Source organism: Podarcis filfolensis (genome assembly GCF_964270895.1).
Source record: "Podarcis filfolensis genome assembly, chromosome: 7".
Taxonomy (NCBI): Eukaryota; Metazoa; Chordata; class Lepidosauria; order Squamata; family Lacertidae; genus Podarcis; species Podarcis filfolensis.
The window spans coordinates 17,433-506,936 of record NC_139603.1 but is presented as its reverse complement, the minus strand read 5'-3'; the positions used below and the strand labels follow the sequence as shown (position 1 = coordinate 506,936).

The window sequence follows — 489,504 nt, the reverse complement described above, 5'->3', positions numbered from 1 at the left end:
AGCACTCTTCTATATTTGGCAGATTTTTAGATAAGTTGCATAACACTGTGCAGAATGCGAAAAAGCTCTTCTAAATAGGTGCAGTTGAAGATGGAGAGGTGGAGGCCATGATATTCTGGCTTGGGGGACTTTGTCAAAATAGTAAAATGTGGGTTGAACAGGGTAACTGGTAGGTGGAATTGTTACTCGTTGACTGACAGAACCCAAAGCATGTTCATTAACGGTTCCTCGTCATCCTGGAAAAAAGTGACAAATGACAGGGTTCTCTTTGTCCTGGGCCCATTGTTGTTTAACATCTTTATAAATGATTTGGATGAAGGAATTGAGGGGATGCTCATCAAATGTGCAGATGACACCAAACTGTGAGGGGTAGCTATTTCCATAGAAGACAGAATCAGAATTCAAAATGACCTTAACAGTTTGGAGAACTGGGCCCAGACTAACAGAATGAATTTCAGTAAGGACAAATGTAAGGTTCTGCACTTAGGCAGGAAGAACCAGATGCACAAATATAGGATGGGGGACACCTGGCTTACTAGCAGTACATGTGAAAAGGATCTAGGGGTCTTGGTGGACCACAAGCTTAACATGAGTCAACAGTGTGATGCAGCAGCAAAAAACAAAACAAAACAAAAAACCCTAATGCTATTCTATTCATTGGGGGATCCACAAAGCCATTGGGGCTTTCCACCAGAGCAAAGCAGGGACCTCTCCCACAAGAGTCTCCCCCATCACTTCTGCTCTGCTAACAGAGACTGTCAGAAAGGGAACTCCTTGCAACCCTCTCTGCTTCCCCAGCCCTCTCCATCAGTGTTGGGACTGTGCTCTCAGGTGAGGTTGCCTCTGTTGCAAGGCAGGGAATTCTTCTGGAGTCAGGAAAATGGCAGAGCATGTGTGTGTGTGAAGTAATTCTTCCAAGCCCCAGAAGACAAAGAGAGAGGTGATATTTTAATAGGAGTAGAGACAGTTTCAACACTGCACCTCAGGTAAGGAAGTTGCCTCGTGTGGCTTTGAAATGTTCCCATGGATTGTCATTTAATATTTTGATGTCTTAGTTTGAATTTTAACTGTTGACATGTTGTAGACTGTTTATAGCTTTTTGTATCGTGTAATATTTTTCAACACCTATGAAAAGACACATAAATAAAATTGATGGTAACATTCATAGCTTTTTTGCTGCTCTGTAAGCATGCATTTTTCTCTCCTGGGGTGAGCAAGAGCATTCAAGAGGATCAGTGCAGCTCTGGAATCCCCACCACACCTTCCTTCCAAAGCCCAGAGCATTTTTGCAATCTTTTAAAACTATATATATATAGAGAGAGAAATTGTGAACATACTGGTGCCTTTAGAGAATTCTGGGCCTGTAGAATGTGTTGTGTCAGTGTAGTATAAAAAAAGGTAAAGGATCCCTGACAGTTAAGTCCAGTCGTGAACGACTCTGGGGTTGCGGTGCTCATCTTGCTTTACTGGCTGAGGGAGCCAACATTTATCCGCAGACAGTTTTTCTGGGTCATGTGGCCAGCAAGACTAAGTTAAGGTTACCAGATATTTTTCAGTCAATCTGGGGACACTTTAATTAAGTATATAAATAAATACTACATGTTTGGGACGTTGATGCTGCAGCAATGGCGGTGGCAAAAGGGCAGCTACTGCCTTGACCTCAACCGCCACATTTCCCCTTCCTCCGAGGCTTCTATCTCCTTTCTCCATGAGCCTGGGCAGCCGCTGAGTTGTTGGTTCTTCAGTGGTGGTGGTGGGGAAGTGGTACACAGTAGGTCAGGCATGGAAGGTGGAGAAGGAGGGCCGAGAGCAGTGGCTCGGGCAGCGCAATGCCTCCCTTCCCATCGGAGCAGCTCCAGTCCCATTCCTACTTGCGTGCAAGCAGGAGGGGGCGGGGATCCCTCAGCTGGGAAGGGAGGCTTCACACTGCCTTTCAAAGCAGCCTCATCCCAACTCCTACTTGCGTCCTAGGCTCAGTGGTTTAGAAAACAGCGCCACCCGCGCTCCAGCAGTGTAGTATAGCTGCACTCATAACTAGATGAAGGATGTGAATCCTGGATCTCTCCACAGGCATCCACCAAGGAACCCTGCTTTGATCTAACAAAGAGAGTACATTTCTAGAATTTGTAGAATCTGAGAAATGAGGCAATGTGCACTGGCACTATTCTTCTCTCTCTCTCTCTCTCTCTCTCTCTCTCTCTCTCTCTCTCTCCCTCTCCCTCTCCCTCTCCCTCTCCCTCTCCCTCCCCCCACCATAAATTATTTACTTTACTGCCCCCCTCAGTGGAAAAATAAATTCCTGCAGACACCTATGCCTCTCTCTTCACCTTTAAAGCTTTTAGCACTTCAGAAGTTGGTCTAATAAAATATTTCATCTTATCTATTATGCATCTCTTGTAAAAATTAAATGAAAGATTAATATTGCAAAAGATACCTGGTTCCTTTCTGCCAGGGCTGCCACAAGTTCTCCTTTCCTTTGCTGTTATTATTAAAGAGACTCCATCTTGAAATACCCTAGGCATATGATTTCCACTTTTAAAAACATGTATTCTGGATGGGGGGGCATAGTTTTTCAGCCATTAGGGCATGTTGAATTTTTCAACTATCAAATTCCAAAAATGAGATGTGCAAAAAAGTTATAACTTGACTTGGGAATTCAAAGTATTTTTGTTCAATTAATATAATTTAGTTTTGGTTGGTAAATAACTACATAAAAAACCTGACTTTTTTATTTTTTAAAAAATATTTTTTATTGCATTTTCAATTTTATCATAATCACAGTTTCAATACATAATTCAATAAATCCAAGCATTGCTCTAACAGAGCATCGACCCCCCCGCCTCTTTTTCTGACTTCCATACATCATTACTTTATTCTTAGCATTTCTATAACCACTTTTTTTACCTTCTCTCTTATTTTTTGTATTTCTCCACATTAAATGTAAATCAGTTCCTTATATTCTCATTACAAAACATTTCAACTCAAACCTACAAATGTTTTCAGATGTTTACAATGTACTTTCATATATAATATAAATTTACTCCAGTCCTTTTGAAACAGTTCATTGTGCTGATTCCAGAAGCCTTCGCAGTAAAAAAGAAAAATATGGGAAGTGATTGGGCGACCTGTTATCAGAAGTAGATAACAAATTAAAGTTAACCCCATTTGAAGAATTGAGAGGAAAATTAACTTATTGGTTGCAGTACCACAAAAAAACCTGACTTGTAAACATTTTTGTGGAATTTCTAATAATTTTAAACTTGCCATATTATTTTTTTGTGAAAAAAATGATGTAAAATTGCATTAAAATCATTAGAAATGATTGCCAAGTACAGTGGTACCTCAGGTTAATAACTTAATTTGTTCCGGAGGTCCTTTCTTAACCTGAAACTGTTCTTAACCTGAAGCACCACTTTAGCTAATGGGGCCTCCTGCTGCTGCCGCAGCACAATTTCTGTTCTCATCCTGAAGCAAAGTTCTTAACCTGAGGTACTATTTCTGGGTTAACGGAGTCTGTACCTGAAGCGTCTGTAACCCAAGGTACCACTGTACTTGCAGTTATATTATATACTAATACTATTTTTATATTTATATATTATACGTATTTTATATTAAATTGCATATTGCAAACACACACACACACACACACACACACACACACACACACGAGGAACTTGCTTTCACTGAAGGCCAGAGAGAGAAGACTACTTCTGTTGGACCACATCAGATTAGCTTGCCAGACCTGCCTGAGTGTAACAGAAAAGTAAAAAGGCAGAAGCAACAAGAAGACAAGAGAAGGCAGCTTTCTGAATGTAAGCAGAGAAGGAAGTAAGCAGGGTGCTTCAATGCCATCAAATGAAATAATTTTATGTGCTGATGAAAATAAGGAACAAATAGCTGATGCCCAAGATGGAAATGATGGAATTATGAACTGACATTAGGAAACCAAGAACGCATTCCACTTCTAAGAAAAAGACAACCACAATAGAAATACATAATGTTGCTGTGCAGAGCACCAGATGTGGTATTGGCCTTTGTGCTATAGCTGCTATGTCAGGAATCAGACTGAAGGTGCTCTGAGGAAGAATGGTGGGAGCCCCCCTCTCCCTTCGCACAAGAGCCTGATCCTGAAGCTCCTCTGGAGCAGGAGGATAGCATTGACCTAGAGCAATGGTTCGCAGAAGGACACAGTTCGGGAACTGACAGTTGGGCTGAGCTGGGAGAAGAGCAACCAAGGGGAGAGGAATGGGAAGAGAGAGAGCTGGTTGAATGTCCCTCACTAGAAAGTGTGCAGCCCATGAGCCCTAGAGCCAGGCGTCTGGATAGGGCAGCCTCTCAGAAGGCTCAGTGGTGGAGGGATCATGTGGTGAGGAGATGGGAAGACGGAAGTAACTAGAGGGAAGTAGGAGGAACTCAGTTGGGAGCACCTGCACAATGAGAATGGACGTTGAATGTTTGTGCTGTGTTTAATAAACCTCTCTGTTGCTGCCAAAAGACTGCTTTTGCTTTGTGCTGTTATCTACAGAGAGGGGGAAGCCTTGCCTGGCAGCCTGACACGTTGCCACAGCTCTCTTTATGGATGGTGGCTTGATCACTGAAGAAGGCAAGAGACTTGTAACTGAAGAAAAGGTTATTAAACCCCTGGATCAGGCTAAGCTAATAGTCAATAATGTGATGACAGAGGAATTTAAGATAGAGAAAGGGACACGACAAGGCTGCCCAATTTCCCCATTGCTTTTTATTTCGGTCCTGGAGGTTTTGCTAAATATGATTAGAAGGGACCATCTGATTAATGGTATCCAGGTCGGAGCCAAAAAATACAAATTGAAAGCTTTTGCAGATGACCTAGTTTTGACGTTACAGGAGCCAGAATCTAGTACGAAAAGAGTATTAGAACTGATCCAAGAATTTGGTCATGTGGCAGGATTTAAGCTGAACAAGTCAAAAACTAAAGTTCTTGAGAAAAATTTAACACCGATTGAGAAAGAGAGGTTTCAGAAGGAGACAGGTTTAACATTAGTTAAGAAAGTAAAATATCTGGGGGTTAATATGACTTCTAAGAACTTAAATTTATTTAAAGATAACTATGAGAAATGTTGGACAGAAGTGAAAAAAGATTTAGAAATATGGTCAAATTTGAAGCTTTCCTTGTTGGGTCGAATTGCAGCTATAAAGATGAATGTATTGCCAAAAATGTTATTTCTGTTTCAATCATTGCAAATTTTGGACAAGATGGACTGTTCAAGAAGTGGCAGAGAGACATTTCTAGATTTGTCTGGCAGGGCAAGAAGCCCAGAATAAAATTTAAAATATTAACTGATGCAAAGGAAAGAGGCGGATTTGCCCTGCCAGACCTTAAACTTTACTATGAATCAGCAGCATTCTGCTGGTTGAAAGACTGGCTGCTTCTTGAGAACACAGACATTTTGGATTTGGAAGGTTTTAATAATGTTTTTGGGTGGCATGCATATTTGTGGTACGACAAGGTTAAAGCACATAAAGCATTTAAAAACCATATTGTCAGGAAAGCATTGTTCAATGTCTGGATAAGATACAAAGACTTATTGGAAAATAAAACCCCAAGGTGGTTGTCACCAATGGAAGCGAAGGCTCAGAAAAAGCTCAATATGGAGGCCAAATGGCCGAAATATTGGGAAATATTGGAACAAGAAGGAGAGAAATTGAAATTGCAGAGTTTTGAGAAATTAAAAGATAAAGTGCGGGACTGGCTTCATTATTATCAAATAAGAGAGGCCTATAATTTGGACAAAAAAATTGGCTTCCAGGTGGAAAAATCAAAATTGGAAACAGAACTGTTAGATCCCAAAGCTAAGATACTATCAAGAATGTATAACTTGCTGTTAAAATGGAATATGCAGGATGAAACTGTTAAATCTGCAATGATTAAATGGGCACAAGATATTGGTCATAACATTATGTTTGCTGACTGGGAACAGTTGTGGACCACCGGTATGAAATTTACGGCATGTAATGCCTTAAGAGAGAATATTATGAAAATGATATATAGGTGGTACATGACACCAGTCAAGCTTGCAAAAATATATCATTTGCCTGATAATAAGTGTTGGTAATGTAAAGAAAATGAAGGTACATTCTTTCACCTTTGGTGGACGTGCCCAAGGATTAAGGCTTTCTGGGAGATGATCTATAATGAAATGAAAAAGGTATTTAAATATACCTTCCTGAAGAAACCAGAGGCCTTTCTCCTGGGCATAGTCGGCCAATTGGTGCCAAAGAAGGACAGAACTTTCTTTATGTATGCAACAACAGCAGCAAGAATTCTCATCGCAAAGTATTGGAAGACACAAGATCTACCCACCTTGGAAGAATGGCAGATGAAAGTGATAGACTATATGGAATTGGCGGAAATGACTGGCAGAATCCGAGACCAGGGAGAAGAGTTGGTGGAAGAAGATTGGAAGAAGTTTAAAGACTATTTGCAGAAACATTGTAAAATTAATGAATGCTAAAATGATGTTGGATTGAAATGAAGTGGCTTTAGCAATAAGGTTAAAAAGAATATGTAAAAATGGACTGATAATTAGATGAAAATATAAAGTTATAATATGTTAAGATATAGAATTAAGATAAAAACAAAGAGGGAAAGGATTTGCTGAATTAACTATGTGAATTGGAATACAAAAAAGGGAGGTGTGAGGAGGTCAGGAAACAAGTAATTGAAATATAAGATACGAAAAGATTGATTTGTTTTTTAATTGTTTTTTATTTCCTCATGTATTTTGTATTTTTCTTTGCATTTTTGTATCTTTTTTCTTTTTCTTTTTCTTTTTCTTTTCTTATTCTGTAATTCTCTTTTGTCTGTAAAATTTCAATAAATATTTTTTTTTTTAAAAAAAAATTAAACCCCTGGATCAGGACTTCAATGATCTTTGCCAGAATGGTGAAGTTGATGGCTTCTTCTTTGACGACCATGCATAATATCAGAACAGCATTATTCTGTGTGCAGTGAGCCAGGTGGACCTCTTAACTCTAGAGAAAGGCTCAAAGAAAGAAAAACCAGCTGACGTTATTGCAAATAATCTTGTAGATTTCATGAATAAGGGCATTGATAATTGCCTACAGGCCACTGGAGGTGATTCTACAAATGTTAACTCTGGGTGGAGCCATACGTTCAGTAGAGGTCGGGCTTTGTCATAAGCCGATCTGGTTACTTTGTGCCCTCCCCACCAACAGGTAACATTGGCAAGATGCTAGACGCAGCTACAGATCTTGAAACTGATAATTCACCAAACTCTTAATTGGAGAGCCTCTTGCTTCACTGAGTGGCAATGCCATAAAGGATCTATCTACTGATCAAGCATATGGGTATCAGATCACACAGGCCGTAAGGACAGGAAACTTCCCATGGATTTGAAATTGGCCCAGTGAGGCATTCAAGGTGGTGAATGATAGCAAACAGCTAAACAACTTAAGACTGATAGTGGAATACATTGTTTGCATGTACTACCGCTGTTGGTTCAATATCAAAGTAAAACACTCGGGTGGAAGGCCCACACCATATCTTGTTTCAGCTGTGGCAAGTTATATTGCAAAAGAAGGCTGTGGTGGATGCTGTTTTGCCAACCATTCAGCACTCAGTGCTGCATTCAGTGAAATGATAATCCAGACACTCTTGTGCTCAGACGACAGTGAGGAGAGCTGGCATCCAAAAGGTTGTTGACTTGAGGGGTGGAGATGATGACAGACTGGGAGATCTTTCTCTACATCTGAGGAAGACACCTTACATCACCCCCAGTGCTTTGTCCCTGCTGGAGCTGATAGACTGGTCTGATGGGGTATATGAATCTCCTTTGACATGTAAACTTACTGCAGTGGAATTGACGTAGTTCATTGGTGAGCCCATGCAAGTTCCCCAGTGGTCCTGCCATGCTCAGTCTATGGAGAGGTATGTGAAACAAGTCACAGAAGCAGCGGCCAGTGTGTCTACACATGAGAAACATGAGGGCTACATCAGAGGCCAGGAAGCAGGTTGGAGGCTGATGTCCAAAAACAAATCAAAGCAAGGCTTGATGAAAGGTTGTTTAAATTTCTTATTAACTGATGTTGTTACTTTCTAATGTTGTTTTATGAGTACCAGGTAATATTGTATGCAGAGAAACTATTTTTTGTAACATCACCTGATATTTTCAGAAGGGAAAATTAAAATTATTTGGTTTTCTGAGAGCAGTTTATGTGCTTTTTAATCAAACATAGATTTACCAAGCTCAATGTTGTTCAGTAAAAAAAAAAAGCAAATTTGAATCCCTCACACCCAAAAACATATTTTGAAGACCCCTCACTGAAGAAATTTGCAAAAATTAAGCTTCAGCCCCTAAAGTGATGAATCCTATTCAGCCATGGGCCTTCTGCATTCTCTTTCTCTTAATTGGCTGATCAACCCCTTTTTCCACAAATGTGCAAGTCTTTGTCCTTTCTAATATCTTCAGAAGCCATCACTGCCAGGACCACTACAGATTTTTTATGTTTTAAAAAAGATCAAGTCATCCACAATTAAATTGAACTCCAGTGTTCTCAGGCATTAAGCCTTCATATTGTTGAAGGAGAAAACACCAAGACTACCTTTTAGTTCCCTCTTTCCCTAAACAGAGGCTGGCTTTTCTGTTCATTTCTGTTATTAGTAATCAAATACTCAATAATTCTTAATAAGCACAGATGTTGCTGAAAACAAATGCAATCACAGTTCATTAGAACAGAAGCAAGGCATGCTGTGTGACTCTCTAATTGGCTTGTCCCGAGATGGAGGGTTCCTGTTGTAGCTCATTTCTAATGATAGGTCTTCTGATCTTCTTCATTAGCAAGCTATTTACTATCCCCAGAAGGGGATGTGTGGATGCAGTCAAGGTCTGTTCTAACAAATGCGAGAATTCGAAGCTTTGATCAGGGTGCAATGTGTGTTCCATGACTGTACACAAATGAAGCAAGAAGATGCAAAATGTTATATTTAGTGGAAATATCAGCTTCCTGAGCATCTCAGCCTACATTTTAAAAATCAGCACCAACTTTCAAGTCCTTATGCCTTGGCCACAAAGACATACTCTCCATGTCCCATGAAAATAGGGACATCTCATTCCATAATGGTAATTTTACTATTTATACCCCACACATCTTGCTGGGTTGCTCCAGCAACTCTGGGCAGCTTCCAACAGATATAAAAACATAAAAAAATTTAAAAACCATTCCCTATACATGACTGCCTTCAGACAGCTCAGAGGTTGTATAACGCCATACCCTCCAACATTTCTCCCATGAAAATAGGGATGTCCCAAGGAAAAGTGGGACAGTCTGGGATCAAATCAGAAACTGGGACAGCTTCTCTAAATCAGGGACGTCCCTGGAAAATAGGGACACTTGGAGGGTCTGCAAAGATAATACTTTGAAGTGTATGCAGGACAACTGGTGAATCACAAAAGCCAAACAGGATGTGAAATCCAGGAGGACTGGGAGATAACTTCTACTTGATCCAATCATTTGCCCATCTAGCTGTGTATTGTACACTCTACTCATCTCCTTTTTTCTACTCTGCCAAGGTCTCAGGCAGAGAGGTCTCTTCCGACTTTATTTACTACAGACACCTCTCACTGGAGATATCAGGGACTGACATTGGAACCTTCTTGGTGCAAAGTATACTGTATGTTCTGCTACGGAGCTATGGCTCCTTCTGTGAGTAAGTTTCCAGTGGTCATAAAGTAGGGTTTTGGAGCATTACATACCCTCCTGTACATAAGAAAAATATCAAATTATGCATATTGCTCCATTTGTGCAATTTATGTAGGTCACAGAATCTGGATTTCCTTAGTGGAAAATTGGAGTGCCTGTCACCTTCTATGTTAATCATTAAATGCAGAGCTCTCCTTTTCATAGAATCATAGAATCATAGAGTTGGAAGAGACCACAAGAGCCATCGAGTCCAACCCCCTGCCAAGCAGGAAACACCATCAGAGTACTCCTGACATATGGTTGTCAAGCCTCTGCTTAAAGACCTCCAAAGAAGGAGACTCCACCACACTCCTTGCCAGCAAATTCCACTGTCGAACAGCTCTTACTGTCAGGAAGTTCTTCCTAATGTTTAGGTGGAATCTTCTTTCTTGTAGTTTGGATCCATTGCTCCGCTTCTCTGGAGCAGCAGAAAACAACCTTTCTCCCTCCTCTATGTGACATCCTTTTATATATTTGAACATGGCTATCATATCACCCCTTAACCTCCTCTTCTCCAGGCTAAACATGCCCAGCTCCCTTAGCCGTTCCTCATAGGCCATCGTTTCCAGGCCTTTGACCATTTTGGTTGCCCTCCTCTGGACACGTTCCAGTTTGTCAGTGTCCTTCTTGAACTGTGGTGCCCAGAACTGGACACAGCACTCCAGGTGAGGTCTGTCAAGGTCGTTTTGAAGTGTGATCCTGTCCTCTGGGGTGTTAGCCACCCCTCCCAGTTTGGTGTCATCTGCAAATTTGATCAGGATGCCCTTGAGTCCATCATCCAAGTCGTTGATAAAGATGTTGAATAAGACCGGGCCCAAGACAGAACCCTGTGGCACCCCACTAGTCATTCTTCTCCAGGATGAAGAGGAACCATTGATGAGCACCCTTTGGGTTCGGTCAGTAAGCCAGTTACAAATCCACTGAGTGGATGTTTCCATTTCTCCTGCAAAAATGAATGACTAAATAAAGAAATAAAGAAATAAAAATCTGCTAAGGCTGCAGTTTGTTACCACCACTATGAGACCATAGATGTGATTTGTCTCTTGTAACAGAATCTTGGATTCACTCTAAAATCTGAATTCCTGGAGGGGGGGAGGGAACTGTATATTATGAGGGTTTTAAAAAAAGGAGTAGGGAGAATTACGGTATAACAACCTCATTTTTATTGTTCATCTTTGTTTGGCTCCCCCTCCCCCACTCTTCTACCTATACTTTGTAAATGTAATTTTGTGTGTGCATTGAATGGGGATTGATTAAGCAAGGCTTTCCATTGAATTAAAATAAATAAATGGGTTTCCATTCAGAGACTTGAAATGCAGTCTGTGGAATGCAAAGACCAATATTTGCAGACCTGAGGACAAAAAAAGGTGACTTAGCATCGCCAATGAATGCCTTCTTTGAAACATGGAATGTGGGGGACACTGGTGTCTGTGTGAGCCTCCTATTTCAATAGGGAGTGTGTGCTCAGCTGCAGTGAAATGAATCCCTCAGACCAGAAGCCCGAATGGTATGTCTTTCAAAAGGCAGCCTTTCTGTTTGCAGTGTATAATTCCAGTGTATAAGACAGGGATGTCTCCTGTTACCATTATTGGCCAGAAGACTTAGATCTGATGAAGAAATCAAAGGGATAACAGTGGGTTATAAAGCATATACAGTGGTACCTTGGGTTAAGAACTTAATTCGTTCTGGAGGTCCGTTCTTAACCTGAAACTGTTCTTAACCTGAAGCACCACTTTAGCTAATGGGGCCTCCTGCTGCTGCTGCGCCATTGCTGCACGATTTCTGTTCTCATCCTGAAGCAACGTTCTTAACCCAAGGTACTATTTCTGGGTTAGAGGAGTCTGTAACCTAAAGTGTATGTAACCTGAAGCGTCTGTATCCCGAGGTCCACTGTAAACTGAAGGCATTCACAGATGATGTGGTGGTAACTGTGGAAGACCCTATGGTTAGTATATCAAGGGTTCTGGAACAGATTTCTAAATTTGGAGAAGTAGCAGGTTTTAAGTTAAATAAAAGCAAAACAATTTTTTTTGGGGGGGAAACATGACTGATCAGTATAAAAAAGAAGTACAGTCATTAACAGGATTAATGATCGAAAAGAAAGTCAAATACCTAGCAGTGTGGCTAACAGCAAAGAATATAAATATTTTTAAAGATAATTATGTAAGAACATATAATTATGTAAAAAGATAATTATGTAAAAACTTATAGGTGTGGGGAAGGATGAACTGGTTGAAGGAATGGATATTGCTAAAAAATACTGATGTTTTAGACCTTGAAGGTCACAATAACAGATTTGGTTGGCACACATATTTGTGGTATGAGAAGGTTAAAGTTCATAAAGCTTTTCTGAATCATGCAGTAAGGAAAGCATGGCGACTTTCCCCATGGAGGTGATATCCGTAAAAAATAAATAAATGAGAAATTACTGGGTATCTTATAAAGAATTATTAATGGAAATGGATCATGAGCCGAAATTAATAATATAAGAGGATTATTAACTGTTTGGTTACAGTATTATTATTATTTATTATTTATTGAATTTATATACTGCCCAAAACCCGGAGGTCTCAGGGCAGTTCACATAAAAGGATCACAGTATGTAAAATAAAAATAAAAGCAATAACCCAATAATACCGCTCAAAAAAGAGCCACATTTTAAAAGGGCATAGGCTATAAATCAGATCAGCCAAAGGCCTGCTTAAAAAGGAACATTTTTGCCTGGTGTCTAAAGGTGTATAATGAAGGCGCCAGGCGAACTTCCCTGGGGAGAGCATTCCATAGACAGGGAGCCACTGCAGAGAAGGCCCGTTCTCATGTTGCCACCCTCCAGACCTCTTGAGGAGGAGGCACACGAAGAAGGGCCTCATAAGATGATCTCAGGGACTGAGTAGGTTCATATGGAAAGAGGCAGTCCTTGAAGTATTGCGGTCCTGAGTCATTTAAAGCTTTATAGGTCAAAACCAGCACTTTGAATTGGGCCCGGAAACTTATTAGCAGCCAGTGCAGTTAGACCAGGATCAGTGTAATATGCTCAAACTGTCTTGTTCCGGTGAGCAACCTGGCAGCTGAATTCTGCACCAGATGATGACACGTTCTCAAGATGGAGGGGGAGGGAACAGCTGCAGTCGCCTGCGGTTCCTGCGCAATGTTTGCCATCTTGCCAAAGGTTGCAGGCAGCTTTACCTGCAGCAATTGCATGTTGATTGCCCTCTTAGAAGACAAAGTCCAGCAACTGGAGGAACGTGTAGCTATGCTCCAAAGAATTAGAGAGCTGGAGCTCTTCTTGGAAGCAACAGAGCACACCGTCTCCACCAAGGAGGAGACAGGGGACTCCCCTGAGAAGGAGGCTAGTTCACCAACACAGGAGCCAGATATATGGAGAAACGTGACTCAAAGAAGTAGGAGGCCCAGGGTTCGCTCTGATTGTTTAGAAATACACAATCGCTTTGAGGTCCTCTGCCCTAGCATGGAAGACGAAGAGCAGACTCCATTTGAGGATCTCTCCCTCATTACAGTCGATCAGGTATATGAAGATGAGCAGCAAAGTCAGTCCTCAGGGAATGTGCAGGCGACCTTGGAACGGACAGCTCACGGAAGAACCCCGACCAAACCTAAGAGGAGGCGTGTAGTGGTGATAGGGGATTCCCTACTGAGGGGAACAGAAGCAGTGATCTGTGGGCCTGACAAGATGTCTCGGGAAGTGTGCTGTCTCCCCGGGGCTAAGATCCAAGATGTAACTGAACGACTGCAAGGAATCATAAAACCCACTGACAAATACCCCTTCCTCTTGGTTCATGTGGGAACCAATGACACTGCAAGCAATAGCCTCCAGAAGATCAAAAGAGATTACGAGGCTCTGGGCAGGAAATTGAAGCAATTAAATGCACAAATTGTCATCTCATCTGTCCTCCCAGTTGAACGACGTGGCCCAGGGAGAGAGGGGAAAATAGTGGAAGTGAACAGCTGGCTTCGCAATGGTGTAAACAGGAACGGTTTGGATTCTTAGATCACGGACTGCAGTTTCTTGAAGATGGACTTCTGGCAAGCGATGGGCTGCACCTCACAACGGTTGGGAGGAATGTTTTTGCCAAAAATCTCAGAAACCTCACCAGGAGGGCTTTAAACTGACTAATGTGGGGGAGGGAGACAGTGCTCCTGAAGGTAGGAGTCTATCAATTGATGAAGATGATCATCCAAATGTCATACACCAAATGGAGCAAACAGCACACAGACCTAGTGGTGGGAGGAAAAACTCCTTAAATAAGAGACACGGGGGAATGATTAATGGACTTCAATGTCTGTACACTAATGCGCAAAGCATGGGAAATAAACAAGATGAGCTTCAGCTCTTGGTACAGCAAACTAAATATGACATAATAGGCATCACTGAAACCTGGTGGGATAAGTCCCACGATTGGAATGTAATAATGGAGGGATACAATCTATTTCAGAGAAACAGACCAGACAAGAAAGGAGGAGGAGTGGCGTTATATGTCAGGGATGTGTATACCTGTGAAGAGATCCAAGATTTAGAACCTCAAAGCCAAAGTGAGAGCATTTGGGTCAAAATTAAGGGAGAGAAGAATAACAGTGACCTCACTGTGGGAGTTTACTATAGATCCCCAAGCCAAACGGAGGACATAGATGATGCCTTCCTGGAAAGGAGAGGCCAAGCATGCAAAAGGAAGGGAGATAGTAGTAATGGGGGACTTCAATTACCCGGATATTTGTTGGATGTCAAACTCAGCCAAGAGCATAAGGTCAAACAGATTCCTCACTGGCCTTGCAGACAACTTCATTGTCTAGAAAGTGGGAGAAGCAACAAGGGGAACAGCCATTTTAGATCTGGTCCTAACCAATGTTGATGACCTGGTTAGTGGGGTAGAAGTGGAAGGATCATTAGGCGCGAGTGATCATGCTCTTCTGAAGTTTACTATACAGCGGAAAGGAGCAGCCAAGCATACTAGGACTCAATTTCTTGACTTTAAGAAAGCCGACTTCATAAAACTTAGGGAAGTGCTGGGTGAGATCCCATGGACAGTAATACTAAAAGGAAAGGGAGTTCATGATGGCTGGGAGTTTGTTAAGAGGGAGATAGTAAAAGCACAACTTCAGGCAATACCAATGAGATGGAAACATGGAAGGTGCCTAAAGAAGCCAGGGTGGCTATCTAAAGAACTTTTAACTGAGTTAAGATTAAAAAAGGATGTGTACAAAAAATGGAAAAGGGGGGAAACCACCAAAGAGGAATTCAAACAAATAGCCAGCACATGTAGACACAAAGTCAGAAAAGCTAAAGCACAGAATGAACTCAGGCTTGCTAGAGAGGTTAAAAGCAACAAAAAAGGCTTTTATGGGTATGTTCGTAGCAAAAGGAAGAACAAAGAAACAGTGGGGTCACTCAGAGGAGAAGATGGTGAAATGCAAACAGGGGACACAGAAAGGGCTGAACTCCTCAATGCCTTCTTTGCCTCAGTCTTCTCCAATAAAGAAAACAATGCCCGACCTGAAGAATTTGGAGCAAATGATTCAGCAGAGGAAGCACAGCCCAGAATAACTAAGGAGATAGTACAAGAATACTGGGCTAGTTTAGATGTATTCAAGTCTCCAGGGCCAGATGAACTGCATCCAAGAGTATTAAAAGAACTGGCAGATGTGATCTCAGAACCACTGGCAGTCATCTTTGAGAATTCCTGGAGAACAGGCGAAGTCCCGGCAGACTGGAGGAGGGCAAATGTTGTCCCTATTTTCAAAAAGGGGGAAAGAGAGGACCCAAATAATTACCGCCCAGTCAGTCTGACATCAATACCAGGGAAGATTCTGGAGCAGATCATTAAGCAAACAGTCTGTGAGCACCTAGAAAGGAATGCTGTGATCACCAATAGTCAGCATGGATTTCTGAAAAATAAGTCGTGTCAGACTAACCTGATCTCGTTTTTTGACAGAATTACAAGCCTGGTAGATGAAGGGAACGCAGTGGATGTAGCCTACCTTGATTTCAGCAAGGCATTTGACAAGGTGCCCCATGATATTCTTGTAAAGAAGCTGGTAAAATGCGGTTTTGACTATGCTACCACTCAGTGGATTTGTAACTGGCTGACTGACCGAACCCAAAGGGTGCTCATCAATGGTTCCTCTTCATCCTGGAGAAGAGTGACTAGTGGGGTGCCACAGGGTTCTGTCTTGGGCCCGGTCTTATTCAACATCTTTATCAACGACTTGGATGATGGACTCAAGGGCATCCTGATCAAATTTGCAGATGACACCTGTCAGAGCTGCCCAAGGTCCCAGCTCACAAAGGACCAACGCTGCTTCGTTGTTAAGTACAAAAGTCTTTATTGAAGTTCAGCTTCACTTCCAGAGCCGCAGCGCGCAGCTCTACGTCTCAACTGTCAGACCGCTGATGCTCCGTCTGAGTCTCCTCCCCCCAGACACCAATTTAAGACTCTAGCCTTACTCCACCTCTTCCTCTGTTCCTTCCACCTCTGGTTCTGCCTGGCCGTTGGGGTCTCGCCCTTTCTAGACTCTTCTGACGCTGAGTCCCCTGAGCCTTCCCCCTCCCTCCGGCGGGCTTTAGGAGCTGGTTCCCCATCCGGAACCCCATCTCCTGCTGTTCCCCGCACCTGTACATTTGAACTTGGCGCGTGCGCCCAGCTGGTAACTTTTCTCCTGACTGTTTCACTGCTGCTGCTGTCACTGCTTCCCCCTCTGGGTGGGCTAGCTGCAACTGACCTCCCCTCCGTTGGAGGCGTGGTCAGCCGTGACTCACTCTCTCTCCCCGCTGGAGGAGACTCTGGCCCTGACACATGTGACTCTTCCCCCCCACTACGCTCTGGTGGGGAAACTGGTCCCGATCCCCCACTGCTGCTTTGGGGTTCCCCTCTGGCTCCTTGTTTCTGGTGCGTCCCCCCTGGGACCTCCCTTGCCCTGACCATCGGCGCCCCCTTCTGGGAATCTTCTGATTCGCTGGAGAAGCTCATGGAATCTCTTGGGCCACTGTCATACTCCCCTACGCTGCCCTCGGATTCTTCCCCTTCGCTCTCCATTTCCTCTCTCCCCAGTGCTCCTGCTCCTGAGTCCCTGACAACACCAAACTGGGAGGGGTGGCTAACACCCCAGAGGACAGGATCACACTTCAAAACGACCTTGACAGATTAGAGAACTGGGCCAAAACAAACAAGATGAATTTTAACAGGGAGAAATGTAAAGTATTGCACTTGGGCAAAAAAATGAGAGGCACAAATACAAGATGGGTGACACCTGGCTTGAGAGCACTACATGTGAAAAGGATCTAGGAGTCTTGGTTGACCACAAACTTGACATGAGCCAACAGTGTGACGCAGCAGCTAAAAAAGCCAATGCAATTCTGGGCTGCATCAATAGGAGTATAGCATCTAGATCAAGGGAAGTAATAGTGCCACTGTATTCTGCTCTGGTCAGACCTCACCTGGAGTGCTGTGTCCAGTTCTGGGCACCACAGTTCAAGAAGGACACTGACAAACTGGAACGTGTCCAGAGGAGGGCAACCAAAATGGTCAAAGGCCTGGAAACGATGGCCTATGAGGAACGGCTAAGGGAGCTGGGCATGTTTAGCCTGGAGAAGAGGAGGTTAAGGGGTGATATGTTGTTGACCTCACGTTACTATTTATTTATTTATTTATTTACGGCTATTAGCCCATAAAATATGTACAAACATAAAAACACAGGGACATAAAAACAGATATATCCGACAACAGAAGGTGAACACCACGATGCAAGGGTGGGTCATTGAGCAGAGCCAAGTGACGGCTTGGGGCCAGGAGAGCTCCAAGGGATGGATCACAGAAAAGGAAAACTAAAGACGAACTCCGACATGCACTCTCAACGTAACAGTCCAATTAGTTTTGATGTTGTTGTTGTTTTTTGGTGGTTTTTGAGTGTGAGATAACCGCCTTCAGAAATCTCGCCACCTGCAGAGTTACAGAAGGATCTGTATCCTGCAAAAGCAGTGCGGCGTGTGACTCAACAGGCCTGCCAACCAAGCGCAGTAAAGCAGGACCCAGGAATTTAGCCCTGGCTATGCTATGTAGGGGACAGTTGAACATTATATGTGAAAGAGATTCAACAGTTTCCCCGTCACACACGCATAGCGGAGACACCAAACCATTGGAAAATCTGTGGTTCAGCAGGTTTGATGGAAAGACATTGAACCTTGCACGAATAAATGCACGTCGGTGTGGTACTGATGAAAGAGATGACATGTATGATGGAAGGCCAAGTGGTGGGGTTATTCCGTGATACCTGGGGGAGCAGACACCCCCACCCCTGGCGAGGTTGTAAGGGGTGATATGATAGCCATGTTCAAATATATAAAAGGATGTCACATAGAGGAGGGAGAAAGGTTGTTTTCTGCTGCTCCAGAGAAGCGGACACGGAGCAATGGATCCAAACTACAAGAAAGAAGATTCCACCTAAACATTAGGAAGAACTTCCTGACAGTAAGAGCTGTTCGACAGTGGAATTTGCTGGCAAGGAGTGTGGTGGAGTCTCCTTCTTTGGAGGTCTTTAAGCAGAGGCTTGACAACCATATGTCAGGAGTGCTCTGATGGTGTTTCCTGCTTGGCAGGGGGTTGGGCTCGATGGCCCTTGTGGTGTCTTCCAACTCTATGATTCTATGATTCTAAGTTTCCGAACCATCTTCACAGACAGCCCTATGTATAACGCATTGCAGTAATCTAACCTTGAGGTTATCAGAGCATTGGCAACAGTAGTTAGGCTATCCCTGTCCAGATAGGGGCATAGCTGAGCCACCAGCCGAAGGTGATGGAAGGCACTTCGGGCCACTGAGACCACCTGAGCCTTAAGCAACAACAAAGGATCCAGGAGTATCCCCAAGCCTGCTCCTTCAGGGGAAGTGTAACCCCATCAAGAGCAAGCAACCTCCCAGCCATCTGGTCTAGGGTGCCTCAGTCTTATCTGGATTGAGCTGCAGTCTGTTGGCTCTCATCCAGTCCATTACCGAGGCAGGACACTGGTCCAGCACTTCCATTGCCTCACCTGCAGATGTAAAGGAGAAACAGAGCTGAGTGTCATCAGCATACTGCTGACAACATACTCCAAACCGGATAACCCCACCCAGAGGTTTCATGTAGATGTTAAACAATGTGGGGGATAGGATTGAGCCCTGCGGAACACCACATTGAGGGTTCCACAGGGCTGAAAAGCACTCCCCAAGTAACACCCTCTGGGAATGACCATCCAAGAAGGACTGGAAGCACCGCAAAGTGGTGCCACCCACCCCTAGTTTGGAGAGTCGCTCCAGAAGGATACCATTTTCGATAGTACCGAAAGCCGCTGAGAGGTCAAGAACAATTAACAGGACATGTTTCCCTTGTCTCTCTCTCAACAGAGGTCAATCATACTGGGCGACCAAAGCAGTTTCTGTGCCAAAACCAGGCCTAAACCCCAATTGAAATGGATCCAGAAAATCAGTTTCTTCCAAAAGCACCTGGATCTGGTCTGCGACCACTCTCTTCAGAACCAGTTTAGGGAACTGTTATGGGCAGTTCTTAATGTTTGATATTTTATTCTGTTTAATATTCTGTTGGGAGCCACCCAGAGTGGCTGGGGAAACTCAGTCAGATGGATGGGGTATAAATAATAATATTTTTATTTTTATTTTTATTTTTATTTTTATTTTTATTTTTATTTTTATTTTTATTTTTATTTTTATTTTTATTTTTATTTTTATTTTTATTTTTATTTTTATTTTTATTTTTACCTTGTCCAGGAAAGGGAGATTAGCAACTGGCCAGTAGTTTGTTATGTTTTCTGAATTCAGGGAAGGTTTCTTAAGGAGTGGTTTTACCACTGCCTCCTTGAAACAGGCAGGGACCACTCCCTCTTGTAAAGAGGCATTGATCATCTCCCTGGTTTTTTTTCTCCCTGCTGAAAATCCAGCAGAGGGATCAGCCAAGAGGGGCAAGGGTCTAGAACACAAGTGGTTGCCCTGACTGATCCAAGCACCTTGTCTACATCCTCGAGCCTTACCAACTGCAACTCATCCAACACAAAAGGACTAGACTGTGCTCTGGACACCCGATGAGATTCATCTGCTATAACAGCAGAGTCAAGATCCTGGTGTATGCAAGCAATTCTATCCTTAAAATGCTTTGCAAACAACTCATAGCTACCGTTGGTTTCACCACCTCCTTTGAGTCAGCCTGTAAAAGGCCCTGTACAACCCAGAAAAGTTCTGCCAGATGACATGATGAGGATGCAATGGAGGCAGCAAAGTATGCCTTCTTTGCTGCCTTCACTGCCACTAGGTAGGCTCAATAAGGAGCCCTTACCAGTGTTTGGTTGCATTCATTCGGATCTTTCCTCCTCTTGCATTCAAGCCATCTCCCAGCTTGTTTCCTCACCCTAAGCTCTGGAGTATACCAGGGGGCCAATCGGGTTCCACGAAGTGGGAGAGGGTGCTCAGGGGCAATCGTGTCAATAGCCCAAGCCATTCGGGTGTTCCAGAGGTCAGCCAGGGCTTCGACAGGAGCACCAGTCATATCAGCCAGAAAATCCTCCAGAGCTGTTTGGAATTCCATTGGATCCAGCAGCTTCCAAGGGTGGACCTTCCTAATAGGTCCCCCATGTCTGCAGAGGGGAAAAGGTACTGGCATCCTTGATCTGACCATGACAAGGGACTGATGTCAATGTCCCCCACCTTCAAATCGCCCTCTTCCTGTCCAGTAGAGAAGACAAGGTCCAGAGTGTGGCCTGCCATGTGCATTGGGCCAGTGACATGTTGGGATAGCCCCATGGTTGTCATGGCAGCCATGAAGTCCTGAGCCACCCCAGAGCCAGCTGCCTCGGCATGGATTTTGGAGTCTCCCAGAACCAGCAGTCTGGTCATCCTCAACACTACCTCCGAGACCAGCTCTGTCAGCTCAAGCAGGGAGACTGCTGGGCAGCAAGGCAGTCAGTAAACCACCAGAATACCTAATCTGTCCCAGTTGCCAACACCGAAATTGTTATTAGAATGGTATACGAAAGACAAGTAGGTCAAATCAGTGATGAGACACTGGGCAAGGGATTTTGGTTATAACATAAAATTGGCAGCGTGGGAGAGGTTATGGAATTGCGACCCAAAGTTCATAGCATGCTATACTTTGAAAGAACCCCCCCCCCAAAGCTCAATAACTTTTGTGTCCAGATTTTCACTTTTTGAAATATAACAATTCCCCACTCCTTGCCTAAAGAATACAGGGAAGAATACGGCCATATGGTTCATAAACTCCGACTCCTTTTAACCTCAAGACTTAGATGGATTTGTTTGTCTCTAGGGATGAATAAGATAAATCCATGCACACCCTTTTTCATTTCCTTCCCAAACGTGCTTGGTAGCTCTATCTTCTGTTTTTCTTGAGCTCAGAGAAAATCACTGCCTGGCAACCCCACCTTTCATCCCTGCCTTGACAATGTGGGCCCTTGTTTCATAAACAGCTTCTGGTCTCCATTTCATCCTTCACCCGTGTAGTGATGCCTTTTGTGCTCTGGAAGCAGTTATTATCACAAATGCCAGGCTGCTTTTTCTTAGTGACTGCTCTATGCTTAATGACCCTTTCTTGGGCTTACTTTAGTGTCCAAAAAGCATCAGTGAAGTCCATCCACTGCCAGGAAACCCCCCTTCCACCAAGAGTCTCACTGGGTGGCTATTATTCTTAATATAGTTATACCCTGCCTTTTCCCCTGATGGGATCAAGGTGGTTTACAGATAAAAGCAACTACTAAAAACATAGCAAAAAACTCATTAAAATGCAATTAAACATTGATAGAATTAAAACTATATACCTATTAATTTTTTTTGTCTTTTTCAAAGTCTCTTTTTTATAATATTTTTATTAAATTTTCAACAAAAATAACAAAAATAAACAACAAACAACAAACACAACAACAATCGCAAACAAAGAAAAATATACATAAAAGCAATATCAAATCCATAAAATGGGATTATCCAAATCCCGTTGTGGCGATCACACAGGGTCCCCGGACGTTTGACGGTCTATTGACCCTGTGCCACCACTGTAATTGCTTTCTTCGCTGCCACCAACCCATTTCTCACGGGTACACACGGAGTCCAGACAGTTGTTAACATTAACAAATAATCAAGTTTATTTTATAGGCATGAACAAGCTTATGGTTTCGGTTAATTTTTCTTGGCAGTTTCTTATTATTAGTTACTTAACTGTCCTATTTGTTCCTAACAACTTCATACTGATTATCCCAACTATCTATCTATCTGACTCCACCTAACAGTTCCTCTCACTCTCTCACCACACAACTCGACCAACCCACAGACTTATATCCTCCCTCTTCCTTCTCCAACTTCCAACTCTCAACTGACTTTCACACACTCCCACCCTAACTCTAACTCCTCCTATCAGTTTCTCTCTGGCCAGTCACATCACACTCATTTAACCCTTTCCTTATGACCCACCTAGGAGGCAAACGCCACATACCTCCCCCCTTAAGAAGATTGACTCAGGAGGGATAACTTAACCTAGTTATTCTCCTGATCAATCAGCATTACATGTCTAATGCAAATAAACCATTACTAACCTGTTATTACACCCTTCACATCCCACATAACATTGGTACATCAATTACTTTGTTCTGGTAAATTATACATTTATACAAAAACCTGTTACATCTTAGGTATTCAGTTAACTACAAAAAAATTATAACTGTGCACTGGTTAACTTTCAACCGCAGGTCTTCTCGATAAGGCATCTGCAACGGTGTTCAGGGTCCCTTTCACATTTTCAATTGTGCCCACCTCATCAACTTACTGTTATTCTTCATTGTTCTCAGCCACAGCAAGGGTGAATGGTCAGTACGTAAGATAAAAGTTCGGCCCCAGATGTATGGCTTCAGTTTCTGTAATGCCCACACGATGGCAAGGCATTCCTTCTCGATGGTCGAAAAATGTCTTTCCCTTGGAAGTAATTTCTTGCTTATGAAGGTGATGGGATGCAGGTCGTCCTTCTCTCCCTGTTGGCACAGCACGGCCCCGATCCCGGCATTGGATGCATCGCTGAAGACGGTGAACTCACGATCGTAATTAGGAGCAACAAGGACTGGTCCTGACGTCAAGGCACTTTTTAAGGCATCAAAGGCCTGCTGACACGCTGCTGTCCATTTGACCTTATCTGGCTCCTTCTTCCAAGTTAGGTCAGATAAAGGCACTGCTAACTCACTAGATTTTGGAATAAATTTTCGATAATAACCGGCTAGTCCTAGGAAAGCTCTGACTTTCTTCTTGGAGGTAGGGGTAGGCCAGTTTGAAATGGCTTCTACCTTTGTCTCTAAAGGTTTCATCACTCCTCCTCCCACCATGTGTCCCAGGTATTGAATAGTCGAGCCCCCTATGTGGCATTTGCTAGCTTTGATGGTTAAGCCCGCCTCTAATTCGCTGTAGCACTATCCTTAATTGCTCTTTGTGTTTATCCCAAGTTGGACTGTACACAGCAATATCGTCTAAATAAGTAACTGTGAACTCTCTTAATCCATTCAGGATTTTGTCCACCAATCGCTGAAAAGTTGCTGGCGCATTCTTTAAGCCAAAGGCCATTACTTTAAACTCAAACAACCCTAAGGGACTTCTGAACGCAGTTTTCTCCTGGTCCCTAGGGTCCATTTTTACTTGAAAGTAGCCCTTTGTTAAGTCTAGGCAGGTGATGTAATGACACTGGCCTATAGCTTCGATCAGATCAACCATGTCGCTAAAGCAGATGCATATCCAATGCAGCATTGGATATTGTCAGGGAATCAGGAGCAGGAGCACTGGGGAGAGAGGATTGGGAGAGCGAAGGGGAAGAATCCGAGGGCAGCGTAGGGGAGTATGACAGTGGCCCGAGAGATTCCATGAGCTTCTCCAGTGAATCAGAAGATTCCCAGAAGGGGGCGCCTATGGTCAGGGCAAGGGGGGTCCCAGGGGGGACGCACCAGAAACAAGGAGCCAGAGGGGAACCCCAAAGCAGCAGTGGAGGATCGGGACCAGTTTCCCCACCGGAGCGTAGTGGGGGGGAGGAGTCACATGTGTCAGGAGCAGTGTCTCCTCCAGAGAGGGAGTCAGGGCTGACCACGCCTCCAACGGAGGGGAGGTCAGTTGCAGCTAGCCCCCCCGATGGGGGAAGCAGTGACAGCAGCAGTGGAACGGTCAGGAGGAAAGCTGCTGGCTGGGCGCGCGCGCCAAGTTCAAATGTGCAGGCGTGCGGAACAGCAGGAGACCCGGATGGGGAACCAGCTCCTAAAGCCCGCCGGAGGGAGGGAGAAGGCTCAGGGGAATCAGCGGGAGAAGAGGCTAGAAAGGGCGGAACCCCGGCGGGCAGGCGGACCCAGAGGAGGAAGGAGCAGCGGAGAAGGTGGAGCAAGGCTAGAATCTTAAATTGGTGTCAAGGGGGAGGAGACTCAGACGGAGCATCAGTGGTCTGACACTTTAGACGTGGGGCTGCGCGCTGCGGCTCTGGAAGTGAAACTGAACTTCAATAAAGACTTTTATACTTAACAACGAAGCAGCGTTGGTCCTTTGTGAGCTGGGACCTAGGGTAGCTCTGACAGTATGCTCCGTCTCTATAAAAACCTCGCAGCGTGAGTTGGTGCAGCGAGGGGCAAGACTTGGTGTTTTGCAAGCTCACGAAGATAGGCAAAGATGGCTACAGAGAGCCAGGTGAAAGAACTGCAAGAAGCAGTGACGACGCTTTACGCAGAAGTAGCAGCATCCAGGAAAAGAGAAGAAGAAGCAGTAGCGCTCTGCCGGGATCTGCAGGCAAGGTGGGACCGTTGGGGGAAAGAGGGGCTGCCAGGACCCAAACCGGAGGGAGTTGGCCTCGGGAAGAGGGGGGGCAGCCTAGTAGCCCACTTCGATGGGAACCTGCAGCAATACCCTAACTTCAGAGCTGACGTGGTTTACGCGCTCAATTTGCTTCGGAAGGACTTTAGAGATGAGGAAGAGAAAGTGGGCTTCATAATCACTCATTTGCATGGGGAAGCAAAAGCGTGGCTGCGGAATTTGTGGCGCGAAGAAGACCCCGCCCTCAAAGATTCCGATGCATTTATCAAAGCTATGGACGTGTTGGGGGAGGATCCTGGATTCGAGCACATCAGCAGAGAGATGGAAGCAGAGGAAATCGACGTCGACGAGCCCGTTGCGGTTGGGCCGGATCCAGTGGACCGGCTACACACCAGGGGGGAAGAATGGTATCCCGCACTCACACCCACAGGACTGGAGCACCCGGAACCCACACCCGAAGAGGGGGAGGGGGGAAGGGGGGGCTTCGAGGGGGGGATGGATGTCAGGGAATCAGGAGCAGGAGCACTGGGGAGAGAGGATTGGGAGAGCGAAGGGGAAGAATCCGAGGGCAGCGTAGGGGAGTATGACAGTGGCCCGAGAGATTCCATGAGCTTCTCCAGTGAATCAGAAGATTCCCAGAAGGGGGCGCCTATGGTCAGGGCAAGGGGGGTCCCAGGGGGGACGCACCAGAAACAAGGAGCCAGAGGGGAACCCCAAAGCAGCAGTGGAGGATCGGGACCAGTTTCCCCACCAGAGCGTAGTGGGGGGGAGGAGTCACATGTGTCAGGAGCAGTGTCTCCTCCAGAGAGGGAGTCAGGGCTGACCACGCCTCCAACGGAGGGGAGGTCAGTTGCAGCTAGCCCCCCCGATGGGGGAAGCAGTGACAGCAGCAGTGGAACGGTCAGGAGGAAAGCTGCTGGCTGGGCGCGCGCGCCAAGTTCAAATGTGCAGGCGCGCGGAACAGCAGGAGACCCGGATGGGGAACCAGCTCCTAAAGCCCGCTGGAGGGAGGGAGAAGGCTCAGGGGAATCAGCGGGAGAAGAGGCTAGAAAGGGCGGAACCCCGGCGGGCAGGCGGACCCAGAGGAGGAAGGAGCAGCGGAGAAGGTGGAGCAAGGCTAGAATCTTAAATTGGTGTCAAGGGGGAGGAGACTCAGACGGAGCATCAGTGGTCTGACACTTTAGACGTGGGGCTGCGCGCTGCGGCTCAGGAAGTGAAACTGAACTTCAATAAAGACTTTTATACTTAACAACGAAGCAGCGTTGGTCCTTTGTGAGCTGGGACCTAGGGTAGCTCTGACAGATATGCATCTGCTTTAGCGACATGGTTCAGCTTACTATAATCCAGGCAAAATCTGATAGATCCATCAGGTTTGTCTAATAACACTATGGGTGCTGCCCAAGGGCTTTCCGAAGGGATTATGATCCCTGCCTTCAACATCTCCCTTACCTCATTGCTAACTTTCCCCACATATTCTCCAGTTATCCTATAGGGGTTTACAGCAATGGGCTTGGCACCCCTGGTGTCGATATGATGTACAACTCCCTTAGCGCTACCTGGAGTATTACTGAAAATTTCCTTATAATCTTGTAGGATCTGTTTAACCTCCACCTGCTGATTAAGGGTTAATGTAGGAGCTATCTTTATTTCTTGTAGATTGCACAATTGCTCCCCTCTCCCTTCCCAGCATGTTATATCGGCTTCGTCTGGATCTTCACGTATTGCATACAGTGTCCAGCCTTCTGGTCTAAGATAAGGCTTTAACATGTTCACATGAACCACCTTACGCCCTTCTTCCCCTGGTTGGATTACGTAATTTACATCACTCATTTTGGACACAACTTTGCACAGTTCCTCCCATGCAGTCCCTCTTCCTCCCAGTACTCCGGTTTGCGAGATAGTGCATCTGCCCTCACGTTCTGCTCTCCTGGAATGTACTGGATCCTAAAGTTAAAATTGGCAAAAAACTCCGCCCAGCGTATTTGTCTTTGGCAAAGCACGCACGCGGTCTGCCAGTACTCCAAGTTCTTGTGATCCGTGCACACCTGTATCTGATGCTTTGCCCCAATCAGGAAGTGCCTCCACTGCTTAAAAGCCGCAAAAATAGCCAGCAATTCTTTGTCATAGATACTGTAGTTTTGCTCCAATTTATTCAGTTTCCTGAAGAAAAAGACGCACGGCCTCCAATCTCCCCCAGCATCTTGCTGCAACAGGACTGCTCTGATGGCCCAATCTGAGGCATCAGTTTCCGCTCACAACAGCTTGTCAGGGTTCACATGCAATAGCTGCCCCTCCGATGCAAAAACCTTCTTTAGTTTCTCAAATCCCCTTTGCGCCTCCTCAGTCCACAGAAACTTCTTCCCACTGAGGCAATCAGTTATGGGCACTGTCACGTGGGCAAAGTTCTTGATAAACTTTCTGTAGAAATTGCTGAAGCCCAGGAACCAGTGCACATCCTTCTTTGTCTTGGGACTTTTCCAGTCCAACACTGCCTTCACCTTCTCCAGATCCATGGCCAGACCTCTATCCGACAGCCGGTACCCCAGGAACTTGACCTCTCAAGCATGAAACTAGCACTTCTCCAGTTTCACCCACAACCAGTGCTCTCTTAGCTTTCTTAGCACTTGGCACACATCTTTCACGTGCTGCTCCTCGTTCTCTGAAAAGATCAAGATATCATCCAAGAAACACATGCAGTTACTGTACAGTAGCTGTCCCAGCACGTGGTGCATGAACTCCTGGAAACATGGCTTTGTAATCCGAAAGGCATAACAAGATATTCAAATGCCCCAAGGGGGGGGGGGGTAAACATGGTTGTCTTCCATTCGTCTGCCTCTCGCACTCTGATAAGATTGTATGCCCCCCTGAGGTCCAGCTTGGTGAAAATTTTCCCCCTCCGGACTCTCGCCAAAATGTCGATTCTCAGCATGGGGAAGGCCAGGGGTTCCGTCAGGCTGTTGACGATCTGATAGTCGACCACCAGACGGCGCTCTCTCGTCCCCTTCTTGTCCACAAAGAACACGGGACTCCCTCCCACCGACTTGGACTCTCTGATAAAACCCCTTCTCAAGTTTTTGTCAATAAACTCCTTCAAATCCTGTATTTCTTGGTCAGACATTGAGTACAGCTTACTCGCCAGTAGCTTGGCCCCCGGGACCAAATTGATTTGGCAGTCGTACGGCCGATGAGGCAGTAATGTGTCAGCCTCCCTCTCGCTGAACACTTCCTCAAAATCCACATATTGCAGAGGGATCTTGCCCTTTTCTCCCAGACATACCGTTGCCACCTGGGCTCTCCTTTCCTGTGGTTCCCCTGCTCCGAGACAGTGCTTTATGCAGTATGCTGACTCGAAGGTGAGGGACCGCTGGTGCCACGACACCACTGGATCATGAAGAGCCAACCAACTCATCCCCAGAATAATGCCGGGCCCTGCTAAGGTGGCCACGTGAAAGGCGATGGTCTCAGAGTGCGTGGAGACCCTCATTCTCATGAAAGGGGTCTGGTGCGTGACTCCCCCCCAGCAAATCCCTCCCATCAATCGTGGTAACTTGCAGAGGGAAGTCAAGTGGCAGCAGGTGCAGCTGGTGCTGCACAGCGAAGTCCCTGCTGAAAAAGTTGGCACTAGCGCCCGAATCCACCAAGGCTTGTACTTCCACTGTGTGGCCATTGGGAAGCTCCAGCAACACCCTGACCACTATGCCTGCTTTGGGGGGGGCCTGGTCGGGGCTCTTCCATGTTGCTCCTGCCTGGCTGCTGCCCCGGTTTTCCATCAGCCAGGCTTTCCCATTTCCCTGTTCCTTTTGGCTCTTCCCCCTCTTCCTGTGTGGTGGCCCCCACCAACCCTTGCCAGCCTCGACGCCGCAGGCAAACCCTGGCAAAGTGCCCTGGCCGTTGGCAGAGGAAACATTTCTTGGCTGTTTTCCAGTCCTTTCCCTTGGCTGCTCAGCCTTTGAATCTTCCCATGCGCGGGCTGCTTCTATTTCCATAGGCTCTGGTTGAGGCCATCCCTGAGAAACTCCAGCTGGCACCTCAGTAATGTGGTTGCCATGGAAATGCTCCCCTTTGTTCTCCCTTCTCTCCAGCGCACGGGCTTCCTGACGCACACCAATGGCTAAGGTAGTCTTAGTTAATTCATCCATACTCTTGGCCTTGAAAGCTCATCCTTCACGTCTGAATTTAACCCTGCCCTAAAAAGAGCCTGCATGGGTTCAGAGCTCAAGTCCCAGCCCCGTTTGTGCACAAGCATCGCAAATTGTGACCAAAACAAAAAAAATTTTTTTTCCCTTCCAGTAGCACCTTAAAGACCGACTAAGTTAGTTCTTGGTATGAGCTTTCGTGTGCATGCACACTTCTTCAGATACACTGAAACAGAAGTTGCCAGATCCTTCTATATAGTGAGAAGGTGGGGAGGGGTATTACTCAGAAGGGTGGTGGGAATGGGTGATTGGCAGATAGCTGTGATGAGCCTGTTGACGACTCTTAACGACTGCAATAGGTCTTACAGGAAAAAGCAAGGGGTGAGAAGGTGAAAAATGGCTTTGTCATGTATAATGGGATAAGAATCCAATGTCTTTGTTCAGACCAGGTCTCTCCATGGTTTTAAGTTTGGTAATGAGTTGCAATTCAGCAGCTTCTCTTTCCAGTCTATTTCTGAAATTCCTTTGTAGTAATACAGCTACTTTGAGATCTTGTATAGAATGTCCTGGGAGATTGAAGTGTTCTCCTACTGGTTTCTCTGTCTTGTGATTCTTGATGTCCGATTTATGTCCGTTTATTCTTTGGCGTAAGGTTTGGCCTGTTTGTCCAATATAGAGAGCCGAAGGACACTGTTGGCATTTGATGGCATATACAATGTTAGACGATGAGCAATTAAATAGTCCCGAGATGGTATGTGTGATGTTGTTGGGGCCAGTAATGATGTTGTCCGGGTGTATGCGGCAGCAAAGTTGGCATCTGGTTTTATTGCAGGCTCTGGTGCCAGTGTCCGTGTTACGTCTGGTTGTAGTATTATTGTGGGTTAGGAGTTGTTTAAGATTGGGTGGCTGTCTGTAGGCAATGAAAGGTCTTCCTCCCAGAGCTTGAGAAAGAGAACTGTCATTGTCCAGGAGAGGTTGTAGATCTCTGATGATGCGTTGTACTGTTTTAACTTGGGAGCTGTATGTGATGACTAGAGGTGTTCTGTTATTTTCTTTTTTGGGTCTGTCTTGTAGCAAGTTCTCTCTATAAGGACAAACATATCTACATGACTCTAGCTACCATCCCAAACATACCAAACAGTCCATTGTATATAGCCAGGCACTACGTTACAGCTGTATCTGTTCCAATTCTACAGACAGAGACTCTCACCTAAGAGATCTACAGCAAACCTTTTTAGAACTAAAATACCCAGCAGATGAAGTTAGACAATAGATCAACAGAGCCAGACAGATACCCAGAGAGAACTTGCTGCAAGACAGACCCAAAAAAGAAAATAACAGAACACCTCTAGTCATCACATACAGCTCCCAAGTTAAAACAGTACAACGCATCATCAGAGATCTACAACCTCTCCTGGACAATGACAGTTCTCTTTCTCAAGCTCTGGGAGGAAGACCTTTCATTGCCTACAGACAGCCACCCAATCTTAAACAACTCCTAACCCACAATAATACTACAACCAGACGTAACACGGACACTGGCACCAGAGCCTGCAATAAAACCAGATGCCAACTTTGCTGCCACATACACCCGGACAACATCATTACTGGCCCCAACAACATCACACATACCATCTCGGGACTATTTAATTGCTCATCGTCTAACATTGTATATGCCATCAAATGCCAACAGTGTCCTTCGGCTCTCTATATTGGACAAACAGGCCAAACCTTACGCCAAAGAATAAACGGACATAAATCGGACATCAAGAATCACAAGACAGAGAAACCAGTAGGAGAACACTTCAATCTCCCAGGACATTCTATACAAGATCTCAAAGTAGCTGTATTACTACAAAGGAATTTCAGAAATAGACTGGAAAGAGAAGCTGCTGAATTGCAACTCATTACCAAACTTAAAACCATGGAGAGACCTGGTCTGAACAAAGACATTGGATTCTTATCCCATTATACATGACAAAGCCATTTTTCACCTTCTCACCCCTTGCTTTTTCCTGTAAGACCTATTGCAGTCGTTAAGAGTCGTCAACAGGCTCATCACAGCTATCTGCCAATCACCCATTCCCACCACCCTTCTGAGTAATACCCCTCCCCACCTTCTCACTATATAGAAGGATCTGGCAACTTCTGTTTCAGTGTATCTGAAGAAGTGTGCATGCACACGAAAGCTCATACCAAGAACTAAGTTGGTCTTTAAGGTGCTACTGGAAGGGGAAAAAAATTTTTTTGTTTTGACTATGGCAGACCAACACGGCTACCTATCTGTAACTGAAATTGTGACCAGTAACTGCAGACAGTCAAACCACCTTGTCTCAGGGTCAGTAATTCCTGTTGGGTAACATCTCCCTGGATTTCACTGGTAAACATGGCATCATAAAACTTCACCAAGTCCCGGAGGGCATCATTGTTGGTGGCAGTCAGGGGTCTCACCCATTCTCTAGCGCCCCCCCTCTAAGTGACTGACCACAAAGGCAACCCTCTCCGCATCACTGGCAAATTCTCTTCTCTGCAAATCCAGGGCATACTTAATCTCAGTCTTAAAAGCCAAATATTCCTAGGGGTTCCCATTAAACTTGCTCACCAAGGAAGGCACCTTTCTCCCCACCAGAATGCTTCTGGCTTCCTGGTCCTGTGCTCTGCGTTCCTCCAGCCTGATGCTGAGCTCCTTCACGTGCCTTTCCAGATCTGCATTCCTCTGAGTCAAAGCTGCAAGTTGGCGCCTCGCTTCCTCATCTATCACGGAGCTGTCTTCTCCCTCGCAAGCAACCTCAGAGACCTCCGGAATGCTGTAAGGAATGTGTGTGGTTGCTCACAAAGATAATAGCCAGGACTCCAACCTGTCATTTTTACAGGTTTTATTGAGTGCAAACTATATACAGTGCAAAAGTCAAAAATCCATGTCTGCCCATCACTAGCAGATTCCAGAAGTGGTTTCTTCCTGTTTGCCCTCCAGCACCAAAGCCCGGGAAAAAACCCTCTCCGCCTCTTTTCCTTACGTTTAATTCCCTGGCCAAAACTCTGTGACGGAAGTGGCATTTCAAACTCCTTGGGAGTGGTGTCATGGCTCATCTGAGCCTGATTGAGCCTTTGCAACACCCCCCCTTTCTTCATCCATTTCTCCTGAAGGCTCACATTCACCAGTCTCTGACGAGGTGCAGCTGCTCAACAAAGGGGGAGGCTCTCTGTACGTTCCTGCCTCTCTCCCCTCCCTTGATGGCAGCTCCCTGACAAACAATGTGTAAATTTTGTTTTAATATTACATGTTCAGTTTTATTCCTTTTTTACTTTACTATTTAATCCATTTATATTCCTATTTAATATCTTCAAATCAGCCATTTTGTTTGTCACTTATTAATGCCTTGTTTTCCCTTTTCTTTCTTCTTGATTATCTATCCTATCGTCAGGTGTCTCTTCTTCCTCAGCTCCTACTACTCCCTCTGGTTCTGTCAGCTGTTTGGTCTCTCCTAACTCCTTTTTATATGTCCTCCAAAATTTCTGGGCCTCCTCGACTTCCTGGAGGCGGCGCCTCCGACAATGGCGGATTCCCTCTAACTCAGAGGGAGACAGCTCCGCGGAAATCGGGTCCTACCGCTGCAGCGAAGCGGGGACCCTTTAAAAACCGCAGGCGGAAGAAGCCTGCGGACCTGGGACTCGGCGGGCACCGTTTGCGCCCCCCCCCCGTTTGGCAAAGGAACCCTATAAAGGGCTCCAGAGGGAGACGGGGGTTGGTGTGGTGCTGAGAGTCAATTGCTATCTCTGCAGAGCGAAGCTGCACAGCTGTTGTCGGAGAGCGCTGTCCTTCTTCCTATGACAATTCGGATTCCAAACAACAACCCGTGAGTAGGACAATTGAAAATTTTGCATTAAAATACAGCCTGGAATTTGACCTGAAACGGGAAGGTGTAAAAAGGAAGTCCACCTCCCGTCCTTTGTATAAAGATCAAAGCAAAGATTTTACAAGCTAAAAGCCGGGAAAACAGATAGCCTGAAGGTTCCTGCACTTTTAACCATCAAAACCCCCCTTGACAGCAGGAGGAAAGGGGGAAAATTTGACTTGTTAAGCCTGCAGAGAGAAAGTTAAGAAAATAAGTTTCCACTGTCCCTAACCTGGGGACGGAATGACAGGAAAGAAACGGTCGGTGATATTTACAATTTGAAAATAGAAAAATTGATATTTAGAACTGGAAAAGGGAAAAATAATTCCAAAGCCGCTTTCTGCCTGTTTGTTTTATATTGAAAGGAAATAAAGTATCTGGAAATTGAAAGGAATTTTTCCTTGTTGGATACAATTTAAGATGGATGCCAAAAAGTAACTACACCCCCTAGAGGAAACCAGCCAGTGTGTCTGTTTTTCAGTTATAAAGAGAACATTGTATCAGGGAAAATTAGACCGTGGGACCAGCTCCCTGACCTTGACAGAAATGAATAGAGAGGAAGTCTTATCTGCTCTGAACAAAATATATGATGGGCTGCGACAGCTGGAGGAGAAAATGATTTTGATGAATCAAAAGAGGGACAATACAGCAACTAAAGTTAGTAAAGAGGCGCCAATGGAAAATGTAGCGACAGAAACTGTACAACAATCTTTGCAGGAGACAGATTCAATAGGGCAACTGCAAGGTCAGAGAAAGATGGATGGGATTGTGAATGTATTTCAAAAGACACAGAGGATGGAATTTGGAGGACACTGGCCAAACTTTGGAGTTAAGAAAATTTTTATCTTTGGTGGGACTGTGAAACAAGTGGAAGAATTTTTTCGGAACAATTACTTTTTGGATTACAAACTAAACACTGGGGAGTGCAACACTGGGGAATTGGACAATTGGAGAAAAGGAAAGGAAGATGGGTGACACCTGGCTTGATGGGTGACACCTGGCTTGAGAGCAGTACATGTGAAAAGGATCTAGGAGTCTTGGTTGACCACAAACTTGACATGAGCCAACAGTGTGACGCGGCAGCTAAAAAAGCCAATGCAATTCTGGGCTGCATCAATAGGAGTATAGCATCTAGATCAAGGGAAGTAATAGTGCCACTGTATTCTGCTCTGGTCAGACCTCACCTGGAGTACTGTGTCCAGTTCTGGGCACCACAGTTCAAGAAGGACACTGACAAACTGGAACGTGTCCAGAGGAGGGCAACCAAAATGGTCAAAGGCCTGGAAACGATGCCTTATGAGGAACGGCTAAGGGAGCTGGGCATGTTTAGCCTGGAGAAGAGGAGGTTAAGGGGTGATATGATAGCCATGTTCAAATATATAAAAGGATGTCACATAGAGGAGGGAGAAAGGTTGTTTTCTGCTGCTCCAGAGAAGCGGACACGGAGCAATGGATCCAAACTACAAGAAAGAAGATTCCACCTAAACATTAGGAAGAACTTCCTGACAGTAAGAGCTGTTCGACAGTGGAATTTGCTGCCAAGGAGTGTGGTGGAGTCTCCTTCTTTGGAGGTCTTTAAGCAGAGGCTTGACAACCATATGTCAGGAGTGCTCTGATGGTGTTTCCTGCTTGGCAGGGGGTTGGACTCGATGGCCCTTGTGGTCTCTTCCAACTCTATGATTTTATGATTCTATGATTCTATGAAGAATGTTACTGTACGGAATCACCCGGTGATTGGACCCCCAAGGAGAAAGAGAAGGAAAGGCGAAAGAACTCAACAGGGACCAAGGATGTATGTAACTACAAACAGGAACAAGAAAACTCGCAGAAGGGGCTTGGAAATGATTTGAGAGCCTCGGACATTAGGACACCTGACTGATATGGATATAATGATATATGGACTGACATTGCTGTGAACCAGGAAAAGGGGCACTGGACTAACATAGAATGAGAAATGTCTTGTGTAATTAACCTATATTTATGGAATTAGTTCAATACTAATGAAATATTAAAAGATGTTGGAAAGGATGTAATTGGCTTTAGCAAAATTTAGTCTAAATTTTGAAAGTTTAATGATTTGAGGACAAGATAAAATTAATGAAATTAATGAAATTATTGTAAAAAAGAAGTGGTTTGAGTAATAAGGTGAAATAAGATTTGGTAAGAACGGTTTGATTATAAATGAAAATATGAGGATATTATATGGGGATATATAATCAAGGGTAAGATAAGAGGTATGAATCTGCTGAACATATCGTTAATTGGAATACAAAGAGGGAGGTGGGAGGGAGTCAGGAAAATAAGTTAAAAAGGGGGAAATGGTGAGAAATTGAAAAGAGAGATTTTTGATTTTCTTGTTTTTTCTTCTTTTTTTGTTTTTTTCTCTATGTTGTTTTTTCTATGTCTTTTGGGTTGAATTTATTGTTTAAGATTTTGTAAATTTTTTTTTCTGTTTTGTTAAAATCCAATAAAATATCATTTAAAAAAAAAAACAAAATTTCTGGGCCTCCTCTATACTCATGAATCTGTGTTTCTTATTTTTATAGGTGAAGGAAATTCCTTCTGGGAATTCCCATCTATAAGGTATTTTATTGTTTCTCAGAGCATCTTTTCGAAATTTGTAATTAATGCATTTTCTCAGAAGGCATGCAGGAATCTCCTTCAGAATAATAATATTCTTCCCTCCAATTTGTAATTTATTTGAATAATCGGTTTGTATTATTCTGTCCTTAATGGATCTTGAATTGAATGTCACCAGGTAATCTCCTGGTAGTTTCCTAGTCTTTGCAAATTTGGATTTCACTTGAAATAGCCTATCAATTGAAGCATCCATAACTTCTTGCTCAGTCTCCAGCCATTCAGCAAACACTAATTAAATATTCTCTTAAATCCTGCTCACCTTCCTCTGGGATGCCTCTGAGTCTCAAAATCATTTCCCGCTGTTTCATTTCCAGGACCCCAATTGTGTCCCAGGCTGCTTCCTGAGATGCATTGGTTCCATCCATATCTACCCTTAATTGTTCTTGATCTCTTTTCAAATCTCGAGTCTCTGATTGCAATTTTTTTGTTTAACCGATAACTCTAGGGCAGTAGTTTTATTTGTGAGTTCTTTGACTTGGCCCATTAAATCTAAAAGCATTTTAGCATTTTTACTAATTTCTGCTGCCAGAGCAGTCAAGCTTTCCTTTATTTCGTTACTTAAATCTCTTTTCAATTCTGCACATAATTCCACCATCTCAGATTTAGATTCTACCTCTTGAGAGGAGGACCTTCTGCTCTGAGACGTAGCCCCTGTTGGGGTTCGAGGGGGTTGCTGCTATTTCCACCTTCCCTCACTCCTTTAGATCCTCCACAAATCCATCGAGTCAGTTACAGAGAATATTAATACTCCCCCCTTGCTTCTCTTCTAAATTCCCAAAGCTCTCCTTCGGTATGCCTAAGTTCTCAAAACAAATAGTCTGCCTCTCAAGAAGCAGAACTATTTTTATCTTTATCAGTCACTGTCAAGGCCACCAAGAAGAGCTTTGCAGAAATCTGACCAAGGCTTCTTCCCCAGAGTATTAATACAAAGTAATATATAATCTATATAATTTCAGACTTGCAAAGTCAGAGACAACTGAAAATCCTTAAAACCATAAAATATAAAGAAAATAATAAAAAGGAGGTCAGAGAAACCTTTTGCTGCTTTTTCAGAAAGTTCAAGTTAATAGTAGAGATGTTTCAACAGTCCTTTTCCTTCAGTCTCACTGAAAGTCTGCAGGATGCCTCTGCTTTTAAATATTTCCAGGTTTTAAATGTCTATTGCCTCCAATGATCACAGGTGAGGCAGATCTCACTCAATAGCAAGCCTGCCCCCAAGTTCAGGTCAATGTTATCAACCAAAGCTAAGGTCCACTTGATGCTCTTAAATTCCAAACATAAATATTCAAATCCAATTGTTGTTAAATCTGCTGTTAATTCCACCCTCTGTGAACTTGTTGCCTATGGCTAAGTCACCAGACCTCAAGAGCCAATCTAAAGTGATATGTCCAATGAGTCTGTATTCTCACTTCCAAGTTCAAATAAAAACTCCAAGTTCACTGCTAATATGTGTTGGACCAAGGTCTCAAGTTCACATCCAATAATAAATTCCAAGTTCATGATCCGAAATCAAATTTCTAGATTCAGGTAGGTAGCCATGTTTCAGAAATAGACTTGAAAGAGAAGTTGCTGAATTACAACTTATTACTAAACTGAAAATTATGATCTGAATAGACATATTGCATTCTTGTCTCAGTACACATGCTAAAGCTATTTTTGGTCATCTGCTTTTTCCTGTATGACTAATTGCAGTCGTTAACAGTCGTCAACAGGTTTATCATACCCATTGAGTCAATCACCCATCTCCTACTACCCTTCTGAGGAAAAGCCCACCCCACCCTCCCACTATATACTGTATAAGGATTTGGTGACTTCTGTTACATGCTCCCCCATTGCTAGAGATTGAGAGATTTCAGGGTTCCCAGCATGTCCCTTAGGTTTGGTTTCCTTGGAAAGGAGGTCACTGGAGATGTCTGCTGTTCCAATACAGAAGGTCTATTTACCCTTATGCATAATCCAAGCATAAGATGGATTGTTAACAGTATCCTGCACTCCAACAGATCCTCCCATGAGAAATCTAGGGGGAGGGCACTAAAGCCATAGCTTGAGTTTATTTGAGTCAAGTCTTTGTGAGCCAGCCACACTTCCGTTCATCCCGGGACTTTGTACCAATCTATTATCACGAGTCTGAGAGGGTGGTTTTTTTGTCCTGCTGTTTTCCCCAGGAAAATCCACTGTTTACTGCTGAATCATCTATCCGCCAAAAAACAAAAACAAAAACAAAAAACCCTGAATACAAAATTGCCCCTCTTCTCTTGAATGGAATTTTGTGGACTTTCCTGCAGGGGTTGTGGGGGGGGTGAGTCTACTCCCACCTCATTTCCTCATTTCTCCACCTATCTCTGCAGAACAATATTTCCTGTTTGATATTTGAGCAGCACACTTCCAGAATTCTTTTTTTTAATAATAATTTTTATTAAGTTTTCCATTTTAACAATCCAATCGGATCACATTGCATATTCCAAATTATACAAATACATCTCATATAGTCCAAATATTCTGCCAAATTATAATTTTTCTGTTGGGGCTTCCCATGCTTCAAGTTCAGTGGGGTTCCAAACATCTTATGTTTCTACTGCCTTGAGTTTCCAATAGTTCCTTCTTTAAATCTTCCTGCTGTTATCCTTTCTTCATGGCCTCTGAGTTGTTTCCACAGGCGAGTTGAAGTGAGCAGTAATAGGCTTCTGTGTGAAATTTGTATGACTCTCCTTTTTTTTTTTTTTTTTGCAGCTGATAAGTCTATTGTTTGCAATATGTCCTCACACGCTGGTGTTTATGCCGAATCAATCCAAAAGTCCTTCTCTGGTGGTAGACGCCATCTTCTCTCAGTTCCGATGAAATAAAATCTAGGCGTTTGCTCATTAATTTTCTGAGAAAATTGCACCAAACATTAGTCTTTCAGGGGAGAGTTGCCAAATCGGACTTGAGGTACAAATATGATAACAAATTAAGGGCTCACCTCCCCCATGACTATTTATCTCTGCAACTCGGTCTGTCCCATAATGGCAGATCCCAATTAAATAGTGCGTCACATCACCCTTCCGGAAAGTCTTTTATCTTCTTCCAAACATTTCAAAAAACAAAGGCTTTAGTTAGTATTGTTATTTCCTCACAGTTTATATTTTCCGATCTCACTTGCTGTAAGCAATGTAGACGGTTCTTGGGGGGGGGTTGTTAGGTATTATCATAGTAGAAAAAGAAGAAGTTTTATCCCCCCTCCTTTCCATTCCATTCCAACATACCGGCTTAGATGTTATTCTTTGATGTTATCTTTCTTCCTCTCTGTCACTCTTGGCTCCTCAGTGGCTGGCTTAATTGGCAGATTAATTACCCTTTCTTCGCCTGAAGCATGTACAAGATCTTAAATCAATTTTTTTATCTTAAGAAATGGAACTTGGAGCGCTCACAGAGACAGCATCCAGGAGATCCGAACTTCACCGAGGGCTTTCCATCCAGTGCCCCCACCCCCTCCTTCTTTACAAACTTGGGGGTGGTTTGCTGGGCATCCGTGGATGAGACTGCATCTTCCCTTCCACCGGGAAGAATTTGGGAGGCTGATTACTCCCATCTCAGCCTCTAAATTACCTCGTGGGAGCTGGAGAGATGGTATTGTCAGCCATCTTTCGCGGTGCCCCTAGCGAAGCCCTCACTTCCAGAATTATTGGCTTGCTTGCTTATTTATTTATTTATTTATTTATTTTACTTTCCCCTGTTTAGCACTCATATGAAAATTGTGATCAAATGATATATGTGCAAAAAGTGTGTGTGTCCCTGCTGACCTGTGTTGATTGCTTGTGATGGTTCCAATCACATGTTTATTTTCTGTCTTTAATAATAATAATTAATTAATATGTGTTGGAAGGGTCCTTGTATATTTACTGTTTAAATGACAGCACTTTCCTGCCTGAGCACTGGGGTGTCATTGTCCCCCCATTTTTCACCACACTATTTCATAAGCCTGGGAATGGTAAAAAAATGTGAGAGAAATTTGCTTCCAAATTAAGGTCAAAGCCTTTTTATCAGGGCCTTTTGCATATAAACTTCACTTTGTGGGTTCTTCTCTTTTTAAAAAACTTTTATTAACACAGTCATAATTAGTGGCAAGCTGGAAAACCGTAAAATCTCAGTAGGAGACACCAAAAGTAGATGCCATTTCTCCTCAATTTGGAGGCACAAATGTTAGATCCAAGCTGTCATAATGACTGAGAGCCTGCCACGCCAATCTGTTTGTATTCCTCAACAAATAAGAAAACATCTTTATCTCCCCAAGCTGTAGCTAATTTGGAGGTTTTGCAAGCTGACATGCAGTTTGATTAAAATGACCTTGAGCTAAGAATTCATTTTAGATGGCTCAACGCTCAAAGTAGTCCAGACCTTCTGTAACTTATTCTCCTCCCCACATCCCCAACAGAAGAGATATTTTTTTCTGCACTTTGCTTCTGGTGCCTAGAAACAAAACAAAGGACCTTTTCCTCCACTTTCTAAATGTGTACCCAGAACCATCCATTTTGTGCCCACTAGAAAGATACAGAGGAAATAATAGATGACTATTCTTGAGGCTTGCAACAATACCCAAGGCACTGCACACATTTTTCAGCTGTGCTTGCTTTTTGTGGCCTAGATAATACTGCTCCTTTTCTGTCCTTGGCAGGCAAGTAAGCTGCTCTGATTTTATTCTCTCTCTCCTGCCCCACCACCAATTCCAGTTTTCAAAATCTTCCTATATCTGTGCTAATATTCATCATATTCACTTAGATGGCATTTTGCTCTATAGCTGCTATGATTTAGGGTGTTGGGTCTATAAATGCAGCAGAATGAGGTGGCAGATTGCAGAGGTGAGAGAATAGACAGCTCCACTTTAAATTGGAGAAAATACCAATTTGGAATGCTTCCCCATGGGCTCTCTCTCAATACAGAAAACAAGGAAGATTCTACCCTAGACTTTCATTGCTGTTTTCCTGTTTTAAATACAGTGGTACCTCAGGTTATGTACTTAATTTGTTCCAGAGGTCTATTCTTAACCTGAAACTGTTCTTAACCTGAAGCACCACTTTAGCTAATGGGGCTTCCAGCTGCCGCTGCATTGCCGGAGCATGATTTCTGTTTTCATCCTGAAGCAAAGTTCTTAACCCGAGGTAATATTTCTGGGTTAGCAGAGTCTGTAACCTGAAGCGTATCTGAGTAAATGTAAACATCGTGTGATAAGAGGAGAGGTCTGCTTGTGGCTCAGGAACTGGCTAAGAGACAGGAAGCAAATAGGAGGAAAGGATTGACAGTCCTCCCAGTGCTCTTGATGCTCTTGTGACCTGTGCTTTTTAACTTGTTCATGCATCAAGTAGAGTAAGGAGTGAGCACTGAGAGAGCCACGTTTGCAGATGATGCTAAATTGTTCAGGGTAGTTAAAATAAAAAGAGATTGTGAAGAGCTCCAAAAACGATATATTCAAACTGAGAGAAAGTTCGGTGAAATGGCAAATGCAATTCAGTGTAAACAAGTGTACAATCATGCATGTCAGGCTAATAATAATAATAATAATAATTCCACACATACACTCCTAGGGCCTGAACTGAACACTCCTGGCATTGCCTGAATAAGACCTTGGGGTCATAGTGGGGAGCTGAATGAAGCTGACTCACTGTGCAGCAGCATAGCATGACACCTGGGGAAGGGCAAGAGTTATGCCCCCTGGTGGACTGGGCCAGGAGGGCATGTGCAGAGCCCACTAAGAGAGTGACCTCCAATAGGCTCCTCGCTGGTGGCCTCCATCCATCTGCCCACGAGAACAAGCTACCCACTGCTGTGGCTCTGCGGCCAGGGCTCTGTGCCTGTCGTGGGGGCGCCTACATGGGTGCCCCTCCCCCACTATGCTTCTGCCATTGTGCCGCAGCAGTGACAATGGCAAATTCCATGCTAGGAATCATTAGGAAAGGGGTTGAAAATAAAACTGCTTATACCACAGTACCATTATACCAGAAAAGGGCAACCAAAATGATCAACTTCTGTATGAAGAAAGGTATCTCAGCCTTTTTAGTGTAGAGAGCAGGTGAGTAAGAGATGGCATGACAGAGGTGTATAAACGTCTGCATGCTGTGAAGAAAGCAGGTGGAGAAAAGCTTTTCTCTCTCTCGTTGAACACTACAACTTGTGGACATTCAGTGGAGCTGAATGCTGGAAGATTCATCTCTGACAAAAGGAGGGGTTTCTCCACACAGCACATAGTTAAATGATGGAATTTGCTCTCAGAAGAGGCAGCAATGGCTGCCAACTTAGATATCTTTAGAAGAGATTTAGGCAAATTCGGGGAAGAGGGCTATCAATGCCTACAACCTCCACAGCTGGAGGCAGTATTCTTCTGAATGCCAGTTCCAGCAGGAGTAGGGTGTGCGGTTGTGTTCTGCTTTTGCTTCCTTTGCTGCTTCCCACAGAGGTTGGACACTGAGAACAGGATACTGGACTCTGTTCCTGCAAGCTCTTATTCTATTCTTCTATAAATAGGAGCCAAGGCATTAGTTTGATTCTAATTGGTCAGTCGATGGACAATTAACACATTTTGACCTTCTAAGTGGGTGCTGGTGATAGTGCTTTATGCTCCCCACTTTGAATCATGCAACATCTGGTATAGGAGATCCATGAATGATTTTAAAAAATGTGACAGACACAGGGGTTCTTTGATTTGAGCAGGGGTTTGATTTGAGCAGCAGACCAAGATGAGTGGACTAAGCATTTCCCTTTCCCTCTGTACCATTTGCCCAATTTAAACACCTCCAAAGCTGCTAATTCACCCCCCCATGCACCTACTCCATCTATACTTGCATCTCTCCTCCAGTAGGGGAATAATTCAGATTAAGCCTCTGAGCCACTGCCTGACTTAAACTTCAAGAGAATTTTGAGATGGCACCGCAGATCTTGGTGCCTAGCATCAGGTTCCTCAGGCAAAGAGCTGCCGTCAAGAAGCTGCCAATTGAGTAATGTGCCAGCAGGGTGGGAGGAGCAAGGCAGATAGATTCAGATTTCGGCCTCCAGGTATTTCCACGTTGACTCTCTACACCTTTTACCCTTACTGGTTCTGTGGAATAAGCAACATATACTAGGGAAAGGTACACTGTCCTCTTGTTAGTTGCATTTAAGTTCCACTGAATCAATAACAAATCCCTGAACGTTCGTGGGGAAATTTTATTCTCTCTCCTTCATGTGAACCTGGAATATATGCTGTTTGACTCCTGGTTCAATGTCACTTGATTGAACAGATGAAGAAATTGTATTTTGAATTTGAAAGCACTCTTTACAACATAATTAGTTTCCCTAGAGGGCTTTCCTTATTAATTTTAATTGTGTATATTTTAATTATGTTACTAAAGGAGAGTGTCTATGCAGGCACAGTCTGCAGCTTCCATGCATCACAAAAACACATTATACTGCTATCCTTCCTGATGCTGAAGGCTGCTTTTCTACACTTTTATAGCAAGCAAGCAATTACCCTAGCTAAAGTTTCTATTGTTATGATGAGAGTGGTTGGATGAGAGTTGAGACCCTTTGACCCCCAGCATCCAGCAAGTGTTAAAATATAAGCAAAGCTAGCTTCCTGTGTTGAGGTGATCACCTGGGTGATGGGCCATTAAGAGAACAAAGGGGAATCTGTGTGAGGCAACAAATGGGCGGGGCTCCTCCCTCAACTCAGAGATAGTTAGAAGGACAAAGCCTGGGTTTAGAGTTGAGTTGCAGTGATGTGGGCCAGAAGCAAAGCAGCAAGCTGGGGAGCAAATGAGACAGAGCAATGATTAATTTCTGTTTGAATCCAAGGCTATGACCATGGGAGAAACAAGACCCTCATGGAGTGTTAATGCTGTGAGCCTCTTCATTGTAGGCTCAGGTTGTATACGTTTATGTGTAAATAAACCATATATCATAAAGACACCACAGTCTCCACTGTACTTCATTCCGAAGGAAACATGAACCCTGGTGAGCTGTCTTGGGCAGGAGGGACATGAGTGATGCCATCCCAGTTTCCATGACCATGGAAGACAAGACCACAAGGTGGTGACATCACTATGGAAGGTTCTGTTGAGGCCTTGTTTCTTGTTCATGGCTGGGATCCTGGCTGCACACCTGTTCTTTAATGCCAGATCTGTGCATAGTAAGACCTCACTCAGTCATGATTTGATCCAAGATGATTGCTATTTGAATAAGCAATAATTTAGATGGTTGGCTACTGTGGTAACGGACTGCCAGAGTAGATGGGTCTGATTGAGCAGGGCTCTCCTTATGTTAAGAGAGAAACACAAAACCCCAGAGCCTCACAGTTTATGCAGTTCAAGTCGCTTTATGAGATTTTGTTAAGTCATAGATCATCCTGGGACAATTCAGTTACCTAATCCAGAGAAACTATGTACTGATAGGCATCGCGAGGGAGAGCAGTGCCAGCATAGCTACTGTTTTCCCCACACTTGACCAAAATAAGTTCTTCAGCACAACAGAGGTGGGTAACCTCTGGGTCCAGGAGGCTAATTAGAGCCAGCACAGTTCCCAATTTGGACTGCAATGCAATTCCCCCCAAAACATACCCACCTGCCTCACACCGGACTTTGTATGAGGTGTACCCTTGCCATGTAGGGTCCATTTCTTCACATTCTTTTGGTGGGTGCCTCTGCTTATTTGAAACTTGACCTTGCAGGATGCGTGTATTTGAGCAAGGATTTTGATGATCCATTATGACTGTACATTTTTCAGTCAGTGGCACCTGGAACTCCTGCAATCTTGCAACACTCTCCTTTAAAAAGAAGGAAACAAGGCTCTCTAACTGCTTGTTAATACTTAGCTTTCGTGTAAAGCACTTCAAATATATCATTTCATCACAATTCTCCCCTCCCCCAATTTTTAAAATTAATTTTCCAAAATTTTAAACAAACATATATCATAACTGAACTTAATCCAATCTTAATAACATTGTTAAGCGACTTCCTCAAATTCCCTTGACTGAATTTCAATATATATATAATTGTAACGGTTTTCCAAAACAGATTCTCATAAAATTATTCCTCTTAACATCTTTGTTTTTTTTATCCTTGCTTTAACTTCCATAACTTCCATAACTTCACATAACTTCCATAACTTCACATATTTAAATCCTTAGCCTATTTATTTTCTTACAAGTATTTCTAATTAATTTATCTTAGCATATTTAAGTAAATAATCTTTGAAATTCTTCCATTCTTCCTGATGCTCCTCCTCCTTCTGATCATGGACTCTTCCGGTCAGGTTGGCTAGCTCCGAAAAGTCCATCATCTTCATCTGCCATTCTTCCACAGTTGGTATTTCTTGTGTTTTCCAATTCTTGGCCAGTAAAATTTGAGCTGCAATTGTGGCATACAAAAACAATCTAACATCTTTTTTGGGCAATTCCAGACCTGTTATTCCAAGAAGAAAGGCTTCTGATTTCTTAAACTTCTCCCAGAAGTCTTTCACCTTGGGACAGGTCCACCACATATGGTAGAAGGTACCCTCCTTTTCTTTACATTTCCAGCATAGATTATCACTGTTGTGATAAATCCTTGCTAGTTTTACAGGGGTTAAGCACCATCTATACATCATTTTCATAATATTTTCCTTTAACACCGTACATGCAGTGAACTTGACCCCTTTCCTCCACCTTTCCCAATCTTCAAAAGTTATGTTATATCCTACATCTCTTGCCCAGTCTATCACCACAGATTTAATTTGTTCATCCTTTGTATGCCACTCCAACAACAGATTATACATTTTAGACAAATTTTTAACTTTAGAATCTAACAACTCCATTTCCAGTTGGGTTTTTTCCCATGCAAAACCATTTTTCTTATCTAATTTATACAATTCATTGATCTGGTGGTAATGTAACCAATTTACTTTATCTTTAATTTGGTCAAATGGTTTTAATTTAAATCCTTCTTTATCTTCCACTAACAAATCTGAATATCTCAACCACTTGGTTTCCATGTTTGACTTTTCCTGGGCCTTTGCCTCCATTGGCGAGAGCCACCTGGGTGTTTTCCTCTCTAAAAGATCTTTGTATTTTATCCAAACATTATATAGAGATTTTCTAATTACATGAATTTTAAAACCATTATGGGCCTTTACCTTGTCATACCATAAATATGCATGCCATCCAAACACATTGTCAAATCCCTCCAAGTCTAAAACATCTGCGTCTTCTAGTTGTATCCATTCCTTTGCCAACCATTGCCGCAAAGAGCAGCAGCTTCAAAATAAATCTTCAAGTCTGGCAGGGAGAATCCACCTCTTTCTTTTGAATCCATTAATAATTTGTTAATTAATTCTGGGGTTTTTCCCCTGCCAGATGAATCTAAATACGGTAATGCTTTCTGCCATTCTTTAAAACATTTCACATTATCAATAATTGGTAGGGCTTGAAACAAAAACAGCATCTTTGGCAATACATTCATCTTAACCACAGAAATCCGTCACATTAATGACAATTTCAAATTCGATCAAATCTCCAAATGTAACTGAACGACTGCAAGGAATCATAAAACCCACTGACAAATACCCCTTCCTCTTGGTTCATGTGGGAACCAATGACACTGCAAGCAATAGCCTCCAGAAGATCAAAAGAGATTACGAGGCTCTGGGCAGGAAATTGAAGCAATTAAATGCACAAATTGTCATCTCATCTGTCCTCCCAGTTGAACGACGTGGCCCAGGGAGAGAGGGAAAAATAGTGGAAGTGAACATCTGGCTTCGCAAATGGTGTAAACAGGAACGGTTTGGATTCTTAGATCACGGAATGCAGTTTCTTGAAGATGGACTTCTGGCAAGCGATGGGCTGCACCTCACAATGGTTGGGAGGAATGTTTTTGCCAAAAATCTCAGAAACCTCATCAGGAGGGCTTTAAACTGACTAATGTGGGGGAGGGAGACAGTGCTCCTGAAGGTAGGAGTCTATCAACTGATGAAGATGATCATCCAAATGTCATAGACCGAATGGACAGCACGCAGACCTAGTGGTGGGAGGAAAAACTCCTTAAATAAGAGACACGGGGGAATGATTAATGGACTTCAATGTCTGTACACTAATGCGCAAAGCATGGGAAATAAAGAAGATGAGCTTGAGCTCTTGGTACAACAAACTAAATATGACATAATAGGCATCACTGAAACCTGGTGGGATAAGTCCCATGATTGGAATGTAATAATGGAGGGATACAATCTATTTCAGAGAAACAGACCAGACAAGAAAGGAGGAGGATTGGCGTTATATGTCAGGGATGTGTATACCTGTGAAGAGATCCAAGATTTAGAACCTCAAAGCCAAAGTGAGAGCATTTGGGTCAAAATTAAGGGAGAGAAGAATAACAGTGACCTCATTGTGGGAGTTTACTATAGATCCCCAAGCCAAACGGAGGACATAGATGATGCCTTCCTGGAACAGATGGCCAAGCATGCAAAAGGAAGGGAGATAGTAGTAATGGGGGACTTCAATTACCCGGATATTTGTTGGATGTCAAACTCAGTCAAGAGCATAAGGTCAAACAGATTCCTCACTGGCCTAGCAGACAACTTCATTGTCCAGAAAGTGGGAGAAGCAACAAGAGGAACAGCCATTTTAGATCTGGTCCTAACCAATGCTGATGACCTGGTTAGTGGGGTAGAAGTGGAAGGATCATTAGGCGCGAGTGATCATGCTCTTCTGAAGTTTACTATACAGTGGAAAGGAGCAGCCAAGCATACTAGGACTCAATTTCTTTTTTATATATATATATAAATATTTATTAGATTTTCCAATTTTATATAAACACAAAAAGAAAAAGAAAAAGAAAAATATTAAAAACAAATCAATTTCGATAACAATCTTTCAATAACATATTTCTTTGACTTCCTCATACCTCCCCTTCTTGTTCTCTAGTTCAACCTGTTAATTCAGCAAATCCTAATCTCTTAACATTCCTTTTAAAATAAGCCTTATTTTCATTCAACCTTTTTTTTTTAAATAATAACTTAAAGAATTTTAGTCCCCATTATCTTTATCATAACAGGTAGAGACCACCAAAGCTCAAACCAACATCTTTTCAAAGTTCATTAATTTTATAGTATTTCTGTAAATAGTCCTTAAATTTCTTCCAATCTTCTTCTGCTGACTTTTCTCCCTGGTCGCGGATTCTGCCGGTCATTTCTGCCAGTCCCATACAGTCAATCAACTTCATCTGCCATTCTTCCAGAGTGGGTAGATCTTGTGTCTTCCAGTGCTTTGCTATAAGTATTCTTGCTGCCGTTGTAGCATACATAAAAAAAGTTCTGTCCTTCTTTGGCACCAAATGGCCGAATATACCCAAGAGAAAAGCCTCTGGTTTTTTCAAGAAGGTATACTTAAATACCTTTTTCATTTCATTATAAATCATTTCCCAGAAAGCCTTAATCTTTGGGCACGTCCACCAAAGGTGAAAGAATGTACCTTCAACCTCCTTACATTTCCAGCATTTATTATCGGGCAAATGATATATTTTTGCAAGCTTGACTGGGGTCATGTACCACCTGTATATCATTTTCATAATATTCTCTCTTAAGGCATTACATGCCGTAAATTTCATACCTGTGGTCCATAACTGTTCCCAGTCAGCAAACATGATGTTGTGACCAAGATCTTGTGCCCATTTAATCATGGCTGATTTAACCGTTTCATCCTGTGTATTCCATTTCAACAGCAAGTTATACATTTTTGACATAATTTTAGTTTTAGGTTCTAGCACTTCTGTTTCTAATTTAGATTTTTCCACCTGGAAGCCAATTTTCCTGTCCAAATTGTATGCCTCCATTATCTGAAAATAATGAAGCCAGTCTCGGACTCTGTTTTTTAATTTCTCAAAGCTCTGCAGTTTCAGTCTATCTCCTTCTTGCTCCAAAATTTCCCAATATTTTGGCCAACTGGCCTCCATATTGAGCTTTTTCTGAGCTTTCGCTTCCATTGGTGACAACCACCTTGGGGTCTTATTTTCCAGTAAATCCTTGTATCTGATCCAAACATTAAACAAAGATCTCCTAACAATATGATTTTTAAATGCTTTGTGAGCTTTAACCTTATCATACCACAAATATGCATGCCATCCAAAAACATTGTTAAAACCTTCTAAATCCAAAATGTCCGTGTTTTCAAGAAGCAGCCAATCTTTCAACCAGCAGAATGCTGCTGATTCATAGTACAGTCTGAAGTCTGGCAGGGCAAAGCCACCCCTTTCTTTTGCCTCAGTTAAAATCTTATATTTTATCGTGGGCTTCTTGCCCTGCCAGACAAATTTAGAGATATCTTTCTGCCACTTCTTAAAACATTCCATCTTGTCCACAATTTGTAATGTTTGAAACAAAAATAACATTTTAGGCAATACATTCATTTTTATAGCTGCTATTCGACCCATCAAGGAAAGCTTCAAATTTGACCATATTTCGAGATCTTTTTTCACTTCTGACCAGCATTTCTCATAATTATTTTTAAATAAGTTCCCATTTTTAGAAGTCATGTTAATCCCCAGATATTTCACCTTCTTCACCACAGACAGACCTGTTTCATTCTGAAATTTCTCTTTTTCAAACAATGTCATATTTTTCTCTAAAACCTTAGTTTTAGTCTTGTTCAATTTAAATCCTGCCACCTGACCAAATTCTTGAATTAATTCTAAGACTCTTTTGGTACTAGATTCTGGCTCCTGTAACGTCAAAACTAGATCATCTGCAAATGCTCTCAGTTTATACTGTTTGGCTCCGACCTGTATACCTTTAACCAACCGGTCCCTTCTAATCATATTCAGCAAAACCTCCAGGACCGATATAAAAAGTAAAGGGGAAATTGGGCACCCTTGTCGTGTCCCTTTTTCAATCTTAAATTGTTCCGTAACCACATTATTTACAATTAGTTTAGCCTTTTGTTCAGAATATATTGCACCTATACCATTTTCAAAACCTTGGCCTACCCCCATACCCTGTAAATTCTTTTTCATAAAACTCCAAGAAATGTTGTCAAAGGCCTTTTCCGCGTCCACAAATATCAAAACAGCTTTAGTATTTATGTTCACATCTAGCTTTTCCAAGATGTCAATTACATTCCTCAAATTGTCAGATATGTGTCTTCCCGGCAGAAAGCCTGCTTAGTCCTTATGTATCTCTTCAATCAATACTCTTTTCAATCTCTTGGCCAAAATGTCAGCAAAAAATTTGTAATCCACATTTAGTAAGGATATGGGCCGGTAGTTTTTAAGTTGAGTTTTTTCAGTCTCTGTTTTCGGTATAAGTGTAATATAAGCCTCTTTCCACGATTCTGGTGCCCTTTTCCCTTCCAAAATCTCATTACAAACTTCCTTCAGAGGTTGTATTATCCAGTCCTTCAAAGATCTATAGTATCTGGAAATCAGTCCATCCGGTCCCGGAGATTTGCCCAATTGCATATTTAAGATGGCACCTTCTATCTCCTGATCTGTTATTTTACAGTTCAACAATGCTTTGCTTTCCTGTGAAATTTTTTGTAATCCATTTGTTTTCAAAAATCCATCAATGTCCCTTTCATTCTGTGGCCCTTGTGCATATAATTGCTTAAAGTACTTCTGAAAACAATTTCTAATCTCATTTGGGTTATTTATGTCTTTTCCTTCTACTTCCAAGTTTGTAATTGTATTTAATTTTTGTCTTTTTTTCAGTTGCCATGCCAGTAATTTCCCACATTTATCCGCCGATTCAAATGTCTTCTGTCTCATTTGTTTAATTTTCCATTCTATTTCCTGATTCATCAATTTCATATATTGTGTTTGGTAAATCTTTATTTCTCTCAGAATCTCTTGTGACTTCGGCTTGGCTCTCAATTTTTTCTCACCTTCTTTAATTTTCTCCAAAATTTTATCTTTTTTCTCATTTTGCCTTCTCTTTTTTAATGCATTCTGTTGTATCAAAAACCCTCTCATCACGGCTTTACTTGCATCCCAGATTACTCTTTTTTCCACATTTGTTGGCAAGTTTAATTCAAAGTAGTCTTTAAGAGTCTTTTGGGCCTTGTTGTATACTTCTTCGTCTCTGAATAGGGTGTCATTCATCCTCCATCTGAAGGTACCGGTTGTTGTTGTCTTCATCTCCATCTTTACAGCGTTGTGGTCGGAGCATATTTTAGGGCAGATTTCCACTTTTTAAATCTTTGGTGCCATTCCTCTAGTAATCCAAATTTGATCAATTCTGGTCCATGTCATCTTGGCTTCAGAGAAGAATGTTCCCTCTCTCTCCAAGGGGTTCTTAGTTCTCCAAATATCAATCAAGTCCATATTATCAGTCATTTCAAAGAAAGTTTTTGGTAGTCTACCATCTTTGGTGACTACCTGTTTTTGCGCCTTGTCCATATTGGTAGATACAACTCCATTCATATCCCCCATCAAGATTATATTATAGTCCATAAAGTCCATCAAAGTCTCATGCAACTTCTTGAAAAATTCCGACTTCCCCTCATTTGGTGCATACACACCTACTATCAAAAATTTCTCCCCTTGAAACTGAATTTCAGTAGCCAAATATCTTCCTTGTTCATCTTTGAGGATAAATTTCGGTAGAAGTTTCTCCTTTGCGTAAATCACCACTCCTCTTTTTTTAACTTTATCAGACCTAGGACTCAATTTCTTGACTTTAAGAAAGCCGACTTCATAAAACTTAGGGAAGTGCTGGGTGAGATCCCATGGACAGTAATACTAAAAGGAAAGGGAGTTCATGATGGCTGGGAGTTTGTAAAAGCACAACTTCAGGCAATACCAATGAGACGGAAACATGGAAGGTGCCTAAAGAAGCCAGGGTGGCTATCTAAAGAACTTTTAACTGAGTTAAGATTAAAAAAGGATGTGTACAAAAAATGGAAAAGGGGGGAAACCACCAAAGAGGAATTCAAACAAATAGCCAGCACGTGTAGACACAAAGTCAGAAAAGCTAAAGCACAGAATGAACTCAGGCTTGCTAGAGAGGTGACCACTGGCAGTCATCTTTGAGAATTCCTGAAGAACAGGCGAAGTCCCGGCAGACTGGAGGAGGGCAAATGTTGTCCCTATTTTCAAAAAGGGGAAAAGAGAGGACCCAAATAATTACCGCCCAGTCAGTCTGACATCAATACCAGGGAAGATTCTGGAGCAGATCATTAAGCAAACAGTCTGTGAGCACCTAGAAAGGAATGCTGTGATCACCAATAGTCAGCATGGATTTCTGAAATATAAGTCATGTCAGACTAACCTGATCTCGTTTTTTGACAGAATTACAAGCCTGGTAGATGAAGGGAACGCAGTGGATGTAGCCTACCTTGATTTCAGCAAGGTATTTGACAAGGTGCCCCATGATATTCTTGTAAAGAAGCTGGTAAAATGCGGTCTTGACTATGCTACCACTCAGTGGATTTGTAACTGGCTGACTGACCGAACCCAAAGGGTGCTCATCAATGGTTCCTCTTCATCCTGGAGAAGAGTGACTAGTGGGGTGCCACAGGGTTCTGTCTTGGGCCCGGTCTTATTCAACATCTTTATCAACGACTTGGATGATGGACTCAAGGGCATCCTGATCAAATTTGCAGATGACACCAAACTGGGAGGGGTGGCTAACACCCCAGAGGACAGGATCACACTTCAAAACGACCTTGACAGATTAGAGAACTGGGCCAAAACAAACAAGATGAATTTTAACAGGGAGAAATGTAAAGTATTGCACTTGGGCAAAAAAAATGAGAGGCACAAATACAAGATGGGTGACACCTGGCTTGAGAGCACTACATGTGAAAAGGATCTAGGAGTCTTGGTTGACCACAAACTTGACATGAGCCAACAGTGTGACGCGGCAGCTAAAAAAGCCAATGCAATTCTGGGCTGCATCAATAGGAGTATAGCATCTAGATCAAGGGAAGTAATAGTGCCACTGTATTCTGCTCTGGTCAGACCTCACCTGGAGTACTGTGTCCAGTTCTGGGCACCACAGTTCAAGAAGGACACTGACAAACTGGAACGTGTCCAGAGGAGGGCAACCAAAATGGTCAAAGGCCTGGAAACGATGCCTTATGAGGAACGGCTAAGGGAGCTGGGCATGTTTAGCCTGGAGAAGAGGAGGTTAAGGGGTGATATGATAGCCATGTTCAAATATATAAAAGGATGTCACATAGAGGAGGGAGAAAGGTTGTTTTCTGCTGCTCCAGAGAAGCGGACACGGAGCAATGGATCCAAACTACAAGAAAGAAGATTCCACCTAAACATTAGGAAGAACTTCCTGACAGTAAGAGCTGTTCGACAGTGGAATTTGCTGCCAAGGAGTGTGGTGGAGTCTCCTTCTTTGGAGGTCTTTAAGCAGAGGCTTGACAACCATATGTCAGGAGTGCTCTGATGGTGTTTCCTGCTTGGCAGGGGGTTGGACTCGATGGCCCTTGTGGTCTCTTCCAACTCTAGGATTCTATGATTCTATGATTCTAAATCTCTCTTAATTTCATTCCATAATTTCTCATAATTATCTTTATATAAGTTCAAATTTTTCACTGACACATTAACTCCCAGATATTTAACTTTTTTCACAAAGACAAGGCCTGTCTTTTCTTGTAATAATTTCCTTTCCTTATTATCCAGATTTTTCTCTAATACTTTGGTTTTGCTCTTATTTAACTTAAATCCTGCTACCTGCCCGAACTCCTGTATCATCTCCAGTGCTTTTACTGCACTGGAGTCTGGATCTTGAAGTGTCAACACCAAGTCATCAGCAAAGGCTTTTATTTTATATTGTTTGGATCCTACTACTATACCTTTAATTTGTTCTTTTCTTACCATACTTAACAAGACCTCAAGGACCGAAATAAACAGCAGAGGGGAAAGTGGGCACCCTTGCCTGGTACCTTTCTCAATTCTAATTTCCTCCGACACCACATTATTTAATATGATTTTAGCTTTTTGTTTGTGATAGAGCACATTAATACCATTTTAAAAATCATGACCAACCCCAATACTTTCTAAATTTTGTGTCATAAAACTCCAAAATACATTGTCAAAGGCCTTCTCTGCATCAATAAACATTAACATTGCTTTACAATTTTTTCTTGCTACTAACTTTTCCAGAATATCTACTATATTCCTTATATTGTCTTTCATATGTCTACCAGGTAGAAAGCCTGCCTGGTCCTTATGAATATATTCTGACAAGACCTTCTTCAGCCTATTGGCCAGTATATTAGCAAAAATTTTGTAATCCACATTGAGTAGGGAAATTGGTCTATAGTTTTTGACATTGGATCTATCTTGAACTTGTTTTGGAATCAGAGTAATATAAGCTTCCTTCCAGGTTTCAGGTGCTTTGTCCCCTCCTATAATCTTGTTGCAAACTTCTAACAGTGGCTGAATAAACCAGTCTTTCAATGTCTTATAGTATTTTGCTGATAAACCATCTGGTCCTGGGGCCTTGCCAAGTTGCATTGAATTTATTGCATTTTCTACCTCTTGTCTTGAAATTAGTCCATTTAGTAGGGTCCTTTTACTTTCAGGAATCTTCTGCAAACCATTAGTTCTAATAAATTGCTCAATTATAGCTTTATCTTCTTTACCTTTTTATACAGCTGTTTGTAATAATTCTGAAAGCATCTTCTTATGTCCACAGGGTTCTCAACAGACTTTCCTTCTGTTACAATATTTGTAATAGTACTTTGTTTTTGCCTCTTTTTTAGTTGCCAAGCTAAAATTTTCCCGTATTTATTGGCAGATTCAGAGTTTCTTTGTTTCATCCTCTTTAACTTCCATTCTATTTCTTGATTAATGATCTGTGAATATTACGTCTGTAGTGCTTTAATTTTATTTTGTGTCCGCAAATTCTTTGGGTTACCTCTAAGGATCTTCTCCTTATCTTTTAGATGGTCCAAAATTTTATCCTTTTTCTCATTCTGAGTCTTTCTCCTGATTGAATTTTGTTGGGTGAGGAATCCTCTCATTACTGCTTTACTAGCATCACAAATAACCCTTGTTTCCACTCCATGATTCATATTGATCTCAAAACAATCCTTTAGGACTTTTTGGGCTTTATTTACAATTTGTTCACTCCTCAACAAGTCACCGTTCATTCTCCATCGGAAAGATCCCTGTACGAACATTTTCATTTCCATAAAAACTGTGTTATGATCTGAGCAAGTTTTAGGGCAAAGACTTCCGGTTGAGCCGTGGCCATGAAAAGAAGCACGAGGCAGCCCTCTGGGGGGGGGGGTGTCTCGATCAGCACGGGGGCTTAGAGGGGCTACGTAGACCTCAAAACCCCAAGAGGAGAATCTTGGGGGACAGAGCATCCGGCGGTGCCTGGTCGTGCTCTCCCATTCCTCAGGCTTTAATCAATAGGCTCAGAGATGGGATTCAGCTGCAGGCATGGAAGGGAAGCAGCAGACCCCACGGCTGTGCAGTCTCATGCTTCGAAGTGAAAGCGGCCAGCTTCCAAACGAAAAAAATGAATTTGGACTACAACTAAGGCAGCCATTGCCCGAGGATTTAAAATAAAAGAAATTTAACAAGATTCGGTGCACTGAGGGGCAAAAAAAGGGAGTCCGTCCCGGCGGTAAGGAGAAAATGGCGTATGGCGGAAGACTGGGGGAGGAGAGAAAGTAAGAAAGTAGCCGCCAAGTGAATGTTACAGAAAGCCCTTGGATACAATGTTCCGACGCAAGGACCTACGTGGAGACAACTGAGCGATATAGAAGGTGAATAAACTTCTTTGTATCGTCCCGGTCGGAGTGCTTTCGTGCCAGTGGTTGGAAGGTGGGCTTCTAATGCTCACCATTCAGACTTTTACCTTTTTCCTCTGCCGCGTTTAAGAAGAGACTTTGTGGTGTTACACATTGGACTGACACTGAGGAAAGTCGGAAACGCTTGGCGAAAACCTACTGGGGGAGTCTTTGGGAGATTCTGGGGGTCGCTGTGAATGGCTTCTTCAATTCTGTCTGAGCCCCCTCACCCTCACCCCTCCCTTCCCTCATTGTTGGTGAGAAGAAAGACAGTACGACCTACTCTATTTAATTATCGGTCCCTTCGGGAGAGATTCCGGAACTGATAACGGGCGAAAAAAGAAGATCCTAAATTTGGAATATAACACGAGTTAATTTTTCTTTTTTTCTTTTTTTTCTGGGGGGGGGGACACACGTCGGATTTGTGTTTATTTTTATTTTATTTGATTATTATTTTTACTTATTTTTGTATCTTTTCTCTCCTTCCTCTTTAGCGTTTTGGGGGTTTCCTTCCCCTTTTTTCCTGTGCCTGACTTTCTGGTTTTGCATGCAGTTCCCATGTCTGGCCCTTCGGTCACGTGAAGGGAGAGATATCTTTTGAGGAACAAAGAAAAATCGAAAGTAGTTTTGTACAAGGAAAGGCTATTTTCAAAATTGCTGCCGTGGTGTGGGGAAAGAGGGGAACTGCAACTGGACTGAAAAGTTGTATATTTAAACCTGCAACCCCTAGTAGTATACAATAGAATTACACCAATAGAATTACACTGAATTGCAACTCATTACCAAACTTAAAACCATGGAGAGACCTGGTCTGAACAAAGACATTGGATTCTTATCTCATTATACATGACAAAGCCATTTTTCACCTTCTCACCCCTTGCTTTTTCCTGTAAGACCTATTGCAGTCGTTAAGAGTCGTCAACAGGCTCATCACAGCTATCTGCCAATCACCCATTCCCACCACCCTTCTGAGTAATACCCCTCCCCACCTTCTCACTATATAGAAGGATCTGGCAACTTCTGTTTCAGTGTATCTGAAGAAGTGTGCATGCACACGAAAGCTCATACCAAGAACTAACTTAATTGGTCTTTAAGGTGCTACTGGAAGGAAAAAGAATTACACCAGTTAGTAAAATATCTGATTAAGTAACTGTGTTAAAATGAAGAAAGGAGTGGGAACACCAGCGGAAAGAAGACCATTTAGACAGGAGAATGGAAAGAATGGGAAAGAGTTTAAAGACTATGACACCTTGATGGCAGAAATTAGGAAGGAATTTAAATAAAATGAGCAGTATATTGAGAAAAAGTTGTTGGAAGTTCAGGACCCTCTAAATAAAAAATTGGAGGGGGTGATGGGAGAATTGACAGGTAAAGTAAAGGATTTAACAGTAAGATCTAAAGTCCTTGAAGATTCAATGAAAATGGTACAGAAAGATTTAAAGGAAGGTAAAAGGGAGGCAGACAGGATTAGAGGAGAAGTGAAGGAGATAGGTAAAACACAAGAAGAAACATAATATTGTGATGTTGGAGATGAGGCAAAAACAATTAAATTTGAAATTTAGGGGGATCCCTGAGGAGATAAATGAAAATATAAGAGCCAAACTAATCAAAGAATTAGCGAGCTGGTTGGACATGAGGGAAGAGGATATAGGTTATACAATAGCAAATGCATTTTGAATAAAGGTAAAATCTGCCAAAGCGAGAGGGAAGAAACTGCCAGGGGATGTGTTGGTTATGTTTAACTCTATGGATATGAGGAATGAAAATTTGAGATTAAATTACAACAAAAATTTATGTGTATCTGAAGAAGTGTGCATGCACACGAAAACTCATACCAAGAACTAACTTAGTTGGTCTTTAAGGTGCTACTGGAAGGAAAAAATTTTTTTTGTTTTAATAAAAATTTATGTATTGATGGGAAGGCAATAATTATATTTAAGGAGGTTCCATCCAGATTTCTTCGAAGAAGAGATATCTATAAACAATTAGTGGGCCAGTTTAAAAAAAATGGAATTCTACATAGATGGGAGTTCCCGGAAGGGATTTCATTTTATTACAAAGAAAAGAGATTTAAGTTATCTAGTCATCAGGACCTGGAGAAATTTGCTAGAAGATACGATAAGGAGCTGGGAAAGGTGGAGAAGAAAAGATCAGAAGAACAGCAGGAGGAGGAGAGAGGAAGAGAGGAGGAGGAAGAGGAAGAAGAGGAGAAGGACGAAGGAGAAGAACAAGAAGAAGAGACCGACAGCAAAGAACACCAGATTTAAGCTAGACTTTACATTGGTTGTAAAGTGGACTTCTATTTAAATTTAGGTGATATGTTGTTAGAGTACTTGGATCATCATTTGATATTAGTGGGAGATCTTAATGGTGTAGCTATTCCAGATCTAGACAGATCAATAAGGAAAAGAGGCACAAACAAGGGTAAATTACCCAGATCATTTTTCGACTTGGTGGATTGTATGGCACTAATAGATATTTGGAGACTTAAAAACCCCACAACAAAACAGTTTACTTTCTTTTCGAATCCAAATCAAAGGTGGGGCAGAATATACTATATTTGGCCATCTAAGGAATGATCTAGTCCCGAGATCAGTCAAATCAGAAATTCTTCCACGGACCTTATCTGATCACAACCCGGTGTATCTGGAGGTGAGAGGAAAAGATCCTTCATCATTTAGATGGAGAATGAATGAAAGCCTATTTAAGAACCAGAAGATAATAAATAAAGTGAAAGAAACAGTTACAGAATACTTTAAATGGAATTTGAATAAAGAAACACCTATAGAAATAGTATGGGATGCAAGTAAAGCTGTTATGAGAGGCTTCCTAATTAAAAAAAACAGTCATCAAAAAAGGGGGAGAGAAAAGAGGAGATTCTGGCACACCTCATGGAGAACGAGAGACTTTTAACAACTAAGCCAAGAGATGAAGTAATAAAACGAAATATCAAGACCAGGAAGTAGAATGAGGAATTAAAATGATGAGACAAAAGAACTTTGATTCAGCTAATAAAATAGGAAAATATTTGGCATGGCAATTGAGAGCAAGACAAAAACAAAACACAATTTGTAAAATAAGAGAGGGAGAAAAGATAATGGAAGACCCCAAAGAGATAAGAAAGGCATTCCAGAAATACTACAAAGATTTATATAAGAAAGAGAAAGAAGCTGATAATAAAATAGAGGCTTATCAATTACAACAAATTACAACAGAAGAAAGAGAGCAACTAAATCAGACAATTACAGAACAAGAAATTAGAAAAGCTATAAAGAAAATGAAGATTGGGAAGGCCCCAGGTCCGGACGCCATATCAGCTAAATATTATAAAACACTAAGTGATCAAATAATACTAGTATTATGTGATGCTATGAATAATATTTTAAAAGAGGGGAAAATCCCAAGTACATGGAAAGAAGCTTATATTACTTTAATCCCCCAAAAAGACACTGATGGTTTAGAGGTTAAAAATTATAGACCTATTTCATTACTGAATAATGACTATAAGTTATTCGCAGATGTATTGGCGGAAAGATTAAAAAGGCTTCTAAATAAAACAATTCATAAAGACCAAGCTGGTTTCTTACCAGGAAGACAGTTGAAAGATAACGTCAGAAATGTAGTAGACATTAATGAATATTTAGAAAGCAGAATTGATAAACAAGCAGCATTGATTTTCATTGACGTGGAGAAAGCGTTCAATAATGTTTCCTGGTGATTTATGAAAGAGAATTTTAAAACAATGGGAATTGGAGAAGGGTTTATAAAGGGTATAGAAGCCATTTATCAAACCAAACAGCCAAACTTATCATAAATAACAATGTATCAGAAACTTTTGATATCTCTAAGGGGACCAGACAGGGGTGTCCTCTATCACCCCTCTTGTTAATAACTGTACTGGAGGTTCTTAACAAGACATTGAGAGAATACTCAAAGGTGAAAGGAATCAAGGTTGGATACAAATAATTTAAAATAAAAACATTTGTGGACGATATAGTCTTCACCCTAGAGGATCCAAAGAGAAGTATACAAGAAGCTTTACAAAGAATAGAAGAATTTGGTAAAGTAGCAGGGTTCAAACTCAATAAGAACAAAACCAAGATGTTAGTCAAAAATATAAGTAAAGAAGAGATAGAAGAACTGCAACAAGAGACTGGTATTACAGTGGCCAAGAAAGTAAAATATTTAGGAATATGGTTGACGGGCAAAAAACATAAATCTGTATAAGTACAACTATGAAATCACATGGAGAGATATTAAGAAAGATTTAGAAATATGGGACAGACTGAAACTTTCCTTTTTAGGGAGAATATCAGTAATTAAAATGAATGTTTTACCTAGAATGCTATTCTTGTTCCAAACAATTCCAGTGATTAAAGGATTAAAACAATTTAAAGAGTGGCAGAAAATACTGGCAAGATTTGTCTGGCAGGGAAAGAGGCCAAGAATAAAAATGAAGATCTTGGTTGATAAAAAAGAAAGAGGTGGCTTTGCCCTGCCAGACATGAGTATATATTATGAAGCAGCATGCCTAATTTGGATAAGAGATTGGATAAAATTAGAAAATACAGACCTTCTAGATTTAGAAGGATATGACAACAGGTACGGGTGGCACTCGTACTTGTGGTATGATAAAGTGAAAGTCCACAGGGGCTTTTTAAATCATATAATTAGAGGACTCTTATATGGAGTATGGGAGAGAAATAAAAATTTGTTAGAAAGGAAAACTCCTTGGTGGATATCACCAACAGAAGTATTAATTATTAAGAAAGTCAATATGGAAGGAAAGAGAGCCACATATGAAGAGTTTATTAGAAAAACTGACCAAGGTATAAAGCTTAAGTCGTACGAAGAAGTAGAGAATTTACTGACAGGGTGGCTACAATACCACCAAGCCAATGAGATATTAAAAGAAGATAAAAAGAAGCTGGGATTTGAGGACAAGAAATCAAAATTTCATATAGACATTATAGAAGGTAAAAACAAATTATTGTCAAAAATGTATGATTTATTATTGAACTGGTATACCAAAGATGAGGAGGTAAAAGAAGCCATGACTAAGTGGGCCATTGATTTTGGGCATAACATTGAGTTAGAAGCGTGGCATGAATTGTGGAATGTAAATTTGAAATTTACGGCTTGTACGGCATTGCAAGAGAATATATGGAAAATGATATATAGGTGGCATCTTACGCCGGTAAAACTGGCAAAGATGTACAGAATGAAAAATAAGAAATGTTGGAAATGTGGAGAGGTGGAAGGAGACCTCTACCACATGTGGTGGAATTGTGGTAAAGTGAAGGGCTTCTGGGAATTAATTTACAATGAACTTAAAAAAGTTTTCAAGTACACCTTTCCAAAAAAACCTGAAGCCTTTCTACTGGGATTGGTAGGGAAGGAAATTAAAAAGAAAGATAAAAACCTATTTCTGTATGCCATGATGGCAGCAAGGACTATGTTGGCCCAGAATTGGAAAACAGATGTAATACCAACTATCATGGAATGGCAGGTTAAAATGATGAATTACGCGGAACTGGCCAGACTATAAGGGAAAATACGAGATCAGGACAAACAGAAGTTTCATGAAAGTTGGAGTAAATATTTGGTATATATAAGAGACAACTGTAAAACCTTAAAGACACTGGCAGGGTTAGATTAACTCCAACAGCTTATGGTCAACCAGATAAACAAACAAAATACGTGATGTAAGAAATGTATGATACTTACCGAAGGGGTGGAGGGAAGTCTGAAGCTTGGCAGAGCCAAAGATATATGTGAGATTTATTTGTATAATGAATGTATATGAATGTATATTTAATGAAAATCAATAAAAAATTAATGGGGAAAAAAGTTTTAGGGCAAATTTCCGTTTTTGATACTCTAGGAACCAAGTCTCTGGATATCCATAAATAATCGATTCTCAAAAATTATTGGTTTGCATCTGAATAGAATGTGAAGCTTTCTTTCGTTGAACTCCTGACTTTCCATATATCTGACAGATCAAATTTGTCAGTTATTTCAAAAAAAGTCTTGGGTAATCTGCCAGCATTCACTATTTTCTGTCTCTGAGTTCTGTCCATTAAAGTGGATGCCACTCCATTCAGATCTCCCATTAAAATTAATTTGTAATCCAAATATTCCAGAAGACTTTTTTCCAAGTTCTTAAAAAATTCTGCTTTGCCATCCTTAGGTGCGTAGATTCCCAAAAACAAATATTTTTCACCTTATGCTGAAATTTCCACTGCAATGTATCTTCTCATCTTTAAAAATCAGTTTTGGATTCCATTTTTCCTTGACATAAAACACCACACCTCACCTCTTTTTTTGACTTTGTCTGAAGAAATAAATTCTTGACCTAATTTCTTATTGGATAAAATTTTTCTGTGTAATCTTGTAATATGGGTTTCCTGTAAACAAATTACATCCAAATTCTGCTTTGCCACAACATAAACCTGTCTCCTTTTCTGAGGAGAATTTAAGCCATTAACATTCCAATAATAAATTCTCAATGCCTTAATGATGAATTAGGGTGTTGCTGCTTCCGCCCCTGACAACTGTGAGCTTTCCAGTCCAAGTTCAATCAAGTACTTTTGCAGAAATCTGTCTTTCTCTCCAACAGTCTTAATTCTTTGCTTTCTTCCTCCAAATTTGAAGGAGAGACCCTCTGGGAATTCCCACCTAAAGAAGATATTTTTCCTCCTCAAAATGTTAGCCAAATCTGTGAAGTTGTATCTCAGGCTCAAGAAGTGTCTAGGAATTTATTAAAGAGGACGATAGCTTTGTCCTGAATTTTTAGACCTTTTTTATAATGCAGCCCCAAAATGGTATCTCTCTGTTCTTTGGTCTTAAAGACCACCTCTCAATCTTAGATGGGTTTCCCGTTCCTTCATCTGAAGAAATGCAATCGAATTTGAATTTTCATATTGTAATCTTTCCAAATCAGTGACTCTAACTGTCTCAAGCTGTGTGAGCCTTGTCTCATGAGTTGTGACCTCAGTCTTTACCTCTTTCAGTTCCACACTTAAGTCCTCAAACTTTTTATTCAATTTTTCTATACCCTCTGTATTGTGATTTGTGTTGTCTTTAATTTCATTCAACAGTTGCACTACAGATTCCTCAAGGAGTGCACTTTTGGAGCCTCGTCTTACTGCTCCCTTCTCTGCTTTCTCAGCACACATAATTGCTCAGGAATTTCAAGGTCAGTCCCAGAGTAAGCGGGGAAGAAGAGAGAAAACAGGTTCCCACAATAATCCCACAGGAGTCAGTTTCAGGCAGCAAGCAGCCTCTCTATTCGTTATTACTGAAAGGCAGGCTGTAAAAAATTTTCTCAGTCCATTTTGGTGTTTAAAAGGCAATCCTGGAGGTGACAGATACTTTTTGTTACTTAAAAGCAAGTCCAGGCAGCAGCAGGATACAAAATATCCAAGTCAATGGAAACGAAAGTTGAATGTTTCCTCTTCCATAGTGACGTCACAATGGAATCTAGCCTTTCCCTACCGGGAGGTCCGCTACAAAATGAAGACACTTCTTTATATTAATACACAGTCTCACAGGGTTTTTGAGACTAAAAATAATTTCCCCTCCTTCCCCTTGCAGAAGGGGGGCTTTGGAGTTAACTTGCAAAACTTTATTTTCTCTCTCAGGGCTTTGGTCCACGTTTACCGACTCTCCTTTAATTCAGCAAAAGGGATCGACCTCCATTTTTAAATCCCTTTCTCTCCTAATTGTGGTCTAATTTAAACTTTTTCCTTTACTCACGGTTCCGAATTTTTTGTCCTTTTTTCTGGAGGAATTGGCCGCTCACGATCGCCAGACATGGAGCTTCGTGCTGTGAAGGAAGCAGTCGTTTCCGCTGTGCCGCGTCTCCAACCCCACTGGCTCTCGGGGCTCTTTACGAGCTTACCGGGGAGTGGGGGAGTCGCCAAACAGCACCCACCGGATCACCAGGTCCTCAGAACACTCGATCTGAGGTTTTTTTCAGGGCACCGCATTGCTCTTGTGGTCTCCCCCTGCTTCACTGCACTGGGGCTCTTTCAGCCGAAAGAGCTCCTGTCTGCGACCAACTGGAAGTCCTATTTCATTACAATTCTTATAATAGCCATGCAAGTGATCTTAGTACTATTTTTACTTCAATTTTGCAGATGAGGAACTGAAACAGGGCAAAAGGGAGATTCACACTTGGGGGTGTTTTGATTTGCAGCAGTCTCTTAGCCATCGTGCGCCACCAGCCTTGACTCATCTGCTTGAAAATGTCATTGGAAGCAATGCCAGTATAGTTAACTGATACTAATGATAAACTATCATAATTACGATGCTGTAGGATCACGTCTTACACAGGGGTTCGCTTCCAAGGATTCCACGTATATGTAAAAACTCATGTGCTCAGATCCTTGGGATCAAACCCACTGGGACTTCTGGAACCAGGGCAAAAGTTGCAGAAGTCCAGGGATGCTCCTGTGAGATCTCTCAGGACTGTCCAATTTGCCATGAAAAGTTATGGGAGCATCCCAGACCCACTCGGAGGAAAAAAGGAATATCTGGTGGGAAAAGAGCAAGAGAGCTTCCCAAGAAGGCTGTCTCCTCATTTAACTTGTGGAATTTCAGCCAGCTGGCCTCCAGTCATGCATTATTGAAATTGCACAAGTTAAATGAGCATAAGACATGATCACATTGCACATTCTGTGGCTAAGGGATGGTTATACATCATGGTATATGGAGTTACAATGAAAATCTACAGACATGAATACCAAAACCTAGGAGATGGAATAATTTAAGCAAAACAAGGAACCCCCTCCAGGTGTTTTCTGGCACCCTGGTTTAGAGATGCACATGATACTCCTAGTGTGTTGTATCTGTGTGTGATATTGCTAGTGCTGGGGCAGAAAGAAGAGTGGCTTCTGAGTCCATCGCTGAGACAAGATTTGGACCAGAAGCATTTTATCTCATAGCTAAAATTATTGGAAGCTGATGGGTAGAAGGGGAGATGAAAAGGAGATATAAGGGAACATGAAACCCTTTTTTGCTCTGATTGCAATCCACATTCTCATCTGATAATTGGCAGCCCAGAATTTGTTAGTCAAGGAACTGTATGAATTCTCACAACTTGCTCCATTCATTAATCACATTTAAACAAATCTGCTAATTGCTATTAATGCACCTTTTCCAGGTTTCTGAAATTATTTCTGTTCATAAAGTCATAGAATCATAGAGTTGGAAGGTACCCTGAGGGTCCTCTAGTCCAACCCCCTGCAAAGCAGGAATCTCAGCTAAAGCATCTATGACAGATGACCATCCAACCTCTGCTTAAAAACAGAGGTCCACAACTTCCCGAGGGAGACTGTTCCACTGTTGAACAGCTCTTACAGTCATAAAGTTCTTCCTGATGTTTAGTCAGACTCTCCTTTCTTGTAACTTGAAGCCAGTGGTTCCAATCCTGTTACTTGTTTTTGGAAGAAAGGTTGTTTGCGATATGGAATAGCCACAGTGCTATTCCAGTAGTGTGGGAAACCCAGGCTGAACAGGTGTGCTTGTGGCAATTTGCTGGTTGATGTCAGCTTCAACTGCCTTTGGCCAGGGGGCCACTGCTAGATACTCAAAGGTTGGCATTCTTCTGTCTTGGGAGACAGTGGAGGAGTGCAGCTTTTGGAGTGAGGTCAGGCTGTTGGCAGGTTGCAGTGCTTGCTGTGGCTGCAGAGACCAATGTGGGAGATGATGATGATGATGATGATGATGATGATGATTAATACCCCACCCATGTGGCTGGGTTTCCCCAGCCACTCCGGGCGGCTTCCAATTGAATATTAAAAACACAATACAGTGGTACCTCAGGTTACATACGCTTCAGGTTACAGACGCTTCAGGTTACAGACTCTGCTAACCCAGAAATATTACCTCAGGTTAAGAACTTTGCTTCAGGTTGAGAACAGAAACCATGCTCCGGCGGCATGGTGGCAGTGGGAGTCCCCATTAGCTAAAGTGGTGCTTCAGATTATGAACAGTTTCAGGTTAAGAACGGACCTCCAGAACAAATTAAGTTCTTAACCCGAGGTACCACTGTACAGCATTAAACATTAAAAAGTTCCCCAAACAGGGCTGCCTTCAGATGTCTTTAAAAAATAGGATAGTTGCTTATTTCCTTGACATCTGATGGGCGCTCCACAGGGCAGGCGCCACCACCAAGAAGGCCCTCTGCCTGGTTTCCCGTAACCTCGCTTCTTGCAGTGAGGGAACTGCCAGAAGGCCCTCGGTGCTGGACCTCAGTGTCCGGGCAGAACAATGGGGGTGGAGATGTTCCTACAGGAATTCCTATTTAGGGCTTTAAAAGTCAGCAACACTTTGAATTGTGCTCAGAAAGAGACATGTTTTGTTGCAGCTGGACAGATGAAGGCATCCAGTTGTGCTGCTGCAGATGCACCACAGCATTTCCTCTCTTTGCACTCCTCCCAATGGTCATTTCTACCCTGGTCATTGCAATGGATACATGACTTGACTGCCTGTCTCCAGGGATTCCCACAGGGCAGGAATGTTGCCAGCCTCCATGTCACATTTGCAGACATCTTTGTAACATAGAGTTGGTCTGGATGTTAAAGGACCAGGAGATCTTTGTCCCAGCTGAAAAATCTTGGGCCTTGAGCGTCCTAACAACAACAACAACAACAACAAAAGGCTACAGTTCTTATTCTTGGGCAGAAAACAATAGTAGCTAATCAGTTCAGAGCTACAGCCCTAATACATTGACTTTTTAAAAAGTAGCTTGTAAAATTAACATAAATGTCCATTTTAAAAGTATCACCATATTTTTCCTTTTCTTTGGATATAAATTACAATCTTGCTTTGGAGGAGATGTTCCAGAAGTACTGTAATGTTTCTATATTGCCTTTAAAGTGCTGCATGTGCTTGTGTGTGTTTATTCTCATGCACAGAGTGAGCAATACTTGCTTCCTGCGTCTTTGAAGACCTCTGAGCGATGTCATCCAGGTAAAAAATGGCAGGTCCTGCACCGCCACCTATTGGGCTCTTGGCTTTCCAAAGGCAGTTTCATCTTCTGAGATGCTTCTACTTCCCACAAGGCCTTCATTAATTGCTTGCTGTCTCCAGTTCCACTTCAATGGGGCTGTTGTTCTTTTGTGATTCTTGCCTGGTTTGAAATTGCTTTTATTAAGTTGCTTCTAAATCAGCTTGTTTTGATGGTTGTTCTGGGTCTGGAAAGCAGGCAAACTTAATTTGTGAGAACTCTATCAGCTATTGACCCAAGGGGGAAGCCAAAGTGGGGCAGAGGGGTGAGGAGATCATAGGATTCATACGTGCCTTGCCCTGCCTTCATCATTTGATTAATTTCCATGTGATCTTTTAATGACAGCACAGCCTGGCAGGGTTTTGCTTCACCACAGAACAAGCACCTGCTGCAGGGGCTCTCAGCCGGGGGAGGGAGTAGAGGCTCCTTGACGCTCCCATTTATCATAATTGCTTCTGGCCCAATTTCATTCACGCCTCACATTTTTGATTGTCTTGGATTAAACATTACCAGAGGAAATGCTGCTAATAGTCTTTTGCAGTACACCCCCAAACATCTAAGGCATTTATTATGGAAAGGATTATAATAAATTAAATGCTTAAACCAGCACTGTGTAAGCATTTTTGTCTTGGATCAAAAATGTTTGCACTAGCTGTTTAAACACTCAATTTATTATAACAGGGAAATATCATTGAAAAATAAGCATGTTAATTAAACTTGGGTTTAGCAAATGTGAGTTATCCTGAATGGACACACTATAATGAATACAGACAGGTAGAATCTCCCTGCCCCTTTTTTCTCATTATGAAAACGAACATTTACATATCGAAACCCTGCAGCTATTAGTTATTTTTAATGAACAGTGTTGCCATTTCAAAGTTGAAGCCCTCATATGATGCAGCTGAGATATTCCTAGGTCAGGAAAGAACTTTAGCTAATTAAATTGCAGAGAAGTTCTTCGCTACAAATAATTGATTAAAGTCGTTACACGGATAATCAGTTTCACAGCTAAGTAAATAACTTAAAAAGAACTAGCCTGCAATAAGAAAGGGTCACATGGAGGTGATTAAATGTAGGCAAAGGCTTAAGGAGAAAGGATGGTCAAAGTGGAGAATGGTGTGGAGGGGGAGGAAGAGATGAGCACAAAGGAACAGAAGAAATCTTTAGAATTCAAGCTATTCCAGCTGTTGTGAGAAGGAGCACCTTGCAGCCTACAATGGCCCAAGGAAAGTCTCTTCCTTTTGATCGCTTCCTTTTTTCCCTTGCATAGAGAAGGACCTCATAGTGCCAGCACAGAGGGCATTTCCACTGTAAAGGATCAGGAAGCAAGTGATGGGCAAGAAGATCACCTTGGAGAGTCACTGCTCATCAGATGATAGACCAATAGTCTGACCTAGTAATAAGGCAGCTTCCTAAGGACAATCTCCAGCATTAGTCATACTCAGAGTAGATCCACTGAGAGGAATGTGTCTAAACTGAGTATGACTAACACTGGAGATTGCCCTATGCTCCTAAACCTTCAGACCATAGAGAATGGAAGCCATGCAGAAACTGACCAGGAAGCACTTGTAGCTGAGAACTACAGCATCTGATTTGCATGTTGATGTTTCATGGTTCAATCCCAGTTAAGGGCTGTGTTGTAGAGCTCAGAAACAAGCCTGTGTGAGGCAGTCTTGGAGAGGAGTTGCTAGCCAGAGTAGGGAATATTGGGCTACTCTGGTACAATATAAGGCAAATTCATGTCTTCAAAGGAGTCTCAGTGTGTGTTAGTTTGAGGATGGTCAGCATTGTGGAACACAAGGGCTCCCAACTCTCAGACTATGCATTCACTGAAATAATTTATCCCATAGGCACAGTCCTGAATTCAGGCGTTTTTAGTTTTAATGTGTCTCAATTCTGGGCTGGGCTTTTAAGATTTTTGTGTAGTCTGGCAAGGCCAAAATTATCAATTTTTTGAAATGTCAAACCCTCATAACTCACAAACGGGATGAGATAAAAAAATAAAATTTTAGATTTAAACTTAGCTTTGATCATTATTAATAAAATTGGATCACATGAGGTAAAAAAGTTGGATCTCTTCTTATGGAATGACCCTTCTGTAACAGCAGGAGCATCCAACCCAGTGGAGCATGAGAGAGAGGTCACAGAGAAGGAACTGGATCTGACACCACAAGCAACTGCCCCAAGGGATGGCAGCAATCCCTCCCTTCACTGGTATTCTCTGGGAATCAGAAAGACCTTGAGCTTGTGAGAGCCAGAGATGTCAATGGGGATCAAGTAAAACATGTGTTGCCTGCTTACCTGTTATTGACTTCTATCTTTAGGTACTAAATATGGGTTGATGTTCTTTTAATGTCCCCCTGGTTCCATGACCGTCACAGATTCCAGAAGCTAGTTGTGGCTGCCATCAAGGCCGTGAAGCTAGATAAGAGAACGAGTTTTTGCTTGATATCATGCAATTTTAAGATAGGTACAAACAAATGGAATGGCAACGATTGCTCGAGAAGATGTGAAAGTAAAGGAGATTTGTTGTACATTTTGAAGAGAATTCCTGAGAAAAATAGAACAGCAATAACTGAAGCAATCAAGATCCAAATCTCAATCCAAACATCCATCTTCCTGGGCTATGTGATTCCTTGGCTGTTGTGTGGAGATGGTTTAAAACTTGGTTTTATTGCTCCTTGTAACCTATTTTTATGGCAAGGTCCTTTATAGAAGGCCAAGCATTATGCCCTGTGGTCAGTGTTTAAGAATGGTTTGTGAAAGGGTGACAGTGGTTTGGCAAAGCTTTGGGACAGTACAATCACTTGTGAGATAAAGGGTGGGTTAGAAATGAAATGTTAAAAGAAAAACAAATAACAATTTGCTTTTAAAAGGAATTTTTTATTCAGTGTTATTCAATATCATCAGCCAAGTGTAAAAGCCAATGAAATCCTCGCTATTGTAATCATGGGCACTGATGTCATGTTCCCTGTGCTTGTTTATTTGGGACATTTGACTGCTCCTGTGATATTGGACTTGACTGTGGTGTTTGCCCTGTAAGTATTGAATAAATGAAGTGGCCTTCTCTGCTGGTGTCATGGGCCAAGTGTCCAAATGAGAGCCTAGAATGAATTGCTTCTTGCACCAAGACTTGCTAATTCAGGTTTCCTATGGCCAAAGTCGGTCCTTGCCCTCTTGTGTTACGTCTGTGGCCATCTGCTCCATTTCCAGTTCAGCTCCCAGGGCAATAAGTCCCCCTAGCACATATTTCTTCTTTTTCCTGATGGTTAAAGCCACTGTTTCATTTTCCTTATGGCAGGAAAAGGTTTCAGACTTTGCTGTAGAAACTGTGCTATTTAACTGTTTCTTAGGGCATAATCTCCACCAGAGACTAGCCGTGTGGCCTGATTTTGCCTAGTCCTCTCCAGCTGTTACCATACAGATTCTTGGTCAGAGTACAAGAGCGGCTCCTCCTTCTGAGCCACTTCTTACTCTTCTACTCTGATTGTCTCAAACAGCATTTCTACTCAGAGCAAAACTGAAGCTGTGGTGAATATTTGAAGGTGGCGGAACTTATTTGAATACCCTCCCATTATCCTTCCCGTTACTCAAAGGCTGTAAATGATGCTGGATGCTCAGAGATTATCTAGTCCCCAAGAAATGTAACCAGAGAAATCTGGCCTAGGAAACTTGCTCCCTAGCAAAATTTAAATCACCCCAATAGCAGTAGATAGACAAAGCAAAAAATAAAGTTCCTAGCTCAGCTGTAGCTGACAGATGAGCTTCAGCTAGATATGCCTAGGTTGTAACCCATGTGGCAGGTGCAAGCATCAAATAGGTTACTTAGGATGTGTTCACTCTACCACCTGAGAGTGCAGTGAAGTCCCCCCACCCCATCCAATGCACCTAATGGGGTGCAAAGGCAGTTGCAAAATAGGAGGCAGGGAAACGGGGGTTGAAGATGAAAGGGGCAGAATAATAGGAGTGAATGGTGGTGTTCTAGCCGGGCAGAAGATGGAAAGGATGCTTAGTAGCTGCAATGTGTGGGAGGAGGATACAGGATGTCACCATAGGGGTGCTTTGTGTAAAAGGAAAGTGTAGCAAGAGAGGAGAGAGGAGGAGGCATGAATGTGGTGAGTTCCAAAATAGTCCCTTCTTCCCCCAACAAAGGAAAAAAACACACATTTGGTAAGTAAAAAAGGGTTTTCTTACAAACTCTCCAATGGTCAGGTTCATGTGCTTTTCCACACATCAGCCAGAAAGGTTGCACAGGCAATAAAATTTAGTTTAGTTCCAAAGAAGTGAAAATTCCTCCCAAGGTGAGGGGAAGTGACCTAGCTAAGCCTGGCAGGACAGCCTACTCTATGACATTAACCCCTTCATGCATTAATTAGAGTTAAGCATTTTGGTTATATGAGCCTGGTTATCTCACAAAAACAATGTGGCGTGAATGGAGCAGAATGTAGAAAGGAGGGCAAACAAGAAAAAAAAGGGTTTTCTTGTGTGAGTTTCTTGTGGCTGATTAGCTGCTCTCTCTGTGCAAAGGTCAGAGGGGGCAGGGCTTCTGTTGAGGTAGGTGATTAGCTGTGGGAGGAGCTTATCAGAGCTTGTAGGGCAGCAGCTGAAGAAGGAACAAAAAGGGTTTTCTTGCGTGAGTTTCTTGTGGCTGATTAGCTGCTCTCCCTGTACAAAGGTCAGAGGGGGCAGGGCTTCTGTTGAGGTAGGTGATTAGCTGTGGGAGGAGCTTATCAGAGCTTGTAGGGCAGCAGCTGAAGAAGGAACAAAAAGGGTTTTCTTATGTGAGTTTCTTGTGGCTGATTAGCTGCTCTCTCTGTGCAAAGGTCAGAGGGGGCAGGGCTTCTGTTGAGGTAGGTGATTAGCTGTGGGAGGAGCTTATCAGAGCTTGTAGGGCAGCGGCGCGCACCTAGCGGCGCGCTCAGTTTGATCTATCTTTTCGATTTAGGGGAGCTAGTCTCAAACGTTTGTTGGGGGAGACCTAGGTTTTTTTTGGGGTGATTTATTTGTCCTGTCTTCACGCTTTTTATGATGGAGGACCGCTGTAGTCACCCCCAACGACACGTTCTCAAGATGGAGGGTGAGGGAACAGCTGCAGTCGCCTGTGGTTCCTGCGCAATGTTTGCCATCTTGCCAAAGGTTGCAGGCAGCTTTAGCTGCAGCAATTGCATGTTGATTGCCCTCTTAAAAGACAAAGTCCAGCAACTGGAGGAACGTGTAGCTACGCTCCAAAGAATTAGAGAGCTGGAGCTCTTCTTGGAAGCAACAGCGCACACCGTCTCCACCAAGGAGGAGACAGGGGACTCCCCTGAGAAGGAGGCTAGTTCACCAACACAGGAGCCAGATATATGGAGAAACGTGACTCAAAGAAGTAGGAGGCCCAGGGTTCGCTCTGATTGTTTAGAAATACACAATCGCTTTGAGGTCCTTTCCCCTAGCATAGAAGACAAAGAGCAGACTCCATTTGAGGATCTCTCCCTCATTACAGTCGATCAGGTATATGAAGACGAGCAGCAAAGGGAGTCCTCAGGGAATGTGCAGGCGACCTTGGAACGGACAACTTACGGAAGAACCCCGACCAGACCTAAGAGGAGGCGTGTAGTGGTGATAGGGGATTCCCTACTGAGGGGAACAGAAGCAGTGATCTGTGGGCCTGACAAGATGTCTCGGGAAGTGTGCTGTCTCCCTGGGGCTAAGATCCAAGATGTAACTTAACGACTGCAAGGAATCATAAAACCCACTGACAAATACCCCTTCCTCTTGGTTCATGTGGGAACCAATGACACTGCAAGCAATAGCCTCCAGAAGATCAAAAGAGATTACGAGGCTCTGGGCAGGAAATTGAAGCAATTAAATGCACAAATTGTCATCTCATCTGTCCTCCCAGTTGAACGACGTGGCCCAGGGAGAGAGGGAAAAATAGTGGAAGTGAACAACTGGCTTCGCAAATGGTGTAAACAGGAACGGTTTGGATTCTTAGATCACGGACTGCAGTTTCTTGAAGATGGACTTCTGGCAAGCGATGGGCTGCACCTCACAACGGTTGGGAGGAATGTTTTTGCCAAAAATCTCAGAAACCTCATCAGGAGGGCTTTAAACTGACTAATGTGGGGGAGGGAGACAGTGCTCCTGAAGGTAGGAGTCTATCAATTGATGAAGATGATCATCCAAATGTCATAGACCGAATGGAGCAAACAGCACGCAGACCTAGTGGTGGGAGGAAAAAATCCTTAAATAAGAGACACGGGGGAATGATTAATGGACTTCAATGTCTGTACACTAATGCGCAAAGCATGGGAAATAAACAAGATGAGCTTGAGCTCTTGGTACAGCAAACTAAATATGACATAATAGGCATCACTGAAACCTGGTGGGATAAGTCCCACGATTGGAATGTAATAATGGAGGGATACAATCTATTTCAGAGAAACAGACCAGACAAGAAAGGAGGAGGAGTGGCGTTATATGTCAGGGATGTGTATACCTGTGAAGAGATCCAAGATTTAGAACCTCAAAGCCAAAGTGAGAGCATTTGGGTCAAAATTAAGGGAGAGAAGAATAACAGTGACCTCATTGTGGGAGTTTACTATAGATCCCCAAGCCAAACGGAGGACATAGATGATGCCTTCCTGGAACAGATGGCCAAGCATGCAAAAGGAAGGGAGATAGTAGTAATGGGGGACTTCAATTACCCGGATATTTGTTGGATGTCAAAATCAGCCAAGAGCATAAGGTCAAACAGATTCCTCACTGGCCTAGCAGACAACTTCATTGTCCAGAAAGTGGGAGAAGCAACAAGAGGAACAGCCATTTTAGATCTGGTCCTAACCAATGTTGATGACCTGGTTAGTGGGGTAGAAGTGGAAGGATCATTAGGCGCGAGTGATCATGCTCTTCTGAAGTTTACTATACAGCGGAAAGGAGCAGCCAAGCATACTCGGACTCAATTTCTTGACTTTAAGAAAGCCGACTTCATAAAACTTAGGGAAGTGCTGGGTGAGATCCCATGGACAGTAATACTAAAAGGAAAGGGAGTTCATGATGGCTGGGAGTTTGTTAAGAGAGAGATAGTAAAAGCACAACTTCAGGCAATACCAATGAGACGGAAACATGGAAGGTGCCTAAAGAAGCCAGGGTGGCTATCTAAAGAACTTTTAACTGAGTTAAGATTAAAAAAGGATGTGTACAAAAAATGGAAAAGGGGGGAAACCACCAAAGAGGAATTCAAACAAATAGCCAGCACGTGTAGACACAAAGTCAGAAAAGCTAAAGCACAGAATGAACTCAGGCTTGCTAGAGAGGTTAAAAGCAACAAAAAAGGCTTTTATGGGTATGTTCGTAGCAAAAGGAAGAACAAAGAAACAGTGGGGTCACTCAGAGGAGAAGATGGTGAAATGCAAACAGGGGACACAGAAAGGGCTGAACTCCTCAATGCCTTCTTTGCCTCAGTCTTCTCTGATAAAGAAAACAATGTCCGACCTGAAGAATTTGGAGCAAATGATTCAGCAGAGGAAACACAGCCCAGAATAACTAAGGAGATAGTACAAGAATACTTGGCTAGTCTAGATGTATTCAAGTCTCCAGGGCCAGATGAACTGCATCCAAGAGTATTAAAAGAACTGGCAGATGTGATTTCAGAACCACTGGCAGTCATCTTTGAGAATTCCTGGAGAACAGGCGAAGTCCCGGCAGACTGGAGGAGGGCAAATGTTGTCCCTATTTTCAAAAAGGGGAAAAGAGAGGACCCAAATAATTACCGCCCAGTCAGTCTGACATCAATACCAGGGAAGATTCTGGAGCAGATCATTAAGCAAACAGTCTGTGAGCACCTAGAAAGGAATGCTGTGATCACCAATAGTCAGCATGGATTTCTGAAAAATAAGTCATGTCAGACTAACCTGATCTCGTTTTTTGACAGAATTACAAGCCTGGTAGATGAAGGGAACGCAGTGGGTGTAGCCTACCTTGATTTCAGCAAGGCATTTGACAAGGTGCCCCATGATATTCTTGTAAAGAAGCTGGTAAAATGCGGTCTTGACTATGCTACCACTCAGTGGATTTGTAACTGGCTGACTGACCGAACCCAAAGGGTGCTCATCAATGGTTCCTCTTCATCCTGGAGAAGAGTGACTAGTGGGGTGCCACAGGGTTCTGTCTTGGGCCCGGTCTTATTCAACATCTTTATCAACGACTTGGATGATGGACTCAAGGGCATCCTGATCAAATTTGCAGATGACACCAAACTGGGAGGGGTGGCTAACACCCCAGAGGACAGGATCACACTTCAAAACGACCTTGACAGATTAGAGAACTGGGCCAAAACAAACAAGATGAATTTTAACAGGGAGAAATGTAAAGTATTGCACTTGGGCAAAAAAAATGAGAGGCACAAATACAAGATGGGTGACACCTGGATTGAGAGCACTACATGTGAAAAGGATCTAGGAGTCTTGGTTGACCACAAACTTGACATGAGCCAACAGTGTGACGCGGCAGCTAAAAAAGCCAATGCAATTCTGGGCTGCATCAATAGGAGTATAGCATCTAGATCAAGGGAAGTAATAGTGCCACTGTATTCTGCTCTGGTCAGACCTCACCTGGAGTACTGTGTCCAGTTCTGGGCACCACAGTTCAAGAAGGACACTGACAAACTGGAACGTGTCCAGAGGAGGGCAACCAAAATGGTCAAAGGCCTGGAAATGATGCCTTATGAGGAACGGCTAAGGGAGCTGGGCATGTTTAGCCTGGAGAAGAGGAGGTTAAGGGGTGATATGATAGCCATGTTCAAATATATAAAAGGATGTCACATAGAGGAGGGAGAAAGGTTGTTTTCTGCTGCTCCAGAGAAGCGGACACGGAGCAATGGATCCAAACTACCAGAAAGAAGATTCCACCTAAACATTAGGAAGAACTTCCTGACAGTAAGAGCTGTTTGACAGTGGAATTTGCTGCCAAGGAGTGTGGTGGAGTCTCCTTCTTTGGAGGTCTTTAAGCAGAGGCTTGACAACCATATGTCAGGAGTACTCTGATGGTGTTTCCTGCTTGGCAGGGGGTTGGACTCGATGGCCCTTGTGGTCTCTTCCAACTCTAGGATTCTATGATTCTAAGAGTTGTAGAAGGGCTGTGAAGGTAGAAGCAGGAGATAGAGAAATAACAGGGTGATGTGAGGAGTCTTCAGGTGAGGTCAGGACAGAATGTGGGAATGGTGACAGTGGTAGAAGGATGCTGGGTAATCATGGGAGGTGAGTAATTGGAAAGGGAGGCTAGATGCTGTGGATCAGGAATTGGTTAAGTTGCAGGAAGCAAGCAGTAGGAATTAACTGACAAGTTTCTCCAAAGAGAGAGGTGTAGAAAATGGAGTCCCCCAAGGATCTGTGCTTTGTAAGTTGCTCATAAGCAATGCAGAGCTAGCAGTGAGTAGTGAAGTGCCACGTTTGCCAGGCCACCAAGCTAGATGGCTTTCAAAGAGAATTAGAGACATTAATGAAGGCAAGGACTCTCATGGGCTGCTGGTCATGATGCCTTTGCTCTGCCTCCACAGCTGGAGGCAGCAAACGTTTCTGAATATCAGTTGCTGGAAAACACAGGAGGGAAAAGGGCTCTGGCCTGGGTTTCCCACAGGCATTTGGCTGGCCACTGTGAGAACATAAGGTGGCCCAGATACACCAGGGGCTGGATCCACGAGCTCTTCTAAGGTTCTTAGATGAAGCAGCCCTCAGAAAAATCTGAAATTAGGTGGTATGGGAGTAAATTTGGATGCTAGCTATTTTAAGATAGTTCTATGACTCTCTGTTCTTATGCAAAAATTGTCTATTACCTGACTTGGAAAGGCCTGTAAATTTGTAACTGTGATAATCAAATGCAGCATCTGAGCCCCTGAAACTCATAACAAGTCTTTATTGGTGTTTATATAAGTGACACAGAATAATTAAACCACATTTAGTTTGAAACTGACCATGGACTCCAGAAACACAATTCATACTTTGCAAGGCAGTCTTTCCAATACAAGTAGTTGCTTAACTAACTTAGCATTAAACTGTGACAGTTCCTTTATGTGACTCCTAAATAATTCAGGTTTTTTTTTCTTCTGCACATGTCTTTCAGACAGTTCCTTTGGCAAGAAATTCAGATTCTCCTTCCCCAAGGTTTTATTATATAAAAATAGAGTGAAATTTCCTTATGTACAAACATTACATTACATCATATACAGGTTTTTAAAAAACCACTATGAAAAGGCAGGCCATGGGTGAAACAAAAGGTCAATATAGGATAAATAAAATTAAATACTGCACATTTCATAAAAATTACATTAACCACAAAGAGTTTTTTGTTTGCAAATATCAAACAGTACCAATGTAATTGGAAATCTTTCCCAACAACTTCATTTATAACATATATCTTAGTGTTTAAGGCACATTTTGCTTATTCCTACATACTTCACTGAACCGAGTCAATAATTTAAGAACTCTTGGGGGAAATCAAACAGTGTGTATTTATGTAGGTACATGCTTTGGGGATAAGATGCAAGGGAGGGCACAGGTAGAGGGGTGTGGTTTTGTGTGTGTGTGTGTGTGTGTGTGTGTGTTTAAAGAGGTGCTAAAATACAAAGACTTCTTGTATAAACTTGGAAGCTTGTCGGGGCTGGCTGTGATCACAAAGCAGTGAGAAAGAGACTTTGCACATGCTCGGAGTCATTGTCCTCTTCAGCCAGCCTGCAGATAACACAGAGAGATAAACATCTCCATCAAATGCGTGGTTCTGGAAATTCAAGTTCTGTGGCCTGACACCAGCTTCTTACACGGCTCCTGTGGCCTGACACATATGAACCTCAGCTAAAGTTAAGTACTCATTAGTAGTTAAACCTTCTGACTGGTCTCAGGTGGAGGGCCTAAATATCGAGTGGAGGGTGCTTGGTATAAGGGTACTGAGATCTCTTGGAGGTCTGGCAGCCTCCCCTGATGAGGAGGCGACAGCAATGTAATAGCTCTGTCATAATCCCTATGCAAGACTTTCTCATAGACACTCTGCAGCCCCACTGTCTTGGGCAGTTGTGCCTGATAATAGTTATCTCGGCGAAGGGAATCCCTGGGCAGTGAGGTGCTTTTGCAGAAGGTGGACAGCTGGGTCTTTGGGTGGGGGGATGAGTGAGGATTGGCTTGGCCACAGGAAGGGCTCCAACATCGATCTGAGTGGCCCAGGATCTTGCATTCAGCAGTACAAGCCCACAACCCTAGAAATGCAAGGGGAAAAACAAACTTGAGAACATGGACACGTAGCAAGCAGAGCACTGTTAGGGCAGCACCTAGGAGACCATTGTATCAGTGCCATTCTCAGTGAGAGGAAAGATGGAAAGGGGAAGAATCATTTCATGAAACTAACATGAAGGACAAAAAGATCCTCATACAGCTACCATCAAAATTGCATCATAGGAAGCTGCCATACACCAAGTCAGATCTTTGTTTCACCTAGCTAAGCAGCCTGTGGAAGTTTCAAACAGGGCTCCTTCCCAGCCCTAGCTGGAGATGCTGGGGGGTGGGACCTGCATGCACCCTCCCCTTAAAATGACAAGCCACAATACAAGCCAGCACAACTCAGAACGTTGTGCCAAGAAGGATCCAAAGGATAAGCATTCTGAGCTGCTTGGAGAAATGGCAGGATAAGAAATAGCCAGACAGAACCTGGTCCTTTGGCTTCGGGTGATGTGGATGCGCCCCAAACTGTCAGCCACCCTGGCTGCTATATTTTCCCTAGTTGTGAGATTGATTGAAATCTATAGCTCTTGCTGTAATTAACAGCCTATTCCCAGACTCATTAAAATTGAGGAGGGTTTCCAAAAACAGTAGAATGGTGACCAGGTCTTTTGGTGCTGGGTTTCTTTCAATGTTTCTCGGGCAACAGGTTTCCAAGTTCTGTGGCATTCTGAGGGGAAAGTGCCAAAGTTTAAGGCATCCTTACCATTCTGCATGTGCGTGATGAGGTCCTTTTTAAGAGCGTCCCCACTGATGTCAGAATCACTGTCATTGAAATCACTATCGCCTTTACCACTGTCTTTGCCGCTGAACTTCTCTGCTTCTCTGCCTGATATGGTGTTGAAAGAATGACCCTTCCAGATGGCCACAGGTGGGACTGGCTCTTTGCTGTAACTAGGGGTAGAGGCATAAGACTGGAAGAAGGTGGAAGGGCACATGTGAAGGATTGGGGGGGGGGGCGAGGGGAAGAAAAGGAGAAAAATGTTATAAGGAACAGCAGTGTTAATAAAAGGAGTCTAACTAGCAACTTGGACCACATCCCTGTGAATTGGAATCACCTAGACTCAAGCTAGGCTACAAATCAAGAACTTTTGTTTAACTCAGGCACCCCCAACCTGTGGCCCTCCAGTTGTTTTGGCCCACAACTCCCATGATCCCTCGCTAACAGGACCAGTGGTCAGGAATGATGGGAATTATAGTCCAAAACATCTGGAGGGCCGAAGGTTGGGGATGCCTGGTTTAACTGATGTGTAGACTGGCTGTAAATAACTTTAAATGCAAATATCCCTGCTTAATTACTTTAACAATGTGAGACACTACATAACTTTTACATAATGTGGCCCTCCTTTATTACATATGCATCAAAGAAAGAACATGCATTTAAACCACCTAAGACACATGGGAGCATGTGGAATGATATTTTTTAAACCAGCAACTGTAGAAATAATTTTTTATTAGACTATATTACTAATGTAATTATCTGGACGTAGTTGGGGCTGTTTTTTTGGGGGGGGTTAGGGGAAAACTTTATTTGATTGCTTGTATCTGATTATATGTTGTTCTTATATTCAACTAATAAAATATTTTTTTTAAAAATTACTTTGGGAACTGGATGTAAAAATCCCAAAACATTCAAGAATAAGCTAAAGGGGGGGGGGGGGTAATAATAAGCTAAGGTGCAAGAAGCAAGGTGCCTCTCCCAGGGGGGAAAGGGAATCAAGATCATGGGAAATGCTACCTCTGCATTCGTCCCCCGGAGTCTGCTCTGGCTGTCATAGAGACTGGCGGTCTCTCTGATGTTTTCTAAAGCCGGGATGTCTTCGCTGGCTGGGGAGGGCTCCGGGCTAGCAAAGGAAGATTTGCTGGGGAAGGAATGAACTTCGAAGCCATTGCCTCGGGTGCCAGGGCTGGAGGAGATCAGGCCACCGCCCTTGCCTTCCTGCTGCCCCTTCTCCAGGTGAGAGCTGTCCAGCGGCTCCTCCAGGACTCCCTTCTTCTCCTTCTTGCGCCTGTTGCAAGTGGTGGCGATAGTGATGATGGCCACCAGCAGCAAAGTGCAGCTCCCAGCAAGGACGATGATGACAATCAAGGGGATGTCCCACTGCACAGCTTTCCCTTCCCCAGTGTTGGGCTTGGCCTTGGAATCCTGGCTGCTTGCGGGGAGCAACGCAGCAGTCACCTGGAAACTGATAGGGACGGTAGTGGAGAGGGGAGGCTGTCCATTGTCGGCCACGGTGAGGAGCAGCTGGTAGACTTGGCCCAGCTGTTCTTCTGAGAAGCTCCCGGTGAGCACAACTTCTCCTGTTTTCTTGTTGATGGCAAAGAGGTCCAGGGCTGGTGGCTGCTGTTGCTGCGAATCTTCTAGGAAGGAAAAGCTCAGCTCAGCGTTGACTCCCTCATCAGCATCTCTCGCTTTGATGTGTGCCACCACCGAGTCGTGGGCAGCTTTTCTGGACACCCCGATCTCAAGGGAGCCGTTGATGAGTGCTGGGTGAGTAATGATAGGCGCATTGTCGTTCTGGTCTACTACCCGCACCTTCACCAAGGCTGCGCTGGAGAGCTGAGGGGAGCCGCCATCCGTGGCTTGGACGGTCAGCTCCAGCTGCTTGAGGATTTCGTAGTTGAAAGTGCGCAATGCGTAGATGGCCCCCGTCGCCGGATCCACCGAAACATAGGTGGAAATGGAGGCGCCCATTACTTGGCTGTCCATCAGGCGATAGGTGACCTTGCCGTTGGCTCCTTGGTCCGGGTCGGCGGCGAGGACGGCGGCGAGGTAGGCGCCAGGCGGGTTGTTCTCCAGCACCGCCACCTCGTAGCGCGCCTTGGCGAAGCGAGGCGCGTTGTCGTTCTCGTCGGCCAAGCGCACGGTGAGACGGTGCACGGTCTTGGCCGGCGGCGAGCCCAGGTCCTCGGCCACAACCGTGAGGTTGTACTCGGGCACGCGCTCACGGTCCAGGGCGCCCGTGGTGAGCACCACGTAGCTGGCGTCGTAGGCGCGCTGCAGGGCGAAGGGCTCGTGCGGCGCGGCCAGCAGGGCGCAGCGCACCTGGCCATTGGCTCCCGCGTCGCTGTCCGAGGTGCTGACGAGCGCCACCAGGCTCTCGGCCGGCGCCGCCTCGCTCACGTAGGCCACCGTCCAGGCGGCAGCGGCGCCCTCGGGGGACGCGCCCCCCTTGACGAGCGGTCCCGGCTCGGACCCCGCGCCCGCCCCGCCACTGCCGGCGCTGAGGGCGCTGATGGCCACGGCGGGCGCGTTGTCGTTGACGTCAAGGAGGCGCACCACCACCTTGCAGCTGGCCGCCAGCGGGCTGGCGCCGCGGTCGCTGGCCTGCACGTCCAGCTCGTAGGCGCGCTGGAGCTCATAGTCGACGGCAGCGCGAAGGCTGAGGCGCCCCGAGAGCGGGTCGAGAGCAAAGAGGTTCCGCGCCTCGGCGGGCACCTGGCTGCCCCAAGCGTAGAGCAGCTGCCCGTTGGCGCCCTCGTCCGGGTCCGAGGCGTCCAGGTCGAGGAGCAGCGCTCCGGATGGCGCGTCCTCGGGCAGCTCGACGGTCAGCAGGGCGCCATGTGGGAAGGCGGGTGCGTTGTCATTGGCGTCCAGCACCCGCACGCTGACCGTGGCCGTGCCCGAGCGCGCCGGGCTGCCGCCGTCCTTGGCCACTAGCTCCAGGCGGTAGGCGGCCTGCGCCTCGCGGTCCAGCTCGGTCAGCAGCACCAGCTCGGCGCACTTGAGCCCATCTGCGCGGCTCTGTGCCTCCAGGCCAAAGTGGCTGTTGGGCGAGACGGCGAAGCTCTGGATGCCGTTGGAGCCCACATCCAAGTCGTGCGCCAGGTCAAGCGGCAGGCGGGTGCCCGGCGCGGCGCTCTCCGACACCTCCAGGGCGATGAGCGGCTGCGGGAAGCGGGGCGCGTGGTCGTTGATGTCCCGCACCTCCAGCTCCACGTGCACCAGGCGGTAAGGCGAAGGAGGCGAGCCCCCGCCGCTGCCGCTGCGCGGCCAGCCCAGACTCACCACGTCGAAGGCCAGCACGCACGGCTCCTCCGACTGCCCGCACAGCGCCTCGCGATCCAGCCGCTCTGTGCCCAGGCTCAGCTGCCCGTCCCGCTCGCGAACCTGCACCAGCGAGCTGTTGCCCGGCGCCTTCACCAGGCGGAAACTGCGCTCTCCGCCGCCTCCTCCCGGGCCCTTCAGGGGCAGCTCGTCGGCCAAAGTGCCGATCACTGTGCCGGGAGGGTCTTCCTCATAGGTGTGGTATCGCATTGTCTTGCCGAGGGCAGAGGAAAGCAGCCAGCCTAGGCAAAGCAGCCCCCCAGGGTGGCAAAGGTTGCCGGGGCAGCGCCCGTTCTTGCGCACATTCATGGCTCTGGCACTGCCTTGCGCGCCGATCAGAGAGAAGGAAGGGGCCACTGGGTGCGAGGGGGCGAGAACGAGGGGCCAACAGGCCAGCGGCTACTCGCGAGTTCTTCCCTAGCTCGGCGTGGGTGCTCTCTAGACTGGCTCCATGCGCGGCCGCTGCTCGGCTACCTGCTCGCTGGGCTCCGCGCTGCAGCTGCCTCGCTCTATCCCGCTTCTAAGCCGCCGCGGCCCCTCCGAAGGGTCTTTAATAGACGCGGGTATGCAAATTTGCGTAGCGGATCAGCCAATGGTGGGCTCCCTTACCTCCCCAGACACCTCCCCGACCATCGCACATCGCAACATGCACATATATTATATGTGCCGGGACTGGGGAGACGCAGGAGAAAAAAGGCGCTCGAGGGAGCTTTGACCTTGTGTCCTTCGGCTCTAGGGCGTATTTTTCTTCCCTGGGGGGCAGTGAGCGGGATCATGGCTTTGGGCTAGAGCCGAACTGAAGGGCTCCCAGCGTCTCCGCCTAAGGCGGGGCAGAAACTGGTGTCTTAAGACAAGTCCGATCCAGTCCATTCCAAATGCGTATCCCTTCGGCCGCCGCGCACAGGCGAAGAAGTCTCGCCCCCGTTTGAAGCCCGGCAGGGCTGGGCTTTCAGCCCAGGATGATCTTTGCGGGGACAGGACTGCCTCTATGGCCAAGGAGCTCCCCTTTGCGCCCCATTCTCCTTCCCACGCAGAAACCCCCAGAACAAAACAGGAGAAATAAGCCTCTTGTAAGAGAGAAACCTGCGTTGCCCTTCCCACGAGCTCGCCCTAGGATGGCGTTTTTGTGCAGTAAGCAGACGGCGGGGTGGGGGGCGCGGGGACAGCAGAGAGAGTGATCCAAATCTTAAGCTTTTGGCCAGTAGGGCTGCGAAACTAGGGGCAGGGGAACTGGGGCTGAGCTCAAAATCGGATTTCGACTAAACAGGGGGAGCTTTCGAAAGGTTTCCAAGATGACACTGTATAAATGTCTCGTGAAGCCCTCGTTAGCGGTTCGCCAGAGAATAGCTTGGCGGTCCTGCGCGTCGGAGCCACCAATGTCTGTATTACTTCCCAATGACAAGCGAAAAGGGCAAAAGAAGAGAGGGCGGGAGAGGGAGATTGAACCCCCCCCAGCCCCGCCTGGAGTGTCGGCTAAATTGAATATAATGAGCGGGGCGCCACACGGAGCCGTTCTTGTCCGGCTCCATTCATCGCCCATCACTGCCATAGCTCTTTGACCGGGGCGAGGGTGGGCGCTGAAGGCAACACAATGGCCGGCTCGAATCGGGGGGGGGGTATACTTTTGACACCCCCGTCCCTCCCTTCCTCTCTCCCTCTGCAATCGGCCCCCCTGGTGCTCTGCTTTGCCTGTTGAAGGGATTTGCTTTTTGTCCTCTCTCTGGGAAGCCAAACTAGTCTCGTTCCAGGAGAACAAAATAACAGCATGAAGCTGAAACCTGGAACGAACCTGAAGGGAACTGGGATGGAGGGACGAGGCCGGCCAGTGTGAGTGAGAGAGAGGCATGCGGGTGGGGGTGGAGGGCTAAGCCATCTGCTCTGGAGAAGCCAGCCACCGCCAGCTCCACGATCTCACCGATGCACTCGATTCGCGAGAGCCACAAACCCCGCCGCAACGGATCCGCGTAGAAAACGGTCCAGGGATTCTCTCTTTCTCTCCTCTGAATCGCACTTGTTCTGGTCACGTTTGTGGGTCGATCGGAAAGGCAGCGGAACGGCAGAGGCCAGATGGCCACCTGTTATGGCTGCCATCCTTGAGATTCCTGCATTTCAGGGGGTTGGACTGCATGACCCTCGGGATCCCTTCGAACTCTACCATTCTAGGAGCCTGTGACTCGGTTAACGAGACCAGCCTGTCGGGGACCTGCAGAGAATGCATCTTTAACCCAACCCTATTACTTTTACACGGAAGAAACCCCCAAAAGTCTGCGCCCTGCTCTCACTTCTCCAGTGGGACTTTCTTCCGAGTAAACATGCCCGATGAGAAAAGTAGCCCATTCCTCTGGCGAGTCACGTTTGCTGCCAAAGAGTAGGGGGGGGAAGAGGGCACTACCGTGTTCTTTGATGTAGGCGGGGCTGGTGGGTTGGCAAGGAAAGAAAAGCGGCGAGGCAATCCTGCGCACACCTCAAGGGAAAACCTTGTGCGTGCGTGTCCCACTCAGCCATTTGGATTCCTCGAGGTTCCGCTGGTTAAATGAGTTTGAGCACGCAGAAGCTGGCTTAAATAGATTGAGGAGGGTTCGAAGGCAAAACTTCAATTCATTTCACCCTAAGTATTCATAGAATCATAAAATCTATGAATCTTAGTAGGAATCTTAGTAAAGCATCCATGACAGATGGCTATCCAACTTCTACTTAAAAATCTCCAAAGAAGGAGAGTCCACCACCTCCTGAGGGAGACTGTTCCACTGTCAAACAGCTCTTACTGCCAGAAAGTTCTTCCTGATGTTTAGTCGCAATCTCCCTTTTGAAACTTGAATCCATTAGTTTGGTTCCTACCCTCTGGAGCAGGAGAAAACAAACTTGCTCCCTCTTCCATATTACAGCCCTTGAAATGTTGGAAGATGGCTAAAATATCTCCTCTTGGGATTCTCTTTTCCAGGTGAAACATACCCAGCTTCTTCAACCATTCCTCATAAGGCTTGGTTTCCAGATGCTTGATCATCTTGGTCATCCTCCTCTGCACCTGTTCCAGCTTGTTAATAACCTTCTTAACTGCGGTGCCCGGAATTGGACACAGTATTCCAAGTGTGGTCTGACTAGGGCAGAATAGAGTGATACTATTACTTCCCTTGACACTATACTTCTGTTGATGCAGCCTAGAATAGCATTAGCTCTTTTTTGCTGCTGCATCACACTGTTGACTCATGTTAAGCAGGTGGTCTACTAAGACCCCTAGATCCTTTTCACATGTACTACTGGTAAGCCAGATATTCCCCATCTTATATTTGTGCAGCTGGTTCTTCCTGCCTAGGTGCAGAACTTTACATTTCTCCCTCTTGAATTTCATTCTGTTCTCCAGTCTGTTTATGTCATTTTGAATCCTAGTTCTGTCTTCTGTGGCATTAGCTACCCCTCCCAATTTGGTGTCATCTGCAAAGTTGATGAGCAACCCCTCAGTCCCTTTGTCCAAGTTGTTTATAAAGACATTAACAACAATGGGCCCAAGACAGAACCCTGCAGCACCCCACTTGTCTCTTTTCTCCAGGATGACGAGGAACCATTAATGTGTACTCTCTGGGTTTGGTCAGTCAACCAGCTGCAAATCTACCTTACAGTTACATTGTCCAGCCCACATTTAACCAGTTTGTCTGCAAAAGTATCATCGGGAACTTTGCCAAAAGCCCTCCTGAAATCAAGATACACCATGTTCACAGCATTCTCCTGATCCACCAAATTTGTAACTCAATCAAAAATAGAAAGGAGATTCATCTGTCAATACTTGTTTTTGAGAAACCCATGCTTGCCGCCCCGCCCCCCTTTGAAGATGGGGACAAAATCTGCCCATCTCTGTCTGCAGGAACTTCACCTGTTCTCCAAGAATTCTCAAATATTATAGACTGAGGCTCTGAGATTACATCCACAAGCTCCCTTGGCTGCAGCTCATCAGGCTCTGGAGATCTGAATTCATTTAAAGTAGCTCGGTGTTCCCTTACCACCACCTACTTTCCTTTCTTGGGCTGCAGCTATTGTTCTTTTTTGTACATAGCTTTTTCTTTTTCTTTTTCTTTATCTTAGTTTGTTCTTTTTCTGCCTTTTTGATTTCTTCTTTCTTTACTCTCCTTCACTTTTGTTGCAATGATTTTGTGTATTTTTGCATATGTTTGTATTTTAAATTAATAATAAATAAATAAATTAATAATAAAAATAAAAATAATAAAGTAGCTCGGTGTTCCCTTACCACCTCCTTACCTTTCTTGGGCTGCAGCTCCCTCATTACATCACCAGGTTGGTTTCTTTCCTTATGGGTGAAGACATGATGGGACTACACTATCTGCTCTGCGAAATGAGTTTTAATAGGTAGGAGAGGATATATTAATTGCAATTTATATCTCCAGGCATCTATCTCTTAAACATAGTTTCAAGTCCCATCCTTAGCAGCAAATTGAAGCGTAGGAATTAGGCTGTAAAGTCTTCTTTTGAACAAGTCCAATTGCAAAGCAAGCTGGCTCCTTCTTTTCTTACTCAGCTTAAGAAAGACTGGGAAGTAAATTAAAAAATGTAATTTACTTACTCCTAGTCTTGCATTGGTTCTCAGCTACAGCAGCAGTAAAGAACTTTGCAGGTGAATGCTTATATACTTATATAAATCAGGGGTCGGCAACCTAAGGCCCATGGGCCACAAGCGGCCCACAGGGGTCATTTAACTAGCTCACGAGCCACCCCCAAACTGAGCCGCCCGCTCGGCGAGTCCCCGCATGCTGCGCTAAACTGGTGCGACGTGGGGACTCACTTCCATGGCGCTGGAAATCACATCTGTGCAGATGCTGGAAATTGCAGGCCCATGTGCTCACACATGCATGCAATCCAGGCCATGGAGGGGTCTCCGCTGGAGTGAACTGGCCCAGGCGAGGTAAACCTTGCCAGTCCCTGGTATGAACAGTCTCAGGCAGATGCCTGAGCTGGAGTAGGCAAAATGCATGTCTGCCCCATCACTGGTTGAAGGAAGAGAAAGAGGGAGAGGAGAAGATGGGAAATGACATCACACAGTGTCCTCTCTACCAATTACATTTTTATGGTAGCAATACAACTCTGTGGTTGTTAATCCCTAAACTAGCAAAAATGTGCCTTGTTGTATGTGACTGCTCAGTCTCTCACATACTGGATTGCAGCACCACCATTGCCCCAGGGTATGATGGGGTGGTCCATTACCAAGCAAAACTGTTTGACTCGTTTTAATTTAGAACAGGGGTGGGAACTTGTGCTCCTCCAGATGTTGCTGGGCTATGACTCTGACCAATGCTTTTTTCTGGGGGGATGCAGGGGTACACATACCCTTAAACATTTTGTGAATCTTTGTACTTTTGTCCATTGACTGCCTTTATTTTCCCCGATTTAAACTATAAAATGGTGATTTTCTTGAGTCAAAATGAGAGTACCCCTAAACATTTTTTAAGAAAAAAAGCACTGACTCCGAGCATCCCTCACCATTGGCCATGCTGGCTGGCTCTAATTTCAACAATACCACAGGTTCCCTATACCTAATTTAAAAGAAAAATGACTAAGTGGGAAAGTCACCTCTTTATATAATACTCTGAATAGTATGGAGAAAGTGGAAAAGGAAAAATGTTTCTTTCCCTCATAATGCCCAATGAAACTGATTGGCAGTAGCTGTAGGACACAGAAAAGAAAATCCTTATTCAAGCAATGCCTGAATGGAATGTCCCGGCACATAACGTAGCAATGATCACTGACTTAGATGAAGTAGTTGGATAGGTCTGTCAATGTCAATTGCCATGATGTGATAGACAAATGGGACATCCGTCCTCAGAGGCAGTGTACTTCTGGACACCAGCTGCCAGGTGAGAAACAACAGGGGACGGTTGCTTACTGGCATAGTTTTGTTGCTGAGCAACAACGTGCAGAGCTCAGTGGCGTGGGAGGCCAGCCAACCAGAAGAGTCTTTGGAGGTGTACTTGCCTAGAGGCAGAGTCATCATCCAAAGTGAGATCCATAGGATCGGGTTGCCATGCATGGGGTCAAGGATCAAGACAAGCAGGAAGCAGCAACGTAGGGCCAGGAACTACAAGTGTTGTTACAAGCATCTGGCTGCTGCTGGAAGCCCAGCTTAAGGCAACTAAAGCCAGCTGGTTTTCATCAGCGCCAACTCCTCCATGTCTTTGAAGGCTGCACGTGGAGCTACTCTGCCTTCTCCCCCTTCAGGCTGCTGTTCAACAGGTGAAGCCGACTCCTGGCTCATGACACTTGTGGGCTTCAGAGGCATCTCTGGCCACTGTTGGAAATAAGGTGCTCAAATTTCACAAAACTCTTTTTGTGTTCTTAGGACTGTTGCCACTGCTTGGCCCATACTATCCTGTCTCCTTCCAGCCCATCTGTGGGTACTGCAGGGATCTTTCTTAGTTGCAATGCTCCACTATTATACCACATTTCTACAGCTCTCCATCACCTCAGCTAAAGGTTTATGTGCTCTATCACTCTTTAGCTTTTTAATTGGACAGTTAACTCCTTCTTTTGGTAAATTAAGCAAGAGTTAATTGCAAAAGGTATAGTTTGGTATATGAGGTGTTTGAAACCAGATACAGTATATGTAATGGCTCATCCCACATATTTCACAGTGAACATTTTCGCTTCTGCCCACAAATGCTTAAAAGCATTGAGGAATGTTTCATTGATATTAGTCCCCCAATATGCAAAGTTGACGTTATTGTGAAGCTCTTGCTTCTACAGTTTTGCGGACCAGTTGAGTCATTCTAGATTTCCACCTCTTACTATGTGTCAGGCATGACGTCACCACATGGCATCTTCAAGCAGGCCCCAGAGTCCGGACAGGTCCACACCAAACATTTATCAGACCCCCCACCCTTTACATTGTCCCATACAGCTCTGTGCTGGTGCCAGGAAGTCACCATTTAAATTTTCTCCAATGTAGAGCTGCTTTGGGGGCATTGTGAAATTAAAATGGTGGCTGCCTGGCTAAGGTTACCAGATTTTTTTCAATGAATCTGGGGACACTTTAAATAAATAAATACTACACGTTCGGGATGTTGATGCTGCAGTGATGGCAGTGGCAGAGGGGCGGCAGCTGCCTTGACCTCAACCGTCACGTTTCCCCTTCCTCTGAGGCTTCTATCTCCTTTCTTCATGAGCCTGGGCAGCCCCTGAGTTGCTGGTTCTTTGGTGGTGGTGGGGAAGTGGTGTGCGGTGGGTCAGGCATGGAAGGAGAAGGAGGGCCAAGAGTGGCCCCCAATCCCATTCCTACTTGCGTGCAAGCAGGCGAGGGCAGGGTTTACACTGCCTTTTGGAGCAGTCCCATCCCAACTCCTACTTGTGTGCAAGAGGAGGGGGCAGGGATCTCTCAGGCAGCACGATGCCTCCCTTCCCATCGGAGCAGCCCCAATCCCATTCCTACTTGCATGCAAGCAGGAGGGGGCGGGGATCCCTCAGCTGGGAAGGGAGGCTTCCCGTTGCCTGAGAGATCCCTGCCCACTCCTGCTTGCATGCAAGCTCTGATAGGCAGCGTGAAGCCTCCCTTCACAACTGAGAGACCCCTGCCCGCTCCTGCTTGCACGCAAGTAGTTTTGAGGCTGCTCCAAGAGACAGCATTAAGCCTCCCTTCACAGCTTAGTTGCTGGGGTCAGGGAAGGTGGAGGCAGCCCGGAAGCTGCATCTTAGAGCCCCTGCACCACCATCATATGGGGACTTCCAAGCAGCTCCTGAAGCCAGCAAGAGCCAACTGCTCCGGACTGCTGAGACTGCCGCTGCTGCGTTTCCCGGGGACATTAGATGAAATCCAGGGACATTCTGGGGATGGAATTTGTCCAGGGACTTATTCGTAAATCCAGGGACTGTCCCCAGGAAACGGGGATGTCTGGTAACCCTATGCCTGGCACCATTTGGAGGAGTGGTGCTGCCAGTCTATCAACTAAGGGTTCCATGGCAGTAGGAGTGGGCGGTCTCACCAGAGAACAGTATGCTAAGGACCCTTAAACTTGGAGTCAGCTTTGCCCAAAGTGGGATCATGCCAAAAGCCTTGGATGGAGTTGGATAGCCTTTTAAAAAACCCTCATCAGACTGATTTTTGGCTACAAAGCAACTCCTAAAAACGGGGGGTGAGGACCTTTGGTCCCCCAGATGTGGCTGGAGAAACAAATCCTATCAACCTTTACTATGCTGGCTTGGGATGATGGTGCTGTAATGCAGTAAGTGACTCACACTTGCATGCATGAAATGCATTAACTTGAGCCCAAAGCCCAGATTCCCAGTGGGTGTAGTTCAGGGGTGGCAATGTGAACAAAATATGGGTGGGGGCAGGTGAGCCCCACCCCATAGAATCGATCACAAGACACGGCAAATGCCCACCATTTGAATGGCAATGCCCATCAACTGGGGCTGTGTGTGAGTTGGCTCTTGTGGATTAGTAGGCTCCCAGCAGCCTTTGCTCCCCCTTTTCTCTCTCCTGCTTCCTTCAAAGAACAAGGAGCCATATGGAATGGCTCCCAGAAAAAGAGAAACCAAGTGAACTATTGTTGGCATCTATCTGTCTTGAGAGACAATGGTGTGCACCTCCGTGGGTGAAGGCAAAAATAAGATTTTTTTTTACAGCCTGCATCTTTGCTAACCCACCATTTTTGCAATGAAACCAAGTTATTTTCTTTATGTCATTTAGAACCCTTTTCTTTTACTGGCAACAGATGGAGACTTGTTCGCTGTAACTCCTGAAACTCTAGAGCTGAGTAAAATCTATCAGTGTTTGAAAAAAGCAAAGGTCCTGACTTCCTTTGTCTCCTCAGCCTGGTCCTCAGACCCTTGTCGGCATAAAAGAGTCCACAAGAAGAGTGTCCTTGCAGAGTATTTTCTGCTTTTATTCTTAAAAGTATTTATCTGCAAAATGACCAACTGTACACACATCAACACTACCAGCTTTCTCCAACCAACCCACCCCAAACACTAACATTGACCACTCTATATATACAGGTACAATTAGGTGAAAGGTTGCATGAGTCATTGTAGGCCACTGACTCATGCTGACTTAGTTCTTTTAGCATTAAATAAACAGTGGCCAATTTTTAGCCGTAACAAAATCTTCACTTATTTGCAAAGCTAAATGTCTCTGATTTATTCCAGCCTAAGTATTTTCATGGGAAATGTTTGTTTAAAAGTGGATGAGGGCAGGTGTAAATCTAACCAAGTTTTAATGTGATTGAAGCCATCACCATTGGGCTAACTGTTGTGAGAGAGTAAACAATCTCTATTCCAAACCTCTCTCTCCAACAGATGGGAGATGCAGTTCAGCAACATCTGGAGGGCCAAATATACTCCACCCCTGTCCTAAAGGCACACAGCATATTTTACAAGCCAGAGCATTGCTTTCAGCCCAGATTTAGCTGCTTGTGTGTTGTGCAACTAGAATGAATGAATAAATAAATAAATAAATAAATAATGTTATGGAGGGAGGTGAGCATTGCATTTGCAGGAACAGCATTCCCCAGACACCTGGATGAGCATCACAATGCAGAACAACTGCATCAACTGTCCACATGCAGATGCCTCTGGCCAGATGGAGAGATTTGCAGCCTGATTCAGTGGATGCTTATTTAGAAGCCAGCACCTCTGGGTTCACTGGGACTTCCTCTCATACAAGGCGGCATGGGATTGCACCACTAGTCCTGCTCAAGGGTGAAACTGGACTAGATATGGCTTAATAAGCAACAATTTTATATTTTACTTCCCTTGGTAATGTTTTCTTTTGAAATGTGTAATTTAATTGTTTTGTTTTGCTAACTTTGCTGCATTAAATGTGCATACTGTAGTCGACCTCCTTTGTAACGTTTCATTTTGAAATCTTTAAGGTAATATTTTAGTTTCCTGTTAATTATGTTGCTTTGAATGTACACATTATGTTTGACTTTCTTCAGTCATGTTTTATTCTAAACTGTTTTATTTGATGCTTCAAGATAGGTTGTAAACCACTTTGATATTTTTTCTTAAAAATTTAAAGTGGTATAGAAATGATTAAAGTGGTATAGAAATGATTAATAATTTAAATACAATGCTAACTGCCAATATGCAAGCAAATTAAGTAATTTGAGACAACTAATTTATAGCAGTAAGATGAACTCCAGAAGGCCAGGTCCACTACTTCTGAAGCCAGAATAGCTGGATCTAAACGGATTGGCTTGCAAGTGCTAGCCTTCTGGTTTCATTGTTTTGAGGATTAGGCTGGGTGGGTGCGTAGCATAACGCTGACGCCTGATCCTATGCAAGCTTACTCAGAAGCAAGTCTCACGGTATTCAGCGGGCCTTCTTCTCAAATAAGCATGCAGGACCACAGATGCCCATGGGCAAGACAGACAAGCAGAGCAGATGCCAGCAACCACGATCCCGCTCCGTTCAGTGTGCAGAGGAGGGCTGCAACCTCAGTGTGGCTATCTGTACGGATGGTGATATTATTATTATTATTATTATTATTATTATTATTATTATTATTATTATTATTATTATTGAATAATAAAGTGTGTCACTAGCTCGGCCTTTCCTTTCCTTCTCCCTATGGCTATCCCGCAATGAAGACTTAACCAAGCTTGGCTTGAAAAGGTGCGCCCCAGTTGGACGGAGATGGCGCCTCCTTTGCCGCCCCGCCGGCCCCTTCTCCCGTCCTCGGCCGCGACGAAGCCGCCTTCCGCCCCCCGCCCGGGGCGCTGTGCTGGCACGCGAGCGAAGCGAGCTCGGCTGCCGGAGCAAGACCAGCAGCGGCCTCCCTCGGCGGGCGCGGTTCGGGCGCGGGGGGAGCCGCCCGAGAAGCCCCTTCTTTGTTGGCGCCGCTCTGGAGCTCAGCAACCTGCCTGACAGCCGGCCTGGGAGCCGCGCCGCGCCCTCCGCTCCCCCGGCCGCCCAAGGCGAGAAGCTGCCTTTCCCGGCCGGGCCGGCGCTGAATAGCGGCTTTGTGCCGACTCGCGTGCAGCCCCCCCGGCGGACACGGCCGTCACGTGACGGATTAGCGGGGCCCGGGAAGCTGCTCCGAGGCGCGCACAATGAGCTCGGCCGCAGACGGGAGCCCCCGGCCTTCTCAGCCCCATAATGGGATTAGCTTCTCCATTTCAAGTTCCATACAGCATGTAATTTCTTTTTAATTAGGATTAGGTGGCGGAGGAAAGGCGCCCGGGCTCAGCCCCAAAGGCAGCCAGTGCTTGTGAAAGGGAAGGAGAGCGAGGGGGAGGGGATTTCATTCCTCCTCTTCCCTAATACTCGGGTGCCTCCCACACGCTTTAGAGAAGAAGAAACTCCCCCACCTCCGAGCATTCAATGCCCGTCAAGAATGAAGCGAAATGTCCCCCCTTCTCTGTCCTCCCCCGGCCTCTCGCAGGCCGCCAGACACATGAAAGGCTTTCTGCTCCCTTTTTCTAATTTGCTCCGCCATTTCAAGTCATTTTCTCTGCGATGTAGGCCTGTAGCGAGGACTGGGCCGGGACACGTTGGTCCCCGAGGCAGAAGATCCAAACGGCACACCCACAGCCTTCCCCTAATTAAAAGGGGGCCCATCCACCAGGAGGGAACACAGAAGACGCCTCGAAAGGAAATGAGCAGGCCGCCTCGAGTCTGCATTACGGAGCCCCTGGACACTTTGCAAGCTCAGGCGCTCCACAGCCAGCCACCTACATGCTGCAGCACAGAGGAAGGGGGCCACAAGATTGCATAAATCCAAAGCCTGTGTTTTAACAGATTCGTAATGCTGAGAATCCACCCCCCCCATTCATTTAAATGCTATTTAGTGCAATAAATGACAAATTAAAGGTAAAGGTACCCCTGACCATTAGGTCCAGTCACGGACGACTCTGGGGTTGGGCGCTCATCTCGCTGTATAGGCCGAGGGAGCCAGCGTTTGTCTGCAGACAGCTTCTGGGTCATGTGGCCAGCATGACTAAGCCACTTCTGGCGAACCAGAGCAGCACACAAACCCGCCAGAGTGGTACTTGCACTTTTGACGTGCTTTCGAACTGCTAGGTGGGCAGGAGCTGGGACCAAGCAACGGGAGCTCACCCCGTTGCAGGGATTCAACCCGGCGACCTTCTGATTGGCAAGCTCTAGGCTCAGTGGTTTAGACCACAGCACCACCCGCCTCCCCAAAATGACAAATTACTATCCTGCAAATAGAGACATTTATCTTTCTCAGCTAGAAGGAAGAAAAACAGTGCCCTGCATGTGCCTTCCCTTCCAAAGAACACTTTGTGGTCAAGACAAAATGTTGCCTTTCACAAAAGGTACATTTGTGACTGAAATCTTGAGTTTCTCCAAGAAAATTTCAGCACTGATACCTACGTTCATCTTCTCTAAGGCCACACTCGGCATAAAACTCAAATGAAACTGTAAATGTTGGTTTTATGATTGAGTTTTTTTAAACAACAAGTGCCTTTGTTGTTGTTGTTGTTTAGTCATGTCCGACTTCGTGACCCCCTGGACCAGAGCACGCCAGGCACTCCTGTCTTCCACTGCCTCCCGCAGTTTGGTCAAACTCATGTTGGTAGCTTTGAGAACACTGTCCAACCATCTCGCCCTCTGTCGTCCCCTTCTCCTTGTGCCCTCTATCTTTCCCAATATCAGGGTCTTTTCCAGGGAGTCTTCTCTTCTCATGAGGTGGCCAAAGTATTGGAGCCTCAGCTTCAGGATCTGTCCTTCCAGTGAGCATTCAGGGATGATTTCCTTAAGAATGGAGAGGTTTGATCTTCTTGCAGTCCATGGGATTCTCAAGAGTCTCCTCCAGCACCATAATTCAAAAGCATCAATTTTTCAGCGATCAGCCTTCTTTATGGTCCAGCTCTCACTTCCATACATCACTACTGGGAAAACTATAGCTTTAACTATACGGACCTTTGTCAGCAAAGTGATAAGGTCCTTATGGAGCCACACTGGTTTTCTAGATGCTTCCCACTTTTTGGAATTGTCTGTATTTGGAGCATTAATAATTTTTTTAGAAACTTTCATCCATCTTGGATTCCCTTCTCTTTGAGTTTTTCTGACCATGGGATCATACCCAGTAGCTCCTTAAGCTTCTTAAAATTGGCCTTCTTAAAATCCAGAGTGCAGGTCTGACTACACCCAACTTTCCCTTGCCTCTGTTTCATGAAACCCAAGTGGGCATGATCACTTCCTCCCAAGTTTCTGAGTTCTTTCACTTTGTTGATCAGTTCCTCCCTAGTTCCTCCTTGATGGTGAGGATCAGGTCCAAGATAGATGATCCTCTTGTGGCTTCTTCCACCTTCTGGGAAATTTGTTTATGTAAATCATTTGATGAAAATCACAAATATACTTGATGAATGTATATACTGTGAGTGGGGGCATATAACTGTCTCCAGTCACGCTATTATATCTGGCTTGGGCTTGGGCTTGGGCTTCTGAACATGTCCGGACATGCAAATGAGAATACAATGGTTTTCTTAATTACATAGAGAGAAGGAGCTGAGACTGTATAACCCCCCACCCCCAATCTTTTATCCTGTTGAAATGCTTTTCTTTGAGCTGCACCCTTTTTTCTCCCTTCACACCACGGATGGTTCTGGTGGCTTCAATAATATACAAAAAACAAAAGCACCCCATATGCTTCTTAGGCTAAACAATTGCTCCTGTTTAATCAGTTTTTCCCCAAGTACCCAAGCAAAGATGTGGGTTTTAACCTGTCAAACGCTACAAGATGAGGCTGATCAAAAGCTCTCTGGAAATAAAAGGCTGGAACTAACTTGAGGGATGTTCTTTGTTGTTCCATTGGTGTTTGCATGTGAGGGCTGCTTACTGTCTCATGCTCATCTTTGCCGGCAGATCCTGTGGAAGGAGGCATTGTAGACTGCCATGCAAATTATAGCTTGCAGGAAAGAACCCTTCATCTGTTTGTGTGAGATATATAAAATAAAGATACTGCTCCATTTGGCTTATTAAGAGTATATTCTTCAGTATCAGGAACATGAATGGATACCACTTCCTACGTAAATTCCTCTGTGGTTATTTTCCAGCTCAATTAAAACACAGAATGCAACATATGAAAGCAACCCTACCTGAACTACATGCTGCCCTGGGCTCCCGTGGGTGGGATAGAACACAAGTAAATAAATATATAAATTCAGGAAGAAGTAAATAAATTCAATCAATAAATTTGTGAAGTTGCTCATGCCATTGTGATAAGGTGGTCTGAGGTATCATATATGTTTTCATTTGGGGAAACGTTGCTCTGATGTATATATTCAGGACACAGTTCTTGGACACATTATAGCCACTGCAGCATATATGTACAGGAAAGCAAGAAATGTGGAGGGTGCTCAGAAGGTCAAGGCCAAAAGCAGTGTTACTCAATTAAACCAAGTATGTACAGGTAGCAGTACATGTGTAAAAAATGATCAAGGGTCTGGAAACCAAGCCTTATGAGCAGCAGCTGAAGGAGCTGGGTATGTTTAGTCTGGAAAAGAGGAGACGGAGAGGAGATATGATAGCTTTCTACAAATATTTTAAGGGCTGTTACAGGGAAGAAAGATCAAGCTTGTTTGCTCCTGCTCTGGAGGGAAGGACTTGAACCAATGGCTTCAAGTTGCAAGAAAGGAGATTCTAACTAAACGTCAAAGAACTTTCTGAGGGTAAGAACGGTGGGATGTGAAACACAAGAGCAGTCAAGTACAACATTCCTAGAGTGAACATGTTTGCACATGGGGAGGAATGTTTGTCCAGCCAGCAGGTAAACTTCCTGTTTCCTTCTGGGCTGGGACAGACTTCCTCTGCATGTGACTAGAGGTGGGTGTGGCCTCACCTGTGCAGGTAATGACAAAAGCACAGGGCAGGGCAGCCATCTCTCTCTCTTTCACCACATGCATCAAAGAAACAACATCTACTGAGCCAAAGATGCCCTCTTGGCCAGCCAAGAGAGGACAAAGGGACTGTCTTCTTATGAGATAGATTCCAAGTGTATGTTACTTCATTAAGCTACATCTGCCTTCTGGGATCTGATTGTGAACAGAATGTGAGTAAACTTTTTATACTTCTGTAAAAGACTGTGTCGCGTCTTATATTTTATGAGGGAATAAGGGGAAAATACCAGAACAGTTATTATAGAGGCTTTAGTGAGCCTGAGCAAACACATCCGTTGCAAAGTTTAAAATAAGGCGAATGTTACTCTGCTGAAATTGTGGAACTTGTTAACACAAGTTGGATAAGGATATAATCAGACAATATATCCTCTCCTGCATCAATTAACATTCCCACAAGAACTGTTCGACAGTGGAACAGACTCCCTCAGGAAGTTGTGGATTCTCTTTCCTTGGAGGTTTTTAAGCAGAGGTTGGATGGCCATCTGTCATGGATGCTTTAGCTGAGATTATTGCATTGCAAAGGGTTGGACTAAATGACCCTTGGGGTTCCTTCCATCTCTACAATTCTGTGATTCTATTATTCTAGGTATCTGTGCCTTCCTACACCTGGATCTGTCCTCTGGAGCATTACTTGATCTGTGCACCAACTGTTCAGGGTGGTTGCCAGTCTTGGTTTGGAGTGTAAGGCCTTGGGCCTCTTTAGATAATGACTTTTGTTCCACAATGCTTATGTCAGACACATTTTTGAGAGTCCACAGGACTTTAGAAGAATATATACCAGCAGCATTCATGCCATTTTCTTTTTCATACCAGATCGTCTGCTGCCTCTGTTCCCTCCCACACCCACCCACAAGCTGTCCTACTTTGTTTTCAAGTCATCCCCTCTTCCTTTCATTCTGAGTCCCTTTCCTCTTAGCACAGAGCACCCTGGGCAATCTGGAAAAGGAGTGGATTTGCCTTTATGCTACACTTCTTTCTCTCCTCCTCCTCTGTACCTGTTTTCATGCCTCTTGCTGTGAGAAGGAGAATGTCCTTGCTGCTTGCAGCCACCCAAGGAGCAAGGCAGGAGAAAAGAAGAGACAAAACAGACTGATATAGCTGAAGTCCAGAATGCTGTGAAATGCTCCTCACAGATACCTGCAGCACTTGGTTTCCTGCCAATGAATGTTTAGGATCCATGTTGGTGCCTGGACAAGTGGGTACTTACTTACCCTTAGGCACTTGCTCCTCAATGGGCAGTCTGCAGAACCTCTCCTTCCCCTCTCCTCCTTATTTCCCAGCACTTCATTTGTTGTTATACCAGTGCACTGCAATATCAATGAAAATGCAGACAGGTATGTTTGCTATATCCATGCATCATTCAGATTGTATAAGGCTAGAAAAACAAAGACAAAAATTAAATGCCCTGGCTAACACATCACCAATTACATGCCCTCTTAAACAATCCAGTAGTAAAATCAGCAACTAGGCCCTTGACAACCTTTGAAAACCTTCTCCTAACAACAAAGGGACACAGCAAAGGGATGGTATCCACAATATACAAATTACTACTCCAAAATCCCACAAACCCCCTTGATGTAATCAAAAAACAATTTGAGGATGACATAGGCTATGAGATTAACCCCACCCAAAGGACCAGAATGTGGTCTAAACCTCCCTTTAAATCCATATGAGTGTAAAGAAAAGAACTCACTCTGATACTCACTTACAGGTGGTACCTAACACCATGGAAACTAACACTAATACGCCCCAGAGCCTCACCAAAATGCTGGAGAGAATGCACCTCCACAGGTACATACCACACGTGGTGGAAATGTCCTAAAATCCAACTCTTCTGAACATCAATCATACAAGAAATGTGCAAAATAACTAAGCAAGTATTAGAGGTCACCCCAGAACTGGTCCTACTAAACATCTTCCAAGACAATAATGCCTATTCACAACACAAAGAGCTTATAACCCACCTATTCTCAGCAGCCAGAAACATCATAGCCAGACACTCAAGAGACCTGTCAGGAGTAAGCATAGAACAGTGGTATGGGGGGGGGCAACTAACCAACAAACTGAAACTGACACAGGGACAAATAGAAGAAGACACCTTCACCCCAATATGTTTACCCTTTATTACATACACAGCCCAACAAGACAACAACAAGAAACCACCAACAGCATTCAATTCAATCTGGCTAACCTGATCCAAACACACACACACCCCACTCACAAACGAAAACAAAGTTCACCACAACCAATCACAACCAACAAACCACACCCTAGGCTAGGGGTCACCAACCTAAGGCCCATGGGCCGGAAGCGGCTTGCGGTGGTCGTTTCACCGGCCCACAAGCCGCCCCTGAACCGAGCTGCCCACTCATGTTCTGCACTAAACCAGCACAGCGCAGAGCGAGGACTTGTTTCTGCGGTGCTGGAAATAGCGTCTGCGCAGATGCAGACACCGAAAATCATGGGCGTGCGTGCTCACGCTGCACATGATCCAGCCCACGGAGGGATCTCCATGTCACTGATCCGGCCCAGGCAAGATAAACCTTGCCAACCCCTGCCCTAGGCCAACCCCAACCTCTCTCACCACCAAAGGAATACAAGCAAATAATAAAGAGAACAAGTGATGCTGACGCAAAACCCCATACATACAGTAAGTAGAACAGAAGCATTGCTACCCCTCCCCACCCCACCCCACTCACCATTCCGCCCTCCACCTCTTTCTCCCTGATATGTAGAAAATGTAACTTGAAAAAAGAGACATTGCACATACTTTTGTAAACCAAGAAATCTTTAATAAAAATACATTAAAAAAAATACAAAAATTCAATCCGATAAAAACAAAGCGTGACCTCCCCTGGAAGTTCCTCCTACTGTCATAACACTGCAGATAAGGTCTTTCCCTTCAGACTATTTCTCCTCGCATTGACTTCGCCCCCAAGGGCACACTCTTCCATTGCCTCCCAAGACAGAAAAATGCCAACCAACCAGAATTATCTTCCAGTAATCTAAAAACAGCTCCACATGACATCGACATTGTTAAGCTGCTGTAACCTGCCACCCCCAATTTAAAGCTGAAATTTTATTTAAAGCTATTTTCATTCACATTATATACCAAACCTTCTTACTCCATTTCCCCTCTCTGCCTCTGTTTTTGATGAAACAAAATAAAAAGATTCCTTTCAATAGCACCTTAGAGACCAACTAAGTTTGTTATTGGTATGAGCTTTTGTGTGCATGCACACTTCTTCAGATACTGTTTTTGGTGGTTTCTCTTTATGCATTGAATTCTTTCCCGCAACCATTCTTACCACAGATCCATATTTGCTGAACGTGTTTCTGCTGTAAGCAGCAGCTGATGTGTGACCCTTCCTGGTTTCTATGAATCTGGGGCCTGTATTGACATCAAATAGTAGTCAGCAGGACTTACCAACTGCATGGAGGGGTTGGAAAGGAAATTCAAATGCTGGTGATGTTCAGCCTCAGGCTTGCAGCTGTGGGGGGACTGGGCCTGTTTCAAGCTGCCTGGTAGACCAGGAAGCATTTTTGAAAAAAGTATTGTAATTTTCAATATGCAGCTATAAAACAACCTGAACTAACAAATAGCACAGTGAGTATTCTCACCCCTGCTTTTAATTTTAAGTACAAAAAGATGTGAAAGCAACTCATCATCCTTAAGCATATCTTTCCAAAATAATTTGATGGTGCAGAAGGCACTGAGGGTTGGTTCCCACAGATTTATGTAAGATTGAAGTGGATGCCATCTTTCTTCTAAAATATATTTTGGAATGTGGTTTGTGTGTCTGCCTTTCTGCTTGTTGATGGGGGATCCAGTGTCTCATGTAGCATACTATCTTAATTTGCACTGTTCCTTAAAGGTGCTAATCTAGCACTCAGAAGAGATTACATTATTTACAGGGCCTTGTTCACTGACCTTAGAACTAAGGGAATGAGAGGTTAATATGGGAGGAGATTATCCCTGAGATAACCAGCACCAATATCATTTACAGCTTTCTGGGTCAAAACCAGCACTTCGACTGAGCCCAGAAACCCATTGCTAGCCAGTGCAGCTGTTTTAGAAGAACACATGCAAGATGATTGAGCTGTCTTGCACCAGTCAAGCACAGTTCTAATTTCTGAACTGTGTCCAAGCACAGTTTTCTGTAGAGCATAAAACCTGTTGATCCCCAAATCATGTAAGTAAGTAAGTAAGTAAGTAAGTAAGTAAGTAAGTAAGTAATTCTGCCCCAGACATAAATACTGGCTACTTCCATGGTCCCCAAACATGAATGAAGGTATCTATACTTAGGATCCTATGTTCCAGCAGAAGCCACAGCTAGTGTATTAGCCCAAGCTGGTAAAAGCCACTAATTTGCAAATACTGAAGCTAGAAAGGCTAACTCCAGCTTTGTGTGCTGTCCTAATATTGATGAATAGACGCTAGTGTATTTAATATTGAGATACATTTCCAGACACTAGTGAGTCATTCCAGGGCATTTCCTTCTGTCTGCCTTCTCCTGTGTTCTATATGAGGAGGGACTATATTTCCTTTAGGAACTGCTCAAGTTTAGAATGAGCTTGTTTCTTCTCACACTTTGTTAGAGAAAGCCATGTGTAAATATTCAGGAGAAGAACTGTCTCAGCCCTATCTCTTGCTTTTGCTTCCTATTTCACTTCAGCTCATTCATTCCTGAGTAAGTTTCTTTTTACAAGAATATAGCCAAGGCTGTAAATTATAAGATGTCTGCACTTAATGAAATTGATGCTCAAGAAATGCTACACTGCAGCTCTTGCAAAGGAGGGAGAGAGGTTTGTAACTACAGGTAACTGTGGTTGCATGGCTAGTTCCCGACCCCCCCTGGTGGAAATAATGACACATGATGCAGTTATTAAGGTTAATGGGCTAAAAAGGTCACAACTTTATTGGTTACAGGTGATGAGCAGTATTGGCTTAGGCATTGGTCCTAACCGACTATATCCGACTCCAGCCTGCCTGCTTGAAGTCCGGGAAGGATTAACCACCAGTAGGGGGAGTCCTGCTGATGCACATCAACTAGGAACCCCCCCTGGGTCACTGATAGGGGGTGTGCCTTAGGCCCTAACCTCCCCAGGCTTCGGACAGGGCCACGCCCCCCGGATTCCTTTATCGGACTACCCTTCAATATGCGGGGCAGGTGATGGTACTACCTCCCCTCTTCTATCTACAGAACTATACGAATGCCTAACCGCCAATACCCAGAAAGTTCTGGCGATTTACTACGAGGTAGGTGAAAACCAAGTGGCTGGTGCCAATTTGCCAAGTGGAAAAATTCCTACCAGGCCCCTCAACGGCAACCAACCAAGGTCCATAGCAAGGTCAAAAGAATGCAAACCTTATAGGGTGAGAGGGTGGGAAAAACAGGAACAGCTGGCGGGTGGCAAAGAGGGAGATCCCCAGCTGCTTCCTGCCTTTATAGGGCAGGCCACGCCCCCGAACCAGCCAATTGGCTGGCTAGGGGGTGACGCGGCCAGGAATCCCTCCAATCGCGTGGGGCTGGCCTCCACCCACCGTGCGCATGGAGGGGCCGTGAAGCCCGCAACCCCACCTCCGCCTTAGGGCGGAAGTGGCTTAATTATGCAAGCCATAAACACCTGCCAATGTCATTGTTACAACTGAGTAATACTCCCAGAATGTTTTGTTTTTCAGTTCTCTGGCTGTATCTTTGTGTTCTTTATGTTCATTAAATAACAAGCCTTGTTGTTGTTGTCGTTAAATAAGCCTATGTGTTCTGTTCTAGGGGGTTTGACTAGATGACCCTTGTGATCCCTTCCAACTTTGCTATTCCATGATTCTATAAATTGAATAAACAACAACAACAAAACTGAAATAAAATGGAAATAAGTGCACCTTTGGATATCCAGGACAAAGGCTATGTAAGGGTTAAATGCCAAATAGTAGTGGGGAGTTGGGATGTGGGATAAGAACATTAGGCTGACTCTTCTGAACCCTGACATTTCAAGGAGGTACTTTGACCTAGAATTCCCTCAGTTAGGTGTGAGAAGCATATGGAGAAATGCTTGGGATGGAGGGACTTGTTCTTAATTTGCCATGATCCAGATGTCTGTGGGATACGTTTGCTTTTTAGATCCTTCAGGGATCCTATCCAGCTATTTAAAGCACTTGAGGTGTGTTTGTGTGTGTGTGTGTGATTGCCTTTGGAGTAGTATGAATTCATGCGATCAGCCTGAGCTGCTGATGCCTTGTTTCTCGAAGTGGGTGGGAAATCACTTTCCTCTTCAATTCCGCTTTGCTGCCTGTCCCATTTGTGCCCGTTCACAGTGGGAAGAGCACAGCACCTGTTCTGTTTGCTTGTGGGCACTCACATCTGTCTCACAAGCTGGATGTCTTTAGAAAGCCAGAGACACAGGGAAGATTGAAACTGTTCCACTTAAGTGAAATATAAGAAATTCTTACTAAATTCCCCAAGAACAGGAGAAGCTTGCTGATTCTGAGCCAGAGGGGCACAATCTGGCTTCTCCCACCACAGCATCAAATACCAAAAGTGGATTCTTAGGAGTACTTGTAGGGCTTTTTTCCACTTCTGTGTATGAGTTGTTGCACAAATGAGCACACCTGTGCTGATGTTAGGTAAAAGGTAAAGGGACCCCTGACCATTAGGTCCAGTTGTGACCGACTCTGGGGTTGCGGCGCTCATCTCGCTGTATTGGCTTCCGAGTCATGTGGCCAGCATGACCAAGCCGCTTCTGGCAAACCAGAGCAGCGCACAGAAACGCCGTTTACCTTCCCGCTGGAGCGGTACCTATTTATCTACTTGCACTTTGACGTGCTTTCAAACTGCTAGGTTGGCAGGAGCAGGGACCGAGCAATGGGAGCTCACCCCATTGCGGGGATTCGAACCGCCAACCTTCTGATCGGCAAGTCCTAGGCTTTGTAGTTTAACCCACAGTGCCTCCCGCGTCCCTGATGTTACCAGATGCCAATTATCCACTTCCAGAAAGCTGTTTCCCCTGCATTATCTGGAGCTGTGTGAACATCAGGGTGTGGAATGGGTGGAAAGATAGAGAACAGCATAAATACAAGCCAGAGTTTCTTAGCATTTGGAGTAGTACTTCTTCGCCTGTATCTCTTACTTGCTTCTTTGTAAACTGAAAGAACATCCATATTTATTATTGAGAGCTGTGCTGAAAAAAACACCAAATGTGCTTTCAGATCAGGCTTAATGTTGCAAACCGGTGCTTCAGGTATCACAAATGGGTCACTGACAACATTTTTTTAATAAAACAAATTTACCAGATTTTTAGTGGAAAGGGTAAATGGGGGAATAAACTAGGTTGGCATTTGAATGGATGCTGCCTGGGGCTCCTAGGGGCTGAGGTACTGTGGGCCCCCAACCTTTTTTCTGAGGAAGCTAGGCCCCCTCAATGTTCAGAGGGCCCCCCTTGTGTGCAATGTCAGGACATTGCAACTGGTCCCCTCAATCCACTGGAGAAGGTGGTGCTTCTGGATGCTGTAAAAACCATGCAGGCAGGAGAAGCACTAATTCCACAATGAACACTTGTCTGGAGCACCCCACATTCTCCACCAAAGGACCTCATGTCCTGTGTTTAGAACAAATCAAGCCAATTTAACTAACTTATGTAGGCTATGTTTTGCAAAAGTAACTCTTTCTATGTAGAGAAACAGAGTTTCCACAGAATTTAGTATGTTTGGTGGCTCATGATCTAAGAAGCAACAGACCTTGGGGAGAATTTCCCCAAACCTGTTTTGATACCTGGACAGAAATTACACATGAGACCTGACCCATATGTCTCCCTATGTATTTGTAATTTTGACCCCAATGTCCACTGATGGTGTATTTCCAAAGATTTAGGGCTGATCCACACATTACATTTTTTAGATGTACACCTAAAAATGTAATATATAAATGATACCAGAACTGTTTGACAACACCCACGTTATACAGGTACGTTAATCAGAGAGCCAGGATTGGTTGGAGTTCCCTGTCAGGTGTGCACTTTGTCCCATGCCTATGATTGATACCATGCAAAGTACTATACTGCAATATACAAACAATACAACTATCTCTCTATAGTGTCTCCATAGTTGTTAGTCTCTTTTCTCCCTTCCAAACTCTTCCACACCTCTCTCTCTTCACCCAAAGTGTAGCAGGCAGTAATCCAGCTCTTTGTGACAGTCAGGGGAGAGGAGAGAGCAGATGGGCTCCAGCAGGTTGAAGAGTTGTTTGGCTGGCTCTCCCACTACACTGAATCTTAAAAGTGCCACAGACTCATGTTGGGCTTATCTTTGTCTAATTCCATGCTGGGATGTGAACAGACTCTGGGCCTGGCATGGAAGCTGGAGCCTTAGACTCAGGGTGGAGTCAACTGAAGACCTGCCTGCTCCTTGTGGCCAAGTGGTCACAAGTTTATGGAACAGAAACTTGTACATTTGGAGGATGCTAGGCTAGGAAAGAATCTGCTGTTGCATGTGTGTGAACTATAAGCAGGCGCTTGTATTAGATGGAGCAGTAGCAGCTGTATCTGTCTTGGGGTGTGAACACCTTGTGCTATGAATGGGATTGTGGGCATATTATGCTGCCACCTCAGGGAGATATGCCCCTTAATCTGAGGTGCATGAAAGGGGCTGAAAAAATTTTGCAGGATGAATTTGGTGAAACTGTATTGTCTGTGTCAGGGGCTCAGGAGCAGGAGCACAGGGGAGAGAGGAAATGGAGAGCGAAGGGGAAGAATCCGAGGGCAGCGTAGGGGAGTATGACAGTGGCCCGAGAGATTCCATGAGCTTCTCCAGCGAATCAGAAGATTCCCAGAAGGGGGCGCCGATGGTCAGGGCAAGGGGGGTCCCAGGGGGGACGCACCAGAAACAAGGAGCCAGCGGGGAACCCCGAAGCAGCAGCGGGGGATCAGGACCAGTTTCCCCACAAGAGCGTAGTGGGGGGGAAGAGTCACATGTGTCAGGGCCAGCGTCTCCTCCAGCGGGGAGAGAAGGTGAGTCAGGGCTGACCACGCCTCCAACGGAGGATAGGTCAGTTGCAGCTAGCCTCCCCGAAGGGGGAAGCAGTGACAGCAGCAGTGAAACGGTCAGGAGGAAAGTCGCTGGCTGGGCGCGTGCGCCAAGTTCAAATGTACTGGCGCGGGGGACAGCAGGAGACCCGGATGGGGAACCAGCTCCTAAAGCCCGCCGGAGGGAGGGGGAAGGCTCAGGGGATTCAGCGTCAGAAGAGTCTAGAAAGGGCGAGACCCCAACGGACAGGCGGAACCAGAGGCGGAAAGAACAGAGGAAGAGGTGGAGTAAGGCTAGAGTCTTAAACTGGTGTCTGGGGGGAGGAGACTCAGACGGAGCATCAGCGGTCTAAAGGTTGAGACGTAGAGCTGCACGCTGCGGCTCTGGAAGTGAAACTGAACTCCAATAAAGACTTTCATATTTAACAACCAAGTGGCGTTGGTCCTTTGTGAGCTGGGACCTCGGGCAGCTCTGACAGTATGCTCCATCTCCCGTTAGAATTAACCCTCACAGCGTGAGTGGTGCAGCGAGGGGCAAGACTTGGCGTTTTGCGAGCTCACGAAGATAGGCAAAGATGACTACAGAGGACAAGTTACAGATAGGTAGCCGTGTTGGTCTGCCATAGTCAAAACAAAAACAAAAATTTTTTTTTCCTTCCAGTAGCACCTTAAAGACCAACTAAGTTAGTTCTTGGTATGAGCTTTCGTGTGCATGCATCTTTCGTGTGCATGCATCGTGTGTGTGTATCTGAAGAAGTGTGCATGCACACGAAAGCTCATACCAAGAACTAACTTAGTTGGTCTTTAAGGTGCTACAGAGGACAAGGTGACAGAACTGCAAAACGCAGTCACGAGGCTGTATGCAGAAGTAGAAGCATCCAGGAAAAGAGAAGAAGAAGCAGTGGCGCTCTGCCGGGATCTGCAGACCAGGTGGGAACGTTGGGGCAAAGAGGGGCTGCCAGGACCCAAGCCGGAGGGAGTTGGCCTCGGGAAGAGGGGGGGCAGCATAGTAGCCCACTTCGACGGGAACCTGCAGCAGTACCCTAACTTCAGAGCCGACATAGTTTACGCGCTCAATTTGCTTCGGAAAGACTTTAGAGATGAGGAAGAGAAAGTGGGATTCAGAATTACTCATCTGCATGGGGAAGCTAAATCGTGGCTGCGGAATTTATGGCGCGAAAATGATCCCGCCCTCCAAGATGCCGACGCATTTATCAAAGCTATGGACGCTTGTTTTAAATCAACGGTAGATGTGGATGTGGCCAGGAGGGAAATGCATGGGCTGCAGCAGGGGAAAGCCACGGTGAGACAATATCACTCACGCTTTTTTGCGTTAGTGAATGTGCTGGGCTGGGAGAAAGACTCCGTTGCCGTCAGGGATCTGTTCTGGGAGGGACTGAATGGGGCCGTGAAAGATGAGCTGGCAAGGGGAGAAAGACCTAAAAGCACCACAGAAGTCGTCCAAAGAGCGCTGGCGATAGGGGTGCGCCTGGAAGACCGCCCTTGGAGCAGAGAGGAGGGACGTAGGGCAAGCACATCAGCCAGAACAACTCCCTTCCTACCCAAAGAGACAGGGTGCGCGCTATCCACACCTCCACTGGGGAGGGGAGAAGAACCGATGGAGATAGGTGGTGCCAGGGCTCAGACAGCAAGCAGAGCCCAAACACCAGGAGCAGTCAAGGCGAAGGCTCCTAGAGGGAGCAGGAAGTGTTACATCTGCGACAGTGCACAGCACATGGCCAAAGAGTGTCCCCAGAGGATCCAGAAGCACACTGCAGCCTCAGCAACAGTAAAGGGAGCAGTTCAGCAGCAAGAACAGCTGCAGGGAAAAGAAGAAGCCTGGTTGGAAACGGAAGCACTGGGGCCCAGCCAGGCGAGTCAGTGAAGCAGTCCCCAGAGATTTTACAGCCCACAGACCCCCTCCCACCCAAACCAGTGGTGCAACTCACCGCATCGCTCCAGCTGCCCAATGGGCTCACCCTGGAAGTCCCAATTACCATTGACTCTGGGAGCAACGCAGACTTTGTAGGAGTGGACTTCATCAAGCAACATCGCATAGCCCTCCTACCAGCCACGATGCCACTAAATGTCGTCACGGTCGATGGCAGGAAGATACTGGGAAGAGAGGTGGTACAGCAAACACCGCCTATGGTAATGCAAATTGGAAACCACCGGGAAGTCATCAGCTTCAATGTCACCCACCTGTCGGACACGCCCATAGTGTTGGGCATGAGTTGGCTGGATAGGCACAGCCCGGCATTAGCATGGTACCAGCGGCAATTAACCTTCTGCTCTTCCTACTGCGCAGAACACTGCATTCGGACTTGCCAGGAAGAGGAGGGGCAAGAGGATGAACTGCAGCTACACCTAGGCATGGTGCAAGCGGTACCCAACAAGTACAAGGAGTTTTTGGAGGTCTTCTGCGAGAGGGAAGCGGATAAGCTGCCTCCCCACAGGCCTTACGACTGCAAGATTGACCTCCTGCCGGGGGCGATGCTGCCGACTGGAAAACTGTATTCCATGTCTGAGGACGAACTGCAAGAACTCAGGGAGTTCATAGATCACAACTTGAAGCGGGGATTCATCCAAGAATCCAAAGCAGTGGGGGGCAGTCCCGTGTTTTTCGTGAAGAAGAAAGACACGCCCCAACGGAGGCTCGTAGTTGATTATAGGATCATCAATTCCAGGACGAAGCCCACAGCATTCCCCATGCCCAAGATCGACGACCTGCTCGCGACGGTGAGGAAGGGACGACTCTTCACCAAGATGGATCTACGAGGGGCGTACAACCTTATACGCATGCGGGAGGGTGATGAGTGGAAGACGGCCATGTTTACACCTTTAGGCACCTATGAATATCGCGTAATGCCGTTTGGTCTGCAAAATGGCTCCCATACCTTCCAAGCTTTCATGCATCACGTGTTAGCGGGACTCCTCTACAAGAAGTGCGTCTGCTTCCTGGACGACATCCTGATCTTCTCGGAATCGCAGGAGGCTCACGAGGGGGACGTTAAGGAGGTCCTGCAGAGGCTATGGGAGCACAGACTTTACTCCAAACTAGAGAAGTGCCAGTTCAACATGACGGAGGTGGATTTCCTGGGCTACAAGCTGTCCGACAAGGGACTCGCCATGGACAGCACCAAGGTCTGTGCGGTGCTGGACTGGAAGAGCCCGCGCAATCGGAAGGAGGTCCAGAAGTTCGTCGGCTTCGCCAACTTTTATCGCAAGTTCATCAAGGGGTTCGCAAAGGAGACGGCGGCCATCACGGACACACTCAGCTCCAAGAAGAAGAAGTTCACCTGGACGGACCAGGCGGAGCAGTCCTTTCGGAGACTCAAGCGTCTCTTCGTGTCCGAAGAACAGCTGCTACACGTAAACCCCAGCAAGCCAATGAGGGTTGAGACGGACACCTCGGACAGAGCGGTGGGGGCGGTCCTGTTGCAGCAATATCCGCAAGGGGATTGGAGGCCGTGCGCATTCTACTCCAGGAAACTCAGCAAGTCGGAACAGAACTACACCATCTGGGACAGGGTGTTGCTGGCCATTCATGCAGCCTTCAAGGCGTGGCGGCACTTCCTCGTCGGAGCCAGACACACAGTGCAGGTCCTCACGGACCATAAGAACCTGGAGTACTGGCGCACGGCGCGGTTCCTGAACCAGAGACACATCCGCTGGGCGGAGTTCTTTGCGGATTTCGATTTCCGGATAGAATACATCCCGGGAGACACCAACGTCATGGCGGATGCACTATCCAGGAAGCCGCAGTATCTCGAGGAAGCGGCACCGGTGGCGGCCAAACACATTTTCGCACCGAAAGCGTGGGCTTGCGCTTCAGCCGCCGTGGACCTGGACGCGGTGCGTCGAGCGCTGCAGACAGATTCGTTCGCACAATCCAAGATGGAGGAGGTGCGAAGAGGCACAGCAAAGGACGACGAGTTCCAGATACGAGACGGACTGCTCATCCGCAAAGGGGCTCTCTACGTACCCGGAGACGACCTCCGCGCGAAAGTCCTGCAGCAGTTACACGACGCGCCCAGCGCTGGGCACTTCGGCAAGGACAAGACGGCGGAATTAGTAACCAGAGACTTTTGGTGGCCCAAGATGAGAGGAGAAGTCGCGGATTACGTCTCCAGGTGTGACACCTGCCAAAGGGCCAAGCCAGTACACAGGAAGCCGGCGGGTCTGCTAGAACCCCTACAGACGCCGTTCGAACCGTGGAGAGAGTGGCCCTGGACTTTGTCACAGATCTGCACAGCTCGCGAGGCAAAACAGCCGTACTCGTGGTCGTAGACATGTTCACCAAGATGGCGCACTTCATTCCTTGCGCGAAGGTGGCCACAGTGGAACAGACCACCAAGCTGTTCATAGACCACGTGTTCAAGGCTCACGGCTTGCCGCGGTCCATCCTGTCCGACCGGGGTCGCCAATTCATCTCGAGCTTCTGGCAGAAGCTGCTGAGCATCCTGAACGTCAAGATCAACTTAGCGTCGGCACGACACCCGCAGACCAACGAACAGGCGGAGAGGGTCAACGCCATCATGCAGCAGTACCTGCGATGCTACGCGAATCAACAACCCTCGACCTGGGTGGACTACCTACCGCTGGCCGAGTTTGCCTACAACAACACAAAGCACGCGTCTACAGGGGTGACACCGTTCTTCGCCAACAATGGGCGGCATCCCAGAACCTTCCCGGGGTTAGAGACGAAGGGGGAGGGGGAGCCACGGGGAGCAGAGCACTTAGCAGCAGAGTTACAGGAGGTCCACGAGCAACTCCGAAGGCACTTGGAACTGGCGAAACACGCCTACAAAATGCAGGCAGACAAGCACAGGAGAGTTGGGGAAGACATCCAGGTGGGGGACTGGGCCTGGTTAGCAGCCCAGGCAGTGCCGGCCAGGACGTTAGCTAAGAGGAAGCTCAAACACAAGCAGCTGGGGCCTTACCAGGTCGCGGCACAAATCAATCCAGTGGCCTTCCGGTTGACACTCCCGGAGGGCTCCAGAATGCACCCAGTCTTTCATAGGTCAGTGCTCACACCCTACAGGGCACCCCACAGGTTCCAGGCGCCGGGGAACGCGCCAGACCCACTTAACAAATCTCCAACGAGGGAGGGGTCACGGAGGGCGACGCCACTCAACGAGGTCACGGAGATTTTGGACTCGAGGTGGGGGGAAGAGGGAGTGGAATATCTCCTCGCCAGGGAAGGTACCCCAGCCAGCGCCAACAGATGGGTACCGTGCTATGCCGTGGAGGAGCACTACCTCAAAGACGAGTTCCATGCACTCTTCCCACACAGACCTATGCCGGCAGAGTATTTAGACGACTGGCTTTTCACACCCACACTTTCAGCCAGTACGTTCCAGGGTTTTTCATCAGCTGAAGAGACGACGCCGGAAACAAGCTCCCCGGAGGGGTCACTCTCGGGGTTTGCCACAGACCGCTCCTATTGGTGGGACACTCAACCTGAGGTGGGGTGGCGCAGGGAACTGCTGTGGGGACCCTTACACGCAGTCTCACTTGAGGTACCCGGGGGAGGGAAGGACATGGACGTGTTGGGGGAAGATCCTGGATTCGAGCACAACAGCAGAGAGATGGAAGCAGAAGAGATCGACATCGATGAGCCCATTGCGATCTGGCCGGATCCCGCGGGCCGGCTGCTCACCAGGGGGGAAGAATGGTATCCCGCACTCACACCCACAGCACTGGAGCACCCAGAACCCACACCCGAAGAGGGGGAGGGGGGAAGGGGGGGCTTCGAGGGGGGGATGGATGTCAGGGGCTCAGGAGCAGGAGCACAGGGGAGAGAGGAAATGGAGAGCGAAGGGGAAGAATCCGAGGGCAGCGTAGGGGAGTATGACAGTGGCCCGAGAGATTCCATGAGCTTCTCCAGCGAATCAGAAGATTCCCAGAAGGGGGCGCCGATGGTCAGGGCAAGGGGGGTCCCAGGGGGGACGCACCAGAAACAAGGAGCCAGCGGGGAACCCCGAAGCAGCAGCGGGGGATCAGGACCAGTTTCCCCACAAGAGCGTAGTGGGGGGGAAGAGTCACATGTGTCAGGGCCAGAGTCTCCTCCAGCGGGGAGAGAAGGTGAGTCAGGGCTGACCACGCCTCCAACGGAGGGGAGGTCAGTTGCAGCTAGCCTCCCCGAAGGGGGAAGCAGTGACAGCAGCAGTGAAATGGTCAAGAGGAAAGTCGCTGGCTGGGCGCGTGCGCCAAGTTCAAATGTACAGGCGCGGGGGACAGCAGGAGACCCGGATGGGGAACCAGCTCCTAAAGCCCGCCGGAGGGAGGGGGAAGGCTCAGGGGATTCAGCATCAGAAGAGTCTAGAAAGGGCGAGACCCCAACGGACAGGCGGAGCCAGAGGCGGAAAGAACAGAGGAAGAGGTGGAGTAAGGCTAGAGTCTTAAGCTGGTGTCTGGGGGGAGGAGACTCAGACGGAGCATCAGCAGTCTAAAGGTTGAGACGTAGAGCTGCACGCTGCGGCTCTGGAAGTGAAACTGAACTCCAATAAACACTTTCGTATTTAACAACCAAGTGGCGTTGGTCCTTTGTGAGCTGGGACCTCGGGCGGCTCTGACAGTCTGGTTTTGGTATTAAATACTGAGGGGTGGTTTCTTTTTCTTTTCTTTTGCACTTTGCGCTTCATTTTACCATTTTTATATTTTGCATTTTAGGGCATTTTCTCTTTCCTGTGTGTTGAGGAACCCTATTGAGAGACCTCCAGGCTAAATGCATGTTATTCTCCTCAGCAGCACAAAGACCTTCTTAGAGGCCTGGGCCACTTCCAGCTTTTGAAGCCCCTAGCCAGGGATGGCTGGTGCCCATTGCACTTGGTAGGGTTGCTAGGAGTTCATGGGGGGCTGCAATGTGGTTACAGGGGCCTAGTCAAGTTGTCCTGGTTTTCTCCGCATCCTCCTCCCTTAACTGTGGACATTTAAGCACAAATGCTTAACACCCACCTAAACTAGAAAGTGTCTTACTGGTTCAGAAGGGGTTCTTGCTGTCACAGTTGCTTCTCTGCTGGGAAAAAAATTATGTGTCCTCCAGGCTCCACCTGTTCTGATTCTCTCCCTATCCTCCTCTTCTTCAAAGAAATAATGGACATTGAAATGTTGCATAAATATATAAATGCTTAGCAAGTAAGTGTCTTAACTTGGTTCGGAAGGCTCTCTGCTGCCATAGTTTCTAGCCATACATGATTCAGAAGTAAGCCCCACTGAATTCCATGGCGAGTGCTCCTTGGTAAATATGTGCCGAATTACACCCTGAAGTGTAAAAGATGCCACACAGGACTGTTAACAAGGCCAGAGATATGAGACAGGACCACCCCCTCTCCCGGTTTATTTACTTCTACACCTTCTTTCCAGAATGTAGAATCAAATGAAGGGCCATTAAGTGGACAAGGCCTAGAAGACCAGTGTTAAGATCCCCATGAAGCACCCTGTGTGACCTTGGGCTGGTCCATGTCCCTCAGCCTCATCTGTGAGAATAACATGAGGAAAAGGAGACTCACCAAGAATGCTCAGAATAGGCGTCTTGACTTCCAGGTAGGCCTGATAAGGCCAGATTCCTCATAAGATTAACATGACAACAGGAAGGAGGGGGGCAGGAACAGCACAACCAGAGCTAGGAGCTAATTGCTCCAGTCAGATCAAATTTATTATTATAAGTCCCTGTTCCATCTTTTGGATTGAGATTGGCTGGGTGGTGATTGGCCAGAGAACAGGAGATGGACATTGTTACAAAAGTTGGGCGTCACCCCCACTCTGTTGGGTGGTGGCAAGTTTCCAAGGGGTTCCAGGCACTCACTCAGGGTCTGTGCTCCTTGGGAAAATTGAAAACACAGCGGAGATTGTCGTAACATTAAGAAATATGATTTACTCCCACATTACACCTTCAGTATGCATGGAAGGTGTACAGATCACACAGCATGGTCATCTTAGGAGGGGCACTGGAGTCCAGCCAGCCTGCAGCCAGCCTGCCCAAGGCTGTTCTCCCCCTTCTTCTTCCCAACACACCTTGCTAAAAAACACTCTTTTCCGCTTCAGACACCCACCCCAACCCCATAGCAACCACTGTGAGGAAAACCTGAGCTTACAGGGTTAAACAGCTCAGAGTGTGCGTCCTGCCTACTGTGGGGCGGGGTGAGACTCTGCGTCACTTCAGAGAGTGTCAGTCCTTTGTTCTGTTCTGCTTTCACTTTTGTCCGGGACAGACACATTTGTATGATGTTCCGTGATTGTGGATAGTTTCTGCTGTAATTAAAGTGCTTTTAGTTTTACTAACTCTGCGTGAGAGCCTGATTTATGCACATCAACACACAGAAGACAGAAGGCTTAATTTCTGACTGCTGCTAGACTCTGCTTTTGCTTAGAGCTTTGGAATGTGTGCTTTTGGAATGCCTTTGGAAGGCCTGCTGCAGCAGAAGCGCGCCGGACTTTTATCTCTCTGAGCAATAAATCTTCTCAGAGGTTATGGAACTGAAGTTTTTACGCCGTCAGAGAAAGCCTGCTTTTATGTGCTGTGTGCTGAAAAGCTGCTGGCTGCTGAAGAAGGAAGCCCAGCTCTGAGACCCTGCCTGGAGGAAAGCAGGGAGCCTTGCTGGCTGCAAGCTGTGTGCTGCCAAGAGTCGCTGGAGGCCTCTCCTCAGAAGACGGCTGGTACGCGTGAGTACTTCTGAGCCCCAAGGGAGGACCGAGGGAGGAGATGACTGAACTCCAGAAATCTTTTAATGTTCCGTTTGAGAAGCTCACTGGCCAGAACTGGTCCAGAAGAGCAAGGGGGTTGTTTTTGGCCACAGGGCTCTGGAGTCCATTTCATATTTTTTTTTAAAGATATTTATTAAAGTTTCAAAAAAGATTACAAAATAAGAAAAAGAAGGGAAAAAAAGAAAAAATACAAAATACAGAAAAATAAAAACAGTTAAAAACAAGTCAATCTTTTCATATCTTGTCTTTCATTTACTTGTTTCCCTGACCTCCTCACACCTCCCTTTTTTTGTATTCCAGTTCAGTTAGTTAATTCAGCAAATCCTTTCCCTCCTTGTTTTCATCTTAATCCTTTACCTTAATATATTATAACTTTACATTCTCACCTGTTAACAATCCATTTTTACATACTCCTTTATAACATTGCTGCTAAAACCACGTAACTTCATTCCGACATCATTCTAACATTCATTAATTTTGCAGTATTTCTGTAGATAGTCTTTAAATTTCTTCCAATCTTCTTCCACCGACTCTTCTCCCTGGTCTCGGATTCTGCCAGTCATTTCCGCCAGTTCCATATAGTCCATCACCTTCATCTGCCATTCTTCCAGGGTAGATCTTGTGTCTTCCAATACTTTGCAATGAGTATTCTTGCTGCTGTTGTAGCATACATAAAGAAAGTTCTATCCTTCTTTGGCACCAATTGGCCGACCATGCCCAGGAGAAAGGCCTCTGGTTTCTTCAGGAAGGTATATTTAAATACCTTTTTCATTTCATTATAGATCATCTCCCAGAAAGCCTTAATCTTTGGGCACATCCACCAAAGGTGAAAGAATGTACCTTCATTTTCTTTACATTTCTTTACATTTCCAACATTTATTATCGGGCAAGCTTGACCTGGTGTCATGTACCACCTGTATATCATTTTCATAATATTCTCTCTTAAGGCATTACATGCCGTAAATTTCATACCTGTGGTCCATAACTGTTCCCAGTCAGCCAACATAATGTTATGTCCGACATCTTGTGCCCATTTTATCATAGCAGATTTCACCGTTTCATCCTGAGTATTCCATTTCAACAGCAAGTTATACATTCTTGATAATATCCATTTCAGAAGGAGCCGGCCCCACCCATGCAAGCTGTGCCCTCTGGTGGTTTTCTGAGGAACTGCACCTCTGTAGTCTCTGGAAAATCTGTTTGTTTGGCAGATGGAACTAAGTGTGCGCTGACACAGACTGGCTCACTGTTTTGTTCTTTCTTACAGGATTCGATACAGGTGTTTGTCATTCCTGGACTGTCCTGCGCATTGCTATCTGTCGGCGCTCTTGTTGCTGATAATTATAGAGTCTGTTTTGCGAATAACATGTGTTCTATTTCCAGGGATGGGCAACAACTAGTCAGTGTGGAATGTAAAGATAGGCTGTTTGTGCTAGAAGCTTCTCTTGCAGGTCCAGATACCACGGAGGCAGCTCAAGTGCAATGTGCCAACATTCCAGTCCATGATGTGTGTGCTCATCTTTGGCACAGACGGATGGCTCACGTGTCGTGGGGTTACATGAAGAAGATCCCAGAATGTACTGAGGCGTGCAAAATGAAATCCTGTGCTAAGTTTCTTAAGTGCAGAGCGTGTAAGCATGCAAAGGTGAAAACGTGCACATACCCAAGGTCTGAAAGGAGGACCACTAGGCCATTTCAGCTGGTGCTTGCAGATTTATAATCATAGAATCATAGAATCATAGAGTTGGAAGAGACCACAAGGGCCATCGAGTCCAACCCCCTGCCAAGCAGGAAACACCATCAGAGCACTCCTGACATATGGTTGTCAAGCCTCTGCTTAAAGACCTCCAAAGAAGGAGACTCCACCACACTCCTTGGCAGCAAATTCCACTGTCGAACAGCTCTTACTGTCAGGAAGTTCTTCCTAATGTTTAGGTGGAATCTTCTTTCTTGTAGTTTGGAACCATTGCTCCGTGTCCGCTTCTCTGCAGCAGAAGAAAACAACCTTTCTCCCTCCTCTATGTGACATCCTTTTATATATTTGAACATGGCTATCATATCACCCCTTAACCTCCTCTTCTCCAGGCTAAACATGCCCAGCTCCCTTAGCCGTTCCTCATAAGACATCGTTCCCAGGCCTTTGACCATTTTGGTTGCCCTCCTCTGGACCCGTTCCAGTTTGTCAGTGTCCTTCTTGAACTGTGGTGCCCAGAACTGGACACAGTACTCCAGGTGAGGTCTGACCAGAGCAGAATACAGTGGCACTATTACTTCCCTTGATCTAGATGCTATACTCCTATTGATGCAGCCCAGAATTGCATTGGCTTTTTTAGCTGCCGCGTCACACTGTTGGCTCATGTCAAGTCTGTGGTCAACCAAGACTCCTAGATCCTTTTCACATGTAGTGCTCTCAATCCAGGTGTCACCCATCTTGTATTTGTGCCTCTCATTTTTTTTGCCCAAGTGCAATACTTTACATTTCTCCCTGTTAAAATTCATCTTGTTTGTTTTGGCCCAGTTCTCTAATCTGTCAAGGTCATTTTGAAGTGTGATCCTGTCCTCTGGGGTGTTAGCCACCCCTCCCAGTTTGGTGTCATCTGCAAATTCGATCAGGAAGCCCTTGAGTCCATTATCCAAGTCGTTGATAAAGATGTTGAATAAGACCGGGCCCAAGACAGAACCCTGTGGCACCCCACTAGTCACTCTTCTCCAGGATGAAGAGGAACCATTGATGAGCACCCTTTGGGTTCGGTCAGTCAGCCAGTTACAAATCCACTGAGTGGTAGCATAGTCAAAACCGCATTTTACCAGCTTCTTTACAAGAATATCATGGGGCACCTTGTCAAATGCCTTGCTGAAATCAAGGTAGGCTACATCCAGTGCGTTCCCTTCATCTACCAGGCTTGTAATTCTGTCAAAAAACAAGATCAGGTTAGTCTGACACGACTTATTTTTCAGAAATCCATGCTGACTATTGGTGATCACAGCATTCCTTTCTAGGTGCTCACAGACTGTTTGCTTAATGATCTGCTCCAGAATCTTCCCTGGTATTGATGTCAGACTGACTGGGCGGTAATTATTTGGGTCCTCTCTTTCCCCCTTTTTGAAAATAGGGACAACATTTGCCCTCCTCCAGTCTGCCGGGACTTCGCCTGTTCTCCAGGAATTCTCAAAGATGACTGCCAGTGGTTCTGAGATCACATCTGCCAGTTCTTTTAATACTCTTGGATGCAGTTCATCTGGCCCTGGAGACTTCAATACATCTAAACTAGCCCAGTATTCTTGTACTATCTCCTTAGTTATTCTGGGCTGTGCTTCCTCTGCTGAATCATTTGCTCAAAATTCTTCGGATCGGGCATTGTTTTCTTTATCAGAGAAGACTGAGGCAAAGAAGGCATTGAGGAGTTCAGCCCTTTCTGTGTCCCCTGTTTGCATTTCACCATCTTCTCCTCTGAGTGACCCCACTGTTTCTTTGTTCTTCCTTTTGCTACGAACATACCCATAAAAGCCTTTTTTGTTGCTTTTAACCTCTCTAGCAAGCCTGAGTTCATTCTGTGCTTTAGCTTTTCTGACTTTGTGTCTACACGTGCTGGCTATTTGTTTGAATTCCTCTTTGGTGGTTTCCCCCCTTTTCCATTTTTTGTACACATCCTTTTTTAATCTTAACTCAGTTAAAAGTTCTTTAGATAGCCACCCTGGCTTCTTTAGGCACCTTCCATGTTTCCGTCTCATTGGTATTGCCTGAAGTTGTGCTTTTACTATCTCCCTCTTAACAAACTCTGTTCACTTCCACTATTTTTCCCTCTCTCCCTGGGCCACGTCGTTCAACTGGGAGGACGGATGAGATGACAATTTGTGCATTTAATTGCTTCAATTTCCTGCCCAGAGCCTTGTAGTCTCTTTTGATCTTCTGGAGGCTATTGCTTGCAGTGTCATTGGTTCCCACATGAACCAAGAGGAAGGGGTATTTGTCAGTGGGTTTTATGATTCCTTGCAGTCGTTCAGTTACATCTTGGATCTTAGCCCCGGGGAGACAGCACACTTCCTGAGACATCTTGTCAGGCCCACAGATCACTGCTTCTGTTCCCCTCAGTAGGGAAGCCCCTATCACCACTACACGCCTGCTCTCAGGTTTGGTCGGGGTTCTTCCGTGAGCTGTCCGTTCCACGGTTGCCTGCACATTCCCTGAGGACTGACTTTGCTGCTCGTCTTCATATACCTGATCGACTGTAATGAGGGAGAGATCCTCAAATGGAGTCTGCTCTTCGTCTTCCATGCTAGGGGAGAGGACCTCAAAGCGATTGTGTATTTCTAAACAATCAGAGCGAACCCTGGGCCTCCTACTTCTTTGAGTCACGTTTCTCCATATATCTGGCTCCTGTGTTGGTGAACTAGCCTCCTTCTCAGGGGAGTCCCCTGTCTCCTCCTTGGTGGAGACGGTGTGCTCTGTTGCTTCCAAGAAGAGCTCCAGCTCTCTAATTCTTTGGAGCGTAGCTACACGTTCCTCCAGTTGCTGGACTTTGTCTTTTAAGAGGGCAATCAACATGCAGTTGCTGCAGGTAAAGCTGCCTGCAACCTTTGGCAAGAGGATTTGTGTGGCCCTATGTCAGTAGCCAGTCTGGGCGGGGCGAAATTTGCATTGGTGCTGATAGATGATTTTTCAAGGAATGGCTGGCTGTTCATACTTAAACACAAGAGTGAGGCTGCACCGCTGATCAGAGACTGGATTGCGGCAGTGGAACTGCAATGTTCCACGCACGTACAGAACTTTCAGAGCTACTGGGGTGGAAAATTCACCGGGTCTGCACTTTAAAGTTTCTTCTGCCAGAAGGGAATTCAACACAGGTTGACAGTTCCATACAGTCCTCAGCAGAATGGCATTGCAGAACACCGGAACAGAACGCTGCAGATGTCCGCAGCATTGCTGTTTGATGCTGGGCTCCCACAGCGCTTTTGGGGGGAGTCTTGGCGGACGGCCAATTTTACCTTGAACAGGTCATTTAATTCAGTGGTAGGGGACACACCCTATTTTCTGCTGCACTTCAAGAAGCCCAAGGTGCATTTCTTCCGTGTTTTTGGCTGTGAGGCTTGGGTCCTCATACCAAAGGCCAAGCACAGAAAGGGTAGCCCTAGGTCCCAAAAGATGATTTTCTGTGGGTATGAGCCAGGGACCAAGAGGTGGAGATTTGCCAGTGCATCAGGGAATCAGTCCAGAATTCTGCTCAGCAATAGTGCTGAATTCTGTGAGCAGAGTGGGTGGACACGCATACATGGGAACCCTGATGTTATTTCAGAGGATCTGCTTGACTCTGCTGATGAAGAAGAGGAAGAGGTTGAACCTGCTGCTGAGGCACAGAGTACTGACCCAGAGCAGGTAGAGGGAAGAACTCCTAAAGCTGTGAAGCTTGAACACAGCAGTGATCCTTCTCCCACAGGTTCAGCTGAGAAGTCCAGACGGCGCAGTAAGTCAGAGGGGGAACTCTCTGATGCCAAGGACGTTCTGGCTGGCCCTAGTGGGTCAGAGGGGCTGGGTTTATCGTCTTAAAACCACAGCAACTGGAGAACCACAGTACAAGGCTAGGCTAGTAGCCAGAGGGTTCATGCAGTGGAAGGAGCTGCATTATACTGAGTTATATGCTCCCACCTCCAGAAGCGAAACTCTGCGCATGCTCTTAGACATTGCTGCACAAAGAGGTTTGCTGGTGCATCACTTTGATGTGGATGTAGCCTACTTGAACTCAGACTTCCAGGAGGATCTGTACATGCTTCCTCCTCCAGGGTTTGAGGGCAATGAGCAAGGTACTGTATGGAGACTTCACAAGTCGATTTATGGTTTGAAACAGTCGGCCAGAAATTGGAACTTGTGCCTGAATGAAGCTTTAGAGGAGCTAGGTTTCAGGAAGAGTCTTGCTGACAGTTGCCTGTACGTTAAAGGGTCAAGAGAGTCACAGAAAATGGTGTTAATCTTCATTGATGACATCATTTACACCACAAGGACAAACAGGTACAGAAGTTTGCCAAAGAGCTTGGGAAGCGGTTTCAGCTCAAGAACCTGGGTGCAGTAATGATCTACCTGGGCGTGGAGATAGCTAGAACTGAGGATGGTACCTTCTTGCTCAGTCAGAAAGGCAAGATTGAGCAGTTGCTTGAGAAGTTCAGAATGTCTGATTGTGCAGAGGTTAGGACACCCATGGAGATGAGCTACGTGAAAGACAGTCAGCAAGCAGAACGTGCTCAGTTCGAGAATGCTGAGGTCTTTCAGTCAGCTCTGGGTAGTCTGTGGTATCTGTCCCAGTGTAGCAGACCGGACATTGCTTTTGCTACCAATCTGCTCAGTAGGGGAGCTTCAAAGCCCAGTGTAAGTGCCTGGCACGGTATCAAGTGGGTACTGCATTACCTGCAGGATACCAAGGACTTCAGTCTCAAACTGTCAGCTGCAGGTGAGACCTTGTCTTCAGTGTCACTTCTCGATAGGCTCAGGGTCCGGCTTTATGGTGAAAACCTGCTGCAGGCAAGGCAGCCTCTGAGCTTCCCAGAAGATCTCTTGAAGACATGCAGAGAAAGCTGGAAGAAATGCAGGAAAACAAGAGCCAGGCCCACCTTTTTCCATCTGTTGTTTATCTAGGCTTATTTTCTCCTTTGGCAGCTAATTGTCCCTGTTCTTCCCCCTCTCTCCATCCTGAAGGATAATAGGAGAGAGGAGCCCAGGAGAGAGAAACCACACCCAGTCACTCTGCCATTTCTCTGCCACCCTCTCACTCTCTCTGCCTACCTCTGAGGGAGCTTTTCTGGGCCAGTCTGGACTCACATTTTATTTTGAGTGTGTTCTTGACACAGTAATAGTGCATTGTTCTTCTTTATTAGTTGCTATCTGATGCGTGTTGTTGTTGTTTAGTCGTTTAGTCGTGTCCGACTCTTTGTGACTCCATGGACCAGAGCACGCCAGGCACTTCTGTCTTCCATTGCCTCCCGCAGTTTAGTCAGACTCATGTTTGTAGCTTCGAAGACACTATCCAACCATCTCGTCCTCTGTCGTCCCCTTCTCCTTGTGCCCTCCATCTTTCCCAACATCAGGGTCTTTTCCAGGGAGTCTTCTCTTCTCATGAGGTGGCCAAAGTATTGGAGCCTCAGCTTCACGATCTGTCCTTCCAGTGAGCATTCAGGACTGATTTCCTCCAGAATGGATAGGTTTGATCTTCTTGCAGTCCATGGGACTCTCAAGAGTCTCCTCCAACACCATAATTCAAAAGCACCAATTCTTCGGCGATCAGCCTTCTTTATGGTCCAGCTCTCGCTTCCATACATCACTACTGGGAAAACCATAGCTTTAACTATACGGTCCTTTGTTGACAAGGTGATGTCTCTGCTTTTTAAGATGCTGTCTAGGTTTGTCATTGCTTTTCTCCCAAGAAGCAGGCGTCTTCTAATTTCGTGACTGCTGTCACCATCTGCAGTGATCATGGAGCCCAAGAAAGTAAAATCTTTCACCGCCTCCATTTCTTCCCCTTTTATTTGACAGGAGGTGATGGGCCCAGTGGCCATGATCTTTGTTTTTTTGATGTTGAGCTTCAGACCATATTTTGTGCTCTCCTCTTTCACCCTCGTTAAAAGGCTCTTTAATTCCTCCTCACTTTCTGCCATCAAGGTTGTGTCATCTGCATATCTGAGGTTGTTGATATTTCTTCCGGCAATCTTAATTCCGGCTTGGGATTCATCCAGCCCAGCCTTTCGCATGATGAATTCTGCATATAAGTTAAATAAGCAGGGAGACAATATACAGCCTTGTCGTACTCCTTTCCCAATTTTGAACCAATCAGTTGTTCCATATCCAGTTCCAGCTGTAGCTTCTTCTCCCACATAGAGATTTCTCAGGAGACAGATGAGGTGATCAGGCACTCCCATTTCTTTAAGAACTTGCCATAGTTTGCTGTGGTCGACACAGTCAAAGGCTTTTGCATAGTCAATGAAGCAGAAGTAGATGTCTTTCTGGAACTCTCAAGCTTTCTCCATAATCCAGTGCATGTTTGCAATTTGGTCTCTGGTTCCTCTGCCTCTTCTAAATCCAGCTTGCACTTCTGGGAGTTCTCGGTTCACATACTGCTTGAGCCTACCTTGTAGAATTTTAAGCATAACCTTGCTAGCATGTGAAATGAGTGCAATTGTGCGGTAGTTGGAGCATTCTTTGGCACTGCTCTTTTTTGGGATTGGGATGTAGACTGATCTCCAATCCTCTGGCCACTGCTGAGTTTTCCAAATTTGCTGGCATATTGAGTGTAGCACCTTAACAGCATCATCTTTTAAAATTTTAAATAGTTCAGCTGGAATACCATCACTTCCACTGGCCTTGTTATTTGCAGTGCTTTCTAAGGCCCATTTGACTTCACTCTCCAGGATGTCTGGCTCAAGGTCAGCAACCACATTACCTGGGGTGTACAAGACATCCATATCTTTCTGGTATAATTCCTCTGTGTATTCTTGCCACCTCTTCTTGATGTCTTCTGTTTCTGTTAGGTCCTTACTACTTTTGTCCTTTATTATGGTAATCTTTGCACAAAATGTTCCTTTCATATCTCCAATTTTCTTGAACAGATCTCTGGTTCTTCCCATTCTGTTGTTTTCCTCTATTTCTTTGCATTGCTCATTTAAGAAGGCCCTCTTGTTTCTCCTTGCTATTTTTTTGGAAATCTGCATTCAATTTCCTGTATCTTTCACTATCTTCCTCGCATTTTGCTTGCCTTCTCTCCCCCGCTATTTGTAAGGCCTCGTTGGACAGCCACTTTGCTTTCTTGCATTTCCTTTTCATTGGGATGGTTTTCGTTGCTGCCTCCTGTATAATGTTGCGAGCCCCCATCCATAGTTCTTGTGGCACTCTGTCCAGCAAATCTAAATCCTTAAACCTGTTCCTCACTTCCACTGTGTATTCATAAGGGATTTGATTTAGATTGTATCTTACTGGCCCAGTGGTTTGTCCTACTTTCTTCAGTTTAAGCCTGAATTTTGCTATAAGAAGCTGATGATCTGAGCCATAGTCAGCTCCAGGTCTTTTTTTTGCTGGCTTCTCCAGTGCAACCTCATTAGGTATGTCTTGAGAGGCTACAGCGCAAACAAAGCAGGTAAAAAATAAATCAGAACCTTTGTGGTTTAAAATGTTACAAAATTTCAGCAGGAAGTTACAGGATAGGCACTGATTAGAACTGAACCAGTGTGAACTTTTGCAGGTGAAAACAGTCTGGAAAGGAGGATTGTGTATGTCTGCCCAAATAGCATCATGAGCACAAATCACTGTGAATGTGCTCTACAAAGGCCACCCTCTACAAAGGCTCTACAAAGGGCCCCTCTCAATATGGTTCGGTGGAAACTTAGATGCAACCAGCATCCTTCTAACTAGGAGAGACTCTATTTTTGATAGTGAATGTTCTTCAGGCAGAGACTCGTATTATTTGTTAATCTGTTAAATACTATGCCCATTGGTGACATAATGGTAATATGATGCAGAATACTACTGGCTGTAATAATAATGCCATCTTGAAATCCACCAATGCAGAGAAGAACTTATTTGGCCTACTTTTGGCACAGAACTTTCTGTTAACTACCAGCTCAAATCCATGACCCAAAAGAAGAAGACCATTTTGAAACTGGCACATTTTTTCTCCACAACATGTGAAGGTCACTTTGGTCTGCATTTCATTATTTTCTTGCTAGGCTGTTGTGCTTTGAGGCTCAGCTTGCTTTGCCTGAGGGCAAACCTGAACCTTCACTTTTTGAATATTTTAGCATTTGTTTTGCTCCTGGGGAAAGCTGTTGCCCCCCCCCATCGCTGTCTCACTTGGGTTTAAGAGCAGATTAAGGAGAATTCTTCTGTGGTTTTTTTTAGGTAATTCCCTGCTGTGTCAGCCCTGCCTGAAGGCAATAAAAATTCACAGATTTCAAGGTCAGAAGAAACATTCACCAGCGGCAGCCTTGCCCATTGGGGATGGCAGGCCTTGAGCCAGGGGTCACAAGAGATGGGGGTCATGAGAGGTGGTACTACGGTACCACAGGAGCCAGAGTGAACTTGTTCTGGTTTTCTCCCTATCCTCCTTCCTTGCAAAGATACATACCTGGCTGTTACAATTAATCTTTACGTGTAGTGACAATACATCATCCCTAGAGAGAAGACAGAAAAATGTAACCTTCAGGAATAGCTATTTTATCATAGGCAGCTCATTCCAATGCAAGTTTACCTGGAGATAAGCCCTGCAGTAGTCAGACAGTGTCTATTGTATAATGGCCTTAAGATTCACCATGCTATGTCTTTGTCCCATGCCTATGCCTTTAGCAGCAGCCTGACATGGCGAACTAAGGCAGGAGAAAGTGAGTTCCAGCTTAAGAGTCTGCATGATTCTGTGTGTACCTAGAAAGGGAGCAGAGGAGTGCAGCCTTCATTGCAAATCGAGCTACTGCTGATCACAGAGGAGCAGAGCCAATAAAATAAGTACATAAATATTTCAATTGTGCTGCAAGATGGCTCAGGTTGTATATTTACAAAATGCACGGAACATTTTGTTTAGATTCCACCTAAACATTAGGAAGAACTTCCTGACAGTAAGAGCTGTTTGACAGTGGAATTTGCTGCCAAGGAATGTGGTGGAGTCTCCTTCTTTGGAGGTCTTTAAGCAGAGGCTTGACAACCATATGTCAGGAGTACTCTGATGGTGTTTCCTGCTTGGCAGGGGGTTGGACTCGATGGCCCTTGTGGTCTCTTCCAACTCTATGATTCTATGATTCTATGCAGGGTTGCCATCTTTTCTCCTGTGCCTTTAACAGTTGTGGAAGAGGCCTCTATTGAACAGGCAACACTTCCTAAAGAACAAAAATTCCACCATTTGGAAGCTTGCTCCTCACATAAAAATGAACAGTGGTAGTAGCTGCATAATGTTAGACTCTGGACATCATGGTCTGATAGGGGACTTTGCTTCAAATGCAAAGGATGAAGATCACATAAATCAACCACCATCACTTCAGAATTCAGCATCTCTCTCTGTATCTCTGGCTTTCTATGTTCAAAAAGGTTGATTTGTTTTTTAAGATTAAGAAGCATTCAGACATCCTCTTCCCCCTACTTGCACCTAATGCAGTAGAGTCCAGAAAATATTTATTTTTAGGATTTCCATATCTTGAAGTGCCGACTTCTGCTTTTAACTATGGATCGCTCTGATGACTCTCATTTTACATTCCCATGAAAAAGAGGACGTGTGCTGTAAAAAGAGGACATATGGCAACCCTATCTTTCCTACTGTGAGCTTAAAGCTGCTACAAGATTATCCTCTTCCCATTTTCTCCCCACAACAACCTTGTTGGTTAGGCTGAGAGATACTGGCTATTCCCAGGTCACCCAGTGACATTCACAGCTGAAAGGGAATCTTCCCAGTCCCAGCCCAGCACTCTAACCACTGCACCACATTGATTTTACAGCATCATGCAGCTACATGCAATAATTTATAGGTAGAGGCACACATTTAGAAATAGTTACTATAGTTTGATTTCATTGAACACAAGCTGAGGTTTGACCCAAATCACCCCAAATAAACACATTCTTCAAGTAATTTGATCCTACCCCAGCCAAGCAGTTTGCTTCAAATTTTGCAATTTTGCAATCTTGCTTCAGATCGATTTCAGTCCTCCTTCAAATGACCCCTCCCCAAATCACCTCTGTAAATGAGGTAATTTTAAAATTTACTCTTCCAAATTAATGTTCTACCCAGTAACCCAGAGAACCCACCAAATCCTAATGGATTTACGATTGAAAAATATTGATGCCTGAGACTTCAATTCTAACCCAATTTATCTGGGTCCGGAAGTAAGCACCTCTGCCTACAATATGTCTAAGCAGGCATGGCTCGGTTGTACTCTTAGAAGAGAAACATGAAAGTGAAGGTGTCCTAAAAGGCCAGAACTTTACAGGGAAGGGCAGAGGGCCAAACAGAGCAGGTTGTTGGAGAGGAGTAAAAGGAGATGTCAGTATGTAATACTTCTCATATTCTCTCTCTCTCTCTCTCTCTCTCTCTCTCTCTCTCTCTCTTTTTTTCTCACCCCCCCCCAGCAAACTCAAAAAGAAATGCCCAGGATGGGCATGATGTAGGTTCAGCATTTTCTTGTCTTCTCCCTCCTTATCAGAATAATACAAATAAACAGAATACTATCCTCTCAAACTTCTACTTACTGAGAAGCCTGGGTGACTTGTTGACTACTATTGTTCCTCCTCCTTCTTCTCAGGCTGCCTGTTGAAATTTTGTGTTGCCATCTTCCCTAAGGTCCTGGGATGAGACAAGGTAGAAGTCTAAAGTGAAGACATGCATGCTGGTTTAATGGACACATTAAAAAAGCACTCTTTGCCATGGTGTGATTGTCCACACCTATGCTGCTGAATTGCAGCTTGGACTTGATTAATGAAAAGTTGCATAATTTAGGAAGCGCTACTTAAGTGGGCTGAGATATGTCAGTTGCTTCCTGCCAGTCATTTGGGAATGCAGTAGTGGGAGATCCTTGTCTGGTTGTAAGACCGTTTGCAAGTTGTGTTACAACACACTGACATCGGTGGCATGTTTCTAACACAGTGCCTGACACAGTTTGAACTGTTTGCAGCCCTTTAGCCAGTCTCTTTCAGTTTACATTGCTTTTCTGTTAAACCTCTCTTTACTCAGAGGCAGAGAGAAAATTACTCATTGCCGAGCGCCATAGGTGTACATAGCCGCTAACAAACATAGAAAGAGACAGATTGGTGCCTTGAAGAGCTTACAATTGAATCTCAACAAATACAATAAGAAAGGAAATGGGAGCAGGGCTAAGACTTGGAGCCGACAAATTAATGCTTATGTACAGTTGCATTCATCATGGCATGAAGAAACACATTCCCTTTTGATTCATGTGCTCAAACGTGTCATGTCTGCTGCTGAGGTTGACACACTATTACTTCCTTGGGTAGGAAAAGTGCATAACTTTAATGCTTGGCGTGGCATGAATGATAACAGCAATGCAACCTGAAAGATCAGCAGAAAGGAGAAATGTGGCTTTCAGAGATGATCTGCAGTCATGGCTTGCAGAATGGGAGGTGGAACTTCCTGATGTGCTAAGAATGGTGTTTAATCTGAATTGAGGCTGAGGATCAGAACCTCTCTATCACAAACCAGGAGGATGCCTCTATTAATACACAGAATTCTTTTTTAGTGGAGAGGTGGAAAGCAAAAGAGCAAGAGCAAAGCATTTCTGAGCATGGGTTAATTTGAGCTGCTGTCCCCAGAAACAGATTTTGAGGCGGGTGGATCTTTGGTCCATCAGAGCTCCATCTTGGCTCCATCAGAGCTCTTCTTATGTTTTTTATCTTTTGGTTGCCCTGTAAATGGTCAGCTCTTACATAATGTTTTTGTGCACTGTAAACAATCTCCTCATGAGAAAAAGTTAATACACATTGTCACATATGATTTGTGACATGAGAATGTATTTTGCTGTGAGTACAGAGGTTGGACACCTGATTCTGGGCTGGAGGAGCAAGGACAGCAACTGCAGACCCCAGAACACACCAAAGTGGCTGTGGAAAGTAGTGTACATAATGAATCCTGCCACTCCACAGAGGAGGAAGAGGCATGTGGTGATGGAAGGTGACTCCGTACTGAGGGGGACAGAGGAAGCAGTGTGTGGAGGTTAAAAGAAAGGTTAAAAATCATCAAAAAAAGTTTTCTTCTGCTATGTTCAAAGCAAGAGGAGGAACAAGCAAGTGGCAGGTCCTCTGCATGGAGAAGACAGGGAAATGCTATTGGGTGACAGAGAAAAGGTGGAACTACTCAATACCTATTTTGCCTCTGTCTTCACCCAAAAGGAAAGTGATGCCCCAACCTGGTGATAACTGAATAAACATTGCAAGGAGGGAGTTGCAGCCCAAGATAGGAAAAGAGTTGGTAAGAGAACACCTGGCTACTTAAAAGGAATCAAATCTCCAGGGCCTGATGAGTTGCACCCAAGGGTACTGAAGGAGCTTCTGGATGCAATCTCAGGGCCTCTGTCTATAATAATTGAGAATTCTTGGAGAACAGTCCCTGAAGACTGCAGGTGGGCAAATGTTATCCCCATCTTTAAAAGGGGGTGGGGGTGGGGAGAAGATCCAACCAACCATTCAGCTTGACATCAATTCAAGGAAAGGTCCTAGAACAGATAATTCAACAGTAGGTCAGTGAACACTTAGAAAAGGATGCTGTGATTACTAGGACCCAGCATGGTTTTCTCAAAAACAAGTTATGCCACACAAATCTTTTTTTTTTTATAGGGTTACAAGCTTGGTGGATCAGGGGAATGCTGTGAATGTAGTGTATATTTATTTTCAGTACGGCATTAGCCAAAGCCCACCATGATATTATTGCAGAGAAGCTGGTAAAATTTGGGCTGGACGAGGTAACTGTTAGGTGGATTTGTAGCTGGTTGACTGACCAAACTCAAAGAGAGCTCTCTAATGGTTCCTCATCATCCTGGGAAAAGTGACAAGTGGGGTGTCACTGTTAGGTTTCTGTTATGCCACTGTGCAGTTCTTGGAGTCACAAGACTCTATTGACATTCCAGACTGTTGGAAGTCTCACAGGAGACAGGAGACGGATGTTGATGTTACTGGTTTCCTGTTTCTTTGTCCAGTTGTTTTCTGTCTCTCACAGAGAGCAGATGCATATTCTTTTCTGTCTTACATAGTTAGAAATAAAGTAGCAATGTAGCAGATATTTCTGGCTCCTTCTGCTGCTGTCCGAGTACCCTGCGTGTATGGAGAGTGTGCCTGAAGTCTCATTCAAAGGCTTAGATCGTTAATCACTGTCGGAGGAGAGCCTGGATGGGTTCCGAAGATAGGGCCGGAGGAGTAGCCATTACAGCTCGGTCATACGGAAGCTCCAACAGTCACAAGGTTCTGTCCTGGATCTGTTGTTGTTCAACATCTTTATAAACGACTTGGATGAAGGTATTGAGGGGATGCTCAACCAATTTGCAGGTGACACCGAACTGAAAGACAGGATTGGGATTCAAGATGACGATAGCAGGTTGGAGAAGTGGGCCAAATCTAGACTGAGAGGAGATATGATAGCCTTCTTCAGATATCCAAAGGGCTGCCACATGGAAGATGGAGGAAGCTTGTTTTCTCCTGTTCCAGAGGGTAGGACCCAAACCAATGAATTCAAGATATAAGAAAGGCGATTATGATGAAACATCAGGAACAGTCTTCCTTGGGAGGTGGTGGACTCTTTCATTGAAGGCTTTTAAGCAGAGGTTGGCCATCTTCCTGAATGCTTTAGTTGCGTTTCCTGCATTGCAGAGGGTTGGACTAGATGACCCTCGTGGTTCCCTCCAACTCTACAATTCTATGAAGATAAACTCTTAAACTGTACTTCATACACACTTTTATCTATTCAAGGACAATCTCAATATTGGAAAAATGTCACATAAGAAGTACCCCTAACGTACTTGATTTTTAAATATAATTATCCACTTGAGAACAATTGAACTAAAGCCAAACAGTATTAAGACCCACTGACTTCAGATGGAGACAGCTACAGATGTACTTCAATAATCCCACTTTCATGAAATGGGGGCATTTTAAGGGTGTCTGAAGTACCTCATATGGATACTTTGAAATCAATAGGACTTAGTAGTAAAGGATATGATTCAGCAAAATAAAATTTCAACAGCAGAAGGAAGAGCCTTAAAGTTTTATACTGGGTACAAAAATATTTTTATTTTTCAATAAAGAATATAGATATAGATTCCTTCTCTACATACTTTGGTCCAGCCCCTTAAACTCCCGTGGGCAGGACACTCATGCAAATTTGAAGATACTTCAAACTGCCTTTTGAAATCGTCATTGCTGATTCTATGATAAGGCCTTGGGCAGGATTCAGGCCGAATACAAACAGAGAGTACAGCTCTGCTGTTGTGTCAACAACTCACCAACTGAAACAGAGCCCTACATAATAGCAGCAGCTGCATCCCCACTGCCAACCCTGTATTCACTGTAAAGTGCCTCTTCCGTTCAAGAGTAGTCTTCTGCTCCAATGAAACAGAGTGGAAGAGGGCTCTGCTCTTGCTGGGGTTCCTGCAGTGGAGTCCTCCAAATCCAAAGACAGCCATGCGGCATTTTTGGGCCAGAGAGGACTGGCACCATCAGCTCATCTTGTGGAAGTGCTTCTGGCACTTACTCTACATGCTGGTCCCCATTTGCTCCAAGTTCTCAACCTTGGCAGAAGAAGGGGAATCTGACTCCAGGGTCATGGCAGTGGCAGGTGCAATTTAGCCTCCACCCCAGTAGAACAGTTAAGTCATTTTGGACTTAATGGTGCTCTCTCTCCTCCCCCCTCTCTCACACACATTTGAGATGGCAATGTGTATTACTCTGCTTACTACAAAATAAGGTAAGCTAGCCCAGCTAGTAAATGTGCAGACCCTTTATGATCCTTATATTTGGGGATATTCTTTTTTTTCTTTTACAAAAAGCTAAATGCATAGGACATAATTCTGTCAAAGGCAAAGACTATTTAAGGCGCATGGATTTCAGTGGAACAGTTAAGAATATGCTTTGCTCTATTGCGCTGCAATCTGTGAGTCTTAACTTTGGTCGCCTTGTGTCCTTTAGTGTCTTCTGTGGTTGCTCCTTATCCCATGGCGAGTAAGCAAAGCCTTCTGCAAGTTCCATGTAAAAGCTACATAAAGGAATGGCAAGCAAAAGAGGAACAAGCAAAATATCGATACACTGGGCAATGGATATAGAAGATAGTATTGAAATGACAGTGTGGGAACGATGATGGACTGTAGATTTGAAATTTACAGCATGTTATGTGATAAAAGAAAACTATATAAAAATGATGTATAGATGGTATCTGACACCCAGTAAACTAGCAAAAATGTGTAAGTCAGAATTGGATACTTGTTGGAAGTGTAATGAGAAAGTGAGTACCTTTTTCATATGTGGTAGTCATGTAAGGTGGCAAAAGCATTCTGGGAAATGATTTACAATGAGTTGAAAAAGATGTTGAAAATAACTTTTATTAAAAAACCAGAATCTTTTCTCTTAGGAATAATTGGTCCAGAGGTTCCCAAAGGTCAGAAAAAACTATTTGGTATTTTTGCTACCATGGTTGCTCAAATGATATATGCCTAGTGATGGAAAGAAGAAACAGTTCCAACAAAGGAAGATTGGCAACAAAAACTTATCAGAAGTTTTCAATAGGAAACTTCTTATCAATAGGAGATATTTTAACATAGAATGGGAAAAAATTATAGACTATTTGAAGAATTATTGTAAACAGCTTAAATCATTCCTTCCAGTAGTACCTTAGAGACCAGCTAAATTTGTTATTGGTATGGGCTTTCATGTGCATGCACACTTCTTCAGATACACACAGATTAAATCATTAGCAGGATTGACATAAAAAAGTGCAGTGAGAATAACCTAAATAGAATATAAAGGATAACCAGTAAATAGATTTGAATTTGATATGCAGCAGTTAAAGATGTAATATAAGTAACTGCAGAAATGGGAGGGAAGGGGGTCAATATTAAGATTTGGAATTTTAAATTGCTTATGTAAATTTATTTTTGTTAAAATATTTGTAAAATGAGAAATTGAAAAATAAAATAAATATATATTTTAAAAGCTACACAAAGGCATTGGCTGAGGTTTTCATGGTTGTGCTGATGACAGCAATACGCTGATAATCAACGCATAAACCTACCTTGAAGGACCATCAGTTGTGATTAGGTAGCATCCAGATATACACACAGCATGGTGGCAACACTTAGCTTTTTCCTCCTTTTCAACTGATCCTGCTTGGGCAGCTGAGTTTGTGAACTGGCATCTGGCAATAGTGACAGAAGCCAAGTAATAATAATAATAATAATAATAATAATAATAATAATAATAATAATTTATTTGTACCCGCCCATCTGGCTGGGTTTCCCCAGCCACTCTGCGTGGCTTCCAACAAAAATTAAAAATACATTAAAATGTCACATATTAAAAACTTCCCTAAACAGGGCTGCCTTCAGATGTCTTCTAAATGTCAGGTAGTTGTTTATATCTTTGGCATCTGGTGGGAGGGCGTTCCACAGGGCAGGCGCCACTACCAAGAAGGCCATGTGCCTGGTTCCCTGTAACCTCACTTCTCACAGAGAGGGAACCACCAGAAGGCCCTCGGCACTGGACCTCAGTGTCTGGGCAGAACGATGGAGGTGGAGACGCTCCTTCAGGTATACTGGACCGAGGCCATCTAGGGCTTTAAAGTTTCTTTGAAGAAACTGATGCTTAAAATGGAGGTGCTGATGCCGGGGGTGGGGCTTGTTTTCAACTTCTTCTGAATGAAGTTGTGCTGTACCTGAGGGATTCGGTTTACAGATTTGAGGATGCTCTTGGATTCTGCACTGTTTCTGGATTCCCAGATCATACTGCTGGCCAGGAATGTTCTTATGAGACTGATGAGTTAGTTGTTCTTATGAGACTGATGAGTTAGTTGTTCTCTCTCCTGGGCAGAAAGGATCTGGTCTTTCATTCTTGTTTAATTTCCATGTTAGATTACTGTAACATGCTGTATATGAGGCTGCTTTTGAGAAATGACTGGAAATGACAACTGGTCCAGAATAACAGTGAAGCTCTAGACCCATGTGTGGTGCATAGAGCATATTATTCCAATACTGTACCAGCATCATTAGCTCTCATTTCATTTCTGCTCACTGAGCTTTCCTCATTCCCTCGACCTACCTTTCTTTTTTAAAATTATTTTTATTCAATTTCCAATATAAAATTTTAAACATACATTTTCAATATTGTCACAGATACATATTTTTGACTTCCTTCAGCAGATCCGCGAATCTTCCGTTTTCTAATCTTCTATCCGCAATTCTAAATTTAACATTGCCTTTTATTTTAAATAAACCTATTCCCTTGTTCCCCTTTTTACAACGTTTCTAATACTTATTTCTTCACAAAGCTTCCTGTAAACCCACAAACGTTATTTGTACATCACATATTTGTACATCGGACATCCGATCTCGGTGATCATGGGCAGGAGGCGGAGTTACGCTAAGACCAGACCATGTCATTACCGAGGAGGCAGGTTTAGTCGTTGTTTGAAGACTATCCCTGCCTCCGGGTCTGGCCTTGACCGGATGGATACTGGAATCAACAGGGGAAACCTACATGACCTGAAGGTGTTGCTGTGTAATGCCAGGTCAATGATGAATAAAACCACTGCCATCCACGACCTGATTGTGGATGGAGGATTTGACCTGGCATGTGTGACAGAGACCTGGTTGGAGGAAGCAGATGGGCCTGTCCTTGCCGCTGCTTGCCCACCAGGTTTCTCTTACGCACAGCAACCCAGGTCATGTGGGCGGGGAGGGGGAGTTGCAGTGATTTTTAGGAAGTCACTAGCTTGCACCAGGCGTCCTACTGGGAAGATCCAGTTTTCTGAGTGCATGTTCTGGAAGTTGGGCAATAGGGGCAGTACAGGATTCCTTTTGGTGTACCGACCTCCCCGCTGCACCAAGGATTCCCTGTCCGAGCTGCTTCAGGTCGTGGTGGATTTTCTCCTGGAGACACCTAGTTTGGTTGTCCTAGGGGATTTTAACATCCATGCCGACACGACCTTACAAGGGGCCGCTCGGGACTTCGTGGAAAGCATGGCCTCCATGGGGCTGTCCCTGAATAAGTTTGGCCCAACTCATAGTCATGGACATGCCTTAGACCTGGTGTTCACCTCTAGTGACGTGGGTGATCTGACACTAAGTAAAAGTGAAACAAAAGAAGTGCCATGGTCAGATCACTTCCTGGTGCAACTGGACTTCTCCACGACCCTTCCCCTCTGCAGGGAGGTGGGACCAATTCGGATGGTCCGCCCCCACCACTTAATAGATCCAAATGGTTTCCAGAGAGTGGTAGGGGATGCTTTATCCCATGTTGATGGCCTTTCAGCTGATTCCCTGGTGGCCCGCTGGAATACGGAGTTAACCAGGGCTATCGACTGTCTGGCTCCGAAGCGCCCTCTCCGATTGCATGGAGCCCGGACAGCCCCGTGGTTTTCTTCGGAGCTGAGGGCGATGAAACAATCGCTGAGACGGCTAGAGCGTCGGTGGCAAAAAACTCACTCTGAATCTGACCGGACACAGGTTAGAGCTCAACTTCGAGCCTACCAAGTGGCGATAGCGACAGCGAAGAAGACTTTCTTCACCGCCTCTATTGCATCTGCAGAAAATAGTAGCAGGAGACTCTTTCAGGTGGTTCGCAATTTAACGGAACCACCTTTACCACCGGGGCCTTGTAAAGACCCCAAGATCTCCTGCAACGATTTTGCAAAGTTTTTTGCAGATAAAATCACTCATATTCGGAAGGAGCTAGACACCACCGTGGGAGCAGGGCTGGGGCGGGAGAGTGCTAGAGCTCTGTCTGGTCAAGTTGCATGGAATCAATTTCAATCCGTTACCCCCGAGGATGTGGACAGGCTGCTTGGACGCGTGAAACCAACCACCTGTCTCCTTGATCCTTGCCCATCCTGGCTAATAAAAGCAAGCCGGGAAGGGCTGGGTGATGGGCTCTGCGGGGTGGTGAATGCTTCCCTCTGTGAGGGAACATTCCCAGATCCACTGAAAGAGGCGGTCATTAAACCGCTTCTTAAAAAACCATCTTTAGACCCGGCCAGTATGGCCAACTATCGCCCAGTCTCAAATCTTCCATTCTTGGGCAAGGTGATTGAGCACGTGGTTGCTGAACAACTCCAGGCACGCCTGGAGGATGCGGACCATTTGGATCCCTTCCAATCAGGATTCAGGCCTCATCATGGGACTGAAACTGCCTTGGTCGCGCTGGTTGATGATCTCCGGCGAGCTAGGGACAAAGGTGAGAGTTGTTTCCTAGTTCTGCTGGATCTCTCAGCGGCCTTTGATACAATCGACCATAACATCCTTCTGGACCGTCTAGAGGGGCTGGGAGCTGGGGGCACTGTTATGCAGTGGTTTCGCTCCTTCCTCCTGGGCCGTGTTCAGAAAGTGGTGGTGGGGGATGAGTGTTCAGACCCCTGGGCCCTCACTTGTGGGGTGCCTCAGGGTTCCGTCCTCTCCCCCATGCTTTTTAACATCTATATGAAGCCACTGGGAGAGATCATCAGGGGGTTTGGACTGGGTGTCCATCAATATGCAGATGATACCCAGCTCTACCTCTCTTTCAAATCAGAACCAGTGAAGGCGGTGAAGGTCCTGTGTGAGTGCCTGGAGGCTGTTGGAGGATGGATGGCGGCTAATAGATTGAGGTTGAATCCTGACAAGAAAGAGGTACTGTTTTTGGGGGACAGGGGGCGGGCTGGTGTGGAGGACTCCCTGGTCCTGAATAGGGTAACTGTGCCCCTGAAGGACCAGGTGCGCAGCCTGGGAGTCATTTTGGACTCACATCTGTCCATGGAGGCGCAGGTCAATTCTGTGTCCAGGGCAGCTGTCTACCAACTCCACCTGGTACGCAGGCTGAGACCCTCCCTGCCCATGGACTGTCTCACCAGAGTGGTGCATGCTCTGGTTATCTCCCGCTTGGACTACTGCAATGCGCTCTACGTGGGGCTACCTTTGAAGGTGACTCGGAAACTACAACTAATCCAGAATGCGGCAGCTAGACTGGTGACTGGAGGCGGCTGCCGAGACCACATAACACCGGTCTTGAAAGACCTACATTGGCTCCCAGTACGTTTCCGAGCACAATTCAAAGTGCTGGTGTTGACCTTTAAAGCCCTAAACGGCCTCGGCCCAGTATACCTGAAGGAGCGTCTCCACCCCCATCGTTCTGCCCGGATGCTGAGGTCCAGCGCCGAGGGCCTTCTGGCGGTTCCCTCATTGCGAGAAGCAAAGCTACAGGGAACCAGGCAGAGGGCCTTCTTGGTAGTGGCGCCTGCCCTGTGGAACGCCCTCCCATCAGATGTCAAAGCGATAAATAACTACCTGACATTCAGAAGACATCTTAAGGCAGCCCTGTTCAGGGAAGTTTTTAATCTGTGATATTTTAGTGTATTTTTGGTTTCTATGGAAGCCGCCCAGAGTGGCTGGGGAAACCCAGCCAGATGGGCGGGGTACAAATAATAAATTATTATTATTATTATTATTATTATTATTATTATTATTATTATTATTATATGCTTTTCATATAGTCTACAAATTTACTCCAGTCCTTGGTAAACTTGTGATCTTGTCGGTTTCGAACCTTTCCTGTTAATTTGTCTAATTATGTGTAGTCCATCAGTTTCATTCTCAATTCTTCTATCGATGGTAATTCTTCCTGCTTCTATTTTTGGGCCAGTAATATCCTTGCCGCTGTTACTGCATATAAAAATAATTTATGATCCTTCCTATTTATTTCATTTCCAACCATTCCTAACAAAAAAAGCTTCTAGTTTTTTAACAAATGTATATTTCAACATTTTTTTCAGTTCATTGTATATCACTTCCCAGAAGGCTCTCACCTTTTTACATTCCCACCACATATGATAAAATGTTCCCTCTTTTTCTTTACATTTCCAACATTTATTACATACTGTGATGGGATGTTGAGCTGCTTGTGCGTAAAGTTCCTAGTCCCTCAGTGTTTGGCTAAGTCCACAAACCACTGTCTGTAACGGAGCGCCATAAGCATGGCTCCGTCAGTCGCTGGCAGAATCCGACAGTGGGCGTTTACGGAATTTCTTCCAGCATAACAGCTCCTTAACGGAAACACGTCTTCTGGACTCTCTACGTGACAATTTCCGGCGAGGAGTGGGTGTCCCTATAGGAGGTCCTGAAACCTCCTCGCTGTTCTCGCTGGAATTGTCTCTGAGCCATTCTTCTGACTCGCTTTCCCTTGGAGCTCTTTCTCGCCCCCTGCTGGTACCCTCCTCCGCTGATAAGTCTCTCTCAACCTCTGGGAGCCCTTGCACCACCTGTTCTTCCGATGACAGTTCCCTGACATCCACCTCCCCTCCAGGGCCCCCTCCACCCCCTCCCCTCCCTTCCTCTGCTGGAGGCGAGGGAGCAAAACCCCTGAAAGAACTTCCCTCATCTTCCGAAGTCTCGAACATTTTCCTCCACCGGTTGCTGTTTCGGGTTTCTAAGTACTCATCCTCCTCGGAATCTATTCCTTCTTCCCACTCTGACCCCGTGAATCCTTCCAATTCCTCCTCCTCTTCGGTGGTGCCAAAGTACTCCCTCCGGAACCTCGCTACTGACTGAGGTTTCCTGGGGAACCTTTGATGGAACGCTTCGATCAAGACCTCGTCATCGACTTCCTCTGCCGTTACCCAGGTGTTTTCTGACTCCGGTTCCCCTTCCCACGCTACCAAATACTCCACCTGATTACCCTTCCACCTGGAGTCGAGGATTTCCGCCACATGGTTGCTGCTTTCCCTCTCTTCTAAGACTGGTCCCTGTGGGGAAACCCCTTCTTTTCCCCCCCTATACGGTGACAGTAATGACCTGTGGAATACTGGATGCAGTTTCATGTGGTTCGGTAACCGGAGTCTGAAAGCTACTGGGTTAACCTGTTGAATGACCTCAAATGGTCCCAATCTTTTGGGTCTCAATTTCTTGCAACCCCCCTTGAACGGCAGTCCTTGGGTGGACAGCCACACCTGATCCCCCACCCTTATAGTTTCACCTTCCCTTCTGTTCTTGTCTGCCTGCTTCTTATATTGTTCTTTGGCCCTTTCTAAGTTGAGTTGGAGTTGACGATGGATCGCTTCCATTTCTTCTACAAACAGTTCTGCGGCTGGGACGCTCCATCTCTCCCCTCCTCCCCCTGGAAATGCCCTGGGGTGGCACCCATAATTAGCCAAAAAGGGGCTCATCCCGGTGGACACATTCTCCGCATTATTGTAGGCAAATTCCGCCAGCGCCAACTTTTCCACCCAATCGTTCTCTCTGTCATTGACATAACACCTCAGGTATTGTTGGAGGATACCGTTTGCTCTTTCCGCCTGCCCATTGGTTTCTGGGTGCCGGGCAGTCGAAAAATTGACCTCCACGTGCAGTAAGCTCATGAGCTTCCTCCAGAACCTGGACGTGAATTGTTTGCCTCGGTCTGAGACCACCCTCAAGGGGGCGCCATGCAGTCTAAAAATATGTTCTACAAACAATTTAGCTGTCTCTTCCGCCGTGACTGCATGTGAGCAAGCTACAAAGTGGCCCATCTTAGTTAACAGGTCTACTACTACCAGTATGGTGGTTTTCCCCTTGGATTTCGGCAGATCAGTCATAAAATCTATCGATACCGCCTCCCATGGCCTCTCTGGTGTGGGCAACGGTTCTAACAACCCCGCCGGCGCCCGCCTTTCTCCCTTGGCTCGCTGGCATTGGTCACACCCTCTTACATACTCCCTTACATCTTCCCTCACCCTGGGCCACCAAAATTCCCTGGTAACCAACCACATGGTTTTGTGTTGCCCAAAATGCCCTGCTGTAGGGCTGTCGTGCATCTGTTTGAGTACTCTCCCTCTCAATTCCCCTTCGGGTATATATAGTGCCCCTTTGTAATACAATGCCCCGTTTCTTTCTTCAAAACCTCCGGAGTTTTCTCCCTCCCTCCTTAGACCTTGGAGCTTATTCTGGGTGTATTCATCATTCTGCGTCTCCTCTACCAGTTCCCTTTGCCCCACCAACGCCGCCCCACACACCCAGCGGTCCTCTGGGATGATATGTCTCTCTTCGGGTGCTCCCTCCCCCTCCAAATACTCTGGTTTGCGTGAGAGAGCGTCCGCCCTGACGTTTTCTGGGCCTGGCACATAGCAAATTTCAAAATAAAATTTGGAGAACTGCTGTGCCCATCTCACTTGCCGTTGGTTGAGCACTCGTGCCGTTCTCCAGTACTCTAAATTCTTGTGGTCCGTGCATACTTGCACCTTGTGTTGTGCACCAATTAGTAAGTGTCTCCATTTCCGGAACGCTTCGTGAATGGCGAGTAGTTCTCGGTCATATACCGTGTAATTCTTCTCGGATTTGTTTAACTTCCGCGAGAAGAAGGCACACGGTCTCCACTCCGACATCCTTCCCCGGCTGAAGAAGCACCGCCCCCACCGCCCGGTCTGATGCATCCGTTTCCACTCTCATGGGTTTTTGTAAATCCACGTGCAGGAGCTGTTCTTCCGAAGCGAAGGCCCTTTTCAATTCTTCGAATGCTTGCTCCGCTTCTGCCGTCCAAACAAATTTCTTCTTGCTGCTGAGACAGTCCGTGATGGGAGCCGTTAAATGGGCAAAGTTCTTGATGAACTTCCGATAAAAGTTCCCAAACCCTAAGAATCTTTGCACATCTTTTTTCGTTTTCGGTGTCTTCCATTCCAGTACCGCCTGGACCTTGCCTGGATCCATGGCTAATCCCTTGTCTGACAAGCGGTACCCCAGGAATTCCACCTCCTTGGTGTGAAACTGACACTTTTCCAATTTCACCCACAGCTGGTTAGCTTGCAGTTGGCTCAACACTTCCCTGACGTCCTTTACATGCTGCTCCTCATTCTCTGAATATACTAACACGTCATCTAGGAACGCCACGCAATTCTTGTAGAGCAGAGGTCCCAGGACGTGGTTCATGAACGATTGAAAACATGCTGAGCCTGCTTGTAATCCAAAGGGCATAACGAGATATTCGAAAGCCCCCAAATGGGTGAACATGGTAGTCTTCCATTCATCCCCCTTCCTTATCCGTATCAGGTTGTATGCTCCCCTCAGGTCCAGTTTAGTAAAAATCTTTCCCTTCCTCACCCTGGTCAAAATGTCATCAATCCTGGGCATAGGAAAAGCCACTGGTTCCGACACGGCATTTAGGGCCCGGTAGTCCACGACCAATCTCGGTTTATCCGTGTTTTTTTTGTCCACAAAAAACACTGGGCTGCCCCCCACCGCTCTGGACTCTCTGATGAAACCTCTCTTCAGGTTTTTGTCAATAAACTCCCTCAACTCCTGCATTTCCCTGTCTGACATGGCATACAGCTTGCCCACAGGGAGCTGAGCTCCAGGGACTAGATTGATCTGGCAGTCAAAGGGTCTATGCGGTGGTAGTTTGTCTGCTTCCCTTTCACTGAAGACATTGCTCAGGTCAGCGTATTGTTTGGGCACCTTTCTATTGTCCGTTACTTCTGTTCCTGCTAGAAAGGCCCTTGCCCCTTCTGGAGCCTTGCCCTCTTTGCAATGTTCTAGGCAATGTGCTGACCCAAAGGAGACCACTCTCTGATGCCAACCCACTAGTGGATCATGCAACGCTAGCCAGCTCACCCCCAAAATAATGGGAGCCCCTCCCAAGGTGGCCACATTGAACGCTATCCTTTCGGTGTGCCTGGCTACCCTCATTACCATTGGGACGGTCTGTAAGCTGACTTCTCCTCCCAACAGCTCTCTCCCATCGATCGTGGTCACCTGCAAGGGGTTGCTTAAAGGGATAGTCTGTATCTGGTGTTCTGCTGCAAACTCCTTGCTCATAAAATTACAGGAGCTGCCTGAGTCCAATAGCGCCCTTATCTTTAAGGGATGTCCGTTTGGCAGCTCTAGCAACACCTCTATTACTAGGGCTGGTCTCGGAGGTTCTGGCGTGGGCACTTTTACTGCTCCTTGGCCTGACTGCTGTGCCCTGATGGTGGCAGTCAGGCGCTGGCTTTTACTTGGTCCTGCCCTTCCTCCTCCTTCCCCCCAACAGCTCCTGCCATCCCTTGCCATTCCTTTCTTTGTGGACAGACTCTGGCAAAATGACCTGGCTGCTGGCAGAGATAACATTTCTTGGGGCTCTTCCCCTCCTTCTTCCTCCCTTCACTGGGATTTGAAACTGCCCCCGCGCGCGCTGTTCCAACTTCCATCGGCTCTGCGGGCGGGAAAGTTGGCTCCGGAATCTCTGGAATGCGGAAATCCCTCCAACGCTCCCCTTTCCCTTCCCGCTTCTCCAAGGCTCTAGCCTCCTGGCGTGCTCCAATGGTCAGCGCTGATTTGGTCAGCTGGTCCATAGACTCCGCCCTGGGCGCCCAGGAAAGTTCGTCTTTCACAGCCGAAGAAAGTCCCTCTTCGAAAAGCATTTGAATGGGTTCCGCTGACAGATCCCACCCCAATTTGTGTATCAACATGGTAAACTCAGTCCAGTACTCACGGACAGATCGGCTCCCCTGTTTACAAGCCATCAACTGTCTGCGCACCACTCCCTGTTCAATGTCGCTGGAAAACATCAGGTCCATGGCGCGAAAAAACTTCCGTGCGTCTTTCAAGACTTCATTATGCCCTGCCATCAGGGGTCTAACCCAGTCTCTCGCCCCCCCTTCGAGATGGCTAACCACAAACGCCACTCGCGATTCCTCGTCGGGAAAGTCATCAAACTGCAGATTAAGAGCATACTGCATCTCTGTCCTAAAGGCTTGATAGTTCCTGGGATCCCCCCAAACTTCTGCACCAATCCTGGCATCTTTCTTGCTTGTGGGGGGGCCTTTGCCTTTTCTGCATCCTGAGCCCTCCTCTCATCGAGCCTCGCCGTTTGCAGCGCTAGCTGGACCTCCAACACCCGGTACCTTTCTTCCAGGCTTGGACCGGCTCCAGCTCCTCCTGCATCTCCGGTTCCGGCTGGGTTGCTCATGATGCCTTCTCTGCACAAGCTGCTTTCAGGGACTGTCGGATTGCTGTGATGGGATGTTGAGCTGCTTGTGCGTAAAGTTCCTAGTCCCTCAGTGTTTGGCTAAGTCCACAAACCACTGTCTGTAACGGAGCGCCATAAGCATGGCTCCATCAGTCGCTGGCAGAATCCGACAGTGGGCGTTTACGGAATTTCTTCCAGCATAACAGCTCCTTAACGGAAACACGTCTTCTGGACTCTCTACGTGACAATTTCCGGCGAGGAGTGGGTGTCCCTATAGGAGGTCCTGAAACCTCCTCGCTGTTCTTGCTGGAATTGTCTCTGAGCCATTCTTCTGACTCGCTTTCCCTTAGAGCTCTTTCTCGCCCCCTGCTGGTACCCTCCTCCGCTGATAAGTCTCTCTCAACCTCTGGGAGCCCTTGCACCACCTGTTCTTCCGATGACAGTTCCCTGACACATACTTTATACATTTTTGCTAATTTTACTGGAGTAATATACCATCTATAGACCATCTTCATCATATTCTCTTTTAATGCAGTACAAGCTGTAAATTTTATCCTTTCATTCCACAATTTATTCCACTCATCTAATTGTATATTATACCCAAAATCTCTGGCCCAATGAATCATAACTGATTTTACCTCTTCATCTTTCATATACCATTCTAGCAACATTTTATACATTTTAGACAAATTTTTAAAATCATTACTCAATATCTCACTTTGAAACTTTGATTCTTTTTCTGAAAAACCTCTCTCCTTTATTTCCATTTTAAACATTTACATGTTCTTTAACTTCCTCATATGGCTTTAGCTTCCATTTTCCTTCTTCTTTAATAATCATGTCTCCATATGTTATCCACCCCCCTCTCATATTGATTTTTTTCACACTCATCACTTCTAATGGAGATAACCAAAGCGGTATTTTTGATTCTAATAGGTTTTTATACCTATCCCAGACTTCCAAAAGAGATCTTCGAATGATGTGGTTTTCGAAACCTTTATGTACTCTTTTCTTATCATACCATAAATAAGCGTGCCAGCCGTATCTATTATCGAATCCTTCCAAGTCCAACAATTCCTTATTCTCTAATTTCATCCACTCCTTCAATCAACAGAGGCAAGATGCTTCATAGTATAATTTCAGGTCCGGCAGGGCGAAGCCTCCTCTTTCTTTCACATCTGTTAACAATTTAAATTGTATTCTTGGCTTCTTACCCTGCCATATATACCTTGAAATTGTTTTTTGCCATTCCTTAAATATCATTGCCCCTTTGATTACCGGGATTGTCTGAAATAAAAATAACATTTTCGGCAAAACACTCATCTTTATCGTTGAAATTCTTCCCCAAAAAGATAGTTTCATCCTTCCCCACACCTCTAGATCTCTTTTAATTCCATTCCACATTGGTATATAATTATTTTGAAATAAATCAATATTTTTGGGGGTCACCCAAATTCCCAAATATTTAACTCTTTTCACCACCTTTATCTCTATCTGGGCCTGCCAGCAGCAAGTGGGGCTAGAGCAAAAGTGGGCAGAATTTGCAGTATTGCATAGCTCTCTGTTCCTCCACCTCGCTCACTGAGCTTTCCTCATTCCCTTGACCTTTCTATTTGTTTCAGTTAGCTCACATTCACTCTTCCATCAACACAGTTCCAAACCGGTTGCTTGCAAAGGACTCCTCATCACCAACGTTGCTCTGCATGGTTTATCTCCATACAGCTCCATTTTTTCCTATCCTACTTTTCATCTGCCTCTCTTCAGACTCCTTCACCAGCTCCAGGCTCACTATGAAACAGCTCCATCTCTTTCTTGCTTACTCTCCCTCTCTCCCCCTCCTTCTCCCTCACATAACACACACACAGCAAGAGTGGGCCCACAATGACCAGAGGGCCATGTGAAACAAGGCCAAGGACCACTTGTGACACCCTCAGGTCACAGGGTCCTCAACAGTGACCTAAGTTATCTGGAGACAGAATATCTCAGAGATCACCTCCTCCTATATGACCTTGCCTCGTCTCTTGGAGAGTCTTCAGAAGCACTGCTTGAAACACCCGCAGAATCTGAAGTGTGGTGAGTGATCACGGTTACAAGAAGGAAAGACCAGCCACCATGTGGAAGCAGAAACTGAAGTACCGCTCCCTCAGGATGCAGCCCTTCTTGTATTGCACTGTACCTCTGCTTCCTGTTCACATTTTAGCCCCTGAAGAACATGGGGCGAAAGATGCCTGAGTTGCAGAGTTGAATTAGAGGACCCTGGTTGTCCCTTCCAACTGCATGATTTTATGAAATTAATTTTGGTTTGTTCCCTGCTGTTTTATTATTGTTTTGTCATTTTTCATTTTAAAACTTAATGTCATTTTAAAAAAATTCACACAGTTATGTTTTGGGTTGGCTTAGAATGTTTAATTGTTTTTTTATTTCTAAATTGTGCTTTCACTTTTAAAATCTGGATGGAAAGGCATCTTGTAAATATTTTAAATACATATTATTCACTTTTCATTCTCTTTGTTTTATTAATATTTAAGAGTTTGATGGCAACTTAGAGACTAACAGATTTATTGTGAACTAGAGCTGACTTAGTCCATGAAGTCTTCTGCCAGAATAAATCTGCTAGCATTTAAGGTGCCACTAGACTCTTTATTGTTTTTAGGCAACAGACAAGCATGGCCTTCCCTCTGGAATTTGTTTTATTCATGTTTCTTGAAGATAAATAAAGGCAGCAAATGAAGCTTTTGCTGTTTGGGCACTGAGTAGTTGAAATATTACTTGAATACAGATGCTGCAAAATGAAATTGTATTCTCAACAACTGCAGGCAAATGTGCCTTGAAAAGCAAGATGAGGGTTGACTGTTATAAGAGTTTGAAAAAAATATATAAAAATGAGGGGCTCATCAGGATCTGTAGAAAAATGCAATCAATCTTGGATCATGGTTAAGCAGGATATTCACATTCAAGGTGGTTCAAAGGAAAGCCATGTCCAGAAGGACAAGGATGTTCTGCGAGGACGGCCATCGTGTGGCCACATGACATGCCTGGAGGCAGCAGAAGAACTGTGAGTGCAGCTGCCTCCTGCGAATGCCAATGAGCCAGATGAGACTGAAAGAGTATTCCTCACAGCTCTGGATCTGGCCAGGCTAGGCTCAGTCTTTGGCAGGGAACTGGAACTCGTGACTGGGCAGCAGCAAAAAAGGACTAATGAAGAAGGTGAGAAATGGTGGGTCTTTGGGGCACAAGAGAGCTATGGCTATATCACAGAGCTTTAGGTTGTGTTGGTAGCTTCTTGAAATATATCCATAACAGTTCAGCCAGTACTATTTGAGCCAAAGATGAAAGTTACGCCAGCAGATGGGCTCAGTGGCCTTTCAGAGCTACCCAAGGGTGTGGTGTGGGGGTGCCAGGTGGGCAGTGGCCCTGGGTGCACAATTTTTGAGGAGATGCAAACCAGGAAGCCCCACGCAGGTGCCCCAAGTGTGGCCTGGTGCTCCTCTCCGCTTACCTGTGCAGGTAGGCGGCTCAGTGCAGCCCTCCTTTGCTCTGGTAGGGGTGGGGTCGCTGCCTTGGTGGCGAGGGCTGGTCTGGTTCTCTCCACTCCCCCAGCACGTGCCTCCTGCTGCCTGCCTGCCCCAGGCATTGGCAACCAATGCTACTTTGCCCTTTGTTCTACCATCCCCTCTATATTTTTCTTCTGAAACGTTATGCATTTCCAACTAATTGCCGAACTAAAACAAAACAGAAAATGAAGCCTCTTCAGATACCAGTCATATTTTTTCATTGTATAGAGCTGCCAGTCTTCTGCCACCTGCTCTCTGGTCATCTCCCAGCCTGCCTCACTGCCCACAGGTCCTCAACAAAACAAGGAGTGGTGGGGGCTCTGAACATCAGAGAGGACACTCAGGGGTGATTGTGTCAGAGGTCCTCTCACCTTCCCTATCCCCACAGGGAGATCAGGACCTCAGCAGGTTCACCAGCTCTACCCACTGAAAAAACCCCAGAGCACTGAGGAATCTACCAGGCTCCATTAGCATCTTGGGCAAAGCATCCAAATCAGTCCTGTACTCCTGCAGGGTAGTGCTGCTCCCCAAAGTCCAAACTTCACCAGGAAGAGGTCTGACCATGACAAGGTGGTCAAGAGCACTCACCTCCCCCATATCCAGACCACTCATCTCACCAATAGGAACAAAGTATAGCAAAAAAAAAAAAAGCATACAAGAAGACAGGGCATCTTTTCTTATAATAACAAAAAGTCTACACTAATCCCACTAGTACACTTTTTATATACTGTCCAATCTGCTTCCAACCTTTCTTTATAATATCTTTGTTTCTTTAGTTTTATTGTCAACTTCTATGACCATCTGCTCCCATTAATTCTATTTTACTTGAGTCACACTCCTCTTTCCAAGCCTTTGCAAATAGAATCCTAGCTAATGTTAGTAAAAGGAATACCTGGATATGGACAAATCTTTGTATCATCCAATCATTTACATTGTTCTTTAAACATAACAGCAGGTTGCTCATCAAACACCCCAAATTTGGTTTATAACTTATCATTCTCTAACACTTGTTAGATTTCTAGACTTTCTCCAAGATGCGAATGACATCTCCTTTTCTTTGCCATTCTGTTCCCATTCCCCTCAGCTGTTTCTCCATTATGATCAACGTCACTGTAATGCAATTTTCTCAGTAATTGTGGCAATTGTAATTTTTTTCCTAAGCCAAATAAGAAACTCCATACTACTTCTGATATCTCCATTTGTAAATCCCTTTCCCACTGAGAAGGAATTGGACTGTTAAAAGAAATTAAAAACCTTGTATATAGCTTGGTAATTATGGGGTTGATTTGCTTCATGGAACCCACCTTGGCTGGCAGATAACCACCTCAGGAGGTGTTAGAAAATAATGAGGGAAAGTATGGATTCTGGGCAGTGTGGGATTGAGGCAAAAGTGTACTTTGATGTTTGCCTTCCTTGCAGATCAGGTTATTATGCAACAAAGAGGAGCTGGAGGACTCTGACCAAAAGACCTTTGCTAAGCAGAATTTTAACTGGTAGGAAACTGTTTAGATAGGGATAACTGAATGTATTTATCCCAACGTATTTTCACTACCTTTTTGCACTTTGATGGTTGTTTGTGTGCATGTAAGTATTCAGATCTTTAAGCAGAGGCTTGACAACCATATGTCAGGAGTGCTCTGATGGTGTTTCCTGCTTGGCAGGGGGTTGGACTCGATGGCCCTTGTGGTCTCTTCCAACTCTATGATTCTATGATTCTAAGATGCTGAAATCTTTCCCCCAGGAATATTTCCCCCCCTTTTAGTGATCTTGGTTTGTAAAACCTTGTGATGTCTTCTTTTTCATCCACCCCCACACTTAAGAGCCAGAGGGATGGCGTGGGAGGTGGGGCAGGCCGGGTAAGGGGCACACAGCACAGGCAGTTAGTGACTGTGCTGTGTGCCTGTGCCTCTTCCAACCTGGCAATTTGTGGTTGTCCTATCAGCCAGCCCTCGGGTCTGTTGCTGCTGTTGCTGAATGCCAGGTCCCCCTCTTTTAGCAGCACTTTTTACAGCCGTTAACAATTCGGGCAAAGTATCGATCAGCTGGAAACATACAATAGTTGTCCCAAACTTTAAGAAAGGTCAGCCAAACGTGCCTTCTAATTATAGGCCAATCAGCTTGCTTTCTATAATAGGAAAGCTATATGCTCGTTTTCTCTGTACCAAACTGACATCTTTTCTGAAAGACAATAATATAATATCTGAATCTCAGGCCGCCTTTCGTGAGAATCACTCAACATCTGATCACTGCCTTGTGCTGTCCCTCCTAGCTGAGAAGTACACCAGACCTCTACAGGGAAAACTATTTGTGGCCTTTATGGACCTGAAATCTGCTTTTGATTCTATTCTCAGATCCAAATTATGGACCAAACTACATCTGGTATTGCAGGATAAACGTCTTTTCTATCTCATTAAAGCTCTATACAGTGGAAGCAAACTGCAGGTTAGATATGGGCTGCAGAGTCAGTTCTCGGATTGTATTGAGATGGCCAAGGGAGTGAAACAGGGCTGCATTCTGGCTCCCACTTTAGTTTGTTTTTGAATGATCTAGAGGCAAGCCTAATGGACCCAGATGGCCATCTTCCAAGAATAGGAACCAGAAAGACCCCTCTTTTGTTATATGTGGATGATGCAGCCATCCTCTCTTGCTCTAGACCTGGCCTGAAATACCAACTGAGGAAGTTCTCAGATTATTGCTCTGTCAATGGGTTATCCATCAATTATGAAAAATAAAAAATACTGGTTTTTGAGAAAAGATTTCCCCCATGTAAATGGGCACTGGATGACCATAACCTAGGGCAGACCAAATGCTTCTGGTATTTAGGGCTCTTATTTCATCACTCAAAGTCCTGGAACTGCCACAAGCAGACCGCCTATCAAAAGGCAGAGATAAGCAAACTCGCTATACTCTGATTCTTTTTTACAAGGGGAGGCCATTATGTTCCATCAGCCATAAGGGTTTTTAATGCAAAATCTGTTTCCCAACTTCTCTATGCTTCAAACGTCTGGTACAATGGTTCATTTCCTAAGTTAGACAGGCTCCAGGCAAAGTTTCTTTGGTCCCTTTTACAGGTCCCAAACTGTGTCCCAAATTCAATTCTATATCTGGAAACAGATGAATGCCCATTCTCCATCAAAGCACGGTGGGCTGCCTTGAGATACTGGCTCAAGATCTCAGTATTCGGCCTGGGGAAGGGATTATTAGTACATTTAACCAACGAGAAGTTTGTCAGCCCATGGCTGAAAACTATGGCCAGAAAAGCCACCTCGACTGGACTGCCATCATCCCTCTTATATCATCTGGGTTACGACACTGCCCTTGAATCCCTGAGGCAAAGGCTCTGGGACATCTCACATAGCAACCTGGATTCCCGATCTTATGTAATTTGTAGCCCAGTCGCAGCTGGAATCCAATATGGGTACAACTTTCAGATATCCTCATACCATAGGAATTTGTTTGTACCTACCTATCGGCATTTATTTACCAAAGCCAGACTAAATGTATTTCCCTCGGAAGTTCTAAATGGCAGACTGAGAGGCATCCCCTATCAGAATAGGCTTTGTTTATGTTCCCAGGACGTCAATTGTATGAAGCATATCCTACTACATTGTGGGCAACATGAGCAAGCAAGGGATCAACTGATCAAACCCCTGCTGGCAAATTTGCTGGGAAAATCTGAATCCTCCCATATTAAATATCTTTTGGAAGACAGGTCAAATGATGTTACGCTGGCCGTGGCAAAGTTTCTTTTGGAGGTTATAAGGAACAATGATCATTATGCCCTAGATAAAACAAAATGACTGCCTTGGTTTCTTCTACCTGTCTGTTGGGGAGGGTGAGTTACTGTGGTCTATAGAGATTTTCTTTCTCTCTCTAGGCTCTCTGTTCAGTTGGGGCTGGGAGATATAGAATGTGTGTTTCTGGCATTGCATAATTGTGACAGATATGGGATTCTGCTAGTTTTCTGCCCGCCTCACTGCCCTGCAATCTCCTTGCCTGGGCTGACAGAGCTGGTTTTGGAGGGGGTGTGGAGGACTCCCAGACTATTGGTTCTGGGGGACTTCAACATCCATGCAAAGCTGACTGGAACTGGGCAGCTCAGGCCTTCATGGCTGTCATGACAACCATGGAGCTGTCCCAACATGTCACCAGTTCGACGCATGTGGCAGGCCACACTCTGGATCTTGTTTTTTTTCAATTGGGCAGGAAGAGTGCTTGGATTGGTCAAGGTGACCACTTGCACTCTGGACCCTTGTCCCTCTTGGCTGATAAAAACTAGCAGGGAAGGGAAAGCTGGCTGGGCCAGGGAGGTGATCCCTGCCTCTTTAGGAGAGAGGGTGGTCCCTGCCTGCTTGGAGGAAGCAGTGGTAAAATCACTCCTCAAGAAACCCTCCATTTAGGTAACTACAGGCCAGTTGCCAATTTCCTCTTCTTGGAATGGGTGGTAATGGACCAGATCCAGACACTCTTTGAGGAAATGATTTTTTAGATCCATTTCAATTGGGGTTTAGGCCTGGTTTGGACACTGAAAATGCTTTGGTCCTCCTGTATGATGTCCTCTGTCGGGAGAGAGATAGGGGAAATGTGTCCCTGTTAATTCTCTTCAACCTCTCAGTGTCTTTTGATACCATCAACTATGGTATCCTTCTGGAGTGGTTGTCCAAGTTGGGGGTAGGTGGCACTGCATTGTGGTGGTTCAGGTCCTGCTTGGAGGGCCGTTTCCAGACGGTAGTGCCGGGGGAATGTTCTTTGGCTTTGTGGAGCCTTCAATGTGGCTCAGGGTTCCTCAAGGTTCAATTTTATCCCCCAGGCTGTTTAACATCTACATGAAACAGCTGAGTGGGGCCATCTGGCATTTTGGAGTACCATATTTTTCGCCCTATAGGACACACTTTTCCCCCTCCAAAAATGAAGGGGAAATGTGTGTGCGTCCTATGGGGCGAATGCAGGCTTTCGCTGAAGCCTGGAGAGTGAGAGGGGTCGCTTTTCAGGCTTCAGGAAGCTATCCGCATGCCTTGGGAGCCCGCAGGAGTTCCCACCGGGCTCCCACGGCTTGCGGAGAGCTGCCTCTACCCCAAAGCCAGGGCGCGCTGAGCAGTCGCGCCCAGGCTTTGGGTAATAATAATAATAATAATAATAATAATAATAGTAATAATTTATTATTTATACCCCGCCCATCTGGCTGGGCCTCCCCAGCCACTCTGGGCGGCTTCCATAGAAACCAAAAATACACTAAAATATCACAGATTAAAAACTTCCCTGAACAGGGCTGCCTTAAGATGTCTTCTGAATGTCAGGTAGTTGTTTATCGCTTTGACATCTGCTGGAAGGGCGTTCCACAGGGCGGGCGCCACTACCGAGAAGGCCCTCTGCCTGGTTCCCTGTAGCTTTGCTTCTCGCAATGAGGGAACCGCCAGAAGGCCCTCGGCGCTGGACCTCAGCATCCAGGGCAGAATGATGGGGGTGGAGACGCTCCTTCAGGTATACTGGACCGAGGCCGTTTAGGGCTTTAAAGGTCAGCACCAACACTTTGAATTGTGCTCGGAAATGTACTGGGAGCCAATGTAGGTCTTTCAAGACCGGTGTTATATGGTCTCGGCGGCCGCCCCCAGTCACCAGTCTAGCTGCCGCATTCTGGATTAGTTGTAGTTTCCGAGTCACCTTCAAAGGTAGCCCCATGTAGAGTGCATTGCAGTAGTCCAAGCGGGAGATAACCAGAGCATGCACCACTCTGGCGAGACAGTCCGCAGGCAGATAGGGTCTCAGCCTACGTACCAGATGGAGCTGGTAAACAGCTGCCCTGGACACAGATTTGACCTGTGCCTCCATGGACAGCTGTGAGTCCAAAATGACTCCCAGGCTGCACACCTGGTCCTTCAGGGGCACAGTTACCCCATTCAGGACCAGGGAATCCTCCACACCTGCCCGCCTCCTGTCCCCCAAAAACAGTACTTCTGTCTTGTCAGGATTCAACCTCAATCTGTTAGCCGCCATCCATCCTCCAACCGCCTCCAGACACTCACACAGGACCTTCACCGCCCTCACTGGTTCTGATTTAAAAGAGAGGTAGAGCTGGGTATCATCCGCATACTGATGAACACCCAGCCCAAACCTCCTGATGATCTCTCCCAGCGGCTGCATGTAAATGTTGCTCTGTGCAAGCCGTGGGAGGGCTCCCACGGCTTGCGGAGAGCAGCCTGTTTTGGGGGCTGGGGTCGGGGGAAGCTCAGGCTTCCCCCGCCCCAGCCCCGCGCCTGGGGGGGAAATAATTTTTTTTCCTTTATTTCCCCCCCAAAAAACTAGGTGCACCCTATGGGCCGTTCGCCCTATGGCGCGAGAAATACGGTACATTGTCAGCAATATGCTGTTGATACACAGCTCTATCTCATTTTTACATCTGCAGGTGGCGCGCAGAGCAGAGGTCCCAGTCCAGACGCCGCCACGGTGCAGGAGCATGACAGCGTGATGTGACATCATGACATCACATCATGTCGAGGCATGGCTTCACAAGTCATGGAAGCTCGTCTTATTTATTTATACCTGTCTTCAGAAGCAGCATTTCAACAGGACATCATATTTACAGTGCAGCTGCTCATCTGTTTAGTAATATGTAGCAGGACTCCAGTCAGCCCACATCTAAACTCTCCAGCTTAACTCCATTATGAATCAGAATGGTACTATTTCAGGAGAGCTAAATAACAAGATTCATTTTGTGGAAGAAATGGGATTTGCACAAAAGTGTTCAGGCACAAATTTGTTTGTATGGGTTATCATTCTATATATGTTTTCCAGCCTTTTTGCTAATTAGCTACCATGTTGAATTTGAAATGTGATAATTAAGCAAATTAAAGCTGCAGCATACTTATTAATGAGGCAAAATATGCTAATATGCTTTTGATAGAGAACTTTTTCTTCTGTTATGAGGTTGGCAAGCGTCTTTTATTTCAAGCCAGACAGCTTATCTCAAGTGATTAAGGGGAAAGGTTCTACAATATAGGCTGCTGAACAAATAATATAAGAAAGGTAACTATTAGAATTAACAATATGCATAAAGCAGCACAAAGTAGGAAGCCAATAACTTCATTTATGATAAAAATAGGTTAAAGGAAGTACCCTTTTGACATCTTCTGAATTTAGTGGGCTGTTACTGCAAATAGCAGTGCACAAAGATGCAAAGAAGGAAGGAAGGCCATTTTTATGTTGAGTTTTTAAACAGGACGTCACTTGGACCAGTAAATATGCATGACTCTATGCAGTGTTCAGTTCCCAGGGCCAGACACTCCATATCATTCTATTATTGGTTTGTAGTGAAATGTAGCACTAGGGGGTTGCACAAATATTTCTGCTTGTTTGATGGAACAATCACCCTTATTCTGCCCTGTGCCCTGTTCTGGGGCTTCTCCTGACCTCCCCCCCCCCCAACAAATTGGGAAAGCCCAGTTGGCATTACATGGGCTTCTGCCAGTGGGACCAGTGAGTTGTATCTGGTCCAAAGTCTCGTCAGGTATGATTCTCTCAGTCCTTGTAATTCCCAAAGTGCCACCTAACAGGATATGTTAGCATCTGTTTTATTCTAATGCACAAATTTTGAGCAGTACCAAAAGACAATTGTGCAGTGTGAAATAAGTCTTTGCTCAGTTGGGAATATGGAATTTAATGAGTGGCTTGGTTGTTTGATGAAGGGCACTGCCATATCTGCAGCCTTGTTATGCAGCTACTGAAGTGTAATGCAGCTGACCAGGGAAACAGATGCTCCTTCCACAGCCTGCTGCCCAGAGTGACTGGGGAAACCCGGCCAGATGGGCAGGGTATAAATAAAAATTATTATTATTATTATTATTATTATTATTATTATTATTGCCTTGCCATCTATTCAGCTCACAGAACTATGAGCTCTGCACTGGCAGAGAGATCCTAGTGGGCAGAAGTTGGCAGGGCTGTGTGAGGGACCAGGGGCACCAGCCCCTCGGGGTCGAGCTGTTTTGGGCCCCCCTCAATATCTTTTGGGAGGGCCCCCCCAATGCTTGGCAGTTTGGAACTGTCATGCCAAACTGGCCAATGTCACACCAGTTTGGGTGGTGATAACTTCAGAGGCATCCAAATCAGTGCCATTTGGAACAGCTGGATTTGCTATCTTGACTCAAATTGGCATTTAATTGTTTCCAAGTGCTACAGAATAAAAACCCACTCCTTGATCCCAGGAATTTCCATGTCTAAGTGAGCATCAAACTCTTCAGAGGCACCAAAATTGTTGTTGAACTTTTTTTTTTTGGTAAACCTGCAAAAGCTTTTGGAGCAGTTTCTGCTGCTTTTTCCATTGCATCACATCAAGCTGGGTGACAGTATATTCAGAGGCATCCAAAACAGAATTTTGAACTATCACACTAAATTGGGCTATGTCACACCAAAGTCCTATTTTGTCTTACTCTGTTCTTGATTCAAAATGGAATCCAGTGTCCAAACACTGATGAAGACTGCCTCCTCCACCTTGGGAATTCTCATGCCAAATTGGGTGACAATATCTCAAGAAGGACAGACAGCAAACCACTTTGCAAAATATAATAGATAGCAGATCTTGGTGTAGTTGGTGGAACTTACCTCAGAATTAATAGAAATAGAATCTGGCTTGCATTGTCTTGGGAACTTGCTGACCTCGATATCTCAGAGCAGATGGGGCCCAGCTGGTAAAGCATATATGTTAAAAGGGGGTTACAATTAATATCCTTCCTCTTTCATCATTCCTACCTCTGTTCCACATGGGACTGGGTTAGCAGTTCACACAACTACAGGCAAACCTCTAAATGATTATTACATGGTGCTGCAAAGGAAGAAATTTAAATAGAAATTGTACTTCCAGCCAATGGATCTTGTAGTAGCTCAACTTCATAGGAAGGATGCCCTAGGCTTCGTTTTCAGGCCCCAGTGTGTGGCCTGAAAATGAAGAGGTTTAATATTTTATAAAACCTTCTAGTGCTACTTTGCAGAGAGATCCAAAATTCCGTAAGATTTTCTTAGCCAAAATTATGATTATAGGAAGATTTATTATGTCCATCCAATTACAAAAAATGCATATTATTTATTAAGTCAGTTTTGCTAAACAAAGCCTCAATTTCTGAAACAGATAAATACATTAAGGAAACAATAATAATGTTCAATGGGAAACACTGTGTGCATTGCATGGCAGCAAAGGTGGCAAAGAAGGCTTTATCACATCCTCAAGAAGCCAGCTAGCAAAGCTTTTCCGTGTTGTGATGGGACTGTTGACAACTGTCCCTGGGAACAGAGTGATAGAACCGCTGGAGATTTGCTGCGACAAGTATCTCTTTGAGATAAAATCACTTGCCTCCATGTTGGATAATAATGCTACCATTATTACAGAGCCAGGTGAGGTGTCTGACACAACATTTTGACTTGATCTTGTGGGACTGGTTTCAGCTGAAGAGGACTGAGGATGCAGACATGGTGCGTGAAGCTGTTTGGCCCACAATATTTCAATGAGTGCCTGAACTTTAGCTTCTGCACAGCAGGATTTGTGCTAAGCCTCTGCAAAGTTTTCACATTTTGTATTTGCCATTGTGTGCATTTCTTTAAAATCAACCCACACTTATTGTACAGTAGTATTTGCATAAAATAACTTCTAGGAGTACAGTATCTGATTTCAGATGCTCTTACCACAGCGTCCTGGTTGCTAGGAAGAAAAGAAGGGCAACGGAAGAGGAAAGGAAAGGAGGTCTTTAGAAGATTCCAAAGACTAGAAAATGAGAGGGGGAGAAAGTGCAAGCAGGAGCCGTTTAGGACCCCAGGGACTGACCCATCAATTACAGCTCTGACTTTGTTCATTGGCTAAAACAGTGAAAGGTGGGAGTCAGGCTGGCTCTTCATCTCTCAGAAACCACTTAGAATTTTACCTGCACATTTTGCATTCTATCTTCCCTTCCAAGGGGTCTAGCAACTCTTTTTTATTATTATCAAAGAAAGTTCAGAGTTCAGGTCCCCTGAACCATGGTGCTCCCTGGACAGGCATGGGCCTGCAGCCCCAGATTTAGCTTTCCCATTATCACATTGTCCTCATTAAAATACCCCTCCTCCCAAAACATCCTTCTGATAGCCTTGCCAGGGGGAAAAGTCAGGTTTAATATGGGAGTAGTTTTATCCTGCCCCTTCATGGATCACTGCCTTGCCGTGGCGAAGGGGCTTGAATAACTCAGCAAAGCTATGAGCTATGCCGTGCAGGGCCACCCAAGATGGACAGGTCATAGTGGAGAGTTTTGACCAAATGTGATCCACCTGGAGCAGGAACCGGCAAGCCACTCCAGTATCCCTGCCAAGAAAACTCCATGGACAAAGACAACAGGCATATAAAAGTTATGGAGAACTTTCAACTAAAATAAAGGACCTGACAGTTAGATCAAAAACAATAGAAGAATCAACCAAGAGAATCCAAAAGGAAGTCAAAGAGAACAAAAGAGAGACTGACAAAATCAAAGAGGAACTAGGAGATTTGAGCAAAAGTCAAGACCAAATTTGGGACAGTCTAGCCATGCTTGAAATGAGACAGAGGCAATTAAACCTGAAATTTAGAGGTGTAGGTGAGGAGGCAAATGAAAACATAAAGGTTGAAATGATTAAAGAGCTAGCTAAATGGCTTAATATGAAAGAAGAAGAGGTTGAATTCACTGTGGAAAATGTGTTCAGAATAAAAGTAAAGTCATTACAAGCTAAAACAAAGAGGCTACCGGGAGACTGCTTAGTGATATTCAACTCCTTAGAAATGAGGAATGTGATACTGAAGACAAGCTATCAAAAAAAGTTGTCTATTGATGGTAGACAGATCATCATATTTAAAGAAATACCTACCAGATTCCTACGAAAAAGAGAGGGCTATAAACAGTTGGTAAACAGTCCTGAAAAGAAAACAGTCCTGAAAAGAAACGGTATACAGTATAGATGGGAGTTCCCAGAAGGGATCTCCTTCTATTACAAAAATAAAAGATTTAGGCTGACAGATATACAAGAAGTGAGGAAATTCTCAAGGAGATATGAGAAGGACCTTGGAAGGATGGAGGATAAAATTGGGGAAAGGGAGCCAGAAGTAGTGGAGAGGTAGAGGAGGAGGGACAGAAAGGAGGAGAAAGAAGGAAGAGGAAAAGAAGAAGAGGAGGAAATAGAAGAAGAAGTAGAGGGAGAAGAAGAAGAGGAGGAGGAGGATTTAGAAGACAAGACTACCCGAATCTAATTTTAGCTCTTCTTAATTTTACTTTCTGTTATTAGTTAACTCTGATCAGATAATAATGGCATTAAAATTAATAACATGGAATGTGAATGGTTTGAATGAAAAATCTAAGAGGAATAAAATCGAAAATGTATTGAAGAAAAAAATCTGGATGTAATTTGCTTGCAAGAGACTCATATTGCTAAAAAACATAAGCATATTTTGAAAAACAAAAGACTAGGGGAGGAGTTTATCAGCTCCGATTCGTGCAAAAAAAGAGGGGTTGTTTTATATGTTAAAGAAAAATGGGAACCCAAATTAATCTGTAAAGATGAGGAGGGGAGAATATTGGGAGTACAAATTAATGTTCAAGGTGAAAAATTGAATGTGGTCTCTATGCCCTTAATACTAATAAGGCGGAATGTTATAGAAAATTAGAAGAGATATTGATTGAATTAGAAGGTCAAAAAACAATTGTACTAGGTGACTTTAATGGAGTGGTTAAAACTGAATTGGATAGGTCATCAAAGAAAAAGAAAGGTAACTGTAATGGTTCTAGGGGTTGCTCGTGCGTAAATCGGCACCACACATGGTTGGGTTGCCAGAATGAACCCTTTCTGTCCGGACAGCCACTCGCCCGTGGCTGTCTCAATCGCTGGCAGAATCCGCCAATGGGCGTTTCTTGAACTTCTTCCAGCAAAGAAGCTCTTTGACGCCTAGTCTCCGCCTACTTTCCCTGCGTGGAAGCCTTCTGTGCAGGGAGGGTGTGGGCAGCGGAGGACCCGTGCTCTCCCTGCTGGTCCCCAGCGAGGAGTCATGGAGCCACCTCGCCGATTCCCCCATCTGCCCCCCTTCTCCACTGGTGCTACGCTGATTTCCTTCCCCAGAAGATGTGCTGCTTCTCTCCCTCCCGGGACGCTCCCCGGAATCCCTCTGGAGCCCTCCCTCTCCCTCTGGCTCCAATGGCAGTTCCCTGACAGTAACCAAGGGAAACTGCCAAAAACTTGGTTTAACCTGGTGGAGAATATGGACTTGATAGATGTGTGGAGAGAAAAAAAATCCGGGTACAAAACAATTCTCCTTTTTCTCAGAACCACATCAGAGCTGGGCAAGAATAGATCAGATTTGGGCCTCAAGATGTATAATACCAAGAATTTCACAATGTGAAATACAGCCAAGAACTTTGTCGGATCACAACCCCATTAGCTTAGAAATAAAAGGCAAAGTACCGAGTGCTTACAGATGGAGGATGAATGACTACCTTTTTGAGATCCCCGATATAATCGATAAGGCAAAGGCCACCCTGGAAGATTACCTTAAATGGAATTTAAATAAAGATACCAACATTGATATAGTTTGGGACGCAAGCAAAGCTGTCATGAGGGGCTACCTAATACAGCAAAATAGCCTCAGAAGAAAATTAAGAGAGAGAAAAAAAGAAGACATTTTAAACCATATAAGAATATGTGAGAAAAATTTAATGACAAAACCTAAAGATGAACAAAATAAACAAGCTATTAAGATGCTACAAACCCAATATTCAATACTGGTTAATCAAGAGGTAGAATGGAGAATAAAATCCATGAAGCAAAGATTTTTCGAATCAGCTAACAAAACAGGGAAATTCTTGGCATGGCAGCTGCGGAAAAGACAAAAACAAAGTGTAATAAATAAGATTAAAGTAATAATAATAATAGTTTAATAATTTATTATTTATACCCCGCCCATCTGGCTGGGCCTCCCCAGCCACTCTGGGAGGCTTCCATAAAAACCAAAAATACAGTAAAATATCACACGTTAAAAACTTCCCTGAACAGGGCTGCCTTAAGATGTCTTCTGAATGTCAGGTAGTTGTTTATCGCTTTGACATCTGCTGGAAGGGCATTCCACAGGGCGGGTGCCACTACCGAGAAGGCCCTCTGCCTGGTTCCTTGTAGCTTTGCTTCTCGCAAGGAGGGAACCGCCAGAAGGCCCTCGGCGCTGGACCTCAGCGTCCGGGCAGAATGATGGGGGTGGAGACGCTCCTTCAGGTATACTGGACCGAGGCCGTTTAGGGCTTTAAAGGTCAGCACCAACACTTTGAATTGTGCTCGGAAACGTACTGGGAGCCAATGTAGGTCTTTCAAGACCGGTGTTATATGGTCTCGGCGGCCGCCCCCAGTCACCAGTCTAGCTGCCGCATTCTGGATTAGTTGTAGTTTCCGAGTCACCTTCAAAGGTAGCCCCACGTAGAGTGCATTGCAGTAGTCCAAGCGGGAGATAACCAGAGCATGCACCACTCTGGCGAGACAGTCTGTAGGCGGATAGGGTCTCAGCCTATGTACCAGATGGAGCTGGTAAACAGCTGCCCTGGACACAGATTTGACCTGTGCCTCCATGGACAGCTGTGAGTCCAAAATGACTCCCAGGCTGCGCACCTGGTCCTTCAGGGGCACAGTTACCCCATTCAGGACCAGGGAATCCTCCACAACTGCCCGCCTCCTGTCCCCCAAAAACAGTACTTCTGTCTTGTCAGGATTCAACCTCAATCTGTTAGCCGCCATCCATCCTCCAACCGCTTCCAGACACTCACACAGGATCTTCACCGCCCTCACTGGTTCTGATTTAAAAGAGAGGTAGAGCTGGGTATCATCCGCATACTGATGAACACCCAGCCCAAACCTCCTGATGATCTCTCCCAGCGGCTGCATGTAAATGTTGAAAAGCATGGGGGAGAGGACAGAACCCTGAGGCACCCCACAAGTGAGAGCCCAGGGGTCTGAACACTCATCCCCCACCACCACTTTCTGAACACGGCCCAGGAGGAAGGAGCGGAACCACTGTATGACAGTGCCTCCAGCTCCCAGCTCCTGAAGACGGTCCAGAAGGATGTTATGGTCGATGGTATCAAACGCCGCTGAGAGATCCAGCAGAACTAGGAAACAGCTCTCACCTTTGTCCCTAGCCCACCGGAGATCATCAACCAGTGCGACCAAGGCAGTTTCAGTCCCATGATGAGGCCTGAATCCCGACTGGAAGGGATCCAAATGGTCCGCTTCTTCCAGGCGTGCCTGGAGTTGTTCGGCAACCGCTCGCTCAATCACCTTGCCCAAGAATGGAAGATTTGAGACTGGGCGATAGTTGGCCATCGTGGCCGCATCTAAAGATGGTTTTTTAAGAAGCGGTTTAATAACCGCCTCTTTCAGCGGGTCTGGGAAGGCTCCCTCACGGAGGGAAGCATTCACCACCCCACGAAGCCCATCGCCCAGTCCTTCCCGGCTAGCTTTTATAAGCCAGGATGGGCAAGGATCCAGGAGACAGGTGGTTGGCTTCACTCGTCCAAGCAGCCTATCCACATCCTCGGAGGTAACAGATTGGAATTGATCCCACTCAACTTGACTAGACAGAACTCTAGCACTCTCCCGCCCCGGCCCTGCTCCCACGGTGGAGTCTACTTCTTCCCGAATCTGAGCGATTTTATCTGCAAAAAACTTTGCAAAATCATTGCAGGAGAACATGTGGCCCGTACTGGGCCCCGATGTTGCAGGTGGTTCCGCTAAATTGTGAACCACCTGAAAAAGTCTCCTGCTGCTGTTTTCTGCAGATGCAATAGAGGCGGCGAAGAAATTCTTCTTCGCCGTCGCTATCGCCACTTGGTAGGCTCGACGTTGAGCTCTAACCTGTGTCCGGTCAGATTCGGAATGAGTTATCCGCCACCGGCGCTCTAGCCGTCTCAACGATTGTTTCATTGCCCTCAGATCCGTGGAAAACCACGGGGCTGTCTGGGCTCCATGCAATCGGAGAGGGCGCTTCGGAGCCAAACAGTCAATAGCCCTGGTTAACTCCACATTCCAGCGGGCCACCAGGGAATCAGCTGAAAGGCCATCAACATGGGATAAAGCATCCCCTACCACTCTCTGGAAACCATTTGGATCCGTTAAGTGGCGGGGGCGGACCATCCGAATTGGTCCCACCTCCCTGCAGAGGGGATGGGTCACAGAGAAGTCCAGTTGCACCAGGAAGTGATCTGACCATGGCACTTCTTTCGTTTCGCTTTTACTTAGTGTCAGATCACCAACATCCATAGAGGTAAACACCAGGTCCAAGGCATGTCCGCGGCTATGGGTTGGGCCAGACTTATTCAGGGACAGCCCCATGGAGGCCATGCTTTCCACGACGTCCCGAGCGGCCCCTTGTAAGGTCGTGTCGGCATGGATGTTAAAATCCCCTAGGACGACCAAGCTAGGTGTCTCCAGGAGAACATCCGCCACGACCTGAAGCAGCTCGGGCAGGGAATCCTTGGTGCAGCGGGGAGGTCGGTACACCAAAAGGAATCCTGTACTGCCCCTATTGCCCAACTTCCAGAACATGCACTCGGAAAACTGGGTCTTCCCAATAGGACGCCTGGTGCAAACTAATGACTTCCTAAAAATCACTGCAACCCCCCCCTCCCCGCCCACATGACCTGGGCTGCTGTGCGTAAGAGAAACCTGGTGGACAAGCAGCGGCAAGGACAGGCCTATCTGCTTCATCCAACCAAGTCTCTGTTACACATGCCAGGTCAAGTCCTCCATCCATGATCAAGTCATGGATGGCAGTGGTCTTATGAATCATTGACCTGGCATTGCACAGCAGCACCTTCAGGTCATGTGGGTATCCCTTGCTGATTCTAGTATCCATCCGGTCAAGACCAGACCCGGAGGCAGGAATAGTCCTCAGACAACGACTAAACCTGCCCCCTCTGTAATGACATGGTCTAGTCTTAGCGTAACTCCTCCTCCTACCCGTGATCACTGAGATCGGTTGCCCCAGTGCATCCCCCCCTGTGGGACATGCCCCAGCCATTTTGTGGGCTGGGGCCCACTCCCCGGCAACCCTGATCCCTCCCCCTAACAACAAAATAACACCTTAAACAAACAAATAAAACCAATAAAACAATACAAACAAAAAAATGTAAAAATTACAAAAACATCAAAATAAAAAATAATTCCCCAAACCCAACTAAACATCCATCCCACCCCCACCCCCACATACAAAAAATCCAAAAGAATTAAAAAAAAAAAACATTAAAAAAACACTCTGTGCCCCTCCGGCAGTAACAACTGTCCTAGTGAGGCCTGTCAGGCCCCGCCCTGGGCCAGGTGGTAAGTGGCAAGAGCAGGGCCCTCAGGCACTCACTCAGGGGAGTCCTCCTGGGCAGCGGCAGCAAGCAGCAAGCAGTCCTTATGAGGCTTCAGGCCCCGCCCCAGGCCAGATGGTAAGTGGCAGAAAGGAGCAGGGCCCTCAAGCACTCACTCAGGGGAGTCCTCCTGGGCAGCAGGCAGCAAGCAGCAAGCAGTCCTTGTGAGGCTTCAGGCCCCGCCCCAGGCCAGGTGGTAAGTGGCAGGAAGGAGCAGGGCCCTCAGGCACTCACTCAGGGGAGTCCTCCTGGGCAGCAGGCAGCAAGCAGCACGCAGTCCTTATGAGGCTTCAGGCCCCGCCCCAGGCCAGGTGGTAAGTGGCAGGAAGGAGCAGGGCCCTCAGGCACTCACTCAGGGGAGTCCTCCTGGGCAGCTGGCAGCAAGCAGCACGCAGTCCTTATGAGGCTTCAGGCCCCGCCCCAGGCCAGATGGTAAGTGGCAAGAGCAGGGCCCTCAGGCACTCACTCAGGGGAGTCCTCCTGGGCAGCAGGCAGCAAGCAGCACGCAGTCCTTGTGAGGCTTCAGGCCCCGCCCCAGGCCAGATGGTAAGTGGCAAGAGCAGGGCCCTCAGGCACTCACTCAGGGGAGTCCTCCTGGGCAGCTGGCAGCAAGCAGCACGCAGTCCTTGTGAGGCTTCAGGCCCCACCCCAGGCCAGATGGTAAGTGGCAAGAGCAGGGCCCTCAGGCACTCACTCAGGGGAGTCCTCCTGGGCAGCAGGCAGCAAGCAGCACGCAGTCCTTGTGAGGCTTCAGGCCCCGCCCCAGGCCAGATGGTAAGTGGCAAGAGCAGGGCCCTCAAGCACTCACTCAGGGGGGTCCTCCTGGGCAGCAAGCAGCACGCAGTCCTTATGAGGCTTCAGGCCCCGCCCCAGGCCAGATGGTAAGTGGCAGGAAGGAGCAGGGCCCTCAGGCACTCACTCAGGGGAGTCCTCCTGGGCCGCCAGAAGGAAGGAAGGAAGTAGAAGGAAGGCAAATAGAAAATCCGGAAGAAATTATGAAAACATTTCTTAAATACTATGAAAACTTATATAAAAGAGAAAATGAAGATCCAGACAAAATAAGAAAGTACTTTGAAGATTACAAAGGAAAACGCATAGGTGAAGAAGGAAAAATACAGCTGAACAAACCAATTACGAAAGAAGAAGTAAAAGAGGCAATAAACAAGATGAGGTTGGGCAAAGCTCCAGGCCCAGATGGTTTGTCGGCCAAATATTACAAAACACTGGGGGATCAACTAACCCCGGTGTTATGTGAGGTAATGAATAGTATTCTGCAAGGAAGGAACTTACTGGATTCGTGGAAAGATGCACATATAACCTTGATTCCTAAGCCAGATACGGACAGTTTGAACATTAAAAATTACAGACCTATCTCATTGCTGAATAGCGATTATAAAATTTTTGCGGGAATATTGGCAGACCGACTTAAAAATTGTTTAAAAGATGTTATACATAAAGATCAGGCCGGATTCCTCCCAAACAGACAGTTAAAGGATAATGTCGGGCATATTATAAATATCATTGAATATTTGGAAGTCAAAAATGAAATACCGGCGGCTTTATTGTTTATAGACGCTGAAAAAGCGTTTGATAACGTCTCATGGCAGTTCATGTTAAAGTCTATGGAGGAAATGGGGATAGAGGGCAACTTTATAAAAGGTATAAAGGCGATCTACTCTAACCCAACAGCTAAATTAATTGTTAACAATAATTTGACAGACACATTCAACATTATGAAGGGAACAAGACAAGGTTGCCCTCTCTCCCCTTTACTATTTATAATGGTATTAGAGGTCATAGCAAACAAGGTGAGATCAATGGCAGAGATACGAGGAATTAAAGTTGGTACCAAGGAATATAAGCTAAAAGCTTATGCGGATGACCTAATGTTATCATTAGAAGAACCACAAATAAGCGTTGGTAAAGTTCTGGAACAATTAGATGAATTCGGCAAAGTATCAGGTTTCAAACTAAATAAAACAAAGACAAAAATTTTGGAGAGAAAGAGGGGGCTTTGCCGTGCCAAACTTGAGATTATATTATGAGGCATCCAGCCTGTGTTGGTTTAAAGAATGGATTACTCTGGAGAACTTGGATTTGTTAGATCTGGAAGACTTCAATAATAGATATGGTTGGCATGCTTACTTGTGGCTCAACAAAGGAAAGGTTCATAAAGGATTTTCCAACCATATTTTCAGAGGTGCATTGCTTGAAATTTGGGGAAAAAATAAGAAACTTTTAGAAAAAAATACTCCTTGGTGGTTATCTCCGACAGATATCTTAACAATAAAAAAAGTGAACATGGAAGCGAAAAGGTTAACGTATGAAGACATATTGATTAAAGCGGAAAAAGGTTGGAAGATTAAACCATATGACGAACTGAAATATAGATTGACAGGTTGGCTGCATACCATCAGATAAATGCACTTTGGAATGAGGATAAAAAATTGGGGATGAATTAGAAAAAATCGAAATATCAGATAGAAGTGTTAGAAGGGAAAACTAAACTCTTAGCCAAGATGTATAATCTGTTGTTAGAATGGGACACAAAAGAGGAATTGGTAAAGGTAAAAGGTAAAGGTAAAGGTACCCCTGCCCGTACGGGCCAGTCTTGCCAGACTCTAGGGTTGTGCGCTCATCTCGCTCATCTCACTCTATAGGCTGTGGCCAGCGTGACAAGCTGCATCTGGTGAGCCAGCGCAGCACACGGAACGCCGTTTACCTTCCCTCTGGTAAGCGGTCCCTATTTATCTACTTGCACCCGGGGGTGCTTTTGAACTGCTAGGTTGGCAGGTGCTGGGACCGAACGATGGGAACGCACCCCGCCGCGGGGATTCGAACCGCCGACCATGCGATCGGCAAGTCCTAGGCACTGAGGTTTTACCCACAGCGCCACCTGCGTCCCTATATTGGTAAAGGAGGTAATGATAAAATGGGCCATGGACATTGGACACAACATAAAGTATGACAAGTGGGAGAGGTTATGGAACAGAGGAATGAAATTTACAGTATGTGTCACGTTAAGAGAAAATTTGGAGAAAATGATGTATCGTTGGTACATCACACTGGTAAAATTGGACAAAATGTATAAAAGAGGAAATAAAATGTGTTGGAGATGTAAGCAGAAGGAAGGCGATTTTTACCATATGTGGTGGGCGTGTGACAAAATAAAAAAATTTTGGGAGCTCATTTTTTTTTAAAATACCCCTGCCCATACGGGCCAGTCGTGTCCGACACTAGGGTTGTGCGCCCATCTCACTTAAGAGGCCGGGGGCCCGCGCTGTCCGGAGACACCTCCGGGTCACGTGGCCAGCGTGACGAAGCTGCTCTGGTGAGCCAGCACCAGCGCAGCACACGGAAACGCCGTTTACCTTCCCGCTATAAAGCGGTACCTATTTATCTACTTAGGGATGCGGGTGGCGCTGTGGGTAAAACCTCAGCGCCTAGGCGGTTCAAATCCCCGCGGCGGGTGCGCTCCCGTCATTCGGTCCCAGCGCCTGCCAACCTAGCAGTTCAAAAGCACCCCCGGGTGCAAGTAGATAAATAGGGACCGCTTACCAGAGGGAAGGTAAACAGCGTTCCATGTGCTGCGCTGGCTCGCCAGATGCAGCTTGTCACGCTGGCCACGTGACCCGGAAGTGTCTGCGGACAGCGCTGGCTTCTGGCCTATAGAGTGAGATGAGCGCACAACCCTAGAGTCTGTCAAGACTGGCCCGTACGGGCAGGGGTATCTTTACCTTTACCTTTTATTTATCTACTTGCACTTAGGGGTGCTTTCGAACTGCTAGGTGGGCAGGAGCTGGGACCAAAAGACGGGAGCTCACCCCGCCGCGGGGAATCGAACCGCCGACCATGCAATCGGCAAGCCCTAGGCACTGAGGTTTTACCCACAGCACCACCCGCGTCCCCGGGAGCTCATATATAATGAACTAAAAATATATATATATAAAATCTTTAGGTACACCTTCTTAAAAAGACCAGAGGCATTCCTATTAGGAATAATCGGTGATGAAATTAAAAGAGAAGACCAGAATTTATTTCAGTATGCGACAACAGCAGCTAGGATATTGATAGCTCAAAATTGGAAATTAACAGAGACCCCCACAATTATGGATTGGCAAACAAAATTATTTGAATATGCAGAATTAGCAAGAATGACAAACAAAATTAGACATCAAAAAGAAACAAAGTTTATTGAAGAATGGAGTAAATTTGTGAAGTACATTGAAAGTAACTGTAACAAATTAAAAACTACAGTAGGCCTAACATAAACCTTGTTATGCGTAAATCATAGATTTAGAAACTGCAGGAGAAGAAAAGATGTAAGAAAACCGTCACAGGATAGGAGGGAGGTCAAGACGTGTGTTAACGTTGTGTAAATAAGTGGATGATACTTAAAATTGATGAATAAGAGTGTGTTTTTGTTGTTGTTGTTGTTGTTTTGTTTTTTGCCTGTTTACTTTTCCTTCGTTGTATGCCTTTTGTTTTTTTGTGGAAATTTCAATAAAAAGCAAATAAATAAATAAATAAATAAATAAATAAATAAAAGTTATGACGCTGGAAGATGAGCCCCTCAGGTCGGAAGGCGTCCAACAGACTACTGAGGAAGAGCGGAGGACAAGTACAAGTAGATTCAGAGCTGATGAAGCAGTTGGGCCAAAGCCAAAAGGTCGCTCAGTTGCGGATATGCCTGGAAGCGAAAGTCCAATGCTGTAAAGAAAAATATTGCGTAGGAACCTGGAATGTAAAAACCATGAACCTTGGTAAGTTGGATGTGGTCAAAAATGAGATGGCAAGAATAAATATTGGCATCCTGGGCATCAGTGAACTAAAATGGATGGGCATGGGCAAATTCAGTTCAGATGACCATCATATCTACTACTGTGGGCAAGAATCCCGTAAAAGAAATGGAGTGGCCCTCATAGTCTACAAAAGAGTGGCAAAAGCTGTACTGGGATGCAATCTCAAAAATGATAGCATGATCTCGATACGAATCCAAGGCAGACCTTTTAACATCACAGTAATCCAAGTTTATGCACCAACTACTGGTGCTGAAGAAACTGAAATTGACCAATTCTATGAAGACTTACAACACCTTCTAGAAATGACACCAAAGAAGGATGTTCTTCTCATTATAGGGGATTGGAATGCTAAAGTAGGGAATCAAGAGATAAAAGGAACAACTGGCAAGTTTGGCCTTGGAGTTCAAAACGAAGCAGGGCAAAGGCTAATAGAGTTCTGCCAAGAGAACAAGCTGGTCATCACAAACATTCTTTTCCAACAACACAAGAGACGACTGGACACACGGACATCACCAGATGGGCAGCATCGAAATTAGATTGATTATACACTGGCCAACAACAAATTTGTTGTATGCATTTTTCCAGTTGATTTAGGACGAATCTGATGCGCTGAATCCAAAAATCACATTGGTTTTGCTCAATCAGGTCAAGTTTTTGAGCTATGGCCACATGTCATTTTTTTACGTTTTTGTTCACATGTACGCTTGTGTGGAGGGGACGCAGGTGGCGCTGTGGGTTAAACCACAGAGCCTAGGACTTGCCGATCAGAAGGTTGGCGGTTCGAATCCCTGCGACGGGGTGAGCTCCCGTTGCTTGGTCCCTGCTCCTGCCAACCTAGCAGTTTGAAAGCACGTCAAAGTGCAAGTAGATAAATAGGTACTGCTCCGGCGGGAAGGTAAATGGTGTTTCCGTGCACTGCTCTGGTTCACCAGAACTGGCTTAGTCATGCTGGCCACATGACCCGGAAGCTGTACGCCGGCTCCCTTGGCCAATAAAGCGAGATGAGCGCTGCAACCCCAGAGTCGGTCATGACTGGACCTAATGGTCAGGGGTCCCTTTACCTTTTTACGCTTGTGTGGAGCATTTTAGAAGAAGTTGGTGGGGGTAAAATGCCATGTCGAATAATTGTTTTGATTGGAAATGATTATTTTAATGACAAGAAGTAATCAGGTCCGATAGTTCTGGGTGATTATGTCGAAAAGGGATCAGTTTGAAGTCATAAAACCTCGAAATCTTCCATAAATTGGTGCACAAGTTTCATAAGGCGTGCTTACCATGCTTATTTTGGTATTAAACTTGGTGACCAGGATAAAGCTTGGGCGCCACACATGGTGTGCAAGGCATGCACTGAGACTCTACGTGGGTGGACCAATGGCAAGAAGTCTGAGGAGTCTGAACTTTGGAATTCCTATGGTTTGGAGGGAGCCGACAAACCATGTCACTGACTGCTACTTTTGTGCTGTTGATGTGACTGGGATCAACAGAAAGAACCAGAGCAGCCTCAAGTATCCTGATCTTCAATCAGCACGTCGTCCTGTAGCTCATTGTGATGAAATTCCAGTGCCTATCTTCGGAGAACTTCCTGACATTAGTGACGAAGATGCCTCCAGTGTTGAAGGACATGAAGAAGAAGTGGTTCTTGAGATGATGCGCCACATCCATTTTCCCAAAAGGAGTTGAATGATCTAGTTCACGACCTCAGCTTGTCAAAGGACTCTGCCAAACTGTTGATTGAAGGAAAAAACTGTTGATTGAAGGAAAAAAACCTCCTCTCTGACAGTGCTCACATCAGCTTCTTCCACAACAGGCATCAAGAGTACCTCCGTTTTTTCTCGGAAGAGAAGGACTTGGTGTACTGTGCAGATATTGTGCAGCTTCTGCTCAAGCTTGGAGTGCCACAGTACAAACCCAAAGATTGGAGACTGTTAATTGACAGCAGCAAGTGATCACTGAAATGTGTTCTGCTACACAATGGCAACCAGTTTGCCTCTATACCCCTGGCTCACTCGACTACACTGAAGGAGAACTATGAAGCGGTGAAGTATGTGCTGTAGAAAATTGGTTATGATCAGCATAAGTGGTTTATTTGTGTTGACCTGAAGATGGTGAACTTTTTGTTGGGACAACAGTCTGGCTTCACCAAGTACCCATGTTTTCTGTGCATGTGGGATAGTAGGGACCGTGCTCAGCATTACACGAAGAAGGACTGGCCTGTGCGGGAGGAATTGGTGCCTTGCAGAGAAAGGAACATCATCAACGAACCTCTGGTGGACAGAGACAGAATACTCTTCCCACCGCTGCACATCAAGCTCGGCCTAATCAAGCAGTTCACCAAGGCTCTGGACAAGGATGGTGACTGCTTCACTTACTTGTGCCAGGATTGACCATGGAGAAGTTGAAAGCTGGCATCTTTGATGGTCCTCAGATCCGTCAGCTCATCTGACGGAGCTCATCAGAGATCCAGAGTTCGGAAACTCAATGAACGAAGTGGAACTGGAAGCGTGGAAGGCATTTGTTCTGGTAGTGAAGAACTTTCTGGGTAACAATAAGGCCAGAAACTACGCAGAACTTGTCAACAACATGCTGACTGCTTTCAGAAACCTGGGCTGCAACATGAGCATCAAGATGCACTACCTATTTTCACATATGGACCGGTTTCCTGAGAACGTGGGTTCAATGAGTGACGAGCAGGGGGAGAGATTCCATCAGGACATGAAAGAGATGGAGACCAGGTATCAGGGTCGCTGGGACACAGTCATGATGGCTGACTACTGTTGGACTCTGAAGAGAGACCTCCCTGCCCCTGAGCATTCCAGGAGTTCCAAGAAACGGAAGTTCAAGCCCTGAAGTTTGAAAAATGGTGAAGCAACATGCAATTAACGTGTACTTACCTTTATCAGTGCCCACCATTCAGTTTACAGTAATCGATGTTTCTATCAGGTAATCAATATATGTTGTTGGAAAAACATTTTTTTCTCTTAAAAACATATTTAGGGTGATATGTGTTGACAAAATCAGTTGATAATGCCACAAAAATGTAATCGATTTTGTCACAAGATCTGATTTTTTTCAAATCAACATAGCACAAAAACCTGACCTGATGGAGAGAAACGGATGCCATTTCCTGATTCAGCAGTGCAAAAATACCCTAAATCAATTGTAGAAAACTAGACAACTTTCAAAAAGTAAAAAATTGTTGCCCAGTGTTATATTCTCTGCAGCCAAAGATGGAGAAGCTCTATACAGTCAGCAAAAACAAGACCTGGAGCTGACTATGGCTCAGATCATCAGCTTCTTATAGCAAAATTCAAGCTTAAACTGAAGAAAGTAGGAAAAACCACTGGGCCAGTAAGATACAATCTAAATCAAATCCCTTATGAATACACAGTGGAAGTGAGGAACAGGCTTAAGGATTTAGATTTGGTTGATAGAGTGCCTGAAGAACTATGGATGGAGGCTTGTAACATTATACAGGAGGCAGCAACGAAAACCATCCCAATGAAAAGGAAATGCAAGAAAGCAAAGTGGCTGTCCAACGAGGCTTTACAAATAGTGGGGGAGAGAAGGCAAGCAAAATGCGAGGGAGATAGTGAAAGATACAGGAAATTGAATGCAGATTTCCAAAAAATAGCAAGGAGAGACAAGAAGGCCTTCTTAAACGAGCAATGCAAAGAAATAGAGGAAAACAACAGAATGGGAAGAACCAGAGATCTGTTAAAGAAAATTGGAGATATGAAAGGAACATTTTGTGCAAAGATTACCATAATAAAGGACAAAAGTGGTAGAATCATAGAATCATAGAATCATAGAGTTGGAAGAGACCACAAGGGCCATCGAGTCCAACCCCCTGCCAAGCAGGAAACACCATCAGAGCACTCCTGACATATGGTTGTCAAGCCTCTGCTTAAAGACCTCCAAAGAAGGAGACTCCACCACACTCCTTGGCAGCAAATTCCACTGTCAAACAGCTCTTACTGTCAGGAAGTTCTTCCTAATGTTTAGGTGGAATCTTCTTTCTTGTAGTTTGGATCCATTGCTCCGTGTCCGCTTCTCTGGAGCAGCAGAAAACAACCTTTCTCCCTCCTCTATGTGACACCCTTTTATATATTTGAACATGGCTATCATATCACCCCTTAACCTCCTCTTCTCCAGGCTAAACATGCCCAGCTCCCTCAGCTGTTCCTCATAAGGCATCGTTTCCAGGCCTTTGACCATTTTGGTTGCCCTCCTCTGGACACGTTCCAGTTTGTCAGTGTCCTTCTTGAACTGTGGTTCCCAGAACTGGACACAGTACTCCAGGTGAGGTCTGACCAGAGCAGAATACAGTGGCACTATTACTTCCCTTGATCTAGATGCTATACTCCTATTGATGCAGCCCAGAATTGCATTGGCTTTTTTAGCTGCCGCGTCACACTGTTGGCTCATGTCAAGTTTGTGGTCAACCAAGACTCCTAGATCCTTTTCACATGTACTGCTCTCAAGCCAGGTGTCACCCATCTTGTATTTGTGCCTCTCATTTTTTTTGCCCAAGTGCAATACTTTACATTTCTCCCTGTTAAAATTCATCTTGTTTGTTTTGGCCCAGTTCTCTAATCTGTCAAGGTCATTTTGAAGTGTGATCCTGTCCTCTGGGGTGTTAGCCACCCCTCCCAGTTTGGTGTCATCTGCAAATTTGATCAGGATGCCCTTGAGTCCATCATCCAAGTCATTGATAAAGATGTTAAATAAGACCGGGCCCAAGACAGAACCCTGTGGCACCCCACTAGTCACTCTTCTCCAGGATGAAGAGGATGAAGAGGTAAGGACCTAACAGAAACAGAAGACATCAAGAAGAGGTGGCAAGAATACACAGAGGAATTATACCAGAAAGATATGGATGTCTCATACACCCCAGGTAGTGTGGTTGCTGACCTTTGTTGGGTTGAAATAAACGACAGACGAATGACAAGTGTCATATGGGAGGCATCTCTCGAGCATGTCTCGGGGAGTCCCTTTTATTGAATATTACAGCATTGCCACATATGTGCTTGTTGCTGATTGGAACACAAATACAATGCAAGGGTTGCATATAGGCATTAATCATCAATAGATTAAAGGTTGGGAAAGGGAACACAGAATTGGACAGGTATGAAAACCTCCTTATTAAACTATTACTAGTGATTGATATAGCAAAACTTAAAAGAACATAACTATCGCATTCCGTAGATGTGGTCAACCATGCATTAAGAACAGGTCAGGGTACGATGTTTCATGAACTCAATGTGAACTAAACATTCTAGGGTGGGAGAGGAAGGAATGCTTCAGCTTAGAGCGGTTTGCCAGAGTCATGTGCAGAAGCAAAACTTCCCATCAGACCTTGAGCCAGACAGCCTGGAGAGTGAAGTCAAATGGGTCTTAGAAAGCACTGCAAATAACAAGGCCAGTGGAAGTGATGATATTCCGGCTGAACTATTTCAAATTTTAAAAGATGATGCTGTTAAGGTGCTACACTCAATATGCCAGCAAATTTGGAAAACTCGGCAGTGGCCAGAGGATTGGAGAAAATCAATCTACATCCCAGTTCAAAAGAAGGGCAATGCCAAAGAATGTTCCAACTACCGCAAATTGCACTCATTTCACATGCTAGCAAGGTTATGCTTAAAATTCTACAAGGCAGGCATAAGCAGTATGTGGACCAAGAACTCCCAGAAGTGCAAGCTGGATTTCGAAGGGGCAGAGGAACCAGAGACCAAATTGCAAACATGCGCTAGAGAGAAACATGGAGAAAGCTAGAGAGTTCTAGAAAGACATCTACTTCTGCTTCATTGACTATGCAAAAGCCTTTGACTGTGTCGACCACAGCAAACTATGGCAAGTTCGTAAAGAAAAGGGAGTGCCTGATCATCTCATCTGTCTCCCGAGAAATCTCTATGTGGGACAACAAGCTACAGTTAGAACAGGATATGGAACAACTGTTTGGTTCAAAATTGGGAAAGGAGTACGACAAGACTATATTGTCTCCCTGCTTATTTAACTTATATGCAAAATTCATCATGCGAAAGGCTGGGCTGGATGAATCCCAAGCCAGAATTAAGATTGCCGGAAGAAATATCAACAACCTCAGATATGCAGATGACACAACCTTGATGGCAGAAAGTGAGGAGGAATTAAAGAACCTTTTAATGAGGGTGAAAGAGGAGAGCGCAAAATATGGTCTGAAGCTCAACATCAAAAAAACGAAGATCATGGCCACTGGGCCCATCACCTCCTGGCAAATAAAAGGGGAAGAAATGGAGGCGGTGAAAGATTTTACTTTCTTGGGCTCCATGAGCACTGCAGATGGTGACAGCAGTCACAAAATTAAAAGACGCCTGCTTCTTGGGAGAAAAGCAATGACAAACCTAGACAGCATCTTAAAAAGCAGAGACATCACCTTGTCAACAAATGACCGTATAATTAAAGCTATGGTTTTCCCAGTAGTGATGTACGGAAGTGAGAGCTGGACCATAAAGAAGGCTGATCGCCGAAGAATTGATGCTTTTGAATTATGGTGTTGGAGGAGACTCTTGAGAGTCCCATGGACTGCAAGAAGATCAAACCTCTCCATTCTTAAGGAAATCATCCCTGAGTGCTCACTGGAAGGACAGATCGTGAAGCTGAGGCTCCAATACTTTGGCCACCTCACAAGAAGAGAAGACTCCCTGGAAAGGACCCTGATGTTGGGAAAGATGGAGGGCACAAGGAGAAGGGGACAACAGAGGACGAGATGGTTGAACAATGTTCTCAAAGCTTGAGTTTGACCAAACTGCGAGAGGCAGTGGAAGACAGGAGTGCCTGGCGTGCTCTGGTCCATGGGGTCACAAAGAGTCGGACACGACTAAACGACTAAACAACAACAAAGTTTTATCTTCAGTAGATATCATGGTTGTGATGCTTATCTCTGCAACCTAGACAGAGATAGCCTGGCCTCAGTTTTCCATGCTCTAGTAACACCCAGGTCTAATGCTCTATAGGTGAACTGCTGTTGGTGCTGAAGAAGGCTGCAAGATTACTCACTGGAACTTGGTGTTATGATCTGCTTACTCATGTTTGTCAACAACACTGGCTTCCAGTTGTTTCCAGAGCCAATTCAGAATGTTAGCTTTAATCAACAAAGTCCTAAATAGTTTGGCCATAGGTTATTGAAGGATGCCCTCTTCGCAGGTAAGCCTACCTGGATCTTGAGGGCATTGTCAGAGACGTTTCACAGAGTATTACTGGCTAGTGATACCTGGCTAGAGTCTGTTAGGAAGAGGGGCTTCTCCATGATGGGACAGTGCTTGAAGAATGCTCTTCCCACAGAGGGTTACCTGGTGCCTACTCTATATTCGTGTTTGGTGCCTGGTGAAGACTTTTAAATTTTGCATTGTTTACATTGTATTATTTTAACAATTTTATGTATTCTACCCAGAGAACTTCAGTGGCATAGAAATAGTGGTAACGAACAAACAAATCTTTGTGTTTTATTGCTTCTCTACATATGTGACCTTCTATAGACTCATACTTTTCCCTTCCTGGGAATGTGGTTGCCCTTTGGGTCAGTGTAATTTTATTTTTATACTCCCTGCTGAATGTGTGCCCAAAATTCTGGATTTTTTTCCTGCCAAACTGCAATTGAAGATTTCTTCTGCCATCTGCCAGGCTCACTAGCACTGGCGACCTCTATTTTGCCTAATAGAAATTCAGCAGATGCTGCAAAACAGCAACATAAATAAATAAATCTTGATACAAACAGAAAAAGAACTACAATGTTGCAAGACCCCTGATATTTCCACAAATCTGATCTAGGATCCTGATGTGTTTGCAAAATATGGCCAAATAGAAACTGGCAAGATTTTTCCTATTTGGCTTTTAAAAACATGTATTAACCCTGAGTGGTGATAGTAGCTTTCCAGCTTAGGGACAAAAGAAAAATTACTTATTTACAAGATTTTCTTTAGCACTAACAATTCGAGGAGACTTGAGGTATCTAAGCATTGGCTCAACATTTTGGTTGAGGCATTAAGCAAGCTGACAGACATACATATAGTTCACTGAGCAGTTCTGACTGAGACTGTGTAGATGAAGATTTTTGGCTGATTATTTTGACTGGAGTCATTGATTAAAACATTATCTGCATGTAGCAATAGAATAGAATGATCAGATTTAATGTGCTTTACAGTGCATGACATGAAATATCCAGCATCATATTAAAGCATAATTCATCCTCTAGAGAAGAACTGCAGTAGCAGCTTCAGTTATGACAAGACGCATCTAAGCAATTCTTTAGCAAAACTGCTGTTGCAAGAGTTGCACCCAACACAAAGCGCTGCTTTGTGATAGTCAGGGGAGATATTTCTGCCGACATTAAGGGCCAAAACAGCTGTGATGTCACCTGTGAGTAAAATGCATTTTCCCACTGTGACCTTTCCACATTTGCCCTGTGAAATAGTCATGCACTTACCATCTATCCACAGGGACAGTTAGCATGCCCAGACCCAAAACACTTTTTGTTGGGGGGGGGGGACTAGTACAAACTCGTAACATGCCCTTCCCAAACACTTCCCACAGTCCTATCCCATATCTACGACCATATGTTGCAGGAAAGAAAATTTACATTCTGAAATTATATTTGCAACATTTCTGAGATTAGACCATTGTCATACTTTTCTTCCTTGCCCAAACCCACCACCATTATGTGCTGTTTTTGTTTTAACATAACATCCTACCTGAAAATGAGTCCTACAAGGGCTGTTGACTATTTTGTAATTTTTTCTTGTTGGTCCTATATAAAGATATTATCTTGTCAAGGTTTAATTCTTTTATTATTACTGTTATTATGAACCAATGTAGCAGGAAATATTCTATATAAAAAAACCTTTAAACCTTCCCCTGTGCCATTTTCCATTGCAAAATCATGAATTCTCTCCCCAAAGTCTTGCAAATTCACATTGAATAGACAAAATAGATGTTTCCTCCCATGTGTGTGAGCCAGAAATTTTTCTCATTCATATTTTGTGCCTGGAAATCCTTCCAGAAGCACTGGCTCACTCTGTCCATTTTCCTGATTATTATGGTGCTGTGTTCTTCCACTCTGCCAGGCACTCTGGGACTAGTTCTAGAGAAAGCAGGCCATACAAGGATGCACAAATATATGTATGTCAATTGGCGTCTCTTAGTTTAATTGCCTAAGTATATGGTCTTGGTTCTGTTCTAGAGAAGGTCAGCTCACTGGTCAGAATACATCTTGTTCTACTCTAACAGTACTTCTGATCATAGCTGTCCCTTTTTTAAAGGGAAATTCCCTTATTCCGAATAGGATTCCTTGCAAGAAAAGGGAAAAGTTGACAGCTATGCTTCTGCTTGGCTCCAGGAAATCTCACAAGATCTGTACAATGGCTCCACAGATGCAGGGGAATAAATTGCCGCACTTTAGACTGCAATTGGCACACACCCCCGGTAACACTGGGCTGTCTATATGGGCCCCCCAGACAAAGGACACATGGGGCTCATCAACATGGGGATTCAGTGGGCCTTGCATCCAGGTAAGTATGTATACATACAACTGCAGTCTACGTTTCTTAATGTCAGAAATCACAAACAATACAGTGGCAGAGAAAAAAACCTTACAATATATATATATATATATATATATATATATATATATATATATATATATTAGCAAATCCTATTGCTTTAATCTCTCCCCCAGCATTATTTACAGATTGGTAATAATTTTTAAAACCCAAATCAAATCAGTGGAACACAAATAAAAATGGCCCTAGATGTTGTTTGGCAATAAGAAGAACCTGAATATTTTAACACAGAGGTTGTAATGAATGCAGAATTCGCCATGTCAGCAAGTCTCCTCTTCCTCTGCAGGAATGTTGCCCATAACTAAGCAACTGCTTGTAAGCAAACAAATAACAGAATACTTCTTATAGAAAAGACTAATTTAATATCACTGCCAAAGAGATAATTTAATCTAATCCTTAATACTATTATTTACAGCAAAGACTGTCCGATTTTAAAACTAAAATAGCATTTTCCGATTTTTGAGGGGAAACTGAAACAAAGCTGCTCACTGAAGTCTGACTCCACCCCTGTGCCTGTAATAGAGCAGATGGGATTGAGCCCAGCCTTGGGATGACCAGGGGTGTGAAAGTTATGGAACTTTTCCCTCCTGACACTCTTTGCTTTTTTGTGCTTCTGTCATCTGAGCAGGACAATAGGACAATGCTGTAGTTGTTGTTGCCATTCACATGTGTCATTTGATGCTGGTTTTAAATAATAATAATAATAATAATAATAATAATAATAATAATAATAATTTATTATTTATACCCATTCTGAAATATTGGTATCTTATTCACGTAAAGATTCCTGACTACAAAACTTTCTTTCAAAACCACTCTTCTGTAAACAGCAGAGCGTGTTTGCAAACAGCTCCCCTCGAAAGGCCATAAACCTTGGAAAGGAAAGCACCGTCTCATGTCTGTGCTTTTCTTTCCCCTGCTCGCTTGACTATTATGTTATTTCCAAGCTGTGCTTGGCATGTTGATTGTCCACAGACTAAGCAAACAGGCTGGCTTGGGGGGCTGAACTTTGCAAGGGGGGGTATCTGTAGTGCCATCTGCCATCTTGAAAATTAAAGCAAAGGAAAGGTCATTGGGATAAACCGATTTGCCAAACAAAATGGTTAACAACTCATGAATAAAACTTTGTTTAAAAAATACTTAAAAGGGACAAAATGCCTTCCTTGTGCTCCACGCATCTCCTTTCCAGTTCATTTCCATCATTATGAGGGAGAAAAAGCACTCACATGAAGTTGTTGTGTGTGCTGGAGGAGAGGAGTTTGCAATCTGTGCTGTAGGAGGTGCCTACCAGATTTCTAATGGCTTTTCAATGATAATGTCAAAAAGGCTTTGTCTTCCTCTTTGCTCTTTGCTGTTTCCACAGCAGCAGCGGCAGCGGCAGCAGCCCAGTCTCCTTCCTTAGAGAGCCACTTTTATCTCCTGCTTGCTTCAATGGTGCCATCTCTTTCCCGCCCCTCTCCCCTTCTCAGCCTTGGCAAGTCAAACACAGAAGAGCTGAGTTTCCCCTTGGAAATAAAGAAGGAAGAAGAAACCCAAAGTGGCCTTAAGAGGAGGCAAGGCGAGGCGTCAGAGCACTTATGGGTAGCAGAATGGGAGATGGGCAGATGCTGTTCTGCAGCACCTGCTCATTTCCATGGGCACTACGGAGGAAGCTTTCCTGGGCCAAACTACAGTAGATGCAATATGGTGGCCCAAATAAGCTGTAGAGGTGGTTGGTGGTATACTTTTAACACTGAGATTTATTAAAGTGCTGAACCCTTCTCTACAGAGCAGTAAGTGGTACCCTGCCCCCCACCCCCACCCGCACCCCCCAAGTCATGGTGTATTAGCATCTTAAAAAGCAGAGACATCACCTTGCCAACAAAGGTCCATATAGTTAAAGCTATGGTTTTCCCAGTAGTGATGTATGGAAGTGAGAGCTGGACCATAAAGAAGGCTGATCACTGAAGAATTGATGCCTTTGAATTATGGTGCTGGAGGAGACTCTTGAGAGTCCCATGGACTGCAAGAAGATCAAACCTATCCATTCTGGAGGAAATCAGCCCTGAGTGTTCACTGGAAGGACAGATCCTGAAGCTGAGGCTTCAATACTTTGGCCACCTCGTGAGAAGAGAAGACTCCCTAGAAAAGACCCTGATGTTGGGAAAAATGGAAGGCACAAGCAGAAGGGGACGACAGAGGATGAGATGGTTGGACAGTGTTCTCGAAGCTACCAACATAAGTTTGACCAAACTGCGGGAGGCAGTGGAAGACAGGAGTGCCTGGCGTGCTCTGGTCCAGGGGGTCACAAAGAGTCAGACATGACTAACCGACTAAACAACAAATCAGAGGCTGATCAAGTTATTTTGGCACCCGAGGCAGAAGATCAACACATTAATGCTTACAACAACCTTGCAGTGTAAGTCAGTACTATTAACTTTTACCTATGATGAGGCGGACCGAAGCTGTGACTTTTCTTCTTTTTAGTAAACATTGATTAAGTTACCTATGGTGATTTCACATATAAAAAGGATCTGTGAGCAGATCATTTGAAGAATGCACTAATTAGTGTCAATTTTATATTTACTTAGGCCCACTTCTGCTGCTGCCAATCAGTTATTTTTAACCAGCCTGTACAGTAAAACTGTAGTTTTCTTCATCATTTCTGGGGGCTGAAAGGCCTCTTCTTGCCAGCCTCTTGTCCTGACCTGGAAGATACTGTCCTCTTTGGGGCTCTGCTTTAAACCCTGAGACAGCTGCAGACTCTGCCCCACGCTCCCCAGATCCGGCCCAGGTTCACCCCTGCCCATCCCTATTCTTTTCTGACTATCAGATTCCCAAAAGCTCCTGTTCTGGCTTACTTGCCTGGCCCTGCTCAGGGGGGGGGGGCAATATTTTATTTATATCAATTGTCATTGTTAGGCTTAAATCCCAGAATCAATACCACCCTGGGCCCAGCTGTGGTCCCTTAGAGAGGTTTCTGCAGAGAATCCTCCTCCATAGCAGGGCTCTGCTCCTGAGTAGCCCTTTTCTCATGAGGAGCGCTCTTCTGTGACTGGTCACTGTGAGGGTCTTGAGGTGCTGTTGCTCCCAGGGGTTTGGGGGGTGTTATGTACTGAGTTGAATAGGATCCAAAAGGCAGCAGTCTGATTGGTCCTAGAACAATAGGATTCAGAATGCAGCAGTCTGATTGGTCCTAGAATAATGCAGCAGTATGATTGGTCTGCAGGAGCCACCCAACCCAGCTCCAGATGGAAGTGAATCCACAACCTGATTGGGCTACAGGAGAATTCTGGAATTAGCCAATCACGTGCAGCCCATTGTGTAAATAATGTATATAAAGCAGATACTTTGGGGGAACTCCACTATGAGCTGAATAAAGAGCATGAAATCCACTCTCGACTCCGAGTATATTTCACTGGTGATGAGGATGGGATCCCGCTGAGCTGACCACCACACACAGCACCACAGCACCGCCAGCTGCCGCACCGCTGCCTCGCACCGTGTATCCAGGCTTCAGCTCCGGGACCCAAGGAACTCAGAATGGCAACCGACAGCAGCTTCTTGCCATTCAACCCAGCATCGGAGACTGGGAAGCGTACACCTCCCATTTCACCTTCGTCCTAGAAGCCAAAGGAGTCACCGATGAAGAAGACGCCAAGAAGAGGGCGATATTCTTCAGCGTCTGTGGAGAGGAGACGTTTGAAATCGCCCGGGCTCTCCTTGCGCCTGAAGACGTCGCTACTGTTCCATACAAAACAATAATGGAACGGCTGAAGGGGCACTTTTCGCCGCAGCCCTCAGTGGTGGCTCGTCGAAATGCCTTCTACGCAAAGCAGCAAGCCCCTGGGGAAACCATAACTGGGTTTTTGACCTCTCTCCGCCAAGCCGCTCGGTTCTGCAACTTCTCAGAGTTGGAGAACATGCTTTGTGACCACCTCGTCGGTGGCCTGAAGGATGAGAAGCTGCAACGATGCCTCTACGCTAAGAAGGACCTAACGTTCCAGGTCGCTCTGGAGGAGGGCCTGGCAACGGAAGCTGCCGAGAAGTCGACGCAAGAGGCACGGCCGAGCCTGCTGTCCCAACTGAGGGTCCACCATGAAGACCTCACCGACGACTCAGGATCTGACAGGGAGGAGGTGAACAGAGTACAGCAGCGCACTCAAGCAGTGCACAGACCACAACTGCCTTGACGTGAAGGAGGGAACTGCGCAAGCTGCGGGGAGAGTCACAAGGGGAGGACCTGCCATTTCCGCAGTGCAGAGTGCAGGCAGTGCAGGAAACCGGGACACATCGCCCGGGTGTGTCGGGCTCAGCCACCCGACGCCAGGCATCAGATGACTGATCCAAGAGCCCCACGAACCAAGGCAACTCGACGGAGCTCACGGACTTCTAGGTATACCAGTTGGCCCACCCCAACAAAGAGAAAATTTATGTAGAGGTACAGATAGAGGGGGCCCTGTGCCACATGGAGCTTGACACGGGTTCAACTCTATCCATAATCTCGGCAAGGACCTTAAGGAAACCGTGTCCTGGTGGGGGTCCCAAACTCAGGCCGAGCCCAATCACCCTCCGGGACTTCCAGAAATGTAAGGTCCCCACAATGGGGATGGGGACCTTCAGGGTGCAATATCGAGGGCAGACGCGGCAACTGGACTTGCTTGTGGTTAAGGGCATTAGCTTACTGGGATTGCCATGGTTTGGACCACTGGGGCTAGCCGTCACCGGGGTGAACCGCACTAGCTTACAAGTGGACCTGGACGCCATATGCAAGGAATCTCCGGGGGTTTTCGATGGGAAATTGGGACAGTATATGGTCCCCCCCCATTGCTCTACAGCTTGACCCCGCAGTACGACCTGTCAGGCTCAAGGCCCGCCGGGTCCCATTCTCCCTGAAACCCCGCATAGACGAGGAATTGGACTGGCTCGTGGAGCAAGGAGTGCTGGAGCCTGTGCCTAATGCCCCTTGGGAAACCCCAATCGTCACACCCGTCAAGCCTAATGGTTCGGTCTGCACCTGCGCAGATTACAAATGTACCATAAACAAGGCCCTCACGGCCCACGCATACCCAGTGCCAGTGGTCAGCCATGTCCTTGCCACCCTGGCTGGGTCAATTTTGGGGGGGAAGCTGGACTTGGCCCAAGCATATCAACAGCTGCTGGTGGATGAGGCCACAGCAGAGGCACAGACGATTGTGACGCACAGAGGAGCATTCAGGGTAAAGTGGCTGCAATTCGGTGTCAGCGTGGCACCAGGCATATTCCAGAATCTATTGAACTCTCTCCTTAAAGGGATTCCTGGCGTCACCCTCTTCTTCAATGATGTGTTGATTGCCGGGCCCACACCAGAGGAGTTTGAGGACCGCCTCCGCACCGTTCTGCACCGTTTCCAGACGGTGGGTCTCAAGGTGAAGCGGGAAAAATGTCTACTAGGAGTGCCTCAGGTGGACTTTCTGGGATTTATGGTGGACGCAGAAGGGGTCCACCCGACTGGGGACAAGGTACGGGCCATTTGTGATGCCCCAGCGCCTAAGAGCAAGACTGAACTTCAGGCCTTCTTGGGACTATTGAACTTTTACCATTCCTTCCTTCCCCATAAGGCAGCAGTAGTGGGCCAGTGCCAGAAGGCCGCATTCCAGACAGTCAAGGACTTGCTCGTCTCAAACTTGGTCTTGGCACACTTCGACGAGAGGCTGCCGGTGGTGCTAGCATGCGACACCTCGCCCTATGGCATCGGCGCTGTCCTGGGACACCAACTCCTGGATGGAAGAGGGGTGCCGGTGGCATACTTTTCCCAGACACTCAATACAACTGAGTGGAACTACTCGCAGATCGAAAAGGAGGGTCTGGCAATCGTGAAAGGAGTAAAAAAAAATCCATGATTTCTTGTATGGGTGGCCCTTTACTGTGGTGACTGACCACAAGCCGTTGCTTGGCTTGTTTGCCCCTGAAAAGCAAACCCCCAAGTGCTGTCTCCTTGTGTCCTCAGGTGGTCAATTTTCCTTGCCAGCTACCAGTATGCACTGATTCACCACCCTGGGAAGGCGATGGGCCACACGGACACCCTCAGCAGGCTACCACTACCAGAAACAGGCCCCGACCCAGTACCCGCGCAAGAGGTTATGAGCCTGGAGCTGCTTCCCGACCGCCCCATTCAGGCACAAGAAGTTGCACACCATTCCAAGAAAGATAGGGTCATCTCCCGGGTCCTGGACTGGGTGTGGAGGGGATGGCCCAGCAGCAGCCCTGGACCAGAAGTCACGGGCTACACAACCTGCAAACATGAACTGTCAGCCCACCAGGGGGCCTGTTATGGGGAAGCAGGGTCGTTGTTCCCCAGCCCCTCCGCAAAAGGGTCCTCACAGCCCTACACGAGACACACCCAGGGGTAGTGAGAATGAAGGCCCTTGCCAGGAGTTATGTGTGGTGGCCGGGGATCAATGGAGAGATAGAGGCCTGGGTCAAACACTGCCAGGCCTGCCAAGAATCCCGCCCAGATCCCCCAAGGGCCCCAGTCCAGTCCTGGGAGTCTGCCGAGCACCATGGTCACGCCTGCACGTGGACTTCGCTGGCCCCTTTCAGGGGAAAACATTCTTCATAGTGGTGGACTCCTACACCAAATGGTTGGAAGTCGCACTGGTACCGTCCACTTCTACGGCCGCAGCCATCCGGGTACTACGCAGGCTGTTTGCAACCCACAGGCTCCCTGACACTCTCGTCTCAGACAACGGAACCGCATTTACCTCAGGAGAATTCCAAACCTTCACAGAGCAGAACGCCATCCGCCACATCCGCTCGGTGCCATTCCACCCTGCCACCAATGGCCAAGCAGAACGCATGGTGCGGACCACCAAGGACACCCTCCGCCGCATGACGCAAGGGTTGGGGGTACCGCCTTGCCACATTCCTTCTAGCACAGCACAGCACCGCCAGCTCAACGACTGGCCGGAGCCCCGCTGATCTACTAATGGGCCAGCACCTCGCAATCACATTGGACCGCCTTCACCCCAATAGAGCTCAGGATGAGGTAGTGGTAGGGGAAGGCAGGAACCCCTGGACCTTCGTGGCCCAGGACCCAGTGTACGCAAAGAATTTTGGGGCAGGCCCAGCATGGATACCCACCACAGTCACCAAGGTCACTGGCCCCGTGTCATACGAGGTGCTAACGGATGGGAGGCAATGCTAGCGCTGACTGCGACCAGATACGGTGACGATTCCTGGGAGAAAACCAGGACAGGTCGGAGGAGTCCCAAGGGAACAGTGGTGCAGTGAGGCCCATAGAACAGGAGGGGCCAGCAGGAGAGGCAGAATCAGTAAATACTGAGAGGCCGAAAGGACACCGGAACCAGAACCACGACTGAGCGAGCTGGTTGCGCCAGACCAAACGGCCCCATCACAGCCAGCATCCTTGGAACATGAGCCAGAACCTGAACCCCGGACCAGGGAACACCCCAGGCCGCAACGCACACGTAGGCTGCTGGTGTACCTTGAGGACTATGAATGCGACCTCCCGGGCAGGACTGGAACTTAGAGGGGAGGGGTGTTATGTACTGAGTTGAATAGGATCCTAAATGCAGCAGTCTGATTGGTCCTAGAACAATGCAGCAGTATGATTGGTCTGCAGGAGCCACCCAACCCAGCTCCAGATGGAAGTGAATCCACAACCTGATTGGCCTACAGGAGAATTCCGGAATTAGCCAATCACGTGCAGCCCATTGTGTAAATAATGTATATAAAGCAGATACTTTGGGGAAACTTTCATTCCTTCTCCCACTATGAGCTGAATAAAGAGCATGAAATCCACTCTCGACTCCGAGTATATTTCAGGGGCTCTGTCTCTGTTTCAGAGCCCAGGCTTCCTTTCTGGGGGGAAAGCTTCCTGCCAGTCTCCCTGAAGGTTCCCAATGCCCCTCGACCATTGTTCTGGGCTTCTCCTGAGGGCCTGCAGATCATCCTTGGCTAGATCTTCCTTGGAAGAGGAGTGGGAGCATGACAGGTCATTTGCCAAACAGCTAGTGGGCCTCTGTGTTATCAACCGTTGGTGTGAACAGCTCCAGAGATTGCGTTACAACGCCTAAAAGTTGTACAGAAAGCCTTTCAAACAAGCCATTTGGTCATGTGGTCACAAATGTGGGTGTCTGCATGTATGAAGCAGATCAAGGGGATCTTGAAGATTAAGGATATTGAGCTCTAAACTTATTTTTCTGTCTCTCATGCATTCTCTTTGGCTGTTAATCTAAGTAAATAGAAAGCAGAGAGTCAAAATCACTGCTGCCCCCTCCCGATCTGCCTTTATTAAAGGGGCTATGTGTCTGGTATCAAATGTTTTCAGGCTCACAGGACTCTCTGTTTTCCAGATTGCTCATTGAATCTGTGTGCACAGGACCCTTGAAGACGTGCAGCTTGGCTGTGAGGACATGGCTTTGATGCCCTGCTTCCAAGTGTTTCTTGGATGCCTGGACTATAACTGAGTGAGTTTAGGATATTAGCTTTTCTTCTCCCTGCTCTAAATGTGGCAACCTCTCTCTATTTTAATCCAGGAGGTTGATGCTGTGTTGATCCCACAAGGCACAGGACTGAAGTCTTTTTTGTAAACTTTTAAAAGAGGTACACTCACTTCTTTAAAGTAAAGAGAACAGCTAAGTGTAGTATAGTGGTTAAGAGACTGTTAGCCAGCAGTCCCTAAAATAAATACGGTGGTATCTCGGGTTAAGAACTTAATTCGTTCTGGAGGTCTATTCTTAACCTGAAGCACTACTTTAGCTTAATGGGGCCTCCTGCTGCTGCCGCGCCGCTGCTGCGTGATTTCTGTTCTCATCCTGAAGCAAAGTTCTTAACCCGAGGTAATATTTCTGGGTTAGAGGAGTCTGTAACCTGAAGCATCTGTAACCCGAGGTACCACTGTACCACCTCTGACAATAATTCACTAGGCTCCCTTAGGCAATTTGCCATTTTCTTAATTTCCATCCTCTTTCTGTAAAATAAGGATAGCAATACTGACCTACTTTCTAGGAATCTCTTAAGGATTTTTTTTGTTGTTAAATAATTTTTATTAGTTTTCAGTTACAAAAATCCAATATATGCCACATTGTATCAATACCAGATTACCCCGCACATTTCTCATTAACATTAAAAAATAACCAAAAACAAAACATTGTTACACCCCCCCAAATCCCCAGACTTCCCTCCACCACCACCCCTTCTGGTTCTTTAAATGAACCAAAACATCTTACATTCCAGATCCCTTTACCCAATTTTCCAACTACTAAACAATTAAACTTGTGATATATTGCACAGATATTTTAAACATTCAAACTGCTTTATACATTACACATCTATGCTTAGAGACTATTTCCCCTTTTAAAATTATCTTTATTGTTGCTTTTTGCAACATGTCTGCTGATATCCCGATTTATTTACAACTGCTGGCCCCTAAATAAAAACCATTTCCCAAACTGTTACTCATTCTTTTTTCTTACTTTGCCATATTTAAATCTCTTTTAGAAAAGGCTTTGTGTTAGGAATTTTGAGGTCTTAGATATATGTTAAATGTTCATAAGTGTACCAACCAAGCACATACATAGATCAGCACAGGAAGACTGGCCTGGAACCATTTTTGATTCCCAAACTGTCCCAAACTGACCAAATGTTTTCTCTGCAAGGTCAAAGGAAAATGGAAAAGCCTCCCCATTGTCTTTTCCTTCACAAATCCTGTCTTAAGGGTATGTCTGTGTTTGAATAGGGTGTGAGCCTGTGACATGGCCCAGGAACTAAGTATTTATCATTACAAAAGACTGGCCAGGCTCCCCAGGCAATCCAATCAAGTAACCTGCCAGACAGGAGATAAACAAGGACAGGGGAAAAACAACATTCAAATTTCTGTTTTAGACCGCCTTTTCTGTGATGTAGGTATGATTCTAGTTCAGAGGCTGGTGTGAACCGCGGCAGCCTTTGGTTGGTGCTAAACAGGAACTGAAGGAATCTGTGTGTGAGCAATGGAAGAAGAGGACAGGCTGCGTCTGTGGCTCATTTTCTTTTTTTAAATAATATTTTTTATTAATTTTTCATTAATAGCAATCCAATATAAACCACATTAATACAATACCAAATCATAATACAATAAAAAGAGCCAATTATTCGATTCCAAATTAAATATTTTGGATGGCTTCCCATGTTCTGATTTTTGAGAGATGCTGTTATTCCTTGTTCCTGCTCTAGTCCTCTTATTTAGTCCTCTTATTTGATCCTTTATTTTAACAGCTACTGATGCGATCACTAGTTCGTATTTAACCATTCCATATCCTTTAATTTGCAAGAGGCGTTTAAATCTTGTAACTTTCTGTGTGGAATGCTTTTTTAAAAACGTTTGTCCTTCCTTTCTTCAATCAATCGTTTTCAGCATTCCCCTCCACTCCAGGGACTTAATTTTGCTGCACAATGGCCTCTCGCCATTTTGCTTTTCTCAAAACCGAAAGAGGTCTGGCGTCTGGCCATTACTCCAGGTAGACTTCCAGCATTTTCTTTGATTTCTTTCCCATCCAAAAGAAACACCATAATAAACACCATAATAAATCAAAGTTAGAGTCCTCCTTAGAGGGTATTGCCACAAAACATCCCAATGTTTCCACACAGCTCCATTCTTTCAATTAATCCATAAGCATTACAGTGGTATCTCGGGTTACATACTGTCAGCTAGCCAGCTGCATGCGTTGCTGCACTTAGCAGAGAAACACTCCCGGCAGCCAGCCATAAATTCCTTTCTTTATTTCCTTCTGACAAGATTACATGCAGAATAAACAAAGCGACCCGTCTCTCATGACGCGTTGCTCTAACTACTTTCTCTTTTCCCTCTCCCTCGAGACCAACAGAGCCAATGGCTCAGCCCCTTCCGTTTCCCCCTGTGACGTGGATCCCCCTCTCTCTGAAGCACCCCTTCCTCCCCAGACTCACTATCCTCTTCTCTGTCTTCTGAGGAGGACTCAGTACTGAGCAGTGGAGATCGTTCCCTGTCTCCTCTAATTCTTTCCTCCCTCGCTTCAGGTTAAGAATGGTTTCAGGTTAAGTACGGGTCTCCGAAACAAATTAAGTACTTAACCCGAGGTACCACTGTATAAAGTTTTTGTTGATTCCCTCTTGCATTCCATTAATATTTGCAATCCATTATAAGGGATGCGGGTGGCGCTGTGGGTTAAACCACGGAGCCTAGGACTTGTCGATCAGAAGGTCGGCGGTTTGAATCCCCATGACGGGGTGAGCTCCCGTTGCTCGGTCCCTGCTCCTGCCCACCTAGCAGTTCGAAAGCATGTCAAAGTGCAAGTAGATAAATAGGTACCGCTCCGGCGGGATGGTAAACAGCGCTTCTGTGTGCTGCTTTGGTTCGCCAGAAGCGGCTTGGTCCTGCTGGCCACATGACCTCAGCCAGTAAAGCGAGATGAGCACCGCAACCCCAGAGTCGGCTACGACTGGACCTAATGGTCAGGGGTCCCTTTTCCTTTACCTATTAATTACATTCCATTAGTAGCTAATTTTTCTTCGGTGAAGAGTTGCCAAATCATAAAATGGCATAGTGAATATATAATGAGAGAACAAAGGCTCCTCTCCACCAACATACCAATCCAATAACGACAAAAATCTTCTCCAGATTGAGACCTTGGCACTCAGCGGCTGGCTCATTTAGCAGGTAATCTTGTCTCCTTCGTTCAGAACATGCTTGTTTCTTAAGTCCAAATTCTGATACATCTTAAAAAACAGAAGAACTTCCACTCATGGTGGCTGCGCTGGAGAGTTTCCGATGCATGCAGCGCTATGCACTCAGCGTCCCCTACCCCCTGCATTCCGTAGGATCTATGAGTGAAAGCTCACCCACCCGCCCCTGGGGGGGGTGGCTTGCAAGGATAATCACTCTCAAATTATCCTTAATTGGCTGCATGCCCTGCGTCCACTATCAAATCCCAATTCTGTCTTCTGCAACATTGGCCACCCCTCCCAGTCTGGTGTCATTTGCAGAATTGATGAGCATCTCCTCAATTCCTTCATCCAAGTCGTTTAGAAAGACATTGAACAACAATGGGCCCAGGACAGAACCCTGCGGCACCCCACTTGTCCCCTTTTTCCAGGATGATGAGGAAGCATTAATGAGTACTCTTTGTTTTTTGTTTTTTTTAATTAATACTTATTAAGTTTTCCATTTTAACAATCCAATCAAAGCCACATTAAAAACATTCCAAATTATAAAATAAACAATCCAAATATTATGCCAAATTATAAATCTTTGGTTGGCTTCCCATGCTCTGAGATTGGGGTGTGATGATCATCTCACATTTTTGCTGCTTCTCTTAATTTGTCCAGTTAAAACCATAAACCAGTCTGGTGTTAATCCTTTGTTCCTTTTTAACAGCCTCTGAGTTCATCCAGCAAGCAAGTTAGCTCAAAACAATATGTTTCTGTGTGAATGTCTCTCTCTCTCTCTCTCTCTCTCTCTCTCTCTCTCTCTCTCTTTATATTCTTTGTACTCCGAGTCTGTCCGTGGCGTTCACTTCCGCGTTCTCGCGCTGTGAATTATCCACTATGACACGCCTCCAAATGGAGGAAATCTGGCTTTCTGCCAATTGTACCAGGCCAGGCGTATGTCCAAACTTCTTGGTTTTAGCTCGGTCAAAAACTGATAAGCCTGTACTTTAGCTAGGAGCCTTTCCTTCTTCAATCCTTAACAATCCTGTAAAGTAAAATGCCAATTCATAAGTCTTTTCCACACAGTTAATAATTAAACCAAAATTATATCAATAATGCAATACTCTCCTGTCCTGCTTGCGTAGATAAACTGCCTTTCAAGGAGTTTTGCCAAGTAAAATAGCAAATACAAAGTATATCAAAAAGAAGCAAAGGAGGCTCGCCCCCCGCTTCCGTTCCAACATACCAATCTCATTCTGATAGTAGTACCTCTTCCACTCAAATTCTTTAGCACCTCAGTGGCTGGATCAGTTAGCAGAGTTTACCTCCCCTCACTCAGAGCATGCCCATTAATTAAGTCTGAATTTTCATCTTAAAAAACAGGTGTTTGTTTGCTGATGGCAGCGACTTTGGAGAGTTGCCAAGAGACACACTGTGCTTTCCACCCAGCACCCCCTGCCCCCTCATTCCTTCCAGATTGGGGGCAGGTCTTGGGTGATCTGTGGGGGAAACTGCCCCCCCTGCCCCCCTCCTGGGGGGGTTGGGAGGATGATTACTCTCATCCTCAAAATATTCCGGGTGAAACAGCTCCAATGTTTTGGGTAGCCGCCATCATGGCAAGCCAAACCAGAAGCCGTTAATGAGTATTCTTTGGGTTATAAGGTACCATCTTGTCTGTAATCAGCTGAAGGGGCTCAAAGTTAAAATCATTCTTGTTATTCCAGTTTTACCTCCAGATAATTTTACTGCAGGGCTTCACAATTTATGACACACCAAGCTGAATCCCTCTGTTTCCAAAGCCCAGGCAGGAAGCACAAGAGAAAGGTTGATCAAGGCCCAGCTAGACCACCATGCATGACTGGAGGACTGTGAACTAGTAATAAGTGGCTTGTTTTTGATGTATGTGTGTGTGTGTGTGCGCGCACACACACACACACACACATGTGTTTATGGTGGAGGCATATAATAGTTTCATCCCCTGCTAGAAATGCAATGCCAAACTCCTGTACTGGCTAGATGGTGGTGATGATAATTAATTAAATACATTGCTCTTCATCTGTAGAACTCAGGGCAGTTCGCAACATAAAATTACACTATAAACACCACAAAATACATAATGAAAATCAGAACAAATAGAAACCCCAAATCCTTCCTCCCGCAACACATTTAAAAGGGCAACACTAGAACAGGTCTTCTTGGCAGTGGTGCCCTCCCTGTTGAATACCCTCCCATCAGATGTCAAGGAGTTAAATCACTATACAGTCGTACCTCAGAAGTCGAACGGAATCCATTCTGGAAGTCCGTTCGACTTCCAAAACATTTGGAAACCAAGGCACGGCTTCCGATTGGCTGCAGGAAGCTCCTGCAGCCAATCAGAAGCTGTGTAAGCCTTGTTGGATGTTCAGGTTCCAAATAACGTTTGCAAACCAGAACAGTCACTTCCGGGTTTGCAGCATTCGGGAGCCAAAACATTCAAGTTGCAAGGCGTTCATCAACCAAGGTACAACTGTACAACTTTTAGAAGACATCTAAAGGCCCTGTAATGCTTGATGATTTATTTATGTTTTTATATGTGTTGGAAGCTGCCCAGAGTGGCTGGGGCAAACCAGCCAGATGGGTGGGAATAATAATGTCAACCCAGCCAAAGGCCTGGTTGAAGAGGAATGTTTTTCTCCTGGCACCTAAAGATATAGAATGAAGGTGCCAGGTGAGCTTCCCTGGGGAGAGAATTCAGAAAACAAGGAGCCACCACAGAAAAGGCCTGTTTTCGTGTTGCCATCCTCTGCACCTCTCGCGGAGGAGGCACATTAAGAAGGGTATCAGATGATGATTGCAGAGTCTGGGGCAGTTCATACGGAGAGAGGCAGTCTTTGATATATGGCTATGTAGATGAGAGTAAGGATTCTTTTCATGCCTTTCCCCCAATAGATCTGTTGAAACTGAAATATTGCTAAGTCTTGTCCTGATCATACAGATTGGCCTTTGCAGATTACCATTATAGATGCTTCATATTTGACAGGATAAAGGCTCAGTAAGTGCTTTATAAATCTTGAATCTGTGACTTTCATGGGGCTTTGCTTCGTTTGGATCCAGTTTTGCCTCTGTGGCCCTCTTTCATTATATATAAAAACATTCAGCCCACAATGTCATTCTTCCTTGGCGAGACGATTGTTTCTGACTTTTCTATTTAGAGTTAGAAAGAATCAAAGAACCCTACAGGGTTGTGGCAAAGCACTTGAGATAAGTGATTCCCTCCCCCTTCCTTGTATTACTTATTTATTAAAACTGGTGGAGCATAACTAAGATGATGAAAAAAGACCGAAGAAATATGGAATACAATGGCATTCAGATTTTAATGGGAGATATGGCTGGAAGCTATTTGTAAATTATTTAAAAAATGATTTTGTTCTTGCAGCCACCCTGTATTTGCCTGCCTTATTATATTTGCCTTGTGTGTTGTTTCAAACCATTTACAAAGGAACACAGCCTTTTTGTGGACTGCAGTCATTCATTCTAATTAATTATGCAATTTACACCAAGGTGCCACATTCACTTTTCACCCTGACCTTCTAAATGCCAGATACCAACCTAGAAGTCTTAACATCAGGTCAGCTGTGAGGCTCGAAGCAAAGACACACTTGTTCTCATTTGATATCGAGGATCTGTTGTCTACTGACCACTTCTTGATACATTAGACGGCTGTTGATATTCTGATTGCTTACACAGAGATGATAAAAAGGAAGTTCATAGATGAGGGATTAAATTCTCACAAGTCAGGGCCTTTCCAAATTAGTCCAACCAACTCCCAAAGCCGTGATGTACTCCTGCATACCTGCAAGCACTTCACTCCGGGGGAGCAGCTACAAGGGCTTGGCACATTTATAGCATCGCGAGCACAGATACATAGAACAAAATGGCAGTGCTCCTAGAACTGAAAGTGTCCACTCCCTATCAGAATACTAAAGATTCTGTGTTCATGTGAAAAGTCTCACCATCATGTGGAATAAGATGGATAGCTCAGTTGGTTAGAGCGTGGTGCTGATAATGTCCAGGTTACAGGTTCAATTGCTGTATGGGACAGCTGCATATTCCTGCATCGCAGGGAGTTGGGCTAGATGACACTTGGGGTCATTTCCAACTCTACAATTTTATGATTCCATGATACCTTCAACCATACCTCTCACCAGCCCTGCTCTGTGCACTCCCTGAGAGTTTCTGTGTGGCCAGAATGGGTATGTGGACCATGAAAAAGTCATAGACCATGAAAATCTATTGTACCAAAGGTAAGGAACAGTTGCTTGCTTTTGCCTCTTGCCCCATCTTCATCCGGAAGGCTGCCCTTGATCATGGCATCCAGTTCTACCTGCCTACTCATGGCATCCAGTTCTAAACTCCGGCCAGTGAAAGCAAGCTGTGGATTTTGGGGTGTCTGAGCAGGCTAGAACTCACTTGTTTTTGTAAATGCTATTATTTTTGTATTTCATTTGTGCGCTGTCCTTCAGGCAACTGCCCCATTTAATGCTCACTAGGCTCTTGCTCTGTAGGGGAAGCTGATCAGGTCAAGGTGATCTTCATAGCTGAACAGAAATTTAAACACAGATAGCCTTATCATCTGCAACCACATTAAGCAATGTATTTATATACTTGTTTATGACCCTAGGATTTGTACCTAGCACTAAACAATTAGGAGTGATTTATTCAAAATGTTACAAAGAACAACTTTTGTAGCACCTTCACAGGCTAAAGGATGCTTTCTTGGAAGCTACTTAGCAAAGCTTATGGCATAGCAAATTTGTTTTTGTTTTTTATGTTACCACTCATCTCTTTGGTTGTTTTTCTTGAGCATCAGCAACTTTGTCTGCTTCCGGTCAGTAAAAGGGCAGAGTTGAGACTAACAGGTGGGGGGCAGGACTTCATGGTTTCCCAGGACCCCCGCAAGCTCCACACCTTCTACTTCCTGTTTCTTCTGTCTCCCCTCTAGGAGGCAGCCATGGAACCAGCTCTCACCATGTAGACTTAGAATCCAAAATATGAAAAAACTGTAAGAATCTTTTTTCCCTTTAGCAGTAGGGCTTCAATATATTTTGTTTATTCTTTCAAGCCATGCTAGTGATGTGTGAATGAGGCAGAATGGGTTGTGAAGAGACTGGATAGATCCAGTTTCCAAGCTATTAACTGTGCTATATAAATAAACCAATTTTAATTTTTAAAACCCAAAGTTTTGCTACAAGAGAAAACTGTGGCTTGGGTTCATTTCTCCTTCCTACCCTAAACACAAGAACACAAAATCCAATTTTATAAGTTTACCTATGAGAAATGTAGCTTTAGTATATTGGAGCAAAACACTTTTCCCCCCTTTAGAAAGCCAATTAAAAAGTCAATATGAAAATAAGTGATTAATAAACGGTCTCTTGTAACTGAATGCTCTGCAATAGTGGAACTCGTAAGAGAATGGTAGCAAAATATTTTCCAAAGAATGACTTTACAACCTCAAGCAATTAAAAATGCAGAGGCTAGATGTATTCCCCACCCCCAATAATTTTCAGGAGTTCTTGGCCCCTGGTGTTCAGTGCAATGAGCCACAAAAAGAAATTGGGTGCAATGTTGGCTGTTCCCTTTCTGGAAGAGTGAACGGGAATAAAACAGACCACAGAGAAGCAATTCCCAGCCCACACTGCAATGCTTATTTGCTTGTAAATATTTTTAAAGCTTGATTCTGTGCCCGAGGAGAGAGTGGGGGGAGGGCAGTAAATAGCAAATGTTTGTCATGATCAGAAGCTGTGTGAAGTCTGTCTGTCCATGTGTCTACACTGCTGGCTATATTTTTAAACCCATGCAGCTCAAGAGGCTTCAGTGCCCCTGTGCAGCTGTCTCCTTGAAAGAGAGCTCAACAGAAAATATTTGAAGTGAGGAAACCAAAAGGGATATCTTAACACTGACATTTTTGCCGAGATGGATGTGTGATTTTCATTAATGTGTATCAGCACAGTCATAACATGCACAAGCATAGCCACAAGGCACAACTTTGTATGCATGCCTTATGGCAGGTGTGAGAACCTCCCCCTTGTGTGCCATGTTAGGCCTGCCTGAGATCTTTATCCGACTCACAATAAGACTGTATACCTGCAACAACACCCACCACACCTCAGGGGTGGAGCCCATAAAGCTGCCGCTGGAAAGGACAACCCTGAAAACAAACCTGTCTAGCTCGTGATTCCTCTATGCCCAGCAGTCATTTCCAGCTCCCCCCCCCCACATCCATGTCAAAAACCAGATCCAATAGTTGTCTTGCCACTTGCATAAGGCCCAATATTATTTGAGACACATCCATGTTTGTTGGTCATGAAGTCCTGAACTGTTCCAGAATAAGCATGGATATTGAAGTCCACCAATAACAAAATCCTTGGGGTCCTCAACACCACACCCGAGACCACCTCCACCAGGTTGTTAGGCAGCAGAATGATCAATATGCTAAGAGGAAGAAATGACTGGGTCTAGCTTGTGGAAACCTTAAACAAAAACAAGAAAGAGGGAAACAGTGTCAGCATGCCTAAGCAGTAAGCAATGGTTTGTTTCAGACAGTGGCTCACCATTACATGCAAACTGGGTCATTGTCTCCTAAAGCAGCTGACATACCGGTAAACAAATAAACTTGAGTCCGCAGGCTTTCAAACTAAAAAGATAAGACATACAACGGAAGGGGAGTGAACTGAAAAAGAAGAGGTTAGAAGAAGGAGATCATTTCACATCTGTTGTTGGTGGTATTGCTTGGGCAGAGGTGTTGCATCTCATCCATCAGCTCTTGGTCCTGGAGCAGAGGCCTGTGTGCACCTTCCTTCTGCTCTTCAGTCTGAGGGTCATGCACAGTTGGAGCAGAATGTTCTTTCTGGCAGGGAGCAGGAGGGCAGCAGGGGTGGAATAAGTTTCCCGCAGCTGTTCCTTCTTTGGAGGATGCATGGAGGAACCAGGTAGGTCTCCCTCTTGCCATGATGTTCTTCCCTGGGAAGCAGCTTCCCAGTGGCCCTTGGTTCCCTTGACTGATGGCAGATCAAATTGGAGGCTTGGAGATGGGGGAACAACCAGCTGGAGGATATTAGCAGTTTATCTTTTTCCGATGTGTTAATTTACATCCATCTAGAATCTGATGTTGGAGCAACCTCCTTCACTTCACTGTTGCTTTTTTTGTTTCATAGTAAAAAACAGTGTAGCATCAGCCTTGTGCAGGATTTTGAAACAGGATCTAAACCAGCCAGTTTTCAGCTTTGTTGGAGCATCTGCTGATTTTTTTATTCACTTACCAGAAAATATATTCTTCAGAATGGGAAAAAGTTTTTGTTTTTTTAAGCAGACCAGACTCATTCATTTGTGGATCAGACTCATTCCTAAGGCAATGCAAAATAAGGTCAGTGTGACCCAGAGTGTTTTACCTGCAGAATATCTTCTGGTAATTATAATCAGAATCTTAACTTTGTGAAACAAAGTATACAATCAAATTTGTTGTAATTGATGCTTTTGAGTACATTTTCCCCAAAGCAGTTTTATGTTTAATAAAAGAAAGACAAAAGCATTTTCAGATTCCTGATTGTTAATTCCCAACATGATAAAGAGCTAGGGCTACACTATGAGAATCTAAATGAAATTGTAAACTTGGTGCTAATTATCCACCATTGAAAGCTGACTGCAGATAAAACTAACATTCTTCCATGAAGTGATTATTAATGCATCTAAGTGGTGCTTGGAGGAACCCCTAGAAAACAGCTAGGTTTGGATACATTTTGATACATGTTAGGTGTGGGAAGGCAATTTCCCTTAGAAATAGAGGTTTCGGCCAGAATGGGGTTTTTTAATTAATAGTTTTTTATTTGACTTGTAACTTCTTCCATGCACATACAAAGAATAAGAAAGACAGACATTTAATAAACCAGACAACATAGCAGGAGTGGGTGGGGGAGAAGGAATGTATGTGAGTTTAATAAAGTGCCTTTATATTCTGGCCTGTGGTGCCCTGGCCTCTAAAGGAGCAGCAAGGTCATCTCTGCCTGCGAGACCCCCAAAATGTAAAAAAGGGCAATGCTCCCAAGAGGAAAGTTATGTTAATTGTAGCGCACTGCATTCTGGAAATTTCATGTCCTCTTGGTTTGGTTAAAACAGGGCGGATTCTGTGGGATTTACACCATATGTCAATTGCATTCCAAAATTGCTGCTTTTAGTCAGCTGCACATTTGCCGTCCAATATTGATCAGAGTTAATGTGCTTTGCAAATTAGGGGTGGATACAGTGCCTTTGTTCATAATAGATGTTGTCATTCATTTAGAATATTTTAAAAGTGAAGCCCGTTACAATGGGAAGTTAAACCCCTGCTAGTCATTGTTAATGAATTTTCTAATGTTTCCTGGATCCCATAATTGAGAGGAAATCCATACTTATTACAGCCTAATATAAATAAGCGGAGAGCCCATTCATATGGAAATAGTTGGGTGGCAGGAGTGAAGCTTTGGCCGCTTTAAGCTAATTTCTTGCACAGCTAATCAAAAATCGAACAGCAACTAGCTGTGCAAATCAATATATATAGCTGGGTTCAAAGAGTGGCTACTGATACTGTGGCTAGAAGACATTTTAAGCTTCTGTTCTAAGCAACAGAGGGATTTCTGTTAAAAATAAAGATGTTTAGCAAAGGGTGTTGTATCCTACTCAAAGCACTATTGAAATAAGTCTAAATAATCTGCTTCCTCCATGCATACCTGCAGCTGGCTGGCCACCACCCTCTCAGTCACCTGGCTCCAGAAGGAAATGCTAGAGACTGGCCAGTAGTTTCCTAAGACCTCAGGATGCAGGGAAGGCCTCTTCGGAGGAGCCTTAACACTGCCACTTTCAAGTCATTGGATATAACTCCATCCTGTAATAAGGCCGTGATCCATCTGACCAATCTATTCCTACGATATTTTATCAGCCATGATGGGTAGGGATCAAGAGGGCATGTGGCTGGTCTCACTGTCACAAGCTGCAACAACTGAAACAACAGGTCAAACCTCTGTGGTGCTTGTGGGAGCGCTAGTGGGCCTGAACAATGGGACATTGATCCATTACTGCATAACCAGCCAATTTACCACTAGATGATCCACGAAGGACACAATAGATACGCATATATATTCTCTCTTTGTTGCCACCACTGCCAAGATGCTTGGCATGCCTACCTCCATTTGGTTAGCTCTGAGGCTTGCACTACCTATGCTCCCACCCCTGCTCACCTGCCCATTTCTCTGTAATGCACACCAAGTTAGCCGCTTCATCCATGGTCAGATCGTGGATAAGAGTTGCTTTATTATGGACTGACCTGGTATTTAGTAGCAGCAGCAACAACAACAGGTAATAGGTAGGGCAGGTCTGAATGGCTACCCAAGTTCCTACAGCAGGTGGTTGAGTAGGGTTGACCAACATCAAGTGTCTACCACCCCTTCCCTTAGGATGATGTTGGCTACCCATCATTCCATGCTTCCCCTTCCCCAAGATCCTGGTAACAGGCACCCACCTGTTCCTTTTGACCCAGGCACAGATGCTGGATTTTGTTTCTTTGTTTCTTGTGTTAAGTTTTCTCCACCCAAGGCAAGTGCTGAATCCCACTGTAGGAAAGCTCAATATCCCCCCCACACACACACATCTCCAGTTAGGAGGAGTGTGAAGAATAAAACTGCATCCCAATTTGCAGGACTATATTGTACTCAGAATGAAGGAGTACAACTACCTGTGAAAAGTGCAAAGGCGTTGAGCCACCTGTTGACAACTTCAACCTTTGCTCCAAGCCACCGTGTCCCTGAACCTCCATTGTTGTGTTTCCTTTTATCTCACTATTTTTGTTGTATTTTGGTGTTTTAAATTTGTAGGCCACCCTGGAGGCCTTTCACAGGCTAAAAATCAGGCTATAAATTTTCAAAAACAAGCACAGAATGTTACCTGCGAGGCCCAAACTAGATGCAATGGTATCTCTGTGTGTTTCTCAGCTTGTCTGTTAGTTGAACTGTGTCCTGCTGACCACATTTGTGTTTTTCCTGACTGTTTGTACTTCAGATTTCACTTCCCTATTATCATGGAGGGTACATCATGGAGAATACAGCACAATGCACTCTATGGTTTAGTCAGACATTTGTCGGAGCTCAAAGTTTAGGGACAAATGAGGGTATAAAAGACTCGGCAGCAGTACAGTAAAAACAACAGCAACAAACCAGGAGGCAGGAAGGCATCAGGCCTCTTACTTCCTTGGAATAAAGAGCTTGACAAGACCACTCTGTATACTAACGCCAAATAAAGTGGCCAAGATGTACAAAAGCATGTCAAGTAAATGCTGGAAAGCAGATAAATGCATCATTCTTCCATATGTGGTAGACATGTAAAAAAGCTAAAGGCTTTTGGGAAATGATATATAATGAAATGAAGAAAATGTTTAAATGGGCTATTTCCAAAAGACCAGAAGCTTTCCTTATAGGTTTAATAGGGATGGAGCTTCCAGAGAAGACAGCTAGAATATTATATCCACAGAAATGGAAATAAGAGAAGATTCCAGCAAAGGAGGAGTAATGAACTATGCAGAAATGACAAAGCTGACAGTGAAATTAAGAAATCAAAATGATGAGTTTTTTTATAGAAGAGTGGAGGCCTTTCATGGACCATTTAAAAAAATATTGCAGTCAAATAATAATAATAATAATTTTTATTTATACCCCACCCTCCCCAGCCAAGGCAGGGCTCAGGGCGGCTAACAAGCAATAATAAAAACAAGTTGAATGAATACAACTTAAAAACAAGATTAAAAATACAACATTAAAATACTGAAACATTAAAATATTAAAATGCAGCCTCATCACAGGAGGAGAAAGGAAAAAGAAAAAAGAAAGAGGGGGAGGGAATCAAATTGGCTCCAAGCCAAAGGCCAGGCGGAACAACTCTGCCTTACAGGCCCTGTGGAGAGAAATCAGATCCTGCAGGGCCCTGGTCTCATGAGGCAGAGCGTTCCACCAGGCCGGAGCCAGTGTTGAAAAGGCCCTGGCTCTGGTTGAATCTAACCTAACTTCCTTAGGGCCCGGGACCACTAGGGTGTTGCTATTTATGGACCTTGAAGCTCTCCGTGGGGTCCTAGGCCATAAATGAAATCGCAGGCAGAATTTGAGATAACAGCAGCAGAAGAAAAATGACAAAATAATTGCAACAGAGAAACTTTTGGTAATAGATAAAGATATAATGCAGTAGAAAAGGTTTGAGTAAAAACACTGGAGGTGAGGGTGGAAACAATGTAATTGATTTAAAGGTTATTGTGAAAATGTTTGAAAATTTTCACTAAAAAATTATATATAAAAAGACCACTTTTAGTACTGACTGGACATAGGTTAATGATTAACATTGTTTATTGGAAAAGAAGCATCTATGCCCCTAAAGCTCACCCTGGAAATCTTTAGACCTTAAGTTATGGACAGCATTAGCCTTTGGCATGTCCTTGTTTTGCATGGGGGTGATTCTATCCATTCACTTGACAACATATATAACCTTTGATCCCTGCAACACATTAGCAGAAATAATTCACCCATAACATCCACGCTTTTTATGAAGACTGGACCGTGCCAGGCAACGGACACCCTTCATCTTCCACAGATCCCATTGAACTGTTATTTCTTTATTTAAAATTGTCTGTCCACTCTAACAACAACAACAACAACAACAATTTATTATTTATACCTCGCCCATCTGGCTGGGTTTCCCCAGCCACTCTGGGTGGCTCCCAACCAAATATTATTAACACAATACAGCATTAAACATTAAAAACTTCCCTAAACTTCTCACACGCAGTGTGGTTAACAACATAATGTTATTATTTTACTTTATTATTTCTTAATTTATATAGCACTCAGTGCCAAAATAGGATTCAATGTGGTTTACAAAGTATAAAATCCAAGATACCGTATTTTTCGCTCTATAGGACACACTTTTTCCCCTCCAAAAAATGAAGGGGAAATCTGTGTGCGTCCTATGGGGCGAATACAGGCTTTCGCTGAAGCTTGGAGAGCTTCTCCAGGCTTCAGGAAGCTATCAGCAAGCCTGGGGAGCCCGCGGGAGTTCCCGCAGGGCTCCCTAGGCTGCGGATAGCAGCCTGCCACCCGGCGCGGAGCGCCCTGAAGCAGAGCGCCCCATGCACCGGGCAGACATCCGCAGTTGGGGAGCCCTGCGGGAGGTCCCGCAGGGCTCCCTAGGCTGTGGAGAGCAGCCTGCCGCCTGGCGCGCGGGGCATCCTGAAGCAGAGCACCCCGCGCGCCCGGCAGACATCGGCCAGCCCCACAAGCTCGGGGGATAGCGGGGAGGCGCAGCACCGCCATCCCGCTGTTCCTCAACCTGGTTTGGAGGCTGGCACTGGGGAGAAGTGCGCTTCTCCCCAGCGCCAGTCCCATAAGCTCGGGGGACAGCGGGGAGGCGGAGCGCCGTCATCCCACTGTTCCCCGACCTGGTTTTGGGGGGGGGGGGAAATAAAGGAAAAATTTTTTTCCTTTATTTCCCCCCCAAAAAAACTAGGTGCATCCTATGGGACGGAGCGTTCTATGGGACGAAAAATACGGTATTCAGACCATTAAAATATAAATAACTATAATTAAAACATACAATAAAACAGTACCATGAAACTAATTAAACGATTCAAAACAGGAGACTCAGGCTGAGAAGTGAAGAAAATACCTGTATAAGCAGATGTGTCTTCAGAAGCCTACAGAATGCTAATGGGGCCTGTCATATTTTAGCACAGAATGCATTCCAGTATTACCAGTGATAAAGGCCCACTTTGCAATCCTTCAAGCCAATAACCATCAGGCCATGGCAAGACTTCAGGTACCCTGGCTCAGAGCTGTTTAGGGCTTCATATGAAAATAACAAGATCTGAAAACTGACTCTGTCGGTAATAGGCAGCCAGTGCAGGTCCCTCAGGTAGGGGACACCATTCACCACCCAGCCGTATGGAAGGCCCCATACAGATGATATTACAGTAGTGGAGATGTGAGATTAGCAGCATATGAGTCACTGTGGCCAAGCTATCCTTGTCTAGGAGAGAGCACAGCTGACACACCAGCAGAACCTGGGGGGAGCCACCACTGTCCTGAGATCCACCAACACCTGCAGTACACCAACACCATCCCCACCTCTCCTGTTGACCGAATGAGAGGTCCAGTCTTCAAGGCCTACACCAAAGTGAGAGTTGGTGGTGAATTGGTTGGTTTATTTAAGCTAGGATTCCTTTCGTGTTAGCCATTGCAGTATACATAATGAAGGAACAAATAAGATAAAGATAAACTGAAACTATGGTATATGCTTTTCTATATCAAATAACCACAATACCCTTGTTTATTGTTTTAATAAGCTATTGTATCACACCACATCTTTCATATTTAGCTATGTTAGGTTTGGTATAGTCAGGGGGAGAAAGTATGTTGTGGCAGAAAGAGTAAAGAGACATTATTTTAAAATACCCATCAGAGACCCAGCTCAGAGCTGTACATCTTGTTATGGAGGAGGTTCAGAGGCCTGTGGACTGGACCAGAAACAACACAATTTGGGGGGGGGGGCATAACTAGGTTTCCTCCAGATGTCCTTTATATTTCACATTCATTATGATTTGTGCTCCTGATGCTATTGGGGTGGTCACAAGCAATTGCACTATGAATACTGTTTGTGCATGAAAACATTTTGTGGTGGTTCCACTGCTTCACTTCCAGTCAGTGCATATCCTATAACTTCCTGCTGAAATTCCATAAGATTTTATCCCATAAATGTTCCAGCTTATTTTTGTCCTGTTTTTGTAGCACTATAACTCCCCCAGACAGCAAAGTATAATGTGGTAGCACTGGAGAAACATCACAGAACAAACAAAAGTGCCCCTGTTGCACTATTATTGCCTCCAGAAAATGTTGCAGTAAACACTGACAATAAAGCACCAGCTTGGAGGGGCTCTGATGACCCAGGAAGGTAGAATGGATTCAAATCCACTTCTCAGTCTGATCCTTGGACTCCTTTGCTGTGCAAGATTGAAGCTGGCAAGAGATGACACCCCCGGACGCTCTCTGCCCTGACCTGCAGGGCTTTAAATGCAATGTTGGAGCTGCTATGTCTTCCTCATTATGATTGTTTTCTGTAAGCATTAGATCCACTTACATCTTTAGACTTACTCAAATTTATTTCTGAGCTAACAAACATAAGATTTATTTGACCATTTACTTACAAAAATTGCATGCCGCCAAATAGCTTCCCCTCCCACTGGCCTGATCCTTTGATTTCTATGTCTACTAAAGTGGAGGCTGGATCAGCTGGTCAAGAGGCAGAGCTGAGACAGGCTGCTAAAGAAGCCAGGGAGTCTCCCCATCCTGCTGCTACCACTTCCCTCCCCCTGGTTGTCTAGTACATGCAGAAAAATGAAAAGAGCAGAACAGAGATTGGCTGTGTGAAGACACAGTCTATGACTGCTTGGGAAACACCCTGGAGAAGAGGAGCCTTAGAGAGCAGTGGAAAGGCAGGAACCTTCAGTCATCACAACTGCCTCATTGGGGCAAGTCCTACAGGGAATTGTTGCTGGGATCACAAGGCCTTTTTTCTGAGGGTACTCAAGGGTAGACAGAACTGGCACATTTTTTTCTAGAAGAAAAGCACTGCCTGTGTTGTCTTGGGTTTTTTGAATAAAGAGTTACCGTATTTTTCGCTCTATAAGACACACCAGACCACAAGACGCACCTAGTTTTTGGAGGAGGAAAACAAGAAAAAAAATATTCTGAATCTCAGAAGCCAGAACAGCAAGAGGATTTGCTGTGCAGTGAAAGCAGCAATCCCTCTTGCTGTTCTGGCTTCTGGGATAGCTGCGCAGCCTGCATTCGCTCCATAACACACACAAACATTTGCCCTTACTTTTTAGGAGGGAAAAAGTGAGTCTTATAGAGCAAAAAATACGGTAACTTCACTGACACTGTGAATCCGGCTCCTGACAGTAAGCATATAAAAGGTTTGCCTTTAAACCTTCCTCAATGGCGTGAAGGTGTGAAACAATGGGAACCACCATGATTTTACCTTGCACAGGTTCTGCATGAATGAACGACATAGTGAGCCAGTTTGCATGTAATGCTAAGCCAAACTATGGCTTTAGAGACATGGGGAAGCTCCTGGAAAAGAGATTGTGGTTGCTTTGCTCCTCTTCTGGTCCTGCTTCTTCTGTGTGCCTCTGAGCAAAGCAAACAATGGTTTGGCTTAGTGTGATATCATAGAATGGAATCATAGAATGGTGGAGTTGGAAGGGATCCTGAGGATCATCTAATATAACCCCCTCCATTGCAGGAATCTCAACTTAAGCATCCCTGACAGATGGTCATCCAACCTCTGCTTAAAAACCCCCAGGAAGGAGAGTTCACAATCTCCTGAGGGAGACCGTTCCACCATCAAACATATCAGAAACTTCATCCTGATGTTGAGTTGGAATGTCCTTTGTAACTGGAAGTCCTTGGTTTGGGTCCTGTCCTACTGAATCAGGCCAGTGGCCCATCTAGTCCAGCATGCTGTCATTGCTGTGGCCGACCAGATGCCTGTGGGAAACCAGCAAGAAGAATTTGATTACAACAACAGACCCCACTTCTGTGATCTCCAGCACCTGGTATTTGGAAGCCCTGCTGCCTATGGAGGCAGAGCATAGCCACCATGACTAGTAGCCCTCTTCCCCATGAATTTGTCTAATCCTCTCTTAAAGCCACCCACACAAACCACAAGCTATAGCCAGGGTTTGTTTGTGATTTGTCTGGAGGAGGCAAAGCATTAGCTCAGGTTCAGACAACTTGCTAAGCCAAACCATGGCTTAGCTTACAACAGCACAGCAAGAGCAAGAGTGGAAGAGGAGAAAAGGGGTCACAATGGCCTCTCTGGGATGTCTCCTGCTTGCACTATGCCATAGTTTGGATTAGCATTGTGTTGTGAGAACCAGCTCAAAGTTTGTAAAAGCTGCTAAAGAATAATATAGCTCCCAAATCCTGAAAAAAAACAGTTTTCTTGTTAGAGCTGTGCAGCAAATAGCAGGACTCACTCACCCACTCCTGAGCTAAAGCACTTCTTTGAGACGTGGCTCCATCTTTCTTATGAACTGACAGATGGTTCCAGTCACAGCCTGCTGTTGTTTTCTGCAAAGCAGCATTACCTTCCTTGAATTCATGAGTGCCTTTCAATCAAGGCTCAAATGGCAGGCAATGCAGTGAATCAATAAAATCTCTACTTTCAGCTGCAGGGCTGGCTAGTAATTCTTCTCGTGTCACTGCCTGGTTAAACAGTCATACTCCTGCTAAAAGCTCTGCAAGACATAATAGATTCATGTGGTGCTGGCCTATTGTGTGGCATTTACCCTGGAAAAGCAAAAGAGGTTAGTGTTTCACTAAAACAAACCAGACACCGATGCATTGTGCATAGAAATGTATTCACACATTTCAATCTGCCTCATTAGAGCCCACTGAGACTTCCTTTCTCTGCCTCTTGCGAAGCAAAGCGCAAGCATCTGACATATTCATGGCGAACCCTCGTTTCAGAACGGTTCACACATCAAGCCCCAATGGATCTGTCAGGCCAGCCCCTTTGCCCAGTTGGGTGGTAACTCATGTAGAACATAGGTTTTGTTTCTGAATTTCTGTGAAGGAAGGCAGACAAATAAGTGGACTTGAGCAATGGAGAAAATGTGAACCTTAGAACTTCACTTAAAGACCACAGAAAGGTGTTTGCTTGTTTATTTAAAGTTTTAGTTTTCACCTATTTCAGGACCTCAGAGTGAGCAACAAAACTTTAAAACAAAAAAAAATTACATTGATATAAAATACAGAACAGAACCCAGAAAAATAAATTAATTAATTAAAATTGCCTACTGGAATAACACTGGTTGCATGATACTAGGATCATGATATAGCAATTCTGAAGTGTTTCATACCTGCTGAACAAGTCTTTTCTAGATGCCCTCTTTAACCTGGTTTGCACATTACATTAAACCACTGTTTAAGAAACTATGGATGAGTAAACCATGGTTTAGCACAGCTAATTTCAGCTGAAGGGATGCATTGGCAGAAGTTCTAGAGGCAGAAGTAAGAAGAACAGTGAATGTGAATCTCACCTTCGTGCAATGGAGTAGTTTCCACACATATACCTCTCCATCCTTCAGATAAGCAAGGGGAATCATCATAGATCAGGGACACATTCCAGCCAGGAAAAACTCTAAAGGAAGGCACAGAGCAGGATCAGTGAGGGATGTGGCCTGGGCTAAGCTCCAAGGGTCAGGTAGAGGCACATGAAGGACCACATCTGGTCTCTAGGTCTTAGGTTCTTCACCCCTGGTTTAGTGTTACATGCAGACCCAGTCCAGTGCCTTAACTATGGCTTGTTAGAGAAAACAGGCCCTGGTTAGTTGCTAGCTGACTGACCTTACCTATGGTTTAGTGTTACAGCTGAATGCGGACACTTCCTTAATGATGGTTTCAGTGTGGTTTGCTTGTTCACCTCACCCAAGTTGCCCACCAGGCGACAAAGAAGCTACCCAAGGGTGGCTAGAAAATGCAAGCTCTCTCGGCACTTCATTGCTTTTGCTGGCTCTTCCTCTGATGTCACTGCTAACTCAATCTATGACAGGTTCCAGGACCGGCCCACCTGTGAAGCCAGGTAAGGCAACTGCCTCAGGTGGCAGGATCCCCAGGGGTAGCAGAACCTGATGTCGATCTCTCTCCCCACCATTTCTGATGTAGATCTTCATTCACCCCTTCTTTCATGGTGGAAGGAGGGTGCCATTTTGTGGTTCACCTCAGGTGCCAAAATGTACTGGGTCACGCTGACAGGATCTGTCCCCCTGCCCAGCTGCTTCCATTGTAGCCTTCATTTCATGCACACTGGAGATAAAACCCTAAAGGGACATTTTGAATTCATCTTTTACCTGACATTTGTATTGTTGAAAGGCTGAACTTAAAATTACTGAATTAAATTTTGTTATTTGTCTCCCCTGTGGGGAGCTTTCCAAGGAAAAGCAAAGACAGCAAATGATGCTTGCCCCCTTTTCCTCCACTCCTACATGCTTCTTTTTGCAGTAGTTTTGAAAACTTACATCATGCTTAGTCCAAGTTAACATTAAACCTTAATAAAAACTATTTTTTAAAAAAAATTACCTGAGAAGGATGGGGAGGCCAGGAGGGTTTGGGGGGCGGATTGTGACAACTGCTGTTCATCACACTCATTACGGCTCACAAGCAGAGTAACAGTGAAGGGGTGAATGTGGAGCAGTGAATAAAGGCCCCTGCAGCTGTGTGCATTAGAGGGAACTTGCAGGTTGGGAATCTGCTTCCCAGATGGAGTATGGTTCTAAGTCATGAGTCAGTGGGGACTGGTGGTGGGGAGAGGTGCGCTGTTAGATGTGGCACTGCTCCTTTTGCTCATGGCAACTCAGGGACTCAGTAATGTTGGGGTGGGGGTTAGCTGTGCACTACTGATGGGTAGTGAGAGGGCATGGTGGCTTTGTGAGGGAAAGCCAGGAGCAGGGCACCTCAGAGACTATGAAAAAGGTGGGAAGTGGGCAGGAAGGGGAGATGAGGACAAATCAAAGAATGATGAAACTAACCAAGGTTTGTTTAGTTGTCTGCAGGGCAGCTTGCAACTTGTTGATCAAACTATGGCTTGATAAACCATGTTATGATTTTTTTGCTTAGAGGTCTAACACACAGTTGGTAATAGTAAAAAGAATTATTGGCTAGATTTAGACTTGTGATACAACTTGAAGGCCCGAGTGGGCTGTCCTGCAGGCCTCATGACCATCAGGTTCCACAGCTGAGATTATGCAACCTGCACCCACAAGCCACATCAAAGGGCCCCTGGTTTTCTTAGCCCAGGGTAGCTAACCTGCTGTCTTCTGGATGTCGTTGGACTCCTTAGCCAGCCTGGCCAGTGATGGAAGTTGAAGTACAGCTGTGTCTGGAGGGCCATGGGCTAAGCCAACTGCTGCCCTAACCCAACAGAGCAAGAAGTCCCACTCTATCCTGAGGGCAGCAAAAATTCAGATTCACAAACCTCAGGGATCCAATCAATGCTGAATTGATTTAGCCACTAAACCCCACAGGCAGAATTCTGGTTCAGTTTCCCACGATTTTCGTATCCAAACAGGCATTATGCAAACTGCAGTTAGATAATACTTCTAAATGTGGCAATTAGAGACCTGCAGCTAATCTCCTTTGCACCAAAGAGTTGCCCCATTTTATCAGGAAACATTCTGTCCTTAAGGTACCAGGAACAGCCTTACTCCTTACCTTGTTTACCACATACCAGAGTGTATGCATAATAAGAAGAGGCCCACTCTTCTTCATGTGCTACAAGGTGATATTTAGAGTCTTTGTTCTGCCTCTAATGCATATGCAATTAGAGCTGCCCATATAAGGATCTCATTAGCAGAATGTGTAATTCTAGGATTGGACAGAAGCTTATGCATATTCATATCAGAGAGTGCCCGCTCTGTAAGCGCCACTCAGAATTTGGAACTGATTCCTCTGAGTCAACTTTACTGGCCAATAAAGACAATAAACCCTTTTCTTCTCAACGTGCGTGGGATTTCCTGTTTATTTGCAACAAGAGAATTGGTTTGTTAGAGTCAGCATTGACCATGGTATACAAACTAAGTTATTTTTGTTCCACTGTGGTCCTGCGCAACTCACTCCCTGCATATTGGACATTTCAGAACCTTCTTGCCACTGTTGGGTCAGGTGTGGTAGTTGCAAGCAACCAAGGGCTTTTTCCAGAAGACTGTGAAATGCAAAAACTATTCGACCAGAGACCTTAGTGGGATGAATGTGACTAGAAGACTACTTCTAATCTTCCCACAGGTTTAGAGGAAGGCTTATACCTCTCCACAACTGCTTATGTTACAGTTTTGCTGTGGCTAGTGATGCTCACAACTCAGAGGGCATACACATAGATTCCCAGTCAGAATTTAGAAGCTAATAAATGCTGATTGTGAATTTTAATCCCTTTTTCATTTGTTATTTTAGAGCCCATGTTAACTGGCTTTTTAACTTAACAAGCAACGTGCAGGGTTTTTACATTTAATGAGGCCTGGATAATGATACTGCATAGCTTCACTGTCTGGATAGATCAAGAAAGGCTGGAGCAAAGTGCTCCCCATTGGTTATATTCCCATCCATCATGCCCTTTCATCATTGCTAGTGACTGCTGTGGAATGCTCCTTCCACTCTGTTTTCGATGAAAGACTGTACCAAGCTGATCCTATGTATTAGACGTTCTGAAATATTTCCTCCCACTGTTAGGTCAGGTGCAGTGCATGTTAGGAAGCCAGGACACACTGCAGAATAGAGAGAATACTGTTGGCCCCCCAACTTTCTCCCAGCCTAACCTTGCCCTTTCTAAGGCAAACTTTGGCAGATGTAGACAAGATTTTAATAGCTATATAAAGAGATATGCATGACAACCTCATTAGGGGCCCTATAACAGCCTGTCAGAATATCTCTGGGAAGACAATATAAGTGTCTAGTTAGTTACTACATTGCTAGCTATGTTCTGTGGGCCCCTCTCATCTTCCATTGGCCTGCTTTCCAATAATGCTTTCCACCACATGCATCCACTTTTCCTTTCAACTGCTTCACAATTGCTGACATAACTCTTTAAGTACAGAAGAATCAGAGCTGGTAAGTGACAGTAATAAAAAAGCAGTTAGTGGCCCACCCCACTGCTAGCCCTGATACGGTACATTATGAATGTTTTATTCCTTTCTTCTGTAATCATGAGGACCATTTTGGGCCATCCCAACATCTGCAGGAGGTCAAGGCTTGGGGAGCGCAGAGATTTCAAACCATCTGCCACAAAAAAGAGAAGGAAAGGAAGGCCCTAAATGATGATCTAAAGAGCTATTTAGAGCTATTTATCACCCAAGCAACAAACCCATCATTCTTAATTGCACCTGCCTATTGTCTTTTCACGTACAACCAAAAGGCCTGTGGACATTGTTAAAATAGATTTTAAAACCTTACTGCAACTGGAGGGCCATTTTAACCTACTGAAAGCTCAAAGAGACTGAAGGGCTTCTCTTTTCTTTCTTTTGACTGAAGGCTGTGCATCTATCCTGTTGAAAAATTCAACATTCTTCTAAATAACCATAGTCTGCAAAGGTCACAAGCCAACTAATAAGCATTGAGGTCTGAAGTTTGCTGTAGCAGCACTGACTGCTTTGGGAGTTATGCTGAAAATGCTGAGGGAGGGCCATGGGACATGCTTCATGAGGTTGCTTTCTGCTGCATATTTAAGGATTTGTTATTCTACTGTCTAGGAAGCATCCGTAACAAACTGAGGACAAAGAAACAAGCCTTGCCTGCTCATGTATATTTGAAAGCTACTGTTTAATAAAGACTATACTATTCTTTTTAAAGTTTGAAACACAAAGGGGTCATGGGTGGAATGGACGACTCAGGGCTACCAAATGTCCATATTTTGGAAGCCTCATCCACAATAAATAAAGTTCAAAACATGGTGGGATGCTGGGGGAAGGGTGAGATCCCTAAAAAATATAAATCATAGCAGTTAGCCATATGTTTTTCAAGCACAGAGGTCCTTTGTAAAATAGAGAAAAAATTGTGTTTACCGAGACAGAAACAAAATACACTCTGGCCCAGTTTATACATCCACCTAAAAAGATGTGTGTCAGCTGGCTGGAAAGTGTGAATATTCTTGCAATTCTACAATGCTCAGAGAGTCCCATGTTATGGGCTTATAACATGTGCAGAGAGTCCACATGGATTTCCCCCACTTTTGGTGGAGAAATACTGCAGAAATAAACCCTCATCTTGTATTATGTTTTGGCTAGGGTAAGAGTGTGGGTTCATTCGTGGCTCCTCATCATGGGTATGGAGAAGTGATGGAAATGGGTGAAGTGTCCAAGGTACCTATAAAGCTGTACCTATAAAAACGCTGAAACTTGATCTTAATATTTTAAAAACCTTTTCATCCAAATAATGATTTTGTCACTTAATATTATTCCTGCCAGTTGCTAGCAATTACACATATTAAAACTCAGGAATCTAAGGAAAAAGAGCAGAAGCTCAGGGTGGCGTTAAAGGGGGCTTTTTACTGTTATCACAAATCTATAGTGCAGTAAAGAAACTTCTTTTCCTTCAGATACTAATTAGGCACGTACATAATTAAGTATCCTAAATAATGAAATATAATATACGCTGTGTGCCATAGCTCAAAATATCAAACTATAAATTAGTAATTGAAAGCTTTATTAATAAATAAACCCTTGGATGTCAGTTCAAAATATAAAGAGATTAGGGGTGGGGGAAGAAAGGCACTTTTTAGCCATCCATGAGCTAATTACAAGCATGTGAATGAACTTCCACATGCATCGATACATTTGGCATAAATGTCAGAATAGAGAAAGTGAATAGACATAGACCCCTATGTATGAGCTGCTGTATCTGTTATTCTACAACAGAAACTCTGTGTGAGTAAATGTTATTTTTATCTTTACAAGACTGTTTTTGTGATTTTTTGTTTTAAAAGGGGGAGAAAAGGAGGAAATACCAGGAAAATACATGCCTTAAAGCATCCTAGATTACTTAAACCAAATGGCTAAAACTAACCTGTTTAAGCTTCCTTTTAAACTGAAAGGGCTGTACTCTGATGAACTCACAAACATGAAGAAGGAAGGATGATGTCTAATAAATATACCCTCTCCTAGCATCTATTCACATCCCAACACATATTTCCGCCTCCTCTTGCACTCATTTCCCATTGCTTTCCTAAACTTCTATGGCTGAAGAAGCCATAATATAAAAAAGTCAGGGATTTTAAAGAGTGATCCCAGATTCCTCTGAGTGGAAATATCCACAGGTGTGGGCTCAGCCACCAGACTTGCTTCTCCCTAATGCTTCAGACTGGTAACTCACCATTTCATTTCCAATATTCAACAGCATATTAATAAAATGGATGATGATATCGATATCTGCACTAATTATGGTGAGGATGCTTCCAAAGTAGCCACTGCTCTAAAATACGATGTATATCTTCACCTTCTGCTGGTCCTCAGCTCCTGCCTCCCCCAGGCCTCCTTTGTTATCTATTTCCACCCTTCTTTTTTTCTTAAGGCTGGTTACTTTCTCCCATTACCTTCTCAGCTCCGTACGCCTTACAATTTTCTTTTCAGATCTCATCCAGTAATGCCGATGATAGAGGGAGGTTTTGCAGTGTAAATCTGTGTCTACAGATGGAAAAGACTGGTCTATTGGTAAATGAATGAATGAATGAATGAATGAAACACATTAGAGAGACTTTAGGCAAAAATGCATGAAGGAACCTTGCACCAAAGTCAAGGTCTTCATCGATAACTTTCCCCTCCCTCTCAGCTTTATGACAGTACTTCTCTTGCCCAGATCAGCAAAACAGTTCAGGAGGAGAAAGCAGACAGATTTCATGCAAACATGATGGGACATTATATAAATCAGTATTAATAGTGGCAAATGATGATAATTAAAAATGACAACTGCCTGGTCTGGCTTTCTGTTGTAGTGACAGCATAAGTTCCCATAGTGTGGTCTTTAGACCATATTTTGGTTTGGGATGAGCACAATCAATGTGATTAATGTCTTGATCTTTGGTTAGCTGGGACCATTGTTGCCTGCTTCCTAATTATGCAGCTTCCACTGCCCTAAAGCTCCTTCATGTAGTCTTGCATCCACATCAGAAGTGCCACCATGGTTTTCTGTGCCCAGTTCACAGCATATGGATTGGAGCCTCTGCTGCACTTGCAAAAGAAGAAACACATCTCATACATTTTGTCACCTGCAAGTTTGTGCCCTCTTGTGCAGATGGAGTCAAAGGGCCCATAAGAAAATCATGGACCACACACAAGTAAAAAGATGTTTGGCAGACAGGTGAAGCTTTCCCCACCATTGAATTCCCATAGTAGACTTTTCCTGTTAAATTTCCACCCGTCACACAGTTGCAAAAGGCACAAGAGCCCTGCTCCTGCCCCCCAATGCCCATCCTAAACCATGCAGGCCTGGTACAATAGTACCTTCAGTGCCTCTTGGTGGTCCTGATCCATGTCCAGTCAAATCTCACATCAGATTGACACTCTGAATTCTCTGCACCTTGACTGGTCACAAAAGTAAGGATGCTACAAATCCTACTCATATCTTCCATTAGTGCTGCATAGAAGATCTTGCCCCCCACACCAACCCAGCTAGCTAAATGGAACCTCTGTATTCAGAGGCAGTAGGTCTATGAACAAAAAAAGAAGGGAAAAAAGAAAAGAAGAACTCTGCTACCCTTGTGGTCTGCTTGTGACCTTGCAGAGGCAAGAGACTGCTGGACTAGGTGGAAACAAGGGATTTGCCCAAGGCTACCAAGTGGTGGTTTCTGAGCCCAAGCACTCTACTCTGAAACCACCATCTTAATGGCAAAATAACAACAACAGGCTAATTGCAACCCTTGCCAAACTTTAAGATGCCTTAAATGTGTTGTGTTTTCTGTATAAAAAACTGAACATTTAGCACTGGATTATCTCTTGTTCTCAAGAGGAAAATGTCTCCCCTGCATCACTCCTGGATTGCAGGGGGGTTGGACTATATGATTTATGATTCTGTTATTCATATCCTGGACCTCTTCTAGACTGAAGGGAGTAGGGAGGAGGTAGAACCAATGTCAAAGTGGAAGGGGGCAGAAATCAGGCATGGGAAGACTACAGGATGAGTTTGAAGGAAGTGGATTCACTCCAAGGTGGTGTAAAGATTAATTAGGCAGCAGTCAGGTAACTTTGCTGAGTATTCAAATGGCCATCTACCTTAATGAATTCATGATGCATGATGAATTTAGATTTAAATTACAGCAAATGGCAGATTAATTTGCATAAAGTTTCACTCATTGCTTGAAACTCTGCCAGCATCTAGAATGGAATCTGAAACAAGGGGGTTTGGTGGGTTGAGTGTGCAGAACCTGATAGCCTTTTTCTTTTCCTCTTTCCCTTTTTCACTCCCCTCCCTCTTTTTCCAGTTTGGAAAGTAGCCAGTCTGAGACATAAATTGCTGAACTCAGCGCACACTTTAAAAAAAGTTATTGAAGTATTTCCATCCCAGACGGAGAGTTAGACATATTTTAAATCTCTACGGGCATCTTGCTCTTCAGATCTTGAAGTGTGCTGATGGCGCACATAGCTCTTTCGTCTGACCTGGTATGACTTCTGCAGAGCCACTTGACATTGATGTTTGGGAGTCTGGCCTTTAGGTCGCACATCCTTGATTTCAGGGCCAATCAGGTGCTTAATAAGTTAGCGAAAGTGTTGTTGTGGTTTGGAGACAGGCAAACCCTCTCCACAACCACAGATGTAGCTTCCCATACAATCTGAATGCTCCACGCAAACATCACTTGAATATTTTATTTGCATATTTCTTCCCAAAGAGCAAAAAAAAATTTAAAAAAAGGAAAAAAAATGAGCATCATGCAATTTGGGCACCTACTTTGTGAGTAGCACCCACATTACCTGTAGTGTAATCTGTGTTGCAGGGGGAGGGTGTGCATTTGCTACATGAAGATTTTTGCTGGCCCATAAAGGCTGGAAACAGGTATAACAATTTTTGAACACTAGAACTAGTCTGGAAATGATATCACCATGTTCAGTATAATTTTCTTTATGGGGGTAATTTCTTTATGGGAGCTTCTCACACTCCCTTCCTTGCCCAACTGCTGCATGACAGCCCTGCCAGTTGGATCTTGGCACTCTGGCTTTAAGACTTCCAACAGCACAGAACTCAAAGCAATTAAGGCATGTGAGGATTCCCAGATCCTGAGGGCAGCAAGCACACACTGCCTCTACTACTCCAACACTGAAACTTTATTAGAAATAAAAAGTAAAGGGGAAGCAGACCACAGGCAAACCAGAGCATTGCGACTCTAAAACCAGACTAATCCTGGCCTATTGCATATAATGTTCCTAGTTTATTTACACATAGTTGGAAGAGGTCAAGTAGGCCATCAGGAGAATCAGCTTCCTTTTGGTGAGACATGGAACAAAGCTCTATGAGCAGCTCAGCCTTGAGAGGCTCCCTCCCCTGTCATTGGAGGGCATGTCCTGTGACTCTTTCTGACCAATGAGAGCCAGAGTCAGTCTGTCATCTTGGCTTAGAGCAGCAGTGGGGCCACAAGACCTGGGACCTGTGCCACACCAATGATGTCACCAATATACCTTTCCCCCAATACCTATAGCAAGTTTGTCATTGTTTTGAGAATGTTTCTGTTTTCACACACACACCAAAGAAAGACTGAACACTCAAATGAATAAATGCATGGGCAGGGGGCAGGGGAGGGAAGGATAGACCCTTTGAAGAATTTGGGGAGCAGCAAGGCGGACAGCTGAACCAGTGTTTGACTAACTAGTGTGTCTATGATGCAAGCTGTGAAATGAGGTTAACACTGCAGAAGAACTGTTTGCAATTGTACTGATCCTATACTTTGTCAAAGGGAAACTCCCCATTGGATTAGAAACCATATATCGAACAGATGGAAAGCTCTTCAATCTGAGCAGGCTGAAAGCAAAGAGTAAGGTTACTGTAATTTCTGTCATACAGCTTCAGTATGCTGATGACAACGTAGTGTGCTCACACTCAGAGGATGACCTCCAAACCATCCTAAATATCTTTGCAAAAGCTTACAAAAGCTTGGCCTATCACTCAACATCCAAAAAACCAAAATGCTGCACCAACAAGTACAAAACAACCCCTCTGCAGCACCACAAATCCAACTCAATGGTGTAACGTTGGAAAATGTCAATCACTTCTCCTAGCTAGGCAGTTATCTTTCCACAAGGGCCAACATTAATGCCGAAATCCAGAACAAAGTGGTGAGCTATAAGAGGGAATGCATCTCCAGGTCAGGCCCATGTGATCTTCCCTCGCTGGTGTTCTTGCTTGAATAGTCATTGGTGGTTATTTTTCCTTTGGCAAGTGTCTGGGACCAGAGCACTATTTCCCATTGCTTCCACAGTCCAATGACAACAATTGGCCTGTTGCATGATAGGAAGAGTAACACACCATTGCATAAATATTTATGACAACCACAGAACCTAGACTTCATTCCCTATGTAAATGCAAAAGGCAAAGGAAAAGATTTAAACACCTCAAATGATTAGTGTGGAATCTGTGGCCCTCCAGATGTTTTTGGACTTCCTTCCCATCTGCCCCAGTGTGGCCAGAGGTCAAGGATAATGGGAGATAATGTAGTCCAGCCACATCTGGAGAGCCACAGGAGGTTCACAAGGGCTAAGAAGGAGCATGGATCCAACCTCTTCCCAACAGCTGTGCTTCAGAATGATATGTGCACCTGCACTTCCATGTGCTGGGAAAGCTCAAGCCACTCTGAGCAGCTTTTGGGGGTGAGTGCTTGATCGTGCATAGGACAGTCACTCACCAGACCCATGTCTCTTCTCCGGAAGTGTGATGGAAGGAAGTGGGCCAAAGCAAGAGGCAGGGAAGAGTAATAATAATAATAATAATAATAATAATAATAATAATAATAATAATAATTTATTTCTACCCTGTCTATCTGGCTGGGTTTCCCCAGCCACCCTGGGCGGCTTTTAACAGAACATTAAAAACATTAAAAACTTCCCTAAACAGGGCTGCCTTCAGATGTCTTCTAAAAATCAGATACTGTAGTTGTTTATTTCCTTGACATTTGATGCCTGGAAACGTATTGGGAGCCATTGTAGGTCTTTCAGGACTGGTGTTATGTGGTGTTATATTGGGGGACCTCCAGTACTGTAAAAGACCCTCCTCCCTTCCACAAGATTTTTGACAGAACTATGTTTACAGATAGAGATCTACTGCCCAGTGCTCAAATAATTTTTTTTGGGGGGGGTCAGGCTTTCCTTCTGTCACAATGCCCTGATTGGCCATTTGCAGCCATCTGCCTTTTTCATTATTGTTCGTTAATGTTCCTCATCTCTTTCTTCTACAAACCCAACAGTGACTATCAATTTTTATGAAAAAATTATGAAAAAGTATTTTTTTTCATTGTGCTATATATGGCTAGAACAACTGTTTGTTCAGACCATAACACTGTGTATACTTTGCTTTTCCCCCTCTAAGCCCAAAAACTCATGTTAGATTCCTCTCATTTTCTTCCAAAGAATGTGCATTTGTTCTCTCTGCAAATTCGCCAGTGATGAAGGGCTCTCTTATGCATGCTTCACTGATCTAAGTAGAATAAACTGGTCTGCTCTGATTTATTGCGATGCTTTTTAACAACACCCTCTAATTTCTTTCTTTTACAAAGCTGAAAGCACTTTATTATGTAGGACAAGAGAGAACTCTAAGGAAGGGCAAACACCACCAAAAGGAAGAGAGAGGGCTGGTTTGCTCCAGGATCACACTTGCCAACGAGTGTTAATTTGCTCATTTCTGGATTTGTCTCTGGGAGTTTTCCTTCCCACTTTGATGATAGAAGATTTGACAGATGTGAAAAAGTAAACATGTTTTCCAGCAGTTGTGGCCTCTTTGTGGGGCAAGGGAGGTGTGACTGAATGAGTGTGTGGCAAGTTCCTGATGGGGGAGGGAGTCAGTCAATATTGCCAGCAGTCTGTGGCCAAAAGGACTTAAATCCATGAAAATCCATTTGACTACATTGAGGCAAATGCATGCATGGAATAATTCATGTTAGGCTGTTGTGAACATACCTGATATAAGGGGGTTGGGGTGTGTGGCTGGGAAGAGAGGACAGAAAGTGATTATTTAAGAACAAGAGCTGATGCAAAAAGGACCTGGTCTGCACATGTAGAAGGATAAGGTGGTCAAATGCTGAGGTGGTAGAAAAGACTGCTCCCTTTCAGGAGGCAAATGGGAGCTGCCATTTTTGAAGGTTTTCATTTCCAGTTTCAGATACGTTTTGTTAGTTTATATAGAGTAATATTTTTAAAATGCCATTACCCACCAGTAGTCTGAATAGTGCAGGGAAAGCCAGTTGCGCTGTGGTCTAAATCACAGGGCTTGCCGATCGGAAGGTTGGTGGTTCGAATCTGCACGATGGGGTGAGCTCCCCATAGCTTTGTCCCAGCTCCTGCCAACCTAGCAGTTTGAAAGCACACCAGTGCAAGAAGATAAATTGGTACCACTGTGGTGGGAAGGTAAACAGTGGTTCCATGCTCTCTGGCACTCGTCATCGTGTCCCATTGCTCCAGAAGCAGTTTAGTCATGCTCGCCACATGACCTAGAAAGCTGTCTGTGGACAAATGCCAGCTCCCTTGGCCTGAAAAGCAAGATGAGCAAGATAGGGACTTCCAGGTTAGCGCCATCGGCAATGGCAGAATTCCTCTGACTCAGAGGAACCCGCTCCATGAAAATTGGGTCTTGCCGCCGTGGCGAAGGCGGAGACCCCTTAAAAATCCCAGGCGAAGGAAGCCTGGGAATGTGGGATTCGGCTGACACCAGGAGCGCCTCCCCTACTCGCAGGGAAACCCCTTTTTCGGGGATCTGAAGCGACGTGGGGTGAGCAGCGCGGTCTTGAATCGACCGCTATTCTTACGGAGTCTTGAATCAACCGCTATTCTTACGGAGTGAAGCCGCACAGCCGTTGCCGGAGAGCGCTGACTTTTTCCTGTGGACAATTGGACTCTAAACAAGTACCCGTGAGTAGAACGGAAAATTGGATTAAGAACCACTTTAATTTGGCATTGAAGCGGGAAGGTCTAAACAGGAAGTCCGCCTTCCGCTTTTTGTATATAGACTGAAGCAAAAATTGTGCAAGCCAAAGTCTGGAGAGTTGTATATAAAGACCTAAATTTCCTTCATTTTTAACCATCAAAACCCCTCTTGGAAGCAGGGGAAAAGAGGGAGAATTTTGATTGTTTAAGCCTGCGGAGAGAGGGTAAAAAAAGATAAATTTCCACCGTCTCAAACCTGGGAACGGGGTGTCAGAGACAGAAACCTTTGGGGAAGCCCATCAACTGTGAATGGAATGTTTTTTGACAGATAGTTAAAGAAGAGAAACAAATTGATTCCAAAGTTACCTTTTGCACTTAAAAGAAACAAAATTTGAAAAATGGAAGTAACTTTCTTTTGCTGGACTTGCCTTCAAAAGATGGATACAAATGGAAATTGTTCCCTCTAGAGGGAGCTTGTTAAATTGTTGCTGGAGTCGGTCTGGGGATTTCACAGCTGTGGAGATTAGGATCGTGAGACCAGACTCTGACCTTGAACAAAAATGGATATAGAAGAAGTTTTGGTGCTTGCTTTTTGCAAGACAAACACTTTGCTGGAGCAGATGCATGAGAAGATGAATCTGATGACTGTTGCAATTCAAAATTTTGGACAAACAGTGAATACTTATATAGAAACCACTCAGGAGAGCGACTTCCGGGACGCCGCGGTCACAGACAAGGAGCGCGAGGCTGCTCTCCGGAGGGGTCTCGAACAACTTGGAGGTCCAGAGGGGTCACGAAGGCTCCGTGAACCCCGAAACCTCAGGAGGATTATTCTGAGGGGGCAAACTCCCAGCGAAGCTGTGTGTGCTCGCCTGTGTTATTGTCGTTTAACAGGGCTGGAGCCGCAGCGTGAAAGGGAAGCAATAGACCCCATGTTGTGAAGCCTCAGGCTCCGTGTGAAAAGCGGCGGATCTCCAACAACAGCAGAAAAGCTGGGAAACTGCTACCAAGGATTACGTAGAAAACATCGAAAAAACAACGAAAAATATTCAAGTTAAAGCCAAAGGAAACTTAACGGAAGAACCCAGCTTAAAAGAAATATGTGGTGAAAGGAGAAGGAATCTACTGCTGGCGGTAAGAATAAAATGGAGTATAGCGACAGGCTGGGAGTGGAAAAGTATGAAGGCAAGAAAGTAGCCGCTAAGTGGGTGTGAAGGAAAGACCTCAGACATTAAGTAGAAAGAGTCGGAGGCAAAGTAACAGCGAAATCTCTTAATGGACTAGAAAGAAGGGAAAGAAATTCCTTTGTTGCATCGAGGTCGGAGATTACTATAGCAACGAACAGTGGGGGGTTTATAGTCGGTTCGTCGTCTTTCTTTGTTGGCAACTTCCTGGAGCGCAGCACTTAAGAATAGAACGCAACGCTTTATTTTAAGTTCTGGTGCTAAACATATTTGAATTAAGGATAGAGACCGGCACATACTCAACTTAATAAAAGGTTGGGAAAACTTGAGTGACAACAGAAGGACTGGAGAAGTGAAGAAGCCTCTGAGGAGACTGAGGAGAAAAAGGGAGCTGTTTGGGAATACCTGCTTCGTCATCCTCCTCCCTCTGCTTCATCTCCATTTTCCCGTCTTAAAGAGACACACTCCAATTAACAAATAGTATACCCCCCCATAAGACTTTAAAGAATTAATCACGTGTCTTCATATATGCACCAGGCAAAATTCTTAGAACCTGGACGTTGAAGCGTTTCCACATCGCCCCTTTCAATACCTTACTAAGCTACCTTCTGCAGTACTCGAGAGACGTTGGTATTGTCATTCACATACCTTGGGCTTCTAATTTGATTTTTTCTACTTGTATTTTGCCTTCTCTTGTTGGTTACGATATTCCTGTTGGTGGGGGGACGGGCTACACCTTGTTGAAGAAATATAAGGAAAGCTGGCAGTAACGGGAGAAACTGAGAAAGCTAACAATCTGTGTGGGTGAACCAAAGAAGGAAGAATATAAAATATACAAAATATACAAAATGAAAAAGGGGGTGGGAACGCCGGCTGAAAGAAGGCCATCTAGACAAGAAGAGGGGAAGGAGGGGAAAGAAATTAAAGACTATGATAGTTTGATGGCCGAAATAAGGAAAGAATTTAAAAATAATGAACATTATATAGAGAAAAAACTATTAGAAGTACAAGACACTCTAGACAAGAAATTGGAAAGGGTGGTGGGTGAACTGACAGGAAAAGTTAAAGATATATCAGCAAAAACTAAGGTACTTGAGGATTCAATGAAAAGGGTGCAAAAAGATACGAAAGACAGTAAGAAGGAGGTGGACAGGATTAGAATAGAAATTAAAGAGATAGGAAAGATACAGGAAGAACTGCTGGATAACATGGCTATGACACAGATGAGACAAAGTCAGTCTAATCTGAAATTTAGAGGAATACCGGAGAATCTAAATGAAGACATTAGATCTATAATGGTCAAAGAGTTAGCAATCTGGTTAGATAAGAAGGAAGAAGAGATAAATTACTCTTTAGCAAATATTTTTCGGATAAGATCTAAATCGACTAAAGTTAAAGGGAAAAAATTGCCAGGGGATGTGATAGCCATGTTCAACTCGCTGGACATAAGAAATGAAATATTGAAACAGAACTACAGCAAAAGGTTATATATTGAAGGAAACTCAATTATTATATTTAGAGAGATTCCTTTGAGATTTCTTAGAAGGAGAGATGCTTATAAAAAATTAGCTAGTCAGCTGAAGAAAAACGGGGTCCTATATAGATGGGAGTTTCCGGAAGGCATTTCATTCTATTTCAAGGAAAAAAGATTCAAACTGTCAACCACCTCAGAACTGGAAAAATTTGAAAGGAGATACGAGAAGGATTTCGGAAAGATAGTGGGAGGGGGAGGAGACGGAGGAGCGGCAGGGGGAGGGGACGAGGGGGAGGGGTCGGAAGAAGAAGAAAGAGGGGTAAACTTAACAGAAGAAAGAGAAGAAGTAGAGAAAGAAGACAAGGAAAAGTAGTTTGCACACAGATTTTGACAATTTATAAACACTTTATAATAGATGGCTTTAAAAATTCTGACTTGGAACGTGAATGGACTGAACAATAAAAATAAAAGGAATCAGATTGCTCACACGCTATTGAAAAAGAACCTTGACCTAATCTGTCTACAAGAGACTCATGTAATAAATAAACACAGGAGAATCTTGAGTAATAAGAGGTTAGGGATGGATTTTGTGACTGCCGATAAGGTTAAGAAAAGAGGTGTGGTACTATATATAAAAGAAAAATTTGATCCTGAGTTATTGTATAAAGATGATCAAGGGAGAGTGATTGTAGTACAGATGGTGTTTCAAGGAGAAAAAATAATTGTGGTTGGAATATATGCACCTAATGATAAAAAGTCAGCTTTTTTCCTCGAATTAGGTAATAAGTTAATGGAATGGATGGATCACAAAATGATATTAATGGGTGATTTCAATGGTGTGGTTTCACCGAAATTGGACAAGTCAACAAAAAAGGAAGAGACTAAGGAAGGGAAACTACCCCGATCCTTTTTTGAGCTAGTTAACAATATAGGATTAATTGACGCCTGGAGATTCAAAAACCCTACTACAAAACAGTATACGTTCTTCTCAAACCCCAAGCAGAGCTGGGGGAGAATAGATAGTATTTGGATATCGAAGGAATTGACGCAGAATTTAAGCAAATGCGAAATTCTAGCACAAACTATTTCTGATCACAATCCGGTATCTATGGAGATAAAAGGCAAAGATACTAGAATAGGTAGATGGAGAATGAATGAATTTTTATTCAACGATCAAAGAATAGTAACTAAAGCTAAGGAAACAATTGAAGAGTACTTCAAATGGAATTTAAATGGGGAAACAGCTCTAGAGGTAGTGTGGGATGCAGGAAAGGCAGTCATGAGAGGCTTCCTGATCCAGAAAAACAGTCAATTAAGAAAAGAAAAAGAGAAAAAGAAAGAGCAAATTCTAACTCAGATTATGGAAAATGAAAGAAAATTAACTATAAATCCCGGTGATGAGAACGTAAAACAAAACATAAAGATATTACAAGCCAAATTTTCAGTAATAATTAATCAGGAAATTGAATGGAAAATAAAAATGATGAAACAGAAAAATTTTGAATCAGCCAATAGGATAGGGAAATACCTGGCATGGCAAATAAGAGAAAGAAGGAAACAAAACATGATTAGTAAGATAAAGGATGGAGAAAGGATTGTAGAAGAACCAAAAGAAATAAAAAGGACTTTCCAGAAGTACTACAAAGAACTATACAAAAGAGGCAAAGAAACAGATCATGAAATAGACTGCTTTATGCAAGAACATCAGATGCCACAGATCTTAAAAGAAGAAAAAGAGTTACTAGACCAGACAATTACACAAGAAGAGATAAAAAGGGCTATAAAAAGGATGAAAATTGGAAAAGCGCCGGGGCCGGATGGCTTATCGGCTAAGTATTATAAGACATTAAGCGATCAAATATCCCCAATTCTATGCGAAGTGATGAATGGTATCTTAAAAGAGGGGAGGATCCCGAACACCTGGAAGGAAGCATATATTACTTTAATTCCTAAAAAAGAGGTCGATATGTTGGAGCTGAAGAATTATAGACCAATTTCGTTACTAAACAACGATTATAAGTTGTTCGCAGACGTAATGGCAGAAAGATTAAAAAAGGTATTAAATAATAGAATTCATAAAGATCAAACGGGCTTCCTTCCAGGGAGACAATTGAGGGACAATGTAAGAAATGTGATAAATATTATTGAATATCTGGATATGAGAATAGATAAGCAGGCCGCCCTGGTATTTATAGATGCCGAAAAGGCATTTGATAATGTTTCATGGGGGTTCATGAGGAAAAGCTTGGAAATGATGGGGATGGGAGAAAAATTTAGAAAAGCTATCGAAGCAATCTATCATGAACAAAAGGCAAAACTCATAATAAATAATACTATGTCAGAATCTTTTGATATATTTAAAGGGACTAGGCAAGGTTGTCCTCTGTCTCCTTTATTATTTATAATAGTATTGGAAATATTCAATAAGAGATTAAGGGAAACAACAGAGATTAAAGGAGTCAGAGTAGGAAAGAAGGAACACAAAATAAAAGCTTTTGCCGATGATATTGTATTAACACTGGAAGACCCAAAACACAGTGTAAAAGAAGCTTTAAAAAAATCTGAAGAGTTTGGTGCAGTGTCAGGACTTAAGATCAACAAGAACAAAACTAAAATGTTGGTTAAAAATTTGACAAAGGAAGAAATGTTAGATTTAGAGCAAAGGACGGGACTTATGACAGCTAAGAAAGTGAAATACCTTGGAGTGTGGATTACGGTAAAGAACATTAATCTCTATAAAGACAATTATGAGGTCACTTGGAGGAATATTAAGAAAGATCTTGAAATCTGGGGGAGAATGAGGCTATCCTTCTTGGGGAGGATAGCAGTGGTGAAAATGAATGTTCTCCCCAGAATGCTGTTTTTATTTCAAACTATACCCGTACTCAAAGGTTTAAGACAATGTAAAGAATGGCAGAGAGCCCTGGGGAAGTATGTTTGGCAGGGAAAAAGACCACGAATAAAAATGAAAATATTGGTTGATAGAAAGGAAAGAGGGGGCTTTGCTCTACCGGATTTGAGCATATATTATGAAGCGGCATGTCTACTATGGTTAAGAGATTGGATTAGACTGGAAAATAGAGATATATTGGATCTGGAGGGCTTCGATAATAGGTACGGGTGGCACTCGTACCTATGGTACGAAAAGGTGAAGGTGCACAAGGGCTTTCTAAATCACATTTTCAGGGGACCAATATTTCAGGTATGGGAGAGAAATAAAAACTTATTGGAAAGGAAGACCCCCTGGTGGATCTCACCAACAGAGGTGTTAACTATCAAGAAATCTAATATGGAAGAGAAAAATGTTACCTATGAAGATCTCATAAGTAAAACAGAACAAGGTATTAAACTTAGACCATATGAAGAAATAAAAGACTCACTTACTGGTTGGTTGCAATACCACCAGGTGAATGATTTGCTAAAAGAAGACAAAAAGAAGGCAGGTTTTGAGGATAAAAAATCTAAGTTTAATGTGGAGGTTGTTGAAGGCAAGAGTAAAATACTGTCTAAAATATATGATATACTACTCGAGTGGTATACAAAAGACGAGGAGGTGAAGGAGGCAATGACCAAATGGGCGATAGATTTCGGGTATAATATTGAATTTGAAAGATGGCTGGAATTATGGAATAAAAATATAAAGTTTACAGCGTGTACGGCACTGAGGGAAAACGTATGGAAAATGATATATAGGTGGTACCATACACCGGTGAAATTGGCCAAAATGTATAGATTAAAGAACAAAAGTTGTTGGAAATGTGGTGAGGCGGAGGGCAATCTCTATCATCTATGGTGGTCATGCAATAAAGTGAAAGGTTTTTGGGAACTAATATATAATGAGCTTAAAAAAATTCTTAAATATACATTTCCCAAAAGACCCGAAGCCTTCTTGTTAGGAATTCTGGGTAAAGAAATCAAAAAAGAAGATAAGATAATATTTCTCTATGCCACTACAGCCGCAAGAATTATGTTGGCTCAAAACTGGAAAACGGAAGTTATACCTAATATAAATGAATGGCAGCTTAAAATGGTAAATTATGCAGAGCTTGCCAGGATAACAGCAAGAATACGAGATCAAGATGAACAGGAATTTCATAAAAACTGGAATAAATATTGGAAATATATTGGAAATAATTTGTAGATGATATTAGCGGGGATGGAGTAACGCTAACAGCAGCTAATATATAAGTTTAAAAACAAAGTACATGATTATAGAATTTTTATTTGATACTTACCAAAATGGTAGAGGGGAGTCCAAAGGTTTTTTGTTTGTTTGTTTAGGGAAGGGATATAATAAACTATGTAAATGAAAGATATGTACATATATTGTAAGATTTATTAGCATGTTTATTTGTGTACCTTACATTTATAAGAATCTGTTTATTTACAAAAATTTGAATAAAAATGTATTGAGGAAACCACTCAGGACCCAACCCAGGAACCTGTTTTGACAGGGCAAGTGCAAATGCAGAAGACAATGGAGGAGGTTGCTGTTGAACCTCAAGCAACACAAATGGATAGAGCCGAGACCCTGCAGGAGCACAAGCCACTGTTTTTGAAGATTGAACCTGGAGTGGGCCAGGGGGGGTCTGGAGTTGTGGGGGTCCTTAATTTTGGAGGGACTTTGAAACATGCATTTAAATATTTTCTGGACTACCCGGTTGACTGTGGGGAATGGGACTGTGGGGAATGGGCTGATCTGATGAGGGGAGAGGGAGATATTTTTGGGTTGGAGTTTCCCCGAGACTTGCTTCAGAAAATGGCAGCGAGATATGTCAAAATTTATCTGGAGTGGGGAAAAGCCAAGAATAAAATATAAAATACTTACAGATGTAAAAGAAAGGGGAGGCTTTTCCCTTCCAGATTTTAAACTTTATTATGAAGCAGCATGTCTTACTTGGATTCGGGATTGGATTAAATTAGAAAAAGAAGAGGCAATAGATCTAGAAGGACATGATAACAGATTTGGGTGGCATGCATAATTATGGTATGGGAAAGCAAAGGTACGTAAAGGATTCCATAATCACATAATAAGAAGGTCCCTATTAAAGGTTTGGGAAAAATATAAAGTTATTGGAACCTAAAACTCCGTGGTGGATATCACCTGTTGAAGCATTGTCATTCAAAATGTCCTCAAAGAAAGGAATATGGCCAACGTATAGAGAACTATTAATTGAACAGGAAGGAAAAGTGAAATTGAAAGAGTATGGCGAAATAAAGAAATATCTTCAGAGTTGGTTGCACCACAGACAACTGAATGAATTTTTTAAAGAGGATAATAAAAAAGGATTTGCCTATACAGTTTCCAAATTCCAAAGGGATGTTATAGATGACAACTCTAAACTGTTAAAAAGGCATATGGCATACTTTGGGAATGGGAAACTGTAATGGTTATATGGGGTTGCTCGTGCGTAAGTTGCCGCCACTCTTGGCGAGGTTGCCTGGTTAAACCTTTTCCTGGCTGGACAGCCCTTCACTTCGTGGCTGTTTCAGTCACTAGCAGAATCCATCAGTGGGTGTTTCTTGAACTTCTTCCAGCAAAGAAGTTCTTTGACGCCAAGTCTACGCCTACTTTCCCTGCGCGTAAGTCTTCTGCGCAGGGTGGGTGTGGGTAGCGGAGGACCTGTGCTCTCCCCGCTGGTCTCCGGCGAAGAGTCCTGGAGCCCCCTCTCCGATTCCCCCATCCGCCCCCCTTTATCCCTGGTGTTATGCTGATTTCCTTCCCCAGCCGATGAGTCCCCTCTCTCCCTGCTGGGCCCTTCTCCGGCATCGCTTGGGAGCCTTGCCTCCACTCCTGGCTCCAATGCCAGTTCCCTGACATCCACCTCCCCCCCAGGACCCCCTCCACCCCCGGCCCGACCTTTTGACCCAACTTCGTCCCTTTCCTTGGCCGACGATGCGGGGAATCCCCGGAAGGAGCTGTCGCCATCCTCTGAGGATTCAAACTCCGCTTCCCACCCGCTCCGATCTCTTCCCGCGGGGTGGCCCTTCCAGTCCTCTTCCTCTTCCTCTGACGCCTCTCCTCCCTCCTCTTCGGAGGCAGGAAAACCCACAAAATCCTCTTCATCATCTGTGGTTCCAAATTGCTCCTCCCAGAATCTCGCTAGTGGTTTAGGTTTATCTGGGAACAGGCTGTGGAACTCCTCCATAAGATACCCATCATTGATAGCCTCCGCGGGAACCCACGTGTTTTCTGACTCGGGTTCTCCCTCCCAAGCCACCAAGTACTCCACCTGGCGCCCTCGCCATCTTGAATCGAGTATTTCCGTGGCTTGGTTGTGGAGTTCCCTCTCCTCTACCTGCGGGTGTGTGGTGACTTCTCCCTCTCTCCCCGGGAATTCCCGCCCCTCCCTGTACGGTGAGAGTAGGGACCTATGGAACACCGGGTGTAATTTCATGCTGTCCGGCAACTTGAGCTTGAATGCCACGGGGTTCACCTGCTGTGTTACCTCAAAAGGTCCCAGCCGCCTTGGCCGCAACTTCTTGCACCCTCCCTTAAAAGGTAACCCTTGGGTTGACAACCACACCTGGTCTCCCACCTGTATGGTCTCCCCTTCCCGACGGTGCTTGTCTGCCTGCCTCTTGTAAATTTCCTTGGCCTGTTCCAAGTTCATCTTAAGTTGCTGGTGCAAGGCCTCCATTTCTTCCACAAACTGCTCTGCCGCAGGTACGCTCCACCCTTCCTCCCCCCTCCCCGGGAAGGCCCTGGGGAGACACCCATAATTGGCCATGAACGGGCTCATTCCCGTGGACACATGTTCAGCGTTATTGTACGCAAATTCAGCCAGCGCTAGTTTCTCTACCCAATCGTTCTGTCTCTCGCTGACGTAGCAGCGTAGGTATTGCTGGAGTATACTGTTCGCTCTTTCTGCTTGCCCGTTGGTTTCCGGGTGTCTCGCCGTCGAGAAGCCCACCTCGACCTGCAACAAGCTCATGAGCTTCCTCCAGAACCGGGAAGTAAATTGTTTCCCGCGATCTGAGATGACCCTAGAGGGATCCCCATGCAGCCTGAAGATGTGATCCACAAACAACCTGGCTGTTTCCTCTGCCGTTACCGCATGCGAGCAAGCGATGAAATGGCACATTTTTGTTAGCAGGTCGACTACTACCATGACTGCTGTCTTCCCCCTTGACTTGGGCAAATCTGTCATAAAATCTATGGATACCACCTCCCAGGGTCTTCCCGGCGTGGGTAAGGGTTCCAGTAACCCTGCAGGTGCAGCCCTCTCCCCCTTTGCCCTCTGGCAGCGGTCACACCCCCGTACATCTTCCCGTACATCTTCCCTCACCCTTGGCCACCAGAACTGCCTGGTGACAAGCAACATGGTTTTGTGTTGACCAAAATGCCCCGCTGTTGGGTTGTCGTGGAGTTGTTTGAGTACCCTTCCCCTCAAGGTCTCCCCCGGTACGTACAGCGCTCCCTTGTAGTACAGTACCCCTTCCTTTTCCTCAAACCCTCCATGGTTTTCCCTTCCGTCTCTGAGTTCCCTGATTTTTGTTTGAGCGAATTCGTCGTTTCTAGTAAGCCCGGCTAGTTCTCGTTTCCCAACCAACACTCCCCCACACACCCATCGGTTCTCGGGGAACACGTGTCTGACTTCTGGCGGTCCCTCTCCTTCCATGTACTCCGGCTTCCGGGAGAGAGCATCTGCTCTTACGTTTTCCTCTCCTGGCACATACCGGATCTCGAAGAAAAACTTGGAGAACTCCTGTGCCCATCGAACCTGTCTCTGGTTGAGTACTCGCGTAGTCCCCCAGTATTCCAAGTTCTTGTGATCCGTACACACCTGGATCTTGTGCTGCGCCCCTATTAGCAGATGTCTCCATCGTCGAAATGCTGCATAAATTGCAAGCAGTTCGCGGTCATACACCGTGTAGTTTTGCTCCGACTTGCTCAGCTTCCTCGAGAAAAAGGCGCACGGCCTCCCGCTCTGCTGGTCCCCCGGCTGCAACAGTACCGCTCCGATGGCCCGGTCTGACGCGTCGGTCTCCAGCCTCATTGGCTTCTGCAGATCCACGTGCAGGAGCTGCTCTTCCGAAGCGAACGCCTTCTTCAGCCTTTCAAAGGATTGCTGGCCACCTTCTGTCCAGACGAACTTCTTTTTGCTACTGAGACAATCTGTGATGGGCGCTGTCAAGTGGGCGAAGTTCTTGATGAACTTCCGGTAGAAGTTGCTGAACCCTAGGAACCTCTGCACGTCCTTCCGGGTTTTGGGGGTCTTCCATTCCAGCACCGCCTGCACCTTGCTTGGGTCTATAGCTAGGCCCTTGTCTGACAACTTGTACCCCAGAAACTCGACTTCTCTGGTGTGAAATTGGCATTTTTCCAGCTTGACCCACAACTGGTGCTTCTGCAGTCTCTTTAGCACTTCCCTGACGTCTCTGACATGTTGCTTCTCGTTGTCCGAATAGATTAAGACATCGTCCAAAAAAGGCTACGCAGTTCTTGTACAGCAGGGACCCCAACACGTGGTGCATGAAAGCTTGAAAACAGGCAGAGCCCGACTGTAATCCAAATGGCATAACTAAGTACTCAAAGGCCCCCAGGGGGGTGAACATGGTGGTTTTTCATTCGTCCCCCTCCCTCATCCTAATCAAATTGTACGCTCCCCTGAGGTCCAGCTTGGTAAAAATTTCCCCCTGCCTTACCCGTGTTAAAATGTCATCAATCCTGGGCATTGGGAAGGTCACGGGTTCTGACACCAGATTGATGGCCCGGTAGTCCACAACGAGCCTGGGCTGATTAGTATCTTTTTTGTCCACAAAGAACACCGGACTGCCCCCCACCGCCTTTGATTCTCTTATGAAACCTCTTTTCAGGTTCTTGTCAATAAATTCCCGCAACTCCTGCATTTCCCGGTCCGACATGGCATACAGTTTACCCACCGGCAGCTGAGCCCCTGGGAGTAAGTTGATTTGGCAGTCAAAGGGCCTATGGGGGGGTAGTCTATCCGCCTCCTTCTCGCTGAAGACCTCCTGCAGGTCAGCATATTGTGGTGGTACCTCCCCTTTTGGCTCCACAGCCATCCCAGCCACCCTGGCCACGGTCATCCTTGGGTTCCCCCCCCCTAGACAGTGTTCCAAGCAGTGAGCTGACCCAAAGGTGACCGTCCGCTGATGCCATGCCACTACTGGATCATGTAGTGCCAGCCAGCTCATCCCTAATATTATTGGGGGTCCTGCCAGTGTGGCTACGTGAAAGGCAATGGTCTCCGTGTGCCTGGAAACCCTCATTCTCATTGGTGGGGTCTGGTGCGTCACTTCCCCTCCCAGAAGTTCTCTGCCATCAATGGTGGTCACTTGCAAGGGAAAATCCAGGGGCAGCAGGTGGAGTTGGTGCTCCAGAGCGAAGTCTTTGCTGAAGAAATTGCAGGAGCTGCCTGAATCCAGCAGCCCCTTCACCTTAACTGGGTGCCCATTCAGGAGTTCTAGCACAACTTCTATGGCTATAGCTGCCTTGGGGGGTCTGGCTGGGGCACTTCTATTGGTTGCTGGCCTGGCTGCTGTGCCCGCTGATTTGCAGCGAAGCGTTGGCGTTTCCCTGTGCCTGCTCCTTTTCCCCCTCCTCCTCACAGCCAGCGGCTCCCACCATCCCTTGCCATGCCTTTCTTTGAGGGCAGACCCTGGCAAAATGCCCTGGCTGTTGGCAGAGGAAACACTTCTTGGTGGTTTTCCAATCCTTTCCCTCCTTCTTGCGACCTTCACTGGAGTTGGAAACCTCGCGCGCGCGCGCGCCATCTATTTCCATTGGCTCAGCCGGCTGGGAAGGCTGCCTCGGTATTTCAGGAATGCGGTAGTCATGGCAACGTTCCCCTCTCCCTTCGCGCTTCTCCTGAGCCCACGCTTCCTGCCTTACTCCAATCGCAAGCACAGCCTTGGTCAGCTGATCCATCGACTGCGGGCGGGGCGCGCGGGAAAGCTCGTCCTTCACCGTTGGGGATAACCCCTCCTCAAACAACATTTGAATGGGTTCCGAGTCCAGATCCCACCCGAGCCGGTGGATCAGCATCGCAAAACGCGACCAGTAGTCTCTAACTGATTGGCTCCCCTGCTTGCACCCCATCAATTCCCGTCGAGTCACATTTTGCTCCACTTCACTGGAATACATTGCATCCATCGCTCCAAAGAATTTCCTAAGGTCCTTCAAGGCAGCATTCTGCATCGCCATTAGGGGCCTGATCCATTCCCGGGCCCCATCCTGTAGATGCCCGACAATATAGGCCACCCTTTCCCCATCATCAGCAAAGTCATTATGCTGCAGTTCCAAAGCGTACTCTATTTCCGTTCAGAACGTGTTATAGTCCTGGGGCTTCCCCCCAAACTTGTGTACCAGTCCCGGTACCTTCCTTGCGACGGGGGTGGGTCTGACCTGTGCATCCTGAGTCCGCCTTTCGTCTAGCCGCGCCGTCAGCAGAGCCACATGCTGTTCCAAATCTCGGTTCCTCTCCACCAGATTTTGCACTCCAGCTGCTTGCTCCATGGCGCCGGCTCCTCCGGTTTGGCTCATGGTGCTGCCTGCCTGTCGCTGTGCACAAGCAACGTCAGGGACTGACGGATTGCTGTAATGGTTATATGGGGTTGCTCGTGCGTAAGTTGCCGCCACTCTTGGCGAGGTTGCCTAGTTAAACCTTTTCCTGGCTGGACAACCCTTCACTTCGTGGCTGTTTCAGTCACTAGCAGAATCCGTCAGTGGGCGTTTCTTGAACTTCTTCCAGCAAAGAAGTTCTTTGACGCCAAGTCTACGCCTACTTTCCCTGCGTGTAAGTCTTCTGCGCAGGGTGGGTGTGGGTAGCGGAGGACCTGTGCTCTCCCCGCTGGTCTCCGGCGAAGAGTCCTGGAGCCCCCTCTCCGATTCCCCCATCCGCCCCCCTTTATCCCTGGTGTTATGCTGATTTCCTTCCCCAGCCGATGAGTCCCCTCTCTCCCTGCTGGGCCCGTCTCCGGCATCGCTTGGGAGCCTTGCCTCCACTCCTGGCTCCGATGTCAGTTCCCTGACAGAAACTAAAGATGAGGAAGTTAAATCAGTAATGATTAAATGGGCACAGGATATAGGGCATAATACAGTGGTACTTCGGGTTACATATGCTTCAGGTTACATACGCTTCAGGTTACAGACTCCGCTAACCCAGAAATATTGCTTCAGGTTAAGAACTTTGCTTCAGGATGAGAACAGAAATCGCACAGCAGCGGCACAGCAGCAGCAGGAGGCCTTGGAAAGATTTAAAAGAGGACTAGACCAATTGATTGTAGATCAGGCTATTGATGGCTCCCAGCCCCAGTGTCTTGTGTTCTGCCTCTAAAAGCCAGTTGCTGGGAATCCCAGGTGGGGGAAGGGTGTTGTGCTTGTGTCTTTGCAGGCTTTGCAAGCACCTGGTTGTCCTCTGTGAGAACAGAGTGCTGGACTAGATGGGTCTTTGGCCTGATCCAGCAGGGCTCTTTGTATGTCTGGGCCCCAGCAAGTAACCAGCTCTGGCAACCCTTTCCATTAGTCAAGGGCTTCATTTCCTTGCTAATGAATCTGTGTTACCACATTCACCTAAGACCAGCTAAATGTTTATCACATCTGCCTCTCTTCTCTGCGCTCTGTGCTATAGCAAGATGGGGGGCTTCCCTGGAGATGCAGCCAATCTCTCATGAAAGAGGGATGTGTCTGCACTCTGACAGCCAGTGTGCTGGGAGGCAGAGGGTTTGGTAGCTCAGCACATGACGGGAGCGGGTGAGGTGGGATGACTCACAGCCCAGGAAGCCCTTTATGAAGAGCTCTTGAATGCAGACCCTTCAGTTGCACCCCCGCCTCTCCACACTGAAAGCAAAATACCCTGCATTTACTTTTACTCCGAGAAAGGGGGGGGGGTTGGTAAGAGCAAGAGAAGGAACAGAGAAAGCATATGTCAGGAGGGACAAAACCCCAGCTATCAATCAGCAGGGGAGCTAGGCAGAAGCAGTGTGTGTTATGTATTACAGAGCTCAGAAGTTCCCTTTTCCTATTCAGATATTATTAATGCAATGGGAAAGGGCCATTTCACAAGCTTTCCTCTCCATATAAGCTACAGCATGAAAGAAACTTCAGGCAGCCTCCTACCCCCCACCCCCATACAATCTTAATTGTGTATCTTGTCACTGCAAACCTTTGAGACCTGTGATTATTCCAGCCAATTTGAAATGATTCCTGCCAGAGGTTTGCTGAGCTGTCTCAGGGGCCTTAGAAAACGCCAGACACTAAATACCATATTTATGATGTGCATTTAGCCTTTTAAAGGCACTGTTCAAAAGCTCCATAGAGGAAGGTTCAAGAGGGCTATTCATTTTTGGAAAAAGTCTTGGGATTAAGTCCCCTTTCCCCAAGAAAGGGCCTTTAAATTCTTCCTAGAAAATAATAATAAGCATTAACACAACACTTTTGTTGAATGCTTCTTTCTTTCCTCAGAAACAAGCCAAGCCCTACCAAGGCTGCTTCAATTTTAGCAAAGGTCCATTTAGTTTACCTGAACAGTTTTGGATTCAGATACAAAATGTGCTCTGAAGCTACAGATTTTTATAAATGTGAATTAGGACATCTGAAGTCAAGAAAGTTGTTGAAGCAACAGGTATGCTAATATGCACCTTCTGATTGGCTGGTGTTGTCACATAATGAAGCAACATGGTGCCTTTCTGCATATTACCGTACTTAGCATAAGAACAGCCCCAAAGCAGGGTAAACAGAACGGGAAATTTGCATTGTATCCAGTCTGACTGATTTTCATATTACTGGGATTAGTAATTACGAGGATTCCAGTAAGTTTCATTTCTTGCCTATGTATTCAGGCAAATATTTCCAATGACTATGATGAGCTTTCTGTAGTTTGCTGCAGACACAGATGAGGGTAGGAACCAGGGCTGGATTTAGGTTTGTTGAGGCCCTAAGCTACTGAAGGTAATGGTGCCCTTTCTATGTCCAGCTGTCCTTTGTCAACAACAAATTGTCTCTGTTTTTTGTGCTGAATATGCTAAAAGGTATCTAAAGCTATTTGCACATAGCAAATAGGAGCCTACACAACACATCACACTGTTGCTGTATATAGGTTTTATTTTATTTGTTTTTTATCTTATATTTTGGAAATATACATCCTTTCAATTTGGGGGGGGGCAGAAGAGTGGGGCCCTAAGCTATAGCTTGTTTAGCTTATATGTAAATCTGGCACTGGTAGGAACACAAGCTGTTTCATCAGAAGCCATGAAGGGAATGGCTGTGCTACCTCTTCTAAGGCTGTTCCTTCTACAGACATTTAGTTCTTGATGCTCCTACTCCATGACAGAATAAGTCCCACTTGATACAGAGGTACTGAGGCTGCCTGGATTCCTTTTCTGGTTAGCATAAAAGGGAAGGAATAAATCATCTACCAATGATAAGAGTATGTGGCCATTCCGGGAGAACCCTGTGTAATTGGTTTCTCAGCTTGACTGTGTGGTGCTGCAGTTCAGAGTCTTTGTTGCTATGTTAATTGCCATGGGTTTGTGCAGTGCTGCTTTTGTTAACTGCTCCTGAGGGCCAAAGGAGTTGTGACAAAAAAAAGATAAATTTGTTCTTCTTGAGTTAGCTGAATTCTATTTATATACTTGATATATTCCTCTGCCTTTGACACAATATAGGTGAAGCTAAATTGGACAAACTGGAATGCAAAACAGAAATTGTACCACATGGACCACTGTATGATATGTGTCCGAGATAGCATCCTGGTTCAAGCCTGGTCTCAGATGGTAGGCAAGTTAAAGACCCATGCCTTTAACTTAGGGGAGGATCTTTGTCAGGCTGTTTTCTGTAAATATATTGTGGATGTTTTTCCAAGTAACAGTGCACTGCTAGTCTGAACAGAGGGAGATACCGTATTTTCACCCTTTGGTCCTCTAGTGATGATGAGACACTGCTATTCTGTAATTGATTGGAAGTGGAGTTAAATAGAGATTCCATACAGCATTTAATCTAATGCCAGGGGTATATTATCAAGGGGTGGAGTCTGCTGGGGAGACTGCTGCCTTTTTCCACCTATGGAAGAATTTGTTTGTTTGTGAGCCCAAGTAAGAGAGAGAAAGGGATTTGTGCTTGAATGCATGCATGTGCGTCTGGAAGGGATGGGTGTGTGTTTTCTATGTGTTTGTGAAAAAAAGAGATAGAAAGCGGGTGTGGGTCTGCCTGTGTGTTGTGTGTGTGTGAAGGGAGATAAAAAGTTAAGAGGAAGAAGTGTACTAAAAGCAAGTTTCTTGAATGGGTGGAGGAAAGTTGAATGTGCTACATTAGATCAGAACAATGGAGTACAGTGGTACCTCAGTTTACAAACTTAATCCATTCCGGAAGTCCATTCTTAAACCAAAGCTGTTCTTAAACCAAGGCACATTTCCCCTAATGAGGCCTCCCGCCGCCAGTGCCCTTCCACTGTTCGGCTTCCTTTCGTAGACCGAGGTAAAGTTCACAAACCGGGACACTACTTCCGGTTTTGCAGAGTTCATAAACCGAACAGTTCATAAACAGAACTGTTCTTAAACCAAGGTACCACTGTATTGGGATTTATGATAGGAGGTGGGAAATGGGGTTTACCAGAAAGGGAGGGAGGAGGAGGCTAAAAGGGGAAAGTGGGGTGTCCCAAGGATGGGCAAGTACCATAGGGCAAAAGAGGGGGAGAAGTATGCCAAACAGGGAAGTGGGAGGAGCGAGCATGTCAAAGAGGGAATCTCCAGGGCTGGGAAGAGAAAAAGAAGATGCAGTGAACTATGGAGATTAGTCATTTGGTGGTATAAAAAAACATGGTGGGGGGGAGGAAAAGTCATTTTGCACATGTTCAGAGGAGCTTCTTTTGCAAGGTGTCTTGGGCAGGGGGTTGCCAGAAAAGGAGCAGGGAGGAAGAGGCATGGGAATGGGGAAAGGTGACAAAGCAGTTACGAAGAAGGCTGCAGAACAGGAGGGAATGAATGCTTCAGAATTGGATCTGTGTGCAAAGAGGGCTCAGATGAGTGGGGAAGAAGACCCAGGAGGTGGCGTGGAGTGCCATTTAAGTGCAAGGAGGGAGGCTACAGAAAAGGAGTTGGGAAGAAGCACAAACATGGCAGTGAGAGTGAAAATAGGGGTACAAAGCAGGACTGCAGAATAGAAAAGAGGAGCCACTTCATAAACAGGGTAGGGAAGGCAGCTTAGTACTTATGTGGGGTGGGAAAGGGAAGCTCTAGAGCAGGGGTAATCAATCTTTTTATACCTACTGCCCACTAACGCATCTTTCTTGATGATAAAAATTACTTACTGCCCACCAGTGCTTGATGGAAAGAGGATTCAGCTTGTGCTGTAGAACCCCCTACCGTCCACCTAAAATCCTGAAACGCCCACTAGTGGGCGATGGGGACCAGGTTGACAGCCCCTGATCTGGAGGTTTACCATGGGGAGAGCTACAGCAATGAGTTGCTGAAGTGCAGATTTAATGGGATGGGGATTGGTCAGGTGGAAAGGGTGGGGTGTGTGGCAGGCAGGTGGGGTTGCTATAAGAGGCACAGCAACGCCTGGTATGTATAACCAGATAGATAGATAGATAAATAGATGATAGATAGATAGATTATACATTGCATAATGCCTGCTCACCTGGTATTCGTTCTGAATTCATTGCCCTGTAGACTTGGAAGTTTTACTTTGAATTTACTTGTGCTTACTATGTTTTAAATGTTACTCTGTGAAATATATTAAAATCTAGTCCTGGTGTTTCATTTTTCCAGGAAATGATCAAGCTAAATCTAAAGGAAAAGCTATCACAGACCTGGAATGATATATATTTCTATAACAAGTGTGTAATATATTTTATTGTCCCAGGCCACTTTAACCTAGGCTATAAATGTTGGGGTTTTTTTAAAAATAAGCTTATAATCAAGAGTACTTTCTATGTGAAAGTACACTTGATTTAAGCTTTTTTAAAAACCAGCATTTATTTGAACTATACTTGCCGTAAAGCTACTGGACGACAAAGTCAATAGCAACTCTCCGTTGATTATTGCTGTCTGAGGCAAATCAGGACATATGAATTACCCCAAATGGTGGATTTGGGGAGGACCTGCTAATGAGGAGATATCCATTATTCATTGTTGCTCTCTGATTAGTGATGGTTTAATTATGCCTGTACTGTGTGCAGCCTATTTCCTAGATAGCTGTAAAAATTTGAGCACCTTCACCACGGAGTGAGGTAAATCTCTTTTAAGAGGCCGTGGCAAAGCTGAAGATAGTCCTCAGGGTGAGACCAGAAAAGATTAAACTCTTTGATTTTCCTTCTTAATAAGGGGGGGGGGTGACACACCTCCCTGAACACAGCACTGGACAAAGATCTTTTTGCTGTAGTTGCTGGGTTAGGTCTGAACCATCCTTGCTAGGGTGTGTTTATGGTGCTGAAGGCAGAAGCAACACCAGTGCTAAAAGTGGGCTAGAAAATCAACACTAAAAGCCACTAAATGCAAATCTTAGAGCAGGTGGTCCAACAGTCTATACTAAGCGGGCTGCAAGATCTGGAACCCGCTGGCCACACATGGCCTTGTTATGTGGGAGGCAGGGAGCAAGGCCAAAATTGGATGCCCCAACCCTTGAAATGCCTTCCCCAAGCTGGCTCAGTGAGGTGCTGGGCTTTGGGAAGGAGGTGCATGGGCTCTGGCAGGGTCCTAAAGCCATCCCGTCTCCTTCCCAAAGCTGGGAAAGCACTAACTAGGGCTTTGGCAAGGAGCAGGAGGACTCTAGGACCCTGCCAGAGCCTTCACACCTTCTTCCCAAAGCCCAGCACCTCGCTTACCTGGTTTTGGGAAGGCAGTGGGGGGGCAGATGTTGCCAAAGGCTTCCAAAAAGGTCTCAAGGATCGCATGCAGCTGTTGGGCCATGCGTTGGACCACCTGTTGCAAATGCTTAGGAAGTTGGGATAGTTTTTAACTTCTTTAGTATTTTAACTTCCACATGTTTTAAAGTATGGTTGTGAATGTTTCTATTTGTAGACAAGCTACTTTGAGGGTTTTTTTTTAATGGGGAAAGGGACCCAATCCATGCTGAGTTCAGCCACTTTCCCCATATGTAACTACTCTCCTCTACAGCATTACCCAAGGCCACTTCTTGTCAGCAACTAAAGGTGTCTTCCTCAGAACTGAGTGGCCCAAGACATTTTACCGCTTGAGGTGCAATAGCAAATATACCCTACCAGGTCAAGGTACATAGTATCCAAGGCTAGCCTAGTTATTTTGGCACCTGGACTGAATCAGTGAATCGGTGTTTGGGTTTGCTCTGGAGGAAAAACCTGCTTCCTTTTGCTGCCCCCACCCCTTAATAGGGCAGTGGGACACAACACATTTCCCAGTGAATGGAAGCAGCCATCAAAAGGCATTAAGGCAAGCTCCTGGCCTCCTTCTGTTGTCAAGCCACGTAACACCTAAAGAGAGAGGTCACCTCTTTACTCTGTAAAAAAGAATAGTAAGTCCCACACTAGTTTTTAAAGGAAGGAACATGCAGTACATGGAATTAGCGGTGGAAACAATTCTTTTATGGATCATACAGTATATGAGCTAGTAGTCTTGCAATTTATTTTCGAATGTTTCAGGTTCTGCTTCCTGCCTCAGGACTTAGCATTTTTTTCAGGCTCCTTTTCTACTCCTGTTGCCTTGGGTGCCTCTCTTTGCTCACTTCAGTTCACACAACTCTGCTCTCCACAGAGGCTGAAGGAGTTAACAGGTGTGTAAAGGAGATGACAGTCTGGGAGTGTCCATATCTTAGACAGCAAGGAATGACTGAGGTGTAATGCAATGGTGGAAAATGTTGCCAACTGGAACTGTCAGTTCCAGTTGCTTTGTAGGGGTGAGCAAGAGTCTCTGCCACTTCCACACACACACACACACACACACACACTCCTCACAGAACATGATGGAGCCTCTTCCAGTGGAAAAAAGAGAAGCCTTTTGGTGGTGAAGCCAGAGAGTGGAAAGACAGGAGTCTTTTCCCCACTAGGTTGATCTTTATGAATAACTGTGTAGGGAATACTGAAATGAAGTGAAAATGCCACAAAAGTGTTGGTGGGTGTGTTGGTGTGGTTGTATTTGCACACCCACCTGCATGCACTCAAGTCACTCTAGATCTGTATGTGAGAAGGATAAGATATGAAACCTCAATGCCAAGGTACAAAGCCATTTTAAGTTGTTATCATTGAAAAGTCATTAGAAATCTGTCAGAGGAGCCAGGCACAGATTGCCAAGGGAGGGCTCAGAGGCCTTTTTTCTTTGCACAATATCTGTAATGAACTGGAAGGGCTGGGGCTGGGGCTGGGAAGCAGATTTCCTGCCTTAAGCTGAAGCTTCTTTTCAGCTGGCTTTTGCAACACTTTTACGATGTGTTCATTGTACCAACTCACATGTTGGTTAACCATTCTATCGTGTGATGAGATATTTTATCTGTCTGACCTCAGCCTTTGCCATATGGTAGGGCAAATTGTTCAGTTGAAAGGCAAGTGAGTTAAAAAGAGAAGGTTGAAGACTTCTGATGAGAAAGCTTCTGTATTATGCTTGGTAACCGCTTTCGTGAAGCCATTCTGACAGACAACTATAGCTTGTTCTGTAAAGTGGAGAGATCGTGACACAGACAAATAGCATCTCACAATATGCTCCTCTCTGCAGTAAATACCTTGGTTTTGTAAGTGGCTAAGAGGTGACAAAAACAACAGGCATGTATAATAATAATAATAATAATTTATTATTTATACCCCGCCCATCTGGCTGGGTTTCCCCAGCCACTCTGGGCGGCTTCCATAGAAAACCAAAAATACATTAAAATATCACAGATTAAAAACTTCCCTGAACAGGGCTGCCTTAAGATGTCTTCTGAATGTCAGGTAGTTATTTATCGCTTTGACATCCGATGGGAGGGCGTTCCACAGGGCAGGCGCCACTACCGAGAAGGCCCTCTGCCTGGTTCCCTGTAGCTTTGCTTCTCGCAATGAGGGAACCGCCAGAAGGCCCTCGGCGCTGGACCTCAGCATCCGGGCAGAACGATGGGGGTGGAGACGCTCCTTCAGGTATACTGGGCCGAGGCCATTTAGGGCTTTAAAGGTCAACACCAGCACTTTGAATTGTGCTCGGAAACGTACTGGGAGCCAATGTAGGTCTTTCAAGACCAGTGTTATGTGGTCTCGGCGGCCGCCCCCAGTCACCAGTCTAGCTGCCGCATTCTGGATTAGTTGTAGTTTCCGAGTCACCTTCAAAGGTAGCCCCACGTAGAGCGCATTGCAGTAGTCCAAGCGGGAGATAACCAGAGCATGCACCACTCTGGCGAGACAGTCCGCGGGCAGGTAGGGTCTCAGCCTGCGTACCAGGTGGAGTTGGTAGACAGCTGCCCTGGACACAGAATTGACCTGCGCCTCCATGGACAGCTGTGAGTCCAAAATGACTCCCAGGCTGTGCACCTGGTCCTTCAGGGGCACAGTTACCCTATTCAGGACCAGGGAGTCCTCCACACCAGCCCGCCCCCTGTCCCCCAAAAACAGTACTTCTGTCTTGTCAGGATTCAACCTCAATCCATTAGCTGCCATCCATCCTCCAACTGCCTCCAGGCACTCACAGAGGACCTTCACCGCCTTCACTGGTTCTGATTTGAAAGAGAGGTAGAGCTGGGTATCATCTGCATATTGATGGACACCCAGTCCAAACCCCCTGATGATCTCTCCCAGTGGCTTCATATAGATGTTAAAAAGCATGGGGGAGAGGACGGAACCCTGAGGCACCCCACAAGTGAGGGCCCAGGGGTCTGAGCACTCATCCCCCACACCACTTTCTGAACACGGCCCAGGAGGAAGGAGCGAAACCACTGCATAACAGTGCCCCCAGCTCCCAGCCCCTCTAGACGGTCCAGAAGGATGTTATGGTCGATTGTATCAAAGGCCGCTGAGAGATCCAGCAGAACTAGGAAACAACTCTCACCTTTGTCCCTAGCTCGCCGGAGATCATCAACCAGCGCGACCAAGGCAGTTTCAGTCCCATGATGAGGCCTGAATCCTGATTGGAAGGGATCCAAATGGTCCGCATCCTCCAGGCGTGCCTGGAGTTGTTCAGCAACCACGCGCTCAATCACCTTGCCCAAGAATGGAAGATTTGAGACTGGGCGATAGTTGGCCATACTGGCCGGGTCTAAAGATGGTTTTTTAAGAAGCGGTTTAATGACCGCCTCTTTCAGCGGATCTGGGAATGTTCCCTCACAGAGGGAAGCATTCACCACCCCGCAGAGCCCATCACCCAGCCCTTCCCGGCTTGCTTTTATTAGCCAGGATGGGCAAGGATCAAGGAGACAGGTGGTTGGTTTCACGCGTCCAAGCAGCCTGTCCACATCCTCGGGGGTAACGGATTGAAATTGATTCCATGCAACTTGACCAGACAGAGCTCTAGCACTCTCCCGCCCCAGCCCTGCTCCCACGGTGGTGTCTAGCTCCTTCCGAATATGAGTGATTTTATCTGCAAAAAACTTTGCAAAATCGTTGCAGGAGATCTTGGGGTCTTTACAAGGCCCCGGTGGTAAAGGTGGTTCCGTTAAATTGCGAACCACCTGAAAGAGTCTCCTGCTACTATTTTCTGCAGATGCAATAGAGGCGGTGAAGAAAGTCTTCTTCGCCGTCGCTATCGCCACTTGGTAGGCTCGAAGTTGAGCTCTAACCTGTGTCCGGTCAGATTCGGAGCGATTGTTTCATCGCCCTCAGCTCCGAAGAAAACCTCGGGGCTGTCCGGGCTCCATGCAATCGGAGAGGGCGCTTCGGAGCCAGACAGTCGATAGCCCTGGTTAACTCCGCATTCCAGCGGGCCACCAGGGCATCAGCTGAAAGGCCATCAACATGGGATAAAGCATCCCCTACCACTCTCTGGAAACCATTTGGATCCATTAAGTGGCGGGGGCGGACCATCCGAATTGGTCCCACCTCCCTGCAGAGGGGAAGGGTCGTGGAGAAGTCCAGTTGCACCAGGAAGTGATCTGACCATGGCACTTCTTTTGTTTCACTTTTACTTAGTGTCAGATCACCCACGTCACTAGAGGTGAACACCAGGTCTAAGGCATGTCCATGACTATGAGTTGGGCCAAACTTATTCAGGGACAGCCCCATGGAGGACATGCTTTCCACGAAGTCCCGAGCGGCCCCTTGTAAGGTCGTGTCGGCATGGATGTTAAAATCCCCTAGGACAACCAAACTAGGTGTCTCCAGGAGAAAATCCGCCACGACCTGAAGCAGCTCAGACAGGGAATCCTTGGTGCAGCGGGGAGGCCGGTACACCAAAAGGAATCCTGTACTGCCCCTATTGCCCAACTTCCAGAACATGCACTCAGAAAACTGGATCTTCCCAGTAGGACGCCTGGTGCAAGCTAGTGACTTCCTAAAAATCACTGCAACCCCCCCTCCCCGCCCACATGACCTGGGTTGCTGTGCGTAAGAGAAACCTGGTGGGCAAGCAGCGGCAAGGACAGGCCCATCTGCTTCCTCCAACCAGGTCTCTGTCACACATGCCAGGTCAAATCCTCCATCCACAATCAGGTTGTGGATGGCAGTGGTTTTATTCATCATTGACCTGGCATTACACAGCAACACCTTCAGGTCATGTAGGTTTCCCCTGTTGATTCCAGTATCCATCCGGTCAAGGCCAGACCCGGAGGCAGGGATAGTCTTCAAACAACGACTAAACCTGCCTCCTCGGTAATGACATGGTCTGGTCTTAGCGTAACTCCGCCTCCTGCCCATGATCACCGAGATCGGATGTCCCAGTGCTTCCCCCCCTGTGGAACTTGTCCCAGCCATCGTGTTGGCTGGGGCCCCACTCCCAGGCAGCCCTGATCCCGCCCCTTAAAAACAAAACGCAAACTATACAGAACCAATAAAACAACAACAACAAAAAAGAACAGAACAATTATAATAAAATTAATCCCCAACCAAATATCCATCCCACCCACCCCCAACAAAGGAAAAAAGGAAGAAAAAAAAAGGAAAAAAAAATTAAATTGCCACCGACTGCTTGAGGACATTTTAAAGCACATTAACCCCCCTGGAACAGGGAAGCAATGGCAGAACACTTCCCACCCTTCCCAAAAAGTTTGTTCCAAAAAGGGCCTGGGCCACGCCCCCTGGGCCTGTTGGAAAAGGCCCTGGAATGGAGCAGGCCCTGCAGTCCTCACCCAGCCGATGGTCCGAGGCCTCACTGCAGCAGGAGTCCCTTTATAGCTGGGAGAGAGAGCCTGGGCCACGCCCCCTGGGCCAGTTGGAAAAGGCCCTGGAAGGGAGCAGGCCCTGCAATCCTCACCCAGCCAAGTGACGCTAGAAGATGAGCCCCTCAGGTCATAAGGTGTCCAACATGCTACTGAGGAAGAGCAGAGGACAAATACAAGTAGATTCAGAGCTGATGAAGCAGCTGGGCCAAAGCTGAAAGGTCACTCAGTTGCGTATGTGCCTGGAAGTGAAAGGAAAGTTCAATGCTGTAATGAAAAATATTGCATAGGAACCTGGAATGTAAGTTCCATGAACCATGGTAAACTGGATGTGGTCAAAAATGGGATGGCAAGAATAAACATTGACATCCTGGGCATCAGTGAACTAAAATGGATGGGAATGGGCAAATTCAGTCCGGATGATAATCGTATCTACTACTGTGGGCAAGACTCCCATAGAAGAAATGGAGTGGCCCTCATAGTCAACAAAAGAGTAGCAAAAGCTGTACTGGAATGCAATCTCAAAAATGATAGAATGATATTGATGCGAATCCAAGGCAGACCTTTTAACACCACTGTAATCCAAGATTATGCACCAACTTCTTATGCTGAAGAAACTGAAATTGACCAATTCTATGAAGACTTACAACACCTTCTAGAAATGACACCAAAGAAGGCTGTTCTTCTCGGAAGGGAATTACTTTCATATGTGGTGAACATGTCCTAAGATTAAAGCCTATATACCGGTATAATGAACTGAAAAGGATTTTCAAAAATACCTTTAGTAAAAAACCAGAGGCCTTTTTATTAGGGATAATAGGTGAAGAAATTCCCAAAAAAGACCTAAATGTATTTATGTATGCTACCACTGCAGCAAGGATACTTTTAGCCCAGAAATGGAAGCAGCAGGAACTTCCAGTGTTGGAAGAATGACAGACGAAGATGATTGAATATGCCGAACAGGCGAGACTGACAGGGAAAATCCGAAACCAGCATGACAAACTCTTTGGAAAGGACTGGAGTAAATTTGTGCAATATATGAAGGAACATTGTAAACATTTGAAAACATAAATATTTGAAGTAAGTTTTTTAAAGTATTGAGATAAGGTAAATAGGGTGATTTAGAAATGCTAAGAAAAAAGTGATTACATATGGAAGTCAGGGAGGGTGCAGGAGGAAGTCAAAGCTCAATTTGAGCAAGTATATATGTGATTGTCAGGGAACTGCCATCAGTGCCGGAGGGAGAGAGCAAAAGCCAGAGGGATTCCAGAGAGCGTCCAGGGATCGGGAGAAGCAGCCCATCTTCTGGGGAAGAGAATCAGCGTAGCACCAGTGGAGAAGGGGGGCAGATGGGGGAAGCGGCGAGGCGGTTCCATGACTCCTTGCCTGGGACCAGCGGGGAGAGTAGGGGTCCTCTGTTGCCCACGTCCTCCTTGCGCAGAAGGCTTTCGCGCAGAGAGGGTAGGCGGAGACTAGGCGTCAAAGAGCTTCTTTGCTGGAAGAAGTTCAAGAAACGCCCACTCACGGATTCTGCCAGCGACTGAGTCAGCCACGGGCGAGTGGTGTCTGGACAGATAAAGTTTACTTTGGCAACCCAGCCAGGTGTTTGCACCCAGCCAGGGAAATAGTTGCTTGCTTTCGCACGAGCAACTCCTTAGAAACCATAACAGCACTCTTCCGGTTGAGTGCGATCCCGTCGTGAGCGGGGATTTCTTCCTAGCGGAGAATCCCGGGTTTTTCGGAGGATTTAGGGGTGCCACAGGGCGCAGTGGCCCCTAGAAATAGTACCTGGAGGGCGTCCAGATACTCAGGTTCCCGCTACAGCCGAAACGCAGACCGTCCGGCCGCCAGGTAATTCCTGACGGGAGCGAAGAGTGCGGGGGGGGGGAGAAGTGGGCTGAAGGGAAGCCATAGCTACCTCCAGAAAACGAAGCCCCAAGCTCGCAGGGGAAGCGCTTAATTCTCGAGTCTAAGAAATTTGGTCCTAAATTGATTATAAGGAAGCGGATTTAACATCAGAAAGGATTCAGATTCAAAATTGATAAATCTGGAGATCAGCTGTCATCTGCAAGCAGTGTTAACACATTCTACAAGCAAGCCGGAGAAAAAGGAAGTGAGTTACCGCTCGCGGCTTGTTTCTTCCCCCCTTTTGACTACTTGAGAAATATTTCTCTAAAAAGATACAGAGTAACTTAAGGCGAAACTAAGTTAAAAGGGGGGATGGAGGATTAATTTTAGAATTTGAAGGTCCTTGTTGTAACTGTGGGAGAAAAGAGATACAAGAACGTTCCCAGCTTCACTTTTTTAAAAAAACTGCGCAACGGAAGAGGAGCTTCCGACTTCATTGTCTTTTGTCTGTCTTCTGCAATCACGGAAAGGACATAAATTCATTAGATTTTGGGCATTTCGATCACTTTTTTGAAGTGATTTTATTTACTTTTACTGGCCACTATTACCATTTGGATTTGGATTATGATTTTTTAATAAGGAAATCTTTAAATAAAGTTGGACTTTTAGACTTCCCTCAAAAACTTTTGTTTTGGGAGCTTAGGCCCCCTGTGGACAGAAGAGGAACTACAGCTTGTTTTTTTGCTGGATTTTCTTTGTTCTCCCTGGCTCTACTTTGTTTTGCTGTTCTTTTTTGCTTTCTCTTCCTTTTTAGGGGTTGGATGTCTGGTTTTTTCCTTGTCCTCAATAATGAGTTTTTGTGAAGTATCCACTTGGATGTTTTTTTATTTGGCTTAATTTTAGTACTTGTCAGGGGCTCAGGAGCAGGAGCTATGGGGAGAGAGGAAATGGAGAGCGAAGGGGAAGAATCCGAGGGCAGCGTAGGGGAGTATGACAGTGGCCCGAGAGATTCCATGAGCTTCTCCAGCGAATCAGAAGATTCCCAGAAGGGGGCGCCGACGGTCAGGGCAAGGGGGGTCCCAGGGGGGACGCACCAGAAACAAGGAGCCAGCGGGGAACCCCAAAGCAGCAGCAGGGGATCAGGACCAGTTTCCCCACCAGAGCGTAGTGGGGGGGAAGAGTCACATGTGTCAGGGCCAGCGTCTCCTCCAGCGGGGAGAGAAAGTGAGTCAGGGCTGACCACGCCTCCAACGGAGGGGAGGTCAGTTGCAGCTAGCCCCCCCAGAGGGGGAAGCAGTGACAGCAGCAGTGAAACGGTCAGGAGGAAAGTTGCTGGCTGGGCGCGCGCGCCAAGTTCAAATGTACAGGCGCGGGGGAGAGCAGGAGACCCGGATGGGGAACCAGCTCCTAAAGCCCGCCGGAGGGAGGGGGAAGGCTCAGGGGATTCAGCGTCAGAAGAGTCTAGAAAGGGCGAGACCCCAACGGACAGGCGGAACCAGAGGCGGAAAGAACAGAGGAAGAGGTGGAGTAAGGCTAGAGTCTTAAATTGGTGTCTGGGGGAGGAGACTCAGACGGAGCATCAGCGGTCTGAGAGTTGAGACGTAGAGCTGCACGCTGCGGCTCTGGAAGTGAAACTGAACTTCAATAAAGACTTTTGTACTTAACAACGAAGCAGCGTTGGTCCTTTGTGAGCTGGGACCTCGGGCGGCTCTGACAGTACTATTTCAATTTTCAATTTTTTTTTAATTGGAACATTTATTTGGGCACAATTACCAAAATTGGATTACAATTTAAATTATAATTGGCTTATAAAGGTCTGGAAGGATTAGCCTAATTGGAGGCAGAAGATTTAGAACTTTGGATTATTTTTTGAGGGAAAGTAACTCTTCTTTGGTGATATAATATGAATGAAATTGGATTACAGATTGGATTATAAATTGGATTACAAATGGGTTACTGTGCATTCCAAAAGGATTAGCCTAATTAGTGGCAAGAAGAATTTGGACATTGAATCTGTGTCTCCTTTTCTCACAGTATTTTAAGTTTAAGGATCCAACTGGGCTGAAGATATCTGGACTTTGAAAGTGGGATTTGAAGGAATATACAAAAGACTAAATTAAGAACATATAGATCGTAAAATTTGAAAGTAATTGGATATATTTGGTTTTCGGTGGGGTTATTTAGAAGGTTGTCTGAAGCGGTGGGGAAAATTTATTTTTTAATTTGGATTACTAAGTGATAAGTGTGTAAACTATATTTGTGAGAATGTCCCACCAACCGAAGAAAGAAGGTGAGGGGGGAACGCCAGCAGATAGAAGAGGATCCAAACAAGAATCAGATTTTAAAGGAGAAATATTAAAAATGTTTGCAGAAATTAGGCAAAGTGAAAAGAATTTGGAAGAAAAATTAGAACAAGTGGATACGAGAATTGAACAAGTAGATACTAGAATAGGAAAAAATGGACAAAGAAATTGATGAGACAGTAAATGAATTGAAGGGGCAAATTAAAGAGGTATCAAAAAGAACACAATCTCTGGAAGAGGGAATGAAGAAGACAAGAACGGAAATGAAACGTGAGGAGGAGAAAATCAAAGCGGGTTTATCTGAAGTTAACAAATCACAGGAGGAGATATGGGACGCTATTGCTATGAACGAATTGAGACAGAGGGAAGTGAACCTCAGACTGAGAGCCGTGCCCGAGGTTCAAGGTGAGAACATTAGAGAGAAATTAATAACAGAGATAGCACAATGGATGGAGTTACAAAACGATGAGGTTGTGAGAACAGTACAGAACGCATTCAGGATGAGAGTAAGAACAACCAAATCAAAGAAAGTTCCAGGAGATTGTTTAATTACCTTCAAAGATAGAGAAATGAGAAATTTGATATTTCAAAGAAATAGAGAAAAAAGACTAAACATTGATGGAAGTCATATAATTATTTTTAATCTACTCAGATCCAAATCAGTCAATGTCAAGAATAGATCAAATCTGGGTCTCAAATGAATTAACTCCAAGAATTCTTCAAATTGAAATCCAACCTAGAGTAATTTCGGATCACAGCCCAATAAAATTGGAATTAAAAGGTTATGAAGAAAGATCATTCAGATGGAGAATTAACAAGAGGCACAAAAGAAGTTGATGGACTATTTCACGGATAACTGTAATAAAGGCACAAAGATGAGTATAGTTTGGGATGCAAGTAAGGCGGTAATGAGAGGATTCTTCATTCAGCAAAATGCAATCAAAAGTAAGTATAGAGAGAAAGGAAAGAAGGAAATTTTAAAACAAATAATGGGGAATGAACAAAAACTAATCAAGAAACCCAATAATTTAAAGGTGAAACAAAACATTAAAGTTCTGCAAATGCAATTTGCTATGATAATAAACAAAGAGGTGGAATGGAACATCAAAAAGTTAAGACAAAAGAATTTTGAGTTTGCTAACAAGTCGGGCAAATGGCTCACATGGCAAATCAAGAAAAGAAAGGAACAAAACACAATTAATAAAATTGTTGTGGATGGAGAAGAAATAGAAAATCCGAAAGGTATCAGGAAAGGATTCTTGGACTTTTACAGTCATTTGTACAGAAACAGAGAAAAGAATAATATGAAGAAAATAGAAAGATACTTAAAAGATAAAAAGGTGCAGAAGATCCCGACGGAAAAGAAAGACAGACTGAACGCCCCAATTGAGAATGAGGAAATAATAGAGGTCATAAAAGAATTAAAAAGAGGGAAAGCTCCAGGACCAGATGGTTTTACATCTTGCTATTATAAGGAACTGAGACATATCCTGACGGTACCACTGAAAGAAGTTATGAATAGCATTTTGAAGGAAAAAGATATCCCAGAATCTTGGAAAGAAGCCTTCATTACACTTATTCCCAAGCAAGACTCTGATTTATCACAAGTTAAGAATTACAGGCCGATTTCATTATTGAATACAGACTACAAATTTTTTTCTGGAATATTAGCAAAAAGGTTGAAAAGGGTTTTACAAGAATTTATCCATAAAGATCAAGCTGGTTTTCTCCCAGGCAGACAGATGAAAGATAATGTTAGAAATATAATTAATATTTTGGAATATCTGACTGCCAGGAATGAGAAACAAGCTATACTAATGTTTGTAGATGCAGAAAAGGTCTTTGACAATATATCATGGGAATTTATGTTAAAAAATTTAGAGTATATGGAGGTTGGAAAAGATTTTTATAATGGGATAAGGGCGATTTATACAGAACAGAAAGCAAAACTGATTGTCAATAATGTGATTACGGAAGAAGTGAAGATATCGAAAGGTACAAGACAGGGATGTCCTCTCTCGCCACTGTTATTTATAATGGTCCTGGAAGTTCTTTTGAATTTGATTAGACAAAATGGACTAATAAAAGGGGTGACAGTAGGTCAGAATGAATATAAAATTAAAGCCTTTGCCGATGATTTGGTAATAACGATAGAAGATCCACTAAAAAGTCTAAACGAGGTACTGGAGGAGATTGACCAATTTGGTAAGGTAGCCGGGTTTATACTAAATAAGAAAAAAACGAAAGTAATTGTAAAAAATATGGATCATAATGTAACAGAAATAATGCAACAAGAAATAGGGATTGAAGTGGCGAAGAAGGTGAAATACTTGGGAATATGGTTAACTTCCAAAAACATTGATTTATTTCAAAATAATTACGTAAAAGTGTGGAACGGAATTAAAAAAGACCTGGAGGTATGGCGAAGGATGAAACTTTCTTTTTGGGGCAGAATTTCAACGATTAAAATGAGTGTGCTTCCAAAGATGTTATTTTTATTTCAATCAAAGGGACTGTGATTTTTAAAGAGTGGCAAAGAGTAATTTCAAGATATATTTGGCAGGGCGAAAAGCCAAGAATACAATTTAAATTATTAACAGATGCGAAAGAAAGAGGAGGCTTTGCCCTGCCAGACTTGAAATTATATTACGAAGCGTCCTGTCTCTGTTGGTTAAAAGCATGGATAAAATTTAAAAATAACAAACTGTTAGATTTAGAAGGATTTGATAACAGATTTGGATGGCACGCGTATCTATGGTTGGAGAAGAAGAAAAGCCATAAGGGTTTTGAGAGTCATATTTTCCGGAGATCTTTAATAGAAATATGAGATAGGTATAAAAATATATTAGAACTTAAAGTTCCACACTGGTTGTCACCATTAGAGGTTATGAGTGTAAAGAAAATAAATATGAGAGGGAACTGGATAACATATGGAGAATTAATAATTAAAGAAGGAGGAAAGTGTGGTTGCTGACCTTGAGCCAGATATCCTGGAGAGTGAAGTCAAATGGGCCTTAGAAAGCACTGTTAATAACAAGGCAAGTGAAATTGATGATATTCCAGCTGAACTATTTAAAATTTTAAAAGGGTGCTACACTAAATATGCCAGCAAATTTGGAAAACTCAGCAGTGGTCAGAGGATTGGAGAAGATCAGTCTACATCCCAATCCCAAAGAAGGGCAGTGCCAAAGAATGCTCTAACTACCGCACAATTGCACTCATTTCACATGCTGGCAAGGTTATGCTTAAAATTCTACAAGGCAGGCTTAAGCAGCATGTGGACCGAGAACTCCCAGAAGTGCAAGCTGGATTTTGAAGGGGCAGAGGAACCAGAGTCCAAATTGCAAACACGCGCCAGATTATGGGGAAAGCTAGAGAGTTCCAGGAAAACATCTACTTCTGCTTCATTGACTACACAAAAGCCTTTGACCGTGTCGACCACAGCAAACTATGGCAAGTTCTTAAATAAATGGGAGTGCCTGATTACCTCATCTGTCTCCTGAGAAATCTCTATGTGGGGCAAGAAGTTACAGTTAGAACTGGATATGGAACAACTGATTGGTTCAAAATTGGGAAAGGGGTTGACATGGCTGTATACTGTCTCCCTGCTTATTTAACTTATATGCAGAATTCATCATGTGAAAGGCTGGACTGGATGAATCCCAACAACCTCAGATATGCAGTTGACACAACTTTGATGGCATTAAGTGAGGAGGAATTAAAGAACCTCTTAATGAGGATGAAAGAGGAGAGCGCAAAATATGGTCTGAAGCTCAACATCAAAAAAACTAAGGTCATGGCCACTGGTCCCATCACCTACTGGCAAATAGAAGGGGAAGAAATTGAGGAAGTGAGAGATTTTACTTTCTTGGGCTCCATGATCACTGCAGCTGGTGACAGTAGTCACGAAATTAAAAGATGCCTGCTTCTTGGGAGAAAAGTGATGACAAACCTAGACAGCATCTTAAAAAGCAGAGACATCACCTTGCCGACAAAGGTCCGTATAGTTAAAGCTATGGTTTTTCCAGTAGTGATGTATGGAAGTGAGAGCTGAACCATCAAGAAGCTGATCGCCGAAGAATTGATGCTTTTGAATTATGATGTTGGAGGAGACTCTTGAGAGTCCCATGGACTGCAAGAAGATCAAACCTCTTCATTCTTAAGGAAATCAGCCCTGAGTACTCACTGGGAGGACAGATCCTGAAGCTGAGGCTCCAATACTTTGGCCATCTCATGAGAAGAGAAGACTCCCTGGAAAACACCCTGATGTTGAGAAAGATTGAGGGCACAAGGAGAAGGGGACGACAGAGGATGAGATGGTTGGACAGTGTTCTCGAAGCTACTAACATGAGTTTGACCAAACTGCAAGAGGCAGTCGAAAACAGGAGTGCCTGACGTGCTCTGGTCCAGGGGGTCACGAAGAGTTGGACACGACTAAATGACTGAACAACAACAAAGAGGTGAGGGGGCCACAGATGTTTTGCAAGCCAAGATCCACCTTCCCACTCTCGAGTCGCACGGCTGTGAAATACCCTCTGCCTGGAACCCTGGCTAGATGGGTAAATGGTGTGACTCAGTATACTGTCTGTACATATATTGTACATACTATCCGTACAATATAAAAATACAAGGCATCACAATGATTAGGCTTTTTTAATAAACACACATATACACTACACTATCATTAGGTCAGCATCTCAGTCACATCCCCTAGAAACTGAAAGAACAAGAGGCAATTTGTGAGTCACTGTCAAGGACTTGTTAGGTGACCAGAGCTGTAGAAAGGAGCTGAATAACAGGTGTGAGCAGGGATCCCTCACATCAACATTCCTGAGAATTCCTCAATTCCTTTTTTACTTCCTAGGCACTAGGGTTAGGGTAGGGCACCTCAAGCTCTTGGGACTTGCAGGAGCTTAATTAACTACAAACCACAACATTTGGGATCCCCTCAAAACTAATGTCAAAGTTTTGCAGTCATTTTGCAGTGTTTTGCAGCAACCCCCCACGTTTTGCAGTGCCCCACAAACAGAGTAACTGACACTCAAAACAGGTCATGGTGTCACTCCAAAACCCAACACCATCCAATTCACTCCAAACTGGCACCCAAGTTTGGCAAAAATTTTGCAGTGTTTTGCAGTTAAAACCCCACATTTTGCAGCACCCCACAAATGGAATAATTGACACTTGAAACGGGGATCATAGGTACCACCCCAAAATCCAATGTTGTCTGATTCGCTCCAAATTGGTACCAAAGTTTGGTAGCTTTGTGCAGCCGAAGTTTGGTAATAGTTTTGCAGAAAGCACATCAAGGAAAACATTGAGCCGGGGTTCCTTCCAACTCTGTAATTCTATGATTCTCTGATTATATGAAAAGGTTGTGGCCTCATGTGTGACCTATTAAGCCCAGTGGTAAAGGATGGTGACCTGGAAGAAGCCTCCAGACAGCCATGCATTCAGAGGGCAAAACAGTGAGGAGCAGGGGCTTGAAAGCCTCATGTGTTAGTAGGTAACACCTGTGTGTACAAACGCCATGTCATTTCCAGGCCTCCCTGGAGTTCCTTATTGCTTAGCTACAAGTTATCATGGTGAAACTTGCTTAGTTTTGTCATCCTTATTAGCAAGGAGGTCCAAACCATGGTTTAATTTGGACTTGGACAAATTCCTGGGGATAGGTAATGCTCCTACCTCTTTAGCGGAAAAGTGGAAAAGATGATCCCAACAGAGGGGAAACCAAGCAGTGAAAGGGTTGAAAGAGAAATCCAAAAGCCAGAGAGAGAGAGAGAGAGACTTGATTTCTGCTTGAATACAAGGTTATTATTATTGGAGAAGACCTTCCTGGGATGTTGATGCTGTTAGCTCCTCCATTGTAGGCTCAGGTTGTATATATGTGTAAATAAACCATATATTCTAAAGACACTACAGCTTCCGCTGTCCTTCATTCTAATGAAACTGAACCCTGGGGAAGCGCCTGCACTGCCTGGTGATTGGGGTGGCGTGCAGCAATGTCACAAGGCTGCTTTTCAACCAATATCAACTCCTAAAACTGTTAAATGTTGAGAGCTAAAATCTACAAAAAAGTACAACATATACCCGGGAAGCATAGAAGAGTTTCCAATGGTCTTTCCTGATCCCTGGCAGTTGATGTCATAATCCAAGTTCCAGGCTCTTTCCTCCAGAGAAAGGATGTGGATTTAGCTTATCTGAGGGATTTGATATTTGCAGACTCCTGTATGAAATGACCTGATCTGCACTTCAACAACTTTTGCATTGCTCTGGATGCTGTGATGCAATTCTTGGCAGTTTAAAGGCATCAAGGTATCAAGATAAATTATTTTGAGAGAAAATAGACATTTAAATTAGTATCTTTAAGAAAAGAAAAGTAAAAAATGAATACATGCTAAAATGTATTAAGACGAGGATTTTAAAATATGTACTTTTAAACTTAGCAGGTTCATTTAGAAATGGAACAGAATGGAATAGGGTATAAGAAGGCAACATAAGAGACAGATTTGCCCACCCTGCTGCAGATGAGCAGAGTGACATCACATCAGATTCCATCAGTCTCCAAGGGTGGGACATTTTAATAGTTCCTCCCACTACCTACTGACAAACTGAACTTTACCAGAATGTGGCGTGACCATGAACACGGTTTGCTCAGCTCCCTGCTCTCAACTCTCACCAGTAGATGCAGATTAAATAATGTCCATATTTCAGATTTCAAGTAAAGTGGTACCTCGGGTTAAGAACTTAATTCGTTCCAGAGGTCTGTTCTTAACCTGAAACTGTTCTTAACCTGAAGCACCACTTTAGCTAATGGGACCTCCCGCTGCTGCCGCGCCTCCGGAGCACGATTTGTGTTCTCATCCTGAAGCAAAGTTCTTAACCTGAGCTACTATTTCTGGGTTAGCAGAGTCTGTAACCTGAAGCGTCTGTAACATAAAACGTCTGTAACCTGAGGTACCACTGTATGGAGTCCCTGTGTGTGATCCTGTTTATGCATCTCTTATGTCTGTCTCCTGGCAGAGGAGCAAGATGCAGTCAGTGGGGCTGAATGTTTTAAATCTTGTCATGGGAGAAGAATGCAGAGCAAAACCTCCTCTTTTCTCATATTGTACAGTTTCTTTTTTTCTTTTTTTAAATAATTTTTATTCTGGCCAATCACATCAAATTAAATCACATCACATAATTCCAAATTACAAAGCCAAATTTTTAAATTTTGTTGGGGGAACCCATACTTCAAGATCCAAAGGGGGATTCAAATCATCTTCTTATTACTGCGTTAATGTCCAAATCAGTCCCATTCCACATCATATCTTGTTCATATAATTTCTATTTTTCCTTTACGATCTCTTCTGTTAGTCTCCTTAAGCCGATAAGCAAAATAATAATCCTGTGTGGATTTCCCATTCCTCCACTAAGTCCAGATGGTTTCCATATATCTCCTTCGTCGATAGCATCGCTCTTTCCATCATGAATTTGGCATTTGTCGCTCTTAAGTCCCACCGAGGAGTTGATCCACGATATGTAAACAACTCTATTTCTCTCTTTCTCCTCCCAGACCCAAGAGCTCCAACAATGCCTCCCAAAATGGCGACGGCATTTTTAACTGCGTCATTCCAAAACTCTTAGCTTTCCAGCTTCATCTTGAAACATTGCTTTGGTTCGAAAGTTTATCTCCACACAGCCTTAAATCCACAGCTTAAGTCCTTAGTTTCTGACTCATTAGGGGAGGGGATTCTTGTTAAATCACATAAGAAAAAGGAAGGCAGGTTTTTTTCCCCCTCCCCCCTCAGTCCTTTGTCATACCGTATCTTGACGTATCTTCTCATATTTTATTCTTGTCTTGTTATCAGAGATCTCTTCTGTCAGCAGTCTTTACTCCCCTTTTTCCTTGAAGCATGTGCAATTTATCTCGTCCAAATTGTTTCTTTTGAAGATGCTTGCAACTAGCAGCGCGAATCAGGGACGGCGTCCAGGAGTGCCGGAATCCCACAGGAGGGCTTTGTGCCTAGTGCCCCCACCCCCACAAATTTGGGGGTGGTATAGGGCACAGCAGGCAAGGGCCATCCCCCCCACAATCCTGGGGGGGTTAAGGAGGCTAATTACCCCCACCATAGCCTCCAAATTACCTCGTGTGGGTCGGAGAGATGTTATTGTCAGCCATCTTCCGATGCGCCACCTAGTGCCCCCCCTCATATCGTACAGTTTCAAGGCTCAACGTATAAAGGAACTCTCCCTTTCCTTGCTTCCATTCATTTTCTTCTGTGCCACCCCTGGGATTGCAGTAAAATTAACCTCATTCATGGCATGTTTGCTCATAATTAGAACTCTTGTTCAGCCTTATTAGCCACTAAAATGAATCATAAGCCCGATTTTCAGCTCTGTTGCAAAGTGCACCAGAGAGGAAAACAGATTTGCAGTTGTGTCAAGTGCTGCTCAGAGTAGCAGAAAAAGCAAAAAATGGCTTGTGTTCAACTTCCATTTTGCTTCCTGGTTGCTGTAGCAGCTGCAGCATTGACCTCTGAATAGCTGCAGCTAAATCTAATCAGTGACGAGACAATTCAGGAGAGGTAAGCGAGAGTCTGCTGCAGTTCTGTGGCCTGCCTGGAGCATAATATGGGGACAAAGGGAAACTGCCTCAGGGAGACATTAATTTAGAGGGGTAAGATGTTGAGGAAAGCACAATGTTTGCACAAACCCTGAGTGGAAAGTATTGTAATGCTTCCAAATGAGAGTTTAAAGGAATAATAATCTAAGGTGCATCAACGTTTGGAAGCTCTCAGAGCTTGTGATAAACATGTAGGGTTACGTTAAGAGGAATTAGCATGAGGCTGCACAGGATTTGCACACTCAAATGCAGTACTCCTTCCAGTGTAACATGCCATGCGCTGTCCCTGACTTTGTGAATAGTGAGAGGTTCTAGAAACAGTGCTGTTGGTGATAGTTTCCACTGAGGGCCACCTCAGTAGACCTGCATCTTGAGGAGGCCTCAATCCCAGGCAGGTGTGCCGGGTTCTGCCCAACATTGTGGGGGACCAGTGCATGCATGTGATATCACACACGCTGACTCTGAATGGAGGCCTGACATGCCCTGTTGTGCCCCCCCTCAGGCCCAACGGGGCCTGCCACAGCTGCAACAGGCCCTATTGGGCCTTGTCTTGAGGCATCTGATCAAGGCCTGTATTTTAAAATGAGCTTAAAGATATATGTCAGGGACTCAGGAGCAGGAGCTCTGGGGAGAGAGGAAATGGAGAGCGAAGGGGAAGAATCCGAGGGCAGCGTAGGGGAGTATGACAGTGGCCCGAGAGATTCCATGAGCTTCTCCAGCGAATCAGAAGATTCCCAGAAGGGGGCGCCTATGGTCAGGGCAAGGGGGGTCCCAGGGGGGACGCACCAGAAACAAGGAGACAGAGGGGAACCCGAAAGCAGCAGTGGGGGATTGGGACCAGTCTCCCCACCAGAGCGTAGTGGGGGGGAAGAGTCACATGTGTCAGGGCCAGCGTCTCCTCCAGCGGGGAGAGAGAGTGAGTCAGGGCTGACCACGCCTCCAACGGAGGGGAGGTCAGTTGCAGCTAGCCCCCCCAGAGGGGGAAGCAGTGACAGCAGCAGCAGTGAAACGGTCAGGAGAAAAGTTACCGGCTGGGCGCGCGCGCCAAGTTCAAATGTACAGGCGCGGGGAACAGCAGGAGACCCGGATGGGGAACCAGCTCCTAAAGCCCGCCGGAGGGAGGGGGAAGGCTCAGGGGACTCAGCGTCAGAAGAGGCTAGAAAGGGCGAGACCCCAACGGCCAGGCGCAACCAGAGGCGGAAGGAACTGAGGAAGAGGTGGAGTAAGGCTAGAATCTTAAATTGGTGTCAGGGGGGAGGAGACTCAGACGGAGCATCAGCGGTCTAACAGTTGAGACGTAGAGCTGCGCGCTGCGGCTCTGGAAGTGAAACTGAATTTCAATAAAGACTTTTGTACTTAACAAAGAAGCAGCGTTGGTCCTTTGTGAGCTGGGACCTTGGGCAGCCCTGACAGTATGCTCCGTCTCCACTGAATTAACCCTCGCAGCGTGAGTTGGTGCAGCGAGGGGCAAGACTTGGCGTTTCGCGAGCTCACGAAGATTAGCAAAGATGACTACAGAGGAACAGGTGAAAGAACTGCAAAGCGCAGTCACGCGGCTGTATGCAGAAGTAGAGGCATCCAGGAAAAGAGAAGACGAAGCAGTAGCGCTCTGCCGGGATCTACAAGCCAGGTGGGAACGTTGGGACAAAGGGGGCGGTCAGGATCCAAGCCGGAGGGAGTTGGCCTCGGGAAGAGGGGGGGCAGCATAGTAGCCCACTTTGACGGGAACCTGCAGCAGTACCCTAACTTCAGAGCCGACATAGTTTACGCGCTCAATTTGCTTCGGAACGACTTTAGAGATGAGGAAGAGAAAGTGGGATTCATAATTACTCATCTGCATGGGGAAGCTAAAGCGTGGCTGCGGAATTTGTGGCGCGAAAATGATCCAGCCCTCCGAGATGCTGACGCATTTATCAAAGCTATGGATGCTTGTTTTAAATCAACGGTAGATGTGGATGTGGCGCAGAGGGAAATGCATGGGCTGCAGCAGGGCAAAGCCACGGTGAGGCAATATCACTCACGCTTTTTTGCTTTATTGAACGTGCTCGGGTGGGAGAAAGACTCCATTGCCGTCAGGGATCTGTTCTGGGAGGGACTGAATGGGGCCGTGAAAGATGAGCTGGCAAGAGGAGATAGACCTAAAAGCACCGCAGAGGTCGTGCAAAGAGCACTAGCAATAGGAGTGCGCCTGGAAGACCGCCCTTGGAGCAGAGAGGAGGGGCGCAGGGCGAACACTCCAGCCAGAACAACTCCCTTCCTACCCAAAGAGACAGGGCGGGCTTTATCCACGCCTCCACTGGGGAGGGGAGAAGAGCCGATGGAGATAGGTGGTGCTAGGGCTCAGACAGCAAACAGAGCCCAAGCACCAGGAGCAGTCAAGGTGAAGACTCCTAGAGGGAGCAGGAAGTGTTACATCTGCGACAGTGCACAGCACATGGCAAAAGAGTGTCCCCAGAGGATCCGGAAGCACACTGCAGCCTCAGCAACAGTAAAGGGAGCATTTCAGCAGCAAGAACAGCTGCAGGGGGAAGAGGAAGCCTGGTTGGAAACAGAGCCACTGGGGCCCAGCCAGGCGAGTCAGTGAAGCAGTCCCCAGAGATTTTACAGCCCACAGATCCCCTCCCACCCAAACCAGTGGTGCAACTCACCGCATCACTCCAGCTGCCCAATGGGCTCACCCTGGAAGTCCCTATCACCATCGACTCTGGGAGCAACGCAGACTTTGTAGGAGTGGACTTCATCAAGCAACATCGCATAGCACTCCTGCCAGCCGCGATGCCCCTAAACGTGGTCACGGTCGACGGCAGGAAGATACTGGGAGGAGAGGTGATACAGCAAACACCGCCTCTGGTGATGCAAATTGGAAACCACCGCGAAGTCATCAGCTTCAACATCACCCACCTGTCGGACACGCCCATAGTGTTGGGCATGAGTTGGCTGGATAGGCACAGCCCGGCATTAGCATGGTACCAGCGGCAATTAACCTTCTGCTCTTCCTACTGCGCAGAACACTGCATCCGGACTGGCCAGGAAGAGGAGGGGCAAGAGGATGATCCGCAGCTACACCTAGGCATGGTGCAAGCGGTACACAACAAGTACAAGGAGTTTTTGGAGGTCTTCTGTGAGAGGGAAGCGGATAAGCTGCCGCCCCACAGGCCCTACGACTGCAAGATTGACCTCCTGCCGGGGGCGACGCTGCTGACTGGAAAACTGTATTCCATGTCTGAGGACAAACTGCAAGAACTCAGGGAGTTCATAGATCACAACTTGCAGCGGGGATTCATCCAAGAATCCAAAGCAGTGGGGGGCAGTCCCGTGTTTTTCGTGAAGAAGAAAGACACGCCCCAACGCAGGCTTGTAGTTGATTATAGAATCAGCAATTCCAGGACAAAGCCCACAGCATTCCCCATGCCCAAGATCGACGACCTGCTCGCGACGGTGAGGAAGGGACGACTCTTCACCAAGTTGGATCTACGAGGGGCGTACAACCTTATACGCATGCGGGAGGGCGATGAGTGGAAGACGGCCATGTTTACACCTTTAGGCACCTATGAATATCGCGTAATGCCATTTGGTCTACAAAATGGCTCCCATACATTCCAAGCTTTCATGCATCACGTGTTAGCGGGACTCCTCTACAAGAAGTGCGTCTGCTTCCTGGACGACATCCTGATCTTTTCAGAATCGCAGGAGGCTCACGAGGAGGACGTCAAGGCGGTCCTGCAGAGGCTACGGGAGCACAGACTTTACGCCAAACTAGAGAAGTGCCAGTTCGACATGACGGAGGTGGATTTCCTGGGCTACAAGCTGTCCGACAAGGGACTCGCCATGGACAGCACCAAGGTCCGCGCGGTGTTGGACTGGAAGAGCCCGCGAAATCGGAAGGAGGTCCAGAAGTTCGTCGGCTTCGCCAACTTTTATCGCAAGTTCATCAAGGGGTTCGCGAAGGAGACGGCGGCCATCACAGACACACTCAGCTCCAAGAAGAAGAAGTTCACCTGGACGGACCAGGCGGAGCAGTCCTTTCGGAGACTCAAGCGTCTCTTCGCGTCCGAAGAACAGCTGCTACACGTAAACCCCAGCAAGCCAATGAGGGTTGAGACGGACGCCTCGGACAGAGCGGTGGGGGCGGTCCTGTTGCAGCAAGATCCACAAGGGAACTGGAGGCCGTGCGCGTTCTACTCCAGGAAACTCAGCAAGTCGGAACAGAACTACACCATCTGGGACAGGGAGTTGCTGGCCATTCATGCAGCCTTCAAGGCATGGCGGCACTTCCTAGTCGGAGCCAGACACACAGTGCAGGTCCGCACGGACCATAAGAACCTGGAGTACTGGCGCACGGCGCGATTCCTGAACCAGAGACACATCCGCTGGGCGGAGTTCTTTGCGGATTTCGATTTCCGGATAGAATACGTCCCGGGTGACACCGGGGGACCACTAGGTGGCGCATCGGAAGATGGCTGACAATAACATCTCTCCGACCCACACGAGGTAATTTGGAGGCTATGATGGGGGTAATTAGTCTCCTTAACCCCCCCAGGATGGTGGGGGGGACGGCCCTTGCCTGCTGTGCCCTATACCACCCCCGAATTTGTGGGGGTGGTGGCACTAGGCACAAAGCCCTCCTGTGGGATTTCGGCACTCCTCGACGCCGTCCCTGATTCGCGCTGCTAGTTGCAAGCATCTTCAAAAGAAACAATTTGGACGAGATAAATTGCACATGCTTCAAGGAAAAAGGGGAGTAAAGACTGCTGACAGAAGAGATCTCTGATAACAAGACAAGAATAAAATATGAGAAGATACGTCAAGATACGGTATGACTTGAGGGGGGAGGGGGGGAAAAACCTGCCTTTCATTATGTGATTTAACAAGAATCCCCTCCCCAAATGAGTCAGGAACTAAGGACTTAAGCTGTGGATTTAAGGCTGTGTGGAGATAAACTTTCGAACCAAAGCAATGTTTCAAGACGAAGCTGGAAAGCAAAGAGTTTTGGAATGACGCAGTTAAAAATGCCGTCGCCATTTTGGGAGGCATTGTTGGAGCTCTTGGGTCTGGGAGGAGAAAGAGAGAAATAGAGTTGTTTACATACGTCTCGGTGGGACTCAAGAGCGAAAAATGCCAAATTTATGATGGAAAGAGCGATGTTATCTACGAAGGAGATATATGGAAACCATCTGGACTTAGTGGAGGAACGGGAAATCCACACAGGATTATTATTTTGCTTATCAGCTTAAGGAGACTAACAGAAGAGATCGTAAAGGAAAAATAGAAATTATATGAACGAGATATGATGTGGAAACACCAAGATAAGACTGAATAGAATTATGAATTTTGTTTGGACTGATTGGGACTGATTTGGACATTAACGCAGTAATAAGAAGATGATCTGAATCCCCCTTTGGATCTTGAAGTATGGGTTCCCCCAACAAAATTTAAAAATTTGGCTTTGTAATTTGGAATCTATGTGATGTGATTTAATTTGATGTGATTGGCCAGTTAATAAAAATTATTAAAAAAAAAAAAAAAGAATACGTCCCGGGTGACACCAACGTCATGGCGGATGCACTATTCAGGAAGCCGCAGTATCTCGAGGAAGCGGCACCGGTGGCGGCCAAACACATTTTCGCACCGAAAGCGTGGGCGTGCGCTTCAGCTGCAGTGGACCTGGACGCGGTGCGTCGAGCGCTGCAGACGGATTCGTTTGCACAGTCCAAGATGGAGGAGGTGCGAAGAGGCACAGCAAAGGACGACAAGTTCCAGATACGAGACGGACTACTCATACGCAAAGGGGCGCTCTATGTACCCGGAGACGACCTCCGCGCGAAAGTCCTGCAGCAGTTACACGACGCGCCCAGCGCTGGGCACTTCGGCAAGGACAAGACGGCGGAATTGGTAACCAGAGACTTTTGGTGGCCCAAGATGAGGGGTGAAGTCGCGGATTACGTCTCCAGGTGTGACACCTGCCAAAGGGCCAAGCCAGTACACAGGAAGCCGGCGGGTCTGCTGAAACCCCTACAGACGCCATTCGAACCGTGGGAGAGAGTGGCCCTGGACTTTGTCACAGATCTGCCCAGTTCGCGAGGCAAAACAGCCGTACTCGTGGTCGTAGACATGTTCACCAAGATGGTGCACTTCATTCCTTGCGCGAAGGTGGCCACAGCGGAACAGACCGCCAAGCTGTTCATAGACCATGTGTTCAAGGCGCACGGCTTGCCGCGGTCCATCCTGTCCGACCAGGGTCGCCAATTCATCTCGAGCTTCTGGCAGAAGCTACTGGGCATCCTGAACGTCAAGATCAACTTAGCGTCGGCACGACATCCGCAGACCAACGGACAGGCGGAGAGGGTCAACGCCATCATGCAGCAGTACCTGCGATGCTATGCAAATCAACAACCCTCGACCTGGGTGGACTACCTACCGCTAGCCGAGTTTGCCTACAACAACACGAAGCACATGTCTACAGGGGTGACACCGTTCTTCGCCAACAATGGGCGGCATCCCAGAACCTTCCCGGGGTTAGAGCCTGAGGGGGTGGGGGAGCCACGGGGAGCAGAGCACTTAGCAGCAGAGTTACAGGAGGTCCACGAGCAGCTCCGCAGGCACTTAGAACTGGCGAAACACGCCTACAAAATGCAGGCAGACAAGCACAGGAGAGTTGGGGAAGACATTCAGGTGGGGGACTGGGTCTGGTTAGCGGCCCATGCAGTGCCGGCCAGGACGTTAGCTAAGAGGAAGCTCAAACACAAGCAGCTGGGGCCTTACCAGGTCGCGGCACAAGTCAACCCAGTGGCCTTCCGGTTGACACTCCCGGAGGGCTCCAGAATGCACCCAGTCTTTCATAGGTCAGTGCTCACACCCTGCAGGGCACCCCACAGGTTTCAGGCGCCAGGGAACGCGCCAGACCCACTTAACAAATCTCCACCGAGGGAGGGGTCACGAAGGGCGACGCCACTCAACGAGGTCACGGAGATTTTGGACTCGAGGTGGGGGGAAGAGGGGGTGGAATATCTCCTCGCCAGGGAAGGTACCCCAGCCAGCGCCAACAGATGGGTACCGTGCTATGCCGTGGAGGAGCACTACCTCAAAGACGAGTTCCATGCACTCTTCCCACACAGACCTATGCCGGCAGAGTATTTCGACGACTGGCTTTTCACACCCACACTTTCAGCCAGTACGTTCCAGGGTTTTTCGTCAGCTGAAGGGACAACGCCGGACACAAGCTCCCCGGAGGGGTCACTCTCGGGGTTTGCCACAGACCGCTCCTATTGGTGGGACACTCAACCAGAGGTGGGGTGGCGCAGGGAGCTGCTGCAGGGACCTTTACACGCAGTCTCACCAGAGGTACCCGGGGGAGGGGAGGACATGGACGTGTTGGGGGAGGATCCTGGATTCGAGCACAACAGCAGAGTAATGGAAGCAGAAGAAATCGACGTCGACGAGCCCATTGCGGTCTGGCCGGATCCCGCGGACCGGCTGCGCACCGGGGGGGAAGAATGGTATCCCGCACTCACACCCACAGCACTGGAGCACCCGGAACCCACACCCGAAGAGGGGGAGGGGGAAGGGGGGGCTTCGAGGGGGGGATGGATATCAGGGACTCAGGGACTCTGGGGAGAGAGGAAATGGAGAGCGAAGGGGAAGAATCCGAGGGCAGCGTAGGGGAGTATGACAGTGGCCCGAGAGATTCCATGAGCTTCTCCAGCGAATCAGAAGATTCCCAGAAGGGGGCGCCTATGGTCAGGGCAAGGGGGGTCCCAGGGGGGATGCACCAGAAACAAGGAGACAGAGGGGAACCCCAAAGCAGCAGTGGGGGATTGGGACCAGTCTCCCCACCAGAGCATAGTGGGGGGGAAGAGTCACATGTGTCAGGGCCAGCGTCTCCTCCAGCGGGGAGAGAGAGTGAGTCAGGGCTGACCACGCCTCCAACGGAGGGGAGGTCAGTTGCAGCTAGCCCCCCCAGAGGGGGAAGGAGTGACAGCAGCAGTAGTGAAACGGTCAGGAGGAAAGTTACCGGCTGGGCGCGCGCGCCAAGTTCAAATGTACAGGCGCGGGGAACAGCAGGAGACCCGGATGGGGAACCAGCTCCTAAAGCCCGCCGGAGGGAGGGGGAAGGCTCAGGGGACTCAGCGTCAGAAGAGGCTAGAAAGGGCGAGACCCCAACGGCCAGGCGCAACCAGAGGCGGAAGGAACTGAGGAAGAGGTGGAGTAAGGCTAGAATCTTAAATTGGTGTCAGGGGGGAGGAGACTCAGACGGAGCATCAGCGGTCTAACGGTTGAGACGTAGAGCTGCGCGCTGCGGCTCTGGAAGTGAAACTGAACTTCAATAAAGACTTTTGTACTTAACAAAGAAGCAGCGTTGGTCCTTTGTGAGCTGGGACCTTGGGCAGCCCTGACAATATATTTGCAAATGTTTGTATGTTTCATGCCAGGCAGAAACCAGCTGGCTAAGTACTCTGGCAGTTGTTTATCTTCCTGCTCTCCTGAACAAGGGCCCCCCTGATTTATAGCAGTAGCAGGAGACAGGTTTCTCAAAGTTGTAAAAGGGAAATACAGGCTGGGAGCAAATGTTACACTGACCCTACAAATTACAGAATACAATCAAGCTGCAAATACACTAATTAAGAGTTGGTAAATAGTAAGATTTACTGTTTAACAGAAAATAATACCATGTGCCTCTCATCAGACTCTAGCCATATTTTCCTAAGGGCAATAAATTTTGGGAAGAGCTAATGGGAAAGCAGCTGGCTGGGAAAGGGAGTGTAAACTGAAGAGGCTTCTTTTGAAGCTGTTTTTTACTGGGTTCCTTTTTACTTTGCAAAGGCCTTTTCTTCTAAAAAGCTATCTATGTTATGTATGAGATTTGTTGGCTTAATGTAATTATGCAAAGGATTTAGAAAGTAAGAAATGTTAGATTCTTATGTTAGATTCTTATTTCATTGATGGTGTGTGAGAATGTGAACCCAAGATCTCTGTTTAGATAGAATTTAATATCACGAGCCATTTGTTTTAGCCATTTGTTTTGGAATGCAGGGGCAACAGGGGCAAAAGGTGATCTGGTAATTAAGGTGCCTTGTCGAGGCAAATGTAAGATATATGGCTACTTGTCTGCCATTTATGGATAGAAGGAAATCTCCCATAAAAGGTAATAGGAAATGGGTGTATCTTTTATGATTGGTTCTAGCAAACAGCCAATAGGAATTTCAACCAGGCTGATTGGACAGAGGCAGCCAAAGGAGGAGCAAGGGGGCTGGGCTGAGGAAATATAAGTGCTGGCCATCAGGGCTGGAGTGGGCAGAGCTTTGGTAACCATATACCACTGTGCCTATCATTTATTTGTCTGACAAATAAATTATTACTTTAATTTCTCTATTGCTGCGTTGAATATTTCATTCCAGCTAAGCGTTAACCACAAGCAGGGTGCTACAGTCTCACAATGTGGGCTATGGAATATTAAGGGGGCATGGCTCCCTAATTTAAAATTTGGGGAGACCTCAGCCCCCACAACTCAGGATGGATGGCGCCCCTGGTCCCAGGCACAACCCTACTTAAGTTTCAGCCCTCCATCTGGAGGCCTAAATACATCTGTAATCAATAAAGGTTGTGGCCCATTTTAATTCCCATAATGTTGTCTTGTCCAGTTTGTGTACGCCTATTGTTGCCTGTGCCTACTAGGTTGAGGGGTGACAATGCCTTTTTCCCTGGGGGTATTCAAGGGAACGCGGTACCGACACCTTTCTTCCTAGAAGAAAAGCACCGAGGGGTGCTCTGAGTGGTCTGCAACAATCTGCTCCAAAGACTACTGAGCCGTCCTGGGAAACACTGGAGTGTTTCTTCCTGTTTCCAGGGCACTGCAACCTGCCATCAATGGTGATATGTATAAAAAAAGAAGAAGCACCTTCACACAGCGGTGTAGCAACCTGCAGGGGCGCCTGGGGAAAGCCACCCATGGAAGCGGGGTGTGGTGGGGCAGGGCAAGCTGCTGGAACCTTGTCCCTCTCAGCGCCCTCCACTTGGACGGTGACTGAGTGGAATGTGGGGTGTGTGCGGCAGCCCAGCACTGCCTGCAAAAGAAGCACAGGGCTGGGATGCAAGTTGTTGTGTTCCTGCGGGGCACGCTCCAGCTGAAGGGCGGCTGAGGGGGAGACGGCGGCTGGATGCTGCTTTTTCAGACAGCGCAGGGCAGTCGCCGTGGATCGGGCTCGCTGCAGGTCCCATGGGGATGGCAGGGCCTGTGCGTGCAGGTTTCACCCTCCTTGGTTGCCCTCTAGTGGCCGGGGGTGACATAACAGCTCAGTGCGCTGCAAAGCCAGCCCCAGACTACACTGCTTTGGGAAGTGGCGTACAGTGGTGCCTCGCAAGACGAAATTAATCCGTTCCGCGAGTCTCTTCGTCTTGCGTTTTTTTCGTCTTGCGAAGCACGGCTATTAGCGGCTTAGCGGCTTAGCGGCTATTAGCGGCTTAGCGGCTATTAACAGCTTAGCGGCTTAGCGGCTATTAACGGCTTAGCGGCTATTAAAGGCTTAGCGGCTATTAACGGCTTAGCAGCTTTAAGAAAAAGGAAACAAACTCGCAAGAACTCGCAAGACGTTTCCTCTTGCAAAGCAAGCCCATAGGGAAATTCGTCTTGCGGAACGACTCAAAAAACGGAAAACTCTTTCGTCTTGCGCGTTTTTCGTCTTGCGAGGCATTCGTCTTGCGAGGTACCACTATACTGGGCTCTGGGGCGCCTGTACTTACGCGTCACCTTGGGCTCCGGCATGGCACCTCCAAGTTAAGTGCAGCCCTTGGTTCAACAGCACTTTTGAACTACCTACTGTATCATAAAAGGCACACTAACCAAAGCAAGGAGAGAAGGAAGGCAAGTACCTCTGTGGGTTGTCTCCTAAGAACTTTTTTAAAAGTGGTATTTCCAGGTAGGGAACTGACCTCAGTAACCATCCAGAGTTTCAAACATTAATATCACAGTGTAGCTATTGCTCCTTAAATGAAACACTTTTACCTCATATGTGATCATACAAACATTGCACAAAAATTTGCCATTTTTTTACTGAAAGTTGGGATACCACAGAAACAACTTAGAATGGCATGCAACTGACAATTTACCGGTAACTAGCATGCCTTCCCCAGTGAACTAAATTGCAGTTCTGTGAATATCCTGGGATATTTTTATTTTATATTTCTAGACCTTCATAAACTGGCAGTTCTCTGAGATTCTTAGTCAGGAGTCCTGACAGTTAAACTGATTTCAGCATGGTTTGCATTTTGTAATGTAGACTTCCTCTTATTCTACCTGCACCTGTACAGACTTTCTTATCAGTTAGCAGTTTACTGCTAAATTTGCAGATGGAGGCATGGCTTAGTGGCACAGCACATGTTATTTATGCCAGGGCCTCTGGGTTCCATCGTTGGTATGGCCAGTCAGGTTAAAAGCAAGGTACTTTAGCCTGCAGTCCTGGAGAGCCACCAACAAAAGCAGACAGCACTGAGCTACATGTAGAGATGTTGCCAGAATTTATATTTCCTGACTCAGAAACGGGAATCTCAGGAACCTGTTACACTCATCTCAAATACAAAGCTTGCATTATGACCCTGAATGCTTTTTCAGCTCAGAAACTCAGAGTGTGGCCTAGAATGCGGTGCAGAATCCTTTGCAACATAGATGGATCAATGTAGAAATACTTCCCTATGTAGAGAATGCTTGAACTCCACTAGCCTAGAATATTCCCATGTGTATCAGCCATGATGAAGATATTGAACTGAATTGGCACTGAAGTCTGTGGAACCGTGTGGGATCCTGGCAACATACACAGCCACTGAGCTTTAGAAATAGATATTGCTCCACTGGTGAAATTATTTCATGTTACATCTTTGGTTACAGGAGCTAATTTTAGGTTTTGATTTCCATTAACTGGCAGTCTTATACTTGCTACCAGAAAATTAGTGTTTATTTGCCAAAAAAAGAAGAGAACAACATTTTCAGTAGCCCTGAACCCATAATTCTTGTCAAGATGGCACAACGCTGCTTGCAAATTGTGCTCCTACACTCTTTTTAAAATGATATATTCAAAGTTCTTTTTTAAAAATGCTGCTTTGGAAAAAAATGGTTGGACAGAACTCTAAATTCAACATATAAGAGCAAAAGAATTCCATGCACAGCTTCTCCTCCCTTTTCGTTCTGGTGCTCTTTATGCTTCACCCTCCAATGTCCCCTCATCCTTCTGCTAGAGCTGCCCAATATTCTCCATTCCCTCTGCATGTGGCAGTTCTTAATTTCGTGCATAGCCCAGTTGCCTCAGTTACAAGAAGATAACTTCGACTATGTTACTTAGATTTTACCACTGGACTTTGTTGATTGTGTCTGGTCAATTCAGGGGCTCCTTGGTTGTGACTCTCCCATTCTTCCATGTGCAAGGGTATAACTAGGGGCAAAAGGGTGGACAGATTCACCAAGAAGCAGGTGTCACTGGCAGCCAGGGGACTTACTTTGTCTCCTCCCCCAGACTCAGAATCCCCATGGCTTGCCCCACGTTGGGTAAAAGATTCCTGCAGTGCAGGGCGTTGGACTAGATCAGTGCTATTTTTCTAGAAAAATAGGTGCTGGAACTCACCATGAACTCCCTTGTTCTCCTATAATGGCAATGGTGCCCACCTGAGAGGTGCTGGAACTGAGTTCTGGCTTTAAAAGAAGCCCTGGACTAGATGATCCTCAGGGTCCCTTCCAACTTTACAGTTCTATGATTCTATAATTCTAAGACCCGGATAAAAGGCAGGAGATTTCAGGAGATGTGGGGCCATGGGTGCCAGCTGAATGAACTCACAGGGAGGTCTTGGGCAAATACTTCTCTCTCTGTCTCCTTTCCCCATCTGTCAAAAGGCAATGATAGTAACCCATCTCTAGGAGATGACATAGTTAGCATAATGCCTGAAAATAACTGGTTGTATTTTTGCCTCAGCCCTGACTTGGGCTCAAGTGGCTTGGGGCAATTCCACCGTTAGAGCAATGCTAACCCCCTTGTGATATTGGGCTGCCTGTAATGGTCACGCAGGTCTGATTTACACATGCAGCATTAAAAACCCTTCCAACTGCAGATGAAGAAACACTTAACAATCCCTTGCATCATTTCTCAATTTCTTGTGTGCTAGCTTTCCCCATGCTCCCTCCACGCCCTGTGGGAGCATTTAAAAAACGTGATTCCCCCACCTGGTCGACCATCTTAGAACTCAGAGCACTACGTTCTGTTTCATGTGTAGACCATATATGAGAGACAATGCATGCCAAGTGGTTTGAGTGCTCTACAGAGCTGTATAAAGGCCAAGAGGCATTGCTGTTATTTTGTGTGGCTGAGTGCTCGTGAATCGCAGTATGGGATACATAAATTTCCTTCCAAATGGAATTGCCTCCATTTCTTTAATCCTGCCTGTTTGTTTTCCTGTTGGTATAATATCAGTGAAATGGAGGCAGACAGTGCTTTTTGCAGAACCTTAAAGAAGGTTAATATTTCCATCTACAAATTTCCCCAAGATGTTGCTAATATATTTATGTTCTATTTTCTTATTTATTTAATTTATCATCTGCCCTCTTTAAAATTAGAAGGTACAGAACACTCAATATGTTCTCCAGGGTTTGTGGAAATGATGGCAAGTAATTTGCATCTGGCTCTTGGAGGCTGAAGTTTCTGCAAGTGAGTAATATTGTGACCCGACCCCACCCCCCAACTATTCCAGTCCCTCCCTTTTGAAGCTAAAAATATATCTGGACAGCCATTAATTGTGAAACACACTGAAGAAAGCTGAGCTAATGGAGACAATTTGTTTTAGAAACAGTTCAGAGATTGCTAATTTCCAAATAATAAGGAATGGCTTGCCTGACAGGTTTTTGCTTTGGAGTATTTCTGCTGCATACCAAGTAGAAATGCACAATGAATGGATCGGAGCAAACAAAGCACAGTAAAAAGTTCAGAGATCTTGAAAAGCGACAGCATCCCCTGCTGTACAATGGCAGAAACAGGCTCCATTGACTTGCGAGCAAAATGCCCAGAATGACCGGGGGAGCTGGCTGTGGCAGAGAGGCGGCTTGCAGGGAGTCCTGAGGTTCTGACCTGCATTGAGAGACAAAAGGTTCCTCGATGCCTTCAGTGCAGCAGTATCCCAAACGCAATGTTTGCACTTCCCCCTGGATTTCAAGGCACTTGTTCATATATAGGGTGAAAGTCGTGAGACAAAGTCCCATCCAACTGGCTGTCCCCCTTCTGCAGTCTGAAGTGGTATAGTCCAAAACCAGTTTTTCTTACTTCGTGAACTTCCACCTGGCTAGGCCTTAGAACAGGTCTTAAGCATTACTCCTTTGCAGCAGCTGCTTAAACCTCAAGGTAAATAAGTGCAGAGTTTCTGGGAAAGGGAGTGATGGATTATTGGGGGAGGATGTTCAGCTGCTTTGTGATGACATCGGCAAGCACATGATGGCATCAGCTTGAGCAATGGTTGCTCAAGGCAAACAGAATGTTACAAAAGCTACTAGTGCTACTAATACCCCTTTGAAGTAATTTTAAGCCTCTTTCCCCCACTTCTATTAAACTCTGCAGCATCTTCCCAAGGGATGAAGGGGGAAATGGAAAAAGAAGACAGGCAGACAACACAGGCAATGCACTTAGATGGCAGCACAGATAAAAAGGAAGAACCCTTCTCCAGCAGAGAGAGGTAGAATGTGTTCAATTGACCCCAGGCTAAACTGCTATAAGAATTGTAGATTGTGATCATTTCTCTTTTATTGAAGGGGAACTGCAGGCATCTTCCAATGGCACATGAAGTGCTCACAAGAGGATGGGTGAGTGCCTGGGCAGCTTCTGCTATATGGAAATCCATTGTGATACCAGGAGAGGAACGGGTGCAAAGCAGGCTGGAAAACGTATGTGCCCACCCTTTGAAATGGCATTGGGGCAAGTGGGAATGCCTATGGATATTTAAGGATATTGTTGCTGGAATTCAACATTGGCATTTATCAGGTAGCCTGGCTCTACTCCAAAATTCTGCAAAAATGTGCCCATTGTTTCTGTCACATCTCTTCATTTGTCTCCTTTCTTACCATGAATCCAGCAGCTGAATGTGTTTTTGTGTGTTAGGCTATAGTAAGAATGACTCAGAAGGTACAATGCTGTCACTGCCTGGCCAGCTGCCCTCACTAAGACCCTGAGCAAGCTGGTATCTGGTGCTTAACCATCATATTAAAAACAGGCACTACAATGGCTACATGATTTAACAGTATATTGTTAAGTGTCAATATGTTCCACTTGGTGCTTCTTATATTGTCCAGGCCACATTGAAAAAGAAGAGAGAAAGTACTTCAAGATAGGGAAAGCCTGTAAGCACAGCAGTATTTTATTTTAGTAGAAGGTATGTGAGGGCTATCACTGAGGTAAGTAGAGCTGTATAAGCAGTGCTATTTTCCCAGAAAAAGAGGTGCCGGAACTGTCCATGAACACCTCCCTTGTTCTCTTATAATGGTATTGGCGACCATCTGAAAGGTGCAGGAACTAAGTTCCAGACAGGGCTTTTTTCAGCTGGAACTCAGTTCTGGTACCTCTCAGGTGGGCACCATTAGCATTATAAGAGAACAAGGGAGGTGTTTGTGGACAGTTCCAGCACCTCTTTTTCGGGGGGGGGGGGCAGAGAAAGACACCATGTATGCATCTCAAGCATAATCTCCACATTTTGGCACCAATGAATTGCTACAACACTGGAAATACAATTGTCTCAATAGTGGCAAACTAGGTTGCTATTCCTGATACATTTCCCTCTTTTAAAAGCAAATGCATATCCTCCCCATATAACAAAATTACCTCTGTGTGATAGAGCAGATTTAGCATTTGGATTAGTTGAGGAACATATCCCTCTCTTTCTTGGGCAGATAAAACAAAGTGATGACGACTGCACCAACCAGGCCTTCACAAATCGCCCTGTTTTCCTTCAGCTTCCTGAATCATATGCAAATATGCCCAACCTGATTGGGTGACTTTACTTTCAGGTCTGCATATGTTGTTCACTAGATGACAACATTCAAAATTGCCCAGTATTACCTCAAGACTTGAAAAGATGTGTTTCCTTGTAATTAACAGAAATGTCTATAACCTGCTTGTCCAGCTTGTGTGCCTGAGTGCTCTTCTTGCAATTTAGGGTATGATGCAGCCAAATTTAAGGAATTTTAATTTTATTTATTTTAATGACACGGAATAAAGGATGTGCTTGATTATCCATTAGAAGAAAGGGTGCTTAAAAGGTGCTTAATTTGGGCTGGATCAAGCCTTTAATTGAGTTAGCTCAAATGATTAAGTCTTTTCTTATTGGAAGTAGTAGTAGTAGTAGTAGTAGTAGTAGTAGTAATTTATTGATTATTTATACCCCACCCATCTGACTGGGTTTCCTCAGCCACTCTTGCAACTTGCAGGTCAAGTTACATATTTAAGTATGCAAGGGAAATTTGAATTCAGAATATAAAGACCTCTTTCTTTTCAAGCTTCTTGCTCACCAGCAAAATCACACGTTATTGTCATGAATTTTAATTTTGTTTTCAAATTGATGAAAAGGAAAGAATATAATAATAATAATTTATTATTTATACCCCGCCCATCTGGCTGGGCTTCCCCAGAAGAAGTAGAGATGAATATAAAACAATGATTTGAAACAGCCACTGTCTCTAATCTATAAATATGGAAACATTAAGGATTACATTTCTCTCTGATGTTAGATGACAGGCGAAACAATATGGAATTAATGGCATAATACAGCTGTGCTTTTCTACCACTGTTGTTTGTTTGTTGACATGAGAATGAGAATGAGAATGTAAACTGGTAAAAAAAATGGTTCCAAGCTTGCAAAACTGGATGTATTTGGGGTTGGGATGGACAGGAGGATCTGATTAACTCATGCGAAGGGGTAGATAGTCAAATAACTTAATTTGGGCTGGTATTGCAGCCCAAATTAGGTATTGCATTTAGTGCTTTTCTTTGACTTTAACTTAGGTATTGCAATTAGTGCTTTTCTTTGACTTTAAAAGCCACTTAGGCCACCCCCTTAACCCACATAAAACTTTCGGCATGTGTACCAAAACAATCACTTGTTGGTTTCAGCATGTTTTGAATTCTGCCCAAATTAACTGCAACTACACTCACAACAGCATATGCCAACTTCACCATGTGAACTCACTGCTTAACATGCATTGCTACTACACTTTATGGCCTGGATACTTTTAAGGCTGTGCACATCCTATGAGATCAGTGGAGAAAGACCTTGTGCCTATCCCACCAATATCAGAGGACCTTATGGCAGGAACATGAGAGAGAGCCTTCTCAGTGGTGGCAGTTATATTGAATGTATTTTTAATCTTTGTTGGAAGCCACCCAGAGTGGCTGGGGAAACCCAGCCAGATGGGCGGGGTACAAATAATAAATTACTATTACTATTACTAATTATATGGAATGCCATTCCTTGGGTATATCTGTTTGACACTCTCTCTAATTACTTTTATTTGGGTTTTTAAAGACACATCTATTGTGTGTGTGTGTGTGTGTACATAGATGATTAGATAGATGATAGATAGGTAGATGATGATGATGATAGATAGATAGATAGATAGATATAGATAGATAGATATAGATATAGATAGATAGATCATAGATGATGATAGATAGATGATGATGATGATGATAGATAGATAGATAGATAGATAGATGATAGATAGATATAGATAGATGATAGATGATAGATATAGATAGATAGATAGATAGATAGATAGATGATAGATAGATAGATAGATAGATAGATAGATATTGTTGTTTATTATTTATTGTTAGAAATTTGTTGTCTCTGACACTTTTGCATAGAAAGGTGGGTATAAATCTGCTAAAATAAGAAAATAATGTATGAAAGCATTCCATATGTTCAATTGACTTACTGATTGAAAAGAAACCAAGCTTTATTCCATTTCCTATGAACAGTTAATTATTTTATTAGAGACTTTGATCACTCATTGAAGTCCCAGTAAAACCTAACATCCAGCGAAAGAAAATTATTCTTATCTGGAGAACTGGGCTGCCAAGTAAATGCTTTCCTTGAACTCTTTCTTTAAGGATTGCCCATGACACTATCTAGCTTCCCACATGGCAAGTGTGGGTCAATAATAAGTAGCAGCCTGGGGTGTCACAGCAAAGATTGAGGCCAAGGGGAATTTTAGCCACTTAAGAACTTTGCACAAAACCAAACCAAACCAAACCAAACCAAACCAAACCAAACCAAACAAAAACCCTCTTTATTTTTTCCATCAGTCAGTTTTTGAATTAAAAAACTGTGTGCAGTGTGCAGTTTTTGTCTACTTTCTAATTGGTGGTGGCAGAGAGAAACAGAGGCTGAGCTTTCTTTCTGGATGGTAGGACCCTAGCCATCTCCCCCAAGGGCAGGCCCATGCAGAACTTGTCTGAGGCCCAGGACAGGAGTCTTGTTAAAATAAAGTTATAAACTCAAACACAAAAGCAGCTGGTCCCTGGGTGAGCCCCATGGCCAGCTTAGTCCTCCAGGGTCTGGGGCAAGTGTACCCAGCTCCCTATCCTTTGCATGGGCCTGCCCGAGGGTCCTGGGTCCTTGACCATTGTTTTGGGTTGTTCCCAGGGCCTTGCAGAGCCAGGCAGAGGCCCGGGCCAGGTAGATAATGTGCATTATTGCTGTCTAGAGAGGCCACAGCACAATGAAAGTGGGTTAAAAATAAATCAGAACATTTGGGTCCCTCCAAACATCCTTTTTATTCAACATCCACAATGATTTGTACTCATGATACTGTTGTGGCAGTCCTATGTGATTCCACTTTCAATACTGTTTGCACCTGTAAAGGTTTGGGTTGGTTACATGGCATCATTTCCAGTCAGTGAATATTCTGTAACTTCCTGCTGATCTCCCACCAGATGTCTTAGTGAATGGCACCATAGCACATATTTCAAAATATGTCAGTTCATTGCGTACATACTGAAGTACAAAGGAAGAAAGTAAACAGCCTGTATAAAGTAAAGAACAATCATGCAAGCTATGTGACATGTTGGGAAATAGTAAGTTCTGTAACTGTGGGAACTGTTTGAATCTCTCTTCTCAGAGAAATGTACCTGTTGGAGTTTATGTGTTATAGTCTGCCTTAAGATTCACCTTTGCTGAATACCATTTTTATATTGCTCATTTAAGAGAAACCAAATAAAACTCTCAGAAAGAGTGCAGAAATGGACTTCAGGATTGTTGTTGTTTAGTCGTTTAGTCGTGTCTGACTCTTCATGACCCTATGGACCAGAGCACGCCAGGCACTCCTGTCTTCCACTGCCTCCCGCAGTTTGGTCAAACTCATGCTGGTAGCTTCAAGAACACTGTCCAACCATCTCGTCCTCTTTCGTCCCCTTCTCCTTGTGCCCTCCATCTTTCCCAACATCAGGGTCTTTTCCAGGGAGTCTTCTCTTCTCATGAGGTGGCCAAAGTATTGGAATCTCAGCTTCACGATCTGTCCTTCCAGTGAGCACTCAGAGCTGATTTCCTTAAGAATGGAGAGGTTTGATCTTCTTGCAGTCCATGGGACTCTCAAGAGTCTCCTCCAACACCATAATTCAAAAGCATCAATTCTTCGGCGATCAGCCTTCTTTATGGTCCAGCTCTCACTTCCATACATCACTACTGGGAAAACCATAGCTTTAACTATACGGACCTTTGTTGGCAAGGTGATGTCTCTGCTTTTTAAGATGCTGTCTAGGTTTGTCATTGCTTTTCTCCCAAGAAGCAGGCGTCTTTTAATTTCGTGACTGCTGTCACCATCTGCAGTGATCATGGGACCCAAGAAAGTAAAATCTCTCACTGCCTCCTTTTCTTCCCCTTCTATTTGCCAGGAGGTGATGGGCCCAGTGGCTAGGATCTTTGTTTTTTTGATGTTGAGCTTCAGATCATATTTTGCGCTCTCCTCTTTCACCCTCATTAAGAGGTTCTTTAACTCCTCCTCACTTTATGCCATCAAAGTTGTGTCATCTGCATATCTGAGGTTGTTGGGATTCATCCAGTCCAGCCTTTTGCATGATGAATTCTGCATATAAGTTAAATAAGTAGGACTTCCTGGAGGCGGCACCTCCGACAATGGCGGATTCCCTCTAACTCAGAGGGAGACAGCTCCGCGGAAATCGGGTCCTACCGCTGCAGCGAAGCGGGGACCCTTTAAAAACCGTAGGCGGAAGAAGCCTGCGGACCTGGGACTCGGCGGGCACCGTTTGCGCCCCCCCGTTTGGCAAAGGAACCCTATAAAGGGCTCCGGAGGGAGACGGGGGTTGGTGTGGTGCTGAGAGTCAATCGCTATCTCTGCGGAGCGAAGCTGCACAGCTGTTGTCGGAGAGCGCTGTCCTTCTTCCTATGACAATTCGGATTCTAAACAACAACCCGTGAGTAGGACAATTGAAAATTTTGCATTAAAATACAGCCTGGAATTTGACCTGAAACGGGAAGGTGTAAAAAGGAAGTCCACCTCCCGTCCTTTGTATAAAGATCAAAGCAAAGATTTTACAAGCTAAAAGCCGGGAAAACAGATAGCCTGAAGGTTCCTGCACTTTTAACCATCAAAACCCCCCTTGACAGCAGGAGGAAAGGGGGGAAAATTTGACTTTTAAGCCTGCAGAGAGAAAGTTAAGAAAATAAGTTTCCACTGTCCCTAACCTGGGGACGGAATGACAGGAAAGAAACGGTCGGTGATATTTACAATTTGAAAATAGAAAAATTGATATTTAGAACTGGAAAAGGGAAAAATAATTCCAAAGCCGCTTTCTGCCTGTTTGTTTTATATTGAAAGGAAATAAAGTATCTGGAAATCGAAAGGAATTTTTCCTTGTTGGATACAATTTAAGATGGATGCCAAAAAGTAACTACACCCCCTAGAGGAAACCAGCCAGTGTGTCTGTTTTTCAGTTATAAAGAGAACATTGTATCAGGGAAAACTAGACCGTGGGACCAGCTCCCTGACCTTGACAGAAATGAATAGAGAGGAAGTCTTATCTGCTCTGAACAAAATATATGATGGGCTGCGACAGCTGGAGGAGAAAATGATTTTGATGAATCAAAAGAGGGACAATACAGCAACTAAAGTTAGTGAAGAGGCGCCAATGGAAAATGCAGCTACAGAAACTGTACAACAGTCTTTGCAGGAGACAGATTCAATAGGGCAACTGCAAGGTCAGAGAAAGATGGATGGGATTGTGAATGTATTTCAAAAGACACAGAGGATGGAATTTGGAGGACACTGGCCAAACTTTGGAGTTAAGAAAATTTTTATCTTTGGTGGGACTGTGAAACGAGTGGAAGAATTTTTTCGGAACAATTACTTTTTGGATTACAAACTAAACACTGGGGAGTGCAACACCGGGGAATTGGACAATTGGAGAAAAGGAAAGGAAGAATGTTACGGTACAGAATCACCCGGTGATTGGACCCCCAAGGAGAAAGAGAAGGAAAGGTGAAAGAACTCAACAGGGACCAAGGATGTATGTAACTACAAACAGGAACAAGAAAACTCGCAGAAGGGGCTTGGAAATGATTTGAGAGCCTCGGACATTAGGACACCTGACTGATATGGATATAATGATATATGGACTGACATTGCTGTGAACCAGGAAAAGGGGCACTGGACTAACCTAGAATGAGAAATGTCTTGTGTAATTAACCTATATTTATGGAATTAGTTCAATACTAATGAAATATTAAAAGATGTTGGAAAGGATGTAATTGGCTTTAGCAAAATTTAGTCTAAATTTTGAAAGTTTAATGATTTGAGGACAAGATAAAATTAATGAAATTAATGAAATTATTGTAAAAAAAGAAGTGGTTTGAGTAATAAGGTGAAATAAGAATTGGTAAGAACGGTTTGATTATAAATGAAAATATGAGGATATTATATGGGGATATATAATCAAGGGTAAGATAAGAGGTATGAATTTGCTGAACATATCGTTAATTGGAATACAAAGAGGGAGGTGGGAGGGAGTCAGGAAAATAAGTTAAAAAGGGAAAAATGGTGAGAAATTGAAAAGAGAGATTTTTGATTTTCTTGTTTTTTCTTCTTTTTGTGTTTTTTTCTCTATGTTTTTTCTATGTTTTTTGGGTTGAATTTATTGTTTAAGATTTTGTAAACTTTTTTTTCTGTTTTGTTAAAATCCAATAAAATATCATTTTATAAGTTAAATAAGTAGGGAGACAATATACCGTCTTGTCATAATCCTTTCCCAATTTTGAACCAATCAGTTGTTCCATATCCAGTTCTAACTGTAACTGTTCTCAGGAGACAGATGAGGTAATCAGGCACTCCCATTTATTTAAGAACTTGCCTCTCATTTTTTTTGCCCAAGTGCAATACTTTACATTTCTCCCTGTTAAAATTCATCTTGTTTGTTTTGGCCCAGTTCTCTAATCTGTCAAGGACGTTTTGAAGTGTGATCCTGTCCTCTGGGGTGTTAGCCACCCCTCCCAGTTTGGTGTCATCTGCAAATTTGATCAGGATGCCCTTGAGTCCATCATCCAAGTCGTTGATAAAGATGTTGAATAAGACAAAACCCTGTGGCACCCCACTAGTCACTCTTCTCCAGGATGAAGAGGAACCATTGATGAGCACCCTTTGGGTTCGGTCAGTCAGCCAGTTACAAATCCACTGAGTGGTAGCATAGTCAAGACCACATTTTACCAGCTTCTTTACAAGAATATCATGGGGCACCTTGTCAAATGCCTTGCTGAAATCAAGGTAGGCTACATCCACTGCGTTCCCTTCATCTACCAGGCTTGTAATTCTGTCAAAAAAAACGAGATCAGGTTAGTCTGACATGACTTATTTTTCAGAAATCCATGCTGACTATTGGTGATCACAGCATGTCTGGCTCAAGGTCAGCAACCACACTACCTGGGGTGTACGAGACATCCATATCTTTCTGGTATAATTCCTCTGTGTATTCTTGCCACCTCTTCTTGATGTCTTCTGCTTCTGTTAGGTCCTTACCACTTTTGTCCTTTATTATGGTAATCTTTGTATGAAATGTTCCTTTCATATCTCCAATTTCCTTGAACAGATCTCTGGTTTTTACCATTCTATTGTTTTCCTCTATTTCTTTGCATTACTCGTTTAAGAAGGCCTTCTTGTCTCTTCTTGCTATTTTTTGGAAATCTGCATTCAATTTCCTGTATCTTTCACTATCTCCCTCACATTTTGCTTGCCTTCTCTCCCCCACTATTTGTAAGGCCTCGTTGGACAGCCACTTTGCTTTCTTGCATTTCCTTTTCATTGGGATGGTTTTCGTTGCTGCCTCCTGTATAATGTTGTGAGCCTCCATCCATAGTTCTTCAGGCACTCTGTCCACCAAACCTAAATCCTTAAACCTGTTCCTCACTTCCACTGTTTATTCATAAGGGATTTGATTTAGATTGTATCTTACTGTCCCAGTGGTTTTTCCTACTTTCTTCAGTTTAAGGTTGAATTTTGCTATAAGATGATCTTAGCCACAGTCAGGTCCAGGTCTTGTTTTTGCTGACTGGATAGAGCTTCTCCATCTTTGGCTGCAGAGAATATAATCAATCTGATTTCGATACTGCCCATCTGGTGATGTCCATGTGTAGAGTCATCTCTTGTGTTGTTGGAAAAGAGTGTTTGTGATGACTAGCTTGTTCTCTTGGCAGAACTCTATTAGCCTTTGCCCTGCTTCATTTTGAACTCCAAGGCCAAACTTGCCAGTTGTTCCTTTTATCTCTTTATTCCCTACTTTAGCATTCCAACCCCCTATAATGAGAGGAACATCCTTCTTTGGTGTCATTTCTAGAATTGGTCAATTTCAGTTTCTTCAGCACCAGTGGTTGGTGCATAAACTTGGATTACTGTGATGTTAAAAGGTCTGCCTTGGATTCGTATTGAGATCATTCTGTCATTTTTGAGATTGTATCCCAGTACAGCTTTCACCATTCTTTTGTTGACTATGAAGGCCACTCCATTTCTTTTACGGGATTCTTGCCCACAGTAGTAGATATGATGGTCATCCAAACTGAATTCGCCCGTTCCCGTCCATTTTAGTTCACTGATGCCCAGGATGTCAATATTTATTCTTGCCATCTCATCTTTGACCACATCCAACTTAACAAGGTTCATGGTTCTTACATTCCAGGTTCCTATGCAATATTTTTCTTTACAGCATTGGACTTTCCTTTTGCTTCCAGGCATATCCGCAACTTACCAGCCTTTCGGCTTTGGCCCAGCCGCTTCATCAGCTCTGAATCTACTTGTACTTGTCCTCCGCTCTTCCTCAGTACCATGTTGGACGCCTTCCAACCTGGGGGGCTCCTCTTCCAGCGTCATAACTTTTATATGCCTGTTGTCTTTGTCCATGGAGTTTTCTTGGCAGGGATACTGGAGTGGCTTGCCGGTTCCTGCTGCAGATGGAGCTTCAGGATACTTATGTTAGAAACATGAATGATTGTGGCAGTCTCTGTAGGTTTGAGTTAGAGCATGTTTCCAACAATAAAATGTTAATTTTATACATTTTTCTGGTGTAGAGAGCAGCATTTGGCAAGTCAGGTAGGAGGGTTTGAAATGGAAGGATCTTGCTGTCTAAGATATGAACTCCAAAGCAGTGCTGCTCCCCAAAAAACTCTCTGAATGTGAGGACATGACAAAAATGCTTTTCCAAGGACTCAGGTGGTCAGAGGCATTATGGACAGGGCCAACCCCAGGTGGACATTGGGCACAGGGCATCAGGGGACCCTTGTATTCCCCCTTTCCTCCAATTACACTCCTCCACCCTCTTTCCCCCACCTCTTTAAAGTGAGACGAATCTTGACCAATATGGCAAACCTGCATTGTCAAAGAAAAAAAATATTTTTTTGAATTTCCCAGGAAAAGATTTGCCTACTTTGTATCTCTCAACTCCAAAGGATTCATTAGCCATGCTAATGATGAATAGGGACGCGGGTGGCACTGTGGTCTGAACCACTGAACCTTGGGCTTGCTGATCGAAAAGTCCTTGGTTCGAATCCCCGTGACGGAGCAAGCTCCCATTGTTCGGTCCCAGCTGCTGCCAACCTAGCAGTTCAAAAGCATGTCAGAGTGCAAGTAGATAAATAGGTGGCGGGAAGGTAAACGGCGTTTCCGTGCACTGCTCTGGTTTCGCAAGATGCAGCTTAGTCATGCTGGCCACATGACCCGGAAAAACTGTTTGCGGACAAACACCTGCTCCCTTGGCCTGTAAAGTGAGATGAGCGCCGCGACTGGACTTAACTGTAAGGGGTCCTTTACCTTTACCTTTACCTTTACCTTTAATGATGAATAAACTAAGATCCCACATCTTCCACACAGTATAAAGGTAAAGGGACCCCTGACCATTAAGTCCAGTCACGGGCAACTCTGAGTTGCAGCGCTCATCTCACTTTACTGGCCAAGGGAGCCAGCATTTGTCTGCAGACAGCTTCTGGGTCATGTGGCCTGCATGACTAAGCCGCTTCTGGCGAACCAGAGCAGCACACGGAAACACTGTTTACCTTCTTGCTGGAGTGGTAACTACTTATCTACTTGCACTTTTGGCGTGCTTTCAAACTGCTAGGTTGGCAGGAGCTGGGACCAAGCAATAGAAGCCCACCCCATTGCGGGGATTTGAACCGCCAACCTACCTTCTGATCAGCAAGCCCTAGGCTCTGTTTTTTAGACCACAGCGCGATAATTCTCAATCTAGGCTGTTTTGTTCACTTCTCCTCTTTAATGTTTCACACAAAAAAAACTGTGTGTAGGATGTATAATTCATTTGCAAAGATCGGGGGGGGGGGGAGGGAAAGTACTTCAAATAAATTTAACGGATTATGGTTCTCCACCAAGATTTTCTACTACCCAACTGTGCTGAGATATTGCAAGGCACACTATGTATGATCTTACAATAGCATAATACCATGTAGCACTGTGATATCAAAGCACCAGAGTAAGCCAAGAACAGAACAGTAGATTAAGCAGTATTTTTTTAAAGTGTGAAATTGAATTCTTAAAAAAGAAAAAAAATCACAATAATTCAGCTGCAACTCACCTAGATGTTAAACAGCGGTTGTCAGGGAATTGGAAACGGCCAAAGAGCCGGGGGGGGGGGGGCAATTACAGAGAGCCTAAATCGCTCATCAGCAGTTTCTCATCCAACTCAGAGGAGGAAATAGGGAGGGGGGAACCAGTGCCAGGAACTAGCCACTCACAGAACAGAGGAAGTAGGAGGCGTGCACTGAGGAAATGGTCCTGCTGGGGGAGGAGTAAAAAAAGATCACCAGTAGATTCATCTGACTGAGCAAGAGATGGATGTGCTTTTTGAACTCTTGTAACTGCTTTGAACTTTTGGCAATAAATCTTCAGTACAGAAATGGCTGTGTGCCTGGAGCGTATCTCAGCTAGCTTTGGCAGCACAAAATCCTCACAGCGGTGCATGGGCATAGTCAGGGGGTCAAGTAAGTAAAAGAAATAAGTAAATAAAAATAGCTAACTGATGAATTGTGTCACAGATAACTCGGTTCTGCCCCCCCCCCCATAAAGCCAGCCTGCCTAAAATAAATCCTGGCTATGCCCATGCGAACATTATATATAATATTAGAAAATAACGGAGAGGACCCTTCCACATCATAGGGCTCATATTCAGATGTAACATAACTTTGACATATTGTTACCACAACCAAGTCCAAATGCTCCCAGAGCCAATAAAGAGACAGTGGACGGAAAAATAAAAAGAGTTTATTCATAGCCGCAGCAATAAGTCTTGGTAGGATACAGTATTTCCCAAAAGACCAAGTGTAAAGCAAAGGATGCACAGAGCATCTATACAATTGTAGAAAAGACATGATTTCCTGCATCACCATTGGCAAGGAGCACACATGCACAAAGCATGCCTAAGTAAGGTATTCTTCTACTTGGCTGCAGAACAGTTGCTTCCTGTATCTGGAGCTCAGGCCAGGCCAGGCGTAACTGGTCTTGTAGTTGCAACTGTGGAAATGTCTTGTGGTTGTGATTTTGGGAATGAGTTTATGCAAACTCAGCACTCAGCAGGCTGAGGTCAGCTGTGTACATGACGTGCAAACCTCAGAGTTATGGCACCTCTGAGTTATGGCTCTGAGGCTGGATCTATACAGATAAAAATACAGTAATTGATGAGTGTATCTGAGTCCTGAGTTCTGGCCCCTCGGAGTTATGGCACTCAGGTATCAGAAATAGATGCTGTGGAAGCAGAATGTGACAGAGAACATGAGCATGGATGTGCATGCTGTTTTGACCCTGTGGGATTTAGGTTTGATGAAGGCCTAAGCTACTGAAGGTAATGGGAATGGGGCCCTTTATATGTCCAGCTGTCCTTTGTCAACAACAAATTGTCGCTGTTTTTTGTGTTGAATATACAGTGGAACCTTCCTTTAATTTTTTTTTTTAGGGGGCGGCCCAAGAGAGTGGGGCCCTAAGCTACAGCTTGTTTAGCTTATACATAAATCCGGCCCGGCTCATGGGTCCTGACATCTGTCCCTAGGTCATGGCATCCAGCTGGGTCCCAAATCATGGCATCTAGCTATTAGTATGATGTGATCCATAAAACACAGACATAGCATGATAATCCAGCCTGCCTTAGTCCATCAGAAACTCTCATAAAAGTTAGGAAAAGGAGGAGCTACTTTTGATGTGTACTGAAAAGGATTTAATGTTGTGGTTTCCTCTGTGGTTTGAGGGGTAGACTGGGCAGGGTGGGCCTTCAGCATCCAAAGAGTGTTCTCACAGTAAATGTTAAACTCCACTGGGATTTTGAGGAATGATCAAAGTTTTCAGCTGCTAACATTGGGCAGTTCAGGACACCTGTCTGTAACTTCCTTCCTTCAACATTGGCACTCATTATTATACCTGGATGTCATCCACAGAGTTGTTTGCCACACTGCTTTCCAATTCCAGTATTTTATCCCACACAACCAGTGCTATTTTTCAGGAAAAAGAGGTGCCAGAACTCAACACCTCCCTTGTTCTCTTATAATGGCAATGGTGCTCAGCTGAGAGGGGCCAGAACTGAGTTCCAGTGAGTTCTAGCTGGATAAAAGCCCTGTGCACGACATGCATTGATAGATAGATGATATAGATAGATAGATAGATATAGATAGATAGATTAGATAGATAGATAGATAGGTAGAAGTAATTAGAGCCTGCCATAAGCGTTGCCTATATTGATTGATAATTCCTTGTTCTACTGATCTTAGCAAAAGGGTGAAGCTGATTTGCTTGAGAAAAGAAACATTTTGCAACAGATTGGGCAAGGAGGTACCCTGTCAAATTCCTCACATCATGTTCTTTTGCTTCTATGAGAGAGAAGTTAATGTGTCCTCTGTCTTTTGGCCTTATTTCAAAATATTTTAGGGCTGGGTGAGGAGAACTTGCATAATTTTCCAGTAAGCATTTTTCAGTCCTCAGTGTTGAATAAAAGAGAACATTGCAATGAAATGCAAATATTGACTTAATATATTGACTTATGTTCCTGTTCACCGTGCTATGCCGGAAAAAAAGATGTTGCTCACCATTCCAATTTCTGAGTGGTGTGAGAATCCAGGGGCTCCATGTCTTACACAGGGTTCAGTGTCCTTGCAGTGAGGGACAGTGGAGACTGTGGTGGGGGCTCACAGCATTAACTCCCCAAAAGGTCTCGCTTCTGCCATGGTCACAGACTTGGATTCCAGCAGAAATCGAGTGTGGCTCCCCATCTCTGGCTTCTATCTTCAGCCTGCTTCCAACTCTCACATACAACTTAGACGGCTCACTGGGTGACCTTGAGCCAGTCATCATCTCTTAGCCTAATTTACAGTACAGGGTTCCAGTGAGGATGAATTGGGGGGGGGAGGAGAACCATGGACACCAACCTTGAGATCCTTGGAAGATAAAGGTGGTATATAAATGTAATAAATAAAATAAAAATGAATTAAAGTAATGACTTGAGGATGCTCCCCATGAATAAAAATCTTGAAGGATCTATTTTGCAATCATGGACAATCAAAGTTTTCTTCCTTGTTAAAAAGCATTCTTACCGTACTTTTCTGTGTATAAGACTAGGGTTTTTTTTACTAAAAAATAATGTAAAAAGGCGGGTAGTCTTATACACAGGGGCACACATGTTTTCTGGTACTCCGGAGGGCAGGACCCAAACCAGTGGATTCAAATTACATGAAAATAAATTCTTATAAGCATCAGGAAGTATTTTCTGATGGTGAGAGCTGTTTGACGGTGGGACAGACTCCCTTGGGAGGTTGTACATAACCTTGGAGGTTTTTAAGCAGAGGTTGGTCTGTCAGGGATGCTTTAGCTGTGATTCCTGCACTGCAGGGGGTTGGGCTAGAGGACCCTTGGAATCATTTCCAACTCTAGTAGTCTATGAATCGTAACAAATGAAATAGGCTGATTTTGTGGGGGAGTTTTTATTAAACAATATAATTTTTTTATATTTTCTTTTTTTTTAGAAGTAGTATTTAACTGATTGGGAGTGCAACATCTGCACAGGTTGAAGGAGGACATATAGACACTGTGATCTGTTTGGGGGCTCTTTGTGTATGAATCTACAATTCATCAAACAAAGGTAGAGGCAGAAGGGAAATCTCTAAGCTGGGGCGAGAGGAATGTAGGGGAAATCCCCCAGGCATGCAAAATAGGTATTGCTAGTTGTGATGTATTTCTCTTTCAAAGAATGCCTTTACCTTGTAAGACATTCAAGGTGAGCATAATTGTTTGCAGTTGCATAATCTGCCTTCCTGGGTGTGCTTTGTTGATTGCTGCTCTTGGTTCATCACATTTTCTCCAGAAATAGGGGTGGATGTTGTGATATATGAAATTATTTGTTTGACAGAGTTTGCATTTCCACAGTGGAGCAGGCGATTGATCCATATTGCCTATTTAGGGTTTAATTAGGGTTCAATGTGCTTGAAGAGGATACATGGTTGATAAATGGCACAGGCCTGTAGATCAACCCTGCCTGTCCACTGTATGTCCACCAAAATCTCCTGTTTGCTAGTAAAACTGAATTACTGTGTAGCGAAATGATTCATGTCTAAAATGTGTGCCACCAACGTGAAAAGTTTGGAAAGCTCTTGATTAAGCCACAGGCATAGAGAAAACTGCCCAGCTCAGCTTAGCCCAAGTCATCACTTCCCACCTTAGGAGGAAATGGTAAATGGTATTTCTGTCTTCTGTAATCACTCTGATAAGATGTTGGCCATAACAAAGGGGTTTTTACAAGAACTATTGCGGACAAACAATGAAATAAATGTTCTTGTTCAGTTGCTGGTGGTATTGTGACTCACTCTTCTGATTTTGTCATCCAACCAGTTGCACAAATTCCTTCTAAGCGCAATCCCCCTGAAGGGAAATCCCCAGACCACACTATAAAGAGACTTCCCTCTCCATGCTTCATCAGATGTGCCCAAGCTGGGGAGATGAAGTCCATCAGTGCAGCTGGGCTGCTGTTTCTTCTGCAAAGTGCAGTTGCAGCAAATGTCACTGCAGCAAGGCCAACAACTGGGGTAAGAGATGTCTCTTGATTATTTATCATTAACTCCATATATTGTAGTTCTTTTCCTTCTGGCATAATCATCACAATATTATTCAGGTTAAATTGGGTGAGAGTGTTCAAAAGCAGCTGATTCCCAACTAAGTGCTGTGGTAGGTTTTCCAAAAAGCATCCCCCAAAAGATAGGGGAGGTCAGGAGGGAAGCAAAGGGTGGGGGGTTATTTTATATTTGTGTTGCTGTTGGTGTTTATATTATACCATCACAGTATACAGGAGGACAGGACCCTGTCCCAAAGGCCTTACAATTTAGAACTCACCACAGAGCAGACAACACAGTAAGAAGAGGGGAAAGGGAGGCAGGGATGAATTAGGCTTTATTTCAGTGACACCAAATTTATAGCCAGTAGAACAGCATGTCCTTCAACATTTCCCTGATGAAAATAGGGATGTCCCATTCCATAATGATCATTTTCCTATTTATTTACACATCTTACTGGGTTGCCCCAGCTACTCTGGGCAGCTTCCAACTTATATAAAAACAAAAAAAGATTAAACATTAAAGGATTGCCTTCAGGTGGCTCAGGGGTCAGATAACTCCATACCCTCCAACATTTCTCCAGTGAAAATAGGGACATCCTAAGGAAATGGAGGACATTCCAGGATCAAATCAGAAATGGGAATGGCTCCTCTAAATCAAGGATGTCCCTGGAAAATAGAGACACTTGGAGTGTCTGGAACAGGTTTTATGAATCACCTTACTAAAATTATTATTATTATTATTATTAAATATACTAAATATAAATTATGTAAGAACTATCTACTGGGTCACAAAAAATAGCAAGCAAGACGATAAAATTTGAATTGGTTGGAAATAAATCTGTTGCAAACCCTTACAGGAAGGCGGGGTGGATGGGAGAGAAATCCTAGGTTCTTTCATGCTATCTAATCTCATCCAGGGAAGGTTCCCAGCATTCCAAACAACTGTGACCAAGAAACAGAACGCAGGGTGAGCAATTTAGAAACATAAGAGTTGCACCTGCAATTTTGGACAAGGTTGCAGAGGCACCTGGTCCACCCCTGACCCTTGATGACCCTTCCACCACAGGCTTAGCTTCAAAAAGTCATTGAGTGAAAAGTAGCTGCAGGTGAGCCAGGCTTTCTCTGTTGAGACTTCTGTAGGTTTCACCAGGCAGAGGAAGCTGGAGAAGAATGCAGAGCTGCTGTTGACTTTCTCTGTCTGTTGTTGTTCTATGCCTGCCTTGTCTCTTCTTTAGCGGAGCAGGCACAATTTGCTTTTAGGGAACTTGCCTGCTCTCTCTGCAGGTGTTGCAGGAGCCTACATGTGCCTCATCTCACTGAGGATGGGAAGATCCAAGGGCATGGTACTTCTCCATATTCAGTTTCCATTCAAAGGAGGGATCACTGGAACCTTACAATATTGTATCATACTTGACCTTATGTATAAATGTTAGCAAAACTGGAGGTAGACAGCTTTAGCGCTCAAACAAAGCAAGTTCCTGTGTCCCACATTAAATATCCAGCAAGCCATCTCTGCATCTCCAGATACTGTTTGTATTTACAGGAACCGCCCGTCCCCCTCCGCCTCAACCCACCTCAGCACGTTCTGTGTCTTTTCTCAGTCTCTCTTGCTCCCCAATTCAGAACTTCAACTTGGGTTATTTGCTGTGTACATGTTACCAGCTTGTTGTGCGGCTAAGTTATTCTTTTTCTCAATTCAGACCAAATCTGGTTTGGGGAAAAATCTGTCAAAAGGTAGTATTCCATATTGCAGGATGCTAACGATGCTTGTACACAGTGGGAGTGCACTGCATGCAAGGCATTCCAAGATGCCTTGGAATGCATCACCCTTGGCTGCAGGGAGGTATCTTTCCTACCTCCTTCTCTGCGTCTTAAAACAATCTTTTAAGAGTTATCTGTCACTGAGGGACATAATCTGAATCTTCCAGACTCTGGCCAGCTATTGCCTTCAGGTGAATAGGAAAACCCACAAGAATATTCTCAACAGTCAGAGCCTGGCCTATGTGTGGCGAGGAGCACAAAGCAGCCCAGAGCCTGGTGGCAGCAGAACAAGGCCTTTTGTCCGCATTTTTAAGTGGAGAAGGCTCCAAAGAGTCCAGTTGTTCTGGAGGAGAAAGCAATATATATTTACAGTTCCAAGCACTGACAAATCAGGGGACAGTTTTGGGAGCAGGACAAGGGACTACAGTCCCTTCAGTTATTCTTTTTTCCATTTTTTATTTTAAAAGAATCCTCCAGTTTCTGGAGTGAGAGTGAGGAGTGGAATTTGCCACCAGCTTCTCAGAGCCTAGAGGCCATGTTCAGTGTGAGGGAACAGGGAGTTGGGCCAGATTTTGCTTTTTCATGTCAAACAACAACACAACAACAGCAATGGTGGTGTGGTAATTATAGAATTATGAGTACGGTACTTTGGGGAATTACTGATGTACTGTAAATATCTAGCCTCTTTTCTTCACTTTGAACTTGCTTGAGCACACAACATGAAGAGGGAAAAGGAGTGCTCAACAGGTATGACACCCACTAAACAGATTTTGTTTCTTATCAATGACCAATGAAGTCAAACAGGCCAGTTGTTCTCTCAGGCTTTTACGCTTTTGTGTCAATAATTGTATAACATTCATGTTATTTCCCCCAACCCCAATTTTCTTGCAGCCATTTGCTAATGTGACTGGTTCTGTGGATGACCACAAAGTTTGCCGATGTTCCGTGTTCTTACCAGACACCACATTCCCTGTGCAGAGGATGGAGAGCCTTGAGATCTTAGCCCAACAGCTCTCAAATAAATTTGAGAGTGAGCTTTCAAAAGTAAGTTACTTTAAAAAATAAATAAAAGTATACACCTCTGTAGTCAGCACATATAGTTTCTGGTTTTTTAAAAGTTGAGAGAGAGGGAAGGAGAAATCAGCTCCCATTTGTTTCACAGGGTCTGTGCAGAATAACTTCTCAGTAGATAGTGCACAGTGACGTTACACAACCTTCTATATTTTTCTGGTCTAATTGCCAACTGCAGGCTTTAATCTGTTTGATTAAGCACCTAAGACTTTGGCTCCTGCAGTTTAATCAGATAATCTTAATCAGTTAGCCTGTGAATTAAGGGACCACTTGATCATTGCTGTTATAATTCTGGTGTGTTATTGGCAGTGTTGCTATTATCATTTTATTTCTTATGCCACACCCTTGCATAAGAGCTCTGGGTGACTGATAGGTCACCCTGTTCCAAGGACAGGTGCAGCTAGCAAACCAGTCAAAGCTGAGCCTAGCCACTCAGGCCACATGAGCACCTACAGCTTGGAAGCACCCCCAGACTACAAACCTGTTCTTTTAGGGGGAGTGGCACCCCATGTGGAACATGACATTCACCTATTTCTTGGAACTGGAACCATTTATCACCAGAGTCTCTGTCTTATCAGAATTCAACCTCAGTTTACTGGCCATCATCCAACCCATCCCAGTGTTCAGGCATCATTCCAGCACTTGCACAGCCCTTTCTGATTTGGATAGTATGAAGAGAAAGAGTTGACTTTCATCAGCATGCTGATGGTAACATGCTTCAAATATCCAGATGAGGTCATCCAATGGATTAAAATAGATGTTGACTAGCATGGGAGACAAAACAGAACTTGCCATGGGGTTGAACAGAAGTCAGAAACACAAAGGAAAAGATTAAAAATGGCCTTTCCTTCAAAGAACGAGAGTTAGCTTTGTCACATTGCATTGTAACCTATACTTCCTTTAACTTTCAAAAAGGCACATGTCCTGAGGTTCTGTGCAGGCGTAATTAATAAAACCAGAGGTTAAAAAGCAGGTTGTCACATTGCATTGTAACCTATACTTCCTTTAACTTTCAAAAAGGCACATGTCCTGAGGTTCTGTGCAGGCGTAATTAATAAAACCAGAGGTTAAAAAGCAGCCAGTTAATCAAGTGAAATGTTTTCCTTGGTTGAGAGCCCCACATTAAGCATATTGCTTAACATACTGGGGTTGGGGGGTGTCTGTGGATACAGAATCTACTGGTTAGCCTCGCTTTTACTGTAACGGCAAGGGAAGCTCCTGTTATTATTGTGGCAGGTAGTTATGGGGGAAAGCAAGGTGGATCTTCTCACACAAAAGAAGGGTGATAATAGCCTGATACTCCTCCTTTCTGTCTGAAAATATTGCAAGACCTGAAGGTGGGGGATTCAACAGCTCCCTCTGCCTTGTGAAGCTGCACAACAGTGGGTTGTTTTCATGTGGTCATGAGGCTGTCTAATTAAAGCAAAGCTGCTTAGCCTTTTGCTGTTTTGTGGTTTGCTATAGGAATTCTGCTGCCTTTCCCTTGCAACATTCATTAAAATCCCCACAAATAAGCCCCAACATCTGTAATTTCGAGGAAGTGGGGGTGGGTGAGGTTTGGGGGTGGAAATACCTCATGCAGCCAAGAACCAGCATTTGACATTGGCTGCTTGATGAAAAATATGCAGGGTTTCAATTAGGTGTCCAGGAGAAATTATTTGACTGCTCCAGGAACCAGACGTCGTAACAAATGAAGTGTCCTTGAATTAATCAGGAGGAAAGACAGAACACTAAATTATAAATTCTGGCCATAAATATTAATAAACTTTCTAACAGTATAATCAGGAAGAGATAAGAAGTTTAAGCATAAAAAAAAACTACAACAGGGAGGTGGTGGAGACAGAGACAGTTCTCTGGGAACATTTGTTTTTTGCTTAAACAATTTTCTTTAAAGTAATAAGAATTATGACACACCTGCCCAGGGTGAGGCTTACATATGTTCACCTCTGTCCTCTTGTTGACGAATGTCCCTGTCTGCAGAGAAGAGAGGATCCTGGCCCAGGAAGGAGTTGTGTTGGCTGAATGGGAACCATGAAGAGCCAGGGCAAGGAAATACCAACTGATAGTGGACGATCTGGCCCTAGATGCCAAGAATCTCCATAAATTTGTCTAATCCATGTAGGTGCCATCACTGCCTCTTGTGTGAGTGAATCCCACAGTATATATATGCAGCATAGCACCAACTATTAGGGGCAGCCCCCTCAATATTTTTTTCTCCATATTGAGAGGGAGAAGGAGGCCGAGCACCAAGCCGCCTCCTGCTCCTCCTCCTGCCAACAGGGACATCACTGATTGACAGAAGCTACCTCGGCTTCTGATGTCAATCCATGATCTCCTGTTTCGATTGCTGCCAAGCCTCCACCAAGGCCTGCTAAGGCTGCTGATACCCTTCAGGAAGCCAGGCTGCACTTCCGGAAGTGCACTTCTTCTTTTTTCCTTTTTTTTTTTTTTTGAGTTTTGAATGCTTTGTTGTATTACATACTAAGTAACATAAATAGTCATTGGAAATCAAAAATAGAAGGAAATAAACAAGTACTCAATCCATGATTAATACACATTGTAAAAAAAGAAAAAAGAAAAGAAAAACGATTGGTGGTTAAATTCACCATGACCCATTGTGTTACCCTTATTACATTTTTAACTACACACTGAACTTTATCTCCTCTATGTTGTTCCATTTCATTTGTAAGATTCTTCTATTACCCACAAAAAGTCAATATATAGAGTTTATTTAAAAGAACATTATAGAAACATAAATCTGCTGGCAGGTCTGGATTGACTTTCTCTGGAAGTGCACTTTGAGGCACAATCTACTTGAAGTACATCACTGGCTGCTACAAGGATACTCTCCCCTCAGGGGCTGTCCTCGCCCCCCTTATGCACCGGAGCCCAGCAGAAAAGAAGCGTGGCATCGGTGCCAGCACACCTTCTCTTAGCCACCTTAGGTATGGGGGGGCAGTGCAAGAGACCAAGTGGCTGTGGCCGTGGCATTGTGGTTTGGGTATGGGGGTACGAGATGTGAAGAGGCATCAGTGGTGTTGGGCGGGCGAGAGGGCAAGAAATGTTGGACCAACGTTGAAGCATATGCTGACTTAATGTCATGATGTCACACGCGCAACATCTGCCCCCTCAATCTCACCCGCAAATTGGCACCTCTGATAATGCCACATGTGAAGAAGTCCTTTCCTTTCTCTGTCCTGAATCTTCTGAGATGGTATGTGTGATGTTGTTGGGGCCAGTAATGGTGTTGTCCGGGTGTATGTGGCAGCAAAGTTGGCATCTGGGTTTATTGCAGGCTCTGGTGCCAGTGTCCGTGTTACGTCTGGTTGTAGTATTATTGTGGGACTATTTAATTGCTCATCGTCTAACATTGTATATGCCATCAAATGCCAACAGTGTCCTTCAGCTCTCTATATTGGACAAACAGGCCAAACCTTACGCCAAAGAATAAACAGACATAAATCGGACATCAAGAATCACAAGACAGAGAAACCAGTAGGAGAACACTTCAATCTCCCAGGACATTCTATACAAGATCTCAAAGTAGCTGTATTACTACAAAGGAATTTCAGAAATAGACTGGAAAGAGAAGCTGCTGAATTGCAACTCATTACCAAACTTAAAACCATGGAGAGACCTGGTCTGAACAAAGACATTGGATTCTTATCTCATTATACATGACAAAGCCATTTTTCACCTTCTCACCCCTTGCTTTTTCCTGTAAGACCTATTGCAGTCGTTAAGAGTCGTCAACAGGCTCATCACAGCTATCTGCCAATCACCCATTCCCACCACCCTTCTGAGTAATACCCCTCCCCACCTTCTCACTATATAGAAGGATCTGGCAACTTCTGTTTCAGTGTATCTGAAGAAGTGTGCATGCACACGAAAGCTCATACCAAGAACTAACTTAGTTGGTCTTTAAGGTGCTACTGGAAGGAAAAAAAATTTTTTGTTTTGTTTATAGACCTCTGTCATTTCTCTCCTTACTCCTTAAACCTTATCTCTAAGTTAAAGAGCCCCAAATGTTGTATCCTTTCCTCCTAAGGGAGGTGCTCCATCCCCTTGATAATTTTGATTGCCAGTTTCTGAACTTTTCCAACTCTACAATATCCTTTTTTCAGGTGAGGTGACCAGAACTGTCCAGGTACAGTAATGTCATAGATTTGTATAATGGCCTTATGATACTGGTAGATTTATTTTAAGTTCCTTTCCTAATGATCACTTGCATGGAATTTGCATCTTTCACAGCTGCCATACACTGGGTTGAAAGCTGTCCACTATGACCTATGCGGCCTAGGACCCTCGTACCTACAGGACCGCCTCTCCTGGTATGCCCCGCAGAGGACCTTAAGGTCCACAAATAACAACACTTTGGAGGTCCCAAGCCGCAAGGTGGTTAGATTGGTCTCAGCTAGGACCAGGGCCTTTTCAGTACTGGCCCCACTCTGTCACAAGAGACTAGGGTCCTGCGGGACTTGACATCTTTCTGCAGGGCCTGCAAGACAGAGCTGTTCCACCTGGCCTTTGGTTTGGACTCAGTCTGACCCTTATGTTTCCCTCCCCTTATGGTTTTGATTTATGGGCTACTATTAAAATGAGGCTGCATTTTAAATGGTATTTTAACCCGTATTTTAATAAACTGGGTTCCCCCCATTATGTTTTATTGTAATTTTATTGGTGTTAGCCGCCCTCTGGCCGGGGAGGGCGGGGTATAATAAAAATTTATTAGTTGTAGTAGTAAGTTAGTGAGACAGGACTGACCCTTGCCGAAGCCAGTTTGTTCATCTTCAGCAGGACTTTCATCTGTATTCTTGGTAATTCTATCTTTAACAATGCTTTTCACCAGTTTTAATCTAACCCTGTAGTTCCCTGAAGCCTGTAGTTCCCTGGATCCAGTCTGGATCCTTTTTAAAAAACGGTATTACCCTGGCCACTAACTAGTCTTCAGGTACAGAGGCTGATCTTAGAGACAAGTTAAATATTTTTGTGAGAAGCTCAGCAATTTTTCTCTCTCCCTCTCTCTCTCTACATACAATACATAAAGGTAAAGGGACCCCTGACCATTAGGTCCAGTCATGGCCACCTCTGGGGTTGCGGCGCTCATCTCGCTTTACTGGCTGAGGGAGCTGGCGTACAACTTCCGGATCATGTGGTCAGCATGACTAAGCCGCTTCTGGCGAACCAGAGCAGTGCACGGAAACGCCGTTTACCTTCCCGCCAGAGCAGTACCTATTTATCTACTTGCACTTTTTTGACGTGCTAGGTTGGCAGGAGCAGGGACCGAGCAACGGGAGCTCACCCGGTCGCTGGGATTCAAACCGCCAGCCTTCTGATCAGCAAGTCCTAGGCTCTGTGGTTTAACACACAGCGCCACCCGCATCCCTTACATACAATACATACATACATACATTTCAGTTTTTTAAAAATATTTTGACAGCAATTTCAAGTTTGAGTCATTTAAGATCTCTTGGGTGGATAACATCCAGACTTCCAGATTTTTTTAGTTCTTTTTTCTCAATAAGATCTAGAACTTTGTCTCTTGTAACCACTATTTGTTCCTCAGACTGAAAGTTTATTCAGGCACAGAGATCTGTGCTATAGGCTTTTCTATGAAGATAGATGCAAGTGATTCATTCAGCTTCTCTGCCATCTCCTTCTCTTGTTTAGCACACCTTTGATTTCCTTGTCACCCAAAGGTCCACCTCTCTAACTGTGGGATGGGATTTAATAGGCAGGAGAGGATATATTAATTGCAATTTATTCCTCCAGGGCCCATGTATGAGAGTTGAACATACATTTTAAAATATGGGCCTGAATAAAGTTTAAAATCCCATCCTGAACAGAAAAATTGGAAGTATAGGAATTAGGCTGTGAAGGCTTTCTCACCTGACTTCACAAAGAATCAGACAACAGACTGAGAATCGCATAATCATAGAATTGTAGAGGGTCATCTATTCCAGCAGTGACAGATTTCTTGCAGAAGTTAAGAAGGGATGGTCAAGGACTAAAATCAGCCATTTGGTTCATTCTTAATGGGGCCCCACTTGTAGGACTACAAAAATAATTTAACAACCTACATGAATAATTTTGATAGGAACTTTTTAAAAATCATTTTAATCATTTGTGCTTACTAGCGAATTATCTTGAGCTATTCAGCAAAATAAGTGATTACAGGAAAAGTCGTCTTCCCAGTTGAAAGCTGTTTAAGGATAGTTTTAAACAATGAAATTTCTGAAACCAAACAGTGTTGTTCTCCTGTGGAGCACTATGTGATTAAAGTTATGGTAGCTGGAAAAAGAAACCCCCCAGCCCTGCCCCAAACCTTTGCGGCTCCGCAGTCCAGCTGGACAATTCAGCCTAGCAGGGCAACAAACCCTCAAGCTAGATGTAGAGCAACACATCCTCTGACATAATCTTGGCAGATAACAGATCGGGTCAGACATGAAAACAAAGCTTTTCTACAGGGGTGTTAAAGATACTCACTTATTTATGAGAATTGTTTATACAGGAAAAATAAAGAGCTTTGTGAGGCTTCTGTTTCATAGTTGAGGTCATTTGGTAAAGACATAAAATAAATGCAACCTCATTTGTTATTGTTCTATATAAAAACATTATTCAAGTCATAACCTTTCTTATTATTTCCAGCAGCAAATGATTGATGGATCTTGTAAATGCATAACTGTTCTTGAAAATGGCTAGGTGCCCCAGGCACTACACTTCCAAGCATCTGTTTGAGACGTGCTTATATTGCACCGGTATGTCCTCTTGTAATCTCACACTGGAATCACAATGCTGAGGATTCTTTTACGCAGACAATCATCCTGACATGAAAACCTATTAAATATCACAATCTGAAGGGTTAACTAGAGGGTGACATGATCCGAAAAGAACCTGTATGGCTTTGGATTGTTCACCACATGTACTCAGCTAACAGAACTGGACAAATGATACATTTGGTGATAAGCTAAATCTAATTATAAGGTCATGATTGTGAAACATTGTTCATTTTTACTTTTTACTTTTTACTATGATGTTCCCATACACCCTGAGTTCACATTCTTCCAGGTTTCGTGAAAATTCAACCAGCCCCACTCCCTAATTGCTGTTCTGTGAAGGCCTATTTAGTTCTACATGCTTTGCAGGAATCTCAGCAACCAACTTGAACTGGGTGGTTCAAACTTCTTCCCTTCCCTGTGATAGGTGATGCCATGATAGTTAACTGGTGTGAAATAAAAGGAAGGCTGTAATGCAGATCATGTGTCCTATACATCCATTTCGTCTGTAGTTATAGACAGGGACTCTTGGGGTTCTCTGCCTTGTCCCAGGGGCATCTGGTTCCAAGAATGGGACTTTACCTAGTTAATTTCCATGGATACTCAGTACTCAGGCTTCCAAAACATCTTTAGATATAGAAAGTAGCGTGTGTATGCAGTGTTGGCCCCTGCAATTGGTAAGGTAGGTAATCTATGTAAATGTATTTCTGCCTAAAAGCTCTTGTGATCGATTGCACTTGATTGATGAATTCACCAGATTTTTTTTTTAAAGTATGGATAAGGATCATCTATGTCATTCTGTCACAGTTGGAGGCACTTTTCTGTTGAACTCAATAAAAATTAAAACCCACTGAGAAAAATGTAGCTGAACAGTGATTACACTTTCCCTATCCTGCAGACATTCTTCTTTATCTATGTCATTTATCTGTAATCTTTGTCTTTATTTTTAAACCAGAATCCACAGCAATGTTATATAAGCTTCTGTGCTCAGTGGTACCCAAGTAATCATATTTTGGTCTTGGCGAAATTACAGAGGTGCAGTGGGGCAAAACTTATCTTTTTAAAAGGTATCTTAAATACATTTTCTAAAATGGAATACATTCCTGTGTATATGTATAGATTACCAAGTACACCAAAGAAATTGCAATGTATGAAAAAAAGATTGTAAACCTAACCATCAAGATTGAGCGCATGGAGAAGATGAGCATTTCTTACACTGAACTGGACTTCCAACTGATGAAACTGGAAATCAGTGAAATGGAGAGGCTAGTCACACAGCTGAAAAGTACGCTAACGGGAAGCAATGTGATTGTTGAGCAGCTGTATGGAGAGGTATGGTAAAAGCTTTGTTAAGATCCACAGTTTCTCCTGATCAAATCTCCAGTAGCTTTAATATGATTCTCCTGAAATTATGCACATATAACCAAAGGTAGAAATTATTCCCTCCCTTCCTAGCCAGTTTACACAAGGATTGGAAAATATGGCTGGTCCATGAATAAGAGAAAAGTGTCAAGGATGAAACAGTGGGGCTGGAATAAGGGTCAAGAGTAAGGGGGAGAAGGAACCAGGCCCTAAGGAGGAAATGGGAGCTATGTGGTCCAGAATAATTACCATGGACCAATCAAAGCTCCACAAGTAGCCTGCTCTGTAAAAAAATTAGTAACGATTCCCACACTGAGCACTGAAAAGAATTCATAAATTTGCATCCAATCGCTCACTCATTTTGTTCAAGGCATTTCACAGTAAAAGAACAAAACCATGCACACAAAACAAAACAGGAAGTTAAAGCAAATCAGTAACCTTATCCTAAGCTATTTGCAAAAGCCAAAAGATTTCTATGTGACACTGAGCACCTGTCATACATCTATCTACATTAATGGTGATGGCATAAAATTTATTGTTAGAAATGCACAATTTCTAATTACAGTGGTACCTCAGGTTACATACGCTTCAGGCTGCAGACTCCGCAAACCCAGAAATAGTACCTCGGGTTAAGAACTTTGCTTCAGGATGAGAACAGAAATTGCACAGCAGCAGCCCGGCAGCAGCGGGAGGCCCCATTAGCTAAAGTGGTACCTCAGGTTAAGAACAGTTTCAGGTTAAGAACGGACCTCCGGAATGAATTAAGTACTTAACCCAAGGTACCACTGTACTTACTGCACTCTTGGTAACATCGTTTATTAAAATATCAGCAAAAATCAGTTTGCAAAACAAACTTGAGCATAACCAAAAGTCACTACTACCATTTTATGTGCCTAGATTAAGAATTTGAGTCTTATGGTGAATGAACTGGAATCGCTGGATAAGCATAACATCCTTGCAGTCCGCCGAGAAATTCTGGCTCTAAAGAATAAATTGCAAGAATGTGAAGCAAATACAAACCAGAGCACCACCAGCCACTACATCCCTCCTGGTAAGTATTTGTTTTGTTAGATGATGGAACGTATGTTGCAGAAGTATATTTTCATATTTTCCATTCTTGGAGGGCAGGGTAAATAATTAGATCTGAGGCTTCTTTCCTGAAAACTTTTCATTTTGTTACATATATTGTGAATGAATTATCTTTAGTATTCATTTGCCCAGCCCTCAGCATGTCACACTGTGGCCATTTTCATCCTTCCTTGCAGTGAATGAGAAAAAGAGCAGAGAGGAGGAGGACCAGACAATTAATGGAGAAATTCTTCATTTTGCAATGAAACAGGGATTAAAATGCTTCTGAAAGTAAATAAGTAAATAATATCCTAACCAACCAGAAGTAAGCCCTTTTGAACTCTAAAAGGAAGGGGGAGGCCTCAATTTCAGCAGCACCTTGGAAGGTTTGGGACTTCAAAACACCTGGCACTGGATGGCATGGTGACATCATGTGATTGACAGTGGGTGGCCTTTCCCACCTGTCAAATTTGGCCTGCAACACCAATCCTGATAATGATTAGGTTGTGTGTGACTGCAACTCTAAAAAACACCAAAAGCTCCCGACCCCTTAGATTGTTCCAGGTTGTGTGTGACTGCAACTCTAAAAGACACTGAGACATGACTTGGTACCTAAATGAAGCCACATGGTAAAATGCACAGAAAAATGCTGGAATAAAACGCTTCCTCACTGGTCAAAAGTACAAAGAACGGTCAAAATTTTGACTTCAGTTTATTAAGCAGATTGCTTGCAAGGTTCCTGAATGAGTCTCCCACCCTACCCAACCCGTTGAGCTTTAGCTCAATGACTCTTACCACATTCCAGAATGGCTCCTAATTTTGGAGGCGGGGGACCTTTGTCAGAGGTAGCAAGATTTAGTGATAACTCACTGATGCCAGAATTTAATACATTCAAGTTATCTACATAACATAATGGAGGATCTTGTTGATCTTTCTGCAGTGACTCTCTTCTGAAACTGCCTTTGTGATCTCCTGCTCATCACAATCTTGGGAAATATATTTCCTGCACTATCAGTATGCTTGCAGTATGCTAATGAAATGGGCCATAAGGGAAATCAGTCTCAGATAATCACCATGGCAAAGTGTAGAAGACACTTCAATGACCACAGATTAACAGGGACCCCTGACCCATCAGGTAGTGTAGTGGCTTCTGTTATGCTCTTGGATGGCTCCCTTCATCTCAGTTGGGCTTATTCAGAAAATCTTCTGGTGAACAGCACACCATTCTGCTGAACTATCTCTGCTGCCATTTTCACAGGACCCAGGATTTGCCCTCTGAGTAGGCGGCTGCTGCCCATTCCCTCGTGATGGGACAGTCTCTGGTACTTTACATGCTTGTGGGGACCTGTGACCCTCCAGTGTTGTTGGGCTGCAGCCACCATTGTCCTAACGTGCGTGTTCAGTGGCTAGAGAGGATGGGATTTGTAGTCTAATAATATCTAGAGGCCCACAGGAAACAGTCTCTGGATTATAAGGTACAAAGTGGGTCAGGAAAAAAGTTGCGTGTTTTGTATGAAGGGCAATTCATCTCAGAAAGATCTTATTATTTTTGTTCACCACATGCTTCTGTTTCCTTGCTAGAAGGAAATCTTTTGCAAAAGCCAAAAGATTTCTATGTGACACTGAGCACCTGTCATACATCTATCTACATTAATGGTGATGGCATAAAATTTATTGTTAGAAATGCACAATTTCTAATTACAGTGGTACCTCGGGTTACATACGCTTCAGGAAGACAAAGTTTCATTGTTCAAAACACCTTCTTGAACTTACTTGCCTTTCAGGCAGCAGCTGCATTTTCTCTCTGAAGGATGAGGAACCCTTTTGTCTGTCAGGTCAAGTGGGGCTGGGGAGAGAGAGATTTAAAACATGCACACATATACAAAAGATCTGAAACAACACCTCTGAAGCCCAGAAAGGGCATTACTCTCCTTCAAGAAACAGCTAAAAAACTTGAATTTTGAGTCACAGAGTTGTGTGTGCAGGGGGAGAGGCTCTATGCTTTTTGCACTAGTCATTTTCCGACACACAAAAATCTCTCCCACTAGCTGTATTTTCATCCTTTTTGGGGGGGTTGCTGGATGAGCTTTCACAATAAATATACATCTGTATGGGGGAAAGCAGTCAGAGTAAGTCTGAACAAAAGAAACTAGTCTGCCACTAATTTGTTTAAAATTACTGCCCTCCACAGCAAGGCTACTTTTCCATATTATTTTAAAACAAGGCTGTTGGGGGTTTATTGTTACCTACATTTGCATGTAATCTCTAATTTGCCCCTGACTTGACTGCAACACCCAGTTAGCTGGGGGGCAGGAGGACCCTGTAATTTCCCTTACTTTCTAAGTGGGTGGGGGCTTTGTGGGTTTACAGCTTCCTTGCACTCATCGAAGCAGGTGAGAGCAGATAGTTAAGTACATTCTCCCAGCAAACTTAGCTCCATGTGTATATCTGCCAGCCCATTTGGCTTCCATTTGCTTTGGGTTCATCTTATATTTATAATGTTTGTATTAAACTGGGTGATTTTTTTGTCCTGATTCCAATGCTTTCCTTTTTCTCCTCTCTCTTTTCTTGATATTTTGTGGCGGGTGTGAAGAGTGCCTAGGAAATCCCAGAGCTGTCTAAGCTTATGAATCTAATGAGACTATATAAAATTTAACGGCTATGGCAGAGCTTTAGAAAGTCACCTCGTGAGATGCTCTGTTGTAAAGCTTCTCTTGTGGCTGTGCTCAATAGAGTGGATTAGCCTAGTTTGCAGCAATGTTAAAACAAAATATGTCCTTCATTTTGCTTGCAAATTTCTAACTCAATGCTCATTCCAAGGAAGAAAAAAGCATTTGGCATACTGAATTACACCCTCATTTTCTGAAGAACATTTTGGCAAATCATTGACATTTTCATCTGTTTAACAATTCTCCCCTCCAAAAATAGTCTTTTGTCTTATCTACACAATTACTTCACTGTAGATCAGTGCTAAATAAAAGCACATTTGATATGCCTCTGACTTCTAGCATGGCCACTGACTACTGTAAACATGATTATAATGCCATGAACAAGTGCACCTGTTTCAAAAAAGGGAGCTGCTGCCTTGTAGGTGCATCTGCCCTCTTTACACATGCACACCTTATAGATAAGATGGCAGGGTATTATTTTTTCCTGTAGTGTTTTCTAATGTGAAAAAGTGTTTTACAAGTCTAATGTCATTTATACTTTCCTGTGAGACTGAGAAGTAACCAATGGTTGCTGGTGTAACTCAGTTGGTAGAGCATGAGTCTCTTAATCTCAGGATCATGGGTTCAAGCCCCAGGTTAGGCAAAAGATTCCTAGATGACCCTAGGGGTTGCTCCAACTCTACAATTCTATGATTCTATGCCCAATGAGCTTCAGGGCTGAGTAGGAATCTTAATGGAGATATCCTATGTCCATGGCTGTAGACAGGATTTTTGTTAGGGGGGCAGGCTTTTGTTAGGGGAGGGAGAACCTCACATGTGTAATGATTTGTAGAGATTTTGATTGATTTATGGGGGGCGAATGCCCCCCTGCCCCCGGCTATGCCCATGCCTACACCTGTCCTGTTTCTGGGAAGCTGTTGCCTAAAGCGGTCTAATGTGCTAGTGACACCTGCCTGTCTGTCTCCACCTCTTCTCCCTTCTCCCTTTCCCTTCATGTAAAGTTATGATGAAAGTCTTTTGCAGTCTAAGTCTTAGACTTAGACAATTCAGGAAAGAGCAAGAAAGAGTGTTTTAGCATGGATCTCATTAAGCTTATTTCAGTTTTATCCTGCTTTAGCTTTCATGACTTACTTCAAAGACTCCTGAGAATAGTGAAAGTGCTTAAAATTTCTTTGTTTGGTGATGGCCTTGATGGTTTAGCAAGTACGTGAGAAGGGTCCAAAATGGTCAAAGGCCTGGAAACGATGCCTTATGAGGAATGGCTAAGGGAGCTGGGCATGTTTAGCCTGGAGAAGAGGAGGTTAAGGGGTGATATGATAGCCATGTTCAAATATATAAAAGGATGTCACATAGAGGAGGGAGAAAGGTTGTTTTCTGCTGCTCCAGAGAAGCGGACACGGAGCAATGGATCCAAACTACAAGAACGAAGATTCCACCTAAACATTAGGAAGAACTTCCTGACAGTAAGAGCTGTTTGACAGTGGAATTTGCTGCCAAGGAGTGTGGTGGAGTCTCCTTCTTTGGAGGTCTTTAAGCAGAGGCTTGACAACCATATGTCAGGAGTGCTCTGATGGTGTTTCCTGCTTGGCAGGGGGTTGGACTCAATGGCCCTTGTGGTCTCTTCCAACTCTATGATTCTATGAAGATGACTTAAAGCATTTGTCTTTTAGGGCAAAGGCTTGTGCTCAAATCACTTCCACCACAATGACTTTCAGTCTTTGCCGTTTAAGAAAGGGAAGAAAGATCCCTGGTTCCTCTCCCAGAACTGCAGTCCTCAGTATCTGGAAAAGCACCCATATACTCTCTTAGTGCCCCTTCAAACATTGCAAGGATTGTGGGTACATGTGTGTGAACATGTTGTGTGCTTCTGAGATTCCCTGAAATTTGTAAGTGCTTTGCTAAGCTTTTCCTGATGAGTGTGTACATGTCATGGGAAAGTGTGAGGGGTCCCCGTTATCTGTGAGTTATACTTGAGGTGAAAGAAAGACTAGCATGGCTCCAGCATATTGTGGGGGACCACAGGAGTTTACTAAGTATATGAACATATATCTGCTAATTCCCCTAGTTGTGTGTGAAACATTTCTTAACTCCCCTGCATTGACATGCATGCTGTCCCATGGTCAAGCTTTGAAAACAAGTGACAGCTTGAATAATAGATGTACATTTATTTCTTATGCCTTCCAATATTTACAAAGTGAGAGGATGCTTTGTTTTCTTCTACTCCCCTCCCCCCCCCCTGTTCTGCTCAGTATGCCTACATTAAAGAAACTCAACAGCAACACAGTATTCAGATCTAGTACAAGAAATGGATAACCTACCCTGACTATTTGTGTGCATGTTGTGTGCATGTTGAAAAGGCTGTTTTGTTTTTAAAAAGAAAAGCCTAGACTGGATATTGAACCTCAAACAATGTTTGATGTTAATAAACCAAACCCACTTCTAACTTTAATAATTCATGTATTATTTCATAAGTAAAGAACAAACAAATGTTCAGGAAAGAGATCTCTTTAAGGGGAAAAATAAGATATTCTTATTTCTTTTGTACCATAAAAAGCCTTTTGGCTGAATACATGATTGTTTTTTATTTATGAAACAATGCATGAATTATTAAGATGAAGCTAGATCCGTGCTTGGTTTAATGACATGAAAAATTATTTTAGGCTGAATCTCTGCAACTTGCTGTGGACATTTTTATATCTTTTTTGCAGCTTTTTAAAAAGTAAGTTGCAGATTTATGCATGCCGTTAATAAGCATTTAATTTGAAAATAACATTACTGATTTAGGTGCACTAATTCATAATGTGTTGACAGTTAAGGGCAAACTATAAATTATAGTGGCTTCTCTGCTGTGTAAAGAGCTCCCATTGATTTAGCGAGCTGGTAAGTGGCACAACATTTAGCAGTAAACCTGGATCATAAAACTACATATTATATTCCTGTATTGTGCTGATGGAGGTATATATAACTCTAAGTACAGAAGTGTAGGTATGCCAAGAGCTGAGATCATGTTGATTGCATGTGAGTTGGGCAGTCCCCAGTTCAGTTTTTGCCTTACCATGAACTCTCTCAGGGTTGGATTTGGCAACTCTCCCATCAATAGTCTGGGGATAGCAATCAACACTGGCCTGAGCTGTTGTAAGGGTGACTAAAGGCTCGTTCACACTTCCACTTGCCCCATGTCTAGAAAGCATGGGTCCCTGGGTTTTCCCAGGAACAAATGGAAGTGTGGATGAGCCCTGAGTAACATTTGTCTTATAGACTCACTACAATCAGATCAGGAGGTTGAACTCCACAACTTCATATTGCAGGTAGAGGATTGCATATTAAAGGACAAGATTTAGCTTTCTACCTGACATGCTAGTTTTCTATGTGCAGCTGTTTTTTATTTTTGTTTTTGGAGGTGGAGGTTCTATCATGCCCTTCTCCTGTGCATTCTGAAATAGTACAGCCTAGAAGCAGTTTTGCCAAATGGTAATATGTTTTGTCTAGAGCAATGATGGGAACCTATGGCCCTCTAGGAGTTGTTTGACTCCAGTTCCTATCAGCCCTAGCTAGAATGGGCAGTGGTCAGGGATGATGGGTTTTGTAGTTTAGTAATACCTGGAGGGCCACAGGTTGCCCCCCCCCATCTAGAAACTCTCTAAAGTGTTATATAAATGCTTGATGTTATTACGTTAACAACCATTTCTTTTCAATACTATTGACCCTGGGAATGCATTGTCCTCCTGTTTTAGCAATATGTTTGCTTGGGAGTCAGAATGGTGGATAAAGTCAATTCAATTCACATTTAAAGGCAAACCTGCTTAATCCACACTTTGCAAAACAATATGAGAACTGAAACACAGCCATCCTTCTGGACATGACACTCTTAGACAATTTTGCCCGGAATGATTCATTTAATCTCTGGGGGGAAACCCCCATGATTGCAATAGGTTTTTTCTAGATATGTTCCAAACTGATGCGTTGCCAAGACACCTGGTCTGGAGCGAGGGTCCTGTGACACGAGAGGTAATAACTAGCCAAGAGCAGGATGGAAGGTAGAAATGAGGGTGAGGAAGTGGTGGTGAGTGACTGAGGGCACAAAGCAAGTGAGAGGTGAAGATTTTAGAGACATAAGTTATTTCACTGCCAGAGATACTCAGAATCTTTGAACTGCATATGTGCAACACACTCTGTTTTTGGTTGGTTTCAGGAAGCTGCAGTCATGGTGGAATTGCAAATGCCAGCCAGCCCTTTGTGATTCAGCTAAACTGGAGAGGATTTGACTACAAATATGGTGCCTGGGGAAGATATACCTCTCCCCTGAACCCTGAAAAGGAGCTCTATTGGGTTGCGCCACTGAACACTGATGGAAGATACCTGGAATATTATAGACTTCATGATTCCTTTGATAATTTATTGCTGTTCAGATACTCTAATCAATTTAGAATTCTGTATGGCCAGGGCAGTGGCATGGTTGCTTACAACAACTATATGTATTTTAACCAACATGGCTCAAGAGATATGAGCAAACTAGATTTAAGCACCAATACTGTGGTGCTGAAGAAAACTCTTCCAGATGCTGCTTTTAACAATCGGTTCTCATATGCAGGGGTGTCATGGCAAGATCTGGATTTTGCTGTGGATGAGAATGGATTGTGGGTAATTTACTCAAAAGAAGCTAGCACAGGTAATATCGTGATTAGCAGACTTAATGAAACAACTCTTGAGGTGATCAGTACATGGGAAACAAGGCAATACAAGCCAGCCGTGTCCAATGCTTTTGTTGTGTGTGGTGTGCTCTATGCCACAAGGCCCATCAATACTAGGAAGGAGGAAATATTTTACACATATGACACAAACACAGGAAGAGAAGGCAGAACAAGCATCACTCTAGATAAAATGCTAGAAACAATTCAGAGTATCAACTACAGCCCTATAGATGGGAAACTTTATGTGTTCAATGATGGCTACCTTGTTCAGCATCAGTTGACCTTCCAGACTCTTCCACAACAAAAGTGAAGCAGAGGAAGCAGAGGTTTGACCTGTTTGTAACTCATTTGTACTATCTCCCAATATTGCTACTACATTTCTGAGGGGCAGAAATGTAATATTAACTCATGGCAACATGGAAGTTTGGAAAACTTGGGGCAAGGTCCAGCCAATATTGAACACTTAAATTTCAATTATTTCACCAGCCTTTGCTTTATTTCATTAAGCCTTTGCTTAACATTCCCATTGAAATGAGCAGGACTTAAAACTGCTTAAGCTTGGCTTGATTGTGCCCATAACAATATGCCTTGTGTGGTTCAGACCAATTGTCCCTTTAAGTCAGTGTTCTTCCTATGTGTGATGCTCATGTCTGTTACTAGAGGGGGGGACCTGGTCTTTTTGGATTGGGGCAGGGGAATATATTCATCTCTACCTCAGGGCTTTTCTACTCCATATTATTTGCTATGCAGATTTACAACATTTCCTCTTAAAGCACCACTACTGTTATTACATTCTCCCAGTGCTCAAATTGCAGTAGTTCATTGCAGTGAGAATTTGGTTCTGCTCCCAGGCTGCGGTTTGTGTGTGTCATAGGCACCACTTGGTTAGCATTTGTGGTATCAGAATAACACATGACAACTCCTTGTCTGTACTCTCTCCCCTATTCCTGTGCCTTATAGTGACATGTTTTATACATGATTATAGTTTTAAAATATTCTTTGGATGTCATCAACACTCATCTAGACTTACTAACAATAATGAAATGTTTTAAAGTGGAAAGTTATATAAATTGTAGACTGAGGACTCTTTCATCCCTCTCCAGAACTCTGAATGGTGCTTTGCCAATTTCACTTTGGATAGTAAGAATGAAACTGATAACTTTTTTGGGGACAGGCCCTTTATGGTTACTCCACTGACTCCCACAAGTATATCTTGTGAAATCTGGATGGGGCCTTAAAGTTATTGCTCAGGGATATGTGGAAGGATCACCAAAAAATACAGTTAGTGGATAAGCTCATGAGGCACACTCCTTCTGTGAAAGCCCAGATAATAAAATTAACAAGAGCTACACAGCAAAGGATTGTTATGCTCATTTCAATGAGGCTTGCTCAAGAGAACAATCCACAAGGTAGATTGTGACCTTTATGTCCACACAGCATAATCCAAGCCAGGGTGTATGCAAAACAATTTGCCACTAATGTAAAAGTACTACCAATTTTAGCCAAATATTAATCTATCTCTTTGGATAGATTCCAGTCCTCAAGCTTCTTGATGTGAAAAGAGTCCTGCAAAGGTAATAAAGATTTAGGCCAAATGGAGCCTTCCTTTTTTGGACTGGAATATATAAAAAATGGCTCATTGCTGTTGTCCCTACTTTTGGAGGAAATGGGAGAGCAATACTATTTGTTTTATGAAAAGGGGGTCTTATTTGTGACATTTTTGACAACAAATTCCAAGATACTATGCAAACATTTGTAAACCCCTCCTTTGTTGTGATCAATGAGTGAATAATTGATTTTTTTGTAGCAAGAAATTATAATATGCTATGCCATCTTTTGCATTTTTATTAATTATGAATAATTGTGATTAGAATTTTGAATGAACTACATACAGTAAATTTTCTGTGACTTCTATATTTTGTAAATAAAAGAAAACTCTAGACCACCATCTAATACAGAATTTAGTGTGCTTAATCTCACAACTGCCTCTCTTCTACTTGTTCAGTGGTTTCTTCCTGCACACTTCTGTTTGCCATATAAATATCAAATAATGAATATTTTAAAAACCCAAAAAATTAAAAGTAGATTCATAATAAAACATGGAAGTTGTGTTAGCTTGGATACTGTAAGTGCATTTGCATAAATGTGATGCTTTGCATTATTCATGTTGAATGCGGGCTTATATTTATTTGGCACTGAATGTTGCAGAAAATGCATAGCTTTACCACTGGTCTGGTTTTTCTTTTCTTTTTCAATAAACTATATTTAGGCAAAGAAAAATGAAATGGAATTCTTTAGTGGGTGATGCTGTTTCTGACAGCTAGTCTAGGAAACAGCTTGGGCAGATTCCATTTCAAACCATGATGCTCACACGCCACTAGACATGGTGGCTTATGTGACTCCTAACAAAACCCAAATGGATGTGTAGGAGTAAACTGTGCAGTCTGTCAGCAAATTTTGTGTGTATTACCCAACTGGATTAGAATCTTGGGAAGGCCAGCTCAACTGACATCATGAGCATATTTCTTACCAATGTGGCCAATCTGTATAGCCCAATTTTATTCACACTGAAGATCTGAATGTTCCTCCATCTGAAAATGTCTTTCTGTACCACCCATGAGGCCAGGTGAAGTGACCACCTCAGGCAGCAGGATCCACAGAGGCAGCAGATCCTGATGCAGATCCTGGAGGGGGCACCATTTTCTGGTTTGACTTAGGTGCCAAAATGTATTGAGCTGGCCCGGTTCCATATACAAAATTGGAAGCCAGGGAGAAAAGTTCCAACCCTGTCCTCTCGCTGACATCAGGTTTTCTAGGCTGAGGAACTTCTGCATGGCATAGCTTTTTATCTAAAAATGTGTGGAATTAACTTAAAAGCTACTGTCACATTTGCTACATTTACCTGACCACCTAGTTTGATAGGAAGCAGCATGTACTGTGCAGCCACCAGGGATTCAGAAACACCAATTGCATATGTACACTTAGCAGAGAGCTGTGCTTGGCCAAAAGCCCCTGTTGATTACCACACTCTTTGTCAAACCTGTAAAATGGGCCTAAAGTCTGTCCTTACGCAATGCCTTAATTTGGGAATCCAGTATGGTGCTAATATAAAGAATGAGGGGGGGGAGGAGGAGGAGGAGGAGAAGAAGAAGAACGGTTTACATTGCCAGCTTAGTAGGAGATCAACTATAGGAATCCTCATTTTGTGTTATTGAGAGCTGGTGCAGCTTAATCACCAGGAGCACATGTGTGAGCCTGGAAGTACCTGATTCAAATGGCACTTCAGATGATAGAAATGATAATAAATTAATATAATCATCGTTAATTTTTATCTTGTCCTTCCTTGAAGAGATCAAGGATGCATCTCTTGTGCCCCCACCCAATTCTCTTTATCTTCACCATGTCCCTCTCAGAGAGGTTTGGCTGAGTAATAGTTACTGGCCCAAATTAGGGTTGCCATTTTTCAAACAGTGAAAATCTGGACAGAAAAGTTCAGCTTTTTGGCGGAATAACAAAAATGGATGTTTTTGAGCTATTTTTATGGGAAATTGGCAAAAATGACACTGCTGACATGGGTTGCCATACATTTGGATTTTCCCAGATATTTTGCCGATTTCCACCCGGACACTGCTGCCAACTGCAATATTCTGGATAAGTCCAGAAAATTCCAGACATATGGCAACCTTAGCATCATACAGAAAATGTAATGGCTGAGGAAGGATTTGGGTCTATAGATGAATATGATAATAATAATAATAATAATAATAATAATAATAATAATAATAATAATAATATCCCACCCTCCCCAGCAGAAGCCAGGCTCAGAGCAGCTAACAACAGTAAAAATAACACAGTTTACATAAAATCACAATCAATTAATTGAAATACATTCTAAAATCAATTCATTCTAAAATCAATTCAGAGTCAAATTAATGGCAACCATTGGTCTAGAGTTCTATGAGGATTACAGAAGGAGGGGGTCAAACTGTGCCTTGGCCAAAGGCCCGGTGGAACAGCTCTGTCTTGCAAGCCCTGCAGAAAGATGTCAAGTCCCGCAGGACCCTAGTCTCTTGTGACAGAGTGTTCCACCAGATCGGGGCCACTGCCAAAAAAGCCCTGGCTCTGGTTGAGGCCAGCATAACCTCCCTGTGGCCCGGGATCTCCAAGATGTTTTTATTTGAAGACTGTAAGGTCCTCCATGGGACGTACCACGAGAGGCGGTCACGTAGGTACGAGTGTCCTGGTCATATAGGGCTTTAAAGGCTAAAACCAGCACCTTAAACCTGATCTTGTACTCCACTGGGAGGCAGTGCATCCAGTATAGCACTGGATGAATGTGATCCCACGGCAAGGACCCCGTAAGGAGTCTCACCGTGGCATTCTGCACCCGCTGGAGTTTCTGGGTCAGTCTCAAGGGCAGCCCCACGTAGAGTGAGTTACAATAATCCAGTCTGGCGTTCTGAGGACCTGGGTGCCTTTTGGTGGCTCCCCTACTCCCCAGTAGAGAGCATAAAGAGCCCGAGAGCGAGTGGGGTTGGAGACACGGCACAGCGGAAACGACTGTTTCCTTCACAGCACGAAGCTCCGTGTCTGGCAATCGTGAGCGGCCAATTCCTCCAGAAAAAAGGACTAAAAATTCAGAACCGTGAGTAAAGAATAAAGCTTAAATTAGACCACAATTAGGAGAGAAAGGGATTTAAAAACGGAGGTCAATCCCTTTCGCTGAATTAAAGGAGAGTTGGTAAACATGGACCAAAGCCCTGAGAGAGAAAAGAAAGTTTTGCAAGTTAACTCCAAAGCCCCCCTTCTGCAGGGGGAAGGAGGGGAAATTATTTTTAGTCTCAAAAACCCTGTGAGACTGTGTATTAATATAAAGAAGTGTCTTCATTTTGTAGCGGACCTCCCGGTAGGGAAAGGCTAGACTCCATTGTGACGTCACTATGGAAGAGGAAACATTCAACTTTCATTTCCATTGACTTGGATATTTTGTATCCTGCTGCTGCCTGGACTTGCTTTTAAGTAACAAAAAGTATCTGTCACCTCCAGGATTGCCTTTTAAATATTAAAAGGGACTGAGAAAATTTTTTACAGCCTGCCTTTCAATAATAACGAATAGAGAGGCTGCTTGCTGCCTGAAACTGACTCCTGTGGGATTATTGTGGGAACCTGTTTTCTCTCTTCTTCCCTGCTTACTGTGGGACTAACCTTGAAATTCCTGAGCAATTATGTGTGCTGAGAAAGCAGAGAGGGGAACAGCAAGACGAGGCTCCAAAAGTGCACTCTTTGAGGAATCTGTAATGCAACTGTTGAATGAAATTAAAGACAACATAAATCACAATACAGAGGGCAGAGAAAATTTAAATAAAAAGTTTGAGGACTTAAGTGTGGAACTGAAAGAGCTAAAGACTGAGGTCACAACTCATGAGACAAGGCTCACACAGCTTGAGACAGTTAGAGTCACTGATTTGGAAAGATTACAATATGAAAATTCAAATTTGATTGCATTTCTTCAGAAGAAGGAACAGGAACCCCATCTAAGATTGAGAGGTGTCTCTCGACAACAGGAAGAAGATCGACTCAAGGAGTGGTTGACAGATCAATTTGTGGCGTGGTGGAACTTAAGAAAAGAAGAAGTAGACCTCTGGCCCCCCCAAAAGGACTCAAAAATTACCTATGATTGTATAGTGGTCTTTAAGACCAAAGAACAGAGAGATACCATTTTGGGGCTGCATTATAAAAAAGGTCTAAAAATTCAGGACAAAGCTATCGTCCACTTTAAATAAATTCCTAGACACTTCTTGAGCCAGAGATCATACTTCACAGATTTGGCTATCATTTTGAGGAGGAAAAATATCTTCTTTAGGTAGGAATTCCCAGAAGGTCTCTCCTTCAAATTTGGAGAAAGAAAGCAAAGAATTAAGACTGTTGGAGAGAAAGACAGATTTCTGCAAAAGTACTCGGTTGAACTTGGACTGGAAAGCTCACAGTTGTCAGGGGCGGAAGCAGCGACTCCTTAATTTATCATCATGGCTTTGAGAATTTATTCTTAGAATGTTAATGGTTTAAATTCTCCTCAGAAAAGGAGGCAGGTTTATCATGTTTTGGCAAAGCAAAATTTGGATGTAATTTGTTTACAGGAAACCCATATTACAAGACTACACAGAAAAATTTTATCCAATAAGAAATTAGGTCAAGAATTTATTTCTTCAGATAAAGTAAAAAAAAAAAAAACTTCCGGTCGGCGCCAGCGCTCAATGGCGGTCTCCCGCTCAGCTCTGCTCAGGGAGACTGCTCCGCGAGTTCGGGTCTGACCGCTACGGCGAAGCGGGGACCCCTAAAATCTCAGGCGCGGAAGCCTGAGAGCACGGAGACTCGGTGGGCACCTTAAGCGCCCCCCCTCACTGCAAAGGAGCCTTTTTAAAGGCTCCGGAGCGGCATCGGGGAGCGCGGTGCTGAGAGTCGCTACCCAGCCCGTGGAGTGAAGCCGCGTTGCCATTGACGGAGAGCGCCGATTCCTTCCTGACATTTGGAACTTAATTGGATTATCCGTGAGTAAGACTGAACAACAACTTTAAAAGAAAACACCTGAAAATTGGCTGAAAACGGAGAAGGCAAAAAGTAAGGAAGTCTGCCTTCCCCGGACTGCATGACAACTAAAGCAACGAAATAGGAAGCTGCAATTTGACAGGAAACAGTTTTAAAATTGATGGACTCAGACATTGGACTTAAATCCCCCCCTTAGCAGGCAGGGGCAGGGGGGGGAAGACTTTTGATTTGTATTACCTGCATGAAAGAAGCATAGAAGGGGAATTTTCTGCTGTTTTGAACCCTTGGGGAGGACTGCCTGGAAAGTGAGCCACCGGGACTAAGAACTGTCATTAGAGACTTGATACAAAGTTGGTGCCTTGCCTTTTGCTACAAAGTAAAGACTTTGCTTCAAGTCTGGTACTCTGGAAAGTTACAAATCGATAATACTTGGAAAATATTGGACAATTGGTTGTTATTTTTGTTACCTTTGAAGGGAACCCTTGTTTCTTTGTATTTAGAACTTTGGACTGCTCCCTCTAGAGGGTTGCAGGGAAACAGTTATTATTTTCACTGTAAGGAACAGGCTTGTGGAGTTTTCCATCTGAAAGTAATTCCCGTGGGAACGACCTTGGGACATGAGTGGCCCAGCAGAAGAGATAACAACAAGAGCTAAGACTAAAGCTGCTCAGAAAAAAAGGGGCTCAATTTCAAGTATAGCTGCAGCAGGCGCAGCTACAACTTTATCCATGGATTCAGTGACACAGGCATTAGTTAAAATAAATGAAGCTCTGGAAGCACTCACAAAGCAGAGCACGGAAAACTCTAAACAACTGAAAGAACTGTCAACAAAATTGGATTTAAATACAGAGTCAATAAACAAATTGGTTCAAGAAAACGAGACAACTAGAAAGATCGCTGAAGAAGCAAAAACTTCTGCAGAAGAGGCAAAAACTTCTGCAGAAACTACACAGGAAAAGTTAGTACCAGTCTGCAAAAAGCTGGAAGAACATGATGCGGCCCTGTCTTTATTGGAACTACAGAGGAAAAACAGGAATTTGAGATTGAGATTGATCCCAGAAAGTGAAAAGGATAATTTGATAGATTTCCTTACAAAAGAGTTTTTGGAATTCTGGCAGGACAACTTGAAAGAAGAGGAATTCAAGATAGTAACAGCTTTTAGACTGGGCAGGAGACAAAACAGAAAGAGCCCAAGAGACTGTTTGATAACTTTGAGATCTCAGGAGGAGAGAGATAAGATATTAAATTTACACTTTCAAAGAGCTCTTGAGATTGAAGACTCCCGTGTGCAGATATTCAAAGATATTCCTAAATATATTTTGGAAGTGAGGGCTCATTACAAGGACTTGGTCACTCTGCTGAGAAAGAATAACATACTATTCAGATGGGAGTTCCCACAAGGCCTGTCTTTTAATTACAAAGGGAAGAAAATCAAAATAAAAACAGTGCAAGATAAAGAACAATTTTTGGAAAGGAACGAGGAGGACCTTTTGAAGGAAACGGCAGAACCTACAGATCTAGCAGAAGTACCAGACATCTCAAACTTATCTTTTGGGCTTAAAACACCAACAGGAGAAGACTTGCTTGGAGCAGTTGGGGGAACAATTAAGTAAATAACAAGATGTCTCTGCAATTTCTAAGTTGGAACTGTAATGGACTGAATCTTCCTAGGAAAAGACGTGAGGTTTTTCATATTTTAAAAAAAGAACAATTGGACTTGATTTGTTTACAAGAAACCCACGTGACCAGAGTTCACCGAAAATTACTTATTAATAAAAGACTAGGACAGGAATTCATTTCATCAGACAAAGTGAAGAAAAGAGGAGTGGTGATCTATGCAAAGGAAAAGTTGGCACCTAAATTAATTTTTAAAGATGAACAAGGAAGATATTTGGCAATTGAAATCCAAGTTCAAGGAGAAAAATTATTGATAATAGGAATTTATGCACCAAATGAAGGGAAGTCAGAATTTTTTAAGAAATTGCATGAGACATTAATGGACTATTTGGATTACAATGTAATTTTGATGGGAGATATGAATGGAGTGGTCTCTACAAACATGGATAAAGCACAAAGACAGGTGGTCTCCAAGGATGGGAGACTACCAAAGACTTTCTTTGAAATGACAGACAATATGAACCTGATTGACATTTGGAGAACAAGGAACCCTCTTGAGAGGGAGGGAACTTTCTTTTCTGAAGCAAAAATGACTTGGACCAGAATTGACCAAATATGGGTAACTAGTGGGATGGCACCAAAGATAAAGAAAGCGGAAATCTGCCCAAAGACTTGCTCCGACCATAACGCTGTAAAGATGGAGATGAACCCAACAACAGCTGGCTCCTTTAGATGGAGGATGAATGACTCCCTGTTTAGAGATGAAGAGGTGTATAAAAAGGCCCAGAAAGTGGTAAAGGACTACTTTGAGATAAATCTGAGAACAGAAGTGGAAAAAAGAGTAATCTGGGACGCAAGCAAAGCCGTCATGCGAGGATTCCTAATACAACAGAATGCTATAAAAAGGAAGAGACAGAATGAGAAGAAAGATAAGATTTTGGAAAAGATAAAAGAAGGAGAAAAAAAATTGAGATCTAAACCAAAGTCACATGAAATTTTGAGAGAAATTAAGTTCTATCAGAGACAATATATGGAACTGATGAACCAAGAGATAGAATGGAAAATAAAACAAATGAGACAAAAGACATTTGAATCGGCAGATAAATGTGGGAAACTTCTGGCATGGCAACTGAAGAAGAGACAAAAACAGAATACGGTTACAAATCTAGAAGTTGAGGGAAAGAACATTTATAAACCAAATGAGATTAGAAACTGTTTTCAGAGTTATTTCAGGAGACTTTATGCACAAGGGCCGGTGAATGAAAAAGAAATAGAAGAATTTCTTTAAAAATATGGACTACAAAAAATTTCTGAACAAAATAAAGTGATTTTGAACCAGAAGATAACTGATCAAGAAATTGAGGGAGCCATTCAAAATATGCAATTGGGAAAATCTCCAGGACCTGATGGACTGACCTCCAGATATTACAAAGCTTTGAAAGAATGGCTTATACAACCGTTGAAGGAGGTCTGTAACGAAATTTTAGAGGGGAAGAAGGCACCTGAATCGTGGAAAGAAGCGTATATTACACTTATACCAAAATCAGAGACTGAGAAGAACCAGATTCAGAACTACCGCCCTATATCATTACTTAATGTGGATTACAAAATTTTTGCAGACATTTTGGCAAAGAGATTGAAAAGAGTTCTGGTGGGGGAGATTCATAAAGACCAGGCAGGCTTTCTTCCAGGAAGACATCTGTCAGACAACGTGAGAAATATAATAGATATTATGGAGTTATTAGAAGTTAATATTAATACCAAGGCAGTATTAATATTTGTGGATGCGGAGAAAGCCTTTGACAATATTTCTTGGGGCTTCATGAAAAAGAATCTTCAAGGGATGGGGGTAGGCCAAGGCTTTGAGAATGGTATAGGTGCAATTTATTCTGAACAAAAAGCAAAATTGATTGTAAATAATGTGGTTACTGAAGAATTTGCTATTGAAAAAGGGACACGACAGGGGTGCCCAATATCCCCATTACTTTTTATATCTGTCTTGGAGGTTTTATTAAACATGATTAGAGGGGACCAGCTGGTTAAAGGGATTCAGGTCGGAGCTAAACAATATAAATTGAGAGCGTTTGCAGATGATCTAGTATTAACTTTACAAGAGCCAGACACTAGTACGAGAAGAGTTTTAGAGCTAATACAAGTATTTGGTCAAGTAGCAGGTTTTAAGTTGAACAAACAGAAAATGAAAGTACTGGATAAAAATCTAACAGTTGCTGAAAGAGAGAAGTTCCAGAGTGAAACTGGCTTAATGGTAGCAAAGAAGGTGAAATACCTGGGGATTAATTTGACATCTAAGAATGTGAACTTATTTAAAGATAATTATGAGAAATGTTGGACAGAAGTAAAGAAAGATTTAGAAATATGGTCAAATTTGAGACTTTCCTTGTTAGGCCGAATTGCTGTTATTAAGATGAATGTTTTGCCGAGAATGTTGTTTTTGTTTCAAACATTGCAGATTGTGGATAAAATGGATTGTTTCAAGAGGTGGCAAAAAGACATATCTAGATTTGTCTGGCAGGGCAAAAAGCCCAGAATAAAATTTAAGATACTAACTGATGCAAAAGAAAGAGGGGGGTTTGCCCTGCCGGACTTAAAATTGTATTATGAATCAGCGGCTTTTTGCTGGCTGAAAAGCTGGCTGCTTCTTGAAAACACAGACATTTTGGATTTGGAAGGGTTCAATAACAGATTTGGCTGGCATGCATATATATGGTATGACAAGGTTAAAACCCACCAAGGTTTCAAAAACCATATTGTTAGGAAAGCATTATATAATGTTTGGATTCGGTATAAAGATTTGTTGGAAAACAAAACCCCTAGGTGGTTGTCACCAATGGAAGCTAAGGAAGTGAAAAAACTTAATATGGAATCCAAATGGCCAAAATATTGGGAAATTATAGAACATGAGGAGGGAAAAGTGAAATTGCAGAGTTATGAGAAATTGAAGTCCAAAGTAAGAGACTGGCTTCATTATTACCAGATAAATGAAGTTTTCAAACAGGACAGGAAAATTGGCTTCCAGGTGGAGAGGTCAAAATTAGAAACAGAGCTTTTGGAACCCAATACTAAGAATTTGTCAAGAATGTATAACTTGCTGTTGAAATGGAATACACAGGATGAGGCGGTTAAATCAGCTATGATTAAATGGGCACAAGACATTATGTTTGCTGACTGGGAACAGTTATGGACTACCGGGATAAAGTTTACGGCATGTAATGCCTTAAGAGAGAACATTATGAAAATGATTTATAGGTGGTACATGACCCCAGTCAAGCTTGCAAAAATCTATCATACGCCCAATAACAAATGCTGGAAATGTAAGGAAACTGAAGGTACTTTCTACCACCTTTGGTGGACGTGCCCAAGGATCAAGGCCTTCTGGGAAATGATTTATAATGAAATTAAGAAGGTACTTAAGTGTACTTTTCATAAGAAACCAGAGGCCTTCCTCCTGGGCATGGTAGGCCAATTGGTGTCAAGGAAAGATAGGACGTTCTTTATGTATGCTACAACAGCAGCAAGAGTTCTTCTAGCAAAGTATTGGAAGACACAAGAACTACCCACGCTGGAAGAGTGGCAGACGGTGATTGACTATATGGGACTGGCCGAGATGACTGGCAGAATCCGTGACCAAGGGAAAGAGACGGTGGAAGAAGATTGGAAGAAATTTAAAGTTTATCTTAAGAACTATTGTAAGATTAATGAGTGCTAAAATGTCATGGGTAACGTAAAACAGAATTGCAGCGATAAATGATTTGGTAAGAGAAAAAGGATCAAAGAAATTGAATCATAAGTAATTGAAATTAGGGGTTGCTGAAAAAGTTTAAAACAGGGATGCAGAAAAGGGAGGTATGGGGAAGTCGTTGAAATAAGGTTTAAGAAAAAAAAGGTGATGAAATTATACGTGTTTATATGTTTGTTTGTTATTGTGTTATGTTGTGAACTGTTAGTTTTTGTGTGTTAATATATGTTGTAAAACCAATAAAAAATTATTATTAAAAAAAAAACAGATAAAGTTAAAAAAAGAGGTGTGGTGTTTTATGTCAAGGAAAAATGGAATCCAAAACTGATTTTTAAAGATGAGGAGGGAAGATACATTGTAGTGGAAATTTCAGCACAAGGTGAAAAATATTTGTTATTGGGAATCTATGCACCTAATGATGGCAAAGCAGAATTTTTTAAGAACTTGGAAAAAAGTCTTTTGGAACATTTGGATTATAAATTAATTTTAATGGGAGATCTGAATGGAGTGGCATCCACATTAATGGACAGAACTCAGATACAGAAAATAGTGAATGCAGGCAGATTACCCAAGACTTTTTTTTAAATACCTCACAAATTTGATCTGTCAGATATATGGAGAGCCAGGAATCCAACGGAAAAAAGCTTCACATTCTATTCAGATGCAAACCAATAATTTTTGAGTATCAATTATTTATGGATATCCAGGGACCTGGTTCCTAAAGTATCAAAAATGGAAATTTGCCCTAAAACTTGCTCAGATCATAACACAGTTTTTATGGAAATGAAAATGTTCGTACAGGGATCTTTCAGATGGAGAATGAATGATGACTTGTTGAGGAATGAGCAAATTGTAAATAAAGCCCAAAAAGCTCTAAAGGATTATTTTGAGATCAATATTGTCAGAGCTACCCTAGGTCCCAGCTCACAAAGGACCAACGCTGCTTCGTTGTTAAGTACAAAAATCTTTATTGAAGTTCAGTTTCACTTCCAAAGCCGCAGCGCGCAGCTCTACGTCTCAACCGTTAGACCGCTGATGCTCCGTCTGAGTCTCCTCCCCCTTGACACCAATTTAAGATTCTAGCCTTGCTCCACCTTTTCCGCTGCTCTTTCCTCCTCTGGGTCCGCCTGCCCGCCGGGGTCTCGCCCTTTCTAGCCTCCTCTGAGGCTGATTCCCCTGAGCCTTCTCCCTCCCTCCGGCGGGCTTTAGGAGCTGGTTCCCCATCCGGGTCTCCTGCTGTCCCGCGCGCCTGCACATTTGAACTTGGCGCGCGCGCCCAGCCAGCAGCTTTCCTCCTGACCGTTTCACTGCTGCTGTCACTGCTTCCCCCTTCGGGGGGGCTAGCTGCAACTGACCTCCCTTCCGTTCCTCCACTCTCCGATGGAGGCGTGGTCAGCCCTGACTCCCTCTCTGGAGGAGACGCTGGCCCTGACACATTTGACTCTTCCCCCCCACTACGCTCTGGTGGGGAAACTGGTCCCGATCCTCCACTGCTGTTTTGGGGTTCCCCTCTGGCTCCTTGTTTCTGGTGCGTCCCCCCTGGGACCCCCCTTGCCCTGACCATCGGCGCCCCCTTCTGGGAATCTTCTGATTCGCTGGAGAAGCTCATGGAATCTCTCGGGCCACTGTCATACTCCCCTACGCTGCCCTCGGATTCTTTCCCTTCGCTCTCCAATTCCTCTCTCCCCATTGCTCCTGCTCCTGATTCCCTGACAAATATGAATCATGGAGTGGAAACAAGGGTTATTTGGGATGCTAGTAAAGCAGTAATGAGAGGATTCCTCATCCAACAAAATTCAATTAGGAGAAAGATTTAGAACGAGAAAAAGGATAAAATTTTGTACCAACTAAAAGATAAAGAGAAGATCCTTAGATGTAACCCAAAAAATCTGCAGACACAAAAGGAAATTAAAGCACTACAGACTCAATATTCACTAATCATTAATCAAGAAATAGAATGGAAGTTAAAGAGGATGAGACAAAGGAACTTTGAATCTGCAAATAAATGTGGAAAACTTTTAGCTTGGCAACTAAAAAAGAGGCAAAAACAAAGTACTATTACAAATACTGTAACAGAAGGAAAGTCTGTTGAGAACCCTGTGGACATAAGAAGATGCTTTCAGAATAGTAATTCTGTATAACAGCTGTATAAAAAAGGTAAAGAAGATAAAGCTATAATTGAGCAATTTATCAGAACTAATGGTTTGCAGGAAGACAGGAGTGCCTGGCGTGCTCTGGTCCATGGGGTCACGAAGAGTCGGACACGACTAAACAACAACAAAAATGGTTTGCAGAAGATTCCCAAAAGTAAAAAGACCCTACTAAACGGACTAATTTCAAGACAAGAGGTAGAAAATGTAATAAATTCAATGCAACTTGGCAAGGCCAGATGGTTTATCAGCAAAATACTATAAGACACTGAAAGACTGGCTTATTCAGCCACTGTTAGAAGTTTGCAACAAGATTATAGGAGGCGACAAAGCACCTGAAACCTGGAAGGAAGCTTATATTACTCCGATTCCAAAACAAGATCAAGATAGATCCAATGTCAAAAACTACAGACCAATTTCCCTGCTCAATGTGGATTACAAAATTTTTGCTTACTGGCCAATAGGCTGAAGAAGGTCTTGTCAGTATATATTCACATGGACCAGGCAGGTTTTCTGCCTGGTAGACATATGAAAGACAATATAAGGAATATAGTAGATATTCTGGAAAAGTTAAGAGCAAGAAAAAATTGTAAAGCAATGTTAACGTTTATCGATGCGGAGAAGGCCTTTGACAATGTACTTTGGAGTTTTATGACACAAAATTTAGAAAGTAGTAGGGTGGGTCAGGATTTTTAAATGGTATTAATGCAATCTATTATGAACAAAAAGCTAAAATCATAGTAAATAATGTGGTGTCGGAGGAAATTAGAATTGAGAAAGGTACCAGGCAAGGGTGCCCACTTTCCCCTCTGCTGTTTATTTCAGTCCTTGAGGTCTTTTTAAGTATGATAAGAAAAGAAGAACAAATTAAAAGTATAGTAGTAGGATCCAAACAATATAAATTAAAAGCCTTTGCTGATGACTTGGTGTTGACACTTCAAGATCCAGACTCCAGTGCAGTAAAAGCACTGGAGATGATACAGGAGTTAAGGCAGGTAGCAGCATTTAAGTTAAATAAGAGCAAAAGCAAAGTATTAGAGAATTATCTGGATAATGAGGAAAGGAAATTATTACAAGAAAAGACGGGCCTAGTCTTTGTGAAAAAAAATTAAATATCTGAGAGTTAATGTGTCGGCGAAAAATTTGAACTTATATAAAGATAATTATGAGAAATTATGGAATGAAATTAAGAGAGATTTGGAGATTTGGTCAAATTTGAAATTGTCATTAATGGGCCAGATTTCTGTGGTTAAGATGAATGTATTGCCAAAGATGCTGTTTTTGTTTCAAGCCCTACCAATTATTGATAATGTGAAATGTTTTAAAGAATGGCAGAAAGCGTTATCTAGATTCATCTGGCAGGGGAAAAAACCCAGAATTAATTAACAAATTATTAATGGATTCAAAAGAAAGAGGGGGATTCTCCCTGCCAGACTTGAAGATTTATTTTGAAGCTGCCACTCTTCGCTGGGTTAAGGAATGGATACAACTAGAAGACGCAGATGTTTTAGACTTGGAGGGATTTGACAATGTGTTTGGATGGCATGCATATTTATGGTATGACAAGGTAAAGGCCCATAATGGTTTTAAAATTCATGTAATTAGAAAATCTCTATATAATGTTTGGATAAAATACAAAGATCTTTTAGAGAGGAAAACACCCAGATGGCTCTCGCCAATGGAGGCAAAGGCCCAGGAAAAGTTAAACATGGAAACCAAGTGGTTGAGATATTCAGATTTGTTAGTGGAAGATAAAGAAGGATTTAAATTAAAACCATTTGATCAAATTAAAGATAAAATAAATTGGTTACATTACCACCAGATCAATGAATTGTATAAATTAGATAAGAAAAATGGTTTTGCATCGGAAAAAACCAAACTGGAAACGGAGTTGTTAGATTCTAAAGTTAAAAATTTGTCTAAAATGTATAATCTGTTGTTGGAGTGGCATACAAAGGATGAACAAGTTAAATCTGTGATGATAGATTGGGCAAGAGATGTGGGACATAACATAATGTTTGAAGATTGGGAAAGGTTGTGGAGGAAAGGGATCAAGTTCACTGCGTGTATGGTGTTAAAGGAAAATAGTATGAAAATGATGTATAGATGGTACTTAACCCCTGTAAAATTAGCAAAGATTTATCACAACAGTGATAACATATAGAAGAGTGACTAGTGGGGTGCCACAGGGTTCTGTCTTGGGCCCGGTCTTATTCAACATCTTTATCAACGACTTGGATGATGGACTCAAGGGCATCCTGATCAAATTTGCAGATGACACCAAACTGGGAGGGGTGGCTAACACCCCAGAGGACAGGATCACACTTCAAAACGACCTTGACAGATTAGAGAACTGGGCCAAAACAAACAAGATGAATTTTAACAGGGAGAAATGTAAAGTATTGCACTTGGGCAAAAAAAAATGAGAGGCACAAATACAAGATGGGTGACACCTGGCTTGAGAGCACTACATGTGAAAAGGATCTAGGAGTCTTGGTTGACCACAAACTTGACATGAGCCAACAGTGTGACGCGGCAGCTAAAAAAGCCAATGCAATTTTGGGCTGCATCAATAGAAGTATAGCATCTAGATCAAGGGAAGTAATAGTGCCACTGTATTCTGCTCTGGTCAGACCTCACCTGGAGTACTGTGTCCAGTTCTGGGCACCACAGTTCAAGAAGGACAGTGACAAACTGGAACGTGTCCAGAGGAGGGCAACCAAAATGGTCAAGGCCTGGAAACGATGCCTTATGAGGAACGGCTAAGGGAGCTGGGCATGTTTAGCCTGGAGAAGAGGAGGTTAAGGGGTGATATGATAGCCATGTTCAAATATATAAAAGGATGTCACATAGAGGAGGGAGAAAGGTTGTTTTCTGCTGCTCCAGAGAAGCGGACATGGAGCAATGGATCCAAACTACAAGAAAGAAGATTCCACCTAAACATTAGGAAGAACTTCCTGACAGTAAGAGCTGTTCGTCAGTGGAATTTGCTGCCAAGGAGTGTGGTGGAGTCTCCTTCTTTGGAGGTCTTTAAGCAGAGGCTTGACAACCATATGTCAGGAGTGCTCTGATGGTGTTTCCTGCTTGGCAGGGGGTTGGACTCGATGGCCCTTGTGGTCTCTTCCAACTCTATGATTCTATGATATGTTGGAAATGTAAAGAAAAGGAGGGTATCTTCTACCATATGTGGTGGACCTGTCCCAAGGTGAAAGACTTCCGGGAGAAGATTTATAATGAATTGGAAAAAATTTGAAATATGCATTTGTTAAGAAACCAGAGGCCTTTCTTCTTGGAATAACAGGTTTGGAATTGCTCAAAAAAAATGTTAGATTGTTTTTGTATGCCACAACTGCAGCTCGAATTTTACTGGCCAAGAATTGGAAAACACAAGAAGTACCAACTGTGGAGGAATGGCAGATGCAGATGATGGACTTTTCGGAGCTAGCCGACCTGACCAGAAGAGTCCGTGACCAGAAGGAGGAGGAGCATCAGGAAGAATGGAAGAATTTCAAAGATTATTTACTTAAATATGCCAAGATAAATTAATTAGAAATACTTGCAAGAAAATAGATAGGCTAAGGATTTAAATATGTGAAGTTATAGAATACTATGTAAATGAATGAATACTATGAATACTATGCAAATATGAATACTATGAATACTATGCAGAGATGAAAAGAAACCAAGATGTTAAGTGGATTAAGTAAATTTTATGAGAATCTATTTTGGAAAACCGTTACAATGATATATATTGAAATTCAGTCAAGGGAATTTGAGGAAGTCACTTAACAATGTCATTAAGATTGGATTAAGTTCAGTTATGATATTTGTTTGTTAGTTAGTTTAAAATTTTGGAAAAGTAATTTTAAAAATTGGAAAAAAATAATAATAATCCAATCTGGAGGTGACTGTCACGTGGATCACAGTGGCTAGGTCAGGGCAAAAGAGGTAAGGAGCCAACTGCTTAGCTTGGCAGAGATGAAAAAATGCCCCCTTTGTAACCTGTGCCTCCGTGGAAAGGGAGGTGTCAGAGATTACACCCAAACGGACAGTGCTGGCACTAATTGCGCCCCCGCAAGAGATGGGAGTTGCCCTCCCAATCCCATATCGTCCCAACCCAAACAAAGGACCTCTGTCTTCGAAGGATTTAACTTCAACCGGCTCCCACGTAACCATCCAGCCACAGCTTCCAAACATCTGATCAGTGTGTCTGGGGCCAAGTCAGGATGGCCGTCCATCAACAGATAGAGTTGGGTGACATCAGCATACTGATGGCAACCCAGCTCAAAACTCCGGACAAGCTGAGCAAGGGGGCATATAAAGATGCTGAAAAGCACTGGGGTGATCCACATAATTTAGTCCTGTTTTCCATTCCTTCTTCTTCTCATTGTTGCTGATTGCTTTTTAACACCTACTTATCCCTTAGCACATTATGGCATAGGTTCTCAAGTGGCCTCCTCACCTTTCAGACAGAAGCCTGTAGGGGCTGCTTTTTTTTTTTTTTAATAATTTTTATTAACTGGCCAATCACATCAAATTAAATCACATCACATAAATTCCAAATTACAAAGCCAAATTTTTAAATTTTGTTGGGGGAACCCATACTTCAAGATCCAAAGGGGGATTCAAATCATCTTCTTATTACTGCGTTAGTGTCCAAATCAGTCCCAATCAGTCCAGACAAAGTTCCTAATTCTATCCAGTCTTATCTTGGTGTTTCCACATCATATCTTGTTCATATAATTTCTCTTTTTCTTTTACGATCTCTTCTGTTAGTCTCCTTAAGCCGATAAGCAAATATAATAATCCTGTGTGAATTTCCCGTTCTTCCAATCTAAGTCCAGATGGTTTCCATATATCTCCTTCGTAGATAACATCACTCTTTCCATCATAAATCAGGCATTTTTCGCTCTTAAATCCCACGGAGGAGTTAATCCATGATATGTAAACAGCACTATTTCTCTCTTTCTCCTCCCAGACCCAAGAGCTCCAACAATGCCTCCCAAGATGGCGACGGCATTTTTAACTGCGTCATTCCAAAACTCTTAACTTTCCAGCTTCGTCTTGAAACATTGCTTTGGTTCGAAAGTTTATCTCCACACAGCCTTAAATCACAGCTTAAGTCCTTAAAGTTCTGACTTATTAGGGGAGGGGATTCTTGTTAAATCACGTAAAAAGGAATGGAAGGTTTTTCCCCCCTCCCCCCTCAGTCATTTGCAATACCGTATCTTGTCGTATCTTCTCATATTTTATTCTTGCCTTGTTATCAGAGATCTCTTCTGTCAGCAGTCTTTACTCCCCCTTTTTCCTTGAAGTATGTGCAATTTATCTCGTCCAAATTGTTTCTTTTGAAGATTCTTGCAAACTAGAGGTGCGGGTCAGAGGAGTCAAGGAGTGCCGGAATCCCACAGGAGGGCTTTGTGCCTAGTGCCCCCACCCCCACAAATTCGGGGGTGGTATAGGGCACAGCAGGCAAGGGCCGTCCCCCCATAATCCTGGGGGGGTTAAGGAGGCTAATTACCCCCATCATAGCCTCCAAATTACCTCGTGTGGGTCGGAGAGATGTTATTGTCAGCCATCTTCCGATGCGCCACCTAGTGGCCCCCCCGCCTGTAGGGGCTGCTTTTAAACCAACAAGCAATTCCAGAAGCAGGCTCTGACTCTGACCTTTTGGTGCAACTGTGGTTTAGTGAACATTTTTTCTGTTTGCTGCTACATGGGTCGGTAGAATAGAAAATGAAAACAAACGTTGTTGTTGTTGTTGTTGTTGTTGTTGTTGTTTTTAATGTTGTGCAGTGTGTTGTGTAGTGCAGGAGTTGTCAACCTGGTCCCTACCGCCCACTAGTGTGGTGTAGTGGTTAAGAGCGGTAGTCTTGTAATCTGGGGAACCGGGTTCGCGTCTCCACTCCTCCACATGCAGCTGCTGGGTGACCTTGGGTCAGTCACACTTCTCTGAAGCCTCTCAGCCCCACTCACCTCACAGAGTGTTTGTTGTGGGGGAGGAAGGGAAAGGAGAATGTTAGCTGCTTTGAGACTCCTTAAGGGGAGTGAAAGGCGGGATATCAAATCCAAACTCTTCTTCTTCTTATAGTGAGCGTTACAGGATTCTAGGTGACAGTAGGGGAATCCTCCTTCCATCAAGCATTGGTAGGCGGTAAGGAAATTTTACCATCAAGAAAGATTCATTAGTGGGCGGTAGGTAGGACAGATTGTGAAGCTGAGGCTCCAGTACTTTGGCCACCTCATGAGAAGAAAAGACTCCCTGGAAAAGACCCTGATGTTGGGAAAGATGGAGGGCACAAGGAGAAGGGGACGACAGAGGACGAGATGGTTGGATAGTGTTCTCGAAGCTACCAGCATGAGTTTGACCAAACTGTGGGAGGCAGTGGAAGACAGGAGGGCCTGGCGTGCTCTGGTCCAGGGGTCACGAAGAGTCGGACACGACTAAACGACTAAACAACAACAACAACAGGTATAAAAAGGTTGACTACCCCTGGTGTAGTGCATTGGAACATCCAGGATAGATTATTTATGTATGCGATGACAGCGGCTAGGAGACTACTGGCCCAGAGATGGAAAGAAGACAAAGTTCCAACCAGAGACGAAGGACTGATGAAGATGATGGACTATGCCAAAGTGGCGAAAATGACTGGGAAAATCAGCAACCAGGAAGATAAGAATTTTAAGGAATGGGAAAAAATTGTATTTAAGAGAACACTGTAAACAACTAAAAACTTTGGCAGGATTTGAGTAATGCTTGTAATGTACGAAAAACCATGGCAAGTGGATTACTATTCTTTTAACAAATTAGAGAAAATAAGAAAAGCATGGGGGGGGGGGAGATTGATAATGGAAACCAGGGAAGGGTGGCGGAAGGTCAAAGGATTCAGAGAATCCTAAATGAAGAGGTGAATGATTTGTTTGAACTTAAATTTGTTATGCACAACTTAATAAAAATATATTTATAGGAACAGCCAGGATAATCTGCCTTTCAAATCCATCATGAACCCTGAAGGTCACTAGATTCAGGTAGGTAGTCGTGTTGGTCTGACGCAGTCGAAATAAATAAAGAATTGTCCAGTAGCACCTTAGAGACCAACTAAGTTTGTTCTGGGTATAAGCTTTCTGAAGAAGTGTGCATGCACACGGAAGCTTATACCCAGAACAAACTTAGTTGGTCTCTAAGGTGCTACTGGACAATCTTACACAGTAAGATGATAGGAATGCCAGCCCTACCCTGAGATCCTCCTTCAGCACCCAGATAAGTCATACATGGAGAGGGGCTGCCCACTGTGGATTGTGTCAGATGGATGCAAAAGGCTCTCCCTGGGGAAACCACCCTGCAGGTTGCATTCATATTGTCCAGAAGGTATAGTATATGCTGCATTGTACCTTTTGGGGGGGCAGCATGTTCTTATCATGGCTTGTAATGAACCCAGTTTATCTCCCAGCAGCCCTGATGTGACTGCAGCTCAAACACCACACAATTCGGCACAGTTCTGAATGTACATGCATGTGTGAACTGGCCCTGAAGCTGGTGCCCAAGACCAGCAGCTGGTGTCATTATGCTTCCTGCTGGCTAAACACAGACTAACCAAATTTCATTCTGTCTAATAGACTGGTTACTTACAATTTATTTACGGCTATTAGCCCATAAAATATGTACAAACATAAAAAATAGACTGGTTAGGCCTTCAAGCCACTGTCTACAGTGCCACAGTAACTGTAGTGCTGTGGATGGGATTACTCAGGAAAAGATTGTCTGAGCCTCTGCTCTCTATCTATCTTTCCCAAATAACATAACATGCAAATGTTATAACATTATTTTCTCCTGATTTTTTGTCTGCTCCAGGTCGATAAATTCTGGTCATTTATTCAGTAAAGAAGCCTATTGTCTATGGCAATGTTACACCAGCCAGAGAGCCCCACTGTTAGGAGTCAGCACAAAGGCGTGAGCTATTGAAATGATGCAGCATTCAGCTCTGTTTTCTAAAGATGTCCCCCTGCACAAAGCAGAGCAATACATTCCCCTAGAATGGAACACATTTTCAAAGTGCTTTGCTCAGCATTTTATTCTCCTGACTTCTATTAAAATTAATAGGAGTCATGCAGCTGGAATGCACATGGATTGATAGCACAATACTGCCACAAATGAATGTTGGGTTGTGAAAGTATCAGGTACAAAATGGTAATTTTTGCTGGAATGTGCCTGAGTCCATTTTGCAGTCCTCAGAGCATTAACTGCTTTGCTGCTGACTTACAGTAATCACAGCATGTCTGTACCAGACCGGGAGTCCGGGAGGAATGCCTGAAATCCCAGCACTCCATAGCTGACAATGGAAAAGGACAAATAAAGTGCTGTCTATATTTATGCAGAACTGACTCACAGTTGTTGAGTATGTGATGAACAGTGGAGAGCAATATGATGAAAAGTGTTCCAAGATCGGGAGTTGGTTGGTGTAACCTCTCATAGCACCCTCTAATTCAGTAGTTCTTGATTCTAAGAGAAGGGGTTAATGGTTGAAACCTGCCAGGCAGGTTTGAGAACAGGTACATCATGGCTCAGCTGGGGGCTCTTAAGAACACAAGAAGAGCCTGCTGAATCAGGCCAAAGGAACATCTCATCCAGCAGCCAGTTCTCGCAATGGCAAACCAGAGGACCATAGGAAGCCTGTTACACAATATACTCTCCCTACCTGGTGTTTAACAATTGGTATTCAGAGACGTACTGCTTCTGACAGCAATCATCATCATTATCATCATCATCAATTTCTTATACCTTGCCCTTCCGACTGCTTTGCCACAGCCACACTGGGCGAGGGGGGGGGTCCCAACACAAATATAGCATCAAACATTAAAAGTTTCCTGAAACAGGGTTGCCTTCATATGTCTATGGAAAATTATATAGTAGGTTAACTCTTTGACGTCTGCCGGGAGGGCATTCCACAGGGCAGGTGTGACTACTAAAAAGCCATTCTGCCTGTTTCCCTGTAATTTCACTTCTTGCAGAGAGGGAACCACCAGAAGAGTCTCGGAGCTGGACCTCAGTGTATGAGCCAAATTATGGGGGTCGAGATGCTCCTTTAGGTACACGGAGCAGATGCTGTTTAGGACTTTAAAGGTCAACACCAACACTTTGAATTGTGCTCAGAAACATACTGGAAGCCAATGTGGACAGATGCCTCAAAGACGAAAAACATCTTAAAGGAAAACACAGCTTCAAAATTGACAAAATTGACATAAGATATTGATGGGCTAGCCTAGACTAATTTGTATACAATAAAACTACCAAGACATTTAAAACTTGCCCCCCACCCTTCTCTAAAGTAGGTCACTAAATGACCTTATGAAACCTGAGATCAGTAACCTTTTAATGATTCAAATAAATCCAAATTCAAATAAATGCTAGTCAGAACTCAACCTGAGAAAGACAATGTCTCACATGAAAACGCCACCTTTTGACAAACAATTTACTAATTTCCTCTATTTATGCAGTCATAATTCCTCCTAGGATTTCCAAATAATCCTTATACCCTTTTATGAAATAAACTAAAATGAAAATCAGCTACTTTACACTCAATTTTAACTATCAATATGAATATCACAATGGAGCACTCTTCCCGAGACAGATGGATGTCAACAGGGGTGCCAATATGAATAAAATATTGTGGTGGCCCAGGTAAGCCCCACCCCACATAATCGTTCACATGACACAGTGCACACACACCATTTGAATGGGAATGCCCATCAACTTTATGGGGGCCCAGCCCCCATGACCCCTAGGAGTTTGCTCCTATAGATTTCAACAACAACACTGAAACATTGAACTCCACGGGTTTACTGCCACAATTTAGGAAGGATATTGACAGGCCGGAACTTGTGCAGAAGAGGGCAACCAAGATGATAATGGGTCTGGAAACCAAGCCTTATAAGGAACAGTTAAGGGAGTTGGGAATAATACTAATACTAATACTAATACTAATACTAATACTAATACTAATACTAATACTAATAATTTATTTATATCCTGCCCTCCCCAGCAGAAGCTGGGTTCAGAGTGGCTAACAACAGTAAAATAATACCACATTCTAAAATCAATTCATTATAAAATCAGTTCAAATCAAATTAATGGCAACCATTGGGCTAGAGTTCTGTGAGGATTACCAAAGGAGAGGTCAGTCTTTGCCTTGGCCAAAGGCCTGGTAGAACAGCTCTGTCTTGCAGGCCCTGTGGAAAGATGTGAAAAGATGTCAAGTCCCGCAGGGCCCTAGTCTCTTATGACAGAGCGTCCCACCAGATCGGAGCCACAGCCGAAAAAGCCCTGGCTCTGGTTGAGGCCAGCCTAACCTCCCTGTGGCCCGGGACTTCCAAGATGTTTTTGTTTGAAGACTGTAAGGTCCTCCGTGGGACATACCAGGAGAGGCAGTCCCGTAGGTACAAGGGTCCTAGGCCGTATAGGGCTTTAAAGGTTAAAACCAGCACCTTAAACCTGATCCTGTACTCCACCGGGAGCCAGTGCAGCTGGTATAGCACTGGGTGAATGTGATCTTGCAATGAGGACCCCGTAAGGAGTCTCACCGTGGCATTCTGCACCCGCTCGAGTTTCTTGGTCAGTCTCAAGGGCAGCCCCACGTAGAGTGAGTTACAATAATCCAGTCTGGAGGTGACCGTCGCGTGGATAAGATGTTCTTGAAGCTCCATCGTGGGCACCCTGCCATACTCACTCTAGCAGTTGGAGGTCCCGCTTCATTTCCCGGAGCTCCTCGGTAAACCAGGGAGCCCGGTTTCTGTGGGGTCACAGAGGGTGCTTAGGTGTGATCTCATCAATGGCCGCCAAGAGCCGGGTATTCCAGCCCTCAACAAGCTCAGTCAATGAGTCGCCAGGGGGAGCAAGGTCCCGCAAAGCTTGACGGAATCTATCAGGGTCCATCAGCCTCTGTGGGCGAACCCAAATAGGCTTGCCACCAAAGCAGGGTGGGGGTGGAAAGTTAATCCTGGCTTTCAGAGCATAGTGATCATACCATGGCAGCTTCACCGAAGGGGACATGATCACATTTATGCCTTCGCCAAAGATCAAATCCAGCATGTGGCCTGCTTGAGCTGGGGAAACAAACTGGGAGAGCCCTAGTGTCACCATTGAAGACACCAGGTCCAGAGCCTGTGAGGAGGGAGTGGCATCAGCATGGATGTTAAAGTCCCCCAATACCAATAGATTAGGGAACTCCAAGGCCCAGCCGGCCACTGCCTCCAGTAGGCCTGACAGGGTGGCTGCTGGTGCGCTAGGTGGCTGGTACACCAGCCAGACAGCCAAGCTCTCCTCGGAACCCCACACTAGACCAACACATTCCATGCCAGGGATCAATGGCGATGGCAGAGTCCTGAAAGGACAATCTTCCTGGATTAATAATGCCACCCCTCCGCCCTGGCCCACAGTCTGTGATTGGTGGAGGACAGAGAAACCCGGGGGTGCCATCTCTCGTAAGGTAACTGTTTCCCCTTCACGCACCCAGGTCTCCGTCACACAAGCCAGGTCGACCCCCTGCGAGGTAAAGAAATCTTGAAGGGTGGTGGTTTTGTTGCCTATAGACCTGGCATTGCACAACACCAGGGACAGAGTTGAGTAATCCTTGCCCACCCTACCCTCGTCCCTCAGAATGGGGCACAGATTGGAAGGGGTACGAGTGTATCCGTATCTCAATCCCCTTCGCCTATAAGATCTGCCCCCACCGCCATACCTCCCTCGCCCCTCCACGGTAGCAATCCCAAGCGTCATACTAGCCTCCACTGATGGCATTGATGTTATTCTTTCCCAGCCTAGTTACTCTGCTTATAATATCAACAACTCAATAAACTCTAATTAGTCAAGTAGGACAAACCAGCTAATCATTAGCTACCTCTTATTTAGCCTGGAGAAGAGGAGACTGAGAGGAGAAATGAGAGCCATCTTCAAATATCTCAAGGGCTGTCACATAGAAGATGGGACAAAGTTGTTTTCTACTACTCTGTACAAATGGATTCAAAGAAAGAACTTTCTAAAAGGACTTTCTAGAAGGAAAGAGTTGACAGTAAGAGTTGTTAGTAAGTGAAACAGACTCCCGCGGGAGGTGATGGGCTCTTCTTAATTGGAATTTTCTATATATATATAATTTGATGGATGTATTAGTCTTCTAAACAAGGTATTAAACACAGAGATTCTTTTCGGTTATTTCACTTCAGTTCCTTAAACTTATTTGCATAGGTGTCACAGCTTAAAACTTTGGTTCTTAAACAAGGTGGTACTTTCTGTCAGTTTCTCAACCTTCTATAAAACAGACTCCTCAGTATAACAGACCCAGGGGAATGACCGCACCCCTCCTAAATAGTTTGAGATTCTTCTCTTTCCAGATGATCACTTTTGACTGAAATGAGACCCAAGTAGAGCGTTTCCTCAAACCTCTACTTCTCCTGTCCCCAGTTCAGCTTCCTAGTTTTCTCTTGAATGAATACTCTTAAAAGACACCAATTCACCGTCTTTCAATCTAAGTTCAGAGGTTTCCTTCTCTGATGTTCAGCACCCTGGTGGAATTGTGCTGCACCACACCACCTGATGTGCTATTAAGTCCTCAGATTTCTATGGGGCACAATAAATGATCTGCCTGGTGTAAGCTAATGACTTCCTAAAAATCACTACAACCCCCCCTCCCCGCCCACATGGGATAGTCTTCAAACAACAACTAAACCTGCCTCCTCGGTAATGACATGGTCTGCTCATAGCATAACTCCTCCTCCTGCCCGTGATCACTGAGATTGGGTGTCCCAGTGTATCCCCTCCTGTGGAACCCAGCCCCAGCCATTCTGTTGGCTAGGGCCCACTCCCAGGCAGCCCTGACTCTCTCCCGTTAAGAACAAAATACAAACTATACAATAAACCAATAAAACAGTGGAAACTAAATAATAATAATCCCCAGCCAACTAAATGGTTATCCCACCTCCAACAGAGCAAAAGCAAAACAAAACAAAAACAAAACTTAAAACACCACCAACTGCTTAAGAACATTTTCAAACACATTAGACCAGGGGTTGGCAACCTGCGGCCCATGGGCCACAAGTGGCCCATAGGGGTCATTTAAACAGCCCATGGGCCACCCCCGAACTGAGCTGCCCGCTCAGCGAGTCCCCGTGCGCTGCGCTAAACTGGCGCAGCGTGGAGTGGGAACTCGCTTCCGTGGTGCCAGAAATTGTGTCTGTGCAGCCACAGACATCGGAAAACATGTCTGCGCAGACACGATCCAGCCCACGGAGTGAACTCCGTGGGAGTGAATCAGCCCAGGCGAGGTAAACCTTGCCGACCCCTGCATTAGACACTTGGAGCAGAGAAGCAATAGCAGAACCACTGCCCCCCCCAGCACTTCCCCAAGGGTTTGTTACAGTGAGTCCAGCCCCACCCTCTAAGCCCTGCAGTCCTCATTGCCGCTGGAGTCTCTTTATAGCTGAAGGTATGAGGGCCTGGGCCTCCCCCCCAGGCCAGCTGGTCAAGGCCTTGTAAGGAAGCAGACCCTGCAGTCCTCACTGCAGCTGATGGTCTTTGATAAGGCAATTGCTTGCCTTATCATCAGTTTCTATTTGTTTTTCCAGAGCTGGCATCATCCTGGACTTGCTTGTGCCCTTTCTCATTTGTGGAATGCATTCTGTCTGGTACAGTTAATTAAGCACCCTTCAGGCACCCTAAGGGGAACTGTCCTTCTTTACTCTTCCATTCTACTAATCTAACTAATCTCTTCATTTTTGAGAAATTCCCCTTTCTGAAATTAAATGTGACCTTGTTGGCAATTTCTAGGCAATTTCCCACTTACACATATGTTGAATCTGATAGTGCTGCAGTCACCATTTCTAATCAGATTGTCAGTGCTTATATGGGTAGTCAGGTCCCAAGTACAGCTCACTATTAAATCACTCTTGTTGGCTCAATTACTAACTATTCTACACAATCATTAATCGTACCTATAAATTTTGCCTCTTATCACAAGCTTAATGTACAATTACCCAGTCAATGTGAGGATATCTGAAGTCACTTGCTATCACGTTGTCTCTCTTTATTTCTTTTTCCATTTCAATATCACCTTTCACTGGAGGCAGGGGTGGTTGTGGTTAGATTGTCCCAAGCACTGCATTGCTTTGTTGGCCTGGACTTTCTTATTCAGTGATGCAGACTGATTATATTCTTCCAAAGGCTTCTCATTTGTTGCCAAACTACACACACACACACACACACACACACATGAGTTTATTAAAGAGTGGTTTTTTGCTTTAACTTTTTATGCTAGGTTGCCCAGAGAGACAGTTCCTCCACCAGCCTGCCTCTAAAACCAGAACTGAGCTGGCACACAGAAAACATCTTAAACTGAACAAAAGTGGATGGCGGGTGGGTGGGGAGAGTTTTACTCCCCTCCCCCCACAGGCCCTTTAAGGGAAAAAGCTAGCCCCCTCATAACTTACTGGTGACAAGGCAATGTTTTGGAAAGCACTTTATGGTTTCCTACAATCAAGTAAAAATATTTTTTCATGTAATCTATATAGATATCATCCAGTCCTCCTTAAACTGTTTTTCATCTTGAGTCTACTGGTCATTCCTGCTAATTCCGCATATTCCAAGATTTTAAGGTGCCACTCTTCTTTCGTTGGTACTGCATCTATTCTCCATTTTTATGCTAGTAGCATCCTTGAGGTCGTAGTCAGATACATGAGCAGGTTTTTCTGATTTTTGGGGACTTCTGATGTTATTATACCCAGGAAGGAAGCTTATTGGTTTGGGGAAAATGTTCTTCTAAACATTTTGTAAAGTTCATTATATACTATTTCCCAATAATCTTACACTGCATGACCACCGCATGTGGAAGAAAAACCCTTCAACATCTTTATACTTCCAACATGAAGTGTTTATGATTTAAACATCTTCATAGAATCATAGAATCATAGAATCATAGAGTTGGAAGAGACCACAAGGGCCATCGAGTCCAACCCCCTGCCAAGCAGGAAACACCATCAGAGCACTCCTGACATATGGTTGTCAAGCCTCTGCTTAAAGACCTCCAAAGAAGGAGACTCCACCACACTCCTTGGCAGCAAATTCCACTGTCAAACAGCTCTTACTGTCAGGAAGTTCTTCCTAATGTTTAGGTGGAATCTTCTTTCTTGTAGTTTGGATCCATTGCTTCGTGTCCACTTCTCTGGAGCAGCAGAAAACAACCTTTCTCCCTCCTCTATGTGACATCCTTTTATATATTTGAACATGGCTATCATATCACCCCTTAACCTCCTCTTCTCCAGGCTAAACATGCCCAGCTCCCTTAGCCATTCCTCATAAGGCATTGTTTCCAGGCCTTTGACCATTTTGGTTGCCCTCCTCTGGACACGTCACAGTTTGTCTTGAACTGTGGTGCCCAGAACTGGACACAGTACTCCAGGTGAGGTCTGACCAGATGCTTTATCTGGACTGGTGGAAACTGCTTGATTAAGAGCCCCCCAGGGAGAGGATTTGGCTCCTGGCTTCTGGTGGTGGGAAACTCGCCACAGCCTAGAGGAGGGGAAGAGCTGGGAAGTGCTGGAGGCAGGGGTAGTGAAGAGGCAGAAACAGGCAGGTGCCCCAGCCCAGGGCGGCGACAGGGGTCAGATTTGGCAGTTCTCCCACAGAGCCACTCTGACAGTTTCTCTGCCTTCAGCTTGCAGGGCCCCACCCCACCCATGGGCATTTATTGCATGTTGCTGAGCAGAGTCAGGTTCCTTGGAGCTCTGTGGGAGAGGCCTGACACAGGGAGTGAAGGGGAAGCTACAAGCTAGTCTGGACAACTGCTTCATTAAGACAGGAGCAAGCTTTAGAAGTTCTCTGTTCTGCTTCCTTAAGAAACTAACTGTAAGTTAGCCAAGTGTTCTCTGACTTGCGAATGACCTGCTCTTCCTGTCAACTCTGTGACAGGTATTCAGTTACAAATTGCCCTTTGGTGTGAGCTAGTCTTTGCTCTCTAGCCACCAAATACAAAGGGTGTGCAAATGATGTCTCTCCAGGCTGTCATGGAGCCTGTGTGGAGAGAAAGAACTTTGATTTCAGTTCTGTTTGAGGTAATTTCATATTTTTAAGTTGCTGAACTTGTGCTTGGACAAGCACATGATTTTATGTAACTATTTGGATGTATCATTATCATAGCAATCAACGTTTCCCCCTTTTTAAGGGAAATTCCCTTATTCCGAATAGGATTCCTCACAAGAAAAAGGAAAAGTTGACAGCTATTATCATTATTGTTGTAAGTCTGTTTTGGAATCAGTTCTGTTAGTAAAGCTTTGAAACCATATTTTTGGTCTGGACAATTTTTCCCAAGAAGGGTCCGTTCTTATTCATCCTATTGCTTCCATATGTCCCATATTAATAACTGCAATAGTAACCCGAGGAAGGAGGGTGTGGCTGGAGAAGGCCCCAAGGGCCACAAGGAGAGGCCTGGGGCCACATTTGGCTCACAGGTCTGAGGTTCCCCATCTATCTGAGGTTCCCCATCTATAAACCCATCCAGATGGGCAGGGTATAAATGATAAAATTATTATTATTATAAAGTACCAACACATTTGGAAGTATTTTTCTGAGCTCAGGTTAATATTCTGGCAAGGTCTTCACTTTCCTCATGAGGCACTTGACCCAAGAGGTCCCTTTAGCAAGGATTTGAGTAAGTCACACCATGGCTGAAGTATTCTCAAGATGGAGAGATGTGAAACTTTAGCAGCCATTTGCCTTAATTGCTTTTAAAATATGTGCAGAGTGGCCCACTTTCTGGGCACTTGTGCATTGCAATGTACACTTTCATTGTTAATGCCCTGGTTTCCATTTTCTTAGCCATCCCTTTTGTACACAGGAGGTGCTGATCCATGAGAGCTAGCCCACTTAAAAGGCCAAAAGGAACAAAATGTGTTGACAAATCTGGATGAAGTAGAAGATGTGAGCTAATTGTGCATTGGACTGAAACAGTGGCTAAATTACATGTAATTAAATAAAAAGGCAATAAGAGGGACTTAAGTCAGAGGTTTCTTCTGAGCAATTAAAAAAGCATCAAGAAAAGATGATAACAAAGTGGGTTTCTAAGTAATTATCTTCTCCTGCAATGTGACTCTTGGTGTACAGATAGGGGTAAAATTTTGGGTATAAAAATGAATGTCCTACCAAAGATGTTGTTCCTGTTTCAGACAGTACCAGTAGTCAATGACATGTGATGCTTTGTTGTTTAGTCGTTTAGTCGTGTCCGACTCTTCGTGACCCCACGGACCAGAGCACGCCAGGCATTCCTGTCTTCCACTGCCTCCCGCAGTTTGGTCAGACTCATGTTTGTAGCTTCGAGAACACTGTCCAACCATCTCGTCCTCTGTCGTCCCCTTCTCCTTGTGCCCTCCATCTTTCCCAACATCTGGGTCTTTTCCAGGGAGTCTTCTCTTCTCATGATGCTTTGGGGAATGGTAAAAAGAAATATCTAAGTTTATCTATTAAAAGCTGCAACTGCTGTCTTAGCATATTCATCAGCAAATCTCTTTGGAGGTCTACCTCTAGTGGCTCTCTCAGACCTGCGAATTAGCCGTAGGTCTTCAACACTCTCCTCTTCCTTCTTAGGAGAATGGTGACCTATAGTGAACAATGGTTCCTCCAATTCTCGATCAGAGCCTTCAGAGGGTTGCATAGAGGCCGTAGCACTCTTGAAATCCTCTGAATCATCCGATTCAGTCTCAGATTCAGAATCAGGACCTTCATCAGTGGGTGTCGGTTGTTGCTGCAGCTGTGGCTGTTGCTGCTGCTGTTGCTTATCCTCAGTCTCTTCACTGTCATCAGGATAACATTGGAAAATTCCCCCATTCTCTCCCCACTTGGCATTGTACTCAACACTTCTAGTGAGCCTAATTGTCTTAGAGTCAGTCATCATTACTCTGTAAGAACCTTTCTGATACCCTAGAAAGATACCATGCAATCCACGCTTGCCTAACTTGGAGCTTTGTGGTGTTGTGAACCCACATGTCAGAACCAAAAATTCTCATGTGTTTGATGTATGGTTTCTTGCCAAACATCTTTTCATAGGGGGTGCAACCGATCAATGATGATAATCTCCAATTATAACTGTAAACAAAACAGGAGAGAGATTCGGCCCAATAACTCTCTGGAAGATTGGCATCATGCAGCAAGGTTTTCAACCCTTGAAGCAATGTTTGATTTGCCCTCTCACAAAGTCCATTCATCCATGGAGAACGAGGACTAGACAAATCATGTTGAATTCCTTTCTCAGTCAAAAAAGCTTCAAATTGCTGAGAAGTGAATCCCCGCCCCCCGCGATCAGTAAAAAGAGTCTTTACCTTCTTACCATGTACATTTTCCAACCAAGCACAGAGTTCCTTGAACCTCTGATTTCTGCTTGAGATTGAACACATAAATATACCTGGAAAATGCATCAATGAGGACCATGAAGTACCTGTTTCCACCCAAAGAGGGCAATAGTGGACCAACTAGATCAGCATGCATTACCTGGTATGGTTCTGTAGCTTGTTTACTAGACACCTTACCTCTCGCAGCCATTTTCACCTTGTTTGCTGCGCATGCCTTACACTTCATGTGGTACCTGCAGGGTTTAATAGTCATACCTCCAACCAAGGCAGGCATTTTGGAAACTGCCTCAAAGTGTAAATGACCAAATTTCTGGTGAAAATCATGAATACATCCTGCATGCAAAACCTTGTTAGAACCTGCAATACAACAAGTTTCATCCTGCACAACATCATCATAATACAATATAAACAAACGATCAACATAATCAGCATGCATTACATAATCGTTTTTCTTTGTGATGGTGCACTTCCTTTTCTTGAAGGAAACGTTTATGTTCTGTTCAGTCAGCTGCACGACGCTCAGTAGGTTGCGTGCAGCATCTGGAACATAGAGAACGTTGCGTATCGATACGTCCAAGCTGTGAAGAACAACAGTTCTGTAGCCTTGACTGGAGATCGTGTGGTCATCCGCCTGGTGAATTGCACCTTCCTGCAGTGTAAAAGACACGAACAGTCTTTTCTCACGGCAAATGTGTCTGGTCGCGTCCGAATCCACGATGAAGAAAGATCTAGACGTCTTCTGGATGTTAGGGACCTTTGGAGTGAAGCGTGAGACCATTGCCTTGTGTTGCGTTGTCCTGGACACCGGACCTTTGCATTTGCTTTTTCCACGCGTTGCACTGCGTTGTTCTGTTGTCTTGGCTTTGGGATACTTGCATTTCCTTTTCACGTGGCCTAGACGTCCACACGAGTAGCATTTCACTGCCTTCAAAGCTTTGGCGCCATCTAGTGGCTCCACTGCATTCTGGAATGACGTCTGTGAAGACTCCCCCTTAGTGATGCAGCTAGCACTACGGCGATCCGCTTCATTCAGAACAACAGCAGTAACATGCTCTACCGTGAGCTGAGCAGTTGGCAATATGGCAATCTGACTGGCAATTGCTTCCCAACTCGAACCCAAAGAATGTAGAACCATGAAGGAATACACAGCCTCTGGTGATTCTTCTCTGTTGCAGCTCATGCCTGAGATTCTGCATCTCCATCAGATGAGCACGCACATCTGCACCTTCAACAAGTGCCATATCATGCAACTTGGCATAGTAGAACAAAGAAGCTCCAGCCTCTGTTCTCAAATGTGACTGTTGCAAACTGTCCCACATTTCTCTGGCTGAGGCCTTGTCATGTAATAGACATAGCTCTTCCGGGGATACTATCAATGTAAGAGTTCCCCTTGCCTTTGAATCCTTAGCTCTCCATTCAGTTACCGGAGCTGGGGGGTTGTCTGTTATGACATTGAACAGACCCTCTTTCTGTAGCAGTGCCTCTGCATACTGAACCCACTCCGCGTAATTCTTTTTATTGAGCTTTGGAATCCCAAAAGCATCAGCTAGCCTTGTATTGGCCATCTCTGTGTCTTTAAAGCAAGCTGCGTCTGTTTACAGCTGCTTCCAAAAGCACTTTCACTTTCTCCGGAGCCTCTTGTTGCCGCAGCTGTTAGTGCTTTGGCTTAAAAGTTCAAAGAGCTCAATGTCCACCCCTTAATGCCATTAATTAGGAGCTGGCAGGCTTCCCAGGGCAAGAGCACATACCTCTCATCAATCATCTTGACACGCAGAGCAGATAACTCCGTTCCTCCGCCATCTGTCATTCCGATTCCGACTTCTGGGCCCATAACCAAAAATGTTAGTTTTAGTCAGCTCCGGCCCTTGAGCTGATACGGCTCATCTTGCCTTGAGCCCAGCAGAGTAAAATCCCAGAGTCCGCAAACAAAAGGATGAAGCAGGTATGGCTATATTGCGAAAAGGTTTATTCCCACGCTATACCAAGAACACACAAATGTACATCTTGCCTCTGTGAGAGCAGAGAGCAACTCCAACAAAGAAACGACAGAACAAAGAAACAGGAAACCAGTGAACGTCACATCCAGTCTCCCTTTCCTGTGAGAATCCAACAGTATCTGGACTCTGTGGAATGTAAACATAGTCCCATGACTGCAAGCAGCTGCTCAGTGAGGAAACAGAAACTAACATATACAACTAAAAACTATGGCAGAATTTGAGTAATGCTTGTAATGTACTAAAAACTATGGTAAAAATGAATTATTTTTCTTTAAAAGATAGAGAAAATAAGGGAAGCAGTTTGGGGGGGGAGACTGATCATGGCAACCATGGAAGGGCAGAGGGGAGTCGAAGGGTTCAGGGAATCCTAATTGACAATGTTGATGTTTAATGTTTGAATTTAAAGTGGTTATGTTAAACTTAATAAAAATATGTTAAGAAAGAAAAGAAGATGGTCCAAAGATGGTATTAAACACCAAATAGATTAGCGAAGATTGGGTTTTCTTGTGTGTGTGTTTCTTGTGGCTGATTAGCTGCTCTCCCTGTGCAAAGGTCAGGGGGGGCAGGGTTTCTGTTGAGGTAGGTGATTAGCTGTGGGAGGAGCTTATCAGAGCTTGCAGTTTGATCCATCTTTTAGATTTAGGGGAGCTAGTCTCAAATGTTTGTTGGGGGAGACCTAGGTTTTTTGGGGGGGAGTTATTTGTCCTGTCTTCACGCTTTTTATGATGGAGGACCGCTGTAGTCACCCCCAACGACACGTTCTCAAGATGGAGGGTGAGGGAACAGCTGCAGTCGCCTGCGGTTCCTGCGCAATGTTTGCCATCTTGCCAAAGGTTGCAGGCAGCTTTACCTGCAGCAATTGCATGTTGATTGCCCTCTTAGAAGACAAAGTCCAGCAACTGGAGGAACGTGTAGCTACGTTCCAAAGAATTAGAGAGCTGGAGCTCTTCTTGGAAGCAACAGAGCACATCGTCTCCACCAAGGAGGAGACAGGGGACTCCCCTGAGAAGGAGGCTAGTTCACCAACACAGGAGCCAGATATATGGAGAAACGTGACTCAAAGAAGTAGGAGGCCCAGGGTTCGCTCTGATTGTTTAGAAATACACAATCGCTTTGAGGTCCTCTCCCCTAGCATGGAAGACGAAGAGCAGACTCCATTTGAGGATCTCTCCCTCATTACAGTCGATCAGGTATATGAAGACGAGCAGCAAAGTCAGTCCTCAGGGAATGTGCAGGCGACCTTGGAACAGACAGCTCACGGAAGAACCCCGACCAGACCTAAGAGGAGGCATGTAGTGGTGATAGGGGATTCCCTACTGAGGGGAACAGAAGCAGTGATCTGTGGGCCTGACAAGATGTCTCGGGAAGTGTGCTGTCTCCCCGGGGCTAAGATCCAAGATGTAACTGAACGACTGCAAGGCATCATAAAACCCACTGACAAATACCCCTTCCTCTTGGTTCATGTGGGAACCAATGACACTGCAAGCCATAGCCTCCAGAAGATCAAAAGAGACTACGAGGCTCTGGGCAGGAAATTGAAGCAATTAAATGCACAAATTGTCATCTCATCTGTCCTCCCAGTTGAACGACGTGGCTCAGGGAGAGAGGGGAAAATAGTGGAAGTGAACAGCTGGCTTCGCAAATGGTGTAAACAGGAACGGTTTGGATTCTTAGATCACGGACTGCAGTTTCTTGAAGATGGACTTCTGGCAAGCGATGGGCTGCACCTCACAACGGTTGGGAGGAATGTTTTTGCCAAAAATCTCAGAAACCTCACCAGGAGGGCTTAAAACTGACTAATGTGGGGGAGGGAGACAGTGCTCCTGAAGGTAGGAGTCTATCAATTGATGAAGATGATCATCCAAATGTCATAGACCAAATGGAGCAAACAGCACGCAGACCTAGTGGTGGAAGGAAAAAATCCTTAAATAAGAGACACGGGGGAATGATTAACGGACTTCAATGTCTGTACACTAATGCGCAAAGCATGGGAAATAAAGAAGATGAGCTTGAGCTCTTGGTACAACAAACTAAATATGACATAATAGGCATCACTGAAACCTGGTGGGATAAGTCCCACGATTGGAATGTAATAATGGAGGGATACAATCTATTTCAGAGAAACAGACCAGACAAGAAAGGAGGGGGAGTGGCGTTATATGTCAGGGATGTCAGGGGTGTATACCTGAGAAGAGATCCAAGATTTAGAACCTCAAAGCCAAAGTGAGAGCATTTGGGTCAAAATTAAGGGAGAGAAGAATAACAGTGACCTCATTGTGGGGTCATTCAGAGGAGGAGATGGTGAAATGCAAACAGGGGACACAGAAAGGGCTGAACTCCTCAATGCCTTCTTTGCCTCAGTCTTCTCCGATAAAGAAAACAATGCCCGACCTGGAGACATGGCTATCATATCACCCCTTAACCTCCTCTTCTCCAGGCTAAACATGCCCAGCTCCCTTAGCTGTTCCTCATAAAGCATCGTTTCCAGGCCTTTGACCATTTTGGTTGCCCTCCTCTGGACACGTCCCAGTTTGTCACTGTCCTTCTTGAACTGTGGTGCCCAGAACTGGACACAGTACTCCAGGTGAGGTCTGACCAGAGCAGAATACAGTGGCACTATTACTTCCCTTGATCTAGATGCTATACTCCTATTGATGCACCCCTGAATTGCATTGGCTTTTTTAGCTGCCACATCACACTGTTGGCTTATGTCAAGTTTGTGGTCAACCAAGACTCCTAGATACTTTTCACATGTACTGCTCTCAAGCCAGGTGTCACCCATCTTGTATTTGTGCCTCTCATTTTTTTTTGCCCAAGTGCAATACTTTACATTTCTCCCTGTTAAAATTCATCTTGTTTGTTTTGGCCCAGTTCTCTAATCTGTCAAGGTCATTTTGAAGTGTGATCCTGTCCTCTGGGGTGTTAGCCACCCCTCCCAGTTTGGTGTCATCTGCAAATTTGATCAGGATGCCCTTGAGTCCATCATCCAAGTCGTTGATAAAGATGTTGAATAAGACCGGGCCCAAGACAGAATCCTGTGGCACCCCACTAGTCACTCTTCTCCAGGATGAAGAGGAACCATTGATGAGCACCCTTTGGGTTCGGTCAGTCAGCCAGTTACAAATCCACTGAGTGGTAGCATAGTGAAGACCGCATTTTACCAGCTTCTTTACAAGAATATCATGGGGCACCTTGTCAAATGCCTTGCTGAAATCAAGGTAGGCTACATCCACTGCGTTCCCTTCATCTACCAGGCTTGTAATTCTGTCAAAAAACGAGATCAGGTTAGTCTGACATGACTTATTTTTCAGAAATCCATGCTGACTATTGGTGATCACAGCATTCCTTTCTAGGTGCTCGCAGACTGTTTGCTTAATGATCTGCTCCAGAATCTTCCCTGGTATTGATGTCAGACTGACTGGGTGGTAATTATTTAGGTCCTCTCTTTTCCCCTTTTTGAAAATAGGGACAACATTTGCCCTCCTCCAGTCTGTCGGGACTTCGCCTGTTCTCCAGGAATTCTCAAAGATGACTGCCAGTGGTTCTGAGATCACATCTGCCAGTTCTTTTTCATCTGGCCCTGGAGACTTGAATACATCTAGACGAGCCAAGTATTCTTGTACTATCTCCTTAGTTATTCTGGGCTGTGTTTCCTCTGCTGAATCATTTGCTCCAAATTCTTCAGGACGGGCATTGTTTTCTTTATCGGAGAAGTGTTGGGTTGAAATAATGACAGACAGGTAGCGAGTGTCATCTGGTAGGCATCTCTTGAGCAAGTCTCAAGGAGCCTCTTTTATTGAATATTACAGCATTGCCACATATGTGCTTATTGCTGATTGGTTAACACAAGTACAAAGCAAAGGTTGCATTAATCACCAATAGATTAAAGACTGGGAAAGGGAGCACAGAACTAGACAGGCATGAAGACCTCCTAATTAAATTATAACCAATGATTAATATAGTAGGACTTAAAACAATTACTAATGATTGATATCGGAAACTTAAAAGAGCATAATAATCACGTTCCGTAGATGTGATCAACTATGCATTAAGAACGGGTCAAAGTACAATGTTTTCCTGAACTCAATGTGAACTGAACATTCTAAGGTGGTGAGTGAATGTCTTAGTATTAGGACGGTTTGTGCAGCATTATGTGCAGGAGCGAAGCTTAAGAGCAAGACTTCCCATCAGGCCACAGTCATGTATAGGATCATAGCATCCAGCATCCCATCAGAGAAGACTGAGGCAAAGAAGGCATTGAGGAGTTCAGCCCTTTCTGTGTCCCCTGTTTGCATTTCACCATCTTCTCCTCTGAGTGACCCCACTGTTTCTTTGTTCCTCCTTTTGCTACGAACATACCCATAAAAGCCTTTTTTGTTGCTTTTAACCTCTCTAGCAAGCCTGAGTTCATTCTGTGCTTTAGCTTTTCTGACTTTGTGTCTACACGTGCTGGCTATTTGTTTGAATTCCTCTTTGGTGGTTTCCCCCCTTTTCCATTTTTTTGTACACATCCTTTTTTAATCTTAACTCAGTTAAAAGTTCTTTAGATAGCCACCCTGGCTTCTTTAGGCACCTTCCATGTTTCCATCTCATTGGTATTGCCTGAAGTTGTGCTTTTACTATCTCCCTCTTAACAAACTCCCAGCCATCATGAACTCCCTTTCCTTTTAGTATTACTGTCCATGGGATCTCACCCAGCACTTCCCTAAGTTTTATGAAGTCGGCTTTCTTAAAGTCGAGAAATTGAGTCCTAGTATGCTTGGCTGCTCCTTTCCGCTGTATAGTAAACTTCAGAAGAGCATGATCACTCGCGCCTAATGATCCTTCCACTTCTACCCCACTAACCAGGTCATCAACATTGGTTAGGACCAGATCTAAAATGGCTGTTCCTCTTGTTACTTCTCCCACTTTCTGGACAATGAAGTTGTCTGCAAGGCGAGTGAGGAATCTGTTTGACCTTATGCTCTTGGCTGAGTTTGACATCCAACAAATATCCGGGTAATTAAAGTCCCCCATTACTACTATCTCCCTTCCTTTTGCATGCTTGGCCTCTCCTTTCCAGGAAGGCATCATCTATGTCCTCCGTTTGGCTTGGGGATCTATAGTAAACTCCCACAATGAGGTCACTGTTATTCTTCTCTCCCTTAATTTTGACCCAAATGCTCTCACTTTGGCTTTGAGGTTCTAAATCTTGGATCTCTTCACAGGTATACACATCCCTGACATATAACGCCACTCCTCCTCCTTTCTTGTCTGGTCTGTTTCTCTGAAATAGATTGTATCCCTCCATTATTACATTCCAATCGTGGGACTTATCCCACCAGGTTTCAGTGATGCCTATTATGTCATATTTAGTTTGCTGTACCAAGAGCTCAAGCTCATCTTCTTTATTTCCCATGCTTTGCGCATTAGTGTACAGACATTGAAGTCCGTTAATCATTCCCCCGTGTCTCTTATTTAAGGATTTTTTCCTCCCACCACTAGGTCTGCATGCTGTTTGCTCCATTTGGTCTATGACATTTGGATGATCATCTTCATCAATTGATAGACTCCTACCTTCAGGAGCACTGTCTCCCTCCCCCACATTAGTCAGTTTTAAGCCCTCCTGATGAGGTTTCTGAGATTTTTGGCAAAAACATTCCTCCCAACCGTTGTGAGGTGCAGCCCTAAACTACATTTTATTTACATTCTATACAGACAATCCATAATCACATCTGTGTTCTCCAAGGTCTGCCAGAACTGTTGCATACTGCAAAAGTGAAAGTACAGTACAAAAACATGCTCAGACGGAAGAGTTAATAATAATAATAATAATAATAATAATAATAATAATAATAATAATAATTGTCAGGGAATCAGGAGCACGAGCACTAGGGAGAGAGGATTGGGAGAGCGAAGGGGAAGAATCCGAAGGCAGCGTAGGGGAGTATGACAGTGGCCCGAGAGATTCCATGAGCTTCTCCAGCGAATCAGAAGATTCCCAGAAGGGGGCGCCGATGGTCAGGGCAAGGGGGGTCCCAGGGGGGACGCACCAGAAACAAGGAGCCAGAGGGGAACCCCAAAGCAGCAGTGGAGGATCGGGACCGGTTTCCCCACCAGAGCGTAGTGGGGGGGAGGAGTCACATGTGTCAGGAGCAGTGTCTCCTCCAGAGAGGGAGTCAGGGCTGACCACGCCTCCAACGGAGGGGAGGTCAGTTGCAGCTAGCCCCCCCGAAGGGGGAAGCAGTGACAGCAGCAGTGGAACGGTCAGGAGGAAAGCTGCTGGCTGGGCGCGCGCGCCAAGTTCAAATGTGCAGGCGCGCGGAACAGCAGGAGACCCGGATGGGGAACCAGCTCCTAAAGCCCGCCGGAGGGAGGGAGAAGGCTCAGGGGAATCAGCGGGAGAAGAGGCTAGAAAGGGCGGAACCCCGGCGGGCAGGCGGACCCAGAGGAGGAAGGAGCAGCGGAGAAGGTGGAGCAAGGCTAGAATCTTAAATTGGTGTCAAGGGGGAGGAGACTCAGACGGAGCATCAGTGGTCTGAGACTTTAGACGTGGGGCTGCGCGCTGCGGCTCTGGAAGTGAAACTGAACTTCAATAAAGACTTTTATACTTAACAACGAAGCAGCGTTGGTCCTTTGTGAGCTGGGACCTAGGGTAGCTCTGACAGTATGCTCCGTCCCTTATAAAAACCTCGCAGCGTGAGTTGGTGCAGCGAGGGGCAAGACTTGGTGTTTTGCAAGCTCACGAAGATAGACAAAGATGGCTACAGAGAGCCAGGTGAAAGAACTGCAAGAAGCAGTGACGACGCTTTACGCAGAAGTAGCAGCATCCAGGAAAAGAGAAGAAGAAGCAGTAGCGCTCTGCCGGGATCTGCAGGCAAGGTGGGACCGTTGGGGGAAAGAGGGGCTGCCAGGACCCAAACCGGAGGGAGTTGGCCTCGGGAAGAGGGGGGGCAGCCTAGTAGCCCACTTCGATGGGAACCTGCAGCAATACCCTAACTTCAGAGCTGACGTGGTTTACGCGCTCAATTTGCTTCGGAAGGACTTTAGAGATGAGGAAGAGAAAGTGGGCTTCATAATCACTCATTTGCATGGGGAAGCAAAAGCGTGGCTGCGGAATTTGTGGCGCGAAAATGACCCCGCCCTCAAAGATTCTGATGCATTTATCAAAGCTATGGACGCTTGCTTTAAATCTACGGTAGATGTAGATGTTGCTCGGAGGGAAATGCATGGACTACAGCAAGGGAAAGCGACAGTGAGGCAGTATCACTCACGCTTTTTTGCCTTATTGAACGTGCTGGGCTGGGAGAAGGACTCTATTGCTGTCAGAGACCTGTTCTGGGAGGGGCTAAGTGGAGAGGTGAAAGATGAGCTGGCAAGAGGGGAACGACCGCAAAGTACCCAAGAAGTTGCCCAAAGAGCGTTGGCGATTGGTGTGCGCCTGGAAGGACGCCCTTGGAGCAGGGAGGAAGGACGTAAGGCAAGCAGCCCAGCCAGGACAACCCCTTTCTTTCCCAGAGAGGCGGGGCGGGCGCTGTCCATGCCTCCTTTGGGAAGGGGAGAAGAGCCGATGGAGATTGGTGGTGCCAGGGCTCAGACTGCCAGCAGAGCCCAAACACCGGGAGCAGTCAAGGCGAAGGCTCCTAGAGGGACCAGGAAGTGCTACATCTGCGACAGTGCTCAGCACATGGCCAAAGAGTGTCCCCAGAGGCTCCAGAAGCACACTGCGGCCTCAGCAACAGTAAAGGGAACAAGTCAGCAGCCGAAGCAGCCGCAGGGGGAAGAAGACGCCTGGTTGGAGACAGAGCCACTGGGGCCCAACCAGGCAAGTCAGGGAAGCAGTCCCCAGAGATTTTACAGCCCACAGACCCCCTCCCACCCAAACCAGTGGTGCAAGTCACCGCATCGCTCCAGTTGCCCACTGGGCACACCATGCAAGTACCAATAACCATTGACTCTGGGAGCAACGCAGACTTTAGAGGAGTGGACTTTATCAAGCAACATCGCATAGCACTCATGCCAGCCACGATGCCCCTAAACGTCGTCACGGTCGATGGCAGGAAGCTACTTGGAGGAGAGGTGGTACAGCAAACACCACCGATGGTGATGCATATTGGAAACCACCGCGAAGTCATCAGCTTCAACGTCACCCACCTGTCAGACACGCCCATAGTGTTGGGTATGAGTTGGCTGGATAGGCACAGCCCGGCATTAGCATGGTACCAGCGGCAATTGACCTTCTGCTCCTCCTACTGCGCAGAACACTGCATCCAGACCCGCCAGGAGGAGGAGGGGCAAGAGGATGAACCGCAGTTACACCTAGGCATGGTGCAAGCGGTACCCAACAAGTACAAGGAGTTTTTGGAGGTCTTCTGCGAGAGGGAAGCGGATAACCTGCCTCCCCACAGGCCTTACGACTGCAAGATTGACCTCCTGCCGGGAGCGACACTGCCGACTGGGAAACTGTATTCCATGTCTGAAGACGAACTGCAAGAACTCAGGGAGTTCATAGATCACAGCGGGGGTTCATCCAAGAATCTAAAGCAGTGGGGGGCAGTCCCGTGTTTTTCGTGAAGAAGAAGGACACGCCCCAACGCAGGCTTATAGTTGATTATAGGCTCATAAATTCCAAAACAAAGCCCGCAGCATTCCCCATGCCCAAGATCGACGACCTGTTCGCGACGGTGAGGAAGGGACGGATCTTCACCAAGTTGGATCTACGAGGGGCGTACAACCTTATACGCATGCGGGAGGGCGATGAGTGGAAGACAGCCATGTTTACACCTTTAGGCACCTATGAATATCGCGTAATGCCTTTTGGTCTGCAAAATGGCTCCCATACCTTCCAAGCTTTCATGCATCACGTGTTAGCGGGACTCCTCTACAAGAAGTGCGTTTGCTTCCTGGACGACATCCTGGTCTTCTCGGAATCGCAGGAGGCTCACGAGAGGGACGTCAAGGAGGTCCTGCAGAGGCTACGGGAGCACAGACTTTACGCCAAATTAGAGAAGTGCCAGTTCGACATGACGGAGGTGGATTTCCTGGGCTACAAGCTGTCCGACAAGGGACTCGCCATGGACAGCACCAAGGTCCGCGCGGTGTTGGACTGGAAGAGCCCGCGCAATCGGAAGGAGGTCCAGAAGTTCGTCGGCTTCGCCAACTTTTATCGCAAGTTCATCAAAGGGTTCGCGAAGGAGACGGCGGCCATCACGGACACCCTCAGCTCCAAGAAGAAGAAGTTCACCTGGACGGACCAGGCGGAGCAGTCCTTTCGGAGACTCAAGCGTCTCTTCGCGTCCGAAGAACAGCTGCTACATGTAAACCCCAGCAGACCAATGAGGGTTGAGACGGACGCCTCGGACAGAGCGGTGGGGGCCGTCCTGTTGCAGCAAGATCCGCAAGGGGAATGGAGGCCGTGCGCATTCTACTCCAGGAAACTCAGCAAGGCGGAACAGAACTACACCATCTGGGACAGGGAGTTGCTGGCCATTCATGCAGCTTTCAAGGCATGGCGGCACTTCCTCGTCGGAGCCAGACACACAGTGCAAGTCTGCACGGACCATAAGAACCTGGAGTACTGGCGCACGGCGCGGTTCCTGAACCAGAGACACATTCGCTGGGCGGAGTTCTTTGCGGATTTCGATTTCCGGATAGAATACATCCCGGGAGACAACAACGTCATGGCGGATGCACTATCCAGGAAGCCGCAGTATCTCGAGGAAGCGGCGCCGGTGGCGGCCAAGCACATTTTCGCACCGAAAGCGTGGGCATGCGCTTCAGCTGCCGTGGACCTGGACGCGGTGCGTCGAGCGCTGCAGACGGATTCGTTCGCACAATCCAAGATGGAGGAGGTGCGAAAAGGCACAGCGAAGGACGACGAGTTCCAGATACGAGACGGACTGCTCATCCGCAGAGGGGCTCTCTACGTGCCCGGAGACGACCTCCGCGCGAAAGTCTTGCAGCAGCTACACGACGCGCCCAGCGCTGGGCACTTCGGCAAGGACAAGACGGCGGAATTAGTAACCAGAGACTTTTGGTGGCCCAAGGTGAGGGGAGAAGTCACGGATTACGTCTCCAGGTGTGACACCTGCCAAAGGGCCAAGCCAGTACACAGGAAGCCGGCGGGTCTACTAGAACCCCTACAGACGCCGCTCGAACCGTGGGAGAAAGTGGCCCTGGACTTTGTCACAGATCTGCCCAGCTCGCGAGGCAAAACAGCGGTGCTCGTGGTCGTAGACATGTTCACCAAGATGGCGCACTTTATTCTGTGCGCGAAGGTGGCCACAGCGGAACAGACCGCCAAGCTGTTCATAGACCACGTGTTCAAAGCTCACGGCCTGCCGCGGTCCATCCTGTCCGACCGGGGTCGCCAATTCATCTCGAGCTTCTGGCAGAAGCTGCTGGGCATCCTGAACGTCAAGATCAACTTAGCGTCGGCACGACACCCGCAGACCAACGGACAAGCGGAGAGGGTCAACGCCATCATGCAGCAGTACCTGCGATGCTACGCCAATCAACAACCCTCGACCTGGGTGGACTACCTACCGCTGGCCGAGTTTGCCTACAACAACACGAAGCACGGGTCTACAGGAGTGACACCGTTCTTCGCCAATAATGGGCGGCATCCCAGAACTTTCCCGGGGTTAGAGACGAAGGGGGAGGGGGAGCCAAGGGGAGCAGAGCACTTAGCAGCAGAGTTACAGGAGGTCCACGAGCAACTCCGCAGGCAATTGGAACTGGCGAAACACGCCTACAAAATGCAGGCAGACAAGCACAGGAGGGTCGGGGAGGACATCCGGGTGGGGGACTGGGTCTGGTTAGCAGCCCAGGCAGTGCCGGCCAGGACGCTAGCTAAGAGGAAGCTCAAGCACAAGCAGCTGGGACCTTACCAGGTCGCGGCGCAAATCAATCCAGTGGCCTTCCGGTTGACACTCCCGGAGGGCTCCAGAATGCACCCAGTCTTTCATAGGTCAGTGCTCACACCCTACAGGGAACCCCACAGGTTTCAGGCGACAGGGAACGCGCCAGACCCACTTAACGAATCTCCGAAGAGGGAGGGGTCACGGAGGGCGACGCCACTCAACGAGGTCACGGAGATTTTGGACTCGAGGTGGGGGGAAGAGGGGGTGGAATACCTCCTCGCCAGGGAAGGTACCCCAGCCAGCGCTAACAGGTGGGTACCGTGCTATGCCGTGGAGGAGCACTATCCTAAAGACGAGTTCCATGCACTCTTCCCACACAGACCTATGCCGGCAGAGTATTTCGACGACTGGCTCTTCACACCCACTCTGTCAGCCAGTACGTTCCAGGGTTTTTCATCAGCTGAAGAGACGACGCCGGATACTAGCTCCTCGGAGGGGTCTCTCTCGGGGTTTGCCACAGACCGCTCCTATTGGTGGGACACTCAACCGGAGGTGGGGTGGCGCAGGGAGTTGCTGCGGGGACCTTTGCAAGCAGTCTCACCAGAGGTACCCGGGGGAGGGGAGGACATGGACGTGTTGGGGGAGGATCCTGGATTCGAGCACATCAGCAGAGAGATGGAAGCAGAGGAAATCGACGTCGACGAGCCCGTTGCGGTTGGGCCGGATCCAGTGGACCGGCTACACACCAGGGGGGAAGAATGGTATCCCGCACTCACACCCACTGGACTGGAGCACCCGGAACCCACACCCGAAGAGGGGGAGGGGGGAAGGGGGGCTTCGAGGGGGGGATGGATGTCAGGGAATCAGGAGCAGGAGCACTAGGGAGAGAGGATTGGGAGAGCAAAGGGGAAGAATCCGAAGGCAGCGTAGGGGAGTATGACAGTGGCCCGAGAGATTCCATGAGCTTCTCCAGCGAATCAGAAGATTCCCAGAAGGGGGCGCCGATGGTCAGGGCAAGGGGGGTCCCAGGGGGGACGCACCAGAAACAAGGAGCCAGAGGGGAACCCCAAAGCAGCAGTGGAGGATCGGGACCAGTTTCCCCACCAGAGCGTAGTGAGGGGGAGGAGTCACATGTGTCAGGAGCAGTGTCTCCTCCAGAGAGGGAGTCAGGGCTGACCACGCCTCCAACGGAGGGGAGGTCAGTTGCAGCTAGCCCCCCCGATGGGGGAAGCAGTGACAGCAGCAGTGGAACGGTCAGGAGGAAAGCTGCTGGCTGGGCGCGCGCGCCAAGTTCAAATGTGCAGGCGCGCGGAACAGCAGGAGACCCGGATGGGGAACCAGCTCCTAAAGCCCGCCGGAGGGAGGGAGAAGGCTCAGGGGAATCAGCGGGAGAAGAGGCTAGAAAGGGCGGAACCCCGGCGGGCAGGCGGACCCAGAGGAGGAAGGAGCAGCGGAGAAGGTGGAGCAAGGCTAGAATCTTAAATTGGTGTCAAGGGGGAGGAGACTCAGACGGAGCATCAGTGGTCTGAGACTTTAGACGTGGGGCTGCGCGCTGCGGCTCTGGAAGTGAAACTGAACTTCAATAAAGACTTTTATACTTAACAACGAAGCAGCGTTGGTCCTTTGTGAGCTGGGACCTAGGGTAGCTCTGACAATAATAATAATAATAATAATAATAATAATAATAATAATAATAATAATAATTTATTATTTATACCCCGCCCATCTGGCTTCCGTTCCCACACTCTTCTCAGACATCTCATGGGATTTATACTAATCACACTCCTTTTTTGCATTGGCTGCATAAAATTCTCAACAGCCAGAAGGGAAGGTGGCCCTTGGGCTTAAACAACTTCACTACATCATATTAGAGGAACAGGGTGAAAGAAAAGGCATTTCTAGCCTCCCCTCCTCCCATTCTGGCCAGTCACTTTCCTCCCCTTCTAGTCTTTGGTCTCCCCTAGTAGAACTGGAATTGAAGTGTTAAGCTCCTCGAGGTTTGTACTCTGCAAGATTGACCATGTACAATGACAGTACAATGCCATAGAATAGTCAGACGACGGACCTCCGGCGGATCGCGGGAGCGAAAGCAAGCGGGATCTCTCGCTTGTGAGAGTATCCAGCTTTTGAGGGATAAAGGGGGTGCTGCAAGAGTGCCGCAGCCCCCCAAACACTCTTGAAAAGATATTCAAGAGGCAGGCACTGTCGATTTGCATTTCCCCCGGCCACCAGGTAACCTCCTTTTTGGAGGCGATGAGTGCGGCGGGGTAGAGAAGCCAGCAGCGGGAAGCCATTTTCTAACCCTCATCAGCGAAGCTCCGAGCTTGCGCACAGAAGCGATCTGTCCTCAAACAAAAGAAACTGAATTGGAATCTACAGGAATCTAAATTAAATTAATGGATTGGGACTAATTCGAAGAGGTAAGGTGGAAAAAAGGAGGTCAGCCTTGCCTGGAATTCTAAACACACACAAGAATAATTCGTGCATCAGAAAAAACTGTAAGTTAACACAAACGGAATAAACTTTACGGAAATATTTGATATTTTTTTTAAAAAAGGCTTTCAGAAAGACTAAGACTAAGGTAAAAAGGAAGGATTGAGTGGAAGCAATATTTTGACAGTCTGGGCACAAGATGTTGGACATAACATTATGTTTGCTGACTGGGAACAGTTGTGGGCCACAGGTATGAAATTCACAGCATGTAATGCCTTAAGAGAGAATATTATGAAAATGATATACAGGTGGTACATGACACCAGTCAAGCTTGCAAAAATCTATCATTTGCCCGATAATAAATGTTGGAAATGTAAAGATAATGAAGGTACATTCTTTCACCTTTGGTGGATGTGCCCAAGGATTAAGGCTTTCTGGGAGATGATATATAATGAAATGAAAAAGGTATTTAAATATACCTTCTTGAAGAAACCAGAGGCCTTTCTCCTGGGCATGGTCGGCCAATTGGTGTTAAAGAAGGATAGAACTTTTTTTATGTACGCCACAACAGCAGCAAGAATACTTATTGCAAAGTATTGGAAGACACAAGATTTACCCACTCTGGAAGAATGGCAGATGAAAGTGATGGACTATATGGACTATATGGAATTGGTGGAAATGACTGGCAGAATCCGAGACCAGGGAGAAGAGTCGGTGGAAGAAGATTGGAAGAAATTTAAGGACTACCGTATTTTTCGCTCTATAGGACGCACTTTTTCCCCTCCAAAAATGAAGGGGAAATGTGTGTGCAGCGCGTCTTCCCGCTGTCCCCGGACCTGGTCTGAGGGCGTGCGGCAGGGAGAAGAGCGCTTCTCCCCGCTGCCTGCCCGCAAGCTCCGGAGACAGCAGGTAGGCGCAGCGCGTCTTCCCGCTGTCCCCGGACCTGGTCTGAAGGCAGGCAGCAGGGAGAAGAGCGCTTCTCCCCGCTGCCTGCCCCGCAAGCTCCGGGGACAGCGGGGAGGCGCAGCGCGTCTCCCCGCTGTCCCCGGACCTGGTCTGAGGGCGGGCGGCAGGGAGAAGAGCGCTTCTCCCCGCTGCCTGCCCCGTAAGCTCCGGGGACAGTGGGGAGGCGCAGCGTGTCTTCCTGCTGTCCCCGGACCTGGTCTGAAGGCGAGCGGCAGGGAGAAGAGCGCTTCTCCCCGCTGCCTGCCCCACAAGCTCCGGGGACAGCGGGGAGGCGCAGCGCGTCTTCCCGCTGTCCCTGGACCTGATCTCAAGGCGGGTGGCGGGGAGAAGAGCGCTTCTCCCCGCTGCCTGCCCCGCAAGCTCCGGGGACAGCTGGGAGGCGCAGCGCGTCTTCCCGCTGTCCCCGGACCTGGTCTGAGGGCGGGCGGCAGGGAGAAGAGCGCTTCTCCCCGCTGCCTGCCTCGCAAGCTCCAGGGACAGTGGGGAGGCGCAGCGCGTCTTCCTGCTGTCCCCGGACCTGATCTCAAGGCGGGCGGCGGGGAGAAGAGCGCTTCTCCCCGCTGCCTGCCCCACAAGCTCCGGGGATAGCTGGGAGGCGCAGCGCGTCTTCCCGCTGTCCCCGGACCTGGTCTGAAGGCGGGCGGCAGGGAGAAGAGCGCTTCTCCCCGCTGCCAGCACCACAAGCGCCTGGGGGGGGGAAATAAATTTTTTTTCCTTTATTTCCCCCCAAAAAAACTTGATGCGTCCTATGGGCCGGTGCGTCCTATGGAGCGAAAAATACGGTATTTACAGAAACACTGCAAAATTAATGAATGTTAAAAAGATGTCGGAATGAAACAGAGCGGTTTTAGCAACAATGTTAAAAAGGAGTATGTAAAAATGACTTAATAGATGAAAATATAAGGTTATAATATGTTAAGATAAAGAACTAAGATAAAAACAAAGAGGGAAAGGATTTGCTGAATTAACCACTCGAAATGGAATACAAAAAAGGGAGGTGTGAGGAGGTCAGGGAAACAAGTAAATGAAAGGCAAGACATTGAAAGATGGACTTATTTTTAACTGTTCTTTTTTCCCCCCTTTTTCTATTCTGTATTTTGTATTATTTGCTTTCTTTTTTCTATTTTCTTATTACCTTTGTAATCTTTTTTTTTTTTGAAACTTTAATAAAATATCACTTAAAAAAATATATTTTGACAGTCTGGCAGAGAATCGGCGGTGAACGTCGGGGAGAAGAGCTGGGGACTGATTACTTTCGTTTTCAAAAAGAACTGCGTAATAGTAAGTTACGGACTTTAAAATACTTTAAAACCTTTGATATACCCCTCTAGGGTAAAGGGACAGAAGCGGAAGGATTTAGAGAAGAATTACTGTTCGTTTGTTCGCTTCTTGAGGAGTTTATGGGAACTGGAAAGTTTTCTTTTTTATCCCTTTGAAGTCCGTACCCTTCACTTCTTGAACTTTTGAGAATTGGATACAAATCGCCATATTGTTGCCAAGATGAGGGGGATTCTCTCCCTCCTTCTGGAGGAAAGTAACTGATTCCTTTCTTCCAGGCAGATTAAGAGACTTAACTGCGATCTTCATTTTGGCAAGTTTTTATCAACTCTTCATTAACTTTTATTAACTCTTCATTTTACTTTCAGAGGAATTAAATGCACTATTTTTTCTGCTTTTTTTGGCTTTCTGTCTCTGCAGAATCTGATGGATCTGGGAGCTCCTTTTTTCTTTTTTGTGATTAGTTATTGCAACTTAAAGGTTGGATATAGCCAGGCAAGTGGCAAGAAGGGTCTGAACAGACGTCCAATGCGAATTGTGGATTTAGCCATATAAGTGACAAGAAGATTGGCGGTGGTTTTTCACCTCTTATAAGTTTTGCACTCTTTATTTTAAAGGAAAGAGGCTGGTTATTTCGTTATTATCTTGGATTTATATAGACTTTTGGGAACTCTTCCCATCTGATTAGATTATTTTGGAACAGTTTCCTCACTGACTGATCTATTGATATATGACTGAAGTGTTGATTTGTTCATTTTGATTGGCTTTAAAGGTTTAAATTACCTGGGTATTAGCGCTCTCACTGTGGTAATTGGGAATTTGTTGTGGAGAATTCAGTGTTTATTGGGTATAAGGATTGATTAAATAGGGAGTTTTAGGAATTTGGAAGATGACACATATGCAGAAAAAAAGCGAGGGTGCAACACCTGGAGAAAGAAAGAGTGCAAGACAGGAACCAGATTGGAAAGGAGATATAATTAAGATGTTTGCAAAATTGAAGACAGATATTAAAAACAGTGAGAAAAACATTGAGACTAAATTAGGACAGATGGAGACTAAATTGGCGCAGGTCAACAAAAAAATAGATGTAACAGTCAATGAATTAAAAGGACAGATGAGAGAAATATCCAAAAGAACTCAGAACTTGGAGGAAGGGATGAAGAGAACAAAACAAGAGATGAAAAAAGTACGAAGGGAGGAAGAAAAAATTAGGACGGATGTATCAGAAGTTAATAAGACGCAGGAGACAAAGAGAGACAAACCTTAGGTTTAGGTCTGTGCCGGAGGTTCAGGGAGAAATGATTAAAGAGAAATTAACGGCAGAAATTGCCCAATGGTTAGATATTCAAATGGAAGATGTTGCTAAAACGATTCAAAATGCATTTTGAATTAAAACAAGGACAACCAGAGCGAAGAAATTCCCAGGAGATTGCTTGATTGTTTTTAAAGATAGAGATATGAGGAATTTAATTCTGCAAAAAAATAGAGAGAAACGATTGAATATTGATGGGAATTATATAATTATTTTTAAAGATGTACCGTTAAGGCTTTTGAAAAAATGTGACCAATATAAGAACTTGGTACAAATTTTTAAGAAAAATCAAATTGAATTTAAATGGGAATTTCCAGAAGGTGTAGCATTTACTTACAAAAGGAAAAGGCACAGACTGACAAAACCAGATGAAGTGGATATGTTTTGTAGAAGATATAAGGAGCTGACCAGAGAAAGAGATGAAGCAGAGATGGCAGGAGCAAGAGGTGATGAAGGAGATTCTTTGGAGTTGGAGGAAGAAGGGAATAAAAGGAAGAGAGATAAAAGAGGAAAAAGAGGAGATGAAAGGTAGAAGAAGATCAAGAAGAAGAAGAGAAATAAAATAATAAATTTTAAAATAATTTTTAATTGGAAGACAATATGACATTGAAATTATGGACATGGAATGTGAATGGAATGAATGATAAAAAAACGAAATTAAATTGGACAACATTTAAAACAAAAGAATTTGGATATTATATGTTTACAAGAGACTCGTGTTAAAAAAACCCATAGAAGACTTCCAGTGCAGCGCGATCTCGTCGCAAGCGGGGATTTTACCGTGAGGGAAATCCCGGGCTATTTTGGAGGATTAGGGATGCTACAGGGCGCGGTGGCCCCCCAAAATACCTCTGGTGGGTGTCCAGAAGGTCAGGTTCCCGGCGGGACCAGAAGCGGTCAGCCCGGCCGTCAGGTAGCTTCAAAAGAAGCGAAGAGAACGGCGGAGCAGATCTGCGGGTCGAGGGAAGCCATTATCTACCTCCGAATAGCGAAGCCCCGAGCTTGCTGAGGAAGCGCTACGCTCTCAAATTAAAGGAATCCGGTGCTAAATTAAGCATAAATTTGAAGTTTTAACAACAAGGAAGTCCCGGAGAGAAAAGAGAAGTTCGCGGAGTTCAGCTGACAGCCGAAATCAACTTAGACGCAGAGCTACGTGCAGAGCCGGAAAAGTGAAAGTGAGTTGCCTTAGCGGCTACTGTTTTTCTCCCCTATGAACTCTTCTAAAAAGTAACTTTTTACGAGGATACATTATATCAAAGACATTATCAAAGTAAAAGGGGGAACAGAAGAGTAACTTGTTTAAAATTGAAGTCCTTGGTGTAACGGAGGGCATAAATAGAAGGAGGAAGCGCTTCTCCACTTTCGCTTTTAAAGAACAAAGGACAGTGAAACGGAAGAGAAGGCTTCAACGCCATTAAGAACGTTTAAGCATAGTAAAACAGTCGCACTATTAAAGAACAAATATATTTTGGCAAGTTTATTTGGCTGTTGCAAATTACCCTTATTTTTGTTTTTGTTTTTGTTTTTGTTTTTTGGAATCCTTGAGATATAAGAGACTGAATTGTTGGAGATATGTACATATTTTTGTCCTTTTTGTAACAACGCCACATCAACGAGGCTCCGAGACCCCTAGTGGTTGGATTAAGACAGTACAATTTGTTTTTCTCTTTTTTTTCTTTTTTGAGGGACTTGTTTTTCACTTCCTATTTGAGGGTTGTTGAAAGTTGGATATAATATTGGATATTGGATACAAATTGGACACTTAAAGTATCTTGGATTTATAACTGTGTTATCTTCTGCTACCTGAGAAATTGGATTTGGAATTATCCTCTCTTCTCTTTTTTTTTCTGCTTGGACGTTTATCATATATATTGCTCCCGAACTTGAAGAACTTTATCTTTCTCTCTTTTTGGTTGGATCCCATCAAGAAAATAATACCACAAAGTGGATTAGCCTGAGTGGAGGCAAGAAGACGGTACTGTGAACCCTGTATTGACATTTGGCGACACATATAATTTAATGACTATTAATATTAAGAGGGTAAAATTTGAAATTGAGGACTAAATAATTATAACTGTAAACTTGAAATTGAATAACTGTAAAAGTGTAAAAATTTTGAGGGAGTGGCAAGAGGTTGTGATTGTATTGGTGGGATTAATTAGAGTAAAATGTCAAACCCATCGAAGAAAGGGACTGATGGGGGGACACCTGCTGAAAGGAAAGGGTCTAAACAAGAAACAGACTTTAAGGCAGATATTTTAAGAATGTTTGCAGAAATTAAACAGAGTGAAAAGAATTTAGAGTCCAAACTAGAGCAGGTGGATAATAAGATTGGAAAAATGGATAACAAAATTGATGAAACAGTTAATGAACTGAAAGGGCAAATAAAAGAAGTGTTCAGGAGAACCCAATCTGTAGAGGAGGGATTGAAGAAGACAAGATTGGAAATGAAAGATGTCAAACGGGAAGAAGAAAAGATAAAAGTAGAGATGATGGAATTAAATAAAGCACAAGAGGAAATGAAGGATGTAATAGCTATGAATGAACTGCGGCAGAGGGAGGTGAATTTGAGACTCAGAGCTGTGCCAGAGATACAAGGAGAAAATATTAAGGAGAAACTGATAGCAGAATTAGCGCAATGGATGGAACTACCAGTAGAAAAAATGGCAAAAACTGTCCAAAATGCATTCAGAATGCGAGTAAAAACAACAAAAGCAAAAAGATTTACAGGGGACTGTTTGATTACATTTAAAGATAGAGAAATGAGAAATATGATTTTACAGAAGAATAGAGAAAAGAGACTGATTATAGATGGGAACTTCATAATTATTTTCAAAGACATACCAATTAGACTACTTAAACGAAGAGATCCCTATAAATCATTGGTACAGACATTGAAGAAAAATAACATTGAATTCAGATGGGAGTTCCCGGAAGGAATCTCATTCATGTATAGAAGCAAGAGGCACAGACTGACAAACCCAGAAGAAACTGGAAAATTTTTGAGAAAGTACAAGGAATTAAGATCAGATGTGGATGAAACCAAAGGAGCAGAGGGAAGAACACCAGGAGAATTAAAACCAGAGGAAGAAGAGGGAGAGAATGGAAAGCAAACAGATGAAGAAGAAGAGGAAGAAGAAGAAGAGTTAGCCAAATTATAGAAATAAATAAAATTTATTTAAAATTTGGACATCATGGCGTTAAGAATTTGGAATTGGAACATTAATGGCATGACTGAAAAAAAGAAGAGGAATAAAATTGAACAGTTTTTTAAAAAGAAAAATTTAGACATCATTTGTTTACAAGAGACACATGTGGCAAGAAGACACAAAAAAGTGTTAATCAATAAAAGATTGGGAAACGAATTCGCATCTTCAGATAAAGAGAAAAAAGAGGAGTGGTTATGTATATTAAAAATAAAATTGAAGCTCAACAAATTTTCAAAGATGAAGAAGGAAGGATAATTGTGGTTCGAATCAAATGGCAAGGAGAAAATTTGATTATAGTCGGGATCTATGCACCAAATGGCAACAAGACTGAATTTTACAAAATCCTAGAAGAAAAATTATTTGAATATATGGACCAGAAAATCATATTAATGGGTGAGATGAACGGAGTGGTTTCGTTGGAAATGGACAGACTTAGAGAAGGAGCAAGCAAAGAAGGGAAATTACCTAAATCTTTCTTTTCAATGATAAAAAATTGTAATTTGATAGACATTTGGCGTCTTAGACATCCGTTGGACAAACAATTCACTTACTACTCCGAACCGAACCAGTCAATGTCAAGGATAGATCAGATCTGGATTTCAAGCGAGCTGATTCCAAGAACCCAGCAAATAGAAATTCAACTGAAAGTAATTTCCGATCATAGTCCAATAGAACTCGAATTGAAAAGCTTTGAGGAAAGAACTTTCAGATGGAGATTGAAAGATTATCTCTTGGACGACCAGAAAATTGTGGAAAAAGCGCAAAAGAGGCTAACAGAATATTTTGTTGACAACTGTAATAAAGGTACAAAGACAAAAGTGGTATGGGATGCAAGCAAGGCAGTAATGAGAGAAACCAAATAGTTCGAAAATAAAAGAAAATATTAAAGCTTTACAAGCCCAGTTTGCAACTATAATAAACAGAGAAGTGGAATGGAATATTAAAAAACTGAGACAAAGCAACTTCGAATTTTCGAACAAATCAGGAAAATGGCTTGCATGGCAAATCAAAAAAAAGAAAGGAACAGAGTACAATAAATAAAATTACATCAGAAGGAGAAGAGATAACCAACCCGAAGGAAATTAGAAAGGGGTTCTTGGACTATTACAGAAGATTATATAAAAATAAAGAAAGGAACAATTCGAGGAAAATAGAGAGATTTCTGAAAGATAAAAAGGTGCAGAAGATCCCGACAGATAAAAAAGAACAACTGAATACCCCAATTGAAATAGAAGAGATTAAAGAAGCAATAAAAGATTTAAAAGGGGGAAAGGCTCCAGGGCCAGATGGATTCACCGCGTGCTACTACAAAGAAATGAAATCTATTTTGATGACGACATTGAAGGAAGTGATGAACAACATTTTAAGAAAAGGAGAAATCCCGGAAACATGGAAGGAGGCATATATTACATTTATTCCAAAACAGGACTCAGATTTAACCCAAGTCAAAAATTACAGGCCGATCTCACTGCTAAATACAGATTATAAAATATTTGCAGGAATTCTTGCAAAGAGGATGAAGAATATATTATTAGAAATTATTCATAAGGACCAGGCAGGTTTTCTTCCGGGCAGGCAGATGAAAGATAATATAAGAAATATAATTAATATGATGGAATATCTGTCTGCCAGGAATGATAAACAAGCCATAATGATGTTTGTGGATGCGGAGAAGGCTTTCGACAATATAGCATAGAATTTTATGTTGAGAAATTTGGAATATATGGAAGTCGGAAAAGAGTTTTTTAATGGAATAAGGGCAATCTATACAGAACAAAAAGCCAAATTGATTATAAATAATGTAGTTACAGAAGAAATAAAGATACAGAAAGGAACAAGACAGGGATGCCCACTTTCACCACTATTATTTATAATGGTGTTAGAAGTCCTTTTGAATTCGATTAGACAAAGTAAGAAAATAAAAGGAGTGACAATCGGCCAAAATGAATATAAGATTAAAGCATTTGCAGATGACTTGGTAATAATGCTTGAAGAGCCAATAACTACAGTAAAAGAAGTATTGGAGGAAATTGAACAGTTTGGAGAAGTGGCAGGGTTTAAACTAAATAAGAAGAAAACGAAAATGATTGTGAAGAACATGGATCAAAGTGCAATAGAAATAATGCAACAACAAACATAGATAGAGGTGGTTAAAAAGGTTAAATATCTAGGAATATGGGTAACTCCCAAAAATATAGATTTGTACAAGAACAACTACGAGCCAGTGTGGAATGAAATAAGAAAGGACCTGGAGGTGTGGGGAAGAATGAAATTGTCATTTTGGGGAAGGATTTCTACAATCAAGATGAATGTGCTACCAAAAATGCTATTTTTATTTCAGACTATCCCCATAATTAAAGGGAACAGAATTCTCAAAGAGTGGCAAAGAGCGATTTCAAGATATATTTGGCAGGGCAAAAAGCCAAGAATTCAATTTAAGTTGTTAACAGATATAAGAGAAAGGGGAGGCTTTGCCCTGCCGGATCTGAAATTGTATTATGAGGCATCATGCCTTTGCTGGCTGAAAGATTGGATTAAATTAGAAAACAAGGAATTGCTTGACTTAGAGGGGTTTGATAACAGATTTGGATGGCATGCGTATCTATGGTACGAGAAAAAGAAAGTCCATAAAGGTTTTGAGAACCACATCTTCCGAGGTCCTTTTATTGAAATATGGGATAGGTATAAAAACCTATTAGAACCTAGAATTCCACACTGGTTATCTCCTTTAGAAGTCATGAGTGTAAAGAAAATTAATATGAGAAGTAAGTGGATAATATATAGTCAACTGCTATTTAAAGAAGGAGGAAAATGGAAAATGAAACCATATGAGCAGGTTAAAGAATATGTATATGATTGGTTGCATTATTTCCAAATTAACGAAATGTTTAGAAAAGATAGTCAGGAACATGGTTACGCGGACAAGGATTCTAAATTTCAGATGGAAATTATAGATAATAACGGAAAAACTTTATCCAAAATGTATAAGTTGTTGTTAGAATGGAATTTAAAGGATGAAGAAGTTAAGTGGGTAATGATTCACTGGGCCAGAGATGTGGGTCATAACATACAATTTGAGGATTGGGAAAAACTATGGAAGGGGGGTTTAAAATTTACTGCATGTATGATATTAAAAGAAAATGTTATGAAAATGTTTTATAGATGGTATATGACACCCGTAAAATTAGCAAAAATGTATAAGACATGTAATAAGTGTTGGAAGTGTAAAGATAAAGAAGGTACTTTTTATCATATGTGGTGGGAATGTAAGAAAGTGAAAGACTTCTGGGAAAAGATATATAATGAATTGAAGAAGATTTTAAAATATACATTTATAAAGAAGCCAGAAGTCTTTCTGTTAGGAATATTAGGAAACGAGATAAAAAGAAAGGATTGTAAATTTTTTCAATATGCAGTAACAGCAGCAAGAGTGCTACTGGCCCAGAAATGGAAACAACAGGAAATACCGACTGTGGAAGAATGGAGAATGAAGCTGTTAGACTATGCGGAGTTGGACAAATTGACAGGAAAGATCAGATACTTAAGAGACCAAAAGTTCATCGAGGACTGGGGAAAATTTGTGGAATACCTGGAATATATAAGTGAGGGACAGATAACGCTAATGGGATTTAAAGAAGCACTGTGAAAAATTAAGAAATATTGTCTAAAGGGAATAGAAAGAAAGATATAAATAATGTCAATATAAAACTAAGAAATGCGTAATTTAAATAATAACTATGGATGATTTACGGAAAAGCTGAAGGAAGTCCAGAAAAGGAATAAGGTGTGAAAAAAATTGATGTGAAACTAATATGTTTTTTGTTTTTTGATGTAAATTAATAAAAATTTATTTAATAAATAAATAAATAAACCCATAGAAATTTTTTAATTAATAAAAAATTAGGAAATGAATTTGTCTCATCGGACAAAAGTAAAAAGAGAGGGGTGGTATTGTATATAAAGAATAAATTAGAAGCACAACAATTATTTAAGGACGAAGAAGGGAGAATCATAGCAGTTCAAGTCAATTGGCAAGGCGAGAAATTGATAATTATTGGAGTGTATGCACCGAATGGTAACAAAACAGACTTTTTTAAAGATTTGGAGGAAAGATTGTTTGAATATATGGATCAAAAGATCATAATAATGGGTGGTATGAATGGGGTAGTTTCAATGGAAATGGATAGACTACGGGCTTTGGGTAAAACAAAAGAAGGGAAACTACCTAAGACTTTTTTTGAAATGGTGGGAAATCGTAATTTGATTGATATTTGGAGATTGAGACATCCATTAGAAAAACAATTCACTTTCCATTCAGAAGTAAATTATTCATTATCGCGAATTGATCAGATCTGGATATCTAATGAGTTAACTTCGGGAATTATAAAGATTGAGATCCAACCAAAAGTCCTATCGGACCATAATGCGATTAAATGTGTTCTAAAAGGATATGAAGAAAACTCTTTCCGGTGGAGAATAAATGAAAATCTCTTTGATGACCAGAGGATTGTGGAAAGAGCTCAGAAATGTCTAACAGATTACTTTGTAAATAATGTAAATAAAGGAACTAAGATGAGTACTGTTTGGGATGCTAGTAAGGCAGTAATGAGAGGTTTCTTTATTCAACAAAATGCAATTAAGAACAGAACGAGAGAAAAAGGGAAAAAAGAAATCTTAAAACAAATCATGGAAAATGAACAGAAATTAATTACTAGACCCAGAGATGAAAAAGTGAAACAGAATATAAAAATACTTCAAACACAATTTGCAATGAAAATAAATAAAGAAGTTGAATGGAATATAAAATGAAACAGAATAATTTTGAATTTGCAGACAAGTCAGGGAAATGGTTGGCATGGCAGATTAAAAAAAGGAAAGAACAGAATACAATTAATAAAATTAAAGTGGAAGAACAAGAGATCGAGAATCCGAAAGGAATCAGGAAAGGATTTGTGGACTTTTACAGGGAGTTATATAAAAGAAGAGAAAGATGTAATATACAGAGAATAGAAGATTACTTAAAGAGGAAAGAGGTGCAGAAAATAATGGAATGATAAAAGGAATTTGAATGAGCCAATCGAAATTGAAGAAATTAAAACAGCAATAAAAGAATTGAAAAATGGGAAGACACCGGGACCGGATGGATTTAGTGCAAGATATTATAAAGAAATGAAACACACTGTCAGGGCTACCCTAGGTCCCAGCTCACAAAGGACCAACGCTGCTTCGTTGTTAAGTATAAAAGCCTTTATTGAAGTTCAGTTTCACTTCCAGAGCCGCAGCGCGCAGCCCCACGTCTAAAGTGTCAGACCACTGATGCTCCGTCTGAGTCTCCTCCCCCTTGACACCAATTTAAGAGTCTAGCCTTGCTCCACCTTCTCCGCTGCTCCTTCCTCCTCTGGGTCCGCCTGCCCGCCGGGGTTCCGCCCTTTCTAGCCTCTTCTTCCGCTGATTCCCCTGAGCCTTCTCCCTCCCTCCGGCGGGCTTTAGGAGCTGGTTCCCCATCCGGGTCTCCTGCTGTTCCGCGCGCCTGCACATTTGAACTTGGCGCGCGCGCCCAGCCAGCAACTTTCCTCCTGACCGTTCCACTGCTGCTGTCACTGCTTCCCCCATCGGGGGGGCTAGCTGCAACTGACCTCCCCTCCGTTGGAGGCGTGGTCAGCCCTGACTCCCTCTCTGGAGGAGACACTGCTCCTGACACATGTGACTCCTCCCCCCCACTACGCTCTGGTGGGGAAACTGGTCCTGATCCTCCACTGCTGCTTTGGGGTTCCCCTCTGGCTCCTTGTTTCTGGTGCGTCCCCCCTGGGACCCCCCTTGCCCTGACCATCGGCGCCCCCTTCTGGGAATCTTCTGATTCGCTGGAGAAGCTCATGGAATCTCTCGGGCCACTGTCATACTCCCCTACGCTGCCCTCGGATTCTTCCCCTTCGCTCTCCCAATCCTCTCTCCCCAGTGCTCCTGCTCCTGATTCCCTGACATCCATCCCCCCCTCGAAGCCCCCCCTTCCCCCCTCCCCCTCTTCGGGTGTGGGTTCCGGGTGCTCCAGTCCAGTGGGTGTGAGTGCGGGATACCATTCTTCCCCCCTGGTGTGTAGCCGGTCCACTGGATCCGGCCCAACCGCAACGGGCTCGTCGACGTCGATTTCCTCTGCTTCCATCTCTCTGCTGATGTGCTCGAATCCAGGATCCTCCCCCAACACGTCCATGTCCTCCCCTCCCCCGGGTACCTCTGGTGAGACAGCTTGCAAAGGTCCCCGCAGCAGCTCCCTGCGCCACCCCACCTCCGGTTGAGTGTCCCACCAATAGGAGCGGTCTGTGGCAAACCCCGAGAGAGACCCCTCCGAGGAGCTAGTGTCTGGCGTCGTCTCTTCAGCTGATGAAAAACCCTGGAACGTACTGGCTGACAGTGTGGGCGTGAAGAGCCAGTCGTCGAAATACTCTGCCGGCATAGGTCTGTGTGGGAAGAGTGCATGGAACTCGTCTTTAAGATAGTGCTCCTCCACGGCATAGCACGGTACCCACCTGTTGGCACTGGCTGGGGTACCTTCCCTGGCGAGGAGGTATTCCACCCCCTCTTCCCCCCACCTCGAGTCCAAAATCTCCGTGACCTCGTTGAGTGGCGTCGCCCTCCGTGACCCCTCCCTCTTCGGAGATTCACTAAGTGTGTCTGGCGCGTTCCCTGTCGCCTGAAACCTGTGGGGTTCCCTGTAGGGTGTGAGCACTGACCTATGAAAGACTGGGTGCATTCTGGAGCCCTCCGGGAGTGTCAACCGGAAGGCCACTGGATTGATTTGCGCCGCGACCTGGTAAGGTCCCAGCTGCTTGTGCTTGAGCTTCCTCTTAGCTAGCGTCCTGGCCGGCACTGCCTGGGCTGCTAACCAGACCCAGTCCCCCACCTGGATGTCCTCCCCGACCCTCCTGTGCTTGTCTGCCTGCATTTTGTAGGCGTGTTTCGCCAGTTCCAATTGCCTGCGGAGTTGCTCGTGGACCTCCTGTAACTCTGCTGCTAAGTGCTCTGCTCCCCTTGGCTCCCCCTCCCCCTTCGTCTCTAACCCTGGGAAAGTTCTGGGATGCCGCCCATTATTGGCGAAGAACGGTGTCACTCCCGTAGACCCGTGCTTCGTGTTGTTGTAGGCAAACTCGGCCAGCGGTAGGTAGTCCACCCAGGTCGAGGGTTGTTGATTGGCGTAGCATCGCAGGTACTGCTGCATGATGGCGTTGACCCTCTCCGCTTGTCCGTTGGTCTGCGGGTGTCGTGCCGACGCTAAGTTGATCTTGACGTTCAGGATGCCCAGCAGCTTCTGCCAGAAGCTCGAGACGAATTGGCGACCCCGGTCGGACAGGATGGACCGCGGCAAGCCGTGAGCTTTGAACACGTGGTCTATGAACAGCTTGGCGGTCTGTTCCGCTGTGGCCACCTTCGCGCACGGAATAAAGTGTGCCATCTTGGTGAACATGTCTACGACCACGAGCACCGCTGTTTTGCCTCGCGAGCTGGGCAGATCTGTGACAAAGTCCAGGGCCACTCTCTCCCACGGTTCGAGCGGCGTCTGTAGGGGTTCTAGTAGACCCGCTGGCTTCCTGTGTACTGGCTTGGCCCTTTGGCAGGTGTCACACCTGGAGACGTAATCCGCGACTTCTCCCCTCACCTTGGGCCACCAAAAGTCTCTGGTTACTAATTCCGCCGTTTTGTCCTTGCCGAAGTGCCCAGCGCTGGGCGCGTCGTGTAGCTGCTGCAAGACTTTCGCGCGGAGGTCGTCTCCGGGCACGTAGAGAGCCCCTTTGCGGATGAGCAGTCCGTCTCGTATCTGGAACTCGTCGTCCTTCGCTGTGCCTCTTCGCACCTCCTCCATCTTGGATTGTGCGAACGAATCCGTCTGCAGCGCTCGACGCACCGCGTCCAGGTCCACGGCAGCTGAAGCGCACGCCCACGCTTTCGGTGCGAAAATGTGCTTGGCCGCCACCGGCGCCGCTTCCTCGAGATACTGCGGCTTCCTGGATAGTGCATCCGCCATGACGTTGTTGTCTCCCGGGATGTATTCTATCCGGAAATCGAAATCCGCAAAGAACTCCGCCCAGCGGATGTGTCTCTGGTTCAGGAACCGCGCCGTGCGCCAGTACTCCAGGTTCTTATGGTCCGTGCGGACTTGCACTGTGTGTCTGGCTCCAACGAGGAAGTGCCGCCACGCCCTGAAAGCTGCATGAATGGCCAGCAACTCCCTGTCCCAGATGGTGTAGTTCTGTTCCGCCTTGCTGAGTTTCCTGGAGTAGAATGCGCACGGCCTCCATTCCCCTTGCGGATCTTGCTGCAACAGGACGGCCCCCACTGCTCTGTCTGAGGCGTCCGTCTCAACCCTCATTGGTCTGCTGGGGTTTACATGTAGCAGCTGTTCTTCGGACGCGAAGAGACGCTTGAGTCTCCGAAAGGACTGCTCCGCCTGGTCCGTCCAGGTGAACTTCTTCTTCTTGGAGCTGAGGGTGTCCGTGATGGCCGCCGTCTCCTTCGCGAACCCTTTGATGAACTTGCGATAAAAGTTGGCGAAGCCGACGAACCTCTGGACCTCCTTCCGATTGCGCGGGCTCTTCCAGTCCAACACCGCGCGGACCTTGGCGCTGTCCATGGCGAGTCCCTTGTCGGACAGCTTGTAGCCCAGAAAATCCACCTCCGTCATGTCGAACTGGCACTTCTCTAATTTGGCGTAAAGTCTGTGCTCCCGTAGCCTCTGCAGGACCTCCTTGACGTCCCTCTCGTGAGCCTCCTGCGATTCCGAGAAGATCAGGATATCGTCCAGGAAGCAGACGCACTTCTTGTAGAGGAGTCCCGCTAACACGTGATGCATGAAAGCTTGGAAGGTATGGGAGCCATTTTGCAGACCAAAAGGCATTACGCGATATTCATAGGTGCCTAAAGGTGTAAACATGGCTGTCTTCCACTCATCGCCCTCCCGCATGCGTATAAGGTTGTACGCCCCTCGTAGATCCAACTTGGTGAAGATCCGTCCCTTCCTCACCGTCGCGAGCAGGTCGTCGATCTTGGGCATGGGGAATGCTGCGGGCTTTGTTTTGGAATTTATGGTCCTAAAATCAACTATGAGTCTCCGTTGGGGCGTGTCCTTCTTCTTCACGAAAAACACGGGACTGCCCCCCACTGCTTTAGATTCTTGGATGAACCCCCGCTTCAAGTTGTGATCTATGAACTCCCTGAGTTCTTGCAGTTCATCTTCAGACATGGAATACAGTTTCCCAGTCGGCAGCGTCGCTCCCGGCAGGAGGTCAATCTTGCAGTCGTAAGGCCTGTGGGGAGGCAGCTTATCCGCTTCCCTCTCGCAGAAGACCTCCAAAAACTCCTTGTACTTGTTGGGTACCGCTTGCACCATGCCTAGGTGTAGCTGCGGTTCATCCTCTTGCCCCTCCTCCTCCTGGCGGGTCTGGATGCAGTGTTCTGCGCAGTAGGAGGAACAGAAGGTCAACTGCCGCTGGTACCATGCCAATGCCGGGCTGTGCCTATCCAGCCAACTCATACCCAACACTATGGGCGTGTCCGACAGGTGGGTGACGTTGAAGCTGATGACTTCGCGGTGGTTTCCAATTTGCATCACCATCGGTGGTGTTTGCTGTACCACCTCTCCTCCCAGTAGCTTCCTGCCATCGACCGTGACGACGTTTAGGGGCATCGTGGCTGGCATGAGTGCTATGCGATGTTGCTTGATAAAGTCCACTCCAATAAAGTCTGCGTTGCTCCCAGAGTCAATGGTTATTGGTACTTGCATGGTGTGCCCAGTGGGCAACTGGAGCGATGCGGTGAGTTGCACCACTGGTTTGGGTGGGAGGGGGTCTGTGGGCTGTAAAATCTCTGGGGACTGCTTCACTGACTTGCCTGGTTGGGCCCCAGTGGCTCTGTTTCCAACCAGGCTTCTTCTTCCCCCTGCAGCTGTTTCAGCTGCTCACCTGTTCCCTTTACTGTTGCTGAGGCTGCAGTGTGCTTCTGGAGCCTCTGGGGACACTCTTTGGCCATGTGCTGTGCACTGTCGCAGATGTAACACTTCCTGGTCCCTCTAGGAGCCTTCCCCTTGACTGCTCCCGGTGTTTGGGCTCTGCTGGCAGTCTGAGCCCTTGCACCACCAATCTCCATCGGCTCTTCTCCCCTTCCCAAAGGAGGCATGGACAGCGCCCGCCCCGCCTCTCTGGGAAAGAAAGGGGTTGTCCTGGCTGGGGTGCTTCCCTTACGTCCTTCCAGGCGCACACCAATTGCCAACGCTCTTTGGGCAACTTCTTGGGTATTTTGGGGTCTTTCTCCTCTTGCCAGTTCATCTTTCACCTCTCCACTTAGCCCCTCCCAGAACAGGTCTCTGACAGCAATGGAGTCCTTCTCCCAGCCCAGCACGTTCAGTAAGGCAAAAAAGCGCGAGTGATACTGCCTCACCGTCGCTTTCCCTTGCTGTAGTCCATGCATTTCCCTCCGAGCAATATCTACATCTACCGTAGATTTAAAGCAAGCGTCCATAGCTTTGATAAATGCATCGGAATCTTTGAGGGCAGGGTCTTTTTCGCGCCACAAATTCCGCAGCCACGCTTTTGCTTCCCCATGCAAATGAGTGATTATGAAGCCCACCTTCTCTTCCTCATCTCTAAAGTCTTTCCGAAGCAAATTGAGCGCGTAAACCACGTCAGCTCTGAAGTTAGGGTATTGCTGCAGGTTCCCATCAAAGTGCGCCACCAGGCTGCCCCCCCTCTTCCCGAGGCCAACTCCCTCCGGTTTGGGTCCTGGCAGCCCCTCTTTCCCCCAACGGTCCCACCTGGCTTGCAGATCCCGGCAGAGCGCTACTGCTTCTTCTTCTCTTTTCCTGGATGCTGCTACTTCCGCGTAAAGCGTCGTGACTGCTTCTTGCAGTTCTTTCACCTGGCTCTCTGTAGTCATCTTTGCCTATCTTCGTGAGCTCGCAAAACACCAAGTCTTGCCCCTCGCTGCACCAACTCACGCTGCGAGGTTTTTATGTGGGACGGAGCATACTGTCAGGGCTACCCTAGGTCCCAGCTCACAAAGGACCAACGCTGCTTCGTTGTTAAGTATAAAAGCCTTTATTGAAGTTCAGTTTCACTTCCAGAGCCGCAGCGCGCAGCCCCACGTCTAAAGTGTCAGACCACTGATGCTCCGTCTGAGTCTCCTCCCCCTTGACACCAATTTAAGAGTCTAGCCTTGCTCCACCTTCTCCGCTGCTCCTTCCTCCTCTGGGTCCGCCTGCCCGCCGGGGTTCCGCCCTTTCTAGCCTCTTCTTCCGCTGATTCCCCTGAGCCTTCTCCCTCCCTCCGGCGGGCTTTAGGAGCTGGTTCCCCATCCGGGTCTCCTGCTGTTCCGCGCGCCTGCACATTTGAACTTGGCGCGCGCGCCCAGCCAGCAACTTTCCTCCTGACCGTTCCACTGCTGCTGTCACTGCTTCCCCCATCGGGGGGGCTAGCTGCAACTGACCTCCCCTCCGTTGGAGGCGTGGTCAGCCCTGACTCCCTCTCTGGAGGAGACACTGCTCCTGACACATGTGACTCCTCCCCCCCACTACGCTCTGGTGGGGAAACTGGTCCTGATCCTCCACTGCTGCTTTGGGGTTCCCCTCTGGCTCCTTGTTTCTGGTGCGTCCCCCCTGGGACCCCCCTTGCCCTGACCATCGGCGCCCCCTTCTGGGAATCTTCTGATTCGCTGGAGAAGCTCATGGAATCTCTCGGGCCACTGTCATACTCCCCTACGCTGCCCTCGGATTCTTCCCCTTCGCTCTCCCAATCCTCTCTCCCCAGTGCTCCTGCTCCTGATTCCCTGACACACATCCTACTTGTACCATTAAAAGAAGTTATGAATAACATTTTAAAGAAGGAAGAAATACCTGAAACTTGGAAAGAAGCCTTTATAACCTTTATTCCAAAACAAGATTTGGACTTGACGCAGGTTAAAAATTACAGGCCGATCTCGTTGTTGAATAATGATTATAAAATGTTTGCGAACATTTTAGCAAATAGGATGAAGAGGATATTAAAGGAAATGATACATAAAGATCAAGCAGGGTTCCTTCCTGGCAGACAAATGAAAGATAACATAAGAAATATAATTAACATAATGGAGTATCTGACTAACAGGAAGGATAAACAGGCGATGTTGATATTTGTAGATGCTGAGAAGGCCTTTGATAATATTTCTTGGGAATTTATGTTAAAGAATTTTGAGTTAATGGATATGGGTCAATCTTTTTTGAATGGTATAAAGGCAATATATTCAGAACTAAGAGCAAAATTAATTGTTAATAATGTAAGAACGGAAAGTATTGCTATAACTAAGGGTACAAGACAAGGATGTCCTTTGTCTCCGTTATTATTCATATCGGTCCTAGAGGTCTTCTTAAGATCAATAAGAAACAATGAATATATAAAAGGGGTGACAGTCGGAAGTAAGGAATACAAAGTGAAAGCATTTGCTGATGACTTGGTTATAATAATAGAAGATCCCATAAAGAGTGTGAAAGAAGTGCTGGAAGAGATAGAACAATTTGGACAGGTGGCTGGTTTCAAATTAAATAAGAAAAAGACTAAAATAATTGTGAAAAATATTGATCAAGAAATAACTGAAAGAATACAGCAACAGACAGAGATAGAGGTGGTCAAAAAAGTAAAATACTTAGGGGTTATGTTAATTCCCAGGGGTATTGATCTATTTCAAGATAATTATGTACCAGTATGGAATAAGATTAAACGAGATCTGGAGGTGTGGGGGAGAATGAAATTATCATTATGGGGAAGGATTGCAACGATAAAGATGAATGTGTTACCAAAAATGTTGTTTTTATTCCAAACCATTCCAATAATTAAAGGTGTGGCAATATTTAAAGAATGGCAAAGAATAATATCAAGATATATCTGGCAGGGTAAGAAGCCGAGAATAAAATTTAAGATATTAATAGATGCTAAAGACAGAGGAGGCGTCTCCCTGCCAGATCTAAGATTATATTATGAAGCTTCATGTCTTTGTTGGTTGAAAGAATGCGTGAAGTTAGAACACACAGAACTGTTGGATTTGGAAGGATATTATAATAGATTTGGGTGGCACGCGTATTTATGGTACGATAAAAAGCGAGTGCATAAAGGCTTTGAAAACCACATCTTCAGAGGATCTCTGATTGAAGTATGGAATAGGTATAAAAACCTATTGGAGCCTAAAACTCCATACTGGTTATCGCCATTGGAGGTTATGAGTGTTAAAAAGATTAATATGACAGGGAGATGGATAACATATGAGAATTTAATAACTAAGGAAGGAAATAAATGGAAGTTGAAACCATATGTTGAAGTGAAAGAATATGTGAATGATTGGGTGCATTACTTTCAGTTGAATGAAATGTTTTAAAAAGAGTTGCTAGAAAGAGGTTTTTCCGGAAAAAAATCTAGGTTTCAACAAGAAATTTTGAATAATGATGTGAAAATTTTATCTAAAATGTATAAATTACTACTGGAGTGGTATACAAAGGATGAAGAAGTCAAATCAGTTATGATTCAGTGGGCCAAAGACTTTGGAGATAATATTCAATTTGATGATTGGATAAAATTATGGAAGGAAGGAATGAAGTTTACTGCATGTACTACAATAAAGGAAAATGTTATGAAAATGATACATAGATGGTATGTAACACCAGTAAAGCTTGGTAAGATGTATAAAGTTAGCAATAGGTGTTGGATATGTCAGGAAAAAGAAGGAACATTTTATCATATGTGGTGAGAATGTAAAAAAGTGAAATGTTTTTGGGAAACGATTTATAATGAGTTAAAGAAAACGTTGAAATATACCTTTGTTAAGAAACCAGAAACATTTTTATTAGGAATATTAGGGTATGAAATTAAAAAGAAAGATGAGAAGTTATTTTTGTATGCAGTAACAGCAGCTAGAACTTTGCTGGCCCAGAAATGGAAACAGGAAGAAATGCCTACGAGGGAAGAATGGAGAATGAAACTGATGGAATACGCAGAAATGGACAAATTAACAGGGAGAATGTGGAACCGACGAGACCAAAGATTCACTGAGGACTGGAATAAATTTACAGAATATATGAAAAATATATGTGATGAGCAGTTAACGTTTGTAAGTTTTCAAGAAGCTCTGTGAGAATTACTGATAGAAATATTGCTTAAAAAATATGATAAGGTTAATAATGATAGAGTGCAATATAAAATTAAGAAATGTGAGAAAAAGTGATAAAACGGAGAATTACAAGACATGCTGAGGGAAGTCCAAAAGAAGCAATTGGAAAAAATTGAATGCTAAATTTTGTTAAAATGTATGTTGGAAAATTAATAAAAATTATTTGCAAAAAAAAAAAAGAATAGTCAGACGACATCTTGGTTCTCCTGGCCGCATGACAACTGGGGTGGGGAGGACTCATGCCACAGACCCTGCCCATATGAGTCTCTATCCAGAGGCTTCCCACACCAACATTGGAATCTCATAATGGAAAAGCAGCTCCCACACCTCTACAGGGTTAGTGACCCAGAAGTGGCCAGAAGAGGGGCTGGGATCAGGGCAGGGCAGGTGCATGATGAGGCAGTGTGGGCTTATTCATGCTCCACCGTCATGTGTGATGACCTAGAACGCAACTCATGTGCAAATTGGGGGTGTCTATATGTGAATGGAGCTCCCATACTTAGAGGATTAAGGACATAAGAAATTGCCCCAGACCCATGGATCTTTACCTGAGGCCCTTATTTGTGTGCCCATCTTCCATAGGAAGCCCAGAGGGTGGCAACATGAGAACAGGGCTCTTTCTGCAGTGGGATGCTCTCCCTGGGGAGGCTCACCTGGTGGCATTGTTATATATCTTCCAGCACCAGGTAAAAGCTTTCCTCTATAACCAGGCCTTTGGCCTTTAACAACCTGTCACCTTATAAACTGGGTAGGATATTTTAAATGTTGTGTGTGTGTGTGTGTGTGTGTGTGTGTGTGTGTGTGTGTCCCAGGTTTTAACCTATGTGGGTTTTTTGTTTTCGGATGGTTGGTTGTTTGTAAGTCACTTTGCATTGCCTTGGGCAAGATAAAGCAAGTAACAAATTTAAAGAAAAAGAGGGAGGAGGGGGAGGAGGAGGAGGAAAGGCCTGCTAGATCAGGCCAATGCTCTTTCTATTCCAGCTTCCAGTTTCTCACAGCGGTCCTACAGATGCTTCTGGGAGTCCCACAATCAGGACATGAAGACCATCATGGTCTCTCACTAACATGGGAATGGGATAGATATTTATGTTTTACTGTTAATTTTGACCTGGTTTTTGTACCTGATTGTATCATTTAATTGTAATATTGAATTTGACTCATTGGGTCTCTTTTTAAGGGCATTGTAGTTTGATATTTGATGTCTGTGAGCTGCTTTGGACATGGTCTACTGGGATAAAAGCAGTATAAAAATTAAATCAAACAAAGATATGAACTCCAAACAATTTTCCAAGGTGCCTCTGAGTCAAGGGGGTGGGGTGGAGAGAGAAATCTACCCATCTTCTCAATGCAGTGTCTAATCTTATGAAGCTCTGTCGTATTCCCTACCATTACACACTGCCACCATATTTCTTTCTAACCTTACAGACTTGGAATTAACCTTGTAAGTTGCAACTCAGTCAATGATTGCCTTCATTCACTCAAAGTCACAGAAGAATGGCAACATGCCACATTAGAATTTCCTGTTTTCTCCATAAGTTTGTTACAGCCAAAGCTGCCCTTAATTGTCTAGAGCTTTGGCAATTGAAATGTTAGATTTCTGAAAATGGAATGAGTCTTGTTATTTTTCATCTTAGCATGGCACGCTAGGTTTTATGCTTTTAATCACCATCTGCTGTTCCATAAATGCCAAATTGTTGTTAATGTCTCTCCTAGCATAGGGTTTTTAATTTGCTTTTACACCCAGCGTCAGTGCTTCTCATATAATGTTTTCATTTCTCACACAGTACCTTGGGTCCTTTTGAGGTAAATATTTTTTTAAACACACACACACACTTTATTTTTTTAAGGCTGTAAAGGGATGCCGAGACTCTATAAAATGTTCTCTTAGCAACAGCAGTGATGGCAGTTTTCCCTACAGAGCATAGTAATAGACCTTGAGAAAGCCTTGTGAGAGTCACTGGGATATCATGCTATATTAGAAAGTGAAATATAGAAATGAATTAAGGAGATGGTGTCTGCTAGATAAGGTTCATGATGTGGCAGGAGAATCGTTTTGCTAGTGCCCTACATGCCTCCAAATGATGTGCTAGATATTACTCGTGTCAAGGACTTCCGGGGTGGCGCCATCGGCAATGGCGGTCTCCCTCTGAACTGGAGGGACCAGCTCTGTGCGAAACGGGTCTTTTCCGCTACGGCGAAGCGGGGACCCTTTAAAAAAACACAGGCAGGTGAAGCCTGTGACCATGGGACTCGGCGGGCACCTTTAGCGCCCCCCCAACCCGCAAAGGAACCCATTAACAGGCTCCGAAGCGAAGAGGGGGAAGTGGCGCGGTGCTGTGAGTCAACTGCTTTTTCCGTGGAGCGAAGCCGCATAGCCGTTGCCGGAGAGCGCTGCCTTTTTCCTGGGACAATTTGGCATCTAAAGAATCACCCGTGAATACTTAAATCTTGAACAACTGGACTTTAAATAAGGACTGGCCAGAAGAGAGGAATTGGACTCAAAATTTACTTCAATTTGGTACTGAAATGGGAAGGTCTAAACAGGAAGTCTGCCTTCCATTTCTTTGTAGTCAGAATAAAGCAAAGACAACGTAAACTAGAGCTTAGAAAATTATTTTTAAAGGATTGGCTTTCATCATTTAAAATCGTGGAACCCCCCTTCGGTAGCAGGAGAAGAAGGGGGATTTCTTTTTGGACTGTTTAAACCTGCAGAAGTGAGTTTAAAGTAAAGTAACTTTCCACCGTCCTGATCCTGGAGCGGAGTGTCAGGACTGACGTTTGAAGCTCATTGACCAGAGACAAATGTTTTTGACAGACAGCTAAAAGAAAAGTAAGATAGTGATTCCATTGTTTCCTCTCGCATTTTAAAGGAACAAATATTGACAGAATATCTTAAAAAGGAAACTTTGTTGTTAATGTTCATAAAAGAAAGAATAAACAGAAGTTTCCCCCCTAGAGGGAGACTGTGAAATTGTAACCAATTTCAGGAGCTTGCAGCTGTTACAGATTACAATCGTGGGAAAGGACTTGTGACCTTGTAGGACAATGTTTTCAGAAGCTCTGTTGGGTGCTTTCTGTAAAATAAATGCCCTATTGGATCAGTTAAGTCAGAAGACGGATTTGATGACTAATGCGGCCAGAATTTTTGAACGGGCAGCAGGAAACTACATGGAGCCTACCCAGGAACTAAAACAGGAGTGTGCTATGACAGCACAGATGAGAGAAGAGGATGTTGCTGAATCCTGGGTGCCAGAAATGGAGGGAGTTGCAGCCCTGCAGGAATATGAGCCTTTGGATTTGATAAATGAATTTGGGAAAAACCAGATTTGGAAAGATAAAGTTTGGTTTGGTTTGGAAATGGGGGGTCAGATTGACCCTCCTATGCAGGGATGTTGGGACTTTCTGAGTCTGGTAATGGGCCATCAGATGTTTGGAGTTGTGGGGGCTCTTAACTTTGGAGGTAATCTGAAACAGGTGTTTAAATATTACATGGAGTTTAGTCTGGACTATGGAAATGGGGCTGATCTGCTGAAAAGGGTCAAAAACACTACTAAGATGGAGTTCCCACGAGTGAAAGGAAAATATGAAGAAGAGTTGCGGAAGGGACATGGAAGAGACTTGAGGGCCTCGGATATAAGGATACCAGGTTAATGCGCTAGATTAATGGGACAAAAAGGACTGACAAAATCCAGGACCAGGAGGAAGGGACGCTGGATGAAGATTTGATTGTTTTATCTTTTTTTTTTCTTTTACCATTAGGACTGTTTTAAAATAATTGATGAATGTTAGAAAAATGTTGAAATGGAATATTTGGTTCTAGTAAAAATGTTTAAAGAATTAGGTTAATGATATGGTTATGAGAAGTTGATAAAGATAAGATTTAAGTTTTAAGGTTTACTATAAGACAAGATGAAAATAGATTAAGGTAATGTAAGGACAAAATGTTATGAACTATGGAAAGGATTTGCTGTGATAATTATTAACCAGGATACAAGAAAGGGGAGGAGGAGGAGGTCAAAGAAAGAAGGTAATGAAAGTTGAAAATTTGAGAATGATGGATGTATTTTTATTTTTATTTTTCATTTTTCTGTTTTGTCTTTTTTTGTTTTTTGTTTTTTGTATAATTTTAAAAAAATCTCTAATAAATATTATTAAAAAAACAACAACAAATGATGTGCTAGATAGGCTGCATTTAACCCTGGTGGACTTGTTCCCTTTAGCAAATTACTTCTTGCTACTATTTCAAAAATCTCCATACATGTCAAAACAGAAATTACAGTTGCATAAACACTTTACATGACAAACATCATAGGTCCCCAATGAAAGTTGAAATGCTAAGCACGCTTACTTTAAAACAATGATATATTCTCATTGGGGCTTACTTTTCCATAAGCATACATAGGATTGCACTGCCTGGACCCATTTCTGTTGCTTTAGCTCAAGGTGGGCTGTATCTTTTGTTGCATGCTAAGGGCCCCAAATGTCTACTAGTTAGTGAACTGGAGCAAATGGCTAGGAAATTTGTTGGAGATTTTTCTGGAATATTTTGGAAGACAAGAGTGAGCAAAAAGGCTGAATTGTAGGTGGGTTCCCACAAGGCAAGACACAGTGATAACAGCAAGAACCTTTATTGAACTACATAAATGGGAAACAGAAGCAAAGCAACTGCTTATATACATTCCTGAAAGCCTGGGCCACTCCCACTCCCAACGTGATTGGCTGTCTAAACTTCCAAGCTGTGAATCATGACTCAGCGTTCAACAGCCAATGGCAAAGGCCCAAATCTTGAAATGTTCTGTGATTGGACATCATGTATCGAATCAGAACACAGGAGCTCAGAATCCTTAGTCCAGACTCAAGCTCAGGCAAACACAAACCACTGAATACATAGCACCCCTCCCCCTTTAGGCACGAACCCTCATCCCCATCAACACACATAGCCATCAAAGCGGTGAGGGTGGTGCTGGGAGCAGTGGAGCTCACTCCCTTGGGTCGTTGGGGATCCCAATGGAGCTGAGGCTGATGTTGTGGGTGTCACTGGTGTTGTTGCCTCTGTGCTGTCTGGCGGTGCAGAGGCCCAAATCCTGAAATGTTCTGTGATTGGACATCATGTATCAAATCAGAAAACAAAAGCTCAGAATCCTTAGTCCAGACTCAAGCTCAGGCAACACAGACCACTGAATACATAACAAAGATGAATGGCCAAACTCCTGCAAGATAAAGAACTCAAACTCAGATTATGGTTTCTATGGGAATCTTTAATGCTCAGTTCAGCAAAAGTAAAGTTGTAAGGCACAGCAGGTGCAATGCATAGCTAAGACACTGAACCAACAAGTGACACCCTGCCTTGAATCCCGTCATATGGGAATGGGGCAAGCACAACTAGCATGGGAAATGGAACCATTCCTTAGGCTGGCCAAACAAACGGGCACTCCTCTGACAAGTCTACTCCTGACCTGCCTGTTCCCACTTGTGCTGGTGTCTCCAGGACCTTCTGCCCATCTGAAGTGAGGGAGATAATATAAACCAACCTGATGAGCCTTACAAATGTTTCAGATGACAATTCCCATTGCTAGCTTGTTGCGAGTTGTAGTCCAAAACATCTGGAGTGCACCAGGTTGTGGAAAACGGATGTAACTCTGTGTGTGTGTGAATAAATAAAAGTTTGAGCAGGGAGAGATTGACAGAGAGAGCTTTGAGCTGAAGGTATCTGGGGAGTGAAGGTGTATCTCTCCAGAGGTCTCCTGCCTTGCAGAAGTGCAGTGCTGCTAACCTCCATTTATTCTTGTGTATTTGCAAGTAAATAAAATATTACCTCGTCTCCCCTTTAAGTCTCCAGTGATGCCTTCTCCAAACCCAACCCAGGCAGAGCTGCTATGGAACCTCTTACTACTTGGGATCTGAGGAGTACATAACAATATACCGTATTTTTCGTTTCATAAGTTGCACTTTTTTCCTCTTAAAATCTAAGGGGAAATGTCTGTGCGTCTTATGGAGTGAATGTGTGGTCCCTGGGGCTGGGGGGAGGAACCTGGGCTTCCCCTGCCAGCCCCACAAGCTCTGGGAGCAGTGGGAAGGCTGCGTGCAGCCTGTCCGCTGCTTCCCTGAGCTGCTCTTTGGGGCTGGGGGTGGGGGAAACCCGGGCTTCCCCTGCCAGCCCCACAAGCTCTGGGAGCAGCTCCCTAAGCTGCTCTTTGGGGCTGGGGGGGGGACCCGGGCTTCCCCCTCCAGCCCCGACAAGCTCCTGAGCAGCTCTGGGATAGCCAGTGAAGTCTCCGCAGGGCAGCAGGATGAAGGCTCCCTGCTGTCCTGCAGAGGCTTCGTGGGCTACCCCAGAAGCCAGAACAGCTAGAGAGAGTGCTGTGCAGTGCTCCCTCTAGCTGTTTTAGCTTCTGCCTTAGCAGCACAAAGCCTCCGCAGGGCAGCGGGGAGCCTTCATCCCACTGCCCTATGGAGGCTTTGCGCGGCTATCCCTGGCTTTTGCGGGAGGTGGGGGAAGGGACAAAGCGAGGCTCTCTCACTTCCCCCACCTCCCGCAAAAGCCCGCAAGAGCCGTGCTCCCATTAAAGAGCCGTGCGGAGTGTGTGTATGGCTCTTGGGGGCTTTTCCCCAAGGAGGGAGAAGGGCAGTCCATCACTTACCTTCCCCCACCTTGTACAAAAACCCACAGCATGCTCTTTAAAGGGAGCATGGCTCTTGGGGGAGCCTTAGCTGTACGCAGCCTCTCCCGGGCAGGGAATGAAGGCTCCCCTTGCCCAGGAGAGGCTGCGCGGGGCTATCCCATAAGCCAGGACAGCCAATGGGATCGCTACGCTGCGATCCTGCTGGCTGTCCTGGCTTCTGGGATTCAGAATATTTTTTTCTTGTTTTCCTCTTCCAAAAACTAGGTGCATCTTATGGTCTGGTGCATATTATAGGGCGGAAAATATGGTAATTCCAAGGGATAATCCACTTTCTCCCAAGGCTTTGCAAATATGAACGCAATAGAGGGGCTTTGTTACACCATGGCAAGAATGTCCCACTGACAGTCCAGCTTCCGGTCAAATGACTGGTTGTACAGTACAGTACAGTACCTATAATTCAAGAAGACAGTACAGCACCTATAATTCATTGATCAACCAATTAGATCAATGTAATTTAGTTATCAAAGACAGTAAGTGGACTTACAAAAAACAAAAAACAAAACAAAACAAAACAAAAGACCCCACTGGAGTCCTATAATGGTGTCAATCAACTACAGACTCATTGAAAATGTTTCTTTGAATCAGCTGGAATACACCAGGGACACCTCATTCCATCTGAAGGACAGCATTTTAAATTCCTGGGCTGTATAGTGCTTTAGAGCCACTGAATAATGCTTTCTAGATCCATTTCAATTGAGGTTTAGGCCTGGTTTTGGCCTAAAACTCCTTGATGTCAGTGGCAGACTTTGGTGTCTCAAATTACAGCCCTGTGTGACACCAAAATCCAGTTCCCCCACCCATGTCTCACCTTCCATTGGATTCCAGTTGCAGCATCTGCCATGGCACCCCATAAGCTATGTGCCTGGTGTGCCCAAACCAGTTGTGCTTCCCTAGATCTGCCTTTGATTATGTCCTCTGTCAGGAGAGGCAGGGGAAATGTGTCCCTGTTAATTGTCCTTAACCTCTCAGTGGCTTTCTACCACAAAGCATGGAATTTTCTGGAGCAGCTGTCCAAGTTAGGGGTGGGTGGCACCCATGGGCATAGCCAGGATTTTTTTAGGTGGCCAGAACCTCAGTTTGCTATGTATTTTTATTGATTTTGGGGGCCATCTGCTCACCCTTGGCTATGCCCATGGCGACACTGCTTTGTGGTGGTTCTGGTCCTACTTGGATGGTTCTTTCCAGAGGGCAATGCTGGAGGAGTATTCCTCAGCTCTGTGGAGCCTTCAATGTGGCATTCCTAGGGTTTGGTTTTATCCCCTATGCCACGCATGTCCAACTTTCAAGAGACTGCAATCTACTCCCACTATAAAAAAAACTGGCAGTGATCTACCAAAGTTGTTGAGCTTTTGGGAGGGGGGGAGCAGGTGTGATGGAGGCTTGGCTTTGCTTTTGTTTTTATTATGTATTTTGCGTTTTTATCTTGTATTTTTGTGCTGTGAACCACCCTGAGATCAATGGATGATTGGTGGTTAATTAATTAATAAAATAGAGCCAGTGTCCTGGGGTAGCACAATGCACTTCTTGAGCAGGAGAAGCTGAACTTCAAATACCTTGGGCTATTATGAAGATACATTTGGCTGACAGAAGGAAGAGCAGAATGAAAATTGTTTCAAATGATTTCAGTTTCTTGTTCTCCCACTGAAGTCAATGAGAAAGTATTCACCTTCAGACATACACATAAGACATCTAGCACATTGGGATGAGTAGCAAGGAGAGGAGCCAAAGGGGAAGAAGAAGTAAAACACTTTTTAAACCTTCCCTTTAAATAGGCAACAGAAATTGTAGGGATGATCGCTGGGTCCGGAGCACACTCCCCACCCACAAGCAGCCACAGTCTGCCTCCACGCGTGACCTTGGGGTGCGGAGCACACTCCCCCTCACAGACAAAGCCACAGCTGTCTGAACATCATGCCCTCTGTCTAACCTTTTACGATCTCAGTAGTCTGCGGTGTCCTGTCTGTAACCTTTATCTCGGAGACCTTTTGTCTCCTTTGTCATACACTGTGTGCAAGGGGGAAATGACACGATGGAAACAGGTGCCAAAATAACTTTGTACCACCCCACAATCTTGGGACTGGAAGATGTGTAAAGGTCACAGCCCAAAATGTATCTGCCTGGATTTGCATATTTGTGTCAATAAAAGGAGCCTCCACAGAGCTGGCCGGCAGCTTGCATGCAGCTCACCTGTGTGCAGCTCACCTGCATTATCAACTCCTGCATTATCAACTCCTGCCTCATGTTCTTCACTTCATCTGGCGCCCAGGTCCGTGGGGCTGGTTTTACTCACTTCGCTCGACAAGAGCTACAGACGCGTCCCTCAATCCTAAACAGATCCCGGTGAGTATAGGAAGGAAGGAACGTGAGTATGCGGAGTTCCCTTTCTGCGCAACAGCTGAAACATCGTAACGAGCAGCAGTGCTTACTTTTAAAGGCACAGCACCACTATTCGGGTGCAGACTTAAATGTCCTATTGAAAGTAATTAATACCCAGTGTCTGTGGTACCCTGAGGCTGGTTCCTTTAGGCTCCAAGATTGTGATCAAATAGGACAGACCCTGCACTCAGAGCCCAGAGCCGGAGTGTGAGTCCTGCAGGTTTGGCATTTCTGCCAAGAGCGTTTTGCTCCCATAGAAAGTAAGGCTTTGCTTTCGGTTGTTAGGCCACCATCCGCGGAAGTTCAGCCTGTACTTTCTCTTATCAATCCTCCATCTGTTTCTTCCGCCCCACAAAGGTTGTCGGTGACAACGCCGCTGAGCCTGGTTTTTAAGAAGTCTGTGTCTGAGAAGCCAGTTTCTGAGGCTTCTTAGGTTTCTCAGCAATCCCCTCTCCTATCTCAGCCCAATCTTTCCTGTAACACGTCATTTCAGCCTTCAGGTCTGCCTGACTTAGCAGGCATAGCAGTGCCTCCTGGGTCTGTAAAGTCTCAGAGGGCAGACCTCAGAAGGCAAATGGTTAAGGGGGCAAAAGCATCTTCTCACCTAACTGTGGAAGAGCTTGCTGACCTAAACATGCTGAGTCCGGTTACATGGGCACTGGATGGTCAGGGCCAACAGGTTAGCTGTTGGGACCCTCTGCCTTATTCTGTTATCAGAGAGGTGAAAAAAGCTGATAATGAATTGGCTTTGACCGGTACCTATGTACATTGGACTGTAGAAGGATGAGTCCTCAGACTTTGCTTTGATTCCTGATGATTGGAAAGCCCTGATGAAAGCCGCTGTGAATCTGCAGACTCAATTGCCCCAGGAACAGGTTCCTGTAATTTCTGCATGCGCCCTACATGCCTTTCAAGCTCATAAAACTAGTGTGCTTGCAGGTGCTTTGCGTCATTCAGGGAACAGCCAGTAATTGGGTCACCCTCTGACCCAGGACCAAAAAAAGGGGGGTGTTTTCCTGCTCAGATAGTCAGTAGCAGGAAACAGCCAGTAACATCTTTGAAAAACCTGCCACCACAGTCAGTGGAAGGCTGAATTTAATTATGCAGGAAGACACCATTTTCCATCTGCCCAGGGAGGTTTATCTCATTCCCACCTTTTCCCCTGGAACTGTGGGTTTGATCCTCCACGGGTCCCATGCAGTCTCTGCAAAAGGGACAACTGATTCTGTCTACATAGGCTTTTTCAGAATGCAAGTATGGCCACAGACTCTGCGCTAGGGAGGGAGTTGTCGCCGCAGCACTCCTTGGTTTGTGGAGTCCCGCAGGGCACAATCCTTTCCCCGATGCTTTTCAATAACTTTAATCGCCCCCTTGCCCAGATTGTCCAGAGTTTCGGGCTGGGTTGTCATCAATATGTTGATGACACCCAGCTTTATCTATTGATGGATGGCCGCCCTGACTCGACCCCGGACACACTGACCAGATGCTTGGAAGCTGTGGCTGGATGGCTATGTGGGAGCCGGTTGAAGTTAAATCCTTCGAAGACAGAGGTCCTTTGGCTGGGTTGGGACGACATGGGGTTGGGAGCCAACTCCCAGCTCTTGTGGGGGCTCAATTAGTGCCAGTGCCTTCTATCAAGTGCTTAGGTGTAACCTTCGACGCCTCCCTTTCTATGGAGGCGCAGGTTGCAGCCACAGCAAAGGTGGCATTTTTCCATCTCCGCCGTATCAAGCAGTTGGTCCCTCACCTTTCTCGCCCTGATCTGGCCACAGTAATCCATGCAACGGTCACCTCCAAGCTTGATTATTGTAACTTGCTCTACGTGGGGCTGCGCTTGAAGCTGACCCAGAAACTCCAGTGGGTGCAGAATGCTGCGGCGAGACTCCTTACGGGGTCCTTGCCGCGGGATCACATTCATCCAGTGCTTTACCAGCTGCACTGGTTCCCAGTGGAGTACAGAGTCAGGTTTAAGGTGCTGGTTTTGACCTTTAAAGCCCTATGCGACCTAAGACCCTCGTACCTATGGAACCGCCTCTCCTGGTATGCCCCACGGAGGACCTTAAGGTCCACAAATAACAACACTTTGGAGGTCCCAAGCTGCAAGGTGGTTAGATTGGTCTCAGCTAGGGCCAGGGCCTTTTCAGTACTGGCCCCGACTTGGTGGAATGCTCTGTCACAAAAGACTAGGGCCCTGCGGGACTTGACATCTTTCCACAGGGCCTGCAAGACAGAGCCATTCCGCCTGGCCTTTGGTTTGGACTCAGTCTGACCCTTATGTTTCCCTCCCCTTATGATTTTGATTTATGGGTGTCAGAGCTGCCCGAGGTCCCAGCTCACAAAGGACCAACGCCGCTTCGTTGTTAAGTAAGGAAGTCTTTATTGAAGTTCAGTTTCTCTTCCAGAGCCGCAGCATGCAGCTCTACGTCTCAAACTTCAGACCGCTGATGCTCCGTCTGAGTCTCCTCCCCCCAGACACCAGTTTAAGACTCTAGCCTTGCTCCACCTCTTCCTCTGCTCTTTCCGCCTCTGGTTCCGCCTGTCCGTCAGGGTCTCGCCCTTTCTAGACTCTTTTGACGCTGAATCCCCTGAGCCTTCCCCCTCCCTCCGGCGGGCTTTAGGAGCTGGTTCCCAATCCGGGTCTCCTGCTGTCCCTCGCGCCTGTACATTTGAACTTGGCGCGCGCGCCCAGCCAGCAACTTTCCTCCTGACCGTTTCACTGCTGCTGTCACTGCTTCCCCCTTCAGGGAGGCTAGCTGCAACTGACCTCCCCTCCGTTCCCCCACTCTCCGATGGAGGCGTGGTCAGCCCTGACTCATCTCCTCTCCCCGCTGGAGGAGACGCTGGTCCTGACACATGTGACTCCTCCCCCCCACTACGCTCTGGTGGGGAAACTGGTCCTGATCCCCCGCTGCTGCTTTGGGGTTCCCCGCTAGCTCCTTGCTTCTGGTGCGTCCCCCCTGCGACCCCCCTTGCCCTGACCATCGGCGCCCCCTTCTGGGAATCTTCTGATTCGCTGGAGAAGCTCATGGAATCTCTCGGGTCACTGTCATACTCCCCTACGCTGCCCTCGGATTCTTCCCCTTCGCTCTCCATTTCCTCTCTCCCCTGTGCTCTTGCTCCCGAGCCCCTGACAATGGGCTACTATTAAAATGAGGCTGCATTTTAAATTGTATTTTAACCCGCATTTTAATAAACTTTTTGTTTGTTTGTTTCCCCCTATTATGTTTTATTGTAATTTTATTGGTGTTAGCCACCCTGAGCCAGGGAGGGCAGGGTATAAATAAAAATTTATTATTATTATTATTATTATTATTATTATTATTATTATTATTATTAATTGCAGCATTGCAGGGACCTGAGATTGAAAGACAAAGCAGCAAGAGCCACAAAATCTGAATCCATCAAGCATTCTCTGATATTCTGGCTGAGATTAAATGCACGATTAAGAAAGTCATATCTTTTCCTTTCTATTTCCCCCCAAGTCTATGATTGTGTCTTTTTCTGTTTTGCTATAATCTGTTTGAGATATATGAAGAAACAAAGCATAATAAAAGATTTAATTGAATTTTAATTAGAACAGAACGCCTATAAAAATTCTGGGTGTTGCAAAAAAAAACCCCACCCCACTCCAAATTCTGAAAATGCATTTCAAATTATCAGATAATAGAATATTTATGTTATTTAATCAAGTAAAACTGCCTGCCCAAACACCCACCCCCACATAATGTGTTTTTTAAAGAAACCCACTCAGCTGCCTGGGGGGGGAATAAAACACTGTTTTATTTTCTCCACAGTTTACAAACTCAGTACATTTTGTTTTCGTTTTTTGTTTTTCAATATATTTTTATTATTTTCCTCCTTAAACAACATTTTCGACATTACAACATTTCATTATCAAACACAAAAACTCGCTGATGTGCCGAGCATACGACTTCCCTCCTTCCCTTCAGCAGGTTTTCCATTTCAAATCCAATCACACAATTTACATCTTTAACCTATTGTCCACATTGTAGGATTTATTTCAATCCTGCTAGTGTCTTCAAGTTTTTACAGTTGTTATTCAAATATACTCAAATTTACTCCAGTCCCTTTGGAATTTCTGATCGTCCTGGTCTTGAATCCTGCAAGTCAGTCTGGCCAGTTCTGCAAAGTCCATCATCTTCGCCTGCCACTCTGCAGTGGTAGATACCTCCTGTAACTTCCACTTTGGGGCCAATAACATTCTCGCTGCAACTGTGGCATACATAAACAATCTTTGATCTATCTTCACAATTTCCTCTCCCATCAAACCTAGAAAAAATGCTTCTGGTTTTTTGGGAAAGGAATATCTAAACATCTTTTTTAATTCGTTGTAGATCAATTCCCAGAATGTTTTTACTTTGTCACAGGTCCACTACATATGATAAAAGTCACCGTCTGATTCTTTACATTTCCAGCATGTTTTATCTATCGTTCTATACATTTTGGTTAGCTTTATTGGTGTCAAATACCATCTGTATATCATCTTCATTACATTTTCTTTTAATGCCATACATGCTGTAAATTTCAAATTTTCATTCCACAATCAATGAATCAAACTCAATATTGTGCCCAAAATCTAGTGCCCATTTTATCATGACTTCTTTCACCTCCTCATCTTTAGTAAATCATTCTAACAACAAATTGTACATCTTGGATAGTAATTTACTTCTGCCTTCCAACATTTCGATTTGAATTCTTGATTTTTTATTTTCAGAACCAACCTTCCTCTTATCAAGATTAAATATATCGTTCACTTGATGATATTGCAACCATCCTGTAAGTAGACCTTCAATTTGATCATAGGGCTTAAGTTTTAAAACCTGCTCAGTTTCCATCAATATCTCTTCATATGTAGCCCACTGTCAGGGAACAGCCATCAGTACTGGAGGGAGAGCGCAAAAGCCAGAGGGATTCCAGAGAGCGTCCAGGGATCAGGAGAAGCAGCCCATCTTCTGGGGAAGAGAATCAGCATAGCACCAGCGGAGAAGGGGGGCAGGTGGGGGAAGTGGCGAGGAGGTCCCATGACTCCTTGCCTGGGACCAGTGGGGAGAGTAGGGGTCCTCCGTTGCCCACGCCCTCCCTGCGCAGAAGGCTTTCGCGCAGAGAGGGTAGGCAGAGACTAGGCGTCAAAGAGCTTCTTTGCTGGAAGAAGTTTAAGAAACGCCCACTCACGGATTCTGCCAGCGACTGAGTCAGCCACGGGTGAGTGGCTGTCCTGACAGATGAGGTTCACTTTGGCAGCCCAGCCAGGTGTTTGCACCCAGCCAGGGACATAGGTACCTGCTTACGCACGAGCAACCCCTTAGAAACCATTACACCCACCTTCCCTCCATATTTAATTTTTTAACCAACAATACCTCAATGGGTGAAATCCACTATAGTTTTTTCTTTTCCAATAAGTTTTTATTTCTTTACCAGACTTCATAAATTGACCTTCTAATCACATGGTTCAGGAAGCCTTTATGTACTTTCACTTTATCAAACCAAAGGTAAGAATGCCACCTGAATCTATTATCATGACCTTCCAGGTCCAGAAGGTCTGTATTTTCCAACATTATCCATTCCTTTAACCATCAAAGGCATGACACTTCATAATAGAGTTTCAAATCTGGCATGGCAAATCCACCTCTTTCTTTTTTATCTTTTAACAATTTGAATTTTATCCCAAACTCAGTACATTTTGATAACTGTTAAAAATGTAATAGTAAAGAACAGAAAGAAGGGGTTGATTAGGTATTTGGATTACTGATTTCATGAAGATGATTTATCCAGAAACAATGCACATGTCTGGCCAGGATCAGACAGAGAGGCACAGTACACAGAAAGTTACCCGCACATTGGACTATTCTATCAATTTTCTAAGCATTAGTAACTTTATTGGATTGGGATCCCTGCAAACTGCAGAAAATATTCATTCATTCACATTATCACCTGGACTTTGCTGTGCAAATGATGGGAAATCTTGGGACAAGATGGGACAAGAAAGGCGATGCATTAGCTGCTTTGAAAGGGAATGGTACTCTTTTTGAAGTACTCTCTAAATGTCTGTCACTATGGCAAGGCAGGTTGTAGAGGATGGAATGCACAATGGAAGGACTCTTCACACAGAGACACATTGCATTTTCCGGTGTGATCTCTGCCAGTGAGAATCAGACCATTCATTGTCAGGAACAAAAGACAGGCTTCCAAAGTGCCTTTTCCCCAGGAGTGACTGGCAACCATTCACTTCTGGAGGAGGGAGGAAATTGTACAGTTTGGGGACACCATTGGGATGGAGGCTCTGTTGTCTCTATAATAATCTCAGCTGTTGAAAACCAAGCCTTGCCTCTCTATCTGTATGACCCAATCATTTCTGTTTCTTGGTTAAAGCCAGAGCCCTATAGAAGGGCAATTTCCTCGACATGATTAACATCACACAGAGAAAAGTCAGGGCTGTGCATACCAGCAAATGCTTCCATGCTGTCCATGCATGTCTACCGAGGGGCAGCCTGCCAAGCACATGCAGATGTTCCCCATTCAGCAGACATTGGGGCAATGGGTGGGGAGACAGGGCCCACGGGATGCACTGAGGTGGGGCAGCATATGCAGCGCTGCCCTCTCTTTCCACACCATGAAGTAAATAAGGCCTGAATTGGGCTTAAGGACATAAGAAGAGGTGCGGAGTTGCCTTTCATATGTATAGATTAGAAAGCTAGATGGAACAGGGGTATAAATGCTTATAATTGTTTTTATTTTGTACCTGACTAATATGAGGCTTGATGAATGCAGATCTATCCACTTTTTAAAAAATTAAAGCATGTGTGAATGGTTTCACTTGTGAATTTTGTGAATTCTATACCATAACTAGGCATCACAATCAAACAATTATCTTTGGGAAATAAAAAAATTCAATTTCTGGATGAAGTTTTTGTATAGCTTCAAAATGCTGAATCTGCTTTGTAACCTTGTGGTCCACATTGTGCACTTCTGAAGCACCAAGGTCAATTTGTCCTAGAAAGTAAAGCATTTCTGATGATAAGTTGACAGTTGCTTCTTTCTCCTACCACTAAATAACAAATATATAAAATAGGGTTAATGAAATGCTGACACAGTCTGCCTTGCTCTAATTCTTTTGGACAGAAACAGGAAATCATATGTGAAGTGACATAGTAGCCACCAGCCATTTTCTAGACCACAGATGGGGGGAAATAGGACAAGAATATAGTTGTGCATGCTGTGTGAGAAAAGCTGGCTGCCTGTAGCCTACCCCTGGAAAGTATTCACTATTTTGATAATCTGGCTAGGCAATTTTTACTTTCTTTTTTTGTAAGCCAGACATAGAGCAGCAACCTACATGTCAAAGTGGATAATGAAATATTCTTCTTCAGAAAAAACATTCAAATAACTGTCATGTTCAATTAGAACTCTTGCTGTTAAGATAAACCTTTGATAAAGCCCATGATGTTCTTGGTGTGCTTCTCTGAAGCATTTGTTCATTTATTGTTTAAAGATATTTATTTTGTTATGAAATAGCTCCCTTCAGTATAAATCTCTCTCACACACAAGTGCGCATGCACGCACGCACACAAACCTTTGGGCAGGGCTGCCTGGGCTAGGGTTGCCATATTTTGAAGAGCGAAAAAGAGGACACATTTGCCGACTTCTACTTTTACCTATGGATCACTATGACAAATATACCCATGAAAAAGAGGACATGTCCTGGAAAAAGAGGACATATGGCAACCCGGCCAGGATCCACAGGGGCAGCAGATCATGATGGAATTGTTCCTGATGTAGATCTTCACTCACCCTTTCTTCCCTGGAAGGAAAGGGGTGCTTTTGGTTCACCTTAGGCAACAGCGGAGTGTGTTCTAATGGTGCCCCTGGCAGGCATGGGTTCCCCTGCCAGGGGCGGGGCATGGAAGGCAAAGGAGCCCATTGTGCCTGACCAGCCCTCACCACCAGAGCACACAGGGAGTGTGAAAAGAGAAGGGAGCAATAGCTATGCGTCCTTCAATCCCAGTATCGAAGGGCACATGGCTGTTGTGTCCTTCTCATGCACCCTCCCCGAGCAGCATTGCAAGGAGTGTTTTGCTGGTGGGGCACAGAGGGCAAACATGTCCCGCTATGGAAACACTCCTCGCAAAGCCACTTGGGGAGAACGCATGAAAAGGACGCAACAGCCATGTTCCCTTCAATCCCAGCCTCGCCTTTGCAATTAGATCCCAGCCTCACAAAGCTACACAGAGCTGGCTCGGGGAGGGCGGTGTGAGTACTGCACAAACACACACCCCTGCCCAAAATGTGCCTTGGGCAATTGCCCCAGCTGCAACCCCTGCACAAGGCCCCTAACCTTAGCTGCCAAAATATCTTGGGCTGGCCCTGAGTTGGGGCCTTTTTTCTCCTCCCTCCATCAACTGTCACATTGGCATTCGCTATTCAATCTAGCTGTGACAGAGATGGAGGAGGGAAACATCAGTTCACCTGAGGGACCAGCAACTTTTGGCTTCTCCTCTCCTTCCACTGGTCATTCCAAGAAATAGTGTCTGAGTTTGCTTTAGTCCACATTCCAGGAGAGGGGAGATGTTTTGTTACATTTGTAAGGGGATCTGGAACACATATTAAGAATAGAGCAACTACCCATCTTTATTTCTAATTTCTTCACCCCCTCCTCATGAGCATTGCTGTGTCATTTCTTTTTCTTTTTCTTCTTCTTCTTCTTCCTTCTCCTCCTCCTCCTCCTCTTCATGCAATTATTTGTGGCATGTTCCTTCTCTGCATGCCTGTTCCTTTAGGGAACAATCCTTTAAAATAATAATAATCCTGTGCTCCATGGCCAGGGCAGCTGAGGGGCCATAGGATGCTGTAAATTCCCATCTCTACAGGCCAAGAGGGAAGACAGCCACTGAAGGCGTCTTTCATGCTCCACTGCTGTTGCTGTTCTGCTGCTACTGTTTAGCCAAGAAATGGAGCATTTGAGGGCTATTTGGGGGACATGTTGAAGGAGTCCACTGGATCCTAAACTCCTTTGCTCCTCCAAAATGGCCTCTGGGTGATACCAGTCCTGGAGCTGGCATAAAAAATTTCCTCCCATTAGAGTCAATGGGTTGTGGGGAAAGGCAGGGGGGAACTCAGCTCTCAAAGCTGCCCCTTCAATCTTCTGCCCCTGGCTGGACTTGAGAAGTGGCAGTTCTTCTGCCGTGTAATCTCACCACTGCCACCATAATCTGTCTAGTCAAAAAGGCAGTGAAATGAATTAAATGTGGTCCACTTTTCCATCCCTGGTAAACATTGCATGAGGTAGTATGAAACAGGGGCTAGAGCAACTATCACACAAGGAGGGTGTTTTGTAACTTGGAAAAACCCTTTATAAAATTAACAGTAAGCCCCTGAAATCTACAAGCAAACATGCCTCCCCTTTGTCGCAGGTTGCAAAATTGGTGAATAAAGCAAGGAAAATAATGACTTGTTTGTCAAAACTTGAATGAAATAATTATTCACAGCTGGATATTACAGACATAATTCATTTAATAATCGAGAAGAAAATTTGCTGATGATTGCTAGAATTAGGCACAAAGTACATTCAGAAGTGGAAAATATTGTGTTAGTTTTCCTGATTGTAATGCTAGTGCTTCTGTCCTGTTTTCTAATATTCTTTTCACTGCAGTACCTGTTGTGCTATAGAACTGTGGCTTTTTGACCAATATCCTGGCATGTCACACTAAATTTCAGTCACACCAGTGGGCATGGTGTGGCACAACAAACAACACTGGACAAGTGTGCGCTTTCCGTACATGCGTGCTTGATTCCCCCATGAAACAGTAGGAAATAACTGCATGCCGACACACCAGCCCCATTTGTCATTTTACTCCTGCAATTTTCTGGGTTAACAGGAAAACAGGTTGTTTCTGTGGGATAGTCAACCTCATAAAACCAACATGCTTAAGTCTAATTAATGCATAGAGGGGTTTATACCACAGAGCAAGCCTTCCTGCCAAGCTTAGCTAAGACCATTCATGCTCACCTGGGGAGGAACTAGTAATCAAATCTTTGTTCCCCCTCAGTCTACCAGAGAAGCTCAACATTTGGGGAGTCCTGAGCTGGCTGCTGCAGCTCAGACAGCATGGCTCTTACCAGGGGCACTTGCCAATGGCTCCCACGACATAATGTGATGTCACAATGTCACAATGTCATGTTATGTCAGCGCCACTGCAGCAGTGCAGCCATAGTGACTGACCAGTTAGATTGGTTTCCCCTGAAGACTTAGGAAATTTGACTGATTTCTGACTGCTCTTAGTGATTTTTCCAGGGAGCATGGCTGGTGCTCCTGTTGAAGCCCTAGTTTCACTGTGGAACAGTGAGGTGGAAAGGACTATCAACCATGGGCGTAGCCAGGATTTTTGTTAAGGCAGAACCAACGTGACTGGTCAATAAGTTAAGTTTTTCTATTGTTTTACTTGATCTAGGGCAGGGGTCAGCAACCCGCGGCTCCAGAGCCGCATGTGGCTCTTTTACACCTTTGCCGCGGCTCCGGGGTGGATACTAGCGAGGGGAGGAGGCGCATTGTGCGCCCCGACACTCCCCACTGTGGCGGGCGCTGTACTGGCTGTGACGTCGCATGGGGGCGGTGCGTGCGTTAGTCACACACCGTCCCGACGTCACCTTCCCGCCCGCCCGCCCACCCGCTACATTGTAAGCCAAAATTTGGTTTACTTTTCGGCATACTGAGTTACTTGAATGGATGCTTCTTGAAAACACTGACGTGCTGGATTTAGAAGGTTTTAACAATGTATTTGGGTGGCATGCATATCTGTGGTATGACAAGGTTAAAGCACATAAAGCGTTCAAAAACCATATTGTCAGAAAAGCACTGTTTAATGTTTGGATAAGATATAAGGACTTGCTTGAAAATAAAACCCCAAGGTGGTTGTCACCAATGGAAGCGAAGGCTCAGAAAAAGCTTAATATGGAGGCCAAATGGCCGAAATATTGGGAAATTTTGGAACGAGGGAGACAGATTAAAACTGCAGAGTTTTGAAAAATTAAAAAATAGAGTGCGAGATCGGCTTCATTATTACCAGATAATGGAGGCATATAACTTGGACAAAAAAATTGGCTTCCAGGTGGAAAAATCAAAATTGGAAACAGAACTGCTAGATCCTAAAATTAAGAATTTGTCAAGAATGTATAACTTGCTGTTGAAATGGAATACTCAGGATGAAACGGTGAAATCTGCTATGATTAAATGGGCACAAGATGCTGGACATAATATTATGATGGCTGTCTGGGAACAGTTATGGACCACAGGTATGAAGTTCACGGCATGCAATGCCTTAAGAGAGAATATAATGAAAATGATATACAGGTGGTACATGACACCAGTCAAGCTGCCAAAAATCTACCATTTGCCCGATAATAAATGTTGGAAATGTAAAGAGACTGAAGGTACATTCTTTCACCTTTGGTGGACATGCCCAAGGATTAAGACTTTCTGGGAGATGAACTATAATGAAATGGAAAAGGTATTTAAATATACCTTTCTGAAGAAACCAGAGGCCTTTCTCCTGGGCATGGTCGGCCAATTGGTGTTAAAGAAGGATAGAACTTTTTTTATGTATGCCACAACAGCAGCAAAGTACTGGAAGACACAAGATCTACCCACCCGGGAAGAATGGCAGATGAAGGTGATGGACTACATGGAACTGGCAGAAATGACTGGCAGAATCCGAGACCAGGGAGAAGAGTCGGTGGAGGAAGATTGGAAGAAATTTAAAGACTATTTACAGAAACATTGTAAAATTAATGAACGTTAGAAGGATGTTGGAATGATGTTATGTGGCTTTAGCAGAAAAGCTATAAAGGATTTGGGAAAAAACTGACTGTTAATTGGTGAAAGGAGGGAAAGTAAAGTTACATTATATTAAGATAAATTACAGGACAAAAATTTGAAAAGATGGAAAGGATTTGCTGAAACAGATAATCGAACTAGAATACAAAAAAGGGAGGTGTGAGGAGGTCAAGGAAATAAGCTAATGAAAGATAGGTTATGGGAAGATTCGCTGTATTTTTTTTCCTGCTTTTTTAATGGATTTTATTTTTTTGTTTTTTATTTCTTTTTCTCATTCTTGTTTTTTCTTTATTGTGATGTGTTGTATTGTTTTTGTTTAAAATGGTGTTTTTTGCTTTTTCTTTCTGTAATCTTTTAAACTTTAATAAATATTATTTTAAAAAAAGAGTGTAATGTGCACCTCTTTTTTTGCCAAATTGCTTCGTGAAAATTATGGTTCACATTAGATTCGATGGCACATTTTGTTGTTGTTGTTGTTTAGTCGTTTAGTCATGTCCAACTCTTCATGACCCCATGGACCAGAGCACGCCAGGCACTTCGGTCTTCCACTGCCTCCCGAAGTTTGGTCAGACTCATGTTTGTAGCTTCGAAGACACTATCCAACCATCTCATCCTCTGTCGTCCCCTTCTCCTTGTGCCCTCCATCTTTCCCAACATCAGGGTCTTTTCCAGGGAGTCTTCTCTTCTCATGAGGTGGCCAAAGTATTGAAACCTCAGCTTCATGATCTGTCCTTCCAGTGAGCACTCAGGGCTGATTTCCTTAAGAATGAATAGGTTTGATCTTCTTGCAGTCCATGGGACTCTCAAGAGTCTCCTCCAGCACCAGAATTCAAAAGCATCAATTCTTCGGCGATCAGCCTTCTTTATGGTCCAGCTCTCACTTCCATACATCACTACTGGGAAAACCATAGCTTTTACTATACGGACCTTTGTTGGCAAGGTGATGTCTCTACTTTTTAAGATGCTGTCTAGGTTTGTCATTGCTTTCCTCCCAAGAAGCAGGCGTCTCTTAATTTCGTGGCTGCTGTCACCATCTGCAGTGATCATGGAGCCCAAGAAAGTAAAATCTCTCACTGCCTCCATTTCTTCTCCTTCTATTTGCCAGAAGGTGATGGGACCAGTGGCCATGATCTTCGTTTTTTTTGATGTTGAGCTTCAGACTATATTTTGCGCTCTCCTCTTTCACCCTCAATAAAAGGTTCTTTAATTCCTTCTCACTTTCTGCCATCAAGGTTGTGTCATCTGCATATCTGAGGTTGTTGATATTTCTTCCAGCAATCTTAATTCCGGCTAGGGATTCATCCAGCCCAGCCTTTCGCATGATGAATTCTGCATATAAGTTAAATAAGCAGGGAGACAAAATACAGCCTTGTCGTACTCCTTTCCCAATTTTGAACCAATCAGTTGTTCCATATCCAGTTCTAACTGTAGCTTCTTGTCCCACATAGAGATTTCTCAGGAGACAGATGAGGTGATCAGGCACTCCCATTTCTTTAAGAACTTGCCATAGTTTGCTGTGGTCGACACAGTCAAAAGCTTTTGCATAGTCAATGAAGCAGATGTAGATGTCTTTCTGGAACTCTCTAGCTTTCTCCATAATCCAGCGCATGTTTGCAATTTGGTCTCTGGTTCCTCTGCCTCTTCAAAATCCAGCTTGCACTTCTGGGAGCTCTCGGTCCACATACTGCTTGAGCCTTCCTTGTAGAATTTTAAGCATAACCTTGCTAGCATGTGAAATGAGTGCAATTGTGCGGTAATTGGAGCATTCTTTAGCACTGCCCTTCTTTGGGATTGGGATGTAGACTGATTTTCTCCAATCCTCTAGCCACTGCTGAGTTTTCCAAACTTGCTGGCATATTGAGTGTAGCACCTTAACAGCATCATCTTTTAAAATTGTAAATAGTTCAGCTGGAATACCATCACTTCCACTGGCCTTGTTATTTGCAGTGCTTTCTAAGGCCCATTTGATTTCACTCTCCAGGATGTCTGGCTCAAGGTCAGCAACCCCACTACCTGGGGTGTACGAGACATCCATATCTTTCTGGTATAATTCCTCTGTGTATTCTTGCCACCTCTTCTTGATGTCTTCGGCTTCTGTTAGGTCCTTACCACTTTTGTCCTGTATTATGGTAATCTTTGAACGAAATGTTCCTTTCATATCTCCAGTTTTCTTGAACAGATCTCTGGTTCTTCCCATTCTGTTGTTTTCCTCTATTTCTTTGCATTGCTCATTTAAGAAGGCCTTCTTATCTCTCCTTGCTATTTTTTGGAAATCTGCATTCAATTTCCTGTATCTTTCTCTATCTCCCTCGCATTTTGCTTGCCTTCTCTCCTCCGCTATTTGTAAGGCCTCGTTGGACAGCCACTTTGCTTTCTTGCATTTCCTTTTCATTGGGATGGTTTTCGTTGCTGCCTCCTGTATAATGTTATGAGCCTTCATCCGTAGTTCTTCAGGCACTGTGTCCAGCAAATCTAAATCCTTAAACCTGTTCCTCACTTCCACTGTGTATTCATAAGGGATTTGATTTAGATTGTATCTTACCGGCCCAGTGGTTTTTCCGACTTTCTTCAGTTTAAGCTTGAATTTTGCTATAATAAGCTGATGATCTGAGCCACAGCTCCAGGTCTTGTTTTTGCTGACTGTATTGAGCTTCTCCATCTTTGGCTGCAGAGAATATAATCAATCTGATTTCGATGCTGCCCATCTGGTGATGTCTCTTGTGTTGTTGGAAAAGCGTGTTCGGCACATTAAATTTGAGTAAATATGGTAGTTGAAGGGTTTTTTTCTGGGAGAACTCACCAGAGCTCAGTTCTGGCACCTTTCAGGTGAATTCCAGCACCTCTCATGTGGGTGCCATTGCCATTCTAAGAGAAAGAGGGGGGCATTCATAGTGAGTTCTGGCACCTCTTTATCTAGCACTGCATAGTTGGATCTGATTGTTCCTCCATGCAAAATTAATAACGAACCAACCCTCCACATGGAAAACTAACACAAAAATGTATGGCGGGACATTCAGTCACATGACTCTGTGTACTCTGAAGCAGTAGAAGCCAGAGGCTCTTGCGATGAGGGGAGCTTTTAGAAGAAAAAAACATTTTTGAATGATACAATATTAAGTAATGTTTGCTCTGGGTTTAATGATTAGGTTGCATTTGAAAACCATGAACAGAGACTGCCTTATTTTCTGGTTTGTGTTCTCTTCTTTCTTGTTGAAAGAAAGGTTGTAGTCCTTTTGTTTGCAGAAGCACTGTGTATTTCTGTGCTTGCTGTGTACTAAGAAAGAATATAAAATGGGCCAGCCCACATTCTGGGTAAAAAGTGCAGCTAATCTTGAAATGCAGACACTGTTTGTTCATGCAGAATGGAGGCATTCCCCTGGGTAAAATTACTGTCATGGGGAAATAACCTGGGGTAGTCTGCCTCATGCAGATGAGTTCTGGCTTTTCAGAACTGGCTGTTACTGCTGGAAAAACACTTTGTTGCTTGTAAATGAAGCAAATGTCATATGTAAATCAAAGAGGTGCGATAAGCGTACAACTTCATTCGCCACATTCATAAAGCTCCCTTTTGGAAGCTAGTCAATCTTCGAGGGGCAGATTGCAATTTCCTTCATGCAAACTGACATCATGGAGCAAACAAGCACTTTTGACAGAGGGAATTGCCTATCATCAAAACAGATGTTTTCTTCCATTTGCATTTCCCCTCCTAACTAGTTAGCAGGCATTTTCTGTTAAAATATTGTAATGTATGCAGAGATGATGATGTTAAATGTGCAAAGTACTTTCATAAGACATTTCCTGTGGTTTTTATGCTAATAATTTTCAGTCAGTTATGTTTTATTGAGGGATAAGCAGAATAGTCTGAATGATTACTTCTCACAGCATGGTGTTTTCTTCAATACATTCCTTGTGGGGGCTTCATTTTTAACATCAGCAGCATATTAAAGTATTTAACAGCATTTTTTAAAATACATATCAGCACACGATTGTATATAGAATATGGAAATGCCTCAGCTGGCAGGTGTATGTGTGCCTGGTACATTCCGTTTATGTTTGCTGACAGAGTGTATACAAATGTTTGCTTACTATGTCTTTTACATGTGTTTTTCTTGTCCTATTCATGGGTGGAGAGCAGGGAAGAGACCAGGTGTCCATTCCTAGGTATGCTCTTTGCAAACTGGAGAAGGGACAATATCTCTCCCTGTAATGGAGATGCTTCTTGTCACGCCAGATATCTGCCACAGTGAGGAGTTAGGGAAGGCCTAGCTTTCTCTTAGGGATGCAGGTGGTGCTGTGGGTTAAACCAGAGCCTAGGGCTTGCCGATCGGAAGGTCGGCGGTTCGAATCCCCGTGACGGGGTGAGCTCCCGTTGCTCAGTCCCTGCTCCTGCCAACCTAGCAGTTCGAAATCATGTCAAAGTGCAAGTAGATAAATAGGTACCGCTCCGGCGGGAAGGTAAACGGCGTTTCCATGCGCTACTCTGGTTCACCAGAAGCGGCTTAGTCATGTTGGCCACATGACCCGGAAGCTGTACGTCGGCTCCCTCGGCTAATAAAGCAAGATGAGCGCCGCAACTCCAGAGTCGGTCACGACTGGACCTAATGGTCCCCTTTACCCCTTTATCCTCTTGTTGAGGAAAGAGCCTTCACAGCAGGGGAAGCTAAGATGGTGCCCACTGGATGTTGTGAAATACAACTTCCATCAGCACTGTCTACACTGGCTGGGGCTGCTGCAGGTTGTAGTAAGTCTAAAACATTTGTAGGCACCATGTTAGCTACATAGTGCTCTAGAGCAATCTGGAGGATGGGATGCAAGAATACGCCCCTTTCAAGATGGTAATGTATACATAGTTCAGCAATATTGTAAAGAGTTCCTGAGACTGTATATTTTCAGATCAGAATCTAAAACATTAGAATTTCACTGAAAACAAATCTTAATAAGCAAAGTTTAAAATAATGCAATACAGCTGGCATTCAATGAAATATTTACCTATGCTAATCTAAGTCAAACTGTCTTCCAGAATGTGTTCTAGGGAACCCTGAGATTATTCAAAAGTTTATTAGAGGGGTTTCAGTGACAAGATCAGTAATGGTGGACAAGCAGTCGCAAAGACAGCTTTCTCAGGGCAGCTAATAGTCCTGTGCATTGCAGGAGATGGGGGGGTTGTTCTCTGTTGCCCACCCAGTTCAGATGGGTCATCAGCAGGGCTTGCACCCCTTTGCTCCTCCCTAGCCCTTTTTATTCCTGCTCAGCACTGAACTAAGTCAGGGATTGGCTTCGTGTGGCAGCCAAACATGGCCTTGAGGTTAAAGTCTGTCCTTACTAACCATGTGCCAAACTAAAGTTAGTTCTTGGTTGGAGTCGTTAGTTCACACATTTGTGCAGCCCTGATAAGCCATGTTGTGTGAACCAGACCAGTACTGCGTATATTTTGCAGTGTTTAGAGGTTTCACAGAAGATGTTCAGGGCTTTCTTAGCAGATGAATTATTGTGAAAAAGACTGCCAATGTAGAAATTCAAAAACTGATTATTGTTCTGAAAAACAGTATGGTAATTTTTCCATCTCAACCAAGTGCCATACTTCTTGCAGCCATGAATTGTAAAAAGTAGGAGAGGTTCCAGATTATATCCAGATTTTCATATCAAAACCAAGCCCTTTTCTTTGTTTGTTTAGATTATATGAATTGTAGTGCCTTACCTCTGAACTGCACATTCAGCGTTTCCTATAATCTTTTAAATTATTTTAACCCTTCAGTATTTAAGACAATGCCAAATGAACACAGCTATTCTTCTGGAGTAATATAACTAACTATTATCCCAAGGAGTAAAACTCCCCTCAAAGCTGGCCGCTGTGGGTTTGAGCATGACTGGCTCTGACATATTCCACTGCATCCAATATAACTTCGGGTGTCACCATGCCCTAGGTACATGTAACACTAGAAGCATTGTGGGAAATTTAAGCTGGGGGCTCAGAGTTCTGGCATCAGCAGCAGTGGGCTCTGCCAAATTTGGGGGCCCCACAAGCTGTCAGAAGTGAAACTAGGCTTTGTTTCACCTGGGTCAAAGAACCAATTTGGCAGCCTTCACATGCACATTTGCATACACAGACACAGGCTAGGAATCTCAATAGGGCCCCTCTGGAGGCTTCAACTGGGGCAAAAACCTGACTAGCCTCATAGCTACAGCTCTGCAGAAGGTGCTTAGTGTTGATATTGTTTTTGAGCTGAATCCAAGCAAATGGAAGACACCAGGAGAATGAGAATGTGAAGAGGAAGGGCTCCTCTTATTCCACACACTCCCACACTTATCCTGCTGATACTGTCTCTTAGGATCAAACAAATGTGATTTGTTTTCGTTATATCACATACTTGTTTTTGGCATCTGCCTCAAGAGACAATGGAATGTGCCTCAGGGACTAAAGTCAAACTGCTGCATTAGCAGCACCCAAATGACCTCCCTGGGGTGCAAGCATTGTGGGAGGCAAGCAAGAGATCCTGGGCTGCCCTTGCTGATGTGGTCCAAAGGAAAGCAGAGCAGTACATTTGGTACCAGCTTGGCTGTAGGAGTTGCTGGAAGGAGGCACAGTAGACACCATCCAACCATCTTAGGGACTCCACTCAGGATTTGCCCTTTCCTTATCCTGAAGATGTCCTGCATCAGAGGTTTAGGATCAGAGTTTTCTGTCTCCTAGAGGGGCAACCTTGCCTAGAACAAACTTAGTTGGTCTCTAAGGTGCTACTGGACAATTTTTTAATTTTTAATTTTTTAATATATATTTCGACTGCGTCAGACCAACTAGCTACCTGAATCTAGAACCTTCCCAAGTTGACAAGCCCCATTTGCCCCTCACTTCCCTACAGTGGAGAAGCTGCATGCTCTGACACCGGGGCATGGCTGGCGCATGTCCCGGGGGGCATGGTGCATGTCCCAGGGGCATGGCACGCATCCCGGAGGTGTGGCACACTGCCCACAGGGACGTGGCACGCCTCGTGTGAAGGTGTGGCACCTGGCGTGGTGGAGGGGTGCACAGCGCGTGCCCGGGGGGCAGCCACGATGGTACTCCCTCCCCGATGGTGCCGGGCGCTCCCCCGCCCCCCTTTCCTCCACCAGTGCTACCCTCTACAGCACATGCAGAAACTGCCTTATTGACCATTAGACCAACTATTGGTCTCGTCCGTTCAATCTGCTGGACTCTGTCTTTGACTTCCCCTAGTCCCTAACTCACTGAGGGTTTGAGACCCATTGGCTACCTTCACCTGGTTTATCCAGCCAGGGTGTTCCCAGGGTGTGGCCACCGTCGCATGCTGACAGCTTCTAGGAACCACAAGTGAGAGCTGTTTGCAGGGTGGGGACAAAAGATGGAGAAACTATCCCTAAAGGAGCATGACACGTCCCTCACCAAAGGTACTACCCTTCTCTAACACTCTTCATTGTATCACATACAATCACTGAAAAATCTAAAAGTCTTGAACTTACCGGTAATTAGGGTTGCTTAAAGTTGGGTTCTGAAACTGTGCTGCATTCTGCAGTTTTTCAAAGTAATCTTTCACTCACCAAGTAATTGCAAATATTGTATGATAGCCCCATATTTTGAAACATACATCATCAGTAATCATTGCAGAGTGCTTTTGCCATGAATGGAAACCACACTGGTGTGCTTTCAAACTGCTAGGTTGGCAGAAGCTTGGAAAGAGCAATGGGAGCTCACCCCGTCATGGGGATTCAAACCACCAACCTGATCAGCAAGCAACACCCCTCCGAGTAAAGGTTACAATATTTGGGGCTTCTTAGTTTGGAGGTGGAGGAATTGCACAAGGAAGGACATGACAGAAGTGTATAAAATAAATATTTCCTTCAACTTTCTCCACACCATTCACAATTTCTTCATAATATTCTCTCATAATACTAGAACTTACAGACATCCAATGAAGCAAACATTGGAAGTTTCAGGACAGACAAAAGTACTGCATGCATAGTTAAACCAAGGAATCTGCTCCCACAAGAGTTAGTGATGGCCCCCAATGTGATTGGTTTTAAAAGAAGATCAGACAAATCCATGTGGTATAAGACTATTGATATCTTCTACCCACAATGTCAGTTTTGTCTCCACTGTTACACTTTGTAGGAAACAAAGCGATGATAAAAATGTATTTTGCATTACAGAATTTGTTTGTGATCCAGTTTAGGATGGGGGTAGAACTATGTACATTTATAAAACTGACAAAAGATACATTGGAGAGTGCAGGATATAAATAAAACTAATCAATCAATCAATAGAATAGTAATCAAAAAAGAAAGCCAGAGGGAGGGGCCCTGACTCATGTCAGTGGGGAGGAGGAATGATTTTGGGTTAAATGATTTTGAGGGAATCAGTAGCTACAAATAGCTACAAGTAGCTACAAATAAGGCTGGGAAATAATTTGTTTTTGAACAATGAGGTGTAAAATTACGGAATCAGAGTCTCATTAAGTTATATTTCTCCCTTTTACTTTCTTGCCTGATTCCAGAGAAGAAACTTGTGCCACTTGATGCTGTCAGGCTTTGATTTGATCTCAGCTACTGAAGAACAAATTCAGGACGCGGGTGGCGCTGTGGTCTAAACCATTGAGCCTAGGGCTTGCTGATCAGAAGGTCGGCAGTTCAAATCCCCACACAGGGTGAGCTCCTGTTGCTTGATCCCTGCTCCTGCCAACCTAGCAGTTCGAAAGCACATCAAAGTGCAAGTAGATAAACAGGTACCGCTCCGGCGGGAAGGTAAATGGTGTTTCCGTGCACTGCTCTGGTTCGCCAGAAGTGACTTAGTCTTGCTGGCCACATGACCCGGAAGCTGTCTTTTTAAAAAAAAAAAATGATACAGCAAAAAAAAAGGAAAAAAAGAAAACACAGATACAGAATTACACACAAGAATAATAAACACAAAATTTTCTTAACAGACAATAAAACATAAGTTGGTCTTAGACCCGACCTCTCGTCTATTCCTTATTTCAATTTCATATTACTTATTGCCAATACACACTTTTTATCATAATTTAACTTTTTCATAATATATCTTAACTCTTATGTCTAACTTGCAACTATTACTGAAGTTCCTTGAATGCTGCAACAGAGTTTAAACTACTGTAATTATAGTTCAAATATTCTTTGAAAAGCTCCCATTTTGAAACAAATTCCTGCTTTGATTTATTCTTTATTTTTTCTGGTACACCATCTAATTCAGCATATTCTGTCAGCTTTTGAATCCATTCATGTATAGAGGGAATTTCAATACTCTTCCATTTTGCCGCGATGAGAACTCTTGCTGCCGCCGTAGCGTATAAAAAGATACCCTTCATTTTTTTGCGGAATATCCAAATTTGTAACTCCCAGGAGATAGTCCTCTGGTTTTTTTTAATAAAAGAGATCCTTAGAATTTTTGGCAGTTCTGAGTGAATACTCTCCCAGAATATCTGTATTTTCTTACATAAGCACCACATGTGGTAGAAAGTTCCTGAATTATCACCGCATCTCCAGCAATTACTTGGCACATTTTTATACATTTTTGAAAGTTTCCAGGTGTTAAGTACCATCGGTGTTGCATTTTTAGAAAGTTCTCTCTAATAGTATAACAATTTTTGAATTTCCAATTGTTCTTCCACAGATTTTCCCATTGGGACATAATTATTGAATGGCCAAAATCTTGTGACCACCTCACCATGGCCGCTGTTACCTCCTCCTCCTTGACTTTCCAGTCAAGGAGGTCCTTGACTTTCCAGTCAAGGAGGTGTTGGTAAGTTTTGGAAAGAGTTTTTCTTTTAGAATTTACAAGATCAGATTCAAATTGGGAAGTTTCTGTTGAGATGTTTGAGGCATCCATTCCCTGTTTGTGGAGTAATGAAACTGTCCCTCCAAGTTTTCGGTAGCTTTCCATTTATCAAACTATTATTCATTAGATCTTTCATGGGAAGAAATAATGATTGTTCTAACTTTTTATAGTAAATAGCCGGAAGACCATCTGGGCCCAATGTCTGTCCTAGGTTTGATCTTACTATAGCTTGTTGCACCTCCATTGCTGTTATTGGCAAATTCAAGATTTCAGTTTTTTCCTTGGGAATTATTGGTAGTTTATTTTTGCCCAAATATTCAACTATTTTTTCTAGATTCTCTGGACTTTCTTTATATAAATTTCCAAAAAAAACAGGTAAAATTTTTACTGATTTCCTTCGGTTCTTGAATCCATTTATATTCAACTTTAATTTTATTGATAATTCTATCATCCTATTTCTTCTTTATTTGCCAGACCAGAAGTTTGCGTGGTTTGTTTGCAAACTCAAAATTTCTATGTCTCAGCCATTTTATCTTCCATACTATCTCTTCATTTATTATCATGGAGAATTGTGTCTGTAGTATTTTTATACTTTGCTTGATTAATTCATCGTCTGGTTTTTGGAATAGTATCCTTTCCTTTTTTCTAATTTTCTCCCAGATCTCCATTTTCTTCTCCTTTATTTTCCTTTGGAATGTTTTTTGTTTTATGAAGAAGCCTCTTATACCTTTTAGCCTTTTCTTCTTTTCCTTTAAACTTAACCCAAACCGCATTATGATCTGAGATTGTCCTTGGATGGATTTCACCTTTTATAATATTATTTAATAAATCCTTTGTAGTCCAAATTGCATCGATTTGTCCCACTGATTTATGTGGCTCCAAATAATGTGTAAATTCTTGGCTTCCGGAGGCGGCGCCAACGGCAATGGTGGTCTCCTTCTAACCGGGAGGGAGAAGCTCTGCGGAAAGTGGGTCTGTCCGCTACGGCGAAGCGGAGACCCTTTCAAAAATCACAGGCAGGAGAAGCCTGTGAGCGTGGGACTCGGCGGGCACCCTTAGCGCCCCCCGAATTGGCAAAGGAACCCCGCAAGGGGTTCCGGAGCGTAACGGGAGGCACGGTGCTGAGAGTCAATTGCTCCTTCCGTGGGGCGAAGCCGCACAGCTGTTGCCGGAGAGCGCTGACCTTTTTCCTGTGACAATTCGGCTGCTAAACAACTACCCGTGAGTAGGTGAAGCTTAAGAAATTGGGACTAAAGGAAGAAAGAAGGGATCAATTTGGCACTGAAGCGGGAAGGTGTAAACAGGAAGTCCGCCTTCCGTTTTTGTACACAGATCAAAGCAAAGACACTTCTAAGCTAAGACCTGGAGAGCGGTGCTTTTAAACTTCTAAATCTGGACATTAAAGCAAAAGAACTCCCCCCCCCCCAGGATAGTGGAGGGGGGGAGAGGGAAAAGTGACTTTGTTTCTTCTGGGGAAAATAGAGACAATTGCTTAACTCCTGGGACGGACTGCCAGGCGCATTAGAACTGTTGCATTGAGAGTTGCACTTTCTATTGACATTGTAACTTTTTAATGGTTAACTCTGCAAAGGAGATACTTGTTGAAGGTTTTCTCTGGACTTGAAACTCTTGCTTGCTTTTTCTTTTTTTTTCTTGAGGGGGTTTAAGAAAGTTGGAAAAGACTTTTTATTATTGTAAATTGAATGACTGCTACAGTATTCCCCTAGAGGAACATTGAAGTTGTACATCCAGCTGGGGGATTTTTCCACTCTGGACTTTGGGGATTTTCCACGGCAAGATCTGACCATGGGAACGACCTTGACTCATAGACAGAGGTGGGATGACGGATAGGACAACACGATCGGGAAAGGCCAGAGTCCAGCAGCCCAGCAGTTTCCCAGCAACGCAGACCATCTGTTCCTGGCCCTCCTGTGACACAGGGGGAAGAATCTGTACAAGTTGAGTCAAAAGGAATGGCATCAGAAGGGGATTTTACCTCTGTGTTAAATAAAATCTTTGAAAAATTGGAAGGCCTAAGCAAACAAGTTACGGAACAATCAACTAAAATAGATAATTTGGGACAGAAGGTGAATTCCAATACAGAATCTATTGAAAAACTGTTGGAAGAATCTGCGTCTAATAGAAAAATAGCTGAGGAAGCAAGAGAAAAAGCAGTGGCTGTAGAAATAAAACCTATGCGTAAACAGATTGGGGATCATCAGTCACTTCTGTCTATGATTGAACTGAGGGAGAAACAGATTAATTTGAGGAGCAGGGCAGTACCAGAACTTGAAAAGGATAATTTAAGTGACTATCTTACGCAGGAATTTGGAAAATTTTGGAATTTGGAGTTGGAGAAAGACTTTAAGATAGTAAGTGCGTTTAGACTTGGAAGAGGAGGAAGGAAAAACAGGGTGAGAGATTGTTTGGTTACCCTTCGAACGAAAGAAGAGAGAGATAAAATACTGAGTGCGCACTTCCAGAAGACTTTGGAGATAAACGACTTGAGAGTGGAGATTTTTAAGGATATACCGAAACATCTATTGGATCTTAGATCTAACTACGGAGATCTGGTGATCCTACTGAGAAGAAACAGAATTGTTTTCAGGTGGGAATTCCCCCAGGGACTATCTTTATCCTTTAAAGGGAAAAAGTTCAAAATAAGATCGTTGGGAGATAAGGAAAAATTTTTGAGAGATCACGAAGAAGACCTGCAAAAAGAAGTACTAGAAGAGTTAAGAGCTTTAAGACCAGGAGTACTAGACATAGCACCACCACCTTTGGGACTGGACAAACAAAAAAAAGTGATACCACCGTCAGAACAAGAAGAACTTTTGGGAGCAGTTGGAGGAAAATAGAATAACTACATCATGTCTCTGCAATTACTAAGTTGGAATATTCATCGATTTAACTCCCTGGAGAAGAGGAAGAAAATCTTTCATTTACTGAAAAAGGAACAATTGGACTTAATTTGTTTACAGGAAACTCATGTGATAAGGCTTCACAGGAAAGTACTGATTAATAAAAGATTGGGTCAAGAGTTTATTTCATCGGACAAGGTTAAAAAGAGAGGAGTTGTTATTTATGCCAAAGAAAGCCTATCACCGAAATTTGTTTTTAAAGATGAACAAGGAAGATGGGTGGCAATTGAGATTCAATCACAAGGAGAAAAAATTTTGATTGTAGGAGTTTATGCACCAAATGAGGGGAAATCTGAATTTTTCAGGAAATTGCATGAGACATTGCTTGACTATATGGACTATAATATTATCCTGATGGGAGATCTGAATGGAGTGGTATCTACAAATATGGATAAGCCGCAGAGACAAGTTGTAACTAAAGATGGCAGACTACCAAAAACCTTTTTTGAACTGGCTGACAATATGGACTTGATTGACATTTGGAGATCCAAGAACCCCCTTGGAAGAGAGGGAACATTCTTCTCTGAAGCCAACATGACATGGACAAGAATTGACCAAATATGGATAACCAGAGGACTGGCACCTAAGATTCGAAAAGTGGAAATTTGCCCAAAAACCTGCTCCGACCACAATGCGGTGAAGATGGAGATGAAACTAACACCAATCGGTTCCTTCAGATGGAGGATGAATGACACCTTATTTAGAGATCAAGAGGTCACTAAGAAGGTCCAAAAAATCCTGAGAGACTATTTTGAGATAAACTTGAATACTACAGTTGAAAAAAGAGTAATCTGGGACGCAAGCAAAGCGGTTATGAGAGGGTTTCTGATTCAACAGAATGCACTAAAGAAGAGAATACAAAATGAGAAAAAAGATAAAATCTTGGAAAAAATAAAAGAAGGAGAGAAGAAATTAAGAGCGAAACCAAAGTCGCAAGAGATTCTGAGGGAAATAAAATTATATCAAGTACAACACATGAAAATGATAAATCAGGAAGTAGAATGGAAAATTAAGCAGATGAGACAAAAGACATTTGAATCAGCTAATAAATGTGGGAAACTGCTAGCCTGGCAGATGAAAAAAAGACAAAAATTAAACACCATTACAAATCTGGATGTGGAAGGAAAAACATACAGAATCCATCGGAGATTAGAAAGTGCTTCCAGAGATATTTTAAACAACTATATACACAAGGGCCACAGGAAGAGACTGATATAGACCAATTTTTAAGAACAAATGGATTACAAAAAATCTCTCAAGAAAATAAGATAATGTTGAATCACAAAAATACAGAACAGGAGGTTGAAGGTGCCATTCAGAACATGCAGTTGGGCAAATCTCCAGGGCCGGACGGTCTTACCTCCAAATACTATAGATCTCTGAAAGACTGGTTAATTCAGCCACTAAAGGAGGTTTGTAATGAAATTCTGGAGGGGAAAAAGGCGCCAGAGTCGTGGAAGGAAGCTTACATTACACTCATACCGAAAACTGAGTCTGAAAAGACACAACTTAAGAACTACCGCCCCATATCCCTGCTTAATGTGGATTACAAAATTTTTGATGATATTTTGGCTAACGTTAAAAAAGGTACTAGCTGAAGAGATACATAAAGATCAAGCCGGCTTTCTCCCAGGTAGACATTTGTCTGACAATACGAGGAATATAATTAATATTTTGGAGAAGCTGCAAGTGAACATCAACACCAAAGCAATTTTAATTTTTATAGATGCGGAAAAAGCTTTTGATAATATTTCTTGGAATTTTATGAAGAAAAATCTTCAGAGAATGGGGGTGGGCCAAGGGTTTGAAAATGGTATAAGTGCAATTTATTCAGAGCAAAAAGCTAAGCTAATAGTCAATAATGTGATGACAGAGGAATTTAAGATAGAGAAAGGGACACGACAAGGCTGCCCAATTTCCCCATTGCTTTTTATTTCGGTCCTGGAGGTTTTGTTAAATATGATTAGAAGGGACCTGGGAGAAGAGTTGGTGGAAGAAGACTGAAAGAAATTTAAAGACTATCTGCAGAAACACTGCAAAATTAACGAATGTTAAAATGATGTTGGATTGAAAATAAGTGGCATTAGCAACAAAGTTAACAAGAGTATGCAAAATTGAACTGAAAATGGATGAAAATATAGAGTTATAATATGTTAAGATATAGAGTTAAGATAAATGAAAGAGGGTAAGGATTTGCTGATTTGATTATTTAAATGGGGATACAAAAAGGGGAGGTGTGAGGAGGCCAAGGAAATAAGATAATGAGTTAGGGTTACAAAAATGGATTTGCTTTTATTCTTCTTTTTCTTATTTTATGTATGTTTCTATGTTTCTTTTATTGTATTTCTTTCTTTTTATATGATCTTTGAAATTTATGTTTTTGTAAAACTCCAATAAATATCTTTTTTAAAAAAATACAAATAATGTGTAAATTCTTTCTCTTTTGGATTCTTAAACCTCCAAGCATCGTACAAATTCAGGAGTTCTATTAATTGGGAAAATGTAGTTGGGAGTTTATTCTGTCTCCTTTCTTCTTTACTGTTCTATCCATATTCAGATTGACTACTCCATTAAAATCTCCTAATAATATTCCCCCCCTAAATACTCTATAACTTTTTCTTCCAAAAATTGATAAAATTCAGATTTTCTTTCATTTGGTGCATAAACTCCAGTAACTATCACTTTTTCAATATTGAATTTAACTTCTATAATCACTATTCGACCTTCTTCATCATTGTAAAGCAATTTTGGCTACAACTGAGGTTTTACATAGATTACCACTCCTCTCTTTTATTCTTTACTTGATGTGATAAACTCAAGCCCCAATCTTTTATTATTTAATACTCTTTTACGTTTTTCCACCACATGGGTTTCTTGCAGACAGATTAGATCATATTTTTGCTTAACCAGAATACGTTCAACCTTATTCCTTTTTTATTTTTCATTTCAATCATTTACATTCCAGGTAATAAATTTATAATTCATACTTTATTCCAAATGAAAAGTCAACAGGGTTTTTTTATATAAAAAAAGGTTTGTACATTCAAGGTCTCAATACACTTTTAATAATTTTTTTAAGTAAATTCCTTTCTTAGGTCTGTCTCCTTAACTCTCAGCTGTTTGTTCAATTTCCTCTGATTCTCCCATCAATCGCCTTTTTCCTCCAAGCTCTTTCCAGTACTTTCTCCAGAACTTGTCTGCATCTAATGCAGAGAAGCACTTTCTGCATTTCCCTTTGAAGAAAAAGAAGATGCCTTCAGGATACTCCCACCAATAGTCCACTGCCTTTGCCTTTAGTGCCTTGGCCAAAGGTTTATAGGTGTCTCTCTTTTTTATCAGTTGGTTTGGGATAATCTTGTGGTAGATAATATCATTTCCTTCCATTTTTAATTTCTTCTTGTTACTAACTTGTAAGATTTTATTTCTGAAATCCATAGAATTAAAAGAGACTAAACAATCAGCCAGCCAGTTATTTGCTTTTGCTACATTAGATTTGACTCTAAAAGCTTTTTCTATTTTTTGTGCTACTTCTGCTTCCTCTAGATCTAACCATGCTGCTAGCTCTTTTGAGATTTTTTGTTCAGTTATTTCCTCTGTGCCCTCCGATAGTCCTCTGAATCTTAAAGTATTCTCCCTTCTCTGCATTTGCAGCCTCAAAATAGAGTCCAGAGTTGATTCCTGCTGCACTTTGAAATCTGCTGTTTCTTTCTTTATCTTATCGCATTCCCTTTTCAACTCTCTGTTTTCATTCTGTAATTTTTTTTGAGCTTCCTCTAGATTCTGTTTTTTACCTTTAAGGTCCTGCACTATTTTCCTCAGTTCTGAATTTTTTTGTACTAAATTGTTGACCTGAGTTGATAACTCTGCTGTTATTTTCACATTTTCATCTATTTTAACTCCCATTGAAATAAGTTTTTCTTCTGTTGCTTTTGTATTCTTATTTACATGATTTTTAAAATCTTGGATGTCTTTCTTCAAACTTAAAATTAATTCTCTCATATCTAGTGGCTGGTCCATATCAATATCAGAATTTCTCCCAATTTGTGAAGCAGATGTCAAGGCAATAAACAACTATTTTACATTTAAAAGACAACTGAATGTCTGATGCTGTATTGTTTTATGTATTCGGTTGAAAGCTGCCCAGAGTGGCTGGGGAAACCCAGTCAGATGGGCGGGGTATAAATATTAAATTATTATTATTATTATTATTATTATTATTATTATTAAAGCTGAAACTGCCGCAGAACCTGACATCACTATCAAATTCAATTATTTCACAAAGTAATTTGTCCTTTTTCTTTCTGTCTTTCAGACTGGATATCAATTAAATGTAGCCTTTCTTTAATGCGATCACAACAATAAAACCAATCTGATAATTAATTCTACTAAATTCCGGCCTATATATTCACTGGTTCTTTATATCACCAATTCTAATTAACTTCACTGTATATGTTTAAAATTAATTATAAACAATTATCTAATTAATTACAGCCTATCTTCAATACAACTGTCACAAATTCATAGAATCAAATAAATATAATAAATAATTCCAATCTTTGCATTCATTTTCTCATTCAGGGTAATAGATCACACACACACACACACACACACACACACACACACGTAAAAACAGGTTGGCAGCTTAATTAATCAGGCACCTAGCAACAATACTAATGACATCCAATGGTAATATCAACTGCAGCGGCAACTGAAGAAGAAAGAAAACAAACAAACCAAACAAACTGAAAACAGAACAAAACAAAAGCAAAAAACAACAAAAAGAAAACAAAAAAGGGGGTGATGGGGGGAGGGAAAGGATAATGAAATAGGATTAAACCAACTTAAGAAGAAAAAGAGGGAGGAGAGAGAGGAAAAAAGAGGGAAAAGGGAGGGGGAAGAAGAGGGAAGAGAGAAAAAATAATAATGATGATGTGATGGGATGTTGAGCTGCTTGTGCGTAAAGTTCCTAGTCCCTCAGTGTTTGGCTAAGTCCACAAACCACTGTCTGTAACGGAGCTCCATAAGCATGGCTCCGTCAGTCGCTGGCAGAATCCGACAGTGGGCGTTTACGGAATTTCTTCCAGCATAACAGCTCCTTAACGGAAACACATCTTCTGGACTCTCTACGTGACAATTTCCGGCGAGGAGTGGGTGTCCCTATAGGAGGTCCTGAAACCTCCTCGCTGTTCTCGCTGGAATTGTCTCTGAGCCATTCTTCTGACTCGCTTTCCCTTGGAGCTCTTTCTCGCCCCCTGCTGGTTCCCTCCTCCGCTGATAAGTCTCTCTTAACCTCTGGGAGCCCTTGCACCACCGGTTCTTCCGATGACAGTTCCCTGACATCCACCTCCCCTCCAGGGCCCCCTCCACCCCCTCCCCTCCCTTCCTCTGCTGGAGGCGAGGGAGCAAAACCCCTGAAAGAACTTCCCTCATCTTCCGAAGTCTCGAACATTTTCCTCCACCTGTTGCTGTTTCGGGTTTCTAAGTACTCATCCTCCTCGGAATCTATTCCTTCTTCCCACTCAGACCCCGTGAATCCTTCCAATTCCTTCTCCTCGTCGGTGGTGCCAAAGTACTCCCTCCGGAACCTCGCTACTGACTGAGGTTTCCTGGGGAACCTTTGATGGAACGCTTCGATCAAGACCTCGTCATTGACTTCCTCTGCCGTTACCCAGGTGTTTTCTGACTCCGGTTCCCCTTCCCACGCTACCAAATACTCCACCTGATTACCCTTCCACCTGGAGTCGAGGATTTCCGCCACATGGTTGCTGCTTTCCCTCTCTTCTAAGACTGGTCCCTGTGGGGAAACCCCTTCTTTTCCCCCCTATACGGTGACAGTAATGACCTGTGGAATACTGGGTGCAGTTTCATGTGGTTCGGTAACCGGAGTCTGAAAGCTACGGGGTTAACCTGTTGAATGACCTCAAATGGTCCCAATCTTTTGGGTCTCAATTTCTTGCAACCCCCCTTGAACGGCAGTCCTTGGGTGGACAGCCACACCTGATCCCCCACCCTTATGGTTTCACCTTCCCTTCTGTTCTTGTCTGCCTGCTTCTTATATTGTTCTTTGGCCCTTTCTAAGTTGAGTTGGAGTTGACGATGGATCGCTTCCATTTCTTCTACAAAAAGTTCTGCGGCTGGGACGCTCCATCTCTCCCCTCCTCCCCCTGGAAATGCCCTGGGGTGGCACCCATAATTAGCCAAAAAGGGGCTCATCCCAGTGGACACATTCTCCGCATTATTGTAGGCAAATTCCGCCAGCGCCAACTTTTCCACCCAATCGTTCTCTCTGTCATTGACATAACACCTCAGGTATTGTTGGAGGATACCGTTTGCTCTTTCCGCCTGCCCATTGGTTTCTGGGTGCCGGGCAGTCGAAAAATTGACCTCCACGTGCAGTAAGCTCATGAGCTTCCTCCAGAACCTGGACGTGAATTGTTTGCCCCGGTCTGAGACCACCCTCAAGGGGGCGCCATGCAGTCTAAAAATATGTTCTACAAACAATTTAGCTGTCTCTTCCGCCGTGACTGCATGTGAGCAAGCTACAAAGTGGCCCATCTTAGTTAACAGGTCTACTACTACCAGTATGGCGGTTTTCCCCTTGGATTTCGGCAGATCAGTCATAAAATCTATCGATACCGCCTCCCATGGCCTCTCTGGTGTGGGCAACGGTTCTAACAACCCCGCCGGCGCCCGCCTTTCTCCCTTGGCTCGCTGGCATTGGTCACACCCTCTTACATACTCCCTTACATCTTCCCTCACCCTGGGCCACCAAAATTCCCTGGTAACCAACCACATGGTTTTGTGTTGCCCAAAATGCCCTGCTGTAGGGCTGTCGTGCATCTGTTTGAGTACTCTCCCTCTCAATTCCCCTTCGGGTATATATAGTGCCCCTTTGTAATACAATGCCCCGTTTCTTTCTTCAAAACCTCCGGAGTTTTCTCCCTCCCTCCTTAGACCTTGGAGCTTATTCTGGGCGTATTCATCATTCTGCGTCTCCTCTACCAGTTCCCTTTGCCCCACCAACGCCGCCCCACACACCCAGCGGTCCTCTGGGATGATATGTCTCTCTTCGGGTGCTCCCTCCCCCTCCAAATACTCTGGTTTGCGTGAGAGAGCGTCCGCCCTGACGTTTTCTGGGCCTGGCACATAGCAAATTTCAAAATAAAATTTGGAGAACTCCTGTGCCCATCTCACTTGCCGTTGGTTGAGCACTCGTGCCGTTCTCCAGTACTCTAAATTCTTGTGGTCCGTGCATACTTGCACCTTGTGTTGTGCACCAATTAGTAAGTGTCTCCATTTCCGGAACGCTTCGTGAATGGCGAGTAGTTCTCGGTCATATACCGTGTAGTTCTTCTCGGATTTGTTTAACTTCCGCGAGAAGAAGGCACACGGTCTCCACTCCGACTTATCCTTCCCCGGCTGAAGAAGCACCGCCCCCACCGCCCGGTCTGATGCGTCAGTTTCCACTCTCATGGGTTTTTGTAAATCCACGTGCAGGAGCTGTTCTTCCGAAGCGAATGCCTTTTTCAATTCTTCGAATGCTTGCTCCGCTTCTGCCGTCCAAACAAATTTCTTCTTGCTGCTGAGACAGTCCGTGATGGGAGCCGTTAAATGGGCAAAGTTCTTGATGAACTTCCGATAAAAGTTCCCAAACCCTAAGAATCTTTGCACATCTTTTTTCGTTTTCGGTGTCTTCCATTCCAGTACCGCCTGGACCTTGCCTGGATCCATGGCTAATCCCTTGTCTGACAAGCGGTACCCCAGGAATTCCACCTCCTTGGTGTGAAACTGACGCTTCTCTAATTTCACCCACAGTTGGTTTGCTTGCAGTCGGCTCAACACTTCTCTGACGTCCTTTACATGCTGCTCCTCATTCTCTGAATAGACTAATACGTCATCTAGGAAGGCCACACAATTCTTGTAGAGCAGAGGTCCCAGGACGTGGTTCATGAACGATTGAAAACATGCTGAGCCTGCTTGTAATCCAAAGGGCATAACGAGATATTCGAAAGCCCCTAGAGGGGTGAACATCGTTGTCTTCCATTCATCCCCCTTCCTTATCCGTATCAGGTTGTATGCCCCCCTTAGGTCCAGTTTAGGTCTCTTCCAACTCTATGATTCTATGATTCTATGATTCTATGATTCTAGTGAAAATTTTTCCCTTCCTCACCCGGGTCAAAATGTCATCAATCCTGGGCATGGGGAAAGCCACTGGTTCCGACACTGCATTTATGCTCCGGAAGTCCACTACAAGTCTAGGTTTATCCGTGTTTTTTTTGTCCACAAAAAACACAAAAAACACTGGGCTGCCCCCCACCGCTCTGGACTCTCTGATGAAACCTCTCTTCAGGTTTTTGTCAATAAACTCCCTCAACTCCTGCATTTCCCTGTCTGACATGGCATACAGCTTGCCCACAGGGAGCTGGGCTCCAGGGACTAGATTGATCTGGCAGTCAAAGGGTCTATGCGGTGGTAGTTTGTCTGCTTCCCTTTCGCTGAAGACATTGCTCAGGTCAGCGTATTGTTTGGGCACCTTTCCTTTGTCCGTTACTTCTGTTCCTGCTAGAAAGGCCTTTGCCCCTTCCGGAGCCTTGCCCTCTTTGCAATGTTCTAGGCAATGTGCTGACCCAAAGGAGACCACTCTCTGATGCCAGCCCACTAGCGGATCATGCAACGCTAGCCAGCTCATCCCCAAAATAATGGGAGCCCCTCCCAAGGTGGCCACATTGAACGCTATTCTTTCAGTGTGCCTAGCTACCCTCATTACCATTGGGACGGTCTGTAAGCTGACTTCTCCTCCCAACAGCTCTCTCCCATCGATCGTGGTCACCTGCAAGGGGTTGCTTAAAGGGATTGTCTGTATCTGGTGTTCGGCTGCAAACTCCTTGCTCATAAAATTACAGGAGCTGCCTGAGTCCAATAGCGCCCTTATCTTTAAGGGATGTCCGTTTGGCAGCTCTAGCAACACCTCTATCACTAGGGCTGGTCTCGGAGGTTCCGGCATGGGCACTTTTACTGCTCCTTGGCCTGACTGCTGTGCCCTGATGGTGGCAGTCAGGCGCTGGCTTTTACTTGGTCCTGCCCTTCCTCCTCCTTCCCCCCAACAGCTCCTGCCATCCCTTGCCATTCCTTTCTTTGTGGACAGACTCTGGCAAAATGACCTGGCTGCTGGCAGAGATAACATTTCTTGGGGCTCTTCCCCTCCTTCTTCCGCCCTTCACTGGGATTTGAAACTGCCCGCGCGCGCGCTGTTCCAACTTCCATCGGCTCTGCGGGCGGGAAAGTTGGCTCCGGAATCTCTGGAATGCGGAAATCCCTCCAACGCTCCCCTTTCCCTTCCCGCTTCTCCAAGGCTCTAGCCTCCTGGCGTGCTCCAATGGTCAGCGCTGATTTGGTCAGCTGGTCCATAGACTCCGCCCTGGGCGCCCGGGAAAGTTCGTCTATCACAGCCGAAGAAAGTCCCTCTTCGAAAAGCATTTGAATGGGTTCGGCTGACAGATCCCACCCCAATTTGTGTATCAACATAGTAAACTCAGTCCAGTACTCACGGACAGATCGGCTCCCCTGTTTACAAGCCATCAACTGTCTGCGCACCACTCCCTGTTCAATGTCGCTGGAAAACATCAGGTCCATGGCGCGAAAAAACTTCCGTGCGTCTTTCAAGACTTCATTATGCCCTGCCATCAGGGGTCTAACCCAGTCTCTCGCCCCCCCTTCGAGATGGCTAACCACAAACGCCACTCGCGATTCCTCGTCGGGAAAGTCATCAAACTGCAGATTAAGAGCATACTGCATCTCTGTCCTAAAGGCTTGATAGTTCCTGGGATCCCCCCCAAACTTCTGCACCAATCCTGGCATCTTTCTTGCTTGTGGGGGGGCCTTTGCCTTTTCTGCATCCTGAGCCCTCCTCTCATCGAGCCTCGCCGTTTGCAGCGCTAGCTGGACCTCCAATACCCGGTACCTTTCTTCCAGGCTTGGACCGGCTCCAGCTCCTCCTGCTTCTCCGGTTCCGGCTGGGTTGCTCATGATGCCTCTCTGCACAAGCGGCTTTCAGGGACTGTCGGATTGCTGTGATGGGATGTTGAGCTGCTTGTGCGTAAAGTTCCTAGTCCCTCAGTGTTTGGCTAAGTCCACAAACCACTGTCTGTAACGGAGCTCCATAAGCATGGCTCCGTCAGTCGCTGGCAGAATCCGACAGTGGGCGTTTACGGAATTTCTTCCAGCATAACAGCTCCTTAACGGAAACACGTCTTCTGGACTCTGTACGTGACAATTTCCGGCGAGGAGTGGGTGTCCCTATAGGAGGTCCTGAAACCTCCTCGCTGTTCTCGCTGGAATTGTCTCTGAGCCATTCTTCTGACTCGCTTTCCCTTGGAGCTCTTTCTCGCCCCCTGCTGGTTCCCTCCTCCGCTGATAAGTCTCTCTCAACCTCTGGGAGCCCTTGCACCACCGGTTCTTCCGATGACAGTTCCCTGACAGATGATGTTTATATATTGTAAATGAATGAAAAAAGGGGGTGAAAATACAAAAAAAATAGACAGTAAAGGAAAAGCTGGGGAATACTTTCATTTAGTAATGCACAGTGCAGTACTATTAAGATCTCGCTGGATATTACTCTTCCAGAGGTAACAGGAATGCTATTCCAGTAATGGGGTATAAAGTCTATAAAACCATGTCGCTTTCAGCAGGTTATGGTGCAGCACTTTGGGATTTTCACTAGTTGCTGTCCTTGCAGTAATCACAGTAATTTGTCTAAGGAGTCTTATTGGAGGAGTGAATTTTTATTCACCAGCAGGTGTCGCTGTTTGGGAACCAATCGTTCATTCTCTGCGATTTTCGCTCCCCCTTTCAATCTCTTTCAGTTCTGTTCATTTCATTTCCATTCCTCAAACCAGGAAAATGTCGGACCAAGAAAATGTCAGATCGCATGTTAGACTGATTTATACACCATTAACCATCAGTAGCTATCCGCAGCAAAAGTCAAACAGCAACTACAACAGGGGAAAATAGCAACGCTCTGTGGGGGGGGGGGCAGGGAGAGATGTTTAACAGTCTTATAACAGTTTTATAACTTTGTAGCCAGTCTCCTCTCAATCACCACCGTTATCTGGGAGTCCCTGGTTCTTATGCCCCTTTTGCCAGAGTAAGCAAGTCTGCGGACAAACGCCGGCTCCCTCGGCCAGTAAAGTGAGATGAGTGCCGCAACCCCAGAGTCATCTGCGACTGGACTTAATGATCAGGGGTCCCTTTACCTTAGTGAAGAACAGTAAAGTTTTCCAGGTTTCCATTAAGTTTTCTGGAGCTTCAAGATGTCTTTATCTCTGGGCTTTCATTTACAGTCTGCAAGCAGAATCTAATGTGGGAAAGGAGGATGTGATTTTTTTCCCCCAGAGAAAAAGGAGAGGAAAGAACCTTGAGTTTAATTTTTTGGATATAAAAGAATTGAGTGTTTATTCAAGAAGGGATTTGAAGCCTTTTGTTGCTTCCTTTTTAAAAACCAAGATAAAGGCAATCCACACTGCTGTTCAATAGTGGTTTTACAAGCAAGCTCTCTCAGGAACCAAGAGCTGCTCCCCAATGGTTTGGAATTATTCTGTATAATTAAGGATATTTTTTCCCCTTCCAAAAATATTTTTTTCCAGAAGCTGATATTTCAAAGGCTTTCAATTCTGTGTGTCATTATCAAATAATCTGTTTTTGTACTTGGCTGTTTTTTATTGGATTGCAACAACGATAAAGCTGGGAGTGGGGGTTGTCTCCTTTGGTATGTTAATTAGCCACTTTTTCTTTGATCTTTCTCTTACTGAAAACAGTGAAAAGCTATCTCGGCAGGGAATCTTACTCATCTCCATAATCTGAGGATCAGAGAGAGAGAACTTTTTTTACTTGCTTTATCGTGGTGCCTGAGTCTAAATAATCCCCATCACTATTTATAAATGGAATATTGGAAAGGGTTTTGGTGAGAAAACAGTCTGAGCAAGATATGAAAGAATGACTAGACCACCCTTTACCAAGTTTAAACTAATAAATATACCACAAACTGTTTGCTCTTATTGTCAATTGGGTTTGGCTTCTGTTGTTCATCTCTTTTCTCCTCCTTTCTGCTGTTTTTTTCATCATATGTTAATTCAAGAATACTAAAAATGAATTATAGGCCAGATTTGTAAGAAGCAAAGTGATGATAAAAATATATTTTGTATTACAGTTTGTGAGCCAGTTTAGGATGGGGAGGAACTATGTTTATTTTATAAAACTGACAAAAGATACATTGGAAAGTGCAGGATATAAATAAAATCAATAAATCAATAGAATAGTAATCCAAAAAGAAAGCCAGATGGAGTGGCCCTGACTCATGTTGGTGAGGAGGGGTGAATGGTTTGGGGTTGAATAATGATTTGGAGGGAACCAATAGCTGCAAATTCATCAATAAAATTAGGCTGGGAAATAATTGGTTTTTGAACAAGGAGATATTAAATTATGGAATTAGAGTCTCATTAAGTTACATTTCTCCCTTTTTCTTTCTATATACAGTTTCCTGAAATGTGGGAAATGAGAAAGCAACCATTGTAAATGTGGTTTCTACATTGTAAATGTAAAAGGTGGCTTTTTGTTGCCACCTTTGCAAGCTGCAAGACAACTACAGCTGTTTCAAAAATAACATTAGTCACTCTAAACCAACCTCCTGCAATGCAAAAATTTCAGCTAAAGCATCCATGACCGATGGCCATCCAACCTCTGCTTAAAAACATCAAAGGAAGGTGTTGTAAACAAAAACCTGCCTTTGTTCCCTTATGGGGGACACAAGAGCCCTTATAGAGTCCTTTGTAGGTTCTCCATTGGTAGGAGAAAATAACAGAGGCCAACCAGAGCATATTGAGAAGCAAAGCAGCTAGTAAGCCTGATCTTTATCGAACTGTTGCAACAGGATGCTCCTCTCACATGCAGGAGAAGGAGGAGGACCCAGAACAAAGGTGTGCCTGCCCTTATATAGACATTTTAAATTGCCTTCCCTGGAGCGCAAGACCACCCCTCTATACATCATACATAAATCACAAAAGGGGTGTAACCCCAAACCACCCCCCACAAACATCATACCTACATCAGAGAAAAGGTGGTCTACAACAGAAATTTGAATGTTGTTGTTTTTCCTGTCTGTCAGGTTATCTGATAATGCCTTATCTGATTGCCTTTCCTGGTAGTCTGGCCATTCCTTTGAGATAGTGATTTCCCAATTCCTGAGACAATGGGAAGGTTCCCTCACCCCCTCCCTCCTTGCAGAGAAAACATTTGGTCAGTTTGGGAGTCAAAATTGTTTCAGGACAGTCTTCCTGTGCTGCTCCAGACATGTGGTCCACATATCTATGTACGTGCTTGGTTGGTACATTTATGAACATTATATATTTACATTACATTTACATTTTTTTATTTTAAAGGAGAGTCCACCACTTCTTGTGGGAGTCTGTTTCACTGCTGAACAGCTCTGTTTTTCTGAATGTTTAGTTTGAATCTCCTTTCTTGTAACTTGAAGCCATTGGTTTGTGTCCTACCCTCCAGATCAGGAGAAAACAAGCATGCTCCCTCTTCCATGTGACAGCCCTTTAGATATTTGAAGATGGCTATCATATCTCCTCTCAGTCTCCTCTTTTCCAGATTAAACATACCCAGCTTCAAGCACTCCTCACAAGGCTTGGTTTCCAGACCCTTGATCATGTAGGTTGCCCTCCTCTGCTCACCTTCCAGCTTGTCAACATTAAATTGTGGTGCCCAGAATTGGACACAGTATTCCAAGTATGGTCTGATCAAGACATATTAGAGGGGGCTATTATTTCCCTTGACCTGGACACTATATTTCTGTTGATGCAGCCAAGAATAGTGTTAGTTTTTCTTTTTCTTTTTTACTGCTGCATCACACTGTTGACTCATGTTAAGTTTGTAGTCCACCAAGACCCCTAGATCCTTTTCACATGCACTGCTAGTAAGCCAGGTGTCCCCCGTCTTATATTTATGCATCTGGTTCTTCCCGCCCAAGTGCAAAATCTTACATTCATCCCTATTGAAAAGCATTTTGTTAACTTGGGCCAGGTCTTGAATCTGTTAAGGTCATTTTGAATTCTTCTGGGGCAGTTTGGTGTCCCAGTTTGGTGTCATCTGCAGATTTGATGAGCATCCCCTCAATTACTTCATCCAAGTCATTTATAAAGATGTTGCACAACAACGGGCCCAGCACAGAACCCTGTAGCACCCCACTTGTCACTTTGCGATAATTAGGGTGCACATGAGATTCGATGGCGCATTAAACTTGAGTAAATACGGTAGTTGGAAGCCCCTCAGAGTGTCTGGGACAACCCAGTCAGATGGGTGGGGTATAAATAATTAAATTGTATTATTGTTGTTCAGTGTTCATTTCGGTGAGGTGGACATAGAGTGTTTTATACCACAGCAATATTTATCAAAGGAACTAATTGTATGCTCTGGGTAAGGTCACCTGTGTTCCTGGCTGGATCTAGACACATCAAAGAAGTGTTTCAGTTAAACGTGTTGTAAACTTTGTGTGGGAAATTGGGTTGGCAAAAACGGAACTCCACAGCGCCATCTGGTGCCACAATGTAATAATGCGTATACAATGCATATACAGTGGTACCTCGAATTACAGGCACTTCAGGTTACAGACACTTCAGGTTACAGACTCTGCTAACCCAGAACTTTAAGAACTTTGGTTAAGAACTTTGCTTCAGGATGAGAACAGAAATCGTGCTCCGGCGGTGCGGAGGCAGCAGCAGGAGGCCCCATTAGTTAAAGTGGTACCTCAGGTTAAGAACGGACCTCCAGAATGAATTAAGTTCTTAACCCAAGGTACCACTGTATAGCTGAATCCCCGTTCCAACATGGAACACATCATCTGAATCCTTTCAGAGTAAGCCTGGACAATTTATGATCTCTCAAGCTGTTTTTTTCAAATAATTGCAGGTGCAGTAAGGTCCGCATTTGTTTCATTTTGGAACTATGATTTGCTAAACTCTTATGCTCTGTATTTTCAATGAATTGCAGCCAGAGAGGGAGGTGCAACATGGTAAGATCATGCTGGGCCAGCTGGCAGATGTTCCTGTTATCTGAGGGGCTGCCAGAGTAGCTCAGGCCTTTATGATAAAGAAGTGCTAATGCACTTCCTTCCAGTTTATTATCCACCAATTGGCTTCATTTACTGCAGCACCTTTCCATTTGTTCTCAAGCAGATGGAGCAAAAATTGCTGATTTTGGATGCTGCTCTTCACCCCCACCCGTGTTTTATTGAAGATTTTATTAGACAAACAGATTCTTAAAATACACACAATACCAACTAAATAACATTTTGGAAGCTGCTCTTAGGCATTTTGACAAGCTCTCAAAAGCTAGACTTTAAATGGGGTTGTTTGTTGTGATAGCAAATGTAGTCGCTTCTTTAGGTCACATCAAAAGCAATGGGATTGGATGTTGTTAATGGCATGTAGAGCTGAGTCTTTGTTACATTTCTAGCAGCAGAAAGATATGATGCATCATTCATTCAATATAAGTGATGCTCAAGGCCACTGTTCCACTGTTCTATCAATTGTATTACATGTGGTAAATTGTGAGTCTTTGTAAGCTACTCTGCAAACTGATTGAAGGGCAGGTAATCAACATCTCTCAAAATGGAAATAAATAAAAATAAATTTGTGACCCAGCAAGCTGAACCACCAAGCATGTATGATGGTCCATCAGGGACTTATGAAAACTTCTTGCTTCCTGGAACTTTACGGATTCTAATACTGGGCAGACTGCATTCTGTGGTTGATGTCATACATTCAGCATGGTATGCCAAACAAATTTTTCAGGCTTGATATAGAGACTGAGTTTACACATAGCGTAAAGGCAGAGATCCTCTCAGTGTGATGGACTGCACATTCAAGTACTGAGCTCCCATACTCTCCTCTCTTCTGCATATGCACCATATACGTAATACATTCCAGTTTTAATCTGGATGAGAGTGCCATTGCTTATGCAGTCCAAACATACCAAATGAAGGTATCAGTAGATGTGGGAGAACCCCAAGTCAGCAGAAATATAGAAAAAGATAAGAAAAAAAGTCTAATGGTGCAACATCCAAAGCCATATAATGAGTACTGAGCATGCTCAGTAGTCACAAAACACTGGATCAGTTGGAAAATGGTGAGTGTGGAATTTTCTTGTAGTCTACTGGCCTCTCTTCAAGAGGAGCTGGAAGCCCTTATGGAAAAGTGAGTCCGGCTCTGACACACCAAGCAGTGCAGCTGTGATGCCAACTGAAAAGCTCCAGAGTCTGTGTTTTGTCCTGGGGCCCTTTTAAATTAACCAGGGTTAGATGGATTGGGTTTCATGACTGAAAAGCAAATCCCTATCACAGTGGCGTAGCGTGGGTTGTCAGCACCCGGGGCAAGGCAAGTAATTTGCGCCCCCTAACCCGTGGATTTGCGCCCCCTAACCCGTGGATTTGCCCTAACCCCAGATGTTGCGCCCAGTGCGGCCGGCCCCCCCTGCACCCCCCACGCTACGCCACTGCCCTATCAGTTTTAGAGGTCTTGTTTGTCCAAAGACTAACGTTTTGAGTTCTCTGGGACATGCACCCATGGTCTGTCTCCTGATGAAGATAGAAAAGTCTTCATTACAGTCTTGGTCCTTAAAATTTGGTTTAATTTGTTAGAGTGGCTGGGCAGCATATAAATATATTATTTATTATTGTTATTATTGTTGTTGTTATTATTATTATTATTATTAATCTTCAAGGCCAGAGAAGGGTCTGAGGCTGGTTTGGATTTACAAATTTTAAAAAATTCCCCATACTGTGCAGGTTGCAGCAAATTGCCTCCTCTCAGGCCAAATTCAAGAGTTAAAGGAAAGGTAAAGGGACCCCTGACCATTAGGTCCAGTCGTGACCGACTCTGGGGTTGCGGCGCTCATCTCGCTTTATGGGCCGAGGGAGCCAGCATACAGCTTCCGGGTCATGTGGCCAGCATAGTCATGTGGCCAGCATAGCCGCTTCTGGCGAACCAGAGCAGCGCACGGAAACGCCGTTTACCTTCCCACTGGAGCGGTACCTATTTATCTACTTGCACTTCTTTGACGTGCTTTCAAACTGCTAGGTGGGCAGGAGCAGGGACCGAGCAACAGGAGCTCACCCCATCGCAGGGATTCGAACCGCCGACCTTCTGATCGGCAAGTCCTAGGCTCTACCCACAGCGTCCCTTAATTCAACAGTTAGTTGCAACCAAAAGCCTCTTCTCTGTTGACTTGTATGCAGACTAGATGCACTTTTAAAAGTTTAAAACAACAACAATGAAATAACCCAAATTAGAGCCAGGATTCCTATCTTTGATGCTAACTTTTCCTTTTTTAGCTTCCTTCAGGGTCAGGTAGTATGTATACCCTTTCTCCTGGTTGAGGCTGCAGAAGAAACCTTGGCTGCAGAATCCTGCACTCTATCCTTATCAAATCTTGCCATAGTTCTTGTCACAGTCATACGATGGTGGCCACACAAACATAAACTACTTGCTTTCATTGGCAACTTTATAGTGAATTTTTCTGTCTGTCAGCTTGTCATGCTGTGTTATTAGCCATTGATATTCATGGATCACAAAGTCTTCTCTGCTTCTACTGGAGGCAGCTTGTCAGCTTTGAAACAAGCTTTTTTCATCCATACATCCATACAGCGTGGTGTTAAGAGCAGTGGACTCGTAATCTGGTGAACCAGGTTTGATTCTCCGCTCCTCCACATGCAACTGCTGGGTGACCTTGGGCTAGTCACACTTCTCTGAAGTCTCTCAGCCCCACTCTCCTCACAGAGTGTTTGTTGTGGGGGAGGAAGGGAAAAGGAGATTGTTAGCCGCTTTGAGACTCCTTAGGGTAGTGATAAAGCGGGATATCAAATCCAAACTCTTCTTCTTCTTCTCCAAAGCTAAGTTTTAAGTGTAGAGGAGAATCCACATATTGTCATCAAGATGGGACAGAATCTGACTTATTTATGAGCATCATCTGCTTTCTCCAGCTGCTATAACCTTTGTGTAAAGGCGGCGGGGGGGGCAGAATACAACCAGATACCTATTTTGGAATAAAACAAAGTTGATATGCATTAAGTGATATGGTTGAAATGCAAAGTGTTGCCCTTGTTAGGGGATTAGGGAGGGGATATAGTTATGATATGGCAGTCACAAAACAAAGCATATTCATTTCATAGTTGTCAGAGCTGCCCGAGGTCCCAGCTCACAAAGGACCAACGCCGCTTCGTTGTTAAGTACGAAAGTCTTTATTGAAGTTCAGTTTCACTTCCAGAGCCGCAGCGTGCAGCTCTACGTCTCAAACTCTAGACCGCTGAAGCTCCGTCTGAATCTCCTCCCCCCAGACACCAGTTTAAGACTCTAGCCTTGCTCCACCTCTTCCTCTGCTCTTTCCGCCTCTGGTTCCGCCTGTCCGTTGGGGTCTCGCCCTTTCTAGACTCTTCTGACGCTGAATCCCCTGAGCCTTCCCCCTCCCTCCGGCGGGCTTTAGGAGCTGGTTCCCAATCCGGGTCTCCTGCTGTCCCTCGCGCCTGTACATTTGAACTTGGCGCGCACGCCCAGCAGGCAACTTTCCTCCTGACCATTTCACTGCTGCTGTCACTGCTTCCCCCTTCGGGGAGGCTAGCTGCAACTGACCTCCCCTCCGTTCCCCCACTCTCCGATGGAGGCGTGGTCAGCCCTGACTCATCTTCTCTCCCCGCTGGAGGAGACGCTGGTCCTGACACATGTGACTCTTCCCCCCCACTACGCTCTGGTGGGGAAACTGGTCCTGATCCCCCGCTGCTGCTTTGGGGGTCCCCGCTGGCTCCTTGTTTCTGGTGCGTCTCCCCTGGGACCCCCCTTGCCCTGACCATCGGCGCCCCCTTCTGGGAATCTTCTGATTCGCTGGAGAAGCTCATGGAATCTCTCGGGCCACTGTTATACTCCCCTACGCTGCCCTCGGATTCTTCCCCTTCGCTCTCCATTTCCTCTCTCCCCAGTGCTCCTGCTCCCGAGCCCCTGAGAATAGTAATTGACTTCCTTCCTGTCAGGGGTTCTGCGGCAAGTTTGACATGGTCGTCTAGAACTCTGTAGTTATCTTATGTTTACCCATAAAAGATAGGGTAGGTTGACTTCTGGCAATTAAAGCCTCTCTCGCAATTAAATTCTGAATGTGTAAGCATGTGTTTCTTTATGGTTTATTTCTTCTGTTTCTATTTATTTTTAAATTTTCCATCTTACCACACGGTATAGAAGAAGCCTCACAATGGCTTGCAGAAGATAAAACAGTAAAACCACCTTCCAACCAGGAAAAGAAGAAAATCCTCCACAGTATCCACCCAAGCAAAAATTGCCAGAAATTTACCATTACAGCAGGAAGCTCTTCTCACTATAAAAAATTAGTTAGATCTTTAAAACTCAGAGCTTTCCAGAACAAATATGGTTGTCCCAGGACTCAGCTACACTCATCATTTTATAATGTTATAACTGTATTATAAACATGTGAGACCAGATGACACTCTAGAGCACTGAAAATCACCTATGGGATTTTCCATTCGGAACTTTTTTCTTCTTATATATATTTTTTTAAAAATTTTTTTTATTAATTTTACAATAAAAAACATCCAATTAATATATCCAATCATAATCCAATTAAAATAAAAAACTAAAATTAAAAAAAACCAGATTATAATCTGATTTATAACTATTAATTTTTCGGGGCTCTCCATAGTCTGGACCTCTGAAGCAAATCTCCAAATCTCAGTCCTGCCTCTCCTTGTTGTTTCCATATTTTCCACATCCCGATTTTAACACTTTAAAGATCTCCGTCCCTGGCACTGTGATTCTCAATCATGTCAGACATGATATATCTTTTTGTCCATCGAATACAGCTTTATTTGTGTATATATATTTTTCCAACTGTCTTTTTACCAGCACAGCTTCCCCTGACTCCATTCCAGTTCGGGCTGTTATCCAAGTCTGTTATCTGAAGTTTAATGACGCAGCAACTCCAAAGTCGTTAATCCTTCCACTCCGGGCTGTTGTCCAAACCTTCCTTTTGAGATTTAATAACACAGTACCTTCCACGTTGTTGAGTTATTATTATAAATTGTTGGGCAAACTATTTGCAATATTACAATGTAAATAAACTGTATTCCATAGATATCAGTCATTTGGCAATCGGTCAACCTTCCTGGAGACCACACAATCCCCCCTCCGGGCCCTAGAGGGGGGGCTGCTAGAAATCCATTTAGCCTTCTCTCTCACTCATAATGAAAAACTGCAAACAGCTGCACTGTGTATTGTCCCAAATTGTTATCTCAAATCATTGCAAAGTCAGTCAACAAATAGCTCCTGTTTCCCTCGAAGAAGGGGGGAATTCACATTTTTCTGTGCTGTGTCATATTAACAAGCACCATCTTGCCTCCTCTTCCATCTTTGTCAAGTCTTTCAAGTCTTAAGTAAAGCTGCACAATTGACAAATCGAAATGCAGCAAATTCAGCTTATATACTACTTTGGATACTTGACAGAAAAGTAGTTTATACTGAAATTAATGAATAGCTGTTGGAAATCAATATGAAAGAGTGGAGGGATGAAAGCAAGTAACCTTGATATAGGGGGGGAATGGATTTCCCAACAACTAACCCTGCCTGCTTGGTGATCAACTCCCACCCGGAAACCTATGTCCCCACTGTGGGAGGATGTGCAGATCCAGAATTGGCCTCCACAGCCACTTACAGACACACTGTTAAGACCACATTCATGGAAGTGATTGCCAAAGAAGAAGAAGGATCATTTGAATGAATAGCTAGGCATATATTCCAATTGTCAAGGCTCAGGGAATACTATCCCCTCTCCTGGTGGCAGCCCCCAAAAAGCAGATAACACAAAGAGTCCTTACCACATAACTTGTTCAGTATTCACAGAGAGAGACAAAGGGATGTAGTCTAGAGTAAACAGACATTCCCGTTTCCCGGGGACAGTCACCGGATTTGTGAATTAGCCCCCGGAGAAATTCCATCCCCAGAATGTCCCCGGATTTCATCTTATATCCCCGGGAAATGCAGCAGCAGCAGTCTCAGGAGCCCGGAGCAGTTGGCTCTAGCTGGCTTCAGGAGCTGCTCAGAAGTCCCCATTTGATGGTGGTGCAGGGGCTCTAAGATGCAGCTTCCGGGCTGCCTCCACCTTCCCTGACCCCAGCAACTAAGCTGTGAAGGGAGGCTACATGCTGTCTATCGGAGCAGCCTCCTAACTCCTACTTGCATGCAAGCAGGAGCGGCGCGGGGATCTCTCAGCTCTGAAGGGAGACGTCACACTGTATCAGAGCTTGGTTGCAAGCAGGAGGGAGCAGGGATCTCTCTCTTTTTTTTAATATAATTTTTATTAACAAACCAATCAAATCACATTAATTCCAAATTACAGAGCCAAATTGTCAGGGGCTCAGGAGCAGGAGCACTGGGGAGAGAGGAAATGGAGAGCGAAGGGGAAGAATCCGAGGGCAGCGTAGGGGAGTATGACAGTGGCCCGAGAGATTCCATGAGCTTCTCCAGCGAATCAGAAGATTCCCAGAAGGGGGCGCCGACGGTCAGGGCAAGGGGGGTCCCAGGGGGGACGCACCAGAAACAAGGAGCCAGAGGGGAACCCCAAAGCAGCAGCGGGGGATCAGGACCAGTTTCCCCACCAGAGCGTAGTGGGGGGGAAGAGTCACATGTGTCAGGGCCAGCGTCTCCTCCAGTGGGGAGAGAAAGTGAGTCAGGGCTGACCACGCCTCCAACGGAGGGGAGGTCAGTTGCAGCTAGCCCCCCCAGAGGGGGAAGCAGTGACAGCAGCAGTGAAAGGGTCAGGAGGAAAGTTAAGGGCTGGGCGCACGCGCCAAGTTCAAATGTGCAGGCGCGGGGGAGAGCAGGAGACCCGGATGGGGAACCAGCTCCTAAAGCCCGCCGGAGGGAGGGGGAAGGCTCAGGGGATTCAGCGTCAGAAGAGTCTAGAAAGGGCGAGACCGCAACGGACAGGCGGAACCAGAGGCGGAAGGAACAGAGGAAGAGGTGGAGTAAGGCTAGAGTCTTAAATTGGTGTCTGGGGAGAGGAGACTCAGACGGAGCATCAGCGGTCTGACAGTTGAGACGTAGAGCTGTGCGCTGCGGCTCTGGAAGTGAAACTGAACTTCAATAAAGACTTTTGTACTTAACAACGAAGCAGCGTTGGTCCTTTGTGAGCTGGGACCTCGGGCAGCTCTGACACAAATTTTTAAATTTTTGTTGGGGGTACCCATGCTTCGAGCTCAGAAAGGGATCCAATCATCTCTATTGCTGCTGCTTAGATGTTCACAGTTCTATCGAAATAATATTCACAGTTCTATCCATTCTTCTCTTTATTATTTTCCTCATCTTCTTGTTGTTATCGTATATTTTTCCTTTCTTTGTGACCTCTGATAGTCTCCACAAGCGAGTTGAAAACAAACGTTATTATAGTCCTGTGTGGATTTTTCATTCCTCCAAGAGCCATATTCAGACAGACAGACGCCATTTAAACACTTCCATACAAAACAATCTTAACGTCTGCCCATTAATCCTCGCAGGCCTGTCACTCCCTCCTCGATCTTTTTAGGGGGTTCTGCCAGGTCAAACTCAGAGTCCAATATGATAACAAAGTCGTTGGCCTCCTCCCCCTCGATCGTAAATCCTGCAACAAAGCCTGCCTCATGTCGAGTTTCTTTTTATAACTACGTCATTCCAAAAGCCTTTCATTCCTTTCCAGATATTCCACAAAACCATGTCTTTGGTTAGTAATTCTTTTCCACACAGTTCTTAATCATCCCGCTTATAATCAATTGTTGCAATGTTTCCTCTTGGGGGGGGATTGTTAGGTAATCACATAAGGGGGGGGAGAAAAGTTTTTTTCCCCCCTTTCCGTCCCGTTCCGACATACCAACGTCTTCTTGATATATTTTCCTGTTGAATCCAGCCCGTCGCTCAACTTCACAGAGGTCACTTCACATAGCAGTCTAAACTCCCGTTCTTCACTCGAAACATGTGCATTTGTTGCTCTCTAATTGTTTATTTTGAGCTGCTGCAACCAGGCGCACTATCAGAGACAGCGTCCGGGAGAGCCAAAAACCCACACAAGGGCTGTGCGCCTAGTGCCCTCACCCCCTGCATCTTTTGAACTCGGGGGTGATTTATCGGCAACCGCAGGCGAAGGCAGTGTTTCCCCATTCCCTGGGGTAACAAGGGAGGCTGCATACTCCCATATCTTTTGGGCATTAAAACCTGTCGTCCAGTCAGCGCTTCCCCTGCGCAGCTCTGCTTGGGGCTTGAGGCTGACCTGGGCAGGAAAACAGAGTTGCAGCGGTCCTGCCGTCCGTGTGAGATAGAGGGATAAATCAAGTCCAGAGACAGTTCGTTGCTATCTCTAAAGCGTTTATTTACACAGCAATAAATCCATCAGAACTTTCCGACATCTCTCCATGCTAAAAGCACACACAGTCTCTCTCCTGCTTCTTTCAGTCAAAAGTGAAAGCAACTCTCGCAGACAAAGCCTGTGACGTACGGCCCTGCGTCAGGCCCCTCCCCAGATACAGGACACCAAGGAGTTTTAACCCTGTAAACTCCAAACTCCACAATATCAGCCTCTTAATTACCTTGTGTGAGCCGGAGAGATGGTATTGTCGGCCATCTTCCAATGCGCCCCTAGCGGCCCCCCAGAGCAGGGATCTCTCAGATAGGTAATGGGAAGCCTCCCTTCCCAGCTGAGAGATCCCCGCCCCCTCCTGCTTACACACAAGTTGGGATGGGGCTGCTCCAAAAGGCAGTGTGAAACATCCCTTCCCTCTGCCACTGCCATCGCTGCAGCATCAACGTCCCAAACGTTATTTATTTATTTATTTATTTATTTATTTATTTATTTGTTGTGTCCCCAGATTCATTGAAAACAATCTGGTAACCTTAATGTAGTCTCTATGCAATGATGGCGTTGCTCCAAGTAAAGTCCCACCCACCCCCTTTGTCTTCCCTAATCTATGTCAGTCCTGCACTGGCTAATCTGAGCTTTTTGCCTCTGAGCTCTCTGTTCTACTACTCTCAACGCCTGTCTGGTCCTGGGAGGTCAGGAATGCCTTCCAAGGACACTGAGTCTGTCAGCTGTCTCTCCCCTGGTGCTGCTTCTTCTTTCTGCTGTTCCTCTTCCAAAATTTCCCAGCTTCTGCCCACTGCTGCCTCCGAATTATGCCCTTCTGTAAACCACTGATCTAAATCTATACTGTTCTTCCTGTTCTTGGAAAGGGTCAGGAGAAGGGTCAGGAGAATGCCCCACCATTCCTCCTCAAGTCCAGCCCCTGACACCAATGCAGGAAGATTTAAGACTTTTTCAGTGGATATATCAGGTTTTCTTGGTAAACACTGAAATTATTCAACAATTATAAACAAATCATTCAATATGTCCATCAAATGCATCTGAAACAGTATTGGATCCCAAGAACTATGCACCAGTTGAACGAATTCCTCTTCTCCCAGGTCTTTGGCTAAGTAAACAATCTATGGTTTTTAAAGCTGTGTGTGCTGTTGTTGTTGTTGTTGTTTGTTACTATGGTATGTGTCAGGGACTCAGGAGCAGGAGCACTGAGGAGAGAGGAAATGGAGAGCGAAGGGGAAGAATCCGAGGGCAGCGTAGGGGAGTATGACAGTAGCCCGAGAGATTCCATGAGCTTCTCCAGCGAATCAGAAGATTCCCAGAAGGGGGCGCCTATGGTCAGGGTAAGGGGGGTCCCAGGGGGGACGCACCAGAAACAAGGAGCCAGAGGGGAACCCCAAAGCAGCAGTGGGGGATTGGGACCAGTTTCCCCACCAGAGCGTAGTGGGGGGGAAGAGTCACATGTGTCAGGGCCAGCGTCTCCTCCAGCGGGGAGAGAGAGTGAGTCAGGGCTGACCACGCCTCCAACGGAGGGGAGGTCAGTTGCAGCTAGCCCCCCCAGAGGGGGAAGCAGTGACAGCAGCAGCAGTGAAACGGTCAGGAGAAAAGTTACCGGCTGGGCGCGCGCGCCAAGTTCAAATGTACAGGCGCGGGGAACAGCAGGAGACCCGGATGGGGAACCAGCTCCTAAAGCCCGCCGGAGGGAGGGGGAAGGCTCAGGGGACTCAGCGTCAGAAGAGTCTAGAAAGGGCGAGACCCCAACGGCCAGGCGGAACCAGAGGCGGAAGGAACTGAGGAAGAGGTGGAGTAAGGCTAGAATCTTAAATTGGTGTCAGGGGGGAGGAGACTCAGACGGAGCATCAGCGGTCTAACAGTTGAGACGTAGAGCTGCGCGCTGCGGCTCTGGAAGTGAAACTGAACTTCAATAAAGACTTTGTACCTAACAACGAAGCAGCGTTGGTCCTTTGTGAGCTGGGACCTTGGGCAGCTCTGACAGTATGTATTTTTGGTATTTTGGTATTTTTATATCTAAGCCACCCTGTGATTCTTGGAAGAAGAGCAGAATAGAAATTTAATAAGAATGAAGGGAAAATAAAATAAATTGAAAATAATCCAAAATACGGTTTTTTTGATGAGCATTTTGCTTCACTTCTATTTGTATTATTTTTAGCCATATGGAAAAGCTGAGTATTTGGTTTAAATAAAAATTAAACCAGTGGGTTTTAATATATTTACAGCGCATTATACAATATATATTGTTATAAATTTGGGAGGGGGCCCACTTAAACCCTAGAAATTAATAAATGGTAGGTAATAAATGGTAGGGTTTTTATTATTTGCGGTGTTTGGGAATTGGCAATGGGCAATGCAGGAGAACTGTTCTTCCTCCGTGCCCTGAGGTATGAACAGAGACTGGGTTTGGAAGGTTGCAGGGTAACTGAGAGTGAGATGACAAAAAGAGTCTTGAGCAAGAGTTGTTGGGATGAAGGTCTAGGATCAATCTTGGGCAATCTTTTTCAGCTGTGGGCCAGTCCACCGTCCCTCAGAGCATGTAGTGGGCTGGATTATATTTTGGAGGGGGGAAATGAACGAATTCCTATGCCCCATAAATAACCCAGAGATGCATTTTAAATAAAAGAACACATTCTACTCATGTAAAAACACCCTGATTCCCAGACCATCCGTGGGCCAGATTTAGAAGGCCCACAGGCCTTAGGTTGCCTACCCCTGGCTGCAGACTGACTTCAAGAGATGCCTTGGACTCCAGGGCTGCACTGCTGTGGGGTACAAGCCCTTCTTCAAATGACCATGCTGTAAGACTCCCTCCATGCAGACTAAAGGCATAAATAGGTGAATAAACCATATTTCTTAAAGCTACTACAGTCTCCACCATGTCTCAATTATCCATAAGACCACAGACCCTGGATGAATGCCCAGAACCTCATGGGTTCTTGTCACCACTCATCAGAGGGGGGGGGGAGGCACCCAACTTTTGTAACTATATACACACAAACACATATGTGGAGTCAATGGCTGCGCTCGTTTCTCTCTGGTCGGGGACAGAGGGTGGTGCTTGGGGGGGAATTGTCATCGCACCACTCCTTGGTGTGTGGAGTACCTCAGGGTGTGATACTCTCCCCGATGCTTTTCAACATCTTTATGCGCCCCCTCGCCCAGCTTGTCCGGAGTTTTGGGCTGGGTTGCCATCAATATGCTGATGACACCCAACTTTATCTGTTGATGGATGGCCATCCTGACTCGGCCCCAGACACACTGACCAGATGTTTGGAAGCTGTGGCTGGATGGTTACGTGGGAGCCGGTTGAAGCTAAATCCTTCGAAGACAGAGGTCCTGCGGCTGGGACGGGATGATATGGGATTGGGGGGGGCAACTCCCATCTCTTGCGGGGGCGCAATTAGTGCCAGCACCGTCCATTAAGAGTTTGGGTGTAATCTTCGACACCTCCCTTTCCATGGAGGCGCAGATTGCAGCTATAACAAAGGCGCCATTTTTCCATCTCCGCCAAGCTAAGCAGTTGGCTCCTTACCTCTCTCGCCCTGACCTAGCCACTGTGATCCACACGACGGTCACCTCCAGACTGGATTATTGTAACTTGCTCTACGTGGGGCTGCCCTTGAGACTGACCCAGAAACTCCAGCGGGTGCAGAATGCTGCAGCGAGACTCCTTACGGGGTCTTCGCTGCGAGATCACATTCACCCGGTGCTATACCAGCTGCACTGGCTCCCGGAGTACAGGATCAGGTTTAAGGCGCTGGTTTTAACCTTTAAAGCCCTATGCGACCTAAGACCCTCGTACCTATGGAACCGCCTCTCCTGGTATGTCCCACAGAGAAACTTACGGTCTTCAAATAAAAACATCTTGAAGGTCCCAGGCCACAGAGAGGTTAGGCTGGCCTCAACTAGAGCCAGGGCTTTTTCGGCTGTGGCTCCAATCTGGTGGAACACTCTGTCACAAGAGACTAGGGCCCTGCGGGACTTGACATCTTTCCGCAGGGCCTGCAAGACAGTAGGCTGTTCCACCAGGCCTTTGGCCAGGGCACAGCCTGACTCCCTCCCTCGGCAATTTTCGCAGAGCTCTGGCCCAATGGTTGCCAGTGGCTTGATTTGAATTAATTTTATAATGAATGATTTTAGAGTGTTGTTTGTGTTGTACTTTTGTACTGTTTTATTGTTGTTAGCCACCCTGAGCCCGGCTTCGGCTGGGGAGGGTGGGGTATAAATAAATATTATTATTATTATTATTATTATTATTATTATTATTATTATTATTTACATACTGTTAGCTTCCTTGGGTTCTCATGTAAGCAAGGACAGGGGATAAGCAACCATTAACATTATTATATTGAATTTAGTAGTCTACATCTGTGACTTTTTGAGCAGTACTATTCAAATTAAAAACAAAAACACAAAAACTGACTTAAAATATGATATAATACGCAGAAAACCAAACGATATATATTAAGATCATCACAATAAATTTAATGTCTACATTCCCTAAATGTCTACATCACCTGGAGTACTGTGTCCAGTTCTGGGCACCACAGTTCAAGAAGGACACTGACAAACTGGAACGTGTCCAGAGGAGGGCAACCAAAATGGTCAAAGGCCTGGAAATGATGCCTTATGAGGAACGGCTAAGGGAGCTGGGCATGTTTAGCCTGGAGAAGAGGAGGTTAAGGGGTGATATGATAGCCATGTTCAAATATATAAAAGGATGTCACATAGAGGAGGGAGAAAGGTTGTTTTCTGCTGCTCCAGAGAAGCGTACACGGAGCAATGGATCCAAACTACAAGAAAGAAGATTCCACCTAAACATTAGGAAGAACTTCCTGACAGTAAGAGCTGTTCGACAGTGGAATTTGCTGCCAAGGAGTGTGGTGGAGTCTCCTTCTTTGGAGGTCTTTAAGCAGAAGTTTGACAACCATATGTCAGGAGTGCTCTGGTGGTGTTTCCTGCTTGGCAGGGGGTTGGACTCGATGGCCCTTGTGGTCTCTTCCAACTCTATGATTCTATGATTCTATGATTCTATGATTCTATGATTCTATGATTCTATGATTCCCTTTCTAAATTGTTCTTCACCCAATCCACAATTCCACACCAATACTAAACCAAAGTTATTTGAATCAAAGCTGTTTTAATATAATTGAAGCCAGTGACACAAATGTGAACAAATGACTTTAAACAGTATTTACATTGCCCTAAGTTTGCAATGCAACCATATAACTTGCATGCTATGAATGTAAATTCAGTTTAAAATTAGCTCTCTTTTATCCAAAAGACAGAACATTTAAAAGTGACTCATTCTAGACCGAGATGAAATGTTGGCTGGAAACAGATGGTCATTTTCTGAGCAGTGGAAGTGATAAGATAGAGTCATCCTTGCTTGGAGAGTGTCCACTTTTCTCTCATCTCTGCCAAACACATTTTGTAGTTTATAGGACTGGAAAAACCTATTTTTTTATAGGACTGGAAAAACCTATTTGACCAGAGACAGTAGGAGGGCAAAATTAATAAGCAAATTCACACTAACCTAACATTTTGAAAACTTACTGCCTTGTGTGTCCTTTGTGAAATATTTCTTACAAATGAACATCTTTATAACAATCCCTATCTAAGGTTTGAACGAACGTGGGTGGCGCTGTGGGTTAAACCACAGAGCCTAGGACTTGCCGATCAGAAGGTCGGCGGTTCGAATCCCTGCGATGGGGTAAGCTCCTGTTCCTCGGTCCCTGCTCCTGCCCACCTAGCAGTTTGAAAGCACGTCAAAGAAATGCAAGTAGACAAATAGGTACCGCTACGGCAGGAAGGTAAACGGCGTTTCCGTGTGCTGCTCTGGTTTGCCAGAAGCGGCTTAGTCATGCTGGCCACATGACCCGGAAGCTGTACGCCGGCTCCCTCGGCCCATAAAGCGAGATGAGCGCTGCAACCCCAGAGTCGGCCACGACTGGGCCTAATGGTCAGGGGTCCCTTTACCTTTACCTTTATCCAGGGTTTATGTCTATGGCTTCTGTGAAAGTCTTTTCCCACGTCAGTGTGTGTGAGTCCAAGTAAGGCCAGGCACGGTTTGGCTAGAAACCTGATTCTTTAATCATGTTGCAATGTCAGTGTTCCCACACAGCCACACAAAGCTGGTTTGTTTGATGAAATAATGAATAATAAACATGAGGCAAAAGAACCCACTGATAATCACACTTGCTTGATGGAGTAGAAAACCTCTACAACCTGTGACTCATGTGACCCAAATGCAGGCCATCTGCAATGTATCGACTTGTCATAGGCTTGACAATCCTCTTTCTCTTAGTCCCAGACAGGCAGCAAAAAACTGTTTTATAAAGTCCTTGGTAGACTATCATTTTGAAAGTGTGCTGTCTTTGGGTTGGTGTGCCAAAGGTTCTGCAGGCTTGTTTGAAATGTCATCCACATGTTCAGGTCATACTCTGGTTATTGTGAGAGATGGAATGGCTGAACACTGTCTGCGTATTTGGGAGGATGCTTGCTGCAGAGCAGTATGCTGAGCAAAAATAGGCTGTCCCTATGAAGTGGAACTCAAATGCATGGAGAGCATTGGGGAAGACACAGCACAGGATGTGATCAGGCCGCAGGGGCAGGGGTGGTGAGCAAGCATGCAATTATCTTCATGCCATTATTGTGTGCCCTGAAAGGGCTTCAGACCAGGGGTCAGCAAGGTTTACCCTGCCTGGACCAGTTTACTCCCGCAGACATCGCTCTGTGGGCCAGGTCGTGCGTGCGCCCACGATTTCCGGCATTTGCCTCCACACAGACACGATTTCTGGTGCTGTGGAAGCGAGTCCCCCACCACGCTGTGCCAGTCTACAGCCCCGTGGGCCACTTGTGGCCCATGAACCATAAATTGCTGACCCCTGGCTTCAGACAGTTTCAAATCCAGGAAGAGTTAACATCTGTAATGAAGCTACTACCAACTCTAAACTAGCATTTAACTGCATGGCTCCATGGCCTGGCACCACCTACTAATTCCTTAAAGATTACAAAATGTCTTTCACTCCTAAATTCAGGTCACTATTGCTAATTTGAGATGGATTCCAATTAGTGACCTACGGCAATGGTGAAATAATCTCTATCACATCCCTAATTCTCTAAGACATTCAGTTTCCCCAAAGCAATTTGATTTTGATTGATGCCCTATTCTCCCAACTCAGTGAATTTATATTCTAGCTGAGTAGCAGCAGGATTTTATAACTGAGTGTAGGTAATGGGTTTGTCTCCCTCTTCCCCCACTTTTCCTGACTGAAATTTAAACTGAGCAGTCCTCAGGAGAAATAATAATGATGACAATAAATGATGAATTCAGTCACAAGATTCAGACATGGAACAAAGCAAGTTCCTGTGTTCTATTCAAAATTAAGCAGACAAAACATATAGTTACAAAATGGATTCTGCTTCTGAAAAAAATGTAGACTTATGTGGAAGACCTGATTAACCATTATACCAAAAAGCCAATAGCAAAGTACCATAGCTAAAAAAGAACCCCAACAGTTGGTTTAATAGTATGGAATATTTTGTATAATGTTTAGAACCCTCCTTTTTCCTGTACCAGGTTCCATCAAAATTCCCTTGTAGTAATAATAATAATAATTTATTATTTATACCCCGCCTATCTGGCTAGGTTTCCCCAGCCACTCTGGGCGGCTTCCAGCAAAATATTAAAATACAATAATTAATCAAATATTAAAAGCTTCCCTAGTATGATATCTTCTAAAAGTCAGATAGTTGTTGTCAGAGCTACCCTAGGTCCCAGCTCACAAAGGACCAACGCTGCTTCGTTGTTAAGTATAAAAGTCTTTATTGAAGTTCAGTTTCACTTCCAGAGCCGCAGCGCGCAGCTCTACGTCTCAACTGTCAGACCGCTGATGCTCCGTCTGAGTCTCCTCCCCCTTGACACCAATTTAAGATTCTAGCCTTGCTCCACCTTCTCCGCTGCTCCTTCCTCCTCTGGGTCCGCCTGCCCGCCGGGGTTCCGCCCTTTCTAGCCTCTTCTCCTGCTGATTCCCCTGAGCCTTCTCCCTCCCTCCGGCGGGCTTTAGGAGCTGGTTCCCCATCCGGGTCTCCTGCTTTTCCGCGCGCCTGCACATTTGAACTTGGCGCGCGCGCCCAGCCAGCAGCTTTCCTCCTGACCGTTTCACTGCTGCTGTCACTGCTTCCCCCTTCGGGGGGGCTAGCTGCAACTGACCTCCCTTCCGTTCCCCCACTCTCCGATGGAGGCGTGGTCAGCCCTGACTCACTCTCTCTCCCCGCTGGAGGAGACGCTGGCCCTGACACATGTGACTCTTCCCCCCCACTACGCTCTGGTGGGGAAACTGGTCCCGATCCTCCACTGCTGCTTTGGGGTTCCCCTCTGGCTCCTTGTTTCTGGTGCGTCCCCCCTGGGACCCCCCTTGCCCTGACCATCGGCGCCCCCTTCTGGGAATCTTCTGATTTGCTGGAGAAGCTCATGGAATCTCTCGGGCCACTGTCATACTCCCCTACGCTGCCCTCGGATTCTTCCCCTTCGCTCTCCAATTCCTCTCTCCCCAGTGCTCCTGCTCCTGATTCCCTGACAGTTGTTTATTTCTTTGACATCTGGTGGGAGGGCATTCCACAGGGTGGGTGCCACTACAAAGAAGACCCTCTGCCTGGTTCCCTGTAACTTCACTTCTCACAGAGAGGGAACCACCAGAAGGCCCTCAGCAATCAATCAAATGTTTATTCGGCTTTACGCCCATCATGAAACACAACACAACAAAACAGATCAAAACAAATCAAATAAAATAAAACAGCGGACTCGTACAAGCCACAAGTAGTATAACACAGTTCACAACTCACAAGGACAGATATTAGCCATTCATAAGAAAAGTTTAAGATTAAGAATAAAAAATTTTAGGCACTACATTAAAATCAATATCTGATGTCATTATAGAAAATTCTTATAACTATCAATAATCAACTAACATTCCATTCCGTCTCTTGTACGAGAGGACGGCTGTTAGGAATTTACCAACCTGTAGGGTAATATAAGGATCCACATCTTGAAGAACCCAGGCAAGCTGTAGGTCTACTGATTTGTCAGCCATAGGCTGGATTATGGAGTTTAGTATACTAGCACGGGCTGAACTGTACAAAGGGCAGATAAACATAACATGATGTAGAGATTCAGATGTTTTCATTTCACACGCACACATTGAAGGGACTTGGCCCTTAGTGAATCTATGTCTCAGCACGTTTGTTGGAAAGACATTAAACCTAGCTCTAATGAAGGCATATCGGTGAGACACGGCCATAAGCGCTGTTACGGAGCGCGGTAGATAGGGGTTATGCCGATATTTAACGGCGAGCAGACTCCACCACCAGCTACGAAATTTTGGTATAGCTCCGCATCATCCAGCCTTTGATTTATACACCTTTTTGCCACATTTAGATCCAGTTTGAGCAATTCAGTGGGCGAGATCTCATAGGACAGCAATTTGGCATGGATTTTTCCTGACCACAAATTTGTGAAGTCATCTCGCCACATGCATTGAATGAGATAGTGGTTCGGGAGTTTATGCCATAGGGATATCCAATAAATCAAAACTCTCCTCCATATAACTAACTCCACTGAGGGGATCTTCATTTCTAAGCGGATAGCCGCATTACTTACGCATGTTGGTAATTTTAGAAGTCGGCGTAAGAATTGGCTTTGAAGTGACTCTAAAGGTGAGAGATTTGCAAAGGCAGCCCATAAAGGTGCAGCATAGGCCATTGTGGCCATCACTTTGATGCTATACACTTTCAAGGCCGCAGGGATGAATAAGGCCCCCTCAGAGTAGAAAAAACGGAGGAGGGAGTGTGATAGGGCTTTTGTCTTGTTTTGAAGATATTCAACGTGCGCTTTCCACCCTAAATTATATTGAAAATAAATTCCTAAATATTTAAATTTATGTACTTGTTCGATTTTCGTGCCCTCCAGTTTCCATGAATAAAGTTTTCGACTCCTTGAAAATATCAGTACTTTGGACTTGGTGTGGTTGATAGACAGATGATTAGAATGGCAATATGTCACAAAAATCTTTAGTGCCCTCCTTAAACCCACTCTGGAGTAAGAGAGTAGTACCGCATCATCAGCGTAGAGAAGTAAAGGACAACGGTAATCTGCTATACAAGGGGAGTGGATAAATTTTTGTGAGACGGCTAATGGGTTCCTCATATCACTGATAAATAAGTTAAAAAGAAGAGGCGCTAAAATACAACCCTGACGTACACCCTTATTTACTGGCACTGGGTTAGTCAGGTCTCCAGCAGGGGATAATCTCACCCTGGCCACGGACCCGTCATGAAGTTGGGAGATAAGCCACAATAGCCTTCTATCTATTCCCCAACAGGCAAGTTTATACCATAGTAATTTCCTCGGAATACTATCAAACGCAGCTTTCAGATCTATGAAAGCTGGCCCCGTCGAGGTGTCGAGTATTTCCGGGCTAAGTGATAAAGAATAATTGCCTGGTCTGTTGTGGATCGGTTTAATCTAAATCCAGCTTGCTCATGTCCAATCAGGTCAGCCTCAACTGACCACTTCATCAGCCTTGCCAGCAAAAAACGGGCTTATATTTTCCCTATGGACGATAGCAGACTGATATTCCGATAATTCCCTGGGTCACCGGGAGGGCCTTTTTTGTAGATAGGAATTATAATGGCTTCCTTCCACATTCCTGGTATTAAGCCCGTGGCATTAATTGCGTCGAACGTTTTAGCTAAAATCCCTGCCCACCATGCAGAATGAAGCTTTATAGCCTCAACAGGGACCAAATCTGGCCCAGGGGCCTTACCAGTTTTCAGCTCAGCTATCAATTCTAGGATTTCAGCAGGGTCGGTATTAGGCCAGACGGGAAGGGGATTAGTAGGTCTCCAATGAGTGGCCGGAGCTTCTGCCACTGAGAAATATTTTCTCAGGAACTGCTCCCATGTAGGGGCCGGGATCATTGTTAAGGGATACTTCGTGTTTCTTCCCTTTATTAAGGACCAAAATTTCCGGGAGTTATGAGATTTTGAGGCAGAAATTATAGTCTGCCAACGATTTAAGTGCCACTCCCGTTTGGCCGATTTCTGGGCCTGTTTGTATGCTTTTTTAGCCAGGGAATAAGATGGAGGTAAGGCCGGAGCGCCGGAAAGTTTATAGTTATTATATATTGTAAGTAGATTGAGTCTGGCTAGTTTGCAAGCAGAGTTGAACCAAGGGGCGCCAAATTTAAAATAATCGTTTTTAGCTCCATAGGTTGTAGAAGTAAAAAAGCGAGTTAAAACTTCTATCAGGCAAGAAAAACAATTCATACAGGTAATAGGGTCACGCGGGACTATTCCTACGTCCATCTGATCACCAGAAAACTTTTCTCGGATAAAATCCGTATATCTATGAGCAAGGGCAGGGGACCATCTAGTCCCCTTTATTTTAGTGGACAACTCCACATTCACCGGGATTGGGTGGGAGCGGTCGAGCAACTGCCAGTCAACACATAACTTGGTTGTCAGGGGAAGATGGTCACTAAATTGGGCATTATCAATTTTAAAAGAGGTGACATTCAAAAATAGATCCCGGGAAACCAATACATAGTCAAGAACACTGTTTGATTTTAACCCCAGGTGGGTGAACTCTCCTGGTATGTCTGGAGGACACCTGCCATTTAATATAATTAAGTTAAGGCGTAGAGTCATCTGATAAAGCATCACTCCCGCCTTATTGACTTTTACATCCTTTGATATTCTAGTGGGGGTGTATACTAGATCGTAAGTTTGAACGCCGGGGTCAACCCACCACTTAGACTTTTTAAGAGCCTCCCGATTTGATGCTATCCGAGCGTTAAAATCACCTCCAGTAATGGAGGGGACATTGGGATATTTAAGATAACAAGAAAGTAAAAAATCCTCTAGGGATTCCCATCTAGAAGTAAGATCAGCTGCTAACCCTCCCGGAGGGAAATAAACATTTGTAACCAATAAAGAGAAGTTTCCACCAGAGATCAGTCCGGTAATAGCATAAGGCGGAACTGCATGTACTAGTGAAAGTTTAGCCCGAAGTTTGAGGGAGATGCCAATTGTAAGGCCACCTTTAGGGCTGCCACCATTCGTTGACGGGCTAGCAGGCAGACATATAAACTCAAAGCCATTTAACTCAATTTCCTCCACCACCCAAGTTTCTTGTAATAGTATGATAAGAAAGGAATTAATATATTTTTGGAATTCTGGATCTAATTTTTTACTTTTCCATCCAGCAATGTTCCAACTTAATATTGAAGGCTGGGGTTTCCCCATTCCTCCAATTGACTGTCATTCAGAAGATTGGCTCAACTTTAAAACGGGAAGTGGGGAGCCAATAAAGAAATCAGTTATCTTCCTCTGATGAAAAACCTCTCGTAAAGGCTGAGTGGGATTTACAAGGTCATCTGACTGTTGAGCTTGGCCCCTCGATCTACTAGGAGTAGGACTTTGAACAGGGGCGGACCCCTTTTCCAAAAGAGTTTGGTGGGCCACCCGGGATGGACCAGCTATCTCGTCAGAAGTTTGGTCTCTCTGTAGCCTGCTACTGGTCTTTTGGGCTACTTGATTTATGTGGCCTGTTGGGTCTTCAATCAGTTCCGTCACTGGTCTTGCTGTTGAAACCGTAATACTCCGCAAAGAGGGATAAGGCTGGGCGAGAGGGCTATTTGGGAGGGTTTGCAAAGGCACCTCTCCTCTTGGTTGGTCAGTGCTATAAGAAGGTTCCAGGTCTGGCATCAATGAATGTGTAGAAGGGGAATTTTCCTGTTGTGTGCTGCTTTCTTCAGGTATGTTTTTCAATGGACGGTCATGTAAATCTATTAAGAGCACAGAGGATTGTTCTGCTTGGAGGGAAGGACTGGTAGTTGTTTCTTGGGGTTGTATCTTATCCTCCATTGCCGACATACATTTAGCATTAGATATTGAGAGGTCCATATGATCTGGTTCTTCTAGGGAGTCATGTTCGCTGTACGTGAGTATTCTGGTGCTGAGCTTCCTAATAAGTTGGGTTTTAAGCGATTCCAGTCTATTAATAATTTCTTTTTGTTCCACCACTGGTAAATCAGCAAAGGAGGCAATGAGTTCGATCTCTTCTGGTGGTGTCATGCCACTTTTCGGTTGGTCATTGTTCTTTGCTAGGGGAGTGGAGGCCACATAACTCTTCTCCTGGGGTAGAACACCCACTCCGGTGTCCACTGGTGGATCGGGTTTAGCAGATTTTGAGCCCTCTTTGGTTATTGCCTCCAACAGTAGGGGTTTAGGCGTAGGGTCTATAAAGGCTCTCGTTGGTGCTATCCCACAGCGAAACAAAAATGCTTTCTTTCGTAATATGATAGTGGGAATTTTTGTGGATTGAAACGCAAGCAGGACTCTCTGGGATTTATGATGATGGACAAGGGGGAGGACTGCACAGAGGTCAATTTGTGTTGCCTCAATATTTAAAAGCACCTTTAGGAGTTCCTTGGCACCACCCAGAGTTCTCCATCTTGGGTCCCCATTTTGAATAGTTAGGCTGACTTTCCTTGGAGTTAAGATCAAGGATTGATGACCTAATTGAAGGTTAAAGTTGTATTTAAATTTATCAGTACATTTGTTATTTAAGGGCAAACTCCTCGTCCCCTTCCTCTCTTCAAGGGACTTAACACCGGCTGACGCTGGGGAAGTAGTAACTAGCTTTTGTTGGAGGCTGTGCAGCTGGGACGAAAGATCATCAAGTCTTTTGAATATACAGTGCAAGGTTTTGATTATTAAATGGGACTGTTCAAATGTCATTTGATTGGCTGTGCCAAGGACCAGTTCCTCCTTCTGAGGAGAGACTACACTCTTACTGTTGGCCACATCGCTTGTTATTTGTGAAATTATTCGCTCTTCGTATTTAAGTGCAATCAATCAGTGGGTTGAAACGGTTCTGAGTTTCTACCATGTAGGAACAATCCAGTAGATTACTCCCTTCTTTAAAGTGACCTGGTTCAACCCTTGTTTGCTTTGATCTCGGAAAGGGAACGGGGACTATCTCCTCGGAATCTCTAAGACGATTCCCATATCCCATAATTCAGATATCGAGAAGAGGGGGGATAGTATTTCAAAGTCGGCGTCTTCACCTTCACCCTCACCAGCCGGCAATTTAGGTCTATAAGGAGACTACCGGTAAGCAACACAGACCGTTCCTTTGAAGTCCTACTCCCACCAGGACTAAGACTAATATAAGTTTCTCCTTCGAAGCTTATCGCAGGGCCCACCGCGGGTCAGTCTGAGATGAAAGGGAAACTCCCAAAGGCCTCACCATAAACAGGGGAGTTTCTCTTCGTGCCGGAGGTGCAGGTCCGAAGCACACAAGTTTGGCACCACCCAGATCAATCCAAAGCAATCCTCCTTCGTCAAACTTAATTAAAATCTGGCATCACACCAGTGGAGAGTCCAGCAATTACTTGTCTAGCAAAATGCAAAACTAAAGTAAATAACTTACTCCAGCGGTTGTAAAATCTAAATCAGGAGAAGAGGTCAGAGAGAACTGGAAGGAGGAACCTTACACGGAGGCCATCTTGGCCACACTTGCTCTGGACCTCAGTGTCTGGGCAGAACGATGGGGGTGGAGATTCTCCTTCAGGTATACTGGGCTGAGGCCATTTAGGGCTTTAAAGGTCAGCACCACACTTTGAATTGTGCCTGGAAACGTATTGGGAGCCATTGTAGGCCTTTCAAAACTGGTGTTATGTGGTCCGGTGGCCACTCCCAGTCACCAGGCTAGCTGCCATGTTCTGGATTAGTTGTAGTTTCTGGGTCACCTTCAAAGGTAGGCCCTCATAGAGCCCCACATTGCAGTAGTCCAAGCGGGAGATAACCAGAGCATGCACCACAGGGTCCATACCCACCCGCCCCCTTTCTCCCCAAAACAGTACTTCTGTCTTGTCAGGATTCAGCCTCAATCTGTTAGCTGCCATCCATCCACCAACTGCCTCCAGACACTCACACAAGACTTTTATTGCCTTCACTGGTTCTGATTTAGAAGAGAGGTAGAGCTGGGTATCATCCACATACTGATGAACACCCAGCCCAAACCCCCTGATGATCTCTCCCAGTGGCTTCATGTAGATGTTAAAAAGCATGGAGGAGAGGACAGAACCCTGAGGCACCCCTGAGGTGTAGAATCTGCAAATACTTTTTTATTCATGTACTTATTAGGTCTTATTAAAGGTACCCCTGACTGTTAGGTCCAGTTGCAGACAACTCTGGGGTTGCGCGCTCATCTCGCTCTATAGGCCAAGGGAGCCAGCTTTGTCCGCAGACAACTTCCAGGTCAAGTGGCCAGCATGACTAAGCCTCTTCTGGTGAACCAGAGAAGTGCACAGATACGCCGTTCACCTTTCTGCCGGGGCGGTACCTATTTATCTACTTGCACTTGACGTGCTTTCGAACTGCTAGGTGGGCAGGAGCTGGGACTGAACAACGGGAGCTCACCCCATTGCGGGGATTCAAACTGCCGACCTTCCAATCGGCAAGCCCTAGGCTCTGTGGTTTAGACCACACCCGCACCCCATTATTAGGTCATTAGGTACCATCTAAATTTGAAATCACCTGAAGGCATGGGCGTAGCCAGGGTTTTTGGTTGGGGGGGGCCAAGCTTTTGTTAGGTTAGGGGGGCAGAACCTCAGATTTGTATTGATTTAGGGGGCAGCTACCCCCTGCCCCCTACCCCCCTTAACTACACCCATGCCTGAAGGGCTCCAGCCCACACACTCCTGTATGAGCGTCTCCCCAACCAAGGGCTCTTGAACACCCTCCATTCTAGGCTGTGACACACTTTCGTTTACTCTGCATGCAATGTGATCCCACCACTTCTTTGGGAAGCGGTGTACACACAATGCCAGCTTCAATCCATATCCACCCTGTATCTACCCTGTCATGTCTCCAGCCCTTCCCTCAGAATAAGCCAGTATCTTTGACTTCTCACTCAAGCATCTGGATGCTCCCATTTGAGTTTATTTCTGGTGGCCAGCAGCTGCTAAAGCAAAGACTCAGTATGTCCCCAGGGAAGAAAACTGCTCATGATCACAGCCCTGTGAAGAACATGCAGGGAGTCTTAACATAGGAGTAGAACTCCTGTTTATTCAGTGGAGAGCCACACATGGTGACTTTTACATTCTCCCCAAAGGAGACTGTGTTTCACATGCACCTTGGTTCATGTAGAGATGACTTCTCCCAAGGAACAGTATGTGAGAACATCCACTTAGTGAGACAGGATGAAATAGGAATAATCGTAGTCCCTCCAAAAGGGTTCAGTTTCTTAAGGAAGACTGGACCTTGAGAAGCAGCATGCTTTGAGGCTCAAACTGGTTGGGACATAAACAGAGACCAGAACAGGATTTACGGAAAGCAAAGCGGCTATCAGCCTGATCTTTATTAAAAATTGAACTGTTGGCAACAGGGTTCCCACTCACGTAGCAGGCGACGGAGAGAGAAGCTCAAACAAAAGAGAACTCTTACATTTATACCTTTTAATTTCCATAGACATGAATGACAGCAGAAGACATCAGACAAGGCGTGGTGAGAGGATTAGAACATGTGTTGGAAGGGGAAGAATCATGTTAATGGTTGTGTCATTGTTTGTGCTTGGTATACACAAAGGGGTGTTTGGGCTGGTTCCTGTTTTCCAGCGATCCTGCTAATGGCTATGTTTTCCTTTATTTACAGGGAAACTGTAGAACTGCCCCAGTGGGCTGACAAAGGAAATCGTTGACAGGATTTTATTTTGGGAGTTGCTTATCTCAGTGGGTGTGATGCCCTAGTCTGCATTTCTTTATTTGAATAAAATCTATAGACTGGTATATGTGTGTGTTTCATTTCAGGCACAGTAGATGGCGATGGGTGTTTTAACACTTAGTTTACATAGCTGTCAGAGCTGCCCGAGATCCCAGCTCACAAAGGACCAACGCCGCTTCGTTGTTAAGTACGAAAGTCTTTATTGAAGTTCAGGTTCACTTCCACAGCCGCAGCATGCAGCTCTACGTCTCAAACTCTAGACCGCTGAAGCTCCGTCTGAATCTCCTCCCCCCAGACACCAGTTTAAGACTCTAGCCTTGCTCCACCTCTTCCTCTGCTCTTTCCTCCTCTGGTTCCGCCTGTCCGTCGGGGTCTCGCCCTTTCTAGACTCTTCTGACGCTGAATCCCCTGAGTCTTCCCCCTCCCTCCGGCGGGCTTTAGGAGCTGGTTCCCAATCCAGTCTCCTGCTGTCCCTCGTGCCTGTACATTTGAACTTGGCGCGCGCGCCCAGCCGGCAACTTTCCTCCTGACCGTTTCACTGCTGCTGTCACTGCTTCCCCCTTCGGGGAGGCTAGCTGCAACTGACCTCCCCTCCGTTCCCCCACTCTCCGATGGAGGCGTGGTCAGCCCTGACTCATCTTCTCTCCCTGCTGGAGGAGACGCTGGTCCTGACACATGTGACTCTTCCCCCCCACTACGCTCTGGTGGGGAAACTGGTCCTGATCCCCCGCTGCTGCTTTGGGGTTCCCCGCTGGCTCCTTGTTTCTGGTGCGTCCCCCCTGGGACCCCCCTTGCCCTGACCATCGGCGCCCCCTTCTGGGAATCTTCTGATTCGCTGGAGAAGCTCATGGAATGTCTCGGGTCACTGTCATACTCCCCTACGCTGCCCTCGGATTCTTCCCCTTCGCTCTCCATTTCCTCTCTCCCCTGTGCTCCTGCTCCCGAGCCCCTGAAAATAGCAATATAAGGTTCGACACAAAGTTATAAAAACATAGTAAATAGCGATACAAAGTTATACAAAACTATATTTAAAATGCTTAGACGTTTTAACTATGTTCAAAGAGATAATATACACAAAACTAACAGTTTAAAGATACAGTGGTGCCCCGCAAGACGAATGCCTCGCAAAACGAAAAACGCGCAAGACGAAAGGGTTTTTCGGTTTTTGCGTCGCTTCGCTAGATGATTTTCCCTATGGGCTTGCTTCGCAAGACGAAACGTCTTGCGAGTTTGTTTCCTTTTTCTTAAAGCCGCTAAGCCGTTAATAGCCGCTAAGCCGCTAAGCCGCTAATAGCCGCTAAGCCGCTAATAGCCGCTAAGCCGCTAATAGCCGTGCTTCGCAAGACGAAAAAACCGCAAGACTCGCGGAACGGATTAATTTCGTCTTGCGAGGCACCACTGTACAGTAACATAGCGAATGGTAAAAGGCAATAGGCATAAGAATACAGTCTGGTCTGTATATAAATTTACTTAAAGATCCCCGCTCTGATCGTTGATTTTTCTTGCAACAAGGGCCTACCCTTAAAGAAGAGACAGGAAGAGAGGGAAATGCTAGAAGGAAATAAATCGCTGCTGAGATGGTGTCAAAGGAAAATACAGACAACCTGCATTTTAGGTGCCACAAATATGTGTGCAAATACTCACACATGCACAGCACCAAACCTGGAAGTGTTTCCACCGAAAAACCTTTCAGGGGAGCATTTGCAACAGTTTGGCTCCATTTTTGAGTGAATTGCAGAACGTCAGATTTTGGGTGAAATTGTGACCGCACGGCTTAGACATTTTTTCAAAAAAATGTTTTTCCGCAAGTTAAGACGTCGAGGACTAATTGTTTGTCCGATGATAAAAACCCTTCTGTTTCCACCTAAAAACCTTTCAGGGGAGCATTTTCAACAGGTTGGCACCATTTTTGAGTGAATTTCATAACATCAGATTTTTTGTGAAATTTTGACCCCACGGGTTAGGGATTTTTTCAAAAAAATATTTTCCGCAGCTTAAGGCGTTGAGGCCTGATTTCTTAGCCTAAGATAAAAACCCTTCTGTTTTTACCACCAAATCTTTCAGGGGAGCATTTTCAACAGGTTGGCACCAATTTTGAGTGAATTGCATAATGTGAGATTTTTGGTGAAATTCTGACCCTGTGGGTTAGAGATTTTTTCAAAAAAATATTTTCCGCACCTTAAGGCTTTGAGGCCTGATTTCTTAGCCTAGGATAATAACCCTTTTGTTTTCACCGCCATACGTTTCAGGGGAACATTTTCAACAGGTTGGCACCATTTTTGAGTGAATTGGATGATGTCAGAATTTTGGTGAAATTCTGACCCTGCAGGTTAGGGATTTTTTCAAAAAAAGTTTTTCCTCACCTTAAGGCGTCAAGGCCTGATTTCTTAGCCTAGGATAAAAACCCTTCTGTTTTCACCACCAAACCCACATTCTCAAACACAAACGTCGTTGTAGAATGATTAGCTTTATGTCTTGCCCATCCACCTTCTTAGGAAGGCTGCCCCCACTCCATAAGCACCTCTACAACATTCCAAACCAAACATTCCAAACCAAACTATGACAAGCTCAGGGATGAGGAAGCACTGCTGATGGAGATATTTAGTGATCTCAATGGAATTTACCTCACCAGATTGTTATCCCCAAGATGGATGACCAGAATATCAGGGTTAGGCTTAGGGCAGGGGATAGGTGGATGTTCAGGGTTAGAGTTAGTACCTGGATTTTTTTTCATGCTTTTTAAGCTTCTAATGATATTGCTTCATTTTTATGAGACTGGATAATTCCAAAAAGTAAGCAAACTACCTGAAACGTAGCAAAACTAAGAGAAATGCGAAAACCAAAAGTGAGATACCAGAAACCCAACAAGGAAGGAATTCGTGAAAAATGAAAATTGCCAGACAGAGACTTCAATCAAATCATTACCAAATTCACCAGAATCCCAAAACCAATTGAAAAGAAGTAGAAATGTGAGAAGCAGAAGAAATACCACCAGAATGTCGGAATCTAAAGCCATATCAGTCAGAGGAATTGGCCACTCTCCAGGTGCCCGGCTTGGATTCCTTGTTGATCTCCCCCGTCTCGGCTCCCGGCAAGACAAGGCCAGATCTCTATCGGCCGATCCTTCTTCAAACGTGAGAAGAACACAACCACTCCTCCCCTCTTCCCTGCCATCCCCAGGGAGGGGAAAGAGACAGACAGAAATGTCTTTACATGCCTTTATTTCTGTCTTTCCAGCAGTACAGAGAAACGTGTCTGCACTCTCTTTACATCAATAGCAGAGAGAGAATACTCCTCCCATGTACTTCCAGTACAGGGTCATGTGACACTCTGAGCTAACATCCGGTGCTCAGTGCACATAATAGACTGTTCCTTGTTCCCACGGTACAGTCCCAAAACATCAACATCCTGTTTGGCTTTCCAGCCATCTGGAGCACTCAGCAGCATTGCTCCTTTTTCGTAACAACCTCCCCCAAAAGAATCAATGCGTGTTGCGGCAAGCAAAGCGTGATCCAGAGAAGAAAACAAACAGTTGTTATACACATAACACTCCCCTGTTGTTTCAGTTCCACCCTTGGAACTCCCCGCCACTGGTTTCCCCAGTGTACCTCTCTGGTTGTCTGGCTTCCAAGGAATGAGTGCATCTGCATTACCTTGGCTAGCAACTCTCTGTCGTGTCTTTGTCTCTGACTTAGACACAGCTCCAACCTGTCCTCGGTTGTGTACAACAGCAACACATGCAACAGCTAAGTTAGCAAACTCTTCTGAGTACCTTTTGGGTGGTTCACCCTTTGTGACTCTCTCAGACCTGCGTAAAAGGTGCTGATCCTCTCTGCTCACTGGTTCAGCCTCAGGACTCTTAGGAGAACCAGTTCCAATAGTAAACAGTGGTTCATCCTTCACCTGTGAAGGTCTATCCATTGTGTGAGATTTCCTCTCAATGACTGTGACAACTGAGCTCTCTGAGCTTTCACTGTCACTCTCAGTACCACTGTAATCTGTAAAATCATCATCATCATCTGAATTGTCCTCTGTGGGAAATGTGTGTACTATCACTCTCTCCTGTTCAGGAGCACTCTCTAGAAATTTTGTGAGAATCACCTGACCAGATTCAGACAAAATTACCCTGTAGAGACCCTTTTCATATCCCACAAAAATGCCTCTGGCATTCTTTACTCCACCTGGAGTTTCTGTCCTCACATGAGACCCAAAAACCTTGAAATGGGCAACAGAAGGTTTTCTCTGGAACAGTTTCTCAAAAGGAGAACTTCCCAACTCTCTTGAAACCTTTCTCACCCACGCATAACAATACGACATGAGTGACTCCGCCCAGAACTCATGTGGCAGATGTGAACTAAGCAATTGCGCATTCATCCCCTTTAGCAATTCTTTGTTCACCCGTACACAGACACCCCTGTTCCATGCTTCCGCTGAAACAGCAACCTTGTGTCTTATCCCTTTCTTCTGCAGGAACCTCTGGAAATCCTGTAAAAGAAAAATCTGCTTCTCATCTGTCAAAAGACAATCAATGTTAGCATCATGCATATCTTTAACCTTGTCACAAAACTCCTGAAACCTTTCCAAGGCTTCCTGTGGCCTCTGTAACACATAAACCCAGACAAAGTTAGAGAAATGATCCACACACACAAGATAAAATCTTGCTTTGCCTCTAGATGGTTCTAGAGGACCAATCACATCAGCATACACCCGCTGAAACGCTCTGTCGACCCTGGCCACCTTCTTGGCGCTCGTTTTGGTCACACCTGCAAGAGAAATCAAGTTAGACTCAGAATTACATTCCATGTAATCACTTTGGTCAAAAGTCAACAAATACAGTCCATCTTTCTCTCTGGCAGAAAGATACAACTCTCCATCTTTGAAGATCTTGCAGCTCTCAGCATCATAGGACAGTTTCAGTCCTTTCTTTGCAATCTGCGAAACACTCAGCAGATTGAACTTCAATTCAGGAACCAAGTAAACATTGTTTATAGTCAGGTTCAGACTCTTAAGATACACAGTTCCTATCCCGGTCGCTTCCAGCTCCTGACCGTTGGCTTGTGTCACAGCGAAGCTTTGCTTCTTAAACGTTGAAAAGAGCGCCCTGTGTGGGGACATATGAAAATTACAGCCCGTATCGATTATAAAAGAGTGTCCAACATCTGGCGTGGTTCCTTTCGCCATCAGGGCCTTTGCAGGTTTCACCGAAGACGTGGTATGACCTTTGCCTGCTGCCTCAGGCTTTGCTGAGCGGCCCTTCGCTCCTTTCGGCTGGCGTGGCTTCTTGCAGTTCCGCTGAAGATGCCCAGCCTGTCCACAATTGTAACATCGGACAACGTTCAAAGCTACAGCATTCTCTCCAGTAGCAACATCAGTGGGGGAATTAGAACTCCGTTCTTCCCTCCCCCTGTCCTTCACCTCCAGTGCAGCAAGCCTGTCGTGTTCATTCAAAACAACGGCAGACACCCTCTCCGCGGTCAAATCCTGCGCCGGAAGGGAACCAAGCTGACTGGCAACCGTTTTGTAAGTCCGATTTAAGCTGTTTATCATCATGAAGCAAAACACTTCCTCCTGTAGACGGAAATTGCGTTCCACCATCTGTTGGCGCAGATATTTCATTTCCGTCAGGTGCGCTTGAACATCTCCATCAGGCGCAAGCCTCAGATTGGTCAGCTTCTCAAAATACAACAACGTGGAAGAACCAGCATCTCTCTGATGTGTTCTACGCAGCGTTTCCCAAATCTCACGCGCGTATTCCAAATCCTGAATATGCACAAGTTGATCATCCGAGACACACAGAATTATAGCCGACCTGGCCTTCACATTCTGTGATTCCCAACCTCGGGTTGGTGCTTGAGGGATGGGGTTCTCAATCACCCCAAAAATCCTCTGATTCTGCAGCAGGGCCTTCATCTTTACAGACCAAGATGAATAATTGTCATTAGTCAGGGGAGGCGGGTAAGGCAAGCCTCCCCCCTTCTTGGCATCCATTTTGAATCCAAGTCTCAGCTCTCTCACTCGAGCTAGTAAAATCCAAAAGCTCTTTTGAGCTGTTTTTCTGCCTCTCTCAGGCAGGCAATCTCCAAGCTGTCTCACTGTCCTTGCAAAGAAGCGAATTCAAAACAACTTTCGCTTTCCCATTGCTCTGACTGAGCCAGCCCCAGGTGTCAGTAACTTTCTACTGTACTGACTGTCGTTGCTTAGCAACTGTGCATACCTCTTCTTCTTTATCTAACCACAAGAATGCCTGGTATGCAAGCCTAGCTCTCAGAGCTGTTTTTCCAAACGCAGCTTTCGTGAACCAGAGAATAATCAATCTGCATTCACACTTTTAGCCCGATATTCAGCATACCTTTTTTGGGCTCCGTTGCTTGGAAAACACCCACACTCGGTGTCCAGCCGTCTGTTCAGCTTCTGGCTGCAATGCAGACGTTATCTTCTTTCCTTGGTGCAGAGGATGGCACACGATCCATCAACCTCTCACCTCTCATGCTGATTCCCATGGATCAGATAACCAGCAGCTTTTGCTACCATATGTCGGAATCTAAAGCCATATCAGTCAGAGGAATTGGCCACTCTCCAGGTGCCCAGCTTGGATTCCTTGTTGATCTCCCCCGTCTCGGCTCCCGGCAAGACAAGGCCAGATCTCTATCGGCCGATCCTTCTTCAAACGTGAGAAGAACACAACCACTCCTCCCCTCTTCCCTGCCATCCCCAGGGAGGGGAAAGAGACAGACAGAAATGTCTTTACATGCCTTTATTTCTGTCTTTCCAGCAGTACAGAGAAACGTGTCTGCACTCTCTTTACATCAATAGCAGAGAGAGACTACTCCTCCCATGTACTTCCAGTACAGGGTCATGTGACACTCTGAGCTAACATCCGGTGCTCAGTGCACATAATAGACTGTTCCTTGTTCCCACGGTACAGTCCCAAAACATCAACATCCTGTTTGGCTTTCCAGCCATCTGGAGCACTCAGCAGCATTGCTCCTTTTTCATAACACAGAAACCCCCAACAAGAGGGGGAAAGTAAATTGCGCAGAAACCCCAAAGCCAGTTAAACCTTAGTTTTACATGGTGTGGGGGTGATTTCACTTTTCCCTGAGATGTTTACTGCATGGGTTTCTTGTGGTTCTATTCAATTGGTTTTCTCATCTTTGGTGGATGTGGTTTGTTTCTGTTGTTTCTGGTTCATTTTTGGGATTATGTTGAATTTGTTTCTTTTGGGGTGGTTTTCGTTTCATGGATTCTTTTATATAAGTTACGACTGTGAAATATACTCGGAGTCCTGTATGTATTTCATGCTCTTTATTGCCCACCCAAACCTCAGGCTTTTATATACATTATTTACACAATGAGTCCCGTCTGACTGGCTAACTCTGCTTCCCTCCTGGAGCCTGATTGGCCGGGAGGAAAAGACCAATCAGTTGTTGCATTCTAGGATCCTACTTGCCTATTTTTCTAGGATCCAAGGTTAGTACATAACAGATTGGGTGCTGGATTTATGGTGAGTTTGCTTCATTTCTAGGTTTTTTGGGTTTTGCACCTTTGAGTATATTAATTTTTATGAGATCTGATAATCCCAAGAAAAAAAGGAAAACCACCAGAAATGAAGCAAAACCACCAGAAATGTCTAATCACCATTCCAACAATGAAGTCAACCACTAAAAACACAAAAACCTATTGAAAAGAAGCAGAAGAAACATGTAAAAGCAACATCAATGGAAACTGACAAAGAAGCCAACCAATCCCAAACAAAGCAGATTCACCAGAAACCCAAGCATTCAAAAGTATTACCACCAGAATGCAAGAACAAGAAAACTTCTCAAAAGAAGCAATAAAGCAAAAGTCCAAAAAACAAGCGAAACCCATTGGAAGAGAAATGAAGCCAGCCGCAAAGCACATTCACCAGAAACCCAAGACTAAGTGAAATCTAGTATGCTATGTTGGTTAATTTCTGTTGCTTGAAGTGCTTTTGGACCCTGTGATAGGAATTTTATGGTCTTAGATATATGGAATGTTCATAACTGCACATACATAGATCAAGACCTGGTACCATTTTGATTCCTAAACTGACCAAATGTTTTCTCTGCAAAGTCAAACTGGAAAAGTCTCCCCATTGCCATAAATTGCATGCTTGTTGAGTTTCTGGTTTTGCTTTTTAAAAATTGGCTTCCAGTTTCTTGTGGCATTGCTTTGTTATTGGTGGCTTTACTGCTTCTTTTTTGTTTTCTGCTGATTTGTTTAATTTGGGGTGGTTTTTGCATCTAATTGTTTTGCTTCTTTTACTTTGAATGGTTCTGCGGTTTTGGGTGAGATTGTTTCTTTTCCATTGATTTGGCTTGGTTTTCATTGGTTTTTGTGCTTCTGGTGGTATTTCTTCCATTTTATGACCAAACACCAGAACACCAGAACTCAAACACGAGAGACACAGAAACAAATCACAAACAAAACACGAGAAACACAGAAACAAATCACAAAGAAGCAGAGCTACCAGAAACCCAAAGAAATACAAACCCAGAACTACTTTAGACAACTCTGCACACAAGGGCCGCAGAATGAAATGGATATACAACAATTCCTCGAGAAAAACGGGCTGAAAAAGGTTTCGCAGGAAAGTAAAGCAATTTTGAATCAGGAGATATCAGCACAAGAAATAGAAGATGCCATTTAAGGCATGACGCTGGGCAAATCCCCCGGGCCGGATGGACTGACTTCCAAATATTATAAAGTTTTGAAGGAAGGACTGATACAGCCCTTGAAGGAAGTCTGTAATGAGATTATGGAGGGGAAAAGGGCACCTGATACGTGGAGTGAGGCCTATATCACACTTATACCAAAGACAGAGACTGAAAAGACTCAACTTAAAAACTACCGACCCATCTCGTTATTGAATGTGGATTACAAAATCTTTGCTGATATTTTAGCAAAGAGACTGAAAAGAGTTTTGATGGAGGAGATTCATGGGGACCAAGCGGGCTTTCTCCCAAAAAGGCATTTGTCGAACAATGTAAGGAATATAATTGACATTTTGGAAAAGCTGGAAGTGAATATAAACACTAAGGCTGTTTTGATATTTGTGGATGCCGAGAAAGCCTTTGACAACATCTCTTGGAGTTTTATGTTGAAGAACCTCCGGGGGATGGGGGTAGGCCAAGGGTTTGAGAATGGTATAGGTGCAATATACTCTGAACAGAAAGCGAAACTTATTGTAAATAATGTGGTTACAGAAGAGTTCAAGATTCAAAAAGGGACACGTCAGGGGTGCCCTATCTCCCCACTACTTTTTATATCGGTCCTGGAGGTTTTGCTTAATATGATTAGGAGGGACCAGTTGGTTAAAGGGATTCAGGTCGGAGCTAAACAATATAAATTGAGAGCATTTGCAGATGATTTAGTACTTACATTGCAAGAGCCAGAAGCTAGCACGAAAAGAGTTTTGGAAATAATTCAAGAGTTTGGTCAAATGGCAGGATTTAAATTGAATAAGTCAAAGAAAAGGTTTTGGAGAAAAATTTGACACAGATAGAAAAAGAAAGGTTTCAGAACGAGACAGGGTTGACTGTGGTTAAAAAAGTGAAATATTTGGGTATAAATATGACAGCTAAAAATGTGAATTTGTTTAAAGATAATTATGAAAAAACTTGGAGAGAAGTGAAAAAAGATTTGGAGACTTGGTCTAATTTAAAGCTTTCCTTGTTAGGCCGAATTGCAGTTATAAAAATGAATGTATTGCCAAGAATGTTGTTTTTGTTCCAAGCATTGCAAATAATGGACAAAATGGATTGTTTCAAGAAGTGGCAAAAAGATATATCTAAATTTGTCTGGCAGGGCAAAAAGCCCAGAATTAAATTTAAGATATTAACGGATTCAAAGGAAAGAGGGGGGTTTGCCCTGCCAGACTTTAAATTGTACTATGAAGCGGCAGCTTTTTGCTGGCTGAAAGAATGGCTGCTTCTTGAAAACACAGACATTTTGGATTTGGAAGGTTTTAACAATATTTTTGGGTGGCATGCATATTTGTGGTATGACAAGGTTAAAGCACACAAAAGTTTTAAAAATCATATTGTCAGAAAAGCATTATTAAATGTTTGGGTTAGATATAAAGATTTGCTGGAAAATAAAACTCCAAGGTGGCTGTCGCCAATGGAAGCTAAGGCAGTTAAAAAGTTAAACATGGAGTCCAAGTGGCCAAGATACTGGGAAATTTTGGAAAAGGAAGGGGACAAACTGAGATTGCAGAGCTTTGAGAAATTAAAAGGGAAGGTGAGAGATTGGTTGCACTATCATCAAATAAATGAAGCGTTTAAACTAGACAGTAAAATTGGCTTCCAGGTGGAAAAATCAAAATTGGAGACAGAACTGTTAGAACCCAGTACTAAGAATTTGTCAAAAATGTACAATTTGCTGCTGAAATGGAATACACAAGATGAAACGGTTAAATCAGCCATGATTAAATGGGCTCAGGACATTGGTCATAATATTTTGTTTGCTGATTGGGAAAAGTTGTGGACCACCGGGATGAAATTTACGGCATGTAATGCCTTAAGAGAAAATATTATGAAAATGATATATAGGTGGTACATAACCCCAGTCAAGCTTGCAAAGATTTACCATTTGCCTGATAATAAATGTTGGAAATGTAAAGAAACTGAAGGTACATTTTTTCATCTTTGGTGGACTTGCCCGAAGATTAAGGCATTCTGGGAAATGATCTATAATGAACTTAAAAAGGTATTTAAATATACTTTCCCCAAGAAACCAGAGGCCTTTCTCTTGGGTATTGTCGGCCAAGGGGTGTTAAAGACGGATATAACTTTCTTTATGTATGCTACAACAGCAGCTAGAATACTCATTGCGAAGTACTGGAAGACGCAAGAGCTACCCACACTGGAAGAATGGCAGATGAAGGTGATAGACTACATGGGCTTGGCAGAAATGACGAGCAGAATCCGAAACCAGGGAAGAGAAGCAGCGCAAGAAGAATGGAAAAAATTCAAGGACTATTTAAAGAAATATCACAAAGTTAACGAAAGTTAGAATGATGTTGGATTGGAAAGTAAATGGTTACTATTAGCAATGGTTAAGACAAGGAGAATAAGGAAGATTAGTTTAAATCTAAATTAAAATAAGGGAAGATTTGCTGAGTAATTGATAAGAATTTGGAATACAGAAAAGGGAGGCATGAGGAAGTCGGGGAAGAAAGGTATAAGAAATTAGGATATGAAATGGTACATGTTTTTTGTTTTGTTTATGTCTTTGTATGTTTATGTATGTTATGTTTATATGGAAAAAATTCTTGAATAAAAATATTATTAAAAAAAAAAAATGAAAAAGTGTGCTGTAGCCCACAAAGCTTTTACCACAATAAATTTGTTAGGCTTAAAAAAAAAAAAGAAAGAAAGAAATACAAACCCATGGAAAGGCAAAATCATTGAGAACTGGCAAAAAAGCAAATTAATCAGAAATCCAAACAACCTATGAAGATGATGCAAATACCAAAAGAAACACAAAAGCCGATTAAAAAACTGCTAAATGAAGCAACACCACAAGAAACAAAGAAAGCATCATGACCTACAAAATGAAGCAATAACACAAAACAACACAAAAAGAAGCAAAGTGTTTAGGATTAGGGTTGGGTAAAGGTTAGGGTTACAGTGAGAGTTGGGTTTGAGTTGGGTTTGAGTTGGATTAGGGTTAGGAGTTAGAGTTAGAGTTGGGTTTGAGTTACGGTAAGAGAAGAACAGCAGCAGGAGAAATATAATTCTATTACTTAGGGTTAGGGTTAAATTAGGTTTAGGTTTAGACTGAGGCTTAGGTTTGGGTTAAGGTGAGGGTGAGTTTTAGGTTTGAGTTAGGGTGAGCATTAGGGTTAAGGTTTGGTATTGGGTTGGATTTGAGTTAGGCTAAGAGAAGAACAGCAGCAGGAGCAATATAATTTTATTATTTATACTCCACCCAAGTCACTTGTGGCCACTTTCAATAAAAGGTAAAAACATGAGCGCACTCTAAGTGAATGCTCATGAAGGTAGAAACTCTCAATTCCCATAGAATTCCCAAAGACGACCTGGGAATTGTAGCTCTGAGCTTCTTTGCAGAGGGTTGGACTAGATGACCCTTGGGTTCCCTTCCATCTCTACCATTCTAGGATGCTCTCTGTCTTTCTCTCACACACACACTCACTCCTCCTCTTCTTTTCATGGCAGGCTCATCTTTTTCTGCACTCCTAGCTCGGAAGGGCGGAAGAGGCTGTGCTGCCGCCATGTTGGGCGAGGGCACGGGTACCGGAAGGAGGTGCCGCCGGAGGCGAGGCAAGAGGACAGGAAGGGGAGGGAAGCGGGCGGAAGAGGCTGTGCTGCCGCCATGTTGGGCGAGGGCACGGGTACCGGAAGGAGGTGCCAGCGGAGGAGAGGCAAGAGGACAGGAAGGGGAGGGAAATGGGCGGAAGAGGCTGTGCTGCCGCCATGTTGGGCGAGGGCACGGGTACCGGAAGGAGGTGCCAGCGGAGGAGAGGCAAGAGGACAGGAAGGGGAGGGAAATGGGCGGAAGAGGCTGTGCTGCCGCCATGTTGAGCGAGGGTAGGATTACCGGAAGGAGGTGCCACGGGAGGAGAGGCATGAGCACAGGAAGGGGAGGGAAACGGGCGGAAGAGGCTGTGCGACGTTGGGCCAGCAGAGGCGTGCCAAGCCAGGCTGGCCCTCTCTCTTTCTCCCACCCACTCTCTCTCGACCCCGCTCTCCCCAGGGGGCAGCCCTGCCCCCCGCCTCGTCCTCACCTGCCTTTCTCCCCCAGTGGCCTTCCTCTCGTGCCCCTTGGCGGTGGGATGGTACACGGGTGGGCCGTGGAAGTTTATATACAAGAATATACATACCTAGATATAGGTGTGCGTTTGTAAATAGATATAAATAAAATGGATATATGCATATGTGTGTGTATATATGCAGTGCTTCTTTTCTAAAAATAATGTTTGGGGGTACTCTCATTTTGACTCAAGAAAATCACCATTTTATAGTTCTAACCGGGAAAAATAAATACAGTAAATGGACAAAAGTACATTCACAAAATGGTTAGGGGTATTCTTTTTTATATATATAAATATTTATTAGATTTTCCAATTTTATACAAACACAAAAAGAAAAAGAAAAATATTAAAAACAAGTCAATTTCAGTAACAATTTTTCAATAACATGTTTCTTTGACTTCCTCATACCTCCCCTTCTTGTTTTCTATTTCAAATTGTTAATCCAGCAAATCCTAATCTCTTAACATTTCTTTTAATTAACACCTTATTTCCCAATCAACTTTTTAAATTTTATGACTTAAAACAATTTTAATCCCTATTATCTTTATCATAACAGCTAGAAACCACAAAAAATTCAATCCAGCATCTTTTCAGGGTTCATTAATTTTGTAATATTTCTGTAAATAATCCTTAAATTTCTTCCAATCTTCTTCTGCCGACTCTTCTCCCTGGTCGCGGATTCTGCCAGTCAACCCATCCGGTCCCGGAGATTTGCCCAATTGCATATTTAAAATGGCACCTTCTATCTCCTGATCTGTTATTTTACAGTTCAAGAGTACTTTACTTTCCTGTGAAATTTTTTGTAATCCGTTTGTTTTCAAAAATCCATCAATGTCCCTTTCGTTCTGTGGCCCTTGTGTGTATAGTTGCTTGAAATACTTCTGGAAACAGTTTCTGATCTCATTTGGATTATTTATATCTTTCCCTTCTACTTACAGGTTTGTGATTGTATTTAATTTTTGTCTTTTTTTCAGTTGCCAAGCCAGTAACTTCCCACATTTGTCCGAAAATGGTTAGGGGTATTCATTCCCCTGCGTCCTCCCAGAAAAAAGCACTGTATATGTTCTGCCAAGGGCAGGGTTATTTCTGGATCTGGAGCCACTCAGCACGCCAGTGGATGAAGAATAAGCAGTGCTTTAGTTGCATAAGGTTAAAAGATAGCAGCAGGCATACAAAACACAAATTACAGCATACCAGAGAGGAATCATATATATATAATTGATATATGTGTGTCAGTGCATATACAGTGGTGCCTCGCAAGACGAAAATAATGCGTTCCGCGAGTCTCTTCGTCTAGCGGTTTTTTCGTCTTGCGAAGCAACCCTATTAGCGGATTAGCGCTATTAGCGGCTTAGCGGCTATTAAAGGCTTAGCGGCTTAGAAAAAGGGGGGGGGAGCAAAAAAAATCGCAAGACTTGCAAGACATTTTTGTCTTGCGAAGCAAGCCCATAGGGAAATTCGTCTTGCGAAGCGCATCGAAAAACGGAAAACCCTTTCGTCTAGCGGGCTTTTCGTCTTGCGAGGCATTCGTCTTGCGGGGCACCACTGTACAGTCAAACCTCAGTTCCCAAACGGCTCCGTTTTGGAATGTTTCGGCTCCAGAATGCTGAAAACCTGGAAGTAAATGCTCCAGTTTTTGGAAGCCAAACTTCCAACGCAGCCTCTGCTTGAGTGCAAGAAGCTCTTGCAGCCAATTGAAAGCCATGTTGTCTAATGTTTTGGAAGCCAAACAGGCTTCTGGAATGGATTATGTTTGACAACCAAGGTTTGACTGTGTGTGTGTGTACATAAAATGGATTCGTGGATATATGTATGTGTATGTGTATCTATATATATGCATGAATATATATATAGATATACATATATAGATATAGATATGCATGGACGCGGGTGGCGCTGTGGGTAAAACCTCAGCGCCTAGGACTTGCCGATCGCATGGTCAGCGGTTCGAATCCCCGCGGCAGGGTGAGCTCCCGTCGTTCGGTCCCAGCTCCTGCCCACCTAGCGGTTCGAAAGCACCCTTAAGTGCAAGTAGATAAATAGGTACCGTTGTATAGCGGGAAGGTAAACGGCGTTTCCGTGTGCTGCTCTGGTGCCGGTTCTCCGGAGCAGCTTCGTCACACTGGCCACGTGACCCAGAAGTGTCTGCGGACAGCGCTGGCTCCTGGGCTATAGAGTGAGATGAGCGCACAACCCTAGAGTCTGTCAAGACTGGCCCGTACGGGCAGGGGTACCTTTACCTTTTTATGTATATAAATAAAATGGATGTATGGATGTGTGTGTGTGTGTATGCATATATATATATATATATGGATATGTGTATGTATATGTGTGTGTGTCCGTAGATAGATAGATAATTTATATTGATCAACCATCTTCGGATGAAGGGCACTCTATATACAATGTATAGAGTGTCACAACAAGCTGTTTGGAAAGCTCTGGTGTAAATATATATTATAATATGATATACTGTATGTTCTACGGTGATGCCTCCTGCAGTCCACAAAATGAATAAATATTACCCTTGGGATGGCATCTTGCTGGCTGTGCCTCAGCACAGGCTATTTCATCTATGTCGCCGGCACCCACTCAGGTTGAGCTGAGCTGGTCAGCCCCACCCTGGCGGCAAACGGGTCCTGCCACATGAGTCCCTTTGTTGGGTGGGCAGGCAGGGACACACACATGTGTGTGTGTTTCATGAAGGGAAAAAAACCCATTATTATTACTATTACCATCGTCATTTACTATTTATTATTTACGGAAATATTGGGGCAGATTATTGTCATTTACCATTTATTATTTACAGAAATATGGGAGCCACCACCACTCTGTTGTCTCACCCATCTTTCAGCACTGATATTTCCTCCCTCTGGCCCAGATTTGGCTTTCATCGGGTGGCCAATATGATGAGAATTATTGAATATTAATAATATTGGCCGACCCTATAATAGGCCTGCTGCCAAGTGGGTTGGACCCTTGGCTCTAGCACTACGTTTCCCTTCCAGCTGCATGGGTTGGACGCCAACTGCCTGAACATCTAGTCCCAGATGGAGAAGAAGAGGGAGCTGATCCACAGCCGTGCCAGCAACTTCTTGTTCCCCGAGGAGGCCACTTTCAACGGCACCAAGGACTTCCAGGTGCCTTTATGTTCCTGTCCCAATCCATATAAAGGCAGAGGAGTGCTGCTGCTGCCAGGAATTTGACAGCCATGGTGGTGGGTTTTGCCCCGCCCTAACTTCAGGGTTCAACATTCGCCAGGTGCATTTTGCCACAGGTGTGGGGCCAACTGCAACTGCATGGAGATCTCTGGGTGCCAGGTTGGCAATGGAGATGTCCGTCTGGCTGGGCCCCCCAACTTCATTAAGCAGAAGAGCTTATTTCAAAAAACGTAGAATGATAGAGTTGGACAGGAGCGCGGCGGTCATTAGTCCAACCCCCTACAAGGCATGAATCTCAGTTCAAGCATCCAGGACAGACAGCCATCAAAGCCCTGCTTCAAAACCTTCAAGGAAGGAGAAGCTTCCTATTGCCTTGGTCTCTCCCCCTTTTCTCCAAGGAGTCCATGGTTCGCTCCACCCATTGTTCACTGCAACAACCCTGTGAGGTAGGCTTAGAGGATAACGCAGGTTGAAGGGATCCTTTGGCGACAGGTTTCTATCTGCCTTGCTCCCTCCTTCCAGATTGTCCTTGAGGGCGGCTTCAGGAAGGATCCCCAAAGCAGCATAGCTCTGGATGACCTGATCCTGTCTCCCGGTTGCATCCAACAAAGCAGTGAGGCAAAAAGGAGTAGAAATAAGGCTCTAGTTCTCTTTATAACAGTTCTTTCTTCAAAAATATTTTACATGGGTCGTATATGTGTGTGTACCCATGTATGTGTGAGTGAGTTTCTCTCTGTGCGTGTCTTGTGAACTGCCCTATGGGAATGGGAGAATGGGAAGGGACACTGAGTGTCATCCAACCCAATTTTTTTGGCTGGAACCCAAAACCCACAGATGAGGAGTCTCATGGGATGGAGCCATCCTCCCATATGTATTCCTCCCACCAGCCCTGGACATTGACACCTCCTTCCCTCCCCATCTAGGCCTGTTCTCTGTTACACCCAGCAAGCCACACACACCCCGGCACCTGCAAGGATGGCCAGTTAGCCTGTGACAACGACGGCGTGCACTGCATCAGCAGAGAGCAAATGTGCGACTTCGAACCTGACTGCCATGACGGCACAAAGGAGAGCCAGTGTGGTGAGCATCTGCAGGGAATTTGAGGCCTGCCATATGCCTTTGTGGAACTGGCCGCCATAGGAGACAGGAAAGTGTTTTCTCCGGTTAGCGCCAGCGCTTAATGGCGGATCTCACCCGGAGCTCCGGGAGAGATCTGCTTCGTAGGTTCGGGTCCTGTCAGCTACGGCGAAGCGGGGACCCTCAAAAATCACAGGCGCGTTGCCTGTGAACCGGAGACTCGGCGGGCACCTTTGCGCCCCCCCGATGCTGCGAAATAGCCTTTTTAAAGGCTGCGGAGCAGCGGAGGGGTTTTGGAGCGGTGCTGAGAGTCGTCTTCACCCAGCCTGCGAAGCGAAGCCGCGTCGCCATTAGCGGAGAGCGCTGATTTCTTCCGGTGAAATTGGACTAAAAGAACAACTATCCGTGAGTAGGATTGACCACTAAAATATAATTGGACTCTAAAAATAAAGAAATTGGGTACCGAGACGGACAAGCACTAAAAAGGAAGTCTGCTTTCCGTTCTGTAGCAAGATCAAAGCGAAAGGCACTCTAGCTGTAACTGCTTGAGAGGAAATTTGTGGGAATTAAGAAATCCACCACCAAAGCAAAGAACTCCCTCCCCGAAGGCAGGAGGGGGGGGAAGAAGACTTTAAAGTGTTTCCCTGCCAATTTAAAAGAATTGAATTAAGTACCGCTGCTCCTTTACCTGGGATCGGACTGCCGGAGAAAAGGAACCGGCTAAGGACTGTTGCTATAAGAAGGCTAAAAAGTATCTTTAATTGACTTTGGCTACTTCCAACTTGAAACATTGATTTTGTTGCATTGCAAAGTTACTTACAGGACACTATTGATTGGGACCCCCTTGAAAGAGAAAAGAAAAATTGGAAGGGACTAGGAAAACTTTTGTTATTTTTTTGAAGAGTGTGGGACTATTTTGAGAAGTAAAGAATTGACTCTACGCCCTCTAGAGGACTTACAAATTGTTTCAGCAACAAGTGGAGTTTAAAATCTGAGAACTTTTGTTTGATAGCTCCAAAGTGTGGGAATGACCTTGACTAAAAGACTTTGTTATGGCAGATGGTAAAGAGAAAGGGGATTTACAAGAAACAACCTTGAGATCTGGCAGACAATACAAAATTGACCCTTCCATGCAAAGAAGGGCTTCTGTAATAGGAGCCTCTGGAACTACAGTTGTTGCAAAGTCAAAAGTGAAAGCAATGTCTACAGAAGAATCATTTGCTAAGGTACTGGAGAAGATAAATGACTCTTTGGAGGAATTAAAAAAGCAAGGCGCAGAGACTAAATTACAAGTTGCTGAAACTAAGGTACAAGTTGCTGAAACAAATAAAAAAATTGAAGAAATCTCTGGGAAAATTGACTTAAATACAAAAAGTATAACTGACCTTGGGAACAAAGTGAACTCAAATGCAGAAGCAATTGGGAAATTATTGGAAGATTCATCTACAACACGAAAGATAGCCGAGGAAGCTAAGGAAATTGCAACTGCTGCGGAGGAAAAATTTCCACCAGTTTACAAGAAACTGGATGAGTATGAGTTGGCACTCTCTATGCAGGATATGCAACGTAAGGAGAGGAATTTAAGGATTAGACTTGTGCCGGAAAAGGAAGGAGACAACTTGGTGGACTACTTGACAAAAGAATTTTCTGATTTCTGGAAGCAGGAGTTGGAGAAAGAAGATTTTAAGATAGAAAGTGCATTTAGATTGGGAACAAGGCAGAAGAAGAATCGACCCAGAGATTGTCTTATAACTCTAAGATCAAAGGAGGAGCGAGATAAAATACTGAACCTGCATTACCAAACAACCCTTCGAATTGAAGATTTTTATATTGAGATCTTTAAAGACATCCCTAAGAGTATCTTGGACGCAAGAGGACATTATAAGGACCTGGTGATATTGCTGAAAAGGAACTACATACCATTCAGGTGGGAGTTTCCCCAAGGCTTGTCTTTTAAATACAAGGGGAAGAAGAGAAGAATAAAGACTGTGAGTGATAAAGACAAGTTCCTGGGAGAACACGAAGAAGACCTACAGAAAGAGACATTTCCAGGACAAGGGCATCCGTCACTGGACACGAACACGGTACCACCGACAGACGAGGAACAAAAACAGGGAGCTGTAGGAGGAAGGAGTAAATAATCCCATCATGGCTCTGCAACTTCTAACCTGGAATTGTAACGGTTTGAACATTCCCAGAAAGAGAAAAAATATATTTCATGCCCTAAAGAAAGACCAACTGGACTTGATTTGTCTACAAGAGACTCATGTGACAAGAGCACATAGAAAATTATTAATAAATAAAAGACTGGGACAGGAATTTATATCCTCAGACAGAGTAAAAAAGAGAGGAGTGGTGATCTATGCAAAAGAAAAGTTGCAACCGAAACAAATTTTTAAAGATGATCAAGGAAGATATTTGGCAATTGAAATTCAATCTCAAGGAGAGAAGTATTTGATAGTGGGAATCTACGCACCAAATGAAGGGAAAGCTGAATTCTTTAAGAAGTTGCATGAAATCTTGATGGACCATATGGATTACAACTTAATTTTGATGGGAGATATGAATGGAGTAGTTTCAACAAATATGGATAAAGCACAAAGACAGGTAATAACAAAAGATGGAAGACTACCAAAGACTTTTTTTGAAATGACTGACAATATGGACTTGATTGATATTTGGAGAACAAAACACCCATTAGAAAGAGAGGGAACCTTCTTTTCTGAAGCCAAAATGACATGGACAAGGATTGACCAAATTTGGGTGACTAGCAGTATGGCGCCGAACATAAAAAAAGTAGAAATCTGCCCAAAAACTTTCTCCGACCATAATGCTGTAAAGATGGTGATGAGGCAAACAACAACTGGTTCCTTCAGATGGAGAATGAATGACACCTTATTCAGAGATGAGGAGATCTGTAAGAAGGCCCAAAAAACTTTGAAAGACTACTTTGAAATCAACTTAAGGTCTAAAGTAGAAAAAAGAATAGTATGGGACGCAAGCAAAGCCGTGATGAGAGGGTTTTTGATTCAGCAAAATACTTTAAAGAAAAGAAAGCAAAATGAGAAGAAGGAGAGAATTTTGGAAAAGATAAAAGAAGGGGAAAAACAATTAAGATCGAAGCCAAAATCCCAAGAGATTTTAAGAGAAATTAAATTTCACCAAACACAATATATGGAACTGATGAATCAAGAATTAGAGTGGAAAATTAAACAAATGAGACAAAAGACCTTTGAATCTGCTGACAAATGTGGTAAGTTATTGGCTTGGCAAATAAAGAAGAGACAAAAACTCAACACGGTGACAAATATAGAGGTGGAAGGAAAGAATATAAGCAACCCAACGGAAATTAGGAACTGTTTTCAGAACTACTTTAGACAACTCTACACACAAGGGCCGCAGAATGAAATGGATATACAACAATTCCTCGAGAAAAATGGGCTGAAAAAGGTTTCGCAGGAAAGTAAAACAATTTTGAATCAGGAGATATCAGCACAAGAAATAGAAGATGCCATTCAAGGCATGACGCTGGGCAAATCCCCCGGGCCGGATGGACTGACTTCTAAATATTATAAAGTTTTGAAGGAAGGACTGATACAGCCTTTGAAGGAAGTCTGTAATGAGATTATGGAGGGGAAAAGGGCACCTGATACGTGGAGTGAGGCCTATATCACACTTATACCAAAGACAGAGACTGAAAAGACTCAACTTAAAAACTACCGACCCATCTCGTTATTGAATGTGGATTACAAAATCTTTGCTGACATTTTAGCAAAGAGACTGAAAAGAGTTTTGATGGAGGAGATTCATGGGGACCAAGCGGGCTTTCTCCCAAAAAGGCATTTGTCGAACAATGTAAGGAATATAATTGACATTTTGGAAAAGTTGGAAGTGAATATAAACACTAAGGCTGTTTTGATATTTGTGGATGCCGAGAAAGCCTTTGACAACATTTCTTGGAGTTTTATGTTGAAGAACCTCCGGGGGATGGGGGTAGGCCAAGGGTTTGAGAATGGTATAGGTGCAATATACTCTGAACAGAAAGCGAAACTAATTGTAAATAATGTGGTTACAGAAGAGTTAAAGATTGAAAAAGGGACACGTCAGGGGTGCCCTATCTCCCCACTACTTTTTATATCGGTCTTGGAGGTTTTGCTTACTATGATTAGGAGGGGCCAGTTGGTTAAAGGGATTCAGGTCGGAGCGAAACAATATAAACTGAGAGCATTTGCAGATGATTTAGTACTTACATTGCAAGAGCCAGAAGCTAGCACGAAAAGAGTTTTGGAAATAATTCAAGAGTTTGGTCAAATGGCAGGATTTAAATTGAATAAGTCTAAGACAAAGGTTTTGGAGAAAAATTTGACACAGATAGAAAAGGAAAGGTTTCAGAACGAGACAGGGTTGACTGTGGTTAAAAAAGTGAAATATTTGGGTATAAATATGACAGCTAAAAATGTGAATTTGTTTAAAGATAATTATGAAAAAACTTGGAGAGAAGTGAAAAAAGATTTGGAGATTTGGTCCAACTTAAAGCTTTCCTTGTTAGGCCGTATTGCAGTTATAAAAATGAATGTATTGCCAAGAATGTTGTTTTTGTTCCAAGCATTGCAAATAATTGATAAAATGGATTGTTTCAAGAAGTGGCAAAAAGACATATCTAAATTTGTCTGGCAGGGCAAAAAGCCCAGAATTAAATTTAAGATATTAACGGATTCAAAGGAAAGAGGGGGGTTTGCCCTGCCAGACTTTAAATTGTACTATGAAGCGGCAGCTTTCTGCTGGCTGAAAGAATGGCTGCTTCTTGAAAACACAGACATTTTGGATTTGGAAGGTTTTAACAATATTTTTGGGTGGCATGCATATTTGTGGTATGACAAGGTTAAAGCACATAAAAGTTTTAAAAATCATATTGTCAGAAAAGCACTATTAAATGTCTGGGTTAGATATAAAGACTTGCTGGAAAATAAAACTCCAAGGTGGCTGTCGCCAATGGAAGCTAAGGCAGTTAAAAAGTTAAATATGGAGTCCAAGTGGCCAAGATACTGGGAAATTTTGGAAAAGGAAGGGGATAAATTGAGATTGCAGAGCTTTGAGAAATTAAAAGGGAAGGTGAGAGACTGGTTGCACTATCATCAAATAAATGAAGCGTTTAAACTGGACAGTAAAATTGGCTTCCAGGTGGAAAAATCAAAATTGGAGACAGAACTGTTAGAACCCAGTACAAAGAATTTGTCAAAAATGTACAATTTGCTGCTGAAATGGAATACACAAGATGAAACGGTTAAATCAGCCATGATTAAATGGGCTCAGGACATTGGTCATAATATTTTGTTTGCTGATTGGGAAAAGTTGTGGACCACCGGGATGAAATTTACGGCATGTAATGCCTTAAGAGAAAACATTATGAAAATGATATATAGGTGGTACATAACCCCAGTCAAGCTTGCAAAGATTTACCATTTGCCTGACAATAAATGTTGGAAATGTAAAGAAATTGAAGGTACATTTTTTCATCTTTGGTGGACTTGCCCGAAGATTAAGGTTTTCTGGGAAATGATCTATAATGAACTTAAAAAGGTATTTAAATATACTTTCCCCAAGAAACCAGAGGCCTTTCTCTTGGGTATTGTCGACCAAGGGGTGTTAAAGACGGATATAACTTTCTTTATGTATGCTACAACAGCAGCTAGAATACTCATTGCGAAGTACTGGAAGACGCAAGAGCTACCCACACTGGAAGAATGGCAGATGAAGGTGATAGACTACATGGGCTTGGCAGAAATGACGAGCAGAATCCGAAACCAGGGAAGAGAAGCAGCGCAAGAAGAATGGAAAAAATTTAAAGACTATTTAAAGAAATATTACAAAATTAATGAAAGTTAGAATGATGTTGGACTGGAAAGTAAATGGTTACTATTAGTTATGGTTAAGACAAGGAGAATAAGGAAGATTAGTCTAAATTTAAATTAAAATAAGGGAAGATTTGCTGAACAATTGATAAGAATTTGGAATACAGAAAAGGGAGGCATGAGGAAGTCGGGGAAGAAAGGTATAAGAAATTAGGATATGAAATGATACATGGTTTTTTTGTTCTGTTTTTGTCTTTGTATGTTTATGTATGTTGTGTTTATATGGAAAAAATAAAAATATTATAATAATAAAAAAAAAAGAAAGTGTTTTCTCCTCGTGTATCTTGTCGTGCCAGAAATAGGGTAGCCATGTTACCCTATGGAAACCAAATTCCCTGCTGGGTCTGAGCCCACCCAGGGGCAGCACCTTGTGCAGCACTAAAATCCAGCACCCTCTGCTTTGAGCATGTCCTGCTTTACAACGTCACAGAATGATAGCATTGTAGAGCTGGAGGGCACACCCTGGGTCATCTACCCTGCAGATGGGCGCTGGGAGGAAAGGAACGGCTCCAGATACCATCAGCCCTTGTCCTTTACTAGGAGCCGACCCCACCGGGTGGGTGTGGTGGGGTGGCGCCTTGGAACAAGGTCTGCTTGACAACCACACCCTGGGTATGCCGGAGGGTGAGTGGCGCCTTGTGGCAGGTTGGAATCGATGACCCCCGGGGTCTCCAATCCAGAAGAAGATCCAACTGGAACACATCTCTTCCCTTGCCCAGGGCACTACATGGTTGCCGACACCAGCACTGGCTTTCTGGCGGCAGGTCAAGCAGTGGCATTGTCCAGAAGCACAGCGTTCAGACTTCAATCAGCGTCCAATGACATTGCGTATTCTGTAAAGCTCACGCCAGAGGAAGCGTGTGGGCACAAGATTTATTAGCACACTTTGCTTGCAATAAATCTCTCTTAGCTGTAAGTGGTTATGGATTTGGGGTTAGGCATTAAAGGTTAGGGGTATGCGATCAGGGGTAAGTGGTATTGGTTTATGGGTAAGGAATTGGGGTAAGTGATTATGGGTTTGGTGTAAGTGTATAGGGAATAGGGATTAGCTGTAAGGGGTTAAAGGGGTAAGTAGTTAGGAATTAGGGAAAATAGTTAGAGGTAAGTGGTTAGGCGTAATGGATTAAGGGTATGTAACCACATTTAGGGGTTGGGGTTGGGGTAAGAGATAAGGGGTAAGAGCTTAGGCATTGGGGGTAAATGATTAGGGGTAAGGGGCAAATGATTAGTTAGGGTAAGAGTTACGGTTAGGGTTAGGGTTAGGTTTATGGAACCCAAAATAACCTGTTTTGCTTTCTTTAGGCTTAACCACCTATGCTTGATTTGGGCTGATAACAAACATTTCACTCTGCGATTTATGGTTGAATGTGCATTCTAACGCCAAAAACACCAATTTGAAATAGGCCCAATCAGAGCGTTATCATCTTCTTTTTATGTAGGTGGAAGCCAAAACACCTTTTTGCTTTGGTTGGGGGTGATTCTGGTGCACATCCAAAAAACAGCATGCGAATTGAAATAAGCCCAATAAAAGCTTATTCATCTTCTTTCTACGCTATGGAAACAGAAAGATGGTGTTTTATTATTTTGGTCTCATTACATACACTTTGCGATTTCTGGCTAAAAAACAGCATGCGAATTGACATAAGCCCAATCAAAGCTTATTCGTCTTCTTTCTACGCATATGGAAGCGAAAAGACGGATGTCAGGGACTCAGGAGCAGGAGCACTGGGGAGAGAGGAAATGGAGAGCGAAGGGGAAGAATCCGAGGGCAGCGTAGGGGAGTATGACAGTGGCCCGAGAGATTCCATGAGCTTCTCCAGCGAATCAGAAGATTCCCAGAAGGGGGCGCCTATGGTCAGGGCAAGGGGGGTCCCAGGGGGGACGCACCAGAAACAAGGAGCCAGAGGGGAACCCCAAAGCAGCAGTGGGGGATTGGGACCAGTTTCCCCACCAGAGTGTAGTGGGGGGGAAGAGTCACATGTGTCAGGGCCAGCGTCTCCTCCAGCGGGGAGAGAGAGTGAGTCAGGGCTGACCACGCCTCCAACGGAGGGGAGGTCAGTTGCAGCTAGCAACCCCAGAGGGGGAAGCAGTGACAGCAGCAGCAGTGAAACGGTCAGGAGAAAAGTTACCGGCTGGGCACACGGGGAACAGCAGGGGAACAGCAGGAGACCCGGATGGGGAACCAGCTCCTAAAGCCCACCGGAGGGAGGGGGAAGGCTCAGGGGACTCAGCGTCAGAAGAGGCTAGAAAGGGCGAGACCCCAACGGCCAGGCGGAATCAGAGACGGAAGGAACTAAGGAAGAGGTGGAGTAAGGCTAGAATCTTAAATTGGTGTCGGGGGGAGGAGACTCAGACGGAGCATCAGCGGTCTAACAGTTGAGACGTAGAGCTGCGCGCTGTGGCTCTGGAAGTGAAACTGAACTTCAATAAAGACTTTTGTACTTAACAAAGAAGCAGCGTTGGTCCTTTGTGAGCTGGGACCTTGGGCAGCCCTGACAACGGTCTTTTGTTATTTTGGTTCATTACATTGAGATTTCTGGGTAAATGTGCATTAACACCAAAGAACACGACTTTGAAATAAACGAAATCAAAGATTCTTCTTTCTATGTAGCTGGAACCCAAAACAACCTGTTTGGCTTTGTTTGGGCTTATTGCAGTTCGCGTTGCTTTTTTGGGGGTGAATGAACACCAAAAGTGCAATCCAAGCTTATTCGTCCTCTTTCTATTGAGATGGAACCCAAACACCTATGCTTGATTTGGGCTGATAAACATTTCATTCTGCGATTTTTGGCTGAATGTGCATTCTAACCACAAAAACACCAATTTGAAATAAGCCCAATCAGAGCGTTATCATCTTCTTTTTATGTAGATGGAAGCCAAAAGACCTTTTTGCTTCGGTTGGGGGTGATTCTGGTGCACACCCAAAAAACAGCATGCAAATTGAAATAAGTCCAAGAAAAGCTTATTCGTCTTCTTTCTACGCTATGGAAACGGAAAGATGGTTTTTATTATTTTGGTCTCATTACATACACTTTGCGATTTCTAGGTAAATGTGCATTAAAACCAAAGAACACGACTTTGAAATAAGCAAAATCCAAGATTCTTCTTTCTATGTAGATGGAACCCAAGATAACCTGTTTTGCTTTCTTTAGGCTTATTGCATTTCGCTTTGCTATTTGCGGGTGAGTGAACACCGAAATAACAATCCAAGCTTATTTGTCCTCTTTCTATTGAGATGGAACCAAAACACTTATTCTTGATTTTGGCTGATAACAAACATTTCACATGGTGATTTTTGGGTGAATGTGCATTCGAACCCCCAAAACACCAATTTGAAATAAGCCAATCAGATCGTTATCATCTTCTTTTTATGTAAATGGAAGGCAAAACACCTTTTTGCTTCGGTTGGGGGTGATTCTGGTGCACACCCAAAAAAGACGATGCGAATTGAAATAAACCCAATCAAAGCTTATTCGTCTCCTTTCTACCCATATGGAAGCGAAAAGACGGTCTTTTGTTATTTTGGTTCATTACATTGCGATTTCTGGGTAAATGTGCATTAACACCAAAGAATACAACTTGAAATAAGTGAAATCCAAGATTCTTCTTTCTATGTAGCTGGAACCCAAAACAACCTGTTTGGCTTTGTTTGGGCTTATTGCAGTTCGCTTTGCTTTTTTGTGGGTGAATGAACACCGAAAGTGCAATAATGGGCTGATAAACATTACACTTGGAGATTTTTGGTTGAATGTGCATTCTAACCACAAAAACACCAATAAGAAATGAACCCAATCAGAGCGTTATCATCTTCTTTTTATGTAAATGGAAGCCAAAACACCTTTTTGCTTTGGTTGGGGGTGATTCTGGTGCATGCTAATTGAAATAGGCCCAATCGAAGCTTATTGGTCTTCTTTCTAGACATATGGAAGCGAAAAGACAGTCTTTTGTTATTTTGGTCTCATTACATACACTTTGCGATTTCTGGGTCAATGGGCATTAACACCAAAGAACACGACTTGAAATAAGTGAAATCCAAGATTCTTCTTTCTATGTAGCTGGAACCCAAAACAACCTGTTTGGCTTTGTTTGGGCTTATTGCAGTTCGCTTTACTTTTTTGTGGGTGAATGAACACCGAAAGTGCAATCCAAGCTTCTTCGTCCTCTTTCTATTGAGATGGAACCAAATCACCTATGCTTGATTTGGGCTGATAAACATAAGACGGAGATTTTTGGTTGAATGTGCATTCTAACCACAAAAACACCAATTTGAAATAAACCCAATCAGAGCGTTATCATCTTTTTATGTAAATGGAAGCCAAAACACCTTTTTGCTTTGGTTGGGGGTGATTCTGGTGCATGCGAATTGAAATAAGCCCAATCGAAGCTTATTCGTCTTCTTTCTAGACATATGGAAGCGAAAAGACGGTCTTTTGTTATTTTGGTCTCATTCCACACACTTTGCGATTTCTGGGTCAATGTGCATTAACACCAAAGAATACAACTTGAAATAAGTGAAATCCAAGATTCTTCTTTCTATGTAGCTGGAACCCAAAACAACCTGTTTGGCTTTGTTTGGGCTTATTGCAGTTCGCTTTGCTTTTTTGTGGGTGAATGAACACCGAAAGTGCAATAATGGGCTGATAAACATTACACTTGGAGATTTTTGGTTGAATGTGCATTCTAACCACAAAAACACCTGTCACAGGCTCAGGAGCAGAAGAGCAGGGGAGAGAGCAAATAGAGAGCGGAGGAGAGGAATCAGAGGGGAGCGTAGGGGAATATGACAGTGGACCGAGAGATTCCATGAGCTTCTCCAGCGAATCTGAAGATTCCCAGGAGGGGGCGCCTATGGTAAGGGCGAGGCGAATCCCAGAGGGGACGATCCATAAACAAGGAACCAGAGGGGAGTCCCAAGGGAGTAGCGGAGCTGTAGGGCCAGTTCCCCCACCAGAGCACAGTGGGGGGGAAGAGTCACGTGAGTCAGGACCAGCTTCTCCTCCATCGGGGAGTGGGGAGACGGAGGGAAGGCCAGGTCCAGCTAGCCTCCCCGAAAGGGGGAGCAGTGACACAAGTGTAACGGTCAGAAGGAAAGTGGGAGGCTGCGCGCGCGCGCCAAGTTCAAATGTGGAGGAGCGCGGGACAGCAGAAAACCCGGATTGGGAGCCAGGTCCTAAAGCCCGAAAGAGGGGGGGGGGAGTCGGGAGAATCAGCGTCAGAAGAATCTCGGAGGGCTGAGACTCCGACTAGCAGAAGGACCCAGAGAAAGAAGGAACAGAGGAAAAGGTGGAGTAAGGCTAGAATCGTAAGCTGGTGTCAGGGGGGAGGAGATTCAGATGGGAGTTCTACGGTCTGACGGACAGATGTAGCGTTGCACGCTGCGCGTCTAGAAATGAGACTGAACTTCAATAAAGACTTTTAAACTTGGGCAAGGAGCAGCGTTGGTCTTGTGTGAGCTGGGACCTTGGGCAGCGCTGACAGTAACTCCCATCTCACTAAACTCTGCAAGCTCACGGAGATAGGCAAAGATGACGACTGAGGAAAAAGTCAAGCAATTGCAGGAAGCGGTGTCAACGCTCTACGCAGAATTGGCTGCGTCTAAGAAAAAAGAAGAAGACACAGCTGCGCTCTGCCAGGATCTGCAAGCCAGGTGGGAAAAATGGGGAAAGGAGGGGCAGCTGGGAGCCAAGCCAGAGGGAGTTAGCCTCGGGAAAAGGGGGGCGAGCCTTGTGACCCATTTTGACGGGAACCTGCAGCAGTACCCTAACTTCAGAGCAGAAGTAGTCTTCGCGCTCAATTTGCTTCGGAAAGATTTTAGAGATGAGGAGGAGAAAGTGGGTTTCATAATCACTCATCTGCATGGGGAAGCTAAGTCGTGGCTGCGAACCTTGCTACGCGAAAATGACCCCGCCCTCAAAGATTCAAGCGCTTTTATTGGAGCCATGGACGCTTGCTTTAAATCAACGGTGGATGTGGATGTCGCTAGAAGGGAAATGCATGGATTGCGACAAGGAAGAGCGACGGTGCGCCAGTATCATTCCCGCTTTTTTGGGTTAGTAAATGTGCTGGGCTGGCAGAAGGACTCAGCTGCCGTCAGGGATCTGTTCTGGGAGGGACTGAATGGAGCCGTGAAAGATGAGCTGGCCAGGGGAGAGAGACCCCAAAATACAGCAGAAGTAGTCCAAAGGGCGCTCGCAATTGGGGTGCGCCTGGAAGAACGCCCGTGGAGCAGGGAGGAGGGGCGAAGAGCAAACACGTCAGCTAGAACGACTCCCTTCCTACCCAGAGAGACAGAGCGCGCTCAGTCCACGCCTCCTCTGATGAGTGGAGAGGAGCCAATGGAAATCGGAGGTGCAAGGGCTCAGACAGCAAGCAGAGCCCAAACACCAGGAGCAGTCAAGGCGAAGGCTCCTAGAGGGAGCAGGAAGTGTTACATCTGCGACAGTGCACAGCACATGGCGAAAGAGTGTCCCCAGAGGCTCCAGAAGCACACTGCAGCCTCAGCAACTGTTAAAGGAGGAATTCAGCAGGGAGTAGAGCAGCAGGGAAAAGGCGACGCCTGGTTGGAGATGGAGGCTCTGGGGCTCAACCAGGCGAGTCAGTGAAGCAGTCCCCAGAGATTTTGCAGCCCACAGACCCCCTCCCACCCAAACCAGTGGTGCAACTCACTGCATCGCTCCAGCTGCCCGATGGGCTCACCCTGGAGGTCCCTATTACCATTGACTCTGGTAGCAACGCAGACTTTGTAGGGTTGGACTTCGTCAAGCAGCATCGCATAGCACTCCTGCCAGCCACGACGCCCCTAAATGTTGTCACGGTAGATGGCAGGAAGATACTAGGAGGAGAGGTGGTACAGCAGACACCGCCTCTGGTGATGCAAATTGGGAACCACCGCGAAGTCATCAGTTTCAACGTCACCCACCTGTCGGACACGCCCATAGTGTTGGGCATGAGTTGGCTGGATAGGCACAGCCCGGCACTAGCGTGGTACCAGCGGCAATTGACCTTCTGCTCTTCCTACTGCGCAGCGCACTGCATCCAGACCTGCCAGGAAGAAGAGGGGCAAGAGGATGCACCGCAGCTACACCTAGGCATGGTGCAAGCGGTGCCCAACAAGTACAAGGCCTTTTTGGAAGTCTTCTGCGAGAAGGAAGCAGACAAGCTGCCTCCCCACAGACCCTACGACTGCAAGATTGACCTCCTGCCAGGGGCGACGCTGCCGACTGGGAGACTGTACTCCATGTCTGAAGACGAAATGCAAGAACTCAGGGAGTTCATAGATCGCAATTTGAAGCGGGGATTCATCCGGGAATCCAAAGCAGTGGGGGGCAGTCCCGTGTTTTTCGTGAAGAAGAGAGACACGCCCGAACGCAGGCTTATAGTTGATTATAGGCTCATAAATTCCAAAACAAAGCCCGCAGCATTCCCCATGCCCAAGATCGACGACCTGCTCGCGACGGTGAGGAAGGGAAGGATCTTCACCAAGTTGGATCTACGAGGGGCCTACAACCTTATACGCATGCGGGAGGGCGACGAGTGGAAGACAGCCATGTTTACGCCTTTAGGAACCTATGAATACAGAGTCATGCCGTTTGGTCTCCAGAATGGCTCCCATTGTTTCCAAGCTTTCATGCACCACGTGCTAGCGGGACTCCTCTACAAGAAGTGCGTCTGCTTTTTAGATGATATCCTGATCTTTTCGGACTCGCAGGAGGCGCACGAGAAGGACGTCAAGGAGGTCCTGCAGAGACTACGGGAGCACAGACTTTATGCCAAACTGGAGAAGTGCCAGTTCGACACGACAGAGGTGGACTTCCTGGGCTACAAGCTGTCCGACAAGGGACTTGCCATGGACAGCGCCAAGGTCCGCTCAGTGTTGGACTGGAAGAGCCCGCGCAACCGGAAGGAGGTCCAGAAGTTCGTCGGTTTCGCCAACTTTTATCGCAAGTTCATCAAGGGGTTCGCGAAAGAGACGGCGGCCATCACGGACACCCTCAGCTCCAAGAAGAAGAAGTTCACCTGGACGGACCAGGCGGAGCAGTCCTTTCGGAGGCTCAAGCGTCTCTTCGCTTCCGAAGAACAGCTGCTACACGTAAACCCCAGCAAACCGATGAGGGTTGAAACGGACGCCTCGGACAGAGCGGTGGGGGCGGTCCTGTTGCAGCAAGATCCGCAAGGGGACTGGAGACCGTGCGCATTCTACTCCAGGAAGCTCAGCACGTCGGAGCAGAACTACACCATCTGGGACAGGGAGTTGCTGGCCATTCATGCAGCCTTCAAGGCATGGCGGCACTTCCTCGTCGGAGCCAGACACACAGTGCAGGTCCGCACGGACCACAAGAACCTGGAGTACTGGCGCACGGCGAAGTTCCTGAACCAGAGACACATCCGCTGGGCGGAGTTCTTTGCAGATTTCGATTTCCGGATAGAATACATCCCGGGAGACAACAACGTCATGGCGGATGCGCTATCCAGGAAGCCGCAGTATCTCGAGGAAGCGGCACCGGCAGCGGCCAAACACATTTTCGCACCAGAGGTGTGGGCGTGCGCTTCAGCCGCAGTGGACCTGGACGCAGTCCGTCGCGCGCTACAGGCGGATTCGTTTGCGCAATCCAAGATGGAGGAGGTGCGAAACGGCATAGCGAGGGACGACGAGTTCCAGATACGCGACGGACTGCTCCTCCACAAAGGGGCTCTCTACGTACCGGGAGACGACCTTCGCGCGAGAGTTTTGCAGCAGCTGCACGACGCGCCCAGCGCTGGGCACTTCGGCAAGGACAAGACGGCGGAATTAGTAACCAGGGACTTTTGGTGGCCCAAGGTGCGGGGAGAAGTTGCGGATTACGTTTCCAGGTGTGACACCTGCCAAAGGGCCAAGCCAGTACACAGGAAGCCGGCAGGTCTGCTGGAACCGCTGCAAACGCCGCTCGAACCATGGGAGAAAGTGGCCCTGGACTTTGTTACAGATCTGCCCAGTTCGCGCGGCAAAACAGCGGTACTCGTGGTCGTAGACCTCTTCACCAGGATGGCGCATTTCATTCCGTGCGCGAAGGTGGCCACAGCGGAACAGACCGCCAAGTTGTTCATAGACCACGTGTTCAAAGCTCACGGCCTGCCGCGGTCCATCCTGTCCGACCGGGGCCGCCAATTCATCTCAAACTTCTGGCAGAAGCTGCTGGGCATCCTGAACGTCAAGATCAACTTAGCGTCGGCACGACACCCGCAGACCAACGGACAAGCGGAGAGGGTCAACCCCATCATGCAGCAGTACCTGCGATGCTACGCCAATCAACAGCCCTCGACCTGGGTGGACTACCTACCGCTAGCCGAGTTTGCCTACAACAACACGAAGCACGGGTCTACAGGGGTGACACCGTTCTTCGCCAACAATGGGCGCCACCCCAGAACCTTCCCGGGGTTGGAGACCGAGGCAGAGGGGGAGCCACGGGGGGCAGAGCACTTAGCCGCAGAGTTACAGGAGGTCCATGAGCAACTCCGAAGGCACTTGGAACTCGCGAAACACGCCTACAAGATGCAGGCAGACAGGCACAGGAGGGTTGGGGAAGACATACAGGTAGGGGACTGGGTCTGGTTAGCAGCTCAGGCAGTGCCGGCCAGAACGCTAGCTAAGAGGAAGCTAGGACACAAGCAGCTGGGACCTTACCAGGTCGCGGCACAAATCAATCCAGTGGCCTACCGGTTGACACTCCCGGAGGGCTCCAGAATGCACCCAGTCTTTCACAGGTCAGTGCTCACGCCTTACAAGGCGCCCCACAGGTTTCAGGCGCCAGGGACCGCACCAGCTCCACGTAGCCCATCGCCAACAGGGGAGGGACCACAGAGGGCGACCCCACTCAACGAGGTCACACAGATTTTGGACTCCAGATGGGGGGAAGAGGGAGTTGAATATCTCCTCGCCAGGGAGGGTACTCCGGCCAGCGCCAACGAGTGGGTGCCGTGTTACGCCGTGGAGGAGCACTACCTCAAAGACGAGTTCCATTCGATCTTCCCACACAGACCCATGCCGGAGGAGTATTTCGACGACTGGCTTTTCACACCCACACTGTCAGCCAGCACGTTCCAGGGTTTCTCCTCAGATGAGGAGCCGACGCCGGGGAAGAGCTCCCCGGAGGGGTCGCTCTCGGGGTTTGCCACGGACCGCTCCTATTGGTGGGACACTCAACCAGAAGTGGGGTGGAGCAGGGAACTGCTGAGGGAGCCCTTGCACACAGCCTCACCCGAGGGACCGGGTGGAGAGGAGGACATGGACGTGTGGGGGGAGGATCTTGGTTTTGAGCACGACAGCAGAGAAATGGAAGCAGAGGAAGTCGACGTCGACGAACCCATCGTGGGGGGGCCTGATCCCGCTGGCCGGTTGCACACCAGGGGGAGAGAACGGAAGCCAGCACTCACACCCCCAGCGCTGGAGCACCTGGAACCCACACCCGAAGAGGGGGAGGGGGGAAGGGGGGGCTTCGAGGGGGGGATGGATGTCAGAGGCTCAGGAGCAGAAGAGCAGGGGAGAGAGCAAATAGAGAGCGGAGGAGAGGAATCAGAGGGGAGTGTAGGGGAATATGACAGTGGACCGAGAGATTCCATGAGCTTCTCCAGCGAATCTGAAGATTCCCAGGAGGGGGCGCCTATGGTAAGGGCGAGGCGAATCCCAGAGGGGACGATCCATAAACAAGGAACCAGAGGGGAGTCCCAAGGGAGTAGCGGAGCTGTAGGGCCAGTTCCCCCACCAGAGCACAGTGGGGGGGAAGAGTCACGTGAGTCAGGACCAGCTTCTCCTCCATCGGGGAGTGGGGAGACGGAGGGAAGGCCAGGTCCAGCTAGCCTCCCCGAAAGGGGGAGCAGTGACACAAGTGTAACGGTCAGAAGGAAAGTGGGAGGCTGCGCGCGCGCGCCAAGTTCAAATGTGGAGGAGCGCGGGACAGCAGAAAACCCGGATTGGGAGCCAGGTCCTAAAGCCCGAAAGAGGGGGGGGGGAGTCGGGAGAATCAGCGTCAGAAGAATCTCGGAGGGCTGAGACTCCGACTAGCAGAAGGACCCAGAGAAAGAAGGAACAGAGGAAAAGGTGGAGTAAGGCTAGAATCGTAAGCTGGTGTCAGGGGGGAGGAGATTCAGATGGGAGTTCTACGGTCTGACGGACAGATGTAGCGTTGCACGCTGCGCGTCTAGAAATGAGACTGAACTTCAATAAAGACTTTTAAACTTGGGCAAGGAGCAGCGTTGGTCTTGTGTGAGCTGGGACCTTGGGCAGCGCTGACAACACCAATAAGAAATGAACCCAATCAGAGCGTTATCATCTTCTTTTTATGTAAATGGAAGCCAAAACACCTTTTTGCTTTGGTTGGGGGTGATTCTGGTGCATGCGAATTGAAATAAGCCCAATCGAAGCTTATTCGTCTTCTTTCTAGACATATGGAAGCGAAAAGACGGTCTTTTGTTATTTTGGTCTCATTCCACACACTTTGCGATTTCTGGGTCAATGTGCATTAACACCAAAGAATACAACTTGAAATAAGTGAAATCCAAGATTCTTCTTTCTATGTAGCTGGAACCCAAAACAACCTGTTTGGCTTTGTTTGGGCTTATTGCAGTTCGCTTTGCTTTTTTGTGGGTGTATGAACACCAAAAGTGCAATCCAAGCTTATTCGTCCTCTTTCTATTGAGATGGAACCAAAACACCTATGCATGATTTGGGCTGATAAACATTAGATTCGGAGATTTTTGGTTGAATGTGCATTCTAACCACACACACAAAAAAAATTTGAAATAAACCCAATCAGAGCGTTATCATCTTCTTTTTATGTAAATGGAAGCCAAAACACCTTTTTGCTTTGGTTGGGGGTGATTCTGGTGCGTGCTGTCAGAGCTACCCTAGGTCCCAGCTCACAAAGGACCAACGCTGCTTCGTTGTTAAGTACAAAAGTCTTTATTGAAGTTCAGTTTCACTTCCAGAGCCGCAGCGCGCAGCTCTACGTCTCAAACTCTAGACCGCTGAAGCTCCGTCTGAGTCTCCTCCCCCTTGACACCACTTTAAAATTCTAGCCTTGCTCCACCTTTTCCGCTGCTCTTTCCTCCTCTGGGTCCGCCTGCCCGCCGGGGTCTCGCCCATTCTAGCCTCCTCTGAGGCTGATTCCCCTGAGCCGTCTCCCTGCCTCCGGCGGGCTTTAGGAGCTGGTTCCCCATCCGGGTCTCCTGCTATCCCGCACGCCTGCACATTTGAATTTGGCGCGCGCGCCCAGCCAGCAGCTTTCCTCCTGACCGTTTCACTGCTGCTGTCACTGCTTCCCCCTTCAGGGGGGCTAGCTGCAACTGACCTCCCTTCCGTTCCTCCACTCTCCGATGGAGGCGTGGTCAGCCCTGACTCCCTCTCTGGAGGAGACGCTGGCCCTGACACATGTGACTCTTCCCCCCCACTACACTCTGGTGGGGAAACTGGTCCCGATCCTCCACTGCTGTTTTGGGGTTCCCCTCTGGCTCCTTGTTTCTGGTGCGTCCCCCCTGGGACCCCCCTTGCCCTGACCATCGGCGCACCCTTCTGGGAATCTTCTGATTCGCTGGAGAAGTTCATGGAATCTCTCGGGCCACTGTCATACTCCCCTACGCTGCCCTCGGATTCTTCCCCTTCGCTCTCCCATTCCTCTCTCGCCATTGCTCCTGCTCCTGACTCCATGACATCCATCCCCCCCTCGAAGCCCCCCCTTCCCCCCTCCCCCTCTTCGGGTGTGGGTTCCGGGTGCTCCAGTGCTGTGGGTGTGAGTGCGGGATACCATTCTTCCCCCCTGGTGTGTAGCCGGTCCGCTGGATCCGGCCCAACCGCAACGGTCTCGTCGACGTCGATTTCCTCTGCTTCCATCTCTCTGCTGATGTGCTCGAATCCAGGATCCTCCCCCAACACGTCCATGTCCTCCCCTCCCCCGGGTACCTCTGGTGAGACTGCTTGCAAAGGTCCCCGCAGCAGCTCCCTGCGCCACCCCACCTCCGGTTGAGTGTCCCACAAATAGGAGCGGTCTGTGGCAAACCCCGAGAGTGACCCCTCCGGGGAGCTAGTTTCCAGCGTCGTCTCTTCAGCTGATGAAAAACCCTGGAACGTACTGGCTGACAGTGTGGGTGTGAAGAGCCAGTCGTCGAAATACTCTGCCGGCATAGGTCTGTGTGGGAAGAGTGCATGGAACTCGTCTTTAAGATAGTGCTCCTCCACGGCATAGCACGGTACCCACCTGTTGGCGCTGGCTGGGGTACCTTCCCTGGCGAGGAGGTATTCCACCCCCTCTTCCCCCCACCTCGAGTCCAAAATCTCCGTGAGCTCGTTGAGTGGCGTCGCCCTCCGTGACCCCTCCCTCTTCGGAGATTCGTTAAGCGGGTCTGGGGCGTTCCCTGGCGCCTGAAACCTGTGGGGTACCCTGTAGGGTGTGAGCACTGACCTATGAAAGACTGGGTGCATTCTGGAGCCCTCCGGGAGCGTCAACCGGAAGGCCACTGGATTGATTTGCGCCACGACCTGGTAAGGCCCCAGCTGCTTGTGTTTGAGCTTCCTCTTGGCTAGCGTTCTGGCCGGCACTGCCTGGGCAGCTAACCAGACCCAATCCTCCACCTGGATGTCCTCCCCGTCCCTCCTGTGCTTGTCTGCCTGCACTTTGTAGGCGTGTTTCGCCAGTTCCAATTGCCTTCGGAGTTGCTCGTGGACCTCCTGTAACTCTGCTGCCAAGTGCTCTGCTCCCCTTGGCTCCCCCTCCCCCTTCGTCTCTAACCCCGGGAAAGTTCTGGGATGCCGCCCATTATTGGCGAAGAACGGTGTCACTCCTGTAGACCCGTGCTTCGTGTTGTTGTAGGCAAACTCGGCCAGCGGTAGGTAGTCCACCCAGGTCGAGGGTTGTTGATTGGCGTAGCATCGCAGGTACTGCTGCATGATGGCGTTGACCCTCTCCGCTTGCCCGTTGGTCTGCGGGTGTCGTGCCGACGCTAAGTTGATCTTGATGTTCAGGATGCCCAGCAGCTTCTGCCAGAAGCTCGAGACGAATTGGCGACCCCGGTCGGACAGGATGGACCGCGGCAAGCCGTGAGCTTTGAACACGTGGTCTATGAACAGCTTGGCGGTCTGTTCCGCTGTGGCCACCTTCACGCACGGAATAAAGTGCGCCATCTTTTTGAACATGTCTACGACCACGAGTACCGCTGTTTTGCCTCGCGAACTGGGCAGATCTGTGACATAGTCCAGGGCCACTCTCTCCCACGGTTCGAGCGGCGTCTGTAGGGGTTCTAGTAGACCCGCCGGCTTCCTGTGTACCGGCTTGGCCCTTTGGCAGGTGTCACACCTGGAGACGTAATCCGCGACTTCTCCCCTCACCTTGGGCCACCAAAAGTCTCTGGTTACTAATTCCGTCGTCTTGTCCTTGCCGAAGTGCCCAGCGCTGGGCGCGTCGTGTAACTGCTGCAAGACTTTCGCGCGGAGGTCGTCTCCGGGTACGTAGAGAGCCCCTTTGCGGATGAGCAGTCCGTCTCGTATTTGGAACTCGTCGTCCTTCGCTGTGCCTTTTCGCACCTCCTCCATCTTGGATTGTGCGAACGAATCCGTCTGCAGCGCTCGACGCACCGCGTCCAGGTCCACGGCAGCTGAAGCGCACGCCCACGCTTTCGGTGCGAAAATGTGCTTGGCCGCCACCGGCGCCGCTTCCTCGAGATACTGCGGCTTCCTGGATAGTGCATCCGCCATGACGTTGTTGTCTCCCGGGATGTATTCTATCCGGAAATCGAAATCCGCAAAGAACTCCGCCCAGCGAATGTGTCTCTGGTTCAGGAACCGCGCCGTGCGCCAGTACTCCAGGTTCTTATGGTCCGTGCGGACTTGCACTGTGTGCCTGGCTCCGACGAGGAAGTGCCGCCACGCCTTGAAAGCTGCATGAATGGCCAGCAACTCCCTGTCCCAGATGGTGTAGTTCTGTTCCGCCTTGCTGAGTTTCCTGGAGTAGAATGCGCACGGCCTCCATTCCCCTTGCGGATCTTGCTGCAACAGGACGGCCCCCACCCCTCTGTCCGAGGCGTCCGTCTCAACCCTCATTGGTCTGCTGGGGTTTACATGTAGCAGCTGTTCTTCGGACGCGAAGAGACGCTTGAGTCTCCGAAAGGACTGCTCCGCCTGGTCCGTCCAGGTGAACTTCTTCTTCTTGGAGCTGAGAGTGTCCGTGATGGCCGCCGTCTCCTTCGCGAACCCTTTGATGAACTTGCGATAAAAGTTGGCGAAGCCGACGAACTTCTGGACCTCCTTCCGATTGCGCGGGCTCTTCCAGTCCAACACCGCGCGGACCTTGGTGCTGTCCATGGCGAGTCCCTTGTCGGACAGCTTGTAGCCCAGGAAATCCACCTCCGTCATGTCGAACTGGCACTTCTCTAATTTGGCGTAAAGTCTGTGCTCCCGTAGCCTCTGCAGGACCTCCTTGACGTCCCTCTCGTGAGCCTCCTGTGATTCCGAGAAGACCAGGATGTCGTCCAGGAAGCAGACGCACTTCTTGTAGAGGAGTCCCGCTAACACGTGATGCATGAAAGCTTGGAAGGTATGGGAGCCATTTTGCAGACCAAAAGGCATTATGCGATATTCATAGGTGCCTAAAGGTGTAAACATGGCTGTCTTCCACTCATCGCCCTCCCGCATGCGTATAAGGTTGTACGCCCCTCGTAGTTCCAACTTGGTGAAGATCCGTCCCTTCCTCACCGTCGCGAGCAGGTCGTCGATCTTAGGCATGGGGAATGCTGCGGGCTTTGTTTTGGAATTTATGATCCTATAATCAACTATGAGCCTGCGTTGGGGCGTGTCCTTCTTCTTCACGAAAAACACGGGACTGCCCCCCACTGCTTTAGATTCTTGGATGAACCCCCGCTTCAAGTTGTGATCTATGAACTCCCTGAGTTCTTGCAGTTCGTCTTCAGACATGGAATACAGTTTCCCAGTCGGCAGCGTCGCTCCCGGCAGGAGGTCAATCTTGCAGTCGTAAGGCCTGTGGGGAGGCAGGTTATCCGCTTCCCTCTCGCAGAAGACCTCCAAAAACTCCTTGTACTTGTTGGGTACCGCTTGCACCATGCCCAGGTGTAACTGCGGTTCATCCTCTTGCCCCTCCTCCTCCTGGCGGGTCTGGATGCAGTGTTCTGCGCAGTAGGAGGAGCAGAAGGTCAATTGCCGCTGGTACCATGCTAATGCCGGGCTGTGCCTATCCAGCCAACTCATACCCAACACTATCGGTGTGTCTGACAGGTGGGTGACGTTGAAGCTGATGACTTCGCGGTGGTTTCCAATTTGCATCACCATCGGTGGTGTTTGCTGTACCACCTCTCCTCCCAGTAGCTTCCTGCCATCGACCGTGACGACGTTTAGGGGCATCGTGGCTGGCATGAGTGCTATGCGATGTTGCTTGATAAAGTCCACTCCTATAAAGTCTGCGTTGCTCCCAGAGTCAATGGTTATTGGTACTTGCAGGGTGTGCCCATTGGGCAACTGGAGCGATGCGGTGAGTTGCACCACTGGTTTGGGTGGGAGGGGGTCTGTGGGCTGTAAAATCTCTGGGGACTGCTTCACTGACTTGCCTGGTTGGGCCCCAGTGGCTCTGTTTCCAACCAGCCTTCTTCTTCCCCCTGCAGCTGTTTCGGCTGCTGACCTGTTCCCTTTACTGTTGCTGAGACTGCAGTGTGCTTCTGGAGCCTCTGGGGACACTCTTTGGCCATGTGCTGAGCACTTTCGCAGATGTAGCACTTCCTGGTCCCTCTAGGAGCCTTCGCCTTGACTGCTCCCGGTGTTTGGGCTCTGCTGGCAGTCTGAGCCCTGGCACCACCAATCTCCATCGGCTCTTCTCCCCTTCCCAAAGGAGGCATGGACAGCGCCCGCCCCGCCTCTCTGGGAAAGAAAGGGGTTGTCCTGGCTGGGCTGCTTGCCTTACGTCCTTCCTCCCTGCTCCAAGGGCGTCCTTCCAGGCGCACACCAATCGCCAACGCTCTTTGGGCAACTTCTTGGGTACTTTGTGGTCGTTCCCCTCTTGCCAGCTCATCTTTCACCTCTCCACTTAGCCCCTCCCAGAACAGGTCTCTGACAGCAATAGAGTCCTTCTCCCAGCCCAGCACGTTCAGTAAGGCAAAAAAGCGTGAGTGATATTGCCTCACCATCGCTTTCCCTTGCTGTAGCCCATGCATTTCCCTCCGAGCAAAATCTACATCTACCGTAGATTTAAAGCAAGCGTCCATAGCTTTGATAAATGCATCGGAATCTTTGAGGGCGGGGTCTTCTTCGCGCCACAAATTCCGCAGCCACGCTTTTGCTTCCCCATGCAAATGAGTGATTATGAAGCCCACTTTCTCTTCCTCATCTCTAAAGTCTTTCCGAAGCAAATTGAGCGCGTAAACCACGTCAGCTCTGAAGTTAGGGTATTGCTGCAGGTTCCCATCGAAGTGGGCTACTAGGCTGCCCCCCCTCTTCCCGAGGCCAACTCCCTCCGGTTTGGGTCCTGGCAGCCCCTCTTTCCCCCAACGGTCCCACCTGGCCTGCAGATCCCGGCAGAGCGCTACTGCTTCTTCTTCTCTTTTCCTGGATGCTGCTACTTCTGCGTAAAGCGTCGTGACTGCTTCTTGCAGTTCTTTCACCTGGCTCTCTGTAGTCATCTTTGCCTATCTTCGTGAGCTCGCAAAACACCAAGTCTTGCCCCTCGCTGCACCAACTCACGCTGCGAGGTTTTTATGGAGACGGAGCATACTGTCAGAGCTACCCTAGGTCCCAGCTCACAAAGGACCAATGCTGCTTCGTTGTTAAGTATAAAAGTCTTTATTGAAGTTCAGTTTCACTTCCAGAGCCGCAGCGCGCAGCTCTACGTCTCAACTGTCAGACCGCTGCTCCTTCCTCCTCTGGGTCCGCCTGCCCGCCGGGGTTCCGCCCTTTCTAGCCTCTTCTCCCGCTGATTCCCCTGAGCCTTCTCCCTCCCTCCGGCGGGCTTTAGGAGCTGGTTCCCCATCCGGGTCTCCTGCTGTTCCGCGCGCCTGCACATTTGAACTTGGCGCGCGCGCCCAGCCAGCAGCTTTCCTCCTGACCGTTTCACTGCTGCTGTCACTGCTTCCCCCTTCGGGGGGGCTAGCTGCAACTGACCTCCCTTCCGTTCCCCCACTCTCCGATGGAGGCGTGGTCAGCCCTGACTCCCTCTCTGGAGGAGACACTGGTCCTGACACATGTGACTCTTCCCCCCCACTACGCTCTGGTGGGGAAACTGGTCCCGATCCTCCACTGCTGCTTTGGGGTTCCCCTCTGGCTCCTTGTTTCTGGTGCGTCCCCCCCTGGGACCCCCCTTGCCCTGACCATCGGCGCCCCCTTCTGGGAATCTTCTGATTCGCTGGAGAAGCTCATGGAATCTCTCGGGCCACTGTCATACTCCCCTACGCTGCCCTCGGATTCTTCCCCTTCGCTCTCCAATTCCTCTCTCCCCAGTGCTCCTGCTCCTGATTCCCTGACAACATGATTTGTGGATACCGTATTTTTCGCTCCATAGGACACACTTTTTTACTCTTAAAAAGTAAGGGGAAATGTCTGTGCGTCTTATGGAGCGAATGTGTGGTCCCTGGAGCCAAATTGCCGGAGTGTGGCACGCTCTTGGGCTGCTCTTTGGTGGGGGGGGCGCTCCTCTGCTGGCAGCCTCAGCTTCCCCCTGCAGCCCTGGGAAGCTTTGAAGCTTTGAAGCAGCGGGAGGGCTGTGCGCCCATGCCCCGCGCTCCTGGGCTGCTGAATGGGGGCGGTGGGGAGAGTTGTGCTTCTCTGCCGGTAGGCTCGGCTTCCCCCTGCAGCCCCAGGAATCTTTGAAGCAGCGGGAGGGCTGTGCGTCCATGCTGCTGAATGGGGGTGGGGGATGCTGCTCTGCCAGCAGCCTGCCGTTTCCCCTCAAGGTTTGTAGCAGCGGGAGTTCTTGGGGTTCACAGAAGACAAAAAGAGTATTCAAACCTTAAAGTCTCTCTTCATTTGTTAATGACAGTGATGATGGTTCTTAATGCCATTCTTAATGCCAATGCTTTTCCAACTGGCCCAGGCCCTCACTCTCCCAGCTACAAAAGGACTCCTGTGGCAGTGAGACCTTGGACCATCGGCTGTGGTGAGGACTGCAGGGCCTGCTCCCTTTCAAGGCCTTTCCAACTGGCCCAGGGGGCATGGCCCAGGCCCTCATTTGGAACAACCTTTTTGGGAAGTGTGGGAAGTTGTTCTGCTATTGTTCCCTGTTCCAAGTGGTTAATATGTTTTA

General features: G+C 44.9%; 4 protein-coding genes and 1 long non-coding RNA gene across 8 annotated transcripts; 3 read left to right on the top strand and 2 right to left on the bottom strand.

Annotated features, from left to right (window-relative positions):
• The first annotated feature begins 70,447 nt into the window (after positions 1-70,447).
• On the top strand, positions 70,448-341,146 carry LOC310767424 (uncharacterized protein). Its single transcript, XM_083624346.1, has 2 exons — positions 70,448-70,864; positions 339,811-341,146. Exon 2 carries the CDS (start codon positions 339,933-339,935, stop codon positions 340,998-341,000), a length of 1,068 nt encoding a protein of 355 aa, XP_083480472.1. The 5' UTR covers positions 70,448-70,864; positions 339,811-339,932; the 3' UTR covers positions 341,001-341,146.
• On the bottom strand, positions 75,852-82,414 carry PCDH8 (protocadherin 8). Its single transcript, XM_083624302.1, has 3 exons — positions 78,962-82,414; positions 77,930-78,137; positions 75,852-77,204 (listed from the first exon to the last, which is right to left on the bottom strand). Exons 1-3 carry the CDS (start codon positions 81,578-81,580, stop codon positions 76,831-76,833), a joined length of 3,201 nt encoding a protein of 1,066 aa, XP_083480428.1. The 5' UTR covers positions 81,581-82,414; the 3' UTR covers positions 75,852-76,830.
• Positions 269,342-306,712, top strand: OLFM4 (olfactomedin 4). Of its 2 annotated transcripts, none has more exons than XM_083624331.1 (6): positions 269,342-269,583; positions 285,142-285,335; positions 288,014-288,166; positions 296,089-296,301; positions 297,229-297,382; positions 304,261-306,712. In XM_083624331.1, exons 1-6 carry the CDS (start codon positions 269,580-269,582, stop codon positions 305,067-305,069), a joined length of 1,527 nt encoding a protein of 508 aa, XP_083480457.1. In that variant the 5' UTR covers positions 269,342-269,579; the 3' UTR covers positions 305,070-306,712. The 2 variants fall into 2 exon arrangements, with proteins under 2 accessions (XP_083480457.1, XP_083480458.1); XM_083624332.1 differs by lacking the exon at positions 269,342-269,583 and adding an exon at positions 269,595-269,761.
• Positions 341,147-450,106: 108,960 nt separating the features above from the next.
• On the bottom strand, positions 450,107-455,274 carry LOC310767444. Its single transcript, XR_014550910.1, has 2 exons — positions 454,311-455,274; positions 450,107-450,302 (listed from the first exon to the last, which is right to left on the bottom strand). It is a non-coding gene; the product is annotated as an uncharacterized lncRNA (long non-coding RNA).
• A 7,680-nt stretch (positions 455,275-462,954) lies between these two features.
• LOC310767394 (uncharacterized protein) lies at positions 462,955-471,158 on the top strand. 3 transcript variants are annotated; one of them, XR_014550879.1, is made up of 4 exons: positions 462,955-463,232; positions 463,776-463,866; positions 464,177-464,333; positions 470,962-471,158. XR_014550879.1 is itself a non-coding variant. In XM_083624264.1 (3 exons), exons 1-3 carry the CDS (start codon positions 463,143-463,145, stop codon positions 471,120-471,122), a joined length of 408 nt encoding a protein of 135 aa, XP_083480390.1. In that variant the 5' UTR covers positions 462,955-463,142; the 3' UTR covers positions 471,123-471,158. The 3 variants fall into 3 exon arrangements, 1 of the variants encoding a protein (XP_083480390.1); XR_014550880.1 differs by lacking the exon at positions 463,776-463,866 and having other exon boundaries at positions 462,955-463,699; XM_083624264.1 differs by lacking the exon at positions 463,776-463,866.
• The last annotated feature ends 18,346 nt before the right edge of the window (positions 471,159-489,504 follow it).

Excerpts from the sequence above, each read along its gene's own strand:
- PCDH8 (XM_083624302.1), bottom strand. The coding sequence starts at position 81,580 with ATGAATGTGCGCAAGAACGGGCGCTGCCCCGGCAACCTTTGCCACCCT. Across the intron at positions 78,138-78,961 it reads TCCGGGGGACGAATGCAGAG|TCTTATGCCTCTACCCCTAG; the intron begins GTAGCATTTCCC and ends ACCTTCTTCCAG. Across the intron at positions 77,205-77,929 it reads CATCACGCACATGCAGAATG|GGTTGTGGGCTTGTACTGCT; the intron begins GTAAGGATGCCT and ends TTGCATTTCTAG.
- LOC310767394 (XM_083624264.1), top strand. The coding sequence starts at position 463,143 with ATGGAGAAGAAGAGGGAGCTGATCCACAGCCGTGCCAGCAACTTCTTG. Across the intron at positions 463,233-464,176 it reads ACGGCACCAAGGACTTCCAG|GCCTGTTCTCTGTTACACCC; the intron begins GTGCCTTTATGT and ends CTCCCCATCTAG. Across the intron at positions 464,334-470,961 it reads CACAAAGGAGAGCCAGTGTG|GGCACTACATGGTTGCCGAC; the intron begins GTGAGCATCTGC and ends TCCCTTGCCCAG.
- OLFM4 (XM_083624331.1), top strand. Across the intron at positions 288,167-296,088 it reads TTGAGAGTGAGCTTTCAAAA|ATTACCAAGTACACCAAAGA; the intron begins GTAAGTTACTTT and ends GTATATGTATAG. Across the intron at positions 296,302-297,228 it reads TTGAGCAGCTGTATGGAGAG|ATTAAGAATTTGAGTCTTAT; the intron begins GTATGGTAAAAG and ends TTATGTGCCTAG.
- LOC310767424 (XM_083624346.1), top strand. The coding sequence starts at position 339,933 with ATGATGGAGGACCGCTGTAGTCACCCCCAACGACACGTTCTCAAGATG.